The sequence below is a fragment of the Chelmon rostratus genome, chromosome 18, assembly GCF_017976325.1.
Source record: "Chelmon rostratus isolate fCheRos1 chromosome 18, fCheRos1.pri, whole genome shotgun sequence".
Taxonomy (NCBI): domain Eukaryota; kingdom Metazoa; phylum Chordata; class Actinopteri; order Chaetodontiformes; family Chaetodontidae; genus Chelmon; species Chelmon rostratus.
The window spans coordinates 2,474,690-2,963,986 of NC_055675.1; the positions used below are offsets into that span (position 1 = coordinate 2,474,690).

Here is a 489,297-nt window from a genome sequence, read left to right on the forward strand (position 1 = left end):
CGGCGTCCACCATCGCCGGTTTGATGAAAACAGACCTCAGGGACTAGCAAGCGGCTCAATGAGTTAAGTTGAAATGTCCTCCGAGTGTGTCTTCGTGTGTTTAAGGTATGCCGATAGAAAAGTAACCCATAATCATTGCAAAATGTCCATAAATTAAGCAGTGTCAGCATTTTTGCCGTCGTAGCTATTACATAAAATATGAACAGTCAGAGTTTTGAATGGAGTTTGGCCTGTCTAGGAAGCAGCCGCACTAAAGGTTCAGAAAGAACGCACTTGGCAGGAGACATGCATTCAGAGGCAAGCTAACTAGTGAAAAATCTAACGATCTTTCACTTTAATCATTTGTTATTTATTGTTTCCACATGCAGAGATTTGTGCTGAATCATCCTTGAAGCCACATAAGACGCCCATCAGCCATGACTGAGGTGGATCATGTTCAGATGTTGATGCTGAGGGGAATCAGAAATGGTGCAAGGTGAGTTCAGGAACATGTCTTAGCCCAAGATTCTGGCTTCAGTCTGCTCTTCCTGGGGCAAATTAGACACCTGCACTCAGGTTTGATCATGGATCTAAAATCTGGTAACTTGAGCAGACTGGCAGCACTGGTTTTAAGCCTCCAAGCAAATCTTCAAGTGGAAACGTTTTGATTTCTGATTTTGCATGTAAAGATGTATTGATGTACAGGTTTCTACGACTTACTTGCATTTGGCAGTTCCTGGTTATGGCTGCTGTGCATAGTACCGATCAGGCTTTACATATCTCCCAATGAAACATTTGTAAATAACCAAAACTCAGGTTGGAAACAGACTGTGGTGGAGTCTGAGCAGGATTATTTAACTTCCTCTTTTGAAACCTGTTATCACTGGCGATGAGTCATGGGTCCACTTGTCAACAGATGAGATGCGTACTGTTGCAAGAGGCTGGCAATGATTGCAGTACACTAAACTCAAACTGAAGCTGTTAAAATGAGTATACAGATACTAGAATGTGTGGCCGTGGCCCCGCTCAGAGTAAATCCTTCATGTGTGGATTTCCTGCTCCAGTGCCTGGTCCGCGTGACCCCGGTGGACTCGCAGGTCAGATCCCTGATAAACTTTGACTGTGCAGATGTGCTCGGCTGGCCAGCAGAAACACCGATGCACTGTGTTACAGGCTGCAGCCTCGCTCTCTCTCTCTCTCTCTCACACACACACACACACACGCCACAATCTGCCACTGCTGCCTCTGCTCAGTGTTTATTTATGACCCACATTATCACATCCTTTGCAGGGCTGCTTTCACTGTACAGACCTTTAAACCGGCTTCAACTCCTGAATGTGGATTTTTGACAGCCATAGCTGAGGTTGGTGTATAGAGCGGAGCCAGCTTTAGCCAGGTGATAGTCTGTGACGAACCACTGCTTTTACTTCCTTTACTTTCCTTCAGATACAGTCTTGGCACTTAATCACTGCATCATCATTTTTCTCCATCTGTGGGGGAGATATGTAATATCATGTCCTCATGCTTTTGTGTTTTTATTTCTTTCTCTGGGTCTGTTCTTCTTGGTTTGGGTCCCTTCATCTTAATGCTGAAGCATACAGTGAGATTTTAGACATCATTGTTCCTCTAGCCTTGTGTCGACACTTTGTGGTTGTCACAAAGCCAGGCCCAGAAAGAAATGGTTTTCTCAGTTTGGTGTGGAAGAACTTGACTGACTGACCCCCATCTGACACCTTTGGGATGAAGAGTGGAGGCTGTGACAACAGCAGATTAATGCCCATTGTTCTTAAAAAGACGTGCTCAGCTATCAGATTGGTGTAATCCTCAGGTGTCCACATACTTTCGGCCATATAGTGTGGGTTACAAAGAGCTCTCATCCAGCCTCTTTTATCTTCCTCATTATCACATTTGAAAATCAATATTACACCCTGGATTTTGCCTTGAAGGCACAGAGCTGCCGCAGTAGAAATAAACTGCGTGGGCTGCCGCTGATCCACTCAACGCCTCGGCCGTCAAAATGACACTCTGCACACAAATAAAGACAGATGCAGCTCAAATTTTATTCACATTTATTTTTGCTTTTAGTGTGCTCACAGAAAATTAGAACACCTTAAGCAGAGGAGTTTAATAGCAATTTTTTTGTAAGCAAAGTTACATTCCATCTCTAAGTCAAACTGGTCAAAGCTTCTCCAGTATTTACAAAAGGGAAAGAAAAGAGAGAGAGACAAGATGCTACACAAACATTTGCATCTGATAGATTCCTTAATTTTGTCAAAGACCACTGAAAAAGCATTGCCTGCTGTAATCAAAAAACATACCACAGTATATAAACAGTTAACCATTCCACTTATCACAGCTTGGTTTTTGAGTTCAAAATTGCTTAAGAAGGTCTTTCGGGATGACTTTTCGTGTGTTGTTATCTTACAAAAATGAGCGGGTGGAAAAAGAGCTGCAAACTTCATGTGCTTCTTGAGATCAAGATTTCATTTTGTACAATAATCACAGTTAAAAACACCCCGCCTATACATACTTACATTTTTATCAAGGTCATAAAACCAACAATAAACAATAAAGCCTATACAACTTGTATTTCTACTGAATCACTGACTGGTACAGCTAATGAGAAGTGAAAAGCTCCTATGAGTTTATATGTCTTCCTAAAAACCTAACTCTGGGATGTCTTGTCGTCGTATTTTAAAAAGGACTTAGTGTTGTAAACCGTATGGTGGATATAGATGTTGGTCTCATAGTTTTTTTAGACTACTCTTTTCATAATAGTCTGTGGCACATTTCCCAGGCCCCCTCCTCCCCTCCCCCCTGCCCTCCCTGAACTCACCCTCCCCTTCATTTACAGCTCAACCCCGTCTCCTTCATACCGTGGGCATGTCCATACCATTTTGTTTACATTTTGTATAAAAATTCAAAAAGAAAAAAAAAACCCTTAATACTGATGAAAAAATATATTGGCAGAGTGTGGATGTGTTTAATCTGGTGTACGTATTGAAGCCACCCACCTCCCTAGCCCGTTGGAATGGAAGTAACAATGGACCGAGATGGGTTTTGTGTAAGGGGGAATGGAAACCAAAAATAAAAAATAAAGGAAAGCTTTAAAATATCCCTGGTTGTAGACAAGTTCTTCAAAGCCAGGACCTGGCGTCACTCCAACATACAAACAGGGAAATGTTCTTTGATTATCTTTTTTCTCCTTTTTTCAAATTTCTTCCTCGTTCTGAACTTATTCGGCAGCCTCCGCAGCCGCGGCGGGAGCCTCCGCCGACGCCGCTTCCTGCGAGGCCGGGGCGGCCTCCTCTGTTTTGGGCACCTCCTCGGCCGGCTTCTCCTCCGCCTTCGGCTCCTCCGCGGGCGCGGCCTCCTTGGCCTCCTCGGCGGGTTTCTCTGCCGGCGCTGCTTCTGCCGCCTCTGGCTTGGCCTCTACCTCCTCCTTGGCCTGCTCCGCGGCAGGTGCGGCCTCCCCCTCGGCGGGCTTGGCCTCCTCACTAGCGGCCGCCGCTTCCTCTGCGCCCTCAGCCTTGGCCTCCTCTGTGGATGCCGCTGCAGCCGCCTCCTCATTCTCTGCTCCCTCTCCTGCCTCCTTTTTGGTCTTCTTGAAAGAAAAGCCGCTGAGCTTGAAGGACTTCTTGAAGGAGAACCGCTTCTTCTTTTTCTTTGGGGTTTCATTGCTGGTGGAAGGTGTGGCGCCGTCCTCTGCCTTCGCCGCCGCCTCTCCCTCGGCAGGAGCAGGGGATGCTGCTTCTACCTTCTCCCCATCTGCAGCCTCCTTCTCAGCGGGGGCAGCCTCTGGCTTCTCAGCCTCCTCCTTGGGGCTCTCCTCAGCCGTGGCGCTGCCATTGGCCTGCACGTCCTCTGCGGGAGAGGCATCCCCATTCGCTTTAACGTGGCCGTTTTCCTAAAAAGAGAAACACTGGCTGTTAATGCCATGTAAAGAGCTGGCATGGCTTCAAGATTCAAGCCGGACAGTACCACTGATGGACACCAGGGGCAGCAGACACCACCAAATCAACAGTGACAAAAGCGGACCCTCACTTCAGCCTGGACCCGGGTTCTACTTTCAACCATCCAGAGACTTTGCATGGAAATGATCAAGCACAAAATAACAGCCATGCTCGACACTAAAAAATGCAACATGTGTCCTGATCCTCTCGCCCTGTATCTCATTCATATCCTGCGCGAGAGTGAGCGCAGTGCCTCCACTGGATCGCAAGGGGTCGGTGCCTGGTCGCTCCAGCAGCGCAGCGCCAAAGCAAAGCAGCTGCTCATTAAAGCAGCAGATGCTCATTAGCAGCAGCACATCACGGTGCACATACATTTCCTAAAAATGAACAAAATCTAAACGGGATTCTGAATTATAAAGAGCTTTTTTTCCGCAGAGAAAATCCAAACTCAAAACTCTAAAGAGGAGCGACCAAAGACAGCAGAAGCCTCCCTCTCTCCGGGGCGCACCTCTGGCTCCGAGCCCCTGCCTCCCCTCCTGTGTGATAGCAGACTGCCATCTCCACTTTCTACTGGAGCATCTGTAACAAAAGGAGTGGTGCTCCGAGCGCACGCAGCCATTGTTGGCTTCGTGCATCTTGTCTTATTCAGCAAATTCTTAATTACGGCCAAGAGGCGACTTCATTCAAAGCCATAGCAGTTCATTTTCCTCCTGGAATTATTATGGGAGCAAATTTACCAATCTGCCATTCAACACATGGCTTCATTCAAATCCTACAATTCAAAGTGATTTTATCAATTAAACATCCAGACAAATTGTCTTCCTCCTCAGAAATACCATCTTATTGTGTCAAATTTCCTTTTAAATATCCGCTCAATAAAGCGCCCCGTTTTCCCTGAAAAAAAGCTGAAATCTCAAGTGATCAACTGTTGCTCATAAACTGTGATCTATTCACAATTTAAAAACAAGGCTTTCCATTTAGTTTTAACTCCCACAGCGGAGCTCCATTCAATCTATCCACGATTACGCACGGATTGCGCCCTCAGAGCGCAGCCCCTCCACCACGACCAGACTCTCCCCTGATGGATGTGAAGAGCTGGATGTTAAAATATCATTTACCTGTCCATTGGTCTTGGTGGGTGAAGCAGCAGCCTCTCCGGGTTTTTCTGCTGCGGTTTCAGCCTTTGCAGCTGTCTTGGACAATTGCGCTCCCATGCTTTTCGCTCCAACAAAGAAACTCAACCGATCCAAAAAACGAACAAAGACCCACAAGCCTCTTTGTTGAAACTCAAAGCTCTTCGCTTCTGTCTCCCTCTCTCTGCACAGAGAAAAAGTTCACAGGGAAAATGAAAAGCAAAGTCCAGTTAGAGTGAGGAGGATTTTTCTAAATAGCAGGAAAAAGCTGGCAGGTAAGGAGAAGTAATAAAATCCCAGATTGGTGGCCGTGTCGCTGTAGACAGGCTGCAAAATGGAGAAATTTCCCTTGTTGCTAATAAGATGCGGAGTCCAACGCCCAAGTGAGGAGATGAATGGGCGCTCCGAGCGATGACGGCACCGCACTGAGATTTAGCCAATCACAGCCTCCGCTCAGAGCGTGGGCGGGGTTTGGGAAAGGGAGTGAACAATAGATTGTAGCGCTGCGTTTAAGGCACGTAGGAATAGTGATTTTCAAAAAAAAAAAATAATAATGCCAACATTTAATTAAATCAATGGAATGACATCTTACCAAACTAAGAGGTAATTTGTTTTGCATTTAAATGAAAAATCTCATTAGCCAACCAAAATGAACAGGAAAGTTTTAAAAACGTACTAATGTTTTCTTTTTTCCTTCTTTTGCATGATTAATTTAAGCTACCATATTTAACTTAAGGTACACATACTGGTTTTCTTGAGCTATATAGCAAAGAATAACTCATACTCAAGGTATGGATCGCATTAGCTTGTAGCTAATGCGATCAAGCTAAAGACTTGGGGGTCTCCGAAATTCAAATTAGGTTTAATGAATGTAATTTATCGTTATTTATCTTGGATATATAGTTTGTCATAGTTGAGTGTTTTTGGCAGTGTTGTCATGTAAACCTTTCCAGACAAAATAACTGCGCACATCTGAAAATGTTTTGTGGACAATGGCAGCACTTAATTTATGTGATGTACGGAATACATTTTGTTGTCAGTGTTTGTTAAGTCCTACCCAAAACATAACATGCATGCATTTCAGAGAAAAGGCAGACCCGATCCAAAAATGACCTGAGGACAGTCAGACTGAAGCAGATTAGACGTGGGGATAAATTCACCAGATCCCAAAATGCAGTGGAGCCAGTCAGACCCATGATGCATCACATGATCACTGCTGATGTACATATCTACCATTTTTCTTTGCAACACTGAAGATTGAAGCATCAACTTGGGCACACATTTCAGTTTTAGAAACCATATACTGGAATGAAATTGCTGTGTTTATCAGGATTATTAAACACATGTTAATGCTCCCCTGAGGTTGAAGGGGATATATTTACCCACCTCCCCTGGATCAACTTGGATAAAACTTTGCAACCAGTTACAGTTTCTGTAATAGGTGATGATTGAGTTTTGTGTTGCTTCAGGAACTTTCTCAGCAAAACTGTGTGTGTGTGTGTGTGTGTGTGTGTGTGTGTGTGTGTGTGTGTGTGTGTGTGTGTGTGTGTAGAGGTAGTGGAGGTGTTGGGGGGTGGGGGCACACCCGGTACAGTCTTGTTTATGACCATGTGAGTTCAAACAGGTCCCTCAGCCCACATTTGCATTGCAAATCCTCTCATAGGCAGAGTGAACTATCGTCTGCAGCACTGAGAGACAGCGTGAGCACACCCAGTGCATCACAAACTGGGGTGGGAGTAGTTTCACTCTGCTGCTTCTACATTTTATCAAGTGCAATGCAAAGCAGCGCTGCTGGACCACCCTCACCTGGGACACAATCCAATACTTGACCCAGTTTCTGTTAATGAACTGTGTTTGTGTCCATCTACAGCTGTGCATCCTAGCAGAGGGTCCATCAAAGGGACACCAAAACCCCACTACTTTTACATGGGTGAGATGAAATAACTCAAATTCCAGATGATAAAACACAACACCACAAGTGGTGGTTTCTGAATTTAGCATAAAGTTTGACCACAACAAAAAAATGTAACTCAAGATCATCTGTTGATTTGCTCTCTGAGTTTGCACTTTTCAGACTGGATGAACTCCATCTACTGAGGACGACCGTGTTGAAAACTTTGATAAATCATCAATAATCATTTACATGAGTTTAAAACAAAAATGCCAAAATGTAATAATAATAATGATGATGATAGTCATTTTGGTTCTGTTGGTCGGACAAAACAAACAATCTGAAGACATCACATTGGGCTCTGGGAAACTGTGATGAGCAATCAATCAAATGTGACTGGAAAAACCCACAAAAACCACCTGCCAGCCAGCGGTTAATGGAACTATCAGGCTGTCTATCTGTGGAAATGTAACATTGACGGTAGAGGGGAAACCCAAGGACGTGGAGAAGCCGTGAGGTTAATTCACGGGCTCCCTGAAGAATAACCTTAGGGAGAATTGAGTGAAACAATAACTGTAGCTGTTACAAAGTATTGAAGCAAGTAGTATCAGGGCAAGTTGTGCATGTTTTTGGTTTTATTTCTGTCTTTTTCACACATTTTTGTTTTTAAGTATCTTATTCTGTCATTTTTTCCTCTTCCCTTTTTTTTAAGTCAAATCATCTTATCTCAGTGTCCACTTATGAGCTTTGTCGGTCTTTATCAGGGGAAGGAGTTTGCTCAGATGAGGTTTCGGGCTTTCGCCGTGTCAGTTTTGCTCTCCCTGATCTTTGTGAGTCCACACGGGGCTGTTGTGACAGAGTTTTGGAGCAGTTCGAATTTTCTTTCAAGCTGAACTCGCGGCACAGGCGAGCCGATGCGGTTTTCAAAGAGAACATGTGGATAATGATTTATTGTTGTGCTAATTACAGGATATTCAGTTTCAGATGGAGAGGAACTTTTCTGCCACTGAGCCGCTTACCAGGCTCTGCGATGCTGAGACACCTGGCTGTCATTATGCAGTGATGATGGTGAAATGCCAGGCACTAATTACTGAGAGGAGGACAGGATATAATCAGCACACACATTTCACTGAGAGTCTTTTACACACTGATATCATGGCTGACATGCACCTTGCATAAGTGTTTTCAGTTTCTGTTACTTTAAACATTCTGCCACACTGCTTCACTGCATTTCAGAGGCTGGTGGGGTCGGGCCGGGTGAATAAACGTAGAGTGAAATGATAAAAATGTGTCCTACATTAGATCTCACTAAAGATAGTGTGGAAAATGTGTTGATTTATGATTTACATGATTTGTGCATCAATGTGATGAAGCCTCATCAGGTACTTGATCATGCACAGAAAGGCCAACTTATCCATGATGTATCCATGATGTACCGTAGCTAACAGGGGCCATTCTGCTGGATAACAAGTGCTTTCACTTTTCATACTTAAAGTCAGTGTTGCTGATCGCGTATGCTCTGCCTGCTCCTTCCTGATCACCCAATAGGTGAACAGGTCAACAAACAGTAGATGTTATCAGCAGGTCCTGCTGTCGGCAACATAATACCAATGATGTGTTGACAAAACGCACTCAGTTTGCTGTTGTCAGTTTGCCAACTGGTTCCAGTTGTAAGTAAACACATCTGTAGGTGGAGGGGCTGCAGGTGACTGTCACATGACTGTCAGGAGGAGGAGCCATCATCTAACCAAAAACTCATCATTTGCTATCCAGAGTGTTGACTTACAGTCTGAGAGGGAGGACGCATACACAAATCAGCTTTACAGGCAATATGTGATAATGAAGCAGAACTGCATGAAAGCAGGGCATCGCATCGGTAGCAGTACGACTAGAGTCTGGGTATCACCCGACATGTTTCAATACAGGTGCTGATACGATGCCGTGATTTCGCTCTTTGAGATGTTGTCTGTACACATGCAGTCACACAAGATGTTTTGCTGCATACGCTATTCTAAAATTTCGGGTATTTAATGGCAGCTTCTGGTACTTGGCAGTTGTGGTTTCTGCAACCCATATTCTTGGCATTATACACATGTATGAAAGCTGTGCTGTTTCTCATTGGGTATTAAGATAACTACATGAAGCATGAGAGAGGTATTTAGATGCTGTTAGGAGAGACGGGTAGCTACAATAAGGTGCAGTGATGTCCCTAGTGATGCAGTGGGAGTGAGATACTGAGAGATCCAAGAGAGCAGAAATGGTTTTGGCAAAGTCGTCTCAAATTTGTGAGTGGGGCCCAGTTAGTCAGACTTTGGTTTATCTCCTTGGTGTTATTTGTGTACTTATTCCGTCAAAATCGTAGTTACCAAAGCAACAAATGTGAAGATTAGTTGTTTTCTAAAACATGCAGGAGCTACCAGCGACTCATATTTATAGATAGCTGCAATGGAAAGTGATGCAGAAGTGTCTTCATCTCGCCAACATCACCAGGAAGAGTCCAGCCCCTCAAAGAGCAGAGCTTGCTGGACTCACACTGCAGGAGATCCACCTGATAACAGCTCGAACAGGCAGACGGAGGGCGCCAGGAGCACAAATGGATGTCAGGCGCAACATTATCATTTTGCATAGTGAACGGCAGACACCTCGCTTTTTCTGTCTTTGTTGGGCGGCCAGCGCCGTTGTCTGTTTACATTCTTGTTTCCGTAAGTCAGTCCCTGGCACCTCCCTCCCAGTGACATCATGCAAAGGCAGCGTAATGGCCTAATCTGACACGCTGACCATTCTAGCAGGCACATAAATGCTGCAGTGTGAACGCACCATTACTACAGGTGCTTTGCATCTGAATTCAACAGCTGCAAAGGCAGTAATTTGTCACTGAGCAGCTCCTCAGTACAACAGACCTCAGAGCATTATTATGTCAGGCTGAGTTCTGAACAAGCGGCCCGGCTGTGATCAAACAACTGAAGCCGGCTCAGTAGCTCTGTTTACAGGACATTAAACCTTTATGCCCACCTTTGATTGAAAGCAATCAGGTGAACGCACCTTCTGTGGGAACTGCTGTCTCTCTAGGAAAAGGCCTTTCAATGAAATCAGCCAGGAGATACAGAGGGGAACAGCTCCTTCAGGTGAAGTCCTGGGTGTTCTGAGCAAAGAGTTATTTCTGTTACTTCTCTGGACATGAACAGAAACGCACCCGCAAAATGATATAATGGCCAAAATCAGTCTTGTTCGATGCAACACACGCTCCAGGGGCTCTCTCCTGTGGAATCTGATATCAGCACATTGAAGCAAATAGAAGGAGACACACGTCCCGTGTCCTGAGGTGACATAAACATGACCCTGGTGCTGACTCCAGAGGACGAGGATCTGCAGGTTGGGATCGCAGCACGCTCTCGTGTTTGTCACTACGCAAAGCAGCATGCGTTTAGTCCAAGCAGCCGATCCCAGCCCCTTTGTTTCAGGATTTATTCCTGCAGGCAGAACCTCCCTGCTGCTTATCTACTTTCCAATAAGGCAAGACACACGAGACCCCGAGGTGGGCCAAACCATTACAGACCAGCTTCCACGGACCAACTCTGACCTCCTTTACATGCCGATGTTGTCAAAGAGAGATTCTTCATGCACTCACCTTCTGTTGAACCTTTAAATAACGTGGTTTAGGTAATGGGGCTAATTTCTTTCTCTCTCTCCAAACAGTGATGAGGTTTCTGCTGCAGAGCTAAAGGTGCAGAGTCAGAGGTGACTGTAAACATACAGCACAATCAGTCGTTCTAGGTGTTCCCCAAATGTTTGACACATTTATATGTAATTAATGTTGTTCATTTGGAGGATTTGGCAAGACAACAGCATAAAAGCTTCTTTTACTGAAGGAGGAGGTTAGGGTGGTGAAGATATTATCAATCAATATCATATTATTATAGTATCACAATATCAATATCAATAGTTTCAAACAAAAAAATGCACCCCATGATTTAGCATCTGAGTCAGGATCCACTTTTCCAGTGTTTAGCCAAGACCAACATCTTAATACAGTCTTTTCACCAGGTGCTTCAGGTTGTTAAACATGACCATAAAACATGAATCATGCTGTTGCTGCCGTATATTGTTGGAAGATTAATTAAATGCATCAACATGTTGTAAATTTATTTATTATAAACATTTTATATTGCAGATTGACATAAATGTTCCCTTGTTACTCTGATAAAAGACATAATGCTGGTGAGATTATGCATCATATAAAACACAGCTTCCAATGCAAACTAGTTGAGCAATGAACATAATCTTAAGCAACGAGTGTTTGTTTTGTTTCTATTTGCTTCTTCTCCCCCAGCCTCAGACCCTTGCTCCAAACACTTTTCCTTACTGAGGAACGCCACAGTTCATTCGTCCAGGGTCAGTGTCGTCCAACCGAGCGAGCAGAGGACAGGGGAGAGAGTTGGAGGCACTGAGTGATGGAGCACTGTGAATGGCATTGCACAAAACACCGGGGAGGAGCCCACTGACCTGCCTGAATGGGACAAGGACAGGAGGAGAAAAGAGGCTCTTTAAAACTCAATCTGGCCAACCGTAAATGTTTGTCCACAGCTTTTCTCCTGCCATTACAGGAATGCTATTAGCTGGCCCTATTGTGCCTTGTGGGAATAGCCTGACTCAACCTGGCCGCTAAGACTGGAGATTTGTCTTCGTGCTTCCTATACAAAAGGTATAGGAACCAAACACTCAGGCCTGCACAAAAGCTGTGGAAACGCGATCTTCTTTTTCATAAGGCCCAGTTTTGTGTGAGAGGGAGAGGTAGCTGCTTCCGCTGGCTCGTATAATTGCAGGTCTCCACTCCCCACCGTGGATCTGGCCCCGGTTCCCGCTCCTGTCGCTTTGTTTCTTCCTCGGCTCAGGTCCCCCGCCCTGGCTGGGAGCATTCAGGGAATATCTCCTTCTGTTTTGGGTGTGCCTCTGTACCCACACAGATGGTGATCAGGCACCCCGCATGTCAAACACCACGCTGGGCTTATCGCTAGCGGTGACTTCACTGGCAGTGACTTCACGCTCCACACGGCGGGCTTTTATTTGCATACGCCACGTGTTTGAACAAAACGGGGGCTGTTTAGCCGAGGGGGGAGAATCTGATAAGGAACGGGAACGTTTGTTCTTCCCGCTCGACCTCTCCGCCGTGGCCGAACGCTCGCGATTAACCAGTTAACAAGCAACATCTGAACACTGTGGTGAACCAAGCCAGCTCTGCCACATCTGTCAGTGCAAGTAGCCACATCTGTACACTGTAAAAACACAGAGAGCCATAAAACCCAGTTTAATCCTGTCAGCTCATCTTTCATCATTAACTAATTAGATCAGTTTCTCAGATTCAAGTCAGTCAACTGAAATCGTCTGTTTCTCACATTCAGAATTTACACGAGCCTGTATTTCTCATCGTTCTTGTGTTTGGATTATTTTCCAGATATAATTTTCCAATAATAATAATGGATGTCATTTTTTTCTTTCTTTTTTCTTTTACAAATTCTAAATAAAGTTCAGGCAGGAGCTAATCTAAATTAGACACATTGTATCAGCAGCTTGATTCTCCACTTGGAGATCTGCAGGCTGCACATGAGTCATGACTGCATGAAGACGTGCAGACTGAACACGCGACAGGTCGAAAGGTTGCCATTACCTTGTCATGTCAAGCACGTCTACATGCTCTGCAGCTTAGTCCACATGTGTGTACACCTTCATCTGAGGTGGTCGGATGACGTGTTCAGATCACTGCTGTCTTCATCACTTTGGGAATTGATCAGCCTCATGACATGATGGAGGCATGCCATGTCTCGTCATACATGTGTCTCATTGACAATGCCCCATTCTGTTCTTCTGAGGCTTCTGAGGAACTTGAATCACCTATTTCATATTGAGGCATCAGCACTGATCCTGGTTTCTATGTGGCTGCCTTCAGTGCAGCAAAAGCTATAAAGTCTAGCCAGGGCGCTGCAGAAAGGATCAGACCTGAAATTGCCTAAAGGTTACTTGAAATCGAGCTTAACTACTAGCTCTTGTCAGTGTAACTGAACAGTTGTTGGCTGACTGTCATTTGCTTCCTGGCTCAGAGCTAGATCAGATACCTGAAACCACTCTCGCATCTGTCATACCTGCAAAAACGACAATCCGCTGTCTTACAGGGGTTCATGTCCCAGACTATTGCTCGACTGGGACCGTAACTTCCTGGAGTTTGTGTTGTTTTTTTGACAGCTGCTCAGAGCCACATAAACCCCCTTAAAACGGCAAATTGTTCTTCAGTTTTTTTTTCATGGATTTAACAAACGAGATGAATTGTGTTAATTACTGAGCTTTAGGTGTGAGGGTCAGGCTAGCTGTTCCCAGCCTGTATGCTTGGCTAAGCTAGCCAGCTATTAGCAGTAGCCTTGTTTTTCCACACAGACAGAGTGGGATCAACCTTCTCATCTACCTCGCCACTAGAAAGTGAATAAGCATGTTCCCTAAAATGCCAGACTGTTCCTTTAAAGGATGATTCCAGTGTGTTTCAAGACTCTTATTTTGGTAATTTTGTCCATCATTTCTGGCACTTATTATAACATTGTTATTGCCTCAGTTAATTCCTGATCTGAGAGCACAAAAAATCAACCATTTAGCCGAGAGAATAATGGATGGTTTGATGCTGAACTGTCTGATCTTCTGTTCTACTTCTTTTTAACAAGATCTCAGGAGTTAACGTGGTGAGGACACTTAAAAAACTTACAGCCAAGTTGTGATCAACCAGAATTCTCCTAAAAACACCTTCATGGAGCTTTTTTGAATGAGAAAACAAAGGTCAGCACTTAAATGAGAAAATTAAGACCCAAGTTTTATAAACCACAGTTTTCTTTTAACGAGCGGCCTCATCATACATTAACATGTACCAACATACTGTATGTGAGTGGGAGCAACCGCGTGTGGAGGAGACTCCACATCCATTTACCACAGATATACCTCATAAATCTCCTCTGTGGATGTGTTTGTGTGCGTGTGTGTATGTCAGCCACTTTCACCTGGAAGTAATAGCAGCCCTGCATTCCAGCACTGGCGTGAAGTGTTTCCCATCAGTGATGGGAAAAGTCCCTCACGTTCACAGTGGGCGAGTGGGCATGGCTGCAGCCCATCCTCAGCTCAACACCGACTCCATTCTCACGCTTAGCGCTCGGCCTCCTCAGCCTTCGTCCTACAGCGTTACCATCCCGACAGCAGGTCACAGAGTGTGCGAATGTGGAAAATCTGCGCGCTGTCGCTCAGTGATTGAGGGCATTTTGGTTTTGAAGCGTTGATTAAAAGCAGGCCTGCGAGTGAGAGAGAGAGAGTGAACCCGAGGCCGAAAGATGCACAACTCGTCCTGCGTTTTGATAAATTTGCATTGTGATTCATCGTTCCCCTTTTAAGGACTTGATTTAAAGCAGGCCCACGGGCAGAGCCAGAGAATGAATGGCGCTGTGTGTCTGTTCCGTTAGGTTGCGGGGGGGTCAGACTGTTGTTTGTGCCTGTTGATAAGACTTTTGTCTGTGCGGATCGCTGCCTCAGCACAGGCTGCAGCCACAGGGATGCCACTGGCTGACAGATGCAGCAGAAGCAGCATGTGTCTCGCAGAGTGGATGTTTAGTCTGCCAGCGCGCCACATGCCGAGCTCACACACTGCAAAAATAAATCCACGACAAGTCTGTCGGTCCTGGATTTTGTCAGGATGATTGTTTCAAGCAAATGACAGTCTGTCAATTCTACTGCGGCTGATTGTTCCACTCTCAGAATAAAACTCTCATGCTGACCTTTAAAAGGAGAAGTGATGTCACACTCTTCACAGACTGATCCTCTTACTCTGACACGCTCTCAAGAGATGGTGAAACTTGTCAAAGATGGATAATGGAAGAAAAACAGCAAAATAAAGCATGAACTGCCAGTTATAGAGTGTGAGAAACCCTGATATAAAATCTTGAACTGATATGAGGTCCTTGAGATCTCAGTGTGCTGATCCAGCCTCATGCAGCTCGGACGGTGTTTCCACGTCTACAGCCGCTCCTTTCATCACCCTCTGGGCCAGTTGCTCCCAATTAATGACAAACGCGTGGCGAGGATCTCTGACCCCTGGCCTCAGTAAACAGGACTGCCGCTGCGTGCGCTGCGTCAGATCAGCAGCATTTAAAGCAGGAATTTAAGGGGCAACAGGAACTGCACCAAAATCACAACTGTGAAGCCCCCCGAGCCTCTGTCATGTCAGCTGCGAGGCATTCCCAGCGTGACACACCATCAGTTAGAGCCGTTATTAGGTGCTTTAAAGGCCCGCTCACCTTTAATGGCTCATTTGATTGATATCTGAGTGTGCCTCATCCATCACCGTTAACGATCACATTGGTTATACTGATGTATTACATTTGTAAAGGAGTAATTTGGACCAGTTCAGCCTGTGTAGGAGTATCATACAGTAATAATGCAAACACATATTACAAATCCTGCCAGTGTGTTCTGGGTCTAGCCGGGATTCGGGTCGGGTAGGGTCCCTTGTAACTGCTGTGGGTCTCTTCTATCAATATGTCAAATCGATCAAAGCTCTAATCACGTGATGTGTCAGAATCATCATGATTGGAAGAAAATGTGTATTTTATCCCTGGATGTGACATAAGAACTTCATTGAAAATGACATGTTTCTATTATATCTTCTTTTTGGTGGCCCACCATGCTTCCAGAATGTGTTTGGGTTGACCACATTTGGCATCAGATCTAATCTAATCTAAGGGTCTGCCCTCGGATCCCTTTCAGATCAGGTCTCTGATCTGAATGTATTTATGCACATCGAGTTCAGCTAAGTTTAGAACAATCTGACCCCTAAAGACCACGACTCCCAGCTCCATTCATATGTCCACACCCCACAGCCTGTCCCTAAGCCCAGACACCCTGCAAAGGAAGCTCATTGCAGTTATTTCTAACGGCTCTTTCATTCCTTTGGTCACTCTCTAATATTTGTGAACATAGAGGAGGGCAGCAGGTGAAGTGACAGTGATACAGTCAGTCCTCTTTTGGCACAAATCTGGAATGTTGTGGTCTTATTGTTGATAACGCTCAGATATTTGCTTGTTGAGATGGGCATTATTTGATTGTTACATGGAAAGAATGTCACTCCCTCGCAGCACTGTCCCATGTTTTACTGCATCTCTGATTTCACTGTGGATCGACCACACGTGTAAGAGCATGAGTGTGAAGCATGACAGCATCAGAGACTATCTCTGTGACATTATTGTTTTGTGTGCTTTGGAAGTTTGGAACAGATCCTGTTTTTTCATTTAGTGCCAGTATTGAATACTGCTTTTGAGAAAATGAACTGTTAATGATGATGAGTGTGTGTGAAAAGGTTACGTAGTTTATGAGTAATAATAATAATATGAACTTTTCCCCTTATGTAAAGATTTATTAATCAACTGTAACATATATATTGAACAGTTGGCCAGCATTGGCTGTTGAACTGCTGAAATCGATCCCTTCCAGACTGCCATATTTACTGCTTCCTCACAGCATTTCATATATTTTTTCGAGGCATCCTGCCATCACCAAAAGAAATGGAACAAATAATAATACAACCTCTGCTAACCAATCTCCTGAGGGAAACCCAGGAGGAGAGGAAGGTGGTAGTGCCGACCAAAAATGATTCCATGCACTGCAGCAATACTTGTTGATGCTGCATTTTATGTGGTGCTACATGTTGCCACGAGATCATCAAACTGATAAGAAACATTCAAACTTTATTATCTCACCTGTTTGTTTGTTTGACATCTCAACACTTTAGCTGAAAGTGAACACAAACAGAACACGCCCCTGCCATCGCAGCCTGATGCATGCTGCTGTCAGATTACCCGTGCCTGCAGCTGTTTATAGTGAAAGCACAGCTGGAATGAGCAATGGTCCACTTCACAGACACAAACGTGCCTGAATCATCCTCAGAAAGACTCTTTCTTGTTAAAAGTCATTTGAAGCAGTGCTGCACAGACAGATAACTGAAGCTGAGAAGTGAATGTGTTTTCCCCTCACGGCAGAGAACAGCAGAGACTCTAATGACGAGGAGATCAGATGGATGTCCTCATGATGGTGCGGGCGGAGGGACCCGGCCGTGGCTCTGTCTTTGTCACTGTGTTGTTGTTGTCTTTGTGTGGATGCAGCAATAGTCAGAACAGAGAGCAGATACTCTTTTTTTTCTGGAAAGGGAAGTCACCCTCGGCTTTCGTTTCAACACCAACATGAAAATGTTCGCTCTGATAGTTTCATGTTTCATATCCTCCCACATGGACAAGCACACTCAGTATGAAAAAGATCGAGGCCATCTGATTCTGTCAGCTCCAGCTCTGAATAGTGGTGCATATGAGGAAGCAACAAGTATATTTAGACCTGAAAAACAGAGACATGGTTTTAAGACTTTCTTGTTAATTTAATTTCCAAAGTATTAATGTCATGTAATTTGAGCAGTCTTTAATCCAGGCGATGAGGACCGCCTCTGCTGTATAACACTGTGCTTTTGGCAACCTCCAGCTCAGTATTTGTTAAATGATCTATCTTAAGGGGTATTTATGATTCTGTCTTAATGTTGGTGACTGCTTTCATTAGCTTGAGAATGTCCTTCACATCTTCTCCGTTGGAGATCATTTTGATTGGCATGCAATTGTTGTTGTTTGAGGAATTTTCCCACCATGTTGAAGGCACGTCAGTCTTTAACTTGTGAGGGAGCATTTTTCCTTAGTAACAATATCACCTCGTCTGCCACAGCATCACATTGCCCGTTCACATTTCTACCTATGTGGTTTCGACACGTCGCTCCAGTTTGTTGAGCACAACACTCGAAGGGCCAACCATCTACTGGACATGTGGTTTGAGAGCATGTCTGTGGGCCTGAATCCAGCTTCAGATCCATTTATCAAATCTGAATCCTGTCCTGTGTAATTTCATTCGGTATCACAGCATCACAGACTGTGAGAGGGTGGAGGGTTTTCACCACGTATTTTGTCCCTGCTCTGTGACGTTTATTAACCCTATCCGAGCCGTTTCCTTTTGCTGCATGGAAAAAAATGATGTTTGCTCCTCACTGGCGGGCTCTGCTACAGCTGCAGAGGCCACAGAAGTACAAACCCAACTCCAAAAAAGTTGAAACATTTTAGAAAAGATAACAAAACACCTCATCAGCTTCATTGATTTTTGTAAATATTATATATTATATAAATATTATTCTGAATTTGATGCAGCAACACGTTCACAAGCGAGGATGGAGCGAGCTTCATCACTTTGTGAACACGTGATTGCATCTGGTTTTGTTTCCATTTTACGCAGCGCCCCAACTTTTTTGGGGGGTTTTACATAAAAACAATACAAATAATATTTATTCATTCAACACATATTAACCAAACGATGCACTTAACCTTACCTGAAGGCTAAATTGTTGTCTCGCTGCCACAGGTGACAGCCTCGGACAGGTCACTGAATATAGGCTGAGACCCAGCACTGTTCCTTCATCAAAAGTCATCAAAAACTCCACAAGGTGGACAGCAGATAGATGTTTAAGACATCATGTCGCAGCCTTTGTTATGAGTTCATCCCTGAATGCACACTTTGGAACATTTAAGTTAAGGTAGTCCAGAGTTAGCATATGTTTGTACATCACTGATTTTCTTTGCAGATGCCTGTAAGTGTCAGAGGGAGGCAAAATCATAAAGATCCAATCAGGGAATCGTTGCCCATAGAGCTTAACGATTTAGGATATTTTACCTGCTTGGAGCTGGATGCAAAATGGACCCTAAATGGAACTCTTATGTGGACTGACCCTTCCCCCTCACTCACAATTCAGGGTCTTTATGAAGGATGTTTTTCAGTCCCATTATTACTATAACCAGCCAATAATGCCAACAGAAGGCACAGTTATGTGTATATCCTCTGCCTTTCCCCTCAGTCGGGTCATCTGTGGCTTTTGGGATATATATACAGTGACCTGGACTTGGGGAGACGACAGCTGAGTGGGCTGATCTGATCCAGAGCTCCTGAGCAGGTCCACACACTCTGTTTTTTTTTCATTGGTTGCTGATAATCACAGAGAGGCCAGCTGGGGGGATCTGAGAGGGAAGGAAAGGCTCTGTGGCTGCTGGCCAGCTGGCAGCGTGCTAACCTTGGAGGGGTTGTTTTGGGTGTTGGAGGCAGCAGTTCCTGGATATCTGCTCCAGGCCCCAGCACTGCCCTGCTGCACCTGGTATTTTTACACCGACTGATTGTGGCAGTAATTCAGCTCAGCCCACACCACATTCACAGTACACAGTGTTGTTAGTCCTCTTCTTTTACCTAAATGTGTGGCAGTAAAATGATGGAATAACAAGACGTGTTAAGCTCCGATCTGATGGCAGATTGTTAGGTTAGGGCTTTTGTAGTAATACTGACACATCTACTTTTTGGAGATTTTTTAAAGGAGCTTCTACACAAACCCTGTGCGCCCCATCAGAAAGGAAGCAGAGAAACTTGTTCCGTGTTAATGGCCTGAGTTGAATGAAGCAGATTGCAATGAACAGTGGAAATCAGGATCTCATCTATAGTCAGTGAGAAAGGTCAGAGCAAATCAAGGCAGCTTTCTGTTTTGTGTGACCATCTCACCCATTGTGTCACCATAGAAACTAAGAGAGGAGGCAGAAGTCAAGTCTGTCCAAGCAAGCCAGTCCAGATGATCTCATACACAGCGAGACCTTTTTGTATGTGTACCTCAAACAACAGTAACATAATATAAATCTAGTGTTCAGGAGGGGACACTTCAGGAAAGGACTGAGATGGATCTGAAGACCAATGCAATGACGAACCACAAATCAGCAGCAGCGGTTGCTCTGCAGACAACAAGTGAGATGAGGCATTGATAGTTTCAAAGGAAAGCTACTAAGACGAAATGTACCCATGTGCATTTTTCAAGGGTGAGGCCTTAATTTAAGTATGTATGCCAGAAGTGACACGTGTGGTGGTTTCAGGTGTACATGTATTCCAGCTAAATTCTATCCAGACACAGGGGAAGTATGGGGCATGTTTATGTCACATGTTAAGAGTGCCTATAGCCATGGTTCACAAAGCCATCAAATCTGATCTGGGTTCATGTTACTGTTTTGCAGCTACTTCTACAAGAAAGGCTCCACAGGGAAACTGTGGGACAGTGAACGTGCCGTCACCCAGTCAGTCTATGCATGGCTGTCCATGCATGCACAGGTTTACTTCTTTTGTCTGTCAGTCGCAAGCAAACAGACGAGCACATTAAATAGGGATGCTCTGATGCGCTGGAATCTGAATTGTATTGTAAGTGGCTGATAAGTGGTGTCATAGACCGCCTCCTCTGTTCAGTGATGGTCATTCCAGTTTGACATAGATGGCTTCTTCCACTCCTCTTTCAAACCTTCGGCCAAACCTGGCCAAAGTGTGTTCATTATTGTCCTCAATACATAGTTGGCCTGCTGATTCTTCATCTGAGGTAGCTGTGTTTGTCATATTTTCAGTTTTCTCATATACAGACCAACGTTCAGATTCTTGATCAGAACGTTGGTGTTTGAGCTTGGTGGCCATCTCATTGGCTCTTTTAGCGTCTGTTTCGTTTTGGATGCCACCCCACCTCTTTATAGGAAAAGCTGTCTGCTTGTCACGCTCTGGAATCTGCTTTCGGTCTGAGTGTCTGAAACACTGGGGTTTGACCTCCAGCTGTTTGAGATGTTAAAGTGTTGTTGTCACTGATCTCCCTTCTTATGAATATGTACCATTCAGTGGATGCTTTTAGCCCTTTTCAGCAACATAAGTGCATATTTTCAACATGCAGAGCTGAACCCCGACCTTGACAATAATCTCACCGTGAACCACTTATTGGACTGCACTTCCATGCTGCTCCTGTCTCTCATGTGTACACCGAGACCGAAGAATGGTTTCAAACTGGCAGCAGCCTCTTGGTAGCAGTGCTGATGTAAGTCCACAGAAATGGAAACAATTTCTTCCAACATCAAATGCTAGCTGTTTCATTTATCTTCACTTTTTTTGTTTGTTCCAAAAAACTATTCTTCATTGATCTGTACCAGCATTGATGCAAGTGCAAACATACAGACAGGCAAATGTCGACTTCTCTGTCCTGTTTTTAAAGGATGTCGAATTATATTTGGAAATACAGTGAGTGAGCAAAGGATATCTAACAGTATAGTATATATTCATGCTTTGTCCAACTCATTTTAACAAGCCTGGATGTGGTGTAAGGATGTTCAGGCCTCACCAGCAGGATGCCCATGAATAACATAAATAATGAATGCTAAACCAAGATTAAGTAGAATTGCAGATAACAGCACGGATTTTTTTTTCCACTGACAGAAATCAATGTGCTCCTCTGCATTAGGTTCTGTTCAGAGGTTTTGTTTCGAGGCAAACAAACAAGATTAAAGACACAACTGATGATTACTGCAGAAGACTGTTCGGGTTCCTGAGGTATTTTGTGTTTAGGCACTCTGCTGAATATTCAGGTTCCCACAGTCGGATGAAAAGAAAAAACAGAAACTCAGCTAATGGCCTTAGAGTCTATGTGGCAGTTTTCCAATAAAGAATATTGGAAATTACCTTATAATCAGGGTAAGGTGTCTGGTTAAGGACTGGTTCCAGAAGCCTTTCATTTGGGATTCAGTGACATATCGTATTATTAAGCTGTCTTTCTAATCAAATCTCATATCCTTTTTATTAGGATAGTAAAAAAAAAAAAAAAGAAAAGAAAACATTCTGGTACTCACTTAGCTAAATAACACATTTGTTATTTATGACTATTGTTGCTTACAACTGTTGAAACCTAAACACATGTAGATTCAATTAAGAGAAGCAGTAACGCCTTGATAATTGGTTTCCATACTGGATTCAGATTTGATAGATTGTGATTGCACTGCAACTCTAGTGAATGGAAACAGTCTGTGTCTCTTGACTCATACAGATCTTTTGCACTGACTTTGATGAATCTTTACAATGTATGAACTGACCAACAGCAAACTGTCTTGATAGTTGTGAGGTGAGCGAACAGAGAGCTGAAGAATCTAAAGCAAAGGCAGTTATCATAGCATGTCAGCTGTATTATACCAATAATCTTTACATAGCTCTGGTTTGAATAAACTGTTGATTATTGTGCAGTGAGTGGCTAAGCTAGCTTGCTAACTGAGAGTAAGCCAAGCAGCTGGCCTGGAGAGCTACTGTGACTGCCTAGCACTAGCATGTACACACGTGGACAATTTTGGCCTGACGCTGGCACAAGAAGAGCGATCAGGCAAACACACCATGGATCTTCCTTCTGCGACCATGAATATCACAGCAACATGGTCTGTAATAATAATATCTCGCTCTGGACCAAAGCGTTAAACAAACATCACCCTCTTCAGGTCCCGCCACTCGTGCAGCAAATGTGTGAAAATGACTTTTGGAGGCCAGATGAGTTTCCCATGTTTAATGAGAGTGAGACCAGGGGTGGTAATACTGACCGCGGGACAGGAAAAGTGAATTGGTTTTTAATGAGCCCTTTTGTTCTCCTCCCTGGTTGGGTGTAGACACACAGCATGCTTCTCCTCCTTCCACCGGCTATCGTCTCTTTCAATGAATAAAATGTGTAGTGTGTCTGCTTTAACAGGCCGTTATCACTCTGAGACACAAAAAGTCACTGTTACTGGCATGACGTCTGCTGCAGCAGTCATGCAGCTTTTTGTGTGTCTTTGTTTGGACATTTGATAATCCTTCCAAGCCCTGCACAGACAAAAACCAAATGTAGTATTGGCCTGGAGTCCGGTTTGGAAATAACGGATGTAGAGGATGACAGTCGAATCATTTGAATGTAGATTTCAGGGACACATGGAGCGCAAGATAACAATTTGGATTGTGCTCACAGATTGTGCTCACTTTGCTGCAATGCTTCCTCATATTTTTACACGGAGATTTAGAAACAACAAGCAAGGCCACATCTGTGATTTTATTCACAGATCCTTCATTTGATAAGTCTGTCCTTGTTTCAGGTGTGGCTTTGTGAGCTCTTCTTGAGGTAAAAAAAAATGCTGGCAATTCACCGCAGAACAATTCTATGGTTATACCGTCTGCCATGTGCATCTCAGGTCATTTGTTAAAGGGTAACTTTCGTTTTTTACAACCTGGACCTTATTTGGTGGCATTTGGAGTCGTTTTGAAGAAATTAGCCCCAGAGGAGCGGCGCGTATATCCGTATAATGCAAGTACTCGGGGCATCCATGCGCAGCCTCTATATAACGCATAATCTGCCGCGAAACTTGTTCATATTCCAATATTTTGTTATGATATGCTGGTGCTATTCCCCTCTGAGCGTGTGGTGGCGTGTTATGGATATCCGTCGTCTCTAGACAACTACCTCTGACTTGGATGATGTCATTACCGAACGCCGGGCGCTGCGAGCAGCCAGCCACAACACGGCTGACTCTGCGGCGGTCGGCTACGAATACGCAATAACGAACCATAGCTGTGCCAAACTACAGCTAAACTAGCCGACCGCCGGCTCAGAGGGGAATGGCACCAGCATATCATAACAAAATATTGGAATATGAACGAGTTTCGCCACAGATTATGCATTTATAGGCTAAGCACGAATGCCCCGAGTACTCGCATTATACGGATATACGCGCCGCTCCTCTGGGGCTAACTTCTCCAAATGCCACCAAAGTTGTCTGGGTGAGTAAATGGTCGTATTTAATGCTAGAAATAAGGTCCAGGTTGTAAAAAACGAAAGTTATCCTTTAACTACATCTGAAAAGGGGGGCCCAACTGTCCAGCTAAAACCATTTAATAGAGAGAATACCTACAATTGAGAGGCTGGTTTGGTGTTGATATAGAGGAATGACTATGACGGGTATAATAATGGAACGGTTTAATGCAAAGAGACAACTTAAAGTCCGGTAACTGATATGTTCCTGTAACCATGTGCAATAAATGTGTCAGATGACTGCTTCCACCATGACAGTGGTGTGATCAGCCTCCCTGTTCACAGCTGAGCATGCCACCAGATACGAGACAGATGAAGTCCTTTCAACAGTCCTGCTTATCTCTTGCTGATCAATCAAAACCTGAAGACTTGTTAAGCTATTTGATAATATTATGATGCGAATTCATCATTTAATTTTTGCAAAATGTACTGCATGTTAGTTCTGTGTCAGTATATAATCTGACCAAACACAGGTCCCCAGGTGATATCAAATTAAGTTGCATTAAAACTGAATCAGTTTTGGTTTTAAATTGGATGTAGAGAAAAGGACAAGTGGTGATGTGGTGGTAGTGATTGGTTTGAAGTGAAGGACCATTTTCAAATCTTGTGTCCTGTGTTTGGATCCATCCCATACTAGAAGTCCTTGACATCTGTCCCTGTTTGTTTGTTTATTTTTAATTTAAGCTCTTTGCAGAATGGAAATAGCACAAGTAGTCCAACACACAGCAGAAAGGTGCATAATTCTCCAGTTTCAGAAATAAAGCATGAAGAAACAAATGCATGAATGTTTGTGAGTTGTTATGAATAGGCAGCTTTCACTTAAAGTGGACTCAGCATACAGTGTGACTGTGTTATAATAACCATCATTGCTATAATAGCGCTCTGAAACCACATTAAGTGTATGTTCACAGTAGGGCTGTCACTGAATATTCTAGAGTCAAACTGTGAAGAAATCCACACGTTTTTTTTTAAACCAGTGCGACATATTTAAGTCTACGTAGATGTTTAAATGTAGAATCAAGGCTGTTTCTGGTGTAATAAAAAGGATCTTACTCTTATCTTTGTTGGGATCCTCAGACACTTTTTATAACAATCTGACCTGTCAGTAGCAAAAACAAACACTTTTAGTGGACGTACACTGAGGATGTGCAAACAGCCAGGGGGATTACAGCACGTTTTGTGGCTGTCGACTGTTAACTCTTGTTTAATACTGAAAAAAATCCAAACTTGATCTCTCCCTTAGTCACTTGGACACAAAAACATGGGAAAATAGGATCTTAGTATTTTTCTACACTGACTGGCATAACAATGTAAGAACACAGTGCCAACACTCATTCCCCCCCATGTTTTTCTTTAAAATGGAGCCAGTGGTATTTGAAATAGTGCTGCAATTAATGTCTACATTATCGGTGAATCTATGGATTTTATTTCATTGTATTTTTTGGTTGGTTCCTAGAAGGCTATAAACTAGTCCTGGCTTATTTGACCAAAAGACATTCACAGTAATTTACAATGCTATGAAACAGAGACACGTGTCAAATCTTCTTATATGAGCATCTGAGCAGAAGAACCAGTAAATATTTGGTATTGTTGCTTGAGGTATCATGTTTGATGGATTTGTCGCAACACCCAAATCTATATTCCAGCCTGATTTGCTCACACTGGGAGCAAACAGTTCCCTCGTGTTGACAGAGAATGCTAATGCGGAGATATCCGTGCACTGTACACATTTTTGGTGTGTTTTGCGGGAATAGCTGCAGACCTGTGGCAGCTCCCTACGCCGCTCAAATTGTACTCCTCTGGCTGAAGATAAGAACGATGCTGTAGCACACAATGAGCACATTATGTCCCGTCGCGCTCGTAATTCTCTTTGACGGATGGGAGGAAATTCTTCGTTACGTGACACACATGCACTGCTACCCATGCCTGGGTTTAATCCCACGTCTGGAGCGACTTTTTCCGAGTGGGGTTTATGGAAAACAGGTTGAACGTGTGCCCTGTGCGCTACAGATCATCAGAACTCAGTGAATTGACTGGAATTAAACAATTAATCTCAATTGGGTTTTTTCTTCCTTACAAGACCTTTTGGACCTCTCTCTGCTGCACTCCATCAGGGGCTAATTGTGAGGGAATGTGAGCTCTCCCCCGCCTTGCTCTAGGGCATATGTACATATTCTCTGTGGAATGCAGGAAAGGCATTGTTGTCTTATTTTGAAAGGTCTTCCAAGGTCTACGAATGTTATGTTCCCAAGCCCTCTGCATCGTGTAACTCACAGTCCACTAATTGCTGTAGTTGGAGATTTCATGGAAAGAATGGCAAGGATGTGGTCACAGTTTCTTGGGATTTGTCTGGAGGGATAAAGGCATCAGTGGGCACGTGATCAGCGTTGAAGAGGGATACAAAAGGAGTAGCAATGAATTAGGAACCATTACTAAATACCATGGCAGCTGAGCCGAGAGTCATTCAGTGTGTTCAGGAAAGTCCTCGCAGTCACTCACACAAATGGAATTGTAAAAGTTCTTGACCTGATTGTATGATGTATTATACTCTATGCTTATAATATTGCAGCATCACTGTGCAAAAGACTGAACATTACAAAAACAACCCGTCTTATAGGTAATACTGACAAAAACCTGATGGGTTAAATCACAACAAGATATAACTGCTTCTATTTTTATTTAATACCCCAAAATCCTGTCGCATGGCAAACAGTGGTCATATTCACTCGTTTAGTTGTGAGAGGTAATTTTTGGGAGCATTTTGGATTCAACACACACATGCATGGAAAAGCTATCGCCTAGCCGCTGCCTGCAGCAGCATTACCATGACAGGAAATCTGGAGTCATCTGTTACTCAGATTAAGACAGTGGAGACATTGCAGTTGGACTGAACAACATTTCTGAGTATTTTAGCGTGTTAGTTCTTGATTTTTTAAAAGGTGTCACATAATGTTGCTGCTCATTCGTTCAGACTGTCCTCACTGAAATAAAGGCAAAGATTTCTGGCACAACCATACCTACTTGCAAGGTGCCTGGAGAGGGGAAATAATGTGTACAGGTCAAAATGTCAGCAAACTTTTTGTCAGATAAAGTTACTGTACGACAACAGAATGCAGCAGGTTTTCTAACAAACTTGTACCTGTGGAGGTGAAGAGGTCCTTCAGGAGTCTTCCTTCGCTAGTTTTGCAGCTTTTTACACAGAAACCTTTGACAGTGGGTCCTGTTCAATGGATATGTCAGCAAAGTCATAGCTGCTCATAGCTGCAGCAAGCTTGGAGAGCGTTTCCAACTGTCTGCGCTGGCATGCTTTTTTATCTTAGAGTAGTTATATTACGGTTACTAATCCCAGTAATGCTATGTGACCTTGCCATTTTAGGATTGGTGTCTTTGCTGTTTCATTTCGGTTGATATCAGCTTGGCCTCCATGAATTCACTAGTGTGGAGCGTGTTTGCATGGTGCAGGGGCTGGAGTTGTTAGCAGGCGGCTAGCCCCAACCAAAAGAGGACAAACACGGCTCCAGGTGACTCTGAAGTTGCCTGATTTACATGTTGTGTCTTCTTAGCAGGGTTGGACGGTGTGTTCATTGTGTGGACCGCCCCAGGGCTACATCAACATGAATGTATCAGTAAATCCCTTTAAACTGTAAGATGGCTGATTAAATGAGGGTTTTTACATGTATTAGAAACAGATAATGCTGCTTGTGAGTGTGGAGGATTCGTTTAAAGGCAGCTTGACAGAGCTGTTTCACAAAAGTGAAACAATGAGTAATGTAACTCATTATAGTTGCTGCTGCTGAGTAATTAGAAATGTTATATATATATATATATATTTTGTGGTGACTGATTACAGTTACTTGCCCAACTCTGCTAGCTAATTCATGGACTACTGTGTTTTGTGAGCGCACCAGGAAGCATTCTGTGAAGCCACTGCAACTCCAAGCTTCTAGCGCCTCCTATTTCATGAGGACACGTGGATTCAGACAACACAGAGTTTGACACTGTCTTATTTCAGATAGGATGGAAGGGCGCAGGATAGATTTGGGACAGAGGGAGCAGAGATACAGCAGAGGTCCAGGCTGAATAAAAACACAGGCTGTTACACTTAGTTGGTATGCGACAAAGCGCGCTGAGCAGCGCACATGCCCAGGGCCTTCAGGGCGCTGGTTCAGCAGTTGTACTGAAACTTCCCAACCCTCGATGGAGGTTCACAGTGATTCCTAAATGTTTGGTCTGTTTCAGCCATTGCTTTGCACATTTTTAAAAACACAATTGAATAAAAGGCGTCTTCTGAAATCTATGATGCAGCTTTTCTTGAGTTATTCAGAGCTCCTATGAGCTTGTCTCAGTAAGAGAACTGTAATGGACAATGCCTTTTTAAAATACCATAATGACTCTCTACCCATATTCACACACCTTCTTTCTATTGTCTAAGCTATCACACACTCTTTCCTTTAATAGATGGCTACTCCTGGGTTGCATCATATGCAGTGTATCTGGATAATTATCAAGGACATTGAGATGATAGTGAGTGAACTAGTCAGGCTGTGTGTGTGGAGGGAGGATGTTGTCTCTCAGTTAATTTTGTTTTGACACTGTTTTCTTGTTGAGAATGAAAGGTCTCCATGTTTCCCCAGTGACAGAGCCTTCGTTGGTTACACACTCATCTTGTGTAAATGTGGAATTCAGTTACAAGTGACAACAGTGTTGCCTGAGAGTCTCTGGCTTATGCGTCAGCGGCACCTTTGGATGAGAAAAGCCAACTGAAAACAGCAGAAAGTGCCTGAGGCTGTAACAGCTGCTCATCCATCCCCATTCGACACAACATCTATCCTATATGTTCTCTTTTCTTTTTTTTTCTTTGTGTATTTTACAGGACCCATCAAATCTATAGCATGAGACGCTGTTACGTCACCATTATCCTTTAATGCTGTTTGGTTTAGTGGTAGTGTTTGTTGTAACCACGACAACAGTAGTCAGACTTTTTAATATGGGCTTGACGTATTCAAATATTGAACTTCATCACCTGTTGCTTTGTACTATGTTATGCAAATCACACAACTGTAGTGAGCGATGGCACGTCAGTGGTTTTGCATGTGTAGTCCATTTGCTGCAAATCACATGCACTTAAATCATGATGCACATGATGTTCACTCAACATGATCTACATACAGCTGGGATGTTTATGGAGATCGGTAGCTTCCTACCGGACACAAAAACACAGACCATGGAGTGGAAGTGTTGCTGTGTCTTTGAGGTGATCACATACAGGTGTGCTCTGGATCCTTCAGGTGTACTGTGCTTATTCCATCGTGTGAAGGGCTCATTGCATGGGTGCAATATGGTCCCCATAAAAAATATAAAATGCAAGTCTCCTTGAAAAATGGCCCAAGGCACACTGTAGGAGTGCAAAAACCAAATGCCTTTATTTTACATGATGGTTTGCATTTAAAACGACCAACACAGGTCATCATCAGGGTCACTGTAAGCAGTACCGTTCACACCTATATCATGTTACACCAATGAGACGAGCGGGAGGATGGTTCTCTATACAGGCTGTTTGACCAAAGACAAGGAAGTGATAGATCATCAATAGAAGGGAGAAAGAAGGAGCAGGGAATGGAAAGGGTGAAGAAATAAGAATTCATTTTCCATTAAGACCATCTTAATTAATCTGTTTAGCCATTCATTTATTCAACCTTTATTTTAACCCGGAAATATAATGAAAAAACAGACAAAAGATTGTAGACACCAAGAAACATGAATAGGAAACGTAGTTAAAAATGATGATAAAAAGTAAAAATAATAAAAAGCCAAATCAGTATCATCAACTTTAGGAATAAAGCAATGAAAATGCATATCAGGGATTAGTGAATCAGTGACTCAGCTTTCCCACATGTGTTTTATTAAGTTTCTCGGTACTTTGTTGCAGCCAGCGGCGTCCCCCAGCCTCCTGGGCACCTTTACTTGGACGTTTGGACGAAGACCTAACAGTTGACCCAGAACATTCTGGAGGGATTATATTTTATCTGGCCTGGAAAGAAGTAAAAAGAACCAGAAAAAGGTTAAGGAGCACATAAGGACTACCTTGCTTAGCCTGCTGCCCCCAAGACCCAGCCCTGGGTAACTGGAAGAAAATGGATGGATGATGGATGGATAGACGGATGGACGGATGGACATGTCAGTTCTGCTGCTTTCCCATTTGCTTTCCAGCATCTCATTACCATTTTCCTTTGAACGGGTGATACTCTAAAGGGAGGGGTGGCGATCAATCTCCCCCGTGGGGCTTTTGTCTGTCTGTGGTGCGGGACAAAGAATGGGAGGAATTGTTTCCTACACTGTCAGAGATTCACCAGAGGTTTTGCTGATGCAGCAGATGGAGAGCCGTGTTGTGTCTCAGTGGTTAGGAAAACTTCAGTGTCTGCATCTTCAGACAACTGAATTATGACCACAGTCCTTACTGCGCAGTGTGAGCTCAGGGCTTCTTTGAACATGATATTCACTTTGACTGTACTGTCAGAAAAAAGAAAGTGATTCGATTTCATGGAGGATATATCTAAAGGATGAACTCCTCGTGTCCTCTTGATGACAGCTCACAATTCTTTTGTAGATAATAATTCTTAGGTGCTGGTTTCTAAATAACTCATGTTTATATATTTAGTGGAATATGCAGCTTCCAGGAGCGCATCAAAGCTTTGATGAGGGTGGCAGCACTATTCATTAGTTAGAAATAAATAAAATAGTTTTCAGTCAAACACTTCTGGTACCAGCTCTGATAGCAGTTTTGATAAACAATCATAAACAAATGACTGTAAAAAGACTAAGAGTCTACAGGCATGCTAGCAGCTCTGCAAGGCTGAACTCAGTCCGGCAGTTAAAGAATGTATCTCAATGCACCTTTGCAAGGAATTTAGGGATTTCAGCCTTTACAGTCTATAATATCATCAGATGATTGACAGAATCCGGAGAACGGTCTGCAAGTAAGGGACAAGGCCGCGAAACCAACAACCAGCTTCTCTGGGCTGAAGCTAATCTGAGATGATCTGACCCAAGTGGAAAAGTGTTCTGTAGGGCGACGAGTCCACATTTCAAATTGTTTTTGGAAGTCATGGCCATCGTGTCCTCTGGGCTAAAGAGAAGGAACCTCCAGACACAAAGTCGAAACGCCAGCATCTGTGACGTTATGGGGGTGTGTTTGTGCCCATGGCGTGGGTAACTGCATATGTGAAGGCACCAGTAATACTGAAATAATTCTTGTTATTTATTGTGTAGTTGTTGTATCTGGTGGAGGGATTTGACTCCACATGTACAGAGGTGGAGAGGAACAGGAAGCAAATAAGAGAAACAACGTGAGTTCCTGAGAAGTTAAACAATAACCAGCATGAGCTGTCTCTCAGACATCCACAGAGTCCACACAAGAGGAGTCAGTGCGTGTTGTTACAGCAAACATACCAAAATGTCCACTGGCTGCTTGGGTTAAAAAATTTAAAAAAATCTGTCAAATGCTGCCGTTAAATTCACACAACATGAAGCCGGACAAAAATAAGCTTTGCATTGTGTTTGAATGCACCACTGGGGGCAAAGGGAAAAATTCTGATCCCCATTTTAATTTGTCAGTAACTGCAATGCTTGCTATGCATTGGGTTTGTTATAGCAATCCAGTTATGTGTGAGCTGGTATTTCCCAGCTCCAGCCGTCACCCCCCCCACCACCGCCACCACCACTTTGTACCCTCTCTGCAGTAACTTGTGCCTCAGCCTGCCTCTGCTCTGGAGAATCCCGGTGACCTAGATTCAGCCAGAGTTTACTGCCGGCTCTAGCCCGGGCTGTTTGCACTCCGCTGCCAGCGCCAAATCCACGCTGTGCTCGCACATCGCCGCTCTGACCCACATCTCCATGGCAACAGCTCCACAATGCCCCGACGATGCAGCGGCGGCAGCGGCTGGTGAAGGGGAGAGAAGTGTGGGGCTCCCTGACCTGCGGAGCAGCGAATGGTGGGGCTGTACCCCCTCTCATATTGGTTTTACCTCCGCTCACCCCCCCACCCCCTTCACTCTCACTCTCCATTCACTGCTCTGCATGTCAATGAGGGGATTACCAAACACAGATATGAAGATATAATGTCTCCGTGGTGTTTGCTTTCCCCAGTTTTGGGGCAGACTTTTTATCTCACCGTTGCCGCTGATTGGAGTGATAGTGTTTTCTTGTATGTGTCTCCTTTAAGCCACACTGGTGACTCCCGTTGCTCCTCCCATCCTGTGCCATATGCTCCCATAATTCACTGCCAGTTGTTTTTTTTCCACCACACGTGTTGAGTTGCTCCGTCAGTGGTCTGCTCCCTTTCTCTGGCTTGATTATTCTATTGTTCACATTTAAGCCAAACCACACTCAGGAAAATTTCATTTTAAAACGGGTCAAAGGGATTTTGTTTGATACTTCACTGGAGTTGATTCAGATATTTTTTCAGAGGCAAGTATTGGAAGTGTACAGCAAGAGTAGCATGTTTTACTGCTAGCTACAGCACTTTTTTACCGCTCTCACAAAGGGAAACGGGCAGTTTGGGTTCAGCTCGCTTTACAAAGTTGGCCCCTATCAGTGTCCCCGTCTCTTGCCAACAGAACTCCCTGGAATAAGACTGGCCTCGCTCGATTTTATCACAATAACACACTGTCACTTCACATTTACGCTGGGTGAAACCTACCCTGCCAACCGCCACCACCCGGCTCAGATAACAGCGGTGACAATCAGCACTCTGTCTGTCTGTCTCTGGGTACCTGCTGGGGCAGTTTGTAGCATGGCTAATAGCCACACGGTGGCTGCCAGGCAGACTCCCGGGACAGGCGTCCCACCCTAATATTCTGTAAACCATACAACCTGTCAGCTTAGTGCTAAAACTGTTGTGCTTACTGGGCAAATAACAGCTTTGACAGTCAAGTCTACAGACTCTAAGTGCACGCATTCAGCATTGATGCGTGATGGCCTCATCAGTTACATCAAAATCCTCATCCATCCAAACTGGCTGACCTGGCTCCTGACCTGGGTTTAACATGCACGAACACACTCCGGTACTGCAGGTGGCAGTATGTAGAGCATTAGCTGTTACATCTATTAACGAGGAGTCATTCACTCAAATGGCAACTGCCAATAAATCAATTTTAGTGTGTCACAAGGCAGGAAAAGTGACAAATGTGCCACGCATAGTCCAAGAGGAGCAGAAACTCCATGCTCCACCCATGACTGTATCTATATGATCTCTGCCATCCATTTTCACCGTCTCTTCTATCAGTTTCTCTTGTCAGCAGCAGAGGCATATGTGTGAGTGACACATGCTTCAAGTATTACATCCGATTCAGACCACCTATCTAAAAGCCACAGACAGGATTAATCAAATCTCAAAAGTCAGGACTGGAAAGTCAGATGACTGCAAAGTAAACAATAGAAATACAGCATTCACTTTACAAAGTAATCTACCAAGAATGTGTGCTTGCATGCATTTGATTAGCCAACGCAGCGCTTTGCCGGGTGACGCAGCATTGCTCTGTGGCAAAAAACTGAGCCAAGTTCAACGTTTTTCAAGGATGACCGTGTGTTATTTTGCTGGCGCTCCCTGCTTTAGCACCCCCGCTGCATCCCTGGACAGGCTCCATTCAAATGAATGACATGAATCTGGAACAGACTGACTCCAGTCCAGAGGGCGGTGGTAAAGCACCTTTTTTAGTTTAACAGTTTAGTTACTGAGAAAATACTGCAGCAGAAGAATAAATGAAGCAAAGTCTATGAGGTAGTAGCACAGTAAAATTGAGTCCACTAATATAAATATGCTCACTCAACTTGTGCTTATTACAGTTTAGCTAGCTTCCTAAGAGCAATCAATGAACACCAACACATAGATCTCACATAGATCAACTATCAACGAGTCAAAAGTTTTGCTTATCATCGTGTGTACTCACTAACTGGATTCATTCACCCACACAGCTTAATCAATGGCAACTTGAAAAGACAGATGTAATTCCACCTTTTCAACATCTGTCCAGATAGACTGTAGATCTTCTTTACTGCATCTTGGGTACATTTACATTTACACTTGGCTTTTTGAAATCAGGTAGCCATCCGGTCCGATTACGATGCATGAAGTGACTAAGTGTGAATGGGGTGAGAGATGTGTGGATGTGAATGTGAGTTGTTACAATAACTTTTCAGAATGAGAAACACAAATGGAAATAAATCCCATAGAGTTCCTCATCCACACCATTGTAAACATAGTGATGAATGGTCTTCTGCTGAAACTAACATTATTATGTAGTGATACAAGTATGTGTAACTAAAGCTGTGAAAGCTGTGCAGATCTGGTGTCAACAATGCAACATTTTCTTAGAAATGGGTCAGATTCAGACACAAGCTTCATATGTTTAAATTGATTGTTTATTTCTGTCATTTACCAGAATACATTTTGGTGAAGTTTTTGTTTTCAGTCAGGAGTACTGATATATAACACTGATAGCTCTGAAAGCATTGTTATAGGCAAGAATGATAATGATAGTGAAAATCTATTTAAATCCTGGCTGCATGTTTGATGGCGCACCACGTTCCACTTCATTATATCATGGTTCACTGAGACTGCAGTTAAATCTCATTTCTCAGAAGCATCCCTTAGTTTTATGGCGTGTCAAGAAAGTTCCAAAATAAGAAGAAATTTCCATAACAAAACTCCCTGTGTGCTAATCTCAATGTTATGGTCAAAGAAATTCCAGATTGCATCCTTAAGAGAAATGAAGTGGCTGCAGGCAGAATGGTCAAAATATTTTTTCCCAAAAAAATTGCAGCAATAAAGAGTTGTTAATGTGAGAGTTAATGTGAGGCAGTCTTCCTGCACCGGCTGACAACACAAGGGCAGCTGTTTGCTTCCATCACTGTGAAATAAGATTCTTCTCACTCTCGTAATTCTGAATTCTTTCAGCCCTACACCCGTTCACACCTGTTTTTTTTTTCCATATACATTTACAAGGGAATTCACAATGAGTCAATATGAACACTCTCACTCACATATCCAATCACTGGCCTCAGGGTCATTGGTCTGATATTCCATCTCAGCCACCTTTCTCTGCCCTAAACAGGCTTTTCCAGCCTGTCAGCCTTATTCCATGGCAACCAGAGAAATAAAGGTCTGCAAAACAAAGGCAACAAGAGGAAGAAAACATAGTGTGTTGAGTACAAATCTCCCCCCAGTAAATGCAACCAAATGCCTTTAGTTGTGTCAGGAACCCTATAGAGAGGTGTTACCGCTCCATTTTCAGTACATCCTCTGAAACTGATCCCTAAGACGACCATTCAGCCGAAGGCCCTAAACAAGGCCTGGTGAGATTTTGTTCACAACTTATTTTCAACTGCTACATAAAATCTCAGTAATTAAAGGATGATTCCAGTTTATTACAACTTTGGCCCTATATTTGGATTTTTTTCCTTTTGCTGTTGGTTATGTGGCAATGTATATAAATTTACAAATCGGTGAGAAATTAGACAAAAGGCAGGGGTATCGTACTTCATACGAACTCTCATTTTGATACGTCCAAAGGCAAAAGTGTGTAGCTCTACCAAAAGGATCCAAACTAGCTGGGGAAAAAAAGAAACCTGCTTCATTTTCAGGGCTGAGATGAGGGGAATCATTCACATTTGGATGGCGTCTTGTCTTGGTCCTGACTTGGACAGTCTCTTTTCAAAAGCATTGGTGGTGTTGCACTTGGTTGTACATGCAAACAGTGGAAGTAGTTGAAAGAGAAGTCCGACCCTGCTCACCTTCCTTCCTCCTCTCACCTACCCATTCTCTGGGTAAAGTGGGAGAACTCTCTGGATTGTCGGATTTGATAAGTTTTAAAAAGACACAGTCCCCACCCCCAACTCTGAAGTCAGAAAAGTGTTGAGAGAAGGGGTTTTAGATGTTTCCCAATGGTCCGATAAGCCCTTATATGATGCAGTATTTGCCTTTTCTCTCTTCTGCTTTTTACTCTTTACTGGTACCCCCAACCCCCCAGGCCGCAGTTCCCGGCACCTCTAAGCCTTATAATAAATCCAGACTTGCCAATTGTAGTCCAGCTGTTGGGTAAGAGTTGTGCGGTGATCACAGACTGATGCGTGTGTTAATGTGAGCACAGGCTGGGGGCTGAGCACGCCATTTCACACACAATGAACCACACAGAAGCCCCCAAAAGTGTCTAATCCTTTCCCACCATTGTCCACATATTCGCATGGCTACAAACGACAACCATCATTCATATGATTCCAATTTTCCCTGCTAGTGCTGTGGTCGAGAGTAGTGTTGACCGCTCTGCTTTGGTTTCCCCAGTAGTGCTGTTTGTGCCTTGGAAAATGCTGGCCTCCTTCACCCCGTGCTGTTCTTCGAACGGTTTGTGCCTCGTCTTGGTGTGACTCACAAAAGCAGCTTTGATAGCGGTCGTCCCCTGCCAGACTCTGTTCTCCTTTTAACAGGTTTTTCACTAACCTTAGTGCCACTGTTGCCAGTGCCCAGACATCCAGACAATTGACAATGTGGCCCGCAGGCTTGTTAAACCTACTCAGTAACTCTCTGCTCTCTTTGTTTCGCCAAGTTGTACCCTTTAAGAAGAAGTCTCCCTGTGTCACTGTTCAAATTAACATCTTTAAATAGACAGTGGATCCATATAGATGAGCTCATTGCTTTGTTTGGGATTAGCCTGCTCACATCTATTTTCAAATGGATGATTTTGACCAGCTTGTCACATTGGATCACTGCCCAAGATCACAGAAGGCTGCATTAAAACATTGAACATTGAAGTTATTTTCAGCACAGTCCATGAATTATTTCTGCAGCTGTCTGACTTGTTCCTTTTTCATCTCAGACAAAACATTCGCTGTTGTCTGATTGCGGCGAACCCCTTAACGCAGTCTTTTCCTACCAAGCAGACGTGTCAGACTGAGTCTCACCTTCTGAGAGATATGTGTGAAAAAGTGAGAGGGGGAGTCAATGAAATGAAATGCCTGCTGCACCAGCCGTAATGGCTCCAGAATTGTTCAGACTCGTCCCGCACCATCAATGCTTTCAATGGTGCACGGTTGTGACGGGTGTGAAGAAGTGTTTGGCAGATGGCTGCTTCTCTTCATGAAGGGATGTGAATAGGGATATTTTGCCCCTTTCCTTTCCCTTCTTGTGATCTCTCCACAAGGCTCCAGGGGCACAGGAGGAAGCAAGGACACACAAGAGCAGGCAAACACTCGGCATTAGGAAGTCTTCTGAACTTGTGTTTTGGTAGCTGAGCTTCTATTTGCCCCTCCACCCGTGCTGTGGGCCTTGAACAGGACTACGGTCTTCCCTGTTTGAGGCTAGCTACTGTACGGTGTGTCAGCAACCTTTGCAACATAATGAAGAGAAGACTGTCATCATTTCTACTTGAACTTCTTCATTGTATAAAACCACTGGACATGGGATCTAAGAGCCCTGAGGCACTCCAATCCAGCTTCAGGGAACTACAGTCAACAAAGACTGATGCACTGCCATGCTTCATCATTACTGTTCAAAGTTTTAAAAGTTACGTGTGAATGCACCACAGAGACCAGAGACATCTGACCACCAGTGTACATGTACGTGTCTGTGCCTGCCTGAGAGGAAATGACTCGAGTCTGTAGGCCGATTGCTGATCAGAGAATTTTTTTTATGATTGATGGTATGACAAGCAAAGCAAACTGTGCGCAGAGTTGGTGATAATTCTCCGTGGGTGCAACAGGTGACCCATATCACACAGTAACTTAATCTGGTGTCAACATACGAATGTTGATTTTTTAAAATACACAGATGAAAAAAAGGGGAACCTGCTATCAGGCTGCTCTCTGTCAATGACTGCCTCATATGCCTGTCAACATATTGACACAGCCGCTGATACAGGCTGACTAGAACAGTGCCAAACTGCAGAAGCTACACAGCCACACTGCGACTGTTGGACACACATGGCCAAACAGTGCCCAGTGTCCGGCCAGCTGCCTGGTGGGGCGTATCAAGGCCTAAAGCATGCTGATGGGAGGCGTCTCTAAGATGTTTCTTAACCGATGCTGCTTTGAGCAGGGCTGGTGGGGTTGGACGTGGGGTGGGGGCTGGTTTTGTTTTGAAAATTAAAGGCCTCAATAAGCTACAGTATTTGTGAATTGAATCCTACCCCACAGTGAGTCGGTAAATGGGACGTGGACTCGGGCTGTTAGAGTTAGGACCTCCTAGTCATAGCGACTGTGCTTAGCATTATGGTGCAGCTGTGAAAAAGCGGGCAGTAATCCAGAGGAGCCACTGAATTTATTGTATCCCAGCTCCCATCGTGTTTGAGGCGGGCTGACTAATGACTGTTATTTGTTCAGATCTAATTAGGCCTGACAGGGAGGGATGGGAGCTTTTACACCTGGCAATGTGAGAAAAAGAGCAGACAAGGTCAAAGAAAGCAGACACACCTTGACCTGCACCATGGGAGCCTGATTTTTACACACACACACACACACACACACACACACACACACACACACACACACAAGAACCTTATTAGGATTAATGCGGAGAGGTGCATAGCCAGTGAACTTTTCAGTCTGATGAATTGAATATAATTTGGTGAGAGGAATTAATCATCATTAATCATCTTGAGTATTTGTGGTTCATCTGAGTCATTTAATACAGTCAGTGTGTCATGTCTAACCTTTCTTGCTGATTGTGGGGTGCTATCAGCCAAATAGGTCTCCATTTCCTCTCAATGTCAAACAGACTGAATGAGACCCCTTGGCTACTTGATTAATTCATTTTTTGTTAAGGAAGATTGTCAGGCATGAAATATTGGCTAGTTGAGAACACAACAGCTCCATTACTTGTGTCATCTTGTATTTAGAGTTAGTCTTACAACTGTATGAACTGGCATGGTCCCACAGTACCTCTAACTAAAAAATCAGTCCAACTTTTCAATAACTCGAGGGGCATTTACTCTTTGTGGGGGTATATAAATTTGATCTGTGTAGCTACTCTTATCAAGAAGAAATAAGAAAGAGGCAAGACCGTAGTTACCACCCAAAATTACACAAAACCGCGTTTTTCTGTTAAGATAAACTCATTGCCTAGTGTCCTGAGTCAGGCATTAAAATGCAGACCGTAAAACTGACTGTGAAATACAGTTTCTTTATGAATTGACAATCAATTCAACTCAAAAGCAGTTTTTGGGGGTCCTCCCTACGTTGACAAGATTACAGGTATCCACTAGTATGGATACGTGGGATATCAAATCCATTTTTAAGTACTTAATCAAATAAACATATATTGGTATTGTTGTTGGTAATTTGCCTACGTATGTGGGTGCAAAGGTATTGTAAAGAAAGTAATAAGGCTGATGAGGTTCCTTGAGAAATTGTAAGATGAGAAAAATTATTAGAAGAAGAAAGAAAAGAATCAACTCCAAGATGACTTTTATAACAAAGTAGACTTTATTTATGTTTCCTTTTGGTGGCTGTAATGCTCTTCATCAGCCCGCACTCAAAGACATCTGTGTGTGCAGTTCAGTAATTGTCCGTCTTTTTCATCCATTTGCTGCAGCCACCAGTTGCTTCATCGCTAATTGTCTAGAATTGGTTTAGATACTAAGTGCTGCACCATCAGGAGTCATCATCTAGTAGCAGGAATCCATGATGCGCCTCATGCTCATGAACCTCATGCTGCTCATGCCCATGCTCATGAAGCTCCTGTACTCTCCGGGCCTCATGTACATCATTCTTCCTCTGAAGTGGGGCTGCTCGTACATCAGCCAGTGGCCCTCCATCACGTTGCAGGACATGAAGTTGGACATGTTGTAGCGGTCCATGATGTTGTCGCAGTCCTCCATCAGCTCGTGCATCTGGCCCTGGAAGTTCTCCCTCTCGTAGATCCTAATCCTGTAGGAGCCTCTGTGCATGGGGATCATGCGGCAGGACCTGATGCAGTCGCTCATGCCCATCATGCTCATGTAGTCGGCGTACTCGCCTCTCCTCATGAAGTACTGGTTTCCCATGAAGTTGGTGCGGTCGTAGACCATGAAGCAGCCCCTCTCCACCCTGCAGGAGTGGCAGCGGTTCAGGTAGGAGGACATGTCGGGGCAGTCGCTCATGCACTCGTAGGAGCGGCCCTGGAAGTTCCTGTCCTCGTAGAAGATGATCTTGCTCATCATGCTCATGCCGCTGGAGGTCATCTTTGCCAGGTGTTGTTACTAGAGGCGATGTTGCTGCTGCTGCTGCTGCTGCTGCTCTTGGAGCTGAACTGCTTGTCTACCTGTTGGAGAGCTTCCTTTTTATACCTGACAAGCAGAGGGCCCCTTTGTGAAAACAGCCTGACCCAGCAACACACCATAGAAGGCCATAGAGCACTGAGGGTTGTCCACATTTACAGCTGTTCCCCCAAAAGACCTTAGAGAGGCGGTTTTACCTCAAATACTGTCAGACAAAACCTTTTTCAAAGGGTTAACCAAGAACAATAGCACTTTTGTTCCATCAGTGTAGTGCACAAACCATCCTTAGCTTTGGAATTTTGTTTTGTTGTGTTGTCTTGTTCTTAGTAGTGTGCCAGATCATCCATTTATATGAGCAATGAAGGTTCGTTATGCAAAAATATATCCATACTCTAACAGTCTTCTATTGTTAAAACTGGTAAATATTTTAGTGCCGTCACTTAAATGATATTCAGGCTGTATCCTCAGCAGTCCTGGCTGTGACTGATATTACCAAAGAACATTCATTTGTTGGGGCTTTCTATTAATCAAGTAGCAGCTTCCATGAGTAATTTAATTACATACTGACAGCGCAATATATAATTTCATTACATAGGGATAATTTAATTTAGTTTGACATGTCACAGTGTTAACTAATGGAATAATGTTTAATTGCCGTTTCAAGATAGATTTTCCTCAATCCTTACAGTAAAATGAGTTTTCAGGCTGTTGTCTGTTGTCAAATATCTAGCTACACATACTCTGGTGTTTGAGTCTGGTGACTGATCATTTTATGGTCACTCTTGCGACTAATCTTTCACTAGTTTTTCAAATCATTAGTTCAGCATGAGGAGTGTATGAGGAGGAGAACACACATGTTGCCTAATACATTAACATGTTGTCTGCACCACCTGGGTACCAAATGCAGCAGGTCAGCGGTAGAGTTGACAGTGTTCATGAAATCTTAAAAAGATTACCTTCTCGGAATGTGTCACTGTTTTTGTCAGATTTTTTACCCAAGTGAAATTAGATTTTGCAGGTAGAGTTCATGTATAGTCCATGTCCACTGAAGGTAAAAGTTCCTCAGTGAACACAGAAATCACTGTTTGTCGATCCACCATGAGCATTTTAGCATTTAACATTTCAAGTAGGTCTATCTGTGGACACACAGTAGCTACAGGCCGCACCCACTTCAGAATACATCCTGGAAAAGGTTCGATTTAGACACCGACAGGTTAAGGAAAAGATCTCACAGGCCGTGAAGTGTAGGGACGTAAGTGTGTAGTGTCATCTGTGAGACTGCAGATAGACTCTACTCTAGGATTTCTTCACACCAGCGTGCACCTGCTGGTCATGCAGCATCATGGGCGTGTTTGATTTGGTTGACTTAGCACACTCACTGGGGGGTGCATGAAATGAGTGATTAATAAAGGTAGAAGCAACATTTTATAACAATGCAGAGGTTCAGTAGCACTGACCCGAACCCGTAAGAACATCATCCTTAATTTCATTGCATTCTTGATTATTTTCTGCACTGTTCCCTAACTGCTAGCTGTTCCACACCCCTCACACCCCCTGACACTCGGCCAGTGAACGTGCACACTGAACATGTCTCTTTTCCTGTGTGGCAGTTGAGTGCAGAGGGTCACCTCTCTGGAGCTCTGTCCTCCTGCAGCCGCAGACAAGCCAGCAGCTTCTTCTCTGCTGAAGCTGCTAATTTTGCCTCTTTCTTTTGTTGCCTTCGCACACAGTTCAGCAGGACTTTTACCAGTGACTTTTATTCTTACTCTGTAACAGATGTGCCTTGAAATGCAGGGAAGTACAATACATGTGTTAAAAAGTAATGAAGTAAAAGTAAAATGACCACAATTTAAACATACTCAAAACAGTGCATGTATGTAAACAACACGATTTTGTTACTGTAATGACAGTCAATGTAATGTATTAATTCTACCTCTGCTTATTGGTTCCTTTTGATTACAGTGCAGGACAAGTGAGTGAAAATGAATTAATGAAAATCTTTATTGCCCTAAGGGGAATTTGTTTTACACAAAGAACGTGAAATAATATGTATAAAAGAACACAGCAACCATACATGGCAGCACATAAGGTAGCAAAAAGTAAGCAATGTAAAAAAATATCCTAAAAAAGCATCATTATGGGAAATCAATAAAGCACATCAAGTGCAAGATCAAAAACGTGCCAAATACAGGTGACGTGATCAGAGCTTGTTGAGCAGCTGAATGCTGCATGAGGCAAAGGATGTGATGCGCTTTTTGTCCACATCCTGGGAGCGATGAACCTGTGCCCTGAAGATCAAAGTATGGAGGCCGTAGAGGCTGCAGTGGATCTGCGATGATAGTGTGAGCTAAATTCATTGTGTGCTGGCTTGCCATGTTAATACTGCACATTGGTCCCTCAGTTATCTTGCCACCCAATTTAAAAACCCTGTCCAGTTTGTTCTTGTTTTGTACAGACCATGCCCCCCGCCCCCCAGCACTTAATAATAGACTTGTAAAATAGTGTCAGCATAGTTCTGTCAGTTCCTGTCAGTTAGCTAGCAATAATAGTGCTCATGTACTTGTGTTCTGTACATATTCAATAGATATATTGCTCATAATAATGGGGGACGGAGAGGAATTTCTTGCTTAGCAGGTACTGCTGGTCAGGCTAACTGCTGCAAACAATTAGATTATGTTTTTAGCCCATTCATAACAATTTACAAGTAGCCTCCACAATGGCAACAGGCATCCTTTTCCTTGAGTAAAACGTAGCCACACTTTAGATTGGCTCTGTGGTCTGCAGTGGCCTCTGCTTTGCTGCCTGCTATGTGTAAGACTGGGATGTGTAGGAACCCAGCCCAGCCCTGATCTACGTACAGAGAGCGGAGTACAGGTGAGAAAAGAGACAGCGGCTAGAGTGCACTGACCACCAAAATACACCAAAACCATCCTTTCCTGTGAAACTGATCCCTCTCCTTGATGTCCTCAGAACTGACCACAAAATACAGGTTTTTGTTACTGTAGACTCAATCCACGTTCAAAAGCAGTTTTTGCGGGTGATCCCTGCGTTGACTACATACATCAGTATCGATACGTAGGATATCAAATGACAAATTTTTCAATACTTTTTAATACTGGAACTTTTTGAAATTGGAACTGTATATTCTGATTTGTCGTGTGGTCATTCTGGTTGTGGCTGTCTAGTGCCTTGTGAGCCCATATGGGCAGGGACACTCTAATAAACAAATCAGTCAGTCTGAGGGCAACTGGTTGGTACCATGAAGGTATTGGATTCCACTGTATTTTTATGAGAAGCTTAATTTAATTTGCCTAAATAAGTGGGTGGAAAAGTATTTTAAAGTAAGTAAGAAGGTTGATGAGGTTCCTTTGGAAATTGGAGAAAAATTATTCGAGGAAAAAGAAGAAAGAAAAGAATCAACTCCAAGATTATTTTTATAACAAAGTAGACTTTATTCATGTTTCCTTTTGGTGGCTGTAATGCTTTTCATCAGCCCGCACTCAAAGACATCTGTGTGTGCAGTTCAGTAATTGTCCGTCTTTTTCATCCATTTGCTGCAGCCACCAGTTGCTTCATCGCTAATTGTCTAGAATTGGTTTAGATACTAATTGCTGCACCATCAGGAGTCATCATCTAGTAGCAGGAATCCATGATGCGCCTCATGCTCATGAACCTCATGCTGCTCATGCCCATGCTCATGAAGCTCCTGTACTCTCCGGGCCTCATGTACATCATTCTTCCTCTGAAGTGGGGCTGCTCGTACATCAGCCAGTGGCCCTCCATCACATTGCAGGACATGAAGTTGGACATGTTGTAGCGGTCCATGATGTTGTCGCAGTCCTCCATCAGCTCGTGCATCTGGCCCTGGAAGTTCTCCCTCTCGTAGATCCTAATCCTGTAGGAGCCTCTGTGCATGGGGATCATGCGGCAGGACCTGATGCAGTCGCTCATGCCCATCATGCTCATGTAGTCGGCGTACTCGCCTCTCCTCATGAAGTATTGGTTTCCCATGAAGTTGGTGCGGTCGTAGACCATGAAGCAGCCCCTCTCCACCCTGCAGGAGTGGCAGCGGTTCAGGTAGGAGGACATGTCGGGGCAGTCGCTCATGCACTCGTAGGAGCGGCCCTGGAAGTTCCTGTCCTCGTAGAAGATGATCTTGCTCATCATGCTCATGCCGCTGGAGGTCATCTTTGCCAGGTGTTGTTACTAGAGGCGATGTTGCTGCTGCTGCTGCTGCTGCTGCTGCTGCTGCTCTTGGAGCTGAACTGCTTGTCTACCTGTTGGAGAGCTTCCTTTTTATACCTGACAAGCAGAGGGCCCCTTTGTGAAAACAGCCTGACCCAGCAACACACCATAGAAGGCCATAGAGCACTGAGGGTTGTCCACATTTACAGCTGTTCCCCCAAAAGACCTTAGAGAGGCGGTTTTACCTCAAATACTGTCAGACAAAACCTTTTTCAAAGGGTTAACCAAGAACAATAGCACTTTTGTTCCATCAGTGTAGTGCACAAACCATTCTTAGCTTTGGAATTTTGTTTTGTTGTGTTGTCTTGTTCTTAGTAGTGTGCCAGATCATCCATTTATATGAGCAATGAAGGTTTTTTATGCAAAAATATATCCATACTCTAACAGTCTTCTATTGTTAAAACTGTGAAATATTTTAGTGCTGTCACTAAAATGATATTCAGGCTGTATCCTCAGCAGTCCTGGCTGTGACTGATATTACCAAAGAACATTCATTTGTTGGGGCTTTCTATTAATCAAGTCACAGTTTCCATGAGTAATTTAGTTACACACTGACAGCACGATACATAGTTTTCTTGGTTACTACTTCTACTTGTTGGTGAGCTCATATGTTCAGCACGGAGAGGGGATGATAACATACTGACTGCACCACCTGTGTACCAAATGCAGCAGGTCAGCAGTATAATTGATAAGTGATAGCGTTTAAGCAATTTGGTTGGTGCCCTAAACACATTGAAGTCCAGGTACTCTAGCAGTAGGGTTAATGATGTTCACTCAATCAGCAATATGTCACTCTTTTCTTGTGACATTTGATTACCTTGAGTGAAGTTTGATTTTAAAAATAGAACTGTAGATAATAATACATGACCAAATTATCAACTTTGCTGTTTTTTGACCTGAGGTCATGTGTTTTGGCAGGGAAGAAATTTCCATTGCTTCAACATACAGTAGCTTCTCCGACAGATGGGAGCGCTGTTCTTGGCCACTTAGTTGTATCTTTAGGGTGATCTTCTTCACCTGATGCTCCACCTGAAAGTCGCTCTGCAATCCTCAATCTCGATGTGATGCTGGATAGAGGTCTGCAGTAACTGGTTGAACTATTTGCAAGGTTATTAGGATTTTGAACTCTGCTCTGTTCATTTAAACCAAAACATTACCAACCGCTTCTCATTCCCAAAGCATCATATACTGTCTCTATCTGTGTCTCATACAGATGCACGAGGAACCCTTTACCATCTGTATGAGACACACCAGGCTTCCAACTAATTCCTCTGTAAACCCAGAGCAACTGCTCCAGCCATCCAAAACATTTTCATCCCAGCAATGTACAAAGCCTTCTTCCTACAACAAAGCCTTAATTTAGTCACCAAAACTACAACAACAAAAAAAGAAAAAAACAAACATAACAAAAAATCACTCACATCACTTTCAGTTTGTCGAGGGACACGAACCCCAGTCTCCTGGCTGAAAGCTGTGTGTTTGTTTGACTCATCCATCCACCCTTCCTTCCTCCATTTGTGGACTTTGTTGCTTTTTACACTACATCACCTTGGTCTGAGCGTAATGTTGCCTAATATTGCCACGGAGGGGTTTACATTGGAGTAGGCTGAAAGCCCACTTAGTATCACACAGATGCTAAAGTTGCTCTACTTGAGCAGCACCTTGTGTGTCTTGTATGATACACCAAAGGGCATGACACTTTGGGTATGAGACCAGGCTCACCACACAGCTGAACTGCAAGCTGCCATTTCAGGAGTAATGTGAAAAGTTGATCCATGGCATGGGAGCGTTAATAAGGTCTGGAGAAGGCGTCTTTGTTTCAGGACATGTGATTGTCTTCTGTATGTCAACACAAGGGTGTGCACAGACGCACTTCCTATAAAAATCTCTCCTGCAGGTATTTTTCCGGGAAACAAGCAGATTTTGTTTAGAATTCCAGGGACATATGGGACATATCTCAATTTCCGCTATTCAGAGTCATCAGCATGCCACCTGCAGCTTCACATGTCTATCACTGTCTGCACTGGATGAGTTCAGCTACTAACTGCTGTGTACCCATCATCAGTCATTTTGGTAGTGCTCACAGCCCAATAAAAGACCAGTGTAGTTACACATGAATACAGCTGTACTGATTCAAACTTTATCTGTGTTGTTGTGTGAGACAGTCGACAGTTCTAGAAAAGGTGTTGCTCTCTGTTGGTGAAACTCCTCACTGTCAGTTCAGCCAAATTGACTGGCAACCTATAAGAGTTTCAGAGGAGGCACACGGTAGCTTACACCTTCCTCATGGCAACAGAAAGAGGTTGTGGTCGGTGGAAACCAGTGCACCAGGGACTGCTGCACGCTGGAGTTTGGAATTTGACTAAACTGGAGTGTAATTTAGGGAGTCAAAAACACCTTACTGTCCTACACTTATCTTGAGAACGTATCAAATTAGAGCTCTAAAACATTGTGTAATAATAGATGTCCTCTATTTATAAGAATAATAATAAATAGAGGAAGAGCTAAATGGAAGTGACATTTTAGCAGACGGGATGTCCTCAGCTTCAGATATCAGCCCTGTCTGAGCTGCCAGAAATAGTTTTTGGTTGTTGTGCCTCATAAGAGTGTGAGAGTTCTGAGCTGTAGCTTGGTATCAGTCCTGGTCGAGCATTAAAAGTGATAATGAAAAGATTAAAAACCAACAGACAGCCAGAATAGAGACGCTAACTCGACATCACGCATAGCTACAAGTGTGAAAGGATGAACAGCCTGACAGCATCGCTGGAGAAGTTGTGGGTGACTGAAACAGAGTCTAGTTTCAAGTAAACTTTGACCGTCTCACTTTCACTTCTTGTTGCTTCCAGCGTTGCTTCACTCAGCACACCACTCTGTTTTGTTTCTCTTTAGCTTTGTGGCTTAGATGTTTTCCTCCCATCGGCCATGACAGTGAAGATGAAAGCGTTCTGCTCGGTCATGCAGGACGTGCAGCCAACGAGGCGGATCATGTTTTTAAAGAATGTTTTACTGAAGATGCAGACTCCGTGAAGCCCGTAAAGCTCAGTGGCTCAGCTGTATGTCCAGAAAGGGATGTTGCAATCAGCTGACTGAACCATAACAGTGGATCTTATCATGCTGCTAAGTACAGCTCGCTGTGTGATCACTCCATTAAACTCAACGCGGCAGTTAAACTGAGTTACGGTATCTCCGGCTGTTGTTCCAGGTTGAGAAAACAGCAAATGTCAGCAAACAGTGCTTGTATTCTGCTGTGTTTGTCCACAGAAAATATGGAGTTTGAATCAAGAACATCAGAACATCTTATCACACCAGGAGACATGTTAGGTGTTAGCTTCAGTGATCGGGCCACAGTGATATCAGACCTTATTTTGATTTTGATTATGTCTGCTGTTAATAGCCAATGTATCTGCATTCTGTAACAACCCCACAGGAAAGCTTACATTGAAAACACACTCACAAGGCATTAAAAAATATGCATGCAAATGCAAAGTAAAAGACAAAAACCAGTGCACACATTTCATGTGACAACGTTCACTCACAAGATCAGTTAGTATCACTAGTATAACAGTATTTACTGTCGTCTTCTTCTTCATGAAAACTTCATCTGCCCAGCGTTTGTTTGGCTGCACTGTGTTACTGTGAATCGTGAACACACTGAACGACCTGTGTTATCCATATATATTTGCCATTAGCAGCAGAACCGCAGGTGTCCTAAAGTCAGCCAGGACTAAAACCTTAAAGCACTCAAAGGGAACTGAAGTGGAACAGTCACTCTGTCTGTAGTTCTGTTTTAGTGTCCCTGAACTCCTGAGGGAAATATCTGGCTCTTGTCCACTAGCATTGTCGCTAAGGGTTTGTTGCTGGACGGGTAGTGTGCAGTGGCTTTTTCACTGAAAACAGTTGCCTGCTGCTGCTGGACGAGAGGCTGATGAGAGCGCTGACGCTAAACTGAAGCAGAAACACTCTGCAGAGTCGTTCAAGTAATTCTCAGCGGGTTCTTCACTGGGAGCCACACCTTTCACATTACACGTAGTAATTTGATCAGTTGTTGTGAAAAAATTGTGATTACTGCAGCTTTGAGGAATGCGTGTCCCTGAGTGAAAACTGAGGTCATGGAAGCTGAAATTGGTTACTTGAGCCCACACAAAGTGCTGACCTTTTTTGACGTGTCACAGGTGGATCTGCCTTGCTTACCTGCCGTGGATACAGTATGTGTTAAATCAGCTTTTCCTGCGTTCCAGCGTGGGGTGAGACCCAGGCTTATATGTTCGTTTACAGGACTTAATTTTCTAAAATGTATTGGAGGAATCCAGGAACATGTGGTGCTGATAAATTCTGTTATTTCAAGTAATTGTTTGCAGTATGTGTCCATATTGCTATCAGTCAGTTCGTCAAAGCCTTCACATTAGTTCTTTCAGTGTCAGCTAGGTCTTTTTCTGTTTTTTTTTTTTTCTATTTGAATTTGTTATCTTGTGTAACCCTGCTCTTATACAAGCAGCATAAAAATGAGTGAACACAAGTGAAACAGGTGTGACAGGAGAGGTCCAGAGGCCATGGGCTTATAGTTAATTTACCCCCAAAATTTCTGCTCTAAGAGAAATCCTCTAAAACTATAGAATAATGACATTAGTCTTCAATCACAAAGTAGTTCTGAAAAGTACAGAGACTGCACAGCCAAACACACATTATCACTTTAAAATCACACATATCTGCAGTCTCTTAAGATTCCTAGGAAAATGTGATCTGGCCTGAATGCGGAAAATAAAATCCCTCAACAGAACTGTGTGTTTTCAGGCCAGGAGGCGAAAAGGTTAGGCAGCACAGATGTCGATACAGAATCTGTTCACTGATTAACTGTGGTCTGATAAGAAGTGTTCAGCTCAGTGTGCTGGGAGCCCTGACTCACATGCTGCTTTCTCAGGGTAAACCGACACAGTGCAGCGATGGCGGCGGGGGACTTAATGTGAACTTGTCATACAGAGTAATTGCTGCTCATTACACTGCACGCAGCTGGAGAGCAGCCCAGCCAGCCCCGGCACTCTAACTACTGTTCTCTAAGCTCCAAACCAGGGACGTCTACTCCATCTCCAGCAGCTCACCTCAGTGAACAGCTGTTCATTTTCTACAAGACACTTTAAATTCTACATTTAAGTCGTGTATGGAAGGCAGAACTCAGTGCTCATATTGTTTGTTTGTGTGCATGTGTCCTCGTGCTTATATAAAGCTTAAAAGGAAGGAGGGTTGAGAGCTGAGTAGTTATGTTGTTGAAAGTTGTCTCTAAGTGTCTTGACTAGTCATCATATTGTCAAAAAAGGAACCTAGATGCAGTGAAAGCACTTCCTCTAAATGGTCCTTTGTGTACTTTCTGAATTAGTTCGGCAACAAATAAAAGTAGTTTGAGTTCTCAGCATTCTGATTCAAAAAGACTCTATCAAACATTATGCAGCTGAAGTGTGAAAGCTAATTCTCAGCCTGGAAAGTACTAGTTTTCCAAAATAAAGCTGAAATCAGTGTCCACCAGCATTTTCCAGAGCTTTTAGCTGCAGCTTCCCCTCACATACAACCACCTGTTATCACATGACAAAGTTTCACACTTAGGTCACGTGATGACAGCCAAGCGTTCTCCAACAACAACTGAACAATTCAATAGACTGATGAAGAAGGTGAGTGTTTCGATTTTCTATGCTGAAATAGAAGCCCTGAGTGAACTTCAAGTGTCAGTTGAAATGAAACGGCCAGCTGAGTCAGCCAGAGTCAGCTGAAATGCAAGCATGGAAAAAAGCTGCAGTGGAAGTGATTGAAGGAGCTGGACGTGTTGCTGAAGTGGATGTCCTGAAAGCAGTGAGGGTGAAGATCCAGAGTGAAAACTTCAAGAGGACGTTGTTGAAGTGTCAGATGAAGTGTAAGCACTGAAGGCAGCTGAAGTAATATGTGCGAAAGTTCGAAATATTATTTGAAGTGTTAGCGCTAAAAGTAGTTGAAGGGTAACCACTAAGGTCCACCAGGCACGGCTGCGTCATGCTATGGCCGTGACATGTGTAGAGGTGCTGCATCTTTATGAAGCGCTCTCAGCTCGTCTGTTTTGGATGGACGACGTGTCAAGCTGCACAGAGTAGATCGAGCCAGACTGGAAGCAAGACACAGGAATGGCATAAACAAGCCTTCAAAATTTCAATCAATTATTGATCAGTTATTTAAAATAGAACACTCTGTGCAGACTCCCAAGCATATAAAAACAATGAGACAATTAAAACAGACAAAAAAGAGACAATTTATGATTTACACTGCGCAGTTAACTCACCCATAGTAGAAGCATCAAGGAAAAATGACCAGATCAGCAAAATCCAGCAGGCAGAATGCTCTGCTTCTGGAACGAGTAAGAAGCCAGGCAGAGGACGGAATAAAACCGCTTCATGGCCTCAATGTGAGGCAGCTGAGCCCAGTGGAATCTCCACAGACCGCAAGTACGGAAAGTGTTTGTGTCCCTTCACTCTGAGGAAGCATCAGTTAAAGTAAAAGGAGTTGAAATGTCAGCGTGGAAGTGATCCAAGAAGCTGGGAGTGGAAAACCTGAAAGATGTTCAAGAAGACGCCAGCTCAAGTTTACAAACTGAAAGAAGATGCTAGCTGAAGAGTTACCTCAAGTGTAAGTGCTGCATGATAACAGTTTGTAGAGGAACATGTTTGAGTTTGAAATAGCAGTTACTGTATGCATGGAGACCTGAAGATGAAGTACACTACATGCACTGAAAGGAGATGAAGTGGCAGTTTGAGGATAATTACCAAAAGGAGGTGAAGGTATCTCTTTACTTTGAGGGGAATCATTGAAAAGCTGTAAGTCCTGTGGCTTAAATAATGAATTTCTTTAAGACATTTTGATCTATGTTTGTACAACGTATAAAAAAAGTCACACTACAATACGAAACCTGCAGAACCACCCAGAAACAGAGATGTAGTTAAATATGTGTGCCTTTGGCTCCAGCATGCAGTTTCTATTTTTGAATGCCTAGTCTGTATTATCAGGATCCTTATGTGTGATTTCCACTGACTTCCACTGACTTTGTTTTCAATAATTACACTAAGTAAAGGAAGAAGTGTTTTATTGGTGGAAGTTGCCAAATTGGCAGCAATTGGTCTTAATTCTTAAGCTCTTCGCTGTGAGTTTTCCTCAGAGCCCAGAAACTACCAACACAATACATCACATTTGTTTCCAAGTTGCTGTGAAGAAATGATCAACACCATGCTGGAAAAAAGAGCGAGGACAGAAGCATTGTCACAGAGAGGGTAACGTGAAATCGCCATAGTTTTATATAGATCAAGATCACGCAAACAGGTAGCTACAGCAGGGGTCGGTGTGAGGGTGGAGGGCAGAGAAGAAGAAAACATAAGGAGGAAAAGTGTGAGTTCATTCAGTCAGATAGAAACAATGTCAGTCAGACTGGCTCACCAGTCAGCCTTCATTTTCCCAGGAGGTCACACCTGCTGGGGAACCAGTCTAAACGCTGAAGGTGTCATTATTCTATAGCCATTACATTGTGCAGTCAACATTTGCTTCATAATGATACGTTAAAGCGAAAAACCTGTGTGCTGCTGGTTTAACTTGACATTAAGTGGTTAATGGCGTCACTGGGGTCAGCATGAACTTTGCATGGTAGGAAAACAAAGGAATGACTGCAAAATGATGCATGTTTACGCTGACGAATAACCACTGGAGACCATATGGGACTGCATATTTATCCTCATGGCTTCCAAATTGCTTTATTAAACAACTGCATTGATTAATTGCGCTTTAACTGATGTTTTTTGCTTAAGGGGTGTACTCTAGCAGAGCGATAAATTACAATCCTGAATGTAATATAAAGCTTAGACTGTAGAAGGGAGTTCCACCGTAAAAAGCAGACACCATTATTAATTATATTAACATGTGCGTCAGGTCAGGCTAAATTCTGACTGCACGTGAATCCACAGCCATTCGCTTCACCTCTGAAATTTTAATGCTCATTTTAAGGCTGCAGATTAAGCATTTCTGCCTGGACCTCAGGATAAAACATTCCACGCTCATTCTTCTCCTCCAAGGCTGTGCTTTATCTGAATAAATCCGCATAAATGTGCGCTCTTCACATTGCATATGTCACACTCTGTCCGTGAGGTAAAGGTGCAGCGAAACAGCTCGCCACGATATCATTGCTGCGGAACAAATGGGTCGAGCCAGCGGGGCAGCAAGCGGCTGAGAACACGTTTAGCGCTCTCGGGGCCCGGTGTTCGCAGAGGTCACGGTGCCGCAGCGAGGCAGCCGGGCGCCGATGTGCACAGCGTTGGGTCAGCCATAGAAGCTCAGCCAGCCGTTCCTAATGACATCGCTCAGTGACGACGGCGCTGATTATGTGGTGCTCCTCGTGTCAGGCCGGGGAATGAGTGTTGACAGTCACATTGTGTGGTGAATGTAGGTTGACCCCTGGGAGGTCAGGGGAAGAGATGCACTATGATGTCACAGGTCAGCACGTGTTGCCTCTGAAGACAGAAAGCCTGTCCTCAGCGAAAGTAAAAGTTTTCTTTGCTTCTTGGGGAAAGAAAATCAAAATCTTGGGCTTTGATTGTGAAACTCATTGCATCACACTGGGTAGAAAAATACTGTATGTATTAGTCTTTTTTATTGAGGTGTATATTTTGTCTCAAGCTGACTAGCCACACCAGACTAAGTCAGATTATTGCAGTACTGTGTTTAATAGAGGATGTGTGTGTTTTATTACATATGAATTCAACTGATTTAACATTTCTTAGACAAAGAATGAAGCACAAAGCTATTTCATCTTTCAAAATTTGAAATTTTCTCTCCCTTTACCGCTTAAAATTGTCTGAACATGTGATTTTTTAACACTTTTACATTGTTTTTACACCTCCATCAAATTTTAGACACTTAACTTACTTTTGCTGACAGTCAGTGCAACAGCAGCATGAGCCTTAATTCAGTGAAGACCAGCATTGCACCACACCGACTGTAAATTGTGCAATAGCTCAACTGCAGTGCCTTTTCAAATAAGTGTTCATGTGTGCATTCATGCCTTTATTTGATTGATAGAGTCCAGAGATGACAGGAGAGTAGGGGAGACTTTGAACTGGGATCACTTTGGTTCATGGTCGGTGCCTTAAACCCACTGAGCATAAATTTCAAGAATGAGGCCAAAGAAAGTACAGGAGTTTTTTTTTTTTTCCATGGTAAAAACTAAGATTCTGTTGAGTCAGCTGCTTTAAAGACATCATCATGAGGTGGCTAAATGTGAAGCTCCACTGGACGCGGCGTGGCACGGGGCAACGTTAGTTCCCATTCATTTTCTGTGGGAAGCACGTGAACACCCTCTGAAAACACTGCGGGATGTCAAGCTAAACTCACTAACCAGCTATTCAGAAAAGTGAAGGGTATAAAAATTTAGAATTTTCTGCAAATGAAGGCATAAATCTTGTGGATGTTCTGTGGTGGTAATCACTGGCTGGCCAGCGCTGGCATGCACACAGTGATAAATGAGTGGCGGACAGGTTGTTGCAGTTTTCTTGCTTTTGATGGGTCTTCACTGCAACAGTAAGAAGAAGTCAGCACTGGTAAAGCCAAACATGTCTGCTGGTGAGGTGCACATTAGATTTAAACAAGGGAGCATTTTAATGCTCATGAATTAGACTTTTCATTTGTGAGGGGAGTGTGTGAATTTTTCATTTGAAACCTACACAGTCTCACTTGAAAAAAAACACAAAGAGCCGTGGGAAGCCATGAAGCTCAGTATCCATGCGTCACGTCCCTGTCACAGCTTCAGCTCATGGATCAGATAAGCATCTACAGTGCATGTGTGACCGCCACCCCCGTTCAGCGGGCACAGCTCATTACACTAGAGGTATTGTTTGCAAGGGTTTGCACATCTACACAAGCATGCACAGACAAATATGTACAAAGGAATGCATGTCCACCAGTGTGGGCATGCTGTGTTCTAGTTCATGACACAGTCAAGGTTTTTAACCTCCAGTGAAGAAGGCTCGATGGTGACAGCAGCCAGTTGGTGGCTTGGACTGTCTAACACCTGGGTCAAGAGCCAGGTTTCCATGACAACTGTACAGATATTTAGTCTCTTTCTGTTTTCACACTGGAAAATGACATAGTTTAAAAAGTCAGTCATAGTGTGAGCATGCACAAAGGAGACTGGCATCTTCAGATAGAGCTAGGAGAGGTTGTAATAATGCAGACAGCAATTAAGTTTCCCCCGACTATTTGGCAAAGCAAATTAATGGATGACCTCATGCTCCTGGCATATTTCAGCCCCCTGTTTCCTTAGAAATGCCGTTGAAAGCTGGAGGAACATGAAGTGGAGTTCTTTGAGGTAGGCGCAGTGTAGAAAATGCCCAATCTTTTGATGGCAGAACCTGGCAACCCAGCAGTTCCATGCTGGCACTGACGGGGTGGCAGTGGAAAAAAAAAAAAAAAAAAAGCTGTTGGTCTCCTCTGGTGTTCCCCATCCTTCAGTTGGTAACTGTAATTACATCCCCACATCCTGATGTGAAGCAGATATGCACCAAGAGCTTTTAATAGGCTGTGCAAAGAGCAGGAGGAACAGCCATTCATCCAAGATGCTGAGTTTGCAGGAAACGTCCACCGCAGCTCTTGGTGCCGCTCATGCTGCCAGCATGTAGGGTGACTGTTAGGAGAGAGATGAGTCTGCTCCCAGAGTGAAGAAACCTCGAGTCGAACATGTGGAAATATTAATCAGGCTGCTCTGCCTGATTTATCCTTTATTTGTAATTCTTAAACTCGAATGTGCAGCTTTTAGTTTGTTTCTGGAACGGCTTTTCAACTAAAATTTAATTGTTTGCTCACTTGTAAATGGAAAATGTGCATCAACTGTGTATGTGGCAGAGAAACTAGCCAAACACAGTGGTTGGAAAAGAGGATATAATACTATGATTAGGTCTACTTTTTGTCTATTTGCAGAGGAAAACTTCCTTAGTAATTACAGATGTAATATTGGAGTTTCCTCCCACGCGTTGCCTCATGATTGAAGAAAGCACAAGAATAGAACTGCATGAGCTCAAGATTTGAATAGTCAACATGACCTCATTGGTAAAGCTCCACATCGCTGAATACGTAGTTTTTTTATACAGAGAACATATCCGGCTCTGTTATCATTGTATGTGCTGTGCACATTTACTCTGTGTTGAAAAACAAGCCAGTTGAGTCTGGAATGAGCCACAAAGAATGCCGAGCACCTACAGTGTTTCCAGAAGGGGACATACAGGGCCATGTGTGGCACAGTCAGACTGGCAGAGCTGACTCCTTACAAAACCACAGATATGCAGACATGGCTTTCATTTTCCCAGGCTATACGTGCACTCGACCAACGACAGAGTCCACAGAACTCTGCAGGTTTACAGCGTAAAGGTCTGTCCTAAAACTCACATGCTCACATGCTCATATGTTACTGGCCCTGAAGAGTCCTTCCTAATGTGATTCTACTGGTGGGAAAAACTGAAATCCAGACTTCAGCGGAAGCTACGATGAGGGTTCAACAGTCTGAGATAGACAAATGAAGAGGATCTCTGCCAAACTCCCAGTCTTTTACTCTGAATTCTCTCCTCAGTGTTTCCTAAGACCTGGACCTGTCTCTGCTAGCAGTCAGTTGAGGCTGCCATGTTGTTCGTGCTTCACAAACATGAACGGGCCGGACAAAACAAACAACACACTGACAATTTGTGAATGTTCTTTGTAATATTGGCAGTTTCCCCTGTTTTTTCTTTTTTTTCTGTTTTGCGCCGACAGGAAGTGATACCACCGATGGACGTCAATCAAACTTTCTGTCTGTTTGTAAAGCCAAATAACTTCCAAAAGATCTAACAGAGATTTCAGCTGTGTAGCCTGACAGAACATTGATATTAGACAAACAGATCGGCAGTTGCGACTAATTGTTTTGAAGTTGGACTTTAATTTAATTGTTTCATGTTGTCTTTTATTGGTCGAGATTGCCTTGACCTTTACATTGTTTGTGATTATATGCTGGGATATATGTGAAACTGTTACCACCATAATCTTCTGCTTTGCCCCTTTGTTTTAGGCAGTGGGAAGCCCGGTGGGAAGTGTGTGTGGTATAAACGCCCCTCCTCAAGGGTGGCGGTCACCTTACTCATCTTGTAGAGTTACCTCTGCAGGGCATTTAGCAGTGTTTGTAGTGATGGGGCACACACGGTGGTTAGTTGGGGTCTTTGACAGAATCTTCCTGCAGTGTCTATATCCCTTGCTACCTTGATAGTACGTACTTTTCTTACCTCATTGTGTAGCCAGTTGGTGTGTCAGCTTAGCAGCTGTTTTAGTTATTAATCGAAGGACTATTTTAGCACGACTGTAAAATAACGGTTCTAGTTTTTTACTTGTTTATCTGTTGTTCTTTCTGATCTGGGTAATCCACAGCACTATCCCAATTTTTTATATAATGAATTTGCCTTTGAACTGAATGAATAAATTCATTTTTAATAAAATAAGCATGAATTGCTCCGCTAGATTTTTGTGTGTTTGTCTAAATTATTGCTCACATACAGCCCTGACAAGAGCATTGACCTTATTGTGTGCAGAGCAGAACACAGATGTGTCCAGAATTCGGTGACGCTAAGAGCACAAAAAGTCCTGATTTATGTCTCTCCAAAGCGCCAAAGGTTGGCATAATCAACGTTTCTAACATGAAATGGAAGAGCAAGTAAAGCACAGATTCTTCTCTCGATGGAAAGGGGGGAAAAGACTGGGGCTGCTTCAGTTTAAGCTCCCCCTCACTCACCCCCACCCTCATCCCCAGAATCTGGGAAATTGTGACTTCTTCCCCTATTATTTCCATGCCAGGCATGCCCTCAATTCAGCTTGTGAAAGGGCGCATTCCTTTCCAGCTGAGCAGAGGGTAGTGTTGCCCAAAAGATTAGCCCTCTTCTCACCCTCCTCGTGGAAAAGCAGAGCTCTGCCGATGCTCTCTGAATTCTTCCAGGGGGTGTCTTGGTGTGACTGCTTTTTTTTATGTTGGGGTTTGTACTCTCCTTCTGGCATTCCATGTATTCCAACAGCAAACACTCACTTCCTGTATTGTGGTGGATTGTGGTTCCTGTCGCTGTGGTGAGCCTCGCAAAAAAACAAGACTCACAGGACAAATCAAGTGGAAGATGTAGAGTGCCCCCGTGAAAATGAGGAATGATGAATGGATCGACAAGCTTTAATTGGACAGCTGAAGGATCTTTCCAGTTTCACTCCCATCATCCACTTACTTTTGAAATTCTAATAAGAAGCCTGCAAAAACACTCATTTCCTCTGGGGAGTGCTTTGGATCGCCCCCAGACTGCAAAGTCTCACTGTGAGAAGCATTCAGGAGGCTGATGGTTATTATTATCATGTTCATTTATCTGAAGCTTTTGCGTCTCATTTTGTTGAGATTGTTTGTGTTTTGGTGTTTTTGCTGTCTGGGAATCATTTTTATCTGTGAAATCTAATAAGCAAACAAGTAAGCATCAAATATCTTTATGAAATTTGATTACCATTCAGAAGTTATATAATTCCACCTGGTTATTAAGATTAATACTGTTACATTTGATCTCTGAATTTAAGACTTGTATCGTATATTAATATTAGTGTGTTTGTATGCTTTGTGTATGTATCTGTTGATGATGTATGATCATTTTGAAGGATGCAGTTTGTGGTGCTGTTTGAATGTAGTACATTATACAGAGAGATGTTTCCTTACATTTACTTTACCTTCATTGATATTAATGTCTCATATTAGAAACACCGCTCAGCATGAAGCATGAATTCAACAGCACCACAAACTGCAGCCTCCTACAGACTACTCTCTGAAACTGGTCAAAGGAACATGATGAACAGATTTGTTCTTAAGTGGCATTTGAGAGTGATTATTTGTGGCATTCACTGATTTACCGTACTCTGAATTTTGATTTGAAATGACACTGTAAGGTCTTAATCTGAATGAATTTGTGACTGAGATGAGCAACTTAAAATTCCTGTTTGGTTGAGCATGTAATCATCATGGTTTGCCAGTTTTTTTGAGTTTGTATGACTTTATTGGCATTTTTCAGCCCAACAGCTTCAGCAGTAGTAGTTCAGTAGTAGTTTTCTCACTCTGCACTCAGCTGCCTCGGCCTTTCTGCAGGTGTCTGCCCAGTGTCATCATCTGTCGCAATTAACAGCGTAACATCAGTAATGCAGGCTGTAATATTCCCTCACCTCCCAGACTGTCACATGACAGCCTCTCATGGACCACTTTCATTTACAAGGTGGTTTTTAATTTAAACCATTGCCTCTTTGTGTCTGTGACAGTACAGAGCTGCTCTGATGACACATTCTTAGTCTGACTCACTGTTGGTGTAAGCCTGCTATTGGCTGCCAGCTATCTGCGTGTTACCGTTTTCAAAATCCCTGTCGCTATGGGAAACAACAACCTACACGCTGATCTTCGCTGAAAATGGCAAGTTACCTTAAGCCTAACCTGGTCGCTAACGGTACGAATGTAAACAAGCTGGCAGATGTTGCCTTTCCCTTTGCTGGGATTTAGCCATCTTAACGCCAGGTCTCGCCTCCCCACGCGCAACGTTCCACCATAACAGGTTCCCCCCGGATGCTATCTTGCAAGAGCACCATTGCTGCATCCCGAGCTTTGTGCCGCCCAAGACGATTGTGATTGCTCCGAAATACAAACAAGTCAGCTCTGTAGGAGGTGAGCCTGGCTATGTGAAACTAACACATCATCAGCAGCTGAAATATTTTCAAATGGTTTCAGATCCACTAATACCACTACTGACACTGATCAATTTCTTTCACATGGCAGCTTTAGGGGCGTCGACCATGCTAACGATGAAGTCTCTTGAACCTGCAGCTCCTCATGAGCAGGTGGCATTCATCAGGCTGAAATGAGGGATTTACCACAAGTCTGTGTGGTGAAGAAAGCTTGATAAATCTGACTTGGAACACTCTTCAGAACAAACCCCAAAGAAAAAAAAAACAACTTTTAGGATAAGAATCTGAAAATGTTCTCACGTGAGGCCTGATGTGTTTTGGTGAGTTAAACCAAATGTACACAGAAACTTTGTTCACAGTAAAACTCCACAGGAAACCTTTCAAAAAGACTTAAATCTCCAGTGGTAATTGTTGTGCATGCATTTTGTCTCCGTTGACTTCTTGATCAGTTGCCTAATTGTTCAAGACTATTGAGAGGTTTTGTTGAGCCTCATTAAATCTTTACAGGTGGGCTAACATGTTGAAGCTAGCTGTTGGATTGGTGTGTCAAGGCCGATGTGAAACACTACAGTCCAGTGCATCTAAAATATCTGATATTCATCCAAGCATCCAGAATTCAGCTCCAGAGCATATCCATGCCAGTGGTCTTTTTTTATACAGAGCAGCAGCTAATCTGAACCCACCCACTATTTTACCACAATATGAAATCCCAGTTGTAGTCAGTGAGCTTGTCGTTGGTTGCTGCTGTGGAGTTGAACTGCAGTTCAAAGAATTGTTTTCAGAGTAACCCCAAGGGTGTTTTTTTTTTTTTTTTTTTTAAATCTGAGAATAATTTTAATTAACCTAAAACATGCTAATTGTTCTTGATTTGCACGTTTGATTCAGCTGTCCTGGATTCAGTGCTTTCTCATCTGTTTCACCATGAAATCTGTACAATGTGTTCACATGAACTGTAGATCAGATATCGCATCACGGGTGCTGGGAGAGTTTTCCTTGGATGGCAGCCCTGATGAGCTCTGTAGAATTTATAATCTGTGCGGGGCTTGTTAAAGCCTCTCCCAGTACTGTGGGATAACATGAATGCAACCATCCCAGCGCATGTAGGGAACAGTTGTAGCCACTTCACAACCATCCTCAGGCTCCTTATGTTTTAAAAATGCATGTGTCCTGTAAAAACCGTCTGACATGGTTAGGTAGTTACGCAGGTTTGTTCATTAGGAGTTAAAGTGAAGTGAACATGAGGAGGGTAAGGCAGTTTGCACAGTGCAGCATGTGTTTTAATATTCCAAATTCATGGCTTAAACATCGACATGGTTTGCTCATTGGACTGTACTGAGCCACTGCCAACAGCCAAGAGAAACCTGGATGCAAACTCTGCAATCCATCTCCATATCTTTCTGTGCTTTTTGTTAAGCTCTACACGGACTGCTGATGGATTTAACACGTGCAGTCTGTCTGTGGAGATTTAAAGGCACCTGGAATTGTCATGAAGTGGGTTTTCATCACGGTTCCTGTTTTTACAGCCACCAAAGAATCTCAGATTGTCTCAGCTTCTCTCCTTTGACTGGATCTTATTCGGCGCTTTGGTCTCTAGTCTTGAACTGAAACAATGAATCATTCCAGCGCAGAGAGTTCAGAGGAGGCAACAGATCACATTTGCGCTTTGGGTGTCGCCGTCCTGATGTGGCTGTGTGATGAATAATTTGCTCACAGTTTCCAAGTTTGCAGAGAAATGGATTGTTTTGCTTCATTTGACCAATCACAACAAGACACAAAAACCAAGTTTGCAAAATTCAGTATATCTTGTCTATGGAATCTGGTCCAGTCCAATCTCTCATGATGACTCAAAGCAGTTAGGGTGGGACTAGCTGTCACAATGTGACTGCTAGTTACTAATTCAATCTTGCAATGGTGAGATTGAACACAAATTTATGCAAAAATGGCATAATTGGAAGGGTGCTTGTCCTGAAAAATAATTGCTCTTTGCAGAGTCTGTTTCTCTTCCCCTTGCCATCGGCACTGTGGTAGGCTCATATTAGCTATGACCCGCCCTCTTGAAGCTTGGCAGCCAATCAATAATCAACAACATTCTTCAGTTGTTGTGAAATCATTCTGTGTGGAACATGAATATTCGGGCCAAGTTTCATCCATCCACTAATTGTTGAGATTTTTGTCAACCTTACGGTGCAAAAAGTCAAAACACCGGCGTCATGAGGATACACCATCTGGACCAAATCCTGAACCAATTCATGTGGCAGATGTGGAGAAATTTTACTGCATATGGGAAAGTTTTGACCAGCTGGTGGCATTAAATTAAAAGTTATGGGTTCACCAAAGTCAGAGAGATTCACCCTCTGGGGACTTTGAATATACTATCTACTAAAATTTCATGGCAATCCATCCAAGAGTTGTCTATTTAAAGCCTGACCAAAGTGGTCCACCACCTGACCAATCAGCTGATGTCATGCCGCTGTCTGTGGTCGCATGTGCTCAGAGGGTCTTTTATTGTACTTTGACACTGGTCGCATAAAGTTAGAATATAAAATGTCCTGCTCACTTGTCTGAGAGCCTTGTGGCTACGAGCATCAATTACAGGCCTCAAGGGAAATGAATGGGGGCATTATATTAGTTGTGTATCTTCCTCCCTCTCATAAAATCAAATAATAAGAGAGCTGTCAAGACGTGGCTCCCTTTCACTGAGATCCTAATTACAGCGATGATGGAGCGGCCCTGTGGATGGCAGGGATGCTGCTGTTTGATGGCGTCTCTAACTCCTCAAGATGATTTCCCCGAGGAACACTGTGATTAGGTAAGATGTAGTAACGGCCCGCCCGTTAAACAGATGTCCGCTGATATTAAGCTAATGAACTTGGCGGGTGAATGCTAGGGGCGTGCCACGGCTGTCGCTCTGAAGGGCGCGTCTCGTCTCAGCTGTTCCCCTTGAAAGTGGCTCCTGCAGCGGACTGTTGACCTCTGCTGGTTGACCTTTCACCATAAAGCAATCGCATTAAAGCCTAGATTACAGCTGTGATACCTCTGGGCCTAATGGAGGCGTTTAAGGCGGAATTTCTGATGAGCTGGAATTCCCTGGTGAGGGTGTGGCGTTTTTGTTGGCTGACACTTTCATAGAGGAGTCTCACTTTCTGAAATGATCCTCCATCTTTCTCATAATTGAAGTGGTTACTTTATCTTGTTTCCACTGTCAGTTGTGTCTGTCTTGTAAGGAAATGAAGACACCATTAAAAATGAAGGAATGCAAACAATATTCCTAAATCAGACTCTGCCTCCAGCTACACTCTATCATCCAGATTTATATGAACACGCTGGAAAACATTTGATTTGGTAAATTTCGAGTGTTTTTTTTTTTTTTTTTTTTTTTTTTTTTTTTTTAAATGCCTTGCGGTGTGCGTGCGGGTTCCAGCAGAGGAAGCACGGGGGCTTCACAACTTTAAAGGTCATAGATCAGGGTGAAGAAAGCACTGCCGTACATTTCCCTCCTCAGGAATACGTTTTTGAGCAGATTATCTGCTGAGCTCCAATTTCAGCCACTTAACCTCTGATCTCAAATTAAACTTGGCCTGTCCCGAGGTTAAGCCAGGACTGCCTCTGCTGGAGGGGGCCTTTGTTTCAGGGTTCTTATTTAAGAACAGCATGTGTTAATAGCATTTGCTAACGGCTTAGCAGAAATATAATAATGCTGTAAGAGAAGACTTATCTACAGTCTTTAAATATAGCACATTTTCCACTTTCAACCTTAAAATAATTCTTGAGGGACTTTTCTGCCTCAAAACAGAAATTTGTCTGGTTATTTTCTTTATAGCTGAGGAGTGCAGGACAAATTTGAGGTCGCTCAGTCACATAAAAAGTCAGTGGAAAGATGCAAGTAGACGTGAGCAGAACACAAATATTCTCTTTAGATGGCACAATCTGAGGCATGTTCGTGGAGGATTGGATGTTTTCTTACTCCGTGCTAATCCAGGAGCTCTGTGACTTCACAAATGTACAGACACATGAGAACAGATGAAGGGGTTTTCAGGGTTAATAATACCGGTCAGAGTCAGCTGTCACAAACACAGGGACACTTTGGTGTGTTGGCGAGCTAGCTGATGGCTGCAGCTAACCCATAGACACCCAGTACAATTGGTCACCATCATACACCATTTGTGAAATCTTACTTATTGCCTTGTGTCTGAGAGTGAGAAAAAACGATAAATACCGTTTTCCGGTCTCTGTGTTAGGTGTTACAGCTGGAGTCAGGAAGCATTGAGCGTAGCTTAGCATGAAGACTGGAAGCAGGGGAGACAGCGAGCATGGCTCCGTTCAAAACGAAAAAATGCACCCACACCAATACCCCTGAACTGATTAACATATCTTGTTTGTTTAATCTATACCCAAACAGAAATTCAAACATGACAATCTGTGTCGAGTTGCGTGCTGGAACTATTTCAGTCAGGCTGCGGTTTATTTTCTAAATCATTCGAATCCCCCGACGTGTACTTGAAACGAGGTAAATGATTTCACCCTGTTTCACCCTCTTTAAAAAAGTAAGCAAGGCTTCAGTCATTTGTGCGAAGAAAAATAAGGCTTCGAGACTAAAACCCAGATGAAATAACTCAGGCTGATATCTTTGCTGCCTCCAGTGAACTTTTGCCTGATAGAAGTACATCAGTGAGAATAAATCTTCAGAGGCAGCCAAGCGGTTCACATCAGGCGGAAAGGGGGGAAGGAGAGGAACAGTGTACTGTATCACATGCGAGGAGCAGAGAGAGGGGCTCAAGTTCACTGGATGAAAAATGCCAAAATTCCTTCCATCCCTCAGGTCATTTGGGGGTTTTGGTCCAGTGAAAGTCCTCCATTTCACCGTCCGCCCGGCCAGATCTCCATGTAGTTTCTTTTCACTCACAGGCGAGGTTTCGGTTTGGAAGCCGGCGAGGACATCACTCATCACATTATATGTTACAGACAAATGGAGTGCGCACATTCTCTTTACTGTGTGTGAATTCAGCACTCGGGTAACTTAAAGGCAGTGAAGGGATGTGAGAGGAGATTCAGGGAAGCAGCGAGTAAAAGGTAGAGGCTTCTCTCCAAATGACAGCATCGCATTGTTAGCAGTCATGATGCATATGGCTATTCTCACACATCTAACAAAGGCTCAGTGGACTAAAAAAGATGAAGCTTCAACCGCAGGCAACTGTTGCTGTGGTTACAGTACAGTTACCGTAGTGTGTCTTTGTATTTCTCCCCCTCAGTCTTCCTTTTTTCTTGAAAAATGTGATGGTTGACATGTATATTTGTGTATACCAGCGTTTTTTTTTCTCATGAGCCACTGTTGTTCCCACAGTTTTTTGTTTTTGTTTTTGTTTTTGTTTTTTTGTGGTTGTCATGACATTTTATCATGTTCATCATAGACAGGTAAGATGTTAATTCTCATCTCGGTGGCTTGTATCCTGGAGATTCCTTTATTTTGAGAAATAGGCTTGCTCTCTCTGAGGCTTTTCTGATTTACTTTATTGATTTGGCCGGCTCTTCGGCAGTGTATGTGTTAAGAAGAGAGAAGATTTTAAGGTTGAATTTCAGATGAAATGACTCATGAAAGGGATCACTGCTGCCTTTCAGAAGTGTTCAGCTTGGACTGGAATGCAGGAGTCCAGAGAGAAAAAAGAAACTCCAAAGCTCACTAATTTGCATAATGTGTCTGATTTGATGAACCCCTGCGTGAACCTAAATGTAGCAACAACTGTGAACAACAGGTGGTACCAAACCTGGCAACCTTACTGTGACAACAGGGCTCAGAAGCTGCTCACACTGAGCCCAGAAAGAGTTCCAACATATGGAACCACTAAACCACAAATGTACAGGTGAGCGTACAGGTGTTACTGGTGTGCTTTAGATGCATTTGGAGGCTTTTCTGTTTTACTTTGAAGCTAGCTGTTTGACCTGTGTGCTAAGCTTGGCTAACCATGTCCTCACATCAGCGCTGTACCTAACACACAGACATCACGCTGACATGGACTTTTTGTGAAGCTCAGGTGAGCAGCAGTGTTCCAGACTGGGTGGGTTTGGGTCGCAGTGTGTGGGGGAGGTTTGACAGCATGTGTCCCAGTTTTTAATTTGAAATAGTGTGAAACTGGATTCATAAATTGCATTCCTTAGTAATACAAACCCATCCAGACGCTCAGCACAACTTTGATGTGATATAATTGTTATTCATTTTGCTGAGAGGAGATGCTGTATGAGCTCCCATCAGCACCACCCACCCACAGCTTAACCAGAAACACACACGAGCTGCAGTGTTTTAACCAACCTGTATATTCATTTTAACAGAAACCTCTGGGCTGGCAGCACGACTACATCAATATTTGCTGGCTTTTTAATGATATGGGATTGCACCTCTCTCTCTCTCAGGGCAGAAAAGGGAAATAGTTTTATATGTAACCCCTCTCTCTCTCTGTTTCCACTTGTGAACACTTGATTTGGTTTTTCTAATATGTGGTACTGAAAAATGAACCACAATGCTGGTTGTGAATTAATTTGTATTGTTCATTATAGATAATATTTGGGTGGGTTTTGGTTGATTTGTTAGAGCTGGATAGTGGGTGCTGAATTTCATTACCATTGTCCTATAGTGTTTCTGCTGTATTTATATAGCCTAAGCCTCATGCAATCTGTGGTTATGTATGGCAGGCTTGTCTCAGTGAGACAGTTCTCACTGTTGCTAGATTTTTAATGGCTTCCTTTGAGCTACAGAGAACAAATGCTATGAGACAGAAAAGCTTGGCCTTAGGTTTAAATGTTATTATTTCTATGCGGACTGTATTTCACTTGTACAAGTCACAGAGATAAAAAGCTCTTGTGTTTTCAGGGGCAACGCTGATTTCTAAACAGATCCCAGCTGGATGGCTCTGTTTAAGCCGTGACAGCTTCTGCCATTCAGTTGTGTGATGGGCCCGTATGATCCGGTCTGTCTCCAGACAGCCAGTATGCCATCAATCAGGGACTCACTATGCCTCAGTGTAGTGCTGCAGTATAAGATTAAGCCAGGATACCTGCTGATAACAACCACAGGTGCAAAATGTGAAATGACTCATGGAGAATAAATGGAGTCTTGAGGCCAGTTCAGGCTGCAGCTCTCCCACTGTTGATGTAAGATGGTCGAAATGGACATTGATGGATAACAAGGTTTATTTGGACTTGTTTTCCAGTCCCCTGCTGAGGAGCCTTACAATATTTCATGTGTTTCTCTGTGTTGTTGCCTGGCTACAGCCTTCCTCAGAATATGGCATATTTTCATCACAGCTGCTGTGTCTCCATACTTTCTTTTGGTTGCTGTGTGTTTTATGCGTGGACATTATTTGTCAGAAGATGCCCGGCCAGTTCTTCACAGAATGTGGCAAACGAAGCAGCACATTGTCTCATCTTATTCGTCCTGCAGCAGGGAATTGGTCCTGAATCAGTTTTGCCTTTCATTGTTCATTAGTGGACATTCACACACCTGCAGTCCTCATAAGCATCATGGCCATTAGCGCGGGCCGTGCTGTCATCAGTGATAATAGTGGCCATTTCCTCAGACTCTCACAGTTGGAGGTGATGATGAACCAAGCCCATTATGGCGGTCATATGTGACTCTGCGCGGGCTCTGATGGCGCGTTCTCCCTCTGATTAATGCAGACATTTATTAATTAGCCTACCTTTAGCATCCCAGCGTGAAGCCGTAAGTTGGACCCCTTCAAATAAATCACGAGCCTTTAATTCAGTGCCACTTTAAATGGATGGTAGCTTTGTGAAGCATGACAGCCTAAAGACAACAGCCTCCCGAGGCTTGGCGGCGTGCAGCCAGCAGGGCACGGGCTGCACTCCAACTGATTACCTGAATCACAGGCAGGCGACATGCTCCCTCGCTCTCCATCTCTCACTCTTCCCCTCGCTTTCCTTCGCTCTGTCTTTATCTCCCTCTCAGAGGAGAGACCTGGCTTCACAGCCCGGGAGAAGAAGCCACTTAGCAGATAATGATGTTTTGCCTCACCAGCCTCTGACACAAATAAGGCAAGTGGGCATGGAGAGGGAGCTTGCCCATCTGCCACGGCTTCATCGTTCCTAATATGCCATGCGTATCCCTGGGAGACCAGCAGGGGTTTGTGGGAAGTGAGGAAGCCATTACCAACAGTAAACAGGCTGCTGGCTGGCCTTCATCTTACACTATTGTAGCAGTGGAGATGCAATTAGAAACAAACAAAGATGCCCTTTACACCTGGCATTAACACTGCGTGTGCCTCGTATGCTAATTGAGTGGATTGTGTTTATGTCTGGTGTTAATATCCATCTTACTATGCACATAGAAATCTGAGTAGACATTCTCTTGCCAAATGCATACTGATGATGTTTATGTCTTTTTAATGTTGTTAATGAATATTTCCTGCCTCCTGTCTAAAAGACACACGACTGAGACACTTTCTTTATATAATTCACACTTTCTTGTATGTGGCAAAACAGATCTCTGAACTCTGGATTCTCATTAATCACCCTGAACGTGGGGTGTGATCCTGGATCAGATCCAGACTGCACCAATGCAACAATGACCCACATTCAACATAAAAGGCGGCTGTGCGCTGTGCATTTGTCCCCCGTGGACGGAATGAAAGCTGTTTGCAAGCTTCTCATCTGTAGATTTCGTCAGCTGTTTCATCACAAAATGACTACTGGCTGCTGACCAATCAACGTAGAGCGCAAGGTTGTACTGTACACCTGACCAAAGACTATTTGTCAGAGAAAGATGAGTGCTCTGTATACAACACTTAAAAAGAGAGTTGAATTGTGTCTCAGAAAGCTTCATTTATGCCACTTAGGGCAGCAGAACAAGCAGCAGCATTAATATATTATCTTGTAAACGACTGCCTTTGCACATCCAGCGCACGCATAACATCAGCAGAGCTGGGTGATCATTTTTTGTGGGTTATATAAAGTCTTTCATGGTTTCATGGGAGGTGATAACTTGCCTCTTGCGTTGTCACTTGAGTCAGCTGGGCGAGGGGATCAGTGTCACGTTAGCTGTGTAACGTAGCTAAAACAACAGACCTGAGTCTTTGACCAAAGTGTTGGTAGTCAGGTTGCATTGTGGGTAATGTAGATGCCAGGTTTTGCCAAGGAAGAGCAAATGTGTGAAATAAAAAAACACATCATCCCTGATTCTGCTGCATTAAGTTAGGGGGGTGTTAGGGGGGTGTACAGCATTGGTATGTACAGTATTCTTCGCGTCCTCCACCGGGAACAGCGAACACTGCTCCCCAGACTTACTGTAGAATCACAAGATGTCAGAAACTATTTCAGTGGACATTCCCAGTGTTTAGAAAATGTGAAAAGAACAGGGGGTAAATTTACTGAGATACAATCAGATCCTGACCGCTGACTGATCACCAGCGTCCACATGGAGAGGTAGCAGCTGACAGAGAGTCAAAGGCTTGTGTTGTTTGGTTCCCCTTGGAACGATGTAAAACTATTGGATATTTCCTGTAAACTAGTGGAAGTGTGAACAGGGTCTGTCATGTATCCTCTCGCTGAAATGACCCCATTTCAGTTCACAGTCCTTCAACATCCACCTCTCCAGAGAACTTGCCACCACTTTCCAAACCTCCTGCAGCCGGGACTCCGTCTGCCCTGAGGGGAGGGTGGGAGGGATAGGAGGCTGGGCTGGAAGTGTGTGGTGCACCTGGGGCTTCCGTCCCCGCGGGGTGAGGGTTTGTTTCCACCAGGCTAATCCAGGGAAGACTCAAGGAACTGTGTGCTTAAACAGGCATCTGGCTGCTCAGTGTGGAGCAGCGTCAAGAAGCAGAGGAGCTGGAGGAGCTGCGGTTGAAGCACAGGACAGCTGAGACCACAGCGTTCCTGTGTCGGTTAGGATGGTCGTCTAACGTAGGTGGCTTCTGCTATTAGTGGGTGCAGTGATGTGTTGCGAGGAGTCTCAGGTTCTTTCAGTAATTGGGTGTATAAAGTAGCCGTTCTCCTCTCAGCCACACTTGGAAGGGTTTAAACTCTACTGTTTGTCTCTAGTCAGCTACATTTCCATTTCCATGTACCCACAAGTTGTGTAAGTATTTAAACACACAGACGGATGTGACATAGACATTGTTTTCAGTCCTGGCTATTGTAGTTCTATCTTCTCGAGATTACAGAGGATGTTTGAATCCTAAAATACTGTAAATGTACAGCACCTCACAGGCAGAGGACAATAACAAGATGAATTCATCAGAGAGTCCTCATGCGGTCAGAGAAGAAGCAAGGTGTTCTAATGAAAGCTAGCCTGCTTCAGTGAACCAGATTTATAGAGTGATTACTGCAATGGAATTAAATCTGAGCAGATTCTAGTTAACTTCTTTATGCCAGGGGTTGCTTTACTGTAGTAGTTAGCGCCAGGACAGACCACTGCCCCAGTGCCCCAGCAGCAGTTTTCCTGACTGCACCCTGACTGCTACCTGACTGTCTGTGTAGTGTGGCTGCTGTGTGTTACAGAGGAAACTGATGTGCACCCAAACGAGTCGACATTCCACTTTGGATCTGCTTCCCTGTTGGCAAAGTGTCCACAGTCTGAAGCTAACAAATCTTTTGTTGACTTTTTCTATCTCCTGGATCGTATTTTTAATGACAGCTAAAACAAACGTTCTGGCTCTCGTCTTGCAAACCTGCTCTCTGTAAACTGGTGTCTGTGCTCAGCCAAAGATCATCTGTGAGGGAAGGGAAACATCACCCTGTAAAATCTTTGTGCAACCGTGCAAGAGAGTAACAGCTCTGACTGTAGTGGAACAATCAGCTAATCACATTACGTGAACTGCAGTAGTCAGACACTCGTAGTTAAAGTGTGATACATTATATTATTATATAAGAGCCATAATTCAAGTTTATAGTTGTGCACCTTTGTCTCTTATATTTCAGAGCAAGTAGTTATGAAAGATAAGGTGTAAAATGAAGTAGGCTGCATGTTATTTCATTGTATCAGATACGTTTAATGGATATATGATATTTCATGTTCCTCACCTCATTTTCAGATGCCATCAGCAGGTTATGATATTAATCAGGCTGCCATGCAAAACTGTGTCTGCTTTGTCAGCCAACAAAAAGTGATTACAGATTTAAATTCAGTCTTAGCTCTTCAATTACTTTCAGATATTGAAAGTTGGTAAAATGCAATTGAACCCAAATCCTAGACCCTGCGTTACCTGGCAGGTGTGTATTGCACTTAACAACGCAGACGTTTGTTGTGTTCCTTTGTCCACCACTTTGGAGAGAGATATTGACTGGACAAAAATCTATAACAACAGGCTATAGAGTTTGGCATTGCATTTTCATGGTCCCTAGAGGATGATTCACAATGTTCTTAGTGACCCCCTGGACTTTCTGCTGCTGCCACTATCATGCAAAGGTTTCACCAACACTTTGATCTAAAGTAAGCACTTCACTGTGGATATTCATGGTCTCCAGGGGATAAGAAGACCCCATGGCTCCACTGGATGGGAGGCATGGAATAGTTGACTGAGATTTCAGATACTTGCATATCGTGCAGGCAAACAGTTAGGCAGAGTGGGTATTGTTTTTCAGCAGGGCTTCACAAGGTTGCCTCTTTTTCACTTTCTCTCTGTGGCTCGAAGGGGAAATACGAGGAGATGCACAGCAAACAGGGCAAGAGAAACCTGATTCCCCCAGCTGCAGGGCTCCTCCCTGCGAGCAGGTACACGCAGACTGCTTTCTCATTTCAGCATTTAAAGAAAGAGCTCGTCTCATGTACTGTTACATTTCCCAACCTTGGTACAGAAAGAGCACAAGAGACATGAAACCCGTCCTTTGTTTTTCTGAATTAGGAGCAAGTCAGGATGTTCGGCTTCCACCAGGCTGACAGTAAAACATGTCAGCATATTAATGATGCTGCTGTCAGTGGAGACAAGAACATGCACGTCCACTGCAGGGACAGGTGTCATTCAGAGACACAGTACATGGTACTGTATGTCGTCCTGGGAAAATGAAGGCCTTCATTCTGGGGTGAGGAGCTGCACTGTGACCTCTGTATAATTCATGTTGTTTCCTCAATGATGCCAGCTCCACTGTATGGGCTCATTTATGCCTCTGGAATGTGAAGAAAATCCTCAGCTACTGTCTTCCTCTTTCCCTTTCACATGCTGGCATGAAATATTATTCGTGACATTGTGACAGATGAGCATTTTTTTCATGCAGTTTAGTGTTTGTTTTTTGTAAGATTATTAGATGCTGAAAAGATAAGATAAACATCTTGAAGTTATTACGAAGTACTTTTGTGACATCATCTTGAATTTCCTGTTGACGTTTTGGGTTTAAAGGGCCAGTCCACCCAATTTACATATATATGAGAGAGAGAGAGAGAGAGACAGAGAGAGACAGAGAGAGACTCACTCATATACTCCTCGGCTAAATCTTTGCTCAGGTGCTCAAGCAACAATGAGTCCAAACTGATAAAAGAGGTTTCCTCATACTTACATCTCTGCAGGATTGCATTTATTTTGAGCTTTCGGTCAGATCTTTATCAGAGAATACACGACTAAACAACAGACAAGTTGGTACAAATAACCAACATGTTCATAGATCTTAGTCTCGAAACATGTGTAATTAAAACTTATCCACATTGATAACACTGATTGATGAACCTCAAAGTTGTTTGTTTTCCAGGCAGATTGGCTGCATCTGCTCATCCTAACAATTGTTTTTCTGTTTATGTCAAACTGTTTTAGCTGCTAGATATATAATACATATCATATCATATATTATTCTCTTTTTGATAGCAAAGACTCAACAGTAACCATGTGTGCAGAAATGCAAATGCTTTCAGTATTGCTAAAAGGGTTAAATCAGTACCATGTTTGATTGATCAGTCAGGCTGGAGGAAAAATAAAATGTACATATATATAAAACTAAAACTAGTATGAATATTCAAGCCTCCGGTGTTCAGTAAATTAAATATCATGCGGTCATTTTTTAAAATGCACACATGTTCATTTGCACCAGTGATAGGGGGATGGAGTCTGACGATAATTCAGGTCTTGGGTGTTGCAGACGTGCTACCTCAAACTATTCTGCTAAAGTGGAAAACATGTTTATCATGGAATAAAACTCATGGCACAAAACATTGTTTTTCATAGTTTGCATAAATCACGGGAGAGAGATTTTGTCATGCATTGTTTTTATAGTAATTTAGTCAAAATGTTTTCTTTTTTATGTTCACATTAAAATGCCAAAAACACACACGATCCAGTATTCAATGCCTAAGAGCTGATCCACCAATATTTACGTGTTTGAGTTCTTAATCACATCACATACAGTTTTATGAGATGAAATGTGCTCCGGGGAGTTGACTTAATTGTATCCATAAGCAAAGCAGGGTTTTGACATTATTCCAAATGTGGTCACTATAAACATTTGTGGTTACACCCACATGAGAAGGCCCCAGAGCAGAGAATAAATCATCATTGGCCACATATTTTCACTCAACCCTGAGATCCCCTCTCTCTCGTTCCACCTCCGCTTCCATTAAAATCGGAGTTCTCGCTCTCATTCTTTCTGACAGGACTAAACGTTGGAGTTACACTGTAGCCATGTCGTTGTGAAATCAGAATTTATTATAGTGAAATTTGGGACCAAAATCATTTCATTGCAATGGAATCAGTCAAGCTGCAACTTCTGAAGCTGACGGCGAGAGCCAAGAAATGCAGTTCCTCGAATGGCCCTTGAGTCTGGCTCCAAAACTGAGTCTATCCCCATAGACTGCCACATTAAAGTGCCCAACTTCACACAGCAGAAACAAACATGTTTACAGCCTGTTTGCTATGACTAATTTCCCTGTCATGACAGCTGTTGGGGGGGTTAAACTATATTATAAGGCTTAAAGTTATGCAGCATTGCAGAGCAGCGTATAGCCTAGTTTCTTCAGTCAGTCTTTGTTAGCTTGGTAGCTCTGAGGTAGGTAGGCCTGTTTCAGCAGCCAGGCTTCCTTCAGTCCAGCTGCATCCATGCTCTACTTTTTGGGCATTTTTGGATCAGCTGGGAGTTGGGCGGAGTGAGGCACTTCCAAGATAGAGGCCGGAGCCACCACGCTGAGCCTACATGATAGCTCTTCAGAAGTCTTGACATTACACAAGCATTACGTTTTCCTTGTTCAATTCATGTGATCGAGCTCTGGCTGATATGAGTGTCTGACGTCACAGTGTGTTATTTCCACACGCAGAAGTTGAACACTTCCGTTAAGTTTCCATCAGCATCAACCTCATCAAGCTCACCTGAGTTTCGCTGTGGCCCTTTCTGGTCTGACTTTGTGTTTGTCTTTGACTCCATGGTTGCATTACTCCCTGTCCACTTTGCCAAAACTGCCCATTTTTGAGAAGTTTGCGCAACCTGAGAGTATGTCATCTGCTGTAGCTGTGGTCAAATTACAGCTGTTAGTTGTTGCAGATACAGAAAGCACAAACAAAGACAGTAGAGTTATGTGGTGGATAGGATCAAATCAAAGGCAGAAGTGATTGTTTTACACTGATTTTCATCTGTTTCCAAACGCTGCTTCTTCAAACCCTGTGGAAACTTTATGAATGCTAGTTACCCATAAGGTCAAACCATGATCATCACCATGAATGACACATGTTGAGGTGGAAACCTGACTGAATGAGGAGAGGGAGAAAAGCCTTCTATCATTCCCCCCAAGGCAAAGAGCTCCTAATGCCCTGTAGCTCTATGTATAGCCTGTCCTCTCAGTGGCAGCTTGGAAGGGCTCCATGAAAACAAAACTACACTAGATTTAGCAATATTATGCAAACAGTATGTTTTATGTGCTTTATGCTTCCTCTTTCTGTTCACATTTTAAAGTTCTGGTATGATTCCAACATGGAAAAGATGAACAGTTACTTTGAGTCAGCATCAAATCTGCAGTCACAACATTTCAAATCATCATAATCTGGCTTTTACCTTCAGATCACAATCTTGGCCATGTTTGGAGAGAAGATTTGCTCCCTTTGCTGGGGGCCTTTGCAATGGAAACTCCAATACTGGTCCAGTAAACTGGTCATGCAGTCTCTTTATGAAAAACAGAAGATCTATCAGTCATTTCAATTTCTGGCCACCACCACACCCATCTTTTCTTTTCTCCCCAGTATTGTATTTTGCTGTGCTGAAATGCTTTGAAAAAGTAGAAGTCTTCTCCTGAACATAAATTCTTCTAACTCTGATCATGAATCTCCTACAATTTGACCTCACGTCATTGTCACAGCCAGGGTTCGGCTTGCCAAAGCTTGAATCCTTACTGCTGCCTGCTGGCAGGGCACCTGACCTCCACTGGATGGAGGCTACCAGAGACTTTAAAACTTGCAGTAGAACTCCCAACACCTGGAAACTGAATGCAGTTTTCCTTTAAGAACACCTCCTGGATGTATCAGTGTTTTCAAAGACCCCGAGAGACACGGGGGGATGGCATGTCCCATCTGGCCTGGATGTTTGGGCCTCCTTGCTTAGCCTGCTGCCACTGCTAGCTGGACATGGATAACAGTCAGAAAAGGGCTGGATTTGACTTTTCATAAGCTGCATTTCCTTTGCTTGCAATGAATGAACAATCACATTCTTGTCATTTTTAAAAACATGAAAGGAAATGCCTGAAGTAGCAGTGCGTGTCATCATATGCAGCATGGGAATCTAAGAAGAGGCCTTTCTACAGTTCCTTCCTTCTTATCAGTTATGAGCCTTTTGTTCTTTGTGCATACACACTGCCTCTGGGTTGGACATGTCATCACAGAACTATTTGTATTGCAAAACGGAGGGTGCAAAGTTAATGAAATGCCTTTTTAACAGCCAGTGTCCCTCTATAGCCACAGCCGAAGGACAATGACACTGTTATGTCGTCTGGTTTTAAGACGGGACACAGGCAGCGGTCTCTGTGGCAGAGTCAGAGGTTTTGCACTCAGTGAATGTACTTTTGTGACGGCTCTTCACAAAAGAGCCACACATCACGTCAAACAAGGCTGTGTACAATGAAAGAGCATTATGCTGTGATGTATAGACTTGTACCATCTGGATTCCTGGCAAGTGACGGAGAGATGGTTTGCAGGCTCAGACTCTGGGCTTTGTTTGATTTTCTGTGACTTTCATTAAGGATGAGACCACATTTATGTGGTCCGTACCCATCGGGGATGATGGCACACATGAAAATACAATGACTACATACACAGACAGATATCTAGGCAGTGCCAGATATAGAGATGAATCGTTACTTTCAGTCTGCAGGTGTTACATTGTGCAGCCAAAATAAAATCAGGTCAGCTTTGAACTCCCCTGCGAAGTAAGAGAGAACTTTTAAGGAGGGTAAAAGTCCACAGAAGGAATGTTTGCTATATAATACAAGTACATGTACAAATTAGCCCAGGGTCTGATATTTAAGTGTCGTTTCACCACATTGACAAGACAGGAAGACATCAAGCCTTAATAGACTTAGCTATAAAGTAGATCCAGGCTGAGCTGCAGCATTGTCGTGGTTGTTATCAGGCCCAGATGTGACAGTGCAGCCAGCAGGTATTCACAGCTCTCCTGGAGCAGTGCCAGACAGGAAGCTGGAATAATAACCGCCTCTCAGCTCTGTGCCACCACCCCGGGACATCAAATTCGACCAGCGCAATGCACCTCAGGTCTGCGTGTGCGTCACGCCGCTTCAGTCGCCCCTGCCAAGCCGGCCAACAAAAGCACCGCAATGGGAAGTTTTATTTGCTAGATTGTTGCCACGGGATAGATCATCAAACTGGGCGTGCTCCCTTCACTTGTTAATACCCCCCTTCTTCCTAAAAATAAGGGCAGTTATGTGTGTTGTTGTAGAGGGTTGCTAATGATCAAATCATTTAGGATTTTAGCGTTGGAGCGTGGAAGGCTTTTTAATTGTTTCCTGTAAAATGTGTGCTAATTTGTTGCACATGACAGTGCAAATCATACAATGTCACAGTTGTAAAACAGACATGGGAGGACGTTTTATCTGTCAGACTTTTGGTCAAATCATAACATTAAATTGTTTTATGGGTTAGTGTTGCTCCTTTAAATCAAGTGATCACAGACTAACAACATATAACTGTCTCAATCATACATGAGTCAGTTCAATAAAACTTTCAATTTTTCATTGGTTGACACACCTGCCCTGGGAATGTACCACAGGTAACTGGTGCATGTAGCAGCCTACATTTGGGTATACTACATTTGTGAATAGATAGTGTGCATATGTACAAACAGCAGTGAGCTTCTGTGAGCACTGAGCTGTGATCAGAGCCCTGCTGCAGGCACACTGCCTTCTGTGAGTCCAAAACCACAGGCTGTGTGTTCCTCAAATCGTATTATAGAATAATAAGAATAGAAATTGTAAACTTTGTAAGTGTGCACTGAGACATTGGTATTTAATACAGTATCAACTGTCAATTTGGTGATGAGGAGCAGACTACTGCCACAGTGCGGACTGGTGGTTTCAGTGGACTGTGTCTTGTGCTCATGTTGTGGGGGATATAAATTTGTTTGCACAGTAACATTGTGGGGATTCACCTCACCTTCAAATCATTACATTTTAGGGTAAAGGCTTGGGTTAGTCTTAAGGTAGGGTAAGGGATTAGGGTTAGGTTTAGGCTTAGGTTGGGTAAGGGTTTAGGGTTAGGCAGGTTATGGTTATGGTGAGGGTAAATCTCCAGGAAATGAATGTAAGTCTATGTGGTGTAACCAAAAGTGATGGAAACCTAGCATGTGTGATGAACTTGACTTGATTGGAGAAACTTGATAATCATCTTGGATGATATCTCATCCAAGGGCCTTCATCACTTCTAAATGACCGGTTGGGAGTCCCAGGTGTTTGACCCTGGTCTCATCCCAGAGCATCAAATACCAACACTTTGTCTCTTTGTCAGTTGCTCTGGGGGTCTAATATTACCACAGATGAGTTTATCTGTATGTATCTGCATCTGTATGAAACGCTGAGGGCTGTGACAAAGCCCAGTTGTCCTTGATCCAACTGTCCTCGGATAACCATGACCTTGACGACTCAGACTATTGACAGACTGTGTGTCATTGTCTCACATCTCTTCCTCCACTTCATGAAAGGAACTGCAACCATCACTCCCAGAGGAACTGAAATACCGGTAATTAGTACACAGCGGCTGTGGCAATTAGCTCTTGCTGATTGATATTTTTTAATCTTCGTCTCCGTTCATGCCGTTTTAATGGTTGTCACTGGCAACCCCCTGGGTTCTCATTTTGAATCTGGCACCACAGTTGATGTCAAGCTGTCTTTGATTTGGCCTGACTTCATCTGATTTAGATTTAGTGCAAAACAATCATGGTTGTATTGCTTCCCAGACATCATGTTTCAGTTTAAAATTAGAGAAGATTCCAGTGATTTTAGCATCAAGGTTTTATTTAAAGAGAGAGTTTTGTCTCTGTGACATTTCTGGGGACTGCTTCATGTCTTTCCTGTTGTTATCATTGTGTTGTGTGCTTGCTTTTATTTTAACATTTTTATGTTGGAGGCCCAGAACCTTCATTGGCTGGTTATTTATGTGTCTAGTCCTCCTTGGATAATGATTCATGTTTGTTTGTTTGAACATACAGGCCTGTGCTGTTACCTGTCCTCTTAGTGTTTCCCAGTTTCTGTTCACACTTGGTTCTCTCATTACTTGAGAGCTCAGTGGACAGGTAAAGTAGCATAAGCTGGTACAGATAACAAGCTTAGCTGATTATTATTCTGATTCTTTACAGGCTATAAAGTTCGATATACATACACCCACAGAATTCCAGATTTACTATTAATAATATACCAGCTGGAAAACATGATCAAACTAATACACAGGCTTCACATTACTGCAGTGAAACTTTAATAAAATGCTTTCAAATGTGAAAATGATTTCCGATGTTAATTCATCATGAACAGCTCTGTCTGGCCACCCTCAATTCTTCTCAAGTTCAGTAATGCAATTAACTGCAGGAAGTGTACTGTCCCATTCTCGGAAGAAATCTAAGGGTTAAAACGACTCTGGTATTCATGGCTTTTTTCAATGTTAGCGGTGTGAGCTAACATGGCTAGCATCCAACTTTTCATCTACTTCCGCCACAAGCTGGTTTCGGTGAAACGTCTTGACAGCGATCTCAAAGCCGGTCGTGACATTCATTACAGACATCCCCACATCCCCCATTCCCCACTCGGGATGAGTTGTATGAATTTGTCAGTTATGCTCCAAAGCCCTGGAACACACTACCTATAGATATCAGGGAAGGGAAAATATTTGTTGGCTATTATAAGCCAGAAATGTAGTTTTTCACTTTAGCCTGTAACAGGTGTGGTGGCCCTGTGGCATGAGGAGTGTTCTGGCCTGAGTCTCACTGCAGCCCTCATTGAAACTCACCTGATTGGCCACCTCAGCACACCTGGCCCGTGTGCAGACCAGCTCTCCCTCTTCTCCTGGCTGCCAGCCTCCACAGGCAGGCACTGTTTGCTTACTCTGGTAACGTTGTGTTGAATTCTCTTTTGGTTATGTTCGCACATTCACAACACACACTCAGATTCATGATCATGACAACACTAGTAGATATTGATACATATACCACGTTTTGATAATCAATAATTTTATTGAAATATGCCAATACATCTGATTGGCTACAGACACTTCCCTGTGGAAAAAAATGCATTTGTGGCTCCAGACACGGCAGGGGAGTCTCTCCCATTAACTCCCATTAATTAAAAGTATGTATATTGTGCCTTCAAGTGACCTTCAATTATGTTTTAACTAGTTAAAACAAGGGAGAGATGAAACTGAAATTGTGACTACTGAATGTTTAGTAAAGATCAGTGTTTCTCAATCCTGGTCCTGGAGTACCACTGCCCTGCCTCTTTTAGATGTTTCCTGCTCCAACACACCTGATTCAAATGCTCAGCTCGTTACTGGGCTCTGCTGAGGCCTGATAACGAGCCATTCATTTGAATCAGGTGTGCTGGAGCAGGGATACATCTAAAACATGCAGGGCAGTGGTACTCCAGGACCAGGATTGAGTAACAGTGGTATAGATAACACCAGCAGCCCCCTCGTGCCACTGTCGAAATTTCGGCGGCGCCGGAATTGTCGAGTTACTCTATTATTATTTTTCAACTTTATTACATTATTATTCTTCAGTATGTTTTATTACCAGCTTATGCATTGTATTGTCATTATTATAGGAATGTCTTTTTTTGTGCTGAGCCATGTACTGATAACAGTTCACTGTATTCTGTTTGCAGTGCCATGTTTTCCATGCATTACTAACAGTACATTCTTTACATCAATTAAAAAAAAAAAACCTGTGCAGCCATCACTGTGATTTTTGGGCTCTTTGGATTTTCTGCTAATGAGGTCTTGAGTGTGTGTAAGTGGCATTAATCCAGCCATTTCAGCCATGGTGGTCAATGCTGCTAATGCTTAATACCCAGATCTTATTTCATACCAAACAAACCACTGTCTCTGCTGTCGGGAATGTAAATCACATCTCTTCCTGTTTCCTTGTGGATTTCTCCAAAGAAAGATCTACTGAGTTTACATTAGACATCCAAGCAATTAGTTACCTTGTTGGAGAGCTTTAGTAAATGTGGGATTGCTCAACCCAATGCTTACATTGGGTCATAGGCATACATTCAGAAAGTGAAACCAAAATAATAACTCAACTTCTGCTCGGTTCAGAAGGCTCTTAAATGAATTGCTTATTGACTTTTCTATTGGCTTTTTTCTGCACTGCTGCAGACCAGCCACTACCTACAGGACTTTTAGGATTATTTTTTTTAGAAAACGTGCTTTTGTTTAGTTTCAAATCAAAATCATCTGCCTGCTTTCAGTCTGACAGCGCTTCAAGTGAGAAAAGATGATCTGGTGCTGTCCACATTCCATTGTCGTGATTTTTGCAGGACCACCCCACTTATCTTCACTCTTTTTCTCTCACAGACAAACACATGTCACACAAAGGCGAAGCCGGTTGGGGCATTTCTGGTCCGGGTCAGAAATGCTCTTCTTCCTGTTCTCAGATGTGACCCCACAGCTCAGGAAGCTCTTTGCAGCTGTACCACCTTCCCAACTGTGACAGCAGCTCTGAATGGCAGGATGTCCTGCTTTGACTTCCCCTGGGAGGCTCCGTCAGAGGCCAGGCACCGCTGGAAGGTTCAGTGGTCCAGAAGGATCCTGAGGGCCACAAAACGAGGTGGTTACACTTTTCACATCATATTTCAATACGACTACATATCCATACACACCTGTAATATGTCCTAATGCAGTTTGGCAGAAAGTGGGTAAGGTGGAGCCAGTAAGAAATTTTAGCTTGTATTATTTGTGTGAGATTGACCACTGCTGTTCTCTGATTTGCATCCCTCAATGGATCGACTGTTCACACGTCAGTTGTGTCTCACTAACAGTGTCCAGTATGCACTGAGTGTCTGCAGTGTGCCTGTGTGAGATCTGAACTTTGTTGAAACATTTTGATCTGGCATAGTCAAGTCTTTGCTGTCTTTTCTGCCACAAAAGCAATTTGGAGTCCACTCGCACCTTTGCATTAACTAGATAAGAATTACATTGTCTATACATTCAGCCTGAAGGCACCTAATAATACTGGATGAGTCTGCAAATCTCTCTAATGTTCAACATTTGTGAACTTTCCAAGACAGATTTGTGAATTATTATTATGAAGGAGTCATTGAGGTAAGGACACTAGAACCCTTTTTTCCAGTTAATGTAAACGTGGCTACCGTTTGGAGATAAAACATCTCTTCTTGGTCTGTAGCAGGACACAAACTCTGGTCTATGGAATGAAACTTGAATAACTAAGATCATAAAGTGCTTTACATGACAAATTCATATACAGATTCATACAGTACACTCTAACAAAGTGTGAACAGAATTTACAATATTTATATCAGTTCACACATACTGTACATACATGTTATTTGTATTATTAATATATATTACATACACACATATACCTATGTACCCACGTAATTACGTGATTACATAATTATGTGATCAGGCAATAGTAAGCTTCAATATATAGCATCTGAACTTTGTAGGAGAATATACGAGCACTAAGCTTATAGCTTAGTTTTACTTCATTATCGATGCAAATATAACCAGGTGGCTGGGAACCCTTTGAACCTAATGTGGATGGCATCGTCAACCTGTCATCACACTCTGTAGCATTTTGTTGCGTGGACCCAAGAATGACAAAAGATGGTTGAATAAGAAACATGTAATTATCTTGTAATGCTGTAATTACAGGTCATAACCTGATTATCACAAGCATTTAAACAAATATTGCTTCACTGCCTCACTACAACAAGGCATTTCGATTGAGTAACCAAGGAATCGTGTGGCAAATGTTGTTGTGCAACCCCGTACAAGCCGCCTTTAATAGTACTTAGGAAATTGAGGTGACTAAGACTGGAAATACCATTTTGGAATCTGTCTGGAGCTGATAGACGCTGTCTGAGCTGAGGTCTGTTGGGGTGAAGCGTTTTGCTGCCTTGTATCTTGGGTTGCTGCAGGAAGTGTGCAAAACTCATCTGCTGGATTTTCCTGCGCATAAATCATCATCCCGTCTCAGAGGAATTATTTTTACTGTACTTATCAGCTCCAGAGTATCCTCTAAAGGTCACAGTTTTTGGCGCGCAGTCTGTCATACTTTATAGACCTAGTGCTTTGTCAAATTGCAAACTCTCATGGTTTCAGATAAGCAAGAGGCCCTTCTTTTCTTCTTAATGTGTATACCATCATTGTTAACCAGTCAGACGACATGACTTGTTGGGGCCGTTTGACACTGGGGAGTGAGACAGCGCTCAGGATGACACGATGACTGCATCCCATCAGAATGTCAATGCCCCGGCCCAGCTGAGTCCAGCTCACTTCCTGTGGATCAGGGCTTTCTCTCATGCACCACTGAATGGGGGTGGTGTGACAGCGCTGAATCGGGTTCCTGTTTTTGCTCTTCAATCGAAAGTGATCTGCTTGCCAAGGTGCTGCCCACTTTTCAACTTTCTGCCCACTGAAAACAGACCCAGGAGCTCTGAGGAAAAGAGAAGTGAAAGTCGCAGCTACTTTAGAAAAAGCCCTGACCCTTTAGAGGAGAGGAAAAGCCTTGATTTTCAAGTCAAGTTATACGTAGAGCTTCCCTATGGGATTTTTTTCAGAGACAGTCAGTTTTGATGTGGAAGGAGAAGGTGACATTTGGTTTTGGTGTGTGCTAAGGCAGCCATCTCCTCAGTTCCTCTGTGCTGACTTTGGTTGGTTTTAGCTTACTGCCTCCACACAAATCAGAATTAAGTTGTTATTGAGAATATGGAGCGCAATATAATTGGGAAAGTAACCCACAGAGGAGCAAAGTACCTGTGTGCTGTTGTAACTGCCCCACACCTTTTTTTTTTTTTCAACTTTAGTCTTAATTTTGTAGTTTTGGACATTATTTAAACCAGTCAGTGATCTATTGCAGTAGAACATGGCAAAGAAGACAACTGGTTCACAGAAAAATCTTAAGATCCCTTTGGACCTACAAAATCTAATGAATGTATACATAGGACAGACTGTCCCCACCCCCTTTCCACCTTCCATTAAAATGTGTTTTGGGTGATCAGACTGCAATCAGACAGTGCTTTAACCACATGAAAGTACAGGTGTAGATGCACCCAAAATGCATGAAGAACAGATTTTGATCCAGTTGGCCACAGCACTTTCAGAGGTGGTCAGGGACACATGGTGGCCCATTTATCAAAGTGTGAACACAACTGCATTTTTAATCCACATACAACAACTATGTGGCTGAAAAAGAAACCTATAGGTACCAAATGGTCACTGTGACCCTCTTCAACTGTACGTCCAAACACAAGTGTCTGTCTCTTCTGGACAACACGGGTCGCAGGGTTCTGTTAGTTTTCTTCATTTCTGAATTTACATACAACTTCACATCTGTTTTCCCCATACCTCTGCAAAATCTTTTCATCCCCTCCTATCAAAACAAGTAAAGTTTGTTGTTTCGGTAGCCGCCCCTGGGATCCTCGAAAGACATGGTGCATAAATTGAGTTACTCCATGTAAACTTTGCTTGAACTTCACTGAAACAGAATATGAGCATTAGACAAACTCTTGCCACGGCCACAAACCCACAGGAATGCATATCGAGTTGATGGCATATCCCAGAGAAAAGAATATATTTTTAATTAATTGCACATTACAGTGCTCAGGGTCCAATTCCACCATCAGAGTTCTAATGTTTTCCATATAGTTTGGGAATGTGTTGATTGCTTTCTTTCTGGCAGAGATAAGGTGGTGGAAACATCTCACTGCTGGCTTGGACTCCTCCACAGCATCTCACCTGGCTGTCCTTGTCACCAGGATTGTATAGGAACAACTGATGTAGGCTTTGGCAGGCCATGCTGGAGGGAAAACAGACCAGAACACGTGGTAGAGATATTCAAAGTAACTGAGAAGTGAAAGTGCATTTGCAAGAGCTGTTTTTGCCATAAAGCTACTGGAAGGAATTTTATCTTTGCAACTGCCAAAAAAGCCTGGAATTGATGTTTTTTCTGTGTTCCAAGACTTTAAAAGTCCTTTAACGACATTTGAAGAACTTTTCTCCACTTTATTTTTTCACGAGTCATCCTACTAAACTATAGTGCCAAAGTTCAACACAAAATTTGGAGTTCTGTGGTGTATAGAATATGACAGAATCTAGCAGGGCATTTGATCCCATGCAATATGCTCCGAATGTGCCATGGTGAGACTTAGAAACAACTCATTTCTCCTTGTAAAGAATTCTCTGTATTGCATACAGAAATATGTCAGTGTTGACATGGTGGAGGGCAGCAGCACCTCTCCCAGGAAGAGAGGCGGACAGCCTCACCGCAACTCAGCAAACAGTCTGAGGCTGGGGCTCGTGAAGGCAAAGGGTGTCTGAGTCACATTATCTCCATGACAACTCCATGTGGAGCTGCTCCTAGATTGGCACTCTCTTCCCTGTAATAAGTCTCCTTGTATGAACTGAAGAATCAAAATTGAAAAAGATATTTGAGAGGGAGCTCTAATCTGAGCTGCATATATATATAAAACAGAATTGATGTTTCTGTCAAAGTAAAGAGAAAATCTCTAGTGTACTCCTCTAATGTAAACTTGAAGAGTCAGTTCACCAAAAATACAAGCAAAACACATTTTCTCACCTACCTCCAATGGATTATACCCATGGCAATTGCAGTTTGTCTAAGTAAGTCTTGAGATACCTGTTTCTAAGACTTCTGTCTGCACCCCAATACAATGGAATTCCTTAACACCTTAACAATACATCCTGAGGACGCGCTGGGATGCATCATCAGTGATGTGACCTGGGGTCATCAAGTGTTTCAGGCCTTTCAACATCAAACACCTGGGCAATCCAGCCAGGGCGATCAGTTCCAGATCAGCTTGCATCCCAGCAGCAGTTGACCACTGGGCCTCCCTCTTCAGCCAAAGCAATCTGGTGGTTTTCTCTGCACCATCAGTGACAGACTTGATAGTTTTCTTCTATGCCAACCCCACTAGCTCGAGTTTGGCCAAGGCTTTGCAGAGTGACCGACCAGACAAACCCTGGCATCTCACCTGGAGGTTTTCCAGCCCTGCCTCCCGCATTGCTCAGGACGCTTAGGCTCGTGCATTTCATCCATATGCTCTTTTCAGGGTACAGTGAGCTCCAACATGATCATCTGCTTCGTAGCATTGGAAAAGATGAGCATGCCTGGGTGAAGTGTCGTTTGGATGACGTGCTCAGGAAATCTCAGTTGCTTGCCCAGGTCGGCTTTCAACTGCCAGTCAGCAGCTGAGGCGAGGAGGCCTATTGCATATTTCGTCTCAGGGGTGTGTGTCTCTTCTGCCCTGGCAAACGTGATGGTCCTCTTTAGACGGTGGTGTTTGCTGGTGATGATGGCTGATGCTACTGTTTTTGCAGCTGCTTTCAGGAGTTGCTCATGCAGGACTTGGTAGGCCATCGTACACAGGCTGGATCAAGAAATGGACTCTGTCGTAGTCTGTCTGTAGAATGCTATCCCAGGTCACCCTTTGCTGCTCGACAGAGTCCCACTTTGCCCATGATCCTTGCTTTATCAGACCTACCATCCCGTTTACTCTTTCTTCCTCCTGTGGAGACCGGCTCAGCCTGTGGCCACATTTCCCTCTAGCTCCCTCTGCCTCAGTCGAGACTCCACCTGTAGTGCATCTGATGCTCTCCACTTCCTGCCCATCCTGACCTCGATGCCAGCTGCTGCCACTTTGGGGTCCCTTGAGCAGCATTGAAAAGGAATGTTCCTCAAAGTATGTGGACAACAGTTTTAAAACTCTGCATCAACATGTCTTTCCACAAAGGCTGTTGGAACTGTTTCTTCAGTTTAACGTATTCCTGAGAAAAACCTCGGACAGCGTGTTCTGTGGATTATAAAGAGTAACAGGATGGTGGCAGAAATCTCAGAGATGGACACATTGCCTCTAAACTTGCATAAATCAAACAATAATAACAACACCGTTATATACAAATCTTAGTTTACTGAGTTGGCATGCTACTTTGACTTGATGCTGGTGGTAAATGGAAAGTGAAGGGATCTATAAAATGAATACAGTTCATCCTAAAGTGTGCATGAAATTTACCAAATGTCACAAAAAGTGGAGACATTTCTCTGAGAACCACTATGAACCTCATCATGGTGACAGGGGTATGGTCAGGGGATGTCAGTAGAATTCATCCTCTAGAAAACATTAATGTTGGTGCCAAATTTCATTGCAATCCAGCCAATATCTGTCAACATCTCAATCTTGAGCAAAGTGGTTAATTGACCAATCAGTCCAGTCCAATCCAGTGAAGTTTTATTAGGGACTACTTTTTTTTGTCTCAGATGTCAGGGGAAATGCTTGTGTATGTATGTTTGTGATAATGGGTGAACTGACCCTTTAGCAAAAGGCTACCGCAGTGCTGGCCTCATTTATTTTTATATGGCGATGAACACACCAGCACTTCTGTGATTTCTGGTTTAGTTTAGTGGCCAAGTCTGCAGGAAATCAGGCATTGTGCTACTTATACCAGATAGACTCTAAACTCTGCAAATCACACGCTAAAAAAAAGGCTGAGTGAATTACAGGCCTCTTGAGAGGATCTAGTGTGTGCGGGAGACAGTCATCAAGCATGCTCTGCCCTGCCCTGTCATTACTAACAACACTCTCAGACCCTGGTGACAGCCTAATGACCGGTGCCAAAGTGTGAGTCATCCTTTGGCTGGCACTCTTCATCCTGGGCAGGACGGCTGATGACCAGCCCTGATGGCCAAAATGTTATAGGGGCATACGTCTGATGAAGCCAGAGCTGCTGCCTTCCACTCATAGCTGAACTTGTCATTATGGCAGCTGACTGCAATAGAAAAAAAAACAAGACTGTCAGGCTGCAGCCATCATTTTCATCATTCATCACCATTCATTTGTTTGTTTTTCAGTTTTGTCTTTAAAATATCAGAAAATGTGGAAAAGTAACATCAACCACTGCTTGTTTTGTCTGACCAACAGTCTAAAAATGACGTTCAATTCTCAATGGTATAAAACAGAAAAGCAGCAAACCCCAAGCAAAGAAACTGGAGCTATAAAATGTTTGACATTTTTAGACTTAAATGACTGATTCAACACTATCATCACTATCAAAATAGTTGTCAGAGATGATTTTCTGTCAGTTGAGTAATTAGTTAAACATTTAATTATTTTACACTAAAATGTTTTGGTAGATCAATGAACAAGATTCTATCTTTGATTATGAAATTCAGATTATTTTTTTTTTTAACAATTGCCAGCGTTTTTAAAATTCTTGCTTTCTTCATGTCTGCACATGACATCTAAGTTATGGCTATGGTTTGAGGTTGATTGTGATTATGGCAAATAAATTATGGTTGATGTGTGGTTAAGTTGGGAAAAGATCCTATTTAATAAAAAGGCAAACCTTAACGCCCACCCACCATCCTGACCCTCACACCCCTCTGCTGTTGAGACATAGAGACACATTAGGCCTGCTTCCTTCACTGGGACTGAATGCTAGGTGTGAAATCATCCAGTATGCACATTATTCCTTGGATTGGCTGTGCTTTTTATGGTATGGCAGGTGTATTTGTTCTCTAATTGTACTGCCTGCTTTGCTTTTGGTCTGTAAGTTGGCAATGGCTGCACTGGCAGTTTGCCACACTTAAGCGATATCCTCCTTTCTCATCACAAGAACATGTTTAAAGGCTGTTCAGTATCTCCTGCTGTGATTAAAACAACACTGCTTTTACACCAGGAAGGACTGAAGGAAATCATGAAAACTTAAAACATGTCATTACCTCCACCACGGATGTTTCTGGTTTGTTGTTTGTCAGCAGTATTATAGAAAAACTACGGCCCGGTTTTCTGGAAGGATGTAGCATGAGCCAAGGAAGGATCCATTAAATGTTGTATCTGAATCCTGGATTGGATACACAAATGTATTTTTAATTTTCGTTAATATTGCAAGATATGGAGTTTGGTTTAGTGGAATAAATCCCGTACATTTTAAATTCCAGCAGATGGAAGTAAAGTTCGGTGTTGACAAAACATAGACACTTGTTGAAAAAAGACACATTTCACAATCCACATTCACTTGTGCTAGTCATCCTCTGTTTGCCTACACATGTAGCTGCTCAAACTTCATGCAGAAGGCTGTTATGGAGCGCTTGAGGACAGCGGTTTCATGGGAGGACCAGTACAACCGTAACATCGCCACAGTTGTAACAAAGCTCTCTCTTAAACTAAGCTGTGGCTCTGGAAACATAATTCCTGGTTTGCACAAATATGTTCAGTATGTGAAATATGCCCAATTTAAAAGTACATAATGAATGCACAGCTGAGATGATCGAGGCTCGGCACAACCATATTTTGACACAGTTTTGGAAATAAATGCAGATATAGTGATTGCGTTTGCAGATTTGCATGTCATAGAAAAGTGGACTGTTGGCCTTTACGTCCTCCAGGTGACCTAGTTTTAAACTGTGACACATCAATGATGGGAAAGAAGGCAGCTCTACATCTCATGCTCAAACTGTCTTATGGAACAGAGAGTGTGAGGAAATACACAGCCAGTTTGCATCATGCAGATCACCCCTCTAAAGGTACAACTGGGGCTATTATCAAGTTTTACTGTTTTCGTATCCTGGAAAGACTTTTCCAAGTCATGGGGAGTTTCAGGAGAGGCTGAGGACAAGCTCACATCAAGAATGTTTGGGGTGGTTACTTCAAAATCTGGAACAGCTTGTTTATTTTCTTTTCTTTGGTCAGGTGGGTACAATACATTTAGAACTTGGGAGCCCGCACCAAGATACCTGAAAATCTGGCTTCCTGCCCTCTCCCAAGCAACAACGCAGCAGATTTAGTAAAAGGGAATGCAGTCCAAACCCAGGACGTGCACTGATCCTAAAACATGTAATTATATTGGCACAAGGACATAGATGTTGACATTTGATAGCCAGGAGAGAGAGAGATCAGGAAAACTGGAGGAACAAAATAAACTGCAGAGCAAACTTGGACTCGGGAAGAGATTGAAATCTTTGACCCATGCAAGCTCATATTCAGCATTTATTAATGTTTGCACTTTTACCTGGAATGAACACCCAGAATAAGGACAAATTCAGAGCGAGCGGAGACAAATCCATCGTACTTCGCCAAGGTTCAACGGTCAGATTTGTTTTGACTCTTCTCATAGCTGCCAAAACAGGCTGAACCAAACATCAAGGCTGAGATCAAACTGAAGGTGCAGCACAGCAAATGAACAGGGTCAACTTTTCACCACGGTTTGGACACAAGACAAAGAAAATGAAGGTAGTAAATGTTGTTGGTCTCATATAGAATACTGCATGTCCTCCAAAGAAAATCTTTCCACTTTCCACACACACATTACGTCTGTGTTTACTCGTTCATGCAGGTTGGAGTTGTTTTCAGCATCGCCGAGGGGGGAGCAAACGCTCGGACAGTCAGCTTTATTAGAGGTGCATTTATTTGTGTGAGTGTCGGTGCTGGAGGTAGATTACAGTCCAGCAGCTCTTATCTCCCTCAGCCAGATTCCACTGGCAGGTGGTTCAGGACACCTGATTTCCACCCCTCTTTACCTCGGCCATCGTAATATGGCCTGAGGCACAGCCGTCTGAATAATGCCCCAGCAACAGAAATCTACTGCATCCTGCAACCGACTTTAAAATGTTGAATACACAGTGTAGCTCGGCCGTCAGTGGAGATTTGGGTGTGTCGTGCTAGTTGTAGCATCAAGCCCCTCGCCTGCAGCAGAGAGGGGGAGTGGGCTACAGATGTTCTTTCTCTCTCCACACCGACAGATTGTCTTTAGTCTTCGGCTCCAGATTCACAGAGCTCCCTCTGGAGCCACAGAAGCCTCCATACAACCTTTTTTCCCCACACACAGTACTGCTCCCCAACACCTGAAAACACACTGTGATGTGTAAAGCCGTTGCAGTTCCCTTTAAGCGGCACGCTGTTATCAGTCTGAGCTGCTTCTGAATAGCACGCAGAATAACAGTACTCTGATTAGATGAAATAAACAGCACAGCACAACCTATTATGGTCTGTTTGTAGAAGCACACGGCTCGTTGAGCTCGAGCAGATGAGAGTTAGAAATGAAGATGCCATGTCATAAACGCGTCATGTCAATCACTGACTCTGCAGGGATGAGGAAGTCATTACAAAAGCTAAACATCTAGTTTCAAGATTAGAATCTGTAATATTACCAGCTCTAAAGTGTCAATCCATGAATTTAACTTGATGGTTTGATAAGAAAGTGAGGGAATTCTAAAGTCTGCCATCAAATGCTACAAATCCTTTAGTGCATTTAAAGAAAGTCTGCACGAGAATGAATGTGTGTTTGTATCCAGTCTGAATATTAGGAGTTGGAGGACTAGCCACTGGTCGAGCTAATTCTCCAGTCTGAGACTCGTCTTCAGTCACATGCTTCAGTTAGGTCATGATTTATTTTCCAAGTCTGTTTTCATTGCACATTGGCACATTCGACCCACCGAATTTTCCATCTCAGCCAAGTGTGATCTATTTTGAGGGCTTTTTGAACTTTGGTTGTTTTCGTGCTTTCATTTTTATGCACAAATTGAAAATGCGCACAGGGCGAGTGGAAATGCGAGACAGCAAATCTCACAATTGGGGATGAAACCACACACTTTCAGACGGTCTCTCCTCAAAAGCATTCTTGGTGTTGCACTTGACAGACAGAATGACAAAGTTCATTGTGTAAAGAACTGCAAAAGAAAGCTGGAGAGAGCTTCGAACCCTGCTGACTCCTGAGGCTCCACACTTCTGGCTCATTGCTGCATCAACATGACATGCTTTATCAGATTGTCTGTTGGAAAGTGTCTCTGTGAGAGGAAATACTGTAAAATGAATGGTTTCACATGTGACCAGTGACTGCCATTCCTAGTGTCCTATGGATGGTGGATTCTTTCTTATCTTAAAGCAGATTCACTGTGCATGAACTGCTGTTTCTGTGTTCAGGCACTTCTTTGTGACAGCACAAACTTGTTGAAACAACTTGCACATGCAGGTATCATGAAAATACTATAAGTTATATTAGAAAGAAACAAAGATTGCAGTCACTGTCTGGTCCAGCCTGCTCACCAGCACTTCTCTTACTGCTCTGTTTTTAACAAGCTGCAGCCTCTGTACATCTTTCGGGACTTCGTAGTGTAGCTGGCCACGCCGCTGCTTCTAACAAGCCCACCCCCTTCTCTGTAGTTACAATGTGTGGATGCCAGAATAATCACACTGTAACCAGGAATGGCGGTCCATGAGTTGGAGACATTCCCTAAAGGCCACGAAGCGCAGCTCAGTATGAAGCATTTTGTAATAATCTTCATTTTCAAAATGTCTTCGATATAATTCTGACGAGCGTAATCTCTGTGTCCTCAGCTGACCACGCGAAGGAAAAGGGTAAAACAGAGTTCACGGCTTTTATTTCCCTCATCGAAAACGTCTTAAAACTGCCGTTCTCAGAGGCTCTGCTTGGCATCTGCTGGTCTCTGGTTTTCCAGTTTGGCAGTTCGCTCGTAGACGTGGCTGCTGAAAACCATGACACAGGCAGATTTGTAGACTCCTGACACAAGAGGCCTTCCAAGACTCCCAACTGATGACTTTACATTACACACACAAAGCTTTGAAGACACTTTTCCCATGACGTTTCTGTGGGCTTTTGTGGCAGTGTGATTGACACATGAATTCCATTTGGTGCACTGATGTTTTCACTCCTTTACAAACCCTGCGTGCTCTCACACTTCACATTAACATGTTATAGCTTACTCTTACGCCATGATTTGACTCATGTCAGTACACACTTTTAACTGCAGCATTTGGAGACAAATGAAGCAACTTTGTGGCTTATTCAGGTTAATGAACGTTAATATTGACTCATATAACCAGAATGTCATGTGAAGACTTGGCACTGCACCTTCAGTTTCAGTGTAGGATGGAGTGAGTTCACCACTTTGTGAACAAAGTTTATTTTATTATTATTTTATTAGCTATTTTTAGAATATGTACTATGATTATTTTATAGTATGAGTCAAACAATACATATGTCATAGCTGATACCTCACCCACTTTCGTTGTGGTATTGGTTGGTCTCGGGTTATATGAACTGAAGCTCGTGGAGATGATGGATCTTTAAAGGAGGCAGTTTGGAAAATGGGTTCTGCTTCTCAGACTGAGCTTCTATTGGCTGTGGAGCAGAATCTGCTGTGTGATGCCAGCACAGTCTCATCTGGACTCATGCTGCTTCCTCTGCGTCGTGTCTGAAAATACAGCTCTTAGCTTGTTGGCAGCTTCCTCTCATCTGTGGCTTTATTATCTGCATTTTGTTGTGTTTGATGTGAGTTGATGCCCCCTTTCTTTGGCTGAAGCAGATCAGATTTAGCTCTTTTTCAAGGGAAGCGGCAGCTAGTGTAAAAGTGAGTGAAGAGGTGAAAACCACAACCGCACAAATTCTGAAAATTTCAATATACATACAATATTTACCCTCATATAAAGTGAAAAATTATGAGCTACAAAAACTGACTTAATGACATGTTTAAAAGATCCCCCAAACTCTTTCAATTATGTCAAATTGCAGAAAATTGTGGCATTATTTTAATTTGACTGTATTTTTTCAGCCCCCCTGCCTCCCACACACACACACACACACAGACCTTTTGGCTTACATGACGGCACTGGCTGGCTGTTTTGAGGAAGAACTCAATACCAGCATGGTTTCTGTAAAGAAGTTGTAATTTAATTTCAGAACACTAAAGCCACCTTCAAGTTTGCAATATTGTGAAATGCTGCCCTCTCAATACAGCATTCAGACTGTACGTCAACGTGACAGGAATTGGGCTATTAGGAGACAAACTTTGGGACCGATGTTATCATGTATCAAAGACAGGTTACTCTGTCCTCGATCTAATGAGTGGAATTTCCTTTTAAAAGAAGAAGCAACGTTTAAAGCAGTAACTCACTCGTTTATAAGTGTAATCCGAGCTCTGTTTTTCCCTCACTGGACTCTTTCTTGGATCCTACAGTCCATTTAACATCAATTAACTGTAGTTTCTGACTAAATGAATGCCTTCATAGCTGAGATGCAGCTGCAAGCCCACAGCTGGTCTGCACTGAGGCCATGTGACCTGACAGACAACCAAACGACGGTCATGGCGCTGGCTTCTGCCTTCCCTCAATGCGCCAGCAAACTGATGCATACGCTCCTAACTCCGCTGACTGAGTCAGTCTGGAAGCGTGCTGATGTCAAAAGATTTGAGCACTGCTCAGTCTGCAAGTGACCTGAGCACACAGACAGGAAATCGTAAGAGCAGAATGAATTTTTTACACGAGGGAGGACAAATTCATGAGCGAAACAGATGATTTGAGCCTGCAAAGGGGATTCTCACGCTTGTAATAATCAAACCTTGTCAATTTTTGCTATTTCTAGCATGATTTTCTTAAGTAGATGTAGGTCTTTCTTATCTTTTACGATTTTCATTCATCATTTTAACATAAAGTCATTTGAACCATTAGAGGAAAAATATTAACAGTATGAATGAGGCTCATTGTCACTTCAGGCAGACATCTGATGGCCTGATATGGGAATAGGAACAGGCCTGGTGAAAGTCCAACATACCAACATGAATAAGTCAGGTGACGGTAAGGGGATTAGCTGGATCGTTAGAAACATAGCTTCTTCTGATCTCAAGTGAGAAAACTGAGAGAGCAGACTTATAACTAAACACAAGCGTGGTTGCAATGTCAGGCTTAACAAGTCTCTTTCAGACTTTTAGACTTGTCAGCACTCAGAGTAGCAGTCATAACTGCACGCTGAGCAGAATGCTTCAAACGCTGATGACAGATGGACCAATGACGCTGTTTCATTTCTAATACCACAATGTTGAGCTTGCTTAAGTCATTTTTCTCCTTTAATATCTACGAAATTGTTGATTAGCTGTCGATATGCAAAAGCAAAAAATATTATCAACAATACTTGCACCTTCATCTGTTCAGTTAGCCATGCATCTGACATTAGAGTAGAGCATTAGCTGATTGATGTATTGCTTTGTAAGCACTAAAGCACCCGCATCGTCCTCCTCCACTGGTCAGAACTGCTCTGACCAATCAAACCTCACACTCATAGACTCGACACATCAAGAGATTTCAGGTTGCCATACTAACATTAACATGTTCCCACAACAATTTACAGTCCATAAAATCACCACAGAAAAACAGACACTCAGTGAATCTGGGGCCTTTGGGGCCCCTCAGGCTCTGTGTCCTCAGGGCTGTTGCCTGTTTTTTGGTAATGCAGATGCAGAAATGCACTGCACCAGTGTGATCCTTTGTGAAACTGGAGAGAAAGCGAAGACGCTGAACTTGGCAGCACAACTTTAAGTGCTGCACTCAAATTTTATGCTTTCCCCCTGCACTTAGAGTTCAGCCAGTTTAAACTTTGATCTTTGTCGGTCACCTTTCAATATGCAACCATGAGATGGCAGCTGGCCGCAATGTAACCTGAAAGGGATCAAGTCAGACAGTCGTTCACCACTTGGGTCCAGACTAAAATATCTCAACAACTATTGGATGGATTGCCACAAACATTTACACAAACATTCATGATGACCAGAGGATTCATGCTAATGACTGACTCTCTTTTTGTGGCGCACCACTTGCAGGACTTGTGGTTTTGAGTGAAATGCCTCGACAACTATTGGATGGATTGCCATAAAATTTGGTGCAAACATCCCTTCTGGCAGCATTGTCAGGCTATTGGAGATCCCTTGACTTTTCATCTAGCACCATCATTAGATCACAGTTGTAATTAGTTTAATATTTTTGTTTATGACCCAACACCTGCAAAACTAATGACATACCGTTAAAAATTTGCAACTTCTGCTCTGTGATTTGTGCTAATTAGCAAATGTTAGCATGCTAGCACACTAACCTATAGATGATGGATGTAGTAAACCTCAGAACAACTAAACATCAGCTTGTTGGGATTGTCATTGTGAGCATGTTAGCATGCTGATATAAGTTTGTAGCAGCACTGTGCCTATGCATATCCTCACAAAGTGTTAGCATGGCTATAGACTCTTGTTTAGTTTTCCCACCCGTTGTCTGATACCTGGCACATAAATCTATGCTACACCTTGTTGCTCCACTTTGCTCTTTGTCCCACCTTGTAGTGAGCACCGCCTGCTGAAGGTGGTCTGGTGTCATGCCATTGTCAAACATTGTTCTTACCATAGTAATGTGGTGTTACGGAGATAAAATACTGCTATTCATTTGATTTTATTTGTCAAAACATGTTTGATTTTCAGTCTCCACCTTTGAGTCTTACAGTCCTTACAGTGCAATACAGAAGCAGGCAGTGAATCAGTGTCCTGCTCAAGGACACTGAGCATTTGGCTGCAGCAGAGATTCAACCTGTGACCTTTTCGTGGCGGCACTGTTGGCCTACTGCTAGGCCAACCTGCCACCACAACTGTGGGCAGCAAAGGGCCGTTTCTGTGTCTCCGTCCTGCTGAGCCCTGCTGCTCAGGATCAATTTCTGCTCACAAGGTTTGAGCAGATCAGGGTGACAGCTTTTCTGGCTCTTCTGGCCAATATCCACCAGCTAATAACTAATAGCTTCAAGGGATCAACAAGGCCACATTATTCAAAGCTGCACAGGGCAATTTTCACGGACTGAGCCCTGGTGCCATGTTGCAAAACTGGCTGCAAATAGCTGAAAATGAGGGATGCTGTTTGTTTGGATTACCATTTGTCTTGCTGGAGACAGAGCAATACATGTTGTTGAAATACACTTCTTGACCAATACCCAAACATGCCTGCCACTGTTTATTCGCCCCATGTCTAGAAACTGAAAAAGCAAGTGTGTCATCTCCATGGCAACTGTTCTGCAAACAAAATTGAAGAAGCCTGCAGTAGTCACGGTCACGGGATCCACCAATCATCCTGCTTTGCGAGGAAGAGAAAGTATCACAGCAGGATCAGATTTCACCAGATGCTTTCAGGTGACAACAGATTTGGTACAGATGGTATTTTTTTCTTGAGCTATTATTCAAGTAGATTTTAGTGGTCAATATTAAGACTGAATATCTTCCAAACTCTTTTACTGTGCAAGTTGTGGCTCCAACATAAATCTTACTCGCGGCTTATAATTTATTCTATGTGCCTGCCAGGAAGCATTTTGTAAGCCCCAAATACTCAGAAGACTACAGGAGAATTACTGTCATGTTAAAGGAGCATACCACTCTTTTTAGCTACTTGATTGCAAATCATGTGCACTTTGCATCCTTGCGGGCAGTTTTTAAATGCTGTACAGTTTTAGATATATTTCACAACCACATTGGTTTCTGTTCATTTCTGTGTCTGAACAATGAATGTTTTAATGAAATTACCGTATGTAATGGAAGAGGGGTTTACTCATAGTGACCCTCCAAACTGATCACCCAGCTCTTCATCTCTTAGCACTGCAAAATATTTGAGCTCCTATCCTATTTATGTGCTACAACACCACTGTTTGGTTCAGTCACATCACTCTTATTAATCATGTTTCCAGCAGCAGTAGGCAGCTGTTTTCAGAACACACTCAGATGGCAGATAGGGACAACTACGAGTGGAGCCAGATATCTTTCTCAGGAATCGGTATTGGACAAACATGATTTTGAACGAATGCTAATGTTGCTCTGTGTCTGTTACATGTGTAAAAACCCACTGTTTGCAAACATTTACCATATCAACTTCAGCTTCTTGCACTGCCCTCAAGCCTAAAAATCAGTTAATGGAGGTTTAAGCCATTTTATTGATCACATTGGACATCAGATCAAGTCTGAACTCAACTACCTCCCAGCTTTTACTCTCAGTGTATCAGGTCCACAAAGCTCAGCTGAGGCTGGCCTGAACAAAACGACAGACCTGTATGTTTATTTTTGTTTTATTCCATCTGTTCATGACACTTAGCTTGCCTGGCTGATGCAGCACACTGGTTAGCTTCTGTCTGTTTTGCACTTCCCACTGGGCATCGCATATCTACTTGCAACACATGATATATAACGACACAGCAGAAATGTCCACATGCAACGCAAAACCCGTAATTTGTTTGGTTCCGTTGGGTTTTTCTAATATAGGCTCTAACATTCAGTTTAAGAAAGATCGTGACAAGAAGTCATGGCTATTATGGGACTGTAGTCTGATTCTGATCCTAATATTTTGTCTACCCTCACTGATGTAAATGCGATGGAGGTTCTGTATTACAATACATTAATTTTAGCCACATGTACAGTGTTGAGATTATGCTACTTTAAGAAAAATAAATTTAGACTTGATTATGTAACCCAAGCAAATTTCAAGAACCTGCGAGCCTAGAATAGTATCCAAAATTCTAAAACAAATAAGTATTAGTTGAAAAAATGGTAAGTTGTGAAGTAAAGTATTTGAAATTTGAAGTCCATGGGCAGCAAACCCACTGGTATGGTCCCGTAAGGACCCTGTATAGATTAGAAGTCCAGTATGTCATCAACTAGAAGTGCTTATATTGTAATTAACTCTGACAAAATAGTGCAATTAAACTTTTGCTGACCTCGTAGGATTTCCTAAATGATCCCTGAAGTCCCTGCACCCCATATGATGATGCTTCATATAACCAAAGTTGTACTTGTCTTTTGCACACTGGGTGCCTGTCTAACATCAGATCTGCTCTTTGTCAAATGTCAGATCTGCTTTGTCCCAACATTAGGGGCAAGGTTTGGGAGCTGGCTGTGGGGTGAAATCTCACGCACTGTCCTCTGCTTCATCCAGCCCCTCAGGGCTTCTCCCATCACCCTCAGACAGCTCAAGATCTGGATTGTTGGCTAAGCCTTCAACACTTTACTCACCATAATGGGAGTGTTGCTAAGATTCTTGAAATCACGCCCCTGCAAAGACCAGGATTTTTTGGCCTCACATAATGTCTTGTACGGTTCATCTGACGGGTGGTCTCAGCAGGAGGTCCTTTGTGCACTATCACAATAACGTCCTGACTCATATAAAGGCAAATCTTTTGCTGTGACCGAGAAACATGGCCCATTTTTATAAGCGCAGATGAATTATTCAAAGTAAACAATGGAAAAACGAACGTTCCAAAGAGTGCCTTGTGTGGTGCCATTATTCCTTCATATTAAATAGCCTAGTCTCCTTTTGATTGAAAACAATGAAGGCATTCAGCTGTTACACAGGACCGACTGAGAACCCAAATAGAGAACACAGGAGTTGAGAGGAGAAGGTGCAACAAGGAGTTTATTAACAAGATACTTAATATTAAAAGATGGGCAGAAAAAGGGCTGAGCTGTGAGCCGCTGGGTTGAGCAAGGCAAGGCAAGGGAGCTGGTGAGGGAAGGTTGTGCAAAGTCCACAGGGGACAGTGCTGATCCAGACCGACCTCTTAGTAGTACAGGAGTGGGTTGGAGGCAGGAGTTGGACCAGGGATGCTGCAAAGCTTAATTTAGCAAAAGAGATTCAAAAGGTGTAGCTGGGTCTAAGATCTGTTGGCATGGTGGAGTTGAAACCCAGTATTTAAAGCAGAGATGATTGCAGCTTGCAGTTTGCCAACCAACACCTGCACACCATTCCCACTCCTGTAATCAAGCGCCACACAGACAGAGAGAGAGAGGGGCGACTCAGAGGACTAGGTGACTCGAGTGTTGCGTGACATCAGGATTTGTCCACAAACTTTGCGTAATCCAGGCATGCAAACAAAATAACTAGAAGATTCCTTTATTGTCACATGCAATCATACTTCGTACAGCGCTGTTGAATTTGTTTTCTACATTTTAACCCAGCCTTGAGGATCAGTGAGCTTGTGATATATGTGGTGCTTGGCAATCAGCTCCAGTTCCGAGCCAGTGCCTTGGCTCAGACAAGGACCTTCCCGTGTTACCCCAGTAATAACAGTTATCAAGTAATAGTTAAGTCATTAAGGCAAGAGTAAAGAGTAAATGCTGGCCTCCTCTGAAGTTCATAAAGCAGCAGGTAAAAGTTTCAGACAGATCAGACATCACAATGTTGCTATACCAATAGTTAGGCTACAAGTAAAGCTCGTTCATGGAGATCCACAGGACAGGTCATGTGGTCAATAAAATCAAGGATATATCATCATGGGAGTATGAATGTACTGACCGAATCGTGACATTATGAGGCATCTTGTGTGAGCTGATGTTGATGACAGGGGAACGGTATTGAAACATTACGATGTTAGGGCTCATCCTCTAGTGACCATGAATGTTCAAATTTCATGGAAAACAGGCCATTAGGTTTCAAGTGGAAGTGGTGACCTGACCACAGCACTAGAGGAAAAGCCAAGGGGTCATCAAAATAGGTACGAGTCATCCTCCGGGAGCCATGTTCCAAACAGTTGAGATATTTTGCTCCTGACGGAAGTGTTTCATGGATACCTCATTTGTGAAGAATATCTTGCTGACAACTTCTGTTTGGTACAGAGCTTATTTTCTGCAAAAATCCAAGATCCAATGGAAAAATTCCACTGACTTATTGTCGAGGGAACCAGGGTGATGCTAACTTCATCCTTGCAGCACCCCATGTTAATTCCATGAGTAACTTGATCACAGGCCAAAACTAAACTTGTTTTTTGTGAGGTTTGTGATCTCTTTGCTGAGCGAGTGCTTTTGTGCCTGCAACCACTCCCACATCTTCCCTCCAGCAGATCTCAGTTAAACTTTCATCCAAGTCACATCAGTATCATAAGCTGATCAACCTAATAGTTTTGAACCAAGATCACCAGCATTTGGATCAAGTAGCTACAAATAATAGCTATATAGATACTCATAATAGATACTCATTTAATCAACACTGTTTATCTTCTGTTGCTGTGTGAATAAGCATTGGATCGGACTAGGTACAATCCTGCCTCTGTATGCTGGATATGCAGTTGTGCATAAGAGCCAGGTTAAACAATACAACAACAGCAGCCATCACAAAGGACACCGGAATTACAGAGTATAGATAAATCACAATTGTGTTGTAATTACAATTACTGTCAGATGGGGCAGTCCCATGCCATGGAATGCACCCCATATTACCCCCAAATGGACCTGACACTGGTGTGTCATTGGTGTCTTTTGTCAGTGCCAGAATGAATGCATGCCCACATGAATGCACAGTAGTCTGCAGTCAGAGTCCAGCTGTCTGTGCATTAATGCAGATGTCTAAATGAGCCTGCCTTAGCCTGGCCACAGATGGGATATGGCTGAAATTATAGCTACACCACATATTTTTAGCTCATATTGCACACTTTATGATACGCCTTCTTCAACCCTTGTGCTTGTCTAATGGTATTGGCAGTCAATATTAGACTTTTAATCTTGTCTGAGGGGTAATCAATTCATAATAAAGCTCTCTTGTTAAGTCTTAAATGAGCGTGTTAGAGGTAATTTCATTTGCTTTGTAGCTTATTGACTCTTCACATGCACGATTACTCAGTGTGTTCAGTAATTTGTTCAGAGACACTCGCCAGACAGGCTGGACTAGTAGTTGTGTGTATTGTGTATTCTATCAGCATGTCTCTCCACACCAAATGCATTGTTATGCTTTATCTTAAGCAATATGCTTTCTAGTAGAATATTTCTATGATCCAGTTTTTACTCTCTCATGAAATGAGCCTTTTATGTACATTTTATGTACATTTGTTATGTGAATTTTGTCTCATTTGCATATCAGTCAACCCCACATGTGATCCTGACCTCAGGGTTGGGAATGGACAGTGCAGACCAGCTGATGTTTCTTGCAGTAATGTCACACATGTATGACCCACAACTGGCCTTTTAAAACAAATTGGGAAAAATGTAGAAGCCCAACGGAGGCAGAGGGGGCCAAACAGCAACCTGCAGCAACTGAGACGATACTGCAAAGATTAACCTGTTGTTATAGTTAAAGTCTGTATATTTTTTGTTTTTATTTGATGAATAGTTATTTCCATCTGTGTGCTGGAGCAAAATACATCCTGCACTCCATACTCCACTACTGAGAAGTGCCGACTAGCTTGTATAGTCACACCTCTTCTGGTTGATAGTGCCAATTAAGTCCGTTCCAAACAGCACCAGAGCAGTGGCAGAGATGAGCTTCACACCGTGTTCGTATTTTCACACATTAAAACCAGCAGCATAAGCCCAGTGCTGTCACAATTTTCTAGTCGAGGCGTCTGTCAGATTTGCACATGTTGATTCAAATACAAGGCACCCTTCCACACAAGTACTCCACTGTCTTTGCTACTTTTCTGACAGAATCTCAGTTTTCACTGTCACAGAGCGTAGGAGCATGGGTGAAATCAAATTTCAGTTTGAAATAATTGATTATTCCGCTCATAACACCTTTTAGCAAGCTGCTGGACTGCATGAACCCTACAAAAACATGCTGACCTATGGTGACAAGGCCGCCCTTAATGGCACAGTTATGTGACATGTTCAAAGGACCCCTGGACCCCCCGCGGTCAGGCTGTTAGTGTGTCAGAGCAGAGAGTCAGCGGCTCTGTTTTGCAGCGTAAGCCCCGGCTGTCAGTGAATCACGTCTATCGGAGCCAGCAGCATCCTCCTCTCGCTCTTTTTAAAGCCCCCTCTTCATCAACACCATGTCCCCCTCTGGAGCGTAAACTCCATCCAAACTCCAACCATCCACACACAAGCTGTTCTGTCTGACCCACCACATCAGCATGCACACAAACATACATGCACAAAGTCAAGCAGGAGAGGAGGCCACTTTTCAACAAGTGACATCAGAAGGGCCGTCTGATCAGAGCTGAGCATCATCAGTTGCCTGACAACGAAACAGCCAATCACAGCAGCGTAGTGTTTAGAGCATCACTCTGGCTGATCCAAGCTAGCACCAGCCCACCCGAACACATCCACTGAACAAGCTCTGAACTGACTTCAGCTCTGTTCAATCAAAAACAAGAAGTGTTGTGTCACCCTTTACCTAATCTGTCATTTTGTTCTGTGAAATGTTGTGCCTCAGGGCCACCATACCTATGATCAGCTAGTTAATATAAATAATAGTTTAAAGTTAATGTGAAGAACTTGTTTGCAAACACTATATCTAGTAGCTATGGAGCAACATTAGCATTCATCTGACTGTCAGTGGAGACAGATTGGTAGCTCTTCACTCTCTCTTAGCACTGTTTTTGGTCATTACTGACTCCTGAGGGAAATATCTGGCTCTTCAGTTACTCAATGCTCCACGATGTTCACCAGATAGTCTCTGATTGTGTCTGTCTGCTGTCTGCTGTCTGAGCAGGTCGTGTATGTGGGTACATTCAGCTGATAATCGCCTGTAGGTTGACCACTGCAAGCGACTGCTTTCACATTGTGACACTTACCCATGTCCCTGATGAAGGTCGAACAGACCGAAACATCATAAATGAATAAATATTCCAGCAGTTTTCTCATTTTTACTCATGTCTTCACACATTCAGCTGCACAGAAACGCTGTCGCTGACAACAGAGTCTTCTCTTCTCCCTGATTATAATATCATCCATGATGCTGAGTCAAAAGAAAGATCTGTCTAATGAATGAAGAATGCTGTTTGTGGTACTTTTCTTAATTTAGATGGTGAAACAAACAACAAAATCGAAAATTTTCAACAATGAATCTAATCCACTTGAGTTTAATCTGTTATTTGTCCCAGTGTAAATCTGCAGTGATGTCCTTATGCCTCATGTCTCCTGTCTTCATATTACTTGAGCTTCTGAGCAGAAATCAGGGGGTTTGGGTGGGGGGTTACAGATAATGAGATTGTACACAGGCAGCCATTACCATTGTTCCAAGCCAGGCTCTTACTTTAGACAGCCTAAATGAATGTCATTATTTCAGGAACCGAATGTTTACATTGTTTTTGTTGTTTTGTGTTGGACATCTGAGCTGCAGCGCGTCCTCCACTGCAGCATGTGTAGTTATACCCCCTCCAACCCCACTTTTCTCCTCAGCTCCCCTTTCAATGCCTTCGACACCATCAGTGTAACAGCATTATGGCGCACGCAGCAGCCTGGGTGGTCTGTGATCACGTCAAACAAAATGTTACAGTAAAGAGGAAGTGGTTTTCCAGGTTTTAACCAATTCACTTGAAGTGATGTATACTTTACATCACTGGTGACCGTTTCCAAAAGCAAACCATTAGTTTAGCCCATCCTCTACACAGCTGCTGTGTTCAGTTCATGTCAGTTCACCAAGAACCTGAAGAGACTCCATAACCTGTAATTTGTCACAGTGAACGTTTGGATGCCTTTATCTTTTCGTCAGAGTTATGATATTGTTGTATGGCGGTGCAGGGTATGTTTGTTGATGGAAGACAACAACAAATCTCCAGCAAACTTCATTTTTCTGCAAGTTAATTTTTATTCCACACTGATATACAAGGTAAACAATGGCAGCCTGCGGGGAAACGGCCTCAGTTCCAGGGGAAATCTGAGAGGGGGTGTAAAAAAAAAAAAGGCATTATGACGTCTGTAAACAGAGCAGGCAGCAGAACACAACAGCCACCGCTGCATGGAGGAGCAGAGATCTTCAACAGCAGAACAGACTGTTGAATATGAAGGTAATAAATTCTCTCTGGTCTAAGGTTTGTAGCACGTGCGTCGAGCCATCTGCTGTCTATGTATTCATCAATGAAATGACCAGCACTTCAACATGGTGGTGTAGAGGGTGTGCTATGGGGATCTTAGCCCCGTTTAGCTTTGGAAGACAGGTTGGCAGTACTGTACAATATATACAATTTGTAGTAATAGCTGAAATCCTTCAGAGTGAGCTCCACTCATGTGGCATTTCCCTCCTGTAACGCTGTCAGACTCATGATGGACAGCAGAAAATGGATCAAAATTGATCTTAACAGCAGAACCAGAGATATAGTCTTTTTTCTTCCATGCATCACTCGCTCAGTCCATTACTCTCTTGCAGATATTTCAAATCTGCGGATAAAAAAGGCTGAAAATGGCCATTGTCTTGTGTTGTAGATGCATTTTTGATCTTCAAAGTTGACTTCTAGTAAAATACAGATAAAGCATGTGTCAGTGGCACAGGAAGATGCTGATGAAGAGGAAATACTTTCTCACTCTTTTTTCATCCATCCAAACTCGATCGTGCTCGCCTAGTTCCTGAGTGTTTGTGTAAATAAACGGAGAAAACATCCTCTTCTATTGATGCTGGCAGGTCTGTAGCATCATCTTAAACCTGGATATTGATTCGTGCGCTTCTGTTGTAGAGATCTGAAAACCCACGTCTGGAAATGGAAAGTGATGTGATGTGCACAGAGTCCCAGCAGCACGACAAGCAAATCGCTCAAAAATAAATTGAATGTGCACAGTAATCAGTTTAGTATTTTCTGCCACTTTTCTGAAGAGTGACTTGCTCTTTAAAGCCCAGGGGTTCAATATGTCCTCGACACAAGATAAAGCTGCCATTCATCTTCTAACTCTTTGTATCTCTGGGTTCCCAAAAGGGAAATCTTGCTCTCTTATCCCCAGGAACTTCATTTATTTCCTATTATTGTGTGAGATGGCTATTTGTTCGCCAAATATAAGTCAGGTGTCCTTGGAGACAAGTGCACAAAGGATCCCCTTTGGGGGCTGGGAGTTAATTCATTGCTCTTACAGCCTCCTCCCACCACGTTCCATCAAGCTTTCACATAGCTCACATGAGTCTCAGTGAAATTACACAGTAGAACAGAATTGCACCTCCAGTATCTCGGGAGAAAACCCAGTAGGACGCTTAAAATTGGATGGGAAAGATTGGCTCAGCTAAATGCACAGCATTGTCTCTCCTTTTGACACTGAGGTCAGGCAGGGATGGCAGCAACCAAAGGTGAAGCACAGACCCAATTCAAGTGTTAGCTCAGACTGACCCACATCACACTTTTAAGGCCCTATGAAATCCATTTTTATAGTTTTATATCAAATTCAGTGTTTTCCATTTTCTTTTTCCTGAATTCTGTGGTTTCCAATTTTAAGGACATTTTTTCATCAGTGTCTTATCATGTGGTGGAAGAACAAAATTTCAAGACATTATTTGAAATTTGAGGAACACAATTAGTTTGATGGTTTTGCACATCCAACCCACCAGGTAGGTGGGTCTGATGGAGGCTAATCTCACGCTCAGGCAACACTCCTCCTTGTTTACAATGCTTGACCGGACATGGATGGAGTGTTTTCATTCTTTGACTTATGTGTGTGTGAGACACACCAGAACATTGCAGCATAGTTTCCTTTGCGATGTGTGCGACAACCTTGATTTTTATAAATCACATCCACATTTTCGGCAATTTCCGTGATATTCCGCAGTTTCCACTTGATTCCGTCTGTTCCCTGCGTTCCCTGGAAGGGATTGAGGCCTGGCATTATTCTTAAAGTCTGATACAGAGTTTGTAATAAGATGCAGATAAGAGTTTGACAGAAGAGACAGAGCAGTCACAGGAGCCAAGAATGAGCTCTCATGAGTTATGCCTTGGAGCAAGGTACCCAAAAATTGTCTGGCAGAGCTTTTCAGGGTCTGCTGAGTTGCATTATGGGAAATGTAGGAGCCTGTAATTTAGGGGCTTGACCCATACTTGGAACTAAGTCAGTATATCTCGGCCTGTGTTTCTTTGATTTTGACCATTATTATTTTGTTGAGCCTTTCCTTTAAATACTGAGTCAACAGATTTTAGAACATCAGTAAATGTAGACTCAAACAGCTACATGGCACTTTGTTCTCACTATTATTTGGTCAATATCTGTCCAAGGCAGCAAAGACAGCAAACACAGAGCAGTTATCCTGACAGGCGGTCCAGCTGTGCTGTGGTCTATAGGTTAGCTGACATGACTTGAATTCCTTCTTCCTCACTTCCTTTCCTTGCACGTTGTAGTGTGGGAGGGACTGACCCCGTGATCGCACATTCAGAGGCGTTCACAGACATGGCCGCTGATGAACCATGACTGGCTAGAAAAATAGACTAAATCCTTTTAGTAAGATATTTGTCATTGATAGTTCTATTGATGTCCTGAACAGTATTGATTACAAGATGATAAATTGTCTCCTTCTGCTCAGTTTAGTGGTTCATGAGCTTTATTCATGAGCTCATTAGCACCGAAAAGAGCCAGACAGATAGAATCAAAGGCAAAGAGCAGACAGACGGCCTGTCATATTCAGAGGTCTGACAGTCTTATGACAGCAGAGTGAGCTTCTGTTCAGGCCGGGACGTTCTCCTCTCCTCTGTACAGAGCTCATGTTTTTGCATTTTATGGCATGTGAAGTCTGAAGGATCCTAAACATGTGTTGATCATTACTTGAAGCAGGAGAGGCTGCAGGCACCAGTCAGCTGACCTATACGAGAGAGAATCTACCGGAAGGATATAATGATTCACCTCGAGGGTTTTTTACTGTGCATACTCGAGCATGAGAGTCTGTGTGTAAATATACATTGTGCTGGTGTCTATGTGATGTGTGTGTGTTCCTGACATAGGCTACTTTTGGGGAGAAATTTCCGACCAAATAACCGTCTCCCCAGTTGGAAAACATTTTTAGTTAGGGTTAGGTTAAGGTTGGATAAGTGTAGGGTTAGGCAAGCAGTGGTTAGGGTAAGTCTCCAGGAAATGCATGGAAGTCTATGTAATGTCTTTAAAAATTACGTGTGTGTATCATCACACGGTCGGTATCTCAGTATGTCTGAGTGTAAAACGCATACTGTAAAATGCATGGTTTCACATGCAGGCAGTCAGTGTTCTGTCTTTTTGGACAGGCTAAAGATGCTTTAAAGAGAAACCTTTGAAGAGCAGACACTGTCCACTTGACAGCATCACTGTGGCAGGACAGGTCAGCTAGTACCCAGGAGAAAAAACTAATCTGGAGAACCACTTGGTCTGCTGAGCCTCCAGACGTGTGTGTGTGTGTGTTAGACTGTTAACATACTGTTCTGTCAATGATCATGCCTGAGTCTGGTTCTGATGTGAACCAGACTCAGAACAGAGTCAGTTGTGAGGATCCTGTATGCTTAGCGTTTGTCTCCCATCACTGTCCTGCAGTCTCTCACTTATAGTCAGGCCTCAGCGCTGTGCCATCTTCCAGGGATGCAGCAGGCTTGTGGTGGACCCAGAGCTGTAATCACTCTGAAACTAAAATCACTGTTATTTTAACCCAGCAGCATGAGGAAACACTACATTCCAAACGCAGCCGTGCAAGACAGCATAAGCTGGACACAAACGGAGCATGTCGCTGACTCCCAGCTCCTAGAATTATTCCTCCGTCAGTTTCTTAGAAGTGTTGTCTGATCTCAGCGGTCCTGTATGACGCATCGTTGATACACATCAGCTGTGTCCAGATCCCTGGATTCCTACTGGAGGCCCCGCTGCCAGGGTTGCATTACCCTGAGATGGCCTTAAACACACCATAAAATCATCCAGCCACTGCAGGGATTTTGACTCGCCTGTGTATGAACCCTGGCAGGAGCTGCAAAGACAGTCTGGTCTCTATTAAAGAAACTTAATTCGTGGGATGCTGATTATTATCCCTCTGATGCAGCTGTAGCAAAGCTTTCTATTCTATCGAAGAAACTCTGTTTGCCTTAATACGTATGTGTGTTTCATCAGGATGTAATTTGGAAGCAATGTCCTTGGTACACAGGTCATCTGATACTGCTGGTCCAATGTGAGTCAGCATGTCATTTGGGAGAAATTTTCCTGTACATTTCATTAAGAGCTTGTGTTCAGATGAAGAGTCTCAGGATTCAGGATCGTAATGCTTCGGCAAACTTTCAGCAGATGAGAGTTTGTCCTTTCTTTGTATAAAATGTGTCAGTTGGTCCTGGCGTGTTGCAGTACCAGCATGTAGGCTACGCTGTGACTAAATACATGATATGCCTTGTTGACAGCAGATCAGCTGCACAGATGAGTGGAATGCACACCATAACCCGCATGGTTATTTCTTACTACATATCATTCATTTTCCACCCACAGATTTCATTTTTCACAGTCGTGTGGAATTAGACATCTTTTTGTGCTTTCATATCACAGAATAGACGTATAGTCAGTGATAAGATGCTTCTCTTTCAGCCGTCTTACGCCACAGATGTGCAATACTCCTTTGGGGACTCATGTGATGTCTGTACAAACATTTCCATAGATTTCCTCCTACAGAATCTATCCCCCCTGGGTGTCATGGTCAATAAGTGGATTACGGCAGAAAAAGTGTTCAGTCTGTCACACCATGAAGGAATTTACTGCACTGCTCCAGCCCGGAGGTCGTCACCCGGGTCAGTCTGTCCCTCGCTGTTCAGGATGATGTGTCTGACGAGCATTGTGCAGGCGTGTCCTCCTGTATCTATGCCTGCCCACTAAAACGCCACTGCCCTGACCAGCAGACCATGGGAGGAAATGTGACGAGGGTCACAGACAGGCCATTTGGCCGTTTCAGGCCATCCACTGCCAGCTCACCCCTCCCCTCCAGCCAGGGAGCGGTCATCTGTGTCCACAACACGGCCCGCTGCCGGACCTGCATATTGATCAGGACGCAGACAATCTGAAGCTGTACGCACAGCTCAGTCCACCAAGGGCATGATCAAATGAGCCAAATCACCATGTGAGTGTCATATATTGTTGCTTTTTAATGAGTTTTCCATTGTCCAGCCTGCATTAAATCACACACGAGTCTTTTATCCATGGTTGTGAGTGATGAGTTTGGGGTTTCAGTTACAACATGAAAGAGTGTTTGTTCAGCTGTTCCCTGTGTTCTCGAATCCATCCCGACAGAATTCACAGAGAGTAAATGCTGCTAGCAGCCGCAACCGAATGGTGTCAAATCACATTTCAGTCACAAGATGATTAGAAAGTTTTAAAGCTGCTCACATCCTAATGCCAATTATTTTGTAAGATGATCAGTTTAGCCAATTTACTCCACTGAACCAAATTGAATGTCTTTGGGGATTACTTGAAGCTGCCCAACAAGAAATAGACTTGTGGCTTGTGGCCTGCGACTTGTTTCCTATGAGAAAGTTGATATATTGTCATTTGGAAAATACAAGTACAGACTCGTCGGGTAGGATAAGCACTGTAAGACTCCAAATAAACTGCCTGCCCGCACAGATTATTGTTCTGTGAGCCAGAACAACCCTCCCAAGAAGATTTGGAAGACAAATACATTTGTGTTTCCCGCACTGCAATAAATAATCCAACAGAGACCCAAGATCCGCAGCGATTTTAGGAACTATCCGATGTTGACTTCACGTAGATATTTCAATTTCTATGCTATTTTTTCAGATGATTGTTGAAATCTTAATAGAAATAAACTTTATTTATGAAGCACCCTGCAAAACAAGGTGCTGCACAATGCAAACAATCCAAAAAAAACAGGAAGTTAAAACAGGAAATAAAGTCTCGCCCACATTTTGGACCAACAAGAGCAGAGATGCAGACGAGCTACTCAGGGTGGTAAACAGTGAATAACACTGATCAAGATGAGAGGAGATAAAAACGTGGATGATTTTCTGCACATCTTGAAAGGATAACACAGCTTTGATTTTGAAAACGGTTCTTAATTGGACGAAACAGGATTTGACCACTTCCTTTATGTGACACTCAAAGTTCATTTGTTGGTCAAAGAAACCTCCCAGCTTGTTTGTTGCTGATGATGTTTTATCAGGGGCTGACATCCAGCTTTGCGAGGCTTAATGAGGTCAAACGAAGTGAGAGAAACGTATCGTCGACATAGCAGTGATAACAAATACCACTAAATTGCAGCGTGATACCGTTAAATACACACCAGTCTGAAAGGTTGCAGTATAACATGTAAAAGTGATGGAAGTATGTTTATCTGACTTGAAGTGTTAAGTAAAGAGCTGAAGTCAAGGCATTAGCCTAGCTTAGCATAAAGGCTGAAAGCAGGGGAAATGGCTAGCCTGGCTCTGTCCCAAGGTAATTAGTGAGCTCAGAGGAGTTTTTGATGGCTCGATTGTCTGTGCAGTGTATCCGCTAGCCCTGATGAGCCAATGTACCAGGAGTCAATATACAGCTAGCTGTTAATGTACACCAGCACTGTGATTGTTTGTGTGACAGCTCAGATTCTGACTGATCTCAGATTTCTGGGAACTCCAGTTGTTTCTGTCATTTTCCTCTGTTCTCTCTGCTATTTCTGCCTCTTTTTGCACTGTCCAGTGCTTTTGTCAGTAAACACAGTTTGTTTGCATATTGTGGTTTTACTCATGTTGTCACGTCCCAACTGTTTGGCATCAGGCTTGTACCTGCTTTAATTGGGTTTTTTTAGCCACCTGGGAGCAGGACAAGGTATAAACACAACACATACACACAGCTGAAATGGTGAACATATTAGCTGAACAGTTGCTTATTGTTACACATCAAGACACAGAGCAACACACAGAGCAACATTAGCATTCACTTAGATCCATGTTTCTGGCCACCTGCCAAATGTAAGGCCAATATTCAGTCTCGTTTTAGCAGTTTTGGTTTCTGCTGCGTCCTGAGGGAAATATGTGGTTCTGTCTGCTAAATGCTCCACTGTGCTCACCAGCGAGTCGCTTGCTGTGTGTGTCTGCAGTGTGCTGCTGGGCAGGTGGTGTACAGTGGGTTTATCAGAGCTCTTTGCGGAAAACAGCTGCCTGCCTCAAATGAGGTTGAACAGAGCAGTGAGAGTGAACCAAAACAGGCCGTAAAACCAAAACAACGGGGAATATTGCAGGGCTGATGATAATTGGTTACTCAGTACAGTGTCTTTCAAATAGTAATTCGATCAAGTGCTGATAGAAAAATATTATTCAGAGTAGCTTTTAGTCTGACATGTCTTAAATGTTCAGATCTCAAAACTTTTATCTCAGTGTTTTCAAACTTGGAGCATTTCTTTCATTCCTCATTGTGGCCTCAAACCAACCAAAGCAGAGCAACAGTGGGGGCAGAGTGTCTGCCCAGCCATCAGCTGAGTGGGCCACACATCCTCCCTCTCCTGAAGCACTCCTCATTAAAGTTGCATTAGTGGGGATTCAGCTCCGTCGTACCTCCCGAGTGAAGGGATTTTTCTTCAGACTTTTTCTTCCCCCGTGTTCTGCAAATGCACACACAATGGATGTTGTAAGACCAATATGCTTGGCTGAGATCAGTCTGACATTTGAATGGCCATGGAAGGTAAAGCAGAATGGGAAGTAGGGACTCTCTGAGGGGCCACTTCCTCCTCGGCTTTTTTGGTTTGGAAATAATCTGGAACTCACAGTTTGCTGCAGACATAAGATTTGGTAAATATTTAGTAAATACTTACTGGAGTGAAATTTCTTCATTAACAATCCCCCCTTTGATTTAGTAAGTAAATACGTTTGGTGACTACATTTCCTGTGAGAGAAGCAGCATGTAGTCTAAATATACCGCTAACCATGAACTTGAAATTTCTAAGTGGAAGTTTTGAGTCAGGTCATGTTTAGAAGCAGGACATGTAGCACTCCCACCATGAATCACGTCATCACTTTTCGGTCTACAATTGAAGAAAGCCTGATTTAAGTATACAGTTCAATGGTTATGCTGAAAACATATGTTGACAGCTTTTGGATGGATTGCCTTGAAATTTGTCCCTTGAGGACAAATTCTAATCACTTTAATGAGCCTCTAACTTTACCTGGAGTGGTATCAGCAGGTCAAAACTTATCCAATGAAATACCTTGACATCTGCTGGATGGATTGGCACAACAGATTTTCTAAGATTTAAAATTTGCCCATATTTTGCCTCTAAGCCCAACTGCACTCAGTCAGAGAGCTTGTAGAAACTTGCACTGCTACGTTCTGCAAAACCACACCTATCTGGATGAAATACCAAGTTTTTAGGGAGTCCCTAGCCAAATACAGCCTCAGAGCCACTAGCATGGCTGCACACTCTTTGGTTCGGTTCCCAAAATAGTTGCAAATGCAAGCAAAATCTCCAAAATCCCAATTTTGGTGACCACAAACATTGGTGCAAACCAGGCACAACCAGAGCTGGACACAGAGAAGAAGAGTACAGAATCAGCAGATAGAGGAAGGGCGAGCTACACTCATGATCCATCACATGAGCTCCTCACATCCCCTTTCAAGGTGCAGTGTGTAGGATTTGGTGGCATCAAGTGGTGGGGTTGCAGGTTGCAACCAACTGAATACACCTCGCCTCACTCTCACCTACAGAGGTTGCTTAAAACATCAAAAACTGTTTCTAGAGCCTGCTTGTTTTGTCTTTTCTGGGCTGCTGTAGAAACTTGACGGTGCAGCATGGTGGACTCATAGAAGAGGACCTACTCCCTCTGCAGATATAAAGAGCTCATTCTAGGGTAATGAAAACACAACAGTTCTTATTTTTAGGTGATTCTAAACTAATGAAAGCTTAATAATGATTATTATATCCATTTCTGCCCCTTAAATCCTACACACTGGACCTTTAAAAGCAACAACAGGTGCAGGGAGGGAGGGAAGAGACTGAGGTCTCTGAGTCTCCATGAAGCACCTGCAGTTTCAAACTACAAAATCACAACATCCAAATATTATTATTCACTGGTCCAAATGGTGGAGTCAACAGCTGGAATCAGTTTCTGTGGAAGTCCAGAACATACAAGTGATATTATTGGTACGACTGTTCATCAGTCATAGTAGAATATATTTTGTATTACAAACCCGATTCCAAAAATGTTGCAGTGATGATGCAATCATTTGCAAATGAACAACCCATGTAGAGACGTCCTTTAACCAGTCATGTGTTCAAAGTGGTGAACCTCGCTCCATCCTCACTTGTAAATGTCTGATGTGAATGTGTGCGCCTCCTCCAACTGAAGCTACTGAGTGGCGGTCTGAACAGGTTTTAATGTAAACACAATGTTGTGCCAAAATGAGAACTAGAATTGCACTGCAGCACCTTATCAGCACAAAGACAGCTTTAACTGCGCCTCCTCTCCCACCCCAGCACAGGAAGACAGGAAAAGCATAACAACTGCATTTGTCCCACCACTGGCTTTAGCCTGCATGAAAATAAAGCTCTTAGTCTCGCCCCTTCATTCATTTCAACGAGACCACTGTGGACACACAGCGGCCCAGAGTACTCGATTACTCTGTAACTTAAGTACAGAGTTGTAAAATCCTGTCTTGTCATATTATCAACCGTTCTGCAGAATTGTGTTGTATGACTAGCCTCCAGACTGATCTCAGCTCTGCCTGTCTATAAGAACATACCCACACCAACAGAACCAGCGTAATGTCCAGTCTTAGAAGAGAAGAGGCTGACTTAGACGGAAAGATAGTAGGATTACCCGTAGGACTAAATATATTTGCAAGTTTATTGAGACTTTGACTCTGACCTTATATGACCTGATCTTGTTACAGTGCCTCTGAGCCGAACCACTTATTAAGGTTCAGAAAAAGCTCAGCTAAGGCTCGACAATTTAATGGGTATTGTATTGGCCAGTAACTTAACAAACCTTTTGGCAGAAATCCCAAATGTGTTCAGAATTTGGGAGGTTGCAACAATTTACATTTGAACAACACAAGATAACAATAAACTGAAAAGTAAATTATCTTAGAGAACAGATTTTTAAAAAAGTAAAACAAAAATGTCTCTTACATAACTTGGATATATGTGAAATGAAGTGTGTGAAACATTTTGTGCTGTAATTCATTCCTCCATATCTGCCAATATATATATATACACACAGATATGCAGTGCATTACTGTCTATGATAAACCAATCCCATCAAATAATGCAGGGGTTATTTGTTTTTCGTCTTGATAACGTGTCTCATATTCCTGGAGGGGCCGCTTTCTGTTATGAACTAGCTATACCTTTCTGTGCTGGGTGTACTGGGTGTGCAGTACTAACAGTGGTGTAAATAGCGATAAGCAAACATTATCTCTGAACTAAAAGTGTAAGCAGCCATTCCGAGAATTTCACAGATTCTTGGACGAAAGCAAAACAAACCAGACGACATAATGACAGCGTAGAAATGTTTGAAACAACAAAACAATATTCTGAGGTCATAGCTGCAACCTGGTCGGTGCAGCAGCCCGGTCTGTTTACACTCGGAAGGGGAAGAAATTGCAAGTGTAACCACAGTCAAAGAATGTGTGCGCTGATTGCTATCTCACATGTCCCGTATACATTCTGCGGGGAGGAATGCTGGTGGTTTTTCCAGCTAAATGGTAACAGCTGTTTCTGAGTGATGTGTTTGATGGAGGTCGAGAGAGCGGTCTGCTTTTATTTACTTTGGCCACAGCCTTAGAAGGGGAATACTTCAAACGGACGCAGTCTGCCATCAGACGCCAGGCCCAGCGGTCAAACATTCTTTGGTTTCCTGCAGCAAAACATGGCATGTTACCCTGGGCGTTCAGTTTCAACGGGAAAGACCCCGTTTGTGTTGGGCACCGCAGGGCCCACAGCTGGGATTTTACAGGTCAGCACATTTCAGCTGGAGGCTTTACGTCTGATTATGGGAGGGGAAAGGAAACAAAATAGATTTACCTCAGCCTGGGAATGTGTTTACAGGCTGCTGGTTACCCTCACACTTCACAGATAGCGTAGTTGCTTTTACTTCTCAGTGTGTTTACATGACAGCTTAGGGCCACTGCAATTATGCCACCATTTGCCTGTCGCTCCCCTGATGTTGGCATGAAATCTGCGCACGTGCCCTTCACAAAAGACCCTCTGGTTCAAGCAGTTTGAGCTTTCCCAATGAGTTTTGTCAGTTTGAATATTTGATTTCATTGCAGCCAAAAGCAAGAAGCACTTAGAAGCGTAGGCGTTGCACCTTGGAGACGTGTCTGAGATGGGAGGACAGGAAACAAAGGTCCTCCAGCAACAGTCCAGCTCATCTCTGTCCCACAATCACCACCCAACTTAAACAAACTGAACGTCGCTTCTCACATGTCGCTCCTGTTGCACATCTCTCCAACTAGAGCCATCTTCTAAACATTACGCCTCGTCTAAGATTAGTGTAGTTTGAGCACTCTCACGGACGCATGAGAAAAGTCAGGGACAAAAAATGTCTTGTGGTTTGAGCAGCATAGCAACGCTCGTATTCTGCACTCGGCCTCAGGAACTCCAGCACGATAAAAAGGATGTGCTGGATATATGCTGCAGTGAGAGCAGTATGCCGTGTCAGTGCAAGGGGGAGAGCGCTTCTTTAAGAGTCTCAGTCAGACCAAATCAGACTGCAACTTCCTCCTTCGGCCACACAGATCAATACTCTCACACCCACACAGATCATACAGCGGCGGACTGATCTGGGATCAAACAAACCTTACAGCAGCACGTAGAGCCTCCTGTATGACCGTTCGTTTTGAGCTTGCTGGAGCTGCTGCCTTCCTGTGGCGTTAATGAGACCAGGGGAATGATGGTTCATTTCAGTGTGACCTCATCTCTGTTATCACAGGGGGCAGACCCTGCAGGCAGTTTCCACAGAGCACCTACTGCCCTACAGTAGTTATACTCAGGAGCTGAGGAGGCCATATATGCACATTTTCATGCATTTACATCCTTTTAAAAATGTGGCTAGAGCGCCTCTCAAACCATCCAAGATGGTTGATTTTGGACTACCAACAATCAGATTCTAAATTATCTATAATGCTTCTTGGTAGCATATTAAACTGACCTTTGTTCACATCTGATGGCCATTCAATCATTCCAGGATCCACTAATGAAGTGAGTGGAAGTATGGTGTGGGTAGGTTTCCAAAAAGGACTCCGTAAGATGAAATTGTGCTCTGTTGCCACAGGGCATGTCCTCACAATATGCTGTCGGTCCAAATGCATAGCTGGATGTATCCCAATAAACTGGGTAATTGTGTCTGAGAGTATACGTCTCTATCAGCTCCATCGATGTGTCACATTTCTAATCTCTTCTAACATGCTTTTCTCTGGATCTGAGCAGTTAAAAGCTGCAACAGTTGGATGAATGATCATTTTTAAAGATGGCGCAATTTAGAACAATTGGCCCATTGGAGACATTTTAAGATCAGAGCCCACACAGCACACATCTCTGAGGCTGTTAATGCCGCTAGTCCTGCACAGGGGACGTGTCCTGAAGTAATAGCACTAATCGTGTTTTCAGAGATAAAGACATCGTTATTAGGAGATATTATCAGAGGCTCTATGTTGTTTTGGGAGCTTTTGTGGTGGAGAGCAGGACCTCGTGTCGGAAACCGAGTGACCTGCATTTAAATCCAGTACTTGTTTCCTCTGAGATTCAGTCGTCGGTTGACTTTGGAAGAAGCTTCCAAAGCAAACAAGTGTTCTGTGATTATGTTCAGCCTCCTCCATTTGTCTGTGTCTGTGCTGTTGTCCTGCCTCAGCCGACACGCTCTTATGACCAACTGCCTGAGATGTTTAACATATCTGCGGTGTTGGTGGTTGTCCACTATGCGTGGTATTCTGAGAGAGGCAGGATATCTGTTCAACCCTTTGGTCCAAGATACCTCAGCAACTATTGTCTGGATTTCCATGAACTTTGTGGTGGATATTCATGGTCCCCGGAAGATGGTCTCTAAACATTTTGGCTACCTTCCTTCTCTCTAGTGCCAAAATAAGGCCAAAATTTCCATGTGTACAAATATTACTTGTGGTGCCTTTGCCACCAGCTTTGGATAAGTGTCCAATTCTCTCTGATCCACAAGTTTTCCATCTACTGTTTGACTTTTTCTACCTGAGCTCAGGTCCAGCTTCAGAGTAGTTCAGCCTCCCGTCAGTTTCTATTCTTATTTAGAGCAGCTGGTTATCCTGAAATCCACCACTAAAGGACAAATAGTTTCTACACCTACGCAGCTGCAAATGCAAAATTCACCAGGTGGTCATGACTGCTCGGACATCCACGTGACACCTAGAAGTTGTGACCACACAGACTGCGCATACCTACAAACACATGTGTGGAACCTGTCCATGTATGTGTGCACATTCACTCTCAGTGCTGCTGTCTGTGCTCTGAGTGTATCAGGGTTTTAATGCATAACAATGGAAAGGTAATTGCTTTGAACATCACTGTGTTTTTCTATATGTCTGAATTTGCATGTATTTGCTATATAGTGATACATGTAGATATCTGGTCCATACTGATTTCATGATAATGATTTAGACCATATCACAGAGCCATACCTCAGGACAAACTTTACACTTGTAGTTCTAAGCTTCTCAGAATAGAAAAATCATGAGTATGCAACACACGTTCCACTACACTTTTGTATTGTGTGGTGTAATTAACTTTTTCTTTTTTAATTCCACATGTTGTCACACTCATTTCTGAGAGACATTTTCTCAAATTGCCAGTTTATCTCAGGTGTTTTGTTCCAGAGTTTCTTGTTGTGGCTGCACACTCATTCTCCAAAACCAATCAAACGTACAATGGGACCGCTGTAATCTTTTTATGCATGGGAAGGTGAAGTTGAATTTAGTCAACTCTGGCAGTAATCTCTTCTTCCTACACTGTCTTCACCTCCCTCCCTGCCCCGCTCCTCCCCCTGAGACACAGAGAAGACAAGTGGGAGCTGAGGAATGCACTTTAGCGCTGGCACAATGGAAGCCTTTTGTAGAAGATGAAAAGAATATTAGTCACCACTAATGAGATTTGATGTAGGACTGCCATTGTCAGTTCAGACCAGATGGGTAGGGTACATGGTGAAGCAGCCAGTCTCCACACATCAAAGATCCCCGTATTGCACACTCTTCTGGCATTTAATGCAGTGATAGAAATGAAGAGATTAATTAAAGGCATGGTTTTTGTAAGCTGCATTGCTAATGAGAAAGCTGTTCTGTGCGCAGCCTTAAGCAGCAGCCACCTACAATCCATGACTTGGGTCTGTGCTTTGAACTTGACAACAAAACATCCTCTTGGGCTGTGTTCTTTTCATCTCCGACGCTCCACACTGTGCCTCCCTCTGATTCTTATCTTACGTTGGTTCACTCTTCCTCCTCTGCTCTGTTTGCAGATACTGAATGATGACACAGTCCTGAAAGTTTTGTAAAACATCTTCCCCATCTGCAGTAAAATCACTGAAATATATGTCCATGGATCTGAACTCAGATTAGTTTCAGTTTAATACACTGAGATAGACTTTACATTCCACTATGCCTGTGAATGTCCAGAACACGACAACATGCTAGTGGACACGTGGGATCATTTATATTGCTACCATTGTCACCATTGTGTTAACCCACTGAGGTGCTTGAGATGTGGGACACATCACGAAAAAGAAGTCAGACAGAGCAAGAAACACATAGCAAAGCAGGACAAAGCTATTACCAAACTTTTCAATTGTAAACATCCATCAAGTTCCCAGCTGAGGGTGACAGCAGCAGCATCTCTGCATTCAGAGTTCAGGATGGTTCAGCTTTTTCAACCTGCAGTGTGACCATGGCAACTGCAGCGATGGAGCTAATTTTATTGTATCTGAGTTCCCTGAGTGGAACACCTCTTCAGCATCAGAGGGCGATAAGATCAGTGAGGAGAAACAGGATTGGAGCAGAATTAGCAGAATTATTAAGTCTAAGACAAAACAGCTTCTATCATACTAGTAAGCAAAACTTGCTATATTAATCCCATCATGTTGCTAACCACTTCATCTGTTTTAAGCAACACCTTGCTCTACTTAACTGCGTACTGACATTACACTTGGTGACAGCACAAGATGATACAAAAATAAAAGTCATGATAATAAGAGAAAAAGGAAGAAAGAAAACCTTCTAGGAGCTTTTAAAAGTTGGAAAATGTTGAGGAAAACAGCTCAAATACCAGGTTGAACCTAGTTTGATAATCACTAGTTTTACACAATACTTTAGCCATAGTGAAGTTGGTTTAAACCTGCAATAACTTCTTGGCCCTTGGGTGCAAAACAACAAACTGTGTTATCAGCATCTGCATTCATTATGAGTAGTGTTTGTGTTCACCTGATGAATGTTAGTCCACTATTCACTCTCCTTTGAGCTCCTTTTTGGTCTACACCAACTCCTGAGGGAGATATCTGGCTCTTTAGTTGTTAAATGCTCCACTATGTTCACCAGTTAGTTGTGTACTGTGTCTATTTGCTGCTGACCAGATAGCTGAGAGCACACAGATAGCTGCTGCGTCTGAAAACTTCCATCAGAGCGCTGCAGCCAGTGGTAAGGTTGTGGGCCGCAAAATCAAAGCAAAGAGCCGAAAGACATTAAAAAGCTCCGCACAGCAGAGGAGGGAGTTCATCGCTACGAATGGCCCTCTTCACACACAAGTGGTCGTCATACATTGTTAATGTGAAAATATTGATCATAACCACTTTAAAGTGTGTTATTGATCACATCCCTTTGGTCAGAGAGTCATTTGAAAGAAGAGCGGAGAGCCACAGTTCACACAGAGGACAGGACTGGAGCTGGCTGCATAAATCTAACGGTGCCGGCACTGTTACATAACTTGCTAACACACACTATATGCACCTTGTGTTTAGAGTGCATGGAGAGACTAAAAGTCACCTGGAAGAAAACACGAAGCTTTTCACTCTGGGAGAACACTGGGTGGAGATGCACTTCATCCTCCTGTCACCAAAATGAATATTACAACAACGAACACTGAACAAATTAACCGGGCTTCAGTGGTTTAGATAATCTGGCTAAACTGTTGGTTTGCTTGCAACCTGTATGAACGTCTTCTTCTGTCTGATTTTGCATATCTCAGCACTTAATTTGGTGAGTACAGCGTTATAACCAATGGAACTGAAGGCCCAGACTACAAAAACAACAGCCAAGTTAGAATAAACCAGGATCGTCCTTTCAGTTTTAACATCAAAACAAGCTCGATGTTCCACTTTAGCACTGACACTGACACATGGAACAGTCTGTTATGACTCTGTCTTTGTCAGAGGTGTATGAACGGGAAGATATATTTTTAAGCCTTGAGTCTCTGTTGTAACAATACAGCAGGCTGGTTCCTTTGCATAAATCTCGATTCAGAGTCCAACATCAAAAGAAAAACCATATGTGGAATTTCCCAATGGGTGTTTTTCTTCTTTATTAATCTACTTAAAGACTTGAGCCAAACATACTTCATATAAATTTCTCTCTCCCATGATTAAGGATTGGAAACAGGCAGTGTTTATTAAATGTTTTCAGTGCGTATGTTACACTTGTTCTTTTCCTATCAGGGCTGAAATTGGATTTATTTCAGTCTGAGGCGGTTTGCCAGATATTAATATAAGATTTGTTCGTATGTATGTATGTATATTTCATGTGATACAACCCTTGATTCAGCTGACGGGATTCCCTCCTTATTGGACATGATCCAGGGTTCTTTCTCCAGTTTCTTGTAAGAGCAGAGCAGTGCTAGAAATCTGTCAGGGGTGTTTTGCCGAACTATTGCAAGCGTACCATTTATTACTACCCATCTCCTTAATGGAATCCAATGCACAGCGTTGCTCTGTATGCCACTTCAGCACCAGAGGTTCATTTGTTGCTTTTTACGCATTCTAGCCCTTACTTCTCTCTCCACAGCTGCTACAAGATTGTTTTCAGCAGAGTACAAATAGTGAAAGCAAAAATTAGGAACACTTGATTCCACTGTTTCAAGCTGTGGCTTCACATTGAATATAAGAAGCTGTGGTCTCTGTGCACGGATCCTCATACCTAAACGACAACATATGTGGCTTGTCTGTGCAAAACAACTCATGTGACGGTTCTAAAAGTCCACCATGAGTATGTTTTCTGAGCTGCATCCCTGGGGTTAAGGTCTGTTTAAGTTTAGGCAAAAGAAACTACTTGGATGAAGTTTAGGGAGAAGTTTCTTATAGAAACCAGCTCTGACTGTTGGGATGAAAATGGTTTTCTGTGTTGAAGTCACACTTGTGAGTGCTCTGTAAAGCTGAATTTACACAAAAGATTACTGGGTGTCCACCTATGACGTGACACCTACAATGTAGGTTTTAGGAGTCAAACTACATCCATTAATATTACCATGGCAACACTAAACAGATGATCAGGCCGCATCATCATTTTAAATTATGTTACCTACATTAACTATGTTTACATACTTTCATCCACTTTGTGGTATGAAGCAATGGCAGCCTATGAAAGCACCTAAATAGCTGGAATAACCTCCACTTAACTTCTTCTCCACCTCATCTAGTTACTGAATAGAAGATTACTGCTGTACAATTGCTGCGTTTGCATTCAGTCATTGAGTCGCTGTGATGTCAGCAAACTGAAGGTTTGCACTGGAAATGTCTTTGTTAGAGTTGAGTTACTGAAAACTTTTCTTTAACCTCCTTAATGCTGTCTTCATTATCAACATTCTTTATTAATGATGATAATGATGATAAAGGTACCTCCACTCCTACTGTAATACCTTCATGTGTCCTTTTGTCACATATGATCTTTGCCTTTTTTGTGCTTTTTATTTTGAAACACATTGAGTCGATGCTTGTTGTATGAAATGTGCTACATAAATAATCTTGACTTGACAACAATCTCCAGTGGCAACAGAAACTTGTAGGAGAAAACATAAGAAGCCCAAACTGAGTTGCAGGGTTGTAAAGTTCTCTTTGTACTATAAACTGATGTGTTCTGGTGTCTGCATAACTCTTTCAATTCATGTGTGTATTACTTAACCTGGACTTCTCAAAACACGTGTCTCATTCCCAGCAGTAGCTGTCGCAGCTACTGTGGCTGCACAGAAGGTTAAAAATCAGTTTAACAAGTGATTTCATGCTTTATAGAATGCTTGGCAGCAATGTGCAGTGTGTACAATTTATAGATACCTGGAAAATTCCTGATTCAAATGTGCATGAGTGCCAGTGGTTATGGCTTAGGAAGCAGTAACTATGCATGTCATACATTGTACATTTTCTTGCACGGCTGGGCTTTGAACTGACCGTGTTTCATTGAGGCTTGTGCTGATGCTAATGCCTGAGAGCATGTCTGTAGGGCTGCAACAAATGATCATTTCTTTGGCAAATAATCTGACGATCATATTCGTGAGTGACGTTCATGCCTGTTTACACGATGATGCCCATGTGAGTGACTTAATGACAACTTAAATTTGGTAAGATACCAAGTAGGTGGAAAGGTTTGAACCCTCAGATAAAATGGCGATGAACGGGAGAGGGAGAGGCCGAACACCAAACCACCGCCGTGAGCCACACAGTCTCTGAAAGCAGAAAGTTGCAGTGAATGAACCAAAGTCAGGAGCACCAAGAGGGAGACTGCCAATAGCACTGAACACTCAGCCTTCTGATTATGAGACTGCAGCACTCAGGATTGAGCCAACACAACTCCCACAAAAAGGTTCACAAATTCTCATTTAACTGAGGAGAAGTAATTGCCCAAAGAGTAAAGCTTGTTACTGTAAGACTTACTTCAGTGGCAGCGGTAGATCATGAGCATCAGGATTTATTGGTTGGTTTTGGTGCAGATAACTAACACACTCCCTGCTGCAGGAGTCAAACTCTGAACGTTTTGACTCCACACAGAACCCCAGCCAGGGAACAGTGCTAACCACTGAGCCATTCAGGTATCCCAAAACTGGACCCTGCACACCACAGATTTTTACAATATTAATGTCAGCAGGAGAAGCTAAGCTTGATGATACAATACTGTTTCCACAGTGTTCAAATTAGGAGGAAAGGAAGCCTGCAGTTTATATTGCAGTGAATGAAGCCTGACAGTGCTCTGATAGCAGCTGGGGTTTAGATCTCAAGAAGTAGAACTTCTGTGGCTTAGATGTTTACATTTTGAGAGAGAAGAGGCTTGTGGCTTTCTGCTCTAGAAAAATCACTGCTCCACAGCCTGAACACTGGCCGATCACAACATACTGCTGAAGCAACAGCAGTCACTTTTCACTGAAATAAGTCATAAATCATCATTTTCAAAAATGATTATAACATTGGAATATGCTTAAAAACAAGTAATGGCGCGTATCTGCTGAATGAAGCGCACAATGAGAGGTTTATTTGATGCTACAGTGCAAACCATGTGGGACTAGTTTGATGCCAGAAAACTCACACTAAAGATATATTCAGAAGTGCAAAGAATTTTCATTCCTGTCAGCAACATCTCACCTCCGAACAGAAACAGCTCTATATTTATGCAGCTTTTTATTTCCCAACGGGCCGCTGGTCCCAGACCAGGTTAGCTGTAGCTGGCCAGAGAGATGTTTACTTGACCCTGCGGGGAGATAACCCAAGTTCTGTCGTTGTTCACACAATACAGCCACTTCCTGGCTGGACCCCACCCTCCCTGATTAAGAGGAGGGGGGTTCAGAGGTTTGGTTTGTCAAACTGTGCTCAACACTAGTGCATTATTTATGTCACAAGCTTCACAGCGTAGTGTAGCTGTGTATTAGGATGATTTACAACCACATGTTAAGTGTTGATGGTAAGAATTTGCAGTAATTTAAGGAGGTGCAATAGAGAAAACAGTCTTATCTGTAAAAAGCGCCACTTACACATGCGTTAATATAACACTGATTGTTTTTTTTCACCAGAAAGATCTGGTTTCCTAATGAGACACATAACATTTCAGCGAAGCCGAGTCAGTTTCATTGTTCCGTGCCAGTGAGGAGCAGACAGGAATTTCCTGGATGGATTTGTTTACTGGTGACCTGCCGTGGGTTTGGCAGGATGGCCTCTCACCTTTAGTCCCACAAATTCAAAATAACAGAATAAAGTGCAGCTTCGGGTCTGCACTCGGCTATTATCGGAGTCATGTTCACAGGGAACCCTCAGCCCTCCATTGGTTTGTCTTCATAATTCAAAGGATTTGAAAATGGCGTGGACACTGGTCTGAGGCCCCCCCCCCCTCAGCTTTCGGCAGTGGCTTGTTCACCACGTGTGGCACCTTATAATTCATTACCTATATATTATACATTATATTATACATTTAGTTAAGTGCATTTGTAAAAATGTTGGGAAGTCATATTTAAAGTAGGCAGAGACTTTAAATTTCTGAAACCTCGTTTCTCTTCCGTTCCCAAGTGTCTTGTTGATTGAACCAAGTGGGTGCAGGAGCTCTTTCAGAGAGAATGAGAAGTGGAATTTCAAGTACAATGAAAAAAAAAAGCTGTCAAGTAGCAGTGAAAACTTTTGTTTCCTCCTTTACTATTTTTTTGTTTCCTCTCTGACCACCTGAAAACTTTGTAATTATCTATAAATGCATTCCTTCTGAAACATCACCACTCACAACACCGTTTTCTGCATTTCTGCCTCAATGTGATGTGTCTACTGCTCAGAACACTTTTACTTGTAGACACTGCTATTCAAAACAGAATATATTACCCTCTTACCTTTGTCCTGGTGATTAGTTGTCCAGAGCAAAGACTTTAATTAACATGCAGATGCTAACAGCCTGTTGTTACTCCAAACTTTTACTTTCAGTTCAGTACAAAAGTAAGTAAAAGCACAGCACATAAAGCTAACAGGTCAGCAGCATTATTTACAACTGAGTTTTCAGATAATGATGGTTTCTGTGGCTTTTCACTATCTTTTAATGAGCTTTGTCATTTGAACATGAACACGTCATTTTTGGGCTAAAACAGCTGATGCTGTCGGTACAACATTTGAGGCTCTGATTAGACTTTATAGTTTTATTTGACTTTAATTAGAAAACATTTCTCAAGTGAACAAACAGCAGACAAACTGCGACTGCCAACGTAAGGTGGCAAAGGTCCAGCTGAGGGGGTCAGCTTCAGTTTCTCTTTGAGCTGTTAGGCATGCTCACACACACACACACATGCACTTCCTCCTCCTCATCAAAATAAGTCAATCTCCTCAGCTTCCAGGAACAGAAGCTGCTCAATCAGTTCCCAGATTGCACTGAAAGGCTGTTACAGAGTGTCATTGTGGCAACAGGAAAAGTGTTTATGTACAATCACAGCTGACGCAAATCAGAGAATTCAGCGGTGACAGGAAGAAAAGCTAGGCTATAATTTGACTCCTTTTCATGCCTGGAAATGAAAGTTGGTTTGGAATTCACACTGGTAATAAAAGTGGCGGACGGTTCAACAAAATGGCATTGTGACGAAGTGGAGAGGAAGCCCTGCATGACATTTTTAGAGACATCATTCTCTCAATGCAGGAAGTTTTCCTGTTGACTTTCCTCCTACTATAATCAGCTACTCTCCCCAACAAGTTTCCTGGAAATCCTGGACGTGGGCAGGACCAGCACCACTGTTAAAACAAGCTTACATGTTTGCCACCCCGCCCCAGAGCCTGAAACCCAGTGTTTGAATCAGCTGAGGATTTAATGAGTGAACACCATGTGCCTATAGACTGACCATGTGCCTCTTTGGCCTGGCTTCCACTGACTCGTACACAGTCTGCCTGCCTGAGCCTCCTGCAGTGCTTTCTGATGGGATCAGAGCTGAGCTGTACATGACAAAGACAGCACAGAGCTGCTTCCCATATGGCTTTGTCAGTTCACAACTCAGTGTCCTTTCTGCCTGTAAATCTGTAGGTGTCTGAGCAGTTCATATGCATAAAAGTCATGTTGTGCCTACTGTAACTCACCAGGTGCTTGATGTGGTGATTTGTTCAAAAGAAATGTGTATGAGTGTAGTTTTAACCCAGGATAAATATGGTTGAAAAGTTTATGGGTACTTTAACGCCTGACATTTGGCTCATTTGGTCCAGACCAAGGAACAATCAAAACTTTATGTTTACACTGGCTTTTTACAAATGAACAAACAGCTTTAAGCATGAGCTCATGCTGTCACTGCATCATGGTTACATGGACTGACAGCAGAGACATGCAGCAGTTTTCTGAAGCTGATGTGTTTATTCATGTTCTCACAAAGAGCTCACTAAGAAATAACTGAGTATTATTATTAAGACGTTGACTAGACCTAGACCTAGCCTGGAAATGACGGTAACAGGGGTAGTTACTGTGATGTTGCGTAAATACAGAGTATACATGGCTCATCAGGAGAGCTTTCTGAACAGTTCCGCAAATGAATTTAAAGGGGAACTCCACCAGTTTTACACATCAGCGGGTGTTTTTGTGTGTGATAATCTACAGTGATGTCACTTGAGTCAGCATCAGTGCTGCTCTCAGCCTTCTCCTCATCTCTGCTGCAGGATAGAGGCTCCAAGCTACATTAACCGTTACCAGTATGACACTCGAATCCCTGACCAAACCAAACTATGATCAGCAATCAATCATTGCATTGTGGGTAATGTAGGCACGTTTTGACAAGGAGGAACAATTCAGTTAATAATTAAAAAAAAAATAAAAATAATAAAAATAATAATAAAAAAAGTAAAAAATTCAGTTAATAAAAACATGATATCTTTGATTTCAATGCTGCATTGATTTTAATACTATTTATTTTACCAAGCACTGATTCTGACAGAGTTATAGGAGTGTAATGTTAAATCAGTGAAGTACTCTTAATAACAGTTTAGTCTTTACTGCAATTTACTGCAGTAAAGACTACAAGACAAGCTCAACACCATGAAGAAAATGGCCATACGATCTCGATGGAGATACAGTGCATGCATACCATGCAAATGCTCACGGCCACACAGACGAGGAAACCATGAATATGCTACAGAAATAGCTGATACTGTTATTAAGGTCATCAATTAGCTGAGATTAGGAGGTGATTGCTTACAGCCAATTTTTTTTTCTTCCACTAATCTGCATAATGAAATCTGATCTGAATGCAGGCAGAACTGAGATAATGAGGAAGCTTATTAAAACCAGATGTAAAGCAAATGTGAAGGTCCAGTGATCAGCTGTCATCATCCAGATAACGAGCATATTCATGCTCATAGCAGCTGGAAACAGGTACCTAGCTCTTACTTAAAGCTCTTGCCTAAACATGCAGAAATGTTAAGACCTGCAACTCACTAGATTGATCTTTGGGCATGTTTGCTCTGCAAACCCCGACTTTTTCTCCACCAACATAATCTACTTCATTCATACTACCTGCATTCATCTTGTAGTGCACCCCCGGCCAATTCACTGGTGATCCAGGCAGCAGGTTTCCAGAGAGGACAAAGCCTGGAGCGTCAGAAACTTGCGGAGAAAGGAGTGTTTTTGTTTAGGTCCTCAAAGGGGCCCAGAGGCCGTCTGTCCCTCCCTATCTCCCTTCTGTCTGAGGAGGGAGGGGGGAAGGGTGCACGGTGACTTTTGACACCGGGCATCTGTTGCTTAACTAAGTAGCTTTTTCTGGAGTCCATGTGCAAACTAATACTGTACCAACATCCCCCTCCCCCAGTGGCTTCTGACCCACAACACATGGCCCACACTTCTCAGGTTAATGTCGAACTAAACATCAGTGGATTCGGTTTCACTTTCGTAGGACAGTGTTTCAACTGAGTCTAAGAAAAGTTTTTAAATCTCACAATTGGAGGTTGTTAATATCCTGAATAGTCCACATTTACAGCTTGTTTCATTGCAGGCAATTAGTTAATGACTCCATGGTCCCTCCAGAGGATAGAAACAGCAACAATGTGCTAATATGGGCAGTAGATACTTTTGTCAAGGGAAGAATGGACAATCTGTCTTCCATCTGAACATTAACAATGTCATGTTTCCAACTGTTTCCCTGAAAATGTGCTGTAAAGCTCCAAATGAATAGTACAATCTGTTTCAGTTATTGTCAATCTGTGCTTTTCTTCTTAATTAAATAAGAGGTATTCCTGTTTTTTTTTTTTTTTTTTCCTTTTCATGCTCCGCTGAGTAAGTCCCATTCATTAGCGGCACTGCTGTGATTAATGGCCTCACTTCAAGCAGGCAGTGTGCTACATCTGTTGTCCTCTCGGTCAGGGGGACGCAAGTCCTTTTTAACTTGTAGGAGCAGAGAGTTGGCCATGTGGATGGCGGCGAAGACTGGAATAATAGCCAGGGCTTGAAAAATGAGCAAGTTCATTGAGCAGTCACAATGCACGAGTCAACTATTGTAAGATTAAATACACTATAAATAAATGTTGATGTTGGGAAATGGACAGGCCTAGGTTTGTTTTGTTTTAAACAGCTTGCAATTTATGCAAGAAAGTCATCGCCCGAACGCCAATGTTTTATTCAGAGGCCTGTTTTAATCTGTCTTAGGAAACAGTGTAATTGTGGCAGTGACCGCTGGCAGTGAATTAAACTCAACGTGTTCTCACTTCCACTCCTCAGACACAGCAGCTTGGTCAAACTATGACACCCTCAGTTCCCCTTTTGTGTCAGCTTTGTACATGCAGGGCGCGATGATAAAAATGCAAGGTCTGGAATCAGTGTTAGACTTTCAAAATAAAGCTGGCTGAGAACAATAATAAACACATTTTACCTTGTGAAAACGTAGTGACATACGTTATGTTACTTCAGCTCAAAAGAAGTTGGATATATGTGCTTTTTCTATTGAACAACATTTGACTTTCACTTTTGGTTTCACATGGGACATCAGTCCTGGTCTCCTGTGTAAAAGTCCTGTGCTTGACCCATTCAACCACCCCAACCTCCTCCATACGTGGACTTTTCTTACATTAATCCCTCTTTTTATGTTCATTCTGTCTTTCTGTATGTGACATATTATGAGCTGTAACTCTTGTGTGAAAGGTGCTATACACATAAAGTTTATTATTATTTTACTTATTATTTTCTTGCTGTTTATACTACGTGACCTGACTTCAATGCCACCTTACATTATGCTTAAGGGGCGCCTCCAGAAATGACACTAGAGGGGTACCTACAGTGTTAAAGTTTAAATTGTGGGGCCGCTGACCAGGCTGCCATATTTGAAACGATTGTATCCAGTAAACACTGCATTCCAGACTTGTGTCGACCCCTATGGCCCCGTCTCACGCCAAAATGTCTAATAGGCCCGCTGATCCACCAGAGAACCAGTCTGATGGTTTGCCTCACAATGAAGATGCAGTACCAGCAGGGGGTGATGGTGACGGTAGCGAAGGACAAACATAGAAAAGAGGTAGCAAAGTCTCTCAAGTGGTGGAGGTCCGGTGACATGGGCTCGCTTCCATCCAACACCAGTGTTGACTGTTAACTTTCCTGAGCTTAACCATCTACACACAGGCAGGCTTTGGCATGATACCTGGTTGACCCCTAACAATCACAGGACACCCTGTTGAAAAGGGCAGTTGTCTTAAACAAGAAGGACTTTGTCACTTTGTCTTTTAACATGGTCTTGTGGTACAGACACCTGGATGCCAACTATAAAGGGAAACTGTAAGGAGTGGTCCATGTGGCCGGCAAAATCATAAACGCAACTAAGCGGCAGACATATACCAAACACAAAGCTCTTGACATAAGAAGCGATCGTTGTACGCAGAGTCTCACTGAAATTGTGCAACTGCATGTTTGCAGACTTTGGCACTTTTAACCTTTTTGTAATATGCCTACTGAACTGTGTTCAGTTGCCCATAATTAAACTCCATGTTGATTGTGGTGAAGCCAAAGACAATTTTCCACAGGGACAAAAAGTTTCTTTCTAACAGAAGCAGAATATGCTAGATGAATAAATTCATAGCTTAACAAAAGAAAAGCATAACTCAAGGTCCAGCTTTCTCTGAATCTCACTTTTCTTTCTTCGGTCCGTACTTATGTCACATGATGACAACTGATCTATCTCCATTTGCTGCAGAACACTGTAAGATCCATTTCAAGGCTTCCAAATGGTAGCGTGTTAGCGAATTAATCTACACACAGTTAAGATGACAATCTGAAAATCCATCACCTACATTTCAGTGTGCAGGTGTGCCTGTCTCGCTACACCTGGATCTATTCAGGTTTCTTGCAGCTTGTCCACTACTCTTCCACTGCTCTTTTTCTCCACTGAACACTCCGGCCTCTATTTGCGATTATCAGTGAAGGCCAGCATGGATCAGCGGCCCTTTCCAGCCTGACAGGGTAACGCAGTAAGTCACTCTGACGGATCCAGAGAGGGCTTCTCCAGGAGTTGGCCTGCTCGCTGAGCCACAGAAAGCTGTCAAGTGTACCATTAAGCCAGGCGCAACAACCAATAAATCTGCCAGCAGAGATGTGTTACAGATGTCTAATTCCACACACGAGAAAGACAAACGGGATGAGAGCGAACCAAGCATGGAAGGGTTTGCATGGTATGTGTCCTGCATAAATCTCAGTGAAAACAGTCGTCCCTCTCTCTCAGGTGTTTATGTTAAATTTCCTTTCTGTGAACACAGCATTATTGGATCTGCCACTAGATTTAAACCAGTGTCAGATTTGACGCACTCCTTTGCCGGTAGATAAAACACTGAATGTTTAATGTCCCAGAGTGCTGGACGCAGTATTGAGTGTGTGTAAGCAGGAAATTAAACGCCTACTAACACAGTCCAGCAGTGTTCCTTAATGTATTACAAGAGAGGAAATGTGTAAAGGAATGACTCTAAACCAGATCGATATCATGACGTTAGCATGATGTCAGCAGTGCCAATAAATGGTTCCCAACAGTGCCACCCATGCAAGATAATCTATGCATCATGACCCTGTAAGTGACCTTTTAAATGTTCTGAATATCATATTGAGGAACTATTTTTTGACCTCATTCAGATTCTTAGAAATCTAGACCGTGCTGTCTTTAGCATGAATTCTTTGTGTCTGCGTGAAAACAGAGGTGAACTGAAGCTTTGGGAAGAGGTGTGGTGGCTTTAAAAAAGGTCACTTCCTCCTCTGGGGGAAAAGTGAACAGGAATGGGCCTAATGGAATGGAATATGAGACGCCGGGGCCTCCTTTGTGACTGAGCACTTTGTAATGAAACCCTATAAAGCCTTAATTATGGTGAACTTGTGTTAAATCATCAGTAAGAGATGGAGAAACTGGAGATTATGGATAATGGGTGTGACGTCCCAGGATGCATAACTGACAATGTGAAGCAGGGATTTAAATTGCTTTTTTTAAAAGACGAGGACAGACTGCGCCACCTATTAGCCTGAAGTCAGCCTGCTTGCCACTGGCAGGTTTCCATTACTTATCAGATAATCAGATTATGATCTTCTCGCCTGTCCAGACTGTGATGTCACACTCGCCGGACGGAAAACAGGAGGAAGAACTCAATATCCTCGTCATTATATTACAGATAAATGGCAGAACAACCAATGACGCTGGGTTCCTGCAAATCCAATCAGGCGCCTTCTCCGAGCGTGGCTTCATGCACACATGACATTAATGTGTGTGCAGTTGAACCTGGCTGCCCGTCTGCTCATGTGCACCATCTGCTGCTCTTGAATGACCACATCTGTCTCGCTGCATTCTTGGATTTGGCATCACTAATTGAGAAGATAACACACAGCAGAGAGTAATGGTAAAAATGTTGGAACAGTACCATTCTCGCAACGTGCTGCATTAAATAAAACGTTGCGGTTTAAGCAATAGAATAAGCACATATATCAAACTGCTAAGCTTATGTTGATCATACTGATTAATTTAAGATGAACAGAAATTCAATATCAGAGTTAGGTTCTGAGGCTGTTTAGTACTTCACACCAAGTAATTAAGAATCACAGTAAGTAGCAGCCTGTCACAGCAGACCTGACATCTTAGGATGGCTGTTATTACATGTATACCTGCTTTGTTTTGTGTTATTATACTTTATTATTGTGCTAGATTAACAGAAAAACTATTTTTATGTTTCCGGTTGTCCAGAATGATAGATTGCCAAGGTTTGATTATATTGGCTCCAGTTAAACTCAGGACAGTGGACCCCATTGTTACTGAGTGACATTACCACAGAGCCCCTATTTTTCACTGAAAATCCATGCCGTCACACTTGTGTATTTAGTTGGCCGCCCCCCTTATGCTGGGATCAGACTACATGTTTTTTTGTCTTTAATGATGTTCACGTGTTAGATCTAACGATCACAGCACCATAAACTCTTCATCGGGTGACTGGCATGTATGACCCTGACTAATCACAACACGTCTTATTTCCCGATCACGCACAAGTTCAGATATCATTGGGGAAGCGGGTGAAGAGACTGTCAATCAAACTGACAGAGGCGTTGTGTGTGATGCTGGTGCACCGAAAAGTAAAGAAAGAAAGAAATTATGACGTGCTTCCGTTATTTCTCACCAACATTTGTTGGGGTACTGTTGCCACAGCTCAGCAAACTTTTCCTCTCAAGACAATATTAAGTGGACCTAAAAATAAATAACAATAATTCCTGACACCTTTTTAATAGCTTTCTGAACTCTCAGAAAATCCTGGTACATTTGTATTTTGTTCAAAGTTAAAGCCGACTAAGAGAGAAAGAGACTGAGTGGCTGATGTTTGCCAGAAAACAAGTGATTGACTCTCATTCAGTGTTGCCTCCATATTCATTATTAACTTCTCTGTTCACATAGCAGGCCCCATTCATATCACAGCCTGTCTTAAAGTAGTATGCTTTGTTCAGACAATCATCCCTTCATTAAAAAAAAAAAGCATTTATCTTTCTTTAGTTCATGTGCAGCCGATCCTCGCAGGATATAAAGGTGTCCTACAAAAAGTATGCACCTCCACTGTGAGCAGATAAGCACCATAATCCAGCAGATAATGTGAGTGTAATAGCTACCTTTTACATGGCTGTCTGTGTGTGTAGCAGCAGGGATCCTCTAGATCTTAAAATACTCCTTGAGCGTTTTTTTCATGTCAAGTCAGGTCATGTTTTATTCACACAGCCTCCCACTCCAAAAATGTCACAAATAAAAACACATGCCTATCATTGTCAGGGACGTCTAGTAAAAGAACGTATAAGAAATGGAAATGGGCATCCGTCACAGCTATGACACGACAGTAATAAGCACCTGAAGCTTTGTCACAACACTGTCCTATTCGGTCATTTTCAAGCCAGTAACACTTTCAAATATCTATATATGTTGTCATTTGGTCTGTTTTAATAATGTGGCTCAATAAAAAAAAAAGCTCCATTGGAGTTATGATCCTTTAGGTTTTCCTTTAAACCAAGTGTTAATCCTATTTCTGGCCATTTTCTAAATGCGTCTCTGTAGCAGTCTTCATTGGTACTGGCAGAGTCTGCCTTTGCAGCATGAGATTCAAGCTTATGTTTTAACTCAAGATCCACAAACTGGCTTTTTTTTCTGAGGGTTTCAACCACGACAGCTCAGTATCAGCATGTCAGACATAACTGCTGACTGCCTTCTTGAAGGGGTTCGCTGTGCTCGAAACGACAAGCCGTCATCTGACCACCTCAGCAAAAGTGTTTCTACTTTAAATCACACGCTCGAAAAGTTCAAAGTCTTTCATGGTGTTTCAACCACTTTCACATGAAAAGTGACAGAGGTAATTGTGTAAAGAATGAAAAAAGAGGCCAAACCCTGCTTACTTTCTCACCTTCGTAGACCTGACCAATGGCTGTGTGAAGTGGACGCGATTGTGATGGAAGATTACAAACGTTGTCTCCCAATTCCACTGTCAGGCTGCTGGAGGAGGAGTGTTTCAGAAGCAGTTAAAATATCCAAAAAGCTCTTTGCCCTCAGTGGTTGTTACATGTAATTTCCTGTGTATTCAACAATTCAACAATCATATTGTTACCAAATCAACCAGGACTGACATCCTGAGCATTAGAACTTTAAGGATACAAACATGAATTGAGCATCTACAGATCTGTCTGAGACAACTAAAATCCAGCTCTGCAAGTCAAGTCTCAGATCATTTTCCACCACATTTCACAGGAAGTCTCACAATGACAGACGCAGGAGGATGACCTGATTCACACACTCTGATGGAAGCACGGAAAGCTTTGAACAAACACAAGACCATAGGGAACTGAGGTTTCCCATCGCAGCGAGTGAGGAGCAGAGCGGGAGGGAGGTCACCTGCTTACTAGAGGGCGAAATGAAAGTAAAATATTCAGTGGTTACTAAAAATAACCCGGATCCCAGAAGCTCTTTAAAATTACATTCTTATGTCTTGTATATTGCGTGATAAATATTTAATCAGCAGCTCCGCGCAGTTGCTCTCTGTTAATTCTCCGCTTTGAAGTTTCTCTTTATTTCACATTTTTACGTTTGCTTGACCTTTTGGTGCTCTTGCTGTGAGAGTGTTGTGTGCGGGGATACATCAGGAGGTTAGAGAATGGGTTTCTGTAGTTTGTACAGGAAGTTGCTCTCAGTTTTTCAACCAAGGACGGCAAATGTGACAGAACTCTCTCCGACGTGTTTAGAGAATATCCATAAGATATCCTGCTATAGAGTAGTGAAGTGTAGAGTAGTAATAAATCCCCTGTCTTAATTTGATACAGGAAAGTGAAAAGCTGTGTTAGAAAACGTCTGATTCTGTCATAAAAAGTCTAAGGTGCATCCCTGTGCTCATAAACTTTAGCAGAGAAGTCAACTACGACTCGCAAGGAGCATTTTGGTAAGAAATATCCAATCACCTATCTTAAATCTGTTACATGTGCAACTGACAGTAAGCTGAAGCTAAAAATGACAGTTTGTAAAAACCTCATAATGCAGTCATCAGTCTGAATCTGTTCACTGAGGCTGGTGGGTACTGTAGTCTTCAGAGACAGTCACCATACAGCACCACCGTACTTCCAAAAAAACAAAGCTGGAATATTTAAAACCAGCTGCTATGTTATCAGAAGATGAGAGAAGAGATCCCTTGAATGCAGCTTTTTCCACAATTCTTAATCAACTTTGAGTCGAAGAGTCAGTCCTTCATTACCGTAATATGATTACGGTGGGAAGTTTCATGCATTCAAAGAGTAATTGCAAGTTATTTCATGCTGATTCGTAATGACTGTATTAGTGATTTCCTACGCCGCCCAGATTGAGCTGGAGTACACAGCAACATGACACAGCCTGCTGCTTTCAGCTGTGAATCACAAAGACAGCGGAGGGAGCGAAAGTGAAAGCGATGGTGCAGACAGCAGAAGGATGAGGAGGAAACGGATGAAGCTGTGTCCCTCCAGCTGCCTTGTTGACCTGTTGTGATGGAGTCTGACTTGAAAGACATTTTGAAGCAGATTGTGCCTGAAGCAGGAGCGTAGGTTTTTCAACTACTGTAAAGAGTGATGTGTTTGTACTGTAAAAAGTGAGAGTGAGAGTCAACATAACATGTCATTCTGTGCTTTGAAGACTACTGTTAGGACAGAAATCATATCTCTGTCTTTCCTATAGTAGAGTTCTCTCTATATAGTACAGAAAAAAAACAAAGAATATGTGAAGAGAGGTTCCAAAGATGGATGCTAGATACAGTGAAAAGTGTTTTGCAGTCATTTCCTCCACTGGTTAGTTATTGCAGGAATAAAAGAATTTAAGAAGCCACAGAACAGCCTGTTAAACTGTTGTGGACTAAAGGTGTTGCCAGTCTGATTTGCCACAGAATTATGTCCCTACTGGACATGCAGGAGACTGGAGTTTGCATCCTGTCAGAGGCCTGCCCTTTCACTAACCGTGACTACAATCTTTCCCCAACCTCAACCAAGTGTTTGGTCTAAACCTAAACATATCTTAACCATCGTTTATTTGTCAAAGCCCTAACCCTCCCTAACCTTAACCATCTCATAGTTGCTGTGTGCAGACGTTGTAGAAAGTGAGAAATGTAAAACCAACGATATGGGGCACATTCCACTGTTCTGAAGAACAGCCCAACACTGGCGTTGTTGTCTGGTGGTAGGCTTACAGAACAATGCTATTGGACAGATTATGTTCAGTGACCACATTTTGATTGTTCAGTGGCAACAATTTTTAGCCACTGTAGTGGCATGGCTTCAGGGATGGCGGTGTTAATCTGTCAGTCCACTGCTTGGTCCACCGCTTTGGTCCTGAGTGAAATATCTCAACAGCTATTGGATGGATTCCCATGATATTTTGTAGGCTACAGACACTCGTGGTCCCAAAAGGATGTATGACTTTACTATCCCCTCATCTCTCACCTGTAGTCTGTCCACAAAGGTGACATTTGTGGTTCAGAGTAAATTTTCTTAAAATATTTGATGACGTGCTATGAAATTTGCTTGAAATGATCAAGTTCTGTGGTGGACAAATTGTTGTGACTTTGATCACCCTCTGACTTTTCCAAGAGCACCACCAGCAGGTCAAAATATCTACTTGTCCAGTACTTTGGTTTATGACCAAATACCTGCATCAGTAATGACATTCCCATCAGCCTCAGCTGTACTTTGTGTTTGCTGCTAATTACCAAATGCTAACAAAGACTAACACTACCTGCTTTACATCAGTATGCTATATATTGCATATCTGCATACTGAAATTGTGAGCATGCCAACAATAGCATTTAGTTCAAAGCACATCTAATCTGTCTAAGTAAAGTCTGACAGACATTAGCATGACTCCTGACTATTAGTCTTGTTGAAATCTTTATACCTACAACATTCACACATGACAGCTACAGTAAAAACCATTCTAGGTCTGGGATGGGCCATGAACTCCAGTGTCCGACATGAAAGTCAGACACGCTGTGCTCCTCCACCACTTGACCTCACGTTGCTGCATAAAGTGCTTCCTGCACTGACATTGAAAATTGGTAATAGATGTCAGTCTGTATTTACTAGTCTGCCCTAAGACACAACAACCAATAATCCTGATACCATCTTACATTTGTATCAATTATGAGAAATTGCTCTTGCAAAAGTAATTACAGCGATGTTGAAATATAAAGACATACAACAAATCGGTGCTATCCCTACCGACAGGAATGACACCCAGAACAGTGAATGTAAGACCAAAGGTCTACTGAACCAGAGTCATCTTTATTATTCTAATTGCTTGTGAGGCCATTTGATGTCATTTGACACTGAATATAGGTCTGAACTGAACCGTGGCACTAGGGCTTGCTTCCCTTTTTCACTATTTCTGGTCAAAATTGAAATGGAAGGAAACGCTTGGTGTGCTGTATCGGCTCATGAAATATTGATGTAAGAAATGTATTCTGTATGCAACAACACCCTCTAGGTCTCTCCAGTCTTCCTGGGCATGAGCTTTGAAGCCCTGTGAGTTGGTGTTCGCTGCCAACCATCTGTATAGGGAAAGGAGTGGGTTATATTTAGATCTGCCTTGCATTCATGTGTAGACACCCACCAGGGGAATCATAGCTACTATCAATACGCTTCCTGTCTGTGTTATTCGTAGGTTTCATAGGCAACTTACAGGCTGCTTCCTCTGGGAGCTGATCATATGCAAAACAAAGCGGGTGACTTTGTTAACCTTCCAAAGATATGTTGGAGGAATACATGCTAATTAATCTTGCTTTTTGCATTATTATTCCAATGTGGAATTGTTGAAAGACCACAGTTCAAAATATGGCACGTTCCCTTGTCGCTCATAGCAACATGCAGTTTATCTATGGGGATCTTCATGTTCTAGGTTTTGTATCACAGTGACGGGATAGGCATCTGAAATGAATTGGTCCAGAAGGTTTTTGAGCTGACACCAACCTCAGTGTCTCCCTGGGAAGCTAATTAAAATGCATCCCGATAACAGAAAAACAATTGAAAACTTGTTGAAGGGGAAGTAAAGAATGTATCATCAAAGCATGGGATGAAAGGTGCAGGCAGCGTAGGATTTAATGAAGAGAGGGCATGAGTCCAAGTTGAAAGACTACAAAGCTGTTTGTTAAAAGTAGAACAAAAGTCTTTTTACCGTTTGTTTCCTGTCCTGTTGCTTTAGTGAAGAGATGTCAAACATTGGTATTTAAGTAAGAAGCAAACTGTTTTTACATCTTTTTATGCAAGTCTCAAGTCTGAGAGATGGCCTGATGCCCTGAGAGCATTTAAAGCACAAACAGAATATGAATTCACTGCAATCAGTATATAGTAAATTATTCCTTACAGATCTTATGTAAGGAGTTCAGCTTTGACAGACAGACCTTCAAAGTCCACAGTCACCTCTGCACCAGTTGTTCTCTGAGCTTTCTGTGGGTGTGCCTCATTCCTCAGTAATCCCCCCCCCCAGCCCTGGTCTGGTCTGAACTGTGACCCTCAGTGTCTTCCGCTGCCATGTGATGAGCGCTGCGAGGTCTTGTGGGTGCAACCGCTGTAAATCATCGATCCCAGCTGCACTATTGGATCAAGTGGAGGACAAGCAGGCTTTTGTGAAGTGTCTCTAACTGATTCTCCAGGGTGACGAACACACTGGTTAGCCTCTTCTCCGGCGCATGCTTGGGCTGCATCGATTTTCTCCAACTTGTAACAAGGGGCACACACTGGAGATATCAGCGTAGGGAGGTTGGGATTCACTTGGACACCTGTTGTGATTCACTTCGCGTACACATGTTTCTTCATGTTGTCTTTACCAGCTCAGGGTTTAGAATGTGGGCAGGCAGCTGCAGGTCATGATTCCAGAGGCTAAAGATAAAGACAAAGGTGAGATAAAGACATCTGGTTCTGGTCATCCCCATTTCCAGCCCCCCTCTAACATTTCAGGCCATAGACTTTTAACCAGTGTGCAGTACATTACCATTATCTCACAAAATGTATTATAAACTGACAGGTTTATTTTCAAGTAACCAGCTTGTTGTGGCCTATTTTCCTCCCTTCAAACTCCACTATGTGCCAAACATGTGGATGCAATCAACTAGAGATTCATTTTCTGACACTGTTAAATGAAATATTATACCATGCTACTATTATATCCTGCTACTCAGGCACATTTTTTAATTTTTCAATGTATATAATCCAGCATTTGTTTTGTAAAACCAGACTAGGAAACCACTTGTCTCAAATGATGATCCCCTGCTGTAGCTCTTCTCATTACACGCCTGTATTTGATTGATTTCTAGTTTCTCAGAGCGATCTGATTTTGTTAAGAATGATTGGATTTGCGCAAAACCTACTTGGTAGAATATCAGCATGTGTTGAATTTGTGAACACCCCTCCACTGCATCTCCACCAGTGTACCACAGGAAGGATATCCAGCATTAGGGAATCGGGCTCTGAGAAGTCACAAGAGTAAAAATCTGAGGTTATGTTGAGGATAGGCCGAGCTAATCAGCCCTGAAACACAAAGTGGGACCCCAAAAGAGTATCCCATCTCTCCAGATCCATAGAATCCTACCACCTAACTGAAAGGATTAATGAGATATGTCCAGGACATGGCTACTCTATATCCGCATTATTGATGTAGTGGCCACAGTTTGGAACAGTGTGAAATTTTTAGCCATCCCAGTGGTGCAGCTTTATGTCGGGTGGTTGTTTGGTCCAGACTGCAATGTCTCAACAGCAACAGCCATGACATTTTGTATAGACATTCATGACCCTGGAATATGGGGTTTTGATTTATCTACTCAAATCCAAACCATTTGGTTGGATTGCAATGAAAATTGGTGCAAATGTTCATCTTTCCCACAGGATGAATTGTTAAAACTTTGCTGATCCCTGAAATTCTTGTCTTGTGCTGTAATAAAATGAATAATTCAGTTTGCCTGATATTGGTTTATCCCCAAATACCTGCAAAACTTCTAATATGTCAAACTAACTTTGTGATGATGGTAAACATTACCTGCCAAACATAGAAATTCTTTTGGATTTAGTGATTTGTAGCAGCCGGTGAAGGCACAGACAGGTGATACCATCCCGTCAATAGGGTCTTCAGATGAGAAAATGCTGCTGTACATTGTTCTCATGGAAAAACAACATTTAATGAGTAATGAATAATGAATGGACTGAGTCTTGATAAAACTGTTCTGCCATCATTCAGAGACAGCATGTCTAGTTACCCAGTAGTGTGACATACAGTATCGTGACGTGGTAATCCAGGAGTTATTAGACCAGCAGAGTACTGACTTATCAGAGATACAGCATAGTTGTGAACAAGATCCCAATATCTGAAGCCTGTCAGAAGCTAAAAATATATTATATTTCAACCCAAGCCCTGATTACCCTGAACAGTGAAAAACAGTGTTTTCACTTTCTGAGTTTCTGGTGAAAGAATGAGAAGTAAGTGGATAGAAAATAAGCCATTCACTTGTTTTTCGTGGAGATCCCTATTGATTGAAAAAGCTCAAGGGTAATTCTCTGCCTGTTCAGTGGGACTTGTGCCGGGAGTCATTCCAGAACCAGAATAAATTAATCAGAACTTCACATTGCTGCCTGGCCCCCGAGGAGCAGCCAGCGCCATAATCAAAACAGGGCTCAGAGGGGTGTACCGTGTTTCCACGGGATCATCAGGAAGAAATCAGAATCTCCACTTATCACACTAGCCACAGCGGAGAAAGGACGGTAAACTCCAACAGACTCCAATAACCAGGTGATGGTGCAGGAGTTTTGCTCACACTTTGGAATGGCTTGTGTTAACCTGCACATTATCAACCCTGCCTCCTAAAAATTAGACCACCTTCATGCAGTATACAACAACCACATCAACACTAGCTTGAACTGCAAGAGGGAAGGCTGATTCAGGATTTAACCAAATCCCACAATCTTTCGTTCACCTTCAAAGAAGAAGTGCAATGTTATGGAAAAGGTGAGTTAAAAGGTGCCTCAGAAACTTTTTCCATTTTAGCTGCCATCAGCTGTGACGTAGCTACAGAGCCTTCGTTCATACAGTAGCTGTCATAGGTGCAGGATAGACCTACAGCACAGTGGCATGAATCCAGCTAAAACCTTGACTTGTCGTTTTCAGGGTTCGTCACTGTTTGTCACAGAGCCAGGCTAACTGCTTCCCCTCTCTCCCAGTCTTCATGCTAACCTAAATATGTGCTGACTGCAGCTCCATACTTAGCACAGACATGAGATTGATATTGAACTTCTCATACACAATAAAATTAGAATTTTTCATTTAAAGGTGCCTTATGTAAGAACTGGCCACCTGTCAAAAGCCACTCCAAACAAACAGAGTAACAGCTAACTGCTGCTCACTAAACTCTTTGCTGTGGCTATCGATGGCTGTAGCTACTAGCTGCTGTTATCTAATTAGCTCAGTTAGCCATGCAGCTAGTGGCCTTTTAGCACAGGGATTGTTGTTTAGATTGCGTGCAACAGACGACAGGACACAGTACCGAGGCACCAGGGGCTGAGTTATACTACCAGACTATTGCCTCTTGTGTTATTAAGAGACAGGACGGGCCAGGGCTGGCTGGTTCTGGTTAGTAAGCTAACTTCAGTAGATATCTCTGCAACACAATATGTTCAGAGATATCTACTCATCTTCCCTGGGCAGTATGAGATTGTCACTTATATTTCCTCCAAAACAAATTAGTCGTGAATAAATGCATTTTAGAAGGCAAGGTTGTTATTACAACATGAAAATAACCTGGTAAAAGTAGCTCATGATCTTTCTACCATAGTTATGTTAATATGAAGCCGTAAAAACCCAATTTAAGGCCTGAAAATATAATGTACTGTCTATCTATCATATTGACAGGATCGCCATTGACCTTGGTTGGAGTCTGCATTGATTGATTTCTCTTCAGCTCCTCACTGCCCATTAGTGGAAACAGATAATGAATCAGGAGTCACTCAAAGCCAAAGACTCTTTCAGTCCAGGAACAAGAAAGCTATTTAATGGCACAGACACGCTTGTCTGCAATGATGAAGAATGTCCTTGTAATCGTAGCTTTTAATTACACCAAAGGAGATGTATCGCAGTGCTGAACAACAAGTGGAGCATTCTCAGACATAACCGCAGTCGTGCACAATGATGTGTGTGGCACTGTTGATCACTGCCATCCCAAGCAAAGAAACAACTGGACTGAAACTGTAGTGTAAAACTACTTTAACACTAATTCAGACACAATGGCAGTCATTTATCATCAAACAACATGCTATATGTTGCTGTGTGTGTCTCTCTCTGTTTCATAAATAGATATGGGCCACAAATGCACTTTAAAATGTATAAAACTAATGGAAACATTATTTTAAAAAGGGGCATAGTTAGAAGTTCCAAATGTTCTCAATAATCCTGTTCATTATTTATTTAGCTGTAAAAAATTGTTGCATAGAGGAATCTACTGACCCCCCAAAAATGTTGGTAATGCAGCCTGGGTCTGTTTAACATTATGTGTAATGTGTAACACCCGAGCAGATCTGAGAAGACCTGACAATGATGCTGATCACAGTGGAAGTCTTTGAAATTATCAATACTTCGGGTTCAGGTCTAACATTCATCTGTTCTGCCTGGATCCAGGTCCCACCTTTCAGATAATAGACAGGTCCCGTTTGGCTCTGCGTAGTACATTTCTGGGTCGAGCATGAATTTTTGGATCCATGAAGACCTCTTGTTGGTATCAAAAATGGCTCCATCTTTTGTTGTAGAGCAGAAAATCAGAAATAAATCAGAGCAGTGGCAAACTCTGAAGGTGTTTGTCAGAGCAAGGGGAACAAACGACCACACCGTGCTGCTCGTGCTGCTGAATTCATTTGAGGATGGCCCAGAATCAGAACATGAGCAGATTTAAATGGGTAAATGGATTATCAGGTTTCTACCAATCATCATCTTTAATCTCTGTTTGCTGTTTGCAGCGCACAGTATAGCCGCTGATCATGTTGGAGCTTGGGAGCTCGAGTACCCACAGGTAATGGTGAGCACCCCAAAAGAATACAAATATACCAATAACACGAGGTCTAGGGAACACATCAGGAGAATGATAACGTTGTCCATCAGAGATAAACGAGCACACATTTGCGAGAGCTGCAACCACATATATGCATGCATTCACACACACAACCTCACAAACACTTTACTGTACCTGCCTCATAAATAGAAAGCTGTGGCTGCTGTCGGGTTGGCACAGCTTTTGGACCAATAAACAGACACATTTTTGTGGACAAATAAACTGATGGACCAACAAAATGAGATACAGAGCTGCTGCTTGCAGCTAAAAGTGTCACACTCCTCTTAGCATGTTGTTACAGACGTCCACACACATCATACCGTCCAATGATGCCTCCCACAGGCGTCTCTGACAACCGGTTCATGAGTTAAGAAAGAGGACGTGGCAAAATGTTGTGTGTTTGTATGTTGCATTTGTGTGTTTGTGTGCGTGTGTGTGTGTCTTATTACAAAGTTTGGTCATTTTACATGACTCATTTAGAAGTTATGTGCCTTCTTGTTATACGCCAATCCCACTACCAAACCCCCTTTTAGTCAAGTGGCACACACTCACCAACACACTTGATCTCCATACCTAATTTCAGCCTCCTAGGGCAAAACTGTGGCAGCCAAAGGGTGAGGAAATTTTGGTGGACTGGTGGACCAACCAGGCAAACTAGTACTACATACTAGTATCAATTAATACAATTTCCAGAAGGACCTTCAAAACCAGATCAAAGGGAGAAATCACCCTCAGTCAAATGCATGTAGTGTGACACATCGTTTGTCCTATTTCAACATTTAAATGTGCATGATGAAAATTCTACACATGTATTTATCAAACATAGCAAAAAATATCCTTTGCAAAGCAAGAACTGTGCAACCACTTAAGGATTATTTTCATATAATTGGAGCTCCCTGTGGCACATAGCGCCATCCACCATCCGGCCCTCAGGTCTCATTTGTCTGAGCAGAGCCATTAGCTCAGTCACACCGCAGTGATTCTCCTGAGAGGCACTCAGGACCATATGGCAGATGACACCGGGCCCGTGTCGTTCATCTGGACCTGTGTGGGAGCATGGGTTACTCTGGCCTTGTTGTTATCCAAAGCCTTGATAAGAACACTTTAATATCCTCCTCCCATAACAGAGATCAGACAGTGCTGAAGGAGAGAGAGAGAGAGGGCGGCTGGGGAATAGTGGTGGGGAAGTGGGAAGAAGAGGGTTGCCAAGGCAACTGGTTACTCAGCGACAAGCTCACCATAGAAATACACTCATGTTACATCAGTCTTATTACTCCATCGCTCCCCTCCCCCATCCTATCAGAATGAGAGCTGTTTTAGTGAGCAGAAATCAAATGGGTGATTAAAGCCGTTAATAAAACCAATTTATCTTAACCAACCTCACGTTTTATACACATATACAGCCTCATCAGACACTCCCCACTTTTATTAAACCATGACCAGCAATAACTTGAAGCGTCCAGCGTCTACATCTTTGTTTTCCAAGCTTTCAATCGACAGGAAAAAATCGGCATCTGAGATTGACAAATTCTAAGTAGCCCTCAATAAACAGTTGTTTTGAAGGGACTGCATTTGTGGCATTCTTTGCTTTAAAGAACAGAAACCTGCAAGGACTGCTTTGCTTGGAAGGGTTGAATAGTATTTAGGTTACCATGGAAACTTCGGGAGCAAAACTGAAATAAAGGGAGTGGAGCACAGCGGCCCTTTACTGGGTGACAAGGGAGTGATACTCTCTTTGTAGAGGAGAGGATTGTGAAAGGCTGCCTCATCTGTATTCTGGCACATGAACCAACCCAAAGATATCCTATGCATAATTGCAGTCGCCTGAGGCTACTTTAGAGGTAGAGGGGTTCTCTGCTTTCCCCCTGCTCCATTTAAAACTTCAACACTTCATCTCAAGTTATTTTTCCAATAGAGCTCTTCCTGGACAATTACCAGATAGAGTAACAGGCCCGCACGTAGACCTGCAGCTCGTCACAGAGTGAAAAACAACTTCTCCAGACATCCAGGATACAAGCCACTGAGCGGAATAATGAAGTGATCTCAGTCTCTCCCAGGAGGCTCCCCCGTTTAGCCGGCAAAATATAGTTATAGTGCTGAATGTTGCTGAATGGTGCGTGAGCGGCTAATTTCGACCTCATCGTGGACCAGTGGCGTTGTTAGCTGGATTTGAGTCACCTTCGTCTCAGCCCTATAGAAAACCACAGCCCCATAGGAGTGATCTGATTGGATGAGGAGCTGCATCACTTGGTTTCCACTGTTGGCACACATGCAAAACCCTGAAGTGTCAAAACATCTCGCCATGCCAAGCAGCCCTGTTGATGTAATTAGCATTACCGTCACAATAATCACTGCTGACGATGCAGATGGCGAATTACTGACTCTGATCTGAAGATGAACTTCATTAGCATGACAACATATATTTCAGATGGCTTTTACCAGCCAGATGCCTCTAATTGATCTTGTCATTGACCTCATTTCAATATTTCAGGTTGACTTGATTTTATCCATTATTTGATTCTTTTAAGGGTCAGTTAGTCCAAATGCTAGAAAACTCACCGTCAATTGGACGTTTTTTTTTTTAGTTTGACTTATCCGGTTTTTGAGGATATCTATCTCTGAGATTTCTGCCTCCACTCCAATACATTGGAGGTGACTGAAATTTAATTTCTGCTGCTCACCGCACTGTAAAATGCCATTTTGAAAAATTCAATATGAATATCTCATTCCACACACAGTGTCCCAGTTAAACCCCAGTGACACCAGAAAGTGGTTCAGTAAAGTTCACCCTCATATCCTCACTAAGTGCCAGACGTTGACATGGTGAGTACTCCCGGGCCTTGTTGGTAAATTAGTGCAGCTGCTGAGCTAACCGCTAACATAAAAGCTCTTCAAGCTGGATAGATTGCTATCTGGCTAGCTGGGTCGATAATGGGACAATAAGTGCATGTGGTTTACTCCAGACGTATTTGCATCATCAACACCTGTCTCATGACTGCAAACCAAGTCTCTGTCATGGAGCGGTTGGTACAGAGGCAGAGGAAGTGTAATCAGAAGAAAATGATGTAACACAGCTAACAAGCTGCTATAGCTTCCTTTATTTTGGACTGTCCAGTTTTCTCTTCCCTCAGCACGAACAAGACTCTTTGCCATCAGGCAATGGCTGAAATTTGTGTGACGAAGTTCACCAAAGTTGAATTCTACATGAACGATAGGTCTGTGGGTGCAATGAAATTGCAAATGATGTTGTGACAGAGTCTTTATGCAGCATTCACAGACCAGGAAGCATGGGAATCTATTCTTCCAACCTTTGCTGTCAAGTTCCCTATTCTATTTGATTTCCTTCTACATGGACATGACACCACCTGACAAGCATGCATGTGTGTGTGCATGTACACTATGAGTAGCCTAAATTAGCAATTGTTGCTACATATCTGCGTCTGAACGATGTGACATGAACGCAACATTATTCTGGGAAATCCGCACCCCTCAGTGACAACAGTTCACGCTAGACCTACGTTGTACTGAACAAACAGTCTCTATGAAAACAGCAAGGCCTGTGGTTTATCCACAGTGACTGAGACGCTGTTACTAGAAATAGATGTTGTTGTGATATTTTGCTATTTTTCAGCGTGGTTTTACAAAGCTGCGTGCAACACAAAAGAAATTCCGTTCACCTTCATGTTCTCCGGTGGATGCAGAAATCTCAGAGATGGATATCTGAAAACCTTGGCAATTAAAGCCAAAACTATCTGCAACACGAGGTGAACTGATGCTTAAAGCATAAGCCCTTTAAGCATTTTAGCACATCTGCTCTGAAAACAGAAAGCCCGTCAGACTTCTCTTCTCACAGCTACTCACAAGTAGAGAAACACATCTGTGTTGATCCTGGACTTTACATCAGTGGACCCTACACATGGCAGGGCAGCGTAGCATTACCTCATCCCTAATCGCATTATTCAAATCAGTCCTCCTTTCTCTAAACATCAAGCAGCGCACACCACAGTGCCCTCTCGTTTACTGTATGCCACCAAGCTTTACTGAGGCTGCTGTAGGAAGGATATTCATTTTCACTTTCCTCCCCTGGCATCAGTGTGCTCCAGTCAAACAGAAGTGAAACTGGATCAAAGTTGTTCTATGGTAACATGTGATAAGCCAGAATAAACAGGCTGGAAATGGAGCCAGCAATTCAACCAGTGCACAAGGGTTTTATTTTCCTCCATTATTTTATTTCTCTGACTGAGCATGAGGATTCTACTGAGGCAAAGAAAAACAACTGCAGGTATTTAGTCGTGATGAAAAGAATCTACTTCCTCTGGCTGACCCCAGTCATGGTAAACACAGCCTTGGGGAGGGACAGAAAGCCAGGGCCCAAACAGGAACATCCATCCCAGTGATAACAGCGCACAGATGCCTCAGATTCCAAATATTTTCAGTGTGCCATATTAAATGGCTGCCTAGACGTCTCCTCCCATACCAACAACTGGAAGTGCTCTGTCCTGATGTTGCACTTCAAGACCTCCTCCTCCTACTCTCCGCTCTCCTTCCTCTGCTATTTTACTTTCCCCTCTGTCCCAGCTCTTGGTTGACCCACAGGGGGTAAATGGGTGACCCCTCTACTTTCTCTGGACACAATAGCCTTTGATACCCGACGGTGGGAAAAGGAGCAAAAGGGGGCTCAGTCCACATTCAGCCGAATTTGGGCAGCCGGGGCCGGAGCACTAGCAGCCCATAAATGGATGCTGCCATTGATGGTTAAATCAATTCGGGATGGTGACAGCGTAGCAAGGCTGCAGACTGTAACAATTGCAGATTACAACAGTCCTCCAACCCCTCCCCCAACGTACACCCCCGTCCTCCAAACTCCCTCTCCTTGCACTGCCTTTTTAGATGAAGTGTGGGGACTTCAGAAGGGGTTAGAGGGGTGGGACTGGAGGGCGAAGGGGGACTTTAGATAGGCGGGGAGGGTTTAGGGTGACAAAAGAGAAAGATCTCCAGTGAAAGGAGAGAGGGCGAGGGGAGAATAGACACATTCGGCGCAGCTGAACGCACAATGCTGTTTCACTCTTTTCTGAAAAAGAAAAAAAAGCCGGCGCGAAACATTACTCAGTGATGAGAGAGAGCTGCTTCACTCAGCTGCTCACTATCCTCCTCCTCCTCCTCCTTCGCTTTCCTTCCCCTTCTCACTGCTGCGCACACGCATTCATGCATGCATACCAGCACACACACACACACAGAATACATTTTTTTTTTTTTTTTTTTTTTTTTGCTGTAGGTGATTTGGCGGGTGGGGGCGGGGGTCAGTGAGGTTTAAATCCCAGCCAGGGACTTTTAGTGCTGGATGGGTGGTCCTACATTCATAGTGTGGGTTGTGACACAGCAGGTTTGCGTGGATTTTTTGTGGTGAAGAATTGTCAACAGGGCTGCACGAGTGAAGGCTCAAGGCTGCCCTCTTCAGATAACAACTGGCAACAACAAATTGGAGAATTATAATGCCATCTCAGCGTTCTTCAAGCCTCTGCTCTGTTGTATGTGGTGTTGGAGAGGAGATGAAATGATGGAGTAAAAATCCTCCAGGATGACATTTACTCAGTCTCCACTGCTTGACTGAACTACCTTAAATATTTGGAGTTTTTTAACTGCACGTATGGAAGAACCTCCGTGCCGATGCAGAAACACACAGTCATGCTACAAAGAAGCAAGATGGCAGTGTGTGTGTGTGTGTACGTGTGTGTGTATGGGGGTATTGGCTGACAAATGCACTAGAAGCCAGAGGTGGTCCATGGTTGCCATGACGACTGTGTGGGCTGAAGGAGCTGTGAGCATATTGAGCATGCAGGAAACTGGTCCCCTGAGATCTCTGAGTGGATTTAAGATGGCTGTCAGAAAGAGATCTGACTGGGCTTTCATTTGCTGGGATGACAGCACGGGGAGACACAGTACAGAAGGATTATAACTTCATTTTATTTGGATTTTGGAAGACTGTGGCAAGAGATGAAGCGCAGTTGCCTTTTTAGTAGACGATCTGTTGATAAATCAAGATTTGACTCGTCTTCCTTTCATCCACAGTTGGCTTTTTTTTCCCACTGCCTCTCAGCAGAAACATAGCTGAACTCCTCCTGTTGAATGCTGCCTTCGCCCAGAGCCCTGTTGCCATGGCCACAGTAACTACGTGACAAAGCAAAGGAAGTGGATGATATCTTCTCCAGATGTTGTCTTTTTCCTAACAGGCCGGAAATGAAAAGCAAATATTTCAAATGTGCTGATTTTCAAAATAATAATAACAAAGAAGTGTGTTTACATACCGAGGAAAAGTCAGAGCACCATATTTCCCTTTGACTCAGAGGGAACAAGAAACAGCTTGCAACTGAGAATATTTCTGAGGATTCATGGCAGCTTTGCTACAATTAACTGTATTTTTTCTTTACGTCTTTTATAGCAGTATATTTTGTTTGACCACTCTTTTATTTGGATAAAACATGTAGTGACTCACAAAATGCATTTAACTCAGAGGCAGATGTGAGCAGACTAGAAAAAAGTCAAGAAAACCAATAAATCACAAATAACAAAAATAGTGAAAGTACATTCCTAACAATAAAATATAGAGATGTAAAGATATGTAGTGAAAACCAAATTCAAGAGTCGGAGACGCAGCTACACTGATACATAACTACATATTCAATGGAAACGGAAATTCGCCATATGTGAATCTGCTTCCCTAGATGAGTCTGTTAGCATTAGCAGCTAATACTACTGCAGGAGCACACATGTCACTAACCCCTGGTTGAAGGAAACTGCTGAAGCGCTGAACTGTTTGAATGTTTTATCCACAAGCATATGTGCTCACATAGTGTTGATGAAAACAGCCCATTTTAGATGTCGGCATTTCAAGTTTTTCCTTCACTTTTGTGAGTTACACTAATGCACTTTCCTTTCACTTTCCGTTTTCCACAGAGCCCAGTTTTAGCATTGCTTTACACAAGCAACTGACTACAGCAGGGGCTGGAGAGGAAAACATGAGGAGGAAGAGTGTGAGTTCATTCATTCGTTTAAGCTATAATGGAGACTTGAAAGCAGATTTGGTGTCAGCCGGACTGGATCACCAGTCAGCCTTCATCTTCCCAGGAGATCGTACCCAGTGGCAGACAAAGATGCACGGTGAAAGAGAGGCTTAAAGGGAACCAATCCAAACACAGATAGCGTAAGTATCCTACAACCATTACGTTGTGCAATCAACATTTGCTTCATAACAACACATTACAGCAAAAATCTACTACTGCCACTTTGAACATATAAAAATATGAAATCCCATGACTCTTAGCTTAAATCATATAAAATCATTGTTGTATTGCACTGAAACGAATTCACAAGTTTATGTCATCTTATGATTTTTTTGTGTGATTCACGTATTGAGAGATCACTCACTGAGATGGAGAGATTCACTTCCCACTCAGTTGAGTGCAGATCTCCTCCACATTTACAGTCAAGATGGCAGCAAAGAAAGCAAAAACTGGGATTTATTCATCTCCTGTCCAGCCTAAGTTTAGTGTAACATATTGGCTATGGGATTGATCTGCAGATGCTCCAGTTCAAGATGAGACCCCTAAAGTGCACATTAAAGTTTAATGTGCACTTCAGGGGCACAACAAAGGCCAAAAAGTGGCCTCAACAGACTAGGTAAGCCTTGTTTTTCACTAAGTTGACTGTCCTGAGCAGAAACAAGATGCCAAACTAAGCATACAGTCATGAATTACACAAAATATTTGGTGGGTCCAGCTGCAAACAGATGCACACATGGATACGACCAAACACACCCTCCCCTCCAGGCTTAACTCTGGTGGAGATAAAAATGAAAAAACTGCAGGCAGCCTGATTTCCTCGCCCACACCATTAACACCACTGAGCACTATAAAAGCAGAATAGGAAGATTAATTAAGAAAATCAATGTGTGTATTTTTCATCTTACATCTGTAGGCCTTTTAAAATCCATGGTGGACATTATATTCATTTAATATATATGTGTATTATATTGCAAGGCACTTAAATCCTGTGTAGTTTCTGATAAATCAGATTTGATCTCTCTCTAATTTAGAGGATAAATGCTTTGTGCTGGTCTAGAGAGCACTATAAATTTTCATAGATGACTGCAAGTGAAGGTAAAAGAAAAATGAAGATCCATGAAAATGAAAATCGATTATAATTAAAAATTGATTATGAATGTAATTTCTTAACCGTATCTGACGTCTGCACTGGCTGCAGTCATCCAGGGCATCTGTTTACAGGCTTCCCAGAGACAATTCAACATGAAGACAAATATGTGTGTGTTCATCTGACAGCATCAGGAGCCGCTGACAGGAGCTCTGCTGCCACGGAAACACACACAGCGCAGCAATAACCTCTACGTTAGCGAAGGCTGCGTCTCACATTCAGCGTCTTGGCGGCGGTCAGAACCAGAGCTGCACATCAAACAGCCTGGCCTCCCATTCAGCCCGAGCCATACTGTTATACTTATGAATTCATTAAGCCCCTTTTCAAACGTACCACCTCCACACCACTTCACATGTTCTCCAGGACTGTTTCCATCCAATCAGAGCAGTGAGTGTGTCCGCTTGTGTGTGTGTGTGTGTCTTCTTTCACAGCAGGACTGTGAACAGATGTGGCTGAGATTGAAATTTGTGCCAAGTAATATCCAGTAGTTGGAGCATTTAGGCTTTGCTGGAGTCTAAAAATGTTGGAAGAGTAATTTTTTTTGGCCCTTTGAAAATCTGGATGGGGTGTTCTTTGGTTGAAATCAGGCCCGGCTCGGCTTTAGAATGTCATAAATGAGGTCCCTTGTGGCAAGAACGAGATAAGTCTGGGAGCACTCCACTTTGAACTTGAGAGAGCTGGAGTCTAGCAGAGCTGCAGCGTGACAACAGAATGCCGCCTTCTCTGGCGCAGTCGCGTCTTTTAATTTGCTTCAAACACTTGAAACCACATGTAAGAAAATGTTCTTCACTGAGAAGTGCATTTGTAATGTTGCTAGCGCTAGTCTGAGCTCGTTTTTACTGAGGCCAAGCGTCTTATGCTTCTGAGTTATTGCAATTAGAAATTTGTAGTTTTTGGCATTTGTAAAGTTTCCACTTAGAAGATTACTCCAACACCAAAACAAGTGGTTTTCCCCGACATTGTGTGCCAAGGCCACCTGGATCTACCTCCCCTGAGTTCCAGTCTGCTGCAAGTGGCCATTTTTATAGCACACAAGGGCCATGAAAGGAGCCTTTCATCTACAAGGCCTGTCTTGAACATGAAAAAGTTGCATTCACACTTCTGTGCATTGCTAAAACAGCTGTTAAGTTATGCTTTTGAGAGGAGAGCGTCTTTGTATCGTCTCAAAGCTCTCCGACACAAAACCACACTTCCCTTTTATGGAGGGCCTGCGGTAGAAAGAAACTTATTGAGTTGAGTGCCTCAAATCCTTTTCTTCCTTGTGTTCATCCGCCCTGTATGCCTGTTAAGAAGAGCAAAGTACAAGCTTTTAAAATGTAGATTCAACGCTTTATGCGAACCCTTCACCGCTTATTATCACTCCGGTATAGATTCACAGAATTAAGTGAGTGAAAGGTAGTAATGTTCAGTTCTCACATTCGTCACATGTCAGTGTGTCTGTTTTGTGGGTTGAAGGAGAGATTACTCTCAGTCTTGTGGTTTTTCCTCCAGGATAAATACCCCCCCTGCTCCAAACCTACTGTATCTGGAGTTCCTCCCTGGATTCCATTCCACTTACCAAAGGTATGTCCCGCCGGGCATAGCTAACATCGCCTAAGCTCTTTAAGGTGTATACATTTACCAAAGCATTGTTCATGGATCATGTATCGAGTTAAGTGCCATGGGCGAAAGTCTGTTTGGTTTCTGTGCTCGAGTGTTGTGTTACATAAAATAGCATCTCAGCGGTAGACTCATTCTGACTGTTTTCAAGAGAGAAAAACTGCAGTTTCTTATGCTTCTCATTTGGTTTGTGAGGCCTTTAAAATCTATTTACTTCCTTTCGCCAAGAGCAGAGAAGAGTGCAAATACTGGACAGTTCTGTCGATCCTTGACTACGTTCAGCAGAAATGTTGCTGAGGTTGCTAACATTTTGTGCTCTACACAGTGGCATAGTACTGCCTACGACGAGGCTGAGAGTAACTTTTCCCTCAGGGCTGCATGTGGCCCCAAAAAGCTCCACTAAGAAGATACAAAAGCTTGTGTCTTTCCTGAGAAGCAAAACTCAGGGCGAGCAAATTACTCTTTGCACCACTTGCTTTTCTCTCGTCATTGCTGGATGGAAAGAGAACAATATTTGATGATTTTACGGAGAAAACAAACATAAAATTGTAAAATTCACTTTCAGAAGTTTAAGTGACTTTTCTTCTTTGGGGCTTTTCATTGCTTATGAGTGACGAAACAAAATCTGCATATCCAACTAATGTGAAATAGTGCGAACACTTCCACAACAAACCACCTAGTCCTGTGTTCCCACTGACAAAGACCCATTTCATTACCCTGTTTTCCACAAAGATAAGTAGATCTAGGTTCCCATTAACAGTTACGTAAAGGCTTACATCCCAAGTATTAGGGCCACAAAACTGTCCATGATTTAACTAAGCAAAGGAACAACTCCCCTCTGCATTTGGCAGAACTTGATAGCCCATGGATACAGCTCATTAGCAAAAGAAATCTCCATGACATTGGAGAAAAAATGTGCTTTCATAGGCCCAAGGGCAATGTTCCTTTTGACTGCTCTCACACAGTCAGTTCCTCTGTCCACCCTTTCAGTTCCTCTCTGGTCGCGTCTCAGCAGACAGCACTAAGTGGTCATGACAAATATCACATCTGCATGTCCATGGCTGCTGGTTCGGCTTCTTTCTCTGAGCGCACTAAAGACGGGCGCCGGACCATAACATCTGCAGATTGCACTTTTCTGGTCATTTCACTTTACGTCTCGTCCAGGCTTCGAGTCAGCATTAAAGCCCTGAAACTAGTTTATGACATCAATAAATACAAACGAGAGGTGCATTCGGTTTATCTGAGCTTTTGTTTGCTTCAAACAGCTGCCTGATACAGCAGGAAAAGGGGTTAATGAGAGCAGTGAGCCATAAAACCAAAACAGTGACTTAAAGTATGCTGCAATGCACTGAAGTGCTTGACCGTAGAGGAACTGCAGAGTTGGGGGATAATTTTCGTGACTAGAAGTCACACCTTTCAATGTTAATAGGAAAATACTAATTAACTGATTAACCCCATATTCTATGCTATCAGCAACAGCCATTAGTATGTTGTATTCTGTAATTTCACCTTTTATATATTAGTTTTCATTGTTGTATATGAAGTAGTTTATTTCTGTGGTACCTCAGGTGTTATTGACCAGGTCTGAATTCTTAAGTGTTGCATCCTTGTAACAAGAAGGCGGCTTGTCTAGTGGAGCATTGTACAAAACATTCAGTGTTGTCTCTATTAAAAGGCCATCTAGCATTTTGTAAAGGTCATGGTGTTTGAGATCTGGACCACTGGTTCACTGTACTGTAGTGATAGGTTGAAGTGTAGCTGTGGTTCCATGCACATTAAATTCCCATGATCCAGTAGTTCAGCCTTATAGTGTGAGAAAAACACCTCTCAGTGTGGTAAAAGTAAATGGCTCTTGCCTCATTTTCAACTGTTTAGTTTAGTTAGCTCCTCAAAATAAGTTTAATATATTTTTAGAATCAGTGTTTGAAAGTGCAGATCAGTAGTTTTTGCTTCCAGAAAACGAGAAAAACTCTGAATTTTACAGTTCATTCTTGACCCCGGAAACAGCAGCTTGACTCATAATTTGTCACCACAAAGGTCCATTTACCTTCGACTGAGGAAGGCCGTGAGAAGAAAGTGAGATACAAAGCAAGTGAATGGAATAGAAAAAAATTCCTATATTGTCAATAGTATGATGAATTACTAGAGTAGCAATGCAGACAGTGCATTCATATCGGCAGGTAAAAATAGAAAAAAGTTCTAACTAGACTAACTTGGGGTACAAAATATATCAATAATATATAAAATACGCTGTAGCCTAAAAAAAAGTTGTGATGCTGTGTAAAATACAGATAAAACACAATGTGAGCATTTGTTGATCCTGGTTGACATCTACTCAATCATAAACTTTACCTCATTAACAATATTTGTAAATAAATGCTTATTCTGAACAACATGTCTCAAACAGGTCGGGACAGGAGCAACAAAAGACTGGGAAAGTTGTGGAGTGCGCCAAAAACACCTGTTTGGATCATTCCACAGGTAAACAGGTTGATTGGTAACAGGTGATAGTATCTTGATTAGGTATGAAAGGAGCGTCCAATCCATTAATCAAAATTAAACTAAATTGTCATAAAAATCCAATTTAAAACACTTATCCAAACTACTAATATTATTTATAGTAATTGCAGCAGTGGACCTAAAATGACTCCATGTGGGACACCTGAGTAAAAAAGGTCTAGATTTAGTCATCTCTAAGTTAAAGGTGTAGTTATCAAGCTTTAAGAAATCCATTGTGTTAAGAGAGATGATAATGTTGTTCAACCTTAACCTCATTTAGGGCACAACTGATACTATTTTTGAAGAGGAAGCTGCAGAGACAATACTTTGTTTGGACCTAAATCCAGGCAGACACCGGCTTAGATTGGACTCTGAAATGGTCCCTTGGTTAGGAAGGAAATTAGTGTTTGCAAGGTGTTCAAGAAGTTTCCCAAACATGGTAGAGAGACAGAGGTAGTGAGAGAGAGACCACAGATCGTTGCCCCCCTCCTCCCCCACAGCTGTAGTAGGGGGTTCTGCGGGCCAGTCAGGTCCAGGGCCTCCCTGCTTCCTGACCCTGGGAGTCAGGGAACTCCAGGCTGCCTGGGCAGAAAGAAAGCACTCACCCACTGTGAAATATCTGCAAAGTATTAGTATTGCCCAGTGACAAAGGCAGAGGCCCGCACACAATGCTGAGAAGTTCTGCACAGCAGCGCGAGATGACACATCCGGCGCAGGCCAAAAGAACACATCATCCCATTGTACGCTATCATTGTGTGGCTGTGGGGTGCTCTCAGGGGAAGAGAGGCAATGTGTCCTCTTTGTTTTTATCTCTAACTGTCTTAATCCTTGCTCTTTTCACAGAGAGGCTGTGGTCCAGGCTGGGCCTATGGAGCAGTGAAAAGAGCTCGACAGTTAGCAGGCAAGACACTGGATCCCAGACTCCGGTCAGCCCCTGTCACGACTTCTACTTTCGCTTATTTTTCTTTTAAACCTGAGCCAACTTGAACTACCATTTCATCTCATCCCCTCCTCCTGAGCTGCATTGTACTGCAGATTCTTCCCATTGCCAGAGAGATAGAATATACTGTGATTAAATAGCTATATTCCTGGCACTGTGACAGTTTGGCCTCAGGTCAGGTGGAGTCTACTATAACAAGCTCAGTCACTTAGACAGGACCCAGCTTGAATCCATAATGCATTACTAACAGTCATTGTACAGTTAAATTCACTCAGCACATATTGATCTTGAAGTAAGAGCCAAAAGACAAAAGGAAACACTCCGCAGTCCATGTGTACAGAGAATATTTAGCCACATGCTGTTCTTTGTCATCCCAAGACAGTGCTCAGGCTTAAAACTTCCGTCCAGGATCTGGTTCAGCAAGTACATTAATGTGTCAAATGGACATGGGAAAGCTACACAAGCGTCTTCTATAAAGTTGCACTAAACTCTATGTAGCATGGTTTCACACGCTACAGCTAACATGCGCACACATGTGCATTGTGTGGAATGTTTTTTAAGCCCATTGAAATGTGTACATGTGGTAAAGTCCTCAGCGTTACTGGAACATTAACAGGAACTAAATTATAAACTTGTCTTCCTGACAACACAGAACCAGCCGCCTGCAAAAGTCCAAGTCGACAAACTTGAGCAAACAACTGAAATGTTAAACAAGCGCAGACGGGGCTGTGGGGTGCCCCAGGTTTGTTTTAGGCAATATCCTGGCAAGAAGGAAAATACACAGGGTCGCTCAGTGTGGAGCTACGAGCATGTCATCTAACAGACGAGCAGAAAATGCCCATTTGACATGTCTAACTGCTGAGGGATCACCGGACATTATGTTTAATGTTTTATATTTTGCATAGAAAAAAAAATATTTATTAAAAAAAATCACTTTTCATGCTGTTTTCTGTTTCTCCTGACCAACCAAAATTTTATTGTCTTGTGTTTGACCTCATCAAAATTGATTTTAATGTTCAGTTTTCGTACAAACGTCTCAGATAACTACCACGCCAAGTGGTTCAGTAAAAATCTCAGATGGGATGGCACTCACCTTTCACAGTTTGCACATATTTTCAGTGTACTGGTATACACCTGACCTACATCTTTGTATTCATTCAAGTCCATTTGTCACAGAGGACACTACCAAGAACAAAGACAAACTAGTTTTACATGGTGACAAATTAGCTATCTTAGACTAAAATTATGGATCCCAGCAAGGGGCCTCTCGAGGCTGCGATGTTAACTACACCTCACAATATCAAACTGTAGGCGAAACAAACTGACAGCTGCCATTTTCCTACTGCCTCACCAGTGACGGGATGAACTGTAAATGTGGCGCTACGGGAAAGGCATTAGAGCCAATCAAATCAAAGGGCTTATCCCCATGGGAACATGAATGTGCTCAGTAAATTTCATTGCATAGATTATTAGATATGGTTAAAGCTGACAGTTGATCTTGTCAGGTGTGACTGGAAACTCATTGGACAATGCCAAGGCAAAGGGTTTCTCCTACCATGACCATGAATGTGACCAGTACATTTCACAACAGACTGTGTTGTTATTTAGCTAAAGTATGTGTCTTTGTGTCCAAGTGGATATGTTATCCTCCTTGATGTTGGTGCTCAATCGGTGTTGGTGTTGGAAATCATCCATTTGAGAAAGTTTCCCACAGGCTAAACTGTTGGTCATTGAGAGATTTTCAGTTGTGCTACAGGAAAAGCTGCAGGTCAGCAAAATTATGAGCACCATGTATATCTGTTTCAACTTTATAGCAGTCTGGCCAGGAGCTGTTGACATAACTATATGGAGAAACAGACAGATCGGCCAAATAACTATCATTTCCCATTCGTTTCTCTCTAGCTTGGAAGAAATGTTGCTATCTTGTTAAGGTCAAAGACATGTCTCTGTAAGACTTCAGAAGGACTTTTATTTTTATTACAATTACCTCTGGTCCTTGATAGCGACTGAGAAGAACTGCCTCAAACAGACATTTGCTACAGCCAGTATAAGTGTTAAGCATAAACATGCTCATCCCCCGGTGTTCGCTACTCTGAGCAGTGCAGTCGCAGGGTCAGAGCCCCGTGTTGCCAGCCTGAGACGCATGCCTGTTTCACGCCTGTTTTCAATCCAACCCAAAGAAAAGGCAAAGTTCTCCAGTTCAGTGATGAGCAGCCAGTCCAGTCATTGACACAGATGAATGGGGTTGTCGTCCATGCACCTGTATAAGCAATGACGCTGTAACAAGAGACTGGAAAGAGAGCTCCAACAAAACAGACAGCACGCTCATCAGCACGTTCTCACAATGAGGAAGATATCAGGTTAATCAGTGCTGTGATCTGTCTCAGTTCTTGCCTTCATCACTTTTATACTTGCTTGAAAAGACTTCATTCTGAATAAGTTGTAATTGAGTAATTATTCTCTTCAGTGTACTGAAAATACAAACATTAGTACTGGACTGCTCTCTGAAGTGATTGTGATTGAGCCGTAGGACAAATCCAATGAAGAAAACCTGCAAAATTTATTTCATAGCTTGTGTTTTCTCTCACAGTGACATTTGGGCATCAATACAGCTACTGCTGTTATGGTGTCAGGGGGTTGGTTGCTTAAGACATCTTAGTATATGTTTATAGGTTCTAGTGGAAGACGCTGGTTTAAACTTTTACTCATTATCAGTACCCACAGGCACTTTGGCTCTGCCTGTGTGCTGTAAATGAGGTACTTATCCTTTGTCCCTGTGTCCAGCCTCAACGGCCCACTGTCAGAGGCACAAGTCTCCTCAGGTGGTCTCTGACTGACAGCTACCTGCTGACCCTGGCGAGACTCCACAGCCATCCAGGCCACACCAGCAATAATAACAGGAGGGATATTGATCCTCTCCCAGGCCATGTTTTCCTTCCACTGAGAGGATCTTCAAACACAGACCTCACAGCTGTCACAACAGAGGGGATTCAGGAGAGAGTTCAGATCGAGGTAAATGGACTGTATGGGCTAATGTCAAGGTACCCTCTCCCGACACACCATCTGATGTTTGTTCACATGCTTCAAACAACCTATGTTCACATTTTCCTTGAAGGCAAACTCTTGTGGTCATGCAGGTAATGACTTCCTCTCCCAGAAGCAAAGGATCAAGTGGCCTGAGGAGACTCTGCCTCTGACAGAGGGCACACACTTCTGCGAAAACCTCTAATGACGGCACAGTATTTTTGCCTTTCAAAATAGTCACAGTGATTAGGTGGAGTCATGAATTCCTCCCGTGACTTGGCCCAGAAATACAGCAGACTACGTTGGACCCAACCAATCATAGATGACCTTTTCTGGTTTTGTGATGTGTATAGGTGATTGGGATGATTGTCGTGGCTTTCATTAATGTTTGTCCCTGGTGTCACTCATCTGTCTCGTTGGTTTTATTGTGCTAAAGTCTAATCACAGGTTTAGGGAAGAAGTGTTGAGGCTGAGTGCATTCTTCGTCCAACCCACAGTGTTTTCTTTCAACTAGAGTTCATTTTTTCAGCTATTTTTAAATGTAGCCTTAGTCTTAATCCTGAGATCAAAAATCCATCTTAGTCATGTTTAGTTGACCTCATCCCTTATATTTTTAGTAGTGGTATTTACATTACCACACACTCACTTTTCATTTGGGTCCAAATGTTGATCTGTCTCTTCCAACCAAGCCCCGCTGTCGCCATCGTATACGTTTCCCATCACCATCTGACGCTTGATGCTGCCTCAACAGGGTGCAGCGAGATCCAGGCTTTAACACTGGTGACGGTGCACTGTTGATGGCCACTGGGAAGATGATTCAGGAAAACTTCTTTTTAATTCAATTTCATTGGCCCCTTTCTTACATCGGTGATATTGTATGAAGATTTCGTCACAGTTATTTTGTTTAATGGAGTCAGTTTTGTTTTGTCAGTGTCTTCTGTTTCTCATGGAACGAGAAAATGTAAAAAATATTGATGAAGACTATTTAACAAAACTTGTAACCATGACCACGGGTTAGGGTCTTAGCCATAACCGTGCATCCAACAATGTGTTTTTACGTGTCTCAGTTTAGTCAGACCTTAACCACAGAGGTGGCGGATCAGTCGATTTGAAAGGCATGACGACACAGACCTCCTGAGGTACAGGGCCTTGTTGGGGTTGGCCTGTTGACTGGCCAGTAGGAGCAAACCATCAAAACTCAAACTCAGTGAATGCAATGTGTTGCAGAATGTGCGCCTTTTACAAACTTATCAATAATAACTAAACTTAAACAATATGTCCAAACAGCTAAATGATACATAATATTTTAGAGAGTGGATAATACAGGACTCTGCTACACGCATCAAGCAGTGAGCTGTCTGCCAATAAGCTGTTTGTAGAAGTGTTTGTGGGTTTGGCGTTGGAGGGGAGGGGGATTACGGAGAGGTGATAAATTGTCATCTCAACAGTTTCAGTTGTGTCCAAACAGCTCAGGACGAGCCCAGGAGGGGGAGAGTAATTGCTCTCTGGTGGTTCTGGTGTCAGAGCTCAGACAGCCGGGAAGCGTCTCTCCTGGGAGACGTACACTCGACTGCAGCTGGAAGTCTCTCTGCTGTCAGACCACTTCTCACTTCCTAACATATGAAACAGAGATGTGAAACTACTCTGCTTCTTGTCAACACTTTTGGCACAGTGCTGCATTACAACATTTGTCTCTCTGCTGCATTGTTTGGTTTTGTGTTCAGACTTGTGCTTTGATTTGTGTTATCGGCGTAGAGGTGGATACTCCTAATTTCTCTTTTTACTGCTTAATCGTGCACATTTCCAGAAAACCCTGTTGCTTCATCATCGTCCACACCATTATCATCACCACCACTCACTTCACATTATAGCAGTGTGTTAGTGACAGAGACCAGGGGCTGTTTTCTTACATTAATCAGACAGGCAAGACCACATGATGAATGGATAACTTTCCTCTTATCAACACAAGGACATGAACACAGGGGGCTGTGGGAGACAGTGACTGACCGTCCAGCGGGATTTCCCCGACGCCAGCCTTCAGGGCGGTACGTAGGCTCACGTACAGTAAGATATCAGGCATGTGGAGGTTTTCTTCCTCAGTTTTCGCCACCTCCAGTGTGATGTATCGTAAAACATATATTTTCCCTCCCTTCCTGCTCCAGCTGTGAAAATATTTTCTCTGTCAAACATCTGTTGGAGGAATGTGGGGACAGAGCCAGCCCGCTTCCTGTCAGTAAAGCTGCCGAGTGGTACACCCCCTTAGACACCCTCCCCTCTGCTGGCTGCTTCCCACAGTGGGTTCCCAAACCCGCCACATACGCCCCAGCATCCTTATACTCACCTATACCCACATATAGTTTACACAGTCCATTTTTTACATTATGACCACATGAAAAGGTTAAAATAAAGTAATGTTGGTCATGTTAAAGCTGCACTAATCAGTATTTGTTTATATTAACAATGGATAAAATAATGATATGCAATGTGTTCATAGTGACAGACCCACATCCCACTCACCTGATCTGCATTGCCCCTCAGCTCTATGGAGTTTTTAAGCCTCTTTTAGATCATTTTCCTTGTGTTCCAACCTTAAAGCTTAAAATCGCATCAACTTCATTTCAAGCAATGACAGGGAGGTGTTTTCAGAAAAAAAAACAACCCACCGATGAACCCACTGTATGCAGGTTTCTGAGCACCAAGGAGAGAGCAAAGGTAGAAATTAGCCAGTGAACATAACTGAGCATTTAGCAGCTAAAGTGTGAGCTGAAAGACCCAAACAGAAAGAAAGACAGACTGGACTGGACTTGGATTTGTCACATGACCAGAAACACAAAAAGTCCAAATTTGTCTGCTGGATGTAAAAATAGGAAACTGTCAGCTATTGAATTCCCCATAACACCTTTGAAAGGTTAGAACATGTCAGTGTTGTGTTTTCAGCTTTTTCTGCTTCTCCTGCATCCAAAAAGAAAAAAAAATCAATAGTCCTTGAAGGTTAATAGTTGGGTTTACATGACTAAAACATTGGTTAGGGTTAACAAGAAATGCTGCTGCAGTGCTTATATTACATGTTTGTGGTTTAAACACAGTGTTAAATCAGCTAATAATACAGCGGGGGGCTCTTAAAAAGTGTAAAAAAAACACTGAGTACAACCTTGAGCTGCCATAAATTCCTGTAAACCTCCAAAAGCTGTACTACCATAATATGTTGTCACAATATTGTGTTGGTGGGTTTCATTTACTGGGAGGGAAAAAGTGCATTATAGGCATTCACTGTAAAATGACCATGTGATTTCAGATGTAGAATTAGCTGACATTTTAAAAGGGTATCTGCTCATGTCATTGAAGATTTAAGTTAAGACAAATAAAAAAATGTCTGTTAAACTAATGTTTCTATGCTGGTTTAAGCATAAACAGCTTTAGCTGAAAATGAATTCTGCAGGAGAAAATGGGTCGCCGTGCCCAACCACATCCTGTTGACTGTGCCATAGAACAGGCTGCTAATAATTAAAGACAATATGTTCAGGAATTCAAGTGTGTTCTCTGTAACAGTTGGTGTTAAGCTGTCTGCCTGAGAGCAGCCTAAAATATCAAAGAAGTAAACATATATGTTGCCAAGCATTGCTATTATACATGCAACCAATACATACCTCAATCCTCCACCCTGCATTCCTTATGAGGAACATTAGCTGTACTGTCATATACAGATAACCCTGTTACACCTCTGTGTTTTCTCTTACTAAACATATATGTATTTAAACTGCTGGTACATGTTTTCTGTACAGTATTCATACATTTTTCCCTAATCTCATCGCTTGAGTTATCCAACAATGAAGTCAATTTACTGCAAAACCTTATTAGCAAGAAATAAATGCATATGCGAGTCAAACTAAAAGCCCACAGCCACGTTGAGCTTCACTTAGGCACAGTGGTTCTGGGAGCTAAATGGTAGCATCTTAGTTAATCATGTAAGCAGTCCATCAATTGATAATTAGCAGTTAAATGAACTACAGCTAAGGATAATGGGAATGTCAGTTATGCAGGTATTGGACAAATTAAAATGAAAACTGAGTCCAGGGATTGGGCCGTCGGGGCCCCCGCCCACGACTGCCACCCAAAACTCACCGCATCGGCCCCTTCTGATCCCTCCTGCGGGTGATGGGGCTACTGGAGGGCGGGCCCACGTCGCTCCTTCGGGCTATGCTCGTCTGCGAGCTCCAACCCCAGGCCTGGCTCCAGGGTGGGGCCCGGTGAGGAGCTCTGTCACTCGGGAGGAGCTCAGAGTAGAGCCGCTGCTCCTCCACGTCAAAAGGAGCCAGCTGAGGTGGCTCGGACATCTTTTTCGGATGCCTCCTGGACGCCTTCCTGGCAGGGTGTTCTGGGCATGCCCTACCGGGAAGAGGCCCCGGAAAAGACCCAGGACACGCTGGAGGGACTATGTCGCTCGGCTGGCCTGGGAACGCCTGGGGGTCCCCCCCGAAGAGCTGGAGGAAGTGTCTGGGGAGAGGGAAGTCTGGGCATCCCTGCTTAGACTGCTGCCCCCGTCACCCGGCCCCGGATAAGCGGAAGAAAATGGATGGATGGATGGATAAATGAAAACTTTTGTAGATGAAAAGTTAATCACCAAAGTTTTACAATTCATCTTTAAGGTGAACAGCAAAATCTCATGGTGGTATTCAAGGAAAAGTCAGGGAATCACCCAAGTCGGCAGTATTCACCCTCTGTGCACCATCAATACTTGTGATAAACTTCTTGGCAAGCCATCCAGTAGTTGCTGGGACATGTCAGCATAACCCCAAAATCATGGTGTCGCTAGAGGAAATGTCAAAGGACCGTTAAAGTCATTGGGGTTCATCCTCTTGGGACTATGAATGTCTGTACAAAATGTCATCTTGAATCATCTAATAGTTGAGATAATTCAGTCTAAACCAAAGTGGTGGACCAACTGACAGACCGATGTGACCATCCCAGAGTCGTGCTGCTGGCACTCTGACTTTGGCCACCTGCAATCAACAGATGATAATGTCTACTCATAAGGCTGCACCAGCTTTTTTGGGGGTTTCTACAAAAACAAAATCTGTTAGAATAATGACAGTGAAAAACAATACTACGAAAGCATCTATAGTAATATTAAAGTATTGGGCTAGCTAGAAACACTATGGGTGTGGCTCTGCTCATAATGTTAATCTCAACCAGTCACTCTGCCGAGGTGTTCTCGATTTACATGAGCTGCTCTCCCTGCAGGGATCAGTAAAACATCACATTCAACAGCCGCTGTGACTCAGAGCTCAGATAAACAGCTTTCCATCATCAGCCCTGGCCCATAACATGATGGACAATATATTGTCATTGTCTGTCAACATGGACTTTGTGTTGAGGCTTGACGGCTTGTTGATGTGCGGTGTGTGCACACCGCTGCTGTAACCCTGAGGTCATGAAGCAAAAGACAGCTTCTGTCAGCCGCTGCTGTTCATGCACTGACAGCTCTTGGCACTTTTATCACAGCAGGTCAATCGCTGTCCTTTGACTATCTACCCACATCATCAGTCTGCTTATTCTGTCTCTGGCTTTCTTTCTATAAATGTCACTATAGGCACATGTACAGTGGTTTACATGTCAGCATCAGATCATAGTGAGGAAGTACAATGGAAACCCAGGGTTGGAAGAGCTGCATGTCACAGTGTTGTATACTTTTGTAAAATGTGATTAGACAAAGTATATTATTATGTACATGTTACCAGTATGTTACAGTTGCCTGAAGGGCATTTTATTTTGAATATTTATGTGAACAGATAGCTAATGGCTCGTACCATTTTATGTCTTTACGTGAGTTGTTGTATTTCCCTCAGGGTTTAATAACGAACTTCTTAATGTTACATTTAGGCTACTTAAAGCTTCACTTTGCTATATTTTTACATTTGTTTTGAAATGAATAACTTTTGTGGTTTGCGTAAGAGGTCACTTGTAGTGACAAAGCAGCAGCTAGTTAGCAACTAGCTGGTGATTATAGTGGAACATTTTGTTGCCAAGAGGCAGAAATTAGTTGTAGGCTCAAACGGAGCTACAATATTGGACTTCCATTTACCATGTGGCCAGAAACTTGACTCCAAATGAAGGCAAAGATGTCAGCCATAACAACTTTATACTGTGGTAATATGCCAGCATTGTTTACAGCTTGTTCTGCTGCCCCCAACTGGCCAAACAAATGATCTGATCTAAAAAAAACAGGTTAGCCAAGCTGATCTGAAAGGTGTGAATTTAATTCCAAACTATGCGTTTTGCACAGTTCACAGTCCAATTTTCAGGTTCAACTTTGACCCACTGCTCGTAGTGGTTGAACACGATAAGCTATGAGCTTTGTCAGTTTGTCATAATGCTTAAAAGTGAGACCAGGCTCTCTGAGTTTAGGCTAAGCAGAGGTCCATGATTCAATCAGAGGTCATCCACTGAAAGCCACTGGTCTTCCTTGGCTCTTCCTCTGTTGTGTGAGTGACCTCCAAGGTCAGGCTGGCCAGGAAGCAGATGGGCTGGGGTCTGAGATATCACCACATGCTGTGGTCAGTTGCGATTGGCCACGTTCCTGTGTGGCTGGACGATGACAGAGTGTGTTATCAGAGCTGAGTGTGAGGGGCCTGCTGTTTGACTTTGGCTGCACCGGGGCCTGACAGGAGCAGCTGGGCCGCTGCACAGGGTTCCCATTATTCATTTGGGGTCCTGGCATTGGCGCTCTCGCACACTGCTGCGCTGGGGGTGCTGCTCCAACTGCCGCTTACTGTACAATCAAATCTGCGGAAGGACATGGCAGAGGAGAGGGCAGAGGGTGGCTGGGAGGGTTTCTGTGAAAACTAGTTATGCTGTAAACAAGAATAACTTCACATAACTCAAATTAAACACACCTATTTGAGAAGATGGGGACATATTGTTCCCTTCCAAAGTTGATATGACTGAATCCAGCTGAAGTAAGATCAGAATGTTACTTTTCATATTACACATACTGTAAAGATATTAATATAAAGTCAGCATGTTGTTGGCGCTGCCCATCCTCTCACAGGGTGGAATGAAAATAGCTTCCTCTAGTAGCCACCGCCAGGGTTTCGTACTGTTCTTTTGTGTTGCTCCTTTAAGGCTGAGCCTGGTGTGTGTCTTTATACGACTGTAATGACTGTGATTCTAAGGATTTTTAAAATAGACCACGTCTCTTTATTGTCCCCGTTACACAACAGAGAACGTACAAAGCCCGGGCCCAGCTGCGCTGTCATCTATTCCACAGGGGCCTCGGCTGATTACAGTTGTTGCCTTCCACTCTTCCTGCCCGTGAAGCAGCAGCACTCACTGGGCTCAGTTCGTCGAGCAGCTTGTCCTTCCCCCCGGTGGGGTGATTAGCGCTGCGATGTGGACAGTGAGAACAGAGCATTAAATCTGGGCTTATCCACCGTCCCCCTCTTCTGCTCTCTGCACCTCAGCTCAGGATAATAACCCCAGACTTCCTGCCAGGAGTCAAACAAGGATCCAGTGCATCTGAGCATACTTGTAAAATAATCTTATTATGGGGCAACTGAGCACATTAATTGGTGCAGCAGGAGTCTTTCATACTGTCCGATCTCACAGCACTGTGCTGGTTGTCCATGCTTGATGCCCCAGTCATGCTATTTTGCTCTACTCAGCCATTGCTATTAATGATTCAGGTATTGTGGCCCGGTCACAGTTTGTTGTGGAAGCTGTAGCAGCAGCTTTCCTCAGAGTGAGATTTATACATAAGTAAAGAAAGTGTACATCCTTAGACTTCAGAGAAAGGTGAAATAATCCTAAACTTTATAGAGGATGTCTGAAATCCTAAAGTCTGTCCATACATCCAAAAATTATTTTGAGTAAATTATTGAAGCACAGCATGTCCACTGTGTAAGAATAGCACACTTTCAAGCTTGAAGTCATTATTTGATGTTCATCTTAAAAAAAAAAAAAGATCAGAGAGTGGTATCCACCCTGTCACCTACCTCTCAGCAATAAAATCAAGCATACTGCCCATGTCAGATTATTATTTTATCACTAAAATGTCTAAAATAAGGATTTAGCTCGCTGCTTCCACAGTGAGCCCTAACTGTTTACTGTGTGACTGCAGGTGGGAGTATTTTCAAATGAAGGGTACCTTATTTTGGAACGAAACTCTTCACTTCCTTATTATGAGTCATGCCATAAAACAGGGTTAATGTTTGTTGAGAGACTCTAACCAGAAACAGCTGTGTATGTGTTGATTATGCCCCGGTGAATAGAAAACTGCAGTGGCCTCAGGTCAGGCTACTCGACAGCTGGCTGCACTGTACTGTGTTCTCCAGAGAGGGCGACCGGGAAGACTGACAAGAACGTAGAGAGTATTTTGGAAGAACTGTATCATTCAGAGAGACTAACTAGCCCATGTTGGTGTGCAGTCTTAAATCTTTGCTGTTCAAGGTTTCATGATCAAAGCACATCTGCTGGAGTTTGGCTCAACATTGGACAGTTCTGCTACTGAGGCTTTTTCCAGCTCCGTTTTTAGATTAAAAAAGTGCTTTGAGGACGTGATGTGTTGAACACATTTAATCATTTTAAATGTCAACTCGGATTGGACTTTATTATGCATGACCTTGTCTGACAAAGGGATTTTTACATGAATGGGAGTTAAAGGTGTATTTTCCATTTGGACTGGGAGTGAATGGAAAAATGTGTCCCATCTCTGGTGAATTACAGTGTAGTAATTCATGCTGCCAGTGTTACACAAGCTGGAGAGCTAAGACAGGAGAGGCATTTAAAAAATACTTCATTGAATAATGGCTCCACAAATTGTGGGCATTTTGTAATAATGTCAACACTGCACTAAGCCTGCCTCCTCTGGAGAAAAGTGGCTGACTGGCGGCACAAACGGACAAAGAGTATAAAACTGACTGATAAATTAAGCACTTATGTGGACTTTTCATTGCTTATAAACCAAAATTTGTATCTAATCCTCCCAAAAAATATAAAAGAATTTCACATGCCTGCAAGAATTTGTTGGAATTGATGTTCAGAAAATGAAAAGAAGAACTTCAGACCTAAGCCCTGATCTCCAAACTGACATGGACAGAAACCACATGTCGGTCTGTTTATGCTACACTGGGTGCCTGCAGGACGTATTCATGCAGGCAGACTCAACTCCAGAGAATACTTTGGATTGAGAAATGTCTTCCTCACTAAACACACAACGAGTGACATTTTCCACTAATGGCTCTCCATTCAGACCCTGTATGTGGCCATTTGGTTCAACACATATTTGTGTAGAAGTATACACCAAGTAAACACACGCCCTGCCTCAGGGCCCTTATAATGTGCTTTAGCGTACCCTTCCTTTTCTAACCCAGTGTCCCGTCCCCTCTGATGCTTCCTGTCCTGAGAGTTTTTTTACTTTTTATGACGCATTCCCATTTGTCTCTTCAGTAAACTTGACTGCATCGTGAATTCTGCCTCCTGATGATGCATTTTGAAGCCTGTCGTGGATGTTGGACTTCAGCTGCAAATCACGCCACTGTGACTCCAACTGCTCCGGCAGCCGAGATCCCAAGGTGTTACATCCATATTGGACAACTGAGCCCTCTATTGCTTCAGTATGAATATAAGAAGTACTGTAGTGTGCCCTGTACTGTATGCAGTGAGGCAGAAACTGAAGGTGTGGAGGTCTGGGTGGATGGCCATGTCATGCAGGAGACCAGAGGTCATGTCCCGTAAAGACTTGACATCAAAGTGCTCTGGTGTTAGATGTTTTTGGTTGCCTAATCCTAACCCAGACTGAATGTTTTAGTTATCTAACTCTAACCTTAACCAAGTGTTTTAGTTCAGTCAGTGCTATTGTCTGTCAATAGACTCAGGGGAAACCTTTCCAAGTTAAAAACCTACCAAACAGGACGTCAGGACTGAATAATGGTGGATTCCATATTTAAAGTCATTATCCATAATGAAACGTACGGTTCCATTTCAACAACTCTTAATGAGTTTTGTCCATGAAGAAATTAAGGGTCGTACACTCTCACATTACCAAGAGCTGGCTGTTGTGTACACTGTAATGAATACACCATGGCAGAAAGTCACAAATGCACAAGTAGAGGCAACGCCTCAGTCCCTGACAGAAAAGCAAATCGTTTCTCACTCTTTGAAAAATAAGCTTGGCGGGTAGAATAACCTGGAAATGTTCCAGACTGGTTTAAAGCAAAACAGAGAGCGGGGTTCAGTGCATGGCAAACAACGCTGCTTATTTGAGGACGTTTAACTCGCTGTTATTGCTTCGTCGTTTGAGGGGAACACGGTGCTGCTCAGTTAGTTATTACAGTGAGTACTGCATTACCTGCTCCAGAGGCGACTTCTGAAGTGCCTTTGCATTTTGTGAGGGCACCGGTGTGCGTTCCGCAGTTTGAAAAATGTGATGGATGTTTGAGAGCGGGAGCAGGAGAGCCGGTGCTATTCACCCTCTGCGTGTGAAGGGTCACAGAGAAATGTGGAGCACGTTGGCAGCAGTCGTGTCTGTGATCAACGTGGCTGATTTGCACCCGTGACCTCTGCAGCTCCAGGGAAAAGATTAAATCTGCTCTCACATGTCTGACACAGGAAGCACAAATGTACACAGCCGTCATTTTGTTCTGGGCGTGAGCGGCGAGCCGGTGTAGCTACAGTGCTGTTTGCTGATGTTTGTTGTTTTTTGCACCCATGGTCTTCAACACAGCTGGCCGAATGTGACTGATGCTTAAAATCTGAATATTTCATTATTACCGTCTGTGTTTCAAACTTGACCCATCCCATTCTCCTTGCAAAATATTAGAATACAGATTAGACAGGAGTGACGTTGAGGGATGTATTTGTCATTATATGCCAGAGCTGGGCGTCAGAGGGAGTTCAACACTGCGGAAAATGTCCACCTTCACCACAACTGAGAGTAGTTTTCAAATAAATCTGACTTTCAGACTTATGACTGCTAAAATCAATTGCTTTGATATTCGAGATGGACATTTTCTTCAGTGTGGGATCCGTGACCAGGAGGAGCTTGATTTACAGCTCGGGGAATCTGGAGAGTGACGGGAGTGATGGGTCACGTACAAGATTGATTGCAAATTACAGTCCCATCACACGAGGATAGCCCTGCCCAGCCAAACCCTCTTACACATCCAACAGCATCTATCTGCAATCAGTGAATAACCATCCACAATGCATTCCAGTGCTCTTTCTGGTTGTACAGTAATGAAACCTTGACAGCACACAGGATCTAAATTCTGCATCCTTTACCAAATTCTAATGGATCCACAATGCAGATGTGAAGGGTTTCAAAATCTTAACACTTGTCCAAGGCATCAAATTTGCCTCTACAGTCCTTTGGAATCCTGGTAATTACCCATAGACCTCTGCAACATAATATATGTTTAAAGGGCACTAAAATCTAGAATACACCATTGTGGTTCTCCTTATTCCATACTGAGCACTCTAGGTCTAACATCAACCTCTAAGCTACTCCAGAAGCCCCACTACACTTCCAGAAACAGACAAATACACCCCAGCTCTCCTGCAGGAGCCACAGTTTGCCTTCGTGGTTATTCTGGATGAACAAGACAAAACAAAATACACTTCTTCAATCAATCTTCCTGGATTCAAAATATATATTCATTGCTTTATTGTCTTCAAATCTGGAATACATGTCTGTACATTGTCAAGAATCAAGATAATGCCCCCTCAGGTTCCAAAATAGACCTTTAGAATCCACAGTGCACTTTGCTTGCTCTATTGTGTCACAAAATCTAGAATAAATGTATAGATTTAAGTATCCAGCACCTTCATTGCTTCATTTTCTCCACTAGTCTGGAGTACAGTACACCCCAACTGTCCAGCATCTTGACAGTCCTCCTGAATCCAGAATACACCTTTATGGGCCTCGAAAATCTAGAATAAACCCCTCCGATCTTCACTTTAATAAGTCTACAGTACAAAATCCACCTTCATGTATTTGTTGTTTCTGAAAGTCCAGAATACATTTTTACAAGTTGCTTAAAGCATCCAGATGAATGCAGCCGAGCCCTTTACTGCATATAAGATGCACCTTTAAGGTCATTATGAATATGCAGATACGCATATCCAGATAAACACACCTCACAATTAATTACAGGGTCTTTACAGCCCTCTTAAATCAACAATGCATCCTTGAAGGCTTCCAACATCTAGAGTGCACCAATATAGTCCTCCAGACCTCCTCCAGATTTCTTTGTTTTTTTTCTCAGAATGTGAAATACACCTCTACGGATGTCCAGGGTCCTGGATAGACCTCTACAATCCTCTGAGGTCCGTATGGAAGAGTGGAGGAATACATTTGTTGTGCTTGGTTACCGTTCAGCAATCTGTACCAACAGCACAGTCTGCTACAGATAAGGTCCACGCTGATCCGGCACTTCATGTCAAAGAATACACAATACATAATTCATAGTTTGAGTACACTCAGCTGACTCAGCCTCCCCCTGACTGCAGGTTTTCTTCTTCATCTTTTATTTCTATGTAAAGCAGTGATACGACGGAAAGACATAGGAAATGAAATGCTTCTCTAATCGCTGCATCGCTGCAGCCATAACACTCAATAAGTGAGTCATGCCAGATCTACAGATTTGTGATCTGTCTGCTTTGCCACTTTTTTTTTTTCACTCAGTATTTCAGAAGAAGGCTGGCAGGGGTCCCGTCCTGCAGCAACTGGGAAACAAAAGAGGAAGAGAGCCTCCTTCCTCCTCGCCAGGAGGCCCCGGGGAGAAGCTGCAGCCACTTCCTCGGCTCCAATCTGAGAGCAACACTGCCCTCTAGAGTGTCTGCTGCTGTAGCTGCAGCTTCAGGGGAGGGGTGGGGAGGGTGGCAGACAACCAGCCTGGTGGAAGCTGGGGTACTGAGGGGGGTGACAGTGGTGGGGAATGCTGATGATGACAGATCAGATTGTTTCTCCTCGCTGGGTCTGATTTAGTGCTTTGTTTTCTCATCCAGATGTTGACTAAGCAGCAGCATCTTTGTGTCTGCATGTTGGGGGAAGTGTACAGTGTGTGTGTGTGTGTGTGTGTGTGTGTGAGAGAGAGAGAGAGAGAGAGACAGAGAGAGACAGAGAGAGAGGGTGTGTCCATAGTGCAAATATCCTGTTTGATAGCTAAAATGCTCATTAGCAGAGATCAGAGAGTTTTAAGGTTAATTGTTAATTATGGAAGATGATGATGATGATGATAATGGTGATGATGACACACCATGAAATAATTTCAAACCATGTTCAGGGTTGTGATTGTGATTTTCTCTGATTAGATGACAGTTGACTCGTTAAGTTGATTCAGCTCTCTTGTTGACAGCCTTTTTCTCACACATGTCAACAAACCTCAGTCGTTCTGAGTCCTTATGTGTCAGATACAACCTTCAGGAGTTCTGTTAAAATGAAAAGGTGTTCTGACAGCACGGCTGATTCTGAAGGGCCGAAGAGGGTTGGTCCTGGTTGTGGAGCCCTCTAAATGTGTGTTCTGGATCCATGTAAACTGTGAAGGTGTTTTTCGGACCATTCAGGGATGATGTCCAATAATTCCACTTCTTCCAAGTTCCCCCTCTCTCAGGAGTTTTAGAAACGAGGGTTGGTTGGCTGAAGTTGTATGAGTCCACTGCCAGACGCTGGCCTCAGTGTCCTCATCCTCAGTAATATAACATAAAATGTATGATTACACACATTTTCAACTTGATTATGATATAATTTAAACTAAATATCTTAAAATTGGAATATTTTTTAGGCAAAAGAGCTAAATTAATTACAATAAATGGACTTTTGCCTGAGTTTAGATTATTCTCCACTTTGTGTTACTCATCACTGAATGACAAAAATATTTAGCTCATCAGCTATCTGCTGTGGAATCCATCTGCAGTCATTCTTGTTCATGTAAATGCAAACATCATAAAGTCATGTCGCCAGTTATTGTGTCCTAGAATCTAATTTTCTGGAAATAAGTGGAGCAATCTTTCATGTGATCTATTTCCAATAAAAATGATATTTTCAACATTTCTAGATTCATTGGATGCTAGTTCAACACATCTGCCCAATTCCATCGTTCATCTAGACATTCATAAAACTTCCTTTTGCACTGCAATGTATGCTCTGGTGCAGCACACCCACACCAGTGAGTGCCGACTGTTTCTCTGCAACTTGACTTCCCTATTAACCAAGATTTTATCCTGTTTGAACATTTAATAATTTTGATCTCGCTCCTCTTCCTTCCTTTTTTAATGGCCACAAAAAAGGATTTAATAAAGATTTCAGTTCTATCCACTCCATCAAAACAAAGTCATTCTTTAACTCAGACAAAGAAAGGAAATATTTTTCTGTATTCTCACATGGCCAGTGTCACGTCAACACAAAGTTCAGTAGCATAGTAGGAAGCTGTTCTGGAAACAAGTGGAATCATTTTGCTCTGCTGTGTTGCGCCACATGAGAGTGAACGACCTGCTCTGATGGATCTCTTGCAGTATAGCTGCTTTATTTCCTGCATGGTGCGCATGGTAGCATAATCACAGCAGATAGCATTCAAATCAGTAAGTCTCACTTACGGACAATAAAGATTTTTGCAGAAAGTTCCAAAGATGGTTCAGAAAAATCAGTTTAACTCCCATTAAGAAGTGTAGTGAAAATCACAGCATGCAAACCATTTGAGTCTATTTTTGCAGGACTGACAGTTTTTCTGGTTTTGTTCAGTTTCAACTCGCCCTGTAGCTGAAGTCCATGCTGAGTTCAGATGAATCAAGTCAATGAGTTTGTCTCATCTAACCCTCCAAACATTGTAACCATGCTCAGTAAACTGACACTCTTGAACAAATATTTGGCCATTTTAATTGGCTGTCTTTGTTTTGAGCCACTTCTCATTTACAGCTGCTTCAACATTTTTTATCTCTCATCTCTTACGGTTTGATTCTTCTCTCTGTCAGCCTGTCTCTATCCTCTATCACAAGGATTCCTTCTATCATTTTATTGTCTGCAGAATTGTTCTCATTCAGGTCTCCTTTGTATTTGTGATCCTTTCCCAGGACAATAACAGTACAATAATCTCTGATCTTGGGATCGGACAAAAAAACAGAATCACACTATATATTAGCCATGCAGATAATCATCTTTATCTTTTATCTTTATAGCGTGAGCTCATGAGGGCCAATGTTGATTCGACTTGGTGGTCTGTTGCTGGTGCATCTGTCGTGACACAGTCACTGCAAATTTATAACGAGATACGAAGTCAAAATCATGCTAACACATGCCAAACATATTCAGGCAAACAGCACAGGCAAAGACGCTCAGCAAGCATGCCTGACTCACAGTTAGTTGACATCTCATTTGAAACCAAACTGCAAACAACAGGCAAAGTTGAGCAACATATTTTAATCTCTTTAAAAAAAATGAACATTTTCTTCACATGCATGAACACTAATTCATATAAACTGTAAACTGGGCCTCGACTGTATATGAGCGCTTGTCTTGGGATTATACCATCATGTATATGAAACTTATCAAATCATTGAACTAGTTTAGTAATCATATTGCAATACAACATTATATTTATATTTACAAACATATATGTACTCACATTTCTGTTTGTTGGAGGGGTGCAACGTTTAAAACAAGTTTAAGGATTAAATAGTTCCTGTTCATGCATTCAGTGTGGCAGCACGTCATTTCATTCAAAGTGTTATTTGACCCTTTTAGTCTTTGGACTCACTGTTCTCCTCCTATCGTCTCCTCCTATCGTCCATCCATCAGCTGCACCTACGCAGGACTCTTTGTTATGAACTTTCTCAGAGCTCGCTGACGCAGGGGGAGCAAGCCACAGCCTCTCCTCCAGGCTAAACTTACAATGAGCTTTCCTGTCACAATGACTTTAACGTTGTAATATTAGAACATAACATGGGGCACACGTGTATGAGGAACGTGATGATACCAGGAGTTTCCCTCCCAGTGCTCAGCTGTGCTCCAGCTACTGTCTAACTGTCTGTCTGGTTGGTGCTGAGCAGGTGGTGTACAGAGGCTTCTTGCCTGTCGTGGCTGGACATTAGGTTGATGAGGGCATTGAAACTGAACCAAAATGTGGTGGAGTCGTGGGCCAAAACCAAAACAATGATCTGACAGATGCTAAGAATCTCTGTAGAGCTGAGGGGAACGGCACTTAGTGCAGCTTTCAGCTGCTTTAACATACATTCATTCATTTAAACTCTGAGCTGGGCCTCTGTATTAGGGCTTGTTCATGGGACACATGGGATGGTGACATCATGACTGGGCAATTTGGTAAATCATTGGAAAGGGGTTATTGAAATGATATTTGATATATTTAATCCAGCGTTTTGATCAGGTTACTTTACATGTTTTACAGGTTGCAGGACATCCAGTAACAAATCGTATTAAACACGACCTCTCGTTCTGCTGTTTCCAGGCTATAGCTAACCTCGTCCTGACTCCAGCTCTGCACTTACAATACAGACATGAGAGTGATATCGGGTCACCTTGGCTTCCACAATTTGTAAAAAGTTGAAACAGGAAGCCTGAACAGCGTGTATTTATGCTGTGCTTCTGTTATTTTGGCCTCTCCTTGTCTGTGTAATTTCTTCCATTCTGCGTGTTCAGCCCCTGAATCCCTTTGAAGTGTGTGATAATGACGTTCTTTCACGCACTTCTGAGAGCTGAAAGCCTCTACAATGAACCCAGACTGTGTCAAACACTAATGACGATGTCAGAGGGACTCAGCTTGAAGAGCAGGTGTTTTCGGCAGACAGAGCAGACCGGCGGACTCTGCGCTGACCCTGCAACTCAATTAGATGGAGGGCGCTTGTCGCCCAAAATTCCTGCAGGCCAGTCTCCAAACATAATAGCAGAGATGAATGGAGCTGGTGGCAGAGATACAGAGCTAGAAAAGTGAATGAAAGCGGTTTGTGTTCTGTTTCCCTCACAGTCATGTGCAGCTAGACACACTGTCTGTCTTCTGATGTGTGAGACACATCAGAGGACACAACATGACAGTCCAACTCTCCCACTTTGTGTCTCATCGTTTCGGTCATACAGCCTCTGTTTGTCTCTCGAGGTTTAGTTCCGCTCACTATGTTTGAATGTCATGAATACATCAAAGCTCAGCGCGATATGATCAATGTCATATTCTCAAGCACCCCAACAGCCAGTATACACAATATCCGGCTATGTCATGGCTGCCAGAGATGATCCATTCTGTGTCCACCGGGTCTGTGTCTGGAGTGTCTCGCTCTTGTGTCTTTCCCTCCCTCAGCTGTCTTTATTTAGATACCTGTGACAGTAGATGAACTCCTGGATTCACGCTGGCAATTAACTATATTAAAGATATATCTATCTATCTATCTATCTCTCTCTCTCTATATATATATATATATATATATATATATAGACAATTATTAAATTTGTCATAGTTTGGGCTGAGCCCCTCAGTTGGGTTTATGTTTTTGAAATTGCATGTTCAGAAATCACATATGGGTGTAATGCTGACCTGTCTACAGACTTGGTCTTGTGACACTACAAGACCCTATCTGCATAAATTACAGTTTTTATAGCCTACATCAACAATGGCAGGTCAGACTGTGCATGTTGAAGACACGCTGTTTCTCCCTTACTCACTCACTCTCCTGACATTTGACTACTGACTCTGTCTTTTTGTTCATATTTCTTTCTCCTTTTTTTAAGCAGTTGCTTCCTAAACACATTTTGACATATTCATGTTAACTCGAGATGTTAAGTCGTTTCAGCTTTGTGGCCTGAAAAGTGAAGTGAAGGTGGTGTTTTTAAGTGCTTGTGCTGATTGTGGGCCTCACATTTTCCTGCCATTTAGACGACTCTCTTCAAAGTATCTTAAGAGTTTCGAGCCTCAGGGTCTCTGTGTGCTCCCCCCTGCCACACACACTCACCTTGTGAACATCTTTTTTTTTCTTTATTTTCCCATTCAAACATTACCTACCAAACTTATTCAAATGTTGCCAATTAGCCACGTTAAAATGATCTGCCTTGCACTTTTTGACCAGTAGGGCGCACTCAGATTTACAGTGGAGATGGAAAATAGCACATCAGGCTTCACAAGTCCTAATTTCCACATATACTTATAGCAGCTGTGAGTGTGTGTCTGGTGACAGGACACAGTTGTGTTCTCACAGTGTTGAGGAGGGGGGCCTTTCCTGTTCCCCTCAGCACTACACAGCTCTGTTCAGCATCCACACTGCTATCTGTCATGTAACTCTTCACCCTGAGGCTGCAGCGGAACGCTCGGCCAGCCAAACACTTCCTCTCTTACCTCTATATGGTGAGTGTTGTGCTGATGGACCGCATCCTGCTCTGAGTCAGGCTCAACAAGGCAGGGTACTGAGCTCGGTGTCTGAGGTTATGGGAATAAAGTTGTGTGTAAAACTGTATAGCTCACAGGAAGAAGTGGATTGTGTCTTTCCAGCAGAGCAACCACTTCTCAAAGCTGCAACACTGCACGTTTAGCACAGGGTTTCCAAATAACTTGTCTATTCATGTACGGCCAACATCTGCCAATGATATAAACCTTCTTCGAAGCATCACAGTTGTAACAGATTCTTAGTAATGTGTTTTTTTCTGCTATGACATGTCAAAAGTGCTGAGATACACCTGAAAAGTGGTAAACAACATGAGTGAAGCATGTCTCCTTATTCTTCTTCCTGTGTTTAATATCTCATTCCAGCCCCAAACACATCTAACGAATGAGTGGAGTGAACATTCTCATGTGGCTTTCAGTGATGGGTTGAAAAGAAACTGGACCACGAGGGAAATGTAAAAAGTTAACCAGCCCATCCACTGTTTTGAAAACAAATACTTGAAATGATGTAAAACTTTGCTTAATGTACATTCAAAATATGTAGCGCAATGAGTAATATTAGCTATCACCTATAGTGACAGTAATTAAAACCCATCATGAGTATTTGCTAAATTAAAAAGACTTTACATACTAAACCTTCCCCGTCTTCTGCACTGCTGCATCTTTATGAAGAGAATGTGATGTTGGTCAATCCATCTGTTCATCCGTCTCTTCAACACTGATCTAGACCATGATGTCTTAATAACTGGATTTCCATCAAAGCTGGGATTCATGGTTCTTAAAGGACAATTCCTGTGATTTCTGTGACCCCTGACCTTTCCTCTAGCGCCACCCTTAGGTCAAAATTGGCCAACTCTCCTGTGCAGCTGTATAGAACACTGCAAAAGCTTAATCTTGAGCATTATATAATGAAGCTCGTCTGGTTATGGATAAACTGGAATTCAATTAATAATCACTTGGGGTTCAGCCCACTGGCCCTGCAGCACTGCACAGTGCTGGATAGCAGCGTACTTTGGCAAAGCAAACACAAGTGATGTTATACTGAAGCAAATAAAATGGTTTGACCTGTTGTAAAGTATTGAGAAAATCATCTCTAGTTCCAAAACAGACAGTCATGACTCAAACTCTGTGATGTGCTAAACTTAATCTAAGTCACTGAATGTGTATAATAGAAGATGCAGATGTCTGTCTTTAATGTATATCACAGCTACAGCATATTCTGCAGAGAGCCACAGCAGCTGTAGTTAGTCCACTCTGTATAGCCGTTACTGGGGCAGAAGACAATGTTTGAATCATATCACCATCAACAGCTGGCCAGTGACATAATCTCAGCAGATTTTTCCCCCAAACTTCTGACCAATAGTTTTCTGCTTCGGTTTTCTCCTTCTAATCATTAAACATCATGTTCTGATCATTTATCTCCCCTAAAGGTTTGAAAAATGATCACATTCCACTTGTCTGACGTTACGACATACCTTATATTCTGTATCCTGTATGAGCTTCCCCTCTTTACATGATGATTACACTGAGTGAAAATAAAACCTTTCATTTTTTATGTAGTGGCAAAATTCCATCAAACAGAACTGACGAACATGTTTTGTGCATCATGTGCAAGTGGCACGGCTCGAGGGACGTTGACATTATTCTGTTCCTCAGTGAGTCGGTCCACATTTACTGTATGTCTCAACAATCGCTGACTGGATTGCAATGAAATTTGTTTCAGATATCCATGACTCCAGAGCATGATATCCGTGTCATTAGGTGATTTGTAGCACCACTAGCAGCACAGAGTTTTGTCTTATCCAGTGAAATATCTCAACATATGCTGGATGGATTGGCACAAAAGTTTGTACATTCATGTTTTGCAGACAAGGCTATGTTCATGACTTTGGTGAGTCCCCCAAGAGGAAAAGCATTCATCGTATTTGTTCGACCTCAAACATACACATCACTCTTTGAATGAGTGAAATCCATAAAGAAAACTCCACAGGGACCATCTTCATGAGAATATTTCTGCAGTTAAAGCAAAAAACAAACCGAAAATTATTTTCCAGACCATAATTGTTTAAAAATTCTGAGTGTTTGAAAGTAGTCGTCAGTCATATGATGCTGTCACTAGTTAATATTCACCAAGATGCATTTACTGTCTAATGTCTGCACCATTGCATTGAAAACAAAAGCCCTGTATCCTGTGTTTCTGGTTGTTGTTGGCCTCTGTGTTAGCGGTCCAAGCTAGTGAACCCGGGTGCAGACAAAGAGTTAGGTCTGAGATTTAAGGTATTTTATTGCAGGGTGAATAGGATGCGAGCAGGAGCCGAGCCAAGCAGAGAGACCAGGGAGGATGTGAGGAGGTCCGGGACAGGAGCAGGTCTCACAAGATGAAGGGGTTGCAGACAGGGGCTGGAGTAGAAACAGGATACATCAAGGTCAAAATTCAGCAAGCTAATAAAAAGTAAAAAAAACTGGAAACACAGACTGAGTAGGTGCTACGGTCTGGCAGTGTGGATGTGGAGAGCTGAGTCTGTGAAGGAGTCTTGATTACAGGATAGGATGGAGCTGTAGAGACTCTGCTCTGGCCCTGTCTCCACTCAGCCAATCACACGCCACACAGACACAGAGAGGGGTACAGTAGGCTACTGCAGATCTCATCTTGTTCATCAGGGTATGGGCTGTGGTCTGCTGGGTGAAAGTCCTGTTTGTGTGAGCACAGAACATTAAACCTGAATACTGGTCGTAATAACCTTTTTGTGCAGATAACCTATACAGTCGTTTTTGTAGGGAGGATGGGATGAATAGTAAGTATCCTTAAAAAAAAACTTTGGATACTGACTCAGTTTTAAAAAATAAGTTCTTTAGATTTGAGTGTGTTGAGCTTTCAAGCTGAGGACATTTAATTTTTTATGGAAATTGCATGTAAATGTTAGAATTGAATTTCCTTTCATTCCAACTGGTCTGTTCTCTTGATGTGTGAAGAATCCAGCCGGCTGAGGCTCACCTACTTTTTTGGCCAGCGGTTGCTGTTTCTCCATCAGTTGTCTTGGGAAGAGCCTGACCTCAGAGCAGATGACGGGCTAAACGAAATGCACGGGAAATCCCACGGGCACTGCCAAACATTTACGCATGTGATTTGTAGTGCTCTAATCTGTCGGATAGTTTCAGTTTTCAGCGAGGACGGCTTACGTGAGCGGAGATTGAATCATTCCATTTTCCCACCAAGTCGGACCTCTGCTCGACATTTTTTCGTCGCTCCCTCTCACACTCCCTCCTCCTTCCATCTGTTTCTAATCAACACTCGCTGCCAAGAGCGAGAGACGCTGCTCCCTGAAGAGTCAGCTCACACACCGAGAGAAGCTGTGAAGCAGTCTATAAGCCGGACAGTAAGAGTACGAGGGTCCCACAGGCGAGATGCAGTTGTATATGTTATCAAGATGATTTTGAGGTTGAGATTACAGAGGAAGCTATACAAGACATCTATCTAAATGCTTACTCCTTTGAATGCTTACATGGATTTGGTTTAAATCTAAAATATTTAGTTCCACGGGTAAAGGATACTTAAATCTCTAAACACCCTTTACCACTGATCTAAATACAGTCCTTAAGGCCTGGCTGTATGGTATCAAACGTTAGCGATCATCTTATTTGTCATCGTGTGACAAGCCTTTTTCACCGCAGGCATTTTGAATTGTCATAGCAGGAAAAGCACAGGTGGAGCCAAAAACAATAAACATGGCTTCATTCCATTTGGGTGTGCTAATAAGCCATGTTGGTGAGCCAGAATGCAGAGTACTGGGGCCCTGGAAATGACAGACTCACCTCACATGTAACCTGTGAATAAGGTTTAAACCAGCAGTATTTGGGTGGCTTTCCAAAACAGACGTTCCAACAACCTCACCCACCTCACACAGCGATTGGTCAGGTGTGTGGAGGCATGAAGGTAGGGAGGATTTGACCTTTTGAGTCAAACTTTTTTCATGCACTCACTTCCTTGACTTTTGGTGTGTGTAACAGAGGGCACCACCAAATACTGTTTGCACTAATGGCCATTTGTATGAAACATCATGCCAAAACAACAAAGACCTGTAAAACACAGAGTTCTTGCAGCAAGATCAAGTAGACAGCAGGATGCAGCCAGGAGGAAGCTATGACAGCAGGTGTGTCACCCGATCTTCAAGTGTGGCCATTTGGACAAGATACAAAACTTTTTACCCATACATGTTGGCACCTTATACAGTCTAGTTCATTTGAAGCATACAGAGGCCTTAACAAAACCAATCTTGGTCAGTCCAACACTTTGGTCCACAGCCAAATACAGTAGCTCTACAACTACTGACCAGATTGGCTTGAAATTCTGAAATGGATTTTTATTGTCCCCAATTAGATGATTCATCATGATGTTGGGGCCATCAGCCAGCCAGTTGTACACCAGCAGTATTAAAATCTTCTTGTCAGATGACAGTGCAATTTACAGAGCAGGTCTTTACTCCAGACAGGATGAACCTTTGCAATTTGGCCGCTCGATTAGCTTTCTACTTGTCCTGTCTGCACCACAAACAGTCAAATATGAGCTATCGAATAGGCAGTTTGCCATTTAATTCTGGTTTGTTACAGCTGAGAGAGTTGAGAGAGTTGGCAATGCTGCATCCCTACTATGAGTAGTTATCAGCTAAATCAGTTTTCACTTTCTGTTTTTACCACCAAATAAAGTGTAGATCTGACTAAACTGCTGGCTTGTCTACATCTTGTCTGGTTGTCTGGCTAACCGTGTTTCTTGTACATACATAATACTACCCATCTGATGTCAAACACTTATTTATCTTTTAAAAGTTGTGTTTGTTGCCCAGGGAACACGCAGAACTACAGTACCAGTAAGTGTGTGCCATTAAAGGAGGAAGGTGTTTGTTGTTATAGAGGTTATAGTTGTCTCTGGTATGTGTGGAGAGTGTAAGGAGACACCACAGGCTGAGGGGAGAGGGCTGACCTGCTGGACCCCCTGACCTCCCAGCTCTCTCAGCAGAGGCTGCCATGCCTCCCTCCTTCTGCTCTGATCTGGAGGTGAACCTATAAGCCAGCATGGATGATCTGCTTTCAAAATAAGTTTGAACATGTGATCAGTTACTTGCTTTTTCTGTTGGGTGACTCTAAAGGAAGTTGCAATGGACAGCTTTACCCATTACCTTTGTTTTCCTTGGCTAACCTGGGCGTTTGTTTGAATCCTGTTTATCTGACCACCTGTGTTTTATGTCCTGTCGGACTCCTTTTTAATGATGTCAGTATGTTCCCAAATCTCCACAAATACTTTAATAAGTGCAACATTATTTCCATTAGAAGTGATGGACCACAAAAACAAGACGGAAATTATTCTTCAATATGACCCTGTAAACCCTTTTAATATGCAAAATGTTGTCAGAAAAATAAAGTGCAAGTGTCATTAACACAGTGTGGTTGTGGCAAAGCCTTGTTGTTCTGTATTAAGTGGGATCTTGTGATAGTCACCCTGCAGCACTGCGGATGGATTCCTCCCTGTTGCTTTTGGCTCGGAGGGCAGTGTTGCGCTGTGCCATGCCCGCGGTATCACTGAGCTGCCCAGCAGACCCATTCATGTGGCCTTTGATCACATGAATGGCCTTAGCTGAATAGGTTGGCAAAGAAGACCACCCGGAACAAACTCATCCCTTTGTAGAGAAGTTACTGTAAGAACACAGTGCTCGATCACTGAATAAGACTCCGGCCTGTGAGTGATCTCTGGTGTTTATGCTTTGCCTGAGCTGAGAATACCAATGTGCAGTGGACCAAACATGGAGAAGAAAATGTCTTCTCCGTCTCACTGAGCTGGCAAAGTCAACAGATTGTGGTCCAGCAAACCATAACATCAGCTTTCTGGTGGTTAGTGTCGAGCCTGTGCCGTTTACATTGCATGAAAGTGTTTTATAAAGACTGAAATTGGACTCAAAAGTGCCTAACTGGAGTCTACAATTACTACCAAGACAGCAATTAACTTTGTTATGGTGCCACAGTCTTTTCAGGGGCAGGTTGTCTAATAGAAGGGTGGAAAGACAAAATAAAAGAGCAGGCTGAATTTGTTACCTTTCAACAATTGGTTTTTGGCTTGCAAGAAAAAATGATAATTTTGTGTTCCTCTGCGCCAGGGGGGCATGAGCTTTCTCTGTGCCGTCATTCAAATCCTAGGGTAAGGTACAGGGTGCAGAGGTCACATGACTACCCATTGCTGAGTTTTGACAGTCTGGTCACCTGGCCCCATAAAAGAAATACAGCTAATGCTAACCGGCCCTTCTCCTTTCTGCTTTCTATTGACAAAGCACATTGAGAACAAAGAGCTTAAAGCCATTCTTAAACATCACTCGAAAAAATCCAGTCTGCATGGAGCGATGAGGAGACGGTGACCTTTCTCAAATGAATACATGACAAAAACACATATGTCATACGCAGGAATAAAGTCAGTTTTTCTCTATTGTTTGAGGTTTGATGTGCGTCATGTCCTTGCTCCCACTTCTGTTCAGCTATTTCCTAATATGCACAGATGGATGGAAACCTAAACCTAAACCTAGTTCCTAATTCCTGCATTTTCTTTTGCTGATTTTGTTAAAATTCATTTAAGGTTTGCCTGGAAACCTGGCTACACACTCTGCATCTGTTGAACTAGTAGTTCTAGTATGGAACTGGCTGCTAATGTTAGCCAGCTAGGCTAAACACCCTCCGCTTTCCTGGATGCTAGTCAGCCTAGCTTGCTAGCTTAAGCTTTCCGAGTGAAATACAAACATTTTCAAAGGTTCAATGCTGTTCAGGGATAGACATCTCAAATAACTACCGAGGCTGTGTGTGTGTGGACTTATTGGCGGTGGAAAAATTGTCTCATAGCCACGTTCGGACTGCACTCGGTTATGACGTGGCTCAAGTTCACCGCACGACAAAAGCTCTTAGATGTCAGTCAACTTCTTTCGTGGGAAACTCAAAAATGGTCTCATCCTCTTTTGAAAATTGGAAAAAAAAATGGCCGCAGTGACAGCACGTTTTATATTTTGCTATCCGAAAAATGAGAAAAGTTTGTACTTCATTTGACATCTAACCCAGTTCTGAGCTGCCCGAGGCCTTGTTTTGCTCTCGTGTGGGTGACATCTCGGCCATACATAACTGGAATGTGACAGCCTGTTTATAAGTCACTTGAGACATATAACTTCCACATGGTCCTACGGGCTGGCGTGACATAACTTGGACGTATTTGGAACTGCTTACAACGTGGTCTTTGTGGAGAAGTCACGACTGTCTTTGGACCCATGTGACGTGCCTGCTTAGAGGCATTAGCTTCAACATGTGCAAAACAACGTTTAAGTAGCCTCACAGCGTCCAGCAATTCAGATCACAGGGAGCTACTGTTTTTAGACAATATGTGATTTGTGCTGGAAGAGTCACCCTCAGGCTCTTCTGTTCTTTCCTCCTCACACAACATCCATAAATTTAGCAGCTTTTGATGGTCTGACCTTGGAAAACAAACAGAAAGCTTGTGTCTGGAGCTGCGAGGTGGATATCAGAGCAGCTGTCTCTCTTCTGCCTGTGGAGTGCAGAGTGAGTGTTGAGGCTTTCGACCCACTGCCCACCCTGGCCGAACAGAGGGGAAGGGGAGGGGGAGAGAAGAGGGAGGGGTGCTGCCTGTTGAGCCCAAGGTGAAAGGGTGCCACAGTCCTGCAAATGGAGATATTCAATCTGACTCTGCCAGTCAGGGGAGAGATATGCAGTCTGGATGGGTGCGCTGTCAGCCTCGAGCCTGCCTTCTGCCCTCTGTTGCTCATTTGCCTCTCTGTCCGTCGTTCTTTCTCTCTGCCTCTCTCCCCCTCTCACTCTTTCTCTCAGTTTCCAGCCTTCCCATCTGTGTGTGATTTAGGCACTGGCTCAGGGGAGACGCAAGTCCGCTAGGGGAGAGGAACCGGGGCAGGGAGGGAGGGAGAGAAAGGGAGGAAGTCCACACGAGTTTGTTTTACAGGACTCAGCCCAGGCCAGGACTAGGCGCAGCGCCGCATCTGGAGGTCGGAGCAGTGGAAAAGTGAAGCCAACGGGTGCAGCAGCGCAAGAGGAGCTGCCCAGAGACTTTCCTACAGCCAGGAGACACTGACAGGGACACAGACAGAGAGGGGGATCAGTGCTCCACTGGGCAAACACACAAATATGGCTGCTAAATCTCTGTCCTGCCTTCTCTGCATCCTCTCAGGGATTGTTTATCCAGCTTCTGCCGCCAGGCTTGGGGAACAGCAACAGTCCGTGCTGAAAGTAAGACAGATTTGTTTTATCTCTTTTTGGCTGAGAAGCTGTGGGTTCTAGCACAGCTATGTTTGGTTTCTGACTTTTTCTCATGATCTTGTCCGCATACCTGAAGGTGAAAATGTTGAAGGACGAGTCAGGTTTGTGAGTGCTTTGGGAGGGATTAGTTCTGGCTGTCTGGAGGGCTCTCTCAGGACCTCTCTGGACTTCACATCGGTCCTGCTTTGTGTTCACGCATGTGTGTGTTTGTGTCATCAGAGGTACCCCAAGGCTAAAGCTCACATGGTCTGAGCTCTGAGTTACTGTCTCCAGCGCTGTCATGCCCCTCCTGCCCCTCCCTGACAGTTCCCTAATGGCAACCAGCTGCTAAATGTTGAGCAACACTCCATAGAGAGACAAAGAGAGAGCACAATAGACAGTAAGGGCATGAGAAGCCCTACAGGACGACTGGCCAACGTTCCCTTGGCTCAGTATAGCTCCAAATTATGTCGGACCAGAAGCCAAACTTTCAACTGTGCAGAAAGTTTTCATTGAAATTGAAATTACGCTTATTATGTCGTTTCTAATTCTGAGTTTGTCTGTTTGGATTTAAACTCAGAATCTGTAAGATTTTTCACGATCAGGCCTATTTTTGGTTCTCTTTATGGCCAGAAAGGTTTACACAATCGCCATTCAGTGTACAGTGTTTGCATTCTGCAATTCAACCCTGATATAGAAGCTTAGTAGTTGCTGTAATTCTGCCTTTACCACATGATTAAAACTCTGTATGCATGCGTAGAGGATTCACAGAAACAATGCATGCATGCACTGGACAGGATGCGGAAGACAAAAGCCAGTGCTGTTTGCCGTCAGCTGTCTTCTTATGCTCAGCCTACTGTTTGTCCGCACTGTTAGCAGATACACCAGTTGCTCTTTTTCCGTTATATTTCTGACAGAGTAGCTTCTCAAGGCATGTTTGTTGCTCCCAGTGGTCCATAGAAGTATAATTTCCAACGTTATTAAAGTGCACTAGTTGCTACCAGCAGTATCCACAGCTGTTGCAAATCAAACAGCACTCAAACAGTCAAGACTGTGACATTTATAAACTTCTATGAAGTGAGTTAGAGCCCCCTTTCTGCATCATTTGTCATCCAACGCAGTATTTCTACAAATTCTGTATTGTGTGCTATGTAGATATTGGACCACCTCAAGATGTTTGTCAGTGCACAAAGTAGTGTGTCCCTAATGGAGCGAGGCACGAGGCAGGAAGGGTGTGGAGGGGCATGCAGGACATCTTTCACACAGGAGCCTTGACTTCAAGTCCTGTCAAAAAAACTGCACTTGACATTTGGTTTTTCATCAGCCATACCTGTGATTCCCAAGCCTTAATGACATGTAGTAGTTGTCCAACACTATCGCAACCATGTTTCACTTGCCATAACCACATCCTTTCCCTAACCTTAACCATACCATGGTTGCATGCAAACATTTGGTGCAAAGCAAGAATTTTAAAAACTCTGGCATTGGATGTAAAAATGTTGTCACTGAATGTAATCTGGGCCGAGTTGACATTCTCGTGTAGAAATATAGGGTCTAAAGGCAAAATCTAAATGCTTTACCTTGGAGCAACATCTTGCTCTCCAGGTTGTGTGGTGTGTAGCACTGCGCTAATGAGCCAATTTTTTTGTACAGGTTTGATGTCATCGTCGTCACCGCTGCACATCTCTGCATGCTGTGCATGCGCTCGCTGTCTGCAGCTTCAAACGAGAAGCTGTCAGGCCACAGAAGAACTACAACTTCATCGTTTTACAGAAATGTTCCATCAAACTGTGTCATTATGTGGCCGCTTCGGAGGCTTTTGGGGTTGATTTGTGTCCATTGGCTCCATAGAACTGAACTAGAGAGCCATGATTCTTGGCAGCCCGCCCCCGCATAGTGACTTTGCTCAGAGCTGATCGGTATGAAGAAACATCCTGGGGAATTGGGTTGTAGGTCAAAGATGTAAAAGAGAACATGGAGGTGCTTAATCACCAAACTTGGCAATGCTAGACCGGTGCAATTGAAAAACCTCCTCATTTATTTTTTGTTGTGTGAGTTTATTTCTCAATGTCTGACTTTTCATAGTTGAGCCTCCCCGGAGAGGAGGCCTCGCCCCCTGCAGCCAGACTGTCTGTGCATAGTTATTGAGATACGATGAGATTCTCATGACCCGGGATCTGTAGCGTCCTGAGGATGTTCAGAGGACTTAGCATGACTAAATCCAGTGTCTGAACCCCTCTTCAAGGGCAATACAAGCACAGCAGCCAGCTCCAGTTGGGAGGCAGTGCGGAAATGAGCTTCAACCTTCAAGCATTAACATATAATCCACTTAATTCTCCCACTCTGGGAAAGCTCTGTCGGCAAGCAGATGTACTGTACATGAAAATGCACAGAACACAAGCGGCCGACCCATTACATTTAAAAGGTATCTTTATAAAACAACATTCAAGAGGTCCAGCTCCATGTCAGAGGGGCGTCCCACCCCCACACACACCGCAGAGAGAGGGCATGGGAGCTACATGACCAGAGAGTGTGTTGACTTTGGACAGCACTCATCTGTAAACCGAACCCTGTTCTTGAGTTTGATACCAGCTCCATTTGTTTGGCACTGTGCTGCAGAGATAGACCCTTATGGTCTATCCTGTAAGCTTTCAGTCAACACGCAGGAAGTACACCGATACATGCTGAAAAAGCCAGGGCAGAGCATCGGGAGAGGCAGCCTCACATGAAAACAGAGAGGCTATATAACACGTTGAATGTCATCTTTGTCCTCCACTGTAGTGGGCACAGTGGGACGGCTGCAGAAATAGTTCACATTACTGAGTGTGCTCATAGTTGGCAGAAGGCTGCAAATGTCTCTGCAGCTGTTTTAATTTCCGTGATCGTTCGGGATGAATTTAAGTCACCACCATGTTTAAAATTCCTATTCAAACTTTTCAAACTTCAGAATCGGTATTACAGGTCTAACATCAGGAGGGTCTGTGTACCCTCTAGTCAAAGCTGTGATGGTAACAGGATGAACAAATATACATGCTATATGTAAATAGACATATGTGAGTAAAATAGAAAAACAGAAATCCATTTCTTTTTCTCATCTTTGTCTTCACATTAGTTGGAATAGAAGTTGAGCCAAAACTAGAACTTGTTGTTCACTTATCTACCACTACTGCACCTCTACAAAAACACTGTCATTGGCTTGCTGGAGCACAGATAGACCTGTGCAGCTGATTCTGTCAGAGCTGTCTCAGCAGCGTCTTCCTGAATGGATAAACTGCTGCTAATCAAAAAGTAGTTCCAACACTCCTAAAACCACAAATTGTCCTTTTTACATTTCTGTTTATGTCCAACTTAAATAAATGAGACATCTCATGTTAATTCAAGAGCTCTAGAGATGTTGGTGGGCGTTTTTTTAACTTTAGATGGATGACTTCAACTTCAGAAGACAGTTTCATAGTGAATGACAGACATGTAAGTGGTACCGTTCCACTCATCACACTCTCAGAATAAGTTACATTTCCCAAATTGTTAAACTATTCCTTTTAGGTCTGGAGCTTAAATTAAAAAAGGGCAAAACCAAGTCATTCAAACATGGGCAGAAGAAACTCCACAAGCTGTTGGGTTGTATACTTGAGATGCATTTCCCTCATTTTAGAGGAGTCTAAAGAGTCCTACCTCAAGACCATCTGCTGCATCTCCCTCTAACCCTCAGCCCCCCTGCCCTGTGCTCCCCTGTGTATACACACTGCAGCTGTTTGACCCATCACACACTGTCACACAGCTAATAGGTCTGAACCATTTCTAAACTCTTTTAAGTGGTTTTACAAATGGTAAATAGCTTCGACTCTCTGCGGTTTCCTCATAAACTTGTGCTTTATTGCTCCTAATGGCTTGGACTACCATTTGGGGCCAAAACTTGTATCGTGTTTCTGTCATTGGTTGCATTTTCAGAATGTGTTTACATGAGAAGTTGATGGTGTTTATGTGGTAAAGATGGATGGGCCTGGTATGAGCGTATGTGAACTGTGGGTCAGGGAAGCCACAGGAAAAGGGTCTGCAGGAAGGATCAGTGCTGCTGTTCACAGGATGTTTCACATCAGCCAGCTACAGAGGCAAGCCTTTGTCTCACAGCCCATCTGTGAATAAATCAAAGGAAAATATGAATCATGCTGTAAGCAAGCATCGAGTGCTGGGTGTCTGTGGAATGTTCCGTCCCCGGCTGCTCTGGACGCACCAGCATCAATGTCCAGTTGACTGAGTGAGACAAGGAGGTCAAACTATGGAGTTCGAACAGACTCCTCCACACAAAGTGCTATTGTATGCCTCAATGAATGGTGCTGCTTCAAATGTTCAAAGATGTTCAAAGGGCTGTGTGTGTGTGTGTGTGTGTGTGTGTGTGTGTGCGTGCGGGGGGGCCTCTGACATCACACCATCCTGAGAAACCCTGGCGAACAAACATCAGACAGGATGCAGGTTTTAAAATGGCGTTCTGTAAATGTGAGGGAGCTGCTGTCATTCTGGAGAATTTCCTCAGCCTCAGCTCTTTTTGCCTCACACGTTTAGATCAAAATATCCAACCAGCTATCAGTATTATCAGGAACATAACTGATAATAATCATTTATGTACTAACAACAATACCTTTCAGACATGGACAGATGGCTTCTGCTGTTAAGCACATTTAATTGAAAAATTAGGATCAGTTAATTGTTTTAGTTATTTATTATAGCAACTTAGGAACTTGTCTACATGCAATATGGAGCTGAAATAGTGACCAAAACCCCCCAAAATTAGAAAAGTACAGGTTTGGCCTTGACGTAGATCAGGATTAAAACATGATTGGGACCTGCCTACTTTCTGAGATCTTTATCTCTCATTTTAATAACACTCAGTTTAAACACAGGCTCTGGCTGAGAGGCCCCCCGACCTTTTGGGCCCCCGTGTCTGTGTCTGCTGGGCCTATTCAGTATTCTATCAAAGTGTGCAGAGCTATCATTCCATTCATTTTTCAGGCTTAGAATTGTAAAAACCAAGTGCTGAAGATTTATAGTTTAGTGGATTCACTTGACTTGGTAATGGTGGCCTGAGCTCACACTGGAAACGCAGTACTGTACAGCTTTTCTGTGAATATTCACTTTGATCATGAGTTTCTGCCCTCCAGAACCGTTAGTGTTACAGGCCCCACTGAGACATTATATGTGTTTTCACTGAGTATGTTTTTGAACTGAGCCAAAGTTTCAGTGTAACTGATCCATTTGTTGGTTTAAGAGATGATCCAACAACGCTTCACTTCAGCTGTACTAATGAGGCAAAAATGAGTACAATCATTTCAATTTCAGCTCATTCTAAGGTCGTAAACACTAACGGGAGAAATTCTGAACAAGTGGCCACTTCATTTTCATTAACACTTCATAATGCTGCTAAGAAGCTCAGTGACTCATGTCTTAACCATAAAGAGTGACAGTGGATTTAAATTTATTGGGAATTTCACACTAGTTCTTAACTAGTGAGACAGACTTAAACGTCTCACTGCAGCAGTCTGCCTTCACGCGATCTGTGTTTTCATTTACGAGCACTAAACACTGGAATCTGCTTCTAGCTGAGCTGAAAACTCGCACAGGCATTCATTCTTTTATTCTATGGTTATTGGACCAACCAGTCATGTCAACATTAATTTCAGATTTTTAATTGTAATGAATTATGATTTTGTAGTTGTACTGGATGAATGTGCTGCTATTTATACGTTGACATAAATACTTGTACTATTCTACTACTGTTACTACTGCTGCTCATAGTAACTTTGGATAATAACAAAAAAAAATAAATTAACTTGGTTAACTTGTCTAGTTTTGAAGAAGCCAGCTAATATTTGCATTAATATTACTCTGTGTGAATGCTTATGTTTTGTAACCAAACTAAACAGGGTACACAAGAGGAACATGTGGTCATCTGCAACAGGATGAGACAAGCTTACTCTGCAGATGAGAGTAAACAGAATATACCTTCAGTGCAAACTGAACCACATCTTGTCAGGGGCTTGATATTACTGCTCTATGTTTTTACTTGAGGAAGAATTTATATTTCTGTTCCCACTGCAGGTGTGTGCAAAGGGATTTTTCCTGAGCGAGCTGAATTTATGCTTGCCGTGTAACTGCAAAGGCCACGCAGATTACTGCGATGACATCACTGGTGTTTGTACAGTAAGTTTTCCCACACCGATAATCATCCACTGAAGCATCAGAATGATCGAGTCACTTCAATTCACTTCATTTCCATGAACAGATGTTTTTAATATCGTCAGAAGAATGCTTCCATCTAGCTGTAATATTCTCTCTTTCAGAACTGCAGGGACCACAGCACAGGAGACTTCTGTGAAATGTGTGAAGATGGCTATATGCTGGCCCCCAGCCTGGACGGACACCACACCTGCCGACCCTGTGCCTGCCCCCTCTCCGTCCCCTCCAATAAGTGAGCTATTTCATTCTTGTTTCTGCAGCCACAAGGCTGCGACTGTGTGTTGGCAAGCAGTGGGTAACGTCTGAAATACTTTCCCCTGTGTGTCCGGCCAGTTTTGCAGTGCACTGTGACAGAGGAGGTGCCGTTCTGCGGTGCAAGTGCCAAGAGGGCTACGCCGGACATTTGTGTGAGAGGTCAGTGCCGAGGTGGCTTCCAACATAAGCAATGAAGTTCTTTGTGCACATTCAATAACAAGTACAGATTACTGACTGAGGTGGGCAGAACTTCATGATAGCTGAAGCCAACAAAAAGCCACACACAACTGCTTTCACAAGCCTGCACAGATTTCAGATTTAAATTCTGAAAATAGAGTAATTCCATTATTAATAGACTCCATGGTAAAAGAACTCCTGGCACGCACAGAAAATCAAACAGAGCACCCGAAGGTTGATTTTTCCTTCACTCATTCGTTCTAACAGGCAGTGATATCGTCCCATCCAGGTGTGCTCCAGGTTACTATGGCAACCCAATGGTGATTGGTAATACCTGTAAGAGATGCGACTGTAACAGCAACTCCGACCCTAATCTGATCTTCAACGAGTGCCACAACGTGACGGGCCACTGCCAGCACTGCTGGGCAAACACTGCCGGTGCCAACTGTGAGAGGTGTGCTCCAGGTTTCTATGGCGACGCCATCAGTGCCAAGAACTGCAGAGGTGAGAGCAACGAGTGAACTCCAAAAAACCTTATTCAAGAGATGTTTGATCCACACTTGACAGACTGATGATACTGATTAGCTTCCATGTTCAAAGGTTATGCTATCTTCTAGCATCTTAAACCAGCACGAAGCAGGATGTATACTGAAGGCAGGGAAGTTGAGTTTGTTGACACAGTTGCTCTGGCAGACTGCTGAACATTACTCTTATAGACCAGTGACAGCAGTCCAGCATTCTTCCAGGTCCCTGCACAAGATGGCCTGAGATATTATGTCACACTGTGTTGGACTCAGCGTATGAATAGCTTCAGTTTACCACATACTGTAATTCATCACAGTGATATCAACAATTCTGTACAGTGTATGCAGCGTATGAGTTTAGAGTTTGTTCATCACTGCTATCTGCTTTCTGCATGCATGTCACACTGAAGCTGTTCAGTGGAAAAACTAAACAAGGTCACAATTCAGGATCGAGGATTACCATTTGCCTTTCAAGGCCCCGCAAGTCCAAAAATAACCCTTTCCACCATGCTCGTGCCATCATTTGACGTCTAATGTTCTCATCATGGCATGTACATGTGTTTGTCACAGAGTGCGAGTGCAATAAATGCGGAACGTCTTCATGTGACGACAGGACAGGAGTGTGTCACTGCAAGCCGGGCGTCACCGGGCGACTCTGCGACCAGTGTGAGGTGAGAGGAACCGGGTGACTTCTCAGTCCTGCTCGTATTTCTGCTGGGAGACTCAGGAAGTTCCTGTGACCCAGCCTGGGTCTTATTTTCATGGTTTTAGCCATCAGTCCTGTCAGTAATAACAGCATTGTACTATACAGGTTCATTGCTGAGCTGTGGGAATGCAGAGCACTCAAAGAAGAAAGTGTGACAGTTGAAGTGAAAAGAGTTGAAAGGAGTTGAGGTGTCAGTTGAAGTGTCAGCACTGAAAGCTGAAGTGTCAGTTCAAGTGAAAGTACTAAAGACAGTTGAAGTGTTAGCTGAGGTGCACTGCTGAAAACAGCTGCACTCCCATTTGAAGATTTCATGAAAGTAGCTGAACTGTCCATTGAAGAACAAAGGATGAAAGCAGTTAAAGTGTCATTTAAAGCTCAAGCAATAAAAGCAGTTGAAATGTCAGTTGAGAGGAAGTGCTTGAGATAATTGTAGTGTATGCACTTGAAAAACAGCTGATACGTCATTTGCAGTTTAAATAATGAAAGCAGATGAACTGTCATTTGAGGAGCACAAAGATGAAAGCAGTTGAAATGTCACCTCAGAAGCATTATTTTGAAAGCGAAGGTGATCACTAAAGTTATTCAGTTTGTTATAAAAGGGTGCTTCAAAGTTTACAGGGTATCCTGTTGAGATTTGTTCGAGGCTCCTCATCGTAGCTGGGTGTGCACAGAGTTTTCCTTTGTCATGAGTGATTATTACATTTCAGTTGCGCTAAGTTGAGTTTTGTCTCCAAGTAAAGAGGTGTGGGACAATGTGTCTGATACAAATTATAGCCAAAATATAATAGATGGGAAATGATGCACAGCAACACGTTTCAAAATGAACGTGAACAGCTACATTCTGGGCTCTAACATTGTTCTTCATTCATGTAATCTAGGAAGGCTACTCGGGTTTCTCCAGCTGTCAGGGCTGTCGGAGGTGTGAATGTGGGCCAGCCTCCATCCGCCCCACCTGCCACCCTCTCACCCACAGCTGTCCGTGCCGCCCGGGGGCCGGAGGTCGTTACTGCGAGCGCTGCCTCCCAGGCTACTGGGACTACAGCCCCTCTGGCTGCCAGAGTAAGTCATCTGTCCATCATATAGCATGTCAAATGTTCTCTTGCTCTCTCCCCCAGACCATTTGTCGAGTCGAATGGTCTGGGGGTGCAGATAACGCTTTCCCAGAAGAAAAGGCTGCGCTTAGTACTCACATTCCCACACCCACTACCGCAGTAGTGCACATGATGTCAGAGAAGCATCTGCTGAGAGCTGTGACCCTGTGGCCGGAGACTCTCTGTGGAGAGCTGAATGACATCACCGTGCAGCCCAAATCTATACACACACACAGCTGCTAAAACCATCAGTCCCACACAAGAGAGGCCACAAGACAGATGTGCAGGCCTGAAGCCAAAACACTATCTATGTGGTCGTAATATATATTTGATAACTGCGCTGACCTCTTTCCAGCTGATCAAAGATTGAAGCGGATGTACAGATCTTTCTGTCTTACACTGTATGATGAATTGCATCTGCAACTGTTTATTTTACAGAGTGTGACTGTGAGAGCGGCCACTGTGATATGCATACAGGAGAGTGCCTGCCAGAGGCTGCAACAGTCAACCTGTGCAACATCAGTAAGTGGAGTCACAGCTGTAGCAGCTGTAGCAGAGACTGCATTACAAATTGTTTAAATTTATAGCACAATACAGCTGAGCTGTAATGCTTTAATCACTGATTTGCTTTTAGGTTGCGATGAGTGCATTTGGCATCTGATTGGGGACTTGCGGCTGTCGAATAAGACACTGGATCAGCTGAAAGTCGGAGTGCTGAATATCTCCACTGGGGCAGCTGCTAACGACAGGCTCAAATACTATAACTACACTGCTCATCGACTGCAGGTACATTCACATATAAAGGACTTAATGCAGGTGGAAATGCCAAAAATAAATAGAATTACAACATGCATTAACTTAAAGATGCATCAGCCAATATGTTATATGAATAATGGATCAAAGGAGAATGTGCAATGTGAAAGCTGTCACTTGTAGAGACGAACCCACAGAGAATCATCACCAGACTCAGAGGTTTTTAGCTGCTTTTAGCTCACTGTTTTGGTTTGACACCCAAATTTATTTCACTGTTTTCATCCACCTTGTGCCCAGTCATCTTGCAGTGGTTTTCCAACAAAATAGTTCTGACTGTACACGACCTGAGCTGCACCAAATCATGAAAAACAACTGTCACTAGCAGGTGAAAGTGGATCATTCAGCCAAGGAGCCAAATATTTTTCTCAGGAGGTGAAAGAGACCAAAACTATCGAGTCCTCTTTGGGTCATTTTGTTGGAAAATAATATTGATGAGGAAATACATGTGAACATAACCATGGCAACAGATAAACAGTAAACTGAGCACACTGATTACCAATCCACTCATTAATCCGCCTCTTGGGTTGAAGAATCCATGCTCCCTTTTTACCAATCTTTTCCCCTTAATTTATGAATCCGTTCACACAGATTTCCACATACACCTTATGTCCCTTTATGGCCCTTGGGGTGCTCCATACAAAACATGACAGTAAATATAATTAAATGTAGGAAATATAAGAAGAACTAGATTAAACATTAAAAATGGCAGGTTAAGATGATGTGGATACAGAGGAAAAGTCAGTTACAACACACAATAGTTCTTGAAACATCTTGAACATCGTAGATCAATCCAGTTTGACAACAAGGTTTATGTTTAATTTAATCCACCATTTCTAATCTGTTATTATGCTGTATAATAAATGAATGAATTTGCTTTGATCTCAGACTCAGTTTCAAGGCTGGAGAAACAAGTCCGCTGTGATGAAGGCCCAGAGTGGGGAGCTGGAGGAGGCCACAGAGGCTGTCGTGTTGGACATCCAACAGCTGGGAGAGTCGGTCAGCAAAGCCGTTTTGATTTCATGCACATTAACCATTAAAGGGAAGGCTTTACAAGTCTGAGCCCATGTTTGTTCCCTAGAAATACATGCATGCATCACCTCTTAACATGTACTGTACATCCCAAAAATCAGATGAAAACTTCTCCACCCACAGCTCCACTAATTGACTTCTTTACTACAGATGCATGTGCTTCTAAACAGTACGTCAGTCAAATCCTGCACATTATTTCCACTGCAGGGTTTGAAAACATAAGACAGTGTAGAAAGTTAGACGCAATCCAGTAATTTAGACTTCATTGTCTGACTAATCTTTGTTCAAGACTCCTGAGAGCTCCAGCTTGGTCTTTAGAGGCCAGAGACTTCAGCCACCGATCGATGTGTCATTGATTCGTTTTTGTGGTGGTTTTCCAGGAGAGCGTGGTGATGACTCTGGGGAACAAGTTGGACAACGACACGCTGGAGACCTTCACGCTGGCTGAGCAGCTCAGCACAAACCTCACGGATCTCAACGTGCGCATTGAAGGTACCGAACAGCTCTGTGTCTCACGAGTGCCTAACTATATGAAACCAAGTCTACGCTTGCTCATATATGTGTGTAAATGCATGTGCACAGAGATGATCCATGACTGGGAGCTGTACAGTGTTCATCAGGATGTGGATCCAGAGGTGGTCAGACGGAACACTGAGGTGGCCCAGGGAATGGTGACCTGGATGAGGAAACTGGATCTGTCTCCACGAGAGCCCATCGCCACTGACGAGTCCACCGAAGCCCATGACGGTGAGGAGACACACAGCAAGTCACAAAAAAACGAGTAGAAACAGGCACATGGTCGACACATGCATGCAGGCACATGCATGAACATGTGGAATGCATGCACACACGTGGTTGCAGCAATTACGAATGCTTGTTTACTGTTATAGTGGAGAATGAAGATTAGAAGCATAATTGATCATCAAGGCTTACATGTTTCCAGAAAACTGTGCATGTGAGGAAAGTTGATTGGTGACCTTTAACCCGTCATGAAAGTGAACATACAGGATTGAACTTTTTCTGAACAGTGACTCATAAAGGACAGTTACGGGATAAAAGTGAATGTAGCATAACAGAAGTAAAGCAGGGAATAGTCATAAAGTCAGTCAGTTTCACAGCAATAACCTTAGCTTCACATGATCCACCTCAACCCACTGGTGCCCAGACAGAGTGGTAGACTTTGAGACTGTAGCAGCAAAACTCCTGAGGATACTGATGGGAGCAAGGATGTGTTTTGTTGTTTCTGAATTCAGCTTTTCATTTGTAAGCCTCAACAAGCAGCTGCAGTGCTTTTCAAGTTGAAACACCAGAAGGAAAGAGCAGAAACAGCCCTGCAATGAGAGAGAGAAACAGCAACCTGATACTGCTGAAATTACAGTCAAAAGACAGTAATGGGCAACACAGCAGTTTTTTAAATAGTCACTAAATTTAAGCTTTAGGATTCATGTACATGGACATGAATTTTTTGTTTTTTTCATGACACTCATCAGGACTCTGTTTCACCAGTGTATTTCAGTTGGAAGCAGCTTTAGCGCCTGCACCTCATCCCTCGTTGTCATTCTGCAGCGCTGTCAGGTTAAACTTTCAAAATAAAGCTTGCTGAGAAACATTCAAGATGACAATCATGCTTGCTTAGGTTTAGGCGCCCACATTTTCCATAAAAACAATCAGCGTTGACTATTGATGTCACGGTGGAGTTGAACCAAAGTCTTCATCACTCTTCATCTTTGTTCCTCTTCATCAGTTTGAAAGTTGAGCATGAGTGTCATGATAAATATAGAACATTTGTGTCCATTCACACGAGTCTATGGATTACATTTGTTGACTATGACACTGAGCTCTAATAGACCAATATGAACAGCAGTAAAGGCTGCACAGTGGTGCATTGAGCTAAATGCTGAAATCCTGCATGCTACTATGTATATTGTTCACAAGAAAAATGTTAGCATGCTGACATTTAGCAGGTAACATTTACCATAGTCACCATCTTATCATGCTAGCATGCTAGCATTTGCTAATTTGCACTCAAAGTAATGCACAGGAGAAGCTGATGGGTCCACCAAAGTCTTGGACAAATAATGAGATGGTGGCAGCAAATGAACGTCAGCAGATAGAAATACGTTGTTATGTGTCATCCTGAGGGAACATGGATATCTGTATCTGATGTCACGGCATCCAGTACTTGTCAACTCGATTCACTCTGAGCCAAAAATAGCATCCTGCTTGTGGCACTAGATTAAAGGTCGGGGGGTCATCAGATTCATTAGATTCATGTTTCATTAGATCATTATGAGAACAAACACTGTTACACAAGGATATGGGATATATATATATAGCTCTAATTCCCTTAAAAAATAAAGAATAAAGCATTGTTGTGTTTCAAGATTGCAATAACATTTGGACACGCACACATGAAGACACAGCACATAATTAGGTACATGTTGTCGCGTCACCAGGAGAGCAAACACACACCCATATTTCATTTTTACTCAGCAACAGAGTAACAGAGATAGCCAGTGTCTCCAGTAGCAAGTCCTGAGTCACTCAAATATCACACTAATGATGATTCTGTAAAGTAACAGCTCGTGTTGCTGATTGTGTTTCCAGTGCTGAGGCGTATCCGTCAGTTGGAGAAGAAGTTGATGATCACCGACGGCCGCCTCCCACCCGTCAGGGAGGTCCTGTCCCGCTTTTCCACCAAGCTGTCTGACGCTCAGGGCTTTCTGCAGAAAGCAGCCAGCACCGTCCAGGAGACGGACAACAGGAACAAAGCCAATGTCCTTAAATTCCAGAGGAATCAGGTGATTTCCCATGACCCCCTCAGTGCCACTCCCCTCTCTCATCTCATCTCTCTCTCAGCTTCTTATTCTGCATCTGTCAGAATGGAAGCATTACTCCTGGCGCGCCTTCCTCCCTTCTGCGAGGGAGTGTTCCGGCATGCAGTTTCTCCTCTAAGTGTGGTCTGCTTTATCTCCTCAAGCAATGTTGAGGTTTGTTCCATCGCACAGAGGTACCTGGCCAGAAAAGCCACACCAGCCTGCTCTCAGCATGCACTGCACAATTGCAAAAGGCTGTGAGGGAGAAATCTGGTTGTTGTTTGTCAGGCATGTCAGAGAAGTCTATTGCTTGTGGTATTTAAGTGCCGAGAACAGAAACACAAAACCATCTGCGGGAGCTTTGGACTGTTGTATCTGGAGGAGGATCGCACGGGATGGGGGGTGGAGGGGTTGGGGGCAAGGCTGCGATGCAAATTTTTTTCCCATCATAGCATTGAGCCTACACACAGAAACACTGACTTCATTTTCCCATGATTTAGGCTGCTCAGGAATCTGCTCAGTATGTATGACAGATAGAGAAGAAATAGTGGTGCACATAGATATACTACATACACATACCTCTGGGCAGGAGGATTTACCATGTATGTGTATCTTAATGTAGCCAGGGATACATATTATAATAGCATCTAGCTTGTATTCTCCCTGCTAACAGAACTACCACCCTAAAGGCCCTGTGATCCCAGTATTTAAAATGGCTGAAGTTTGTGGGGAAATGATATCGCTTCAATGCATGGGTTCACTCTGGGAGTTCAGCTTTGGTAAACACACAATTAAAACCACCGACCAATCGTAAATCATCTTCACAGTGCTGACCTTTGAGGCAATGGAGAGCTGGAGACTCCAAAAATGGAGAAAGCAATCATAGCTTATTTGCTGTATTCTACAGTCCGCCCTTATTTCACCTTGCCCTCCTGGAGTATAAACTGCTCCAGCAGAGACGTGGTTTACAGAGAGCTATGAGACAGGAGGTGAGGGTGTCGTTTGGTTTTTCACTTCCTGAATTTTCTGTTTAGGTTCATCCTCACAGCTCTCATCCACCTTGTTTCCGACAGCAGCAGGCAGCTGTTATGAGTGACAGAGCTGTAATAAACCGACTGTACAGCACCTGCTCAGCAGCAAACAGGAGACGTGCACAGTTTGTGACACGCTGGTTATCATAGTGGGACATTTAGCAGCTAAATAGCCAGATATTTTTCTCGGGAGTGTTGGAGCCAAGAGGGGAATAAAGTTCTGGCTGGTAGTATAAATAATGTGAAAATCATAGTCATATGGATCCCTGGATTGGTAAGGATTGAATCCTGTTTGGGTTTTTTTTACCTAACTAGTAAATATCAGACATGATGCTCACTGTGCTGGATCACTTGCAGCATCTGAGGCAAGTTTTCACCATCTGTAAGTTCATGTACATACTGTAGTGAGATGTAGAAATCACTTTAAAACATCTAAATATCTAAACATAAGCCAAGAGCAAATGTTTGGCATTAATGTAAATGCATAAGATTTTTGTAATAAATGGGTTAACACATGCAAAAAAGCTTTTATGGGCTTTCCAGTTCCTGACTTTATATGCTGTATTTCAATGTCACATCCTCTGGATTTGTTGATTTACAGCTGTGTAAAATCATGTGTGGTTGGAATTCGGATCCAGGAAGTTGTGATTCAGGCCTCGTCGTCATGCCCTGGTTGACTTTATGGGTCTGCTGTCCAGCAGAACAGCTGCTGCTGAATTCTCTGTGCGCCTGTGTTTGTGTATTTCCGTGCGCGTGTGCTATCAGCAGTGGGGATCTCCATGATCAGGGTCTCTGCTGTAAATCAATGCCATGAATGGTGCACTAACCAAACACGGAGCCTCTCCTAATCTGGGGCTCTTCCTAGCCTCAGCACAGACCGGTCGACACTAGCTGCAGCCACAGTGTGCACACTGCTGGGTGACCACAGCCAATCAAATGATCTCATCATTGTGCCATACCCAGTCATGCAGTCAAATTATCAAACCGGGGATACTGCGTCTATGTGTGTGCATCTTAACCCGTATGCCACCGGGACGGCCCATTATCACAGTTCTTCATCTGTCAATACCAACATGGTGGAAAAACAGAAATACTTAGTTATCACGAGCTAAAATTATATCCCACAGTTGAACGTAGCAAGTAAAATACAAACTCAAGTTTAATGTGGAACTAAGTACAAAAAAAGTGTTTGTTTTAACTTACGGAAATATTTCTACATTTTTGAAAATGTGCTTAAATACACAGCTGGAGCCAGGAAGTGATTTGTTTAGTTAGCTTAGCTTAGCACAAAGACTGTAAGCGTAACAGTTACTGGTTTTACAGGGAGTTTGTGCTGTAGTATTTCTTGGTGAGCAACAGGTGGCAGAAGTGAGTTCAGAGTGTTGTAGTCTCCACAAGGTTGCCAAGCAACCAGCGGAGATGCTGCACAGCGTTGTCTGTTGCGATGGAAAAGCCGTTGTTCACCCAAAATACTTCCAGCCGGTACCTCCCTTTATACTGTAGCCACAAAATGGTGTTTTACATTTCTGTTTGTGTACAAATGAGATAAAATATGTTTATTAGTGAGCTTTATAGGCGATGGAAGGTGTTCAGCTTCAAAGCCGGGCTAGCTGTTTCCCATTGTTTCTAGTATTTATGCTAAGATAAGCTAATAATTTCCGGACTTTAACTCCAAATGTCACATACAGACATTAGCGAAGCATCGATCTGCTCATCTAACACCTGGCAAGAAAGTGAAAAATGTATTTGCTGAAACTGTTCCATCATCTTGGTGACCATGGCCCCAGAGGTTTCAGACACTAAGCATGTGATTGCATTGGAATCCACATTCACATTTCATGTCAATCTCTACTGTATCTCATCTACTGAAGGCAAAAATGACACAGTGGTATTGGAGTATGTACTGAAGCTTGAATTGTGGCTAACTTATCATGTTTATTTCCTTGTGCTCTCAGGCGAGGCAGCAGAGGCTGGAAGAGGACCACGCTGCGGTCAACGAAACACTGGATATCGCCAGAGGCTTCATCTCTGAAACAGAGAGGACTGTGGCTGAGGTGGATGCCATAGTGCAGGTGAGGCCTACATGACCGTGATGACCCGTGATTGTCACGAGGACCCACGGTGATTTCATCAGCTGGGGTCAGGGGTGGGGAAGGAAAAATCTCCAGTCCAGTGATGCTCAGGGTTTCTTTATGGCTCACTGAATGAGGGAGTACGTATCATAATCTAATCGACTGTAATATGGGGCTGCAGTATCTCAGAGCCTGCATTGAATTTATTCATGAAATGGATTCCTGAGATGCAGCCTGTATCCGATTCTAAAGCTGGACAATTTGATTTGGAAGCAATTTGTGGATTGCCAGTGATTGAATAAGGCGTGTTCTCTAACAGCTCTCCCTTTTTCGTCCAGTAGCTCTCTATTGAGTTACTCTGTGGGGAATTACAATCATCCTGAGATAACAATGTTAGCTTGGACGTCTGTGTGTGTGTGTGTGTGTGTGTGTGTGTGTGCGTGTGTGTGTTTGTGGTTTTGTGTTTTGGACTTTATGTTATCACCAGGTACAAAGATTCGGAGAATAGGGCAGAAATGTAAAGCAGTGGCATGTCTTTGCAAATAGTAAATGAAATATTTTTGTGTCTGTGTGTTTGCACGTACTGTATATATTTACATACAGAATGTGACCGAGTACCACGCAGCAATTGATGGCGCCAGCCAAAGGCTGAAGGACAAGACTGAGCGCCTCTCTCTGGCTGACAGAGATCTGGTACAGAGGGCCGACGAGCACGCCGAGGAGCTGGAGAAACAGGCTGACAAACTGGAGGAGTGAGACGCCATTTTGTATTAAACCAATCCATCACAGATAATCAGACCCTCGAAAAGAGCAAAACCAACAATGCATTAGTCCATCATCTCAAGACTGATCCACCCAGTCTGTGTCCACCCACCCTACTGGTTCCAAAAACAGAAACTTTTACAAATGAAATATACCATCCAGCTTCATTTTTTTTAAAAAGCTCCAAGAAAAACTTTATACATTCCACATTTGGTGCACTAGTGAGTATTTACATTTACACATATGTGTATGAAGTTAATTCAAAATGAACAACAGTGTGTTCAATGAATAATGAATAACAGTGTTGTTTGCTGATGTGTTTTTAACATCTTTTGAGCCTCTATGTTACAGAGGATAATATATCAGGCTCTGCAGACACACATAATACTTGTTCACAGACACATCCGTCGTTGGTTTTGTTGATTTCATGAGATTTGTAGACAATAAGAAAACTATCACCAGTCTTATTCATTCACAATAGCTGGGGCATTTAGTTGCTGCTTTTGATCAGAGTGACTTTTTAGTTTCTTTTACACAGCAGAAATTTTCACTTTGACCTCGGGACCTCAGCCACGACAGTGCAGCGAGCCAGCATGCACAGCATCTGGAAGCTGAAAGTGAAGGAATTCACTCATTTTATTATTCACGCCTGTGCTTTTTGAAAGCACAGGCGTCTGCAAATGTCGTCTGCAAAAATGCTTTACAGATGCTACAGTTTTATATGCGCCTCATCAGTCGCTGTTTGCTAGTGCTAGTTTTAATTCTACAATTTTTATTCAATCCATCAGTGACTGAAAAAACCTACAAAGTCATTTTGACTGTAAAAAAAAACTTAAAGAGAACTTAAAGCTGCAATAATTTTTTTTCTGGCCACTTGGGGGCAGCGCAGAAAGCTGAAAACACCCTGACATATCGTCACCTTCTTAGGTTGTTAAGGCCATCATGTTAGTAACAATAACCAAACACATCTAACAGAACTGGAGCAACATTACCACAGATTAGAAGTCAGTTTATGATTAAATTGTGGCCCAAAAAACAAATAATTAGCTAGAAGATGCTAAATTGTCACATACAGCTGTGGAGACTGAAGGAGTTGGGTGATTATTCTCTGTGGGTTTGTGACTCCAATCAACCCCTTTCACAGTACACCTAGTCATTTGATTCATTGCTTATATGAAAATATTGATTGGAGCAGCTTTAATTCAATATGATTTCCATGAGCACTGGGATTTCTTGATGCTATTATGTGCAATATCGCCACACTCAAATTAGACTGCAACATCTATCATCCTGTGTCCCCCAGGGATCTGAGAGAGAGCGATGCCAATGGCTTTGTGCAGAGAGCCATAAGTGCTGCCAACGTCTACAACAACATAGTGAAATACATCGACGATGCCAACATCACCTCGCTCACCACCTTCAACTTATCCCAAAGAGCTGAGGATGTACGTTATACCAAGAAACACACAGCATGCATCCGTCGAAACGCCCGTCACCATTCTGCAGCTTTGTCATGTGCTCTGTGTTTCAGGCCATCGCTGGGATCAATATGCAGCTCGGGTACCTGGTGAAACAGAGCGACAATGTTTTCAAGGAGTCTGTGTCGTTACGTTCAGAACAAATTGGTAAGGGACTTTAACAGAATGACATATCAGCTAAATGTTTTCACTGTGAATTGACCCTTACTGTATCTCTCTGTGACAGAGGTAGAGATTGAGGTGCTTGACAAGATGAAATACATCGAGGAGACCAAAGAGACCATGGACAAAAACACCAATAAACTTGCAGAAATAGTGGAGGGCATCAGTGGAATTCACAAAGGTAAGACATTACTTAGTTATTTTAAAGTAACAGTGTGACGTTTTGCTGGCAAACCCACGGACAGGCATGAAGAGCAAATTTTATATCTGCATGTTCAGTATAGAGGGAGGTCAGCAGTATGTTTAGCACAAACACTGGAGGCAGAGGGAAACTGCTAGCTAGCCAGAGCTTGCTGGCTATTTCCCCTGTCAACAAGTGTAGTCCCAGTTAGATTGTCTTTTTAATGTTTGAATTAAAGGGTCACAAGATATGCTAATTTATTGCTTATGGTTTTGCCATGAATAAGCCTAGTTCCTTTGAATTTGAATCAAAGGGTTGTTTCAGCCGGATCATAAAAGAAGTATTTTCTCCCTCACCGTATCTGACTGTGCAGACAGGTTTGGTTTTAGTTGTAAGATGTGCTGTGTCTGTGGATAATTCACAGGCTCGCTGTGAACTGATTTCACTGGAACTACTTTCTACCAAAAAAATAGCTCACAGTCAGTTCTGTGGATTGTCCAGACTCACAGGAACAAAGACATTTAGTGGCTAATTTCTTTAAATATACTTCCATTCAGTTATTAAATGATCTGACCATTTTAAGAATTGCATTTTATTGACAGCAGGACACTTTTCACCATCATCTAAATGCTCCAGGCCTTGATATATCAGAATGTCCTCTTTCTCGCCCTCTGCATCCATTACAGACAGAACACCACAGCGACTGGAGTTCACCTTGAAGGTGGCTGAGGAGACTCTGAACCGCTCAGCAGACGTTCTACAAACCGTCACCCCCATCACCAGCAAAGTGGAGGAGTGGGCCAACAACATGAGGAACGATGAATACTCCACAGATGCTTATGAACAGGCCGTTTTGTCTGCCGGGGAAGCAGGTATCACAACTTCTGCAATGTTCTCGACAACACATACACATCCTGGATATTTTAAAGATCCTCAGTGGAAAGCCTGCATTTTGTAGTACCATTCATGAGACTGCTCACTTTCCTCAATGTCCTGTATGTATTACCCTGTTTAAATTCTTATTTCCTCTCATTCAACATTGCCTGCAGTGGAGAACCTGAATGTGCTTGTTCCTGAGCTGCTGGACAAGCTGAAGGTGGTGGAGGAGAAGAAGCCCGTCAACAACGTGACCACCAACATCATGAGGATCAGGGAGCTCATAGCCCAGGCCAGGAGTGTGGCCAAGAAAGTTAGTTCATGGCTTTAAACATGCTTACAATGTGCTCAATTTAGGCCTAGGTTCCTTTTTAGGCCTGTTTCCCATTTACGAACCATCAAGGATGCATGCAGACCACCGCCACAATCCCTTCATATAGTAGCTTATACACGGACAGTTTCACCATTCACAAATGTAGCAAATTGCTCAAAACCACAAAGTTATATTTGTGTATTGTATATTTTGTATCGTTAGCATGTGTAAACTTCCAGCTGTACACAATAACAAGTCTATGAAAATACAGATCAAACTGATCACCACTGAACTGATTGTAGAATCTGAAAAATATTCACACTATTCATTGAGCATTATTAAAATCTGGGGCTCTGACCAGATTGTTGGATGCTTATGGATAGCGTGCAAGTGTCCTTCTAGAGATACTGAATATTTTCCATGGAATACTTCAATTTACGGCACAAAAAACACTCCTAATCATGATCTCACCAAAGGCTTTAAGTCATTCTGCTTGGTTTTCTACCCCAGGTCCAAGTGTCCATGAAGTTCAATGGTCAGTCCTCAGTGGAGGTTCACCCACACAGCAACCTGGAAGATCTGAAGACAGTGACATCCATCAGCTTGTTCATGAGAGTGGACCCTGACAAAGATCCCATAGAGGACCGTTTCATCTTATACCTGGGGGACAGAAATGTGAGGAATCCAGTGAAAACAAAAACGATTGCTTTGCCATTTGGGGTAATGAGCTACTAAAAAACAAATGCTTGCCACGAAGAATGCTAAGTGGATACAGCTGGGAGCCATTACATCAAGTAAAAGCACTGTGGATCTGTCGGATAAGTGCTACTTAGCAAGGAGGCTCTAGGGTGGGTATGTGGCCCGGGTCTGCTGCTGAAGCTTCACATACTTGCACCCAGAGGCCCAGGGCAGAGATGAAAGGCAGGGAGTAGTTTACGGACATGAATAGTTTGTTGTGATCACGGAGGCAGGAGTGACGGGCTTTGAAAGCGCACAGTTGCCCCTTTCAAAAGGTCTCCAAGAGACGCCTGTGACAATAGTGCATGTGTGTGCCTTCAAAGTTGGAGTTCATTTACATAAATACCGTTAGCCTCCGCCCACTGGGCCACAGAAACAGAGCAGCTACCCAATGTGAGGCCTCTCTGTTCTCTTTAACAACACTTCACCGTGGTGATCTCGCTGCCGCTGTAATCTATGCAGTGCAGTTAGTCTACTGCTTTTCAGAGCGGAATAATAGCCTCAGCATGAATACTATTATACACTATGCCCAAATGAAGGATGTTTATGTTTTTGAAAGCACTATATTTCAAGGTGAAATAACATTGAATATTGAACTCACCACGATGCAACATGCTGGTTTCTGCTGTTGTCACTCACAGGGTAGGAAAGACTACATGGGACTGGCCATCAAGAATGACAACCTGGTGTACGTGTACAACCTGGGGGGTGAGGATGTCGAGATCCCACTGGGTTCAAAGCCCGTCAGCCAGTGGCCCGCAGTCTTCAACTACATCAAAGTAGAGAGGTAATGAACTTTAGGTGTCAACTTTGGGCCTCATGTGGGAATCGCCCATACGAGCAGATTTTTTTATAGCAATACTTTAAAGTGATTCAGCAGCACTTCCCCATGAAAAGATTTTCTCCAATAATTATAGTCTGAATGAGTTCGGCATTTAAATATGTTCCTGCAAGCAACTTAAAAAAAAAGATGAAATAAAACAAAGGCACCCTGTGGAGTGTCTTAGTAGCACATAGGAGCAAAAATGACCAACATGCACACCTGCAAGCACCTCCTGCACATTAGACGTCAAGTATACATGCAGTGGCTTTTGCTGAGTAATAGTGAATGTCAACATAACTTTTGTATGTTTATAATAATCTCCACATGGGCAGCTTTGGTAACTTTTTTGTAAATGAACCACAATGGAACAGGTAGCCCTGGGTAGAAATTTAAGAGCACCTATTAGGCTAATAACATGACTTTGGTTGCTCATGCCCCTTTGTGCTGTTTGGTTGTAGGCTGGGCAGACATGGAAAAATCTTCCTGACCATCCCCAGTCAGAGCTCCACAGACGAGCAGAAATTCATCCAGAAAGGCGAGGCCCCAGGCACCGACTCACTGTTCGACATCGACCCTAGGGACGTGGTGTTCTTTGTTGGTGGTGTCCCACCAGATGTCAAGGTGATGCCTTTTTACAGACATTCCATAAAACAAATAAATCCTGATAAAAATCATCTGTTTTTTTCCTAAATGATGACATTTTGTTTTGTTTCGTTTAATTAGCTTCCACCTCCTCTGAGTCTTGCTCCTTTCGTGGGCTGCATCGAGTTGGGTTCACTGAACAACGATGTGATCAGTCTATACAATTTCAAAAAAACTCACAAAATGAATGTAATTACATCAACACCGTGCCCCAGGTACACATTTGCATGTCCGGACTAACCTGTTATTATACCTGTTGTAAGAAGTTGCTGTTGGGCCTCACCCTCACCTCCACCCCTCACTGTGCATTGTGTGCCACCTTCAAACTCCAACTGAGTACAGAGCACACAGAGACTAGAGAGTTAGTTTGTGTTGATATGATTAAACACACTTTATTTGGGGAATGTGCACAATGTGAGCACAATACTATAAACTAGATTCTGACAAATACAGAATGAGCTAATAATGCAAAATCCTGCTAAGCTGATACTTTGCTTTAGTGGTGCAAATTCCCAAACAAAGGTGCCATCAGTCAAATCCACAAAAGCAGCTGACCCTCAGTAAACCTGTTTAGTAATCCAGTCCTCTCATTTGATGCATGTCAACTGTTGGATTATTATCTGTATCACAGTCTGTTTCAAAATACTTCAAGTATCAAATAACACTTCTGCTTCTGCCCTCAGGTACAAGTTGGCATTTTCCCAGAGTCGTATTGCAAGCTACCTGTTTGATGGAACGGGCTACGCGCTCATCAATAATATTGAGAGGAGGGGCAAATTTGGTGTTGTCACGAGATTTGATATTTCAGTGCGAACCGTCGCAAACAATGGCGTCCTTTTCCTCATGGTCAATGGGGTGAGTCTGAAACCACCACAGACCTTTCACACTCACAATATAAGAATACGAATCTAACATCTCAAAGGGGGGGTTTTGCCATTTTCAGAGAAGCTTTGGTAAATGTAGAGTCTCTCAGACGTGAGGGGCCGGGTATTTCCACATATACAGTACATTACACATACAATACATCTCATTGTGTTATATTTTCTTCTCTCTAGACATAATGACAGTTGATGGAGTGTAGAAGCACGTGTAGTTTTCATTGTTCAGTGTAACTAAAATGTCACTGGTAAACCCTAATGTATTTTGGCCTCTTCTTTCCAGGATAAATATTTCCTTTTAGAGTTAAAGAATGGCTTCCTGCGCCTAATGTATGACTTCGGCTTTAGCAGCGGACCACAGCTTTTGGAGAACAACTTACCAAAGCTGCAAATAAATGATGCACGATACCACGAGGTAGATTCCTTCTTCTCATTTGGCTGCTTGGACAGTTCATCTTGAACTCATGAACTAACTGTTGGTGTCGGGCCACTTGCACAGGTGTCAGTGATCTACCATCAGTCAAAGAAGGTTATCCTACTGGTGGACAAGAGCCATGTTAAATCAATGGAGAATCCAAAAACCACTCTGCCTTTCTCGGATATCTACATAGGCGGGGCTCCCTCGAGCATTCTCAAGTCCAGGTGAGTTAAATACAGCAGCAACCAAACGTATTACGCTCAACACGACAGAGGGCTGATTTCCAGGAACTGCATGATTTTCATGTGAAGGCCAAAACACTCTACGCTGAACTGGGCATCACCCTTCTGAAACCCTAAGTGGCATCTGAGAGCAACATATTTTATTTATGAAAGCTTGAGTCCAACTTCTGCGAATGACATTGCATTGCTGATTTCTTTTCCCCTTAGGAGCATAGGAACAAGCTGTAAATGTAGCACTGACATTGACATATCACTGCAAAAAATTATTATAGCAAATAATTTTCACATCCAGACACAGAGCAGCATTAGCATTCAATTTGAGTTGTGTCTCTAACCACCTGACAAATGCTCTTTAGCAGCTAAAACAGTAATTAGTTCACTTTATCAGCAACCCGAGGAAGGCCCTTGTACCAAAATGCCGATATTTATACATTTTTCCGATTGCAAGTGTAGAGGATAGCGTGACCCATGGTCTTCTGCACACCTGCTCATCTATAGGTGTGCGAAGGTTTTGCTCCTGTGATTAGCTGAAGATCAAATGTTTTTCTCAGGGCTTGGTGGAAACCAAATCAGAGCTAAAAGGGGAGCTACATTTGACAGGTAGTCTGAAACATGACTGCAAATGAATGTTGTTCTGTCTCTGTTGAATGTAAAAAAAAGGTTTTGGCTAACATGTCAGCCATAACAACCCTATAAGCCCATCACTGTCAGAGGTGTGTTTTTTAGTTAAAAAAAAAGTCTATAATTGCAGCTTTAAAAGGAAAGTTTGTATTTCACTTTAAAGTTTCACCTCATTGCTTTGTGTTTGTCAAGAGAGTTCCTTTTAGTTGCTCAACCTGACAGTGTACAAATGGGGAAAGTGGGTAATTCCTTGAGTCTAGATATGGTTAAGCCCCACTCTGCAATTTGGCAGCATAAAAAGCATGTTTTCGACATCTCTCTGTAAGATGGTGACAGTATGTGTATCATCACAGGCCGGAGCTGTCTGCTGCCGTAGGCCTCAAAGGCTGTGTGAAAGGTTTCCAGTTCCAGAAAAAAGACTTCAACCTGCTGGAGGAGCCTGGAACCATCGGCATCAGCAGTGGCTGCCCTGAGGAGTCCTTTGTAAGTGCTGCCTAATGTACTGCACATGTCCCTCTGGGGCCAATGCTGATTGTAGGTGAAGATTAGATTGCACACACATGCAATCTCACACACACACACTTTCACTCTCAATCGAGAGAAAATAATTGGCTGTTCTAGTTCAACAGCTTTCACATGAGGCAATTGATATTCCCATCGGGGGATCACTGACCTGTAAGCTGAGCAGAGACTGAAAGGTAAAGCGGTGATGACACTAATGTGTGTTTTTATTGTGACAGATGTCCCGTGAAGCTTATTTCATTGGAGAGAGCTACCTGGGGTCCACAGCAAAGATTTCACCCTTCGACAACTTTGAGGGAGGACTCAACTTTAGAACGCTGCAGCCCAGCGGACTCCTGTTCTACCACAGTGACGGGGTAAATACTAATCTATAGCAATGGTCCAATTGCCTTAAGAATTTGGGGTTGAAACAAGGAGAATCACAAGTATCTTCTCATAAATCAAGACAAATAAAGAATTTACCAAGGATGTGTTTGTATTAGAAGCAAATCGTCTCCTTAAGGCCTTCCAATGCTACTGAGTAATAACTGTAATCTCATCATCTCCCACTGCAGTCTGATGAGTTCAGCATCTCCCTGGAGAACGGAGCGGTGGTGCTGAACTCCAGAGGCACCCGAGTTAAATCTCACAAGAAGCAATACAATGACGGAAGGACACACTTCTTAGTGGCCTCAGTGAACAATCAGAAGTAAGTGTTCAGCTTCACAGCTGCAGGGTCCTGCTAACAGCTGTCCTTTGTGTACTCCTGTGTTGGGGTTTGAGCTTAGCCAACTCTACATCACGTATCCTCTCAACTGTATAATATTAGATAGACTTAAATTTACACATATGGAGAGAGCAGAACTTCTCTTAGACAGAACAGCTCAGCTCTGGTGGTAACAAGGCTGAAAAATCATGAGCTGCATGGGTTGTACCTGCACCAGCATGTCCGCCACTGACTTTGTGAAATTCTTATTGGTACAACAGGCCAACGTATCCCCCTTCATCTGTATAATTTTACTTCATTGATAAGACCCATTAAGCCAAACAAATATTTACCTACAGCTCCTGGCATAAATCTGAGCAGAAACACTCACTCCATCAGTTTATGAAGTGGTTTATTTTAGCAAGTCCAGTTCTGTGTGCAGAAACAATCAAAGCACTAGGAGATGTGTTATATTACTGAATGCAGGTGGACATGAAGAAAACTGAAAAAAATCATTAAAGAAATCAAAAATCAGAAATATCATATTCCCATTGTATTGCCATAGAAACTACCTGTTGTCTTTGTAAATTTTATAGTGAGCTGCACACAAATTGTATGGAATTTCTATCATCAGCATGATTTATATATTCCTAAAGTGATTCGTGATATTTCTCTGTTGTGAATTTGCAGGACCTTTCATTAATCATTATATATATATGTATGTATTTATGTATGTGTGTGTGTGTGTATATATATATATATATATATATATATATATATATATATCGTACTATTTAGCAGCACACATTCTGTTATAGCTACAGGGCAGTGGTTTTATGACTTTTTTCATATGACATGAGTCGAATATTACAAGGACTGTCCGAGTGTGTGTCCTGGACAGATAATAGGAAAGAGATTTGTCTGTTAGTTGTCTGGCAGTGTGAGTGCACTGGTCAAAGCTGTGGCATGGCAGTGTGACCAAGCATAAACAGGAATTCCTGTGAGCACTGTGGCTTTGTCGGGCCTTACTATCAGTTTAACGCCATGACAGTGACCTGGAGATCTGAAGCATGACTGACTGGTTGAACTCCTCACCGTAGGTATTCACTGTTGGTGGACGACAAAGACAAGCAGGACAAGAAACGTCCATCATCAGCTACGAGATCCCCATCAGGATCTGCGGTAAAGACCTTCTACTATGGAGGGTCTCCAAGCAGCAGCTTCAAGAACTTCACGGGCTGCATCAGCTATGCCTACATCAACAGGTGAATAACCAGTGAACAGTCATTGCAGCCTGGAGTAATAAATAGTAGTTTTTTTTTCATACATCTGCAGACTGCAATTGAGATTACACTGAGAGCTTTGGACATGATTAAAGATTTGGCTGTAGTTGCTGCTTGGTGTGGAGGCTTTACCCGCTCTCCCACTACGTGAGGAAGAGACTCACAAGTAAAGCCATTAGCTGAGTAGTTAAGGACATAGAATTTGTTGCTATGGAGACCTGTCGTTGTGTTGAGAGTGTCCCGGCAACTCTCTGTCTCTCTTTCTACCTGTATTTCTGTAGACAGGACCGGGACATTGAGCCTGAGGACTTCCAGCGGTACACAGAGAAGGTCCAGACCTCCCTGCAGGACTGTCCAGTCCAGCGCCCCCCTGCAGCTCTGCTGTCAAGACACAGGGAAGACACTTCTAGAGCCAAACAGAGCCGCTCGCTGAGGGTAAGATGAAAAGAGTGCCTTCAGTAGACCCCAGTGAACACAGTTTTTTGGGGTAGCTATCCTTTTTCTTGTGGTTGCAATGATTCGGGCCACTATGACAAACAATAAATGCTCTCATAGGTTAGCAGGGAGAAGTTCAGCCTCCGTCTGGGGCTGATGGATCTGAAGAGCGATGACCAGGAGCCATCAGAGGTGAACATCCAGCCCTGCTACCTCTCCTCAAGTCCCAGAGCAACCCGCCAAGCCTTCCACTACGGCGGCATCGCCAACAGCAGGCAGCACTACACAGACATCCCAGACTCCTTTTCTGAGAGGTAAATCAAGTAAAGAACTCTTTACTTGAGGTCAAGTCTGTTCCAACGCTCACTCTGTATGTGCTTTCGAGTTTTTCTTTGAGTGTGCACGCTTGACTAAATGCACCTACCACCTCCCAGGTCCCACTTCTCCTTGTCCCTGAAGACCCACTCATCCTTTGGCCTCATCTTTTATGTATCGGATGTCCAGGAGGACAACTTCATGGCTCTGTTCCTGGCCCACGGGAAGCTCGTATACACCTTCAACGTGGCAGACCAAAGAGTCAAAATCAAGAGCGAGGAGAAATACAATGACGATGCATGGCACAATGTAAGTTATGTCTATCTGTATATATTCATGGCTGGATGCATTTTAGTTCTGCGTCAACAATTTCGTCCATGACGACCTCTCTTCTCCTGCTGAAGGTTATATTTATCCGTGATGGGAGTATGGGGCGGTTAATAATTGATGGGCTCACAGTGCTTGAAGACAAAGCTCAGGGAAGCAACGTCTCCTGGCATGTCAGCAGTCCCATCTACGTTGGAGGGGTTCCTCCTGGGAGAGCCCAGAAGAATGTTCAGGTACGGCTTAAAGTTTATGGAAGAGATTTAACATTAAAAGCATACACAGCATGGGCCAGGTGGAACGCATGAATATTCTGTAGGTCTGACGCTCTGAGTAAAACAGCAACCTCTTACAAATCTCTGTAATTTATAACCCTCTGGAATCTTCCGGAACATATATGGTCATACCAGAAGGCATCCAGCTCTGCTCAGCTTAGACTGCTGTTCCCACAGACAGCAGGAAACCAGCACTGTGACCCTCATCCCCTTAGAACTCAACAGGAAGGCATCCTCTGATTTCTTTAAAGAAGTATTCATTTTCTTTCCCACCACTCATAGTCATGTGATCCATTGTTGATATCAAAACTATAAATTAGTGCAGCTAGCCTATTTAACTAAAGTGTACAGAACTGAGCAAGGATGTGTTTATATTTGTGAATTCAACTTTTTATTTCTATGAGAAGTATCTTATTTTTTCTCCCACATTTACACCACTTAAATATGTACCTTCCTGTGATTTTGAAAACTGAATTTGATATGCGATATGCGTTTCCATGCATGTCCTTCCAGAGAAACTCTGCATACAGCTTTACTGGCTGTTTGAAGAACCTTCAGCTTGACGGGCAGTGGCTGTCCTCCATGGCAGAGACTTTTGGGGTCACTCCATGCTTCGAGGGACTCTCTGAGGCGGGAACGTACTTCTCAGAGGAAGGAGGATACGTCGGCCTGGGTACATTTCTAGACAGGCTTGTTTTTCCTCCAGTTTCAAACTGAAATTAAAGAATTCTATTTGTATTTGTATAAATGCAGAGTTTGCAAAGTGTTTTTTGTGCAATTTTTCTTCCTGAATGGAACACCACCTAGATTTGGCAGGATCTGCAACTCTTTGCGAACTGAACATCTGTTATATTACATGGCTCATTAGATTTCCTTTTGGAAAACTTGCAAGCCCCTCTGGTCTTTCACTCGTCTCGTGTGCACGAGAGAGTTTGGTTGGGCGAGGGAACATGATGCCCTCAGTGCAGCTGTGGTGAAACTGTGTCTCTGCTGAGGGGGGAGAGCGGAGGATGGGGGGAGGTGAAGGCCCCAAGTAGCATGGGAACTGAGCTGCATCTGTTAAACGAGTAATTTCACACGTGCAGACACCACAGAGAAAAAATGGCTGATTAATGCAGCAAAAAGGTGAGGACCAGAGAGGGTAAGGTACTCCCGACTCACTTTATCTTACTCTCTCTGCTTCTCTCCCTCAGATGAAACATTTAATCTAGGGCTGAGGTTCGAGCTGGTGATGGAAGTGCGCCCCCGTGTGGCATCCGGCGTGCTACTGCATGTGCATGCAGCAGAGGGCAATTTCACCATGTACATTCATCAAGGGGAGGTACGTGTTTGGCAGACTCATCCAGAAAGCTATACACGTTCAGGTCAGGTGATGCTTCTCCTGTTCAACAAGTATGGATACTTTGTTGGTGTATTTTTCCAGGTGGTGGTCCTTGTGAAAGATGGGTCTCGTGAGTTCTTCACAAAGGTGTCACCGAGACAGGGTCTGTGTGATGGAAACTGGCACAGAATCACTGGTGAGAACATGCAAATGAACACTGAAACACTAATTAAAAGAAACAGTTAACAAGAAGAAGAACGGAAAGCTGAAAAGAGGCAACAATGATGGTGATTTATTCCTCAGATATGATTCTCTAACTGCGTTCACACTGCATTTTTAAATGTGGTCGATGGCCATTCTGAACAATTTCACACTGTATTAATGATTATTGATTTTACCAAATATGTCACATGTGTGATGTTAATGCAGAAGTAAAGTAAAAATGTATTTATATAGCACCTTTGCAGGGTAGACATCTTTGTACAGACGCGCAAAGAGTAACAAATTCAATAGAAACTAAAAAAGGCAGGTCTAAGCAGGTAGGTCTTGAGCTGCAGTAGATGCCAGGGAGGACAGATTGCAGTCACAAGAGACCTTTTATCAACCAGAGTCAAAAGCTTTCCAGCAATGTTCTGCAGGGACTATGAATCGCTCATTGCACAGCTTCAAAGTTTGTCTTACAGCTCTGAACTTTGTAAGTCAAGTGGCGTGCTCAGCTGTTCAAGGGCCTGCTGCCGCTGCTGCTGCTGCTGTAAAGCAAAGATAACTATATATAATGTTGAGTATATATTGGATACTATGGTATATACAGTATTAGAATTAGCTTCACCTCCACCAACTATAATGTTAAAGTGATACTAATTAGTACTATACTTTCATAAAATGCAGGAACTGGCAAAATTTTTTCAAAAAAGGTCAAACCTGAAGCAGGAAAGGCTAACATATCCTGAGGTTTAGTCTCTAAGATGGGTCAAGCTGCAAAAACATCCTGCACTTCCCATAATGCAACCCAGTGACCCCCTGATGATGTCACTATTACATCGAGAGGGTTTTAAAGAAATCTTAAGTCGAAATTCTAGAGCTGTTTTCGTGGACCTAGTACTGCTAACCAGGAAATCATCTTTGTGTCAAATGTGTGAGGTGACCCTTTAAATCCTGCTTGATCTCAGTGATCCGGGATGCCAATGTTGTCCAGCTGGACGTGGACTCTGAGGTCAACCATGTGGTGGGACCTGTGAACCCCAGCTCCACAGATACCAGGAGGCCGGTGTTCATCGGTGGAGCTCCAGGTGAGAAATATACTATTTCTGATTTTCTCCCGCGACACTAAAATTGCACCTTTCTAATCATGTGATGCACTTCTCTCCTTCAGACCTTCTCCTCCCAAAGAACATCACCAACAGGAAGGCGTATGTGGGCTGTATGAGAAACCTGACCATCAATAACAGCCAAGTGAGCTTCAGCAAAGCTGTTCTGGTCAGTGGAGCGGTCAGCGTTGGAACCTGTCCAGCAGCATAACACTTCTGTCCACACATCACTGTCCCCAATACAGCACTGACCAAACTCTGTTTCTGTCAAAGATAACCAAGTATTGTCACTGTTCTTCTCTCTTTGTCAGATGTGTGTGCTTGTTTGTCTTTTAGTGCAATTTGGAATTTCTTCATTGTTTCGTCAACGTTAAAATGTCCCATACCAAGAATACGACCAAATCCCCAAATTTAAAAATGATCAGAAAAGAAAGCCATCACTTAAAGAGAATGTGAAGACATTTCAGGTTCAGAACAATCCTGAAGAACCGACAATGTATCCAAAATCTAGACTTCAGTTATTTCTCCATTGTAGAAGGTCTGTATAATCTCAATGGCACATTTTTTGTACAAGCTCATCTTTCCTTTTTGTACTGTTTTATTTTCTGATAAATAAAAAATATTTTACACCCATTCAAGCTTTTTCTTGTTTATCTTCATAATATTAGAGGTCAATATTGCAATAGGTTCCAAGATGCTGTGGAAAAACATGCTGTGTTTTTTTTTAAATACAAAACAACTAATACAGAATGTTAATTTGTGAATCGTGCTGACAGAGAAGGCTATCTGTTGTTATATTGTTGATTTTGGTTTTTGTTATACCAGTGACAAGTGCAAAATCATAACTTATTCTATAGTTTGTTCTTCAGTTTTCTGATCTGTTGTTATAGAGTGCTACTTGAGATAACTATGGAAACACTGCCCTCTGCTGTGTATTAGGTGGATTTTTCCAACCAAAAAGTAGACGAGGGAAAACAACGTACGCGTTGAGAAACGTGTACGTAATAAGCCAATAACGTCGTTTCCATGGTAATACGTCATCAGCACTCGACCAAACACAGTGGAGGCGCGAGTCTAAAGAGGCGTTCAAAATTCTTTTCTAAAACTCGTTTTAATGGACAGTTGTGGACAAGTGTTAACATTAGTATGACTTAGGACAGCATATTAAAAGGGTATGCTTGTTGCGGCGCCATGACACAGTCAGTTGTTGTCCAAGGTGAGTAAAAACCGAGTGCAGCTCATTAAACTGAAGTCGTTAACGTTAGCATCCAGTAACGAGCTAACAGCTAGCGAGCTGTCATTTGCTGTGCTGTGCTAGCTCCAGTATTATGTGAGCGTTCATATAACTTAAATACAACTCCTTGGCATGAAGAGTTAACGTCCGTTACGTTACGTATGATTTAACGAAGGGTCGACACATTGACATAACCTACATTAACTGAACTTTTAATCCGTGTTCTTCAGTTGGACAGTGTGGCAACCAGGTTGGCTGCAGGTTTTGGGATCTTGCTTTGCGAGAACATGCCCATATCAATAAAGTAAGTGCCCATACTCTCTCTAACATGAACTGACGTCAAACACCTGCACATTGTTTATATGCAGTAGATCCACACCGGCCCCCTCCACTCAGCTGCTCTCTGTCATATTCACTGCCACACATCCTCTCCCTGACAACATTACGCTGAAATTGGGAAATATGTGATACATCGTTTACTGTGTGTTTCTCACCTTGTGGATAGTAAGGCTGAAATAATTAGTCAATTAGTTGATTGACATAAAATTGATCACAAATAATTTTTAGCGGTAATTAGTCGTGTCAGGGATCAGGCACAAGTGTTAAAAACATTTGTTGGCTCCAGCTTTTCAAATGTGAGGGATTGTCTCTGTTTTATATTATGATACATTCAATATCTTTGTGTTTTGGACTTAGAGACAGTGCAAGCTGAAGACATTACTGTGGGTCTGTGATGAGCAATTTTCTGAAATTGCATCGACCAGTTATTTAAAACAATAATCTACAGATTTGTCAGTAATGAAAATAACTGTTAGTTGCATCCGTAGAAGATAGAACTAATTGCACGTGTATTTAATCAGTTAGTTTACACTTAATCTCACATAATCTCTTAACTGAATCATCAATCAATGGAATGTCATAGAAAAAAACAAAAACTGCCCCTGAGTTGAATCACCCAGTAATTAATTCCAATCAGAAACTGATTTAGATCAAATCCATGTTGAACCTGTCACTTTAACCCTTATGATGCATGATTTAAAGGATAATACCAGTTTATTACCACCTTGGTCTTATTTTTGTAGGGTTTTTTTCTGCTTTTGTATAGATCAGTTCTGATAATATAGTACAAGTTTATTGTAAGTAATTGCTAGGAACACAACCACGCTGCTGTAAGCCAGTCTGGTAGATAGGAATGATGGCAGTAACTTTGAAAATAAAGCCTGTTTTAATAAACCTGAATTATCCTTTAAGGGAAGCCCGCTATTGTTGTGCCCTGACTCGTTTTCTAAAAATATTAACGACATTTTATCACCTACCCTGACTCCCTGACTCCTAAGGGCACCTCTAATACCCTGTGTTTTTCTCCTGTTCAGAAAGGATTGTATGATGAGGCCCTGAGTAGCTTTTTCCGTAACGTGGACTCTAGGTAATCACACCTGTTTTCATCCACTAACTGCTACATATGTTGAATCATGTGCTTCCACACAGTGGTTCAAATGTAATCCATTTATATTTGCTGTGTTTTTCCAGGAAAACTGATGGGGGAACGTGTGGTGTCGGTGGGAGAATCCAGCATCTAAAGGCCAGGGTAGGTTCTGCACATTAACAGGAAACAGCTTGCGAGAACATTTTTTTATCCTCTGGTCTTCACAGGAGTAACAGCTTATTTTAGAGTCAGGGTCAAGGTCAGGGTTGAGCTCTGCATTATGAAAGGTTTGGCATCCATTGGTTAAGGTTACAAAGACTTATGGAATGATTGCAGGGGGTCGAAGGCATGTGCTCAGCATGTTATAGAATTGAAATATATGTGCTGTCCTCCTCCTCACATATCTGAATCCACAGGCGGTGCTGGTGGACATGGAGGAGGGTGTAGTCAATGAGATCCTGCAGGGCCCATTAAGAGAAGTGTTCGACAGCACTCAGCTCCTCACGGACGTGTCAGGTTCAGGCAACAACTGGTGAGAGACAGACTAGCCACAGGACGTCGGTTCACAAGCTGACATGGCCAGAAGCAACTGCTGAAAACTTTTAACATACCTTGTTTGCAATCACTGACATGTGCTTACGTTGCAGAGTTTAATAGTTAGTGGTATGGTGTTCAGGTATTGAGTCAATGAAATCAGATATCTATCTTATACAGCCACCACATCTCAAATACTCTCAACAATTGGGTGTGGTTTTTTTTCCACTTTGCCCTCAAGCCTACTTGGTATAATTTGGGGGAAAGGTCAGCAGTGCTCCATGGCCAATCTCATATGACGAAAGTCTCGATGGTTGGTTCCTGTGGAAACCATGCTCACACAGGTCCTGCGAAATATGAAGGCAACAGTAGCAATATACTAATATGGTGTATTGAATTTGATGTTTAAGTGTTGACTAAAGGGAAAAGTTCATTCAAGGACTATGAGTTAAAAGCTTGAGCTAAGCATAGATGCTGTGTTATGTGTAGCTCTGGATGTGTGCATATTTTTTCTTGTGGTTGGTTTGTAAAACAAACAGCGATGGTGCTGATACAGCAGATTGTGTACTGACTTCTTTGGCTGTCGCAGTCTCTCCTGCCCGGCCTGCTGCGGCTCCTCTTGGAGTCACTCCTCCTCCAGAGCTGCTCTTCACTATTGCCTCTGGGCAAGGAGGGAAGTCTGCAGGGTGGCTGCAGCACTGCAGTTGTCTGTTTCTTTTACAAACCAACCGCAAGAAAAACACAATGCATCTATGTTTGACTCAAACTGTTGACGCATAGTCCTTCAGAAATAACGTTTCCCATTACTCAGCACTGTGATAATAAACCTTAAATTAATCAAATTCAGTACCCCATGTCGCTATTGTCCAAGCGACTCCAACTGCCATGTCTCACAGGACCCCCATGAGCGTAGTTTGCATGTGAATGCAGCCATTGAGGCTTTCATCATACTGACGTTGCTTTGGTTTCATCAAAATATGGAACGTTTAACCAACTAGTATTTCTAGTGCTGACTAGCAAGGTTGGCTGTCGAGTCAAGTAATCACATACCTGCCTGGCACATACCACACCAACCCAGGGTATGAAAAATGCATTTGTTCTAGCATCCACTTTGTCTTTCTCTGTCAGACAACCCATTTACACAAGCTTGTTGCTAGCAGGTTGCACCCTCAGACTGCAGAGAGACATTTACATTATTTTCTGTCAATTCTTCATGTTAAAAATTTTCAATTTCATGTCTGTAGTCCGATATACTCCCACCGAAGACTTCCTAAGTCCACGTTCTGTCTTTTTCACAACGTATGAAGTTTGCAAAATAGAAAATATTTCTTCAGTATCTAATCCATATTAGACAATTCTGGAACCAAACGTAATGTATACGTAATACTTCTCACCATGTACAGTATGAAATTCACAGAAACACACCTGTGGCCCAGCTTTGGCTCAGACCCATGGCTCAAAGACACTGTTTTACAACTCGGCCCTTCATTTACATTACAACATACTTCCTCTTCTCCAGGGCAGTTGGACACATGACGTATGGTTCAGCCTACAGGGAGCAGATAGTAGATAAGCTGAGGAAGGCAGCAGAACACTGTGACTGTCTGCAGTGCTTCTTTCTCATTCACTCTATGGGAGGAGGTAAGACACAAAGACAGTGTGACCACATCCATGCCTTGAAGCATTGATGCTTGAAGACGGTGTGTGAATTACACCTTGCGTCTGTAAACAACTGTTGCACAGAAAGGGGTGTGTGGATGCTTTTTCTATCATTCTGCATTAAATCTCAGCTCCAGCAACTCCAGCAAACCTTTCCTTGGTAATGGGGGACCTTTCAGATGTTGGTGTGAAACATATTAGTGATTCACAATGCTGCTTCCTGATTTTATGTGTAAATTTCAGAGCATCTAGACTGACAGTTGAGCAGGAATGTGTTACTTTGACAAATACCCACTTATATGTACACATGCCCAAGAAATGGGGTTTCTCTGGGCAATATTGAGATGTGAAAATCAGGTTTCTGTTACCTTCTACACTAATTATGTAACCGGGTTTCTGGTTTACATGACATTGAATAAATCAGGTTACAGCAGAAAGTAAATGCATTGATCTTGAATTTCAGGTACAGGCTCTGGCCTGGGGACCAGAGTGCTGAGCCTGCTGGAGGAGGAGTTCCCTGAGGTGTGTCGAATTGTTACCTCCATCTATCCGTCTGCAGAGGATGATGTCGTCACCTCTCCCTACAACAGCGTCCTGGCCATGAGAGAGCTCACAGAGCATGCTGACTGTGTCCTGCCTGTTGAAAACCAGGTTTGTGCTTTTGTAAATGTTTCCTTCCCCCCTTGTGTCTGCAAACGTCTCTGCAGTATGCATAAAGTTGCAATCATAATTTTTAATGAGTTTTTGTTCTCCCTCACTTCTCCCCCTCCAGTCGTTGGTTGACATTGTGAACAAAATTAAGCACATGTCTCACAGTGGAAAGCCAGGGTCGGTGATCAAGAGAGACAGCACCATCATCTCTGGGCAGGGCGGGCTCAGCGGGGCAGAGAAGCCCTTTGATGCCATGAATAACATTGTGGCTAACCTGCTGCTCAATATTACCAGGTATGGTATCACTGTTTGCTCATATACAGTAGACCACTCTATGTTTAGGTAGGGGGGCCTGTCTCAGTGTTTATTTTACCTCGACACATGCTCCCATAGTGGTTCTGTTGTTTTATTTTGAAATAAGTTTTTGCTTAAATGTGTTTTAGAAACTTACTAAATTGAACATTTCTTTAAGGTTGTAGGGTCACTAAAAATGTTTATTATACAACCTTAATATTCCATTGAGAGCTCCCAATCCCCGACTTTTTCCATCCAAATTCATTAAGCTGACTGAAAGCCATAGCATATGTCTCTATTTGTATGTTTCTCTGTTCATTTATTTCAATTTTTCCTTTAACTTGGCACCCATCTGTTCTCTCCTGTCTGAAGTGAGTGAACTTTATGAATGACCAAAAGTTTGAACATACATGAGGGAGGCAATGTAGTTGTACATTTTTCCAATGGTTATGTCTAATTAATTGAGCATTACATAGTTATCCAGTGGCTGTCTTGTGACGAAAATGCCTTTTCTTGCTCAATCAGTATCACTTAATCAGTTTGTCCATGCCTCTAACTGTTGCTCATGTATCACCTTAACTTTCCTTTGTTGCAGCTCTGCTCGTTTTGAGGGTTCTCTCAACATGGATCTGAATGAGATTGCCATGAACCTGGTCCCCTTCCCTCGTTTACACTACCTGGTGCCCAGCCTCACCCCTCTCTACACGCTGGCAGATGTCAGTGTCCCCACCAGAAGGTCCACTGTCTAGCTGTCACTGCAGCTATTTTTGCCTCACAGTTGTTTGCGTCCCGCAGAGCTCTGAGTATTTTGCTCACATGACCTCCATCATTCCCTCAACACGTGCCTCGTGTTGACTGTAAGGATGAATGAGAAGGGAGGCCCCTTCAGTGATGACCTCACAGATTAGAAGCGTGTAGTATTTATTTACACTGTCACTCAAACACACAGTTGAAACATAATGATGAAACTGTACTTGCCATGTAGGACAAAGACTGAATGTATTACAGACAAGGCTTGTTACCCTTTTGGTTTAGAACCATTCATTAAGACAGCTGAATTTTGTAAAATGATAATATTATAGATCATGACAAATGTTATGCGATCAACTCAAGGCAGTAGCCTGCCTGATTTTACCCTCAGAGATGATAAAAACTGTTCCTTAAACAGGAACTTTTTTGCATTTGTTTTTCCTCTTATTAATATAAAACATGGCTATTATCCTTTGCTATGAACAGTACCATTATTTAAATATTATCCTTTGCTATGAACAGTACCATTATTTAAATATTATCCTTTGCTATGATCAGTACCATTATTTAAATAAGTGGCACCACAAAGCTGGCTTTCATTCTACCATGTGGGATGGTGGCAGCTTCAAGTTTAGGCTGCAGGCTTGTGACAGGAAAAGCACCATTTGATCAACCACCCACCTCCTCCCCAACAACAACTGCCATGAAAGTGGCCTTGTGTGCGCTGCAGAGATCTCCTCTCCAGAGGAGTTGCTCATTGGTCAGAAAGAGTAGTGGTTATACAGTGTTGCTCTGGGCAACTCCCAGAGGTGAATATGTGTGACTATGAATTCAGAGCAGGGTGTTTTTTAAAAATATCTGGCCTGCTCAGCAGAACGTGCCTGGATAAATAAAGGTACAAAAATTCTTCTATCTCAAACATTTCCCCCTTAGCCCCCAGCCTAACTCAGCTGTACCTGAGGTCCCTGCAAGGCTGCTTTAGTTACTATATCCAGTATAGATATTATGTGCTGAAGACAGAAACAACAAAGGCTGTTTTTTATCTCAGGATGTAAATGCAATATCTGGAAAAGTTTCACTGCACTAAGCATTGAGAGTTGTTTGTCAAGAAACCCATTGTGAACCATCTGTCTCCTCTAACTTTGCCCCCCAGACTGGACCAGATGTTCAGCGATGCCTTCAGTAAAGACCACCAGCTAATCCGAGCGGACCCGAAGCACAGCCTCTACCTGGCCTGTGCCCTCATGGTGAGGGGCAACGTGCAGGTGTCTGACCTGCGCAGGAACATTGAGAGGTCAGAGCACCACCCTCCCACTCCATCTCCTTCTTCACCAAGTCAGTTCATAGCTGACCCTCACTCTCACTCCCAAATAGTACCCCCATTCAGCACCAACAGCAGTGATTCATGACTGGTCCATTCAGCACCTCTGCTCCGCGCTGCCTTCACTGCTCTCCCTGTAGACCTCATTTCCATGTGGCACGTTGTCAAGAGAAACTGAAACAGAAGCTGCTGTGAGAGCACATATTTGTGCATGACCATGGTGTAAAAGAGGAGCGGAGGGAGGGAGGGCGGAAGAAAAGCACTTAAATATTGCCTACCAAAAGACTTTTAAAGGCACAATTAATCACTGGCTGTTTTGCAGCATATTTTACTGTTGGCTATGTGGGGTTTTTTTGTTTTTTCCCTTTCCATAAAACAAATGAAAAAGGAAGCTTTTTCCTGTAAATATTTGTTGTGCTGACAAAAATGAATGGCCAACAAACTTGTTGACAGAGGAATAGTTTGTCATTTATCAAGCAATGACTCCAAACATGGCTCATTCAAATGAGAGGTTTTGCAGCTTTGCCATTTCTTTTTTTTATAATGGTAAACTGAATATATTTGAGTTTTCATTTTTATAGTGGCACCATCATTGTTTTCTGCAAACTTCTCCTCGTCACAAGATTGCAAACGATAAATACAAACGGTGCTGTTAAAGAGTTTTAATTTCTAAGTCCTTTGCATTTCCTTTCTTGCATTTGATGTCATATTCTCCCTGCTCTAGACTCAAGCCCTCGCTGCCCTTTGTCTCGTGGAACCAGGAAGGCTGGAAGACGGGCCTGTGTTCAGTGCCTCCTGTGGGTCACTCCCACTCTCTGTTAGCGCTGGCCAACAACACCTGTGTGAAGCCCACATTCATGGAGCTGAGAGAGCGCTTTACCAGGCTCTACAGGAAGAAGGTGCATTTTAGATCATTCCATGTTTTTAGACCATTAGAAGACTCAGCTAAGGAATTTAGCATTTATTATCATCATTTTTTTTTCTGCTATCATAGAAAATGCAATACCTTTGGGTTTTTTGACAGTATCAGCAGACTGAAGACATACTGTAGCTTTCTGCTGCAGCTCTGGCAACTTGTGACTGACATTTGTTTTTGGTTTTCCATATGTAGTACCACATGCTTTCTTTAGGAGAGTGAGAAAGAGGAATCTAAATCCGATTGGCATACACTTGTTTGTATTCAGACTTATTAACCTAACATCACATTGTGCTCTCTCTGTTTTTGTTTTGTTTTTTTGAAGGCTCACTTACACCACTACCTGCATGTAGAAGGAATGGAGCAGAGCTTCTTCTCAGAGGCCATCAGCTCTCTCAGCTCACTGATTGAAGAGTACCACCATCTAGATGCCACCAAGGCGAGACTCATGCCTGATGCACCCAGACTCAACATCGCCAGATGAAGGTCCGCTCTGTTGTGTAGCTGTCTGTGTCTTTGTGTGGCTGCTTGTATAGCAATGATAACTTTTCAAAAATGACTTCACACTACCAGACCTTTTGTATATACCTTTATACATTATATACCAATATTGTCTAATTTATGACCTGATTAGAAAAAAAATAAGCAGGAACAACATGTGATAAGAATGGAACAGTACAACTCAATCTGTAGTATGACCTGATTTGCCGTTTCAAGGCTCCCTGACTGTAGTCTTATGAGGTATTGTTAATAAGTCAACATCTGCTGTTGCGACTGCTACACTGGCCATATTACTTGATGATATTGCACATGTCCTGAAGACAGGGTTCATAAAAGCTTTCATATCTAACAACATAATCCTTCATTTATTCAATGATCCCAGCCATTCCTTGTTATAAAATGAGGTTTTGTCGTTTCAATTTGAGTTTTAGTCTTTTTTGCGATTTCTTGAGGCACATACATCACTGCTGCTCAGGAGAACTTAAAAACCAAAGAGTGTGTGTGTTTCAGTCCTTGTTCTGCCACAGCAGGGCTCGTCTCCTGGGTCTGTCTCTGGACTTCTTGGATGGATCCGCTAGAGTAACCGCAGGTCGGAAAACATGTCACCTGGATCATTGCACTTCCTCTGGCACACGCAGGACGTTATCCACTGCATCTTCCACTGTGTGTTGGAGCCTCCCTTGCACGTGAAGTTGACCTTGATCATGCGCGACTTGTTGGGGACGCAGCAGCGTTTGTCTGTACAGACGCCGCAGTACGTGGGCTTAAACTTCTTGGTACTGGTACAGCCAGAGAGTGACAGCTTCTCCGCTTTTTTTGCTTGGAATTTAGGCCGGCAAGTCTTTCCCTTTGGCACCTTTGAGAGGAAACAGGGATTTTATGGGTACTGTATATTTTTTGATAAATAAAACTATGTCAATACTTGAAAGGAATTTGACTAACTCGTCACCTTGACACTCTTCATCACGTTCTTCTCGCACGGTCGCAGCAGACACAGGCGTCGGTCCTTCCTCATCTCACATTTGCTGTTGTCGTTGTTGACGCGCACAGAGATGCCCAGGCCGCAGCTTTTGGAGCAGGGGCTCCAAGGGGTGGTCTGGATCAGACAGTTCTTCTTCCAGGCTAAAGGAGGATCCCTGTAAGCTTTCAGTATTACAGTTAAAGGGCACTGTGTCAACAACACCCTACACAAAGAGCTAGTGTGTGTGCCACCTTACTGCCAAACAGAGCACAGACCAGGAGCAACCAAAAGACTCCAGATACCTGGTCTTACCCTCCACAAGCTACTAACTGGATGAGCTTCAGAAATGTTTCCTTAGTGCTCACTAGTGATCACTTTTCGTGAAACCATGCATTGCAACACCAGATCTCTTTATTTAGACATGCCAAAATGGTTTGAGTTTCCTGTGTGGGTCTCAGCTCTTGAGTTTTAAATCAAAACAATCTGCTCTGTTCCTCCACAGTGACAAACTGGATTAGTGTTTCCCTGAATCAGACACATCATGACACAGATATGTTTCTGTGGAGTTTCATGCCGAGTGAAGCAAACAAACTGGTGCACTGGTACATCAAAGTGGAATGTTTGGTGCTTTTGATGTATAGTGAGCTGTCGCTTCTCCTTTTTATAACTGGAACCATATATCTGTCTGGCTTCTCCTGTGAGGCAGTTTAACCACAGCTAGCCACGCCTCACTCCTCCCCCTGCTCACATTGACAGAGTAATGAAAGGCCCACTCCCCTTCCCACCCGGCCAATTTAGACAGCAATTAGCATTCCAGGCTAGACAGGCTGGCCCTTCCCCACAGGTTAATTTTACAAACACACACCTGACATGTAAGTCGTGTCCTGCTGGTGCTTCTTTGGGCTCTGGCCACTGCGAAGGCCGGCTGGCATGCTGCCCATCAGCGGGGCAGGGCCTAAGAGTGCAGCGGGCTTCTGGATGAAAGCAGGGGTGCAGCCGATGGCTCCAGCTATACATGTGCACTTATAGAGGGGGCTGGGCTGGAACGCTTCTCCATTCTCATAGTGGGCCCCGTTCAGGTCACAGCCCACGGCCATCAGGTCTGAAACAGAGGGAAGTCTATGTTGTCATGCAGTTGTTAGTCCAAACAGTTAAATGTATTCAGAGTAGTATTGGGAATGTATAAATCGCTATAAAGTAATGTAAACATGACAGTATTTTTTTTTGTAAAGCTGTTGTTTCACAGTCCAAATACATGCAAGCATACTTTCCAGATACATTACTTTGTTAAGTAAATTTTGCATTCGGGAAAGAAAGGATCCCATTTTGATCTTTATGTACATCTTTATTTTAGCCAATAACAATGCACATATTTAATCAAAATTTAGGTAAATATATCAGATCAGTCGGACTCTGTATCAGCAGATACCCAATATTTGGACTTGGATTAGGATAGGGCCCAGAAACAACTTGATCGGGACATCCAGACTGTGACTTTTCAGACTCGTACTTGACTCATTTTTATTTTCTCACTGATCTCTGTTGCAACACAAGTACAACACCCCTTTGTAATTTTTTAAAATAAATTAATTTATTTTTATTTATTTGTTTATTTGTATTTTATGTTTTTTTTTTTTTTGCAGCAACAGCTTTTAGTCAGTTCAGACTCCTGGTAGCAGGTATCATCACACCAAGCACTGTCCAAGCTGTAAGGAAGTAAGGGATTTATTTTGAAATGATTGAATTCACCTACCCTATCATGGCTAATTCTAGAGAAGATGAGAGCCACTCACATGCGCACACTCCGACCTCATATCTTGGCTGGTCAGCTGAGAAGTCGCAGTACATGCCCTTGTGTGGGTCACAGATGTCCCTCTCGTTGCACGGCTCTCCGATCTGTCTGGCGCAGCTCTTGCAGCAGCCACACCCGTCCAGGACGGAGCTCACCCCCGGGGCACAAGGAAGTCTTTCCCGACACTTGCAGGGCCACTGGCAGAACTGCCGCCTCTCGGCCACGCCCCGGCCATCTCTACGAGCCAGCTGCGCATTGTTCTGAGCCCTGCTGAAGCACTGGGTGAGGAGGAGGAGGAGGAGGAGGAGGAGGAGGACAGAGATCCCTGTTGAGTGTCTTCACCACCACTCATCTGATTGGAATGGGAGGGTTTTGAAAGCTATCAAACATGCAGAGTGCAGTCTGAACTCCACACTACTCCTTGCAGCCTTTAGCTAAATTGGCAGAGTTTCAGGTGGTGTACAGAATCTGTTTAGTCTTACCACAGCAAGTCCATCCTACACCAAATAGCTTTGAAAACAAAAATCCACATTTGTATCATTTTTCACGTCTGTGTTTTGCTAGGAAAGCTTTACTCAGCATATCCCCACACCTTAATGCCACCTTTTTCATCAAGCAGGCATGCTGTCTCCAAACCACAATGTTATTTAGGTAGACAAGGTTCTGTTGGATTTGGGTACATGACAGAGTACCTCAAAGATTCATTTCCTCTGGCACGACCCTCAGGCTGTAATATCAAGTTTGCACATAAGAAATCTCATAATCTAACACAGATTGATAAGAATGTGCATGCACATTCATGCTCCCAAGGGCCAAACACTTTAAATGAGGCTCATGACCTGACCTTTAGTGCCTTTCGTACCCCAGGGCAACAAGCAGTCCTACTTCTTCTTTTTACTTTTTTAGTGGTCTGTAAATAATGAAAAGTTGCATTGCCATGACTGATTCATTTATTTATTTTTACTGACTGCTTCCTGTTAAATGTCCTTTTTATCCCAACTTTTTGCCCCGCCTCCACATTTAGCTACATAAAGGTAGAAACCGGTTAACTTGCCAAGTATGAGGTACAGTAGCTTGTTTCCATTGCACAAGTCTTAGTGGGGCGCCACAAGATAACGAAATGCCTTCTCATATCCAAGGTCAATTATGTGGTCAGTATTTTGTGTCCAAAAAAAAAAAATGGAGTTACTTTGTTTGTTTTTCCTGGAAAAGTAAGACACAGGGGTGAATGATATCCTAATCTCGTTCTGATCATTGCCAAAAGGAAATATCAGATTGTAAATAACTTTTATTATATCATTTCTCTGACCGGGAGAGTTACCAAGTGTGCGCAATCCACTCCTCAGAATCATTGTCTTTGCCGAGTAGGGTTTCACATCCCTCTGCTTTAGGAAAGCGTTTTGTGTGTCCCACCATTCTGTCAGTCCACATTCCTCCAATTCCCTCCAAATTCCCCCAAAAAAGGAGAATGAGTAAAAGGATGATGGACTCGATGGTGGTGCAGACGTGCACCAGAGTCGACTTTGGCAAGTTGAACTTCCTTAGCTGCCAGAGGAAGTACATCCCATTCCCTGCTGTACGTTCTTGGTGATGGAGCTGATCCTCAGCTCCCACTTGAGGTCCTGGATGATGATGATACCCAGGAAGTGGAAGGACTCCAAAGTGTCGACTGGGGAGTCACACGGGGTGATGGCAGTGGGTGGGGTCTTCCTGAAATCCACAACTGTCTCTCTACTTGTTTTAAGAGTGTTGAGCTCCAAGTTAAATTCTCCACTCTAAGTTCACCAGACGAGCCCAGTGATGGCGGTGTCACCCGCAAGCTTCAGGAGCTTGACGGACTCATGACGGCAGGTGTAGCTGTTGGTGTACAGGGCGTAGAGTAGGTGGCAGTTGTGAGAGGAGATAGATGAAATGTGTCTCTCTTGCCCTTTTTGGCTGCTCCAAGTACCGTAACAGCACTGATGGATGGCCATGTTTCTGGCTTGACTGGGTTTTTGAAAGTGATGGCTCACTAAACTAAACATGCCACAGCTTGGGTGGGGGTGAGTTTGGGCTTTTAGCTAAAGCCAAAAGTGCATCACTGTCAAAACAAGAGCATCAATGGAATGCAGCACAATAATCGCTTTATGATGATTACCACAGAGATGAGGAGGATGGGTGTTTAGTCATGATGTCTGATCAGCTGATCGCACCAGACAGAGCCTGGTGCGACTGTTTGCAGGGGTTCTGCCTCTTGAACAGAGTGCTGACCTTCCCTTCAGGATAGAGAGAGAGTGGTTATGGTAGAGGGGGAGGGGGAGCCCCTGCTGTGGAGGGGGATGGTGTCAGGACAGAGGCAGAGTCACTAGCTGGGAGCAGCCGTTGATGGCTCACAGAGTACAGTTGTGGAGCATCTCACCACCTTGCTGAACTTCTTTAAACCCTTCCCAGTCCCCAACCCTGAACACTTCTTTCTGCATCTTAGCTGTTCACCAGGTGAGCCCAGTGATGGTGGCGTCATCCCAAACAGGTGTTTTTGGAGCATTCCACAACTCTCCCAGTCTTTTGTTGCTCCTGTCCCGACTTGTTTGAAATGTGTCGCTGCCATCAAATTCAGAATAAGCAGATATTTACAAAAATCAGTGAAGCTGATGAGGTCAAGCAGTGGATATATTGTCTTTGTACTGTTTTCAATTGAGTGTATGTTAAAATTTGCAACTTATCACATTGTGTTTTATTTGTTTAAAACAGTGTCCCAACTTTTTTTGGAATCGGGGATGTATTCCATTCTGCTGTCTTAAATGCTCACTACGGCAATGAATGTGGATTAATCCAAATTAGGAATTATTTAGCTTTTTTAAGTAAAACTATACATTTGTGACCAGTTTTTAAAGATATATGTCTTCAGTACAAATCAATAAGGCTGTAAGTGAGAGGGCGGGGGCAGGGAAGCAGGACAGACTCATATCTGAGAATACATTGCTGGTTTTGGTTCTTTCATGCGATTTGTTGTCTGTAACAATGATGTAAATTATATCCTTTTCCTTCAAATCACCATTAACTATTTAGAATTTTTTTTGCCATTTGGGAAGGGGGAAACTAGCCGTAATCATAACATTGACATATTATCAGCGGGTAGTTGATATAGCTAACTTTTGTTAGCAAACAATTCCTTTTTACATGTGCAGAAGATACGGAGCAACATCACCATTCATTTGGAGTTGTGTTTCTGGGAATGTAAGTTTAACATTTACTTGCCTTACCAGCTAGCTGCTTACTTTGCATGCAGGCTGTTTGGTTCTGGGCAGGTAGAGCTGTTCAGCTGGAAACAGCTGCCTGCTGTGTCTGGAAATGTTGCTGATGAGAGTGTTGAGGTTTCTGGCTGAGAGGATCTGCAGCGAGTCAGTAATAACTACGAGCGAAACCTTTCACATTACACAGAGCCATTTGTTCCATTGATATGAAAATATTAATCAGTGCAGCTTTAAGGTCATATGTACATGAAGTTCTAGTTGACCTGCTGCTCTGAATTTTACCCCTTGTATCTTGTACAAAAAAAAATTACATACATTTATTTCAACTGTTCCTGTTGAGTTTGTGTCCAGGGTGGCCGTTTTTTCCTGCTGCAGCTTTTAAACCTCGTTAAACTACTGAACTTTAAAGGCTGTGTGCATGCTGCCTCACACAGGGCTACATGGAATAGTTAGTTTAGTCATGAGCTGTGTCCAAAACCTCTCCCTGGTTTAGTCATTCCCTCTCCCTGCATAATGCACACTGTGTGTAGTTCACCATACACTCAGCAGTAAAGTAAGATTCAACACATTCCAACAATCATCATTTCATGCTATAAATGGAACTGAATGGGGGGGGGGTGAAGTGCTTAATAAGAAGTAGGTGAAGGGTGTCCTTGTGGATCAGATGCGTCTAAGCCACATCACAGTTGTAATTTAACATCACACTAAGTCTGGCAACGGCTATTTATTGCATGCCATTCCTTTCTCACCTCGTATTTCTTTCAGCACTCTACTGTCGGTTACAGTAATTTAAAAGCAAAAAAAAAAATACACAAATATCTTATGAAAGCGAAGAGCAACATTAAGCCCAATCAGCTAGAGTCTCTTTTCACTACGATCTCGAGTGATGTAAAGTTCTTTCGCAGTTTGTAATTGAAGCATTTTATCTGATATGCTACATCACCATGTGTTCATGAAGTGTTCAAACCTCTACACTACACACACAGGAAGTAGGCATTTCAAATTTAAGTCTATGTTGAGGTGAGAACTGCAAATAGCTTGAAGCGATGACAGCCGCTATGTTTTTGGTTTGCTTTGCCTGCCGTTTGCGATGATGTGCTCCAACTCCCCTGACTGCTCATCGCTTCCAAGGGTCACCGAAGGCTATGCCAAAAATCTGAAGCCTGTCTGCCAGGTTTACTGAATGAGCTCATTTCACGGTGTGAAAATGAGTCCACAGGAGCATTAAATCAGAGTCCTCAGACTGGGCTCCTCTTTTGACACTTTTTCCTCCTGAAACAAAGACTAACTTTGAGCTGATAAATAACACGACCGAAAACCAATCAATACTCCAGGAAGTGCATTCCAAGAGTGTAAAAATCCTGAAAAATACACAGCCACAAACAACGCTGAGTCATTTCTTGGCAATTTCAGGTAAATATAAAACAGTTACTGAGACCACCCCAGCACCTCGCTCTTGTATTTTCCTCAGTGCCGCATATGGCAGGGGTTGAGTGCCAGAACCAGCTGATCTGTAGAACAGAAAAACACAATGCTCCTCTTACCTGTTGAGCAAGGATGAGCAGGAGGGAACGGCAAAGAAGTGATAGCATCTCTTAGGTGAGGAGGTTTGAGTGAGCTCCGGGAGGGCGCAGGGGGACGAGGGAACTGGAAGGTGGGATTTCAGGAGGAAGACAGAGGCAGAGGGAGAGAGGACTGGTGGGTGGGTGGGGGGGGGGCTGACCTGTTGGAGAAGGGGACAAAGCGCCCCTCTGTCTCCTCTCCAAACACACCTTTCCCCGCCTTACTGATCTCGAGGGGAAATATTTGTCTTCATAACTGCTGGGCCGCTCCGAGGCCTTCAAGTCCTGCCCACTTGTTTATTCTTAGTCTGCGGCCCTCGCTCGCATTTATCTGGGTGCAGCTCGCAGTCCAACCTGTGGACCATGTGACAGGCTGCTACACAGCACTCAGTGAAGTGCACTGCAAGAAGAACGCTTTGGTTCATTCTTTAATGGACCAAGACTGACTTCACCAGTAGAGTTCTAGTTTGTAAGAGCATTTTCTGACTTGTTTGTGTGACGTGGTGCCTGACCTGTACGGGCCCACTTAATGTGGACTGACGTGTATTTGAGTTCACATTCCATTATTATTTGCACTGAGTAAAGAGGTTCCTCTCAGAGCTGGCCCTCCATCCCCGTCCATGTAAAGCCTGCACCCCTTTGGGAATTGAAGTGGACAGACCAGAATAAAACCAGCTCATTTGTAATGTTCCTATAACTGCTCTACTATGACTGCTTGTACTCCTGACAACGAGAGGACGACCTGTACTGGAGTATTGAGGCCGATCCCGATATTTGAGAGTTTAAAAATCTGATCACAGTTGATCAAGTGTTTGATTTTTAGCCATGCCACTGCCATGTTTAATATTTTTTCTGAAAAAAATAAGATAATCAAAATTATTTCAACAATTCACAATGCAACCAGTAGCATTTTTTCATTAGACCCACGACTTTAACTCACGTCTTTAAAACTTAATGTTCCCAGTTTTTCACAGAGGCCACCTGTTCTGAATTAGTTGTCACAAGGTAGTTTGTCGCAAACAAGTGTGTGTGACATGTCTGATCACATGTGAAGGCAAAAGTGTTCATAGATGTTCGTAGCAGAGAAGTTTGGCGCCCCAGCTTGTTTCTCAGCTCCACACATCTGGCCAATCCCTGCCTGCGTGAAGTGGGTGTGGATGTGGCATGCAGAAATAGTCAGACACAGCATCCACAAATCCAACCTTGGGGGGGGGTTCCAAAGTTGTTTGACAAGCAGTTCTGGTGGAGCATACCGGCTGTTTAAAAGTAAAATCAGTTAGTTACTCTGAGAATTCAGGTTATGGTTATCAGACAACAGGTTTTTTTTATGTACTGTAGTGTGTAAATGGTTACTGTAAATCTGCATATACACCCGGCACGACCCCCCGGCAGCTCACCTGGTAGAACATGCACCCCATGCACTAAGGCTGTGTCCTTACCGCGCCGTGGATGTCCGGCAGGGTCACAGCAGGAGATGCAGCTGTAATCAGTAGTCCAGGTTCAGCCGCTCTCCATTCAGACCTGCGAGACGAGAAAGCACAAAGGCTCCGGGGAAGAAGCCAAGCCAGTAACATGCCTTGATAGGACAGATGGAGAGGGAGAGAAGATCTGTGTGTCACTGGAAGTCCCCCGGCAGCCTAATCCTATGGCAGCATAGCTAGTGGCTGGTCCAAAGCAAGCCTGGTGTCAAATGCAGCACTAACGTCTAGTAAGACTAGTACAGAGACAAGTCCTTTGTCTGATGCAATTAGAAGGTTGTTTGTGACTTTAACCAGTGCTGTCTCTGTGCTATGATGCACTCTAAATCCTGACTGGAAATCCTCAAACAAGCTATTGTTCTGTAGAAAGTCGCACAGCTGACTATCCTTGAGAGAAAGGTTAGATATGAATAGGATAGATATTAAAGATAGGAAATCAAGGGTGAAGATATCCAGAGGTGTTCAGCCCAGACTTGTCAACCCCCCTGTGTTCTTCCTTTCTCTCCTGCTGTCCTCCCGTTTAAATATTTCCCCAACAATCTCCCATATTTTTATCCTTCCGAAACAAAAATAGTTTGGCTGGAACGTTGACAGGAGGCATATTGTTCTATCTGATGTGTTTGCTAGATTCCCCTGCCGTCCATTTTCACAGTCTCTTCTATCAGTCAGCAGCAGAGACGTAATGTGTGAGTGACACATGCTTCAAGTATTACACATTTTAACTAAGTGCTGAATTTATCTGCCCTTCTGTGTTTTCATTTATATAATGCAGAGATTCAAAGCATTTCACTTTCAACCAGATTCAGACCACCTAGCTGACGTCACTTAATGTAGGAACTAGTCCCCTTGTCTAAATGTCAGGGCTATGTGGACGGTGGTCAGGGTGGTGGGACAGATTAGGGCGGTCCCTTGTTTTTAAATCCCAGTGTTGACAGGTACGCTTAGCTGCAATCAGTTTTCATTGTTCTTGTAGTCATTGGATGTCTGAGCTGGAGATCTGGTTTGACTGCAGTAACAATGCCACTGGTTTCTTGCAGGGATAGCAGCCTGTCCTTCTCTAAATACTTTAAATTTTGTGTATTTAACCTGGCATAATGTAGAAAGTGAGTCTGTCTGCCCTGCTGAAGTGTCTCCACACTGCTGACTGTTGCTCAGCTTGTTTTTGCTTCTTGCTCTTCTCTGATTTTCAAAGGCTCATTGTCTACGGCTTGTCAACACCTACCTGCACCTTCAGCTGCATAACTGCTGTAGATGAATTGTCTGCTTTACTACTTAGTGTGCTAAAATCACAGCTGAACACAGCAAAGTGTCGACTAGTGGTTTTGATTGTCAACTACTCGATGAAAGCCAGAGTAAACCACAATGGAAAATTACATCCACACACCTTGAACAGATCTAATAGCAAACACATTTAACATAACAGCATGAACATTTAGTTCAGTTTATTTTGATTTCATATGCACACAATCCTCATTATTATTCCTTACTTACTGGAAGTCTCCTCTAAGTGTGTTTTGAGATGGTTGCTGTTTGCTCACTTTGTAATGTAATGAGAAAACTGCCCTTAGGATTTTTAGAAAGGCAAGTCAGACCCCCTGTTTGACTGCAAACACCTTTATGAAGATTCAGCAGACTCGGGGGTGGGGTTGGGGTGGGGGTGCACTCAATTAAATAGCAGCAATTATGTGAGCAAACATCACACCGTCTGTAAAAGAGCTGAAGATGAAAAGAGGACGGCTTCGACAACAGGATAATAGTCCGCACCTGAAAATCCACCTCAAGAGGCACAAGCTGAAGGTTTTGCCATCATCCTCACAGTCCCCGGACTTAAACATTATCAAAAGGAGGCCTTTTAAAAGGAAAAAAGAATTAAAAGACTGTTCGCTGGCTGCAAAAAGCCTGCACAAGCTGTGATAGTTGATAGAAAGAGTGACGAAGCACTGACCATGCAGGGTATCTAAACCTTTGCTTCAGACCACCTTTTCCATCATTGTTATTTTAAGACTTTAAAAGATGAAAATAAAAAATGATCTGGCTTGAAATATTAAAGAAATGCGGCATCCATGCTGTCACTTTGAGCATGCTGCATATCTTGCAGCATGTTCAGATACAAACAGACCTACCTTCTGCCTGTCTTGTTTGCAGGGGGAAGTGCTCTGTAGTATTATAAGTTGATATTGTTATGATTGAGTTAGCAGTCAGGTCGTGTATTTTATTTCATTTGTTGCTACATTTGTTGAGCTGCTCAGATAAGAACGGCAGAGACTGCAGAGTGCAGCCAAAATGTCCAAATGCTAATACGTTAGCTTGACTACTGTAAGTACTGAGGATGACTAACTCAATTACATTTTGGCAGTTCTGTGTTTCTTACATGTGAATGCGACATGAGGTGGTTGGATGCGGTCGGCGATGACAGCGGCGCTCTGCTCTCCGGCACACACGCCCTGAGCTGACGGCCTCTCATTCAGCTGCACAGGAACAGGATCCACGCTCACAGCCGGGACGGAGAAGGTCAGAAAGGGCAGGACGTCACTGAAGTTCAGACGCACTGTAGCAAACATACAAATACCCGCTCACCAGGCTTTAAAAAAGGCTGGTAATGGCTACCAGCACACTTAGTTATTGCTCCGCTGGTGCTGTAGGGGAGTGTCTCTACAGGAGAACATTTAGGGAAGCAGCTGTGCGCTGCCTTTTATCACCAGTTGGAAGTTGTTAATCAGATTTAGATTTGCCAAACCAGCCACTGAGCTCTCATCTTTGAAGCTTCTTCTCTGAGAAACCCAATCAAACTGTTTGAAAGCAAATTAAATAAATCAGAAGTCTCACTGCTATGTCACTCCTTCAAACACAAAGAGGGAGCATGGTGTGGCATAGCGACACAGGTCAGAGCTGCAGTCCAACCACAAGTCTTTAAAAACAGTAACTGTGGGTGAGGTAGGCACTACAGCTGCTGTTTGGACTGTCAGGAAAGGCTAAAACATACACAAATCCAATCAACCTAATCTAAACACAACATACGATGGTTTGTTCACGAGGCGCCCTTCTTTATTCTCAAAGCCAGACTTTATTCTCCTCTTGACCCTCCCACAAATATGTCTCTGCTCTGCTGGGGAAAACATAAATTGCTGACACGTGGGCGTCGCTCAAACACACGTCTATCTGGAACTTCCTCACAGCAGCTGATCCACCGACTGACGCTGAAGCCACTGTGTTCCTCGCTGGAGATTTAAACCATTTCACATGTGATGCTTTCTTCATTTTTAATGGTGCCTTTGAACATCTGGCCAGGAATGGCTGACAGTTTGCCTTTTAAACTCACTCTGGCTCGTTCACAGTTTTTCATTACAGTTGATCATGAGTGTCGTGATCAGCAGAACAAGACCGGCTAATTGAATACGATGCTGAATTCACATGAAGGCACGTGGTTTTCAGGCATCTCGCTTGATAAAATTCACATGATGCGGGCACATGCAGTTTAGAGAAACGTATTATTGCTCAAGTGAAAACATGAATTTCACCTGTGCTTCTTTGTGCAGGGCCGTCTGAAAGTGCTAGAAACACCATCTAAAGTGCGTTTCATAGGCTTTAGTGCAGACTGCAGGGACTCCAGCTGTCTCCAGTTAATGTGCAGATTCCTCAGTTATCTTCAGAGTGGACTGGATGAAAGTCCTTCCAGGAAATAAAGCGAGGTAGCTGGTAGGTAGTGGACTAATTGTCTTCCCCTGTGCTCCAGGGTGGGTTATCTTTAAAAATAATTAGACTCTTTGTTTGATCTCCCACATTGCATCCTTTCAGGTTTGTTCGTCCAGCATTCCAGCCTTTTTTTCCCAAATGTCCCCTGCTGGGGTGTAACCTTTTAACCTTTGAAAGTAGAATTCTAAAGGTAGGTAAGGTATAGCAGTAATGCACTGCAGTTTACGATAACACATATTGTAGCTCTCATCCTCATATCTAAATTGGATATAAGCACTGTGACCAATATCCTTTGAGCCTTTAAAACAAGAAAAGCGACATTGAAAAAAACAATTTTGGTTCGGTAAAACACTCAAAAAAGAATGAATACCAACATTTAATGATGTCCATCTACAGCTGTATATAACGTGTGAACCATAGTGAGACCAAATAGTTTGGGATGAGACTAACTGAGGCCACCGAGGTCTAGTGTTGCAGGATTTGACAGACAAAATGTAACCCAATCAGAGCCAAGAAGGCAATGGATTATACTTCTAATTAACAGAAGTCATAAAATAAAGTAAATCTTTTAGATAATGTTACATTAAACTTAAAAAGTTTTATTTACCCACCAAGTTTTTATGCATTAAATCCAAAATGCTTCCTCACTGTTGTCTTTTGTGTTTGTAGAATGTTTTTAGAGATGCAGCAGGGGTGGACGTCCCAGCCAAATTTCCTACATTGTGGGACAAATAAAGTGAATGTGGAATCTTGAAGTACTTCCCAGACGGTTGTTGTCATGGTAATCTGCACGTCACGCTTACTAGTTTTTCCCATTTTGCGTTAGAAAAGACAGCAACAATAGTCAGTCAGACGGTTTATTTTAGGAGTTTAGTATTTTGACTTGAAGTTTTTGACTTTCGCATTTATTTTTCCTCTGTGTCATCATCATTTCAAAATGATGTCTTCACATGAGTCAATAACCTCCACATCTATTTGTCCAAAAACGGTGTTTTTGAAAATGTGTTGACATGTTTCACGTTTCTTCGCTTTCTCCAGTCAGAATCATTTGGGCAGTTTCCTCTATCCACTTGCAGGCTGCAGGTTTGATAAATAAAACTCAAAAATATAATTTATTGAATCACATTTGAAGCACCTTGGTGTGTATTTGCTAATGCAACAGTGAGGCTGATATCCGTTTTGCCCGTGTGATGTGTTTTACTGCGTTGCCTTATCTTTTAGTATAGTTGTGTTGATAGTAAGAAAAATATCCAATGAAGAAGCACTTCAACCCCATCTGGCCCTATAACGCTTCCCATCTGGCCCACAGAGTGCTGATGAATTCAGAAAGTGCATGCATGTCGCTTGGCAACAAGCCAGAAAATCTGCAACTCATAGTTCACCCTTTCTACAGAATTGTATTATCCCCCAACTCCATCCTCTCCACGCCGTGGATCCACCGTCAAACCTCCCGGGAGTGGTCAGCCCGGGAGCCAACGCGCTGGCCAGACTACTGGCTTGTCAAATAGGGTCATGGGTTTATTTCTGTTTGCACAAACAGGGTATTTTTCTTTCCTGGAATGATGAAGAGGAGTTTTTTGTTGAGATACACATAATCTCAACAATAAAAATAGGCTGATGTGGCCTGAATAAGTTTTCATGTTTTGTTAGAAAGTTCAGCCCCTTAGTGTCTGCTTCGAAACATTCTGACCCATGGACAATGCTGCGGACTCGCGTGCTGTGGGACCTCGTGTGGTCCGTTCATGAGTATATTTGAAATGGATTTGACTTGAAACAGTAACGCCTACGGTCAGCACATCACATCTTGTGGCAGATCCATTGATGACATTTTTTAGTATGTATTTTCTGCTGCTAGGGGTCTCGGTCAAAACAATAACAACAGATTGATGATGTCATGAAGTCGCATGGGATCATGGGAGTTGTTGTCTTTCTGTTGCTTACCTGCCTGGTAGAACAAATGCAAGGGTAGTTGTCTCTCTGTAGCCCTAGCTTGTCACAAAGTGCTCTCCATCTTGCCCCCTCCTCTTGTCCCATCACCTTCTCCGGTCGTTTGGTTCACCTGTACTTTTGTTCTCTACAGGGACAGGTAACGTTGGTAACGTTGTGTTGTTGTTGCTTGTTGTGTTGGTTAGATGTTAGTGTATACAGGTGTGTGTGTACAGTTGATTTATTTATATTTTTACATGATGTAGATCAAAGATGGTGTAAAACCACCAGCAACCATTTAAATAGAAACACCATTGACTGCAAGCAGTTTTCATCTGAGACCACTGAAAGAATGTCTCCCTTTAAGCCAGTTATTCATCAGCGAATTTGCTCCTCTGATAACAATTTTGAGATCAAATTGTGCTTTCAACAAGGCGACAGAGAGAACCAGAGAGGAAATCAAACTGAAGTCATTAATGTGAGTTCACCTCAAGTTCTTCACAGGCAGAATCCAGTCTTAGAATATTTGGAAAACACTGGCATATTTTGAGTTCTGATGACAGAGTTGGAAATTTGTTCAGACACTGTCCTGTTTTGCATATAAGAGAGACAGAAGATCCAAAGACATAGTCTCTCCAGATTTGTCCTCCTCCAAAGGTCCACGATAACCTGAACTGTCCTTGTTTATATGTGATGATTGCAACGACACAACCCACGCTTAAGAATTCAGGCATCCCCATTCAGGACAGACCTGTAACATAAAGGGCTTGTTTACATGTTAAATTGTTAAAAAATAATACTATATATCGGTGAAGGATCTCATTTCCCCTGCGGCAGAACGCATTGTGGAACACAGCCACTTGCCAACACTTTCAAAGCATTAAGAAAGTGAACTGCCATGAGCGAGGTAGCAGTCTGGACCAATCACCACACGCTATGGACTGAATGAAGGGCGAGACTTGAGGTGTTTTCTTACAAACCAAGCTAAAGTTGCATCATGAGGATTTGGCATGAGGGAGTGATAAAGGATATGAATCTTTCATGGTTGATGTGATCTGTTTCGATATAACCACAAGACAACAAGATGTTGCTACAGTGCGTAAAGCAGAGAAGGATAACACTACAGGTGGCACAGGCGATGGCCTAGCTAGCGAATAATGCAGTCATCTGAGACACTGCAAAATGCTGTTTGAAAGGAATGTATGAAAACAGCAAGTCTGTGTTCCAGACCTTACCTTTAAAAGTGGCACTGAAATTTCAGTCAGGGCCTGTGATGCAATGCAGTCTGTCCCCAAAGGACGCTTGTTTTGCAACGTGCAGCACTCACTCTTTACAGTATTTTCTGCTTGGCACTGAATGCGAGGCCTTGTTTTTACCACGTGAGTTGACCGTATTCATGCAATAACTCTTTAATTGTGACTCTTTCCTCATGTGTTTCTGCTTTGGGAATATAAGCTCTTGAATAGGACTCATGTGTTGTTGATTCTTCACAGTGTGAGCTTTGAGCAGCGGAGCCCCACACCTCATCAAAGAATGCCAAACGTCAGTCTTCTCAGATTACCCCGGGAGCCCTGTTCCAGTTTTGTGAATGGTTTTGATCTTGATGTCCTCTCTGAGCCACACAGTAGCGTGCCTCTCGATCGGAGGAATGAATCGCTCACGTGTTCAAACTATGTGACAGCGGCTGAAGCCGAGAGGGGACCTGAAATGGGAGCTGGGAATGATGGGAGTGAGTGGCCAGAGCAGCTTTAATCCCTCCCTGCTGCATTTATCTACCTCTTTTGTGTCACCATCTTAGACGCTCACCACCCCCACATGGCATCCCATGTCAGACGAATTACTGAATACACAGTTGGAATGTGCATGCCTTTTAGCCAGTGTTAACATCCCACTGAGAACAATTGAACAAGTTCGACGAAAGCCGCATGATGCCTTTTGCATTTTCTCAAAAACATGTAAACATGACAAGTTTATGTCAGTGTAAAAGAGTTTTTGCACTCCTTTGTTACTGCTGTCCATGAGATTCCAGTGACTGAGGCATGTGTGTCTCAACCAAGAGATCACCACAAACCCTTGGTGTAAAGCCAGAATGGGTTACTTAAGATAGATTTTATGTTATGAAACTTTTTGAGTGAGAGAAGGCGGGGAAAGAGACAAACGCAGCTGCTCAGCCATCACCACACAGCAGCTCCTCCCACAGAAGGCAAATACCTCCCTCCTGCTTTAGTACACTCCCATCATACTGAGGTTAAATCACCCTCAGACAGCTCCACAGTCCACTACAGAAAGCCACAGGTTGCTCTCAGACTGGAGCGCAGCACAGGTGTGACTGCATCTGAGCGAGGATACTTTCTCTACCTGTTAATCATCAGCCTGGCACACATTAATTTCAGTGGTTAATCTCAGACATTTGCCTGACGCTTGGCTCTCTGCCTTTATCTGCTTGTGCATCTGTGGCAGCTCCACTTTAGGAGCACTTTTGGACCTTCTGAATCAGACCTGATCAGTTACAGAGTGGCACGTTTTATGCGTGCGTCTGCAAAAAAGGCGGAGAAATGAATTTTGATGAAATTCTCTGTCTTACTGGGGGCTTTGGGAAGTTCCAGAAGATCTTGTATGTATGGATCTGTGTACCTCAGATCTTTCTGGCATTTCACATGCTGGTCTCTGTCTTCACTGGGGCTGTTCCTCCACATTCATGCCGCTCCACGTGGCCCTCAGAGGGCACTGAGGCCTCTTTGAATTTCAGCCTCAGCCGTCTGTCCAGCCCTGATGACCTACTGTCCTGCACCACCCCCTTGAACCACAGCGGTACTGTAGCTCTTAGTGATGGACACCCTACGGGGAGCTGCCAGGGGGGCTGGGAGTACAGCACAGAGACCTTCCAAAGCACCATAGTAACTGAGGTGAGTGAAAAACCAACATCCTCTCTGACAGACTCTCAGTTCAGGATTTGAATCTACTGAATGTCTACTTTTTCACCTGGTGTGTTTTAAATGAGGATTCCTGGCAGCTAAGGAATGTGGAGGGGCTTGGCAGTTTTATTACTGCATGCTCCGGTGATCTCTGAGACAGCGTCAGAGTGACGGTTTAGAGGTGGACTCCTGCAGTGCAGGCATCTTCCAGGCTTCCCCACACACTCCGCCAGGTTTTGTAACTCATAAACATGAAGGTTGGGCAGCAGGAGCAGTTACATGACCGAAATGATGCGATTGGGCAAAGCGGTGTCACATGTGGCATGTGACGGGTCGGCTGCAGTGACCACATTCACTGGGCAGCGGACAGGAGATCTTCAGTGGATTTAGAAGTCTGGAAGTTTGCCAGTTTGCCTCCATTGTTGACCTTGATGGGAAGCTGCCTAGTTCCAGCTGTGGATGATCTAAGGGCCCATAGTGGTATATACTGTGAATGAATGTCATATGTACACTACAACCTCAAGAACAAAGGCTGTGGTTGAAATCTAGCCATGACATGCCTTTGTTAAAGGACCAGTGTATAAGATTTAGGGGGCTCTATGGGCAAAATATTGCAGAAATGGACTTAAATATTGCTAAGTATCTTTTCATTGGTTTATAATCACCTGAAAAGAAGAATTGCTGTTTTTTTGTGACCTGAGAAAGAGCCTTTTATACTGTATCTACAGAGGCAGCAGGTCCTCTGCCACGGACTCCACCATGTTGCACCACCATGTTTCTACAGTAGCCCAGAACAGACAAACCAAAAACTGGCTCTAGAGAGCAGCTTTTGCAATTTTAGCTATCTGTCCTTTTTATGGAAAATGAAATGAAACTTATGGCCCAATGGTGATGTGACTGGAAAGGTCAGTGAGAACCAAAATCGTAATGATTCGTCATCTGGAGATCATGTCCACTGATAGGTCCATTGAAATCGGGCCACTAGTTTTTGCAATGCTTTGTCATGGCGCAAAGAAATTTGGACCATCATGAAAGTCGCCCTCTAGGTAACATAAATATACAGACCAAAATTCATGACGGTCTAGATCAGGCATCTCAAACCGGTTCCACAAAGGGCCGCGTGGCTGCAAGTTTTCATTCCAACCAAGGAGGAACACACCAGGCTGGAATCAACTAATCAGCTGATCTCAGTCTTCAGCTGATAACTAAGTGATCCCTTGATGTTGATTGGTTGGCCTGATGTGCTCCTCCTGGGTTGGAATGAAAACCTGCAGCCACGCGGCCCTTTATGGAACCGGTTTGAGATGCCTGGTCTAGATGGTAGTTGAAGTGAAAATGAAATGAAAAATGTCTTCATTTCAATGTTTTTCTGTGCTTCTTGCAGTGGGACCTGGTTTGTGATCGTGCCAACCTGAACAACATGGGCTCTGCCTTCTACATGTTTGGCCTCCTAGTTGGAGCTGTTGTGTTTGGGAGCTTAGCTGATAAGTAAGTCTGATGGCATGTGTCCATCCTCGGAGCACTACTGAATTGATCACGCCTGTCCTCCAGTCTTGTCTTCTGCATTCCTCTCTGGATTTCTTATTTTTAAATCATGAGCTGTCTCAGAATTCTTCATCAATACCATTTGTAAGTTTGGTTTACTTCGATGACCAAGTTTGGAAATGTCTCGCCCAGGTACGGTCGGAGAATCATCATCCTCATCGGCCTGACAATCCAGGCAGTGTTTGGGGTTGGTGCTGCTTTCGCCCCTAATTTCTACATCTACACCGCTCTTCGCTTTATGGTTGGAACATCCATCTCTGGTGTCATCATGAATGCCTTTGTCCTCGGTCAGTGTCATATTAAATGTTGAAGGTATCAGTGATTTGTCTCCCTGTGTCCTAAGCTGACATCGGATTTAGTTTAGTTCAGTAATTAAACAAAATACAGTGAAGGATGCACAAAGTATATGTGTATATATGACAATAGAAAACATCTCAAACACAAATAAAACCAGGATCTTTAAGAGGATGTTTTATTTGCAAACTCTCAATGACATAATAGAGATGCACAATCAGTCATAATAATGATAATACCTGTTATGCTTGTGGCTTCCACAATTAATCAATCGATTAATCGATGTCATATAAATGGCTTTGGTAGAGCCTGTCCAGCTTCTTTTTTTTCCTGATTTAAAGGGTACGTTCACTCAAATTACAAAACACGCTGTGTGGTGTCTAGAGATTGCTTTGGTTTTTTTTTTTATCATAGTTTTGACATATCCAACTATTGGACTTTAACTGTATGCTGCCACCCCAGTACAATGGAGGTAAATGGAAGTGCACAGCTGAATTGCATTTGTAAAACTCAATAGTAACTAAGTGTCTTTCTGAAAAGAATGTCACAGGTACTCAAGATAATTCACAGACCTCGCTCAGAACAGTTTTCATTAGCAACTGTTTGGCTAATGAAAGCTATTTACAGATGTGCAGTTTCACAGATGAACAGAGGCAGCAGCACAAATATCAGCAAGGGATGTCTCAGATATTCTGGAAAAGAAACCAAAACTGTCTGTGTAGATAAAAAGCAATTAGGATAAGAAGGAAAATATCCTCTTTTCTCTATCTCACTGTTAATTAGAGTGAGCTGGTATTTTCAAGCTTCAAGCTGCGTTTTTCAGTTGAAAATGTGAAATGCTGCAACACTCCTTTGTCCCTGTAGCTACAATTCATGTGTCCCTGTCCTGTTTGTGTCTCATACAGGCACAGAATGGACGGGAACGAAGCAGCGGATGTTGGCTGGTATAATCACCGACTACTTCTTTGGCGTTGGCTACATTCTGCTGGCTGGAGTGGCGTACCTCATAAGAGACTGGCGCAAACTGCAGCTGGCTATATCAGCACCTGGTTTCCTCTTCATCTTCTACATCTGGTGAGCGGGCGGCAGGGTGACCCAGATTTAAAGCAGTGTGTACTATAAGTCCAGTTTCTTAAGCTTCCAAAGACTGTCTTTCACGCTGGGTTTAGAAAGTCAGCAGTTGTGCTTGTGTTTGTGAACGTCTATGATGAGGGAAATGTCTTTGATGATTGAAAACAAAATGTGTAGCGAATGCTCAATGCCATGCATGACTGGTGCCAAATTCCCCTTCTCCTTTAAGTATAGCAGTACAAGGAAATGCACTGACCTACTTTGCGGAGCGTCTCTCTGTCTGTCTCTTGCTATAGATCTTGCTTATTACAATTAGTATGCAGTGTGAAACGTCTATGGGAGTGCCCCCCCTGCAGCACACATATTTGTAAGTGTGTCACCTGATTTGTCCTTGCGTTTTTTAGGGTGTTGCCAAAGTCCGCTCGCTGGTTAATGGCCAATGACAGGAAAGAGGAGGCATGGGAACTGATCCGGAAAGCAGCGCAGATGAATGGGAAGCCCCTCACCAAAGACTTGGAGATGTGTCAGGTTTATTTCCTTATTTTATCTCTCTCTATCTGTATTATCTATTATCTCTTTTCACTGTGTCAGCAGTAATAACAGCATTATTATGCTACATTGCTGAATCCCTTGTTTATTATTTGCCTTTAAGAACTCTGCGGTCATCTGCTGCTGGTTTATTGGAGGTTTCCAGCAAAAGTTGAAAGAAACTCGGGGATGCAGCCTTTGTCAATTACACCCCAAAGCTGCGGAGCACATTTCCTATAGGTATCAGGGAAGCCAGCTCGCTGCATACTTTTAAAAGAAAGCTTTTCTGGGGTGGGGGGCACTCTGATTGGATGATTTCATAGCCACTTACCTATGCTTACTTATTCTGACTCGCAGCTAAGAAATAAAAAAAAGTGACACAAGGCCTTGCAAATACAAAACATAGCATTTGTGAGCATGTTACAGAATCATGTTTCATATCTGATTGTAAATGATAAATGAATATCAAGCTCATGATTTGTAAATCAGCTCATTGATCATCACTGCACAGAGCTGGATAGCTCCTGCTGTAGTGACAGTGAGAGTGCACTAACTGTGTGACATGCAGGTACTCCACTATCACTCTGCAGCAGCCATTATCACTTTGCATAAATGTTTCCATCACTCATTATCATTTAAACATGCAAACTATTTAACAGTGCTGTGTTTTGTGACTTTAGAAGCAAACTGTCCTCCTCACTGTTCCACCAGGTCTACAAAACTGAAGAGAAAACAGAGGTGAAGAAAAAACACTCACTGATAGACCTTGTTCGAACCCCAAAAATGAGGAGGCAGTCTCTGATTGTTTTTTATCTCTGGTGAGTATGAGCAGAACGTTGCCCTTCTCTTTATATCCCTTTCAAGACTAAGTCTTGTTGGTCCATGCTGAGCCAGTCCATGCTTAGCCAGTGCTTTTCTCAAATGTTGTGCATGTCCACAAGGCAGTAATACGGGTGGAAAAACATGTCTGACCTTGAATGACACTGTATTGCTGCGGTAAAAGTTTATTTGTGACATTTTTTTATTGTTCTACAATAACATGCCCAGCAGAAGTGCTCCTGTGTGAAACGGGAGGGGCACTTTGGCCGCCCACACTGGACATTTCAAACTGATCTACCACAAAAAGTGTACTTATATACGTGTGTGTGTGTGTGTGTGTGTGTGTGTGTATACACTTATATGTATATATGTATATTTTTTCTGACATTCAAATCATCTTACAAATGGGGCAAACAAAAAAAACCCCATAGCCATCCCGACTCGCGGACGTCCACATAAAGAAGACAAAAACAGGTCTCAAAACAACTAAATTAAAAAAAGGACAAGCCTTAAAAGACAAAAATGAGGGCGGGAGAGAAAGGGCGTACTGCAGCAGTCATTAATTACATGTTATGCTACGAACCTCCTTTTATCCTCAATGCCAAATTCTTTTATGACCAGGGAAATACTGTACACCACATTCTGAAAGAATTCAGGCAGAGTATTTTATAGGCACAAGAGAATCATAAAGTGATGCAAAAGCCTGAGTAACATTACTCACCAACATGCTTTTGTACATGAACTGCATTGCATTTGCACTAACATGTCATTACACATACATTTAATTGCTGCTGCTGTCTTTATTTTCCTGGTCTTTAACTAAGACAGCAAACAGGTGACGAAATGGAGTCATCAGGAGGAAAAGGTTAACTGAAGTGTTAAAACCGAAAGTACGTGAGTTCCTGGGACCAACAATGGACTAGTCCCAGTAGTGACAGATCCTCACTGGAATACACATGCTCATTCATGTTAACTAGCCTGAAGCCAAACTAGAGAGCTGCAGACGCAGGTTTTGAACAAGTTTCCTGACTTGCTTCCAGTTGAGTTTTTGAAGCAAAGCTGTTGAAAAGTTTTCAAAGGGTGCAAGTTGGCAACGCTGTGTAGTTGAAAACAAAAAGAGAGCCGGGCCCACTCTGCTCGTCAGACACTCTGATATCTCAGCAGCGACTGTCATTAAAGTCAAATGTTATTGGCTGTATCTTATGAATGGATTCTAGGAGCAGGCCTTAAGGAGTGTCAAAGAACTCTAATTGACAGAAACTGTGAAACAAAAGAAAGAGCTTTGTCGAAATGGTGCTTTCACTCCTCCCGTCTTTCAGCTAAGGGTTGAGGGCAGGCACCGTCACGCATTGGCCCTGTCTTAAACACCATAACAGGATCTCTAACACTAGAACAGTTGTTGTGGTATGAGAGGGAATGTCATGGCCCAAATGCTTTATACTTTATACTCAATGCTATTACAACTGAACAGCACACAAAAACCAATGATTTCTCAGTTTCTTAAGGATAAGAATATTTTTATTGTCATTCCAGAACATGTTATACATGAAAAGGAATGAAATGAGGTAGGTCCCAGTGCTGGTAACAGCAATAATAATAAAAAGAAAAGCTGGTGGGATTCAATAATAAGATGAAATCATTTCAAATCAGATCTGAGTCACTTTCAGGTGTGGTCAAACTCTTGATATCTGACTTGCAGCAGTGCAGTGGCAGTTCCACGGTTCATTCATCTGACCTGACCTGAAAAACAGGTCCATGCTCACATTACACATTACATGAGCTTTACAAAACCAGAGGAAATCGAACAGAGACTTAATAACCAGCACAGCTGTTGAATAATATTAAAAACTGTAGAATCTTTGGCACCATCTGGTGGTAGTGTGAATACTTACACTGTGGCAGCTGCTTCATTCTTGTAAATATTTGCTTTTATATTATATTATTATTATATTTTTGTGTGCTCTTGTTTCATTTTTCAAGTAACTAACTGCTCAGATGTAGAACCTGAGGGTGTTTGTGTCATCTGTCTGCTGAACGCAGGCGGAGTGTGTCGGTCATATGATGAAGCTAACATGGAGGTGGCAAAGCTGTGTGAAGGACGTTAAAGCTGCTAAAGATGCTCTTCTTCTCCCTTTTTCCATCGGCCTCAGGTTTGCCAACGTGCTCGTGTACTACGGCCTGTCTCTCAACATTTCTGACTTTGGAATGAACATCTATCTGACCCAGATGATCTTTGGTCTGGTGGAGATGCCTGCACGCACCATCACCCTGTTCACCCTCAACCGCTCCCGTAAGATCTCCCAGCTGGCTTTCCTGGCTGTGGGTGGCACAGCCTGCCTGCTGACCATCTTCATCCCCAGCGGTATGGACAGTCTCCATGGTTTTGGTTTTTTTCTTGTCTCCAGTCTGTCAGAAGCTTTTTTTCCCTCACTTCTCTTTGTCCTCTCCTCTAGACATGTCTGTCATTAAAACTGTGCTGGCCATAATCGGGAAGTTCGGGATCACGGCCTCTCTGTCCATTATTTACGTCTACTCGGCTGAGGTGTTCCCCACTGTTATCAGGTGAGTGTTCACCTCACGAGCCCCCATGTGTCCTCCTGACTAAAATGTCTTGCTACCCAGCAAAGCTGCTTAACTCCATTTGATGATATTACAATTACACGACTTTATAGTACAGTGGCTGCAGGTATTTGTGATAATAACATTGAAGAGCTGTGTGTTGCTTGTCAATGATTGTTGTTGAGGGGCTTACACTGTAGCTCGAAGGCACTTTGAAGGTAATGTGTGGAATGTTGTAAACAGGGTTTTGGACCGCTCCTCATCTTTCCCTTCCCTCTTCTGTGGCTCCTGTCACGACTGGTTTGAAACGTGTTGCTGCATCAAATTCGAAAAGCAGATATTTACAAAAATCAATGAAGCTGACAAGGTAGTGGTACAGGTGGTCAATCATTAGCAACTCTTTGTCTAATGTGATATAGTTCAATACCACAAACTACATCCTCCAAAATCATCATGCAGTTGAATCAACACCTCTTGAAATCAGCGCAAACTGAACATTAGAACCTCCATGAAGCAAGGATTTCACTGCGGGCCTGTTGGACTAACTGCATTAGTTTTAGTGCATGTTATTATGTGTCACAACAGACAGAAGTCGTTTGGAAGCAAGTTACCAGTTTAGTTTATTTCTCACCTGCTCCCGTTCATTTGGAGGTGGCCAGAGGAGTTTGTTTCTTTCTTTTTTCTTTTGTTAATATGGGAACTGGGTTGACCTCAAGTAGAGGGTTTGTGGAGGAGGGTCTCACTTTTTCTCGTTGGAATGTACGTGGAGTGAACAATGCAGTGAAGAGAGGGAAGGCCCTAAAGGCACTGGCCTAAGACATAATTTTCCGACAAGAGACCCATTTGAAAAACTGCCCAGACAGCAGTTTAAGAAAAAAGTGGACACATCACTTAACCTTTTCTACTTAAGCGAGAGGTGCAGCAATTCTAATAAGAAAAAAACTGTCACTGACAGAGAAGCTTGTTATGTCATAGTAACCGGAGAAATCCACAATATTTCCCTCACTGTACGAAATATATACTAATACAAACTTGATAATCGGTGGAGACATTAATGCAACTTTAGACACATATCTTGACAGATTCTCCACAAGGAGAGAAACGCCTCAAGCCAATTTCTGAACACCAGAAATGCTGAATATGACAGCATTGTGATTTCAGAGCAACACTGCCGCACTTTTTCGTTACATTTAGGTCATATGGATAACCCACACAGGTCTTGGAGGTGAAATCCTGATTTAGTTAGCGAAAACAAATTCTGTGAATACCTAAAAGCCCAGATCTCTTCGATCTCTTCGACATGACTGACAACCCTGTGACCTCTCCCTCCATCCTCTGGGGAGCATTTAAAGCCTTAAAAGGAATTTTCTTCAAATTCCTTTGAAGCTTTTAGAAGAAGAGAAAACAGAAAAAAAGAAAATTTGAATTAATTTAATTACAGATCCAAATTAAAATTCTTGACAAACAAAATGCACCGCCCCCCTTTACTGCTCTACGCAGAAGGATAGCATCACTGAAATATGAATACGACCAAATCCTATCTGCAAAAACTAGTAAAGCATTCCTCTATACTAGTCCAAAATATGTTGAATTTGGTGGAAAGCCTCACAAACTATCAACTAGACTGCTCAAAAAAGTGAAAGTTATGTAACAGTACACAAGATAAAAGCTTGTGATAATACAATACTTACAGAGTCTAAAGATACCGTGCTCCTTAATGTCGTACGGAGAATGATTTGCCAAAATACTGGGCAACAGGCTGAGCCAGAACCAATAAGATATCATTATACGCCGATGATGTCCTTCTATATGAAATGCAGCCTCCAACTACTATGCCAGCACATGCAGAAAAAAAATAACCTATTCAGAACTTAACTGGACCAAGAGCCTTCTGATGCCAGTCCATGAATAACTTACCCCCTGACAGAAAGATTAAAGAGCAGATTGTCATTCTGGGAAGATCTCCCAATCTCCTTCATTCCCATGTGTCTTAAAAAAAAACAACATTTTTTTAAACTCTTTATTAATGCTCTTAATAGTGCAGGCCTGAAGCTGCAAAAGGAAAAATTAGCTCTCCCAGACTCTGTGCTCTATCACTGGGCTTCTTCCATTTAGACTTTGACCTCTTGACACCTCAGCACTAGCTGGCTGAAAATGTCATGTGAGGACTCCAGAGGTGCAATTCTACTGGCTCCCACTAAGTATAACAAGCTTTTACAACAACAACAACCACATTATACATAACTTAATTCGTACTTGGAAACAAATGCAGTCAAATTTCAATCTTAAACCCATCCCTACTTCTGCTTATAGCAAAGAATCCTTCCTCTGCTCTGTCTAACCTGAACAACATGGACTCTTTTCTACATGAGTAGGCATTAATTGTATCAGAGATCCTTTTTTGCTTCTTTTCAACATCTACAGAAAAAATATCAATTGGAGAAAAACAATTTCTGTCCCAAATTACATATGGAAACATTTGAAAGGTTTGATAGCTGTGTGAAACTGTCACCAAATGAAAGTAAGTTACCAGAGCACATGTACAATACTTTATTATCAATAAGTTCCTCTTTCTCTGAAATGTGCAAGTCCAAGTGGGAAAATGAATTTGGCAAACCAATTCCAGATGGGCTGTGGGAAGAGTGCCTGAGAACTTGCTATTTATGTTTTTTTATTGTTATTATGGGATTTCTATAATTGTATTCAAATACTTCCTTACTGTGTCTGCTTATGTTATTGAGATATTACTTTTGTGCCTACTTCATTTTATTTCCTAATGACTTCAGTGCCACATGCACATCTATAAGGACCATGAAAATGAGCTTTGAAGTGGAATGTTTGTCAAATATTACTGCTCAAGAGTTGTAGTTTTATTCACGGTTTGACATATTGCATTAGTAAAGGTCGATGGAAATGGCAAAATTCCAAAAAAAGAAAAAAAAAAGAGCTTCTTAATTCCGCAAAAATGTTTTTAGGTTCGTTTGTGGTGGTTTTTGCCAAGAGTTATTTCACTTAATGGGAGATGGAAATAGCTTTTTGGAATAAGATCTGACACAGTGATCAAGATTAGAACCTCATGGCTCCACAAAGATGTAAGATGATGTAATCTTCCTCACATTAATACACGAGACAAACAGAAATGTCATATTCCCATCGCAATTTCTACATTTTCTTCACTGTTTGAGGTTCAACTGGCACTTTTTTAATCGTTATCTTATTACGGCCTCTTCTTGTGCAATGTTATGATGTATAATGACTGGAGAACTGGCGCCACCTACTGCTGATCCTATCTGACTGCTGATGAACCAGCTCCTAACAAACACCTAACAGTAGTGGATGGAAACAAACATTTATTTGCTTTTTCTTTTACTGCTTTTCTTGAGATTAGGTTACAATTTGCGATCTTGTGAATGAAAACCTGCCTAATGAATCCTCTTAAGTCCTGTATTGTTTGAGCTCTACCAGTGACCTGTATTCTCAGCTGCTAGATAGATGAACATTGCAACAGAAGAGTGGTCTGCAGCACAAGCTGGCCCACTGAAAGGGGGAAGAAGCTCACAGGCCTTTGTTGCATGATGTCAGTGGTTTTAGTTGCGATTTTTTACTGTCCTTTAAAGGTTAACACACAAAGTACATGATGTCTCTGATTGTTGAATAATTACTTGGAGCATGGCAGCAGAAGGGCTGACTCAGCAGAATCAGTTATGACATGCCTTCTGGCTCTCTTGTCACCCCTTTCTCTGAAATATGCATGTGTTTTGTCTGCTGTCACTCGCAGACAAAACGGGATCGGTATAGGCTCCATGTGTGCTCGGATTGGAGGGGTCCTGGCTCCCATGATGTACCTCCTGAGAAGCATCAGTCCACAAACTCCCATGGTTGTGTGTGGCCTGTGCCCTCTGCTGGGCTCCGCCCTCACCCTGCTGCTACCTGAGACAGCCAGCAAGCCCCTGCCTGACACCATTGAAGATGTGGAGGGATCCAACCACAGGTTTGACACCTATTTTAGACCATTGTTGTGAAATGATCATAATGATGCTACAGCTGGTTTTCCAGGTTTGGGTCAGTCAGTAGGGAGTGGACCTGAATTTTTGCAAGTCAGTTTTGGAAGGAGCTGCTCACAGCAGCAGGTTGTTGCTTTGCGGCTCAATGATTTCATGTCCAGACCTGTCGTACCAGTCATGTCTCATTTGGCCTGAACCCATAATGCCTTAATCTGAATTAATTTAAAGTTTAAATGTGATACAAAAATGATCAAAAGTAAAATGTTAAAAAAAAGAAACAAAAGTATTAGCCACGTACTAAATTTTAAACTTGGTCCCAAGGGTCAGTGACCCAGCAATGAAAGAACCTCTTCAAGCGAGTTGATTAGCATTGGATTCTCAAAAACTTCGAATTTGAAGTTTCCTTACTTGACCGTACTGCTCTTCATGCAAACTCTTTGGTTGTCCTCAGCTCAAAGCTGATCTGACTCAAAGGTTTCCATCTTTTTGTCCGTCAGTGAGGAGGCCGGCCGTGTCATCGAGGCTCCTCTGAGGAAAACAGATGTCGTCTGCAGCACCAGGACAGACTGACGGACGACAGCGCCGCTGTGAGCTGCTGCATTTCATGAGGCAGTCAGTATTTTTCAGGACTGTTCCAGAGGCAAACGTGTCCGCTTCCAGTGGAAGACAAGATTAGACTTTGTTTTTATGGGTCTTTGCAAGATACCAAAATTCTGAACGCTTATTCAACAGTTGAAGTACTTTAACTCTTTTTCACTATTTTTGTACAAGTTTGTTTTTATACGCCGTATTTACTTTTGTTCCAGTGTGTTAAATATCAGCTGCTTATATTTTTTTGTCAGTGGAATAAATAACTCATTTTGAATGTTACGTAATGTTAAAAATGAAACATACTCCATCTCTTAATGTGCATAAAAGTGCAAATGACAAGGTGTGGCTTATGCATTTCACACCCATGACACAGTTTTCTATTCTCAATATAGAAAAATATAGAAACTGGTACCAGACTTAAAGAAAGCACAAATTAGAAGAGACAGCTTTGTCCTCTCTCAGCTGTCAGAGCACCTAATAGCTGCAGTAGTTCACAGGGAGGGAAATGTGTTGGTTATAAGGCTAAAAGACGGTAAAAGTCTCCATAGAGCTAAGTGGTGGGTGAAATTATTTGTGAGTACAATTTCACAAGCAACAAGTATTTCACATGTACATATTTACACATTTATTTCAAACATTGTTAAAGCAACTTGCAAGAGTTAGTATTTTTGGCAATTTGGTGCCCGTACAGTGAAATTCACTTTTATACCACTGCCATACCAAGATGATTTACGGCGGCTCTGACCAGAGCTCTGCTCTCGATCATTTTTTTATGCAAGTATTTTCTGGTTTTCCCTCTGGCGTCCTCTGGCTGTTCTGCCTCACCTCTTTGTGATCTAACAGAGTTTCCTGATTGACAAAGAGCTCTCCACCAACCAGGTCATGTTATGGGTCCAATTTGTATATAGATATAAAAACCTACTGGCCCGGTTTTTTATGTTGGTGGAAGGGTGTAGAACCCATTCAATTTTGGAGTGGATCCAAGTCATGCGGTGTACACAAGATTATTTTTCACTTCTGTTAACATTGTGAGATCATTTTCGCCTTGGTGGAATCAAAGTATATCTTAAAATCCAGTGGATGGAAGTAAAGTTCAACAGGTATGATACCTGTTCAGCCCGAGTTACATCGTGCTAAACAGGCGTCTGCAGAGTGGAAATTTCAGACAATAGTGTTCTTCTAACTTCGTGTTTGTCCCTTTCCTGTTTCAACATGGCAATGCCCCTGAACACAAAGACAGCTCGTATGCAAGCACACTCCTCTATACAATCTGTCCAAGACGTACCCAAAACACAACACTATTCTGTTGGGATGTTTGTCCCGTTAATCTCTGCAAACACACAGCCTGGCCAGCCATGGGGTACTATCACTGATTTGTATATGTTTTTGTATATTTTTACTTGTATATCTCTTTCATGTAACATCTATAAGCATAGATCCTGCTTCGTATCTGCCGAACATTACTGATTCAGGATGAGGGTTTGGTGATGTCTGTTCTGTGAATCTGTGATGGCTGTGGGCTCTGACTCTGCTGAGTGACAGCATCTTCTGTCAGCAGCCAGTGAAAGTCCCGGTACCTGTGTTATCAGAACTATATATACAACTATATATGGAACTATATATACAGAATTATATGTAAACCCTGTACTTTGTGTTTTGTCAATTTTGGAGTCTGATGAGTTGGAACAGACGCAAGTATTTGAAAGTCACTCATTGATGCTGACGCAGGGAATCTCTGCTTTCTGCTACTGTGATGACGACACAAGTCCATGGTCCACGTCCTCACAGAATGTGAAGTGCACAGTATGTTGAACTTAAACTGCACTCAGGTTGATCAGCATTCAGTTTAAGCAGCATGTTTACAGTGAAAACCAAGAGCGGGACCTGTCTTTAAGACTCGCTGGTCCACAGTGAGCATTACACCTTTTGTGACAGCTCATCAACAAATACTTGAAACGCCATAAAAACATTTCATTGTTTGGCTTCGCTCTTACTTGTTTCTTTTTGAGGTTATTGGTGTAAATGAAATTATTGTGGTGATGCATCTAAGTTTATATAGAGAATCAAAGTCTGCGACTCAAGTTGTTAATGTGACAAGTATTTTTATTGACTTTTTTTGTACAATAAACATTTGTTAGCAGAATTTATGTGGTGTTCTTCTGTTAGATTACACAGGCAGTGAGTTGCTGGAAGAGGCTCAAATAATGAGAAATTCTTAGCAGACGGTAAGTCTGGGACAGTAGCTGATGTTCTGTTTGATTTTCTGTTGGTTTACTGCAGTGGTGCTCAGACTGGGGCACATGACCGGGGTGGAAAACCAGGGGTGAAAATAAAATAAATCCTTTTCATAGCAAACTTTTTTTCACTTTTCAGACACAGCTGTAACTAGCAACATAGCCAGTTTTTAATAAAATCATTACTTTCTAGTAATGTGTATAACTAACAATATCACTACTTTTTGACTTCATGGCTGGGTCTATGTGGCTCTGTCTACATTATGGTATATGCACCGTTCAAGGAGAGCCTCAGAAAAGTTCAAACATCAAAGATTCTAATTCTGGCTAAAAGGTTAATACAACATTAAACTCACCAAAAAAGAAATTACACACTATAACGGGCAGAAGGAGGCAGGGTCGGCCTGCAGACATCAGACAGCAACTGGCACTTCAATTAGCAGAGAGCCCCATCAGCACCGCTGGTCTACTAGCAGACTCCATTCATAACACAGATCTTAATAAAGTTACTGTGGTTTGACTGATGCTGATAGTTGTTTTCTAATGAGGCTGCAGATAGTTGATATTTTGTGCCAACGTTCACTAGTTGTATTACTTTTATAATCATGGAGGATTTCTACCAACCTTGACGATGACGAAAAACCTAAAACATGCCACTGAAACCCAGACTAAACAAATACAGTCTGTCCTGTGGCTATTTAAACCAGCACTTATCCTGTGTATTGTGTTAAAAGGGGGAATTGTATGTCTACATCACTACTAAATGACGAATGGATTAACACAATACTCGTAATTAGGTTTATGTTTTTAAGTGGCTGAAAACATGTAGGGCATATTTCAGTAAATAAGGACAGTGTAATCCTGTAATGCATCAAATGTCAGAAACCAAACTGCTATTTCAGCAGCAATAACAACCACAGTGGAAACAGATGAACAAGGTCTCATTCCTGGAAGTGTGTTTCCAGCTGTGTCTTCTGTTTGTAGAGTCGTGTCCTCGGGCTGCTTGTTGTGAAGGGGAGCAGTTCTTATAATAAGCATGGGGCTGAAGTGCTGTTCTAATAGCAGACAAAAGATGGCGCTCCAATGTTAAGTAAAAAAAAACAAGCAATGCACTGCCGCTCATACGGCTGTTTATCTCCTAGAAGTGAGTCAACAGAAATATAGGAGCCCATCTACCACCATTTACAGAAACTACATGTAGACATTTCAGAAATGTAACTATTAAATTTCACAGCCGATTTGCTGCGTTGTAACTATGGTATTACATTTCTAAGAGACTTTCTCCTATTTTTTTTTGTTTTTTTTTATCTATTATGCTTAGGAAAAAGTTTTCTCCCTGTTAGTTTTTCTTTGATATCTGTATAAAATCCTCCTGAACTTTGTCATAGGTTTACTAGACATCTTAATCGAAGAAATCTGTTTATACACATACACACTTACCACTGCCATCACTGTCCCACCCACCTCCCCACCCATCTCTGTCCTCTGATTGGACTCAGGTCCTGTCAGTCAATGGACCGGGCCCGTTATGCTATCTTCACTTGCTCCTATAAAACTCTGGAATCTGCGGAGTTACCACACTGATTTTTTTCCTCTGCTCAAAATATAAGCAACAAAGTAGCATTTTCAATACAGGAACAAAGTCAGTTTTTAATAGCGACAGATCTTTTTTAAAGAAACACCAAAGGGCTGTGTAAATGTGCTAATTTACTGTCTATCAATTTATATGAAAAACAACAGAACTGGGTGCAATTTAAACAATAATTTTGCATGACTTTCGCCTCCTCTGCCCTCAGAACATCACATCTCGACTCGAGTATAACAAAAAGCCCATATATTCCTGGTGCTGCTATCGGCACATCTCGTCTTTGTTATCGTGTATCCCTTTGTTGCTTCGTGGTGTGTGAACCTCTGCATCCGATTGGGAGATTTCCGTCGGCTCCTGAAGGCAGCAGTAGTTTCATTGTGGCCCTGCAGAGCTAACGCCATCACACACAGCGGCTACGACGAGCAGCACGGCGACATCAGGGCCACCACAGCAGCGCAGTCTTTATTACTCTCATATTATTTCTGTATAACGGCAATGGAATACAGTGCTGCGGATTATTAGACGCGTTTGAACGGGTAAGAGGCGTTGTTTCCCATTTTACTCATCATTCAACTCTCTTGTATCTCTAAAGGCGAATGAATTACTTTGATTTTTCAGGTATTACTATTATTGACATTTCTTGAACGTAAAGGCGCTTAGCCAGTTAGCTAGCTACACCTTTCTCCACCTCCCCTATGTAGAAAGACTGTCTGGGTGAGGCGTCGGCTCTTCTAAATGCGATACCCTGTGTGTATTAATTGAAATATACACACCAGCATACATGTAGCCTGTGTAACTTGAATGAAGAAACAGCACCCGAAGCTAATTAAACAGGTAGGTTATCCACGGTCAATGGCAAAACAGAGGCAATACGCTGTGTTTATTAGCACACGGGGGCTTTTAGCCCTCAAAGCATCTTGACGCATTGGTTTTTGATCCTCTGCTCGCTTGTTTACCATGCCCCCACCTCCCCACTTTCTCTCATCATCATCATCATCATCCCAGCATCTCCTATTGATGCCTGGTGGAGTCAGATGAAGGGCACAACCCCACAGTGGCTCTATGAGCTGGGATGCATTTAGGTTCTTCTGCGTGCAGTAGGGAAACCATAGTGCTGGCTTAACTTTGAGGACCAGTTTGCATTTCTCCACACAAGGTGATGGTGACGTGCGTGCTGCAGGTGAAGTGTGCTGTAGTATCCCCCCTAATGTTTGGTTGTGATTTCTGAGGGATAACGTAGCGTTTAACACGTGCATCCCCACTTTGTATTCCTCTCAACAAGTCAGATGTATTGCACTCTGCTGAGGATATGAATGCCTTCCTGTGATGCCAGCCTTCCTGCTCCTCATTTAAGAGAAGTTTCTCCCTCCTTTCCTTTTTGCAGTTGGGTTAATTGCTCTCGTCACCTCTGTCACCTTCTCAGACAATGATGGGCATCCCTCCATCCACTCAGTCGGCCCATTAAACATGGCCAGGTCTGAACCGCAGCCATTCGTTCCACACATTGTGTTCGCAAAATTAGTCAGTGTAATTGATTATATCATCTGCCGCTGCCATTAGGCGCCCAGTAGTTTCTCTCTTACTTCAGCTTTTCTCCCCTTAAGATGGGTTTCTTAATGAACCAGCCTCTATTTTCAAAATGTGGCTGACAGCAAGACGTGCCACTTGTAATGAATGTATTTTTGGCGGCACTCAAGGGAAAACTGCACAAACTGGAAGTGATACAGTGTGATGTGGACTTGTAATTTCCCCTGCTTTCTTTTGCTGCAGAAGTACTATTATCCCTATTTTCAGAAAGCCGGCTTCCTCGGGTTTGAGCAATGCCAGTAGCTGGCAAACAGCTCGCTTACTCCGCTAAGTGTTTTCTGCACCAAGAAGACAAAGCTGTTTGTTTTACAACCATGTGATGTTATGGCCCGCTGAGTTCAGGTGTGGCAGGTGCAGTATATGGAAGCCCAGTATACTATAAGGCTGTGAGGGAGGATCGGTCCCCAGGCTGCTGGGATAATCTCTGTTGAGAGTTAGTAGCCTTGAAAACCAAGCACAGGAACCAGTGTGCTTTATGAAATATCTTTTTTGTTTTTTTGTTTGTTTTTTTTATAGAAGCTGTACATACAGACAAAGTGAAAGTGGATCACATTCTCAAGGTCTGACAATCTGGATTTAAGGAATCCTAATCATATGACGTCTGTTGGAAGTCAGCATTAATCCTACCAAATTGTAAAATTCTGGATATTATTTGGATGTTCGTTTGTGTTAAATCTGCCATTCTTGCAGTGAAGTTCTGTGTTGCAGATGTACCCATCTCAGTCACGGCTTTTTGCAGAAAAACACTGCTCTTGTCAGGATGAATTATGAGTTACGGGCTTCTCCTGTTTATTCTTGGTGTTATACAATAGGATGAGGCATGCACGGTATCACTAATGAAAGTCTCTTTTGTTAGGCCTAGTTAGACAGACAGATTTAAACAGCGTCTCATCCTCTTATATCGTGGGTAAGCGCTGCCAAAGCATTGTGTTCCTAATCACAGTTTGCCCAGTCACTGACTGACAGACGGATGCTTTGTGCTGGCAGCAGAGACCCGATCAGACAGGTTATCACACAGAGGTGAGGAAGCGAGGACAGTAGAACAGGAAATCAAACGCTGCAGAAGATGTGTAAGCATGCACGAGTTGCACTGAGAAATAGTCTCAAGACTAAACTTCGGAAAACTTTAGCCTTGACTTAAGAAAAGTTGTGTAATGGACTTGTGGTTTTTGCTTCCTTTTGCTGGATTACTTAATCATGGCCAGAGTAATCTGTGAGGGGGCCCTGGAGCAAAAATGAGCAGTTGGGCCCCCCATTAGCCCCCCATTCTTCCCACCCTCTATGCAATGTGCAGTAGTACCTGACCTCAAGTTTTCCATGTTATGATTTTTGATTAAACACGAAACAGGTAAGCACAAACTGGAATAATATAAACCTCGTAATTGGAGTTTTACACGGTGGCCCACTTCCACACAGGGCCTCAGGACTATGAAACAGAGCAGGACCCACTTTGTGGCTGTTAGTGGTGCTCAGCCCATAATGTAGTATAATGGTGCATATTCTAAAACACATTTTCAACTCAATAAATGCAAACTAGTTGACACATACAGTAGTATGGTTGGAGTTTCGGGGCCCCTGGAGCTCTGGGACCCCAGCCCAGTTGCCTGCTTTACTGCTCCCCTTGTACCTGACTCAACTGTTCCCAACCTCTCCAGCACTATAGAACGATGGCTCATTATACTTAACATTTTGAATCTATGTTGAAGAATAAAGTCCAGATCCCATCTACTCCTGTTGACATGCTTACAGACGTGTTCTGTTCGACATGTCCTGCTCGCTGTTTTCTGCTCCTCACGGGGGCTTGTTTGTCTCTGGTGGAGGAGGAGGTTATCCTTTCAGTTGCATGTTTGTCTGTTTCTTAGCACTGTGGTTCCCACCCTTTTTGGCGTGTGAGCCCTGAAAAATTAGCCGATGTCTATTTGTGACCACTCATTCCAGATTATGGCCTCAGTGTTAACGGTATATTGATTTTCTCCTCCCAGATGGTTTTATTTTGAAGCATTTCTGTAGGCTTTACTTGTTAATATTATATATTTAGCTGTGTAATATAGCCATGATGTCAGAGTATTTTAAAAAGTTAAACATTTGAGAGATTTTTTCACACACTTTTTTCTCATCTTGTGACACTTTCAGAATAGTGGTCTCAAACCTGAGGTGGGGGATCACTGATTTAACAGGATCTTCACAAAGTTGTGAACAGATTCTGATGAAATGCGGTGGGAAGGTGGGCCATGGACTGTAGAAGATGTTCTTTTGTTTGGTGTGGGAGGGGGTGTTTTTCTGTACTTTCCCTCTACTTAATAGAATGAAAATAATGTGGCACACGTCCGTCACTGTGCACGTTGGTGTACATTTGAATCTAGTTGTGATCATACGATAACAGATGAAGAAGATTGTGCAGTCTTAGTCCAGGTGTTCTGCTTTGTTTTAAGCTGGCCTTGCCATCGACCCACTTTAGACCATGTCTCATCTGGAAAACACCTGCACACACTCAGTCCGTGTGACCCCCATTCATCCCTTCTGTGTAGCTTTGATTCATGCTTTTGGGGTGTACTGCACTGTACACACATGATGTACTGTCCCTCTGGATTGTGATTTATCCGTGTGCCCGTCTGAGAAGGGGACATAAAGCTAATGGGAAGTGCAGGTGTGCTCACAGTGGCTGCATCTTTGCTAATGTCACTGAGGCTGCTGTCATTGCGCTGCTCTGTGGCAGGAGCCATTTTGCACAGTTTTGGACGTAGTCCCTGTCTAGTAACCAGTGCAGAGAGCTGGCAGCACCCATGGTGAAGCTCTAATCCTCATCATTTTGCAACTTTATGTAACCTCTAATCTCTGTTACTTAAGAATTACACACTAACCCAACAGTAAACATGCATTCATAGAGCGTTTCACTTTGTTTGTTTAGTTGACTTCACAGAGACACTGGAGTCTTGGAGGCATTTGAATTCAGGGCTAATTCTGCATTTAATGTTGCGAGTCATTATCAATTCATCTATTGATATTTTTTGAATGTATAAACAAGTCTATAAAATGTAAAACAATAGAATAGAAATAAGTCTTCAAATTCCTTCTTTGGTCCAGAAAGCAGCTCCAAACCCCCCAAATGTTCAGTTTACAGTGAGAGGAAACAGAGAAATGCAGCAAATTACACATTTAAAAGCCGCATTCAGCAAATATTCAGCATGCTTGCTTCATAAATGATTTTTGAATTGTTATTTGTTGTTTGTGAGTTCACGATGAACCTTTTGGAACAGATGTGGAACAAAATAGTCTAAGTTCAAAGGTCCATTTAGTAGCTTCCTGAGCTTTCAGTCACATCTCTTTTCTTCTTTAGCAAACATTGTCAGTGGTTATAAAATTCAATTTCTTTTGATCAACTAATCAATTAAAATTGAAACAATTAGTCGACCGTTTTTGGTCAAAGTGAGAGTATGTCCTGGTTTTACCCTGCTGGCTGGACAAAACAAGCAATTTGAGAATGTCCACTTTTACAATGCGATAGGGAGACGTGCACCTGTTTTAAGGGGGCGGTCTAGCATCAGTAAGACTGAGGACACGATTATTATTTCATCATTATTCATTAGCCTGCTGCATACATGTATTTATGCTGACGAAACTGACAAGTATTATTCATAATAACTAGCTCATTTAATCCCAAGAATCACTTTAGAATCACTTTCTTCATTTTTTTTGTTAGGATGATGACATCATAAACTAGAACAACAGACATTCAAAGCTTTATTGAAAACCTCATAATAGAAGCTTCGAATGTCAATAACGACATTCGGTACAGTCGTAGTATTGTGCTCTACAAGTAATGTGAAAGTGTGCACTGCAAAGAACGGTACATTTAAACTGTATACACAGTGGTAAATTCTGCATGTCTTCATGGATAGAGCATATGTGATATGTACATATGTCATTGTCAGTCTCTGAATGGAAAGTTCAGTGTTTCAGTTAAGAGTCTGCTGCTTATTAAATCAAACCCAGTAGATTTGAGCGTTTTCACATGAATGACTAAATGTAGCCCCCACCCCGTCTCATTAGCCAAAGTTGAAGAAAAAAAAAGCCCTGTCCTCTGTGGGAGGGTCCAGCCCAGGAGTTGATGTCATCACATGGAGCTCGCGGTGGGTCAGATGGCTCTGGCTCAGCGTCACACCAGAACCTCAGAGGTCCACAACAATGTTGTCCTTTGTGTCACGCTTCCAGTGGAGAGGGATGAAATGTGTCTCTCTTCTCTCTCTCCCTGAACTTGGTGGCTGAGTCGTGACGCACTCGCAGGCTGAACTGAAGTTATTGTTACAGATGAGTAAATGTTGAAGTACGGATGAATGCAGGCTATGACAGAGCCTGTGGGGACGTACGCCGACATGTGAGAGCAGAACTACAGATCATATGATCACCTCTGGAACGCCTGCGGCCCCTCCAGCATCACCATATCACAACTGCTAGTTTTCTTTTCACTCGGCTAATTACAAACCCAAGTCACGTTTTTTTCACTTTTTTGCACGATCTGTCGGATTCATTAAAAAAGTAGGAACGTTTGTGGGCCGCCGGGTCATTGTTGCAGCGATATCAAGGGAGCAAATGATGTGTGAAAGTGATACACTTGCATGAAAGCTTGTCAAAGCGGGGTCCGTGGAGATGTCCGTCTGAGGGTGTTTCTTCAAAGGAATTCAATTAGCAGGAGTTGTTTGTCTTGCTTCAAGGAGCCGGAGTATCACAGATCCTATCACGCTGATAGCATCACGCACAGCCCCCTCTCAGCCCGCCACTTCCACCTGCCACGGCTCATCTTTGTGTTTGCTTATGTGTGCGCTGGCTCGAAATGTGCAAAGTCAGTCACTGGTCTTCAAGCGTGGCTTCATTTCCTCCGAAAAGAATCACAGTTGCTCATTTACATCTGGAGCGCAGGCGAGGCATGAGAGCACCGGCAAGCGTGGCTTCCTCTCATATCCTGCTCAACATTTTCCATTTTAATCTTCCTCATTTTTTTCTTAATCTCTCCAATTCCATTTAGCTCTCAAGTCCGTTTAGCCTTCATTCAGAAGTTCAATAGTGCACTGGAGCGCCTCGGTCTATATTTAAAACCTTACCACTGAATAAATCGAGCAGAAATCCTTTAATTCTGCCAGCCACCACCCAAACTGACAGTTTATACCGCTGCTGAAGCAGTGAAATGCAATGGTTGTTATAACAGGTTTCCTCCATATGCCGGTGTCTGAGCAGATAGCCAGAGCTTCAAGGCATCGTGTGGTGGTTAGGCAGGCAGCTGGGAGAGCTTACTGGCTCCATGTATTATGCTATGTAGGACTTCGTCTCATGTGTAAGTATGGTAATTGTCTCATTGAAGTGATGAACACAGCACTTTCATCAGACAGTGTTTTTCATGTCTTAACACTATGTAACAACAACTTTACAAAGCAAGCTGTTGTGTTTAAGATTTTGAAATAGTTTTCCCATCTTGTAATTATCAGACATCATGCCATCAGCTAGTCATTATTATATTAATCTAATGAGTCAATTAGCCGATGTAATGCCAGAAATAGTTGAACGTCGTCACATTCTTTGTTTTGTCTGTTCCACGGACATTGAATTAAAAATGCTTTCTTGTTTTTTGGTGAATTGCCAAGTGATAATTTGAAATTGCTGATGAACATATTGATTATTTTACTAATGCTCTTGACATTCACTTCAGTGGCTTTTTTTTTCAGAAAGACAGGAAGAATCTAGCAAAACACATGACAGCACATTGTGTCTCTCACTTGAAAGACACAGCTGGTGTTCCTTTTTTTCCCTACATTGATTAAGAGAGTAGGTTTATTGTCAGTGGGCATTCTGGTTGCAAATTGAAATGTGTTGATATCAGATCCCATCCATTGTCTGAGTTTTGGCACGGAACATTTTTGAAGACCATGTTTTGAGGAATTTAATCATGTTGTACTACAAGGCTTATTTTTCGGTGATTAAAAGAAGCTGGAGTTCTCAAATGTTAAATAAATCAATGCAATCTATCCAATATCTATCCAATAAAATAATATGTGAAGACTATAGAACAGACCAGGCTTTCAGTTCCTTTTGACAATCCCTAACCTAAACATGAGAAAATACAATGAACTTAGGAAAGTGGGTGTTGTTTCATCACAAAATAACTTCCAGAATGCATCAAACAAACACAACTTAATTCTATTTGACAGTGAAAATTCAAACTAATCTGGCCTGGATCAGGTCAGGGAATGTCTTGGTGTTGATGCTCGTATGTTTGACAGAGCGGTGTCTCTCCAGCAAACAGTTGAGCGTCTTAAGGCTCTCTCTCTGCCAGGCACAAGTCGCAATCATCTGGGCCTCGTTCCCCCCACTGAAACGTCGGGCGAGACAGACAATACATCTCATCCCTTTATTATTTATTAATGATATGTTTACCGTGATGGCAGGAAGATTGCAAGTGTTGACATTTTGAGGCGAAAACAGACGTGCTTTCTGTATGTACTGTATGTTAATGGCCTGGAGATTTTACATGCATAATTAATTTGCTGTGAATATTCCAGCTGTGTCTAATGTCATGTGTGAGCTACAAAGGCGATATTATGTCCCAACAAAGCCTCCCTGTGCTGCGCGTGGATGATGCTGTTAGAAAATCTGCATTGCAAAGAAGTTATTATGTTTTATGGCCTCTATGAATTTCAATGTGGACTTGTGCTGTTGTGCACAGATTTCCACGGAGCACACTGGAAGAGTGGCTGTTTATATGTAGAACTCGAGCTGCTGAGCATTCATCTCATCTCACTTATTAACTATGTGTCAGACTCCCTGCCAAGAGGTTCTGTTATGACCGGTTTCCACTGCAGTGTGCAGTCTCCTGAACTCTGCTGCCTGTCTGCCCTCTGTGTTACGCTCCACTCGCTGTTTGACTGTGCACCGTCACTTCTCTGCAATGCTGATGCAGCTGCGAGAGGCTGACAGCGGAAATGAATGCTCGACCTGCCGGTGGCGTCACGCTGGCACGCCAGACCTGGGCCTTGATCTTCTCATCTTTATCATTTCACTGATTCCCCTGTGAGAAATGTAATGTATTAGCAATGAATGGTCCAAATCATTTGTAACGAGAGGTTTTCATTTAAAAGTGTGGATTTGCGTCAAGTGGCCACCAGTGCAGGTGAGAGATGAATCTAAAGCTGAAGTACCTCTGAGGACCCTCAGGGTTTTCCCAACTAACCCAAAGGCAGGCCGCCTTTGTATTACTGGCCACCACTGACAAAAACACCAAAACTATTGAACCTTTTATTAGCAACTACAGTGATGTGCTTATACCAACTGCACGCAAGTTACCCATGGCAGTCCAGTGTGGAGGCAACAGGGGAATGATACACTCACAATTTCTGCAAGATCAAGATAAGCGATGAATTGCTGTTATTTGTGATGCACACAGATATATTTTGCAATAGACGATATCTTAAGTTACAGAAGTAAGTAGGACAGGATGTCAAACCTCAGTAGCCTTCTGTGTGAGATCATTTGAGAAAGCTGAAAATCACCACGGTGAAGTCAGTTTTAATTTGGATATTCGACAAACATTCACCCCAACACCATACTCCTACTCAGTTTCACTTAGTGTTGGCAGTAAGAGGAAGGTTAGCTCACCCAGTGGTCCCAGGGGAAAAAAAATCCAGGGAAAACCCTGGCCCTCCTACATGCAGGCTCCAAAAACTAGGATTTCAGGTACTAATGTTATTCATTCAAATAGAAGATTTTGGAAAACCTTGATTTCTGTAAAGGAAACATTAAAGCACAAAGACAATTGTGTTTTGTATAGACATGCAAACTTCAAGGAATTGCCTGTATTAGCAAGACAACAGTTTTTTCATAACAGCAATGCTTTAAACCACTGGCATTGCCCATAGAATCCAACTCACCCACATCTTCTACAAGAGGCGGTGGCATGATCAGTGATGGGCCAAAAGCAGCTCCATCAGTTCAGGGCTTAATTCAAGCAGTCCTCGCTGTTGTTGCCAAGATTTGCAGCTAGTTTGAGTATTGTTAGGTCTGTGTTGCGCCAGGATTAGGTTACATGATATTTTTGTCCTTGGTCACTGTGTCAGATCTAATGATCACAGAGCCATAAACTCTTGCCATGTCTTGGTCGGTTGACTGGCACGACTGCACGTATGACCCCGACCAATCACAGCTCGTCATATTTCACGATCACGCGCAAGTTCAGATGTCATCGGGGAGGTGGGTGAGGCAGCTGTCAATCCTGGAGACTGAAGCATTGTGTGTGATGTTGGCGGTCTTGTAGGAAAAGAAAGAAAAATCGGCTGTGCATGTGCTGTAACATTAAAAGCAAATGCAAGAGGAGGTGTAAACTTCAGCCCATTCGGCCATTATTTATACATCCACTGGATAGCATCCAGAAAACAATTAGGACAGTTTCACATATACAGCAGCAACCTCAGCGTCCTGCCAGACACTACATGACAGGACGTTTAGCATGTCACACTACACAAGTATAGACACCTGATCATCATGACACTAGTACTTCGTCAACAAAATCCTCTCAAAATTGGGCTGGAGTCTAATCCTGGCATTGAGTCCTCCTTAACATGTAAAAGTGCAGTAAAGCCTTTTTGTTTCTTATATAAATACTTGCAAATTAGTGTTGGCTGATATGACTTACAACGTGATGATTTTAATTTGTAAACTGATAGGGATTTGCCAGAACCTTTATACTGAGGTATCATCCCTTTAAAGGCAGTGGTTCCCAACCTTGTCAGCTCATAAATTTTAAATAGAAGGCCTCTCTACTTTTACCCCTGGCCTTGTCACAGTGTGTTGTAGAAAAGGGACCATATGAAGATACATGTAAGCACTGCAGTGTAAAATGACGCACACTGCGATGGAACATTGTCTCTGCATCACCCTCTTCCTGCCAGTCATTCAGGAGTTTCCCTGACTTAGTGTTCAGGCTGGCTGCTGTGAGAATAAGATCAGCTGTTAATTCTGTCTTCCTGTGAACACACAAAAGCTTTTGAGTGTTTCTGAAGCGTTCACTCTTGATCTGAAAAAAACACCCTGATTTTTGCTCCCTCCATAATGCTTTAATCACCTGGCAAATCCCTCTCTCGTGTAGCACAGATGCAGAAAGCCAGTGCGGATCGAGTACAGGGGGCCTAATGTGCTGCGAGGATAATTGTCCATTTTAATCCACTCCTCGCCACTGTCTGTCAGTCAGCTACTCAGCAAGGGCTCGCAGCCCACTGGCAGTCCTGACCTGTCAATCAAATCACATCCGTCAGGGCTCATTGGAATGGGGATGAAACATTTTTGGATTTAATTAGTGCTCTAGCATGTCGTATCTTTACCATGAACTCCATGATGATGTTTTAGAAAAACACAGGCGGCTGAATGTATTATTACTACTCAACTACCCCACAGTCTGCAAGGTTGCTCTAAATCCATGTAAAGGCTGTAGCCTGCAGCTGTAAGCTTTGCAAATGCAGCTATTATTGAAATGGCAAAGTGCCCTACTTACCCTTTAGAGACTAGCCCTGAAATGAACCAGAAGTGGGTGGCTGACGGCGAGTTTTATGTTAAACTGTACAAGGCACGGAGCGTCTGAGCGGCGCAGAGGGAGAGCTGTTGCCCACCACCAGAGACTTGAGTTCATTTCCCAGCAACGGCACCTCTGGCTTGGCCCGGGCCCCCAAAGAGTATGAGTGTCTGTGTTCACAGGTGGGAAGCCAGTGAGCGAGCGTGCCCCTGATGCTGAGATAGCGACTTCTGTAGACCTGCTCAGTGAGGCTTCGTGCTTTTTCTCGCTTCCTGCTCTGTCAGGAAGTAACTCGAAGTAAAGACAGCTCAAATGAAGTTGAGTGGAAAACCATGGTAATCACGGGTGTCTGAGTAGGGGCTGGAACTAATAACTATTTTCACTTAATAATCTAATGATTGTTTTTACAAAGGATTCATTACTTAGTCTACAAATTGCCAGAAAAATGAAAGCCCAAAATGCCGTATCTCTACAATCAGTCAAATGCTCAAAGATTTAATATGAAACAGAGAAAAGCAGCATATTCTCACATCAGACAAGCTGGAACCAGACAATGTTTGGCACTTTTCCGTGGAAGATTAATGACTTATAAAGTTGTTGTTGATTAATTTTACTTGACTAACCACTTCAGCTCTACATTCGAACACCCCCTGCAGGTGGCTTTTAAAGTTTGCAGCTTTTTGTGGAGTCTGGGTTGATGGTCAACCAGCATCAAGGCAAAAAAGGCACCAAAACTCCTTATAGCCCCAAAGCTCCACTGGAGGTAGTACTTTTAGTGATTTATGATTGTTTTGAGCATGTAATTCTTTTGATTTGTTGCAGTATGTTGATACCTGGCAAAATGGGAGCACAACATAGACATATAGCAGCCGAAAGAAGTCACGAAAGAAGCAAGAAGTAGGGAAGGAAAGAAGGACTTAAAGGATGACAGAATTTACCATGTGAGCACTAATATAGATAAATGGTACGATATAGCTTCTCCACGCCATTCGAAGGGGGGTTTACAATAACAGGAGCTCTGATAGACACATGCAGTTTTTGGATTTGGCAGTGACTGCTGGATGCAAATGGAAGAAAATGAAATAATAAATCAGCACAAAGACGGATTTTTCTACTTGAACTCTGGCTGTACAGTTCAGTACATGCAGTGCCTGCCTTCCTGCCCACTGTCCTTCAGCAGATCCGTGTCTTCTCTATGGATCACGCTGCGTGTCTGGCCAGTTCAGTAGCCCACTCGTCTGTCCCAGTAGCCGAGCGGCAGCAGCAGAAAGACTGAGCCCGTTGTGCCTCGGCCGGTCACGTGACAGCTTTGTGTGGCTCAATGACTTTCCCCCGCAGCCTCAGTGCCATTATGCTTTATTGGAGGGGGCTGCTGATGAAAAGAGAGAGTCAGCTCTTCCTCCGGGGCCAGGGTCTCCACAAACTCACAGCAGAGCTTGCTGGGAGCCCGTTGCCATGACTGCATCAGGCGACCGAGAGGGAGCGGAGAGGAGGAAGGAGGCCACAGAGTGGACGCAGACATGTGGAGCAGCCAAATGGCAATTTTCTGCTGGTAAAGAAGACTTTAATCACATGTTTCACTCACACACTGAGGTCAGCTCGAGTATTCTGGGACACCCTCACAGTTCTTGTGCAAAGATCCCCAAAATAGACACACTGTAACCACCTGCAACTGAAAAAGAAGTTTGTTTAAGGCTGAGCTTTTGAATACTACTGGTACTTTACTCACATCCCGCTAGAGCAGTGGCAGGGAACCTTTTTCCAATCATGGGCCCTTTGAGGGTCATGCTCAGTGGCGTTGCCAGAAATTTTTCATAGGAGTGGCACACATGGCATAGTGGGGGGGGGTTGTATTTATGAATTGCCTTGCGGGCTGTATATGGCTCGGAGGCTGGAGGTACCCCACCCCTGAGCTATAGTAAACATTTGTTTTTAAAGGTACTTTCTGCTGAATCGAACTCTCAACATGTGATAAAATACCACAAACTTAACTGGAAAGGAAGAGTCTCAAACCAGAGCTCTTCTCATCCTGTTGTCCTCTTTATCTTTGCTGTTTTTCTCTTTCTCATTTCCTCTCTGCATCATCTGCTTTGTCTTCTTGTCCTGTGTTATCTGTTGAGAGGCAGAGAGGCCAAAGCAGTCCACCACCTCACTATCTCACTATCCTCACATCTCCACCAAATTAGAAAGTAGTGCTTATAAAAAGTGTGTGTGTGTGCGCGTGTGTGTGAGTGCGCGTGGGTGGAGTCAAGCTGCTGCACCGTGACACCGGCTGATGATATCTGCAGTGACAGTCTAATGACCATTCCACTTGAGCACAATCGTCTGTACTGCCAAACAACAAGCTGCACACAAACTAATGTCTGTATTTCAGGTTGTTTCCCATCATGCCCTGCATCACTTATATTGATCTCACACAGAAAACATCAACTCACTTTGGTCAATGAACCGTTCACTCTGTTGCGACCTAAGTCAACCAATAACAGGAAATTGTCATGTAATAGACCCCCCCATACACAAACCACCAGCAGCAGCAGAAGCGGCAGCAGCTTTCCATGTGGGCGTCTGCTGTTGCTGAACAAACAGTTGCATCACGGCGGCCAAGCCTGCATGCACTTGCAGTGTCATTACCGTCACGCCCCAGCAATCAACGAAGCCAAAGAGACAGATTAAATTAGATTAGCAGGACTGATCTTTAAAGTCAAATCAGCAGCTAATGGGTTCTAACATATCTGGCAGCGGTGACAGTGTGTCTTTTGTAAATAAAGGCCTGTTAGGAGGCGCGCCATGCAGTTAACCCTGGCCATCCTGCCGCACAATGACTTCATTGTGCAGTTCAACTGTCAGTCAGAGAGCTGGCAGCCACTGTGAAGTTTGTCCACGCCTGGTGGAGATTTATCCTGTAAATAAAAGTTTCCATGTAGTGTGTCAGAAATGTCCTTATGGTTGAGTTGTGTCCTTTTTTGCCTTCCTTCCTCCACAGTTGTATGTGTTCTAATGTAAGAGTTACTATTAAAATAATGAGCCTGAAAACTGAGAGAAGGCAGTAAAAGTTCATCAGACAACTTAACACATCAATAATTCAAACTGTTCAATGTTTAAGGACACACATCATGTTATTATGTAAGAATGAGGGAAATTGAAATTGTGGTTTGGAAGCATTGCGTGGGAATAATATATAAATCATTACTTAGATGTGTGCCATAACCAAAAAACAAAAAAAAGATAAATAAATGTATATTATGAATTGATTGGAGCTTATGTATAAAGCTATATATTTATTCTTGCACTTTCTTTCTGAGTAAATCAGCTGAAAGCTATTGAAGCAGTCACACTTGGCTGTTACAGCTTGTGAATGGCTTTGTTTTGCCAGCATGGATGCATTGCAGTCGTTTTGTTGTTGTCAACCTCACTCTCATAACAATGATTCTGTGTATGAAATGGAAAGTTTATTTGTTAACCAGTTGGCATTGAGTAGCTGTTTTTTTTCAGCCTGTTTGCCACTTCCTACATTGTAAAGCATCCCCTCAACCACACCTGGACAAGTGAATGAATGCATTTCTAAAATCCACCTGCCTGCTGGAGAGGCAGTGAAATGCGGCCATCACACAGCCTTTTGATCAAAGTGTTACTTACAGCAACCTGTTGTTTACTAGTTGAAATATTACGGTCACAATGGTGACATGTTTCTGTGTCACTCAGGTGAGATTTAGTTATTTATTCTAAGTGGATTGGGGTCATTTATTCCAGCTGTGTTTATCAACCTCTTCCTCTCTATATTTTATCACACTGTGTTATCACCATGATAATAGGGCAAAAAAGCTGTACTAATAGAGGTTAAGGCTGACAGTCCCTTGGCACTGCACCAAAGCATTCTGGGAAAAATTTGCAAGACCCATTTTCACAAATAAGTGTGAATGACGGCGGCTGGCACATGCAGTTGATATTCATGTTTTATTGAATGAGAAGATGAATAATTGAGTGTTTCTGTGTCCCTGCAGGGCCTCTGTTGTGGCGGCGCACAAAGCAATGTGGAGGAAATAAAAATCCTGATACGCTGAAAACCTGAGGTACGACTCTTCACACCATGCTGGACTCATGCACTCTCACTCACACTTGTAACCTCACACTTACAGATGAGGTCAGTCACGTTTAGTGGCATGCGCACCATATGAGAATGGCCTCATGTAGATACTGACAGCAGATGGATGGACTACAAAACATGCTCATTCTGGAGGATCAGAACCAGCTGGCCACCAGTAGCAGAGATTGTTTGCTGAAGGCCAGCCTGCTGTCCCATGTGCATACACATACCTGCAGTGCATTAGCGTGGACTGTGTATTCTATAGTCGGCAGCATGTGTACAGTTCCCTCATAAAAGGAAGCTGTAGCAAATGCCACTTTGTGTACCTGCTATCACTGGAGCAGTGTGTTGTTATTTCAGGCTGACCCACAGGGCATTCGATGCAACATGCTAAAAGCTAAAGTGTTGTATTCCTTTATATGTTTATACAGCACATGACCTGACCCAACTGTCTATTTCTGCTGCTGCCATCTTTAATCCGCAGTGCAGCAGTAAGGTCAGCCCATACATTGCCGCGGGGGTTAATGAGAGGTTAGCCAGCACACACTGCAGCTATTCCACTCTGTGATTTCTCATCTGTCCCAGCTGATCTGTGTGTTTTTTTTCCTTATCCCATGCAACATATTTCCGGGGTAAAATTGCAGGAGATGAGAGATGTTTCAGTTATTTCCTAATCCGAGTCTTAACGTGCCGGGTCGCTACTGAGTTAGAGTTGAACACGACATCGCCGATGTCAGATTTGTTATTGACAGCTAGCAGCAGTGTGTGCTTTGCCTCTTCAAGTCAGAGTTACAGCTGGACTGTTCACAGGTCCACAGTGTACCCGAGTCCAAGAACAGTATGTCATTTTTGTAACATGAGCACAATGTAGCATCAAGAGAGGTGAACTTTGTCACATGAATGATTATGTGAAGGAGCGCTGACAAATAGACAGGAAATGGAAAAAAAGTAGTCAAAGGTCAACATGCATCATGTGTGATCGAGTGTTGGGAGGGTCACGTACTTTTAATTCTGCCTTTGATTCAGGTTCATGCTGTGACACCCCTAGTCTTAACTAGCCTCTGACACTCCAAGACACAAAAATATCAAACATGACTGATCGTGGTCAAGGACATCCAAGACACATTTGTTGTAACAGCAGTCCAACATAATAAATGCAGATATTTTCATGCAGGCTCACTGAGAGGTTTGATATGTCATCAGATCTCAACCCAAATGAAAACTTATGGGAGATTTTGAAGCACCATCTTAGACACCACCATTATCAAAAGCCAAATGTGGGAAAATCTGTTGGAAGAAAGGTTCTGAAGGCTCGTGGTGGCCCGACACGCCACTAAGACTCAAGCACAGAGCTTCATTCTTAGCCTTGAGAACATGTATACACTGCTGAAAAAATTGTAAAGACACTTAATGTTGTTCCCTTCCTTTGTCCCCCCTCTGTACATTGGAAAGTAGAGTTGACACACAAAATGTATTTCTGCCAAACAGCTGGCAGCCAGGCCTCATCATATTTTTAGTTTCCCGAACAATTACTGAGAACTACGGCCCAATTCAAGAACCTTCTGTTTTGTCCTGTTAGCCATTTGTTAGCTTCACTTTTGTTCTGTGGCCTATTTTGAAGCCAAAGAGATGTCCATGTCTGGCTTTATCAGAGACATTTCAGTCTGTAGCTTCCTCTCCTTGAGTGGAGCTTCCAGCTACCCAAACCCTGCTGACAAAGGAGCCACATTCTCAAAACCCAGCGGAACAACTGACAAACAGCTATAAATGGAGAGGAGGGATATTTGGTAGAATTCATCAATGGGTTAGCGGAAAGACGCTGAACAAGGGATCCTTCCAGGAAGCCAGAGTCAGCTGAGTATATAGCAAGCGTTTTCATTATGCAGGGTCAGTCATCGCTGCGCTAATAGCTCCTTTATTATGTGTGTTCCAGTTTCCTATGGTGCTTCTGCGTGTCTAGCTGTTAGGAGAAGGAGCCGGCAGAGTGGGCTCATAGCAGAGCGAATCAGTTTTGCATGTGACTCAGCTTCTTTTTTTTCTTGCCGTGCGGGGCGACTGTGACATGGGTGACATGTCACAGTACATGGCGGGCGTCAGAAGAAGCTCTGCGGAGCGAGCACATCAGAGCAACCTTACTGTGGGAACGTGGAGCAGATGTATGTATGTGTGTGTAAGTGTGAGAGTGTGCCTGCTTCAGCGCTGGGTGGGTGGCATTGTAGGCTGGTGAGAAACCAGTGAGTCACCGATTGCAACCGTGTTTTGATGCTTCCACTTCTCCGTGGCTCTCAGAGAGCCTCTGCATTGTGCAGAAAGAAGAGCTAAACAGCACAGGGGTAATTATCCGCACATATCCCAGATACTGATATTCATTGCTAGAGTCATCTGCAGCCAAGAGACAAATGCACACTTGTGTTCGCCTTTTGCCTCCTCGCAGCTCCAAAGCTGACTATTCGCCCTCGCCTCCTCCCAGCTTGTTACCTCCACTATAATGACTGTGCCAGTGTGGGCTGTGCAACTATTCACTGAAATGTCAGCGTGCCCTCAGACTGTGGCTCCATTGTGGTTCCCAGTTTGCCTGATGGTAAGGAGAAGCAGTCAGTGGGTAGAAGTGGTTCCGGTAATGAACCTAGTTAAGCTTCACTCCATTATATTGACACATCTGGCGGCATTTTTTGTCTGCGTGCTCTTGCTCTGCCTAATTAAGTGATCTGTTCAGGATCTGGGCTGCAAACTGAAGTGTACCCACCACAGCACACAGGACGTACTGCACTATGTGTTGGCTCTCTGTGCTTGTTACTGAGTCTTAAAGAGGCCTCTTGAAACCTCAGCGTGACACATAACCAGCCGTCACGAGCAGGTCCCGAGCATAGGACGTTCCCCCAGTCTTCCTTTGGCCATTTGATGGCTGTTAAGTATACTGGTTTATATTAAGAGCACTCCATCGCGACCATCAGATCCACTCATGTCAGAGCACCTTGCTCTCATCCTCACCATCACTACACCGTCAAGGTGCTGTGTTGGAGAATCTGTGAATTAGCTGCAGCAGCAGCGGTGCTCAGCCCCGCTGAGAGACGTCAGCTGTGGGAGACATCAAAGTGTGCTGGATCCTCAGTCGGCGCCGCACAGCGAGACACCGCTCTGTCCCTGCTAGCAGTGACAGCACTGTGTAGAGGAATGTGTGGCAGTGTGTTTGTGAATGTAGATATTATTATCATTCATGATGTAGACACGTGTTTAAACCCTACCATTTAAAAGATGGAGATGTGTCTAGGAAGTATTTTACAATGAATTGCAGAAATTCACTGGTTTTAGCTTCCGTTCTGGTTCAAAACGGGAATATTTGCTGGCTGTTGACGGTTTGGGACAAGATCACTTTGGACTCTTAAACTGGGCTGAATATTTTGTGAACGAGAGAGCCTACTGTGCAGATGGTATAGTCCCATAACCTCATCCTGTTTTACTGACTCTCCAACTTGCTAAAGAGCCCACCTCCAGCACATCTGCTGCAGCATGCTCATGACTTGCTGTGGCTCTGTTCAGTGATGTTTGGCTGAGAAATTTCTCCTTTATTTCCAACAAGTCAAGTTCTTGTACTTGTGAGGTCAAAGATGTGAACGTATATAATGTTGTCAAATGTCACCACACCTTCTAATCTTTCCTGTTAATCTTGTCCTGTTATTGACATATTTTATTGAGAGAACAATTACTTGAGAAAGTAATCAGCATGATAAATCATTAAAATATATTTCCCAGTTTCAGCACAGAACCAGTCACTGAGCCCTACTTATTGAATGTGTATGTCATACAGGTTTTGACTTTAATTTGTCACCTGTCTGTAGTTCAAGTTCAATAAGCTTTTTCCTACATTTTTGAAAATGCAGCTGGATAGATTCCAGAGAACACAAAGTGTTCCGCTGGTTATACAGTACATTTCAGTAATGAGTTTTGACGAAAAGCACATGTCGCACTATGCACTCAGAATTTGTTGTGGGTAAATTTTCTGGTCCACTGATGTGACTGACAATGAAAAACTGGTATGTTTGTTTCTCCTATAGCAGATTATCCCCATGGATGATTGTAGAACGATGTGCCCGAAATATCTCAAGGTAAAAATATACACCCAAACAGCAAAATGGGCCCAAAAATGCAGGCTTCTTTGCCAGTAGCTTTTTCAGGGTAGATTTTTCCTCTGTAGTCGGGTCCACCTTGAAGAATTATGTGTTTTTTGATATTCTAGGTTTGAGTTCTTTGCAAAATCCTGCTCTTGTCCTGCTCACCCTTTAATGTGTCTTTAAAACAAAACCGTTAAAGACTCTAGATGAGGTGGAGAGGGGGGAAAAGCAAGAGGAGGTAGGGTGATTGACCACCCACTTTTAATCTACACCTCTACAGAAAGTTCTTTTGATGTTTCACCCCCTCATCCCTCCATCTTACTTTGGATAAAAGAGGTCAGGGTTGGCGTAGGAAATCCATGAGATGCAGAGGTTTGACCACAGCTTTTCTATGATCTCTCGCATCTCTCACATAACCCCCCATTCGTCTACCGTTGTCTGGGTGGGTGTTGGCCATGTGCAGAAGGCTGGAGTTTGGCTCAGAGTGGACTGGGATATTTGTGCGGTGTGTTGTCTGTTTATACTGATTTGTCTTGTTTGTTTGACTGGGGAAGTTACATGGCTGCAGCCAGCAGCCAGCCAGGGCAGCTTGTTGTTCTGCTGCTGACAGGATGCAAGTGTGTGTGTGTGTGTGTGTTTGTGCGTGTGCAGAGTGTGGGGTTATGTGTGTGAACGAGAGAGCCTACTGTGCAGATGGTATAGTCCCATAACCTCATCCTGTTTTACTGACTCTCCAACTTGCTAAAGAGCCCACCTCCAGCACATCTGCTGCAGCATGCTCATGACTTGCTGTGGCTCTGTTCAGTGATGTTTGGCTGAGACATTTCTCCTTTATTTCCTACAAGTCAAGTTCTTGTACTTGTGAGGTCAAAGATGTGAACGTATATAATGTTGTCATATGTCACCACACCTTCTAATCTTTCCTGTTATTGTCTGCTGTGTGTTTTTAACATAGCAGAAATACATCTAGACAAAATAACTAGGTTAGCTCTCTGCATATATGCACACAGATTGAATGTCTAGGCCGCCATATGGCCGGGGAGAAGAGATGAACACGACATTTTTATTGGCCTGTTAGAGAAAGCAGGGGCGGGGAATCAGATGGCCGGAGCAACAGCAGCTGTAGCTCCTCATTGACGAGCTTTAGACTTGCTGTCCGGCCCGCTGAGAGCTGTGACAGGTATATTGTCGCTGGAGCTGTGAGAGGCTGCGGGTGCAGCAGGCCCTCAAATGGCTCACACTCACACAAAGGCTAACAACTGGTTCTTTCACTTGGACGTGGCGGGGCTGAAAACGACGCACAGAAACATTTCTGGTTAGCAAATTAGCCCAGTCTTAACCCACTCAGGCGAGATGACATCGATCCCACGAAGAACAGCTCCGGGGTAGAAACACTATAACCTGTCATGTTTGCTAGTCACTACACGGAGCCTCAGTTATCTAAAGCCACCACATGGACTGCCCTTTGATTCCTCGAAGCTCTCCCTGTTCCAGCTCAACTTTGTCATTATGTCTTATTTACCAGGTTGCTGACTGAAGGTTGTCGAGTGGTTTAAACACTGGCGCTTTTGATGTTGCACTAACTTCCTTCTGCTCGGGGCAGTCCGGCTTGTCAATGATGGACTGCAGTTTCTCCACATGTTGGAGGTTTAGCTGTGACGTGGTTTTAATTATAATTGGGGGGGTGTAAGGGTGGGGTGAAGGCGGCTGTTAGGCCTAGGCCATATGCCGGCCCCGGGTCCCCGGGGACTAAGCCAGCGGCTTAATGAGCAGCCCCACAGGAATTAGTGCTGCTTTAACCTCAGTGTTGTGACTGCTGAGAGAGGCCTGCTGCTCAGCTGATTTACAGCCGCTGATGGGTGGAAGAGGAGGAGTAGCTGAGGAGGCTGGGACCTCATCCTGTCTGTAAGCTCACATGAAGAGCTCTCCCTGAACTGTTTGAGGATACATAGCTGTAACACATCATTCAAAGTAACACAGTTGTTTCCGCCTCTACCTGAGAGGAATTACGCAGGCATGAAAAACAAGCTGTAATCTTCCTTTATTAAGGCTGGGAAATCTTTCAATACTAGTGCCAAGACAATACCAGGTTTTCAGGACTGATAACAGAACTCTGCTTATTTGCATACATTACTTTTAGAAATATTAACATGTTTTTCTACAAATTCCTTTATTAAATTTAATTAATTTAACTATCTGACAAAAGAATTCGGAAACATGATTACGTATCTGACTGTGCATGTGAATGCTGCTTTCGGGAGTGGACAGTTTTGATACTTTCGATACAGACACATTTCAGTCAGTACCAAAAAGTTTGGCCATGTTTATTTACGTTTGCATTTTTATCTTAAAAAAAGCTTTTGTCAAGGATTTTTCGGGCCTTGTCTGCCCTCTTGTGGATGCACTTTTTAAGCATGCATGTACTCAAAGTACACATGCATACTGCAGCTGTTTGTCTACGTGAACAACTCCTACTGCTCAGGTGCTACATTGTACTGTGGACACCATCACACCACAGTCAGCTGCATAGAGCGGACTTAAAGACAGTATATTAACTGCAGTGAATGGCTTTCTGATTTACCTCGGATTTAAAATCTCTGTATTTCAAGATTTACACCAAAAGGAAACCTTGCTGCAGCAGCAAAACACAGTTACGAAAGTACGGTAAACATTTAAAAAGTAGAGTGAACACAGGAAGCAGGATGTGGGGCAGAGTCTGTCATGCTGAGTGTGTAAAGCATGCAGAGTAAATGAGAACATTAGTCTGACGCTGTAATCTTTCATACATGTAGCGTCACATTTCATATAAGTCCTGATGTTTTCAATCTTTTATCGCATCAATTTGAAATGTCCAATTTCAGACTGACTACTGCCTTTGAGAGCTCTCACTATCTGCTCTGACAGGTTCCCACCATGCCATTACTGCTACATCAGCATCATAGCCCTCTTCAAACATTATCTACTGATTGATCTTAATGGATCCCACCCGCTGTGTTGTACTGTAGCCTCGATGAAAACCAAGAAAAGACAACGGGGGGCAAATTGCATCAGGCCTGCCTCTCGCATATGACATTGCTGTGGTGACCGAAAGTCTAGCTCATTCATTATACGGTGTGAGAGGTGCAAAATAAGGACCTGCAGTTTCGTTGTCTTCGGTTTGGAAGGACAAATGTGTCCATCAGACAGAGTGCATTGAATCTGAAGAGAAACTTTGAAGACCAGCATCACTGGCACAGTGATGGTACAGTATCTACTGTATGTTTCGTGTACAAAACTGTTTATAGGTGTATGGATTGGGGTTGGTTATGATGCCACACATCTGTGGACAGATGACCGAGCTCTGCTGCACCAAGATTGACAGGCTGTTTGCTTCCATGTGGCTTCACATGATTGAACCATGATTGATGGTCAGTCAATCACACAGGAAGCCCCCCTGGCCCATCAGTCAGCCCAGCCGCAAACCCTAAGGACAGGTTCTGTGCCACTGCGTGACCAGTTTCTCAGTTGTCAGTCATTTCTCCTGATGGATTCTGCTCGTGCACACACTGCACTTCTAACAGGATGCTGGTGTTGTCAGTCTTTCATCTGTCCAATGAACTACTAACTTTAAATTATGTGTGTTCATATTATGTGATGCTATGTCGCCTGAGGTCAATAAACAATAATATAGAATTGAATATTATGATCCAGGCCTACAGTTTGTATGTATTTGAGTTTGTGTGGTAGTTTTTGTTCATTTGAGTGATTAAACCATGAGAAATAGCTTTACTGTTTTGTCAGTTTGTGAAATTGGTATTCGTGCTGTTCACTTTGCATCTCTTGTGTGTGGCTGTGTTCTTCTGTGCATGTGCGCGTGTGTACCCATGCATGTAAACCCTGTGAAGACAAAGAATGATGAGCCTTGAAGATTATCCCCAGCCGGAACACAATCCTCTTTGGAGGTGCTGAGCGGTGGGGGTGTTTCTGAGCCTGGGTGCTGTCTAGACGCTGCTGCTCTGTGTGCAGGAACGTGCTGTACCGAGCCAGGCAGCTGCACACGCTGGCGCAAGGAGTCACAGCTGATTCACGCTGTCTCCTCAGAGGCGCAGCGCATCCCCACATCTGAAGTCACAGACACATGCACACTCTCACAGAAACAGAGAGGCATAGTTTTTCTCTCCAGAGACATATTTGAAGCAGTGCTGTCAAAGGTGGAGCGATGTTCTGCTGTCCCCAAAGCCTGTCCCCTCGTCCCCGGTTCATCCTCCATCATTCATAGGCTCTTTAATCGTCATGGCTACTGCGTCATTTACAGACTCTGCCAACAGAGCCAGGACCCATCAGTATGCTCAGGAATGTGGTAGCCTAGCAACGGGATTGCAGAGACAGATCACTGTGTTGGGTCGGTGATGGGCAACCGTGCCTTGTCCGTGTTGGGGTAAATCGCGCTTCTGACAAGCACATGTGATGTCACCCTCCAAGGGTTTGTCCTTTGTGAACTTGTACGTACTTTTATATTTAATGTTACTGCTCCTCAGTTGTTTACTTATTGTTACTTAATCGAAATAAAAGCAGAAAAACAAAGGAATCAACACGAAAAAAGTGAAATGCTGAGTCAGCTATAGCAGCCGTTAAAGCAGAGAGTGGTAAGTTAAAGCTGCTCTGCGGGACTTTTACATATAAATGAACATCCAATATATCCAGGCCTTCGCCAAACAAGTTCACACAATGCTGTTCAAGCCTCTCACCGGCAGGTAAATCTCTCCTGTTTGGTGACATTCTTGCATTGGTGCAGCAGTAGTAGTTCATTTAATGTCAATCAACAGCGATTGGTTTGCCAGAGATAAAAATTCCATATGCTGCACCATGATAAAAAATGATATCCATATCACCCACATCTAGTTAGGATGTAAGTTGTCATGCAGTAAAGAAAATCATATCTTAAAAGCATTTGAGAGTTTTAGGAAGCAGACGGTCTTATAAATCAAACTGCAAAGAACTGCATGGTTATTGCACCAAAAACAGCATCTTTGGCTGTAGAAACGATTACATTAGAACAAATTAATGATATATTTTTGTATGTAAAATTGACAGAAAGGTAAGGTTAAATATACAGCTTCAGTGGAAAGAAGGGGCAAAGCTGCGCCTCCTTTCTTTTTCCTTTTCTTTCTCCTCTTTTTCTGGCGCTCTCTTTTCATCTGCAAGGTAGAGGAAGTTACTACAGCACGGAGCAGTGCGGCATCAAACTCATTTATCCTGTTCTGTATAGGCCATGAAGAATGCATGTGGCTGCTGGGTAATAAAACATGCATCTGCTGTGAGCGAACACGCATAATAGCTTAATGTGTGGACGGCAGTATAGTTCGACAATAGCTCTGGGTTTGTCCTCTGCTGTTGGAGGCTGTACAGAGAGGGCGGAGCAAGGAGGATGACACAAGCCAGAGGCAAACCCGTAGCACATGCTGCAGCCTTTTTCGACTCCAGGTCGGCCTGTTGGTGAAGATGAAACACAGGGAGTGGGAGCAGGATACAGAGGCCTCCTTGGCCTATATATAGAACGAGTGCTCGACTTGGCAAAAGACACGTCTTCACAACCGCAGCCTCTCTCCGAATGGAAGAACTCAGTGGTTTTTTTCAAGCATTTTGGGGTTGAGCCAGATTATTACACAGCTCTCCTAAAGCATCATTCTGAGTAATGTGAACGGAAACTTAACACCCAAGGTGTATTTCAGACTTGAGATCACATCCTGTAGGCAGTCATAATGATGATGCTGAGATAGCTCTCAGAGTGTGTTCGCTCTCTTCCGGGGAGGTTCTGCAGAGTGTTGCATTGTAGCAGGTAGATGCATCACCCACAAGCTGAAATGCACAGTTGTTTGTCGGTTTTGACCTTTAGTTTGTTTTTCTGTCACAATGATATTTCCCTTTGCCATTTTGCCCCCCTAGCATCGTAATTGTAAACCTGTGGCTGATAAACCGGAACCCAGTATGATGCAAGCCACTACATCTATTCAGCATCAAAGAAAGCATGTGGCTTGACACGCTCATCACTGTCTGCACAGGCTCTTTTCTAATAATATGTGAGGTGAATACAGTGTGTGACCCTGACACCACTGTCCTTTGTCTTGTTGCCCTGAATGACAGAAACCTGGGGAAACTGCAGCAGTGCCTTCTAACAGTGGTTTCTGCCCTCCTGTTTGCTCTGGTGATACTCAGTGATCTGAGGATGCCATGACAGTAGGGCTTTCCTGCATTTTTCACTCCTCATAATACGCTGAACGGGACACTTGGACACTTAAGATCACGGCATAGGGAGCTGTCATTTCCTGATTTACATGGGAAGTGACTTCTCTGTACCTGACAAACAGTGAATTTTTGTTCAAGATTTTTTGCTTTTCTCAGGTAATAAAGAAGTCATGTGTGTACTACTGGGCATTGATGGTTCCACCTGTAGCCAGTAATGAAAAAAAATACCCCAGCGCATTCAGTGATTTCATTTAAGTTTTTAGAACTGCACGCCGTTTTGTTTTAGGTCGGGTTGTGTTCAGATAGTCACAGTAACACAGGAAGAAAAGCACAGGGGCGCTGTTTTTTGATTCTGAAGGTTCAAACAGCATTGACCTCTAATGCTTTGACCTATGATTCAAAAGATATTTTAGCCGCAATTAAATACATGTGATTAGTTTTATTGTGGTGCTTAGAAAATGTTGCCATGACATTCTCACGGAGGGTTGAACAGCACATACCTGGGTATAGGTTTAGTCACTGTTGTGTCATCTTAGTGAGCAATGCTAATATGATAATGTCTGCCTTGTACTCAGATGGAAAGTCTACTGACACATACCTTTACTGGTTATTATGTTAATTACAGAACATTTCCTTTATGGTTTGTGGTTCCATTAAGTTTTGCATTTTTGATCTATGAAAACTTTAAAAATAACTCATCACACTAGAGGTCGAGCAGCGATGGGAGGCTTTGCAAGCTAATGTTTTCAGCTGACCTTGGCTCCGATAGTGGCCAATGGCGGCACAGCCTCCACCAGTCACACGGGGACATTCATCACTGTTTTGTTTGCTTTGGTTATAGTATGGTGTTATTAATGCATTAGTCTGAGGAGAGCTGCTGCTCTGCTGAAAGCATGCTGTCTCTGTTTTGCTAGTGTAATGCTGGTTACTTGTAGCGTTAACTACCTCTAACCTCTACTTCACACTACGAACAGAAGAGGACTGTCTGTTTCGCTTTAAAAACAGAGAGAAGCTGGCTCTCCTTACCGTTATTAGCAAATGTGAAGGACAAATGTGAAACGTTCTATTCCCCCCCAGTGTGACAAGTGTCTGGTGAAGACAAATAATCACCTGAAAATGTCAAGCTATCCCTCTAAGGGTGTTTATAGAGTGACTCTGAAGGTGCCTCCTCCATTCTGTGCTCATGTGCTACTTTGTTTCTGAGCCAAAGCCCACTGATTACTGTCTGACAGCATACAGCAGCTCAGCCACTGAAGTGAACGACGTGTGCACTTACTACATGCATAAGTATAACATGCTTATTTAACCAATGTACTAAAACAGACAGATGCACTTGCATTTGTGTAGGCATCACATTTACCGTAAATGATTAAATCACACATGTAACTAAATTTGAAACTACAATCGAAACTATATTTCCAGTGAACAGTTTCCTGCCTTGTATCATGGAAGAAAAGCACTCGAATGAAAGATAATTGGTGGCTCCCTCCGAGGACCAGATGAATATTTCGATGAGGAGAGCGGAGGCAGCGTCTTGTGTTGGTGTTGATTCATCCAGAGCCCAGGGGAAGCAAAGAGTGTGGGGGCTGCCAGTTCAAGCCCTGGACACAGTTGCATTATTAACAGAAGGTCAGCTGTCAGCACACGTCTGCAGGCCTCACATCAAGCAGCTCACTCAATTTTGCGCCTCTGGCTGACATGTTTCTAACCTTGTCGGCCATTTAATGAAGGTTCACAAGCCTTCTCTTCTAGCTCCCACATTTTTTTTTTTTGGTCCAATAAAACCAAGCCAGACCACAAGGAGCACATAACACACAGCATCTGGAACAGCTTTTATTACTCTCCATAAAAATATATATATATAAGCTATATTGAGTGAGAGCCTGCACTTATTCACCTGAAGAAGTGATAGGGCTGCAACAAAAATAAGCTAATCTAAAATGTGAGAAAATGCTTGTTCATGCTTGTTGATATTGAACACATTTTTTTCAAAATACTCTAAAATACTGCTTATTTTGCTACTGTCAAAAAACTCAAAAGCCGTAAGTTGCGTGCATCCAGTCTCGTAAGATCCATCTTTTTAGTCAGCTGTTGCAAAATTCACATTAATTTTGTGAGTTAGCCAAACAAAAATGTGAAAGCCACCCATCACAAGCTGGTGTCTGTACTATTGGCCAAGGTGAATTGTTAATGAAAGACTATGGTTTGATATAATTATAAGATAGAAAGTGGATTGTGTCTTCTATGCCATTAATAATGGTCAGCAGTGTCTTGCGTACAGAATAGGGATGTCCCCATCACAGTTTTTTCGCAGTCCGATTCTGATATTTATTTACAGCACTTGATGGGTAGCTTGTAGGCCACAGCTAGTAGAACAGTAGTAGGAGGTGTGTGTTCCCCTGTCACAAACTGAAATATTTCACAGTGTTAACATTCCATTTCACTGTGACATTAAAGCATCACCCCCGTTTTATGAGTCATTTTAATCGGAGCACACAGACGTCAGAGTGGACTGCAGCTTGTCCTGTCAGACTCTACAGCTATAACACACATTATCTAATATTTTAGCAGCCAAAGTGAGACTAAGAGTGAGATTAAGAGCGGTTAGAATATAATCATTCTATATTATATCTTTAGCTTTAATTATTAGATGTCATAAATTAATAATGTATGTAGAGAACATAGCCACTAGTAGCCATCACTAAATAAAACTACTATTTCATTCAATTGAAGGCGTTTAACTGTTAAATCATTTTTAGTATCTCAAAAATGTAAATATGAGCTAATTAGTTGCCACATTAGTTATGTGATTATAATATGTCTAGACCCCCTAGAAGGGTACCGATTGGCCCATTTCATTCACACAGTCTGAACAGATGATGAACCAGTTCTCAAAACTGTAATCGGTTTATTTTCTGTTGATCAACTAATCACTTCAGCGTCAATAGCTTCATCCCTACAGTTTTATTGAGGCAGAGGAGGATGGATCACTGCTGGGCTTACTGCCACTGAGAGCAGAGTCATGGTAGTCTGGACTCATAGAGGCTAACGAATCAGCAGTTATAGTGCTGAGTCGCTGTCTGCCTTCTCTGTCCCCACCTTGCTGGATCATAAGGTGTCATCCTCTTTTAGCTCCCGCCAGTATTGCTGCTGTAGTTGCTGCTGCTGACATTGAGCCGCCCTGACACAATGGTGTCACCGCCGGCCCCGCCCAGCTTGATTTTGACAGACAGGAGCGGCGAGGACAGAGGCTAGCTCCTTTCTTCGGTGTAGGGAGAGCTGAGAGAGAAGAAAGGGTCACAGGAGCAGAAATGGATGAGGCCCGTGTTGTTGTGATCCGGGCTCAGCCAGCTAGAAGAGATGTAGACAAGCATGTGGCCTCTCCGCCTCCCCCGGCGGAACCACAGACGAGCCGGGCGGCAGGAGGAAGGGTTGTTCCAGCTTTGACAGCTCGCAGCTCATAATCCCAACCGGAGAGGAGACGCTGCTGACTGAAATGGACCATAAACAGCTGTGTTAAAAAACCAGCAGATACAGTAATGCCCAAACTCGACTGTCTCCCATCTTCTTTGTGCTTTCTGGCTCTGCAGGCTGAGGTAGCGCACAAAGGTCTTCATCGCCTGCACGCTGGGAGGTGACCTGTGCTGTCTGAGGAGCTCACACTGAGAGGGATACAAGCAGGACAGAGTTTGTGATTTTTAATGAAGGGGGTTTGAGCATCCTCAGGCAGACCTCCAGCGGGCACACGTGCTGTAATAAAACGAGCTGTGAAAACAAGATAATCTAGTCCAGATTCTTTGCTTTCCAGACTAAATAAGCTGAAAACTGGCAGTGCAGGATATAGCCTTTGAATTGCAGAAATGCTTACTTAAGGCCAAAATAGATAGCTTGACTCTTTAGCGTTGACCTTGGGGAGGCCGGTAGTTAAAGTTAAAAAGAATAAATCTTCTTAAGGAAGAAATGTGTTTTTGTTTTCCCTTTTACTATTTCCAAGTATTTTAACATTTCCTCCTTTACTGACATTGTTCCCAAAGTCATAAATCATACTACAATTACAGCTACAGTTGTAACAGAGTTGTTTTCAGGCCAACTAAAAATAGCTGTGTCCAAGTTTTCCTTTTCAATCCCACCCAGCTGATTCCTAGTTGGTGTCTCTGGTCAGCTGTGTGTGTATTTCCCTTTTGCTCACCACAGCAAATCCTCGTTCCCTGGAAAAGGGAGGCCACTTTGTCTCACTGCGGCTAGGCTGGCCTGGAGGCAGCAGGAATGTTTTTGGGAGGCAGGGATCACAGCTGCAGCAGCAGTGGCGTTGTGTAGGCAGTGTTTCCTCTCTGATGTGTCATGTGACCTCAATGACCCCGCAGCGTGAAGCCAGGCCGGCCTGAACGAGGGCTGCCCTCAGAGGGTCTAAGCCAGAACGTCGCTCCAAGAGAATCGTCCCTTTATGTGAAATGAGTTGTTTGTGTGCAGTGTGTATCAGTCATACATGATCAGGATCAGGATATTAAGATAATAAAAACTGAATTGAACACTTTCATGTTTCAAGGTTTGAGATTGGGTTCTGAATTGTACTCATTTTGGGTGACACACAATTTTACTGGTACATAGTTTCCAAATGACTTACTTACTTACTTAAGAACCTATGTAATTTGGTTCTTATTAGGAGGGAATTATAGGAAAACTACAGTCAGTGTTCTATTGGCACACTTAAAATAATAATTTCCAACTAATTGACCCTTTTTCACATCTCCTTCAGTTACTGTTGTACCCATGCATGTAGCCTGTGTAGTTTACAATGATGACAGTGGCAGATTTACTACTCAGAGTCCTTGATTTCAGACAAAAGCAGTCTTCAGATTTTTAAATGGGGACCCTCGATTTTGCCAGCTGAAATTACATATGTTGAGTTTGTTGAAAACTCAGGTTAAATTTCCCCAAAGCCAACAGAGCTCACTCTGTTGGCTTTGGGCTTTGCTCACTTTACGCATAGCTCTATATATAGCAGTTGTTTATAGTGACATGTGACCTCATATAATATTGTAGCTAGCTATTAATATTTTAAATCTCTGCCTAGAAGACACTCGGTTACTATTGAAGGGAACCAGTTGACCAGGAACACTAACGTTAGATTCTGATTCATCTTTTCCTGTATTCCATCCCTTCTCTCAGCTCCTCATCTTTCTCCTCCACAGTGTCTCCTCATCAATGAATAAATATTATTGTTAAAGTGAGGAATTGACTGTAGTGACCCAGCTTTTTGTCAGGACACTGCTGCCATGTTTATGCCTGATCAGATGCATGCAATACTATAACTTGCAGCTGTGGCGATAATTGAGTTTTACCACAAGTTGATGCATACGTGCACTCGTCCTCATAGCTTATGTGCATGTGAATAAATGAAAGAGGAGGCGATGGAGAATTGACGTGTGTGCAGGGTGCATCCCTCCATCTGCCTGTGTGTTTACTGTGTGAGTGGCTAACCTTGACTGGCACAGGCCTCCTCTCTCTGCAGGATGCAGCATGACGCTGGCAGGACGGCATGCTGGGAGTGCAGAGATGAGGCTTTCCCCTGGCTGGCAGGGGGTGCAGCATGAGCCTATCATTAGCCTGCTCTCTTTGTCAAGTGTCTGGGTGCTTGCTCCACCCCGCCCATCTTGCTGTCTATCCATTTCATCACCTGCCACCTTCCCTTCCGCCCCTAGCCGACCCGCTCTTTCAGTTCAAGTCTGTCCCACTACCCCCCCATTTTGGCGTTCTTCCTGATGAAGAGCATGGTACGCGGACAGTGTAAAGTGAATAATTATTTCATGTGTTGCCTGCATTACAACAGGGTGAGAAACAGCAGGTTTGGTTGCATTATCAGCGGTCATGCTGTCCATTGTAGACATGGGAGCAGTAGAAATGGGGGTAGGGAGAAATTCTGGGAGCTTTGCTTGGTAACTTTCTGATGACTTGTGGGTACTACCACACAGTAGCTTCCTCCATTCTGGACTTCTCTCTGTTTCCTCAAAGGTCAATGCTGTTGAGATTCCTCAACGACATAAATGTGCAAATTTGCTTGTATTGAAATGAATTGATTTCATAAAAATTGTGCTGTTATAAATGCTGGCATGAGTGTGGCAGTGTAGCGTTGGGCTACAGTTATAATCGTGTATGCCCCCTGGCACTGTGGTGCATCAGCTTAAACTGATATCTGTGTAGTGATATGAGCTGGGGGCAGTAAAATGAATGTTAACAGCTCATGGAAAAGGACTGTAAGTCTGTTGTAAATTAATTACAGTTAAAAACACCTCTGCACAGGGTCACACTAAGTTAAATTCATGAAAAACTTAACTGCTGGCAGCCTGCAGTTAAGTATGAGTTTTCAAAGCAACATGAGACAACTAACAAGGTTACAGAGACCAAATCCTCGGTGCTGCAAAATTGAATGTCAAGAGCAATAATGTTGAAAACTATCACACCCATATATCGTAACACAAACTGCACTGACAGAATTTTAAAGCTGCATATTGTTATATGAGCCATTGGACAAGTTATTACTGTGTGTGTGACGTGAAAGCTGTCGCTCACTGTGACAAAGCCACAGAAGACTATCTCTCGTCTCTCCTGTCCCGCTCAGCTCTATGTAGCATTTTTCAGCTATTACCTTGCTGTTTTGCTTCACTCTCACTGCTCTGATCCAGGTACAGCAGGCAGCTGTTTATAGCGGAAAAGCTCTGATAAACCAACTGCACTCACTAAAGAGCAGACAGACACAGTTAGAGACTGGCTGGACATCATAGTGGAGCTACGAGCAGCTGAAGAGCCTTAAAGTTCCCTCGGGGGTTGGTGGAGACCAAACACAGGGCTAAAACCAGACTGAATATTGGTGTTATGGATTGATGAACACTGCTAATTGTCATTCAGCCTTATAAGACCCGTCATTTTGACAGGCGTTGGTTGTTATGTTGTTATCAGTATATGATATGTGTACAATTGTTGACACCTTTCTACATCTTTCTCACCATCAAGACAATTATCTGTGCATTTTTTGCCCTTGCCACATACACAGTGAGTCTGTGTCCAATGGCACAGTTTAAAATGCTAAAGAATTGTAGTGTATTGAATGTGTCCTTGTCAAGGATATATGCTCCCATATGTATGTCCCAGTCTGTGTGAAACAAATTAGCAGTCCACCTCTCCACCCTCCCCCCAATCTGTTTCCACTCTCCTGGAGCCGGAGGTGTTTTCATTCAGACAGACACGATCCCAATGGGGTTGACATCCACCCTCCAATGACCAAAGGGATGGAAAAAGCCTTCCCTGAGGGGTTAATATGACAGTGTGCCCTCCACCTCCTTCACCAACCACCCAGAGCCCCCTCCCTCATCCTGCTTCTAATGACCCCCCCCCCCAACACTACCTCCCTATCAAATATGAATGCAGCATCTCCCTCAACGGCTGCCCCCAGACGCCATGACATACCTTCAGCTCTGCACAAACGCCCCATGAATTATTCACCCATAGTGGCACGTGGACATGGGTGTGCCCCCCCTGTCTTTTCTTAGACATGAAGCACAGGTGAACAGCAACTTATTTCACATTGAGTTAATCAATTTTCATCCCATTTACTCTTTTAATCATGCTCTTTACATGTTCAAATGCTTTAGGTCTTTGGCTCCAATTAAAGAACCTAATGAATTTTGTCTATCCAGTGTTATATGAATAGCCTTTTGTGTTAACTAATTATAGATCTCACTCCACTACTGGTCATGTTCTGCGCTGTAATTGGATTTTCCCCGAGGGTTTATTGATTTTATGTTGAAAGTGGCTGAAACATGGGAGGAGGTACCTGGTGTGATATGAATCGTGAGAGCATACCGTAAAGTTGTATGCAAGCTGAACAAAGGAGAATAATTCAGGTTTTCTTATATGCACATGTATGTATTTTAGAGACTCTTTGCAGCAGTTAATTTTAGTGAAGTTATACTATGAAATGCCTCAGTTTTGGTTCTGGCTTAGTCACTTCTAGAGCTGTTTTCCTGCAGCCCTCTGGGATGAGGAGCAAGAAACTGGGGGAGCAAACAGCAAAAAAGCCCCTACGGCAAGCAGGTGGTGGCTTTTTCTGCGAAGGAGGAATAATTAATCAGAAGAGAGGGCTGCGTGAAAAGGAGGGAAGGAAGGGGGAAATAAAGAGATGAAAGAGCCTTCAGTTCAAAGGGAGCAGCCAGTGATGAGCTTGGCCCTTACTGGGCCTGTAACAGGGCTTACAACCGTCACAGCTGTCTTTGGACTGAAGCAGATTGCGTTTAACATGAATCCAGTCATCTGATTGGTAAAGCGATTGTTCTATTTGATTAGAGTTGGTAAGAAAAACACAATAATTGCAATACAGAATATGGTATTGGTTGGACTGCTATGGGGGAAGAGGAAAGGATTTTGAATACTTTATGTTGGTTCCTTTCATTTATCATCTTGTGAATGTTGGGTTGGTTATGGAGCCTCAATGCTGTTTGGGACCAACTGAAGCGTGCCTGTTGCACCGAGTATCAAAAAATTGTGAAGCACCAAAGGCAGGGATCAACTAATCTGAGCAGCAACAAGGTTCTGGGAGAGCTAAGTAAAGTTGTTGTCATATTGGTGTAATAGGACAATGTGTCCATTCCTCAATTAGGCAATGTTAAGAGGTCATGTCAAAGTTTTCAAAGTAACCCTCCTATTCAGAGGGTTTCTGGGATTTCAGGCTGCCTCTGTCTCTGTTACAGGGGTAGACTAGAATAACAATACTCCAATTGGGCCTCTGGTAGCAGCAGATACAGTCATTACTGACTGCTTGATGTGTAATGTCATTCTGGGTGACAGCAGTTCCTCCACACTGCTTTGTATATGGCAGTGGAGAGAGATACTCTGTGTGTGTGTGTGTGTGTGTGTGTGTGTGTGTGTGTGTGTGTGTGTGTGTGTGTGGATGAAAGCACGCACTTTTGTCCCTGTCATCACTTACGATCTGCCCCAAATCAGACTAAAAAATCCATCAAACCCAGCTCCATCCAGCTCTATATGACCAGCTGTAATGCTAAGCCGTACCTCTCTCTGAAAATAGGCCTGATGCATCGTCACCCCTCCTCCAAAGATTATCATTTAACAACTGCACAGGAATAGCTTTCCATCCGGCTCAGAGGGATCAATACATTTGTTTCCCTCCTAAAAAACCGATTCGCTCTGCCTCTGCCAGTCATGGGTTATGTAAAGAGTGAGAATGCAGAGCAGTCTGTGGTCTCAGTCGGTGCTGCCTTCTGCTGTGAGCATATATGATTAGAGATGCTCTGCAGTCTTGCACTGAGCGTAGCATTGCTGCTGTTGTTGCCTGCCCCCCTGCCTGCCCCGCGTCCTGTCGTGCAGGATTACAGCACCCGTTGACAGAGTCGTTGTGGCGTGTGCTGCTGCACTGCTGCTTCACGAGTGGGGCGGCCATTTCTCTCTGCCAGCTTGGTCTGATGCCAGGTCATTGACATGGATCAAACTGAGACAATTACAAGGCGCACGGAGGTGATCAGGGTGGGAAGTTTTACCAGCCAAATGCTGGTAAAATATGAAAGTGGTTGCTAGATTTCAAACACAAAATAATGATTTACTGATGAGTGGCTGGTGAACTGAAGGTGATATTGCACTCATCCTGATCCCCTTTGCATCTGCTTAGTGCAGCTGTCTGCACAGAGGTTGTGTTTTTATCCAGAAGGCACCCTATATGTGATATGTGTTATTTTAATGCAGGCACTCTCTGTTGCAGGGCTGCACTGCTGCTGAAGCACCAGCACTGACATCTTAGAGTTCTGCAAACCAAAAATGAGAACACAAACACCTTTTCTGCTCTCTTATAATTCCACACACTGTGCACATTTAGTTACCCACACCAGCCAATTTAAACCAACCACTTGAAAGATGCTAAAATTAAAAAGAAGACACAGATTGAACATATAAGATTACACAAAGAGAAAAGACAGGGCATTCGGTTTGAAAAGCTCGTCCTTGTGTGTGCCATGGCATTTTGTCACAGCATATACATTATTATTGCAATGTACTCTGATTGTGCTGACGGGCATTTCGGCCTCTCTCGGCCCCAGCGTGCCATCTGAGGGATCAGTCTGTAATTATGTTGAAAGAGAGCGGTCACGGTGTGTCAGTCAGTATGAGGCTGTTGTTCTAATTGGTACAGAAGAAGGTTTCTCTCAGTGGCTGCACTGGCATCCTCAAAGACCCAACCTTAAACAAGGGCAGCCAATGTTAGACATACCCAAAGCAGAGCTCACCCTGAGGGAGGCACGAAAGGAAAGCTCGCCATTCAATTGGTGTGTGATTATCTCAATTCAGAGTGGCTATTGTTCCTCGGCGACGCTGTCAATTGATATAAGAGTGAGGTTTCTTTCTATGATCCTCCACTTGTTTATTGCTGCTGCTAAGAAGGGAAAGCCCACACTCATCCTTCATTATTCTTCTCTCTGTCCTCACAGTGTGTCACCAGTGAATAAATTTCCTGCCTCTCGCTGAAGTCAGATGAGGCGACTGAGCCATAAGACAGAGAGAAAGAAAGAGGAGGGAGGTGAAATATATTCTCAAGTGACACAGACTGAGGACAGACTGGAGCTGAAGGCCAGACCGGCACTTTGTCTTCCAAGGAGAGCGTGGATTTATCGCCCGTTGTGTCTGCGCTGATAAACCGTGCCGGCACAGTTATTTCCATCCTTGTTTTGCAGAGAAACAATTAGATGGCATTAGTTCCTCTGGGAGAACACAGAATTGTCTGGGGGTAATCTTGTGCCCCACTGAGGTGTGGCTCATGTCATTTTTCAAATCTCAACATTTAATTTTGCTGAGGGAAGGACCCTAGCTCAGTCATGAAAGGACTGTTGAGAAGGATGTTTTCAGACTGTAGTTTGGAGCCGTATCTACATTTGGCCCTGCAGGAACATGTGTACAACAGAAACATTCCTTCTTCTCTGCAACGTAGCCGTCAGTCGCAAGACAGATTTCATATAGCACATACACCACAACTTTTATGTGGCAATGACCTTTTTCTATCTATCCTATTTTTCTGTTCCACAAACGCAGCATCCTACAATTCCCATGTAACTCCAGTGGTGAATTTGTGAGTGTGTCACTGGTTGGGCGTGTTTTTGCGTGACTGACCGGTGTCTCAGTTAGTCATAGTGGTGGCTCATCACTTACTCATGCAATTTCAGCTCCATCCAGGCTTTACTCCTCTTCTACCTCATTTCCATGGCATGGGACAGCCCAGCGCGGCCTACCTTTTTGTTGTTTTTTTCCAGTCGAGGTTACGAGCAAGCTGAGCTGATATATTACTAAACGGTGGAGTGACAACACTGCAGATCACTGATTGGTCGGAGAGGATTGTCACGGTGTCGTCACTTGCACAACACAGAGTGCAAGCTTGTGTTGAATTTTTAACAGCAACTCACAGGCTTTGTGTTTATTCTCATGCAGTGATCTCGCTAACGCTGCTAATGATCGGTATTAGTCAAAGCGCACAGAAAAAACTACATTTCCCATGAAAACTACACATGAAACACATGAAACTACAGGCATAGCAGTGCTGGCATTTTTTAATCCTAACTTGGTTGCGTTCATATCCCCAAAACTCACCAAAGCTCTGCTCTACAATCCTTTTTTTTTCAACTTTCTAGCTGTAATGTCTGCTGTGTAAAACCATCTGCAGCATCCAGTCGTCTCTGTCCAGCTCTGATTACCGACGCGTCTGAGCTACCTGCAACCCCTCCACTCACTCATGGACTCATCTCTTCTGCTGAGCCGTGACATTTAGCCTGTGAATGTCTAGGGCTTATGGGAAATGGTGTTAAAGGCCGCTAAAACCAGAACTATTGATTAATCAACAATATTACATTGTTTTTCCAGAAACCACTATCTTAATCTTTACAGTTGAAGTGAGCAACATGACATTTATTCCAAGGCCCTATTTTTACTTATTAACACAGTTTGAAAAAACCTTTTTGGCTCTCGACATCCCACTTATATTGTGTGTTACTGTAACTGTACTTGCAAATGAGATTTCCTCGTTTTTTTGCTTGTTAAGTAGAAAGTCTGAACTTTCTGCAGCTCACTGGAATGCAGCAGAACTTTTTATATGAAGAGGATTATAGGAGATGATTTATAGGTAGACTGCACAGTAAAGGATAGATTTGAATGCTTTGATAGCATCCAACATGTGGAAGACAGGTGCAGATTCTTACTTCTGGCTGCTCAGGCAGACAGTGATTGTCGGGCTCGATGATCAAGCCAGCATCCACTCGCCAACGCTCTGTCCTCCCCCCAGTCTCCATTAAGATCAACAGGGCGATGTTGACAGCACAGCCATGCCTCCACGTCTCCCCTTCTGTCCGGTCAGCCTCCCTGATAGGAGGCATTATTCCTTCTGACCAAGAAAGAGACACATTGTTTGTGTGAGTCATCCAGAGACCAAGCTACTGTGTGAGGCTATAAAAAAGGTCCCTGTCTCTCCGACCAGAGTGCTCATCAGTGGAAGGATGTCATCTGTAGAGAAAGCAGCGTGAAGTGAAAACCTTGAACAGAGTGATGAAAACCATTCAGTTTGGTGTGTTCTGTCTTCTTCCAGACAGCATGTCATCTTATCGATCTTATAGTGTATAAGTTGAATTCATTATTCTCTTTTAACATGTTTGTGTTTTCATGTCTTCTCCCGTCATCACATTTTATTTATCATTGTTGATGCAATCTTCCACTGTCACACATTACACACCCTCAACCTGCAGTCATTCTGTTTTATGTACACATTTTGGTTTTTCTTATCATTTCTATGTTTGAACTTTGCTGTAGTTCTATGATCAAGTCAACCAGTTTCATATAAACCAAGCTGATGGTTTTTTTCTTCATCATCCACAGACTATAGATAATGGGCTGTGTGCAATGCAAGGATAAGGAGGCAACCAAACTCACAGATGACCGAGACACCAGCATCTCCCAGGGAGCAGGATACCGCTATGGGGCCGACCCCACGCCACAGCACTACCCCAGCTTCGGGGTCACCGCCATCCCCAATTACAACAACTTCCACGCCCCTGTCGGACAGGGGATGACCGTCTTCGGAGGGGTCAGCACTTCCTCTCACACTGGAACCCTTAGGACTCGCGGAGGGACAGGTAAGAGAAGAACCAAACCGAACCAAAGCAGCAGCTAATTAGCTATCAAGACTACAAACTAACGTTAGCGGTGAACTTCCTTCTGTGAATATTTGTTTTGTCGCTCATCCAACAAGTGAAGGGGCAGGAGAAAATGTGTTTTTTTGTTTATAGGTCAGATGAGATGCATACCTAACAATATTCCATTGTATTAATGCAAAACCAGGGGGGTGCCATAAATTTTTCCCTCTTGTTCTGATTTTTCTCACAAGGAACAAGCGATTCACAAAGCAGCTTTGTGTGCTGGAGCTTTTTAATTTCAGTTAGACTGTAAATATTCAACCCAGTGCAAACTTGATTGATAAATGGTAAACAGAGTTGTGATGAATGATAATGAGGATTACAAAGTAAAGGCTGTTTTTAATAAAAAGAGATTCTGCCTTCAGCACATCATCTGTTTTAATCTAGTCATTTACATCTTTGCGAAAATAAATGTATTTAATATGTGACAGCAGTTCAGTTGTGTTTTAATTAACTCTGTTTTTATGATTTTCTTATGAACTCTGCAGTCACATCAGTGTCAGTCATCTTTCTCTCAAAGGATGAAAGATAACACAAAGTTTGTATAATCCAGATATAATCACAGACAGATTCTGAAGCGCTAATACATTTGCAAATGACGGGAAGCTAAAGAAGACATACATACTAATCATAAAGCATAATACAGGACGTACAGTATTAAGCATCGTGCAGACTAATCCAGCTCCGCTGCAGAGTTGCTGTTCAGGATTGCACATTTACTAGACATCCATCCTGTCCATATGTTGTTTTTGGACATTTGCTGAAACAACTGATGAGTCTTGGGAGCATAGCCTGTATTTACAATACTGCTATATTCTATGTTGTAGTTTTTATACTCACTGACAAGAAGAACAGACAAGAACCCGTGAAAACGACTTGTAGCAGTCAGGTTGATATCAAAGTCAAAAAGGTTTATTCCAGTAAACAATCAAGGGTCAAAATACAAAAGATCAGTGAGAGAGAGGCAGGCCTAACTGACAGGGATCAGGCAGAGGTTCAGACAGGCAGGGTCAGGAATCAGTTAATAAATGCTGGAAAGCTCAGCGTACTGCAAAGACTGGCAGCTGGGTGAAGGAACGGGCGGTGTGTATGGGGCTGGATCTATTCCAAGGGAATGGCAAGCTGGTGGGTGATTGGGTGAGGCAGGCCAGGTAAGGAGCAGGGGTTACTGGAGAGCAGGATTCTGAAATGACATGAGAGTTATACCACTTTAAACCAAAATTATCATGTATATGCAGGTTTTTTTGAACACAGGTAAACCTGCTACAAATAGGTCGTTGACTCCTTTCCCATTGGCACTAGATGGGTTTGCCTCTCTGTTTTTTCTGCTATGTCACGTTTCACGTCACAAACACGCCAAAAGGCAGAGAACAGTAAAAAGGAGCCGGACAGCAACAATATTATGGTGGTTGCTTTTTTATGCCTCCACGCCAACGACAGCACTATTTCATATCCATCCCATTGTCGTGAATATGACATCTCAGTAACACATTGAGAGAATTTCTTCAAATTTGGCACAAACATTCACTTGGACTCAAGCATGAACTGATTATATTTTGGTGGTCAGAGGTCACTGTGACCATACACAACATGACACAATGTTTGATATGCCAATTAGGACAACATTTCAAAGAAATGTCTGATAGGATAAAATGATGAATAATGACATTTCATATCCAAGAGGTCAAAGGTCAACTTCACTGTGACATTATAATGTGTAGACACTATTCTGGCCGTATAAAAGTGTCTGGCCACTATTTGGGGGCAGCCGTGGCCTAGAGGTTGGAGAAGCGACCGGTTTGATACCCTCACTGGACTGGCAGAAAAAATTTGGGTGTGGTGGAGTATCCTCTCCCCCTCCATTAGCTGGCTGATGTGCCCTTAAGCAAGGCACTTAACCCCCCAATATGCTCCCTGGGTGCTTGAATGCAGCCCACTGCTCCTGTGTGTTTCACTGCATGTTGCATGTTGCATTTGTGTGTTTAGGTGAATCAGTGATGGGTTAAATGCAGAGAAGAATTTCCCAGTTTGGGATTATTAAAGTAAATTTAAAAAAAGTAACACTGACAATCATTAGGCAACATTTACGCACCAACATCCAGAACTTGCGTCATCATTGCGTCACAAAAGAGGTGAAAATTGGCATGTCCAACCAGGTGTCATGTTTCCATCACTGCGCTTGAGCCAGTGAATACTCGTGACTACTGCAGAGCCATTTGACCTGGGAGTGAATGTCGATTAAACCCTTTCCTACTGAAGACAAAAGCCAGATGTTAGTGGGTGTTAGTGAATTTTTTGTCCAGTGTGAAAGCATTAGTAAACAAGAAAATCAAATGAGTCTACTCATTTGCTTTCCATGAGTGAATGTATGAATACTGAGAGATCAGTAGTCTCCCTGCCAACATCATTTAGGATATTAGTTCTGAGAACTTTACAACAAAGAGAATAAGCTTTTCGTCTACTTGTAGCACAGGTTGTCCACATGTCATGGACAGCTGTGATCTCATTAGTTGCACATTGAAAGGTCAACACCAAAGAAAGTCAAAGTTTAGACTGATTGAACTTTAAGCCCTGCGATGAGGCATTAAAACCAAGCTGTGAGTGTTCACTCTCTCAATTAGAATACAATGAGTTACAGTGGTACGAAGCAGGTCTGCCACTGATCATGTGTAGAGATCTTTATACGTCTGCACAGCCTGTTTACTGAAGCAGCAGCAGCAGCTACAGTCTCCTGTCACTGTCAACCCAGGACGCATTCATGCACATCATCGCCAATGTTCTAACACACGACCACTGCAGTTATGTGTGTGAAAACTGAAGAAAAAATGTGATTATGCGCCGATAGCACGACTGAATCACGAGCCATTCTGAGCTCGTGTGGATTAAAACAGGAGAGAATCTATTGCCTCACATGAGGCGGACAACTGAAAAATGTGGCCGAGACAGCAGTAGACAAGCCTTTACAACCTTAATGTACCTGTACGACGTGTTTTAAGAATTTTTAAATCAAAAGTGTTCAGCCAATAACAGAGCACACTTTCAGACTGGTGTTTCTGTTCATGGTGTTGTACTGGAGACTTGAAAAGGAATTGTATGATAAATAAAAAAAAGGGAGCTTGAGAGAGAAATTGTTCAAATTCAAATTGTTTCTAGAAAGTACTAAAAAGTGAAGCTGCTCAGTGGCCAGCAGATTAGACTGTGGTTGTACTGGCCAGCTTCCAGATTGCACTGAAACTACAATGAACAGTTCCTGGGTCAAAAATAACAAACAATCAGAGCCATTGATCAAGCCATTTGTTATCAAGTGCTACAAGAGACAGCAAAAGCTAGGAGAGACATGAGAAACGTGATCTTGCAAAGAACACTAAAGAGGAACTAATTAATCTGGAGGTTATTTCTTACAGCAATGTACCTTCATTGCTTGTCATAGGAGGGAAAGTATCTGCAACACGTATTGGAGTGTGAAGGTTGTTTCTTTTTACTTCATTCCCACACATTTTACAGCATTGGATGTGCCCGGTGAAAGCTCCCAGCCACCCACAAACATACACCTCCGTATGCAAATCGCAAACTCTCAGGGATTCTTTGTGTCGTGATAGACTTCCTATTGCATCCCAAAGTCCCAGCAGTCGTCACCTCACATCCCCTGCTGCAGCCCCACCGCCGACCCCAACCCGGCCCTGTCAAGAACGTCCGGCTGGCATTAGCACGGGGCTTTGTGTGCCGGCCTCATTGTTTATGTAGGGAATATTCCTACTCAGGATATCCTTTATGTTTGACTGAGCCCAGGCTGCTCTGCAGAGGAACGCAGCATTTCCACTCAACTTAGCAGGAGTCCTCTCCCTCAAAGTGCGGATTATTTTCTATGCTGTATAATCCAAATCCACACAGTGGCAGAGGAGCCGAGAGGGGTTTAGCTTTTTAATTTTGTCATGGTGGGGAAATTTGGACATAAGCTACCCCTCCCTCTCAACCTCTGTTACAACACAGCTGCCTGGCTTGTTTGCCCAACAGCCGCAATCACCCCGCTCAGTCCCACTGCAGAGGAGCCCAGATTGCACTTGGCATCAGACATCTTATTGATTAACAGTTGATCTTTTGCTGATGTCATTTCCCCACATGGAAATTCGCAGCTAGTCCTCTGACCTTATGTAACTAATTGAGTAGGATCCCAGCAGACAACTCTAAAATGAATCAATAAACCAGTTTATACCGAGTGCCCACCTCTGCTGACCTAATGGAACATTTGAACAGTGTAAACCACAGCCGTGATGCATTCAGGGCCTTGTTATGTGCCGAAGGCTAGAAAGTGTTTCAATCAGACGCTCTCTTTTTAACAGCCTGCTCTCCCTCCTTTCTGTTTGTTATCACATGAATAGCAGCAGGTCCTCTCTATCTGCAGTCCCATCAGCAAGCCTCACACAGCCTCTTCCTATCTGCGCTGTTCCCCACAAAGCCTTAGCACCGTTGAGAGTGTCTGAAGTGAAATGACTTGAATAAATGTGATCAAGAGAGTTTAAGTGGACTTTAAAGAAGTAGCCATTCAGCTTCCATTTGTCAAACACTCAGAGACATGAAACAGCTTAACAGCCACAGTCACCTCAAGCCTGAGCAAAACACTCCGAGTGCTGCTTTTGTCTTATCTCGACACTCGTGTGCTCTGTTATGAGACAGGGCAAATCGAAAAACCTGAGCCAGTGAACTAGATAGAGATTCAGACCTCTAAAACCATCTTGTTTATGACATTGTTTTGAGCAGCATCCCCACTGGTAAGGATCACATTGCACTTGCTTGTTGAGATCTAGGGAAGCAACAACATTATTCAAATGAAGTCTAATGCTGCACAAAACGTGAGCATCAGATGATCAGACGTGTCGGAAACAAACCCGCAGATGAGTCAAACTTATTTGGAAGTGAAAACAAGGCGAACAGTAGGACTATCTGTGCACACAGTTTTCCTGAGCAGTGAGGATTTATTTGCATTATGGGTACGCTCACTTTCAGTTGACCTCTTTTGATCATTTAGATAAACTGTGGGCTGAGAAGGTTCTTTCTTCTCAAGGTCGACCAACTTCCAGAGCTTTTCCAGAGCTTTTAACCACATCTAATGGTCTTTGCACAGTCCTCATATCTGATGAAATAAACTGGTACTATTCTTTAAAATCCCGACATCTCCATGTTGTAGTTTCTACTAACCAGTGTTTACACATTTGTTATACATACAAATAACCCAGTACCTTAAGAATCTTGGAAGTACTGTACATCATATGATTATTAGATATCCATCATAAAACATTCATGAAAAACCTGAGTGTATTCTTAAACTCCAGAAAACTCTCACTGTGCTAAAGTGAGTGGGGAAATGTACAAATTTGTCCTAGAAATACAGAATCAGTGCATGTTTTCTAGATGACGTTATGGTTTTGATAGATTAATTCATTCATTCTTAGCAATTGTGGACAATATTGTGCTGTTTTGAAGCTACAGGCTTAAATGTTTCTCCGCGTGTTGACTTGATTTCTTAGTTTAGGGTTTCTGGTTGTTTAGAACCACCTCGCTCTATCATGTTGCCAAAATTAAAAATATGTGTGAATGATAAGATGACAGTCAACAATAATCAAACTCTGAACTTTGCCTCTTTGAAAAGAAACCTAGCTTTGGTGGCAAACATGAACCACCATGTCCCTGGTTGTGTCTGGACAGACGTGTCTGTCTACAGGCCTGGAGGGTGATGATCAACGTGGTTGCCATGAAGTGAAGTGTTTTGATTATGATGCCTGTATAGTGAAGTGTGAAACACAAACGGACGGGCATCACTTCTCCTGACATGCATTGAAATAAATTACATAACTCCAGTACTGTAGTTTCACACTTCTGGTTTTCACAACTTTCTACAACTCTCTTGCTGTAGCGTGAAAATCATTTCAGTTCTCTCTTATCGCTAGAGAGGCCAACAGCGCGAGGGAGGTTGTGGATATCAGCTTCATGGAAGTCGTGCGACAACCTGAAGTTACGTTGAGAATTTTGGACATGAACAGTGTCTAAAAAACACGTTTTGCTAACAAATTCTGCTGCATTTCAGCCATCAGTGGTGTTGTTGGTGAGATAATGCTGGAATGGCTGGAAAGGTTTTTCAGGCCACTGATCTTTATCAGAGAGGTTTTAGCTCATCTGATGGGAGTCGAACTGGACTGAGGCAGCCCAGATCCCAGCTTCTGTCACCGCACTGTTCGATGTCTGAAACAGTTCATTCTGTCCTGCAAGGCTGGGTTACTGTGAGTTCATGCAGTTCAGGTGGTGGATCTGCTTCAGGCAGGCAGAAACACTTGCATGAAAGAGCAATGTTGAACCTTTCTAAAGCCACTGAAGCTGTTGTAGGGATTAGCTGAGGCTCTTATTAAGAGAAGCACAACAAGTCGACCAGTAAGGAGCTCAGTGTCTTGTTCACTGTGGTCAGACAATGAACTCAATTACAAATGGAGTTGTTAAACTACTAAATAACCTCATTACGCCAATTAAAAGTAAGCAAAAATGAATGATCCATCCAGTGTAATTTTACAGTTTGTGTCAATGTGCGTAGACCTGGATGAGCTGGTTTAGTTTGGCCCCAGGATTCCTTACCTATGAGTTTATTTCTTTGCTGAATGCTTTGTCTGTTGTCATGCCTCCAACTCATCGTCTGTTTTGTTTTATTTACCAGCCATTTACCATTTTATTTTTATGTTCTACCAAACACACCTAAAAGGGCAGTTTTGCAGTTTTTCTCCATTTCACACTTTCATTTGTATTATTAACTTCCTGCTGTGATCTGTTAACACATCCTTCAATGAGCCTTAATTCCTTCATCACGTTTGCCACAAGCAAGCAATAAGCAGGAATGTAAGGGTGAGAAAATATTCCTGACAGAGAAGTGCTGCTGGGAGATATTCAAATGAGAGCTACTATTCTCTCTCACTGCTGTGATGAGGGCAAAATTAGGAGGATTAGTGGAGGGAGATGTGGGAGAGGGGATAAGCCTCAGCGGGGAGAAGGTGACTTCAGGTACTTTATGAAAAGAATTCTGATTCTCCAAAGGTTGTTCTTCCATTACAGAGCCTATTCTACCACAGGAAAGCTGTAGTGGCAACGACTTACAGAGGACACAGGTTAGCAATAGTACAAGACAAAGGAGTTTAGTATGCTTTAAAGGAACTAGTTCGTAAGATGTGCTGTCTGACCACATCCAAATACAAAAGTGTTTATAGCTGTTCTGAATGACCATGCTCAAAGGCCAGGCAAAAAGCATAGCCTCCCTCTGGCTGCATCTCACTGCCCCTCTCATCCCTCTTGAATTCTCTGCCTGTTGCAGGCCTTTGTGGGCTTGAATTGCAGTGAATTGTACAAATGGCCACTCCTCAAAGGCATTCTGGGTGTTGAATTGTGTCTGTGAAGAATGAAAAAAGAGAGATTGAGAGCAACATTAAAATTCTGCCTACTAGAACACCTCCACAAACGTGGCCAGTCACTGAATGAAGCGGGAATAATTTGTGCTTTCTATTTCAGAAGCCACAAAAATTGTCACACACTGCCCCCCTCAAGTCTAACCTAAAAGGTGTGGGGAGAAGGGCTTTCAGATGCTGGTAGATGACCCAACAAGCACTTTAAGTAAAGCATACTGACATCTTAAATGTCAGCAGCTACGCTAGCAGCTCAGTGAAGCTCTATGTAGAATAGCCACAACAGTGTTTCAAGCTAAATGCTGATTGTAAAAACTACTTACTTTCCAGCTTAACACAACCTTAACATGTCCATAATGAAAATGCAAACATGCTCATATTTAGCATGCAGTTTTTACAATGTTCACTATCTTGGTTATGGTGGCACTAGCAGAAAGTCAGAGTATCAACATAGTCATTAGGATTCATCCCCTGGGACCATGAATATCTGGACTAAATTATGTGCCAATCTGTCAAGTAGATGTTGTGATATTTCAATGGATTGTTGAAAGATTTGATTTGCCTTTGGTACCAAATAAAACATAAGGGGCTCACCAAAGTTACTCAGATTTATCCTTTGACGACCATGTATGTTTGTTCAAAATGTAGTTGTAATCCATCCAAGAGCTGTCAGTATTTCAGTCTGGACTAACAACCAGCATTGATATATGATAAGAATAATGATAAGAATAATAAAATAATGGCAAAACTCCAACAGAATGAGTGTCTGTTGCAGAAACATGACCAGTTAAAATATACAGTGCTAAAGTTTCATTATTGGGAAAAGCCTTTGAAATATCCTTTGATTCCTGGGTTGCCTGTTTCTGTTCTATTTGCAGCGCCTGTAAAATGTGATTACGCATTCAATTCAACATTACATTCAAATCAGAGATCGGTTCCTGTTTGCGCAGTGTGCTGCAGCTACTAGTGCGTCTTCAGTTAAACATGATTCTGAGCTTCATTTTGTCTTGCTGATCTGCGGAGTGCTGACTCTGTGTTTTTCTCCCTCCCGCAGGAGTCACCCTCTTTGTGGCACTTTACGACTACGAGGCGCGGACAGAAGACGACCTCAGCTTCAGGAAAGGAGAAAGGTTCCAGATTATCAACAGCACGTAAGTCGCTACAGCTGCTTATCAGACTGCCTGCACTTGGGAGGAATGCAAGCTTCCTATTTTATCACTGTCTTAAAGGGGATGGTGCTGCTGGGAGGGGAGCAGACAGGGCGTCGAATTTCAGCTGAGGTAAAAGTGGCAGCTTGTACATGGAAAAAAGTGTTTTGGTTTCATAATCTGGAGCAGGCTGGAGCCCAAAATAAGTCTGCTTTACTTAAATATGAAGTTATAAAAAGCATTTTTCAGTTGTTACCACCAACGTGGCAGCCCCAACATTTACAACTGGATTTTTTCACATGTAAAAACAGGGTTAAATGCAATGGAGATTGTTAAGAAAGCCAGAATTGGCAGCAACTTTATACCGGGTAGAATATTTAAGAGTGCAAAGCATTTCAAATGAGGTAAAAGTGGTGGCTTGAACATGCAATTTGACAATCAACAGTAAACACAGTTTATTTAAGGTTTACACAGGGTGGAGCCGGGTCTCCAGCCAGCAGTGATGAGTGTGGTGTTCCTTCAAGATTTCCCTCTGAGCTTGGACAGGAAGTGCCCTGTTACACCCACAGGGCTGCTGGCTAGTCTTTCTTCCAGTCAGCAGAACTGCAGACGACCTGTGTTTGTGTGTGCGTGTCTGTGTGTGTGTGTGTGAGTGGATGGAAGGAGAGGCGTGATCACTTGCCAACTCTTAAACCATCCTGGCCTCAGCCTGCGGATGGTTTTCATTTTCTTTCTGTCTACATGAGGCCGTGTCTCAGCCTGCTGGACTGACCCTCAGCTGCTTCTCTGTTTGGGTTTCTGCAGTGGTGCAGTGACATTTGAGCAGGCGGGAGTCGGCTGGGTCTGTGCTCTGACCCTGTTCTCCTTTAGCTTCCAGGGACGGCAGGTTTGCTGTGACTCCATTGTTTCATAAAGCTGATTACCTGTATGTAGCCATCACCACACTGCTCTTTGATTTCTGTGCCAGTAGGTGAACACACAGACAGTGGAATGACACAAATGAGTGTAACATAGCAGCCCTGTCATTAAAGAGGATTCTGGATAACTGCTGAGGTTAAGTTTCACAATGAAGTCAGTTTTTTGGGGGGGTCTTCAAATGAAACAAAACTAAAACTATGGGAATGCTATTTATATCAATATAGTAAATAACACAGTTGTGACAAATCAATCATTCATTATACTTTCATTATAATGGTTTTAAGGCTGGATGTTGGCGCTGATCTTTTGATCGGGACCAGTTTTTTAGCTTGACTGTGAATTTCGATCATGTAGAATTCATGGTTTTACAGACCACTCTCAAAAGCACTTAAAACAGTAGATTTTTAATCTATTTGCACTGCTCTTCCAGACATTCATTTCTGTACAGTACAAAAATCAATTAGCAGGCTTTTGAAACATGCTTGAGTTGTATAATCCTTCACAATGAACATCAAGTCTGCATTATTGCTGATTGATAATGCAGCAGAAGTGCAGACTGACATGAAAAATGATTGATGTTTACTGTGATGGATTACACAAATACAGCAAGAGCCTACTTATTTATTTCCATACACGAAGGAAACCACTAGATACCAATGGCTGACTGAATGGTAAAACACTGTTAGCAAATGTTAAACACAGCAGCGTCCCTGGCAAAATGACAAGCTGTGAAATAACGTAGATGTGATTTGGACTAAAGGGATGAAACGTGCAAATCACTTTATATCGTCCTTGAACGTTCTGTTTGCACAAATACGACTTAAAATATGACAGACATTTATACTGTGAACAATAAATTCCCTTTGTACTCCCCATGTAAGCAGCACTGCTGTTGTCTTATGAATATAAAATTGCTTCAAGTGCAAATTATAGGCTGAACTGTAAACCCATTTCCATGTTATAAAATAGACCATAATAGCCCGCCATAGAAAACACAGCTACCATTTATCACAGCTAACCATTTTACACAAAAAATAGTCCCTGACAAAAGACATAAACACAGAGGGATGATATGATTACACATTGACAACCATTAGGTTGAAATATAGACAACCTAGATGACCTTTTTAGTGCTTTTGGGGCACTTTGGCAAATTGGAATCATGAGCTCAGTATTTTTAAAATCCAGGCTGCAACCCTGGTTCTGTAGGGTAGCCTATATGTAGCCTCACACTTGAAATCCAGGACAAAAGAAGCACACATAATGTGTCAAGTGGAAATCATACCCTTGGATAAGTGTTAGTTCTGATATTAGTCAGAATAATGCTAATTAATGCAGCACTAGTGCTTTTATAAGTGCCTTTATTGATGCTTCCCTGTGCTTTCACACAAAAATACAGCATCTCTCGCATAAAATGTTAATGCTTATGCCATATAAGCCTGCTCCTGATGAATTATGAAAACTCGACTGTACATGGCTGCCTTATCACCTCAGCCTTTGGCCCAGCAAGGTTAGTCTTCCTCCTCACCACGCCCAGAGAGCATCCTGTCCCAGCCAGCGTCTTGCACATTCCACGACACACCTCGATCCCTGCTGGGCCTCAGCCAGAGCAGGAAGACACCATAATTAGAGCCGAGGCTCCCTCCTCTTCCTCCTCTCTCTCTCCTCCTCCTCAGCAGGGGCCAGACAGAGCTGTATCTTCACCCCTTCTCCCTCTCTCCTCTCCTCTCCACCTCCCTCCGTCCACCCACGCCTCACTGCTTCAACTAGCCTCAAATACGGACTGGGCTTCTTCCAGCTAGCCACACTGACCCCTGCTGGACAAAGGCAGCAAAAGCCCAAAATCTTCATCTGGTCCAGCCCGTCAGAGCTGGCAGGAAGTGACTGACAGATGCCCGAGCAGGCGGGGCTCACGTGAAGCAGCGCCACAAGAGCTCCCAGCGCCACCGCCTCAGCTGACAGAAGGCACTGTTGTCCCTTTTTGTTTTGTGATGGCATCCTCTAGGAAACAGGCCTCCATCTCTGAATGTTTATAAGGCAGTGCATTCAGCCCAGGCTTTTTATAACCCACCATGAGTCTGTTATTGTAAAGCTTCATCAGACATAATCAGGAAATAGCTCCTGTTTTTACAGAAAGCTACAAGTCTACGCTGTTAGTAAATTAAATTCGTATTGTTCCCATTCCACTGCAGGCTATGAATGCACATGCACAGACACATTGTGGCGTTGTGAATGAGTGCCTGTACTGTATGACTCGTCTCAGTCAACACGGCCCTGTGTTTAATTATTCTCTCATCAGCAGTCACCAGGGGGAGAGAGGATTTGAATCCATTTGGAGACAGGAGGGAGGTTCTTTGTTTACTCTTGTTGTTGTTTTCTGTCTTTTTGCGGCAGAGCAGAGTTGGTTTAAGGGGTTTTGTTTCTGAAGACAAAAGAGGCAGCGGGACAGACTGGGGCCCACCCCGCCCCGTCTGTTTATGTCTCTCTGGCTCCACACAAACACACATACCGACACATCTTACACCGCACAAACACATCCTCTCGCTCCTGCATACTTTTCTCTCTCAAAAGGCAGATTGTTGAGACTCCATCTTTCCCTCCTCCTCCCTCCTGAGGGATCCCTCGTGAACAAAGGGAAGCAGGCCTGTTTCTGCCTGGGATGTCGTCCCCAGGCGATCCCCCATCATGGCTTTATTCAGCATAAATGAAGGGCCAACAACGCCTCTCCTCCCCCCTTCCTCCACTCCCTTCTCTCTCTCTCTGTCTCTGTCTTTAGCATCCCTCTCACACACACACACAAACACACAGACGTTCCCTCCTGGTATGTGAGGGGTGTGATCGAAACAAGCCACCGGGTGGTACAGTGTGTCAGAGGGACACTGTCGAAGCATGGCGATGGGGGGAGGAAATGTACATGTGTGATTGTGCATTCATGTGAAAGCATTGGTAATGATGGTAAACCACTACTGCTAGCTGTCCCTTAAGGCAGCCAGATATTGATGTGTGTGAAGACGAGAGTGAGGGATGGAAGAGAGAAGGCGAGGAAGAGGGGAAGGGAAATGGTGGAGAAGTACAGATGAATGAAGAGGAGAGTGTCTGTAGGAGTGCGATAAAACATAAATGGATGTTAGTAACAACACAGAAACTCCACTCTGAGCTTGCCTTATCCACTTAGCACTCTTAGCCTCGAGTCCAAAGTTGCTACTGAAGCTGTTAATCTTTAAAAATGGGTGACAAATATGTGGTTTTCTTTTTAAAACATCCTCAGTGATTTCCTAAAACAGCTGTAGCCAACAGGAACAAATAGTGCATTTGGTGGTGTAGTGAGTCTGTGCAGCAGCAGGAGAGTAAGCGCACATCCATCCACTGTGCTCATGTGTGGTTTCAGTTTGTGCATAAAAAAAAAAAAGCTGAAATATCACAAGACAGTTTTCATGTTCGGCTGAGGTGGAAAATTTGGCCTTTATCGATTAATTCAAAATTCAGTTAAGTTAAATGGAAACAGAATTAGTGAATAAATCATTAAATGTCACTGAAGCTTCTGCTCCATTCAAGAGAAGAAAAACAGCAGCAGTCAGTGGAAAACATCGGATCTGCGTCGAGACTGTCGACTTCCTGAAATGAATGCATGAAACGAGGAAATGTCATATTTCCATCATGTTTTCTACAATGTTTTCATTATTTTTTGGGTTTAACTGGAGCACAACCAGCTATTTGTCTCAATGCACCAAACTCCTAATAGCTTCGCATAATAGTAGTGGCTGGAAATGGAAGTACATTCATTTGCGCTTTAATTTCCTGCTGATTTTGTGTAAATTTGTGCTACATTTGAGCGGAAACCTGACTAGTGTCTGTGGGATCAAGTCAAATTCCAAACAAACAGTGCAACAGTGTGGTTCAACACGCAGCAGAGGCGTACAGTACAGAGCATATCAGGCTTTAGCACTGGCAGCTTTTGCTTGTCAATTCATTGTTGATTTTGGTCTTTTCATGGGATTTGTTGGCAGTGAGAAAAAAAAGAAAGGAAGTCATTAACGGATAAGTTTTTAATGACTTCCTCCATTTCTCAGAGTGGCTTCCAACAACACTGAGATCATGGAAGTGCAGTAAGCTGGCCTTATATATGGCGAGGGCAACCGTCAGTTTCAAGAGCAAAAGGTGCTCCAGTCACATGCCTCTGTAGCTTCAGTGGACCGTGCCGCTGCAGTGCATCATGGTCTACTAACGTCTTCTGTGGGTGTACAAATGGATGCGTTTGCCTGCTCTGGTGGATTCCTACGTGTATGATGCCCATGAGAGAAATCTTGGCCCTGACTCTGAGGGGTCGACGCCACAACCCGCTCTTTACAGTCCAAATTTGAGTTGTGACAAATTAGAAGGAAAAAATTGATATTAATGAATACGTGGAGCAACATAGCAAACGCAGCTACTCTCATGCTGAGAGTATCTGTTCATTTTCCAGTAGAGATCTGGAGACTTACGCATGCAGAGGAGCATGAAGCTGTTCTGGAAGTTCTTAATGAACCAACACCTCACTGAGACACGCCGTGTGCGTTTCCTCTTTCATTTATAACTCATCTGTACTTTGTGGCTGTGCTGGAGACATCTCTAGGTGGTATCATTTTCAATTTAAGGAGTTATTGACAGGAGCAGAATAAATGGCAGACATATCAGGCTCAAAGTGTTTAATGACAGATTTCTCCTCCAAGCTCAGCAGATTTTCAGGCTGTGCCATTTTAGTGGTCACCCCTTATTGGAATTCACAGCCAGACACTAAACTTTGCAATCCATTTAAAAATCTGTCTCGTATCAATATCGCGGCAGGATCTGAATGCATTTCCATGCATTTTAAAGTTGCTGAAGTTCAGTTTCTCATGCTAATGTTTGCAATGCAACTCAAACAGTCCAAGTGCCTCAAACGAGTGGGGCCAAGTACATAAACTGAATCTCGGCTTTTAAAAGGACATGATGGGAGGAGGAGGGGGTGTGAGGGACTTCTTGAACCCAAAGTACGTCAGAAAGTGGGAATAGGAAAGGAAGGAAAGATTGAACATGAGAAATGTTAGATAGGGAGGCAGATGGAAGATGAGTAGCTGAGCGACTGGACTGATGAAAGAGTTGGAGGCGCACTGAGGGGTGGATGAGCCCAAAGAGAGATGGTGGTTAGCGAGGAAGAGATGCACGGAGGACATCAGAGGAAGACACTAATGGCCGCGTGGGCATCCAGGCTGAGAGGTCTTTAAGGAGCCGCTCCTCCCTTCTCCTCCTCGGCTCTTTTTTACTTTCTAAACATTTAGCAGACACCCTTCTTCATCGTGTCAGTAACGTCACACTTCAGCAACTGAGTAGAGAGGCTGAAACGCAGGAGAAGCCAAACAGTTGAGCTTTATTTACCTTGAAAGAATAGTTTAACATTTTGTGAAATACCTGTAGATGCCGTCTTCCTGCAAGTGAGATCAGTGTCAAGTTTGTGTGTGAAATACTGAGCTGCTGTCAGAATGGGGTTAGCCGAGCTCAGCAGACTGTAAAGAGTGGACGGAGGGGGAAACGGCTAGCCTCTGGACAAACTTAAACAAGAGAGACATAGATGCTCTGCTGATAGCCAGAAGAACGTGTATTTTGCGAGGGCGCTGCATGTTGGAGCTGATGTATTTCTTGTTGACCTGCAACATTGCACCCAGCAGTTGTCAGCAGCGGAACAGTCAAAGCACGCAACTCTCACTCTGAAACCACAGTTTGTTCCTTTTCACATGACTCCCTGTACACTAAACAAACAAGATACAGCTTAGAGAGTTCATGTTGGTAGGTTTTCACTTTGGACAGAGCCGGGCTCGCCGTTCACGCTTAGCCTGGTTAACCACATCCTGACTGCAGCGCTGCACGCACCACGCAGACAGGAGGTCGATGTTGAAATCTCATCTCACCTTCTCTTGGAAAGAAAGGCTTATTTTTAGATTCAAAATGTGGACTTTTTCTAATGTTTTAAAATGTTGTTTGACTTTTATTCAGTTTAATAAAATGTAGATCTATTTCTTTTAGGATGCAGGTAGTATAAGATAAGAGATAATAATAAGATGCTACATTTGAATAATTCTGTACATAAATATTATATATACACATGACTTATAATAAATAATGAACGAGTGACTGAAAGCAAATCATCACTTTCCAAAATGTTCAACTGTTCCTTCAGCAATGTACATTCATCTTGACTGGTTCTTGATTCCTCTTAATTCATACAGTGTGTACAATACCTATATACCTTTTTAGTGTCGGTGGCTGCAGGTTAGCCCTCAGACTGCCTTTCTACAGCAACATGTTGCCCTCTGCTTTACTCTCTACAGACTCATTTGATCCTGTGTGCTTTCCACATGCACAAACATAAACTGTACTTTGATGAGTTCAGTGGCAAATGAAATAAAGTGTATTAATGTGTGTCTTCTGTTTTTCTCTTCTCCCTCTCTCCCTCTCTGTCTCTCTCTCTCTCCGTCAGTGAGGGGGACTGGTGGGACGCTCGCTCGCTCACCACCGGTGGCAGCGGCTACATTCCCAGTAATTACGTGGCTCCAGTGGACTCCATCCAGGCTGAAGAGTAAGTAGTGTGTGTGTGTGTGTGTGTGTGTGTGTGTGTGTGTGTGTGTGTGTGAGAATGCTCCTCAGAGACCCACAGCACACTGGTCCAGGACCAGTGACTTTCATCTAGAATGTGCTCTGAAGTAGCTCAAGATTAGTGGGCACGAGGCCGCAGACTGACAGCCACACGTGCAGATTTAACCTTCTGAGGAGCAAAATTCAGGAGAAAAGGTCATCGTCATCCCCCAGTTTCTACTTTCTGACCAGGCCGGATGTTTCTACTGGCCTGATAAAATGACATTTCTGTGACACTATAAAGAGATGGATTTAGAATTTGAAATGCCAGCCAGACTCTGAGTGAGAGGTAAATATATCCAGGTTGGTGGGGGTTGATTTTCTTTACTGCACAGTTCATCGAGTGCATACATTTTTAGCATGAACATATACACACTCTACTAAGTTTCACTCTGACATATGAGCAATGGAAAAGAAGGAAGAAACCTGTATTTTAATCATCCTCATCCTGTGTGTGGAGCATCTACTGCTGCCACAGACCTTCATCTCCACCCCCCACCTCCACCCCCACCCGCCACTTCAGTCAGATTAAGGTTTCTGAATAAAGATTCATTCAGTTCACTGTGGCGTAGAATCTCATTATGAGCCCACTGGAGCATGCTGGGATTAAAAACAGGGAGGAGGTGTGTGTGCAGCTCTGGCTATCAACACAGATCTACATCCGTGAAATACGTACTTTAGTGTCATCCCGCTCACGTTTCCTACAGCAGTGACAGCAGGCTGCCCTGTTCATTTTATTATATCCTGCATATTGTGCATGTTTATTTCTTGCCAAATGGAAATGTTGGCCTAACAGGGTCACTAGAAGGAAAAGTCAGGAGGTCAGCATTATGATTTCCGCTGTTTCAGTGAACCTGTTTTCTAATGCAATTGCAGCTGGTACTTTGGTAAACTGGGCCGTAAGGATGCGGAGAGGCAGCTGCTGTCCACCGGCAACCCTCGAGGAACCTATCTCATCCGGGAGAGTGAAACCACTAAGGGTAAAACCACAGACACACTCACAATGTCAACCTGCGCAACTCTGAGAGTGTGTGTGTGTGTTTGTGTGTTTATGCCATGAGAGATTCACAGCCTCTGGGGAAAAAAACATTCACATCAGCCTGAGAGTGTAATTACAAGTGGAACCTGTGGAATTTTTCTCATATTTCCCACATGGTGTGTATAACCTCAACACTCACTGCGTAATGATTGTTTGTGTTGCAGAATGTTTTCAAATGCCAAGTACTTCAGGAGAGGGCTGAATGCGTGGTCAGACTGTTAGTTTTTGATGTTCAGCGTCTCACCCCCTGAACTGTGTGCCCCCCAGGTGCCTTCTCCCTGTCCATACGGGACTGGGACGATGTGAAGGGTGACCATGTCAAGCATTATAAGATCCGCAAGCTGGACAGCGGCGGCTACTACATCACCACCAGGGCTCAGTTTGACACGCTGCAGCAGCTGGTTCAGCACTACTCAGGTAGAGAGACCGAGCTTTGAATGACGTTAGGCTGCGACTGTATCGACTGTACATGTGAATTTTAGAGTAAACAATACTGCTTAACACTATACTACCATTTTCAGTGTTCACCTTTATTTTAGGACTTGTTTATTGTAGATTAACTGTAGTTTGTAATTAAACGTAGGTTTTAGCCTTAATTTGAGGACATAATCTGGTTCATTTTAGGACGTAATCTGGTTCAATTTAGGATTTATTCTGGGTAATTTTAAGAAGCATTCTGGTTCGCTTCAGGACATGTCCTCATTATTTTCTGGGCGTATACTGGTTGATTTTAGCATTTTCTCTAGTGAATTATAGAACATACTCCAGTGCATTAGCCACAAGCGGACATATTCCGCCTACTTTTTGGATTTCTTCTGGGTCATTCTAGGATGTTTTCTGGACAGAAGCAGAAGGAAACAGCAGTGAAACATGTGTTAGACTTGTGCTGACTGACAATTGGATCGTATATCGACGGCTGCCAATCATTAAGGCGATTCTTCTTAATTTACTATCAGAACTAACATGTTATGAAAATAACTTATGCACCCTACTGTGGATTCAGAGATGTTTCTGATGGAGCTGCATGTCCACCTGCTGCGTCCCATTATTCAGCACAAGTGATAAGTGAATTTTAAATCCTTAACTATGGTATATAAGCCTGATTTAAAGCTTCGTTAGGAAGTTTTACATTTGAGCAGCCTTGAATGTTTGAAGGACTTCATTATCCAGAAATTAGGTGGCATCATATTATTGTATATCTTGACCATACCCGATGTCTGGAATTGGTTTAATTAGCTGCATCACTGATGCAAAGCCTCTAAACATGTGATTTATATTTATGATTTACACAAAGTTATTGCTTAGTGCATGTTAAGACCTACAGCACTGAAAAAATAAGGTTTGTACTGTAGCCTGAAAACCACTAAGGCTGCCCCTCAGTGGTCTGGCTGCAATACGGCTCAGGCTAAATATATACATGAGGGATTGCACGGCCCACTCTCCATTAATAAGGGAAATGGACGATGTTGCCAGAGAGATTTGTTATGATGGAGGCAGAGCGTTGACACTGTGGACCGATTTGCACAAGCTAAAATAGCACCGTCAGTGTTCTCCTCTGTCCAGTGTCCATTTCCTTGGATTGATCCAGAATGCATTAAGCAGACACTGTTACACTATAATTGCATCTAGTCTAACAGCACATTTTCACATACAGGAAAAAAAAAGTGCCACTTAACTATAAGCACAGCTGGAAAGAAATGGAAAGCTGCTGTGTGTCAAATTAGCTGCTTTGCTACCTTACAGGCGCGTATATGTATTTATTAGGATTTACATTCATTTTGAATGCAGCATCACTGAGCAGTGAACAAGAAACATGATGTCGCAGCTGGAGTAGAAAGCCACTTTGTTAGCACTCTTCTGGAGCAGAGGGAGGCAGAGAGTTAGCATTTACATCACTGTGAGCTCATGTGTGTGGAGCTTGTTCGTCCTGGCTGTGAGCGCTGTCAGGAGGTGACCACTGCATCTGTGCCGCTGACACGTGTTTGATAATCAGATTTACAGGATGAGACGGCGATTATTGTTGTACTCTTCTCTCTGTCTCTTTCTTAAGTTTGTTCTCTTTTGTTTTTTGCTCTTACTCTCTGTCCAAGAGTAATGATGAAGTGTATCTCAGTCTGTTCTCATTCTCACATTTGTTCTCTCACTCTAATCCTCTGGCTCCTCCCACTGAGAAGATCATATTTTTTCTGTCATGCTCTAATTGGCACATTGATATATCGATGATTAAGCCCTAAAATCAACACAATGGATTTTCTAAGTGTTGTTGTCATGGCACATTAACCGTCCCCCTGCATTTTATCACCACTCTTGATGACGCGTGGGGCCGACAACACGTCTTTGCAAATAACCTTGACTCTTTTCAGGGCTTGTGCTTTTATTGCTTTCTGCTTTCCTCTGTTTTTAATGCCTTTAAAGAGTTAAAGATTATATCTGGCATCATTTACTGCAGCTATTCCTCAGATGCAACTGAAAGGATAAGAAAGGAATAACACATGTGGCCTTAAGAATCTGCTAGGCTGCAAATCTGAATACTGATCATATTTATGAAAATGAAAGAAAACATAATGATGATGTCTTGAAAGAGACTGAGTCAAAAGAATCTTGTGGGATTCAATCAACTAATATCCTACATTTGCTATTTGTGGCCACAGCAGCCACTGTTCAGCAGAAGTTGCATAGTGGCGCTTTAAAGCCACAACATATAAATATAATATATAAATATATATGTGAGCTTTCAAATGATGCAGATAGCAGGAGCTTTTTCTCATGCACAGGAGATAATCGTGGTGAAAACTGGTGCAGGCTGTGTGTTGCTTTCAGCTCATTCATTCAGTGTCCTCAGGTTGGATCAGTGCCTTTTTTAAAACTTTGCAGTTCCAAACTTGGAAATGAAAAGTGCTCAGATTTGGTTATTAATTACAGAGCCATGTAGTGGCTTTGATTCACAGAAACAATGTTTTTCATGAGGAATCTAAAACTGAATATCAGACAAAATCTAGTTAAGCAAGTTGAATTAAGCGCTTTGACCGCACAAAACTCGAGCATTGACAGATTCTTCCTTTAAAATATTATCCGCTTTTCATCTGGGATTAATGGATTGACCTTACTCTGATCAAAGCACAAAATTCAGCATTTGAAGCTGCCACACCTTTGTGGGAAACACTGGCTGTTTTGATATGTAGATATGGTCCACATATTGACAGGTTTGTGACAGCCAGCAGAGTGAACATAGAGCTGTATTGATGTCTGAGTGGAGCAGCTGAGGCAGCAGGCAGGCGGCCCAGATGGGCTTTGATGGCCGACTTGCAGGTTGAACACTCCCACGGGTGAGATGCAGGCCTTTATCTCATCTTTACTGCCCCGTGCAAACAAACCTGGAGCCTTATCGCTGCCAGCAAGGGGAAAGAGGGGTCACTTTGTCCCTGCAGAATTACTAGATATCAGCATGGAAGTACCAACGGAAACTGTTCCCTAATCCATCGGCTGAATCAATCACTGGCAAACATGAGAGCTTCCTCCAGAGTAAAAGCAAGAGATGTTTGATTTCATGACACAGATGACGGTGTCATCAGCAACAGTGACAACCGTCCACAGCCAATAAAGACGATGGAAATGGACGCAGCTGGAGTACCACTCTGTTGCCTAAACAAGAATGGTCATTAACGCTTGTCATGGTACAAGTCCTCCCGCTGCGTCTCTGTTTAACAACAACTGAAGATGTCCATTTCCCAGATGACTAGAGTGACTGACGGCCGGAGCTGACTCTTTACATAAATTACCACCATTATCGTAAAGTGTATCCGAGTCGTAGATGCCATTAGCCAAAGTGAGCCATAACATAGAACCTATACTTTCTGTTTGATACTGCAGCTTCTGAGCGGTATGAGCTCCTTTTACGATGTATTCAATCAACAAGATGAGGCCACAACAAATAATTACAGATGTGCAGTGCTGAAAATCATGCCCTAAATAACATTTTACTAACACATATCACTAAAGCGTAACTGCAAAGTTTCATATAGCGATGCTGGTTTATTTCAGTGTCGCGCATTAGTGTCCAGCCTGTGTGGCATCACACCATTCTAAACAATAACATCAACCAAAATCTGAAATAGAGAGAAAGAAAGAGACAGTCTGTGCAGAATCTGTGCAGAATCTGTACGGCTCAAAGGTAAAAGTATTCAAAAGTATTGGATCCTACACTTCCCATAATGCAACTCAGTAGTACATCCCTGCAAAATAAATGCCCTTTTTTAACTCAACACCCCCAGTTTGTAATGCAGTCTTGTCATTAAAGATTAGTAGATCCCAAAAAAGACCAAGCCAAAAAACATCATGACATCATCAAAATAATCCTGATGACGTCATCGGAGATGTATACAAACTGGCAGCGCTCTGGTTTATTTGACGATCAGCGAGGATCATGGAGAGCACATTAGACTGATTACGGCTGGATCCCCTGACCTGGAAGCAGCCTGTGTGCCATCCAGGAAGCAGAACGAGAGGAAGTGATTTTCTGCTTTCATGTCTACTCCGCTCTTTGTCGTCCTTGTTTCAAGTCGTGTTGCTTTGAGGCTTTCCTCTCTCCTGCTGAATGCTCTGATAACTCTCTGTACGTCTCTCTCTATGCTCTTATTTGTGCATCGCTGCGTGGCGTCTGTAGACCGAGCTGCCGGGCTCTGCTGTCGCTTGGTGGTTCCCTGCCACAAAGGGATGCCCCGCCTCGCCGACCTGTCCGTCAAAACCAAAGACGTGTGGGAGATCCCGCGGGAGTCGCTGCAGCTCATCAAGCGTCTCGGGAACGGGCAGTTTGGGGAGGTCTGGATGGGTACGGATCCAGTCGCCTCGAGAAAAAGAGGCCGCATGGAGGGGCCACACTGAGCCAGCAGAAACACTGACTGACTCCAAAACACCAGCAAATAATCTGGCCTAGGAGGGGAGGAGATCAAATGGCTAAATGGGCCAGGAAATTTTGATAATTCTCAGTTCGGGGCTTTTGCCAGCGAAATACTTCTATTTTCTGAGCTCTCCCTCCCAAAATCATCTGGAAAAACATCCAGTGTGTCAGGAAACTCTGCTCTCGCAGTCTGAAGATGGCTCCCTTCCATGTCCCTCACTGCATGTTCCTCTCCGTGGTAGTTAACCCTGTGTGCCTTGCCTTCCCTCCCCCTGTAGAGAGTGCGGATGGTTTGTGCTTTAATTTAACGGGCGTGTGTGTGAACTACATTCCTGACACTGTGGGCTTGAGTCATGATGCCTGGGAGATCAGCAGAGAAGCACTAGAGTTGGAACTAAAGCTGGGGACAGGATGTTTTGCTGATGTGTTTTACGGTAAGGACTGCCCCCCCTACCAGTTTCTACTTTGCTATAATTTAATTGACTGCACTCTGCAGTACGGGACTCCAAAATGGTCAATATTCAATCAATGTTTAATTGCATGGAGATTTTTTTCTGCTGCAGTGTAGTTTTGAAAATGATGTATCCTGTGACTTGAAATGTATATTTTTTATATTATTTAGTTTAATGGCATTACAAGCAAGTGCCTGCTTCTCATCTACAGTGTAAACATATACACATGTCTGGTCCTACACCTTTGTTTGCTAAAAGAGCTAGCAAGCAAATATCCAGAGACAAAAGGTGCAGTGCTTAGTTTGCAGGCGACAAAGCTAAGTAGCCAGTCAGGGGAAGCGCTTGGAAACAGCTTATGCATACTGTAAAACGTCAGCATTTGTCAGTTTAGATATAAATGGTGTGGTCCGTGTCATTAGCTAGCACACTAAAGTTACCAGTGCTAGTTTGTGTACAGTGTGTCTCGGTGCTCCTGTCAATAAAACACATACACTAGTCGACTTAGAGGCTTGCAGGCTAAAGGAGCATTTCTTATGTATCATAAAACACTTGATGATGATTTATGACTGCAAAGAATTTAGTAATTATTATTTCCTAATGTTTAGTGTTGGCCATTTTGGACTTCCAAACTGCAGAACATGAGGTTATCCGTTTTTATCATATAGGGCCCCTCCCAGATAACACCCAGCCTTTGGCATCCTATTACCTCACAACCCAGCAGGTGACTGTCACCCGCTCAATCCTGATTCCCAAAATGTGCACAGCTGCATCACTCAAGAAGCCTACACTGATTTATGAGCTTACTCGTAAATTAAACCCCCAAACCCTGCAAACATATGCAGACCAAATGTTAGCTGAAAGGCTCCGTCCTCCCTTTGGGTCACTACTAATATTCCTGCATCCATTGCTGTCACAGAATGAGATAAATGGAGTCCTGCTTTATTGGAGTGATTACAGTGATCCATATCTTGTGCTCTGACACGGTAGCTCGAGGCAGTGCACATCGGTGGCATAGCCACGCTGTGTGACGCTAACTGGCATGCAATCACTGAGGAGCTTACAGGCTTGCTTTTGTTAATCATCCTACAAAGGATTATCTGCTCCTGTGTTGGTGTATTGTGGCTCTCAAAGCCCTGCTGGATCCCTCTCCTGGCTTTTAAAAGCCATTTCAAATCAAGGTCCATTCTAAATCTCAAACCCATTTAATTATCCTTCAGCACAACCTCTGTGGATGAGAATTACAGATGGGCTCCTCATCTCATTCTGTGTTGCATGTTTACCTCATTGTCATTTCAAAGTGAGACTTTTCCCCCTGTTTTTGACTGCCGTCGACTCTCAGCCGCCAATCAGCTCTTCAGGTTAGACGGCAGAGTTGTCAAGTCTGACTTTGAAATGATGCGATTTGAACATGAATCAATGCTCCTGCTGTACTGATGTCAGCATGTGTGTGCGTGTGCCAGGAACGTGGAACGGCACCACTAAAGTGGCGGTGAAGACTCTGAAGCCTGGCACCATGTCCCCCGAGTCCTTCCTGGAGGAGGCTCAGATCATGAAGAAACTCCGCCATGACAAGCTGGTGCAACTGTACGCTGTGGTGTCTGAGGAGCCCATTTACATCGTCACAGAATACATGGGCAAAGGTAGATGAGGACAAACACATGCATATATCCACACTGCTCACTACAGGCATGCATACAGTTCTTTGCTAAAGCATTCAGCTCCAGTGAGTTTTTGCAAATTTTGTAATGGAGTTTCATAAAGTCCATCGTGCTGATAGATGGATTGACCCATCAACGGACAGCTCTACTGCTTGTGGGGCAAAAAAAATCAATAGGGTTAGTTTTCACCCCTTTGCTTTCTTTGACCTGAGTTGCCGCAATAGCAAAAACTGATGCACAATAAAATGCACAAAATGGTCAAAATCTAAAGCGCAGTGCAGCTCTTTATGTGCTAGTGTGTATTTAAACATATGGCGCTGTGCACAAGTATGCACGTAGGCTTTGTTTTCCATTCAAGTGTTTTTGTTCCATTCGAGTCAGAATAATAGCAACTGTTCTGGTTTGGTAAAGCCTTTGTTTCAAAGAGGCTGAAGATGATTAAGGCCTTCAAAACAATCCTTCAGAACACTGGAATTTAGAAACCCCACAAGAAAGAGCTGTGGACGCACATTAAACAGCAGAGAACACGAGAATGGAAACTTTGATGTGCATCACTGTGTCTGCTGCACGCAGAGGCTGCCACATGTAGGTCAGCCCGTTTAGTTGGAGAGGAGGACGAGTTTTCAAAAAGCAGGCTCAGTGTGAAATTTTATGAATGTCTGAAGTATTTGTGGTGATCTTCAAGTCACTCAGTCCTGTAGTTACCCTCTAACTGTCTAACAGGCGAATTACAAACTTCATGTCAAAACATTCAGATGTCAGATTATTACTTGTGGTTGGTATTCGCTGAATTACAAGCAGTTCCTGTAAAGGGCGGGGCCAGTAGGGAACCACTGATTCACTGATGGATCTAAGACGTACAGCTTGTGTCTTCGGTGTCTCTTTGTGTACGTGGACTGGCCTCAGACATCTGTTTCTGTCTGCTGTAGGAAGCCTGCTGGACTTCTTGAAGGATGGAGAGGGACGAGGCTTGAAGCTGCCTAACCTGGTGGACATGGCAGCGCAGGTACGCCTGGATCACTCTGTTTTATCTGCACCGTCACTGGTCTGTTTCTGTGACAGGAAAGTGACAGGAGTCAGTTTCAGTCTCCTGAAAAACCAGAAAAGAGATACTCAGATGCTTTAAAACCATGCTAAAAACTTTATTTAATTGAATTTCTCTGTCAGTCAGCTGAGTGACTGATTGATTGATTGGCTTCTACTTCACGGTTTTGCAATGGTTGTTAGGTTACTGTCAATCAAACCCAGCATTTCCTGCAGAGATGCTGCTCAGTGGGCCTAATCCCTAACATTCCTGCTAGGCTTTTATTTTGAAACATAAACAGAAAGGGTTGAGTATCATGAACAGTATCGTAAAACAGCAGTTGCAGCATTTATTTGATTTACAGTATCTGTCATTAATAGACCACCTGAGGGCCTGTTCATTCAGTTGAATAGCACAGAAAAAAAACACATATTCCCATAATGTCTATCTCTATATAATTTATCATGTTAGTAATATATTCAGCCCATAGCCGAGCATCTTCTTCTGACCCAAATTCTTAGCAGGTAAGTAAGTAAGAGGATATCTGTTATATGAAACTTCCCTTAACCTGATTTTGTGTTTTCTGCTGGTAAAACAGCACAGAGGCTTGTTCGGCCAGAATGTTAATGGAAAAGTGTCAAAATATGAGCTAGAACTACCATCAACTGCTGACATTTGAAACCCAAGGGCATACAGGAGACTTTTTTCCTTAACGAAACCTGTTTCACACTCCTTCCATAACAAGCTCTTCTCCTGTTCGACAGAATCACTTGTCTCCACATCTTTTGTTGCTGTTGTTGTCTTTTTTTTGGGTGGGGGTGACATTTTGCTTTCTCTGCCAGCCAATGATTCTTGGCGCATTGAAAGTTATAAATGAAGTAGCGCTATAATATTATCAGTAATTAGAAAAAACTATTCAGAGGAAACCATACCAGGAAGTTTATTTTCAGTGAATGTTCATGCACCGTGCTCCCTGTGCTGTGATCCAGGTGGCAGCGGGCATGGCCTACATCGAGAGGATGAACTACATCCACAGAGACCTGCGCTCCGCCAACATCCTGGTGGGAGACAACCTGGTGTGCAAAATCGCTGACTTTGGCCTGGCCAGGCTCATCGAAGACAACGAATACACGGCTCGGCAAGGTGGGGCTTCCCGCCGCTCTCTCACAAACACACATGATGTTAAATGCACGTATGTAATGTTCCCGCCCACGCACATTCACATACTCTATGACTGCATTAGGTCATGGAGGAAATTCTCTCAGTGGGCCGCAAAATTAGCAGCACGCCCACAATCAAAATGACAAGCCAATAGTTATCCGTGAAGCCTCAGTCAGAGTGGGCTCCAAATATTTGCTCCGTGTTACACTGAAGCAGAGAGCAGACACTCCCTGCTGCACAGACAGACAAAGAGATGTTCCCTAGAAATGAATGTTATTCTGGGATTGACCTTTGAAGCTGTCTGGAGTGTCTGGAGCCAGATGTGGACCACACTCTAGTGTGGACCTGCACAGCTGTATCTCTCTCATTCACGCTGGTCAACACTTGTTTTTCTCACCGGGGAGCCATCGATGATCATAACACCAAACTTATTTGAAAAAAATCAGAGGTGTAGGCAGCGATTCAGAGGTCAGAAAACGGTGTTTCTTAATGGGGTCAAGGTCCTCTGTTGCATCTCTCTCTGCCCTGTCACCTCTCTACTGCCAATCTTATAACAAGGAAGTAACAGAAACACTTATGAAAGATGTTTTTCAATTGCTGCTACAAATATGGGTCATATTAGATTAACTGACCAATAGCAAAAGTATTTGTCAACACCCAGTACACTGTACATGTCCGTCATCCCCCTGATGGTTAATCTGATGGTTGAGCTCATAACAGCTGTTTGGTGGTTTGTCTGTGCTCAGAAAATGCTGTCATCTCCCCCTGACAAATAAAATAGAGAAAAAAGGCAGAAAGGCCTTCTTTATAGCTGACAGATTCTCTAATAACATCGCCCAGGTTATAGCAGTGTTTGTAATCACATGTATATTCTGAGCCCCTCCAGTTGGTCAGATAGAACTGAAGTGGTCATTAATTAATACATTAGTTTAAATGGGCAGTGGTTCGCCGCTTCAGTGGTTTCCACTGTCGCCTCACAGCAAGCAAGAATCTGGGTCTGCATGGAGTTTGCATGTTCTCCCTGTGTCTGCGTGGGTTCCCTCCCACATGCACGTTAGGTTAATTGGTGAGTCTAAATTGCCCGTAGGTGTGAATGAGTGCCAATAAGGCCCACTGACTTTGAATTTGAAAGAAAAAAAAAACATGGAATGAAACAGCACACTGCATACACGTACCGGTTTTCACCTGCGATAAGTTCAGCCAGCCACATAAGTTGTCACACATGGCAACATCTCTGCACAAAACACAAAACACTGTCGTCACAAAGGTGCAGAGGAGTTGGCACAGGCGCACACACAGCCTACAGCCTGTGACGGCAAGTACAATTAACTAATAATTACTCCTGCTTTTAATGATTAAAAGCTCTACTCTGTGTTTGTGGACTTTATGATTATGGACTCGAGTCATCCGCTTGCCATTGTGCACACAGCTGATGTCCAAGTGGCTCTTCTCAAATGCAGGGCTCACATCTCCAAGACGTGTTCAGACTGTCTCATCTCTGAAGTATGAGGGGGAACTGCCATATGTTTGAATCACAATAGATGTAGACGCTGTGATCTGTCACACTCTGCATAAACAGGCCCTGACACTTAGAAAGCTCCTCTAGCCACACAAGATGTTATAAGACTCAGGCTGAGCAGTTCTCCTCATGGCAGAGTGAACTGATCTTGATCTGCTGATGAGTTCACTTTATTGATGTTTATGTCATCTGCAGGTGCAAAGTTTCCCATCAAGTGGACCGCCCCGGAGGCTGCGCTGTACGGGAAATTCACCATCAAGTCGGACGTGTGGTCGTTTGGCATCTTACTGACGGAGCTGGTGACAAAGGGCCGGGTGCCATACCCAGGTGAGGAGAAGTGTGGAGGAGGCCCGGCGCGGTGTAGCTTCCAGCTTGAGCCACTCAGGACACGTCGATAAAGTGGCCTGATAAGAAGAAACCTCAGAGTTGTTACCAAACAACACACAGCTTTTGCTATGACAACAGGCAGCCCCTCCTGCTGTTTATGGGAGTAAAAGGTTCTTTAATGCTTGGATAACCTTCCATGCCCTTCCAGAATGTGAGATAACCCTTAATTACCGCTGCTGCCTGTGGGACAACTTGAAATTCAGACAGAAACTAAAAGAGAAAGCGAGGGGGAGTCTGGGTCAGGGCACAGAGTGTACTCAGAGTGCAGCTCCATGCAGGGAGGGAAACACATGTTTGTCCAGATGGGGCTGGTGGGCCGGTTTTGCTTCGGGGAGAAGGTGAGGAAGGTTAGCACGCAGTGAGCTGAGGGAGCAGCATCATGCTAACAGATGTGTTAGCAACTTTTTAAGGCCGTCTGGGTCCTTGACAGGGGTTGGTGGTGGCCAAATGTGTAGTGAATGAAAGCACTGTTACCTTACTCTGGTAGTCATCAGAATAACGACTGGATAGCCAGTAAGAAAGCATATACTGAAAAAAAATGACTTCAGTGTTGAGAAACTGTGAGTAAAAATACTGGCAGACTGCTGTCATGTGTTGTCTGAATAAAGAACAGTAAATCACACAGCTCTGACTTACAATCAGAGAATGATTACAAGGGACACACATTTAGCTCACACAGTGTTTATATACATGGATGCTTCATACCTGGTATTTATCTGGAGCGCTCTGGTAACCGGGGCAACAACAGTGCATCATGTTCCTTTGTCGCCTGAAGCTCGACATTTTTAATTCCGACACAGGTCGACGTGTGGCTGCGACCGGTTTGGATTGTTTCATCCTGCGATTGTAGAAAATGTAACTGAAGTTAAAAAAGTTGCAACATGCAACAACTAGGCTGCAATTTGAATTCTACTTTCATATTTTCTGTGGCACTATGGTGGGCATTACCTGCAGATGGTTATTGTATGGCTCAGCGTGAGGACAAATAGAATATTTGCTCAGAAATCATGGTGACCGTCCAGTCCTCAATAGTCCAGAGCTATTTCCCACGTGCGTCTTCACTGTTATTTCCTCTTCAGGCTGTTTGGACGACCATACCTCATCGAACTAAACACTGTCTGGATATTTACATTACCAGAGAAAGCAGGAGAGGCAGCAGTGCTGAGGCCTGATATACTGCACGTATTTAGTGTTAACATGTGGGCATGAAGGTAAACAGTGTAAATAGATGGAGTTGATGCTTAGTGTCAGCTGCACTACTGACCTCAGACCAGTGTTCACACCTGGAGCTCACTATAGAGCTGCACTGCTGGTGCTGTTTAAAAATCAAAACTCTGATAGTGGATAAAAAATGAATCAAAAGAGGCCGGGGATGTTTTGTCTTATCATGTCCCAGCTGTAGATTCATCCATTATTCTACAGCTGTGAACAGAGGCATTAGAGAGCCTCAGCAGACCTGGGATCAGCAGGCCATGCATTAAAGTATATATGGATAAAGACAGTAGCTAAGTAAAAGTAGTGAGAGGAGTGTATGCTAATGTCATAGAATAAAAGCATTAATCTTTCCTCTAAAATACGCTACACGACTGGTTCCGGATGATTTAAAGGTTTGGTTTTCGACTAAAGAAACTGCAGATTCAGCATGGTGAGAAAAGACTGGTACCGATGGGATGTAGAGGTGGCTGTCTGTTTGTGATGAAGGTCACTGAGGCTAACTCAAGTGTTCCTTTTGTCTCTGCATAGCGATAAATGTCCTTTTATCTTGTCATTCTGTGATGATGAAGAGTGGAAGTGTGTGGTGGCATGGTGGGATGCATCAGTAATGCTAAATCAAATCAAATTCATTTTGATGGTGATGTGGAGGACAAACAAACACAGCATCATGTCAGCAGATACATCAGTTTGACAGTTAGCTGCTCAGGTGTCGGCTGCACTCTAGACTGTTGTTTATGATTAAGGGCGTGTAGCTTTTAGCTCGTTAGCTCCTGCTGCTGCTGCTTTAAATAAATTTGCAGTCATATTGATCTGTTTTAGAGCTCCTGGGGCAGTCGCTCACCTCCTGCACGTGTTTGGCTTTCAGGCATGAACAACCGTGAGGTGCTGGAGCAGGTGGAGCGAGGCTACAGGATGCCGTGCCCCCAGGACTGCCCCATCTCGCTGCACGAGCTGATGCTGCAGTGCTGGAAGAAGGACGCCGAGGAGCGGCCCACCTTCGAGTACCTGCAAGCCTTCCTGGAGGACTACTTCACAGCCACCGAGCCTCAGTACCAGCCCGGGGACAACCTCTAAGCCCCTCTGTGGCTCGGGGTCGGCCCGTGGCCGGGGCCTGTTCCAAAACTCTGAAGCCTCCCCAGCCAGGACTTTATTTTAGGGATCTGTACAGCTTCCTCAGCTCAACCCGAGCGTTTCAGTTCCACCACCAACCCCTGAAACACAACCCTCAGTCTCTGACACGCCCCCTAGTGTCTGAACTCTGCAAATGCGATAATTAGGGAAGTTGAGGTGGGATGGAGGATGGACGGAGTAAACTGGGGTTGTGATAATGCAATGAAATACCTGTATTCAATGTAAATAAGAAAGGCTTGTTTTAGTTTATTTGTTTGCTTCTGTTTCAGATTTTATTTTCTCCTGCACAGAATAATAATAATGATAAAAATGCTAAAAGCAAAGGAAGAGAAGCATCTCAGCACAGTTAATCTGTCCGTGTATTATACTGTAGCTCCTCTATTCTTTTCTAGAGATTGAATTGGAAGCCTCGATATATTTTTTTCTCATTTCCCGTAACGTGTATAAAGATTGATCCCAGATTATTGCTTTATTCTTGACTTTTCAGTTCGTAGTATTGCCGAGGCTTGTGAAGACGATCATGACGCAGTCCTCCATCAGCCTTTTTTTTCTTGCGCCCCCCCAAAGCTTTCTCAGAGCTAGTTGTTAGGCTGCTGCTGTACGGAAATGGTTCTTTTACAAATGATATACGTCACATTTTTGTAGATTACAGCCCAGCGTGGAAGGATTTTCAACATATCCCTCCACGCTTAGAATTTTGAGAAAATTTGGGTGGAAATATTTCTGTCTTTCTACCGCGCGTGTTTTGGTTTAGCTGGAAGAAAGAAAGGTCGAGTTAATTTAAGAGGAGAGAATGTATGTCTTATTTGGGCGGCCATGCCCGGGCCGCTCCTCGTCAGCACGCTTGTTTCCAGGAAGTCTGCGTGTGGACAGCGGCGTTTTCCTCGTCTCCTGCACGTCCTCCACCTGAGCCTGCAGAGCGCCGACCTGCAGCTGAACCGACCACCTCACCTCCTGAGTTTGTTCTTCTTTTAGGTTTTACTGACAAGGTTATATTCTCTCAGTATTTGAGTTTTTACAGAGTATGTTTTTATTTAACCCTATTAGTGACCCTAGTCAGTTGTACTGTATGTTCAGCGGAGGTCTGGGGCCAAATCATGTTGCAGCTCAGAACAGGAAGCCACCGAGCTGAGTATGAACTGAACCCAGCCCTGATCTGGTCTTAATGCAGATGGTCTCGTGGCCAATGGAAACCCCTCACTTTTCAGTTGTACAGCTAAATGATTTTAAGTGTCGCTAACTTCCCTCCTTTATATCTCATCATTTCCATTTTTTAACATAACTTGTTTTGTTATTCCGGTGATTTGGCGTTTCAGAAAAGAACAATAAACATTTTACACTCTTTCCAAGACACTTCCTTTCCACATGCCAGTGTTTGTATACTTCAACTGGTCCATCTCGTGTGTGTGTGTGTGTGTGTGTGTGTGTGTGTGTACTAAAGTCTTTCATGTGATCACAGAAGACATAACGTGGTTCTTCAGCTATTTTGTATTCACTTTCATGAAGTCAGTGAACTCACAAGAGACTTTCCCAGACTTTTGCTCTCTAATGTGCAGCAAGCTCCCGATGACATCATCAGGGTTATTTTCCAGACTTGACAAATTCCCCCAGAGCCTCAGAAGACATTATACAACAGTTTTCACCCGCTGAGTAAAGAGAACTTGATGTGGTAAACTGGTAGAGTGCCCCTTTAAGTTGGCTGTTAAATGATAGTTTTTTAACTGTTTTGTAGTTTTAAATGCATTGTTTTTAAATTTAAAAAATTGAAAATCAGAAGCAACATTTACTATCAAGTTGAGCTGCAATATTAATTTCTGCTAATGGATCTCTCTGTGCATCCCCTTATTATTCAGTGTAGACTTCCTGAAGAGAATCATAACAGAGAATATTCAATGATCTCTAATAGACCTGCTTCATATCGGACGCTCTGACTTGTTATAGCAGGAAAACTGTGGATAACATTACCAGTAACCCAATAACATTAACGCTGGCTCTGTTCTACTCAAGTGTCCCAGCAAAGCCGAGACGGCGAGACAGCATGCCTGATATCAGAGCCCTGAGACCGAAGCAGCTAAATGGAATTTGGCCATTGTTAATGTTATGTGTTACACCTGTGCCCTGTGACGTTTCACACATGCCTCAGTGCCAGCTAACCTGGCTGGTCATCAGTGTGTCCTGCAGCGCTGCATGTCGAACAGCGTGGAGGTGTGAAGTGCCGGCTACAGGTGAGGTGAAGCTCCTGTAGAGAAACGGGACAGGTGCCAAGCCGACGCAGAGCTGAGCACAGCCTGGAGCAGGAGAAAAGAGCAGTTCCCTCTTTGTTTTTACAGACTTCTGCCCCTGTTTTCTCCCACTTTAGAGACCTCTTCTTTTGTAGAGACCTTTCTCATCTGTGATGTTTTCCAGTGTCACAGCAGGAAACGGTGAAAGTAATTTAAAAGTTCATAATAGGCCTGAACTGAGCCGTCAGCCAGCATGCACCAGAGCAGGCTGGCACACCTACGTGGCATGCTGCCATTTTTGAATGTTTTTACACCTGTGTCTGTGTGACAGCTCTGTTGTAGCTGTTGCAGTAAAGCGTCTCTCACCTCCCATTAGGAGAGTGTCCCAAACTGGTTTTCTTCTGGTATCAGCCAGCGTCTCCCGCCTCTGTTTGTCCTGAGCTGTTTGACTTCTGGATCGATACTGATGGCAGGTGTAAAGTGTGGGCTAATATTTGTCATGACCTCAAAACTCCTCGGTTCAACGGACACTTCTTGTCCCCCTGTGTCTCCCCTGTGGTCGGTCCCATCCTCTCCTCCGTCCTCGTACACTTGTTCCTGCTGTTGTCCTCAGCTCAGGCGCTTCCCTCTCAGTCTGGATTTCAGGACAGGAACAGCTGATCTGTTGTAGCTCCGTATGAGCACATGAGTACTAGAAATGCTTGACGACCAACTCTCTTTGTCTTGTGATAAGACTTAAAGAGTTTTTACTGAAAGGTGATCATTTTGTCGCTTACAAAAAAGTCTCAAAGTCAAGACTTGTTTTTTTTTTAGAAATAGCCAAAGCTGATCAGCTTTCACTAAGCCTTAATCAGGGTCTCAAACAGAAAAGCCCCAACAGCCATGTGGAGACTCGCCTTGAACGTTCATGTTTCACTTGTAGCCGTTAGACACGTTGACTTTTACAGGTTGACCCTGTTACCCTGCCCTCCCTGCAGTTCAGTCCTGCAGAGCATCAGTTTCCTTGACTGGCCAGAGGTTCAGTCTCAGTGCTGCCATCATGCAAACAGAAGGGAAACTTGCATTTCTCAAATCCATCAGTGGTTGTTATTTCTCTGGTTGCAGCTGGAAAAAGACGCACACACCTGTGTTGTTAGTTCTCCTAACGAACTGTTTCTCACAACTTTTTGCTCTTGTATTTAGTTTCATCTTGTGCTGTCAGTTATTGGCGTCCACTGAGCGTTCACATCAGCACATCATGTGTCAGGTGATGCTGCTCCCTCCTCCTGAAGCTTTATAGGAACGGCAGCTGGACCTCCTCTCACCCATCCCTCACAGTGTCACTGATGGTCTTATCCCTGTGAGGACGTGACCAGCTGGCGTTCACCTCTGTGGAAGACGCCACTTCTGTTTGACACCTTCACAGCTACAGAGGCCAGAGGTCCTGCAGACACCAGGTACGTCTGATTTTATCCATTTTAATGCTGGCAGCTTATGTTTTCACCCAGATGAGGATCATTAACCTGTGTGAGTCCAGATTATTGATAACACACTGTAACTGGACAGAAGGGGGAAGAGAGCATTTTTAGCTTTCCTTGATTTGTGAAAATGCTTTTTATTTAAGGTAAGTAAGTCTCAGCAAAACAGCCATTAGACAGAGAGCTGTATGGATCTGTGTGCGATCAAGTGGATCTTTATGTGCTGTTATTGTGTAACTGAGCGATTTTCCAGGCAGTTAGACACTGAAAAAAACACAACAGAAAGCTGCGCTGCCTCCTTCTCTTCAGTGGCTTTCAGGTGTGACCCACCCACAGCAAACAGATCAGCTTCATCATCCAGCGTTTACTGGAGTCATCAGCTGAACGCCTCAGTTTAACTTTGAATTAAACTTCTTATAAACTAACGTATGAGGAGCTGTCTCATCTCTGTGTGCAAGTTCAAGCACAGCTGAACAGAAACAAAGCCTAAAGCGATGGATAAACTGCTGTGTAGCTGGAAATCCACATCCAAATATCAATTAATGAATGTTTCTAAGGTGAACTGTTTAGTGTTTGTGTACTTGCTGACTTTATTGTTTTACATTTGAATAATTTGGTTGATAATTGTCAGTAATTCACTGCACGTTAAAGCCTCAGTTTTAGCAATTCAGCATTTGAATTCATCCCAGTTTCACTTCAATATCTCCAAGTAGTTTTCCAAATGATGGCGTAAAACACTCTGATCTGCAGAGCAGCCCCTCACCAGTATTTGTCCACTCTCCTCCTCCTCTCCTCCACCTCTCTAATAGCTTTATTGCAGGTATTAGCATGTGAGCTATTTGCCCAGCGGTGAATGAACCATGGAGGGATCCAGCGTCACCGTCTTCGTCACTGTTCAGAAGATTTACTACCCGCTCCTTTGCATCATGGGTATTCCAGGTTTGTATCTTGTTCGGTTGATACAACACATGATCAGGCACAACCTTATACTCTCAGGCATTAATCAGGAAGGCTTCAATTCCCTGCACACGATGACCCGCGGCCTCCATCAGGGCATCCATGTCAATAACTGTTTATTAATGAATGACTACAGCGAGCCCGCAGTTAGCCTGCTAGTCCCAGATTTTGGGATACACATTGTCGCTCAGACCCACATTCAGATAATACTGATATCAGTTTTGCAGATATAGCTTAGCTAAAAGACTGGAAGCTGGGTAGAACTGTTAGCTCTGCTCTGACTAGCGAAAAAATACACTTCCAGAAAACTGCACCACTGTCTTCGACACACACTGTATGGTGATGATGTGATGCTGTTTCCGAACCAACAGCTGCTGGGGGCATCAGGTTAAGGCCCAAGGCAAAGGCCGGCGTGAGCCGTCGATCAGCTCAGGTTTGATCAATTTTATCTTGGATTTATCCATTGCAGAGCGACACCCAATGAGCATCACTCCACTCGCTGATGCTTGCAGTACATGCATTCACACCAAAGAGAGGGTCAAGTGAGACCTCCATTTACATCTGCACATTTAAACACTTTGGACTCTGAGCTGATTTTCCTTTAGCAGTTCACACTGATATTTTCTGCTCACATTATTTCGTATCTTTGGTGTTTGCAGGAGAATCTGCTCTGCAGGATTATGAGTTGATATTGTACTGAGTTATGATTGAGTTAGCTCTAAAATATTTCTCATGTCTTGTTCTGTATGCTCAAAAAGATGACTTTCTTGTGATGACAGTCAAATCAGATTAGCCAAGAGACTAAAAATGGTGAATCATGGAAACGGATCAGATAAAATAAAAATGTATTAATCCCACGCCGGGGAAATTAAGTCATTACATGTGGCAAACAATAAAAGACAGACATAGGAAGATCAAATGAGTCCATAAAATATAGGGATACGGAACTAAAAACTGAAAATCAGCTATGTATATGTATGTTATAGAATAAGAATAACAGAATACTGCTGCCACAAGAGTATAAAATATATGTTTCCTTAATAATGTTGCACAGTAGAAGAAAAGATACAAAACAGTAAAAATATGTAATATTGCATAATATGAAAAGGATATGAGCGTATGTTGGCATAAATAACATTAGCGCAGATTTGTGATGTTTTATAGGAAACAACATCAACACAGTCTAATGTTATGTGATGCTGGAGTTGACTAATCTGACAGCTGTTGGAACGGAGGACCTGTGGTAGCATTCCCTCTTCCACACTGAGTCTACAGAGATGGAAAGACAACTCGAACATTATACTCAAATAAAGTAAAGTAAAAAGTAAGTCAGTAAAAATGACTCTGACTATACATTCCTTTTTTGAAATGATGAGTGTGGATGGGGGGTGATATATCTGCTGATATATGATGTCGCTAGTAAATTAAAGAACACCTTTAGGCTACAGTTGTAATAAATGTCAATCCGACAACAGTAGCCATCAAGCTCTGATGGTATGTACAGCCCATACAGACAGGTTTTACTGTCTGTGTGTACGCCTGACTATCTATTATAAAGATTCAACAGCCTTTGCCTGTGTAGCCTCGCCAGAATTAACCAGAAAAGAGGATAAAACTCAATTACACACACTTGACCAATAAATAAAAAGAGCTATAGACGCCGCAGCGGGTGCAACAAGCAATGTTAGGCCACACAAATGAAATAACTGCCACTTTAACGCTAGAATAAAACATCATAGCAGACAGCACAGTGATGAATAAACAATATAAACTCCACAGCAGCTGCAGCCACAAACGCACATATTAAAGCAAAGAGAGCTGCACAGTTTGTACACAGCACTTAGCATGCACGCACGATTCTACACTGCCTGCCAGCAGTGGTGGTTATTGATGTCTCTGCAGTTGTTTTAGGCTAATGTTACTCTGAGTGTCATTCTGTCAGCCTTTGGCACCACAAAGTCCTGGTTCAGTTTCTTTAGCTTCATTTAGGCAAACTGTCCTTAAACTGGGGAGCTACCTTCTTCCTCTCTCTTCTCAAATCCATTTTCAAAAAGCTTCATATCTCACCTTGGCACAAATGCAAAGGTCAAGGTGGAATAGTCCATTAAATGAGAAATGTGGGTGATAATAAACATTGGCCAGACCAGATATTTCATTGGAAAGGTTCACACTTACATATACACAGATTTATTTTTATCGATTCACTAGCCATGTTTTCTCAATCCAAAAAAACGAAACACTTCAGCTGATGAATGTCCTTTTATTTACACACAGAAACAGATTATTGTTGATTTATTAAAATGCTCCGTATGCACTCATCAATATAGTTTGCTCTAATCAATATGTCTATGTCAATGTGAAAGTGGTAATTTGTAGTGAGAATAGTTATCACCCAACTCTGCGATTCTGCATCCGTTTTAGGGTCTTTAGTGTCTTTTTTTTTTAAATTTTGCGCTCATAAATGTTGCTTCCAGTAGCAGCAGGCAGCTGTTTTAAGCAAATAAACAAACTAAACCAACTTTACCCCCCTGCCCAATGAGCAGATTGATAAGGTTGGCTGGTGAATATTGCTCTTAGGGGTGGGTGAAGACCAAACCAGAGCACACCAGGGATTAGACTTCCATTTGCCAGGTGGCCAGAATTACAACTGCCGTGAATGCTAATGCTGCCCTCTGCTGCTGGTTAAATGAGCCATTGTTTATCTTATGAGCTAATCTGCCTCTGTTCTCAGCTTCTTCTCCTGCTGCACTCAAGTGACCAACACAAAATCAGTTATTTTTAAAGTCACTGGTTATAACTGGAAGTATGACAAGGCAGGTGTCATGTGTCCATCTGAGCTTTTGTGTGTCTGTCTTCCAGCCAACCTCTTCACATTCTACATGATCTGCTTCCGTAAATGCGGAATGTCTGATACGGCCATCATTTACCTGAGCTGTCTGGCCATCATGGACACCTGCTACCTGGTGTGGGTGATACTCATTGATCTGACCCTCACCTTCTGGCTGCTGCAGCCCTTCTGGCACTCCCACCCCTGGTGTGGCATCTTGGGATTCCTGCAGTACGGATCCCTCTACAGCTCCTCCTGGATCGTGGTGGTCTTCACCATAGAGCGTTACCTCGTCCTCCGCAACACCGTGGCTAAGCAGCACTTCTCCCAGGCCTGGGTCACTAAAGTGACCTGCGTGGCTATCGTCCTGGTGTCACATCTGGCCTCTGTGCCGCTGGGCTGGATCAACGTCGTCACACCTGTCAACTTCACTGTGGTCGGAGAGAATGTGACGCTGCCCAGGTGTCATTACCGCGATGAGGCTTACTCTACCGTTATAGTGTGGATAACCACCTTCCTCTCAGGGGGAATGCCCATTGTGTTGGTCATCATCTTCAACTACCTCATCGGGTACCATCTGTGCCATGCCAGGAACCTCTTCACCAAGGAGGAGCGCCGCATCATGCATGGGAGGAGCACCAGGGGCATGTTGAGGAGGACCATCCTGCTGCTGGGCACCGTCTCCGTGGCCTTCGTCGTGCTCAGCCTGCCCCGCTTTGTCACATACTGCATCCTGAGGACCAAGTACAACAGCGAGAACTTCAACAGGAACGACTACAGCATCCCCATCAACGTGGCGGGGGACCTGGCCAACATGCTGCAGAACCTCAACTCCACCACCAACTTCCTGCTCTACTGCATGGTCAGCCGACGCTTTCGGCGGGAGCTGGTCCGCGCGGTGACTTGCAGGGAGTTGGCACGTGAGCTGGGCTCTGTCCTCACCCACACCACCATGAAAGTTTTTTCAGTTGTAGATCATAAGGCCTCGCCACCCAGCGACCACGTGACTGTGGTGTTGACCAATCTCAAACACAAAAACACCAAGATCAGACTTTCAAGCATTCGCTCTTGACCTTGGCAAGGCTGCTCAGTCCACCACTTCGGTCCAGACTTAAATATCTCAACAACATTTTGACGTACTCTCATGAAACATTGTACTGACATTCATGGTTCCCAGAGGATGAATCCTGATGACTTTGGGGTTTCACGTGGCGACCAGCTGGCGTCCAGCAGGTGATGCTACGTCAAAGTGTTCACTTACCGAGTAAAATATCTGAAAATGTAGTAGATGGATTGGCACACATTTCGGTGCATTAACATACATACATTTGCACACATATGTCATGGAGAAGGGTTGCAGAATTGAAAGCTTTATTTTGTTCACGTGGGAGGTGTCCAATCTGCATTTTCATGAAAAGTTGTATCTATAGTTATTGGGTGGATTTTTAATGTGTTTCATTATGTCTGCAATGTCAGATTTTTTTTATAGCAATCTGGTTGAAAAAGGCTGATGGACACATTAGAACAGAACTGCTGCTGCTTGTTAATAGGGAAATAACATATCCTCACTTAGACACAAGGACACTCTTGGTGCTGCTGTATTTCTTTTGTCTGTTTAGTTGAATAATCAGCAGCTGGTAGAAAACTCCACTCTTCCTGTTGGGAATCCAACCCCAGTCTTCCCCATGACAGGCGGAGATGCTGTGAACCAGACTAAGGACTGCTGCATTGCTACGTTTGGCACATAAATGGGCTGGTAGCGCTGGTCAAGTGTTTATAGGTAATACACAGACAGGAAGTATTTATTTTGAAGGACAGTGACACATATTTGCTTGTTCAGCTGATGTTTAGCACCCACTTGAGGTTCTGGGCAACGATTATGGTGCCCAGGAAGTGGAAGGACTCCACAGTGTCGACTGGGGAGTCGCACAGAGTTGTTAAGTGCATGAATTTAAAACATTTGGATAAACAGTGGTGGTGCTGAAAAGCAAGAGAGTGCAATTATAACCAAGGGTTGACATCCCTTGAGGCTGATGCGGCCAAATGTGAAATGACAAATTATGAATGATCAGAGCGTCATGAACCTGAAGGCAGCAGCAGCAGAGAGGAGAGAGAGAGAGCCCACTGATCCCAGTTCAGCTGTCAGGGTTCAAGGTTTCGCAGGTGAAGCACTAAGACGGAAGACAATGTAAGGATAAGATAAGCAAGGCCTGGCTCTGACTGGCTGCTGTTTAGCTAGATTGGCGGCTTTTTGTTCAACTTTTCATTTTTGTGAGGCAACCAATTACAGCCTGGACGGGGCGGGTCATTAAAAAAAGTTCACTACAGTAAACTTTCAAAATGTTAAAAACATTGTTGTGCATGGATACATGTGAGTATTGACGAGGTAGTACTTTAAATGGAGGAACAAAGCAAAACACATTATAAATGCTGGTTGTGTATTTCTTAAACTGCTGTATTGTCTTACTGGAACCAATATTATACAAGTGTCAGGTTATACAACACACTATTATATGAAATTATAATGAGTATAACCTATACTGACATTATACTATTACAATTAGTCTTTTTATTTAATGTTATAATATACTAATATACTCATTTTACTCATCCAGAAGGTCAGTAGACAGTAGATGTAGGATGTCAGTCATTGTGCCAATATGTTCTCCTTCGAGTCAGTCTACTTTTCTACAGTTATTGTTATAAATATTGTTCAGTAATCTTGTTCAGGGCCATTTTAATTCCCAGTCTGTCCCTGGAACATGGTTAACATTATACCTGCAAACCATGAGCATGTTATCATTGTCACTGTGCACATGCATTTTAACGTCAATGTTAATATTTAGCTCAAAGCACCACTGTGCCTCCACAGTGCTGCTCGTGTACACTTGTTTTGCCAATCATGCAATACAGATGAAATATGATATATATAAATGAATGAATGTGGATGATCAAGAGAAAGTTTAAAAGGCCATTAGAAATGACTGTCATCCAGGTGAGGTGCAGTCGTGAAAGGAAAAAACTGGACCTGCTGTCTAGCCTGGAAAATGTTGCTGCTCAACCAAAACTGCAGTGTGACATTTGGCAGGAGTGATTTGTCCCAAATAAAATTTAAATATATGACCAGTGGTGTAAATTCATGTCCATGCCTGGTCAATTGTTGACTTTTTGTTTTACTTCAATGTACTGCATAAGGATTCACGTGTCCTCTTTTCCAAGAGCAGCATGAAACGAGACCTGCCACCTCTCAAATGACAGAAACAGTTGAACCTGCCCGGCCACAGAATGCCAGCCCTGCTGAAGAAACAACCTGGCAGCTGCCGTCTTAATGCCCCGCATTATTTGCATAAACGGGTCACGAGACTTCCCAGCTTTGCATAGTGGGAATATTTCCTGTTTGCCTCAGAACAGGTTCGTGCTGTGCCTGACGAAAATGCAGGTCTAAGAACAGGTAGGTGTGGGAGTTCTGCTTTACTCTCTGTCTGGGAATTTAAAGGGAAAACGTCGTGGAAACCGTTAAAATAGCTTTTATTCGGCATGTTAGACGGCATACCTGACATACCTTTAGATCAGTGATTTTGACCTTTGTGCTAGTTGGAGGCGTCCGTGTTGTGTTACACCCAAACTCACCTCTAAAGCTACCTGCAGTGTTTCACACCTTTTCAGTGAGGGTCCAGTCTATATCAGTGAGCTCTTTACTTTGTACACTGTGCATTTTAATTTGTGATGATTGCTTTTACTGGTTGGCAGCGGCTTTGTTGTTCACTCAGTTGAAACTGGTTTTGTTTGTTTGTTGTCCTGCCACTTGTGCTTATGTAAGGTGTTGTGCTGTATGTGTCTCTTTACGTTGTCACTGAAGTTGTTAAGTTGTCATACTAAAAACTGTTGAATCCCTTTAAAATTGTCTTCCTTCACGCTTCACCAGAGGCGGCAGACTCTTTTCCTCGGTGACAAAATGGACTCTTTTCAAGGTAGAAAACAAAACTTTGTCAGACTCGCAGCTGCCATGAATCAAATGTCTTTCCGAGCGAGGTGCAAACCGGTTTTTCTGTTGGCTCATGTTGGCAGGACCTTGCCCTCATCACAGTGTTCCTGTTGAGATGGATGAGAGAATGACATCCTCCAATCTGGACTTGGCCTGGCCCCCGCCTTGTGAACAGTGTAGTGGACATGCAGAGACCAGTAGGCCGCAGGAACACGGCTATGAGGGAGGTGAGCGGGCGGCACGCGGTGTTGGCCAGGGGAGACTCCCTGAGAGCCAGAACCACGAGGAACCCATAGCAGCCTGTCACACCGCCCTGCCTCACTTCACCCTCTCCACGCACTCAGGACAGATGAACCGCCCCCACCCTGCAGCTGCTTGGCCTCCTGGTCTCAGACAGCCGTATCAACAGGACCACATGGTCTACCCCAGTCAAGGCTTTGCGAACCCTTCAAGCTTTCCCCAGGAGCGCTCTGTGGAGGAGGCAGAAAGCTTGGAGCCCCCTTTCCCGCTCATGTCTGAGGTTAACTGCACCCAGTATGTCCCACCGCGACACCTCGGAGCACGTATGCCCGGTCAGTGTGTGTATGTTCTTATATTTGATAATCTGTTACAGAAAGATGACAGATTATTTGACGTTTACTGCCAGATAAATGATACCTTTGACCACAAGAGTCATTTATTAATCAGCAGATGATGATAACAGAGTTTTCAGGGTCAGTTCACCCAAATTAGAAAAACACATTTGACATATATAATGACACTAATTATTCTTGAAGCGTCATGGGACACTAACATTCTCCACTGAGACCGAAGCAGATTAATTGGGCAATTTTAGGGCAAGAAGCTTATTAACAGTGTGTCACAACAATTCAACAGTATATATTAGGAATTAACATACATAAATAATACATGTGCACAAACATAGATGTAGATTTCTTTGGTGGATGTCATGTCTGCTGATATTTTTTATTTAATTAAATCCAAACTTGTTAAAGGATCAGTTCACCCAGATCACACACAGATATTTTCTCTGTCACCTCTGGTCATATCTATCTGTTCTCCACAGCAGTGGGGGTGAATGGACTTTCGTTGGTGGTGTTCACATCACTGAAATGTAATGTTTAAAACTTTCAGCAGCATGTTGCAATTACTCCAGACATAGTTTCAATGAAAACTGCTCGGAGTGAGGTCTGTAGAAATAAATAGGACACTGTGTTCCTGCTAACTCTTTAAAAATGTCATTTTCAATGCAGCAGCATTTTGAAATCAATGACTGAATAAATTTGACACCCTTCCAGCAGCGATCAGAGACAGATATACATCGAAATTACCTGCTCGGCAGGAAATGTGTGTTTTTGTTGTTTGGATGAACTGATCTTTAAAACGAAACCACGTATGTAACTTCTGAAAGAGGAATAACACACTCACCCTCTCAAAAACATGAAAGAGTGAATTCATAAGCAATAAACTCACCCTCGCTCAGCTCAGTAGGCTCCGCCTACAGCCTCACCTGGGCTGCTGTGACCAGGAGCTCTCAGTTGCAGCTAATGTTAGCAGACTTTATGTGGATTTCGCTGTATTACTGAGTCACTTGTGACTTGATGACTCTGAACCTCACTTGTGGCCACAGTGGCTTCTGTTCAACAAAGGTTGGCTAGGCTCACCTTAATTAGCTTAGATACTGGCCTTCTATTAAATTAGCAGACATGTTTTTGACAGTATTTTTTGTGCCTTAATGTTAGCATGTAAGCTAAGCTAAGATGTTATCATCACCATTGTGCGCTTGTTAGCATGCAAGCATTAGCATTTAGCACTCAGATTCACGGTGCCAAAGTACGGCTTCACAGAGCTGCTGGCGAGGCTGTTCACTCTCAGTCTTGTTGCACATCACCGTCTTATCTATAGCCAGTTGTCCTTGCTGTTGAGTAGGTGGGTCAACTTGTCTTAATGAGCTGTTCACCCTAAAATAATTTCATTTCTGTGGGTCTCAGTGGACACTTATAATGTCCCATGGCACTTATGTAATACCTGGTGTCATTAGCAGTGGGCTAGAATTAATTTTTCTGCTATATTCTATTAATCTTTTTCACAAATACTGAATATTATTGAATACAATTGGCTGCAGGCAACATCACTCTACAGATATTCACATTGGCCTTCAGAAACCTGAATCTGTTATTGGATTGTGTTCTGAAAGTAGGACAAACGACACCACTACGCGCCATAATTGGAACATTTGATTTGATTCTTCACAGATCAAGTAATCACAACATCTGTGATAGATTCAGTTTTAAAGTTGCCTCCCCACCCTGTTAGGTGTCACTTGGCCGCCGTGTTTCTGTTGAGTCTGCATGATCTCATTACTGCTGAATTGGAAACTGCCCGAACGAGGAATTTAATGTCTGCTCCTGCACATTTCTCTGCAGGCCCCGGTCCAGCGCAGGGGAGGTTTCTCAGACAGTGTGCGTGCTGCCCTCCAGCAAATCTGGCCCATCTCAATAATCATAATCGTCATTATAAACACGATTACCCAGCGGATCCACACCAGGAGCCTCAACACCCTCGACAGTCATGGTATGAGAGCGATTCCTCTCCCGTTTGTCAGTATGATCTGATCTTTTCAGCACCGATTCAAATGATGCTTCCCAGATGTCATATGGAAATCTGTGATTATTCCTGATTCTTTCCCTGCACAGGAATCCCCCCCGTAACAGGCTGCAACTTCAAGACGCACCAATTCCCCCCCGTGGATCTGCCCCGCAGTGTGTGAACCCTCCTAGAGATGTGCTGCATGAGGTCAGTGTGAACCGCTCCTTCCAGGCTGGTCCGGAACTACCAACAAGGGAGATGAGGAGGACCGTCAGTCTCCCTGAGGAGTGTAGTAAGTCTCAGCGATGTCACTGCATGTAGTGTTCCTCAGCTTAAAGAGTGTGTAAGGTACAGTTAAGAATGTTTCACTTCCTTTTCTCATTCAACAGGGAATGTTTTCATCACATATTCTGTGGACACGGCCAAAGAAATTGTTCCTTTTACAAAATTTCTGAGCGATCACGGATTCGTGCCAGCAGTAAGTCATGTCATCACCATCACCTTTGATTCTCAGTGACTCTCCATCCAAACACTCACACTCTGCCTGTCCCTCGATAGCTCGACATGTTCGATAGCGCAATCCGAAGAATGGGCATCACCAAATGGATGGACAGATTCTTGAATGATGTAAGTCTGAGCATCAGAGAATCAATCACGCTGCAATCTGTAGTCTTCTGCAACAGCTGACGGTGAGATGTCGTTTTCCAGAAATCAGTGCTCATCATCGTGGTCATCAGCCCGATGTACAAGGAGGACGTGGAGGGAGTTGGACATGATGAGCATGGCCTGCACACCAAGTACATTCACAATCAGGTGGGAGCTCACATTACTGCCGACGCAGCCGTCAACAGCTGAGGTAGAAATGCCTGCGTGAAATATCGCCCTCCTGCGGCAAACTCATGTGGTTAAACTGCCTCTGACTAAATGTCAGTTGGAGCAGGAGAATGAGGGAAGGCCTACTGGGACTTGAAAGCAGGGCAGTCCATTTCCCAGCTCCACCCAGTGTCCCCACACTCGCAGTCCCACAGTGTTGGTGTGTCGCAGGTGGTGAAGCAGCCCAGCTGTGGACCTGGAAAGCTGTCACAGCTCAGTGGTGCTAAGTGCAATCACTTCTCTCTGTAAAGGCTGGTGGTTGTTCTCAGAGAATTCATCAAATGTGAAAATGAACAATCATGTTGATGATTTTATTGTCAACCAAAGAGGAAAATTAGCTCCAGTTTCGAAACTGTGACCAGCCAGTATTTCCTATTTACTTTTTCAGACTGCAATGCCTCAGTGAGTGTGTTTAAACAGATGAACCAGGCTACAGTGTATCAGTGGCTCCTATTCAACATCCAGCAAAAGACAGATGCATCCACGTCGTCTCCACGGAGACAGATGCTAACAATGTTAACCAGACAAAGATTAAAGGAGCGGTGTATTGATTTTTAGCCTGTATTATTAAATAAAGCACCTGAGTAAGCTTGTGGAGTACTTTAAGCACTGAGTATCCTCTTTTCCCGTTGGTACAGATCCAAAATGAGTTCATTCAACAAGGCTGCCTGAACTTCAGACTGGTGCCAGTGTTGTTTCCTAATGCAACCAGGGTAAGTACAAACATAGTGGAGGGTCCTTTCATGGAAGGAGTATATGTAACAAAAATCTTATGGTCTTCATTCAACTTCCTTTTCTGAACAATGACCACGTGAGGTATGTGAGAAAACTAGATTTTGGTGAACTGGATGTTTCCAATCACCCAACCAGCAGGATGGAAAATTAGCACAAGCCAAGAGCCAATGGTGATAAAGTAAGAAAGTGGCAGACAGGTTTCAAACATGAAATAATATTTCACTGCTGAGTGGCCGGTGAACATTTATCTGTTATTGGCTGGTAGATGTTCACATTTTAGGAAGTTACCCAACCCCCCGCTCACCACTAACCAGGACAGCCACCTCAGGACCAAGGCCACAGAGGCTGCAGTCGACCTTTCCCACAGCTGACACTTTGACATGCCACAGTAAGAAAAGCATGAGTGTAAACCATCATTTAGCTGCTCCAGATTTCAGGGTCCCGCCGTTGTGCGTGCTGGCTCACTGTCATGACTTAATGGGACTCACATGGCCACGCGGTCGCCACTGTCTGGATTTTGATTCCAGCCGGCCTCGTTGTTGCATGTCATAACCCGCTCTCTCTCCCTCCTTCCTGTCTGCCTCGTCATCTGTCGCAACACATAAAGGCAAAATGATCACGTCAGTGACATTAAAACCACAGATGCTCCTCCACCAGTGTTGTATTTGGACTAATCGCTGCATCACAAATAATCAAAAAAACCCTTTTGTGTTGGTAGTGATGTATAAATGTCTAACTAAATCAGTGGCGTACCAAAACAAACCATAATGCTTTGAGGTGGTGTGCACTGAGATTATTGGCAGAAATGTTTTGGATGAAAGGTTCAACCACAGGACGGTCAGTGGAATGCTGAGTGGGACTCCAGCTGTTGTGTTTAGATGCTCACTATGAACTGTTTCACTATCGAACAGAGTCTGTGGAAAACCCCATGTTCCCAAATTTAAAACAGCTGTCACCATGGATACTACTGCATAATTTGCACATCTAGATATTGCGTCATTGTGCTGTTTCTCTGCACATGCAGAACATCCTCCCAACAATGCTCATATGTCACAAAGAAAGTGGACACTGTTTAGCTTTATAAGCTATGCTATGCTGTTGGCTAATAGGTATAACTGATTTCAGGGACTTTTTTAACCACATTGTGTGTATTTGTTAAAGAGCATGGAAAAGCTGCATGTTTTTTTTTTTTAAACTGTGTTTAAATCAGAAGTGTGCAGCTGCTATTTGGGTAAAAGACAATGTATTATTTTACATAATGCATGCACTGTTAAGGGATCAGGGAAAATGTTAAGGTGACTAGGCTACATCTCTGAATGACATCCTTATCGAACTCCACCCACTGACCCCCTCTGCTGCTCTGCTCTGTGTCTGTGCCACAGGGACATGTCCCCAACTGGCTCCGGAACACCAGGATCTACCGCTGGCCCCAGGACACCATGGACCTGCTGCTGCGCCTGCTCAGAGAGGAGCGCTACATCATCCCACAGCGAGGCGGTGACCCCACCATCACTGTTCGTCCCTTCTGAGAGAAGCTGAAAAGAGCAGACGCTTGTGGAAACTAAGCAGCTCAATGGGAATGGCTTGTTTGCTCACCATGCTGTAGCGTGGCTTGATGAGGACTGCTAGCACTGCAGCAGAGTGATGTTTTCCCTCTGTCGCTTTTTTTTTACATGCAGGTTTGCTGCTTGAGCTGTCATTAATAATTCATCTGAACATTGTTTCTAATCTCACTACATACTCTGGAGTCCATTCAGTCTTCTCACATGATGAGAACATTTGAAATGAGACCCAACACAGAACATTAAAAAAAGCTCCATGCACACTGTAAAGCCTGAAGTATGTCGAGAGAATATTTATACACTTTTACAATGTTTAATTAGAATTCCTGTTGATGCATTTTGAGAAGCTAAATTGATTGTTTTAATTTGCCCTGACATAGCCAGAGGCCACCTGTTATACACTGGCAGGAGTCATGTATAGGGTCTGGCCAATCAGAGCCCCTGCTGCTGCTTCATATAGAGGTAGCACATATCTTATATTTTTTGCAATTGAAGCTGAATTATTTGTTTGTTTATTTGCCTCAGGGGCTGTAAACACAACATTAACATATCATCACTTTAAAAAGTTTCTGTGGTGAAAGTGTTGGCAAACAGTTCCTCTTTTATTTAGAGCAGACACATTAGCATTCATTTGGAGTCATATTTGTGGCCAGCTGAAGAATTGAAATCTATTATTCACTTTCCAGTTATTCCCCACAAACTCCTGTCTCTTTAGCTGCTGAATGCTCCACCAGATAGCTGCTAACTGTGTCTGCGTGCTGGCTGACAGAGCTGAAGCGCTGCCTGCAGCCAGGCGATCATTTGCTGTCAAAAACATGTTAGAAATGCAGTTGCACGAACAAAACTTTCCTTTTATATTTTAAGACGTCTGATTTGAAAGAAAACGTATAATCAAGCAAATGACACAGTGGTAGAGCTGATTAATTCCTTAGTGTATTCTCCAGATTAAACCTGGTGAACGTTATGAGCATGACATAGAGGAAAGGCTCAAAGTATTCGTCTGGTGTTTTTTGTATTTGACCATGAGTATTACAAAATACATGATATAACTGGTGTGTAACAATATATACATATGTACATAGTAGGATGATAAGTAGTGATGTAGGCTACCGACAGAGATTAAAGATGATGCATCCCTCTGTGTCTCATCTTGCCTGTTGGGGTGCCTAACCATCGTCTCCACCTCCCACAGGGGCTGGCTTTATGTCTTTCCCCAGTGTCATTCCCTCTCAATAACACGTGTTTTAGCAGGTACCAGACGGATCCTGTTGAGCATGAACCACATCCTGCTTCACCTTTGTCCCACTAGCAGTATTCTTCAAAGCTGACACTCATACAATCAGTCACTGAGTCATAGCCAAACCTTTGCGTTCATCGGGCTGGCCCCGCTTCGCTGCGGGCCAGACATAACCTGACAAGTTTATATTTTATTTTGTATTATTATTCAATTTGAACATGTTATTCATTATTTGAGTAGTGGCAGTGGCATATTTCAGTCTTCACTGTACACCAGCTGCGTATTTCGTGGTGATGCCTATAGTTAACCACAAGGTGGCAGCATTTCCCCAATAATGACAACACTCCCAGCCTTGGTCACTTCCTCATGGCAGTAGCTCTAATATCCATTTAGCATATGTTAATGTTATTAGTGCTATGTTTTATAAATGCAATTGTTTTGACTGACTGGTGAGGATAATTTGGGGGGGGGGTTGTGATTGTGATAAAGGATCTGTAGAGGGGGCACAGGAAGTCTGTCCATATGTCGAACACCAACTCCCTGATAAGCCCTGAACTTCATCATTTGTGGCCTGTCAGTGTGCACAGACTAGTTCAACGCTGTAAGCCAGTTTAACAAACCTGACAAAAAAAATGATTTACTCACATCAGTGTGTGAGGGGAACCGTGGTGATGTCCAGGCTTTTATCAGCTCCTGCAGGAGGGTGCTCTGTAAACACGAGTGCTGCCAGTACCAATAAATCCACTGTTTGTTATTGTTCCAGGACTTGTGCGCCACTACACTCTGCCTTATCTGGTGAGTCCAAAGCAACCAGACACAGATATTTCCCCTAAAGGGCCTGGATCCGCTATCCATGTACCCTGCTGCTTGTAAAATACACTCCGAACACGGGCTCATTTTATGATTGTTTCCGTACATCAACGGTATATCCATGACGACAAGCATTAGTCCTGCTAAAGTGGATCAAAACAATCTTGATTCACGTCGAATGAGAAGTCGTCTTGCTCTAGTATTTTTACGTTTTACATCCAATGTGGATGGGACACATCGGCACAAGCAGCAGTTGTTGGGGCTGAACTTTGATGCTTCAGCAAGAAGGCGGTCAGTCTAACAGTGAGGTCGGCCTGCCCCCGTCACTGCAGCGTCAGCGTCAGGAGTCATAGTGAAACTATGACACTGAAAAGAACATGTCGCTGCAATTTTGTAGGATCACAAAAACACAAAGCGAAGCAGCCTTAAAAGATAGACCTTATTGTTATTATCTGCCCTCTCTTCCTGATTGGGGATGCTCAGGTTGTTTGTTTCCTACACAGGTGAGTGGTGTCTTTACGACTAACATTTCATTTGGACATTATAGTTAGGCAAAAGAACAAACCTTAACATACAGTAAGGTGATCATACTAGCTTTCTCCAGACCACCTCAGCTGGCTGCGAACACCAAACCCAAACAAATTACAGCATTCGCTGGGAAGAGGTCAAAGGTCACTGACCGGGAGGCAGTGGACGGTTGGAGGAAGCTCAGGGTGGACATTCACGTCAACAGCGCTAGAAACCATCTTTGAACTGAGACAGGGGTAACCATCTCCCTCCATGTATGATCCACTGTTATCACATGACTAGAGTTCCACATTTAGATCACATGATGACACCTGAGTGATTCTTAAGACAACAATACAAACTCCATCTGGTATGGTGAGGTGTGGCTGGAAAACACGAGTAAGTGGACCTTGAGTTTGGGATTTTGGACAAACCCTGTCATGCTGGGATTGGATGGACATTTTGTCTGGACATTGACAGTTCACCCCTGCCATCATCATCATTGAGAAGTACACACACTCAAACATGAGTAGAAAATTGTACTTTCACCATCAGTTTGAGGCTCATCCCCCACTGAGGCCATCCATACTAAAAATCTATGCACTCAGTGTAGTGGAGAGCACTTTGGATAAAAGCCCCCACCAAACACTGCATTAAATATGGCATATATAATGTTTCTGGATTAGTTAGATGTTAAATGTGTCCCTCATATGCGCTCATAGACCTCAGGCATGCTGCTGGCAAACATAGGCAGACGCCTGCTGATTCGCTCATTAAGAGGGCCAGGCTCTCACTCAAGGTCAGCACACACTCGGGCAGACAGAGGTTCCCTCTCCATCTAGATGAAAATGCTAATGAAACATTTTTCATCATCTGGCAGTCGTTGACTGCGATGTCCCCGGCATGAACCGGACCGAACCAACTGTTTGGAGCATTATGGCTCCAAACAGAGGAGAAAGCAGCGAGCTCAGCACATCCTCGGCTGCTGCCTGCCATGTACGGGCCATTACAGGCATCTGAGTGGAATACTGAACAGCCGCAAGATGTGTAGCAGGAAAAAAAAAAGCCATCGTACACACATCCAGTGACGTGCTGTGCCTGCGGGCTGACTCGTGGAGTCACAGAAAAAATATGCTTCGGAGGTTCTAAAAGATCGAAAAAGATAAGGTTATCATTGATGAAGCCTTGCTGGAAACGTGTGATTCATCTTTAACTCTAATCAGTTTCAGAGTTCAGACATTCACAGAGATTTTATAAATTGTACTTTGATGCTCAGTGCAGAAATCTTTTCACCTTTCTGAATAAAATAAAGAATTTCCAGAGGAGCAGAGCCCTACTCAGGATTTTACAAATACTGAGGTCACAAGTCCTAATTCCCTCAGTGCTACCCCACCCCAAGAGATTTTCAACTGACAACCAAGTACAGTATATTGGATTTCATATCCCTATAAAATGGCCTAAGTGCTGTTTCAATGCCTATTGTTGTCCTAAAAACAGGCATTTTAACAGTTAAATCAAGAAAAATGGTTATGACACATACAAGAACACCGTGTCCTCTATCATTTCTGTATGGATTTGATGTATCCTTGTGTGATGTGCTTTTTGTTTGATGTATTCTTGGGAAGCTTTTTCTTTCCCCAATTACAGGAAATATATCAGCCAGTAAGAAATGTGTTCCTTACCAATGGGGCAAGTGAGGCTTTCCAGCTCTTTGATCTGTGTCTGTTTTTGTTTTGACGATGCAGTGGCAAATGAGGTGAAATGCCTTCAAGCTTTACATCAAGTTCCACAATACTGTTTCCTGTTTCCCTGGGAGGTGAATTTAGTGACAAAATAAAAGTCTGTTAAGGGCATCAGTTTGGAATGCTTTCTGCAGTACTGCTTGGGCTTCATTCAGTTGTTGCACTTCAATTATTGAAACTTACCAAGCTATCAGATGCAAAGAAATAAAGATACAAGATGTTTTTTTCCACCTTTTTCCCTTTCCTTATTCATGATCTAAAGGTTATTTTCCATCAGACCTGTAGTGCAATCTAAATATATTACTGATATCATATTACACAAATGGTGAGTTAGGTATGAGCCCAAGCTTCCTGTGCAAGTTTAAATTGATGCATGGTATAAGTAACCGATCAATGACTAAGCTTTCAGTCTGGTTTAATGGACACTCCTTATCCTCAGGGGTGTCTGACCTGCTCTAACTCATTTTCCATGATGAATACATTTGGATCTTTAGATAGTTTAGATACCAGCTTTTGTACACTATGAGTGGTGTGTTGTTTTTTCATACTTTACCACTTTATGTTTCCACACATCAATACAAGTGGCATGAACATGCTAGGATCTGTAATTTGTCCATTGCTGAGACAATATAATAGTATTGCCAGTGCAGACGCAGACATTTTCAATCTTATTTTGAAAATGACAAACCGGATATTGCCGGTGAATTCATGGACATTTAGAATTTTCCACAATTTGTTGCAGACAAGGATCCTTGAGAACAAAACGCCAAAAACACTGTTTATTCAATCCTGCGGTTTTAGCAAATGTTTCGATGAAAGACATCCAAGACGAATATAATCCGTCTGGTGGCGACATAAACTTCTGCGAACTACCGTGGCTAGCCGGCTCGGTAGTAGGCAGGCGATAAAAGCAGCAGATATACCTGTCAGTCTATAACTACTGGCCATAAACAACGGTGCCAGCTGTGAATCTTCCTAAATAAATCAGTTATTTTCTCTCTGGTGCTTTGTCTGTCCGCGCGGGTGGCTCAACGTCGCCTTTATTCTGAAAAATGTTGTCGGAAGTACTGTACGTCTGCATGCTGCCTAGCTTTCGTCCCCTCGTAGGCTGGCTAACATGGGCTAGCCTGTTATGGAAGAAGGAGCACAACTGAGGGGCTGTCTGAGAAAGCGGGACTGGCTGGGACTAGTTCTGAGGCGTGATTTGGAAAGATAACGCTACATACCGGAAGCCTGCGGAGCGTCTTCCTGGCTGAAAACAAAAACACCATAGAGAGAGCTAAAATCACGGGACAGCTACAATCACAAGTACAACATGGACCCGACAGCTGCGGAGCGTCCGATAATTACCCGCCGCTGTCGAGTTTAGCTCTCGCCGACCGCAGCTGAACCTCAACGGCGGCGGCACCGCGGGGCGCGCTGAAGCCACGGGAAGCTTTGTTAGCGTTTTTTTCATGGGACACAACCGGGCTTCCCCTCCGCTTTGTCGTCGTTTTACCGCCGTGACAGCATCCCCCTCGGCTGGTCTCGGCTGGCCGCCGAGGTCCTCGCATCATATGGACTCCTAACATTAGTTTTTTGGCTTTTCTGTCGGTTGGCCCCTCTCTGACGGACGCGGCAGTCATGTTTGCCGTGCGGATCGTCACCGCAGACTTCTATCTGGCAAGTCCCATTAAAGACCTGGACGTCTGCTACTCTGAATTCAGGGAGAGCGACGTGAAGAAAGTGCCGGTGGTGCGGATATTTGGAGCAACACCCGCAGGTTAGCCAACTCTTCTGTGTATTTTGTATGTTTTTCTCTACCGTTGAAGCTAACGGCTGTGCTCTCTTGCGACCCTCCACGCGGCATGTTACGTGTTTGCGGCTGCTGTTTGGACACGCGCGCACACCAACACGTCCGCGCTGTATTGTGTAGAGGAAATGTGATGGGTCGAGCATGCACAATGACGACAGGAAGATGATTTAGGGTGTTGACATATTGTACTAAGGCGGCGTGCACCGCTTTTGCTTTGAGTACGGGCTGCCTGCAGCGGTGGGAGTCCTCCTCTGCTCCCCCCTCCTCACACGGCTCTGCTTTGTTTTCCCTCCCCTGCTCCATCATGGCACGGCGGTGGCGGACACCTCTGGCTTCAGGGCTCTACCTGCCACATGTGGCATTCAGGGACACCTTACACATTTCCCCTAATGGTGATTTATTGCAACCTGTGGAGTGTGGACAGGCGAGACCACGACATACAACAACATCCTCAATGAGCTTTTCATTTTTTCAGTGTAATACAAATAAAAAGACAGATACAGATGAAAGGAAACGAAACTTTGTTCCTCCCCTTATTGGAATTGGGCGACTGCAGCAAGATTAGCGACCAAGAGCTAGTATATCAGTAGCACAGATTGAGACCAAATGGGGCTAAATTTGTGGTTCTGTAAAAGCGCTCTGGTGTCATTTACGTGTTCTATAGGAGACTGTAGAGCCTGAAGTGGCAGGAGCCACCATGACAGTACATTAGTATGCAGGATGTAACAATGAGGGGGACATGATGATGAATGAATGAATGATAACAGAGTCCTACATTGTGAGAGAATTAATGTGCACTGCATATTCACATTATCAATGTAGACTTAAAGACTTATATTTTAAGAAAATGTCATGTAAACGCGGGGCTAAGATTTCCAGGAGATTTGTGTTTTATTTGGGATTTGGCACATGCCCTGCGCTGTAATAAATCCATTACAGCCGAGGCACTCTGGGTACCTTAATCCCCACGCTGCAAAACAATAGAACCATTTCCTGCACAATGGCATGGCATTATCACCCCAGCCAAATCCTCTTGCGATTGCTGTGCCCTCTCTTCAACCCTATTTGGCAGGTGAAAACACCATTGCAGTACAGAGACAGTGTATATTTTTAGCAGGGTTAGTCCCGGGTGGGGAAAATAGGAGGCTAAGTTGTCCCCCATGCTGTGGCAGTGCTCCTCTGCAGGACGACCCGGAGCAGTGTCCAGCAGGATGTACTTCAGTAAGGATTAAAGGATATAGAGCAGTACTGTGGGCCAGGGTTAGGGTGTCAGGTCTAATTTGGTTCTGTCATAAACCTGCACGTTCGCATGCGGTTGCACTGATATGAGGGGGCTGCACACTCACTGCAGCAGAGGCAGCCTGGGTAGCTTGTCAGTGAATTAATGCTGAAGAGCAATTCATCAACACTGATTGAAGCACAATAACCCCAATGCACACAGCGTTGCAAATAGGCTCTACAGTTTGGAGATACAGTGTACTGATATGGGATTCATTTCATGATGCTAGACGGGATGCTGTCCTGGATTTGGTCCTGAATCATAGGATAGATTTAATATCATAACATCATATTATTAATTTTTACTTCCCTTTCCTGCTCAGGTTTTAAGGCTTGCACTATTGTTTAGTGGTGCCATTTCTGAGCTTGATCCAGTGAGTAAAATTAATAAGGTTTGGTCTAGAGCTGATGAATTGGAAAAGCAAAAATTCATAACAGTGGTTTTCCTTTGTCTCACTTGATAATATTTGATTGGTCAGAAAATACAAGCAATATCAAAATGTCACCTTGGGCTTCAGGAAATTGTAATGGCCGTTGGATAGGATCCACTGCATATTTAGTGTTTTTTGTTCGATACATGACCGATATAATTGATTGACAATAACAAATGTTGTGGATTAACTATGTGTCCATCAAGTAATTAATTAATATCAGCTAATTGTTTCAGCCCTTTGCCATATTGAGGGAAAATTATGGTATTTTTTTCAGCCTAGGTCTTTACATGATTGTAGTCATTCTGACTATAGATCATGGTGACTTTGCACTTAACTGGCTGGTTGATCCCCTTTTCAGTTAACAACATCAGCCAATCCAATTAGCTATTCTTTGTGTTGTGCTTTCAGTCAAAGAGATACATGATCAGTAACCATTATTCACAATTGTCACATCATTCAGAATGTATTTGTTTGATTTTAGCACAGTTTTGCAGAGAAATTGTTGAGGTATGCAGCGGTGAAATGATCTGTTTCTGATAGATTTTTTTGTTACACAACCGTTGTTGTAAAAATGTAACTCTTCCACCGCAGACTTTTATTTGACAAAGCAGGAAATGCGCAGGTGTAATTAATAACATGATCGCTTGTGTTCCGCTTGTGTCCTTTGCCATTCAAATGAACCAGCATGCACAATACCAAAACCAACATGGAATTCAGCCAATGTTAATATAACTATTAAGGAAAGCATCTCTGTACGCCAGTCAGCCTGTCCATCGATTTTTCTCGACAACTGTCCATCCAGCTTCACCCTTGGCGGGTCTGTTGCTGAGGGCCTAAGGAAGAGCAGTGTCGAGTGTGAAGCAGTTTGGATGAGCAGTTCTTGAGAGCCATAAATACAGAAACACTGCCCTGCATTACTGAGTTTAACCGACAGTTGGTGACTACGTTAGGGCTCGGGTGACTCATTGGTGTAATCAATGTCATCGATTACACCAACGATGCGTCGCAAAGATGTCTGTGCCCAGTCAAAGCCTCCGGAAAACAAGCTGCAGCAGAATGACCTCGCACACAATCGTCTTAAGAGACCCAACAATGTGTTGCTCTGTAAGCTCTGCAATTTGGGAATTACTGATCACAGCAGTACAACTGCAATTGCCAAATACTAAAGCATCCCAGAGAGCTTTGTCAGAACTGCAGCGGCAGTAAGACATCATCATCCTGTTTCATTTTTGTCCCCACCCAAGCATGATACTGCATATTAGGATTAGCAACACATAGACCGTGTTTCTGCTAGTAGTAGTCACTTAAAATTGATTTTCTAAACGTAATAACATTATTCGGCTGTTTTCTATTTTCTGTTGACTTGATTGAATGACTGTAACAATGGCTTAAAGCGATGTTACAGACTGTTGTTACGGTCTCTGAATGGTTTAAATTATTGTCTGTGATTTGCTGAACTGTAGTATTCGGGTTAATAACGTTTTTTAATTGTGTATTTTGACACTTTTAATATATAGCATGATGCATTTTGCGTTTCCTTTGTGCAGTGTGTGTTTGGCCTAAATTCAGTCAATTAAATGTCATTTAACAAAGAAGTAGAAGTAACAATGATTAGTATTTTTAGTAATTTAGGTGTGGCTCTTGTTTTGGGAACATCGCTATCGTTCTAAGTTATCTGTGTAAAACTGGTGGTGTCTTGTAATATTTTCGTGTTGCTAATAAAGCTCAACAAGGAAAAAATACTGTATGGCACGTACATACTGTACATCTGAAACTATTGGTCTAGAACTGCAGGGGCTCACAAGCAGGTCAAAGATATAGAGAAAGCTGCGAGCAGCAATACTGGAGGCCAAGCAATTGGCCCAGTCCGAGTAGTAGTGGTATTAATTACTACTGTGCTTTCCTGTTGTGGTATGTGAAAATGTCTGCTGTGCAAAAGGTGGTACAGATGTGATAATTGTCATAACAATGCTCCTGCTTTCCTTCCATTTTGTGGTAATGTTTGACCCATGTGTGTTGGCACAATATCTTGTTTGAAGCCTGTATAAATGCCTACACATCTGATCCTGTCTAATTGGTCAACACTAATGGTTAATGCATGTTGCATTTAAACACATGTCGTGCATAAGTACACATACAAACACAGTTGTTGGTGTTGTTTCCTTGTTATACTGTATAAATGGTTTGAATCAGACTAAATGAAAAAGTGGTGAGTCTGTAGTTTGTGTGCTGTGGTGGGTTCTGCAGATCTGCACAGTTTGACTCTCCTCTTGCTCAGTTTATGTATTACTTCTGGTGAGCTGGAGTCAGAAATAAAATTACATCACCATCTGGAAGACATTGAAGTGGAGGGAGTTCTTTTTCTTTCTCTGTGCCTCAGAAACAGGCCACACCTCCCCAAAAGGAGTTATGTTTTAATATTTCCTGTTGCCTTCATGGTGATTTTCTTTATTGTCTGGCCCGAAGGGAGGAATTCATGAGCAGTTTTGCTTAATGTTTGTCGGCTTTTATCTCATCAGCATGTTTACCCCGGTGTAAGCGGTCAGCGGTGCATGTGCACCATGTGGCTCTGCCTACATCCCCAGGCCTCATATTCCCTGTCCTTCCCTGACCTAAGCCATGCACACTCCCACCAATCACTCCTGTGTAATTTGATGCTTCGCTTCCTGATCTTTTCCCCCCTCCCATCTCTTTGTTAGCATTCAGCCAGCCTGACTGTGTTGCACACATACTGTTCGTGCACTCATCGTGATCAGTGTCACACTGTGATGTGATCACACTTATAATAATAATAATGATAATAATAATAATAATAATAATAAAAGTACTTCATCTGCATACTTGCTGGGTTAGACTCTCCCAGGGCTGTAAACTGTGAGCCTCTTCTCACACTGCTAAGACTCTCTGTTGAGCAAGTCTTTTGAGGTCTGACAGCATTGATCTCCACCCTTGATGCCGCCAAGCTTGGCCCAGATGCACTGACAGACCCTGGGCCTCATGACAGCAGGAGACGCACTGTTTTGGTTCCTTGCTTGGACATGTGCACTTGAGTGTTTATTGGGTGTGTGGAAGAGCAGAGAGGGAGGAAGTGCATGACCAATTGACCTGAATGAGGGGGGCCAAGCATGAAGCACAGGGAGAAATAAAACCGAGGGCCTCTTCCTCCCCTCTGCCCCTCTCCCCCCAGGTTTAGCTCTCTCCAGGGGAACTCTTAATGCCATCTGAAGGAATTCCTCCCGGATCCATTAATAGGATAATAGGCGGATTCAAAAGGACTCTGTGGCTCATTAGGCAGAAGGTCATTGTCCCCTTAACTGTTTACTTTCCTCTCTCCCTGTCAGTTACTTGGGTTCAATTATCATCCTCAACTGCCACTACAGAGGCTTCTAGTTTCTTTAGAATTGAGTGAGATGCATATTTGTCAGTGTGATGTTACTGGATTTGATTTTCATTCTTTTGTTCTCACAATTTTTCTAGCTTTGTTTCAAGGGGTCTGGCTTGCTCTGACATTGGACAACTGAGGGCAGTAAGGCCATGTTGGTAATAGAGGAGCATCACAAAGAGAGGCTGAATGCTGCCCCACACTAATCCTCATCCTGTGATGTTTTTGCCCACAGATTGAGGCCCAGCTTCTTGTCGAGGCACTTAAGATGCTGAAAAAGAGGGAGGAATGTTTAACAGAATTTTGGCTTGGTCAGTGCAATGCAGAGGACACAGATTCTTACTGCTGTAGGCACGGATATACTGATATCTCAGTTTTACCGGTGGTTTGTACTATATATACAGTGACAGAGCCCTTGCATTTTTAACAGCCCTAACCCTAATGACTACGGGGTTTGGGCACTGACCATGAATTGTAGTGTTACTGATTCATGTGTCTAATAGGGATATACTGCATCATCCTCAATACTATCCTTATTAAGTGAATTGGTTTCCTCTGTCAGTGTCATCATAAAGTCCAGTGTTTTCACTGTCAGTTACATTCACTGAGTCATGGTGGACTGCCAACTCAGCTTTTAGTGCCACAGCAATCACCGGCCTTGTTTTACCTTACATAAAAACGATCCTAATGAGTTCCAGTGAATTATGCATGTTAAATTTGGGATAATGGGTGCATTGATATTTCATCAGTACTCCATATCAGCAAATACCCTGAGTTGAGGTATTAGGACCAGTGTCAGGACAGGTTGGATCTTGCATCTATTGCTGGCAACCCAGGCTCTAAGTGGTCAATGGACCAGCTTGTTTCTTGAGCGATAACATCTTTGAATGCATCATTTTTCTCATTATAAAATCTTGGTAGCCCTTTCAAGTTTTAAAGTAGTGAGGAGTCAGGCAGTCTATATGCTCACGACTAAGGTTGTTTATCTGCCAGTGGGACTTACAGCACACAGAGGAACACAAAACAGTTGACAGCATTTTCATGGCTGCACATCGTGCTGTCTCACATTGTGATAGAACTGCAAGTAATATTCTTCATATATGAATCCCGCATGATTGACAGCTATTATCGAAAAGCCACACAGGAATGCTTCTTTTAACCATCAGCCATTCGCCTGCTTACTATATTGTTGTCACCCACCCTGTGACTTACCTACTTTATGACAATATTAACATTATTGGAGCACATCCTGGATTAGTTTCCTGTGTGTGTTTGTCACTGTTCACTCCAGAGGTGAGCCATCACACAGTGCCAGGCAGCAGTCACTCACACCTCTCCACTGCTGTCGTGCTGGTAACCCGAGTACCGTTTCCTCATGTCTCTGTTGTAGCAGCCTACCGAGTTGGTATTAGCTGTGCTAGCTGGCTTCAGAGAGGCTTGTCCAGACACAGTCAGGGCAGCCACAGTAAAGCGCCTCAATCGGTAAACACACCCCTCCCCTTCCTCCCTTTCCAGCGGGCCTGTGTGCACCATGTACAGAAATGTGGGAGGAGGCCTTGTCTCCCTCCCTTGATACTACAGGTGGCCTTTGTGATGGACTACGAGGCTGAATAGCTTGCGGCTAATGAGCAACATCTAGTCAAAGGTGATGTGTTGGGCCCAATACTGATTTATCTAAAGCCATTCAACCAACTGATCACGTTTCTGAAAATACAAAGGTCCTAAAATGTAGCTGACATCTTTATTATCAGAACGCCACTGGGCGTTTACAGCATAAATCAAATTTGGCATGTTGTCAACCGCTATCCAACAGCCATTAAATGTGATGCTGTGAGCAATTGCAAGTATCCTTTCTGCAACTTAACGCCTTTTCATGGTGTCAGCACCAGATGAAGGCCATATAGAGAGTGTTTACATTCGATTCCAAAAGCTTTACACAGGTTGTTTGAGTGTAAGATTAGAGGAGATTGTCAGTGGTCACAAACCTCTTCCAAGCCAGTGAAGATCTCCACATCCTCCTAAATCCAGTGTAGAAGACACAAGTTAAAATGTGAATGGCTGCAATGTATGAGAAAAAGAAGCAAGTGGTCAGTAAGTCTTTTTCAGGGTTTGGACACCCGCACTGTGTGATATCATTTGTCCTGGTGGTGCCGATCAGTAAAAGTTTCCCAACAATTGAAATGCTTGTATGACTGGACCCCCACTGAGATCACCATGTGGATCACAAAAGACAAGTTGGTGACCCCTGGTTTAGGTATATGTTAATCCGATCACATGGTATTGTTGATCTAGCTATAATACCAGCTTTGGCAGGGCCTATTTTGCCCCCATAGACACACATCACTGCATTGTATTTGCTCTTTAAATTAGCATTTGCTGATTAGTATGTTGATGAGCATTAGCAGTTTGCTTTTTTCCCTGTCCTGACGGATAGAGTCCTTCTGCTTGTCCAGTCTCTCCGTTTCTCTCTTAATGTTTCTCTCCTGTGTCCCATGCATACAGACGTGTCCTTAACTTCACAGCCACATTCTGTAATTCAAGAAAGTAAACAGGTAGTCATAGTGTATTACCTGCTCAAGCTGCTGGCATCAGAGTAGTTGAACTAACCCGCCACAGCTTGTGCTGACTACCAGGTAGCTGGGAATGATTTCCTTTATCTTGGAGGAACTGTGAGTGTACAGCAGCTACCTCAGTGTCCTTGCTGCTGCTGCTGCTGCCCAGTCAATCTGATTGATGGGTGTAATAGCTCCCTCTGGCTCCTCAGTGGGTATCCGAAGGCGTCGAGGGCACAGGCCCGACACTGCAGCAATCCTCGTCCCCTGTGCATTTCCTGTCACCTTGATTCACACTGAGTCAGGTGGGATGGGTGACTTTGCATTAACATCTGTAGCTGTTGGATGTGATTTTGCAATATTGGAAATCAGCTCATTATTGTGCAGGCTTGAGTCTCACTGTTTTTGTTTTTTTGTTTGTTTTTTTTTGGAGTGGTGATTATGTATTGATCCTCCACAGGAAGTTTAAAACACCTGTTCAACTGCAACTGTAATTTAATGTCTTGCCCAAGGACACTACAGCAGTGGTATTTATTTCCAGCCTCTGTTATGGCTGCTTCTATCCTCTGATCCAGCTGTCCTTTCAGTAGGCAAGGTCTGTTGGTGAAGGAAGTCAACTGTGTTCACCAGGCTGACTTAGAATAAAAGTAACACTGGATAGGTTGCCAGTCTGTTGCAGGGTAAACACATATAAACAGACAACCACATTCACATTTCGAACTCAGGAACATGTGGCTTTGATATAATTAAAAGTACGATGGGTCTGTTGCTGGATTGCCCTGTCAACCAGTGAAATGGTCAGTTTGTCCTGCCGTTTCACTCTGTTAGTTGGTTCTTGTCTGTAAGACAAAGGGTTAACCTTGTTAATGCATTCACATGACTGTCCGTTTCATTTAACATGTCCTCACTGGACAGCTGTCCCTGAGCCACAGGCCGTGCATTGTCTGTTTACCGGAGTCCACAAGTTGTCTGTAAATCTAATTTTAAAAGTAGCTCCCGCCCTGTGTGTATTTTACGCCACTAGGGCATTCAGGTTATGCCAGAGTAAGCCCCCCAAGGAGATGGAGCGTTGGAGTTGTTGTTGTTGTTCTCTGCTAGCTGCATGCCAGATGGCTTTGCCAATGAGGTAATGTGATTTAGTTCATTTCCATGGTGAGATGGATGCCCGTTGGTGAGGGGGGAGTGGGGGATAACGGGAAGTATTTTGTCTTTTGATGCAGTTGCAGGAAAAGACATGGTTTGATGTGAATTGCCTGCTAAAGCAGGGGCCTGCTGAGGGCCGCTGTTGACTGGAGGTTTGTAAAGTCGCCCATCCTGGCAGCACCTCATCTTTTCCAAAGCAGGTTCCTGTAATGCGGTTCTGTGTGGTCTGAAGAGAGAAGCTTGTGTTGGCACGTGGTGTTGGGTCATTTCAGGTCCTCTGCTCAGTGTCGGGCTCTTCCTCTCTCCTCCTGCACCATTGTCCCCATAGAGAAAAAGAGGAGGGGCCCCGCTTTGTCCGCCGAGCTGGTGAGAGAGGGAGACTTCCCACTCTGTGTTCCCCCAGGGCCACTGGCACTGCTGCAGGAGAACTCCGCAGTGTTTCAAGACAGATTAAGACCTTGTTTAAAAAGAATGAAAGAATTTGGCAGGCAGAGGAAAGCTTGAATCGCTGCTGGAGGGGGGAGAGCGCTTTGAACTTACCATGCTGTGCCATTCAGCATTGATGTTAATGAGGCCTGGTTCTGTGTGTGTATATGTGTGTGTGTGCGGGGGGGGGGGGGGGGGGGGGGGGGGGCAGGGGCTGGCATACACACAAAGACAAACAAATCTGTAGCATTGTGCATATCTGCAAATTAGAATGGAATAGCACTGTCTCCTGTCATTACAGGAATGCACCAGTGCTTCTGCGCATGAGCTTTCTGATTAATGTTATTGTGTAATGGGTTATGATTCACAGGATTTTTGCCTCTACATGTTAAATATTATTTTGCTTCTGACAAGAAACCAGACTGCATTGCGTGATTATTTTAAAGCCATAGATCAGACCTGATCAAACATGATGGAAGGCTTTAAACCAGTAAAGTTGCAAAGTGATGGTAACAAGAGTTTTGATGGTTTCAGTCGTGTATGTGGACCGCATGTGGCGACAAAAGTGTGGACATGTTCATGTGTGCAGGGTACTGCTGCTCAATACATTACATTAGATTGGAGCGTCTCATACAGCACCCTCAGATTGGCCGCAGAGTTAACCGTCACCTTTTTTGCAAACTTTGACTGCTGCAGTGCGTTCCACGTTTATTGGTCACAAATAGACGATTTACCAACAGTACATATGTTAGGTGTTGCTAGTTAGCAATGTGCACATCATTTATGTGCAGCGTGTGTTGCGTTTGTGCGAGCTAAAGTTAGAACGTTTTCAGTTTTTGAGTTATTACTCAACAATAACTACCAGTTCATCCTGTTTCACTACTTACTGTAAAAGTGTGATGCAAACACCAGACATGTTTATTTACGACCATGACATGCAGGAGGAGGTTCAGCTGTTTTGCTGGGCATGATAGTGCCGTGACCCTCCCACAACAGGGGAGCAACTGGACCACATAATGACCCTGCCAGTGTGTGGTTTCTAAAAAGGGTTCACCAGGCTGACTAATTGTCCATTAAAGGTGCATTTCCTGACTTTGTCATATCCGGAGTTGTGCTCTCAAACTCGATTAACTGTGGACTTCAAAGTCATATTTGGACATAATTGCAGAATTGGAGGCACTGTTGGCCCCTAAAGTGTTCTTTATGGTCTCTGGTGACTTCTGATTTTAGTCATTTAGTTGTTGTCTTTTTATGGTGCAGTACCTGTTAGTCATGGGTTATTACTGAGGACTGTTAATCACATCTCAAATCACAATACAATACAACAAATACGATTTGGTCTTTTAGAAGTGCTAGATTTTACTAGATGTCTCTGCTTGCATTTAGCTGTAGAGCATATTTGCTTAGAGTCAGTACATTCCTTACCTGTGCAAAGTCCACTTTTCCCTTTAAAAGCTGTAGACCAACACCCATCAGTCTTTCTGCTGCTTTCTTTTTAAAATCTGAGACCATAGTGGGAACCAAAGGGTCTTTTTTAAATCAATTTTTAATTCCATAGCAGTGTACAGTCAGTTGGAGGGCAGGCTTATTAAAAGGGGGAGGGATATTCTGGAAGCCCGGCTCTAAAAATAGCACTGTGTGTGTGTGTGTGTGTGTGTGTGTGTGTGTGTGTGTGTGTGTGTGTGTGTGTGTGTGTGTGTGTGTGTGTGTGTGTGTGTGTGTGTGGATGGTTGTAGCTGTTGCTGCTAAACAGGCCACCAACTCTTAAACGGTGTCTGGTGAGTGTCCCCCGGTTGTCTTTTGAGAAACGGTTTTACATTTTTTGGAGACATATACCATCTGACCAGAACTGAAACCTTTCATTCCTCGAGGAGGTCTGTCTAGACCTGCTCACTTCTTTTTGCTTCTGCTCTCTGTTCTCAGACTGTAATCTGCTCCAGTCACAGCAATATCACAGCTACAGTTTAGTGTTTCTTTGTGTCTTTATGGCTGTCCATGTGTTAGATTGAGGGTGGAGGGGTGGGAAAAGGGAGGGGAGGGCTCTGAGAAGAAGAGAGAGCGAGCATGTGTGCGAGCCTCGCTCTCCCAATGCACCAGCCGAGCTGCCGTCCCTACTTCTTGTGATGTGTGGCAGAGAGCGAGACACGCCGTGAATATTAAATTTCATCGGCGCTGAGAAAAGGAGGGCAGGCAGAGCTTGGAAATCTCTCCTGTTGTCTGGCGAGAGATTGCCGCCCCTGATCAGAGAAGAGTCCGGACACACACAAACACACAGCATCCTCCAGCACCGTGGCAACCACCCAGTTCTAACCAGTTCTCCTCATGCTCATTATGAAATCTGTAGCATCTGTCATGTCAGGATTTCTATCAGAATTATTTTCCTTTTCACACTTAACTCCCATTTCTCTTTCATGAGGATCTTTCTTTGTGCCAAGTTATTATATGTAGTATTCCCTGCTTCTTTATTGACTCCTATTTTTCTCATCATCCTCACTTCTTTTTCTTCCTCCTCCTCCTTCTCCTCTCAAGGTGCTCCATATTAGATCTGCCAGTCCCACAGATATGAGTAACTGAGGTATCTGCTTAAAATGGAGATGCACAGTATCACACTTATTTCTCCCATAACGAGTGAAGAAGAGTTTTACATAATACATTACATAAGGGAGCAGACTGTCTGTGGCATTTGCCTCCTGTCATCAGCCTAGCCTTATGCATTCACCATTTATTTCGAGACTGGCTAGACAGGCAGTGAGTTTGGTTGAACTCCAAGCTTGCTGAAACACACTTATTTGTTTTCTCTCTGGGAATGAGATGAGAAGGCGGATACCACTCACATGTCTGTTTAAAAGGCCCTGAAAACTGAGTTTCTCTATCAATCAGCTTCTGCGTATGAGAGCCACATGAACACAGTATATTTTGCCTGTTGAATCAGTTTTGTTTATTTTCTGTTTTTTTTTTTTTCACCTCCCGTTGGCTTGAAGTGGGTGGGACTCATTTGGAAGAAAAACTCATGTCAGATTCCGTGCACCAATCAGGTTTAGCCACATTTGAACCAATATTTTGTCAGTTAGTGGGTTGTTTGGTATCTGTCCATCACATTTCTTCAAACCACCTGATAATGAAACAGAGTTGATTAGATTACTGTAGAGATTTACATTTATTTTTGTGTTTTATGCTAATAGTGGCTAACCTTAAGCAGAGATGAGGAGTGGGCTTCAGTGGTCTGGTCAGCTCACTCTAACTCCACACCCTTACGTTTCTTTCATTTTCAAACTTGTAGTCTTCGCCCCAACTAACGCTGACTAAAGTGAAATCACTTGAGGACATTTATCAGACTTCTTCTGGACACACTAAAGGCTTTATAGAACATTTTTTCACATAGACATCAGTACTCCCCAACACCTAGAAGCACACCTTGATTTGTAGAAGTTTTATAACGTTATTTGCTGCTAATTATTTCATGAATGTAATTATGAATGCTCTGAAGTTCTCAGGGGCTTTAAGTATAGAGCAGGAACTGCTGGGACGGGCTGAGCGTGTCTTATCGGAATGACTGGAAGCAGCTATCTTGTCTCTGTTCAAAGTTTAAGAATACACCAGCAAACGCCTCTAAATCTCACTAATTAACACTGTGTGACTCATTACTTTAATCCATATAGAAAAAGACATGACAGGGAGTGTCACGTTCTAGGACTACTTCTCGGCGAGCAACAGCCGGGTGCAGCGAACATGTGCAGCATCTTGAAGTCTGGAAGCATCACGCCTTTACAGAGAACTATTCCTAAACCTTTGCTCATTGAGCGTAACTGACACAGCTCATGCTATAGCCCAAGACCCTACACAGAATTGCTGCCCAGAAGGTTGTTTGGTCAAGAAATAGCTCCAAAGAAAGCAAATAAGCACTTGTCGAAAATGTTGAGTATTTCCTTGAAGGCTGTATTGACTAGCAGCATACATTGCTGCAGCCTGCCTGTCTTTGTGATCAGCATCATGACAGAGATGCTGTGGCCAATGTGCTTTGAGTGTACCACTGTGTGTGAGTGTGTGTGTGAATGAGAATGTGCCTGCATATGTGTGAGTAGCTGCAGGCACCCTGAGGATTTTCCCTCTGCTGGTCACAGTCTATGCCTCTCTCTGTTCTCCCTCTCTCTCTCTCTCTGCTGTACTCAGCCTCCACTCGTCTTCCCCTCCTTCTACTCCACATTCCTTTGTTTTCCTCGACATGCCATTCTAGTTTCAAGGGTTTTCACTTTCTCTCCCCGAATCACATCAGCATTTCCTTTCATCGCCCTCCCCCCACTCTCTCTCTCGTGCCCTCAGATTGTCCTGGGCTGCTCTCCACGGGAGAGCTGCCGCATAGCGCACAGAGAGGGAGTGTTTACAACTGGAGCTAGTCTGGCCTTTGCCCCGCACCCTGTCAACTCCCCCTGCACCTCCACTACTCAAAGCTCCACACACCCTGTAAATCCCCCTGTGTCCTCCACGCCCTCGTCTTCTTCTTATCTGGTAGCCCCGCATACTCGCATGCCTTAACATTTAACATGGTGGCAGTCATTAGTGAGGGCAAATAGAGAGGGGCTGCAAGCACATTGGGTCGGGGCAGTCGAAGGTTTATTCAGTGCAGACTTAAATGTTTGGCCCTTACACTCTGCTGCTGGGATAACGAGCAGTATATTCTGGGACATTAAGCTCACCAGGAGGCCCTGACCTCAGTCCTCTTTGTGAATTGTTTCATCAGTTTCAAAAGGATAAGCCACATTTATTTTGTTTTTTGAACTAGGTGATTCTCATCAGGAAAGAAAACCTCTGTTCCTCAGGGAGTCAATGAAGGGTCAATCACCAAAACTGGCTGCTCTCAGAACATGTAGTCAGTACTCTGGATTCTCCAATCTGCATTTTTCTCTCTTGACATTATTCTGATGCTTAAACTCAGAACTGCTGACCCTCTGTGCTCATTCGATACCTGGCTAGTGCAGCCTTGATGCTTACACAATGAAAACCCTCGGCAATTACATGTGCAGCATGTCCTTTCTGTGTGTCAGAGCCAAATTGGATTTCACTCCACATAAAGGTTTAATTTTTTTCCCTTTTCATGTTGATGCAGTTTAATTGAATTAAGCTCTTACTTAACCTCATTCTTCCAGCCCTTCTTTACTATCATACCTCACTGCATCTGCACTACTCTCTATTCCCTTGCTGCTGTCTTTCCTCCCTCTCCCTCCCTCCTCCTCTTTCTCTTCCTCTTCCTCTTCCTCCTCCTCTTCATGGCTCTTTGTAGGACTCAGACCTCCACCAGTGTGTGCATCCTCTCCTGGACCTGCCCTGCTCCTGCCCTCGGGCTGTGCTTGGCCTACATGGCCTACGCTGATGCTCCCTATATTTATGCGCAGTGCTGAGGCCAAACAGACCTGCTTTTTGCCCTCCCTCTCTGTCTCTGCTCTGAGAAGTTCAGCTGAGGTTATGTGGGAATAAAGTGTCCTAGTTCACAGGGTTCTTCCTGTAAACTCTCAGGCTGCTAATTACGCTCTCCCTGCATGGACTGTTCATTTCAGCCTCTCTCTCTCTCTCTCTCTCTCTCTCTCTCTCTCTCTCTCTCTCTCTCCCTCCCTCGGGCCCAGACTCTCACTTGTCTCTCCTCCTTTTCTCTGTCGGTCTCTTCTCACTCATGCCCTCTCTATTTCTCTTTGTCCTTTTCTCTATGGTCTGTCTCTGTCCACACTCTGTTAAAAGCCATTTTTTTGTCTTTCTCTCCAGACCTCTTGCTTCCTGTCTCTCTGCTCTCTAGGTGTTTCCATCCAAATGGTGTTACTGCTCATGTTTTATGTAGATTTCTAAAATTCCGGCAAAATAAAATCAGCAGAATGCTTTTAGTCACGGTAGAGTTAGGCCAGGTCTCTGTCAACAATTCATTAAATAACTAAAATAACAAGAAATGAGCAACACCAACAACAAGAAAGGGGTGAGAGCCTTTTAAAATTTCTAACAAATAAATCGGTTTTTGACAAAAAAACAGAAGACCATTCAAACTCACTTGGTCCACTGACTAGCTTTTCCCAGAGCTTTTAAACACATCTTGCAGTCTTCGTTAGTGGATGTTGCAGCAATGAGATTGATTGATTGAGTTGAGTGAACGGTAAAGTATTACGCTGATTTTATACCATCACTTTTTACATGTTCTTCAATTTAAATGCGTTTTAATGTGAAGACAGAGGTAGGACTTTAATGTGAAACTGAAAGTATGGACAATAACAACCCACAGTTCTGTAACATTACCAAAGACTTAATTTATGATGAAGGACGACTTGTACAACAAGAACTGATTTTCTTTAATAAAGACCTCAGCATTTACTGGAGTTAATTCCTCAGCCTTTTCATAGGTGTGTTTTAGTCTGAGAAAAGGCAGGGATGGGTAAATAATATACTGATCCTGAGCAGCTGCTGACACTAAAGCTAATATAATGATAGCGCAACCTAACAGCGCTGTGTCTGTTCCTCAGCCTACTTTCATTAATGGGGTGTAAAGAATAATAGAAACACCTGTCAGTATAACACAGTATAATTTAATAGCACTGTGTTGTGTTTTTTAATGCTGACCTTCCTTCATTTTCAAGTCATGGCCAATACATGGCTATACTGGTGTGACACTCATTATATTTCTGGATGAAAAAGAAAGATTGGAGGCTGAATATTTGAATCAAGGATTTTTATCACTTGAATTACGCCTTGATTACCCCCAAGTGTGAAAACATCTGGAATGTTTCATCCTTTTTTAAAAATGCCTTGCATCTCCACTGACGTTTTTCTGCACGCTTTCTGCACGAAATGGATGGATAGAAACTAAATCCATACTTTGCACTTTCTCCACTTCACTTTCTCACACTTACTGCACACACTTGTAGTGACTTCACAGCGGCAGATAAAGGAGAGGCCAAACAGGTGGAGGAGTGGCTGAATAGGTGATACCCTGAGCACCACCTTCTCTTTACCCTTTTCCAGATGTCAGATTTGCTAAACGTTGCTCGGATATGGATATTGCTGCCACAGAAAGAGTCTCTGTTAGAATACACAGGATGTGTTTCTTAAGAGTTTGATTCCCAGCCCACAAAAGATCCCTGAGTCACCAGGAAATAGTTTGTGTTTGTCTCTTTATCTCCTTCTCACACCTCTCCCTCTGTGTCTGCATTGACTGTGAGTGATTCATATCTCGTCTGCCCTTCCTCTGACTCCTGCTCAGGTGACTGCAGACAAAAAGGCTTTGATCTCTTTGACAGAATCAGATTTTTCCACCTTCTTGTTCTTTTATCCCAGGAGAGTTGACTTGCATGTATTCTCTTTCTCACCACTGACCTGCTTTACTCCCTTTGCTCTCACTCATTCAAGCCTGAGAGTTACACAGCCGCAAGCCTGTACTGTTGGCTGCTAATCAGCTCTGCTGGAACAAGACTTAAGTGCCTTGCTCGAGGGCAACTTGGCAGTTCTTAAGCAGTGGAAAGGGCATTAGACAGCCGGTGAATATTAAATTGAAGAATGCAAAGTTCATATTTTATATTTACTGAGTTGTTGAAAACAGCATATGTGTAAAAATACCTTGCAGTATAATGAATTATTTAATCCATTCCTATTTATTCCAATCAGTAATAATAACGTGGCACTTTCTACATTACTTTCTGATATCAGGGAACATAAGGACTTTGCTAAAAGCAAACTCTCAGGTTAGTCAAATTTATTTAAAAGAGAAAACAAAGGTAAACAGCAAAATTGTACCCAAACTGTCCATCATAAACATCCATCACCATTTACAAACTGCTGCCCTGGTTCAGCTTTGACCTACTGTACTTACCGTAGTTCTGCGCTGTGATTTCACTTTGTCAGATACATATGTAATCAACACTGACATATAATCATCATCACCAGTTCAGTACCAAGTGCAGTTACTACCATCCAAGCAAACTTCCTGAGTGTTGGACCCCCATCCTCTGGTCTAGGTCTGCAGCTGCCACCTGTAGTGTGAGCTGCACAGCTACAAGTGCTCTGATGTCAGTCTGCCTCTTTTGTTAGGCAGCACACTGCTACTCATGCAGGTCATGTCCCCCTCTCCAAACACACACACTCCCCCTATTGTGATGAATGTGACTGATGCAGATAGGTGCACCGAGATGGGGTTTTTACTCTGAGGGAGATTGTTGACAGCTTTCCAGATTTCCATTTGTCTGTCACTGCGTTCTGAGCCTCCCTCCAGCGTGAGCTGATCTCACTGAGGTGGAGAACATCTGACCTACAGGATGAATAGTAGCCTTGGTAACAGCAAATCTGGTGTGGACTAGTTCAGGTTGGACCATGTTCCTGTTGCCTCACAGCTCTCTGCAGACTCTCAGTCCTCTGACAGATGACAGATGACTTGGTTGGGTTGGACATGTTGCAGTTGTTTGTAGTTTATCATTTCAAATATCTTTTTTAGTTCCACAGTCCTTGTCTTACATCTTCCCCAGCAGCACAATACTGTGTCTGTCTGACCAAAGAGATGACAGATTACTTAACCTGCTGTGTTTAAGCAAAATGTTTTATTTTGAAGTGATGTGTTAGAAGATGTGACAGTGTCCCCTCCAAAATGGTGGCTTACGCTTTGTAAGTCATCATACTTTAATATTGAAGTTGTTAGTTATTTTAAGACACGCTTTCAAATTCTAATAATGGCAGAAGTTGTTTTGTGAAACAGAGACGTTTGCTGCCTCACTCAAAATGAGACCAGGAATCTTGTTTGCCACCTGTTTTGATCAATATAATGCTACTAAACTCTCAGCCACAGAAGTGTAGATTCATGAAATTTCATGCTGAAATAATGTTAAATCCAATGCTGGCTCACTGATAAACAGTCCAAAAAGGACAAGATATCCAGCTGTCCATGAGAAAAATCTGACCTATTTTACTTGCCAGTAGTTCTAAATGTAAGTTGTGGTTCAGAATCTGGAACCAGACCTTTAGACCTCAAAAATATTTGCTAATAGATGTCAGACTGTCATTGTCCATGGTTGGGCAGCAAGCGATGTTGTGAATATGTGGTCTGTGTCTTAAACAGTTAGGACACCAGGGCGACACACAAAATCCAAATTCTGTCTGGAAAAACTTTTGAACTTTTGACATGCACTTCTGAAATAGAAAATATGAGGATGCAGCACAGCCATTCATTTCACTTTGCTGAAACATGATGACAAGATATAACCCAATGGATCATGAGTTTGTGACTGGTTGTGCAGGTGAGGAGTGGATGGATGGAAAGTACAGAGAAAAGAGAGCAAGCAATCAACGAGAGGGATTTCACTTTTGCAAAAAGACTCCGGGCTTTGGAGGGTTCACCATCTTGTTACACCCTCTGTGTAGGGCTGGGCAACATGGTAAAAAATATGATCATTTTTTCCACATTGATCAATCTTGATATTAATCATAATATATAATTTGATAACACTGCCAGTTTGAAGAGCATCTTGATAATGACTGTTCTCCTGTTGTGTTCTCCTTGTTCAGCAGGTGTTTGATGAACTGATCATACTGTCTCCCTGTTGTTGCACTTATGGATAATGAGCATAAAATATATACAGGCAGCAACACAGAGAGGCGAAAGTCACTGTGTTCACTTTCACTTTCACATTCACTTTCTTCAACGGTAGCTCAAACAATGCTGTGTGACAGGAAATGGGTGTGCACTTTGCCGTGTAAGCCAAAAACTGCAGACTTACTGTCTGTTTATTGCTGCTGTGTGACAGATGGTTCGATCTATCCATGTAAAGAGTAAAGATGTCCAAAGCTTATTATAGTTCTCAATGTAGATGTGATCACAATCTCCTCGGGAACATTTTATTGCCTAGTCGTACCTTTGTTTACTGTTTGAGAGGATAAACGCACATCTTAAGTGAGAGTGGAATTCCTAACGCTTGTCTGTCCTGATCAAACTGTCATTTGGAGGCTACAGATTGTGGGTTCTTGATGCTAAAGGTTACAGTATATATAAATATATATATATATATATATATATATATATATATATATATATATATATATATATATATTTTTTTTCAGTCAAGACAGTTTGCCCATTATTATTTTCCTGCTTTTGTGTACTTCTAATCACATCCCATGAGTCTCTGTCCATCTTGCTTTTGAGTCATCCCCAACCCATTCCAGATTTGTCTGAGTGTGCTACCTCCATCTACACGCTGTTCTCACCAGCCAGGCAAACATACAGGAATCTTAACGAGAACAAACGTCAGGAAGACCGGCCTGTGCAACCACAGCGTAGGCTGGCCAACATCAGACTGCAGCCAACCTCAATTTTGGTGTTTGCATGTATGAAGATTGATGTATTCTTGCTTTGTCTGCTTAACGAAGGTCTGGCATAAAGCACCTTCCAAGTCACCATCTGGTCAGGCTCATCCTGTCTGCTCAGATGACTGGCTCTACTGTGCCGTCTGTCTCCCCGGCCAGGGAGACATTGGGTGATAGCTGGCATCGAGGTACATCCATGCCTGTCCTCCAGCAGGCTCAGCTTGAGCGACGGGGACATGCTGGCTACAAAGTGGTCATTAAGGAAAAATGGGGAGCCGATTCTGTTCCCTGTCATGAAACTGGGGCAGGGGGACAATGGATTGGTTGCCATTCACTTGCCTGCTACTATCACAAGCATTATAGGTGACTGGATGGATATAGGTATTACAGGTGACTGGATTTGGATAAAACTTGGGACATGATGCACATCACTTCTTGGCTGTTCTTGGCATTGTCAAAGTTATACTGATTTGACCAAGGCTGGATGTGATGTGATGTCATGGATTGAATCACCACTGGTGTGCAGTTTGCTTACTGTTGCCTTGTTGATGTCAAGACTGGGAACAAAAATGCATCTTTAGCCTGCCACAAATGATCATCTTAGTAAGCAGGCCTTTAGCACTGTGCACAGGAGAAACGTGGGAAGTCCTCCAGCTTGTTTAGGAACAACCAGGCTTGGACGTCATCTCTCCTCAGCCCCTGGCACGTTGCTCAGGCATTCAGCCAGGACAGGCCTGGCTGTGCAGCAGGAGGGAGGGGCTCACCTATTTGTCCAGTCAACAAAGCCCAGACACAGTCAGAGAGGTAGACTCGCCCATTCAGTCTCAGGCTTGGACACCCTCCGAGCAGCTAGCAGCAGTAGGGGGCTACTACAGTAGTTTTTTGTTTTTTGAGAGAGGCTTTGTGTATTGCGAGGAAATGCCCCTTTTTCTGTGCTGTGATTGAAATATGTTGCATGTTTGAGTTCACATTTCCCCTCAGGCACAGCAATGATTGGTGGTCAGCTGTGGTTGTTGTTCGGGGTTGGGGATGCAGAAAGGTATTATATCAGAACACTGCTTACTTTGAATTAACAATTGAATGATTGAAACTGGGTGAGATTGTTAGGATTTCTTTTGCAGCGATGCACTTCTGTAAATACTGAACCTGCCGTGCTGTATTGCTAGCAGTCATGACCAGGGACTATGATGCATCAAAGGTTTGCCCAGACTGCAGTGGACACCCTTCATCTATGTAGGTCACTGTGGCTGCCTTGTCTTTGCCTTGCCCCCTTACAAAATTTAAAACATCCCCTCACAGATTCCATCTCATACTCGTATGTTTTGATTGAAAGCTCCAGAACTACCACTAGATTGACTTTGAAGTGACATTGTTTGGTCAGTTGCTGTTTCCAAGTTCAAGAATGAACATGGAAGAGAAGACGTCTGAGTAATGGCGTAGCACCATTGCTACCATTGGTGTTCAGGGCTGCCCTTTCTCTAACTTCCCGATATAAAGCATGGTAGTGGTCAGCTCGTGACAACTTGTAACGCGAAGCAGCAGCAGGATGTGTTCAGTTTGCATTGCTGATGGGGATTGTTTGGTGTATGATGGTTAAGATTATTGGACTTGCTCCCAATAATATCTCTGCTGTTTGGAAAATGCATTATTTTTGTGGTCCAGAGAGCACAGAGTACATTAGATGCAATCATTGGTGTTTCATCAGGTTTTATGTTAAGTCTGGCCAGCTGAGTCACTGATAGGGCTTGTTTAAATGCACCAGAGCTACTCTGTTTATATGAGTGCGAGAGTACAAAGGATGAAGGACTGCTGTTTAGAGCAAAGTTGACTGACCCAAGCTTTGCAGTTTATGTTGTGTTTCAGAGAACAAGTGAGTGATGCAGATGTATATGAGAGTGAAGGAGCTTGCTGCTCTGGCAGAGCAGCCTTCTCCAGACAGCCTGAAAAAAACAATACTCCTGCATTTAGGTAGTGTAGTGCTTAAGATGCAAGATGTGGATTGCATCCCCCCCATGACCAACTGTGTGCACATAATAAGAGTTAAGGAGACAGGCTGTTTAAGAGACAGCAGACTGCTATATTTTTTAACAATGTTTTCATGATTGAAGGACAAGACTGATTCCTATTCGTCACCACAGCAGATGCTGATTCCTGACAATAAAGTGCGTCATGTTATCTCTCTTTCAGATGCAAGTTTTGTAGGAATCACCGCTGTGCATCATTTCCTTTGTGGCGGTGAGCGCGAGCTGCAGCAGTCAGTGTGTAGATACTCTTGCAAGATGCACTATTTGTTTGTTTGTTTGAGTTGCCATTGCTCTCTCACACTGCAGTTAACAGCAGCAGTTGGTGGTTCTTTGTTAAAGGTTTTACAGTGTAGCAGCAGCCATTGCACAGCACGTGTTGTTTTCTGCATGCTTTCTCTTTCCTCTTTTCTTTGAAAGTACGCTGGTCACCTGAGTGCCAGTGTGTTTTGGAAGGAGGCAGTAGGAAAGAACCGGCTTAGGGGTACCACAACCAATAAACGTATCAAGAAGAACCTTTGCACGGTCAGTGCTGCAGCAGGTTCAGTTTCCCAGAGGTATGTGCTGGATCCGTGCACCAGCTGCAATTACATAATTGCAGAAGTTTGTGGGTACGTGTACAAGATTGTGACGCTTAGCGCAAAACCATGCAGCGGGTCATATTGGGCATTCATGGTACTTCTTCCACAAGTCTATTAATGAAACACTGGATTTAAAATATTGTTAATTGTACACTTGACAGCTGTCTTCATTGAGGATCCTTCATTTACCTTCCCAATGTGTTCCAGAAAAGCTAAAATCCTCCCTGAAATAGTGGCTCAGTCTGGCAACACGCCAGCTCTCCCACCATGGCCAGACTTCACCGGCCTGACTCCTCCACAAAGATCCGAGCACACAATGCAGGCCACTGTAATTAGTTTATAAAGCAGAGAGCATAAAGTCCTCTTCGGCTCTCATTCATACGCTGACTGCTCATCTGTATATCCCATCCCCTCTCTCCTCTCCTGCAGTTAATTTAAGGAGCAGATGATGGGAGTGAATCCATTAGAAAGAGTGTGATTTAAAGGGTTGTCACCCTCCTCTGTTCACTCCACCTCCTCTTATTGCAGTCATTCTGTTCTCCGGCTCACACACACACACACACACACAGACACACACACACACACTGGAACTCCACTCATTGTGTGGATGTCTGTATCCCTTCACGTCTGACTTCTAACTGTTCTACTCTTCCTCACTAAATATATGCAGAAGCTTACTCTATGAAGCATCTCAATACAGGAGCTGCACTCCAAGAATATTTACTGGAATCCATCTGGGAATGACCCCAACATCATTGAGGGACATAACCACACACACCGCCAGCAATTAACTCATTAGAACAGTGGCAGCGAACATGAAGGGTGGTGCCAGCACTGCTACCCTGGCAGAGGAGGTATTGATTGGCCGGTCTCATCATGCAGATTAGTTATTTCTGCTTGGAACTGACTATTTATATATTTGCTGGGTAACACACAAAAACACTCTTCCAATTTCATACACAGGCTTAAGAATTATGCGTGGGTGGCGGGTGTTTGTGTTTTTCTGCATTGGCATGTGTTTTCTAGACCACCACCAATGTATGAGAAAGAGCTGCTCCTAGCAGAGGATATTGGGTTTGGTAGTGTAAAGGGTTGCGGCAGTATATCGGTTTTCCAGTTGTGCTGAGGAGCACAGGCTTTTGTTTCTTACAGGATCTGGCTACTGCAATCAGTTGATTTTTGGCAAAATTTTAAATTAGAATACATAGAATTTTAACTTTAACACAGGCTGTTGAAGAAAAGACATAATGTATTTTTATAGTGGTTATCTGATCAGTGCAACCGTTGACTGATCTCTGGGTGTGAGACAGCAGTGATATTTGTAGGTTGGGGAGTTCCTGTGGGAATCATGTGTTCATGTTTTTCTGTATAGCCTGACCAACACTGGATTTTTTAGGCAATATTGATATTTTTCCCTATAATTGGCTCATAGTACATTTTAAAACATAAAAATGTACCAAAAACTGCCTTGATATGGATTCTTAGATTATTTTTTTTTAATTTTGATGAAGATGCAGTATATAGTATATATACTTGTTCTGCTCTCTTGTGAACAAACAAACATGATGGAGAGTGTTTCTAAATGACCTCAACCCTAAGGTGGCTTTTCTGTCCTGCATTTTCTTGTTTTCTGCCAACATATACAGCACATCAATACATCTGCAGTAAGATAATATCTACTACTTGTTTACTAGCTGTTTATTATTATTTTAACTGAACTGCTAACGTCCAAATGTATTTTGCCTTCTGCTGTTTTTTTCAGTCACAAAACAGCTTCAGGCCAACTCTGATATAAATGTAAAGCAGGAAAACCAAGATGCATGGGATCAGGTTTGTCATCTGGCTGTATACAGTGTATAACACAGTGTTTAATTGCATCTGGATCTTATCTGTAAATGGGGCAATTAAAACGTCGTGTAGATGGGGCCAAACGTTCTTAGAAAGTCTGACTCCCGCTTAAGAGACCAAACAAACCTGTTTCCCAAAATATATGTGTGTTCCTCAACATACAATCTCTCTCTCTCTCTCTCTCTCTCTCTCTCTCTCTCTCTCTCTCTCTCTCTCTCTCTCTCTCTCTCTCTCTCTCTCTCTCTCTCTCTCTCTCTCTCTCTCTCTCTCTCTCTCTCTCTCTCTCTCTCTCTCTCTCTCTCTCTCTCTCTCTCCCCCTGCTTGGCACTGGGCCAGACTGACTCTAACTACTGACTCTGTGTGTGTGTGTCAGATTACTGGCCTTTAATTCTATCACCTCTCTAAACTGAGTGTACTGTATGTGTTGTGTATTTTCCATTTTGCTTGCCCGTGTGCTCTCAGATACCCTCATTTTGTAGCTTGACATTAACATCTTGGCCCTTAGGCTGAATGGCCTATGATCTCTGCTCAAGTGAACCTTGATTAAAGTTTTTGAGGGCCAGGGTGAGTTTTCCTCACTTTCACCACCATCATCATGGATGTGAGTAGTGAGCACATATACTGCCATTCTGAAGTTCCCTCTCCAGGCGCTGGGAGTGCTCAGGCCTAGATTTCACACAGCTTTCCCTGAGCCATTTTAATTAATGCCAGCGCTGGTTTTATTAACATTTTCTGCCACTCCTCCCTGTGGCAGCTCTGTCTGATTACAGAGTCTGACTGCTCCCTCAAACCGCTAATCACATGTGGAATACACAGAGAGTAATGGATTTTGCTCCTTTTAGTACAGTTAAGTCTACAGTTCATCAAATGCCACATTCTGAATGTGATTACTGCTTATAGATCTCAAAAAAGACTGCTTTCGCTTGCAGGTTTCAGGTGTGAATTTGTATAAGTGTGTGTGTGCAGCAGAGCATTTGCACTCAGCAAACCTACCTTTGACAAATAGAGGTCTCTTCCTTCTGTTTCTGTGTTCCAGTAGGCAGTCATGCATTTGGAGTTCACAGAAGTTATGCTTGTAGCAGGAGCGAGGATTTGCTGCTTGAACAAAATCAACAAGTTCTACAAATTGGCTCTGTGTGTTTGCATATCTTACCAGCTCCTGAGCAGAGAGCACCCTTTTGTCCTTCAGCACCATCACTGACAGATTTTAACATTTGCCAGGAAATGTGACTGTTTTTCCCATAAGAAGCTGGACTCTAACTGGAGCTGAAGCTTTAAACTACAGCTGGTTACCAAGCAGACAGAGTAAAGAGACTTAACTGCCAAGGAAAAAGTTACCAGCATGACTCATGACTGATGGCCACTGCTTACTTCTCATCCTGAGAAAACCCCGCCTCTTCAGAGCAGAGTGTCACATCCACATGACTTCAGTGTACCACCACAAACCCCTTAAAGGCACTGCACACACACAGGTGTTTGCACTTATGATGCTGATTAGACTGATTAGACCAGATTGAAGCGGGTGGAGCTATGCTTGAATAACATTAGGTTGATCTCCATGTACCAATATGCACAATTAAGGTGTAGCTTGTCTTTTATGAAGTTAAGATCATTTGGGAAATGTCAATCAAGGCCTCTCTACACTCCCACACAGTCCAGAGAAGTCTAATCAGCCAAAATAAATAATGAATTGAACACCAGTGTGGATCTATCATAGGTTTTTGGAGCCTTAAAAAAGGCTGAAACCTGAAGCCTTGAATCCATTAAGCAGAACTATAAACACCGAATTTATACCAGATGTGCGATGTCAGTGATGCAAAGTACTACAAAGCTTCCATTTGTTGATACCAATCTCCATTCAGCCATCATTGCTGTTCTGTCAGCAGCACAGCTATATGTGGGTGCTGACTGTCAGAAATACCATCAAAACTTCTGTCTGGTTCAGTAGTTACAAAGACTCCTACATAGACTACAGAAATGTACACATCGAAAACAGGAATTGTTTTTATTTACTGATTCTGTCGACCAAGGCTTTATATTTATTTATATATACTGAATCTGGACATATCATTGTGAAAACTGGCTGATCGTTAGACATATAGATCGTAAATTTATATCATATTGACAGTAGGAGATTGTGTGGCTTGAATGGCTGCCTGTGGAGATGATGCTTCACCAGTCTCTCAGAGTTGTTGAAGTGTGTCTGTTGTGTGAGTCAAGTGAAGGATGTCACAAATGCAAGTGTCCAAAGTATTTTTTGATGAATACATTTGCTGTATAGAATCTAATAATTGCCTGAAAATAGTGAAACGTGCCCATTACAATTGCAGTAGATGTCAATAGCGATCATCCTGTGGTCTAGCATGGCTAACAGCATGTTAACAGCTGTCAGCTGATAGCTGCTGGCTGACTGCCTTACTGACCCAGTGGAGGTGAGGGGCTGCCACTACCCCAGGTGCTGAGTCATGGAGCTGCCGTGCAGATTGCCATGAGGACATGGGGGGCGGGAGGAGAAGACACTGAGGGAGGCACTTGGCAGAGTGGACCTCCTCCACTTCCCCCACCCCACCCCCTCAGAGAGAAGGACCTGAAACTGTCACAGCCCCTCCGTCCTTCCCTTTGTCATTGACAAATCCTCTAGTAGGAAGGAAGCATGTGGCAGGGGAACAGTGAGAAAACAATCACATGACACACATCAGTCACCTCATAATGCACTGAACACAAGCTCCCTGGCAAAACCATTGATTGATTAATCTTTTATCAGCATCAACCACTTGACAGAAAATTAATCAACAATTTTAACAATAGAATAATTGGTGAAATGCAAAACATTTCCAGCTTCTCCAATAAGAGGATTTGCTCTTCCAACTGAACAATTGATGAACTGAAAAATAACTCACAGTAATCGATAATGAAAATAATTGTTAATTTGACAGATTCCCAAACAATCAAGTGCTGGTTCATCCTACTGAGGTGTTGGCAGTTTAAGAAAAGATGAAGCCTTCCTGCACACAGCTGAATGGAGACACGCTGACAGATTTGAACAGAAAGTATGAAGCGTCCAGTCACACAAAACAGTAGCTGTTGTGTTTGGACAACGAACAAGCCACAGCAAAACGTTAAAGTTACACCTGAAAGCAGTGTCATCACTTTTACCTCAATAGCAATGAACTGACTGTTCTTTTTAAAATGCCCTTGTGCAAAAAGTTTTTTGTTGTTGAAGTAAAATCCTTATTAATTATTTGTGCTGATAAATCTCAGTTTATGACTCTGAGTTGCATTTACTTACAATACTCGGTTAAGATCCACTGCATTGGACTCAGTCCCAAGACGAAGTTTATTAAAGGGTTCAGAGTTTGGCCAGATGTGGCTGATCGACATTAAACACAGTTTCCTAACAGCTGTCATTATGAGATTCAGTGTTTCCACTGTCCATTGTAATTCAGTCAGTCATGGTGGGCTTTCACTTTGATTCTGAGTGCCATGTTAATTCCTCCTGGTAAATGATATTGCCTTTATATTTGCCAGGTCATGCGTGTAGGTCTCCATCGGAAAGGATAGAAAAGATGAAATCATGAGGAAAATGGTTGGATCAGTGCAAATCAAGTAGAACTAGACTTATATAACAGTCTCATCTGCAGGATGCTTTAGGACCTGTTTTACCAGACTGCTTTGTCTGAAACATGGCCTGGTCAAGTGTCCAGTTTTGAATTACTGTTGACCTTCATAAAAAATTGATTGGTATTTTGGGTAGGTGTAATTTGTTGTACAAATGACTGTGACTGTGGAGGAATTTCCTCAACATACCAATTAGAGACTCATAATGTCACTTTCAGAAAGTCTTTGGCTAATTGACAACATTAAAGTGATGAGCCATCCAACTGAAGCAGCAGATGTTCTCCCTATCTGAAACATGAAATCCTGCTCAGTATACATGTCCCCCCACCACCTCTGTGCTAGCATCTTGTTCCCTCTCACACCCAGATACACACACACATGCTCTGTCTTTATTACTCTGGTGCTTTCTGCAGTATTGTGTTCTTCTTTTCCTTCTTCTGCAGACACACACATACTTTCATTATCATTTTTTCCTGTGACTCTCTTGCTTTCACAGACACACACTTGCTCTCTCCGTCTCTCTTTCTGTGGCCTGACCAGCTGGGTGGAAAGAATCACTTGTTTATCTCTGGTGCTGCCTGTCAGGGGCTTTTGCTTTGCCGTTGCCTAGCAACTGCAGCAGAAGCCGGCATTGGCTGTATGTGCGTGCGTGCGTGCGTGCGTGCGTGCGTTTGTTTGTGCGTGCATGTATGTGAAAGACTTCATGTTGACATGGCAGGCTGTGGACAGACAGACGCGTGCCGTCCTTACTGCTCCCCTCACCTCCTCAGTGGCTGCCAGCCTTTGTGTGGCTCCCAGTGGAGCTACACACACCTTGGACTTGATCAGCTGAGACACACTAATAGATATTCCTGACTACACAGAGACCTACTCATCCCACTGTCTCTCTGCGTCTAACTGGCTGCAATAACATAACATATTTTTTCATTTAACTGTTCAGTCATAACCCCTTTCACTCGTAAAACTGCATCTCTGCCCCACATCCACTCTCTCAGTGGATGCACTGCACATTTTATTTGTATTGTATTTGAGGCTGAACAAGTATTTGTGATGAATAGTTGCATTTGAAATTGCATTCTGATGTCAAATATGATAGCTCATTACATAACAGTAATCCAATTTATAATTGATATCTATTAGGTTTTTGGTGGAACTTACAGAAACTATGGACTTATAACAGCCTCATAACCAATATATGACACTGTGAAAATGGATAAGGTCAAACAACAAGCCTCAGTCTGATTTTACTCAAGTCAAACCTTTCTGGCTTCATGGGGTCTAAAGAAAAAACTTGATATGTGATTACTTTACAGAAGCACGATAATCAATAAATACCTGGCAACTATTTAGTGAAGTATTTCAAACCTTCCCATTAAGGACATAAGAGACACAATCAACTTTTGATATGTGCACGTTCCTTGGCTCATCATAGCAACATGTGAAGAGGGCTTCCAGCCAGCTCATTTTGCTCATAAGGACCAGACCAGGGTTAAATTATTATCGTGAAAACTGAGTCCATATCCCAAAAATATTCAATTTACTGTGATGGACAAAAGCAGCAAATCATTACATTTGAGAGGTGTTTGGCATTTTTGCTTGATAAATATGTGATATTTCATCTTTGGTCTCTTGATTGCTGTGGAGATTGTGTGCTAGGTTGAGTTTAATATTTCATAATGCAGTCATTTAAGCATGGCATTCATATAAACATTTCATTTCTAAGGACTGAAAGACAAATATAAACTTCCCTTTCATCTCATAATGATGGCGTGTTTCCCTCACACACAAACCTGTCTGGATATTTGGCAGGGAGCTGTGCATGTGACCTCCAGCATGTGCTGCTCCCTCAGTCTCAAACAGTTGAGTCAGTCTGAACACCAAACCTGCCCTGAGAGAGAAGCTCATCATCGTTCTGCACCACACCTCCCCTCCTGTTTGGAGCTAGTCGTGTGTATCACTGTGCAGAGAGCTGCTGGGAATATTTCTTCCTCTTATGGAAGCTTCACTTTGGGTCCCGCAATCTCAACAATCGTGCCCAGGGGACTAACCCAAAGCATCGCACACAGCATCTGTCATACCATAGCATGAGGATGGGGAGCTGGCGAGCTGTAGATGTGTGCCTGTAAGTGTGTGTGTGTTTGTGCGTGTATGGGGTGGAGGAACGGTGGCAGAACCCTCCTTCTCTTTCCTCTTCTCAAGCCCTGCTGTCAGCAACAGGGCTGGGAAGGTAGGCATGTCTCTGGGCATGTGCAGACACGTCTGGGCAAGAGTCAAGCTCCTGCTCGATACTGCCTCCTCCTGTCCGACCGTCTGTCTGTCAGCCAGTCACTGGTGCCAGATACTGTAAATGGGGAGAGTCATAAACTCAGGTTTGTGTGTGCCCCAGCACCCTCATCCTTTGTTGTCTTGATTTTTACATGACTGTCGTTTGTTGCTTATGCAGCCTGATTAAACATAGTGTGGGCTGCTACAGCAGTGTGCAGATAAAAGCCCAAGCTTATGCCAGAAAGGAGATGAATTGTAGCGTGGTGTCTGCAGCACAGTTCACCTCAGATGACTCTCAGCAGTCTGCCAGGGAGTGATGATGTCACAACGTCCCTTGTTATAAATACTGTATCTCCCTCTCTCCACACCGGCTGACCTCACTTCACAGCGCTCAAGACCTCAATCCTCTCCGCTTTACCCACAATCCCCAGAGATGCCCTCCCCTCTTTGTTTCTATTTAGTTATTTAGCTAATGGCATGCTTTAACACTGTGTGCATGTCTGTCATGAATCATGGCATTACAGGCTTGTTGTCACACTCATCCATCTGTGTTGCTTTGCAGTGATTGGTCAGAAAGTGTACAGGAAGAAAAAAAACAGTTCACTGGACTCTCAGTACACTCCATCCATCTCAATTGCACCCTGCCAGTGCATTTAATAGTCTCTGCGAGGACTGTGTCACTGGTGCTGGTAAAATGAGTACTGTGGGTTGATTCATATGGTCCTGTAATACTGGCAATGCTGACAGGTATCAATGAAAAGATGAATTGAAAAAAATATGAAATCACATTCATGCTAAAATGCTGGCATGTAGCCTGATGTGCATCTGGATTGAAAGTTTGAGCAGCTGCCTTTGGTTTGTTAGCATTATTCTCTCTTCGTCCTGTTGCCACTCTATTGTCTCAGTTGGCTTTTCTTTTCCTGAGTGCAGACCATGGCAAAAACTAATATGGTTGTTTCAGTCTGGAAATTTAGAGAATTGTAGTAGTTTTAACCATGATACTTTTTTTGGTACTGACCAAAATGTGCCTGTAGTCGTAAGCATGGACAACTGTCAAGTACAGAAAGCTGGCATCGAATATATCTGGTCATTACCAGCTTTCATTTCTGTTTACTTCATCTCATTTCTTTTAACGGCTTTGCTTTCTTTTATTACGGTTTTGCTCAACTGTTAGATGCTTCTGTAGTTAGGCAGTGAGGAATGAAGAAAATCAGTTTCTGTTGTGTTAGCTCACTTACTATGTGAGAATATGAAAAGGCTGTGTGACTTGAATGACTCCATGAAGGTTGGGTACCAGCAGCCAAAACAACTGAAACAGAGAGCAAAGGAAATGTAGCTTTAATGTAGGGTTGTACAAACGTAATGTGGGGAAATCTGTGCAGGGACAGCAGCGTCATTTTAGACAGTGTAATATAGCAGAGCAGTGCATGAAAGTGAGATGCTTATGGTGTATTTACAAAGTCAAATCTCACGTCAGATCACATTTACTGAGGTCAGCATTACAGTAGGTGTGATGAGGGCTGATGTCAATGAAAGGCAAGATGTGCAGTAGTAAAAAAGATATTCAGTTAATTTTATTTTCAGTTTTGTTTAAGTGATTGAATGAAGCTTTAACTTGTAATTTCATACACTGTGTTAGGGACAAAAAGGCTGTTTTTCTTTATGCTGTCTTGCCCTTGTATGGTCAAACCAATACAAATGTTTTTGCCTTATTAAACATGATGGGACATGGATAAATGACATAAAACTGAAAGTGTGATGTTCAATAGAACATTGTTGTCTCATTGCAGGTCAGAAAACATGTCTCCATCTCCATGGCGTCTTCCCGTACATCTACGTGCCATACGACGGCTACGGCCAGCAGCCAGAGCGCTACCTGCGGCAGGTGGCCTTCAGCATCGACAGGGCTCTCAACGTTGCCATGGGAAACCCCGCATCCAGCGCTCAGCACGTCTTCAAAGTGGTGCTGGTCTCTGGCATGTAAGTGACTCGTGATTTGCGGTCACGCCAACACAACAGCTGTTGAAGTCGAGATTTGCTCCAAGTAGCAGTGTGAAGAATGACTGCTAAACCCTTTCAAAATTCATAAAAGAACTAATCTTTATAATGCATGATCCAGATTTATGTGCAGTCAATTCTTGTAATCCAGGTGGTCTTTTTCTTGTCTTACAGGCCTTTCTATGGCTACCACGCTAAGGAGAAGCACTTTATGAAGATCTATCTGTACAATCCTCAGACGGTCAAAAGGTAAGGTTAGAGCAGATCGATGCAGCTTAATGTGAATAGGGATCATCCTGAGCTCCAGTTGTTTGATGTTACTGAGTGCCAAACTGTGTGCGCATGACTCCGCCAGCTCACTAAACTGAAATCGATTGCTGTGTATTCAGTTGTACAAATTGATTGGCTGAGTGTGTGTGTTTGTGTGTGTTTGTGTGCATGGACGCACACCGGGAGACTGAGAATTATTTGCCAGAGCGATCAGCGTCAGTGGTGACAATGTGAGTGGAGTTGTGCTGCTGAATTGGTACTTGGCAGAAAGTGGGTGAGCCACACATAGGGAGAGAGGGAAAAGAGAGTGACAGGAGGAGGCTTGACGAGATTGCTGTATGTAACGATGAGGAAGAGAGAGAAATGAAGAAAGGGGAAAAGGCAGACTAAAATCCAGACTGAGGAAGGAAAAGAACAAGGGACCACAGCAAAGAAATGAACAGAGCAGTGAAGAGAGATTCAGGGAAAGGGTGGAGAGGGTAGCTAAAGAAGGGGTTGCAGGAAAGGAGCAGAGGATAAAAAGGCTGAGGGAGATGAGAAAGAAGAACAAGACAATTTGAGTGGCAGGTATGGCTGCCCTGCATCCCTCCTCAGCCCCACGTCTCTGATCAGTCAGTCAATCAGTCTACACGCTGCTTTGACCTTTAAAGGGGGAACATGACTCCAGGCCAGAGCTTAAACATTCACACAGTGAACCGCTCCCCGTTCATCTTGATCTGCCAAGTGCTGCGGATGCAAGGATTTCTCTGGTTGGTGATGGTTCTGGAAAACAGGTTGTCCTTTTTGCTGTGTGGACACTTGACACAAATTTAAATGAAAGGATTGCCTTTATATATTTTAAAAAGGCACTCCACTGATTTTAAATGTCAGAGTCAATTTGACATTTAAAAACAGTTGTCTAATGTCTTCTGTGGCTCAGAGGAGCTTTCTAATTCTGAAGGCCTTTTTACATAGAGCACATCCCAAATAAACAGCACAAAGATGCAAAAACATAAAGCTTTGTCAAGACTGAAAATGACCGATGTGACTCTGGGTTATCTCAGAAACTACACATTTTTAAAGGAGACCTTAAGGATTTTACACCTCTGGAAAGGTATCATGGCATTACATCACCCACAAGTGAACAGTAGAAATACAGCATTCATGTTACAAAGTAACCACCAATGTGCATTTGCATGTATTTCATTGACCAATGCCGTGGCTTGCCAGATGATGCACTGTTACTTTGCAGGAAAAATTGAGCCTGGTTTACCGTTTTGCCTGGCTGACCCTGTGTTGGCAGCCCTGTCGTACTGGTGGACTGGTTGCATTCAGGTAGAAGATAGTGCAGTCTGAAACTGTATGAAAAATGCAGCCTCTCATTCATTTGAATAATGCCTCAGTACCTGCACAGAGGCCTTTGGCCAAGAAAATGGGGGTCAAACAGCTGAAAGCTTCAATTTGTGCCATAACACTCAGCATAATCTGGTACCATAACCAATCAAGCACATATTCCAGGAAGATCACTTATGATATAAGGCTACTGGTATTTCTACTGATTGTTGTGGTGAAAGATAAAATCATGGTCACAGTGGTGGTAAAGTCAGAGTAGTATCAGTGCAGTAGCTGTGTTTGGTGTCAGATAAAGCTTCAAATTCATGATATGTTACTCAAACTGGACGTCCTGGATCATAAGTCATTGTCTGAGTCCCTGCTAAGGCCTCGTTCATGCATACTGATTTAAATAGCAGACTCTCTCTTGCCACTCGTACCCAGCTGTGTACTCAGATGGGCAATTAGCTTCTCACATTTCAGCTATATTGGAGGACAATGAAGCTGTACATTTCCTGGGCAATGTGTTTCAATGCATCATTTTCTCACTGCGGTCCTGGTTATATTGTAGAAACCTGGAAAGTCATTGACTGCAAAACAGTCAAGCTGAGTAAGATTGCTTGTCTCGAGGTTGTCGTCACACGTGTCACAAGACATTTGCGTGAAGTTGAGCCTTTCCCAAATTCCACCAGGCAAAGACCAACAGCCAAAACCCCTTGATTTCAAAGGGAGAAACGAATCCTCTTCTAATCAACACCATCTGAGCCACACAAAGAACAACCTGTTATTGTGTAGCTGAGGGGAAATGACTGCTAAATGTGTGTAATTCTCTCTAATCAGTAAGTGTGTGGTTTTTTAACCAGGGTGGCAGATATCTTTATAATGGAATAACCTCTGTTTGTTGTAGGGTGTGTGAGCTGTTACAAAGCGGAGCAGTGATGAACAAGACTTACCAGCCCCATGAGGGCCACATCCCCTTCCTGCTGCAGCTCTTCATAGACTACAATCTGTACGGCATGAACCTGCTTAACTTGGGGGCTGTCAAGTTCCGCAGGGGCCAGAAAAAAGGTAAGTGGACAGAGGTCACAGCTGATCCCTGCTTTTGTTTTTCCAGGTGTTTTCTCGTTGTGTACTCCAGATGTTTTGGGATACACAGCTCTCTCTCCATTCTAACAGCAATTCCTGTTTTCTTGCTTTATATTTGTCTTTTGAAGTGTTGTAAGGGTTGTCTTTGTAGCTAACCAGTCATTATCTAATTCTAATTTTAGTGTTAAATACAATGCTGACACCTAAACCAAATCTTAAAAAACCAAACAAAAAGGTTAGACCTGATGTTTTTTGCCCATCCCATACCTTCTCTCTGTATGAAGCAGCTCTTAGGTTACACATGTGTCCAGGTATGTCCCTGTGCTGCTGAGGAAGTGGCCAACTTCTGCTGCCACACAGGACACACTGCTGTTTTTGTCCATAGCCAGGTTCCCTCTGGTCACTGCATTGTTCCCTCTGGCTCAGCAGGGATGGAGAGCAGGCCAGGGAAGGCTGCCATGCCTTGTGTCATATCAAATTAGTCCTGATCTCACCTCAGCGTCAGGATGCCTCTGTGGTCTTTTGAAAGCTCTCTCTGTTTTCGTCTCTAATGTCGCCCTCTTACTTCTTTTCACATGCTTCGCCTTGTGGTCTCTTCTCTTTTCTCTCTCTCTCTTCACACTCTCTCTGGTCCATGTTAGCCATTCTGTTCTTTTCATTCCTGCTTGCTGAGGAGGCAACAGTAAAATCTAGTGGAAAAACGAGGCCTCCTGAAAATCATTCAGGAAGCTTCTACAGAATCGGGAGATTGAAGAAAAAAAAACTGAAAAGTTGTGAGGACAGAACAAGAACAAGCGAGCAGATATTGGGTGTCAGCAGCAGGCACTTTGCAGTCTCAAGGCTCTCTTTTTGGTGTGTTTGCCTCGAGCTCCTTGGTGCAGAGGCCTTTGGAGCTCTGTCAGCCCCGCAGAGTGACAATACAGAGACACACACAGAAGAGCTGCATCTTCTCCAGGGTTTGGCTTCAAACACTTCAATCATAACGCTGATGCACCGCAAAAGCTGCATGCATACACTGAAATGTAAACAGAATATTGGGAGTACTTGTCAGGGTGATATTTTCTTTGTCCAATTTTAGCAGCTCTGGACCCAACTGAATAAAAATACATTTTTATCTCCAATGTAGAATCCCAACAGTTACGGTATGTTCCTGGTAACCGTCTCTGTTACTGGTTAGCCTTCACACATCCAGGCCAACATCAGTAATTCATGTGGGGCTGTGTGTCTGGCAACCTGACAAATGTTGGAAGAGTATTTACTCTTATTTGCTTTGGTTTTAGTCTTTAGTCTTCTGCCCTTTTGTGCTGGGCAGTTGGCTTATCAGACTGTTTTCTCTAAAAACAGCTGCTTGGTGTGGTTACATGCTCATGTTCATTGAAAATATTGATTATAGCAGCTATTTATCAGTAGATCTCAGATAAACATTTCAATGGTTTTCTGCCGAAGGTAAAATAAGAGGTAAACACACTGGTCATTCGTCACCAGATAAAGTGTTTGTTTTCCACTCGCTCTCAGTCAGGTTGCCTAATAATGATGTATTTAAAGCAGCTGAAAAGATTCTTAGGAAATGAATTAAAGCTCCAGTAATCCGCTCAAGTATTGTTCAAAATGACCGGCTACTACCGGCTACAGGCATTTGATAACTGTGCATTAACAGGTTTCATGTGTGAACTGACTCCTGAGAAGTGGGGCCACAGGTTTGCTCTAAGGGGGTTAACCTCACAGTCACCAGGGCTCACAGTGGGAGTGGCAGACTGAGGGTCCTCCAGATCTTGGGTGATCCTGATTGAGACTAAACCCCTGATTGCGAACTCTGTTTGATCACAGCTTAGTCTTAATCTCAGACCAGCACCTCCGCTCATCATTGCTGATGAGGCCTCACACCCCACGGTCCCAGAGAGCATCCAGCCCAGCAGAGCGGCCTCCACATGTGGGGGCATTAATGATTCAGGACAGGAAATTCCACTCTTGATTTTAATAAAGTTCTTTTTTCAAAATCCTCACGCTTGACTCTCTTCCGACAAAAGCAGGGCTCCCATGTTTGATCCACCTCTACACTGATGCAATCAGTGGAAAGAGGGCCCCAGTGCCCCAAACAACAAAGAAACTAAAGTACCCAAATAATGGCTACACCTGTTTACATTTTCTTCTCCCCTCAAGCTCGGAGTTGAAAGCAAGTTTTTAATCTGGGATCAAGTGAAAGAATGATAAAAGGGGCTGGACTGGTAAAATAGGCCAGTTTGAGATGAACAGAAGCCTTAATGTGTTTTGAAGTCCACTTCACAGCTTGAACACTCACCTTTGAAACAGTTAACGTGCCTAAACTACAAGTGGAGTGTGACCAACATATGACCCATCTAATAAAGGGTGACTCATTGTACCTACCTATACTCGCCTAATTTACTGCATTAAAGATTAGCATTGTATTTTTTGTTGTTCTGCCAATATTATCATCATGAATAATAGCATTGTATAAGTTTTTGGCTAACCCCAGGTTGGACACGTTGCATTAAACCAGAATTATTGCTTAATGGCAGATTGGACTAGCAAACCACATCGAAACAATTCTGTGATGGTTCATCAATTTCATGTCAACAATTACCAAATAGTTGATCATGAAAGTTCATTCTGATCTCAGAAACTGACACTTGACACAGGTCCACCTTTTCCAGAGCTTTCAACTACATTTCATGGTCATCCTCAGTGGATGAACTTTGACCTCATCATAGAATTTAAGAGATTAACCCCTGAGAAATCATTTAATACCATAAGATCTTTGCTGGAACAATCTAAAGACAGGATGCCTGCTAAAAGGCAGACTGGAGTGGTGCTGGATGTCACATGTGACAGCTGTGGGAAACACATCAGTGACACAGTGAGGACCCTGCACAAGAGACTGAACATCATCTGTGTGTGAACACCACACCAAAACCACTCACAGCATCAACTGGGAAGAGGTCAAAGGTCATCAGCTGGAGAAATATCAAGGACAACATTCACTGCCAATATCCAAGACCAACCCCCACCCACCTCCAACCCCATATATGACCAACTGTAATTTTGTGATTGAAGTTTCACAGTAAGGTCATGCGATGACACCCGAAGCATCTCTATGGCAACCGAGCAAATTTTAGCTGCTGAGGAAGGCATGGTTGAAAGCTCTGGAAAAGACTTGTAAGTGGACATGAAATGTTCTGAGCTGGCTGTCTCCTTCACTGCAGATGGTGAAATGATCTCACTCATATTTGCCACAGACACATGTTTATATCTCCCCATGTGAAGAACAAGTGATGATTGCCCTTTGTCAGCCCTACTGCGGACTTGTCACCAGAAAATGAAGGAAGATATTTTCTTTCAGCCGGCTGACAGCTTCTCTCAGAGCTTAAAGTGCCATTTACTCTACTGTGTGCCTGTGTGTGTTTTCCAGAAGACTCAGCAGTGGTCCCAGACAGGCAAACTCCCAGCAGTCGTCCAAGCACCAGCCCCTGGAAGAGCCCCTGCACCTCCAAGCTTAACGACAGCACCCTGGGGGGCACGTTTGTCCGATGGGACGAGAATGCAATACCCTGGTGAGTCCCACCTGCACAGCCCCTGTGGCAGTAGCTCTAAGTGAATGTCCTGACAGTAAAGGTGAATCAGTTTGTGAGTGTGTGTATCCATTGTGGAGGAAAAATGGTCCTTCGGTGCATTTCTTGATTTTTTTCACATTATGGAAGATATGTTTTTTTTTTTTTCCTGTTTTCACCAATCCTCCTGACTCATCATCTTTGAAGCATTTTAGTTTTTTGAAATATGTTTGTTTTTGCAGTAATGCCCTTTAAAATAACATGACCTAGCAAAAATAACAAAAAAACACAAAAGTCAAACTTTCTTTCATCTTCATGTATCAAAAATTAATTTCTAGCCAGTAGTACAACAGAATTTACTGTAAGTAAGAGTGCTACCTCTTTGAATTTTTCATACGTCTTCTTCAATAATTCCCTGTTCTTCCTGTCTGCCTGCAGCTCCCTAGTCCTGGATGAGGTGGAGAAGCAGAGCACCTGTGAACTGGAGGTTGATGCTGTGGCTGTAGATGTCCTCAATCGTCTGGAAATTGAAAGTAAGATCGCTAAGCACAACGTCCCCACCCACGGCACCCCTCCACCAGTCTTTGCTAGTATCGTAGCCCTCTCTGACACAGTTGTAGGAATAAGACCGGGAGCAGAAAGAAAAGTGAAAGGTTGTCTGCTGAATCATCAGTGCTTGAGGTGCAGCACATTTGGTTGAGATGACTGATGGAACACAGCTGCTCAGAACACCTCCCTCTGATCACCTCCACCCATCAATCCATTAAGCAGCCCGAAACATAAACAGCTGATCTAACACCTCCTGTCACGGGGGAGCAGAGGGAGAAAGAGATTAACTGAGATGAGAGAATCCAGGATGGAGGGATATTTCACTGAAGTGAACATGACCCATAAAGCAGATGGCGTCATCTGACAAAGCCCCGCACAGAACAGAAGCAACCGTTGCTTCTGTTTGCTTAAACCTTTCGATTTAATGAGTGTGTCTCTGGCCTCATGTTTTATAATATCTAAAGGTTTTATACAGTTGGATTTGTTTTATTTTAGACTGTGGTGAAACAAAAGCACTAGGATCAGAGGAGGAGGAGTCACTACATGTTAATAACGAAGCTAAACTAGGCATGCTTTCTACTACAGAAAATACACCTCTTTTTGCTATATTCTACCCTATCTGGGATGCCAAATATATGCCCTTTTTTGGCTTCGGGTTGCTAAGTGATCTTTGTCTGCAGTGTCAAACTGAATGACGCTCTTAAACAAACTGCACATTTAAAGTCACAACTGCAGTCAGTAGTATTGGACCTTTTGCCTTTTTTATCCCTTCAGTCGAAGCCTTACAGACCAGCTGTACTGGTAAGCACAAGGGTGCAGTTCACTGCTTACCCTCATGGTTTCATGGTATTAAAGTCAAACAGTGGGCAAATTCTCACTGGTATGTGAAGCCACAAGTGTAGAGTGTTTGCTGGTGGAGCTTTAAAAGGACCGTTCAGTACACATGTCCTTGTCGGGATGAGGGCCTCAGGTTACAGTACAGCCAGTTTTGCTGAATGTTTTGTTTGTGGGTTAAAGACAATATTTGCATGGAGGCTGTAAGTACGGAGGAACTCTGTATGATTTAGATCACGCTGGACGCAGAAGCATAAACCACAACTAGCATCTGCCTTCGAGTGAAGAAAGGAAAGGAGAGGCCACTCCAGGGCAGGCAGTGCTTGTGTTCTGACTCATACTTTTCCATCTGCTCCATAACAGTGTACAGAAACTGCACTGTTGAAAATAGGACTACAGTATGTATGGGTTGAATTTTATGGTTCAAGTCTGGCATCGCTTTGATTCATCAGTTTTGCTTGCCATAAAAGCTGAAAAAGTCTTTGTCGTAGGTTAAAAACTAGTCACACAGACAATATTAAAGTATGGTGGTATTGTTAGCTGACACGCTCTGTGACTCTTCCTCTGTGTCCAGATCAGATTGGCAGGAACCCTGGCCTGCAGGCCATCTGGGAGGATGAAAAGCAGAGGAGGAGAGAGAAGAACCAGGCCTCCCAGTTAGAAACCCCTGAGTCACAAGGTGAGCATATCCACAGTGGAAACTCTGTCTTAATAACTTTTCTTTTTTTTTTCACACATTAATAGTATGCTATTCTGAACACAGCGGCACAAGAAACTCGTACTTTGTGCTTTGTGTCAATTTAGTGCCATAACCGATTTGGTACGACTATCAGAGGCAGCTGGCAGTCAGAAATATTGTCATGAGATTGTATGAAAAGAACAAAAACAACAATTTGTTAGTTTCTCTCAATATATTCTAACCCACCCACGCCTTTTGGTTCCTTCCTTTCGTCATAAATATGTCTCATTTTTATCAATGACCAAAATGTACTCGGATCAGAAAAGTGCATTTAATTGGACTATTTCCAGCAGCAGATTAATCTGCTGCGGTGTGCTTACTTTTGGCTTTTCCTTCCAGATTCAATGTGTGAGATGTGGCCAGAATTGTCATTTAAAACATTCAGGACATTAACTGATGTTATCAATACAATGTGAAGGAGTGACAGTTCTGGTGTTACAACCAAGACCTCAATGTATTGTGTTACAGAGATATCTACTAAATTTTGCATGCCAACTAGCTGTCCCCCACCCCCCCGGTTAGATTCCTGGTTGGTACTGTATTCCCTGTTGTCAAACGGGCCTCCATCAGTCTCATGGGCTCTGTTTGGTCCCAATTTGGTGATGTTCACTGGGAGGCTGCAGAGCCTGGTACTGAAAATAAGTTGAGTTGTGAGAAATTCTAAATATCTTTGAAAACCAAAGAGAGTGGATGTTTGGAAACATGCTTAATGAAACATGCTTAATGTAGTGTAATTGAAAAAAACTTGAAATGCAAAATGTTCAAAGCTTGAGCAAAGCTGCAGTGCGCTGGCCTCATTTCAGTGGCGCCAGCCTTTCTGTTCTCTGCGATAGAGTTATGACCGTGTTTTGAGGCAATATAAATTCTTTTGTGGCTAACTGTATTGTTTCATTGTGTTTAGCTCCTTGTTAGCTAGTTGTGACATCTGTCTTGGTTTAGTTGTAGAGCCCTGTTCCAGTGGAAGACAGCATTTTGAGTTTCCCATTACCTTCACAAGTCAGGGTATCATCAGTATTATTACTGTCCCTGTGACTGGTGACACATTTTGTCTTCTAACCAATAACAAGAACCTAAATCTTGCCAACTTCGACCTGTCCCCACATGCAGGGAGCTGTCATGGAAACAGGGTGATAAGTAATCACTGGCTAACGTGCTTGTGTTGTGGTTAAATGTGTTTGTTTCACACTTCCAGCCTTACTTTCAAGTACACAGGGTTTCCAGGCCTGAAAGCGTAGCAGGAGGAAATGAAAATTTCCAGGTCTCACAAAGATTACAGTTCACACAGAAAATATGACGACTTTGGAAAGAGTCTGTCGTTCAGTCCTGGTATGTAGAATTACACCCAATCCCATTTTATTGTTGTGATTAAGCAATATAACTCCACTAACAGCAAAATTACCCAGCCACTGCTCGCATACTTAACAGCAATTACCGACCACAGTTTTTTAATTGTTGCGAAAAATTTGAGGTCTGGAAAAGCTCTGGAATGTAAGAACAGAACATTTCCAGGAATGATGAGCGCACTGTTGAAATTGTCTGTCTGATGTTTTCCAGATCGAGGGTTTGTCACTTCCACGGACAGCGAGAAGATATTCCTGAAGAGATTCAAGGAGATTCTGAAGGAGAACGAGTTTGACGTGTAAGTTCCTCGTCCTTCCTGACCGATGTTTCAGGACAAATTTTATCTGGAAGTTCACCGCAGGACAGCTGTCCCACTTCCCCGAGGAAAGCCAGAGAGGAGGCTGGGACTTTTGGAGGAGAGAGACAGTGTGACAGTGTGAAAATGAGCACAAGATGCTTCCAGTCACTTTAGTGAGACATGTTTCCCCACAGTCTCTGACCACATTCAGCTCAAGTTGTCTCATCTTTGGTTCTTTGTGTCGACCTGTAATGAATGTGTTGCATGTCCTCAGTTTCCCTGTGCCTGTCAGCTTCATGTCAGTGTTTTTGTCCGCCTCCTCTTTCCTCTCAGGGCAGGGAGGGAGGGAGCGAAAGCAGGGGAAGACATGGGAAGAAAGGATGGAGAAAGCAAAGTCAGAACAGATGTAGCAAAGGGGGTGGAGGCAGAACGTGTGTAGTATGGAGAAATGGGGAAGGAGAGAGTGAAATGATGATGACGAGGTTACACACACACACACACACACACACACACACACACACACACACACACACACACAGTGTACAGGCAGAAAGTATTTCCTGTTGTAAATAAAAGTACAGTTGGCTCGGCAGCCGTGCGTGCCTCTGCATCAGATCCAGATGGCTTCTATTCACTAACCTCTCATATCAGACAGGAACAGAGGGGAGGGGCTGAGGTGTGGGAGCAGTGTGTCTTTCGTTGTAGAGCTTGTAGAGAGCTTGACTGATGGAACACACACACACACTCAGACTCAGCTCGCTGGCGGCTCTCAACTCTCCCACCGCCTGGCTGTCTCAGTTACTCTCTCTGTTAATACGCACACACAGTCTGTCACTTCCTTTCTGTTGGCTTTCTCTTCCTCTATTATGCACAGCGACTGTTGTTGCTGCATTCCCAAGGACTCACTTTGCAGTGCAGGCTTTGTTGGAAATTTCTCATTCCTTTTCACTTTCATTTCTTTCATCATGCATGTTTTCAGGCTTTCCCTCTGTCACACAAGCAAGCAACCTATGCGCTATTCTAATTTTTATGGACCTTTGTTTCATTACATGCATGACATAGTTTACTTTTTTCTGATTGGATGTAATTCTCTGCTATTCCTTACTTCCACCTTATTCCACCATACCCTTCACGAAATGCTGTGGTAAATATGGATCATTCTTGGTTGAAGGGCCAAGACATGGTGGCGTGGTTTCTGTTGGTTCTAAAGAACTGCAGATTCGCCTCTCACACCTGGTTGGTGGATCCATTCCCCCCTCCTGTGACTACCTTCAAGCACACTGTCCACTCTTTCAGAGAGAAAAGATCTAAGCCTATTGATCAGGGTCCTATCGCCCCTTTAGCACAGTGGTTCCTCACATTTTTTGCTTGTCATTAGAGCTAGATCAATAAATCATCCAGATCCATGTGTGGGCAGGTGGCAGTTTATTGCCGATAAATCAATATGGGTACATATGTCAGCTGAAAAGTAGCAAGAAATTGCAGTACAGGGTTACAGTTACATAGTTTGTCTATCAGAGAACACTGGCTAGTCAATTTTTACACAGTAAAATGTCCTGCTTGGTAACAATATTGGTCACAATCTTTCAAAAAAAACAGAACGGAGGAATTCGTATCAAGGTTATTTCTTTCTATGTCATAAACAAACAAAACAGCCATATTGAGCAATGTTACTTACCAACATTTACTTACAGTACGACCCCTCATCACTGGTTGCATATGTCTAACAATTGTGACCAGTTAAACCAACATACTGTACATACACCGAATTCTGTGTGACACAATATATTTTCTCTGGTTCCTATCCCATCACATGTTCATCGTCATCCTGTGATCTCTTGTGGGGTCTTGACCTCCAGGTTGGGAACCTCTACATTAGACCAGAGTGTCCATTATTGCCAGTGAGTATTAGTAAATAACAAAAACATCGCGCTGGGTCATCATGTTTATCAATGAGCATGATGTTAAAATAAAATAGCTGCACAATGTTGCATTGAGGCGACGAATGTGACATTACAGATTATTACATTTTGCTGCTTCAGACTTTCATGCACATGCCCTTATTTAATTTCTAACAAGTTGCCTTAATAGAAATGTTGTAAACCCCGCATTGCAACATCATACCTGGCATACTGTAGCTCCTCATTTCATTCATTAGAAATATTTCTTCAGTATTTATAGATGGGTTGGGGGTCAATAAGACTTTGGAACCTCAGTGCAGTGATGTGCAGTAGGAGGTTATGTTTCCTCTCTGTTTCGTCCTCCTCGTGTTTCTCCCTCGTCAGCTGCATCTTTCAAACTCTCACAGCAAAGCAGAGTCAGTAAAGGCAGCGAGGGGGGCGTGGCTTGGTAGGGAAATGTGTTAATCGCTGCAGTAATCTCCCGACGCCTGCCAGGCTCCCTCCCTCGTCGCCTCTAAAGTCGTTAGCTAGCAGACTAATTAAGAGACAGCCAGACAGTGGCATGGGCACGCGGACTCTCTGGAGGCCTTTCCTCATACGGCCCGGCTGAACAAAGTCTCTGAATGACAATGAGACTGCAGTAAAATCTCTCTTACTGGCATCTTAACCTCGGACTGTGGAACAGCAGCAAGGTGCCAGCTGATAAAAACTCAAAACACATTGATTTCATATATTTAGCCACGTTTTCGTCATCCATCACCTCTGAAAACCATTCATCATTTAACAGCCTCGCTATGAGCTTGGATTTATCATTTAGAAGAAAAAGCCTTTAGCTCATTCATCATCCAAAAGGAAAGGGTGACCATGTGGCTGTGACTCCTCAGTAAATGCAGCATGGTGTTTGTCCTGTCTGTTTGTGTTTTCCCCTCAGCCAGTGCTGTGTCTCTGTCTGGAGCGACTCCACAGGAGGGTTAACTTTATTCCTCTAGGCTGCTGCTGGGCTCAGACATGGTGTTATGCAGCTTCACCTGTCTGTCCACACAGCCGCCCCCAGTGTTTGCAGCACGTTTCATCAAAATGTGTTTCTATGCTTGTATTTATCCTGAGAAAGTTGACCCTGCATGTCTACAGTCACCGGAGCAACAGGGGGTTGAATCAGTAGCTTGAGGGAATTTCATATTGAGTTTCTCTTGCTCATTGTGGGATTTTAAACCTGCAACCTCTAGGGCACACGGCTCTAATCTTCAAGCCTCTGTAGTTAAATCAGATCTGAAAAAGCTTCTTGCAGGGTTTGGTTCAGTTCAGCAGCAGCACCTAAATGGAACTCGTTTTTTCTTTTTTTGTGACCGTTCCTGTGAAATTTGTTCCACTTGCGAACGGCAGCAGTCTGCCTGGTCTACATTTCAATATTTCAGAGTCACTAAGTGGTGAGTTGCTAGGCGATGCAGTAGGGCAGCATGGGTAAGGGAGCGTGATAGGCAGCTTGTAGCTGAGAGCGATCTGGAGGGATACAAAGCCCAAGTTGGCTGCCTGCCCGTTTTCCATTCATATTCCCTCTCCAACACACAGACACACACCACTTGGCTGCACACACTCTCATATGCTCGCACACACACACCCACACACTTACCAGACAAGAGACGCTCTCCACACACCCAGCCACCCACAGACTCACACACTTAGACGCTGCCTCTGTGTACACATACACACAGAGTAAACAGAGCACTTCCCCTGATTAAGACCCACAGTAAAGAGATGCTAATAAAACATGACTGCATGAGGGCAGATACCAGAAGGTCCTCCGCTTTGTGATTCAGGTAACAGCCAAGCTGACACCGCTGCTAATGCTCATACTCGTTTAAAATGGGAAAATGAGTCCATCGTTCCCTTGCAGATGCAGTGGGAGCACACGTGTTGCATGCATTTCATCTGTGTGCTTGTTTTATGTACATGATTAATTTAAACTGTTACTGCTAGGGCACTAATATGATGTGACCTGTTCTTGTATGGCTTTGTATAGTTCAGCTGGTTTTGTGTGTTTTCGGGTTGTCTGTCTGTACATATCTGTGTCTGTCCCATTCTTGTGAACACAATATCTAAGGAGTGCCTCAGGGGATTTCTTTCAAATTTGGCAAAAACATTCAGTTGGACTCAAGGATGAACTGATTAGATTTTGGTGGTTACCTCACAACACACATTGTGGCCATAACTCCAGACTTCATACGCTGACTGTGACAAAATTGCACATAAATGTCTTATAGGATAAAATGATGAAGTGATGACATTTTATATCCTCTAATCTTGGGTGTCCGCCTTGAAACTGTGCTCATTGTGTAGACCTTCTGTGCTGTGATGTGTGTGAAGCATCCATATTTTATAAGTTGTAGTTTCTTTGCAGCAGCATCCATATTTGAAGCATTGTAGTCCACCACAAGCTCATTGGTTTTACTGATTGATCTTCAGGTGATTGTTGTTGCACCGCGTGATGAAGCTCTCTATCAGTCCTCTGGACTCCTCTGGAAAAACAGTCTCTAAGTGAAGGCAGCATGTTTCTACCTGGACATTATTCACTAGAATCACACACATACATGTATATATAGTGATAACTTCAATTTCACCAATAAATACATTTAATGCTTTTGATTAAATTCCTTCAAAGTCTTCACTGCATGTATTATATGAGTCTGGACAGACATGGATGTAAACTGCAACTTGACTGGTTGGGCATACAATCGAGAGACGTTACTTCTTGTTATCAGTGGATCAAAGTTTTTGTTTTCTGCACTGCAGTACAAAGTAATCTGTTTGTTCCCTAAATCCCTGAGCCTCCAAGGATCTTAAGGAAGTTAAAGAGAAGGAAAGAATTCTAAAATGTGCAGTTACAGCAGTTATTATCATCATGTATAAGTGGTCTTCATTTCTGTCTCTCTCTGCTCAGGACACAAAGTTTGTCTGTTGGTGACTGGGAGGACCAAGAGGATTTTCCCAATGAATTTACTCTACATCCTGACCCCATAACCCCCGAGGGGCTGCCGTGTACCCCCGCTAATGCTGTAGAGTTGCACAGGGACTCTCAGCCAGGTGAGGAAAAAGTACTACTAGGGATGCATAAAACCTCTGCTGGTAAAATGCGTATGTCACACAATCCTCAAGTCAAGCCAGCTTTATTTATATAGCCTCAAAAGGCTTTACAGTCCGTACAGCATAATACACCCTAACCTTGATTGGGTTAATGAAAAGCTCCTTCACTTGAAAAAACAGCAGAAACCTTGGGAAGAGCAGATCATCAGCAGATTAAATGTACTCAGTTGTCATGGAACTGTAGATGTTCAAACTTTCCATCATTCATGGTGAGAAGTCATAGACCTTGAACTAAAGGTAGGTTGGTACTTCTGTTTGTCTGTTTTTTTTAATGTCCCATAATTTAGTATTCGATTTGACCTGTTGATCTTGCAAGGCTAGCCTGCAAAAATCATTAGACCATTTTTTTTGTTTGCAGAGTAACCATCTGAAAGTTTGCGTTTTCTCGCTACTAAATCAGAGACTATTGCCTTGCCATCATTAATGGCAAAGTAATCATTACATTTGTTAATTCAGTCTGCGGTGTACGGTGTAGCAGCAGACCGCTGTGTTACGCAACAGTATGAATCCAGCTTCAGACTCTCTATTAATTCCACTGAATTATACTGTGTAGGAATTAATATTTTTCCCAAAAATGAGATAATTTCTATCTCAAAAACAGATGCACACCATCCTGGCAACTGTGCTTGTTCTTTAGGTGTAAATTCAGCTATAGTCATACAGTCATTGGTCATATTTTGAGCAACGTTAAATGCAACAAGGACAAATTTGCAGAAACCTGACCGTTTTAGTGTAGTATTGGTTATTATTAAGGCAAAAGAATAGCAGTTTTGTTAATCAGCATTAGAATGAATATGATATAAACTTTGCATGCAGCTTGAGCTTCGTTATAGCTGTTACGAATATGAAATGCCATGTTCATTCCCTGTGATCTGTCTGCTGATGGCAGCCTCATGGAAGTGATATTTGACAATTCTTTATTGTATAAAGTTCATTAAAGCGAGTCATGTGATGTTTTCAAAGTCATTCTATGAAGCTGACTGGATTCCCAAAAAAATGGTTCCGGTCCACGTGTCCTGGAAGACTTCAGCGTCCCAGGCAAATGGGACAAATTCTGGTCAACTATTATATGTGTTTATGGACCCTATTTATTAAGTGTTCTTGTGTCCAAGTGACTGGGGAATGAGAACAACAATTTCTGAAAATGGTCGAGTATTGAATGAGAGTGAGTCTGAGTCACTGTCTGACAACATTATGGAAAGGATCCCTACAGAGAGACCTTTTTGTTAAAGAGTAAGATCCTTTTTGTTTAACCAGAAACAGCTGTTATATTGCTCTTGCCAAAGCCATTTACAGAACAGTAATTTTCTCACTGTAAAACGCACTTCATTCCAACTCCACTGAAACAAAATAAAACTCACCAAAACCTTCTTGATTCAGCTTTCCACAGTTCCAGCAAACCCTTATTGCACCAAATAGGTAGAGCAGCGAGAGAGGGTGGACATCAGAGGAGCAGCAGGCTAGGCCAGCAGGCAACCTCCTGCATTGTGCATCATATTTGCATTCATCTGTAGCGATCCTGCTGTTATGTGTACCATATATTCTCACCTCTACTGTCCATATTTCCCTTTTTTTATTCTGTGCCATGTTTTATAAATCTAGCAGCAACATGATGAATTACTGTCAATGGCAGCTGAACTTGTCAGTGAAGTGCTTTTGTTTCCTGGTTCTCTAACTGTGGTTGGAAGGTGAGGTTGCTTGTGAAAGTGACATTTATTTTCTTTCTCCCTATCGTTCTAACTGTGTCAGGGGTTCAAAGTGTGACACTGTGTGATTAGCGTTAGCCTAATCTGCCTAATTTACCGTAGTGTTACTGCTGCAAGTGCATGCATGTTGATGAAGCCCTGTTTTTAGATTATGTGTTAGTAATGCTAACAGTACTCTTCTCTCTCTGCCCGCTGTCCCAGACCCTGTGAGGAGCAGTGGTAAAATCCCAGAGGAGGCTGTTGTTGATGAGGAGGCTATCTTGAGCCTCCTGGAGAACAGTCAGACCTTCCTCCCTCTCTCCCAGACATCCAACCACTCGCCCCTGTTAGGTATGGTAGCCACTCCTTCTTTGTTTTTTGTCTATTTGAAGCTTATATTTATTTAAAATGAACACCTGGCTAACATGTGGTGACATGTAGTGGCTGTGCTTGTAAATAAAGGCTGTAACACCAAGCAAAAAGAAAAGCGTGTAGTTTAGAAGGTTAAGCCAATTAACAGCTGATAGCATTCGGGACCATGCTTAAAGTTGTTGCTCGCAGCTAATTGATGTAATATCTTTTAAATGCTTTATTGTTGTGTATGCAGACAGCAGCCAAGACCGTGCCATCATTGATTTGCTGGCAGGCCTGGAGGACGATGGTTTTTGCAGGACCCCCGTTAGGCAGAATTCACAGTCCCAGTCACTCCCTGGTGCCAGGAGCTACCACTGCAACAGTGATGAGGAGGAGGCAGGGCCAGAGATGGACAAAGAAGAGTCCGAGCTCAGCATGATAATGTCACAACGGTGGGACAGCGAGCCTCCTGAAAACTCATCCTTAGCAAGGCAAGTTTGTCTCTGTTGTGTTTGAGTGAAAAACCTTTTGTTCTGCTCGTGTGCAATATTATCTGCCACAGAAAGATAAGCTAAGACAAGATTGCCTTTATTGTCATTAAGCATGGACATGTCAACAAAATTTGCATTGCAACCCCCTGTGTTAGAAAAAAAGGTAATAAAATGAAATAAAGATAATAAAATGAACTAACATGCAATAAAAATATGCATAAAAGCAATAAAAAGAGCTCAATTTCCAGCCACCATAATTTGTGCAGCTGAGACTAGGGCTAGCTAAGAAATGTCAAAGCTTTTTTCTACTAACAAAAATGTTTGTATTGAGTATTGATAGCTGACATTGAGTTTCTGGTCAGAATGTAACTGTTTTTACTCAGTTTTTGATCATAGAGATTTAAATTAATAATAGTTTTTGCCAATCTCAAACTCTATTTTTGCAATGTGGCTGCTTTTGCTTACACATTTGAGAGATTTGGTTTCTTTAAATGCAAAATAAAACATTTTTCTACTAATACCGGATTGTAACAAGGATGGTTTTGATAACTGTGTAGGTAGAATTTAGGTTCAATATATTTTAACCAGCCCTTGACGAAACTTACAGAAAGTATCAAAGGCAATTTAAAAGACATCTTTGTACAGAACAATGTGAAGCTGGGCAGACACTGTACGGGTTTATCAATCTTGTGCAATGCAATCATTTATGCATGGCTTAAACCCACAACTTCTATCCTCACTCTATACACTTCTATCATAAACATGGATCCTTCTATTGGTTTGGTCTATTGACTGCAACAGTTAAGATTTATTCAAACACGATGCTACCTCAGAAATATTGACAGAAAAGAGAATGTCCATGTCTGATTTAGTTCTATCACAGCAAGGTCTTAATCAAGGCTACAGTTAGCCACAACATGTGACAAACTACTCCAATGATATTGAAACAAACTCACAGTTTATAATGGGTCTTTTGACAGCAGCCACACAGCAGATCAGATGATGGACTGCTTAACCTTCAAGACAGCTGACCAAATTTTCTGACATACCAGAAATCCACCCAACTGTCCAACTGCCAGCTTTCTGCTTGTATGGACAAGTAATTACGCATCACGACCCCTCTAAACCTGCATGTCAAACAGCTGATCTGTCAGAACTTTGGCCTGATTCTGATTGTAAATAGTCCAAGGCAATTAATTTGGGTTTAAAACTGGGCTTCAGTCTGCACAGTCGGCCCCGTTAAGAAAGAGTAAGGTAAGTTACAAGGAATACAAACATCAAGATAGATTTTAGTTTTGTTCTCCCCATTGACTGTGTGCTCCTGCGTCAGTACAAACACGAGCCAGCAGACGCAAAGCAGTCAAATGAAGGTCATCCACAGTGAGCTGTGCATTGTTTCGTCAGTGTTCTTGTCATCCTTGTGTGTGCAGGCCCTGTGTGAAGGAGCTGGAGGACGGCTCCAGTGACGAGCAGCAGGAGTCCTCTGATGAAGACATGGAGTGGAGTGGGAACAACTCTATGTTCGCAAACCTGTCCATCCCCCAGCTTGACGGGGCCGCAGACGAGAGCAGCGGTGAGTCATCTCACGCTGAGACGTACTGAGACAGCACTTAAATGTCAGTTTGCTTTGACGCTTATCTCACGTCCCCTGCTGATCCATGCTCCATCAAGGATATCAGAATACAGATTGGACAGCAGCTGCATAATAACAATTTGTGTTGATGCTAGGTTTGGACTGTGTGATCTAATTTCATTATGAGGGCCCTGTAATTTAATTTAGAGCAAGACTCTGGGATTGTAATTGATTCCCTGGTGTTTGAGTTATTGTCTATTAACTGTCAATGAACTTTACAGTGGCTGTGAAAGCAGAGTTGAGTACGTGGTATTGAATTGAACATGATATTGACATGATATTGATATATATATGGTAAAGTAAATTGTTTTAGGAATCAAGAGGGAAACTTAATGGATAAAATATGATAATATAGTATAATCCACTGAATGAAATACCTGCCAAATAAAGGCACTTCACTGAATCAACAGTCATAAAAATCCAATATTGAAAGGACAACATTTCAATCCCAGTTCAAGCTTTGTCAGGTGAAAATATCAGGTGTTACTTTTGTCACTGATACTAATTTCTGTCAGCCTTGGACATGCATGTGATGTGTATTTAACTATGCCCTTTTTATTTTATCATCATTTTATCAGCATCATATTGCCCACCTCTCGCACTTACAAAGACACATTCACATTTTGTTTAGGACTGAACGGATTAAAAGGTTTTTTTAAGTGGTGGGGTTTACCATCTACCATCTTGCTGGAACCACTTGACCAGCAAAATATTGTTGACATTATGCACCTCAACTGCAATAGTATGTAAATGTATAGAAAACACAAAGCTGCTGTGTATATACACAAATTACTCTTCAACACCATGTGATTATATACACGTGCATACACGTTGACCCTCTGTTGTGCTATTTGTACAGTATTTGTATTTCCTGTTTATACTATAGCCATGTTTTAAAAACATTCACCATTCACATCTCAAGCGTGTTATCATTAACTCACCAGAACTAATGGCATAACAACCACATCATCAACGTAAATTGAGCTGTCTTTGAACAGCAGCCAATGAGGGCGGAGGTGCCTCCTAATTCTTAAGGCGAGAGAGATGAAGGACAAGAAAGTGAAACATCCTCTGTTTTAAGTGTCAGACCCGAATGGACAATGGGAATAGTCATACCAAAAGACTGTAGTCTAATTAGTTGTAGCACCACTGGAGCCAGTTCCTAATTAGAACTGATATTCAGGATCTGTACTCACACAGGATCTTGCCACTAGGAGTCCTCCTAAATGGCAATAAAAGGGGCAAGAGTATTCTCTCGAGAGCTATAAATAGAACTCCTAAACTTAGGAGTTGTGGGGCTGACCCTGTTGCTATGAATGACATCATGTTTCATGAATGAACCTATTCCACCCAGGACTTTAAGTCTCCAGTCGATAGCACAGCTGTCATCCCTCCTGTTCTTCCCGGGATTGTCCTATCTTTTACACTTCTCTCCCGCTGTCCTCACATTTGAAATATTTTGTCAAAAATCTCCTGTATTTCTAAAAAAACAGCCTTTCTTTAAAAGGAAAAAGTTGGCTGTAATGTTGTCGGAAGGCCTATTTGATGTGTTTGCTACATTTCCCTCCGGCACAGCAGGTGGCAGTATGTAGTATTAGCTGTAAAATCCTGCGACGAGAAGTCATTCAGTCATATGCCCTGCCAATAAAATAAGATAAAGAAAGAGGTGATGAAAAAGAAGAACATTATGAAGAAGAAGAACATGATGATTATGTTGATGCAGCCTACTCGCCAAAAAGACTAAAAGTTTGTGCAAGTCTCTCACCAAATGGGAGGTGGCTTACCTGTACTGTACGAACAGCAACAGAGGTCAAAGTCGTGCATTTTGCCACAAAATTGATTTCATCCAGCATGACAAATCTGCCAAGCACAAGACCGCAGAAACATGCTCTAGCAGTGACTATTTATACTATCTCTCCCATCAATTTTCATAATCACCCTCAATGCTGCAATGTACAGTATATTTCACAAGTGTCCAAGTTACAAAGAATTGGACCATTCAGCTCCATTGTTAATTGGGTAGATTTGACTTGTTGGTGAGCCAAATGAGTCATTATTAAATGGCAGCCAGTAGAGTATGGTTTTATTAGCTCTTTACCATTCTGTTTTTTCCAAAACACTGACATGATGAGACACATAGCAGACTGTGAGGAGGTTTTAGTGACTTAGGAGTCCTCTTGACTACCTCTAACTTCTCTCAGACTAAGGAGCTACTTTTAGTGCCAAAATGCTTTGTGAATTCATTAAAGTTTAAAGTTATATTTTTAGGAGTTTCGCCTAACTGAGTCAATTATGAGATACTTTTAGCCTTACAGTGTTTTGTGAATATGGCCCCTGGTCTCCCCCTGGTTTCCTTTAATTATTATTAAATCTGATATTTTTAAAGATCCTGTTTAATCTTGATTTGAATAGAAATTAGTATGTATGAAAATTAGAGATTTTAATCTATATCTTGCTGCTGGTAACTCTTATTAAGTGCCTCTTCTCTTCTTTTGTGTCCACAGATTCGTCATTAACGGACAGTGGCTCCAGGACCCAGTCTTCTCTCATAGTCACAGAAAAGATGCTTGGGAAAAGGAATCCCTTCTCCGGGGAGACTGTTCACCTGGAGCCGCCTTCCTCAGCTAAGATCCTTCTGGAGTGCAAGCACAATGAGCACAGACCAGTTCATGTGCTGGAAACGGAGCAACCACTTGACAAGCACTTTCAATCAAAAAGCAGCCAGGACAGCGGTAGTGAATGTTCAACAGGGTTTAAGGTTAATAAAGAAATCCCCTACATCCCACCAGTCAAACACCCCATCCCATGCAAGATAGCCAGTCACCCTGAGGTGTCTCCAGTCTGCATGGACAAAGAGGATATACGGCCCCTGTACACCTATGACAAGAAAACCTCCATAGCCAAGACAGATCTAGAAAGTTTCCCATTTGGTAACGGAAAGGTCACCAAAAACAGGAAGAAGTACGGCAGCATAAAGAATGTAGAAACAAACTGTCTGTCCATTCTTCAGAACCACAGGACCTTCTCTCTCTGTTACTCAGAGCTGAGAAATTGCTCAGCTAAGACAGAGCTGGAACTGAGCCAGAATGACAGCAAAAGCCCCATCCTGAGGAACATCTCCTCATCTCCATCACCCATGGAGGAGGATGAGTTTCTTGATCCTCAGGAAGAAGAAATGGGCCAGGACAGTGAGGAGGGAGATGTTGGTGAACTTAAAATCAGGTACGAGGACTATCAGGAAAACAAGACAGAGAGGACTATAGTGGCCCAGCAGGAAGCTCACTACAAGTTCTTCCCCAGCGTTATCCTCTCCAACTGCCTCAGTAGGAAGAAAGCTGGGAGCAAAAAGCTGGCTGATTCCTGCAGCGAGGTAGAACAGGCCCAGCCTCGCAGATCTAGGCTAAAAGTGAATAAAAAAAGGTTGGGAATGGTAGGAAACAGGAACAAATTAAACATAGTTGAAAGCTCTACCTCTGACAGCCAGGTTAGTACTGGCCTCACCTCAATCACACCTGCTTGTCCAGTAACTGCAGACCCAGACATGGCAGTTGTGGAGGATACGCCAATTCAAGAAGCTGAGCTGATTAAAGATGGGACAATCACAGAGGGAAAGCCAGTTACAAATGAGGTGCCGGAAAGTGATGATAGGTCTGTAAATGAACAGACAAAACCACTTTCCGAGACTTGTGCCACCATTGTTTCCAGTCTTTCTGAAGAAGCTAAAGATTCAACAGAGGATAGGTTAAGCCCATTGCAAGATTTATCAGCTAAAGTCACCTGTACTAAACCTTCAGCACTCCCTGGTAGTAAATACACCCTGAGGGCCAAACGGAAGATGATCTACGATGGCGAGGATGGAGAACACTCAGGTGCCACTCGTTATAAACACCCAGCCTCCGTCAAAGAAAGACTCAAGGACACGAATGTCCCCAGTGGGCAGGAAGTAAAATACCAGAAACGGCGCAAAAAGGAACCTCCTATCATCATTAAGTATATAATTATCAACAGGTTCAAAGGTCAGAAGAACATGCTGGTGAAAATGTCTAAAGTGAATGCAGAGGAGCAGTCGGTGTTGCTAACACCAGACAAGCTAGAGCAATACAATAAACTGGCCCCTCTCAAGGATTTCTGGCCCAAGGTGCCAGAATCCACTGCTGTCAAGTTCCCTGTCACTGAGCCAAAGGCCAAAAAACACCCCAAAAGAAAGTCAAAGGTCAACTCCACAAATAAGAAAACAGTCTGCAACTCCTCCAAACCTCGGGTCAGACAGTGTGAAAGGGTCAAAAGAATTAAAGGCAGTCAGAGAGACAAAATTCTACCCTCTCTACCGCCCCCGCGACCATGCTACTGTGAGCTCGCAGAAGACCATGGCATTGAGTATACTGATGTAATGGTAGAGTTGGGTTACCTCTCTGATAGATCCCCAAGTCCTGCAGACTCAACACCCCCGCGTTGTTGGTCTCCAAGTGACCCTCTTATGGACACCAGGAGTTCAGAGCAGCTGATAAATCCACTCAGTGACCCATGTCTTAGTTCTGCTTTTCAAAAGCCACGCGCAGTGTCTTCAACCAAAGGAGCACAAAATAAGTGTCAAACTGCCAAACCGAAGAAATTTACCGACACTAAAAGGAAAGTAAGCAAGCCTGCTACTAAACCTCTGGAGGAAGAGGAACCAAAAAAACAGAAATCGAAACAAAGTAGTGGTGCTGCTCCGAGGCAGAGGAAGAAAGCTAAAGATACAGCTGAAGGTACTGTCATCAGTTCTACAACCACTGCAACACCTAGAAAGTCTCGTAAAAAGAAGACTGAGGAGCTCAAAAGCCATGACTCATGCAAAGATAGCTCCAAGCTCCTTTTCCCAGAGGATGAGCCTCCTTCTGAGTGTTCCTCTCAAGAGCTCCCTCCATTTCAACAGCCAGTGAGCACAGATAGTAACAGTTCCCAGACTGCATCTACATCAGACTTATTAGCTCAGTCTATAGAACCAAAGGTTGAGGACTGTGAGACTTCCATCATGGAGGTCAACCAAAGCTTTTCAGCACCAGCTCAGCTGAGGCAGCAAGGTTGCCAAACCACTGTGGTAAAGGCAGAGTCTTCACATGAATGCACATCTCCTCCACTTCCTCTTACTGGTAAACCCTTACTGGAAAACAATAAAGATGCCCAACTAGCAGCAGTCCCCCCACACGCAGACCCTAAGAATGGAGAAGTCCCCACTCTCTCTGAGACCCCTTCTGGCTTGGCTGTTCTCAAGCAGCTTCTCCAGAAGAGGCAGCAGGGACAGGCCCTTCCTTTGCAAGTGGTAGGTACAGACCAGCACTCCACTGCCATAGCTCAGGCCACAGCACTATTAGATCCCACAACTAAACCAGCTAAATCCAGAAGAGCTCCTTCCACCACTCCCCGGAAACCCAGGGCCCCAAAATCTACCGCTCCTAAGGAAAAAAAGCCCAGAATCAGGAAAGGAAAGGCGAGCAACACTCAGCCAGCTCTGTCAGTGAAGCAGGAGAGCAACATGTCAGATGATTGCCCCGTCTTCCTCTCAGACCCAGGCCTGGACAGCTGCAACTTCATAGAGGACAGCTTGTCACCAGAGCTCCCACACAACTATACCTTTGATATAAATGCCATTGACCAGACAGAATTCTCCAGCCCATACAGCAGCAGTCAGTTTGTCCTGACAGACAAAAATTTGCCAGTGAAGTTCCTGAGTGATGTTAGCCAGGAAGCTGTGTCTGCTCAGGCACTGGGCTTTGAGAAGAAACTTGATAGGCTTTTTGTTTCTGCGGAGGAGCTACAAAGAGATTGTCATAAAGCAAGGCCTGTCAGCCCTGACCTCTTCGATAGACCTGAGAATGGGGAATCTGTATCAAATCACCTCACATTCCTCGACTCTGAGAAAATCAAGAGCAAAGAGTGGGACTTCTCTTTAGGTAAAGCCCATACACTCAGCCCCTTTCAGGACTTTCACTGTGAGAGAAAAGAGCTGCTCTTTTCCGTCTTCGACCCTGTCCTGCCTTTGCCTTTAAGCTCTGCATCGTTCGTCGACCATGAGGGCTCCCCAACAGGGGAGCTTCTGGAGGGCATTGATGGATTAACGTCCACCACACCCAGTAGCTCTCCTCGCTCCATCAGCTCACTATCCCAGATGAGGGCAAGCACACTGCTGCGGGGGGCGGGAGGTGGAGCCCACATTCTAAAACCCCTCATGTCCCCTCCAAGCCGGGAGGAGATCCTCAGCACTCTTCTGGACCTTGAGATGTCGGAGGCCACTTTCCAGGAACCCTTCTGCAGCGACCCCTCTGATGCACCAGGGAAACCAATGTAAGACAATATGCAGCGCAAGCACAAGTAATAAATACTTTCTGAAATGTATCTGAAAAGTGTTCTATGTAAAAAATGGAGTGTAACCATGGCTGACATTATCGGTTGATTTTAGCTCCACATACATATGTTGTATCGTCAAATGCATTGAAAATGTTTTTTGAACCTCAAGGATATGCACCATGCATTTTAGTGCGAAACAATGAATGTATGCAGAACAGAAAATGCAGTACGGAAATGTTCAAGACATGCTTTAGAAGTAGTGCCACTCTTACACAGTTTGTTGACTAGAGAGTAAGTTCATATTTCAATGGTATAATGTCCTGCTCAGTACACATCCTTATCAAGAATATTACAATGTTAAACTGGGAAATGAATGATATATCTTCAGATGTCTTTCAGATGTTTTTTTTTTTTCAACTCTTAAATATAGATATGTGTCAGCCTCAAAATCGGGCTCTAATTGATGCAATCTATAGGGCTTTATTTAGTTATGACATTGATAATGTAATAAACACATTTCTCTGTGTTTTGTGTAGGGAGGTTGGCGGCCGTAAGTTATTTGTGGGTACCAGACTGGCTAAGGAGCTAGCAGAGTTCAGTGGGGAACTGTCTTTGGAGGGCCTCCATTTCTGGAAGACCGCCTTCTCAGCCATGACACACCCCGCCACCGCTATTACCTCATCTTCCCAAGCCCAAGGAGCTGAGGCCTCAGAGGCAAGTAAAGAGCAGACCAAGCATGACCCATCCTCAGCCAGTGACAAGAAGGTCATCCTTCTGCCCTGTAAAAACCCACCAAGCAGAGAGCGTGTGCATTTGTGGCTAGAAGCCAGAAAACAGTATGAGAGTTTACAGAAAGGGAGGAGAGACACGGGGCTGCTGAAGACAGGGGTTGGGTTGGATCTGGAGGGCAACGCAGAGAGAACTGAGCAGCCAGCTGCCCTTAGCTGTCCAGCAGTGAAGATCGAGCAGTGCGAGAGACTTTCCAGTATCAGGACCAGAAGGAGAAAGAAATGCAACATGTCCCTAACCATATCTCCCTTGAAGAATACAGGCTCTCAATGTAAATCCACTGAGGTGAGTCCAGTTTCAGATGACAGCAGTTTGGATTTTGAGCAGGAGGGCAGAGAAAAAGATGATGATGATAAAGCCAGATCTCCAGAGTCCCCAGAGCTGCCTCCCTGGCAGCAGTCCTGTCAGCCCAGCCCCTCAGGCCAAGACCGGCTTATTGAAAACAGGCAAAGTGAAAAGTCTCCGGAACTACTCTCACCAAGGCTCTCTAACTATCTAGAGGAGAATCTTAGTCCCTCACAACTCCATGTCGGTAAGAGGGAAGAGGGGAGGACCAGTCCCCTCCTCCTTCACAGCACCCCGTTTTTAAGAAGGAGGCGGAGAAGCAAGGAAGATCTAGAGCCAGTGTGCAGCACGCCCATATCTGAGGGTAAGAAAACACTGTTTTCTTTCTGCCTGTGATCTGTGTCTGCAATGTGTATTATCAACTAATAAAAAGTGTATAATTGACTAGTGTGCCAGGATTTACAATTTATAATAGGTGAGCAGTTCTTTGCATTATGTCTAACTTAAGTAAATCTTCTACATGCAGTCATGCTATTAATACTAATTGTTATTTAACTCAGTTTATATTCCTCCTGCAGAGGATCCCTGTTCTCAGAGACTCCAGCAGAGGAGGAGAAGTCAAGCAGACCCACTGAGAAGAGTGTTACTGACCACACAGATGAAGGTCAGACCTCAAGTGTTGATTTTTTTCATCCTCTCACCACATCAAAGACCACAGTCCACCCTGGTTATGGAAACCGCTGTAGAACACCAGTGTAGAGCTGTGCACCGAGAGTGCCGTATGCACCTGATAGTATGCCTCCAGCTCGTTACTGTAAATGAAGTCAGCCCGTCCTCTACTTCAGTTGTTTGAGTTGAGCTTTAATGTTTTTTGATGTTTGTTTGATGTGCCTGTGTTGTCTTGTTGTTCTTTGCCCTCTACAGAACCAGTTTGCTGCTTTGAATGTGCCAAAGAAAGATAATTCTCAGATTGAAGGTCCCAGCATTGCCAACACTTACGGTTTCAAAATCAGCATGCAAAACCTGCAGGATGCCAAAGCTCTGCATGAGGTGAGCTTTAACACTTGAGGTCATCACTTTCTTCACACTGACTCTGTTTTTGCACTTCTAGGAAGGAAAACAGGTTATATCACAGCAGTATTAAGGGTTGAAGTTGCATATCATTTTATTAAATGTGCTTATTGAGTCAGAATTCAATCTAATTAGGTTCAGATTTAAACATTTTCAAGTACATTAAGTTATAATTAATAACTGCTTAATTGTTTGTAAATGGAGCTCAAAGAAATTCTGGTACATCTCAGCCCTCAACAGTCTAAAACAACTGAACCTGAGCTAGCAAAACCAAATCAAAATCAGACTATACACTGAAGCTGCTTCGCCTGCTGCTTTTCACATTCACATCATTCACTTTTTTTTAGAATGATTGTGAAGTTGAACTGTCTAGTGTTGATCTATGGGACCTGTAGTCGTGTTTAGCTGCACCTGTTTTTTTATGAAAGAAGGAAAGCTGAGAGGAAGAGAGAGAATACGGCAAAACACTGGAGAGAAAGTTTGGCAGGATTCGATGCTCGACCAGCAGGGCCACACATGGTTTCAGGGTTTCAGAGGTGGCGGGCTCAGCCACTCGAGTATCTCTTGGAGCATAAACTAACATTTAAGTGGCTGAGTTTTACCACTGAATCTTATTCTCCTTGGAACCCATGCAGTCTATTAGGATTTACACTTGATATTCCTGGCATTCAATGGATGCTTTTACACGGACAGACTTGACTGCATGGATCATTAAAATAAGCTTTAACTACTCAGTCTCCAAAATAGTAAGCAGTCATAAGCAAGGGGTGAAATACTAAAGGCACGCTACCCTGGCAATATTACCGCAACTGAAAAATGGAAAAATAGACACTAGAAAAATAAGATCTGGGCATAGTCGGGGAGATATCATGATTATTTAGATATAATTTGAGCGAACAGATGACGGAATAGAATTTGATAGATAGAGAGTACCCTGATGTGTTGCTAAAGATGAGTTTTCAACCTTCATTCTTAGTTAACAGACACCATTACCACAAAAACTTAGCCGAAAGATTATGGCTTCAGATTTCGACATTTGTTTTTACTTTCCCCCTCAGGTCCAGCACTTAACGCTGATGGGCATGGAGCTCCATGCAAGAACCCGACGTGACCTCGAGCCTGACCCTGAGTTTGATCCCATATGTGCCTTATTCTACTGCCTCAGTTCTGATGCTCCCCTGCCAGATGTAGACAGTTCCCAGCTGACGGGCGCCATCGTGGTGGACAAAGACCATCAAAGTTGTGACCAAGGTTAAAACTAATTTCATCATCACACTACTGAAAACATGGATATTTATTATTATGTAACATTACTGTGCAAAATCTAATTATTCAGTATTGTTTACATGGCTCGCACATACTCACATGAACAGTGCCTTTGTAGAGTCATTCTGATCAATCTGTTGAAATGCCCTCAGCATGTCACAGAGGAACAGCACCCCTGCTGGTCAGGTCGGGCATCTCTGGGCTGCAGGTGACATATGCCACTGATGAGAAAGTGCTGTTTCAGGAGCTGATCACCATCATGAGGAGGTGTGTATGTATGTGTGGCCGAGCAGGCGTTAGCACAGCTCCTTGAAATGCTGCTCCCTTTGAATGGAGTGAGTTGCCAACGCAGCGTATATATATAAAGCTGGTGGTGAAACATCACTCATGAGTTTTTCTGAGGCAGAATTTTGAGTTAAATTTACTTCCTTGTTACATTTTGGGGGAAAAAAGGCTACACTCACAACTAGAGGTACAGACAACAATATATCTGATTTTTTTTAAAGAACATTTAGGTTGTGAAATGCTAACTGAAGCAACCATTGTATATTGCTCTGAAAATCAACCCTTGGTTTAACATGACTGTTTTCTGTCAGGTATGACCCAGACATCCTGGTGGGGTATGAGGTGCAGATGCATTCCTGGGGCTACCTCCTGCAGCGGTCCGCAGCGCTTGGAGTGAACATCTGTCAGCAGCTGTCGCGAGTGCCAGGTAGAGCTGACTGCCACCACAGCTGGGATGTTTGCTCCTGTGCTAGTTAGAGTACAAGTGTAAAGAAGCATGGTTCAAAGCAGATTTGTTTATGCAAAAAATAGGTGTAAATGCATCTGGCCAATCATACCTACAACTCCTAACTTACCTGTGTGTATATATATATATATATATATATATATCAGTTTTATATAAGAAAAAGCTGTTTGCTGAGCTTGCCGTTATGTATAGCAAGCAACATGTTAAACTTGTAGCTGCATATTGGACATGTGCATGATTTTGCAGAAGTAATTATCGGTCAGTTATTGAACCTGACAATTTGAGTCTGGCCACTGAAAGTCTGGAAGTCGTATCAGACTGAAGGTGTGTGAGGGCGCTTTTGTTTTCTTCTCCAGCAAGTGTTTGTTTTTGAGCAAACCCTTTATTCCAGTCTGAAGGAAATCATTAAATCCAGGTCAAGAGAAAGTGTGTGCATGATTATTTGTTTATGTGTGTGAGTGTTTGTACACTATGTGTACACTATAGGTGCTTTAAGCACAAACATGTGTGGCCTTGTTTGCGTGTGTATGCATGTGCACAATAGCACAGATGCGTGGGAGGAGGACCTGTGTTTGTGTCTGTGAATTTAAGTGTGCCTGGGTGTTTCCCTGTGTGTGTGTGTGTGTGTGTGTGTGTGTGTGTGTGTGTGTGTGTGTGTGTGTGTGTGTGTGTGTGTGTGTGTGTGTGTGTGTGTGTGTGTGTGTGTGTAGTAGCTGAATGGAGAGCCTCTGGCGGCTCCCCTCCTCCTCTGTAATTGGCTGTCTGTCTGGCTCTGTGCGTGTCCTTAGGTGACTCCAAAGAGAACCGCTTCACTGCAGACAGGGATGAATACGGAGCCGACACCATGACTGAGATCAGCATCATCGGACGCATCACCCTCAACCTGTGGAGGGTGATGAAGACTGAGGCAAGTGTCCCGACATGACCTCCACCCCCCTCCCACACAGGCTGCTGTCAGCCATCACCGCTCAAAGTTTTAGTCTGTGACCTAGTTTCTCTCATTCCTCTAGCCTTTCAGGCATTTTCAACACTGTTAGATTTTTCTGTGCACGTGTGTGTGTGTGAGTGTGTGTATATATATATATATATATATAACAATTGACACTGGGTTTGCAGCCTGAGATCTCAGGGAGTTCCACAGCTCAGGGGCCCAAATAGCAAAAGTCTGGTAACCTTTTATGAGGATCTTAAGCAGTGATCAGGCTCATAGGAAGTTAGCAAATAACAGATGTAGGAGCCTGACCATCCAAGGCTTTAATTAAAGGCAACGTCATCTTAAAATCAATTGCAGACATCACAGGTAACCAAGTGAAGGGCAGAAAGGGTTGGTGTGATGTGCTAGTATGTGCTAAAAGCCTGGCGGCAGCGTCTTGTGTCAGCTGCAGTCTTTGGATGTTACGGCTGCCAGTGACAGGATAGAGCACATCGCATTAGTCAAGTCTGGAAAACATAAAGGCATGGATGACCTTTTCTAAGTCTGCAGAGCAAAGGAATGAACTGATCTTGATTAGTTGTCTCGGTTTGACAAGCAGTACTGCACCACTCAAAAACAACACCTAGACTGTGGGAATCTCATTGAATAGATATGACACCCAGACTACAGGACAGATTGGTAATGGCGCTAGTACTGGGGCCACATGGGGTACTTATAATTACACCTGAATTTTCTGAACATCCAATTTTTAATTCAATGAGACAGGAGATAACACTGCATATATTCATGGAGCCAGGCTTGATCAGGACATACAATTAGGTGTCATTTGCATAGCCCTGGAAATCAGTATCATGTGTTGTCAGTGCTGTGTATGGAGGGGAAACCAGATTGAAACTTTTTAAAGATTTGATTGTTGTTCATGAAAGAGTGGAGACAATATTTTCTAAAATATTTGATAAATGGCAGCTTGGAGATGGGTCTAAAATGACTTACTTACAAAAATGAAATACAATAGAATCTTTGCAGTCATTGCATATTTGCAAGTAAACGCAACATGTTTTGCTAAAATTAGTTTTATTTATTTATTTATTTTACATTGCTTTGTTGGTTATATTTTTGATTACTTTGTTAATCATGCTGCCAACTGCAGCAGTGCGAGGCTGATTCAAAAATGCTCTTTTCCTCGCTCAAACAAGCAGAGAATCCCTCCTTCACAGGCTCTTGGAGTGGCCTTCAGTGTATTTGAGTGGCAAGTAGTGAAATTCATATGCAACCATATCTTTCATATGTGAAATGCAACAGTTGGCAAATGATGGTTTGGGGGAAACCCAATTACAGACAGTTTGACATGTGATCAATCTACTGGAGCATTTTTCTCATAAAACAGTGGTTCCAATCTGGGGCTTAGGACCCCTAAAATAGAAGTAAGGAAGTAGGTTCTGTTTCACAAAGCTATGTCAAGTTTTTGCTTTTTTCACACTGTTTGTTTTCTTGTGAAATATTGGATACATTTACCTCTTCACGTGTCCAAAAATCCTTCAAATGAAACAATCCGAGAAAGAAAACAGTCTTTAACTGTTCATCACTCATGTCCACACGAATCCCACAACCTGTGATTAGTGGTCACAAGCAGACACTTTCATTTTAATGAGTCACAGGCCAAAAACATTAAAACCACTGTCATAAAAGACTCAGAGTTGTTTTACACAGACAGGGTGTTTTACAAATTGAAGGTCTGTGACAGTCTTGGAGGAGCTACCTTGAGGAAATGGTCAAAGATATTTGTATGTTTTTCTCCAGGTGACATTGAACAACTACACTTTTGAGAACGTGGCCTTCCATGTACTCCACCAGCGCTTCCCCATGTACAGCCCCCGCACACTGTCCGACTGGTTTGACCACAACACCGACCTCTACAGGTTTGTGCCAAACCCAAACACACTTCATCAGAAATATGAGCACAGATTATTTTAAGGTTTGGAAGATCTGATGTTTATAAAACCACTCAGCACATTCTCTGTCTATTTTTGTTTGAATCAGCGTGACTTGTGGCTTGGCCGCTACTTTGAATCTGTTTCCCCCCCATGATTAAAAATGGATGTACGTGAACACCAAGACAGTTTGCTGCAGAACAAATAAAAAAGTGATTGAAACAGTAAAGGTCTGAGTGCCTGTTACTCTTAGAGATCCTTTGTAAAGCACTAATGACCTGTGTGTGTGTTTGTGTGTATGTGTGTGTGCGTGTTAGGTGGAAGATGGTGGACCACTACGTGAGCCGTGTGCGTGGCACAATGCAGCTTCTTCAGCAGCATGACATCATTGGCAGAACCAGCGAGCTGGCCAGAGTGTTTGGGATCCAGTTCTTTCATGTTCTGACCAGAGGATCGCAGGTAAGAACGCACGCCACACATATTCTGAGCGCTCTGATTGGTCCAAAGTTGTCTGTGCGGTAGCCTTAAAGATAGCAAAGGGTTATAAATGGTTCCTTTTACTGACATGACAGCTGAAAGGATTCCGATAGCACAGTAGACACCTATTGGATGGATCACCTTGAAATTTGGCTCACACATTCATGCTCCCCACAGGATGAATTGCGATTGCTTGGGTGATCCATCAAATTTTCCTGTAGGTTAACATTTGCCAGTCACTTTGGTTTATACATCATTGTTTTTGTGAATTAGAGCAGCAGCACTTAGATGTAGCAGCGTGTGGCTGTTTCACAAATGTATAAGCAAAGAGATAAATGGACAAAACAATCTGACGAAGCAAAGAAATTGGTTTTAAATTCCTGATTACAATACTGTACTAAAATATTCATCACGTTCTTCCTTCTTGTCTTTACAGTACCGCGTTGAGTCCATGATGCTACGTGTGGCGAAGCCATTGAACTACATCCCTGTGACACCCAGCATCCAGCAGCGAGCCCAGCAGAGGGCGCCGCAGTGCCTTCCTCTGGTCATGGAGCCTGAGTCGCGTTTCTACAGCAACTCCGTGATCGTGCTGGACTTTCAGTCACTCTATCCCTCCATCGTCATCGCGTACAACTACTGCTTTTCCACCTGCCTCGGCCACGTGGACAGCCAGGGAACGTAAGAACACGACAGGCCCACACGCCTACAGCTTGTACTCCAACTCGCTTAGGTTGCATGTCTGCCAGGAAAGTCTCCTTCTTGTGCTGCCTTCCCTCCCTCATTATTTTTAATGGAACAGGCACGCTGAGAGCTCTGCGTGTTGTTCACAGCTCAGAGCAGTCAGCACTGCAAGTTAGGATGTATTTCGAATTTTTTTTCACCAGGATTACTGTAGTTGCATAGCAACAGCTGGAGCCATGAGCACTACTTTCCAACATGCATGTCTACTACTCCAAGGTAAAAGAAAAAAAAGAGTAGTGGCTGCATGCTTCTCATTCTCAGCAGAGTAGACAGTGTCAAATTAGCCTGGGGGGGTAGTTGGAAATTTCAGTCTAATTAAATCAACTGCAGTACCTCAGTTTCATCATGGGTTTCTTTTCCAGAACCTGTGTTTGATGTGTTTGGTTCATGTAGTGCCATTTTATACTGCAAGTTATTTTACATGTGATAATTATGCCTTTTTAGCATGTAGACAACTCTTCATTTCACTGACACCAACTTTTGAGTAAAATGATTAGCAGATGAATCAGTTAATTCAAATTCATCAACAACACTTATTGATGTGTTTATTATTAATGATCATTAATGTCAAGCATTCTGTGGGCCCAGCTTCTCCAAGGCCTTGCTGCTTTTGTCTGTTTTCCATCAGTGTAAACATGACGGGGTTTGAACTGTCAGTATATATATCTGCCTACTAAGCTTGTCCCATTATCTCCTTGGAATAGCTGTCAAAGGATTAAAGAAGTAAAACCAGCGATTCACAAAAAACTACAGATTAGTCAGAAAAAATGAATGTTTTTTTCTTTCCCATCCCAGCAATCATCTTGTTACCCCTCAGATTTATGTTTTGACCCCTTAGAGGAGTTCCACGCCACGATGAGGAATCCCAGAACTAATCAATTAATCTCTGAGAAGGAACATTAATAAGTAGATCAATCAATTGATAATAGAAATAATCTACCTTTTCTCCTGGTTATAGTCTTACGTTGACTCGTTTTTTCAGGTGGTGTTAATGTATCAACAAACAGCCAGTCCCAAAGCTGCAGCAGCAGAGGTCTAGCTGTTTGGCTTTAGCTGGAAAGTTCAGTCTCACACACCTTTCAGCCTGCTGCGCTGCCAGCAGCACGCTGCCAGCAGAGCGTTAGAAATGGGTGAGAACTTCCTCTGTTGTTCACACGCATGTGTCTCTGCTTCAGGCCTGATGAGTTCAAGTTTGGCTGCACCTCCCTGCGGGTCCCTCCTGAGCTCCTCTACCAGCTCCGCAACGACATCACCGTGTCACCCAACGGCATCGCCTTCGTCAAGGTACAGCTCGCTCTGACCCTCCGCTCTGATGAGATCACACTTTGCACTTATCGCTGTCCTGGAAGAACACTTGGCCCGATGCGTGAATCATCTCTCGGCTGGAGGACGTCCAGCCGGCGCAGGTTTTGTGAGGGTCATCAGCCGCTGTGAAGGCCAAGCACATCTATAGAAAGCCCTCGTCATGCTCTACTTCCTTCCATTCATTCTTTTCATTCATTCACTCATTGCTCCACACTCCCTGGCTCCCGTCCCGCAGTCCCATTACATAACACCAAACACACACACACACACACACACACACACACACACACACACACACACAGTCACTGCACCGTGAACACTGATGTGTAATGAGGTTATTAAAAGGCATAGAGGGAAATCAGGTTGGGTCTGCATCTGATTTTGTTTCTCTGGAGCTGAATTTTGACAAAAACCAGCCTTGATGTTGCTGAAGCTGGCTATTATTAGTTTTGTTTGTCTGGTGCTGTGTCCTAAATCTATACTACACACTAACTGTATACAGGATGTATTATGTATTAAACTGCACAGTGCACTGTTTATGCAGTAGTTATGCAGGATATGATAAAATCCTTGTTCTCTGTAAAGATGGTGTTTGTTGTCTTCTTATAGAACTGCTGCGTTTGCCAGATGTGCCCCTGTTTGTCGAGGTGTTCACGCCTTTGTTGCTTGTGTCCAGTCCTCAGTACGTAAAGGGGTCCTGCCCAGCATGCTGGAGGAAATCCTCAACACGCGGATCATGGTGAAGCAGTCGATGAAAACCTACAAGCAGGACAAGGCCCTGATGAAGCTGCTGGACGCCCGGCAGCTCGGACTCAAGCTCATTGCCAACGTCACCTTCGGCTACACCGCCGCCAACTACTCTGGACGCATGCCCAGCGTGGAGGTAAGCTCATCAGAGGCTGTTATCAGCTGTCTGCACTGTCACAGTCCACCATGTTCTACCATTCCTGGATTTAGAAAAGTCTGCAAAGAAATTAAAGGCTGCAAAGACTAGGACGTGTGTTGGTTGTGTTTTCACATCCCATATATAACCATATTCTGTGGTTCTTTTGGACAATTGGAATGGATATAACATCACATATTTCCATTTTGAGATCATCTGGGCTTTGGTTTCCTGGGGAGAAATCTTAGTTTAATCCGTGTGGAACTATTGCACCTATATTTCTCAAATTTTGTGCTTCAGCATTTGTTCATCAGCTTGTCACCTGTGGTTTCCAGGTTGGAGACAGCATCGTTCACAAAGCCAGAGAGACCCTGGAGAGAGCCATCAAACTGGTCAACGACACTAAGAAATGGGGAGCGCGTGTTGTGTACGGAGACACCGACAGGTAGGCGGTTATCAGTGCTTTTTCACTGTACTATCATCAGCGCAGCAGCAGGTCAGGCATACAGGTGCATGCTCATAAACACTGATCCAAAGTCACATCAGCCTGAAGCCACAACTGACACACTAATGATTCCTGCTTGCCATCTCTCACTGTGTGTTAACACTGCGAGCAGCTCTGTCGACGTGTCACTATTTCCTCTGATGTGAGAGCCTCTCGTGGCACCTGTTACTACGCTCTCATGGAGCTCATTTTCAACAATCAAATGACATGTTTTAATGTTTTGACAACTGGCTCAAAGGCGCTCATTAATTCTCAGAAACACAAAGGTTGCAGCTGCAGCTTTTTGTTCCTGTAGCGTTTCTGTTTAAAGAACTGTGACGGTTTTAAAATGCAGGAATTAACTTTCTCTCTCTGTATTTATCAAGCATCTCAGAAGGAAGTCGGCCCAAAAATGGACACACATACACACACACACGCACACACACAGGATGTGTTCAAGCACACCACTGCTGTAATTTAATTTATAGTCTAATTCCAAAACAGGATTCTGAGATGCTCGATAAATGTAGAGCCTAAACAAGAAGTTTAGTTTCTGAAATGTATTTGTTTGTCTTGTACTCCTGTATGCCGTTATTTGACTGCCAACAATGGAGAGGTGACAGTCAGCGGGGGGGCAGAGAGATGGGAGATGCAACATGTTCCTGTTCATTGTCAACACTCACTCTGCATCTGTGTGTGTGTGTGTGTTTTGCAGCATGTTTGTTTTGCTGAAAGGAGCCACCAAAGAGCAGGCCTTCAAGATCGGCAACGAGATCGCAGAGGCAGTGACTGCAACCAACCCCAAGCCAGTCAAGCTCAAGTTTGAGAAGGTAGTGCCTGCACACACACACACACACACACACACACACACAGCAGCAGTTGTACGTCCGTGCCCTTTGATTTGTCAGTCTGTGGGAATTTTCTTTCCCCATCCACACATTTAGAGCGTGTGTGTGTGTGTTCCCAGGTGTACCTGCCCTGCGTGCTGCAGACAAAGAAGCGCTACGTGGGCTACATGTACGAGAGCCTTGACCAAAAGGAGCCCGTGTTTGACGCCAAAGGGATCGAGACTGTGCGCCGCGACAGCTGCCCCGCTGTTTCCAAGGTAACAGGCAAACCAACCCGCCTCCTCCCTCCCCCGCCTCACTGTGCTCTACAGCAATCTGTTTCTTCCCGCTCTCGCTCACTCAGGCTGCTTCACACGTGTCAGTCGGGGGGGAAAGGTCCCTGCCTGCTCAGGGACATAGCTGTTCAGTGTGTAGACACTCAGGCTGAGTCATCTAATCATATTTAAATATTATGGGATTAAACGGGATCACGTTTGTATTTGTGCTTTTGTTATACTTTCTGAATCTTGCTTTCTTTGAACCACTTCATCTCTCTGTTAGGCCATTTTCTTTCTTCATCCTGCCTCATGTTATTGTCTCCTCATCTGTCATGTCATTAACGTGTCTCCCCCCCAGATTCTGGAGCGTTCTATTAAGCTGCTGTTTGAGACTCGGGACATCAGCCAGGTGAAGCAGTTTGTGCAGCGTCAGTGCGTGAAAGTTCTGGACGGCCGGGCCAGCATGCAGGACCTGACCTTCGCCAAGGAGTACCGGGGCAGTGGCTCGTACCGGCCCGGAGCCTGCGTGCCTGCCCTGGAGCTCACCAGGTGTGTGTGTGTGTGTGTGAAAGAGAGAGAGTGTATGTTGCAGCACATTGTCAGTGGACATTTGTAGAAAGGCCACATGCAGAGAAACACTAAAAGACAGAGGAAGTCTTTAGTTTCCCTTGGATAAGTATGTTTGCTTGTTGACTGTGTGTGTGTGTGTGTGTGTGTGTGTGTGTGTGTGTGTGTGTGTGTGTGTGTGTGCGCGCGCAGTGGCAGCAGAGTGAGAAAGAGCTTGCTGTCAACAGTTACAGTAGTCAGTGTGAATCCAGTTACTCCTTCCCCACTGTGCTCATTGTCTGGCTGCACTAGACTGCATTTACTGTACCTGAGTCTGTTGCTAGGCAACTCAGCTCTTAATGGGTGAAAAAAAATCAGATTTAAGAGGGAAGTATTCAGCCTCATTCATGAGCACTGGTACAGTTAGTGTTGTGTATTTATCAGATGGGCTGATTCTCCATGTTGCTGAATTTATCATGATATGTTTTACTAATCAATTGATTGGCTTTTAATGAATTATTTGATGCTTATTACAATAGTTCACACGAGAAGAGCTGCATTAGAGCACAGGTTCAACAAACAGCCCTGAGGTCCAACACTTTCGGTCAGGTTCGTCAAGGTCTTTGTGTGTTCTTTGGTCTCAGGCGTATGATGGCGCACGACCGTCGCCTGGAGCCACGCGTGGGCGAGCGTGTGCCCTACGTGGTCGTGTACGGGATGCCCGGCGTGCCCCTGATCCAGCTGGTGCGTCGGCCGATGGAAGTGCTGCAGGACCCCAGCCTCCGCCTCAACGCCACCTACTACATCACCAAGCAGATCCTGCCGCCGCTGGCCCGCATGTTCCAGCTGATCGGAGTGGACGTGTTCAGTTGGTACCAGGAGCTCCCCAGGGTGAGAAGGAGAAGAGATCCATTTCATGCCAGGAAACACGCAGCCGTTCGGCTTTTTATCTTGCATCGCTAATTTAGAAGCAATGCAGATCAGTGATGATAATAATCCACGTACTGCAGTCTATTACCCACATGACAATGCAGTATGAAAGAAAGCAAAAGGAACTTAATGAAGTCATGCAGTAAAAACTGAATTGGAGGATTAATTGCTGATTAATTATCATCTATGTTTGACTGATGAGTGACTGATCAGCCTACTGTGGAACACACTGTTGCTTCCCTTCCTGTCAAAATAAAACCAGACTTTCAGAGGGTCTTTTTCATTCAGTGTATTTAGTGGAGAGAGAACAAAGGATGAAAAGAGGATCTCTTTCGTGCTTCCTGCTGAGGATCGAATGAGACTCGTCAAACTGCAGCTCTGCTGCCTCAGTCTCTGTGTTCAGCTGAAGTCAGGCTCTTCTCTGACAGAGCACACATGCCCCCTGCTGGTGGAGCCGAAAAGCACAGCTGATCAAGATGATGAATGACTGTACACCATTGTGCAAACTATTTTACAGCTGACTCTAAATTTTCAGTCTTTTCAGTCATTCAGTTAACTCAAGCCGTTTGAGGAGTTTTCATGTATAATTCCTGTGTCTCTGCCCACAGATCCAGAAGGCGTCCTGCTCCTCTGCAGCAGGTGGAGAGGAAGTGGGGAGGAAAGGAACCATCTCCCAGTACTTCACCACGCTTCATTGCCCCGCGTGTGACGAGCTGACCCAGCTGGGTGTGTGCTCACGGTGCCGTGCTGAGCCCCAGCGAGTGGCAGTCACACTCTACCAGGACATGAGACAGTGGGAGAGTCAGCAAGACCAGCTGCTGAAGGTGAGAGACAGCATGAGGAAGAGGAGCGGAATAATGGTTTGGCTATTAGCTCCAGACATGTTTTGAAACAGAAAAATACTTTTGCTTTTAATAATAATTCGTCCACAAAAAAGCTCAATTACTGAGAAATAATTCACTAAACATTCTTAAAAGCATATGTCCCCCTTGTCCCTTCTCTAAAAAGTCTATGTTGGTCACTGTTGGACATATAGCACAGAGAAACTTTTTCCTCCCTCAGCAGATGATTCATATCTGCTGTTTTCAGATTCCAACCTTAATTGCATGCATGTGCAGTGCAGTTCCATGATATAAATAAGAACGTGTAATATAATGGTTTATATGTAGGTAAAAATAACATTAAAAAAATTGATGTTCAGTGCAATGAACTACGTTCCACTGATGTGACATGAGATTCTAAAGAAAACTTCTGTAACTTTTTGTTGACAGCAATTTATTTAAAGACAGTAACACAAGATCATATTGTTGCAATAGGAATCAGTGATATTGAATTATTGCCCAGCCCTATTTGTAATATTTCATCATTTACAAAAAAACAAAAAAAACAAGACATTTTGAGACAGAATACTGCGTCTGATAGCTCTGCCTGCTTGCCACTTCTCTCTTAACTGTAATGTGGAGATTTGAGGAAAGTGGAGACTTCAGAGAGGAAGAAGCTTCCTCTGAAATTCCCTTTTAAGTCTTCACTAGGTGTTAAATGAGTCTGGACAGACGTGGATGTAAACAGAAACTTGACTGTTGGGAGGAGGCAAACAACCACAACGTGGTCATTCTAAATGTCAAATGGAGCCTCAGTAGTAAACTTCTGTGCGTGTTTGTGTTCAGATCTGTAGGAACTGTAGCGGCTGTGCAGAGCGGCAGGTGCCCTGTGTGTCCCTGGACTGTCCCGTCCTGTACAAGCTGTCCCGGGTCAACAGACAGCTCTCCAAGGCCCCCTACCTCCGACAGCTGCTGGAGCAGTTCTGATTGGCTCCTGAACCCAGGAGCGCCATGCTGATTTGGTGCTAATTGCTGCCCCGCCCCCACCCCCAGTGTTTCACTGTCCATTCAGTTGTAATAGTTTAAATGGTGCTTTGATTGAACCCTGTTGGGTTTTCATTCTGTCTTGTAACTGTTATTTGTTAAGTATTTCTCTGCGTGTGCAGACCCCCCCCAGGCCTTGTGTTTGTCTCCATGCTTGTTTGCTGCCATCTCCATTAGCTGCTATGGGCTGAGTGAAGCTGATGTCTTTGTGACACAGCGACAGACTGCCTGTCATGGGACTGAGTGCAGTCCAATCAGAATGACTTGTTGTAACTTGTATGCGCTGTAGCAGTTTGAAGTCATTGGTTTTTAAGGAGCTTCCTTTCAAATCTCAAGACAGACTACATTCAAACCACTAACTGACTTTTCTTCATTTTTATATCGACTGCAGTGTTTTTGTAAATAGTTCCTGTATAGCTCCATCTATAATCTCACTGTGCATTATCATAAAAAAAAACAACTAAAGCTCCGGCCATGAATGCAATCAAATCTGTTTTTATGCATTCTGTTAAAGGATGACATTTTTCATGTTCCTTTTAACCTTGATTGTATTGATGTCCATTTTTGGCAGATTTGACACGTCACACTCTGCAGAGTGTTGGAACTGGAAACCAGTACAGTTTTGTTTTGTTTTGTTTTTTTAATCTGGGACTGTTGCAATACTGTATTTTGATAATTTAAGTCATGAAGAGTCTATTGTTTCCTTGTGCATATATGGTTTTGTGTACATTTCCAATCTTCTGAGCAAAAAAAAAAAGAATCTTGTCATCACACAACATTAAGATCAGATTTCTCCATACAGCCATACACAGGACCTGTGTATTTGTATAAATGTAAAAAAAAAAAAAATGATGAAGGAGGTGTTTTTTTTTTTTTGTTTGTTTTTAATGGACATTGCTGTGGGTGGAGATTTGAGATTGATATAATAAAAAGTCAATGTATTAAATGCCTTCTGTGTATGATTCAATTTCCAAAAATTCAAATTAATCAGTGACAATGCATGATATAGAGAGCCACAAGTCACATGACACGTTACAGTACATGACAAACACAAAATCAAAACTCTCATCGCTCAAAGTGCAACAAAAAAGAACTTCATCCAAATGTTACCACCGTCATCACACATTTCCTGCTATTGATGAAGTCACTGCAATAGTGCAAAATTAAATGACATATTTACAACATTAGTTTGTTGGCTGCAGGGTGTTGTGATGAAAAGGGGGGGGCAACCCTGGTTCAACTCATCCACTCTGCTTGTGTCCTCAAGCAAGGCACTTCTACCAGCCCTGGGACGTTTTCTTCAACCTTCAACCTCTCTGTGGAGGGGAGAAGGCCAACACAGACTCCAGGTAGAGAATCAATGACATTTCTAACAAACTAGACTGTAGCAGTTCAGTCTGATCCTCCCTTCATCGTTCAGGAAGGTCCAAAAGCTTTAGAAGATGCTGATGAGTCTGTGCGTTGGCAGACTGTACGGGTGGTCTATGATCTACACAGGTTCTGGTCAGAAGTCAGGGTTGCATTCACTGCACAGTACATCATAAGAAGTTAGATCAGAAGTGTTTCAGATTCTGGACAACAAATTAATACAGACATGTAGAGGCGGGGCTCTTCTAGTGTTTAGTAGCAGATCGACAGCACTTAGGAAACACAGGAGGAGCTTTCAGTCTGTCTTCTCTCTGTCCAGAGAGAGCAGTAGTTTGCGTCTGGGGGAGTCTCCTACCAGGGAGATGGTGTCTGAGAAAGAGGCTCCACCTGCCGGCTCTGTCACCTGGGTGTTGGAGGCCACGGAGCTTCCAGTTAGACCAGTGACGTCAGGAGGAGAGGAAGCCTTGCTGGGTGAACTGATGAGACTTGCTGTGTCATCCATTTCGATGACCTCAAAGTCTGCGTCGTTCCACTGATCAGCCTCATTGTCCTGCTCCTCCTCCTCCTCCTCGTCATTGGCTCCTGAGTCCAACAGCGCCTGACGGTATTCGCTGTCATCTGCGTCAGGACGGCCCCTGGCGCGGGGTTTCCTGCTCTGGCCGCTGGGGGCCGAGGCCAGCTTGTACATCACCGGGAAGAGGATGGAGGTGAAGGTGGACGTGGTGAGCGACAGGTACATAAGCAGGGGCTGGTCATGGAACTTCCCCAGCAGGAAGCCTACAAGAGCGGGCAGCACCATCTCACCCAGCGCTGCACCCACCACAAAAGCCGCTGCTGTGTGGCCTGTCACTGTGGTGTACTGCTCCACCCAGGAGATTCCACTGGGGAAGGTTGTGGCCATGGATGCCCCATATAGACCAGTGCAAACCCACAGAGCCACTTTCTCCCTGCTGAAGAGGCAGAGGAGAAGAGAGGACACAGTGGAGGCCACCAGGCTGAGCAGGATCATGGTGGCCGGGTACATGCAAGCCGCAAAGAAGATGGCCAATCCCCTGCAGGCAGCGAACGTCCCCCAGAACAACGAGTTGAGCCCAGCTGCATGGGACTGAGGCATGTGGGCGTAGTCCTTGGCAAAGGTGAAGATGAAGGAGCCGTATGCCACCTCAGTACCTACGTAGGAAAAGAAGAAGAAGCAGAGCAGGACAACAAGAGCCATGTGATGCTTTGCCACCAGGGGCTTTCCTGACGCTGCACGGGCTTTGTCATGTGAAACGCTGCTGCGAAAGTAGAGGGCGAAGAAGAGGAATGAGATGAAAAAGACGAAACAGCCAATCACGATGTAGGCCCACATGGATTTGAGGGTGCTGCTCCAGCTGTGGACATAGCTGATGATGGTGTGAATGTCGGGGGCTTTGGTGATTTGCTCTGTGGTGACAGGAGGTGTAGAGCTGGTGGGTACGATCGCTGTGCTGCTGTTCCCATCGTGTCCAAACAGCAGCTTGGCGATGATCGGAGATGCGAAGGCCCCCGCTGCAAAGCTGAAGTGCAGAGCCTGCATGTGGGGGCCCGCCTGCTCGCCCCATGTGTTCAGTATGAGGACATTACCACCTAATGGAAAGAGCAGAAAAACAGTGATAGTAGAATAAACCATCAACATTTATCACAGTGATGCTTCTTTCTGAAAGGTTTGCTTTTTGATGGAAACACTGTCCAAGCATGGTCAGCTGCTCCAGAAAAATCTTTTCAGGTATTCACAAAAGTACAAACATACACAGGTCAGCAGGCATAACTTTTTAATGTGTGTGCATCCTTAAATTACTGATTCCCCTCAAAGTAATAGTTTGTTGGTACAACTTGTTATCTTATAACATGTGGTTAAGGAGCAGCAAAGATAACACAAAGTATGGTCAGATATCTATAGATGTCTATATCTGTCTTATCCCCAAGACACAAGGCTTGCAGGCAGTGGGCTGTTTGGGGTTTGACTTGGCCCTTGGGTGGATCCAGGGGTGGGGCCACATAAATGATATCTGAATAAATAGCATTGTTGTCCGCTGCCTGAATTTTGTGTTCTCTTTTTCAAGACAATTCTGCCTTAGGTTGATGTGCTGTTACATGGGCTTCGTGCCCCACTAGACCCCCAGTCATAATACCACTGTGTAAAGTATAGCCCCTTTGTGGCCCCTGATTTAACAAATAAAAGAAAAAACAAGATCCGCCACTCAGTTGGCACCAATAACAGCTAGTTTAAGCAGAGCCCCAGCAAGTGGCTCGCCCAAAATGGTGGGGCTCATGTTAAAGGTTAGTCAAAGCTGCTCTAATCAATATTTTCATCTCTGGATCGCTGGATCTCCAGCTCTGTTGTTCTACATGAGGAGATTTTGTGCAATGCTGAACACGGCCAAAATAGTTCTGTTACTAGCTTTGGGACTTATTACATGTTGACACATAATTGCGCTGTTACTCTTCCACTTTTATTGATGAATAGAGGCATCAGAATGTCCCATACAGGTCACTGTTACATAATCTGACACTCTCATGAAGCAGACCCTGCCACCAATGAGACCCAGTCGCAAATTTGCTAATTCTATTATGGCTAAGGCATGACCCGCCCTAAAATGTCTCTGACTGGCTATATGGCAATGAGTACTAATCAATCACGGGCAGAGAAGGACGGTTCATGCCTTTGGTTTATTAGGATTAGTAACTGAGCAGTCAGACCTCTAGTTGAAGGGGTTGTATCGCTGCTTGTTAGTTTGGCATCATCTTGACAGCGTTTCTAACTAACAGGTGCTAATGGTAAAGTTTAGCATACATCAGTTAAACAGTCGAAAAAAGCACAAATCAGGCAAAATAAATGAAAGAGGATGTGACCACTGAGGATGTACCGTGTGCGCTGGATCTTGAAGTAAACTGAAGGAATGAATTAGTAATACATGTGACACCTGCAAAGCTGCATATACAAATATTCACTAACCCAGTAATATTAGTTCATGTACTCAGTGTTGTCTTACCTGTATCCAGAACACCCATTGACATCCCAATGCTGGACATGAGCGCGGTGAGGAGCAGAGCCTGCTTACAGAAAGGGATAGCACACATTCCAAACGATGTGACCAGCATAGCAAACCCTGAAAGACAAAATAAACAGAGAGAAACTTTTTTTATTTAAGCAGAACAGGTGTTAAAATAAAACACTGAACAACGAAACTGTGATGTAAAGCTTGTGGATGACACCTGTCACAAGGTGGTGGCCTCAGGTTACAAGAAATACACCACCTCGTTGGGGGACTGACTACAACTACTTCGAGAAAAACTGGGGGGGCTACCTAGCAGGAGATGGGGGTTCATGTAGTCGAAGAGCATGCCTCCGAAGAGGGAACCGCCGATGTAGCCAGCCGAGCGGCCGACAAAGATGTAAGAAATGTTGCTGATGTTCTTCTTCACATTCACAGCCAGGTCCTCGAACGTGGGGCCGAGAACTGAGATACTCATCCCCTAGAAACACAGGAGAGCACCACGAGTTACAATGAGACAGCAAAGTTACTACACGTGACCACTTTTCTGCACGTCAAAAGAAATACCTACCCCTGGAAATTGCTATATATCTTAGATTAGAGGTGCTTAGTGCATTTTGTGAGTGCTTTAGAAATTAAATGTTAACCTACTGTTTGCTGCTCTCACTCACACTCAAGCCTCTTCAAATAACAACTACTTAAATCAACCATGCTGCGTGAATTTAAAAGTCACATACAAAGCTGCAGCATGACAGCAATTACATGCTAAATGCAACATGCCTTCTGGGTGCCTCGCATTCTGGTCAGTTAGGAAAATCTAACATTTGTTTTGTAACCATGCCTGACTACTCGTGCCAAAAACAATGTTTTCTGTATCAATGGCGATGTGTTGTTTCACGGTGATACTGTTTCTTGGTCCCACTGGGGCGTCTTTATTTCCATGTCCTGTGACTGAGTTAAAGTGAACCAGGGTGTTGCTGAAACAACAGCGCCTGTGTGTTGACCTCCCCCAGTGCAGATGGAGGAAGAAACACTGATGTGCCAGAAGCAGGCACACACTCAGGTGTGTGCTGACGGATTTCAGTAATCTGATGCGGATAGCATGGTTGAAGAGCAAGTTTTGCAACTATGTAAATGCTCCTACCTGCACATTACAACCGCGCTATTGATGACTGATCTACAGGTCTCACTGTCTGCTTTTGCATTGATGTGTCTTTTTTCGTCGTACCTTTGTAACAACTACTGAAAGCGTGGACACAGATAATGGACACGGGTTAGAGTGCTGCTCAAAGGGGCTCATCAGAAATCACTTGAAAGCAAATATACTTCCGGTAAATTCCAGGCAACACGGCCTAAAAACAAACTAAGGATTGCAGAAATTGAAATTAATGTTCACGACAGAGTATGACCATAACTAGCCGTTTTCAGTAAACAGCTGTTTGTTATGCTAACTGCCTAATAACATTAGCATAACGTTAGATGTCTACTAATGTGAGCTAGCTGTTCGGTCGTCATTACCGAAGTTCACGTCTATAAAAAATGTGGTTAATGAATAGCAGGCCTGATAAAACTCAGATATATTTTCTGCCTCTGACCACACAGGTTTTAGCTAACACCCCCTCGTTCATTTACCAAGCCCAGGAAAGATGCACAGAGCGCGAGAGTGACCATCCACCGGCCGCACGTCCCATGTCCGCCCCTTCCTCCGCCGACCACCTCCACCCGGTCGTCGCATCCCGCTTTCGTCGTCCTCTTGACCGCCTTCAGCGCACTCTTCAACCCCCTCTCGGTGTCCTTCCTTTTGTCAAACAGGGTGTCTTCTTCCTGGTCCTCGTTGTCGTCGTCGTCCTCCATGCTGGCGAAACGAACGTGCTTCTTTTTACCAACGGTGTCTCGTGCGGCGGACGAAGACATACCTGTCAATCAGTTACCACGACGGCCGCTGATAATGGTGCGCTGTCAGCGAGAGGCGGCGGGTGACAGCTGAGGGCGGTCAAACTGGCTTCTTGCCGTTCGCAAGGTTTCGCGGGGCTAAATAATTAAAATGAAGTCAGTCATCTTTCCAGCAGCTCGGGATTTCAGAGAATGACAGCTACAGCTGCAGCTGCGGTGTCCCTCCATATGACAACAGCTACCGTGTAGCTGCTGGACGTTTGCAAAGATCGTCTATGAACCGGGGGCTTTACTCTGTACAGAAAATGTGACCCACCTACCAAACGACGCAAAACATGGAGTAATATCCCGTTTAGCTGGTTGACTGAACCATAGGCATACACATTTTTATTCATCAGTCAGCCATCCATAAACCACAGCATTTATTTGCTCTTTGTTTGTTGGGCTGTTTCTATCTTTACAACTTTTGTTGAGCTTTTCCCATAAGCACAGTCATCTGCCACGACTTACTCTTCTCTCCATCTGCTCGACAGCTCCTAACCACTAGCTCGAGCACGGAATTTATAAAATCCCCCTCACCAACTATGATGACCGATGGGTCAATGTCATGAATTTGAGGTTGGGACTAACTACCACACTGACAGACAATTCAGATGGTCGTTGATGCTCTTAGAGTCCTGAACTCATTTCTGAGTAAGACGTCTTCGCTTTTTACCCTCTCTCATTCAGCTGACGCGTTAAAAATTGTCCAGGGCTACAGGAAGTAGTTGCCACCAGGTTGGTGCTGAGAGGAATGGCGGCCTCTGGCGTTGGGCGTGACTGTGCGCCATCACTCATTTGGATCTGTGTTTATACCTCATGAAAAGCTCATGATCCACGTCAAGCAGATCCCTATCATCATTTGACATACAATCATAATATTTGACATTTTCTTTTTGGTTAACACAACAACAAAAACGTATGTGTTTATGAAGATATGAGGTCATGATGTGGGCCAAGCAACCTCCCTTTGACTTACCAAATGGAAATGACTCAGGATTTTTGTAACACCAAAGTAAAAATACTCGATTACAAGTACTACAATTATAAATCTACTTTAGTAGGCCTTCTGCTCCGAAATAGTAACAAAGTTCGGGAACAACAGTTCTTTTCTACTATGAATGTGATTTTTACTCTAATTATTTCTTATATATACTGTTTTCCAAGAATACAGTGTTATCTTTAATTATGTGCTTTGTTACAAAAAATGTTGTATTTAAAGTTTTTTTTCAGCCTTCGGAATGAATTTAATTTAGTGTCAAAAACTATTTTGTAAAAACAGTAACCTGTGGTAAACAGACAAGTCAGGTGAATATTGCAACCAGAAAAAATGGGCAAATCTCAAGAATTCCAAAACACCAAATTGCAGATAGAGCAGGACAGGAGGGTTAGAGAGACTGAAAACCAACAGTGAAGACAGAGCTTTATAGATGGGACAGGAGAGATGGAAAAATCTGTGAAAACGAGAGTGGACCAGGAAAGACAGAGACGAATGATACAGTAGGTAGTGAAGCACACAGATGAAACATACATCAAATGGTTGTTTCAGGAAAGAAACTCCAATTAAACGAAATGTCCTCTAACGTGTTTGCTTTGAATATGTGAATATTCTGGATATTAGTGAATATTGTATTATCCACGTTGGTGTGATGGAATTTAGCTACTAAGTAGGGCTGTAAATCTCTGTCTTCACTTCATCACACTCTGTGTAAATTTACCTCTGTCTAATGTGATGGTGCCAAGGCACAACATGTCATTGCAGAATTGTGTAAACTGACTGTTGGCTGTCCAAAGAGTCACCAACAGTCATGGCCAGCAGTCAGGTAGAGAGGAGGCCAAACGCAGTGCAGGGGAGGGAGTGAGCCATCTTCAGGTTCACTTTACAAGTCAAGACTCCTTTCAGTTATGTATTTCCCAATTTCTTAGCAAAGGTTCTCAGATTTACCGTCAGACTAAGCTAATTGTTCAAATGCATTCTACAGCCCATTATTGCCAGTACCAGTGGTTGCACCTCTGGAAACAACTCATCAATGATGTCACAGCACTGTTTTGTTGCAGGGAAAACCAAAGAGCTGGTGGTGGACTTCTGCTGGGGCAAACACTCTCCTCCCACACCAGTGAACGTCCAGGGAACAGACAACAAGATGGTGGAATTCTACAAGTACCTGGATGTTCAAAACTATGTACCAAACTAGCAGTGGCTTGGTAACATGAAAATCTTATGGAAGCCCCGTCTGGATCTCTGAAGTAACTTGAAAACTGGAATGTTTTCATTCTGTGTATCTCTTGTCATGTGCAGCACTATGCTCTCCCCCTTCCTATTCCTTCACAGTATCACACAGTATATACGTCTATATGCACACATGTCTACAACCTGGTCTCATTATGTATACACATTTACTACATTACTGTACAACCTGTTTACATTACAGTTTATGTCTTTAAACATGGCATTTTCTATTACATTCATATATTTAATTCGCTGTACTAGTTTATGTCTTAGATTTTCATTGGATTTTTATTCACTTCCATGATTTTTCTTTATACAGATTTTCATACATATCTGTGAGAGCGGTGTGCAAGACAGCCTGAGATCTAAGAGTTTCATTGCCAGTGACTGCTTCAATAACTGTTGGATTTGACGATAAAGAACTTAAACTTCTGGAGTGCTGAATGCTTCAAAATAAAAGGTCATCACAAGTCTCTTCTCCTCCTCCATTCATACTTCACATTCTTTCAAATCTTACACTTCATTTCAGTTTCTTTCAATTAATGCACTTGATGATGCCACATTTGACACGTCAACTTACGAACTTCATTACTAGGCTGACTATTCCATTCAGTTCTTTCACTTCAACCACCTCTCCATGTGTTTTCACTATTTCACAGGTTGCCTGACACTGAACTCTTGTCAGTGATTTAAAGTAAACAAATTTTTATTCTATTTTACGCTCTATACAGAGCTTACACTTAATTTGAAAGGACCTTTTGCTGAATGTCGGATTATACATATTTTTGGGCTTTTCCAATGTATTGCCATTCAGCTCCCCTTCATTTCAGAATCCCAGCTCTTTCAGGCCATGCAGCTCATCTGTATGAAACAAATACAAATCATTTCAACTCCCAGCTATCAAAGTATATCTTCCAGCTTTCCGAGTGATGCATGTCAGCTCTTAACTTCTTGAGGTAATGCAGCTGAGCTTCCAACTCTCCAGGACTGCATTTATATACCTTCCCTGTTTGTCTGATGTTTCTGCAAGTTTTTCAAACATAATTACTGTGAAGTACCCGTTCACATTATATAAGGCTATTTTTAATAATTTTTTTGGGTTGCCATATTCATTACTTTCCCTCCTCCGCTCTGTGGTTACCCTTCATGCATTCCTTCAGACTATCCAAAAACTGCTGGACACTGTCGTTTTGTCGAATGGTGCTCAAACATGAGCAAATAGTTCACATATTGGGAGTAATTTCTAGTCATATTAATACGCATTTGGTGGACAAATTAGTTTTATGTAATGGCAGTTAGGTGGTGTATGCAGGATTGACTAAAAATAAATCACAGTGCCCACAATCATAATGATGACCATGTCACCCAGTACAATAGTCTTGATCACTGATGCGACTTTATTATGGACAGATCGGCCTTGTTATGTCTACTCTGACAAGTAGCTCAGTGGTTAACAGTGAAGACATGCTAGAGATATTCAACTCAACGACCAGACTCAACTGCTGAAACAACTACTGTGGATAATACACAAAACACGAGGTAAGATGACACAAACGTCATGATATTAATTGAATGAAACATGATGGCATTTCATAAATTCATTTCACGAAACACATTTCACAAAAACCAACAACATGACACAAAACACATTTCACAATATAAAACACTTCACAATATCCAACATTTCACTACACTTTCCTGACTGTCAACAAATCCTATCAAAAGACAAAAAGCAACAATGAGTTAATCCATCTCTCAGTACTGTCTGTGGCTATTTAGCCCCAAGCCTACTCATTCCTTCTGACTATCTAAATCTCCAATCACAATTTCATTTTTCTAAAAAGGCTCAGTAATTTCCAAAAACAGCTGGACACTGTCGTTTTGGCAAATAATACTCAAACATGAGTTTTCTGCCCTCCCTGAACATTTGTGTCTAGTTTGGCAGACGGGCTAAACAGTTCCTTGTCAAATGAGAGACCGTTTCTTCTTGATTTGGCCATTTATTTATGACCTCACACACAAAGGCAGTGTAAAACTGTAAATACAAAGAAAATATGACTTAGTCTTGCATTTTAAAGGGGCGTGTAACACATATAAACAAAGTTAACAGAAAGTCCGCTAGCTTAATGCAAGCATATAATGGAAATTCCCATTAACGGGCTAATCGTATTAGCATCGCCATTGCGAATAGTTAATGGTGAGATTGTTCGCAATGGCGATGCCCAGTCACTCAGTGACTCAGTGCGTGCCCCGTCTCCCTAACAAACAACAGGAAGCAACACAAGTGACGATGGGAGCACAGAGAGGACAAAAAGATTGGCAGGCTACGGCTTTTATGCGGCTAGAAATGAGGAGCCGGAAACCATGGTAACCATGGTAACCATGGTAACCAACAAACAAAAACGAAAGAGAAAAAAACCCAGAAAGCTGGAGATAGAAATTTGAATAGTGGTCATAGTTCTGGACAACTTTGACTTTATTATGGACAGATCGGCCTTGTTATGTCTACTCTGACAAGTAGCTCAGTGTTTAACAGTGAAGACATGCTAGAGATATTCAACTCAACTATCAGACTCAACTGCTGAAACAACTACTGTGGATAATACACAAAACACGAGGTAAGATGATACAAATGTCATGATATTAATTTAATGAAACATGATGGCATTTCATAAATTCACTTCACGAAACACATTCCACTAAAATCAACAATATGACACAAAACACATTTCACAATATAAAACATTTCACATTATCCAACATTTCACTACACTTTCCCGACTGTCAACAAATCCTATCAAAAGACAAAAAGCAACAATGAGTTAATCCATCTCTCAGTACTGTCTGTGGCTATTCAGCCCCAAACCTACTCATTCCTTCTGACTATCTAAATCTCCAATCACAATTTCATTTTTTAAAAAAGGTTCAGTACTTTCCAAAAACAGCTGGACACTGTCGTTTTGGCAAATAGTACTCAAACATGAGTTTTCTGCCCTCCCTGAACATTTGTGTCTAGTTTGGCAGACAGGCTAAACAGTTCCTTGTCAAATGAGAGACCGTTTCTTCTTGATTTGGCCGTTTATTTATGACCTCACACACAAATGCACTGTAAAACTGCAAAAACAAAGAAAATATGACTTAGTCTTGCATTTTAAAGGGGTGTGTAACACATATAAACAAAGTTAACAGAAAGTCCGCTAGCTTAATGCTAGCATATAATGGAAATTCCCATTAACGGGCTAATCGTATTAGCATCGCCATTGCGAATAATTAACGGTGAGATTACAATTGAAATATCAAACAAACAACAGCATATGCATGGATACTCACAGGCATATATTTCCATCACTCTTAGAAATGACTTCAAACTACAACTTATAAGAAACCAACTCACTACACTTCTGTATGACTACTTATTGCTGACTGAACTATGGTAACCCGAAAGGGTCAAAACACTCAAAGTCAAACACAAAGTCAAACCCAAAAACACATTGATATTACAAAGCTTGCCTATAGAGAGCAGAACAATGAGTAAATAGTTCACCTATTGGGAGTAATATCTAGTCATATTAATACGTATTTGGTGGACAAATTAGTTTTATGTAATGGCAGTTAGGTGGTGTATGCAGGATTGACTAAAAGTAAATCACAGTGCCCACAATCATGATGATGAGCATGTCACCCAGTATAATAATCTGGATCACTGATGTGTTTTTGTGTTGTTGGCTGTGGTCTTTACATGGGATTAGTTAAACAAAAGAGAAAATAAGTTTATGTTCTTGATCATTTTTAAATTAAGTTCAATTTGGTTCCATTTCTTGCTAATTTCCCCAGTATTATTGTTGCTGGTATTGATCTACAGACATTTCATGCTGTTACAAAGTCATCACAAACTCCACTGACTGCTAATTGTAAAAAAAAAACAACAACAAAACAACAGGAAGCTGGAGACAGAAATTTGAATAATGGTAATAGTTCTGGACAACTTTGACTTGATTATGGACAGATCGGCCTTGTTATGTCTACTCTGACAAGTAGCTCAGTGGTTAACACTTAGAGAAATTCGAAGTTCAAAAAGAGCGTGAAAACAATTTCATTCTTACAGACAGACTGGAGCAATGTGCTTTGATCTTTGTTATGATTCAAATGACTGCCTTTATTGCACCACTGCCTTTGATGACATCACAGTTATAAACTGTATGGCTTCACAGAATCCTTCATCTTAAACTCAGTGAAGACATGCTGGAGAAATTCAACTCAACTACCAGACTCAACTGCTGAAACAACTACTGTGGATAATACACAAAACACGAGGTAAGATGATACAAACGTGATGATATTAATTTAATGAAACATGATGGCATTTCATAAATTCATTTCACGAAACACATTTCACAAAAACCAACAACATGACACAAAACACATTTCACAATATAAAACATTTCACATTATCCAACATTTCACTACACTTTCCTGACTGTCAACAAACCCTATCAAAAGACAAAAAGCAACAATGAGTTAATCCATCTCTCAGTACTGTCTGTGGCTATTCAACCCCAAGCCTACTCATTCCTTCTGACTATCTAAATCTCCAATCACAATTTCATTTTTCTAAAAAGGCTCAGTAATTTCCAAAAACAGCTGGACACTGTCGTTTTGGCAAATAGTACTCAAACATGAGTTTTCTGCCCTCCCTGAACATTTGTGTCTAGTTTGGCAGACAGGCTAAACAGTTCCTTGTCAAATGAGAGACCGTTTCTTCTTGATTTGGCCGTTTATTTATGACCTCACACACAAAGGCACTGTAAAACTGCAAAAACAAAGAAAATATGACTTAGTCTTGCATTTTAAAGGGGTGTGTAACACATATAAACAAAGTTGACAGAAAGTCCGCTAGCTTAATGCTAGCATAAAATGGAAATTCCCATTAACGGGCTAATCGTATTAGCATCGCCATTGCGAATAGTTAATGGTGAGATTATTCGCAATGGCGATGCCGAGTCACTGGCTCCTACAGCTATGCGTGCCCCGTCTCCCTAACAAACAACAGGAAGCAACACAAGTGAGGATGGGAGCACAGAGAGGACAAAAAGATTGGCAGGCTACGGCTTTTATGCGGCCGGAAATGAGGGGCCGGAAACCATGGTAACCATGGTAACCATGGTAACAAACAAACAAAAACGAAAGAGAAAAAAACCCAGAAAGCTGGAGACAGAAATTTGAATAGTGGTAATAGTTCTGGACAACTTTGACTTTATTATGGACAGATCGGCCTTGTTATGTCTACTCTGACAAGTAGCTCAGTGTTTAACAGTGAAGACATGCTAGAGATATTCAACTCAACTATCAGACTTAGCTGCTGAAACAACTACTGTGGATAATACACAAAACACGAGGTAAGATGATACAAACGTCATGATATTAATTTAATGAAACATGATGGCATTTCATAAATTCATTTCACGAAACACATTTCACAAAAACATGTTGTACACAAAACACATTTCACAATATAAAACATTTCACATTATCCAACATTTCACTACACTTTCCCGACTGTCAACAAATCCTATCAAAAGACAAAAAGCAACAATGAGTTAATCCATCTCTCAGTACTGTCTGTGGCTATTCAGCCCCAAGCCTACTCATTCCTTCTGACTATCTAAATCTCCAATCACAATTTCACTTTTCGAAAAAGGCTCAGTAATTTTCCAATTTTTGATGCCATCCTGTATTGATGTATTTATGACCTTACACACAAAGACAGTGTAAAACTGTAAAAACAAAGAAAATATGACTTAGTCTTGCATTTTAAAGGGGTGTATAACACATATAAACAAAGTTAACAGAAAGTCCGCTAGCTTAATGCTAGCATATAATGGAAATTCCCATTAACGGGCTAATCGTATTAGCATCGCCATTGCGAATAATTAACGGTGAGATTATAATTGAAATATCAAACAAACAACAGCATATGCATAGATACTCACAGGCATATATTTCCATCACTCTTAGAAATGACTTCAAACTACAATTTATAAGAAACCAACTCACTACACTTCTGTATGACGACTTATTGCTGACTGAACTATGGTAACCCGAAAGGGTCAAAACACTCAAAGTCAAACACAAAGTCAAACCCAATAACACATTGATATTACAAAGCTTGTCTATAGAGGGCAGAACAATGAGTAAATCGTTCACCTATTGGGAGTAATTTCTAGTCATATTAATACGTATTTGGTGGACAAATTAGTTTTATGTAATGGCAGTTAGGTGGTGTATGCAGGATTGACTAAAAATAAATCACAGTGCCCACAATCATGATGATGAGCATGTCACCCAGTATAATAATCTGGATCACTGATGTGTTTTTGTGTTGTTGGTTGTGGTCTTTACATGGGATTAGTTAAACAAAAGAGAAAATAAGTTTATGTTCTTGATCATTTTGAAATTAAGTTCAATTTGGTTCCTTTTCTTGCTAATTTCCCCAGTATTATTGTTGCTGGTATTGATCTACAGACATTTCATGCTGTTACAAAGTCATCACAAACTCCACTGACTGCTAATTGTAAAAAAAAAAACAACAACAAAAAACAGGAAGCTGGAGACAGAAATTTGAATAGTGGTAATAGTTCTGGACAACTTTGACTTGATTATGGACAGATCGGCCTTGTTATGTCTACTCTGACAAGTAGCTCAGTGGTTAACACTTAGAGAAATTCGAAGTTCAAAAAGAGCGTGAAAACAATTTCATTCTTACAGACAGACTGGAGCAATGTGCTTTGATCTTTGTTATGATTCAAATGACTGCCTTTATTGCACCACTGCCTTTGATGACATCACAGTTATAAACTTTATGGCTTCACAGAATCCTTCATCTTAAACTCAGTGAAGACATACTAGAGATATTCAACTCAACTACCAGACTCAACTGCTGAAACAACTACTGTGGATAATACACAAAACACGAGGTAAGCTGATACAAACGTCGTGAAATTAATTTAATGAAGCATGATGGCATTTCACAAATTCATTTCACGAAACACAACATTTCACAAAAACCAACAACATGACACAAAAAACATTTCACAATATAAAACACTTCACAAAATCCAATTTTTCACAATAGCCAACATTTCACTACACTTTCCTGACTGTCAACAAATCCTATCAAAAGACAAAAAGCAACAATGAGTTAATCCATCTCTCAGTACTGTCTGTGGCTATTCAGCCCCAAACCTACTCATTCCTTCTGACTATCTAAATCTCCAATCACAATTTCATTTTTCTAAAAAGGCTCAGTAATTTCCAAAAACAGCTGGACACTGTCGTTTTGGCAAATAGTACTCAAACATGAGTTTTCTGCCCTCCCTGAACATTTGTGTCTAGTTTGGCAGACAGGCTAAACAGTTCCTTGTCAAATGAGAGACCGTTTCTTCTTGATTTGGCCGTTTATTTATGACCTCACACACAAAGGCACTGTAAAACTGTAAAAACAAAGAAAATATGACTTAGTCTTGCATTTAAAGGGGTGTGTAACACATATAAACAAAGTTGACAGAGAGTCTGCTAGCTTAATGCAAGCATAAAATGGAAATTCCCATTAACGGGCTAATCGTATTAGCATCGCCATTGCGAATAGTTAATGGTGAGATTATTCGCAATGGCGATGCCGAGTCACTGGCTCCTACAGCTATGCGTGCCCCGTCTCCCTAACAAACAACAGGAAGCAACACAAGTGACGATGGGAGCACAGAGAGGACAAAAAGATTGGCAGGCTACGGCTTTTATGCGGCTGGAAATGAGGAGCCGGAAACCATGGTAACCATGGTAACCATGGTAACCAACAAACAAAAACGAAAGAGAAAAAAACCCAGAAAGCTGGAGATAGAAATTTGAATAGTGGTAATAGTTCTGGACAACTTTGACTTTATTATGGACAGATCGGCCTTGTTATGTCTACTCTGACAAGTAGCTCAGTGTTTAACAGTGAAGACATGCTAGAGATATTCAACTCAACTATCAGACTTAGCTGCTGAAACAACTACTGTGGATAATACACAAAACACGAGGTAAGATGATACAAACGTCATGATATTAATTTAATGAAACATGATGGCATTTCATAAATTCATTTCACGAAACACATTTCACTAAAACCAACAACATGACACAAAACACATTTCACAATATAAAACATTTCACATTATCCAACATTTCACTACACTTTCCTGACTGTCAACAAATCCTATCAAAAGACAAAAAGCAACAATGAGTTAATCCATCTCTCAGTACTGTCTGTGGCTATTCAGCCCCAAGCCTACTCATTCCTTCTGACTATCTAAATCTCCAATCACAATTTCATTTTTCTAAAAAGGCTCAGTAATTTTCCAATTTTTGATGCCATCATGTATTGATGTATTTATGACCTTACACACAAAGACAGTGTAAAACTGTAAAAACAAAGAAAATATGACTTAGTCTTGCATTTTAAAGGGGTGTATAACACATATAAACAAAGTTAACAGAAAGTCCGCTAGCTTAATGCTAGCATATAATGGAAATTCCCATTAACGGGCTAATCGTATTAGCATCGCCATTGCGAATAATTAACGGTGAGATTACAATTGAAATATCAAACAAACAACAGCATATGCATGGATACTCACAGGCATATATTTCCATCACTCTTAGAAATGACTTCAAACTACAACTTATAAGAAACCAACTCTCTACACTTCTGTATGACTACTTATTGCTGACTGAACTATGGTAACCCGAAAGGGTCAAAACACTCAAAGTCAAACACAAAGTCAAACCCAAAAACACATTGATATTACAAAGCTTGCCTATAGAGGGCAGAACAATGAGTAAATAGTTCACCTATTGGGAGTAATTTCTAGTCATATTAGTACGTATTTGGTGGACAAAGTAGTTTTATGTAATGGCAGTTAGGTGGTGTATGCAGGATTGACTAAAAATAAATCACAGTGCCCACAATCATGATGATGAGCATGTCACCCAGTACAATAATCTGGATCACTGATGTGTTTTTGTGTTGTTGGTTGTGGTCGTTACATGGGATTAGTTAAACAAAAGAGAAAATAAGTTTATGTTCTTGATCATTTTTAAATTAAGTTCAATTTGGTTCCATTTCTTGCTAATTTCCCCAGTATTATTGTTGCTGGTATTGATCGACAGACATTTCATGCTGTTACAAAGTCATCACAAACTCCACTGACTGCTAGTTGTAAAGAAAGCAGGAAGCTGGAGACAGAAATTTGAATAGTGGTAATAGTTCTGGACAACTTTGACTTTATTATGGGATCTGACAGATCGGCCTTGTTATGTCTACTCTGACAAGTTTATGTATTTAAATAGTGGAAAATATTAATAAGAAATATTCTTATTTGGATTTGTTCCCCTGAAATAGGTCCCTTGTTCTGTTGAATGGACTTTAAGAGAGCTATATATATATATATATATATATATATATATATATATATTACTCCCTGAAAGTAAATGTATGTGTATACAGCCGGATAGCTCAGTGGTTAACATTACTGACTTTAACCTGGGGTTCAATTCCTGGTCAAGGCACAAGAGTTTCTCTTGAGAAATTAAGAGAAATTAAACATTCATCTTCGCAGATTTCCTTCCTGCTTCATAATACCTCTGTTTCATGTACATAAGCTTTTTTTGAATCTCTTGTGTTAAGATGTCATTAATCTCTATTTTGATCCTTTTGATTTCTTGACTTATTTTTTCTACACAATTATTTTTATGTTCTTGTTCCAATTTTCCAAGGTCTGATTGTAGTTTATTGAGTTTTTTCTGTTTTTTCCTTTTTTAGTATGCTGTTTTGGCAATGAATTTCTAGTAATTTCTAATTACCGTTTTACATGCATCCCACAGCACAGGTGGAGACACCTCACCATTATCATTCTCCCTTACATACATCTGTATTCCTTTAATGTACTCCTCCTTCATCTCTCCTTTAAGTATATTTATATTTAGCCTCCAAAGTGTTGTTTTGGGTTCTCTTGACATAACCAGAGTCATATATATTGGACTATGATCTGATAGGTCTCTAATTCCAAGTTCACATTTTTCAACCCTGTATGTGTCCTTAGTAAACATCAAATACATTGAGATACATTATGTATACATTGAGAAGAGTGACCAGCTCTCACTCTAATCTCCCCTTAATCAATATATACCTTCCCTGTTTGTCTGATGTTTCTGCAAGTTTTTCAAACATAATTTTCCCTGATATTATAATGGCCACTCCTCTCTGATGACCTGTTTTATAAGATGAAGACAATATTTGATTAAACCCTTTTCTTTCAAGCTTTTCATGTTCCTTCTGTGACAGGTGGGTCTCCTGCAGCAGAGCTAACCCCAGCCCTTCTTTTCTCATCTTACCTATATGAACTGCCAAGGAACCGGTAGCCATCTTACCACTGAACTGTGTGGTAGGTGGGGTTTCATGGCAAATAGAAAAAGATGTGCCACAGGGTGTCCCAGCGACCGGTTGTTTGTACCGGCTCAGCTGCGGTCCCAAGTAATTCAATGGGCACACACATCTTTACTTACCTGTCATCCTGGGGTCAAACGCACACTGTATGGTGGCCAACATTGAGAAAAGATGTCCTACAATATGTTTGAGCATGTGAAGTATGTTGGCTGGAGAAGTCCCAGTAGCTAAAACCCAGTAGCTAAAACAACTACTGTGGATAAGATACAAAACACAAGTTAAGATGATACAAACGTCATGAAATTCATTTCATGAAACATGATGGCATTTCACAAAGGCATTTCAATTCAAATTTAGATTTTTTAAACACTTAGAAGTCAGCAGTCTCAGCTAATCTTTTTTGTTTCAGATAAACCCGCCACCTATTTTACGGAGGCATTTCACGAAACAGGACGGCATTTCACAAATTTATTTCACAAACTACGACGCATTTTACGAAGGCATTTCACGAAACCGTGCAGCATTTGATGAAACAGTATTTCGAATTTATTTCACGAAACATTACGCATTTTATGGAGGCATTTCAGGAAACAGGACGGCATTTCACAGAGGCGTATGAAGAAACATGACGGCATTTTAGTCGAAAAGACAGCTTTTATTGAAACATTTCAAGGAACAGAACGGCATTTTGCGACGGCATTTCGAGAAACACGACGGCATTTCACGAAACCGTGCAGCATTTGATCACGAAACAGGACGGCATTTCACAAATTTATTTCACAAACTACGACGCATTTTACGAAGGCATTTCACGAAACCGTGCAGCATTTGATGAAACAGTACAGCATTTCACAAACGACAACGGCATTTCAGAAGAAAGACAGCATTTATCGAAACAGGATGGCGTTTCACAAATTCATTTAGAGGAACAGAACGGCATTTTGCGACGGCATTTCGAGAAACACGACGGCATTTCACGAAACCGTGCAGCATTTGATCACGAAACAGGACGGCATTTCACAAATTTATTTCACAAACTACGACGCATTTTACGAAGGCATTTCACGAAACCGTGCAGCATTTGATGAAACAGTACAGCATTTCACAAACGACGACGGCATTTCAGAAGAAAAGACAGCATTTATCGAAACAGGATGGCATTTCACAAATTCATTTCAACCGCCACCTTATTGTGGTGGGGGGATTTGAGTACTTGAATGATCCTAGGAGCAATGTTGTCCGGGGCTTTTTGCCCCTGGAGGGGTCTCCAAAGGCAAACAGGCCCTAGGTGACGGGTCAGACGAAGCAGTTCCACAGCCTTTCTCGAATTTACTTCACGAAACACTAGGCATTTTACGGAGGCATTTCAGGAAACAGGACGGCATTTCACAAAGGCATTTGAAGAAACACGACGGCATTTTGCAACGGCATTTCACGAAACCGTGCAGCATTTGATGAATCAACTACTGTGGATAAGATACAAAACACAAGGTAAGATGATACAAACGTCATGAAATTCATTTCATGAAACATGATGGCATTTCACGAAGGCATTTCAATTCAAATTTAGATTTTTTAAACACTTAGAAGTCAGCAGTCTCAGCTGTTTTTTTTTCTTTCAGATAAACCCGCCACCTATTTTACGGAGGCATTTCACGAAACAGGACGGCATTTCACAAATTAATTTCACAAACTACGACGCATTTTACGAAGGCATTTCATGAAACCATGCAGCATTTGATGAAACAGTACAGCATTTCACAAAAGACGACGGCATTTCAGAAGAAAAGACAGCATTTATCGAAACAGGATGCATTTCACAAATTCATTTCAACCCCCACCTTATTGTGGTGGGGGGATTTGAGTACTTGAATGATCCTAGGAGCAATGTTGTCCGGGGCTTTTTGCCCCTGGAGGGGTCTCCAAAGGCAAACGGGCCCTAGGTGACGGGTCAGACGAAGCAGTTCCACAGCCTTTCTCGAATTTATTTCACGAAACACTAGGCATTTTACGGAGGCATTTCAGGAAACAGGACGGCATTTCACAAAGGCATTTGAAGAAACATGATGGCATTTTAGTAGAAAAGACAGCATTTATCGAAACATGATGGCATTTCACAAATTCATTTCAAGGAACAGAACGGCATTTTGCGACGGCATTTCGAGAAACACGACGGCATTTCACGAATTGATTTCATCAAACATGACGGCATTTTATGAAGGCATTTCATGAACCAGTGTAGCATTTGATGAAACAGTACAGCATTTCACAAAACACGGCGGCATTTCAGGAGAAAAGACAACATTTACCACGTTTTATGAAGGCATTTTAGGAAACAGGACGGCATTTCACAAATTCGTTTGATGAACCACAGCGGCATTTCACAAAGGCATTTCACAAAACACGACGGCATTTCAGTAGAAAAGACAGCATTTATCGAAACATGATGGCATTTCACAAATTCATTTCAAGGAACACAACGGCATGTCATGAAGGCATTTCAGGAAACAACAACATTTTACGAAGACACCAAGAAACACGGCGGCATTTCACAAATTCATTTGACGATACTCGATGGCATTTCATGAATTTATTTCATGAAACACTACGCATTTTACGAAGGCATTTCAGGAACCAGGATGGCATTTCACAAATTTGTTTCACGAAAACCGACGGCATTTCACAAATTTATTTCAGGAAACGCAACCCTATTTTACAAAACAGTTCGGCATTTGACGAAACAAGATGGAATTTCACAAATCAGGACGACAATTCACAGAACACATTTCAAAATATAAAACATTTGACAAAATAAAACATTCGGAAAAAAACATGGCAAAATAAAACATTTGACAAAATGCAAAATTTCGCACAAACGCAATAATACATAAAACACAATGATCTTTCACCAACCACAGCATTTCACAAAAACCAACAACATGACACAAAACACATTTCACAGTATAAAGCATTTCACAAAATGCAACATTTCACAAGATCCAACATTTCACTTCTGTACACCGTAAAACTAAAGGGCTATTAAAACTCAAAACTTCTAGGTAACTGGCCGCAATAGATTTGCGTTTTGAGTCCAATTAAAACTCTCAAGTTCTGAAGAAAACTACACAAATTTAAGACAACAAATTATCTCTTGTTGAGATAACTTATAAATTAGCTTTGAGAAAAATTCAAATTTAGAATTTTTAAGCACTTAGAAGTCAGCTATGGCAACTAAAACTTTTCTATTATGCCTATGATACAGATACAAATAATGCCAGTTCAGTAAAACATGTTTATTTCAACACTGACATTCCAGCAGATATGCAGGAGGATGAAATCTCTATCTGCCAATATTGCAAGTACTGTGCTGATTTACTTCCTGCTTCATAATACCTGTTTCATGTGCATAAGCTTTTTTTGAATCTCTTGTGTTAAGATGTCATTAATCTCTATTTTGATCCTTTTGATTTCTTGACTTATTTTTTCTACACAATTATTTTTATGTTCTTGTTCCAATTTTCCAAGGTCTGATTGTAGTTTATTGAGTTTTTTCTGTTTTTTCCTTTTTTAGTATGCTGTTTTGGCAATGAATTTCTAGTAATTTCTAATTACCGTTTTACATGCATCCCACAGCACAGGTGGAGACACCTCACCATTATCATTCTCCCTTACATACATCTGTATTCCTTTAATGTACTCCTCCTTCATCTCTCCTTTAAGTATATTTATATTTAGCCTCCAAAGTGTTGTTTTGGGTTCTCTTGACATAACCAGAGTCATATATATTGGACTATGATCTGATAGGTCTCTAATTCCAAGTTCACATTTTTCAACCCTGTATGTGTCCTTAGTAAACATCAAATACATTGAGATACATTATGTATACATTGAGAATAGTGACCAGCTCTCACTCTAATCTCCCCTTAATCAATATATACCTTCCCTGTTTGTCTGATGTTTCTGCAAGTTTTTCAAACATAATTTTCCCTGATATTATAATGGCCACTCCTCTCTGATGACCTGTTTTATAAGATGAAGACAATATTTGATTAAACCCTTTTCTTTCAAGCTTTTCATGTTCCTTCTGTGACAGGTGGGTCTCCTGCAGCAGAGCTAACCCCAGCCCTTCTTTTCTCATCTTACCTATATGAACTGCCAAGGAACCGGTAGCCATCTTACCACTGAACTGTGTGGTAGGTGGGGTTTCATGGCAAATAGAAAAAGATGTGCCACAGGGTGTCCCAGCGACCGGTTGTTTGTACCGGCTCAGCTGCGGTCCCAAGTAATTCAATGGGCACACACATCTTTACTTACCTGTCATCCTGGGGTCAAACGCACACTGTATGGTGGCCAACATTGAGAAAAGATGTCCTACAATATGTTTGAGCATGTGAAGTATGTTGGCTGGAGAAGTCCCAGTAGCTAAAACCCAGTAGCTAAAACAACTACTGTGGATAAGATACAAAACACAAGTTAAGATGATACAAACGTCATGAAATTCATTTCATGAAACATGATGGCATTTCACAAAGGCATTTCAATTCAAATTTAGATTTTTTAAACACTTAGAAGTCAGCAGTCTCAGCTAATCTTTTTTGTTTCAGATAAACCCGCCACCTATTTTACGGAGGCATTTCACGAAACAGGACGGCATTTCACAAATTTATTTCACAAACTACGACGCATTTTACGAAGGCATTTCACGAAACCGTGCAGCATTTGATGAAACAGTATTTCGAATTTATTTCACAAACATTACGCATTTTACGGAGGCATTTCAGGAAACAGGACGGCATTTCACAGAGGCATATGAAGAAACATGACGGCATTTTAGTAGAAAAGACAGCATTTATTGAAACATTTCAAGGAACAGAACGGCATTTTGCGACGGCATTTCGAGAAACACGACGGCATTTCACGAAACCGTGCAGCATTTGATCACGAAACAGGACGGCATTTCACAAATTTATTTCACAAACTACGACGCATTTTACGAAGGCATTTCACGAAACCGTGCAGCATTTGATGAAACAGTACAGCATTTCACAAACGACAACGGCATTTCAGAAGAAAGACAGCATTTATCGAAACAGGATGGCATTTCACAAATTCATTTAGAGGAACAGAACGGCATTTTGCGACGGCATTTCGAGAAACACGACGGCATTTCACGAAACCGTGCAGCATTTGATCACGAAACAGGACGGCATTTCACAAATTTATTTCACAAACTACGACGCATTTTACGAAGGCATTTCACGAAACCGTGCAGCATTTGATGAAACAGTACAGCATTTCACAAACGACGACGGCATTTCAGAAGAAAAGACAGCATTTATCGAAACAGGATGGCATTTCACAAATTCATTTCAACCGCCACCTTATTGTGGTGGGGGGATTTGAGTACTTGAATGATCCTAGGAGCAATGTTGTCCGGGGCTTTTTGCCCCTGGAGGGGTCTCCAAAGGCAAACAGGCCCTAGGTGACGGGTCAGACGAAGCAGTTCCACAGCCTTTCTCGAATTTACTTCACGAAACACTAGGCATTTTACGGAGGCATTTCAGGAAACAGGACGGCATTTCACAAAGGCATTTGAAGAAACACGACGGCATTTTGCAACGGCATTTCACGAAACCGTGCAGCATTTGATGAATCAACTACTGTGGATAAGATACAAAACACAAGGTAAGATGATACAAACGTCATGAAATTCATTTCATGAAACATGATGGCATTTCACGAAGGCATTTCAATTCAAATTTAGATTTTTTAAACACTTAGAAGTCAGCAGTCTCAGCTATTTTTTTTTCTTTCAGATAAACCCGCCACCTATTTTACGGAGGCATTTCACGAAACAGGACGGCATTTCACAAATTAATTTCACAAACTACGACGCATTTTACGAAGGCATTTCATGAAACCATGCAGCATTTGATGAAACAGTACAGCATTTCACAAAAGACGACGGCATTTCAGAAGAAAAGACAGCATTTATCGAAACAGGATGCATTTCACAAATTCATTTCAACCCCCACCTTATTGTGGTGGGGGGATTTGAGTACTTGAATGATCCTAGGAGCAATGTTGTCCGGGGCTTTTTGCCCCTGGAGGGGTCTCCAAAGGCAAACGGGCCCTAGGTGACGGGTCAGACGAAGCAGTTCCACAGCCTTTCTCGAATTTATTTCACGAAACACTAGGCATTTTACGGAGGCATTTCAGGAAACAGGACGGCATTTCACAAAGGCATTTGAAGAAACATGATGGCATTTTAGTAGAAAAGACAGCATTTATCGAAACATGATGGCATTTCACAAATTCATTTCAAGGAACAGAACGGCATTTTGCGACGGCATTTCGAGAAACACGACGGCATTTCACGAATTGATTTCATCAAACATGACGGCATTTTATGAAGGCATTTCATGAACCAGTGTAGCATTTGATGAAACAGTACAGCATTTCACAAAACACGGCGGCATTTCAGGAGAAAAGACAACATTTACCACGTTTTATGAAGGCATTTTAGGAAACAGGACGGCATTTCACAAATTCGTTTGATGAACCACAGCGGCATTTCACAAAGGCATTTCACAAAGGCATTTCACAAAACACGACGGCATTTCAGTAGAAAAGACAGCATTTATCGAAACATGATGGCATTTCACAAATTCATTTCAAGGAACACAACGGCATGTCATGAAGGCATTTCAGGAAACAACAACATTTTACGAAGACACCAAGAAACACGGCGGCATTTCACAAATTCATTTGACGATACTCGATGGCATTTCATGAATTTATTTCATGAAACACTACGCATTTTACGAAGGCATTTCAGGAACCAGGATGGCATTTCACAAATTTGTTTCACGAAAACCGACGGCATTTCACAAATTTATTTCAGGAAACGCAACCCTATTTTACAAAACAGTTCGGCATTTGACGAAACAAGATGGAATTTCACAAATCAGGACGACAATTCACAGAACACATTTCAAAATATAAAACATTTGACAAAATAAAACATTCGGAAAAAAACATGGCAAAATAAAACATTTGACAAAATGCAAAATTTCGCACAAACGCAATAATACATAAAACACAATGATCTTTCACCAACCACAGCATTTCACAAAAACCAACAACATGACACAAAACACATTTCACAGTATAAAGCATTTCACAAAATGCAACATTTCACAAGATCCAACATTTCACTTCTGTACACCGTAAAACTAAAGGGCTATTAAAACTCAAAACTTCTAGGTAACTGGCCGCAATAGATTTGCGTTTTGAGTCCAATTAAAACTCTCAAGTTCTGAAGAAAACTACATAAATTTAAGACAACAAATTATCTCTTGTTGAGATAACTTATAAATTAGCTTTGAGAAAAATTCAAATTTAGAATTTTTAAGCACTTAGAAGTCAGCTATGGCAACTAAAACTTTTCTATTATGCCTATGATACAGATACAAATAATGCCAGTTCAGTAAAACATGTTTATTTCAACACTGACATTCCAGCAGATATGCAGGAGGATGAAATCTCTATCTGCCAATATTGCAAGTACTGTGCTGATTTACTTCCTGCTTCATAATACCTCTGTTTCATGTGCATAAGCTTTTTTTGAATCTCTTGTGTTAAGATGTCATTAATCTCTATTTTGATCCTTTTGATTTCTTGACTTATTTTTTCTACACAATTATTTTTATGTTCTTGTTCCAATTTTCCAAGGTCTGATTGTAGTTTATTGAGTTTTTTCTGTTTTTTCCTTTTTTAGTATGCTGTTTTGGCAATGAATTTCTAGTAATTTCTAATTACCGTTTTACATGCATCCCACAGCACAGGTGGAGACACCTCACCATTATCATTCTCCCTTACATACATCTGTATTCCTTTAATGTACTCCTCCTTCATCTCTCCTTTAAGTATATTTATATTTAGCCTCCAAAGTGTTGTTTTGGGTTCTCTTGACATAACCAGAGTCATATATATTGGACTATGATCTGATAGGTCTCTAATTCCAAGTTCACATTTTTCAACCCTGTATGTGTCCTTAGTAAACATCAAATACATTGAGATACATTATGTATACATTGAGAATAGTGACCAGCTCTCACTCTAATCTCCCCTTAATCAATATATACCTTCCCTGTTTGTCTGATGTTTCTGCAAGTTTTTCAAACATAATTTTCCCTGATATTATAATGGCCACTCCTCTCTGATGACCTGTTTTATAAGATGAAGACAATATTTGATTAAACCCTTTTCTTTCAAGCTTTTCATGTTCCTTCTGTGACAGGTGGGTCTCCTGCAGCAGAGCTAACCCCAGCCCTTCTTTTCTCATCTTACCTATATGAACTGCCAAGGAACCGGTAGCCATCTTACCACTGAACTGTGTGGTAGGTGGGGTTTCATGGCAAATAGAAAAAGATGTGCCACAGGGTGTCCCAGCGACCGGTTGTTTGTACCGGCTCAGCTGCGGTCCCAAGTAATTCAATGGGCACACACATCTTTACTTACCTGTCATCCTGGGGTCAAACGCACACTGTATGGTGGTCAACATTGAGAAAAGATGTCCTACAATATGTTTGAGCATGTGAAGTATGTTGGCTGCAGAAGTCCCAGTAGCTAAAACCCAGTAGCTAAAACAACTACTGTGGATAAGATACAAAACACAAGTTAAGATGATACAAACGTCATGAAATTCATTTCATGAAACATGATGGCATTTCACGAAGGCATTTCAATTCAAATTTAGATTTTTTAAACACTTAGAAGTCAGCAGTCTCAGCTAATTTTTTTTGTTTCAGATAAACCCGCCACCTATTTTACGGAGGCATTTCACGAAACAGGACGGCATTTCACAAATTTATTTCACAAACTACGACGCATTTTACGAAGGCATTTCACGAAACCGTGCAGCATTTGATGAAACAGTATTTCGAATTTATTTCACAAAACATTACGCATTTTACGGAGGCATTTCAGGAAACAGGACGGCATTTCACAGAGGCATATGAAGAAACATGACGGCATTTTAGTAGAAAAGACAGCATTTATTGAAACATTTCAAGGAACAGAACGGCATTTTGCGACGGCATTTCGAGAAACACGACGGCATTTCACAAAACCGTGCAGCATTTGATCACGAAACAGGACGGCATTTCACAAATTTATTTCACAAACTACGACGCATTTTACGAAGGCATTTCACGAAACCGTGCAGCATTTGATGAAACAGTACAGCATTTCACAAACGACAACGGCATTTCAGAAGAAAGACAGCATTTATCGAAACAGGATGGCATTTCACAAATTCATTTAGAGGAACAGAACAGCATTTTGCGACGGCATTTCGAGAAACACGACGGCATTTCACGAAACCGTGCAGCATTTGATCACGAAACAGGACGGCATTTCACAAATTTATTTCACAAACTACGACGCATTTTACGAAGGCATTTCACGAAACCGTGCAGCATTTGATGAAACAGTACAGCATTTCACAAACGACGACGGCATTTCAGAAGAAAAGACAGCATTTATCGAAACAGGATGGCATTTCACAAATTCATTTCAACCCCCACCTTATTGTGGTGGGGGGATTTGAGTACTTGAATGATCCTAGGAGCAATGTTGTCCGGGGCTTTTTGCCCCTGGAGGGGTCTCCAAAGGCAAACGGGCCCTAGGTGACGGGTCAGACGAAGCAGTTCCACAGCCTTTCTCGAATTTACTTCACGAAACACTAGGCATTTTACGGAGGCATTTCAGGAAACAGGACGGCATTTCACAAAGGCATTTGAAGAAACACGACGGCATTTTGCAACGGCATTTCACGAAACCGTGCAGCATTTGATGAATCAACTACTGTGGATAAGATACAAAACACAAGGTAAGATGATACAAACGTCATGAAATTCATTTCATGAAACATGATGGCATTTCACGAAGGCATTTCAATTCAAATTTAGATTTTTTAAACACTTAGAAGTCAGCAGTCTCAGCTATTTTTTTTTCTTTCAGATAAACCCGCCACCTATTTTACGGAGGCATTTCACGAAACAGGACGGCATTTCACAAATTAATTTCACAAACTACGACGCATTTTACGAAGGCATTTCATGAAACCATGCAGCATTTGATGAAACAGTACAGCATTTCACAAAAGACGACGGCATTTCAGAAGAAAAGACAGCATTTATCGAAACAGGATGCATTTCACAAATTCATTTCAACCCCCACCTTATTGTGGTGGGGGGATTTGAGTACTTGAATGATCCTAGGAGCAATGTTGTCCGGGGCTTTTTGCCCCTGGAGGGGTCTCCAAAGGCAAACGGGCCCTAGGTGACGGGTCAGACGAAGCAGTTCCACAGCCTTTCTCGAATTTATTTCACGAAACACTAGGCATTTTACGGAGGCATTTCAGGAAACAGGACGGCATTTCACAAAGGCATTTGAAGAAACATGACGGCATTTTAGTAGAAAAGACAGCATTTATCGAAACATGATGGCATTTCACAAATTCATTTCAAGGAACAGAACGGCATTTTGCGACGGCATTTCGAGAAACACGACGGCATTTCACGAATTGATTTCATCAAACATGACGGCATTTTATGAAGGCATTTCATGAACCAGTGTAGCATTTGATGAAACAGTACAGCATTTCACAAAACACGGCGGCATTTCAGGAGAAAAGACAACATTTACCACGTTTTATGAAGGCATTTTAGGAAACAGGACGGCATTTCACAAATTCGTTTGATGAACCACAGCGGCATTTCACGAAGGCATTTCACAAAGGCATTTCACAAAACACGACGGCATTTCAGTAGAAAAGACAGCATTTATCGAAACATGATGGCATTTCACAAATTCATTTCAAGGAACACAACGGCATGTCATGAAGGCATTTCAGGAAACAACAACATTTTACGAAGACACCAAGAAACACGGCGGCATTTCACAAATTCATTTGACGATACTCGATGGCATTTCATGAATTTATTTCATGAAACACTACGCATTTTACGAAGGCATTTCAGGAACCAGGATGGCATTTCACAAATTTGTTTCACGAAAACCGACGGCATTTCACAAATTTATTTCAGGAAACGCAACCCTATTTTACAAAACAGTTCGGCATTTGACGAAACAAGATGGAATTTCACAAATCAGGACGACAATTCACAGAACACATTTCAAAATATAAAACATTTGACAAAATAAAACATTCGAAAAAAAACATATGGCAAAATAAAACATTTGACAAAATGCAAAATTTCGCACAAACGCAATAATACATAAAACACAATGATCTTTCACCAACCACAGCATTTCACAAAAACCAACAACATGACACAAAACACATTTCACAGTATAAAGCATTTCACAAAATGCAACATTTCACAAGATCCAACATTTCACTTCTGTACACCGTAAAACTAAAGGGCTATTAAAACTCAAAACTTCTAGGTAACTGGCCGCAATAGATTTGCGTTTTGAGTCCAATTAAAACTCTCAAGTTCTGAAGAAAACTACATAAATTTAAGACAACAAATTATCTCTTGTTGAGATAACTTATAAATTAGCTTTGAGAAAAATTCAAATTTAGAATTTTTAAGCACTTAGAAGTCAGCTATGGCAACTAAAACTTTTCTATTATGCCTATGATACAGATACAAATAATGCTAGTTCAGTAAAACATGTTTATTTCAACACTGACATTCCAGCAGATATGCAGGAGGATGAAATCTCTATCTGCCAATATTGCAAGTACTGTGCTGATTTACTTCCTGCTTCATAATACCTCTGTTTCATGTGCATAAGCTTTTTTTGAATCTCTTGTGTTAAGATGTCATTAATCTCTATTTTGATCCTTTTGATTTCTTGACTTATTTTTTCTACACAATTATTTTTATGTTCTTGTTCCAATTTTCCAAGGTCTGATTGTAGTTTATTGAGTTTTTTCTGTTTTTTCCTTTTTTAGTATGCTGTTTTGGCAATGAATTTCTAGTAATTTCTAATTACCGTTTTACATGCATCCCACAGCACAGGTGGAGACACCTCACCATTATCATTCTCCCTTACATACATCTGTATTCCTTTAATGTACTCCTCCTTCATCTCTCCTTTAAGTATATTTATATTTAGCCTCCAAAGTGTTGTTTTGGGTTCTCTTGACATAACCAGAGTCATATATATTGGACTATGATCTGATAGGTCTCTAATTCCAAGTTCACATTTTTCAACCCTGTATGTGTCCTTAGTAAACATCAAATACATTGAGATACATTATGTATACATTGAGAATAGTGACCAGCTCTCACTCTAATCTCCCCTTAATCAATATATACCTTCCCTGTTTGTCTGATGTTTCTGCAAGTTTTTCAAACATAATTTTCCCTGATATTATAATGGCCACTCCTCTCTGATGACCTGTTTTATAAGATGAAGACAATATTTGATTAAACCCTTTTCTTTCAAGCTTTTCATGTTCCTTCTGTGACAGGTGGGTCTCCTGCAGCAGAGCTAACCCCAGCCCTTCTTTTCTCATCTTACCTATATGAACTGCCAAGGAACCGGTAGCCATCTTACCACTGAACTGTGTGGTAGGTGGGGTTTCATGGCAAATAGAAAAAGATGTGCCACAGGGTGTCCCAGCGACCGGTTGTTTGTACCGGCTCAGCTGCGGTCCCAAGTAATTCAATGGGCACACACATCTTTACTTACCTGTCATCCTGGGGTCAAACGCACACTGTATGGTGGTCAACATTGAGAAAAGATGTCCTACAATATGTTTGAGCATGTGAAGTATGTTGGCTGCAGAAGTCCCAGTAGCTAAAACCCAGTAGCTAAAACAACTACTGTGGATAAGATACAAAACACAAGTTAAGATGATACAAACGTCATGAAATTCATTTCATGAAACATGATGGCATTTCACGAAGGCATTTCAATTCAAATTTAGATTTTTTAAACACTTAGAAGTCAGCAGTCTCAGCTAATTTTTTTTGTTTCAGATAAACCCGCCACCTATTTTACGGAGGCATTTCACGAAACAGGACGGCATTTCACAAATTTATTTCACAAACTACGACGCATTTTACGAAGGCATTTCACGAAACCGTGCAGCATTTGATGAAACAGTATTTCGAATTTATTTCACAAAACATTACGCATTTTACGGAGGCATTTCAGGAAACAGGACGGCATTTCACAGAGGCATATGAAGAAACATGACGGCATTTTAGTAGAAAAGACAGCATTTATTGAAACATTTCAAGGAACAGAACGGCATTTTGCGACGGCATTTCGAGAAACACGACGGCATTTCACAAAACCGTGCAGCATTTGATCACGAAACAGGACGGCATTTCACAAATTTATTTCACAAACTACGACGCATTTTACGAAGGCATTTCACGAAACCGTGCAGCATTTGATGAAACAGTACAGCATTTCACAAACGACAACGGCATTTCAGAAGAAAGACAGCATTTATCGAAACAGGATGGCATTTCACAAATTCATTTAGAGGAACAGAACAGCATTTTGCGACGGCATTTCGAGAAACACGACGGCATTTCACGAAACCGTGCAGCATTTGATCACGAAACAGGACGGCATTTCACAAATTTATTTCACAAACTACGACGCATTTTACGAAGGCATTTCACGAAACCGTGCAGCATTTGATGAAACAGTACAGCATTTCACAAACGACGACGGCATTTCAGAAGAAAAGACAGCATTTATCGAAACAGGATGGCATTTCACAAATTCATTTCAACCGCCACCTTATTGTGGTGGGGGGATTTGAGTACTTGAATGATCCTAGGAGCAATGTTGTCCGGGGCTTTTTGCCCCTGGAGGGGTCTCCAAAGGCAAACAGGCCCTAGGTGACGGGTCAGACGAAGCAGTTCCACAGCCTTTCTCGAATTTACTTCACGAAACACTAGGCATTTTACGGAGGCATTTCAGGAAACAGGACGGCATTTCACAAAGGCATTTGAAGAAACACGACGGCATTTTGCAACGGCATTTCACGAAACCGTGCAGCATTTGATGAATCAACTACTGTGGATAAGATACAAAACACAAGGTAAGATGATACAAACGTCATGAAATTCATTTCATGAAACATGATGGCATTTCACGAAGGCATTTCAATTCAAATTTAGATTTTTTAAACACTTAGAAGTCAGCAGTCTCAGCTGTTTTTTTTTCTTTCAGATAAACCCGCCACCTATTTTACGGAGGCATTTCACGAAACAGGACGGCATTTCACAAATTAATTTCACAAACTACGACGCATTTTACGAAGGCATTTCATGAAACCATGCAGCATTTGATGAAACAGTACAGCATTTCACAAAAGACGACGGCATTTCAGAAGAAAAGACAGCATTTATCGAAACAGGATGCATTTCACAAATTCATTTCAACCCCCACCTTATTGTGGTGGGGGGATTTGAGTACTTGAATGATCCTAGGAGCAATGTTGTCCGGGGCTTTTTGCCCCTGGAGGGGTCTCCAAAGGCAAACGGGCCCTAGGTGACGGGTCAGACGAAGCAGTTCCACAGCCTTTCTCGAATTTATTTCACGAAACACTAGGCATTTTACGGAGGCATTTCAGGAAACAGGACGGCATTTCACAAAGGCATTTGAAGAAACATGACGGCATTTTAGTAGAAAAGACAGCATTTATCGAAACATGATGGCATTTCACAAATTCATTTCAAGGAACAGAACGGCATTTTGCGACGGCATTTCGAGAAACACGACGGCATTTCACGAATTGATTTCATCAAACATGACGGCATTTTATGAAGGCATTTCATGAACCAGTGTAGCATTTGATGAAACAGTACAGCATTTCACAAAACACGGCGGCATTTCAGGAGAAAAGACAACATTTACCACGTTTTATGAAGGCATTTTAGGAAACAGGACGGCATTTCACAAATTCGTTTGATGAACCACAGCGGCATTTCACAAAGGCATTTCACAAAGGCATTTCACAAAACACGACGGCATTTCAGTAGAAAAGACAGCATTTATCGAAACATGATGGCATTTCACAAATTCATTTCAAGGAACACAACGGCATGTCATGAAGGCATTTCAGGAAACAACAACATTTTACGAAGACACCAAGAAACACGGCGGCATTTCACAAATTCATTTGACGATACTCGATGGCATTTCATGAATTTATTTCATGAAACACTACGCATTTTACGAAGGCATTTCAGGAACCAGGATGGCATTTCACAAATTTGTTTCACGAAAACCGACGGCATTTCACAAATTTATTTCAGGAAACGCAACCCTATTTTACAAAACAGTTCGGCATTTGACGAAACAAGATGGAATTTCACAAATCAGGACGACAATTCACAGAACACATTTCAAAATATAAAACATTTGACAAAATAAAACATTCGAAAAAAAACATATGGCAAAATAAAACATTTGACAAAATGCAAAATTTCGCACAAACGCAATAATACATAAAACACAATGATCTTTCACCAACCACAGCATTTCACAAAAACCAACAACATGACACAAAACACATTTCACAGTATAAAGCATTTCACAAAATGCAACATTTCACAAGATCCAACATTTCACTTCTGTACACCGTAAAACTAAAGGGCTATTAAAACTCAAAACTTCTAGGTAACTGGCCGCAATAGATTTGCGTTTTGAGTCCAATTAAAACTCTCAAGTTCTGAAGAAAACTACATAAATTTAAGACAACAAATTATCTCTTGTTGAGATAACTTATAAATTAGCTTTGAGAAAAATTCAAATTTAGAATTTTTAAGCACTTAGAAGTCAGCTATGGCAACTAAAACTTTTCTATTATGCCTATGATACAGATACAAATAATGCCAGTTCAGTAAAACATGTTTATTTCAACACTGACATTCCAGCAGATATGCAGGAGGATGAAATCTCTATCTGCCAATATTGCAAGTACTGTGCTGATTTACTTCCTGCTTCATAATACCTCTGTTTCATGTGCATAAGCTTTTTTTGAATCTCTTGTGTTAAGATGTCATTAATCTCTATTTTGATCCTTTTGATTTCTTGACTTATTTTTTCTACACAATTATTTTTATGTTCTTGTTCCAATTTTCCAAGGTCTGATTGTAGTTTATTGAGTTTTTTCTGTTTTTTCCTTTTTTAGTATGCTGTTTTGGCAATGAATTTCTAGTAATTTCTAATTACCGTTTTACATGCATCCCACAGCACAGGTGGAGACACCTCACCATTATCATTCTCCCTTACATACATCTGTATTCCTTTAATGTACTCCTCCTTCATCTCTCCTTTAAGTATATTTATATTTAGCCTCCAAAGTGTTGTTTTGGGTTCTCTTGACATAACCAGAGTCATATATATTGGACTATGATCTGATAGGTCTCTAATTCCAAGTTCACATTTTTCAACCCTGTATGTGTCCTTAGTAAACATCAAATACATTGAGATACATTATGTATACATTGAGAAGAGTGACCAGCTCTCACTCTAATCTCCCCTTAATCAATATATACCTTCCCTGTTTGTCTGATGTTTCTGCAAGTTTTTCAAACATAATTTTCCCTGATATTATAATGGCCACTCCTCTCTGATGACCTGTTTTATAAGATGAAGACAATATTTGATTAAACCCTTTTCTTTCAAGCTTTTCATGTTCCTTCTGTGACAGGTGGGTCTCCTGCAGCAGAGCTAACCCCAGCCCTTCTTTTCTCATCTTACCTATATGAACTGCCAAGGAACCGGTAGCCATCTTACCACTGAACTGTGTGGTAGGTGGGGTTTCATGGCAAATAGAAAAAGATGTGCCACAGGGTGTCCCAGCGACCGGTTGTTTGTACCGGCTCAGCTGCGGTCCCAAGTAATTCAATGGGCACACACATCTTTACTTACCTGTCATCCTGGGGTCAAACGCACACTGTATGGTGGTCAACATTGAGAAAAGATGTCCTACAATATGTTTGAGCATGTGAAGTATGTTGGCTGCAGAAGTCCCAGTAGCTAAAACCCAGTAGCTAAAACAACTACTGTGGATAAGATACAAAACACAAGTTAAGATGATACAAACGTCATGAAATTCATTTCATGAAACATGATGGCATTTCACGAAGGCATTTCAATTCAAATTTAGATTTTTTAAACACTTAGAAGTCAGCAGTCTCAGCTAATCTTTTTTGTTTCAGATAAACCCGCCACCTATTTTACGGAGGCATTTCACGAAACAGGACGGCATTTCACAAATTTATTTCACAAACTACGACGCATTTTACGAAGGCATTTCACGAAACCGTGCAGCATTTGATGAAACAGTATTTCGAATTTATTTCACAAAACATTACGCATTTTACGGAGGCATTTCAGGAAACAGGACGGCATTTCACAGAGGCATATGAAGAAACATGACGGCATTTTAGTAGAAAAGACAGCATTTATTGAAACATTTCAAGGAACAGAACGGCATTTTGCGACGGCATTTCGAGAAACACGACGGCATTTCACAAAACCGTGCAGCATTTGATCACGAAACAGGACGGCATTTCACAAATTTATTTCACAAACTACGACGCATTTTACGAAGGCATTTCACGAAACCGTGCAGCATTTGATGAAACAGTACAGCATTTCACAAACGACGACGGCATTTCAGAAGAAAGACAGCATTTATCGAAACAGGATGGCATTTCACAAATTCATTTAGAGGAACAGAACAGCATTTTGCGACGGCATTTCGAGAAACACGACGGCATTTCACGAAACCGTGCAGCATTTGATCACGAAACAGGACGGCATTTCACAAATTTATTTCACAAACTACGGCGCATTTTACGAAGGCATTTCACGAAACCGTGCAGCATTTGATGAAACAGTACAGCATTTCACAAACGACGACGGCATTTCAGAAGAAAAGACAGCATTTATCGAAACAGGATGGCATTTCACAAATTCATTTCAACCGCCACCTTATTGTGGTGGGGGGATTTGAGTACTTGAATGATCCTAGGAGCAATGTTGTCCGGGGCTTTTTGCCCCTGGAGGGGTCTCCAAAGGCAAACAGGCCCTAGGTGACGGGTCAGACGAAGCAGTTCCACAGCCTTTCTCGAATTTACTTCACGAAACACTAGGCATTTTACGGAGGCATTTCAGGAAACAGGACGGCATTTCACAAAGGCATTTGAAGAAACACGACGGCATTTTGCAACGGCATTTCACGAAACCGTGCAGCATTTGATGAATCAACTACTGTGGATAAGATACAAAACACAAGGTAAGATGATACAAACGTCATGAAATTCATTTAATGAAACATGATGGCATTTCACGAAGGCATTTCAATTCAAATTTAGATTTTTTAAACACTTAGAAGTCAGCAGTCTCAGCTATTTTTTTTTCTTTCAGATAAACCCGCCACCTATTTTACGGAGGCATTTCACGAAACAGGACGGCATTTCACAAATTAATTTCACAAACTACGACGCATTTTACGAAGGCATTTCATGAAACCATGCAGCATTTGATGAAACAGTACAGCATTTCACAAAAGACGACGGCATTTCAGAAGAAAAGACAGCATTTATCGAAACAGGATGCATTTCACAAATTCATTTCAACCCCCACCTTATTGTGGTGGGGGGATTTGAGTACTTGAATGATCCTAGGAGCAATGTTGTCCGGGGCTTTTTGCCCCTGGAGGGGTCTCCAAAGGCAAACGGGCCCTAGGTGACGGGTCAGACGAAGCAGTTCCACAGCCTTTCTCGAATTTATTTCACGAAACACTAGGCATTTTACGGAGGCATTTCAGGAAACAGGACGGCATTTCACAAAGGCATTTGAAGAAACATGACTGGCATTTTAGTAGAAAAGACAGCATTTATCGAAACATGATGGCATTTCACAAATTCATTTCAAGGAACAGAACGGCATTTTGCGACGGCATTTCGAGAAACACGACGGCATTTCACGAATTGATTTCATCAAACATGACGGCATTTTATGAAGGCATTTCATGAACCAGTGTAGCATTTGATGAAACAGTACAGCATTTCACAAAACACGGCGGCATTTCAGGAGAAAAGACAACATTTACCACGTTTTATGAAGGCATTTTAGGAAACAGGACGGCATTTCACAAATTCGTTTGATGAACCACAGCGGCATTTCACGAAGGCATTTCACAAAGGCATTTCACAAAACACGACGGCATTTCAGTAGAAAAGACAGCATTTATCGAAACATGATGGCATTTCACAAATTCATTTCAAGGAACACAACGGCATGTCATGAAGGCATTTCAGGAAACAACAACATTTTACGAAGACACCAAGAAACACGGCGGCATTTCACAAATTCATTTGACGATACTCGATGGCATTTCATGAATTTATTTCATGAAACACTACGCATTTTACGAAGGCATTTCAGGAACCAGGATGGCATTTCACAAATTTGTTTCACGAAAACCGACGGCATTTCACAAATTTATTTCAGGAAACGCAACCCTATTTTACAAAACAGTTCGGCATTTGACGAAACAAGATGGAATTTCACAAATCAGGACGACAATTCACAGAACACATTTCAAAATATAAAACATTTGACAAAATAAAACATTCGAAAAAAAACATATGGCAAAATAAAACATTTGACAAAATGCAAAATTTCGCACAAACGCAATAATACATAAAACACAATGATCTTTCACCAACCACAGCATTTCACAAAAACCAACAACATGACACAAAACCCATTTCACAGTATAAAGCATTTCACAAAATGCAACATTTCACAAGATCCAACATTTCACTTCTGTACACCGTAAAACTAAAGGGCTATTAAAACTCAAAACTTCTAGGTAACTGGCCGCAATAGATTTGCGTTTTGAGTCCAATTAAAACTCTCAAGTTCTGAAGAAAACTACATAAATTTAAGACAACAAATTATCTCTTGTTGAGATAACTTATAAATTAGCTTTGAGAAAAATTCAAATTTAGAATTTTTAAGCACTTAGAAGTCAGCTATGGCAACTAAAACTTTTCTATTATGCCTATGATACAGATACAAATAATGCCAGTTCAGTAAAACATGTTTATTTCAACACTGACATTCCAGCAGATATGCAGGAGGATGAAATCTCTATCTGCCAATATTGCAAGTACTGTGCTGATTTACTTCCTGCTTCATAATACCTCTGTTTCATGTGCATAAGCTTTTTTTGAATCTCTTGTGTTAAGATGTCATTAATCTCTATTTTGATCCTTTTGATTTCTTGACTTATTTTTTCTACACAATTATTTTTATGTTCTTGTTCCAATTTTCCAAGGTCTGATTGTAGTTTATTGAGTTTTTTCTGTTTTTTCCTTTTTTAGTATGCTGTTTTGGCAATGAATTTCTAGTAATTTCTAATTACCGTTTTACATGCATCCCACAGCACAGGTGGAGACACCTCACCATTATCATTCTCCCTTACATACATCTGTATTCCTTTAATGTACTCCTCCTTCATCTCTCCTTTAAGTATATTTATATTTAGCCTCCAAAGTGTTGTTTTGGGTTCTCTTGACATAACCAGAGTCATATATATTGGACTATGATCTGATAGGTCTCTAATTCCAAGTTCACATTTTTCAACCCTGTATGTGTCCTTAGTAAACATCAAATACATTGAGATACATTATGTATACATTGAGAAGAGTGACCAGCTCTCACTCTAATCTCCCCTTAATCAATATATACCTTCCCTGTTTGTCTGATGTTTCTGCAAGTTTTTCAAACATAATTTTCCCTGATATTATAATGGCCACTCCTCTCTGATGACCTGTTTTATAAGATGAAGACAATATTTGATTAAACCCTTTTCTTTCAAGCTTTTCATGTTCCTTCTGTGACAGGTGGGTCTCCTGCAGCAGAGCTAACCCCAGCCCTTCTTTTCTCATCTTACCTATATGAACTGCCAAGGAACCGGTAGCCATCTTACCACTGAACTGTGTGGTAGGTGGGGTTTCATGGCAAATAGAAAAAGATGTGCCACAGGGTGTCCCAGCGACCGGTTGTTTGTACCGGCTCAGCTGCGGTCCCAAGTAATTCAATGGGCACACACATCTTTACTTACCTGTCATCCTGGGGTCAAACGCACACTGTATGGTGGTCAACATTGAGAAAAGATGTCCTACAATATGTTTGAGCATGTGAAGTATGTTGGCTGCAGAAGTCCCAGTAGCTAAAACCCAGTAGCTAAAACAACTACTGTGGATAAGATACAAAACACAAGTTAAGATGATACAAACGTCATGAAATTCATTTCATGAAACATGATGGCATTTCACGAAGGCATTTCAATTCAAATTTAGATTTTTTAAACACTTAGAAGTCAGCAGTCTCAGCTAATCTTTTTTGTTTCAGATAAACCCGCCACCTATTTTACGGAGGCATTTCACGAAACAGGACGGCATTTCACAAATTTATTTCACAAACTACGACGCATTTTACGAAGGCATTTCACGAAACCGTGCAGCATTTGATGAAACAGTATTTCGAATTTATTTCACAAAACATTACGCATTTTACGGAGGCATTTCAGGAAACAGGACGGCATTTCACAGAGGCATATGAAGAAACATGACGGCATTTTAGTAGAAAAGACAGCATTTATTGAAACATTTCAAGGAACAGAACGGCATTTTGCGACGGCATTTCGAGAAACACGACGGCATTTCACAAAACCGTGCAGCATTTGATCACGAAACAGGACGGCATTTCACAAATTTATTTCACAAACTACGACGCATTTTACGAAGGCATTTCACGAAACCGTGCAGCATTTGATGAAACAGTACAGCATTTCACAAACGACAACGGCATTTCAGAAGAAAGACAGCATTTATCGAAACAGGATGGCATTTCACAAATTCATTTAGAGGAACAGAACAGCATTTTGCGACGGCATTTCGAGAAACACGACGGCATTTCACGAAACCGTGCAGCATTTGATCACGAAACAGGACGGCATTTCACAAATTTATTTCACAAACTACGACGCATTTTACGAAGGCATTTCACGAAACCGTGCAGCATTTGATGAAACAGTACAGCATTTCACAAACGACGACGGCATTTCAGAAGAAAAGACAGCATTTATCGAAACAGGATGGCATTTCACAAATTCATTTCAACCGCCACCTTATTGTGGTGGGGGGATTTGAGTACTTGAATGATCCTAGGAGCAATGTTGTCCGGGGCTTTTTGCCCCTGGAGGGGTCTCCAAAGGCAAACAGGCCCTAGGTGACGGGTCAGACGAAGCAGTTCCACAGCCTTTCTCGAATTTACTTCACGAAACACTAGGCATTTTACGGAGGCATTTCAGGAAACAGGACGGCATTTCACAAAGGCATTTGAAGAAACACGACGGCATTTTGCAACGGCATTTCACGAAACCGTGCAGCATTTGATGAATCAACTACTGTGGATAAGATACAAAACACAAGGTAAGATGATACAAACGTCATGAAATTCATTTAATGAAACATGATGGCATTTCACGAAGGCATTTCAATTCAAATTTAGATTTTTTAAACACTTAGAAGTCAGCAGTCTCAGCTGTTTTTTTTTCTTTCAGATAAACCCGCCACCTATTTTACGGAGGCATTTCACGAAACAGGACGGCATTTCACAAATTAATTTCACAAACTACGACGCATTTTACGAAGGCATTTCATGAAACCATGCAGCATTTGATGAAACAGTACAGCATTTCACAAAAGACGACGGCATTTCAGAAGAAAAGACAGCATTTATCGAAACAGGATGCATTTCACAAATTCATTTCAACCCCCACCTTATTGTGGTGGGGGGATTTGAGTACTTGAATGATCCTAGGAGCAATGTTGTCCGGGGCTTTTTGCCCCTGGAGGGGTCTCCAAAGGCAAACGGGCCCTAGGTGACGGGTCAGACGAAGCAGTTCCACAGCCTTTCTCGAATTTATTTCACGAAACACTAGGCATTTTACGGAGGCATTTCAGGAAACAGGACGGCATTTCACAAAGGCATTTGAAGAAACATGATGGCATTTTAGTAGAAAAGACAGCATTTATCGAAACATGATGGCATTTCACAAATTCATTTCAAGGAACAGAACGGCATTTTGCGACGGCATTTCGAGAAACACGACGGCATTTCACGAATTGATTTCATCAAACATGACGGCATTTTATGAAGGCATGTCATGAACCATTGTAGCATTTGATGAAACAGTACAGCATTTCACAAAACACGGCGGCATTTCAGGAGAAAAGACAACATTTACCACGTTTTATGAAGGCATTTTAGGAAACAGGACGGCATTTCACAAATTCGTTTGATGAACCACAGCGGCATTTCACGAAGGCATTTCACAAAGGCATTTCACAAAACACGACGGCATTTCAGTAGAAAAGACAGCATTTATCGAAACATGATGGCATTTCACAAATTCATTTCAAGGAACACAACGGCATGTCATGAAGGCATTTCAGGAAACAACAACATTTTACGAAGACACGTCAAGAAACACGGCGGCATTTCACAAATTCATTTGACGATACTCGATGGCATTTCATGAATTTATTTCATGAAACACTACGCATTTTACGAAGGCATTTCAGGAACCAGGATGGCATTTCACAAATTTGTTTCACGAAAACCGACGGCATTTCACAAATTTATTTCAGGAAACGCAACCCTATTTTACAAAACAGTTCGGCATTTGACGAAACAAGATGGAATTTCACAAATCAGGACGACAATTCACAGAACACATTTCAAAATATAAAACATTTGACAAAATAAAACATTCGGAAAAAAACATGGCAAAATAAAACATTTGACAAAATGCAAAATTTCGCACAAACGCAATAATACATAAAACACAATGATCTTTCACCAACCACAGCATTTCACAAAAACCAACAACATGACACAAAACACATTTCACAGTATAAAGCATTTCACAAAATGCAACATTTCACAAGATCCAACATTTCACTTCTGTACACCGTAAAACTAAAGGGCTATTAAAACTCAAAACTTCTAGGTAACTGGCCGCAATAGATTTGCGTTTTGAGTCCAATTAAAACTCTCAAGTTCTGAAGAAAACTACATAAATTTAAGACAACAAATTATCTCTTGTTGAGATAACTTATAAATTAGCTTTGAGAAAAATTCAAATTTTGAATTTTTAAGCACTTAGAAGTCAGCTATGGCAACTAAAACTTTTCTATTATGCCTATGATACAGATACAAATAATGCCAGTTCAGTAAAACATGTTTATTTCAACACTGACATTCCAGCAGATATGCAGGAGGATGAAATCTCTATCTGCCAATATTGCAAGTACTGTGCTGATTTACTTCCTGCTTCATAATACCTCTGTTTCATGTGCATAAGCTTTTTTTGAATCTCTTGTGTTAAGATGTCATTAATCTCTATTTTGATCCTTTTGATTTCTTGACTTATTTTTTCTACACAATTATTTTTATGTTCTTGTTCCAATTTTCCAAGGTCTGATTGTAGTTTATTGAGTTTTTTCTGTTTTTTCCTTTTTTAGTATGCTGTTTTGGCAATGAATTTCTAGTAATTTCTAATTACCGTTTTACATGCATCCCACAGCACAGGTGGAGACACCTCACCATTATCATTCTCCCTTACATACATCTGTATTCCTTTAATGTACTCCTCCTTCATCTCTCCTTTAAGTATATTTATATTTAGCCTCCAAAGTGTTGTTTTGGGTTCTCTTGACATAACCAGAGTCATATATATTGGACTATGATCTGATAGGTCTCTAATTCCAATTTCACATTTTTCAACCCTGTATGTGTCCTTAGTAAACATCAAATACATTGAGATACATTATGTATACATTGAGAATAGTGACCAGCTCTCACTCTAATCTCCCCTTAATCAATATATACCTTCCCTGTTTGTCTGATGTTTCTGCAAGTTTTTCAAACATAATTTTCCCTGATATTATAATGGCCACTCCTCTCTGATGACCTGTTTTATAAGATGAAGACAATATTTGATTAAACCCTTTTCTTTCAAGCTTTTCATGTTCCTTCTGTGACAGGTGGGTCTCCTGCAGCAGAGCTAACCCCAGCCCTTCTTTTCTCATCTTACCTATATGAACTGCCAAGGAACCGGTAGCCATCTTACCACTGAACTGTGTGGTAGGTGGGGTTTCATGGCAAATAGAAAAAGATGTGCCACAGGGTGTCCCAGCGACCGGTTGTTTGTACCGGCTCAGCTGCGGTCCCAAGTAATTCAATGGGCACACACATCTTTACTTACCTGTCATCCTGGGGTCAAACGCACACTGTATGGTGGCCAACATTGAGAAAAGATGTCCTACAATATGTTTGAGCATGTGAAGTATGTTGGCTGGAGAAGTCCCAGTAGCTAAAACCCAGTAGCTAAAACAACTACTGTGGATAAGATACAAAACACAAGTTAAGATGATACAAACGTCATGAAATTCATTTCATGAAACATGATGGCATTTCACGAAGGCATTTCAATTCAAATTTAGATTTTTTAAACACTTAGAAGTCAGCAGTCTCAGCTAATCTTTTTTGTTTCAGATAAACCCGCCACCTATTTTACGGAGGCATTTCACGAAACAGGACGGCATTTCACAAATTTATTTCACAAACTACGACGCATTTTACGAAGGCATTTCACGAAACCGTGCAGCATTTGATGAAACAGTATTTCGAATTTATTTCACAAAACATTACGCATTTTACGGAGGCATTTCAGGAAACAGGACGGCATTTCACAGAGGCATATGAAGAAACATGACGGCATTTTAGTAGAAAAGACAGCATTTATTGAAACATTTCAAGGAACAGAACGGCATTTTGCGACGGCATTTCGAGAAACACGACGGCATTTCACAAAACCGTGCAGCATTTGATCACGAAACAGGACGGCATTTCACAAATTTATTTCACAAACTACGACGCATTTTACGAAGGCATTTCACGAAACCGTGCAGCATTTGATGAAACAGTACAGCATTTCACAAACGACAACGGCATTTCAGAAGAAAGACAGCATTTATCGAAACAGGATGGCATTTCACAAATTCATTTAGAGGAACAGAACAGCATTTTGCGACGGCATTTCGAGAAACACGACGGCATTTCACGAAACCGTGCAGCATTTGATCACGAAACAGGACGGCATTTCACAAATTTATTTCACAAACTACGACGCATTTTACGAAGGCATTTCACGAAACCGTGCAGCATTTGATGAAACAGTACAGCATTTCACAAACGACGACGGCATTTCAGAAGAAAAGACAGCATTTATCGAAACAGGATGGCATTTCACAAATTCATTTCAACCGCCACCTTATTGTGGTGGGGGGATTTGAGTACTTGAATGATCCTAGGAGCAATGTTGTCCGGGGCTTTTTGCCCCTGGAGGGGTCTCCAAAGGCAAACAGGCCCTAGGTGACGGGTCAGACGAAGCAGTTCCACAGCCTTTCTCGAATTTACTTCACGAAACACTAGGCATTTTACGGAGGCATTTCAGGAAACAGGACGGCATTTCACAAAGGCATTTGAAGAAACACGACGGCATTTTGCAACGGCATTTCACGAAACCGTGCAGCATTTGATGAATCAACTACTGTGGATAAGATACAAAACACAAGGTAAGATGATACAAACGTCATGAAATTCATTTAATGAAACATGATGGCATTTCACGAAGGCATTTCAATTCAAATTTAGATTTTTTTAAACACTTAGAAGTCAGCAGTCTCAGCTATTTTTTTTTCTTTCAGATAAACCCGCCACCTATTTTACGGAGGCATTTCACGAAACAGGACGGCATTTCACAAATTAATTTCACAAACTACGACGCATTTTACGAAGGCATTTCATGAAACCATGCAGCATTTGATGAAACAGTACAGCATTTCACAAAAGACGACGGCATTTCAGAAGAAAAGACAGCATTTACCACGTTTTATGAAGGCATTTTAGGAAACAGGACGGCATTTCACAAATTCGTTTGATGAACCACAGCGGCATTTCACAAAGGCATTTCACAAAGGCATTTCACAAAACACGACGGCATTTCAGTAGAAAAGACAGCATTTATCGAAACATGATGGCATTTCACAAATTCATTTCAAGGAACACAACGGCATGTCATGAAGGCATTTCAGGAAACAACAACATTTTACGAAGACACCAAGAAACACGGCGGCATTTCACAAATTCATTTGACGATACTCGATGGCATTTCATGAATTTATTTCATGAAACACTACGCATTTTACGAAGGCATTTCAGGAACCAGGATGGCATTTCACAAATTTGTTTCACGAAAACCGACGGCATTTCACAAATTTATTTCAGGAAACGCAACCCTATTTTACAAAACAGTTCGGCATTTGATGACGGCATTTCACTTTAAAAGACGGCATTTGTAGAAAGAAGATGGAATTTCACAAAATAATTTCAAGAAACACAACAGCATTTCACAAAACAGTTCGGCATTTGACGAAACAAGATGGAATTTCACAAATCAGGACGACAATTCACAGAACACATTTCAAAATATAAAACATTTGACAAAATAAAACATTCGAAAAAAAACATATGGCAAAATAAAACATTTGACAAAATGCAAAATTTCGCACAAACGCAATAATACATAAAACACAATGATCTTTCACCAACCACAGCATTTCACAAAAACCAACAACATGACACAAAACACATTTCACAGTATAAAGCATTTCACAAAATGCAACATTTCACAAGATCCAACATTTCACTTCTGTACACCGTAAAACTAAAGGGCTATTAAAACTCAAAACTTCTAGGTAACTGGCCGCAATAGATTTGCGTTTTGAGTCCAATTAAAACTCTCAAGTTCTGAAGAAAACTACATAAATTTAAGACAACAAATTATCTCTTGTTGAGATAACTTATAAATTAGCTTTGAGAAAAATTCAAATTTAGAATTTTTAAGCACTTAGAAGTCAGCTATGGCAACTAAAACTTTTCTATTATGCCTATGATACAGATACAAATAATGCTAGTTCAGTAAAACATGTTTATTTCAACACTGACATTCCAGCAGATATGCAGGAGGATGAAATCTCTATCTGCCAATATTGCAAGTACTGTGCTGATTTACTTCCTGCTTCATAATACCTCTGTTTCATGTGCATAAGCTTTTTTTGAATCTCTTGTGTTAAGATGTCATTAATCTCTATTTTGATCCTTTTGATTTCTTGACTTATTTTTTCTACACAATTATTTTTATGTTCTTGTTCCAATTTTCCAAGGTCTGATTGTAGTTTATTGAGTTTTTTCTGTTTTTTCCTTTTTTAGTATGCTGTTTTGGCAATGAATTTCTAGTAATTTCTAATTACCGTTTTACATGCATCCCACAGCACAGGTGGAGACACCTCACCATTATCATTCTCCCTTACATACATCTGTATTCCTTTAATGTACTCCTCCTTCATCTCTCCTTTAAGTATATTTATATTTAGCCTCCAAAGTGCTGTTTTGGGTTCTCTTGACATAACCAGAGTCATATATATTGGACTATGATCTGATAGGTCTCTAATTCCAATTTCACATTTTTCAACCCTGTATGTGTCCTTAGTAAACATCAAATACATTGAGATACATTATGTATACATTGAGAATAGTGACCAGCTCTCACTCTAATCTCCCCTTAATCAATATATACCTTCCCTGTTTGTCTGATGTTTCTGCAAGTTTTTCAAACATAATTTTCCCTGATATTATAATGGCCACTCCTCTCTGATGACCTGTTTTATAAGATGAAGACAATATTTGATTAAACCCTTTTCTTTCAAGCTTTTCATGTTCCTTCTGTGACAGGTGGGTCTCCTGCAGCAGAGCTAACCCCAGCCCTTCTTTTCTCATCTTACCTATATGAACTGCCAAGGAACCGGTAGCCATCTTACCACTGAACTGTGTGGTAGGTGGGGTTTCATGGCAAATAGAAAAAGATGTGCCACAGGGTGTCCCAGCGACCGGTTGTTTGTACCGGCTCAGCTGCGGTCCCAAGTAATTCAATGGGCACACACATCTTTACTTACCTGTCATCCTGGGGTCAAACGCACACTGTATGGTGGCCAACATTGAGAAAAGATGTCCTACAATATGTTTGAGCATGTGAAGTATGTTGGCTGCAGAAGTCCCAGTAGCTAAAACCCAGTAGCTAAAACAACTACTGTGGATAAGATACAAAACACAAGTTAAGATGATACAAACGTCATGAAATTCATTTCATGAAACATGATGGCATTTCACGAAGGCATTTCAATTCAAATTTAGATTTTTTAAACACTTAGAAGTCAGCAGTCTCAGCTAATTTTTTTTGTTTCAGATAAACCCGCCACCTATTTTACGGAGGCATTTCACGAAACAGGACGGCATTTCACAAATTTATTTCACAAACTACGACGCATTTTACGAAGGCATTTCACGAAACCGTGCAGCATTTGATGAAACAGTACAGCATTTCACAAACGACAACGGCATTTCAGAAGAAAGACAGCATTTATCGAAACAGGATGGCATTTCACAAATTCATTTAGAGGAACAGAACGGCATTTTGCGACGGCATTTCGAGAAACACGACGGCATTTCACGAAACCGTGCAGCATTTGATCACGAAACAGGACGGCATTTCACAAATTTATTTCACAAACTACGACGCATTTTACGAAGGCATTTCACGAAACCGTGCAGCATTTGATGAAACAGTACAGCATTTCACAAACGACGACGGCATTTCAGAAGAAAAGACAGCATTTATCGAAACAGGATGGCATTTCACAAATTCATTTCAACCGCCACCTTATTGTGGTGGGGGGATTTGAGTACTTGAATGATCCTAGGAGCAATGTTGTCCGGGGCTTTTTGCCCCTGGAGGGGTCTCCAAAGGCAAACGGGCCCTAGGTGACGGGTCAGACGAAGCAGTTCCACAGCCTTTCTCGAATTTATTTCACGAAACACTAGGCATTTTACGGAGGCATTTCAGGAAACAGGACGGCATTTCACAAAGGCATTTGAAGAAACATGACGGCATTTTAGTAGAAAAGACAGCATTTATCGAAACATGATGGCATTTCACAAATTCATTTCAAGGAACAGAACGGCATTTTGCGACGGCATTTCGAGAAACACGACGGCATTTCACGAATTGATTTCATCAAACATGACGGCATTTTATGAAGGCATTTCATGAACCAGTGTAGCATTTGATGAAACAGTACAGCATTTCACAAAACACGGCGGCATTTCAGGAGAAAAGACAACATTTACCACGTTTTATGAAGGCATTTTAGGAAACAGGACGGCATTTCACAAATTCGTTTGATGAACCACAGCGGCATTTCACGAAGGCATTTCACAAAGGCATTTCACAAAACACGACGGCATTTCAGTAGAAAAGACAGCATTTATCGAAACATGATGGCATTTCACAAATTCATTTCAAGGAACACAACGGCATGTCATGAAGGCATTTCAGGAAACAACAACATTTTACGAAGACACCAAGAAACACGGCGGCATTTCACAAATTCATTTGACGATACTCGATGGCATTTCATGAATTTATTTCATGAAACACTACGCATTTTACGAAGGCATTTCAGGAACCAGGATGGCATTTCACAAATTTGTTTCACGAAAACCGACGGCATTTCACAAATTTATTTCAGGAAACGCAACCCTATTTTACAAAACAGTTCGGCATTTGACGAAACAAGATGGAATTTCACAAATCAGGACGACAATTCACAGAACACATTTCAAAATATAAAACATTTGACAAAATAAAACATTCGAAAAAAAACATATGGCAAAATAAAACATTTGACAAAATGCAAAATTTCGCACAAACGCAATAATACATAAAACACAATGATCTTTCACCAACCACAGCATTTCACAAAAACCAACAACATGACACAAAACCCATTTCACAGTATAAAGCATTTCACAAAATGCAACATTTCACAAGATCCAACATTTCACTTCTGTACACCGTAAAACTAAAGGGCTATTAAAACTCAAAACTTCTAGGTAACTGGCCGCAATAGATTTGCGTTTTGAGTCCAATTAAAACTCTCAAGTTCTGAAGAAAACTACATAAATTTAAGACAACAAATTATCTCTTGTTGAGATAACTTATAAATTAGCTTTGAGAAAAATTCAAATTTAGAATTTTTAAGCACTTAGAAGTCAGCTATGGCAACTAAAACTTTTCTATTATGCCTATGATACAGATACAAATAATGCTAGTTCAGTAAAACATGTTTATTTCAACACTGACATTCCAGCAGATATGCAGGAGGATGAAATCTCTATCTGCCAATATTGCAAGTACTGTGCTGATTTACTTCCTGCTTCATAATACCTCTGTTTCATGTGCATAAGCTTTTTTTGAATCTCTTGTGTTAAGATGTCATTAATCTCTATTTTGATCCTTTTGATTTCTTGACTTATTTTTTCTACACAATTATTTTTATGTTCTTGTTCCAATTTTCCAAGGTCTGATTGTAGTTTATTGAGTTTTTTCTGTTTTTTCCTTTTTAGTATGCTGTTTTGGCAATGAATTTCTAGTAATTTCTAATTACCGTTTTACATGCATCCCACAGCACAGGTGGAGACACCTCACCATTATCATTCTCCCTTACATACATCTGTATTCCTTTAATGTACTCCTCCTTCATCTCTCCTTTAAGTATATTTATATTTAGCCTCCAAAGTGTTGTTTTGGGTTCTCTTGACATAACCAGAGTCATATATATTGGACTATGATCTGATAGGTCTCTAATTCCAATTTCACATTTTTCAACCCTGTATGTGTCCTTAGTAAACATCAAATACATTGAGATACATTATGTATACATTGAGAAGAGTGACCAGCTCTCACTCTAATCTCCCCTTAATCAATATATACCTTCCCTGTTTGTCTGATGTTTCTGCAAGTTTTTCAAACATAATTTTCCCTGATATTATAATGGCCACTCCTCTCTGATGACCTGTTTTATAAGATGAAGACAATATTTGATTAAACCCTTTTCTTTCAAGCTTTTCATGTTCCTTCTGTGACAGGTGGGTCTCCTGCAGCAGAGCTAACCCCAGCCCTTCTTTTCTCATCTTACCTATATGAACTGCCAAGGAACCGGTAGCCATCTTACCACTGAACTGTGTGGTAGGTGGGGTTTCATGGCAAATAGAAAAAGATGTGCCACAGGGTGTCCCAGCGACCGGTTGTTTGTACCGGCTCAGCTGCGGTCCCAAGTAATTCAATGGGCACACACATCTTTACTTACCTGTCATCCTGGGGTCAAACGCACACTGTATGGTGGTCAACATTGAGAAAAGATGTCCTACAATATGTTTGAGCATGTGAAGTATGTTGGCTGCAGAAGTCCCAGTAGCTAAAACCCAGTAGCTAAAACAACTACTGTGGATAAGATACAAAACACAAGTTAAGATGATACAAACGTCATGAAATTCATTTCATGAAACATGATGGCATTTCACGAAGGCATTTCAATTCAAATTTAGATTTTTTAAACACTTAGAAGTCAGCAGTCTCAGCTAATCTTTTTTGTTGACAGCATTTTAGTAGAAAAGACAGCATTTATCGAAACATCATGGCATTTCACAAATTCATTTCAAGGAACAGAACGGCATTTTGCGACAGCATTTCGAGAAACACGACGGCATTTCACGAATTGATTTCATCAAACATGACGGCATTTTAAGAAGGCATTTCATGAACCAGTGCAGCATTTGATGAAACAGTACAGCATTTCACAAAACACGACGGCATTTCAGGAGAAAAGACAACATTTACCGCGTTTTATGAAGGCATTTTAGGAAACAGGACAGCATTTCACAAATTCGTTTGATGAACCACAGCGGCATTTCACGAAGGCATTTCACAAAACACGACGGCATTTCAGTAGAAAAGACAGCATTTATCGAAACAGGATGGAATTTCACAAATTCATTTCAAGGAACACATCAACATTTTACGAAGGCATTTCGAGAAACAACAACATTTTACGAACACACTTCAAGAAACACGACGGCATTTCACAAATTTATTTGACAAAACTCGATGGCATTTCATGAATTTATTTCATGAAAGACTACGCATTTTACGAAGGCATTTTAGGAAATGGGGGCATTTCACAAATTTGTTTCAGCTGATTAGTTTGTTTCAGATCAATTACTTTTCAAATGCATCAAAACTCAACATTCTGAGTTGTATTTATAAATACTCTCAAACATGAGAAGCTATGGCAACTAAAACTTTTCTTTTGTGCCTATGATCCAGATACAAATAATGCTAGTTCAGTAAATCATGTTTATTTAAACACTGACATTCCAGCAGATATGCAGGAGGATGAAATCTCTATCTGCCAATAGTGCAAGTACTGTACACTGCACACAAACAAAAAGATGCAGAGTGGTGTGAACATGTTAAAAGAGTCTAAACTACACCACAGTTTAAAAGCACTGTCATAACAATCCTGAGTTTAGTAACACCATTTTAAACAGTGCAAATATGCAGGAGATTGAAATCTCTATTTACCAAAACAGGAACAAGTACACTGCAAACAAACAAAAAAATGCAGACCGACAGACTGATCCTAAAAATATCCTGGTTTCAAGAAACATGTTAAAAGAGTCCAGCTAGCTTTCTTAGCTACAAATGATTGCTTTTTCCCCCCTAATGTTAACACTTTTATTTGAATGAAAAAAAAGTTACTTTCTTAAAAAAACAAAAATAAGCCCATTTTTGTGTTTAGTCAAATATCCCTGACAGGGATGAGTCCTTTGCTTGCAAAACAGGCCCAAAGGCCAGCCGACATAACTAAAAAATAACAAAGAATTGAATGTAGTGTAAATAAAAAAGATGGGCTTGTGACTAAGAGTGAGGCCTTGTTTTTGGGCTTCTTACAGCAAGAGCTTTATTTTCAGGCTCCGCACACTCTGAACAAGAGGGTGTAAGCTCCATAAAGATGTGCTGCACGGTTTCAAACGTATATCTGAGATCTCTTGGGAACTCTATGTTCAATGCATAAATCAGGCCAAACAGGTAAGCAAAGGCAGTGGGAAGGTCTGGAATGTCTTCAAGCACAGTAGTCTCCTCCAGCACCACAGCAATGCAGTTTGAAGCGAGTCCGGTGCACCATCATCCACGAACATGGTGAGCACACTCCCATTTGGACCCCTTTTTTAAATTTCTAGTTTTAAACTCACGCTGCAAAAAAAGGGCAATGCACAGTCTGTCTATTTCTTAAATGATGTGCAAGATTGATGAAAAATGTGCGTTGACTGCTGCTCCTGAAAGTGCACACACAGTCGCTGTAAATACAGGGCCAGGTTGCTCCTCCTCTATGCCTCAGTTGATATTGCTTGAAGAGACCCTCTTGGCTTGTGCAGGCAAAATCACAAAATAGGACAACTGCAACGAGAAATAAAAGTCCTGTTACTTGATAAAATAAACAAATAAATAACAAAATATGCACTCAAAAAAAGGTGCAGTATAAGACCCTGTGTACACAAACTTGTCAGTCCACCAATTTATCATTTAATTTAATATTTAGATTGTTTCTCTGTTGCTGCTGTCTCATAGTATGTATAGTATGTGTTGTCATACATAGTTACTGGTGGTATAAACTGATTAGAAACATGGTTTTCTTTTCTTTTTATTGATTATACGTTTTCCAGACATAACAAACATACAAATACTCCATCCAGGAGATCAGAAAACAAACATAACCTCACATTTATCCATAGAAAACACAAAACAATAATACACATTTTTTCACTCCTATCCTTATTGCCACTCTTTGCCGACCTTTTTCTCCTGATGGAGGATACCTAAGAACATAATCTTATGAAGAATGAACAGTTAATTTTGTAGCAAGAACCAAGGGGTCCATGTGACACGGTGCTTTTCCAAGATAAAATCCGCTCTCAATGGTGATACAAAATCTACCCAATTTTTCCAGAAATTCTTAAATTTATCTGATTCCAGCCTAGCTGAGAAAGTCAGTCTTTCCATCATATAAATATTGTGCATCACTTCGATCCAATCCTCCATTTTAGGTGCATCTGTTTTCAACCACCTCCTGGTGATGGCTTCTTTTTTTTTTTTTACCTGCAACTAACATTATTCTGAATATGTATTTGTCCCCTGGATTTGTTTTTCCCTGATTCCTTTTTCCCAAGTACAAAATATCAAATGTAAATGGACTTTCTACTTTCAAAATTTTCTCCATGCAGTTCTTTAAACCCTGCCAATAAGGTATAATAGAAGGACATTCCCAAAAGATATGAAAGTGATTGGCCTTATTTTCTCCACATAGTCCCCAACATCTTGTACCCTGAGATTTCCTTTGTATTGGTGTAATAAAATATCTCACAATGTTCTTCCAACAATATTTTTTATCCATTAGAGGGAGCAGGTTGTTTTCCATTGCTGGTCACTGATCTTTTCCCATTCCTCCTCTGATAGCCTCCTTCCAGCCTCTTTCTCCCACTTTTCTTTTATATATTCTGTATTCTTACCTTTTAATTTTTCGACTTTTTTACAGTTACAGTTTTGAATTTTTTTTTTTACCTGAATCTGATTTATATGCAAACATAAACAATTTAATAAGTCCCAACTCTAGCTCCTCCTTATTTGCATGTTTTATAGTTTGCTCCATATAATGCCACATTTGTAAAAATCCTGATCTTTTAAGCCAAACTGAATCTTTAATTCCTGAAAACTTTTCATAATCTTCTTCTTAAAAAGCTCCCAAAATAGTATTGGACCCTTGCCCCATCTACCCAGCCCCGTATCTACTGTATTTGGAATAAAGTCTGAATCATGCGCAATCCAACGCAACATCCTACTCTGCTCTATCAGGTTATACTTCTATCGTTTTTTGATGATATTTTGCATCACATGCAGTGTGTGCCTAATATTATCTTTTGTCTGCCTCTGACCAGTCTGGTCCTGATGAATTATATCTGGCAGAATCGTTTCTAGACGTCTGGCTAGTATAGCTGTAGAAGCCATTCTATAGTGGTCTTTATTAAGTTCAGTTTTTACATTGAATTTTAGTTACACTTAATTTAAGCAAACAGTAAATTATGAATACATTATGTTATAAATATCAAGAAAAGAAAACCATTCATTTATCTTAGTGATGTTTGGATATGGGTGGAGTACCTGTATATAGCCTGATGCAAAGGTGTGTGTTTTTTAGCCCCTTTGTTCTGAGAGGGTGAGGAGGAGCGTGACGGCAGATGTTTTTTGACCGTATGGTCTCCGATCTTGAATCATGCCCTTTGAATTTTTGTTATCTTGGATTTGCTTCAATTATGGACATTATGGAACAATAAATGGACACTAAGAACAGATCTGTGAGTAATTTGAATTACTTACATATTGTGGACTGTGGATACGCGTCAAAACTAATAGACTGCTCCTATCACCTAAGCGGCAATTCTCTGAAAATTGTCACTACGCTTTTTAAGTCAAAAAACTAAGTGATCAAGATTGTTTTATGTGATCGCTCCAAATTAGTGAAAGCAGTGATTGCGGTTCCCGGATCAGCTGATCAACTTTGAATGAATGGATCGGACATGATGGCAGCAGAACAACAGATCACAAAAATGCGTCTGGCATCTGATCATCGGAAGCACTCAGTGACTTTTTTTTGGTGGACTCTTGGACTACTAACTTTGGAGCGCATCTAAAGATGACGGAGGAGAACGCTGATGACGATGCGCTCGCGGACAAGAGTGCGGAGGAAAAGCTGCATTGTGACATCAATGCCAGGAGAGGTAAACTCAGGCAGCTCACAATGAAATCCAATCAAATTATGGATCTTTTGATAAAGGACTCCAACTATGATGAGATACAAATAAAAATGAAAGATTTCAATGCTACCTTGGGAATATTTAAAGAGCTCAATGAATCTGTACAGACCTTATTAAATAAAGAGGAGAGAATCACTGATCAAGAGTCATGGTTTCAGCCAAGGTTGGCAAAATTCCAGGAGTTTGTCCAAAAGGTTCATGTGTGGAGTAAAAATGTTGAAAGCCAAATGAAAAAGCCTTCAAGTAATGAAACAGATAATGAACCGTGTGATATGGAAAGTGAATCTATGGTATCAAGATCAAGTTCACGCTCAGGTGTGTCTACAGCATCTCTGCCCGCCTTAAGGAGGAAGCAAGGAAAGCAGCGCTGGAGGCAAAGGCTGCCGTATTGAAACAAAAACAGGCTTTGGCATTAAAGGAGACACAACTGAGGGCCAAGATGGAGCAACTTGATATTCAAACGGTCATTGCAGTGTCAGATGCAAAGTTAAAGGTCTATGAGGAATATGACACCCCTGCAAAGAACAATACGATGAATGAATATTTTGATGAAGCTGTAAAATCACGCATTAAATCAAATGTTCAAGATGGCAATCCTGTTTATACTGATCACACTCAGCCTTCATCCCCATCTCCTAGAGCCAGGACAAAGGAACATGAGTCCATCACAAAGACCAAAACAGTTCTCAGACAATAGCACTGAGCTTTATAATGTGATGAAAAGACAAACTGACAAATGCTTGTGAGACACCAGCAGTCTGCTCGTCTACCTCAGCGAGATGTTCCTGTCTTTTATGGTGACCCACTTGATTTTAGGTCTTCTATGAAAGCCTTTGAACATGAAACAGACAATAATGCTGATAAGCTTTTCTTTTTGGAGCAATACACGAGGTGAGCCACATGATTTAGTAAAAAGTTGTCAACACATGCCTTCTTCCTGTGGCTATGTTGCTGCAGTGGGCCTACTGGAGAACCACTATGGAGATCCTCTTAAAATTTCAACAGCCTTAATGGAGAAGCTTTTTAAGTGGCCACAAGTTAAACCAGAGGATGCTAAAGCCCTTCACAGTTTTTCACTCTTTCTTGTGAACTGTTGTAATGCTTTAGAGGATATAAATTACATGGAAGAGTTAGATGAGAGAAAAACGGAGATCCTTGGCCTTTGACATAAAGGAAAGGAAAAGAAGCAGAGTGAAATTTGTGGATCTTGTCCCCTTTGTGGACCGTGAGGCAAAAATCATGAATGACCCCCTCTTTGGAGACCTGCGAACAGTTGACAGAAAGGACAGAAAAATGCCTGTTGTGGTAAAAATGACAAAAAGGGATAAGCCAGGAGGAAGTAGTTTTGCTACGAATGCATCCCTTTGTAAAGTCTTAGAAAATGAAAATATGATTAAAGCCAACACACACACCTTGTCCAACAGCACAGCCCTCACCAGGCCCTGTATGTACTGCAGGAAGAACCATGCAATGGCTGAATGTCATCAAATTGCAGAAAAACCTCACAAAGGGAAACTGGACATCAAGAATGGCATATGGTTGTTTCCTGAAAAGACATTTAAGTAAAGACTGCAAAAGGAGAATGACCTGCCAAGTGTGTCTTCAGAAACAGTTTGAAAAGGTTTGCTGCACATCTATAAAAATGAGAATGTCCCAAAACAAATACACACTGGTTGTCAAACAGAAAACAATGGATGTCAACAGACAATTTTGAGTGCACTTGTGGGCTCAAATCATGCAGCAGCTCCCTGTAATGGGGCCAGAGACAACCGCATTTTGTCTATTCCTCCAGTTTACATCAAATTGAAAAAGGGAACCAAAATTGTGGAAACATACGCTTTTATAGATCCTGGGAGATCAGGGACCTTCTGTACTGATGCATTAGCAAAACAGCTGAACCTCCATGGCAAAGAAACAGAGTTCGTTTTAAGCACAATGAATGCAACCAAAAGAGTAAAAGGATGTCTTGTTAGAAACCTGGAAGTCTGTGGAATTAATGAAGATAAAGGTTTTTACTCAGAGGAGCATTCCAGTTGGATAGAAAAACATCCTTGTTCAGAAAGACATTGAGAAATGTCTTTCACTTAAGAAGTGAAAACTTCCACATACTGATGCTGATGTTGGTCTACTCGTTGGTAATGATGTTCCTGAAATTTTTGAGCCCTGGAAAGTGATTCACAGCAAAAGGAATAGACCATATGCTGTCAAAACTATTCTTAGATGGATTGTCAATGGACCAATCAGAGGACAAGAGGATGGTGAGAAACTGTCTATTACTCTAAATCGGAAATCGATTGACACCATAGAAAGGATGCTTATGCAACAATACGAGGTGGACTTTCACTGTAATGAAAAGGTAGAGATGTCAATAGAAGACAGATAATTCATAGATTCTGTATTAAATTCAGTGCAGCATAAGGATGGACATTACTATATTAAGCTGCCAACAAGGGACCCAGGAATCAGGTTGCCAAACCTGAAGAGCAAGCAACAAGAAGAAAAGTTCTCTCTGTTGTTAGTTCTATATATGATCCTCTTGGGTTTCTTGCTCCTGTTGTGCTGCCTGCAAAGATTATTCTTCAGAGACTGTGTAAAGAAAAGATTTCATGGGATAAGGAAATTCCCCAACACATTCAGCAGGACTGGTCTGTTTGGATGAATCAGCTGCCTCAGGTATCCAGCTTCCAGATAACCAGGTGTATTAAGCCGACTGGATTTGGGAAAATTACTAAAGCTCAGCTCAACCACTTTTCAGATGCCGGTGACAGTGGTTATGGAACAGTGTTGTATCTAAAACTGACAAATGACAAAGGCCATGTTCATTGCGCATTTATGATGGGAAAAGCCAGAGTCGCCCCATTAAAACAAACAATAATCCCACGTATGGAACTGACTGCAGCAGTGATGGCAGTAAACATGGACAAGTTGATGAGAAAGGAGCTTCAGATTGATCTTCAGGACTCAGCGTTTTGGACAGATAGCACAGCCGTGCTAAAATATATAGCTAATGAAGCACTGCAGTTGAAGACTTTGGTTGCAAACAGGATTGCAGTCATCAAAGAGGCTACAAATGTGGAACAATGGAATCATGTGGTTACTTCTCACAGTCCAGCTGATTGTGCTTCACGTGGACTCACAGTGGAGCAGTTTTTAGCCAACAAAACTTGGACAGAGGGGCCAGGACACAAATAGAAAGATGATGGATAAACATGAATGCATGGATAAACATGAATGCATGGAGCTCTCTGAGGATGACCAAGAAGTTAAGAGAGAACAGTAATGGTTCATTCAACACTTACAGAAGATGTGTCTGCCGTTGGAAAGTTGATGTCACTATTCCAGCTGGTGGCGCCTAAAGAGAGCCATAGCCTGGATTCTCAGGGTCAAAGGTCACTTGTTATCTAGAAACAACACAAGAAAAGGGGTTTATGTTAAGGATTCATCATACCAAGGACCTCTGACTGTGGAAGAGCTGAACAAAGCAGAAATAGAGATTATTCAGTATTGCCAGCGATGCAGCTTCCAAGCTGAGATTTCAGCTTTAGAAGAAGGAAAACAGATGCTGAAAAGGAAAAGTCCAATTTACAGGCTTGATCCCTATCTTCAAAATGGAATACTGAGAGTTGGTGGACGACTAAACAGATCTGCAATGCCAGAAGAATCAAAACAGCCAATAATTCTGCCAAAGGATCTTCATGCCACAAACCTTCTGTTAAAAGACGTACATGAAAAGACTGGGCATTTCATGCTCTCTCGTCTTCGTCAGCGACATTGGATTCCTTCAGCTAATGCAGCAGTGAGAAAAATTCTGTCTCGTTGTGTTGTGTACAGAAAACATCATGCAAAGGCTCAAGATCAGAAAATGGCAGACCTGCCAGTGGATAGACTGCTACCTGACAATCCCCCCTTTACTGATGAATGGGGTCGATTATTTTAGGCCTATAGAGGTCAAAAGAAAAGGTATTATTAAAAGGAATGGTGTATTGTTTACTTGTCTAACAACACGTGTACTGCACATTGAAGTCTGACACACCCTGGACACAGATTCCTGTATAAATGCCATCCGACGCTTCATTTGTAGGAGAGGGCAAGTGACTTCGACAGAATCAGAATCAGAATCAGATCCGACAACGGCACAAACTTAATCAGAGCTTAAAGAGAATTAAGAGCTTCTCTACAGGAAATGGATCAAACCAAAATACTAAACACTTTAGCAGAAAGAGGGATCCAATGGATTTTCAATCCACCTGCAGGACAACACTTTGGTGGTGTATGGGAGAGGCAAGTAAGAATGGTAAAGAGAATTTTGAAATCAGTGCTTCATGAACAAACAATAGATGATGAGTGTCTGCAAACCCTGCTCTTTGAGGTTGAAGCCATAATCAATGATAGACCAATAAGCATCATCCAACGACCCCAACGACCTTGAAGCATTAACACCAAACCATATGTTCTTGCTTAAGAAAAAGCCATTGCTTCCACCTGGGCTGTTCAGTAAAGACGATTGCACGCCGAAGATGGAAACAAACTCAGTACATGGCGGATTTATTTTGGAAAAGGTGGATAAAGGAGTATCTGCCAAACCTTTAGGAGTGCCAGAAGTGGAGCAAAATCAAGGACAATCTTCAGCTTGGAGATGTTGTCATGATTTTGGATGAAAATGCTCCAAGAAATTCCTGGCTGCTTGGGAGAGTAGTACAGACGAAGATGGATTCTAAAGGTCTTGTTCGGCGGGTACTGGTGAAAACAAAATCAAGCACCCTGGAAAGACCCGTCAACAAGCTTTGCCTCATCTATGAGTCCCAAGACTGCAAAACCAATGGATGAAGACGGTTTTCTGAACCTCAGAATGAAAAGAAAAAATACAAATGAGAGGACTGTTTGTGAATAAGATGTAATGCAAAACCAGTAAAGTAGTGGGATACCTTATTTAATTGTAGAAATGTTTTTTTTTTTTCGTGTTGTTATTGCAGGGTATGCAGTTAAAGAGTTTTGAGTTAATTATAAGACTTCCTGCTTTATAATTAGGGGCTGGATTTGTAGAAGCCATTCTATAGTGGTCTTTATTAAGTTCAGTTTTTACAGTGAATTTTAGTTACACTTCATTTCGGTAACAGTAAACTATGAATACATTATATTATAAATATAAAGAAAAGAAAACCATTCATTTATCTTAGTGATCTTTGGATATGGGTGGAGTACCTGTACATGGTCTGACGCACAGGTGTGTGTGTTTTAGCCCCTTTGTTCTGAGAGGGTGAGGAGGAGCATCACGGCAGATGTTTTTTGACCGTATGGTCTCCGATCTTGAATCATGACACTAAGAACAGATCTGTGAGTGAGTACTTTGAATTGCTTCATATTGTGGACTGTGGATACGCGTCAAAACTAATAGACTGCTCCTTTCACCCAAGTGGCAATTTGTATTCTTTATCTTCTCTGAAAATTGTCACTACAATAGCAGTGAATAATCTGTAGTCCTGGTTAAGAACACTCGCTGGTCTATAACTAGAGCAATCCAACCTATCCTTTCCTTCTTTTGGGATAACCCAAATAAAGGCTTCCCGCCAAGAGTTTGGAATTTCTCCTTCTTTTAGTACCCAGTTAAATGTGTTTTTTGGCAGGGGAATCGATGGTTCCCTGAGCAGTTTGTAAAACTCAGAGGTGTATCCATCTGTGCCCGGAGCCTTATTGGTCTTCAGCTTTCAAATTGCTGACTGTATTTCTTCTGTGGTGATTTCCTTTGTCAGAGCCAAGTTATGGTCCTCTGTTACTCTTGGTAAGTTTGAAGACTTTAATAATATGGCTATCTGATCCTTGTTATTTCTCTTTGGTTGACAATATAACTTTTTGTAGTAAGTTTCAAAACATTTATGTGTGTATTCTGTCTTATATTTTATTAAATTAGTAAGTGAATCCCTAATTTTGTAAATATTATTTGCCATTTACTTTTTTAACCTATAGGCCAGCAGCTTCGCAGATTGACTTCCTGCTTCATAATACCTCTGTTTCATGTACATAAGCTTTTTTTGAATCTCTTGTGTTAAGATGTCATTAATCTCTGTTTTGATCCTTTTGATTTCTTAACTTATTTTTTCTACACAATTATTTTTATGTTCTTGTTCCAATTTCCCAAGGTCTCATTCTAGTTTATTGAGTTTTTTCTGTTTTTTTCCTTTTTAAGTATGCTGTTTTGGCAATTAATTTCCCTCTAATTACCGTTTTACATGCATCCCACAGCACAGATGGAGACACCTCACCATTATCATTCTCACTTACATACATCTGTATTCCTTTAATGTACTCCTCCTTCATCTCTCCTTTAGGTATATTTATATTTAGCCTCTAAAGTGTTGTTTTGGGTTCTCTTGACATAACCAGAGTCATATATACTGGACTATGATCTGATAGTGTCATGCCCTCCACCTCTGGCACCATCTAGTGGCAGTACCTCTCCCTCCCTTCTTTCCCTGGCAGTGTGAGCATGACTGCCACGCTGGTGGAGGGCAGGTGCAGCTCATCCCAATCACCAGATTGTTTCCAGCCGCGGCGGGGAGTGATCACCTCAATTGAAGCGTTCTCCAGCCTGTATAAAAGATTCCAGCAAACCACTACTCGACGCCAGTCCGTGAACAACCTCCATTCCGACCCTCTCTGCCGCCTGAAGATCCCTCCTGCCTCACTCATCTGCCTCTGGTTGACCTGCCTGGAAACTGCCTTCACTCACCTTCAATTACAAGCCAGCAGCAGCCACACTGCCACGCCACCCAGCCCTGGGTGTACTCCCTCTCATTTCCCATTTCTGTCTGTCAGTAAGCTCTGATCTCTTGTTGGTTGTTTCAGTTCAGCCTTTATAGGATCTTTAGTTTATTAGCCTTGTTAACCTGTTCAGATCTCCATTCTAGTTTTGTTTTCTGGTAGTTTTTCGCCTAGTTGCTAGTTAGCACAGGTAGCTTTGTTTTGTAGTTTTGACCACCGCTCCCTGTGCTAGCATTTTGATTGTAAATAAATATTTTCATTTGGACGCTTCTGTCTGCTGTGTCTTTGTCTGCGTGTGGGCCTCTGAACCTGATCCGTGACAGGTCTCTAATTCCAATTTCACATTTTTCAACCCTGTATGTGTCCTTATTAAACATCAAAAAAAAGTCTATCCTTGAATACACTGACAGAGGTGATGAGAAATAAGTATAGTCTTTCCTTGTAGGATTTAGCTCTCTCCACACATCCATAAGTCCCAATTCTGCCATCAATTCCATACATTTTTTACTCATTTTAGATTTTTGCATCCCCCTAGCCGAAAAGTCTAGTTGTGGGTTTAGTCTGAGATTTAGGTCTCCTCCCCAAATCAGAATACCTCCCCCTCTGTTGTCATCAAATCAAACATTTGCCTGTAAAACACCCAGGGTCCGTTTCACAAAGCAGGTTCAACAAACTCTGAGTGTAACCCTGAACTCTGAGTTGATCTACTCTGAGATAGGAAACTCTGAGTTTTCGATTCCACAACAGCAGATTTGAGTTAGTTTGATTAACTCAGAGTAGGTTCACCTCGAGTTAAGCGCGTGCACCGCAACTTTAAAAAGACAGCATCAATGGAACCCCGGTTTGAGGAGTCACCATGGCAACGGGGAAGCAGAAGGCTGCGTACTTCACGCCACTGGAAATTAGACATTTTAATGCGCTCATACAGCGAATATGAACACGTTTTTAGACGAAAGTCCAACACCGCTGCAGCTGCGAAGGAGAGGGAGACGGCGTGGGAGAACATTGCTGCTCGGGTCAATGCGTGAGTATAAATGTAGTCCTTTGAAATCACAATAATATTACAGGGCAAAACTGCTTGAATGGTTGCCTATTAATTTATTTCATTTAAGTGCAATCCCGCGGGGGAGAAGCGCACTTGGCAGCAGCTTAAAATGAAATATAAAAACATGGTTCAAACAGGTAAGACCTTTGCATGATCTCATGGAGGTAGCTACCTCATTTTGATCATGTTTTACATTGTAAAGTAAATATTAAGTGGCTCCCTTTCATTGTAAAATTGGTTATATTGTGTTCATATAATGTTTTGTTTTTTTGTTAACGAATGAAATAAAATTTAAAAATGAAAAAAGTGTTCTCATCTATATCATGTTATGTTAAATAATTAAGCCTATATTTAAACTAACACAGACTTTTACTCAGCCAACAGAAAGAAGGCAGATGCATGAAGAACGGGTGGTGGCCTAAAGACGATAACTGTCTGGAAAAGCAAGAACATCGTGGTCTGATAACTATCTCCCGACGAATGTTTAATTTTCTGCGCAGTATCGCTGCACCTTCATCCACGGGATCATGATCAAAAGACGTTAACATGCCATGTTAACGAAAAAAGTCACCACCTACTGTGCCTAATGGACCTCCACTGACTGATATTTTTAATGATTTTTTTTAATAACAGACGGCAGAACTGCCAAAACTCGTCTGCTGACTGAATGAATGAATGAGGAAATGAATGCGGTGTGTGGTTGAAAGAGGGCGGAGACACAGAGAAACTCGAGGTTCCTTGAGTAAAACCTGGTCCCGACCAGGTTAGGTTCATAGAGTCAGTTACTGCGGTAACTGACTCGGAGTTTAACTTACCTCTGTCTGTGAAACAGGCTTGAGTTACCCCTCTTTCTCTGGTTTGACTTACCTTCCTATGTGAAACGGAAAACTCAGAGTTTCCCTCATTTCAGGGTTAACATACTCGGAGTTTTCAGTAAACCTGCTTTGTGAAACGGACCTCCAATCTGACCCTGGGGAGGTGTATACATTGAGAAAAGTGACCAGCTGTCCCTCTAATCTCCCCTTAATCAATATATATCACTTTTCTAGTCTACAGGAAACTTCAACATGCAGACTGCAGGAGCTGGGGATTGAACCACTGACCCTCTGATCAGTGGACGAACTGCTCTAACTCCTGAGTCACAGGCTAGCTTTGCTGCAGCCTTCACATGCATTTTCTGCAGGAAATGCATTTACTGGTTAAACACATCGTTATGTAGCATCTCTTTCGAGGCCCCCTTCACGGATCCTTGGATATCCTCATATACTGCAATCCTTACAGTACCTCCTGGACTGCCACATGCAGTATATTGAGAATATTTGCTCCCTGAATTAAGCCCCCCCAGGCAACACTTCCTTCCAGACTGCTTACAAATCCTGCTTCCTTTATAAGTACTGGCAGCCATGACTCTAGAGCCTAAACTCAAGCTCTTAATCGTCCAGATGTAGGCCAGAGATCCTTAAGAAGCAGTTCATTCATTGGTGCGACTTTTAAATGTTTCACTTGCTTGATATAAAGTATCTGAATCTGTTTATCATGTTCAGTTTTATAGCACTTGCCCTTATCTGACACCCTACTGACAGCGATACTCTGGACTGCAGTTTGTTATCACCTAAGTAAATTGAACCGTGTACATGTTTGGCTGCAGACAGAAAGCCTG

General features: G+C 42.7%; 12 protein-coding genes across 15 annotated transcripts; 7 read left to right on the forward strand and 5 right to left on the reverse strand.

The window, feature by feature from the left end:
- Positions 1-2,820: 2,820 nt before the first annotated feature.
- marcksa (myristoylated alanine-rich protein kinase C substrate a) lies at positions 2,821-5,450 on the reverse strand. The gene is made up of 2 exons (XM_041958683.1): positions 5,051-5,450; positions 2,821-3,886 (listed from the first exon to the last, which is right to left on the reverse strand). Exons 1-2 carry the CDS (start codon positions 5,144-5,146, stop codon positions 3,215-3,217), a joined length of 768 nt encoding a protein of 255 aa, XP_041814617.1. The 5' UTR covers positions 5,147-5,450; the 3' UTR covers positions 2,821-3,214.
- A 33,909-nt stretch (positions 5,451-39,359) lies between these two features.
- Positions 39,360-39,914, reverse strand: LOC121621645 (gamma-crystallin M2-like). Its single transcript, XM_041958178.1, has one exon. The coding sequence runs from the start codon at positions 39,912-39,914 to the stop codon at positions 39,360-39,362; it is 555 nt and encodes a 184-aa protein (XP_041814112.1).
- A 3,669-nt stretch (positions 39,915-43,583) lies between these two features.
- On the reverse strand, positions 43,584-44,138 carry LOC121621652 (gamma-crystallin M2-like). The gene has a single exon (XM_041958189.1). It carries the CDS (start codon positions 44,136-44,138, stop codon positions 43,584-43,586), a length of 555 nt encoding a protein of 184 aa, XP_041814123.1.
- Positions 44,139-184,593: 140,455 nt separating this feature from the next.
- lama4 (laminin, alpha 4) lies at positions 184,594-216,882 on the forward strand. The gene is made up of 40 exons (XM_041958443.1): positions 184,594-184,900; positions 191,003-191,104; positions 191,245-191,372; positions 191,474-191,554; positions 191,862-192,076; positions 192,667-192,767; positions 193,681-193,861; positions 194,332-194,415; positions 194,528-194,679; positions 195,592-195,702; positions 196,116-196,227; positions 196,318-196,482; positions 198,343-198,536; positions 201,538-201,654; positions 202,258-202,406; positions 203,720-203,861; positions 203,948-204,041; positions 204,121-204,237; positions 204,924-205,109; positions 205,287-205,426; positions 205,937-206,101; positions 206,806-206,951; positions 207,446-207,608; positions 207,711-207,844; positions 208,313-208,484; positions 208,791-208,922; positions 209,007-209,149; positions 210,142-210,271; positions 210,529-210,666; positions 210,865-210,998; positions 212,096-212,260; positions 212,560-212,713; positions 212,834-213,027; positions 213,148-213,337; positions 213,433-213,588; positions 214,141-214,300; positions 214,821-214,948; positions 215,051-215,144; positions 216,118-216,237; positions 216,321-216,882. Exons 1-40 carry the CDS (start codon positions 184,799-184,801, stop codon positions 216,464-216,466), a joined length of 5,637 nt encoding a protein of 1,878 aa, XP_041814377.1. The 5' UTR covers positions 184,594-184,798; the 3' UTR covers positions 216,467-216,882.
- A 446-nt stretch (positions 216,883-217,328) lies between these two features.
- Positions 217,329-227,758, forward strand: tube1 (tubulin, epsilon 1). Of its 2 annotated transcripts, XM_041958506.1 has the most exons (12): positions 217,329-217,471; positions 217,720-217,793; positions 218,863-218,915; positions 219,020-219,077; positions 219,332-219,447; positions 220,969-221,090; positions 221,572-221,759; positions 221,881-222,053; positions 222,649-222,789; positions 223,957-224,097; positions 224,849-225,023; positions 225,366-227,758. In XM_041958506.1, exons 1-12 carry the CDS (start codon positions 217,447-217,449, stop codon positions 225,522-225,524), a joined length of 1,425 nt encoding a protein of 474 aa, XP_041814440.1. In that variant the 5' UTR covers positions 217,329-217,446; the 3' UTR covers positions 225,525-227,758. The 2 variants fall into 2 exon arrangements, with proteins under 2 accessions (XP_041814440.1, XP_041814441.1); XM_041958507.1 differs by lacking the exon at positions 217,329-217,471 and having other exon boundaries at positions 217,722-217,793; positions 218,867-218,915.
- On the reverse strand, positions 225,623-233,119 carry ccn6 (cellular communication network factor 6). Its single transcript, XM_041958508.1, has 5 exons — positions 233,072-233,119; positions 228,296-228,572; positions 227,368-227,604; positions 226,491-226,684; positions 225,623-226,397 (listed from the first exon to the last, which is right to left on the reverse strand). Exons 1-5 carry the CDS (start codon positions 233,117-233,119, stop codon positions 226,116-226,118), a joined length of 1,038 nt encoding a protein of 345 aa, XP_041814442.1. The 3' UTR covers positions 225,623-226,115.
- A 9,315-nt stretch (positions 233,120-242,434) lies between these two features.
- Positions 242,435-256,602, forward strand: si:dkey-119m7.4 (uncharacterized protein LOC560629 homolog). Its single transcript, XM_041958516.1, has 10 exons — positions 242,435-243,092; positions 244,486-244,589; positions 244,779-244,933; positions 245,846-246,014; positions 246,416-246,539; positions 247,251-247,357; positions 249,509-249,720; positions 249,812-249,920; positions 253,696-253,908; positions 254,419-256,602. Exons 1-10 carry the CDS (start codon positions 242,742-242,744, stop codon positions 254,489-254,491), a joined length of 1,617 nt encoding a protein of 538 aa, XP_041814450.1. The 5' UTR covers positions 242,435-242,741; the 3' UTR covers positions 254,492-256,602.
- A 2,133-nt stretch (positions 256,603-258,735) lies between these two features.
- On the forward strand, positions 258,736-329,098 carry fynb (FYN proto-oncogene, Src family tyrosine kinase b). Of its 3 annotated transcripts, XM_041959082.1 has the most exons (14): positions 258,736-258,870; positions 273,473-273,541; positions 296,805-297,061; positions 305,612-305,708; positions 313,117-313,215; positions 314,148-314,251; positions 314,578-314,727; positions 318,974-319,138; positions 319,486-319,641; positions 321,120-321,299; positions 322,247-322,323; positions 323,331-323,484; positions 325,217-325,348; positions 327,489-329,098. In XM_041959082.1, the coding sequence occupies exons 3-14, from the start codon at positions 296,815-296,817 to the stop codon at positions 327,695-327,697; spliced, it is 1,770 nt and encodes a 589-aa protein (XP_041815016.1). In that variant the 5' UTR covers positions 258,736-258,870; positions 273,473-273,541; positions 296,805-296,814; the 3' UTR covers positions 327,698-329,098. The 3 variants fall into 3 exon arrangements, with proteins under 3 accessions (XP_041815016.1, XP_041815014.1, XP_041815015.1); XM_041959080.1 differs by lacking the exon at positions 319,486-319,641; XM_041959081.1 differs by lacking the exon at positions 318,974-319,138.
- A 2,257-nt stretch (positions 329,099-331,355) lies between these two features.
- On the forward strand, positions 331,356-336,289 carry LOC121622354 (probable G-protein coupled receptor 139). The gene is made up of 3 exons (XM_041959313.1): positions 331,356-331,412; positions 332,243-332,372; positions 335,250-336,289. The coding sequence occupies exons 2-3, from the start codon at positions 332,294-332,296 to the stop codon at positions 336,287-336,289; spliced, it is 1,119 nt and encodes a 372-aa protein (XP_041815247.1). The 5' UTR covers positions 331,356-331,412; positions 332,243-332,293.
- Positions 336,290-338,600: 2,311 nt separating this feature from the next.
- Positions 338,601-346,874, forward strand: traf3ip2a (TRAF3 interacting protein 2a). Its single transcript, XM_041958808.1, has 10 exons — positions 338,601-338,668; positions 339,143-339,188; positions 339,286-339,774; positions 341,629-341,776; positions 341,899-342,083; positions 342,181-342,269; positions 342,350-342,418; positions 342,500-342,604; positions 343,303-343,377; positions 344,782-346,874. Exons 2-10 carry the CDS (start codon positions 339,173-339,175, stop codon positions 344,926-344,928), a joined length of 1,323 nt encoding a protein of 440 aa, XP_041814742.1. The 5' UTR covers positions 338,601-338,668; positions 339,143-339,172; the 3' UTR covers positions 344,929-346,874.
- Positions 346,875-350,489: 3,615 nt separating this feature from the next.
- Positions 350,490-424,690, forward strand: rev3l (REV3 like, DNA directed polymerase zeta catalytic subunit). Its single transcript, XM_041958212.1, has 32 exons — positions 350,490-351,019; positions 382,711-382,900; positions 383,093-383,167; positions 385,407-385,567; positions 389,013-389,154; positions 389,590-389,684; positions 391,109-391,213; positions 392,828-392,912; positions 397,752-397,894; positions 399,862-399,990; positions 400,247-400,484; positions 401,915-402,057; positions 404,622-408,441; positions 408,981-409,882; positions 410,097-410,182; positions 410,443-410,568; positions 411,648-411,840; positions 412,008-412,122; positions 412,452-412,567; positions 413,395-413,513; positions 415,341-415,459; positions 415,789-415,930; positions 416,385-416,629; positions 417,868-417,976; positions 418,674-418,880; positions 419,216-419,325; positions 420,080-420,194; positions 420,332-420,469; positions 420,828-421,018; positions 421,660-421,906; positions 422,554-422,769; positions 423,613-424,690. Exons 1-32 carry the CDS (start codon positions 350,881-350,883, stop codon positions 423,751-423,753), a joined length of 9,102 nt encoding a protein of 3,033 aa, XP_041814146.1. The 5' UTR covers positions 350,490-350,880; the 3' UTR covers positions 423,754-424,690.
- mfsd4b (major facilitator superfamily domain containing 4B) lies at positions 423,230-430,341 on the reverse strand. The gene is made up of 4 exons (XM_041958213.1): positions 429,828-430,341; positions 428,508-428,676; positions 428,193-428,309; positions 423,230-426,786 (listed from the first exon to the last, which is right to left on the reverse strand). The coding sequence occupies exons 1-4, from the start codon at positions 430,107-430,109 to the stop codon at positions 425,474-425,476; spliced, it is 1,881 nt and encodes a 626-aa protein (XP_041814147.1). The 5' UTR covers positions 430,110-430,341; the 3' UTR covers positions 423,230-425,473.
- Positions 430,342-489,297: the final 58,956 nt, after the last annotated feature.

What these genes read in the sequence shown, in the direction of transcription:
- marcksa (XM_041958683.1), bottom strand. Translation starts at nt 5,146, where the DNA reads ATGGGAGCGCAATTGTCCAAGACAGCTGCAAAGGCTGAAACCGCAGCA. An exon ending in CCACCAAGACCAATGGACAG is followed by an intron (nt 3,887 to 5,050) that starts GTAAATGATATT and finishes TTCTCTTTTTAG; the next exon opens with GAAAACGGCCACGTTAAAGC.
- LOC121621645 (XM_041958178.1), bottom strand. Translation starts at nt 39,914, where the DNA reads ATGACCTCCAGCGGCATGAGCATGATGAGCAAGATCATCTTCTACGAG.
- LOC121621652 (XM_041958189.1), bottom strand. Translation starts at nt 44,138, where the DNA reads ATGACCTCCAGCGGCATGAGCATGATGAGCAAGATCATCTTCTACGAG.
- lama4 (XM_041958443.1), top strand. Translation starts at nt 184,799, where the DNA reads ATGGCTGCTAAATCTCTGTCCTGCCTTCTCTGCATCCTCTCAGGGATT. An exon ending in AGCAACAGTCCGTGCTGAAA is followed by an intron (nt 184,901 to 191,002) that starts GTAAGACAGATT and finishes TTCCCACTGCAG; the next exon opens with GTGTGTGCAAAGGGATTTTT. An exon ending in GCCGGACATTTGTGTGAGAG is followed by an intron (nt 191,555 to 191,861) that starts GTCAGTGCCGAG and finishes CGTCCCATCCAG; the next exon opens with GTGTGCTCCAGGTTACTATG.
- tube1 (XM_041958506.1), top strand. Translation starts at nt 217,447, where the DNA reads ATGACACAGTCAGTTGTTGTCCAAG. An exon ending in AACATGCCCATATCAATAAA is followed by an intron (nt 217,794 to 218,862) that starts GTAAGTGCCCAT and finishes TCTCCTGTTCAG; the next exon opens with AAAGGATTGTATGATGAGGC. An exon ending in CCAGGCTCTACAGGAAGAAG is followed by an intron (nt 225,024 to 225,365) that starts GTGCATTTTAGA and finishes GTTTTTTTGAAG; the next exon opens with GCTCACTTACACCACTACCT.
- ccn6 (XM_041958508.1), bottom strand. Translation starts at nt 233,119, where the DNA reads ATGCTATCACTTCTTTGCCGTTCCCTCCTGCTCATCCTTGCTCAACAG. An exon ending in TGCTCATCCTTGCTCAACAG is followed by an intron (nt 228,573 to 233,071) that starts GTAAGAGGAGCA and finishes CTCCTCACCCAG; the next exon opens with TGCTTCAGCAGGGCTCAGAA. An exon ending in TGAGGTCGGAGTGTGCGCAT is followed by an intron (nt 227,605 to 228,295) that starts GTGAGTGGCTCT and finishes CCTCTGTTTCAG; the next exon opens with ACCTGATGGCCGTGGGCTGT.
- si:dkey-119m7.4 (XM_041958516.1), top strand. Translation starts at nt 242,742, where the DNA reads ATGAATTTTGATGAAATTCTCTGTCTTACTGGGGGCTTTGGGAAGTTC. An exon ending in AAAGCACCATAGTAACTGAG is followed by an intron (nt 243,093 to 244,485) that starts GTGAGTGAAAAA and finishes TGCTTCTTGCAG; the next exon opens with TGGGACCTGGTTTGTGATCG. An exon ending in GTGGAGGGATCCAACCACAG is followed by an intron (nt 253,909 to 254,418) that starts GTTTGACACCTA and finishes TTTGTCCGTCAG; the next exon opens with TGAGGAGGCCGGCCGTGTCA.
- fynb (XM_041959082.1), top strand. Translation starts at nt 296,815, where the DNA reads ATGGGCTGTGTGCAATGCAAGGATAAGGAGGCAACCAAACTCACAGAT. An exon ending in TAGGACTCGCGGAGGGACAG is followed by an intron (nt 297,062 to 305,611) that starts GTAAGAGAAGAA and finishes TCCCTCCCGCAG; the next exon opens with GAGTCACCCTCTTTGTGGCA. An exon ending in GCTGGTTCAGCACTACTCAG is followed by an intron (nt 314,728 to 318,973) that starts GTAGAGAGACCG and finishes TGGCGTCTGTAG; the next exon opens with ACCGAGCTGCCGGGCTCTGC.
- LOC121622354 (XM_041959313.1), top strand. Translation starts at nt 332,294, where the DNA reads ATGGAGGGATCCAGCGTCACCGTCTTCGTCACTGTTCAGAAGATTTAC. An exon ending in TTGCATCATGGGTATTCCAG is followed by an intron (nt 332,373 to 335,249) that starts GTTTGTATCTTG and finishes TCTGTCTTCCAG; the next exon opens with CCAACCTCTTCACATTCTAC.
- traf3ip2a (XM_041958808.1), top strand. An exon ending in CAGTCTCCCTGAGGAGTGTA is followed by an intron (nt 342,084 to 342,180) that starts GTAAGTCTCAGC and finishes CTCATTCAACAG; the next exon opens with GGAATGTTTTCATCACATAT. An exon ending in TGTTTCCTAATGCAACCAGG is followed by an intron (nt 343,378 to 344,781) that starts GTAAGTACAAAC and finishes TCTGTGCCACAG; the next exon opens with GGACATGTCCCCAACTGGCT.
- rev3l (XM_041958212.1), top strand. Translation starts at nt 350,881, where the DNA reads ATGTTTGCCGTGCGGATCGTCACCGCAGACTTCTATCTGGCAAGTCCC. An exon ending in GACGCATGCCCAGCGTGGAG is followed by an intron (nt 418,881 to 419,215) that starts GTAAGCTCATCA and finishes TGTGGTTTCCAG; the next exon opens with GTTGGAGACAGCATCGTTCA. An exon ending in GCTGCCCCGCTGTTTCCAAG is followed by an intron (nt 420,470 to 420,827) that starts GTAACAGGCAAA and finishes TCTCCCCCCCAG; the next exon opens with ATTCTGGAGCGTTCTATTAA.
- mfsd4b (XM_041958213.1), bottom strand. Translation starts at nt 430,109, where the DNA reads ATGTCTTCGTCCGCCGCACGAGACACCGTTGGTAAAAAGAAGCACGTT. An exon ending in GTGCATCTTTCCTGGGCTTG is followed by an intron (nt 428,677 to 429,827) that starts GTAAATGAACGA and finishes CTGTGTTTCTAG; the next exon opens with GGGATGAGTATCTCAGTTCT. An exon ending in GAACCCCCATCTCCTGCTAG is followed by an intron (nt 428,310 to 428,507) that starts GTAGCCCCCCCA and finishes TTTGTCTTTCAG; the next exon opens with GGTTTGCTATGCTGGTCACA.